At 44.6% G+C, this 501883-nt stretch overlaps 28 protein-coding genes and 2 long non-coding RNA genes across 105 annotated transcripts; 14 read left to right on the forward strand and 16 right to left on the reverse strand.

Moving 5' to 3' along the window:
• Nucleotides 1–45141: 45141 nt before the first annotated feature.
• Nucleotides 45142–52381, reverse strand: LOC107314312 (olfactory receptor 5AS1-like). The gene has a single exon (XM_085549857.1). The coding sequence runs from the start codon at nt 49842–49844 to the stop codon at nt 48897–48899; it is 948 nt and encodes a 315-aa protein (XP_085405983.1). The 5' UTR covers nt 49845–52381; the 3' UTR covers nt 45142–48896.
• Nucleotides 52382–52502: 121 nt separating this feature from the next.
• Nucleotides 52503–66051, reverse strand: LOC107314311 (SITS-binding protein-like). Of its 6 annotated transcripts, none has more exons than XM_085549855.1 (12): nt 65869–66039; nt 65567–65635; nt 63656–64171; nt 61920–62091; nt 61620–61815; nt 61305–61455; nt 60551–60745; nt 60083–60351; nt 58856–58992; nt 57165–57286; nt 56331–56510; nt 52503–53902 (listed from the first exon to the last, which is right to left on the reverse strand). In XM_085549855.1, the coding sequence occupies exons 1-12, from the start codon at nt 66010–66012 to the stop codon at nt 53729–53731; spliced, it is 2325 nt and encodes a 774-aa protein (XP_085405981.1). In that variant the 5' UTR covers nt 66013–66039; the 3' UTR covers nt 52503–53728. The 6 variants fall into 6 exon arrangements, 4 of the variants coding, with proteins under 4 accessions (XP_085405981.1, XP_085405982.1, XP_015718924.2 ...); XM_085549856.1 differs by having other exon boundaries at nt 65567–65756; nt 65869–65986; XM_015863438.3 differs by lacking the exons at nt 65567–65635; nt 65869–66039 and adding an exon at nt 64714–65546.
• Nucleotides 66052–69646: 3595 nt separating this feature from the next.
• On the reverse strand, nt 69647–75106 carry LOC107314270 (ras-related and estrogen-regulated growth inhibitor-like). The gene is made up of 4 exons (XM_015863348.2): nt 74942–75106; nt 71803–71859; nt 71519–71592; nt 69647–70985 (listed from the first exon to the last, which is right to left on the reverse strand). The coding sequence occupies exons 1-4, from the start codon at nt 75036–75038 to the stop codon at nt 70500–70502; spliced, it is 714 nt and encodes a 237-aa protein (XP_015718834.1). The 5' UTR covers nt 75039–75106; the 3' UTR covers nt 69647–70499.
• A 5977-nt stretch (nt 75107–81083) lies between these two features.
• On the reverse strand, nt 81084–94651 carry MRPL21 (mitochondrial ribosomal protein L21). Its single transcript, XM_015863349.2, has 7 exons — nt 94594–94651; nt 94162–94222; nt 90624–90709; nt 87508–87671; nt 85946–85998; nt 81529–81632; nt 81084–81226 (listed from the first exon to the last, which is right to left on the reverse strand). The coding sequence occupies exons 1-7, from the start codon at nt 94628–94630 to the stop codon at nt 81162–81164; spliced, it is 570 nt and encodes a 189-aa protein (XP_015718835.2). The 5' UTR covers nt 94631–94651; the 3' UTR covers nt 81084–81161.
• Nucleotides 94652–94669: 18 nt separating this feature from the next.
• IGHMBP2 (immunoglobulin mu DNA binding protein 2) lies at nt 94670–120588 on the forward strand. 5 transcript variants are annotated; one of them, XR_014946298.1, is made up of 16 exons: nt 94670–94752; nt 95149–95318; nt 97180–97372; nt 97742–97839; nt 102664–102827; nt 103229–103429; nt 105251–105398; nt 106735–106909; nt 112478–112660; nt 113133–113251; nt 114497–114591; nt 114856–114979; nt 115672–116493; nt 116825–117009; nt 117661–117935; nt 120452–120588. XR_014946298.1 is itself a non-coding variant. In XM_085548101.1 (16 exons), exons 4-16 carry the CDS (start codon nt 97296–97298, stop codon nt 117856–117858), a joined length of 2589 nt encoding a protein of 862 aa, XP_085404227.1. In that variant the 5' UTR covers nt 94670–94752; nt 95149–95318; nt 96655–96782; nt 97180–97295; the 3' UTR covers nt 117859–118123. The 5 variants fall into 5 exon arrangements, 4 of the variants coding, with proteins under 4 accessions (XP_085404227.1, XP_015718818.2, XP_085404228.1 ...); XM_085548101.1 differs by lacking the exon at nt 120452–120588 and adding an exon at nt 96655–96782 and having other exon boundaries at nt 117661–118123; XM_015863332.3 differs by lacking the exon at nt 120452–120588 and having other exon boundaries at nt 117661–118123.
• SYT12 (synaptotagmin 12) lies at nt 118720–124413 on the reverse strand. 6 transcript variants are annotated; one of them, XM_032445164.2, is made up of 10 exons: nt 124252–124410; nt 123991–124092; nt 123766–123869; nt 122848–122912; nt 122002–122195; nt 121460–121840; nt 120434–120649; nt 120210–120330; nt 119884–120017; nt 118720–119333 (listed from the first exon to the last, which is right to left on the reverse strand). In XM_032445164.2, the coding sequence occupies exons 4-10, from the start codon at nt 122882–122884 to the stop codon at nt 119160–119162; spliced, it is 1257 nt and encodes a 418-aa protein (XP_032301055.2). In that variant the 5' UTR covers nt 122885–122912; nt 123766–123869; nt 123991–124092; nt 124252–124410; the 3' UTR covers nt 118720–119159. The 6 variants fall into 6 exon arrangements, with proteins under 6 accessions (XP_032301055.2, XP_015718832.2, XP_085404240.1 ...); XM_015863346.3 differs by lacking the exon at nt 123766–123869 and having other exon boundaries at nt 124252–124400; XM_085548114.1 differs by having other exon boundaries at nt 123766–124092; nt 124252–124393.
• A 420-nt stretch (nt 124414–124833) lies between these two features.
• On the reverse strand, nt 124834–153307 carry PTDSS2 (phosphatidylserine synthase 2). Of its 3 annotated transcripts, none has more exons than XM_015863335.3 (12): nt 153091–153307; nt 149264–149365; nt 144988–145070; nt 140398–140465; nt 137899–138033; nt 136854–136904; nt 135984–136097; nt 134612–134730; nt 133798–133912; nt 132660–132805; nt 127883–128068; nt 124834–127256 (listed from the first exon to the last, which is right to left on the reverse strand). In XM_015863335.3, exons 1-12 carry the CDS (start codon nt 153270–153272, stop codon nt 127112–127114), a joined length of 1446 nt encoding a protein of 481 aa, XP_015718821.1. In that variant the 5' UTR covers nt 153273–153307; the 3' UTR covers nt 124834–127111. The 3 variants fall into 3 exon arrangements, with proteins under 3 accessions (XP_015718821.1, XP_015718822.1, XP_085404239.1); XM_015863336.3 differs by lacking the exon at nt 153091–153307 and adding an exon at nt 152696–152953; XM_085548113.1 differs by lacking the exons at nt 124834–127256; nt 127883–128068 and adding an exon at nt 131778–131908.
• A 2374-nt stretch (nt 153308–155681) lies between these two features.
• Nucleotides 155682–168204, forward strand: ANO9 (anoctamin 9). 3 transcript variants are annotated; one of them, XM_032445163.2, is made up of 24 exons: nt 155682–155816; nt 158963–159028; nt 159259–159375; nt 159487–159623; nt 159884–159933; nt 160471–160529; nt 160732–160814; nt 161799–161933; nt 162029–162125; nt 162316–162376; nt 162997–163079; nt 163192–163296; nt 163839–164003; nt 164091–164127; nt 164371–164482; nt 164737–164794; nt 164926–165023; nt 165221–165387; nt 165868–166020; nt 166325–166472; nt 166572–166691; nt 166845–166938; nt 167054–167166; nt 167610–168204. In XM_032445163.2, the coding sequence occupies exons 1-24, from the start codon at nt 155811–155813 to the stop codon at nt 167635–167637; spliced, it is 2292 nt and encodes a 763-aa protein (XP_032301054.1). In that variant the 5' UTR covers nt 155682–155810; the 3' UTR covers nt 167638–168204. The 3 variants fall into 3 exon arrangements, with proteins under 3 accessions (XP_032301054.1, XP_085404231.1, XP_085404232.1); XM_085548105.1 differs by having other exon boundaries at nt 163839–164127; XM_085548106.1 differs by lacking the exons at nt 166572–166691; nt 166845–166938; nt 167054–167166; nt 167610–168204 and having other exon boundaries at nt 163839–164127; nt 165221–165406; nt 166325–166459.
• Nucleotides 168205–169693: 1489 nt separating this feature from the next.
• SIGIRR (single Ig and TIR domain containing) lies at nt 169694–174335 on the forward strand. 9 transcript variants are annotated; one of them, XM_015863344.3, is made up of 11 exons: nt 169697–169770; nt 170005–170265; nt 171093–171223; nt 171764–171950; nt 172024–172154; nt 172333–172473; nt 172573–172716; nt 172837–172939; nt 173020–173170; nt 173466–173640; nt 173737–174335. In XM_015863344.3, exons 3-11 carry the CDS (start codon nt 171217–171219, stop codon nt 173937–173939), a joined length of 1242 nt encoding a protein of 413 aa, XP_015718830.2. In that variant the 5' UTR covers nt 169697–169770; nt 170005–170265; nt 171093–171216; the 3' UTR covers nt 173940–174335. The 9 variants fall into 9 exon arrangements, with proteins under 9 accessions (XP_085404247.1, XP_015718830.2, XP_085404244.1 ...); XM_085548118.1 differs by having other exon boundaries at nt 169699–169770; nt 173466–173646; XM_015863339.3 differs by having other exon boundaries at nt 169699–169770; nt 171110–171223; nt 173466–173646.
• Nucleotides 174336–174430: 95 nt separating this feature from the next.
• On the reverse strand, nt 174431–185136 carry PKP3 (plakophilin 3). Of its 2 annotated transcripts, none has more exons than XM_015863333.3 (14): nt 183530–185136; nt 181185–181377; nt 180382–180458; nt 179054–179775; nt 178572–178695; nt 178228–178432; nt 177811–177985; nt 177455–177572; nt 177004–177171; nt 176578–176763; nt 176250–176403; nt 175666–175858; nt 175380–175467; nt 174431–175138 (listed from the first exon to the last, which is right to left on the reverse strand). In XM_015863333.3, the coding sequence occupies exons 1-14, from the start codon at nt 183710–183712 to the stop codon at nt 175103–175105; spliced, it is 2622 nt and encodes an 873-aa protein (XP_015718819.1). In that variant the 5' UTR covers nt 183713–185136; the 3' UTR covers nt 174431–175102. The 2 variants fall into 2 exon arrangements, with proteins under 2 accessions (XP_015718819.1, XP_085404230.1); XM_085548104.1 differs by lacking the exon at nt 183530–185136 and adding an exon at nt 182289–182583.
• B4GALNT4 (beta-1,4-N-acetyl-galactosaminyltransferase 4) lies at nt 185077–199321 on the reverse strand. Of its 4 annotated transcripts, none has more exons than XM_015863350.3 (20): nt 198923–199321; nt 196400–196512; nt 195770–195871; nt 195366–195461; nt 195018–195108; nt 194581–194681; nt 194139–194206; nt 193774–193852; nt 192788–192854; nt 191143–191286; nt 190789–190898; nt 190459–190559; nt 190218–190294; nt 188699–189896; nt 187872–188179; nt 187363–187516; nt 186778–186850; nt 186535–186688; nt 186153–186279; nt 185077–186032 (listed from the first exon to the last, which is right to left on the reverse strand). In XM_015863350.3, the coding sequence occupies exons 1-20, from the start codon at nt 199071–199073 to the stop codon at nt 185918–185920; spliced, it is 3429 nt and encodes a 1142-aa protein (XP_015718836.2). In that variant the 5' UTR covers nt 199074–199321; the 3' UTR covers nt 185077–185917. The 4 variants fall into 4 exon arrangements, with proteins under 4 accessions (XP_015718836.2, XP_015718839.2, XP_085404226.1 ...); XM_015863353.3 differs by having other exon boundaries at nt 194581–194727; nt 198923–198972; XM_085548100.1 differs by lacking the exon at nt 198923–199321 and having other exon boundaries at nt 190789–191001.
• A 1497-nt stretch (nt 199322–200818) lies between these two features.
• Nucleotides 200819–202033, forward strand: LOC107314285 (dispanin subfamily A member 2b-like). Its single transcript, XM_015863375.3, has 2 exons — nt 200819–201079; nt 201585–202033. The coding sequence occupies exons 1-2, from the start codon at nt 200867–200869 to the stop codon at nt 201783–201785; spliced, it is 414 nt and encodes a 137-aa protein (XP_015718861.1). The 5' UTR covers nt 200819–200866; the 3' UTR covers nt 201786–202033.
• A 2016-nt stretch (nt 202034–204049) lies between these two features.
• LOC107314288 (dispanin subfamily A member 2b-like) lies at nt 204050–205632 on the forward strand. The gene is made up of 2 exons (XM_015863379.3): nt 204050–204285; nt 205312–205632. The coding sequence occupies exons 1-2, from the start codon at nt 204106–204108 to the stop codon at nt 205471–205473; spliced, it is 342 nt and encodes a 113-aa protein (XP_015718865.1). The 5' UTR covers nt 204050–204105; the 3' UTR covers nt 205474–205632.
• Nucleotides 205633–206166: 534 nt separating this feature from the next.
• Nucleotides 206167–207505, forward strand: LOC107314287 (interferon-induced transmembrane protein 5-like). Its single transcript, XM_015863378.2, has 2 exons — nt 206167–206373; nt 207121–207505. The coding sequence occupies exons 1-2, from the start codon at nt 206188–206190 to the stop codon at nt 207274–207276; spliced, it is 342 nt and encodes a 113-aa protein (XP_015718864.1). The 5' UTR covers nt 206167–206187; the 3' UTR covers nt 207277–207505.
• An 803-nt stretch (nt 207506–208308) lies between these two features.
• On the forward strand, nt 208309–209120 carry LOC107314286 (interferon-induced transmembrane protein 5-like). The gene is made up of 2 exons (XM_015863376.3): nt 208309–208534; nt 208714–209120. Exons 1-2 carry the CDS (start codon nt 208358–208360, stop codon nt 208930–208932), a joined length of 396 nt encoding a protein of 131 aa, XP_015718862.1. The 5' UTR covers nt 208309–208357; the 3' UTR covers nt 208933–209120.
• Nucleotides 209121–210153: 1033 nt separating this feature from the next.
• Nucleotides 210154–217241, reverse strand: PGGHG (protein-glucosylgalactosylhydroxylysine glucosidase). 5 transcript variants are annotated; one of them, XR_014946304.1, is made up of 13 exons: nt 216922–217224; nt 216470–216680; nt 215744–216179; nt 214928–215047; nt 214651–214782; nt 214466–214577; nt 214085–214157; nt 213508–213644; nt 212950–213086; nt 212595–212690; nt 212289–212386; nt 210617–210822; nt 210154–210448 (listed from the first exon to the last, which is right to left on the reverse strand). XR_014946304.1 is itself a non-coding variant. In XM_015863358.3 (13 exons), exons 1-13 carry the CDS (start codon nt 217175–217177, stop codon nt 210384–210386), a joined length of 2076 nt encoding a protein of 691 aa, XP_015718844.2. In that variant the 5' UTR covers nt 217178–217241; the 3' UTR covers nt 210154–210383. The 5 variants fall into 5 exon arrangements, 3 of the variants coding, with proteins under 3 accessions (XP_015718844.2, XP_085404235.1, XP_085404234.1); XR_014946303.1 differs by having other exon boundaries at nt 212779–213086; XM_015863358.3 differs by lacking the exon at nt 212950–213086 and adding an exon at nt 212779–212912 and having other exon boundaries at nt 216922–217241.
• Nucleotides 217242–218463: 1222 nt separating this feature from the next.
• On the forward strand, nt 218464–219520 carry LOC107314290 (uncharacterized). The gene is made up of 2 exons (XR_001555323.3): nt 218464–218588; nt 219356–219520. It is a non-coding gene; the product is annotated as an uncharacterized LOC107314290 (long non-coding RNA).
• Nucleotides 219521–220122: 602 nt separating this feature from the next.
• On the reverse strand, nt 220123–227055 carry PSMD13 (proteasome 26S subunit, non-ATPase 13). The gene is made up of 13 exons (XM_015863368.3): nt 226903–227055; nt 226538–226616; nt 226027–226061; nt 225893–225948; nt 225508–225551; nt 225172–225258; nt 224470–224641; nt 223873–223952; nt 223664–223789; nt 223031–223093; nt 222224–222304; nt 221386–221502; nt 220123–220940 (listed from the first exon to the last, which is right to left on the reverse strand). The coding sequence occupies exons 1-13, from the start codon at nt 226995–226997 to the stop codon at nt 220845–220847; spliced, it is 1131 nt and encodes a 376-aa protein (XP_015718854.1). The 5' UTR covers nt 226998–227055; the 3' UTR covers nt 220123–220844.
• SIRT3 (sirtuin 3) lies at nt 226996–231631 on the forward strand. 13 transcript variants are annotated; one of them, XR_014946305.1, is made up of 8 exons: nt 226996–227143; nt 227755–227830; nt 228573–228773; nt 228932–229164; nt 229317–229417; nt 229543–229806; nt 230081–230290; nt 230939–231631. XR_014946305.1 is itself a non-coding variant. In XM_032445165.2 (8 exons), exons 1-8 carry the CDS (start codon nt 226996–226998, stop codon nt 230957–230959), a joined length of 1152 nt encoding a protein of 383 aa, XP_032301056.2. In that variant the 3' UTR covers nt 230960–231631. The 13 variants fall into 13 exon arrangements, 9 of the variants coding, with proteins under 9 accessions (XP_032301056.2, XP_085404250.1, XP_085404254.1 ...); XR_014946307.1 differs by having other exon boundaries at nt 228576–228773; XM_032445165.2 differs by having other exon boundaries at nt 229543–229704.
• Nucleotides 231632–232280: 649 nt separating this feature from the next.
• RIC8A (RIC8 guanine nucleotide exchange factor A) lies at nt 232281–241737 on the reverse strand. 2 transcript variants are annotated; one of them, XM_015863364.3, is made up of 11 exons: nt 241636–241737; nt 241247–241429; nt 238983–239030; nt 237072–237686; nt 236412–236506; nt 235843–235993; nt 234999–235094; nt 234628–234772; nt 234340–234484; nt 233998–234117; nt 232281–233469 (listed from the first exon to the last, which is right to left on the reverse strand). In XM_015863364.3, exons 2-11 carry the CDS (start codon nt 241328–241330, stop codon nt 233349–233351), a joined length of 1620 nt encoding a protein of 539 aa, XP_015718850.2. In that variant the 5' UTR covers nt 241331–241429; nt 241636–241737; the 3' UTR covers nt 232281–233348. The 2 variants fall into 2 exon arrangements, with proteins under 2 accessions (XP_015718850.2, XP_015718852.2); XM_015863366.3 differs by having other exon boundaries at nt 241527–241737.
• Nucleotides 241738–241740: 3 nt separating this feature from the next.
• BET1L (Bet1 golgi vesicular membrane trafficking protein like) lies at nt 241741–243838 on the forward strand. Its single transcript, XM_015863380.3, has 4 exons — nt 241741–241789; nt 241931–242022; nt 242367–242423; nt 243125–243838. Exons 1-4 carry the CDS (start codon nt 241771–241773, stop codon nt 243290–243292), a joined length of 336 nt encoding a protein of 111 aa, XP_015718866.2. The 5' UTR covers nt 241741–241770; the 3' UTR covers nt 243293–243838.
• A 205-nt stretch (nt 243839–244043) lies between these two features.
• On the reverse strand, nt 244044–249564 carry VPS51 (VPS51 subunit of GARP complex). Its single transcript, XM_015863356.3, has 10 exons — nt 249332–249564; nt 248772–248901; nt 248534–248680; nt 248061–248283; nt 247079–247820; nt 246403–246621; nt 246077–246298; nt 245647–245768; nt 245088–245175; nt 244044–244728 (listed from the first exon to the last, which is right to left on the reverse strand). The coding sequence occupies exons 1-10, from the start codon at nt 249539–249541 to the stop codon at nt 244468–244470; spliced, it is 2364 nt and encodes a 787-aa protein (XP_015718842.2). The 5' UTR covers nt 249542–249564; the 3' UTR covers nt 244044–244467.
• Nucleotides 249565–249616: 52 nt separating this feature from the next.
• NADSYN1 (NAD synthetase 1) lies at nt 249617–257777 on the reverse strand. 5 transcript variants are annotated; one of them, XR_014946301.1, is made up of 22 exons: nt 257661–257777; nt 257521–257581; nt 257290–257406; nt 255877–255930; nt 255706–255795; nt 255474–255525; nt 255126–255214; nt 254694–254811; nt 254434–254565; nt 254190–254264; nt 253885–254009; nt 253660–253708; nt 253176–253278; nt 252833–252997; nt 252328–252463; nt 252038–252144; nt 251694–251825; nt 251353–251422; nt 250895–251023; nt 250635–250811; nt 249705–250064; nt 249617–249664 (listed from the first exon to the last, which is right to left on the reverse strand). XR_014946301.1 is itself a non-coding variant. In XM_015863357.3 (21 exons), the coding sequence occupies exons 1-21, from the start codon at nt 257743–257745 to the stop codon at nt 250011–250013; spliced, it is 2124 nt and encodes a 707-aa protein (XP_015718843.2). In that variant the 5' UTR covers nt 257746–257777; the 3' UTR covers nt 249617–250010. The 5 variants fall into 5 exon arrangements, 1 of the variants encoding a protein (XP_015718843.2); XR_014946299.1 differs by having other exon boundaries at nt 252829–252997; XM_015863357.3 differs by having other exon boundaries at nt 249617–250064; nt 252829–252997.
• Nucleotides 257778–257919: 142 nt separating this feature from the next.
• DHCR7 (7-dehydrocholesterol reductase) lies at nt 257920–262743 on the forward strand. Its single transcript, XM_015863367.3, has 8 exons — nt 257920–258041; nt 258216–258316; nt 258466–258688; nt 259053–259143; nt 259824–260037; nt 260453–260657; nt 261102–261233; nt 261478–262743. The coding sequence occupies exons 2-8, from the start codon at nt 258222–258224 to the stop codon at nt 261940–261942; spliced, it is 1425 nt and encodes a 474-aa protein (XP_015718853.2). The 5' UTR covers nt 257920–258041; nt 258216–258221; the 3' UTR covers nt 261943–262743.
• Nucleotides 262744–264174: 1431 nt separating this feature from the next.
• On the forward strand, nt 264175–272909 carry ZDHHC13 (zDHHC palmitoyltransferase 13). 5 transcript variants are annotated; one of them, XM_085548111.1, is made up of 18 exons: nt 264175–264226; nt 264502–264647; nt 264952–265074; nt 265309–265353; nt 265459–265536; nt 266181–266325; nt 266541–266605; nt 267057–267219; nt 267393–267518; nt 267835–267968; nt 268096–268196; nt 269091–269215; nt 269408–269470; nt 269842–269935; nt 270469–270552; nt 270974–271131; nt 271818–271915; nt 272627–272909. In XM_085548111.1, the coding sequence occupies exons 6-18, from the start codon at nt 266197–266199 to the stop codon at nt 272757–272759; spliced, it is 1473 nt and encodes a 490-aa protein (XP_085404237.1). In that variant the 5' UTR covers nt 264175–264226; nt 264502–264647; nt 264952–265074; nt 265309–265353; nt 265459–265536; nt 266181–266196; the 3' UTR covers nt 272760–272909. The 5 variants fall into 5 exon arrangements, with proteins under 5 accessions (XP_085404237.1, XP_085404238.1, XP_015718846.2 ...); XM_085548112.1 differs by having other exon boundaries at nt 264505–264647; XM_015863360.3 differs by lacking the exon at nt 265309–265353.
• Nucleotides 272910–272965: 56 nt separating this feature from the next.
• Nucleotides 272966–278839, forward strand: LOC146760613 (uncharacterized). Its single transcript, XR_014946309.1, has 3 exons — nt 272966–273068; nt 277132–277216; nt 278704–278839. It is a non-coding gene; the product is annotated as an uncharacterized LOC146760613 (long non-coding RNA).
• CSRP3 (cysteine and glycine rich protein 3) lies at nt 273495–278519 on the reverse strand. Its single transcript, XM_015863374.2, has 6 exons — nt 278473–278519; nt 276651–276782; nt 275238–275406; nt 274907–275042; nt 274196–274289; nt 273495–274063 (listed from the first exon to the last, which is right to left on the reverse strand). Exons 2-6 carry the CDS (start codon nt 276760–276762, stop codon nt 273984–273986), a joined length of 591 nt encoding a protein of 196 aa, XP_015718860.1. The 5' UTR covers nt 276763–276782; nt 278473–278519; the 3' UTR covers nt 273495–273983.
• A 226-nt stretch (nt 278840–279065) lies between the features above and the next one.
• Nucleotides 279066–286226, reverse strand: E2F8 (E2F transcription factor 8). 2 transcript variants are annotated; one of them, XM_015863355.3, is made up of 13 exons: nt 286100–286226; nt 285767–286015; nt 285331–285487; nt 284794–285099; nt 284481–284642; nt 283778–283915; nt 283218–283427; nt 282772–282856; nt 281992–282511; nt 281459–281671; nt 280665–280800; nt 280201–280520; nt 279066–279800 (listed from the first exon to the last, which is right to left on the reverse strand). In XM_015863355.3, the coding sequence occupies exons 1-13, from the start codon at nt 286115–286117 to the stop codon at nt 279627–279629; spliced, it is 2688 nt and encodes an 895-aa protein (XP_015718841.2). In that variant the 5' UTR covers nt 286118–286226; the 3' UTR covers nt 279066–279626. The 2 variants fall into 2 exon arrangements, with proteins under 2 accessions (XP_015718841.2, XP_015718840.2); XM_015863354.3 differs by having other exon boundaries at nt 282772–282859.
• A 914-nt stretch (nt 286227–287140) lies between these two features.
• NAV2 (neuron navigator 2) lies at nt 287141–468449 on the forward strand. 19 transcript variants are annotated; one of them, XM_085548132.1, is made up of 40 exons: nt 287152–287195; nt 287821–288423; nt 368779–368896; nt 374267–374319; nt 379577–379649; nt 382788–383058; nt 383789–383857; nt 386445–386602; nt 396985–398083; nt 399145–399257; nt 401418–401526; nt 402126–402515; nt 408886–409008; nt 428631–428769; nt 432608–432899; nt 433802–434504; nt 436424–436891; nt 437911–437976; nt 438994–439038; nt 440364–440524; nt 441299–441487; nt 443430–443482; nt 445108–445131; nt 445249–445323; nt 447762–447845; nt 448392–448503; nt 448714–448859; nt 451204–451376; nt 453167–453320; nt 453791–453950; nt 454676–454776; nt 455624–455719; nt 456144–456312; nt 457587–457822; nt 458914–459068; nt 459490–459561; nt 459953–460149; nt 460407–460525; nt 463848–464051; nt 464771–468449. In XM_085548132.1, the coding sequence occupies exons 2-40, from the start codon at nt 288349–288351 to the stop codon at nt 464894–464896; spliced, it is 7170 nt and encodes a 2389-aa protein (XP_085404258.1). In that variant the 5' UTR covers nt 287152–287195; nt 287821–288348; the 3' UTR covers nt 464897–468449. The 19 variants fall into 19 exon arrangements, with proteins under 19 accessions (XP_085404259.1, XP_085404258.1, XP_085404257.1 ...); XM_085548131.1 differs by having other exon boundaries at nt 287191–287281; XM_085548133.1 differs by lacking the exon at nt 383789–383857 and having other exon boundaries at nt 287141–287195.
• A 495-nt stretch (nt 468450–468944) lies between these two features.
• On the reverse strand, nt 468945–472600 carry DBX1 (developing brain homeobox 1). 2 transcript variants are annotated; one of them, XR_014946310.1, is made up of 5 exons: nt 472163–472600; nt 471870–471971; nt 470450–470652; nt 469411–470352; nt 468945–469300 (listed from the first exon to the last, which is right to left on the reverse strand). XR_014946310.1 is itself a non-coding variant. In XM_015863394.3 (4 exons), the coding sequence occupies exons 1-4, from the start codon at nt 472509–472511 to the stop codon at nt 469981–469983; spliced, it is 1026 nt and encodes a 341-aa protein (XP_015718880.1). In that variant the 5' UTR covers nt 472512–472600; the 3' UTR covers nt 468945–469980. The 2 variants fall into 2 exon arrangements, 1 of the variants encoding a protein (XP_015718880.1); XM_015863394.3 differs by having other exon boundaries at nt 468945–470352.
• Between the last annotated feature and the right edge of the window lie 29283 nt (nt 472601–501883).

The following is a 501883-nucleotide window of genomic DNA, read 5'->3' on the forward strand; positions in this document are numbered from 1 at the left end:
CTACTAACCACATTATCTTATAGTCTTAAAACAAAAGTGCACTTAAAGCATTTACTTGCCCAGTAGGAGGCAAAAATAACAACGGACTTACTGCTGCTCTTCCACTGAGAGCTCAGGCAGTAAGTCTTTCAGCCTTTCCTGCCTTGTGTTGTTGGTTGAACTCATGCAGCACTGCTGACAAATCAAAAAGGACAAAGTTTGAAATACTAGGAAAGAAGTGAGAAGCCCATAGATGTTCTTTTGGAGAAAGACTGTTCTGCTCATACAGAGGCACAAGAGAAGCAAGAGAGCAAACAATAGGTACCATAACAGGTGGCCCAGTATAACAGCACATATAGTCAGAATAATACAAGTATATAGTTGCAATCACAGAATAAAGGATAACCAGAGGGTATCTGAGACTCACCAGTGCTGAGGCTTTCAGTCAAGATGGACACTCACCAATGTTGAGGCTCACCACAAAAACTCCACACAAGAGCAGTCTCCAGAAAGAGATGCTACCTTAGTGGTGCTCAGCCCTTAAATGGGATCTAGGTGAGATGGAGTCAAGCTCATCTTTTGCCTCGGATGGTTAATCAGAGGTTCAGGCTGTGATCAATTTTCCCTTACAGAACAAAAGAAAAAAAAACAAAATACCTTAATTCATCCATTCTGCTAATAAGTAACCCACACAAGGCACATGCAGGAGGATCAGGGACTTGATCAGCACTTCAGTCCTGATGCTACAAAGTGCTTGGCACATAATTAATTTTAAACACATGAAGAGTTACATTAATCTGATCAAATCTATGGGAGTGAAATAAGCTAATGACATGCTTGCACTTGGCGTTTTATGCAGAGCTTAACTCTTTGCTGCTGTGGGATCAGCCTACCCATCCCTTTGCTTCTGCAGCATCAGCTGCTCTCCCTATAAGAAAATGGATGGAAAATTAATCAGGACCAAACAGTTCTACAGGACAAAGAGATTTGTTAGAACAAACCATTTTCAATATTTAGTTCTTGCAAAGCAAAGGATTTGGTGTAAACACAATTTTCTGTTGGAATAATTAGCAAAAATGCCTTTAAACTCTTCAGTGCCTGAGTTGAGCCAACCAAACTCAGATACATATTCACTGACAAAAAATGGAGTTGTGTTAATGTAATCAGATGTACTTGATTATAATAACTCAAATGAACGATGCCATTTTCTCTCACCTTTTTTATCCCTACCATGAACACAGTAATATCACCTTGAGGTGAAAAACCACCACTGCAGAGTTTCTGGAGCATGATTTCTTATCCAGCACTGCAACTGCTGCTGCAATAACTAAACCAGACAGAATCAATGCATTATAAGGTCGACTCTCAGTCCCATGACATTTTAAAAGTCAAGGCTAAGATCCACAAAAAGAATTTAAGGACCTTAAGTGAGACTTCAGTTGTATTCCCAAGGGTCAAAGCAAACCAGGTGATCTGATTTCTCTAAGTTAATGAAGCCAAAATAGCTCTTCAAAAGCACTTAGCACAAGGTGTTATTATAAATTCATTCTAAGTTTCTGAAGGATTTGCAGCATGAACAGTGTGAAACTGTGCCAACTCTGAGATCTTAGAAGCAGTCTTGCTTGAAAGAGGCACTTCTGGCCATACTCACATTGATGGAGGTATGATAATTGCAACATAGGCGCAAGCAGATATCCCATATACTACAGAAATATAGTAGGGATTTGAAAAATATAACCTTTCTTATTGACCTATACGTTGAAATTTTGAGTAATACCTCCAGAGTCCCACAGTTCATGATGCTGCACTTCATATTTTCTACTCACAATGACCACTTAGCGTCATCATCCTTTTATTCTCCCATTCTTTCCATGAGACAAATAACATGCTAAAGTAACAACAGAAATAGGGAGTTTACAACTTGGTGGCATTACATAGCAGAGAAATACTTTTTGTCCAGCCACACCTTATGAATTTCTTCCAAGAAATGATTTTCTTATGCTCCATTATCTCAAGCTGCTGGATTCTGATTTTGAGAAAGTACTGTGGTTTCCATAAGCAAGTGGTGATTATTACTAATAAAAATGCCTGTCACACAATCCAACTCTGACTGAGGTCTGATGATAGAAGCTCTGTTGATTCCTATAGGAATTATATTTCCATTATTCCATTAAGAACTAAAAAAAAAAAGAGACAGTACTATTTTTACCAAGAGTAAGTGACTTTTGAAATGGCAGAGGAAATTCAGGGGCCCAAATTACAGAGAAAATATTAAGTTCTATAAAATTTTCTGTCCATTTTGCTATTAAGTAAAGCATTAATTCCTCTGTCTACTTTGCACCATTTAAGTTAAACAAAATGAATGAATTCCAACCACAGAGAATCTCTGTGAGGACTCAGTCAAAAACTGGACTAATGCTTGTTCAATTATCTTTATCCCAAAAAGAGACAGAGGAGTATTTAGGTATTTAGTCTCTCTTTATTCAAATAAAAGGAGAGCCTACCGGAGACACTCCATCTCAGGTTGGATATTAGGAAACAATTACCTAAAATATTGATCAGGAGCTGGAACAGGCTGTCCAGGGAGGTGGTTGAGTCATTGTCCCTGGATGTGATTAATGGGGAGATACTGGTGGTAGGTGGACAGTTGGACTGGATGAACTTGGAGCTTCTGTAATCAGGATTGACTGTAATTAAAGACAACAAAGAACTAGCAGCCTTTGCCAAACTAAACACAGACACAAGCTCTTTCAAAAGCACTATTAACAATGGAAACAGAATCAGTGTCAGATCCACTTTGGTGTGTGAATTGGTTTTTTTCGATAATATATGAAGGAAAAAGATATCCCAGTTATTTAGACAGTAATTTTGAATAATTTCATTGTAGCTTTTACAATTAGGAGAGCAATATGAATTGCTGTTGCCTTCTCAGTATGAGAAGCCTCCATTACCTATAAATGTTGATTGGTAGACATGGGGGGGGGGGGGGAATGAGGGAGAAGAAAAGTTTTTTGTATATTTTCACTTGAAGTGTAATGAATAAATGTAGATTTGCCCCAGAGCATACATTTTCTCTGCAGGAGTTTAGGATTAGTCATGCAACAGAGAAGAAATTTGTTTGATGCTCTAAAGACTGTTGAGAGACAGACAGCTACACCAAGGATTAGTCTTGGTGCCACAGTACATTGTTCTGATGTCACCATCATTTTCTAAAACTGAAAATAAAGATTTATTGGTCTTGTCAACTTCAGCTTTTCTCATGATAGACAAGTGAAACCACACAGTGGGATTAGTGCCATTAGAAGTTGTTAGTAATGGAACAGATCAATTTTTGATTGACTGAAACACGTTATGGGTGAAAAACATGTAATTTTCTGGTGAACATTTGGGAAAGACACCCAAAGAGGACAGCAAGAGATATGATGAAAATATCAATTGTAAATAAGAACTAAACTAAAGAATCAAAGAACAGACACTAGCATTTTTGATTAATGATAATGTTAATAACTTTCAGTTTGGGATCAGCAGTTAAGAATGCCATGAGCTTCCTGTCTATGGCAAGTTAATGAGTTTTGCTTTTATAATCAGCAGCTTTCTCTACTGGTACAGCTGGTTAAAAATCAAAATCACTACATTAAGTACTGATGAATTATGATGAATTCCCAGAATTCAAAGCTATGCTACTGCTGTTTTTTCAGGATACCCTGAGTTACTGCTGTGGGCCTGTTTATCCTGTATCTTGCTACACGTTCTCCTGTTTCTAGGACTAAAAGCCATCCTGAGCTTAGGTTTTTACCCAAAAGAATTCACAACACAACCTTAAGCCATTATGTGCCTTACAGACCCGGTTAGACTTTTTGACTTCTCACCATCATTCCATCCACAGGAGAGTTTAAAGAGGAATATGGGGAAAACCCTCCAACGTGCCTGTTAACCATAAGAGTATAATGCACCAAGTTAGGCAGTGATCCCCTGGTGCAACCCACTCACCTCTTTCACACCACCACTTCATCTTCAGAGTTCACTTCTGAAGCACCTCTGTTTGTCCCCTTGAGGAAGAGACTCAAGTGCAAGATGTACAACAACCTCACTGATGCACACCAACTGCCAAAGCCTCTGATGCTCACAGTTTTCTACACAGTTTAGAGGACTTCAGTTGATTTTGAGTTATCAGCACCATTTCACTCTGGAAATCTCTTCCTATTGTGCTTTTCTATTTGCTAACATAGATGTGGCCTGAAAGGCCAATAGCATCCTATCAAATTCAAAGAAATTTTGTCTTAGTATTGAAATTTGATAGTATGTAGCATAAAGATAGCAGGAGTCTTGGCTTGATTTTAGGGTTAGGGAGATCAAGCTTTGAGTAATCATTCTGCATAGTGGTCATAAGTATTGTATTCAGGGTTAGTTACAAATAAACCTGAATAAGCAATGTGTTTAAAACACATGCCATTTTAGCTTAAATAAAAAAATGATGTGGAACCTGGAAACGATTAAATGTGATTTCTGTTGGGATAAATTTCTATCTTAAAAACTGAAGTCTTCCCAAGGCTATTGTACTCATTTAGCTCAGTATAATTCAATTTCATAGGCAAAAAATAAACATGAAAAGAGTTAATAAAAGCAAAGAAAAAAATAGGACTGTCATTCATTTGCACTTCCTTCTAGAATCACTGAACACAGTGATGGAAGATCAATAGGGGTGATTTCTAGAGATAATTTTATTTTTTTATAGACTTTTCCATAGCTACATTGGAAGGATGCCAGTTCAGTATTAATACTCTACATTTAAGTTAACACAATAAAAGCAAAAGTTAATTAGCATATAGAACCTGCCACTTTTCTGACCGTTGTCCAGGACTTAAATCAAAGATAATATTCACTGGCTACTGAATTTAAAGGCGTTTTCATTCGGATCTGAAATATGAACTTTGCACTAGAGGCACTTCATTCTTAAAGCTAGAAGCAACTTAAGTGCTGTACAGACAGATGACTTTGGTGATGAGAATTTCTGCCCAGCAAAACCAAAATTTACTGAACTTATTTCATTGAAAAATAGAGCTATTCAACTCCAGGGGTGTTATACAGGCTGTATAGTTGGAATAATACGAGTGTAAAGTTGTAATTACAGAATAAATAGCCAGAGGGTATCTAAGAAAAGACTCACCAGTGCTGAGACTTTCAGTTGAGACGGATGCTCAACAGTGCTGAGGCTCACCTCAAAAACTCCACACAGGAACAAGGTCCAGAAAGAAATGCTGCTCTAATGGTGGTCAGCCCTTAAATGGAATTTGTGAGAAGTAGAGTCAAGCTCCATCCCTTCTGGGAGAAAGCTGAATTACCTTCACCTGTGATTCTGCAGCTGACCTGTCTCTTGCCTCAGGTGGTTAATCAGAGGTTCAGGCTGTGATCAGCAGTCTCCCTTACACTGGCATAATATTCCTAAACATATTTTAAATCCAATGAATAAGTTGAAATTGCTTATACAACAGTGACATGCTTTTCTTTATATCATTACTTTTTGAAAAATAAAGTGTCAAATTATGTTATTTACCTTGTCCAGTTTTATTCTTTGTTCCAAGAAACATTTGACAGATGAATAAGATAATTGAAAATGCGGTCTAACAAATGAAAACTGGAGTGTTATGCCTTTCACTCAAAATGGAATAGCTTGTATATGGAAATACTATATAGTTAGGCTGGAGGCTGTGAACATCTACTTTATACATTTCAGGTATGCATATGAATGACATACAATTTAGATTTTAAATACCAGTCCAACTACAATAAATCAAAAAATCCTGATTAAAATTGGACAGATGGGGTAGAAGCTCTTAGTTTCTACCATTTAAGAACAGGCAATAAATAAATAAATAAATAAAAAAGTAACAGTATATTCCTTAAATGACTATGAGGTGTTACCCTTCAGCTGCTACTAGTTGAAATCCAGATGTGGTGGTGGTTGAATAGCTGTCCACTTGCACTATCTTTGTAATTCCTTTTTCAAGCAGAAACTTCTATTACTAGAGAAGAGTCTTCTACATTTCACTACAGTCAGTTTGTTTCACCTGAGGTAACACAAATGAAATGGCTTCCTCTATTAAAGAAAACCTTACTAATGTCCTATCCTAATTTTGAACGTATCACACTTTTTCCGTTATTTCTTCAAACATCTCCCAGGAATAAAATTAATTCACCTATTTCCTGGAACATATTAATTCTCACAGAAACATGAAACAGTATGCATCTCAGCATCAATAAAAGGAAAAGCTGCTTCTTGATACTTGTATATAATGACAGCATTCGTGTGAAAAGGAGGGAAAAGGGGGATGACCACTGCACCCTTTCTGCATTTGGCATGTTATGGTGGTAGTGAGCACACAACTAAAGCCTGCCAGGAGAGAGTGGGCAGATGAACTTCTGCAGTTCAAATAAGCTGTAGATGTGGCCAAAATGCAACATTCACTTATGATAAGTGAATTGACTGGGGAAAAAAAGAAATTAGATGACAACTCTTTGGCAATGGCATTTAGCTCTTTATGAGCTGCTAATACTTATTATCATGTAGCAAGCACTGCCATTACTGGCACATCTGCTCTGGTTAGGCAGCTAAGATTAAATGAATTCAGAAACAGGGATGCGTTTTCTTTCTTGATTGTTGCTTTCTTTTAATTTTAGTATCTAAATGCTGAATGATTATAACATACCGATGAGCCAGACTGTATTGCTACTACAGTCTATCTTATTTTTTAGAGAGATGGCAAATTTTCCACTTAAATTGGAATGTTTTTCAAGTGCCAACAACTACTAAAGAAGTTTTATCACAAAAGCCTGGAGTCAGTAACACTCTGAAGTAGAAATGAGATGTATGCATTGTGCTGCATTAAAAACTGCAGGAGTTGGAGACGTGGGGGGGTAAAAATTCAATGGGGTTACATTTGAATTCCTCTGTTTTGTATTGAGTTTGTTCCATCAATTATTAATTTCAGAGTGTTTCTTAGTAACTTAGATCTGTTGTCTGTGCATCTCTCAATGATAATTGAAAATCTTTTTCTTCCTTAAGCTGTATGAAAAATAATAGAAGGTTATGCATCACTCTATACAGTCTTCATGGGATTGTTTACTATCAGAAAGCAATTCAAATGAAAGTTTTAAAGAAACAACGCTCTCTTGCTTTCTAGTGCTTGATTCATAGAATCATGGAATATATAGAGTTGGAAAAGACCCTTAAAGGCCATCTGGGCCAACTCCCCTGCAGTGGACAGGGCCACCTACAGCTCCATCAGGGTGCTCAGAGCCTGACCCAACCCAACACTGAATGTCTCCAGGGATGAGGCACCCACAAGCTCTCTGGGCAACTTGTTAATGATGTTCAGAACTTAAACAAATCTAGACAATTACTCAATGTTTGTAACTATTTATAGTTAAGACTATAAGGATATAAAGATATGGAAAGACTAAAGAAAATAAAGATAGTATTTACAGCACACCTGTTAAAATGCTTTAATCAGAGTCAGATCATTGGCCAGGTATATCTTACATCAAGGATTCTGAGGTATGTCCATTTGCTACAACATTCTATTACTTAGGCCAAAGCAATAGGCTGCCTCCCACAAATATGACGAAGAACTGAGCAGTTCTCAGCACTGGAAAATCCTCCCACTGGTATAAGCTCTTTGCTAAGTCACATCATTTAGCACATGATTTATCTTCCTTCTGAAAATAGATGTATTTCTTGAAGTAAGTGCAAGTACAATTGCAGAGCTGCATATTTTTTTTTCCCCCATCATTCTCTAAATGATATGAATTTCTAAAAAGGTTTGTAATTTACACTGGAGTCCAGACTGGAAGCTGAAAGCATTTGCTAATCTGTGTGATTTCAGAGCCTTCAACTCTCCATAAAATCTAAGCCACACAGAGCACACAGAGCTGGACTGGTATATAAAGCATTATCATAGAGCCAATATAAAATATAACAGAAATAATGACCTTTTTATGTAAGGCAGAAAGATCTTGGTGTGGACATGGCTTACATCAACTGGAATAAAAAAGCCCCTCTGTCTCTGGCTAATCATTATCAAAGAATCCTGAGAGTTGGATTAGATAGGGTGGATCCATTTGTTTCCTTCTTTTTTCCTTCTAATTAATAGTTAATGATAATAATTACAGTAGCAAGAGTGCAAAAGGTTAGCAGTTTTTACCATGTCTCTCTCTCTGATAACTTTAAATAACCAGAAAATGTATTTATGTAGCAAAACTATACTCACCCTTTCTACCATCACCTTGAGCATCTCTTTGCAGCAGTTCTTCTCAGAGATATGGGAAGACTGGTCTGCAAGACAGTCTTTCTCACTTCCCCCATATTTCTCTATCATTGAATCTGAGTGAAGACTTCCATTCAACCTTTTCAGACCTCTGGAGTCATGATGGTTTCACTTGCTGGGTTCTTATCAATGAGTTCTCTTGACTATTTGCTGTGATTACTAATTTCTTGGGATTTTTAAGCCTTCTATGTCTATCTTCATAGCTGAGAGAGTTAAACCTGAACTGCCTCTTCATCATTCCAGTGAAATATGCAGTTTAAATAACATATATAAACCTTTCTAGTCCATGCAACTCCATCTCTATGCAGATGATCTTTATGAAAGGCACAGTTGGGAAATCAATGTTGTTCATCTGTCAAACAAAATGTAACTGTAATACATTTGTTGCTTCATTTTCACTTTGGCTGTTCTATGAACAGAATCTCCATAGGAAAAACAGTTCAGCTTACCGGAGTTCTTTTATATCTGAACAAGAAGAGGTGAAGTAAGAGTGTTATTTGGTCAACAACAGTTTTGATGGCATCATTTTAGTATAAGGACATCAAAAACCTATTAGCCCTTAATTCAGCCTACCTGCTCTATTATTTTATGTCACAATTTAATCAACGAATAAGAACATGCATAAAGAAAGCAGAAAATATAATGCAATAGATACTTATGTGAAATATTTCCAGCTGGTGAAGCCCTCTGGTCCTACAGCCACTGGGAAATTGATTAGTATGGCAGCAGAAAACCCTTCCCAGCCAACTCAGTATCAGACTAATATGACAAATAAGATAAATGCTAAAGTCCAGTGCAGATAAACCATTTGCATCACTGAGGAGAAATGGCTTGGATCTCACAAAAGGCAGACTGCATGCATGGAGAAATAAAAGTAATTGATAGGAAAAGCTGCACAGCAAAAGCTATACAGTTCTTCAGATCCTTATCTATTCTTATGGGGGAAGTGACCACACCAGTTTCTGAACCAAGCTTCCACTGATATGAATTTGAGTTAAATTCACTGAAGAAAAAAAATAGAAACAGATCTGCAGGGAAATTAAGAAGCTGTTTTACACATGATCTATTTTTATACCACCAGTTTAACATGATTAATTACTGCTCATGGAAGCAAGAATCTAAAAATGGAGATTGATTTTCTCCATGCACTACTCAATAGGTAGGAGCTCTTACAGAAGTACCCAGTCTCAAAGGTCCTGAAGTAAAGAGAAGAATTTGTAATGGCTCAAATAGCCCAGCATCTTCAGACTATTACTTAACATCTGTAACATACATTTGAGTGCATGTGTCCAAAATGATAGGGCTCCACTTGCTGTAGATTGAATAACGCTGTAACTCTGAAACAGTTTAATTCTTCCATGAGTTCTCAGGGCTTTTGCTATTGAATTTTTTGCAAACCTGTTCTCATTAGATAAGACTTCCTCCATTTCTTACGAGTGGAAAAGAAGTGGAAAATGCATGAAGTCACTTCTACGAGTTCAGATTTGTGAATTTGTAACTTTATATATAAATGAAGAATACATATATGTACATACAGAAAAACAAATAAGGCAAATGCAATTAAATCATCCCTTCTCTACCAGAATATTTGTCCTTTGACAAAATAGGAGGGTTTCTGAACTTTCTCTTTCTCAGGTCATTGCACTTGCACACAGCTGATGTCACTAAATAAGTGCCCACAGCTGGGAGTTCCCTCACATTTGGAAATGTCCGCTTCCAAAGGCAGTGCATATCAACAGATAACAAAACTGCTTGTAATTAATGGTCTGCCATTAATCATGCCAGCATCAAAACAGAAATGTGCAGCACCTCACAGGAGAGGAGTACTGCTACGTTATGAGCAGCCCATGCTGCACCAAGCTGCAGAATAGCATCACTGCTGCCTGCTGAGAACTGAGCCCTTGGCTAGGATGATGGTGGCTCAATTACTATTGCACATATAGCACTGAATTTCACATCATAATAAGTTGAAAGAATAATCCAGAATGTCAAGTGATATTAGCAGAAGCCATTAAAAACTTACTCATATCGAATTCTCACTGTTGTTTTTCCTTCCTCGATGTCTTGACAGCTTGTTCTATATTGTCTGAGAAAAAAGAAAGACTATGTGTGCAACATTTCATCCAGATGTCAGCCGCAATGGCAGTAGTGTTTTCAAACAACTTCAGCCTTGCTCTTGAGAACTCCCAGCTACCTTTCACATCAATATCTGGTAATCTACACAGCTGGCAGAGATGCGCTCCCAGTTTCACAGAGGTTTCTCAGGGAATCCTTCTTATTTTCACTGCATTGTGTTCAGGAGTGTGAGCGTGTCAACATCTCATTTCAAGTTCCATGAAGCTTCTTGAAAACTGCTTTTTTGTCAGAAGCCAAGTATTCTGAATTTAATAGCTCAGAGGAGAAAAGTCTGCCCCTTATTTATGTGCAGGGATTAATGTAGCTGGTGTGATTTATTAGAAGTACTGCTGATTATAATCATACCTGACTTGATTTATTGTTTCTCCCATGATGAGATTAACACGTGATGATGTAAGTGGAACCAGGTCCAATTTGACCTTTGTTCAAAGAGGTTCAGCTCCAATTCTGTGACATTTCGCTATTAAGAAAGGACTATAATTTTTAGTACCTCTGCAAACCCTACCAATATGAGCTACAGGACTTGTTCTTCTTTCAGTGAACATCACTCTAGTAGAAAATAAGTAACATGAAGATGGAAAATATCTTCATAGATACCTTCTGATGAAGATTTCTGTATGTTTTCTTAGGTCTTTGTCTCAGAGAACTCACTTGGTCTTTTCCTGTCTTATATCTATGGCTATTTTGGCATAGGTGACTGTAGAGGGAGTTACTGCTTACAACAACAACTTATGCTGTTTCCTAGACAGAATAAAAGCCACCGTTCTCATCCTTGGCACCTCTGCATGTGCTTCTTTATCTTCTAAGATATTCAGCTGTACAAATGGAAGTTTGTAAATTAGCGTTAGGCAAAGATAAGAGGTGTCTACACATAAGCACACAGATCAAAGGATGGCTATGCTCTGAGTGGCCGAAAGCAACATATCCAGCCAAATAAGAAACCAAACTTAAAACACACAAAAACTCACTCAGCATTTCTGATCAAAACTACTGAAAAATGACAAAACTGAGCACTTCCTTGTCAGCACTGATGGTAAAGCTATGTGAAAATCCGGTTTCAAAAATACCATAGGACTCCAGTACATTATTAGAGGTACAGGCTTTTCTTAAACAGTCTCCAGAGTCATACTAGAATCATTTGTTTTGAAGAATTCATAGCAAAGCTTCCCTGGAACTTGCTCTTATCTTTCTTTAAATAATATATAGACCTTCCCTTCAGGGAAACATCTTCATAGTTTTTCTACAATCAAATGATAAATACATATTAGATACAAATATAAATATTTCCTCCAATATTTTCTTTCATTTTCTCCATGCTTTAGTAAAACAAGAGGTTCTGCAATATTGAAGCCAGCTCTGATATCAGAGCAGAACAGGCCAGGACACAATAACCCAGATGATGCTTCAGACCTATATTTTTACATTCTAAGCTAGACAATAAAACTACCTTTTGGGGTTCTTCTTTCTCTCTGTTTAGTTTACAACATTTTTATGAGAAGCAGTTGGAATTTCAAGGTAACTTTACTCACAAAAGCAAGGTTAGCATAAGTTCTGACAGCCTGAGTGGGCACCATCTCTTCTTTACAGCAACATACAGTGACTTCCAAGGTTCAATTCCTCCTTCTACATCTCCGTATGACACAAATTGCTCCTCATCTGATTACTGAAGATTTTCCTTCAATTCTGGATTTGTTTTTAGTTCAGTCAAACACAGAACTGGTCCATTAGCGGAGCTTCCAGTAATTTGGTCTAGTAGCAAAAACATAAACAAGATAAGGAAGCTTTGAGGGGTGTGAGTGGGGAAAGATGACTAAGAGTTTTTTGGTGTCACTAACATGTATCAGTCAGACTTGTTGCCTTTTTCTTTTTTTACCCAGAAGTTCATAATACAACACATGAAAGATGTATTCTACAGGTCTAGAAATCACAGTCATTGTTTGCCACAGGGAAACTCCAGCTGGACACAGGGAAAGCATTTTCTGAACTAGGATAATTAAACAATGGGTCAGACTGCCCAGAGAGGCTGTGGATGCCCCATCCCTAAAGTATTCAAGGCCAGGTTGGATGGGGACCCGTGCAGCCTGGTCTGGTATTGGATATGGAGGTTGGCAGCCCTACCTGTGGAAGAGGGATTAGAGCCTGATGATCCTTGTGGTCCCTTCCAGCCCAGGCCATTCTATGATTCTATGAAACATCTCTAGAAAAGTTTTAAATTGAATCTCTCCACAAGATCAAAAGCATTAAACAAAAGTCTATAGAATAGTTCATGTTGGAAAAGACATTAAAGATCATCAAGTCCACGTACCTTTTTTATCTAAACATATGATGAAATGAACACAGATATATCACTTCCCTGTATACACTGTCAATCAGAACTTACTTTCTGAACCCTTCCCAACCGCCCAACACGGCCAACATTCTTGTTTCTTTCTCTTTTATAGGGGAGCATAAGACGACAAATCTTAAAATAATAAGGATGGCTTGAAGGGTTTTGAAAGCTTCAGTGGCAAACTGTTTGGATATATATATATTTTTTCATATGCCTACTTAATCATCATTACTTTGACACGTTTCAAGTAGTACAGAAAGCACAAGGCCAGGTTTGTCCCTTATGTAACATTCAAGACTTCACTAAAGGAATAAAAAGGTAGAAAGAGGTCACTTAAATTTTCAATGTAAGGGTTCACCTTGGCTATTAGGCTGATGGAAACAAACCTGTGACAAATCAATGACAGAAAAAGGATTTAAGAAAGAGGATTACTCTGTCAGCATTCTGCTGCATGTTTTAGGTACAGTTTTTAAATGAGGTTGAGGGAAGAGTTGCTGAACTGATAATATTCTGTTCGTTACTTCATGTGAAAGAAAAAAACTTTTTTTTTTTTGCCTAGAGATAATTACACTGATCAAAGGTTTATGCTAATGAACGTCTGCCAAAGTACTTCATTTTAATGGGAAGGAGAAGCACTATAGCACTGGAACAGCAATCTTTCAGAGCAAAGTCCTGAGTGGGCACCATCTCTTCTTTACAGCAACACACAGTGTCTTCCAAGGTTCAATTCCTCCTTCTCCCAGAAGCTACAAAGACCAGACCTCCTTCAGCAAAGTAACATTCCTGTTAGTTAAAAGTCTTTTTACAAAGCAGACAGTCACTTATAATAAATAGGAAGCCTTTCTTTGGCCCCAACTGGAAGTGGCAATTCTTAGAGCTTATCCATAGAAATGAATGGCACTGCAGAGACAGAGGCTTGGACCAAAAAGCATTGGACCACGTTTGCAAAATAGCTGAATCTTGTTCAGCTGATACCTAAGTCCAATTTCAATTGAGCATGAGCTGTTGAAGCTAGTGCTTTATTATCATAAAAACCCCAATTACTACATAGTGGAATTCAGTGTGATGCTATATAAGCCTTCAGAGTAAATATGCTTGTGCCCAGTCCTGCTTTATCTGTACAACTGTTATGATACATCTTATTAGGAGACTACATAGACTTTAAGAACAGGAAAGAATGACAGCCAGAAACGAACTAAATATACTATATTGCTGTACAATTCTAACAAGCAATTATAGCCAGTACTAAAGTAAGATTTATAATCTTTATTTATTATTTCACAGAAACACTTGACTACATGATTGCCTTGCCTAGCAATAGATAAAAAGAGATGGAAAAGTACCTGGTGATTTTCCTCTTTCTGATAAGAGATTCATCTGTTTTTATGGTCGCCTCCTTTTTCACAAGTGCTTTTCAGGCTATTTGGCACAATGCTGGAACCATCAAGTTGCAAAGATTATATCCTGGTTTTAAGTTCTGTGTGCTCTCAGGAATAATTTAAGGAGAAACTGTGTAGATAAGTTGGAAACACTGCAGGGAAGAAAATGAGGAAAAATGAGAAAATGGGTCAGCTTTTTGAGCTCAGAGCTGGGTGATCTCCATAATGGAACACGCATACTTATGGTGAGGTTTTAACAAATCTCAGGGTGATTTTCAGCAGACGAATAGCCAAAAGGAAAGAATTAGTTCAGAAAGCATTTTTCACCATTATTCTTTCTGTATTTCACGTCCTTAAATTCTAGCTTAAATAGAAGTTCATTCTGCTCCCCAAAAATCACATTTTAGCACAGGATAATTGACAAGTTTTCCTGTAGTATTCAAGAACTGATAATTTTTTTCCTCTTCTTTTTCTTTGAAACTCTGGTATCAGTGTACACTGAGTAAGGGAGAAATCCTGTTCACCTCATGAATGCAGTTTGCTCAATGATTCATCTGTCTGATGCCCAGCTCAGTGTTATAGTAAGATTGGATAACTAAAGCAGAAATGCTACGCAGCACTTGGATTGTAATTTATGCAAGATTAGTCTTCAGCAGAAAAGTTCATCACACATTCAACTCTAACTACAGATTTGAAATGACTGATTCAGTAAGTTCATGCAGAGCAAGTCTTCCTTCAGGCAGTTGTTACAAAGCATTAATGATCCAATGAATAGGCCATTGAAATCATGCGTGGTATTTTCACAGGCCATTTCTGTACACTTTGCAGGGTTCTATGGGTCTTGCATTATTGGAAACTGAATCCCACCTTTGGATGACTCCCATCTGAATTCTTAGTAATTCCGTTAGCTTTAAATAGCTATAGGACTGGCCTTATTATTCTCTATCACAAAACAATTTATCACTCAGAGTAACGGTACCTTATTTAGAGCAGAAAGCTCCATGCCATTTGCTACATTAAAAAGGCAAAAAGAAAAAGAACAAAAAGAACAACAAAAAAGATTGAATGGCCTTTTATGGCCTCACATAGCAGAAGGACCCAACAGTCCTTGCAACCAGGATGAATAGACCACGTAGGCCATAGGTATCCAACCTTTTGTCTTGTCTGGACTACACTGAGTGAAGAGGAATTGTGTTGGGATGCACGCAAAATATATAATAGTGTTGTAAGAGGGAAGAAACAAAACTTACGCAGTTGTATACGTTTCTATTAAAATGTCAAAAACAGAACAGCAAACCCATAAAGCTAATGGGATATTTGACCTTGCTTTTGTCAAAACTAATGCATTAATGTCTGGTTCAATGGAAATGGCTGCAATTCTTAGTGAGTTCTCAAGGTGTTCATCAGAGATTTCTGATAAAATATTCTTCCCGTGATTCACCCTTGAAAATGTTTGTTCACAAATGTACTGTGGAAAAATAAATAAATAAATAATCACTTCTGCATGATCTCTTCCCTGGAGTAATTATTAGCTACTATTTACAGTAACATCATATTTTAGTAATGTGCTGTAATACCAGTACTGCGTCCAGTGAGATATATCAATCAGTAAGTGAATACTTAAATCAGTTTAATAATGTTTCCTTAATGCTGCTTCTCCCTATCTCCATCCTCCCATCCCTGCATTCCATCATCATCATCTAAGTGCAGGCAGGAAAACAACAAAAAGACAGATAATTACTGAAGAAAACAAACTCTCTTAGGGAAGCAAATGTAATATAAGATCAGGATGACCCAACTAAGCTTAATTTACTTGAGCACCTATCCAGTTCTTGCATAAGGAGAGAAGTAAACTCCACTGTCTTGTACAAAGCTCAGCAGCCTGAACTCAACCCCCCATTGGTATCCCCCCGAGGGATAGAGAGATTCAAGTAATATTAAGCAATCCACCAAGATCCCTAATAGAAGAAAGAAAAAAAAAGAAAGACAGTTTCAGGTCAATAGCCTAACCTCAAAAGAAACACAGCAGTGTAGAAGAGAACATTAAAAAGGCAGTAGGAAAAATACAGTAATCATATGTTGTCACCACTCAGTGTAGAACACGGAACATTTAAGATGTTAGCAAACCAATCTGTCCAACATGCTGCTAGTATGGCAGGACATCGTGTTATCATTTTGCACTACTGAGAGAGTTTTTGTACAGACTGTGTGAAATAAAACCTTGGATTCTGCTGCTTGGCAGTGTGAAATGATTAAGGCATAAATGAATTAAGAAATAACAAATTAATTATTTATAAGACCGTAACACTCTTTATAATAAGTTCCCAACACACAAGGCTTATTCTGAACTGAATATTTGTGATATCTCTATTAGAAGATACAGACTTTTACAGACGTACATTAAAATAACCCAGAGGTTCCCTCTACACACCCAAGTTGCTGATATTTTCACTTCAATAAAGTAGAATTTCACCACTTTCCCTGCCATTTGGGACAAATTTTCGCTGCGTTTCTTTCACTTCTGTTTGCCAGCCACCAAACATACTTATTTCTCAGGAGACTGCTCCTCTTTTATTTATTCTAGAAGCTAAACTCCATTAAAATAATATAAAATCAATGGAGCTGAAGATTAAATGAAGGTTTGAGATAAAACCTTATGAAATTAAGTTGACCTTCTACTAAATCTTGCAATGCAAACACTGCATCCAAATTAAGGGCTTGTAGGAAATTCCAATGATTTGCAGCAGCCATATATTTTTATACAGCCAAAGCCTTTAAAAGGTTAGCTGCATCATGGAAAGTCTTTGGATTAGCAGCAATGCTGTGACATCATTATGTTTATAGAACTGCAAGCTAAGATGTGAAGCATTGACTATCTAGGTAAAAATAAATATCCTATCTCCTGCAGAATTACAGAGAGCATGATATTTTTTCATCTGCTTTCTAAAGATATTAGGGCTGAATCCTGCAACACTGATACAGCCCATGGTTGCAAAGTTACGTAAGTAATAGGAACTCTATTAGCATGTCAGTCTGAGCTGTAAGGCAAGCTTTAATTTGAATTTGCTGCTTTAGACTGCCTGTGTCTCACGAACAGTGAACAAAGGTTGTACTGATAAATAGATACTGGTAAATTAAAATGTGATTTGCCAACTCTCTTAACATGGTCTATTTAACTATAACAATAAAACACCTATTTAGAAAAAGGGTTTTTTTTTCTAATCATAAATGATCAGATAACCAGTCTGAAGCATTTTCCATTTGTTCTACTTGTCTCTTAGCTTCCAAAATACTTCCCTGTACATTTCACCTACCAGGCTAAATGAACAGATTACTTGACAAACATACACTCACCATTCAATCCCATAATCTACACACTAAACTAATCTTTTAAATTGTGTAGTAACTCATTCTTGTAGTAAAGATTTAAGGAGAGCGTCAGAAGGGATATTTTCATTCGTTCTCCTATCAGAAGATTAGGTGAGAAACAATTCAAAGAGAGCAATGTTTCCAGGTCTCAAAGATATTTAAGAAATAATATCTATTGAGCTAAACTATCCAGGGATGTCTAGAGATTGCTAAATCAGAAGCTCATAAACATCTTGGTGCTGAAAGATTTTTAAGTCAACTTCTTAGAGTCATAGAATGACCTGGGCTGAAAAAGGACCTTAAAGACCATCTAGTTTCAATGCCCCAACCATGGGCAGGGTTGCCAAACACCAGACCAGGCTGCCCAGAGCTACATCCAGCCTTGCCTTGAATGCCCTCAGGAATGAAGCATCCACAACTTCATGCGGCTACTTCTCATTAACCCTACAGCAGTTGGCTACCTATGTATCTCCAAGGATTGAAACTCAGATTTCTGACCGAGGTAAATCCATGCACAGGCACCTATTTGAAGGGTGAGCCCACTGATTTTTCATCTTTTGATGTATGACCTGCCAATATTTTTAAGGTTTGCCAAAATTTTCTGGGAATGGTTTCCTTGAAACCAGAACATTAACTAGGAAGCACTTTGGTTTTCTATCAGTCGTCTTCTGTCATGCATGGAGGGATTAAACATCATACCAATAGCCTGTTAAAATCATCAAGCAATGCCACATCTTGCTCTGAAATATGACATGCAAAGCATAACTCAGAGTCACTTGTTTTTAGCATGGTTTTTAGTCTAAAAGAAGTGGAAGATTTACACCACCAAGGAGATGCCAAGCCACCTGCATTCACTGACTCATCTTTATCTGACACAACCTTACTAAGGAGCCCGAGTTAATTTTCTTATTCAGCTTCTCTTCTAACAATAACAGATAGCGTGAATAGCTTCACAAGGGAACTTACTATTCAAACTGCCATCAAAAATGTAGTTATTAGCTCAGATATCAGGGGGATGTTCTTTACTATGAGAGTGGTGAGGTGTTGGAACAGCTGCCCAGAGAGGCTGTGGATGCCTTGTGCCTGGATTTGTTCAGGGCCAGGTTGGATGGGGCCTGGACAGTCTGGTATTAAATGTGGAGGTTGGTAGCCCTGCATGTGGCAGAAGGGTAGAGCATGACGATCCTTGGAATCCCTTCAACCAAAGCCATTCTATAGTTGTATGATAAGGGATTTAAGACTTCATATTTAATCATTCCTAAGCATGTAATGCAACTAGGCATTTTCCATGTTCATAATTCCTTTGTATACAGACTATATTTTTGCATCATTACTTCTGAAATAAAGGTGTGGCTATTTTTATTCCTGCTAATTAGCACAGTTCTTTGCTCTCACTCCCACAACAGCTATTCCATTTTAATTATTTAAACATAAAAGCTTTAAGCTTCAGAATTTAGGAATTCTCCAGTATATATATATATATATAAATAAAATATATATATTTGTACATATATATTGAGATAAAATATAATTTCAGATATTAACTTTTCATTTGCTGTGATTCATTGTATAATATTCACTTCAGACTCTCACTATTGAAGGAGAGCTTCATATAGTCTCAATGCTGGTATGCATTGCCCTCTTATGAGAGGTTACCTTTCTTTACTATCTAACTAAGGGATGTTGAATTTGATTGCTCCAGTTTTGCATTTATTTAATTTCTTTTTTTTACCCTGTGAAAATTTATTCATAGGCAGTTAGGAATTGAGGACACTGCAACCTGCTTTCAAATATTCCACAGAGCAACAAACAGCCAAATTAGTACAATGAATTATTCATTGCAGATTATTTTTTTCTCTAGAACACATTGCGTACCACATAATCGCCATTTCACTTTTTTCTCTTAATGTTGATTTGGAGGATGGATTTTATTTCTGTTTTCTATTCTCCCTCTTCTTTCTGCATTATGATGCTATTTCACTAAAATACCCTTTCACAACCAAATTCCAAATATTGTGGGTTGTTTTTTTTTGTGTGTGTGTGTGTGAAACATAATGCCACCTGCAGCCAATGGTTTGCCCCATCCCTGAAGGCATTCAAGGCCAGGCTGGATGTGGCTCAGGGCAGCCTGGTCTGGTTGTTGGTGATCCTGCACATAGCAGGGGGTTGAAATCAGATGAACATTTTGGTCCTTTTCAACCCAGGCCATTCTATGATTCTATGAAGTTACACCCCTTAGAGCTGCTACAGTTTCTCTATTCACATTTTTGTTCCCAGGTTTATCTATCCATTGTTGAGGAATTAGAAATTAAAGTTTCAGATAAAAAAAAAGGGGTGGGTGGAAATAGCAGGAAAACACAAGAGAAGTCCCAAATATCAGATTGTCCTCTAAAGGAAAAGACCATATCAACGCTTACACGTCCTAGTTGTCCAGATTTCATGTTTAATTTATTTGATGTTTTTTCCTAAAAAGACCTGCTGCTGTTTAAATAAAAGAAAAATGATTGCTTAGTGACTGGAACATTATGCTATACTATAAGCAGAAGCTGAATATACAGTGCAAGAATATATTCCTCAACACTGTGATTAACTGCAAAACCAGATTTACTACAGTTAGGTCCATTCCCTCCCTATTTGTTATACTAATGCTTAGATGAATTATGTCCCACTGATACAGAAGTATACAAAAAATTATTTGAATTCTAATTACTTCCCTGTTTTCTCCCACACGCACACTTAGTGATTTCATTTTATTTTAGTATAAGGTTCTACTCAAAAGGAGAAATAGTAATGCAAAGTCCTCCAACCTTACTGTGATAAATGGATCCTGCTCCCAGAAATGTTCTATTTCCCTTTCTTTGGGAGAATCAGAGTAACACTGGCTCATACTTATCACACTGTTTTCTTACAGTTCTAATTATCTAACCTGGAGAAGAAAATATATCACTCAAGTGACTAATCATAAGGAGATAATTATTAATAACCAGCACAATCCACAATGGGAAACTACAATATTCTTACACAGATTTTACCTTCATTGTGATCAGAATAGGCTAAAATGCATTAAAAAATTTACATAATACAAAGTATTTAAGGTCTCACAAGGAGGCAGGAAGGTGTCCCTTAAAATGATCATCTACTGAGTAGTGGTGTCTTACCCTATAAGCACTACCACTGGTTAATTATCTGTGGTTTTAGCATTCAAGTGTTGGAAATGACAACAGATTACCCACAATAGGGGTATTTTTTCTGGCCTCAGTTTTCCTGGCAATGTTGCTATATATCTCTGCACTGAGCTGGACACCATAGTTCATCTGAACGCATCCAGTTGCTGGATAATTTTCTGCAGTAAAGTATATAGAGAACCACTCTCATTCATCTTGTTTATCCCTCCAAACAAAGTCACTGGACGGCCTAACAACATAGAGCCACAATAGTTTCCAACCCTCATGGGAGAATAAAGCAATTTTTTCTTCTATTTTATGTTATAGCTCACTGTATGGTTTTATCTTTGTGAGAGTAACATTCATTCCACTGGAGTCTGCCTAGCAGTAAACAGCTCTGCATCTATCAGCTGCCTCAGCTTTACTCCAGCACTTAACCAATAACTGATGCATCAGTGCTTTTTATACTTAGGACAATATGCACCATTCCCTTCCAATTTAATAAGGGAATATGAACATCTATTCATTATATTCATTATGTTTACAGGTAAGTTTTAGTGTATTGCCCTATTAACAAATTTTCTTTCTTCTTTTATCTATCTGAGTTGTCAGTGACTCTGTCTGACCAGGCATCCAACAGGAAAAAGAGAAGGCATTTCTTTTTACTCACAGGAATATTTGAAGGGCAGGAGTTATAAGCATAGATCTTTAGTGCATCAAAAAGAGAATACACCACAACAAAAATCAGATAACAAAAGGTTTGATGTTGTCTCCTTTATAAGCAAACCGTATGTACCATCACATTAAACTTCTTTCAGTTCCACACTGCTTTTAACAGGAGAATTGGAAAATTTTTACCATTTTCAGCATCTAAGTATAATTTTAATGCATTTGCATATGCTATGCAGTGTTACTAGATTGGAGCCACTAAAAGAACACAATTCAAAGGGATTCTTCTCTTTCATAGAAAGAAAGAGTCACTCAGGTTGGAAAAGACCTTAAAGATCAAGTCCAACTGCAACCTAACCATCCTACTCCTAATTCTAACAAACCTCTGCCAAATTATGCCCCTGAGTACCACATCCAAATGGTTTTTAAACACATCCAGGGATGTTTCAGCTTCACCTTCCAAACTGGACGCTGAATGTGGGCAGGAACTTACAGCTATATGGACCCACTTTGTCCGAAACACAAATCAACCTGAACTCATGGGTTCTTCATAGCTTTGCTTTCCTAATTCAGTTGCCATTTATTAGTAACTCTTTCTCTAAAAAAAAAACCTCAAGCAGCAATTGCTTTATTACTTGGCAAAACATAGCAGAGAGCAGATGCATCCCATAACACATGATTTACAAAGCCAATTATATTTTGCTGAATAATAAAGTGATGAGGAGCCCGTGGTAGATACACCTGAAGAAATACCAGAAGAGCTTTCATTCATGGACTTCAGGCTGTAAATCCTAATTTAAATACACAGATCTTAAACAAAGAGATCCTAGACCCCTCAGAGAAGCAGCTGGGAATCAGAAATTCCACAGCACTCTTCTGCAAATGGATTCCATGCTTTCTTTCCCCCTTGCTCTGTAAAGGGCTTTTGGGCAAATCAGTTCAAGTCTACTCCATAGCCAGTAGTCTACCACACAGCTATTGTAGCATACTTGTCTCAGCTTTTGATTGACAGCAGCTTTAGATCCCTTCCCAACCAATCTGAGTCATTTTGCAGGCTTTCCTGACCTTCATTTAATTCCATGTAAATTTGACGCATCATTTACTCTACCTAAATTACAGGTATAACGATTATAATAAAAAGTTAATGTTTGTGATGTGATCTGAACTCCATAGCTGAATGGTTTCACACAGGAGAAAAACAGACATATCCAGAGCTTTATGAAAACAAGATACACTAACTCTCTTGTGCAGAGAGCATCATGTGGATATGGAAGGTGCTGAAGGAAAGGATGTATAGAGTTTTAACATGAGCTGGGATTTGTATGTATAGCTGGAAAGACTTGAGAGGCAGCAGAATCTCCAGAAATCTATCCACTGATTGTATAAAAGCAATAGAAATCCTTTTTACTGGCAAATCATTGCACTGCGATCCAGACCCAAGGGAACCCAGAGGAAGAATTAATAACCAAGAACATCCTCAGAGTACTTCCAGTAGATCCATCAGAGCTCCCTACCCAAGCTGTCTGATCTCAGGGCACAGAGGGCAGAAAAGGCTGTGGTTGCACAACAGCCTCTCTCCATAACAGCACTCCAAGGTTTCATGCTCAGCCAGCTATCTAAGCACTCCTCTGGCTCTCCCCATCTCTGTTATTCACAGCCATGCAGCAGATGGGCTGCACTGCAGAGAAACAGACAATTAATTCAGCTTTCTTGATGGAGCAGCACAAACCAAGTGCTCCTGACGGACCCAGCCTTTCCTCCAGGCTCCCAGTGCCAAGCAATCTGCAATTTCCACATAGATATAACAGGGCAGAAAGCAACGTAGGCTGCTCCCCACACCATGGGCAGTCTTTAGGGAGTACATGGCAGCTGAAATATTGTTTTAGCTCCCTGCTGAGTTCTCCTGAAGGAAATGACTTGGCACATCAACACACAGATCTCTAGCACAGAAGTCTGTGCCAGGTATTTCAACACACAAAGGAGACAACTCAGCATCTTGGACTGGTCTGTTCTTGTAATAAACAAAAGAAGTTCGAATCTGGGCTAATATGCTCGAGGTTTTGGTCTCATTTTTGTCACTGCTGTCCAATTACACTCAGCTCAAAAGTCTAAAGAAGAAAATATGGAAAACAAAGAATCTGTCCTCAAGATCTCTGGTCTCTTAATCCATCTTACACACTGTAAGCTCTCTTTTATTAGTGAATCAGTGAATACTTAAATATGAGAACACCTTCAAGCCTTGAGAAGACACTGAGGACTGTATAATAGAAGGCAGGGAAAGGGATGAAGGATTTCATGATGAACAGAGCTATCACAGTTCTCTTGATGGGAGAATGTTATAAAACCTTGAGTTTAGCATTAAAGACAATTGTTCTATTTGGCACAAAAAAGAACTTCAAAATATGAGCATGACATTAACCAATGGATGTGCAGTATGGTCTGACAGATTGAATAATGAGTGTATAATTAAGGGAAATTAGTTTATAACTTCCATTTGTGTTCCTGGACAAGAGACTCAGTACTGCAGTTTCCACGTGGAGAATGCATACGTGTCCATGCACAGTGTTAGCACAGTAGGCTATAGGTTTTCTATATCGTATGCAGTGGCTTTATAAATTATATCAGAGAACAAATAAGAACTGGTAACAATATTAAGTTAAAGGAGCACTTGAATTCCATAGGTGATATGGATGGGAGGAATGACATCATAAGAACCCGCAGCTCAACTGGCCATTTTGTTACTGCCATACTGTCTTCTCTAAATCAAGGGGAAAAATGGGGGGGTGGGGAATGAACTGATGCAAAACAAGAACAGCAGACACTGAAAGCAAAGGAAAAGGCATTTCTGACATCACTCATAAACCTTGATCTGAAACTTAAAATTCTGATCTAACCTAAATTTGCATTTCATTACCACACTGATTTTGTAAATAATTGATAAAATATACACGCTACACTGGAAAGATTAAAGCGATTATGAGAAAAATAATTATAATAAAAAGAGTGATTTCCCTGTGTATCAATCTATCCCAAACATTTATATTCAGGGAAGGAAACAATGAAACAGAAACGCTGCACAGGGAATAAGCACGCTTTCCTAATAAAGAAATTGTATTTTATTCCCAAGATAGCTGACTTTTCAGTCTACTTAATAAAGGGAAATCAAGCAAATGGCTTCAACTGTTAACGAGAGCTCCTGGGAAATTAAAAAATATAAGAGAATAATTCCCTTGTAGGAACAAAATAGAGAAGCTGTAATTATGGCTAAACAGTTGACAGGTCATAATGTAATGTTTTTGCAAAAGAAATTCTATCACTAAGATATCCCTTGGAGAATCACTCAGGACTACTTATCTCTGTTCATGTTTTGAATTCTACTTGAAATAGGTTACACTGAAGTAAGGCATCTTTCAGTGGTTACAATAAGAAACGATGCCTGTAGTGAATGAAGGTAATTGGAATTTGACTGGTTTAAGTATTTCTGCCTATAGTAAAGCTTGGTTTTGAGATTTCAGCTAATGCTGAGCTTTATCTTACTCCAAAAACATTATCAATGCAGGCAATCAAGAAGGAGAGAATATCAGGATCGGTTGTGTAGCTGAAAGCCAGTTCCTATGACATGAATGGAGTTTAAAACAAGAGCGTCCATTCCTATCACATCACTCTTGATCCCTTATTATATTTTTCTGGTAATTTTTTAAGTTGTTATTATTTATTAATCTGGACAACCAAATGTATGGTGAACGGGGGACTATGAAAGTAGACAGAAACTTCACCCATTCACTCTTCTTTTTCCTCCCCACCACTTGAAAGACATACAAACTAGCACAACATTCCAGAGATGCTTTATTTTACTTTCCATTAGTGATGTAAGTACTCAGGTGTCCCAAACAAAGTCCGAACACTTGGCAACTGAAACTCAGCATCTGTGTAAAGATTTCTGGTGTAATTTTTAATTGGGAAGGTATCTTTTCTTTACAACAAAATCCTTATTTATCCTCTAACTTCCTTTCTACAACCCTCCTGAAAGCAACATGATGAACATTAAGTTTGCAGTGAAAGGACGCTGCTCTCCACCATAACTAAATTATCCCCACTCTCTTTCAGAAACCTCTCCATCAGTATATATGTATATTCACACACATATAGAAACACCACAGAATGTCGTCTTAATTGTCTGTCCTTCCACACAACTCTTCAGTAAATTACCATTTCAGGGCATATTTTCCCCCTGAATTCCTTTTTTTCTTTCACCTTGATTGCTTCTCACAACTCTGCATTCAGCTGGCGCTGATGGGTTGGACTAGATGATCTTAGTGGTCTTTACCAATGTAAAGGACTCTATGATTCTGTATTGTCTGTCTGATAATGGCTGGGGCTTTCTTTGCTATAGGATACTCACAAGCCCTTTAGCTACATTACCTTTTCTCCTAATCATTCTTCCTGCACTCTTTCAACCTCCTACTGACTTGCGCAGCATCACACTGGGTCCTGGCCTTTCTCTTGCCAGTCATGTGGCCTGAAATTCAGCTTTCTGCTCTATTATATTCTGAAATTACTTGCTCCTCATCCTGATCAAGTATCTAATTAGATTAGTCACTCTTCCCATCTGTTCACCAACCGTTACTCTCAGATGTCATTTGTGTCACTCAGAATAACCAATCATGAACGACCACTTATTAAGCCTCCTTTATTTACTGTACAATGGAAACAGCTCTGATCCAGCTAGAAAATCACCAACAGTAATAAGCAAGCATTTCACCTGTCCTGTTTTCCACTTCTGCCTCAGTCCAAGAAAGTAAAAGCAATTTCCTGTCACTAATTGTCTTGCTGTAAGACATATCTTGCATGGAGTGAAAAAGGAAAGACAGGAGATTCAAACTCAAAATATAGTTTAGATGGACAGCAAAACTATAGAGACAAGTCTGCACTTAAGTCAACCTTAACACACTTTTTACATCAGAGGCTGAAGAACATTAGCACTGACCTGGACTAATATGCTTTTGATGGACTTATTTCCAGTCCTAAGCCTGAGTATCTACAGTAATCTGTTCTGATACAGCTACAATTTCAAATGAAAAAGTACACTAAAAACCAAAAGTTTTAATACTGATTTTCATTTGAGGTTATCTCCAAGAATTAAGTTGATTAAAATTCACTTTTCTTTCAAGGCAATTTAAAAACCGTTAATTCATTCTGCACAGGACAGAAAGAATATATATGTCTTGTGCCACATTGCTGGCTTAGGTTCAGATCAATCTTACAACTACAGCTACCTTGGGTAAATTTAGCATTAAGTTAATAGAATGATAGACTGTCAAAGCACAGCAGACCAGTACAAGTCCTACCTTTTCTTATGCATGGCTCAATGGATGAGTATGGGAACATTTTGAATATCTTCAAGCAACAGCTGTTATGTTACTGACACTGCTTTTAAATGCCTATGGCCTTAAGCTTCTGCTGCTATGAATGGTCACCATTACTTGCTATGGCTTCTTTCAGTGTTCTGGAACACAAGACCATTCATAATCCCTTCACCATTTCATCCTTTAGTGATGACTGCATGATCCAATAGAGTTGTCACAGCAGGGCATTAGGCATTTTGAAGTGTCCTAGAACCTGCTCTTTTCAGAGCATGTCCTCAAAGTTTCCCTTGAAACACATTTGTGATGTTGGTATCTTTGAATAAAAAAGGTATTTCTTATTCTTTGATAGTATATGTACTATGCCTGAAAAGCCTTTCAAGGCTAGTATTGTATGAGTACTGTATTTTATACTCAGCATAGACATACGGCACCTAGCCAACAGATGCATAGTTCCTTCCCAAAATACTTTCCTCTTTTACATTTTACATCAAAAGATTGCCTTTCGCACCTGGGATGCTAACTTTATCCAAGATAAAATACAGGAACATACCAGCATGAATTTAATGGGAAAACCTGCAGGTTTGCCTCCTGTTGTTCACAGAATCACTGTAAAGTCCCCAAAGAATTAAGAATAAGCCTACTTCTGTTCCAAATATAGCTGAGAAGAAATGTTCCTCTTCAGTCATTTTACACAGAATAATACTTGATAGACCCAAAGAAGTTATGATTTGGGGAGTAGCAATAGCATGCAATTTATTCTTCTTACCTGATCTGCTGCCTATGCCTGTGTTTCCCAAGCTGCTTCTATTTTAGCTCTATGTCTGCTCTGTCAGATCACTTACAAAGCAACCACAGACCTGCCAGCTATTCAGGAATTAAACCAGCAACCATTTCTGATCAAAAGGAAAAACACCATCTGGAAAGAAAGATATGGATTTCATTTTTTCTTTTATTTATTTCTTTTTTCCTTTTCTAATCACTGTCTTTACTACTACACTGCTACTTCCGTGCCTGGATTTATTTGGCTTCCACTTTCAGCAGAACTGGGTGCAATGGGAGCACACGGATCCTCTCAGACAATTAAGTGCAATACATTACTCATCATATGATATTTTTGCTTTTATAGATTTTCCCCTCATGTCAGTTTAGATGCATTTTACAAGGCATAATTCTAAAACAAACAACTCAGAATTTGCTTACGTATATATATATATATATATCTCCTTATATTTTGCTACCATCACTCTCAATTTTGCTAAGGCCTCTTCATGAACAGATGAGTTGACATATAAGTATTGTAAGTGGAAAGAAAGACTACTCTTGCTCATGCTTTGAAGACTTGGTAAGGAAGTCACATACCAGGGTGATAAGAATGGTTAGAGACAAACAGCTCAGTTTTACTCATGTTTTAGAGCTTTCATTTTACATCTGGAACTGGAAGTTCAAAGTAATGCAAATGTTGAATAGAATGATAAGGAAAATGCCCCTTGCCCAGCATTCCAGAAAAAGCCAAAATGACCAGACTGTGACTGACTGAATAAGTGATTTAGGGAAAAGAAAATGTATAACTATCTTAGCAGGAAAAAGCCATCTTTCTGACTGCATTCATTAGAACTCTTACTACTATATCCAAGTGAAATTAATATTAAACAATTATGTCCTCTCAGTTTCAACTTTCTTCATCTTTTATGTGTTTGAAAGCTAGTAGAGAAAAGTGGATGATTTCCTTGACCCAGCTGAAAAGGAGATCAACTGTTAACTGCATCTACAAAAAGTAGGGGGCATGAACTGATCTACCAAGGGTTCAGGAAACACAGGATACATACAAACTTCAATCATTTAATATTTACATAGTGGTAGCACCTAAGGGTTGGTGTTGGTACTAGGAAGCCATTTTCCTGGGTACTCATTTTTTCCACGTGGAAGTATGTACCTAATCTACCTCCCGTGCTACCTGATGTGATTTTAATTATCATAGAATATATTTCCCTAACGAACAAACTCCAACATATATTGCAATTAAATCATATTTACCGTTAATATATTGCTCTAAGACTTATCAATTAATCCAAGCAATGCAGAACATGATGACCATTGTAAAATAACCATGGATGCATTTTGTCTGAGAGTAGGAACTGCTTTACAAGCACTGATCTTAGAAATGTTGCACCACCTCCCCCAGGCAGCCTATTCCAGTGCATCACCACCCTTTCAGAGATGAAATTATTCCTAGTATCCAGCCTACTCCTTCCTAGGTGCAGCTTATCTTTTCTCATATCTAAGGCACCATCGAGCATCATTCCTAGATACCATTCCTGTTACATAATATGGCTGGCTATGAAGGAAGCAGGGATACTATTTCACAGTACCTCAATACAGCAACTCCAAACAGTCTAAAATAACATTTAGGACAATATTCTGTTACTCAGCTCACAAAAAATGACACCACAAATTGTATAGGAATGAGCATATAGTACTCGCAGAGAAAAATAATGCAGATCTGCTTGTGTTCTCAGTCTGCTTAATTTTCTCTTCTCTGTGTGGCTTCACTATGAGCAAACAAAACCCAAGTGTCATTAAATCCAGAAGAACTAAGTGATTTATATTTGCTTATCTATGCTTCAGACCGGACTCTAGAAGAAAAACATCGGTGTCTTTCTCATTTGATATTTGGTGGGCTTTTCTACGAAGGATTAATAAACTGATATAAGAAATGAATGTATTTAATGTTAGTGCATTTAACCATCTAAGACAGCAGGGTGGTGTTTATCCTGCTTAATGTGTTTCTATATCAGATGTCACTAATGTAATTCAGTGGTTTTAATTCTTTCCTTCTTAGAAGCTTTCATTCATAATAGGTTTTCTGGGTATTAATATGGTAAATTTAAGTTGTAGTAATTAAGGAAGTTTAATGTCCCATGAATTCCATTGCTGTTTGTAATAATGAAACTATTTTTTATTATCTATCTTTTCTGTGCAAATTAATACAAGAACAAAACCTGATCACGTCCAACAACTACTCAAAATCTTTTCCTCTGTGTAATTATTAGGGCACAAAATAGTGTGGGGAAAATATGTTAATCTACCTGTATTACATAGTAGGATGCTAATTCTCTGGCATTCAGAGGTTACGAATGGCTGTTAAAACCCCATTGCCATCTCTTGTTTGGAAGGTGTAAATAATGTGAGCAGCTTTCTAGAAGTGAAGGCATCAAAGAGCTGGAGAACCTACCAGTGGAGAATAGCACTCCAGTTCACATGTTAGACCCTTTGGGAAATAACCTGAGAATGTCAGATGTTTGCTGATATTGAGTATATATTGAAGGCAAATAGAAGATACAATATTTCACGCTGCAAGCAAAATGCAAAAGAGACTCATTTGCAACTGAATTGTGTCCTTGAGTTATTCCATCATGATTAAGAAAGAAAATACAGAATTTAACACAAAAAGCCACAACCATCTAAATCTTAAAAAAACATGAGAAAATTCTTTCTGCTGTTAATTTAAACTTCTACTGCAGTATAGAACTTAACTAAGCACTTAAGAGTTTAATATTGGAGCTGTGGATAATAAAGAAAACAGACTTAAATTTGCATGACCACAGAAACTCACAAAGGCATCCCATCATCCTCTTGTATGTCTGTATCTCTAGCAGATGTACAGCTAGCCCCCTTTTATGAAGCATCAGCCAGCAAAACAAGGTAACTCGGAATCACTGCCAATTTGCTAATTATCTTCACACATGAACAAATGTCACAGTTCCCATTTAAATAACAAGCTACTTATTCATCACAGCCCACACTCAAAGCACTTGCTCTCCTGTTTCATAAAACCACATAATGGAAAAAAACAGTTGATTTACCTAGGTTTCCTAAGTAAGTTTTTGGACCACATAGTAATTACACAGAAATTACAGACATCATGTAATATCCCTTCCTAAGTGAGAATGATTGCTAAGTTTGGTGATCACAGTGAAGAAAGCAGCAATTAATATTATGACTTTATGGAAACCTAAGGAATTCATCTCAAATGAGTCCAGCACAACAACATGTGTGCAAACCCAGAGAAAGATCAACAGAATTGCTATCAAAAGATGCAGTTTAGAGCTAATCTAGCCAACCACTTGGGCTAAAGTAAAACCTGGCCTCCACCACCTGCTCCCTGGTGTAGATTGGTCCTTCCAGCACAACTTTTGCAACAGATAATAGTTCTCACTCTATTACAATATGATCAGTTTTTGTACATTTCTGTAAGCAAGGTTGGGCAGATTCATTATGGGTATGACAGCCAGCTGGAAACCTGTTTTTCAGTCAGTGCCTACAGGACTCATTACCACATGCTGTGGAACTGTGGTGGACCTCAGGTACTTCGGCCATTTGACCAAATAATGTTGGAGGGCAACCTGAATTGCAGAGGGATTGTTTTCTGCTGCTTGCAAAGAAATTAGGTTCTGTTCAGTTTTGAGAGGCAGTCAGAACATAGTGGGAGGTAAGGAGTGAGGATAATTGGCTGAGGAAAGTAACTAACAGGGTGTAAGAAACATACATAATGTGGAGAACTACTGCACTAGAAATGAGAGGCCATAAGGGAAAGTGCCACCATAGGTCTATATACTCACCATGAGTATTGCCATAGCTGTGTTTTAGGCCACACTCAAGTGAATATATATTCAAGAAGATCACATAGATATCAGAAAGAGACTAAGTACACCATATTGCAAAAAATAATAATAAAATCGGAAGACACATGAGGCAGCCTTCAGGTACAGATATCCAAACACAGATAGAGCAAAAGCAATCAAAAAGAGAAAGAAAAACAAGTCTTAAGTTAGAAGATGCTTTTCAAGTAAGCATGGCAATAGCAAAGGAGAAAATTGAGTCAACAGCAATGAAAGAATGGCAATATTTAGCCTAGAAAAAGAAATGTTAAAGAACACATCACTATGAAATAGATGTTTTATTGTATTACTAAATTAAATTCCTTTTTCTCTGTCAGCTCCAGAAATCTAATTGAATCAAAAAGAAAACCAAAAACCACCTAAGGATAAATGCTATTTGCTTATTCAGCACATTTGTAGATTTTTCTAATTTAGTTGAATTTCTTTATTTCTGTCATTTGTTTGGAAGATCTCTCCTGGTTATCACAAGATTAAGATGACACGCCAAGGAAGAACTGCATTGCTATGACATTGCAATATGAACAGATGTGGTAAACTACCTGACAGATGCTACCCAATTACAAGCATGTTTTTATAAGTAGACCCTCAGCTCACATCCTTTTTGAAATATGAGAAACAATCCTTTGAAAAACAGTCAACTTCATAGGATGTGTTTGTGTGTGGTACAGAATAGATGTATTACAGAGGAAGTAACCGTATCAAGTTTGATTTATCAATGATGCTTCAAGTGATTTCCCAAATGGCACCGCTGTAGTATGTCTAAGAGTATTAGTAAATAGATAAGCAAGTCATTGCCCTTTGAATATGCTGAATATTAGCTGACATAGACAAGCAACAACACCCACTTCTTAAATTCTTGAGACAGACGGCATAAATTTCCATTTGGAACATCCTGTACGTCTCAATTACCTATAGAGGTATCCTAAATTAACAGGCACAGAATATTAACTAGCATAGGATACTTCTGCACAGCTAATATTGCCTCTGTCATCTCTACTTATGCGCCATGTTTTCATGACTAAGCTATGACGCTTCCTTACTTTTTAAGAGCATTGTCTTTGAAAGTAAGGCATCTCTTATTAATTGAAACATTTACATCCTAAGCCTTAATATTTCCATTTTGAGCAAGGAATTTACATGTTGCTATGTCCTTTATAAAAGTAGCTGGAATGTTGATCTTACAAAGTAAATGGAAAGCTATCATATTTTAAGGCTGATCTACATCCAGTACTAAATTAATCCTTCTGCATTCCAACATTTACACAGTAGCATGTTGATAATAATACATAGTAATACAGTATTCAAGGAAAATAAATAGCAAGTGAACCGTATGATATCCATGAGAAATGAACTGAGAAATGAACTCCTTCATCCTTGCATACAGATGGTGTTATACTTGTCCTATTTACCTTCCATCTTATCCTTCTCAGCTTTGTCATTAACTAATTAAAAAACAACAGTTATATATTACACATGCTGCTGAAGTGGATACATGTAGGCAAATACATGAAAATGTCCTACATACAATCACTACTTATTTAAGTTGGCTAGACATACACAATATTTTAAGTAATATAATAACCAATGGCAGCAACTGGTGGCATTTCTATTTTGTTAAACATACCAGATAGACACTGTGCGTGGCTGAATTCTCACTAGATATTCTTCAGCATCCTCACCCCTTTGCAGTTAATGGCAGAATTATAATCTTCAAACAATAAACACTGCAGACCAGAATCCAACTACAGCTGATGTTTTTAAGTCCTATTGAAGAATAAGCTTTAGCATGGACCCATTTTAATTTGAAACAGCCTCAGATAAATCATTGTGAACAGTGACATTCCTAATCACCATTGGATATAAATATATCTAGGGAGGAACAGAGAGCAGACAGCTTTGAAGAGGATGTGGAGCTGGACAACACATATATAAGGAACAGAGGATAAGTAGAAGACTGTATAAAAGCACAATCAGGAGGGCTAATGAATCTAGTAGCAGGTTAAAGGGATAGGAGAAAATGAAGATTGTAAGAGAGAAAATGTAGCATCTGCTTGAAAAAAAAAACAACTCAGAGAAGCTGAGCTACAGTTTAACAACATTATCAGCGCTTTACAAAAGATAAAACATATCAGTTATTACCAGATAAATAGACTTGGTTCTTCACTTGTTTTGTCCATCCTGAGTTTCCAAGCTTTGGCCTTACTGGCATTGTTAGCTTGGGTCACTATTGATTCAAGTTGCACATTAGGAACAAATTATACTCAGAAAGAGCAGTGAGGCACTGGCACAGGCTGCCCAGAGTGGCGATGGAGTCATTGCCCCCTGCATGTGTTCAGGAAAAGTAGAGATGTGGCATTGAGAGACACAGTCAGTGGGTACTTATCTTTTTCAGGAAGGGATTTCAGTAACCAGCCTGGCTGGAAAGACTAAAGCATACTTGTGTTGTTTTCACCTGTGTCTGATACCACAGTCTCTATTTGCATTTAACAGCAGCATGCTGTTGTAGATAACTCCGCTCCTGGTGCAGTGAGAAATTCTGCTGCATGAATAATCAGATCAGTCTGCAGCCATTGTCTTAATAGCCTACACTGCAATACTGTGCATATTGTTTGTAGCTGTTTATTGTGTCTAAAATAAGATCCTTTCAAATAGAGCAAACTATATTTGGCTTACCCAGAAACTTAAAGTTCCACTGGAATGATTCCTTTCCCTGAAATTTGTGTAGTATAACATGCAAATAAATACACCAAGCTTTTACTTACCACTTATTTTCTTAAGGAAAAAATTTTTCCCCCTTTTATTCCCCTATTCTTAGGAAAACTGAGTTCTTGTCAACAAGCAATTCAGTCATGATAATGCTGTTTTAAAAGCATTTGCTTTTCAAAAGATAATGCCATTTCAGAAGCCTTAAACATTCACAAGGAACATGATGCTGCTCCATCACGATGGGAAGGAACATGTTTAGAGCTGTAAAGATGGTTCACTGCATTTCTCTTTTCATTGTGCTTTGAAATTACCTGTTACAGAGATTACCACCTTATGAGAAATCAAGAGCACATACATTCATCATGCTTGGAGCTTGAAATCAAGATGGAATTAATGCTATATGACAAGAAAAGCAGCAAGCTGCTAGAATATAAAACTCCAATTTGGGCATTCATGTTTTTTTTCCCCATAGAAGAGCTAATTCTGTTCTTTTGATCCAAGGATCTCAAGCAGAACGTGAACATTTCATTATCTTTCATGTTACAATCAAATTCATCAGTACTGGAATATCTAGCATTGGCTACACGAAAAGTCAATAGAAAAACTGTTCTAGTTAAAGAAGAAGAAAGGGATTACAAGCAGTAAATTAGTCCTTACTGGCACAATAGTGAGTTGAGCGCCCAAGACCTGAATTCTCCTGCCACACAATACAAACTTGAGTTAGCACCAGTCTGCTTTAAGTGGCTTTACCCCATCTACCAAACAAGGGGATGTGGTGACTGTGCTGCCAATGACTTCCTTGAGCTCACCTGCTTTAGATATTTGACAGTAGATCAAAGAAAAGAATAGACATGCGAAACAAAAAGAATTAATCTCTTCCTCGTATAAAGAAATAACAAGTGACCTAGTGAATTTCTCAGGCTTCATTCTCTTCATTATTAATTCAAACACAAAGTGTCGACTTTCCCCGTTGCTTTCGTAATTCAAGTTGACCACTGTACTATGAATTCAGCCTCTGTAATAATGCATATTCTGCCCATATTAATAAGTTGAGTTATTGGGGGGGAAGATATTGTGGTTTTTTTAGTGGAACTACTCTTGTCTTTATTACTAAGGTCAGAAACTTTGCTGTACAGAACAATGTTTTGAGACATTTCTTTGTAGACAGATTCAGAACACTACAGGCTTATCACACAAAACAAAGCTCCCTCTTTTAACCAGGAGAAGCAGGTCTCCCTCATTCTTTTCTACGTGCTACATAAAGACTTAGCAGGAAAATAAGTAGTTACTAAAATTGCTCTATTATTGATGTCAGAATAATAATTTAGAGTCATTTACATAACTCATGTCACATGATTTTATTTGGTAAATTATGTGTCACTGAAATGCATAGCTCTGAAGCCACAGCTGCGAAGCCAGTTTGTTACGTCCATGAATCTCTGCTCCCCTGACACAGAGGATGCTGTTACTTTGCTCAAATTGCCTTTTAATTGGTGGTAATGTTCATGTATGCATAATGCTCAAATTTCAGCACACAAAAGGATATTATCACGTATTTGCCACCACTGGAGGCTTTCATTCAGGGTTGTGTAATATATCTATTCTTGTTTTCAGCTTCATAATATTTTAATAGGTGCCTATGCTGCGTTCTGACAACTCTGCTTCTGAAAGATGTGCAGACCCCAGACATGAGATGACAATTTGCTTGGCCATCTGGAACGTGGCTTAAGGCCTCAAGTCGTGCCAGGAGGGATTCAGGTTGGATATAAAGACATTTCTTCTCATAAAGAAGTGGTGAGGCACTGGCATAGGCTGCTCAGGAGTGTGGTGGAGTCACCAGGCCTACAGACATTCAAGAGGTGTGCAGATGTGCACCCCAACAAGACAGCTAAAGTAGTCTACCAGTAAGTAGTTTCCCAGACCACTACATATTACACTATTAATACATCCCAATATCACACATTTTTCTGTTCCTCTGTTTGCCTTTATTCTTCTTAATGAGATCTGCAGTCTATAGAACGTTTATTTGTCATCATAAGAAAGCATTTACTGAAATAAACATCAATTCCTGTGTCTCTGTACAGTTTGCCTGCAGAACAGAACTTGGGAACTTAATTTGCATTCGTCAAAAAGCAAATGCATATGATTATGTTTGGCTGTATTATGTTGCTAATCAGTGCATTGAAGGTGGCTACATGCATATTGTAATAAACTCCTATTCATTATGTACGCGCATAAACTGTATTAAGCCAATACATTGCCTAATTGTGTAGGCAGGAACTAATCTTCCCTGTTATTACACGTGTTGCAATGGTTCTCTATGACAGAAATAGCTGTTACTTTGAATCTTTCTGCAGCATGAGAAGTTAACAAAGAACTACATTCCCTTTAAAGACACCAATGCACTGGGATTAATTTTCTAAACTAATATTTTGCCTTTTATCAGAAAAACATTGTATTGACATTTAAATACATTATTCCATCTGCATATCAGAACGCTGCTCTAGTTATTAATTTTCTCTTACATCTGTCAAATCAGTACTCCTAGCAAATATCAATTCATTTCCAACAAAACACCAACTGCAGCAATTAGTGCCCAAAAGATAAGGATATTCTATTCCTCAGGAGAAGCTGAAGCATATTATGTTAATTTGTTTGTCTATCTCTACATTGGAACACTTGCCTTTAATTAAGTAGATAAGTTTTAATGAAATCTTCCTAAAATACAAAAGTTTGTGATTTAGTTTTCATAAGAACCAATGCTCAGTGTTATCTACTTCAAATGCTGCTGTAATTTTTCACTGTAGGTGACCATCACTATGTGATTTATTTTTTTTTTTACCTAAAACTTGCAAGGACTTCAATTGCTGTACAGAAAGGGAGACTAAGCTCCATATGTCAGCTATGTCTCAAGCCTAAGATAACAGACATACACAAACAGTGTGTTACCATTTGGAATTAGGTTGAATACAGCCCTCAGAAGCATCCATCAAGCCTTGGATTAGCACAATTGTCTAAAGCACATTCTGAGATCCTGGGTTTTCTGCTGTCTCCAGACAGACCTACAAACCATGTAAAGCACCTCAAGTGGAGATAATATCTTATCAAACTAATGATGTGGGAAAAGACCATTTCCCTGAAGGTGCCTGAGCAAAAAATACAGCTTTTTTGTGCTGTAGTATCAGGAGAAAACAAAGCTTCACCTTTGAGACAAACAGAAGCTTATATCTCTTGGCAGGTCTGATCACTTTGGAAGTGGAAAGCAGATAAAACAGCAGCAGTGCCTCAGAGATGCCAGTTCTTTCCCACACCTCATAAATAACACAGTGTATTACACAGTCTACAAGTGGCTCACCTTTTCAGGATGATTTTACAAACAGGATCGCTGTTAAATCTGTTTGGCATGTTGAACTGAACCTTTCAGGGCTGCCAGGTTCTTTCTGCCGTGCTAAATCCAGTGCTCATACACAGACTACCATAGAGATCTATGCTGACATTCTTAAACAGAAAGCCTGACCTTTTTTAACATTAGACTACAGAGCAAGAAAGTAATCACATGTGACATATGGACGTATAAAAAGAGAAACAACAGCCTGCCCAGAAAATCTCTGGATACCCTATTCTTGGAGGTGGCCAAAGACAGGTTGGATGGGATCTGGGGCAGCCTGATCTGGTGGGGGTCAACCCTACCCACAGCAGGGCATCAGAACTTGATGACTTTTAATATACCTTCCAACCACAACCATTCTATTAAACACCAAAGTCCTCTTCGAGTACTACAGCAATAGAAAAACTTAAATCCTTCACACTTACTCGGGTGTTCAGCTTTACTATTACAGTAGCTTATTCAAGTCAATAAAAATACTTTTATCTTATACCTGTACAATATGGCAGGCTTCATAAGCTCCCTAGGAAAAACTGAGAAAATTCTCAGAAACTTCAAATTTTATCTGCATCTTCAGAAATTGATGGAAACCAAAAGTAACTTATTTTGTCATTTGTTTGGAATTGTTTTGAAGTAAGGAAGAATAACAAGGATACAGAAAATGTTTTTCCCTATATATTTAATAGAAGGACTGAACTCACACTGTATGTTACCACATGAGTGCTATGAGCCTGCGTATAGTTGGAATAACACAAGTGTATAGTTATAATTACAGAGTAAATAGGTAGCCAGAGGGTATCTAAACAAAGACTCACCAGTGCTGAGGCTTTCAGTTGAGGTGGATTTTCATCAGTGCTGAGGCTTGCCACAAAAACTCCACGCAGGAGCAATCTCCAGAAATAAATGCTGTTTTAGTGGTGGTCAGCCCTTAAATGGGATCTAGGAGAGATGGAGTTGAGCTCCACCACTTCCAGGATCACAACTGAATTACCTTCACCTGTGCTCCCACAGCTGACTCGTCTCTTGCCTCAGATAGTTTAATCAGAGGATCAGGCTGTGGTCAGCAGTTTCCCTTACAGCCTGTATAATAATATAATAATATAATATATTCCTTTCTTGTTTTTTTTTTTAAATTATATTGGATCATTTTAGATTTGGTGATTCAAAGAGAGCTTAACCTTCAACTGTTAAGTTTCTTCCTTGTTCAGGCAGAAGCAAACTCGAGGCTAAATCCCAAAATTAGTTGCTCAGCTCACAAAGCATCATTTCCATAATGCTCAGCCACACTTTGAAATACTTTCTTGCCCCTGTGGCACGACAGGTCTGTATCTTAAACTACTTTATACTATACACTGTGCACATGCCTGAGCTAGAAAACAAAATTCTAAATACAAGACAAAAAGAATAGGTTTTTTTCCAACAAAAATGTTCCATCAGCCATTTCTGTGCTTACTCTCTCAATCTCTCTTCCAAACCACATAACAATGAGGTGCCCTGTGCAGACCAGAAGAGGCAAAGAGACCATCTGCTCTATTTCTGCTATTTTTCTAGCATTTGAGAAGCTTTAGGAAATTTTATTGCAAATGAGATAACTAAGGATTGCTTCTATTAGTGGGGAAGTGTCTGTGAATAAATGTTTCTATCAGGCCAAGGGGCAAAAGCCTTTTAGTGAAGCACAACGCAGTCATATAGGAGAAAAAAAACCGAGCAATACATTTTTAAACAGAAGTCAGTGAGGAATTTCTAAGCAGACAGAAAGTAATTATCCGATGGAGACATCTTTCCTAATACACAAGCTGAAGAAACATTTCCTCTCTGAGCAACCAGCCATCATGGAGCATAAACAGTATTTCACTCCTAAATAGTTCAAGGCACACCTTAAAGGAACTTCAGATTTCTTTTCCTCCTGTAGCTCTAGTAGAGACCACATCTGTTGACTGATACCGTAACAAAAATCACCTACAGCTAGTTTAAGTTCTCAAAATGGTATTTGTTTTTGTTTCTTTTCAGCCTGTGCTCTTATTTCCACTTCACAGGAAGTTCAGGGGAAGAAAAAGCTCAAAATACAATCACATACTTGCAGAGGAAATAACTTTGGAACAAGAGTGAGCAATTGCACAGTGACTATTTGCTATGAAATAATGCTCTGAGTCTTTAGGCTTAAAAATACAGTAACTTTCCCAAGAGCATTTCCTCCAGAACACACTCTAGCATTATTTTTAATAGATATCCACCTTGGAAAATATAATGTTTTCCAGTGGTTATGCCTATGTTTTTCTTATTCCAGCAAGGGATAGGTTAGAATTGTTTCCAGAGACTTAAGAAGACAGATATCTTCAGATGTATTATAAGCATCTAATATGAAGGTATTTGTTTTTTGTTAGTGTTTTATTACTGAACCCAAAAAGGAAAAGTTCACTGAAACATTCATTAATAGATAAAATGAAACAATTTTTAAAAGCAAAGTGTTACTCTCTGTATCAGTAGTAGAAAAGCCACCCATCCCAAACGTCAGTTCAAGAAGAACTGGAGCTGCCTGGCTCATAAACATAATCTTCTCAAGCCTGCTTCAACCTTGTCCAGCCCCCCTCTAGATCCACCAGTGCTGCCCATTTTGGCAGCTGCTTCAATTTTGTCTTAGCCAACCAGTTAAGAACTTGGAAGCCTTTCAGAAAGGAAGATACTTGGATCACACACCTGATGTACGCTACACATATTTCACAGTCAAACACTTCCAGCTTTCGAGACGCAGACACTTTCACAATAATAACACCTCAACAGATTAATTCATCAAAAGGTAATTATGTCTCAGGACAAAGAGCACTGCAATACAATTAATGTCCTATAAAATGCCACTTTAGATTGTTTTTTAGATTGTTGCTTTTTCTCTCCACTACTTTCAGGCACAGTGCTATTTCTCACCTTTAAATGTACTAATTACTTCCTGCTGTAATTACAGTATACTAGCTTAAAGGTTTTATCATTACTTCTGATGTATTAACATGCTGTTTTAAGAGCAATTCAGAGCCCACTTACTTCAAATCTCCGTCATAAATCAGGCCAAAGTTCCCACATTACTCCCATTTAACTTTCCTGTGTTCATAAACAGAGCACTTTTGCAGGCAAATGCAATGTTGATCTATGTTTCTCTTGCAGGTGGACTTAGATAGAGTCAATAGATTAGGATTATAACAGCTGTAGGAAATGCAGCTAAAGCAGCATGAGGTCATCTGTACATGTATCCTCAAGGGAAGCTCTCACTGCAGGGGTTTTTTCTGTGGATGAATGTATTTCACTTGTCTTGCTTTCCTCTTGCTGCCCTCCCATCTGTAAGCTCTTTATTTTTGGCTCTGCATGTGGCTCACTGATTTGTCTTTGAAAAAGTCAAGGAACCTTGGAGGGACGATGAGATCTAAGCAATCAGATGAGACAGGTCTAAAGAAATGGAATCCCTTCCCAGAGCTGATAAATGAGTTCAGCAGTCACTACATATATTAGAAGCCATATCTGGCCCAAGAAGTTCTTAGAGCTGAAAACAGATGGCTGCTGGAAGATGACACACTTCATCTGTGCTTTCTGTACTATTTGGGAATACCTCAGCCTTTGGGGTAAGAGTAGGCTCCTCCTCACAAAGAATTATGCCCAACTCTGCCCCATCTTTTCAGCCTTCCACACAGAACCATGCAAAAGCAACCCAACAATCCCATTAAAATGCAAGTGAACAGACACAATAAAACATTACAATGTACACCTTTCTATGTTCAAAGCCACTTATAACTATAAAACACTCCAGATATTTCAAGGCAGTAAGGAAATCGATATTAGGTTACAATGCTTACTGCTAATGACAGCTTACAAATTAACATGTTTATAGCACACTCTCAAAGTCTAACACCTTAAAAGAAATCACAAGAGAAGTCACCTCCAGCTTAGAAGAGGTTACTTTAAAAGAGGAATTAAAATAGCACTTAATTGACAATGTGAGTGAATAGTAAATACCATGAGATTTAACAGTGGTGTTATTGCTCCAATCCCTAGTGCCCAAAGCAATACTCCACGAGTCTGAAAATTCAAGTTCTCAACTGAAACTTTGAAAGCTTGAGTGGATTGTAAAGAACAATTGACAAAACACATCTTTAATTAGACAATGGCTTTATAAGCAATTTCCATAATGCAGAACTACCAGACATTATTGATAGTTATATCCTTAGAATGGAAAAATATAAAGCAAGAAATGGAATTGCCCGGTACCTTCTCATTCTTATCAGCCATTGCCCCATATATGTATACAAATATTTTTTATATCAGATGAGATACCTTAAAACCACAATAAGCTTTTATCCCACGACAATCAAAAAGCCTCTTTTTTATTTCTTCACTGGTTTATGCTTGTTTAGTAATATATCCACCCCATTTCTCACCCTTCTTGCTACGTAGTATATTTGAGTTGGTGCTAGCTTGAAAAATCCCATTCTGAAACAAAGCAAATAGAGCTTGGAATGGAAAACTATCTCTTCCAGCAAGATAAAGCATTATCTGCTCTGCCCAGCCCAGAGAAGACATTGCCTTCAAACCAAACAAGTGCAGTTCAGCAGCTGCACTATTAACTGACACTACTGTCATAATAATTATACAAATAGGTTCACAAAAGTTAGTAGATATGTTTTAATAGCCTCTGACAAATACTTCTCATGTATCTGACAGCAGCTACCAGAGGTGCCAGGAAATTGCCTTCACTATAAAGCGCTTTACTGAGACTCCCCATCTTTCTGGGCAGCCTATACCAATATCCCACCACTCTTTCTGAGAAGAAATTTCTCCCAGTATTCAACATCCCCTGGCACAACTTGAGGCCATCACATCTTAACCTATTCACAGTATCATTAAGATCTTGAATGGAGAGTCACAGCTGCTCTGAGCAGTCCTTGGCTTTATTTGGAGGACTTCTCTCCCTGTGAAACATCAAAATCTCATCTGCTGTCTGTCAGCACCCTGAAAGATGTGTACAGCATGAAATAGCTATAAAAGCCATTCAGTTGGTGGTTGTTGTTGTTTTAAATGAGGAGCAATGAAAATGCATGTGCTGACAAATAAAAATGTACATAAATATCACACAATTCAAAGCACAATCTTATGCCTATACAGCCTGGACAAGGACAGTGTGGAGCCAGAATCCCATTCCTCCCTCACTACAACTCCAAATCCTTTCTATGGGTTCCGAGGCTGTCAGAAGCAGAAAGAAGCAGTCCTCCCTTCCTGCAGAATATTTTACCTCCAACAACAATGATTACTGTCAAGGCATTCCATTTAAGTTAACAACAGCATTTCCTTTGTTGTTCAGTCCTTTCAGGCTTTTAGAGTACAAACAGCACAAAAAGCAGAGTAACATCTCAAAGATTTTTGCTTCCTAAACTTTCACCAAGCCTTCTTTCTGGTGCATGAGACATTCATTTTGCTATCCCAAACATTTTGCCAGTGAATACGTTACAGCCTAGCGTGCAAAGATATGCTTTTCAAGCCTTGTAGTTTAATGCACATCCTCATATTCATGATTTTAAATACATTAAAGAACAGTTAATAGGCTGCATATTTAGTGGAGGGTTGTTAGAGTTGGGTTAGTACAGTTAGGTTGCACTTGGACTTGATGATCTTTAAGGTCTTTTCCAACCTGAGTGATTCTATGATTCTATTGCAAAACTAGAAAAGTCACAGTGACCCATCAGAAAACATCACTTTGAGTTAAAAATTTTTTGTCAGGCAGTGGGAAATAAATCATAGCAACTTAAGATCCTGCAGCCTGAGGTTCAATTAAAACATCATAGAAGCAGGACCCTCACAGGTTGAAAACACACGTACAAAACCAGAAAATAATGAGAAAGTGTATGACTTAAGTTTTGGGTTCTTTTTGTTGTTTTGTAAGTGTTGTTTTTTGCTGATTTTAAGCCAGTCTTTTCATCCTGGAGAGAGCTGACCTAATGTATTTTTTCCTGCCTGTATTTTCTTGTGGCACAAAGTGAAGAACTGGAACAAACATGGCATAACAGTTTTATGTAAATGCCTTGTAGCTCTGCGTCTGAGGAAATGGCATTTTGCATCCTGCTTCGTTTAAGGAAAAAATAATTTGACATATGATATGGTCTTTTTTTCCCCCACTGTTCAGATTTCACTGTCTGAAAACTGATGGAGGTCTGAAAATGATGAGGAAAATAGAATTGATATATACCTGCATAAAATAAATAAAGTTAAAATCAGGCTCGGAAGGAAAATGCGTTTCTTTCAAATCAGCATCTTTAAGGATGCTGCCTTTGCAGCATCTGAATTAATACAGATTTAACTGATGGAGAAGGGGGAAGGTGTGTTTGCACAATGTGCCCAACATTCGGTTTAGGAAGATGGCACTGATGAAACGGTACGAGTTCTCTGCAGCACAGAAAGCTACATACAGGGCTTCTTGCATCTCAGGATTAACAAGACAAGTGAAGCTTTGTCAAGGAGTCAGAGACTTAAAGCAGCACACAGATGGGCAATTACCACTGCTCAGTCATGCCCCCATATCAATTTCCCTCCCTGATAATGGAAAGTATTTTGGTTTACTTGCATGTATCACTCCTCGGTCAGAGCCTTCCCACTGTCCATGTTTTTGCATTACCCTTAGTGTGGTTGTATTACCACTTCAAGGAGCACAACCAGCTCACAGGAATCTCAGCTGGTGGTGCTCAAGGATGGCACCATCTATAGTAGACTAAACTTCATGATAGCATAGAGAGAAAAGATGTATATGTATATATAGTCACAGTTGCTGAAGAGTTTTCTTCTAGCTTTGGAAATCCAAAATGACTCTTTCATAAGAACCTCCCTGGCAAATGTCATCCAGCTGCAATCCCCCTGCAGTAGGGCAGTTTCCAACATGGTTGAATCAGGTTACCTAGCACCCATCCAGCCTGCTCATCAGCTCCTCCAGGGATAGGATATCCACAGCTTCTCTGGGCAGTCTGTGGCAGCATCTCGCCAGTCTATGGTTATCATAACCCTATGTCATTCTCTCAAACATGTGATACGTGTGATAAATGCTTTCCTGGAAAACAAAAAGATTAAAAATCTTTAAAGAAGAAGCCGCTAGTTATGAAAGGTTGACTCCTTCCATTTTCACCTTGTAATGATCCTATCTCAAAATGTCCCACCTTTCATTTAAAACAGAAGGTGACTGCAGAGAAAACAGGTCAATCTGACAGCAGACTCCCCATTTTAAAAGAAAACTTAATATTTAAGTTAGATTATTATATGCAACTAAACTGATCCCACATCAATGCTATGATCCACGCAGGGGAACACGCAGCACAGTCGAATAGCTCTCAGCAGTGAACTATCAATTCTTCCTGCCTTTGATTCATCTGAATCTCGAGCGTTAGAATCATTCACCTAAAAATAAAAGATAGAGGTAATGATTTCTATATAATTCCATAACACACAAGAACCATTTCCCATATGCTTCTTGTAAGGTACATTTTTTGTTAGATTCCCCAAGCTATTAGGCAGATATGTTGGAAGAAGCAGTTCCACTGAAAACTTGGAAGGCACCAGGATCAATTTGCCTTTTTTCTGTTCAGCTATAATCGTCTGTTGCCAAAAAGGAACAAAATAGTATCACCTGGCAACAACAAAAGCACCAAAAAAGCCATGTGGAAGGGCCATTTTCATTACTATTTCATTGTCCGACTCCAATATTTATTTGTTGGGATACTTAGATGGAACTAAGCATTGGGTTTTAAAAAGCAAAGCAATTCTCTCTAGCACTCAGTTGCCATTTGGATACACTGGCTGTACAGTGGGGCCAACACATCTTCATGATCTGCAGCCATCACCAACATGGAGAATATGCAGACAGGAACACCCCACCCCTTCTACCTATGAAGACAAAAGGTGATGCTTATGATACTAATATACTTTGTCTTTAAACAAAGCTGTTATTTTTAACTCTAAAATGTTGTAAGTTTGGCAGATTAAATTTTTTTCCTGAGTCAGTAAACCAAATGGGAGAACATTATGGATACAAACCTTATTTGAATGAATTAATATCCATACATTTAAAGCTGTGAACAGGGTAAATAAATAGCAGAACATGAATATTGTTTTACCTTTACACTCAATCAGCAGAAATTTCACTGTTCTCAATCAGGAAAAAAACAAGCTTTGATGAAAATCAGTTTCCAAAGGTTGCTTTAATCAGTAAAGTGTATCTATTCTGTTTTAATTACAGAGCTTTTCTGATCCAGAATTAGTGTTTACTGTATAAATGGATTCCTTAACGCGTACATAAATCTTAAACAATGATCTCCATCCTGTGGAAAATGCTGACAAACTTTATGCTGTGTTTACTAATTTACTAACAAACACATAACAAAATCCAGCTTGAAATTGAATCTGTATAAGTAGAATAAAGCCAAGGTTAATTGGAAGAAGGTCCTTCACAGATTTATTCTTGAAATAGCCATTTTCTTTATGAATCCTATGGAAAGATGAAAATAACCATAATTCCCATAGAATAGGAAGGGAAGCCAGTCCCAGGTGAAGGCACTCAGTGAGCAGAGACAGGCCAGCTCTGATTCGGAACATTTGTCAGATCATTTGAAATCACATTGAAAATCCATGCATTACATTAATTCCTTTGTTTCTTTTGGTGAAGGCAAACATCCAAAAACACCAAACAAAACAGTTTAAGTCAATCAAAAGAAAACACGCTCTGAACAGGAGAATTCCTGTACTATTTAGATTTCTCAAAAGCCTGATTAAGAAGCATTAATATTATCTCTTGTCACTTCAAAGCATTTAAATCCTTTACTGCTTTCTTGGTTTCTAAATTACTTTAGTGTTTGGCAGGAGCAGGTTGCTCAGAGCTGGGAGCTGTGCTGTTGTCTCTAGCTTTGACTGTGTGTTTGCTGTGCAAGATGTGTTTGCTGAGCTTCTGCTGTTGCTTTTCTCGACTGTAGAATGGATATATTCATCTACAGCATTCTTGATTCTTCTTGATTTTCAGGGATAGCCCTGAGCAGGCAATTCTGCATCAACACTAATGAACTGGAAAATGCGGCAGTGATCATTTTAAATAGCTGCATTAGAGCACCGTGGGGGGCAGCTCAGAGGGAAAGAGAGGAAACTTGAACAACACTACTGGGCTGGCAGCTGTTTCTGTATGAATGAGACAGCTGCTGGCCCCAGGAAAGACGATGGTGCCTGGTGGGGAGAAGGAGAACTCTCTGGGATGGAAGCCTTGTCATTGTCCTCACCTGCAGAATGCATCCCAGGCCCTGCTGCTCACTAAGGAAGTTGCTCCTCTCTCCTGCCCATCAAGACCACCACTGGCTGCTGACATCTCTGGGATGAGGCTGATGTGTGCCAACGCTATGAGCCTGGCTGCCAACCCTTTCCTCTGTTCTCAATCACAAAAACTGTCTTTTTCCTTCTCTATTCAGACTGTTTCATGGCTTCTTTCGGTGATAAATTGAGTCCTTCCAGTCCCAGCTGGTAGAAGAAAATTGCCCCAAATGCTTCTTTTCCTTTGTGGTGTAAGGCTTGTTCCTGCCTCAGGGCTCTTCAATCACTGAAACTCTTACCATCAGTTTATCTTAGAGCAAAGACCAAGCACTTTCTTGCTGGGGAAAGTTTGTGATTACTTCTATTTTTTCCTCTCTGAACTTCTACCCAAGTAGATACTAAAGTTTTGTAACTATAATAGAGGATGCAACTTGATTATCTGCAGTCATATGGGATATTGAACAGAGGAAAGGCTGCTCTGAGTACTGGAAAATTCTCTTCACACTTTACAAAGGTTTCACAACTGCCTGCTCTGAACCAAAGTCTTACTGTAGAGAAACATATCAAGGCTACAATGACTTACAGCAATGTCTGCAGAGACTAGGAGTGCTTTTCCAGTAGTCAGCTTGGCACTGAGCTACAGGGCCTACAGTTCCCTTGTAGTATTAAATCTTTCTATGCTGCTGGTTCACAAATCAGAAGTTATTATGAAGTCATCACTATTCACAGTCATTTCTCTTTTTCTTGATGAAAGATTCAGAAAGTTCAATAGTGAATAAATATTATTAGTAGTAGAGGTATGATAAGTCACTAAACATTCTAAAGTTAATTTGCAATAACTGAGTGAGCAAACAAATTTACACATAATAGCAATAATATTCTTCCATTATCCAACATCTTTACTATCAGTTAATTTCTACCTTCGAAGATCAACACTGCCATTGATGTCACAGCTTAGGCCTCCTTAGACTCAACAGGCGCTCTTTTCCAGTCAAAGAGACATTCATGGGGAGACTAACCATGGGTAAAAACTAATTGCCATCCTGGAAGTGAACATCATCAGACTTTGTGTCACTTGGCCAGGATTCTTAAAGCCATTTCCTTTGCATATGTCCTATAACATATACACAAAATATTGGAGGTTTAGAAAATACCATATTTTTTGTGTTTTTTTTTTTAAATTCCATTTAATAGACTAAGCTTTTTCCAATTTATATAAATATATATACAAAATTTCCACAAATCTAACAGTACAATCCTTGCAATACCCATTCCTATGCAAAGCCATAATATCGGCCCACAGTATTGACACAAAACAGCAAATAATGTGTGAGGTCCTAAGTTTGGGAAATATGAGAAATTTTAGAGTCAATAGCACCACCTGCTGGAGTTAAAGAAGACAAAGGAGTTAGATCCTACTCACATTAACTTGTATCTGACTTACAGGAAGGTCACTGCCTCCTGTTATCTGCATTTACTGTGAAATTAAATACTCAGAATACGACATACCTCTTACCACATTGATAGAAATGCTCAAATTGCCCACGTCAGAACCATGCTATTATCCATGTAACAAGGAAGTGATTAGTTTAAGATGACTGCATAACAACTGTGTTACTCCACTACAGTATGCAGTTAAAGGTATTAAAGGTTAAAAGTTAAAGGTGTCCTCTTCAACAACATAAATATACAACACAGGCAGTACCACAGTATAGATAAGATAGGTCCAAGTCCCAGATCAGAAGTCAGCACATAGATCAGGGTTAGGATCAGGTCTACTTGCCAGACACATTCAGAAGGAAAAGACATGGCTAGAGTCAAGTGAGGAATTCAGCCCACAGGTTGAGATCTGGATCAAGGTGTTCTGTAGGCTAAGCAAAAACTAGGGCTCCTCTAACATAGATCAAAAGAAGAATAAATGCAACACCCCAGATTTGGGCTGAGAGAAAGCTCCTGGTCTTTTGAGTGTGGGGATGGGGATTTCAGGTGGGGCTGACAAGGGCAATTAAACACCACAGGTCTTATGATTATCATAAGGAACTTGTAATCAAAGATAGTAAAGAATCATAAGAAATGTAACTTAGATGCAGTTTTTCCTGCTAAGAAAACGACTGAGAAAACACTTTTCTCTCTAGTGTCCTTCTTAAGGCTTCCCTCACCTCCTTGTTCCTCAAGCTGTAGATCATGGGGTTCAGCAAGGGAAAGATCACTGTGTAAAACAAACCAATCAGTTTGTCTGTGTCCAACGAGTAGCTGGAGCCAAGACGCAAGTACATGAAGAAGAGAGAGCTATAGAAGAACCCAACAGCCATGAGGTGGGAGCCGCAGGTGGAGAAGGCCTTGTGTCTGCCCTCTGCTGCGTGGAGCCGAAGGATGGTGCCGAGGATGCAGGTGTAGGAGATGACGATGACCAGGAAAGAGCTGATTTGTATGAAGCCACACAAGGTGATAAGAAGCACCTCGTTGACCAAGGTGCTGGAGCAGGAGAGCTCCAGCAATGGGGGAATGTCGCAGAAGAAGTGGTTGATGGTGTTGGAGCCGCAGAATGACATGGTGAACGTAAAACATGTGTGCACCAGCGAGGTCAGGCCCCCGCTGAGATAAGCCCCAGCTACCATGGAGGCACAGGCTCGGCGTGACATGGCCACAGAGTAGAGAAAAGGCTGACAGATGGCCACATAGCGGTCATAGGCCATCACAGCCAAAAGGAAGCACTCAGCATCAACCAGGGCGGCAAAGAGGAACATTTGTGTTGCACAACCAAAGAAAGAAATGGTGGTGTGCTGAGCTACGAGATTCACCAGCAGCTTGGGAGCAACGGTGGAGGCATAGCTGAGGTCTAAGAAAGATAAATTGCTCAGGAAGTAGTACATGGGGGTGTGAAGGCAGGCATTGAGCCGCACGAGCACGATGATGCCAGTGTTGCCCCCCAGTGTGGTGATATAGATGAGCAAAAAGAGCCCAAATAAAGGAAACTTCACCTCCCGACGGTCGGTGAAACCCAGGAGAACAAACTCAGTCACTGCAGTGTGATTTTCGTCAGGCATTTCCAGCCTTCATCTTGGCCACCCAGCTCAGCACTGTCCAGCGTATCGGTTGCTCAAGAGACATAGTGGTAGCACAGTTATTTTATGCACAAAATCAAAAGGAGCAAGCAGTGACTTAGCACATAGCCAGACATAACAGTTGAGAAGGACATGGAGCAAGAATTACTGCACAACTGCTTCCATAGGAAGTTCTCTGTTCTAGAGAGGTTAGACTGAATGAAACTTATGTAAAAAGAGATTTTAAAACATTTGAAGCAACAAAAAGGTTTTACATGTTGCACAGCTAAGGGGAAACATCATTCCACGTAAAATAAGAGGCAGATACAAACCTGAGAGAAGCATGGGGGTCAGACATGGGGTTCTGTGTTGACATTCTATTGCAAGATGTTCGTCATCTTTTCCTTCCTTTTGAATAAATAATATGATGGGACGAGGCTCTTCTCTTGGTCAGGTCAATTTCTGAACTGAAAATAAACAAGGAAACTCTAGATTGAATATTTCCCACAGTGAAACTTTTTAGAACTAATGGCCACGTAATTGTTTTTCATTCAAGCTTATACAGTGAATCTAAACTCTGTCTTCATACGCGTGCCACAGAACACATTCTTCCAAATGCGTTTACCTTAAACTTCCAAAAGCAACTTCTACTCCTCTCAACATGGACCAAGTCCATGAAGAGATATATTTTCATTCATACTTCTACTTACATGATGAAAGGTGACCCTGGAGCTTTAAGTGGTCTGCCAAACTCAGACACTTTCAAGCTCTCGCTGACCTTACTACAGAGTTCCAGTAGAATCACTGTCACCAACAGGCAAAGCAAAATCTCAGCAGTTGCTTTGAAGGGGCTGCAGGTCTTGCCCAATTTAACCTTCACGCACAGAGGTGTGCATAAACACTAAAGGTAGTGGTTATTTCCCCAAGCAGGAATCTAAGTAGGCAGCATCCCTGCTCTTATCTCCATGAACAGGCTATAATCCTTTCAATGAACCAGGCAGCCTTCACCTGGATCAGTGAGAAGCTTTTATTTGCCATCCACAACAAGTCAAATCTCTTAAGACAGGTGAACTTCAAAAACAGGTGTTCTCATAGATACAGAAAACAAATCAGCTGCTAAATTACTTTCCTTCCCACCTCTCCCTTTCTCATCTTCCACCTGTTCCCCAACAGGCTGAAATCCAGCATGACTTACGTTGTTTTCTGCTGTCCTTCAGAGTTGGCATTTCACTTCGTGGAAAGGTCATCTACTCCTCCCTGTAAAATGCATTAAGCTTTAGCACTATAGGAACCTCAATGATATTAAGAACTGAAGCACTGCTGCAGTTAAATGCTGATATTTCATCTCTTGTCCCTGCTTGCAGCCACCCCACAGTCAGACCTACCTGGGAAGGGTGCAAGGACTGCCTTGCAGCCAGCTGGGCTTGTAGCTGAGGGAAGGTTTTATTGCAGCACTGATGTGACACCAGGGACATGGTCCCTGCTGCCTCTTCTGCTGGAATTCCTCATGGACAAAGGACAGCTGAGCTCTCTGCAGCTGCTGGAAATAGAGCTTCAAAGGGTAGGAGTTTAGTTTTAGAAGGAACTTTCATGGCCTTATCCTTTATGAGCTGCAGAGTATCCACGTTAAGGTTGCCCTCCATGAAGTTTTTGGTTGGAAAGGGGTTTGCCTTTTTAACAAATAAACAACCACCACTTACTACGCAACTGAAAACATCATCCATTCCCACAAATCACATAATGAACCCCATGGAAAACCCAAATCTAAGCCATTTGAGTCCTGCTTTGTAACAACCCAAAAATGAAGATGGAAGCGGGACTGCAAACCTTGATATGAAAAGACAAAAGCAGAACGTAACACATGAACATGGACTCATTTAGGAAAGAGCACGTGCATGTGAAAGATTGGGCCTTGCTGAAAAAAACTCAGCAAACTGAAGCAGGGTGGTTATTCACCATCTCAGAAGAGGAAGGCAGAGAGATCATCTGCAACAGAAGTGGGAGACTAGAAAGCTTTTAAGGAAGGAACCTTTTAATCTATGTGGAGATAGAAGAGCATCATGGCCAAAATATCTTCCTCCTTCTAAGAAACACTACCTGAACCACTCCTTACTGCCCTACCAATCTGGAAGGTTAAGAAATTCATCCCACATGCAATGTGTTGCATAGTAAAAAGAAGGAGTCTAGAGAGTTGAGCAAAATAAGATACTTAGAACTCATAAATAAGTACTAGAAGAGCTTAAACTAGAGGTCTTAACTTTCACTATGCTATAGTAGTTTGTTAAATTTGCAGGCATTCATAGGTACAAAGACCTAATTTCAGGAAATTTCTTAAGCATCCACTGAAATCCCCTCCAATTCAATAATCTCAAAGTCATACATTTACTTCTTTCATTCCCCCCCAAAATAACAGGCTTAATATAAAGAAGGGGAAAAAAAATAGATCTTAACCATTTTTGCCACCCACAGCAAATAAGTCAGCTTTCATTATTAATGTCCTGGAGTTTTTAGCAAGTGTCAACATTTGTGCCTCTTAACACACATAAAAAGAAGTAGACATGAAATAGAGAATGCGTCACCCAGGGCCTAGAGGTACCAAACCTAAGGTGGGCCAATACCTTAAGTCAAGGATACCTTAGTAAACACTCCATAAACATCACAGTGACTCCATATACAGTCTTTAATATCCAATTGCTCATAAGGTAGAAATACATTAGCAATATGATCTTAGCTGGCAATGATGTGACAGCACCCGTCGTAATGCAGCAGCATCACAGAGGAGAAAACCCAAATTATGCAAAGTTTTCTCTAGAAACAAGGCCTACCCTATAAACAGACAGAAACAAATTGGCTGCTGGAGGCTTTTTTACATCACATGGTATTGTGAAATTTCTTATACATGCATCATGCGTGAGCTTTTTATTTATTGCTATTATTTTAATCTTCAGCCAGTCACTTGGCCGGCATTCAAGTTAGTGACTATTTTAGAGGCCAAGAACAGCAAAAGCTATCAATTGAGTTTTCAGTCTGAGCTTGTGGAAGGTCTGGAGAAAGACGCCAGCACCGTTGGGATTTGCAATGGTTTAATCTGTGCAGAGAGACCTGTGCTCCACGTTTTGTATCCATCTGAAGCCAGCAGGATTTAGGGCTTTATCCTAAACAAGGATCCAGCTTGCTGGATTTTGTTTCAAACAAAGTGAGTAAATCAAAGCAGGGCCTTTAGTTTCCCCACAGAACGTGATCTATTTGTTAACATCAAGCCTCCAAAACCTTCTCCCTATCCGACAACGTGCTAATCTGTACCTTGAGATATTGCTGAAGAGCTAACATATAGTTATGAGCACTTCAGTGCTCATTCAAAATTCCTAACATCTACTTTGCCCATGAAGATCGCAGAATATCCTGAGTTGGAAGGGACCCATAAGGATCATTAAGTCCAACTCCTGGCTCCACACAGCTGCACCATCCACTGGTCAGGCTGGTCTCAATGGTTCCGACTGGCACCTCAAGAAATAATTGGGAAAAAGCATAAAATTCAACAAGTAGTGAAGAGTAGTGGCTCAGGCATGCTGGAGTTGGCCTTGTAGGTAATGCATGGGATGCTGAGTCCTGGATTCTTTATCCCAAGGTGAGCAGCCATCCTGTCCATCCACTTCAGGCTCTATTAGTGACACTACTTTGCTTGACCGAGTTGCTCTTCAAGAGAAACCCACTGAAATTCCCAAAGTTAACAATTGTCATCCAGGTCACTCACTCACCACCAAAAATTCTTTTGGAGGCCCATTTGCAACATCAGATGAGAGAAACAGGTAGCATTTAGCACGTGGTGTCCATGCACATCAATAGTATCTCTGAAGGAGATCAGCTGCTTCAGACTCAGTCTGAATTTAGGAGATCTTTACAAAAACTGGCACCTCTTCAAGGCTGACAGAGTAGTTCCTGATGACAGTGCCTCCATCAAACACACGAGCACTGTTGGTGTCCCGCCACCGACACCCTTCTCCAGGCAGGTAGATATCTCGCCACGTTTGCCCTTTTTCTGTTATTGGAGCCACCAGAACCTGCAGTGAAACAGGCAAAGAAAAAGTAATTCAGTACCTGCAGGGTCAGATGAGGCACTGCAGAGAAAATCAGCTGCTGTATCCACATATGCAAGCAGCAGAGGTCATTGATCCCATGGGTAAGGTTTACTAAACAGGAGTGGGAAGAGGTGATGTAATGTCCTGTATTTGATCAAGATGTGAGAGTCTGTCCAACTTGTACTTGGGAAGAAAAAAAACACCATCAGCAAGTCCTGTAGTCTTCATCCAATGCATATTTTGGAAGAAAAAGACTCCAGAATCCACCCAAGCCATATTTTAAAACACCTGAACTGAAATAAAAGCAGAAATCTGAAGTTTCCAGAAAACAAAGCTTTGGCCATGAGGTTGAGCAGGCCAGGATGGACGCAGGAAGACTCAGGCTTATTACTCAAAGCAGTTTTTGAGATTTTATAGAGCTGTGAGGCATTTGGTGGAACACAACATTTATGCCATGGAGGGAATTTCTGGCAAACTCTTTTCTCCCCTGACCTGGTGCCTGGGGGAGATCCAGTTGAAGATACTTGAGTATGAGCTAATCAAGAATCAAAGACAATATGACACCAAGCCAAGCAGAAACTTGGATTTTGATTAGAAAGAAACATTCTGTGGGAGCTTTAGTTCCAGGTTGCTCAGAATGTGGGATTCCAAAGCTCTCTTCTCTGGGAGAGTTAGTTTGGATCTAAAGCCTAGGAAGAGCATTGTTCAGTACATACAACATGATGGACTGTATCTCAAGGAACATGGAAAGGAAACCATGAAAAAGCAAACTCCAAGCCAATAAATGAAGAAAAAAGTAGCAAAAGGCAGAAATACTATATGAGATGCACTGATCAGTCAACTCAGTCTCTTGAAATCTTGGTCAGTCCCTTCACTAAATGTGGATGAACCTTGGGTATCAATGTCCTGGGATGACATTGTGGTGTTTGGCTCTCTTTGGGGAACACCTCTGAGGACCCTCTTGGCCTTTAAAGATGTAGTTGGCAGCACAATCCAGCCTCTTACAGCTTCTACTTTCACTCGGACAGTGCTGATGTAAAGCAATGCTGCACTTGATGGGTTTCCTAATTTTGTGGGAGGGTTTTTTCTGGTGTTGGTTTTTTGGTGTTTGGTTTTATTTTTTTATATTTTTATTTTTGGCTGAAATGCTTTTATGTTTCAACACTCTTTACTGGAAGCATTCAGTGGGTTGGAAGTGTGCTGCCAAGACATTCAGGTTACATGGGTCTGGAAGTAATCAATGTAAAAAACAGCCTAAAAAAAATAATAAATCAAATCTCAAACCAAGGTGATCCTCCCAGGCCAGAGTTACCCCCCAAAAAAAGTCTGGGTGACAGCTCAGGAGCAGGAAAACATCGGTGATGGTGCAAAACCATCTTTGGCTCTCCTTCCTGCCAGCTCGAGCCTCCTTTTGAAGCAAAATCAGGCCAGGTTTCACTGGCCTCATGTGGTGTTTTATCAGAAAGACTGATGGAACAAGCCTGATCTTTTACCGTATTTTGGGAGCTCTCAGCCAAGCCATAGTTTAGCAGATCCTGAGACAGAAAGATGCTTGTTGTTCTTTACTGGGAATCTCACCCTGCTAACACAGAGCACATTTCTGCCCTGGCCATTTCCACTGCATCAGGGATTCTTCCATTTGAGTGATCTGGGGAGAAGAACCTAAGTTTTTGCTTGCTTCCAGTTATAACCAATACCATCACCACTGCCTGAATATACACCTTGCAATACATCAGGACCAAAGAAATGTCTCTTCTCTCAAACAATGCCATTCCAACTCACAGCAGTGCAGAATAAAAGCTCTTTACAGAAAGGAGGGGATGAGGCACAGTTTTCTCTAATAAAGCATTTCAGAAGACTCCAGCTGCTTTTCCAAGATCCATTTTTGCTTTAAGGCAGCAAATCACATTAATTTGTGCCATCCGCATGCTAGATGAGGACTTATCAAGTTGTGGTTGAATGACAACGTCCACCTAACTCATGACGGCCTTATTAAAATCAATGGCTCTACTTACAGTGCTTGGGATAAATAATATTTACTACACTGGAGTAAAATAGATTTGAGTGTGTGAATCCCATAGGATTCCAATAAAGCTCCAGTAAATGGAATTAAAACCCTCAAAAGAATTGGGGAAAAGAAACAATGGTGACAATCAGGAGGTTCCTTCTGCCACGAATGGCTGAAAAATACCCTGATAATAAAAACAAAACAAAAAGTCCCATTGACTCTCCATTTTGAATACATTTCAAACCTGAAATAGCCAACGGGACTCCACCAACCTTTCAGTTTTGAGTACCCTCCATTTGAGCTCTGTATCTGAAGAGGGTGTGAAGGAGTGGCTGGACAACTGTAGGACACTCTGTATTTTCCCAAATTACCCTTTGGGGAAGTTGTCTCTACATTCCCTACCTCATCTCCAATGAGAAATTCGTCTTCAACGGTGAATGCGGTCGGGTCCGTGGGACTGAGCCACCACGCTGGGCGGAAGATTGGGTACCCTGAACTAAGCCATTCCTTGCTGTATTTTATGATGAGTGGCACCACAAAGTCCCTGTGCTTCTGTATGCATTGCCGGGTAAGATTCAGGACCTACACAGGAATGGGGGATAAAAGGAATACATGGTAAAAGGAATCCACAGCAAAGCAAGAGGAAAGAAAATAGATGTTTCCTTAGGGAGAGATCAATAAATTGCAACATGGCCATCACAATGGCTGCCAAATGGGTTTGAAGGAAGAGACCCCAAGGATCACCAGGCTCCAACCCCCTGCCACAGGCAGGGCTGCAGACCTCCAGATCTGGTACTGGACCAGGCTGCTCAGGGCCCCATCCAACCTGGTCTTGAACACCTCCAAATTTTGAAGGTGAATACGTGGGTTTACAATAGCATAGAAATCAACTAGTTGACAAATTAATACTCAAACAATTCCAGCAACAAAAATGAATGAGGAACAGGTATGACACCTGCAGGCATTGTGGATACCAACCATGTGGCTGCATATAGCCAAAGCTTGAAGTGGTGAAAATTCACAATAGTTATACAGAAGAAAAAGCCATGTTGATATCATGTAATGATTTGTTGCTGGGTTTTATGGGTATCATAATTAGTACAGTTAATTTTAGCACCCACTTTCCCCAACAGGGGCTAATCATGGCTTTTTTTTTTTTTTTTTAATGGCTTTTAGAGTGCATTTCTTCCTTAAGGAACAGATGTGCCCTCCTCTGTGGGACATTGGTGTACATACCCAGGAGTCACAGCAGAGCCAGGGTGGTGTGCCAAAGGCCATCACAGGGAGGAACGTCACAATCTGCAACCACCTCACATACAGCTCCTGGTCCCCTGGGGTGTCACCAGCCAAGCTGCCTCCTGCCAGGGACAAGGAGCTGAGCAGAGCTGCTTAGAGACATCTCATCCCAAAAAGGGTCAAAGCAACCTGCTCTTGATGCAAGCAGGATGCATAATCCCACTGCAAGAGTAGCTGAATCCCCACTTCTGGGTTTTCCTTGCTTGACCCCTCTTTGAATGTCCTAAAATGACTGAAGACGGATGTTTAATGGGACAGACACTGGGAATGAGGTCTAAGGAGATTATAGTTTCTAAGTCATTGTAGAACACTGTAAAAAGGAATATTTTTCTTTGCAGAAGGACCATAAACGATTTTCTTGCCAATTCGATGTGCTGCCACCTGATTTAGTATTCAAAGTGGCACAAATTTTCACCCAGATCCTGTGCTAGGATTAAATTATGATCACCAAAGAGTAGATGATGACAACACAACCCAGCAAAGGAAAATAGTCAGGTAGAACCTGATGGGATCACCAAAAGGAATGGGACATGTAAAGGGTAGACAGCAAGGAACTCCAAAACTTCATATACATATGCATAACTCCTATGCTTCATCAGAGCATAAGGAATAGTACATCAACAGCAAAGGGCAAGGCTGGAAAATAGCCAGCAGTCCTCAGAAAATAATGTTTTCCCCAGACTGGAAGGAAAAGATGTTGGTACCCCATGAAACAAGGCTGAAAGACATAATTTGTGCCATGATCATAGTGGAAAGTGGTGGAGGCACAGAGTATCTACTGGTTGATCAGAAACATGGTGGAAATAGATTCAAGTTCCTCCACAGAGCACCAGAGAGAGGTTTGGAAAGGACAGGAGGGCATCCGCAGGGACAGGGACCCCATCCATGCAGGGACAGAGTCCCTCACTTTCTCTCCCACTGACATTAGCCAGTGGATTTAGCATCAGTTCAGGATGCCACTAGCACACGTGATTGCCCAAGCCTTGTTTTCTAAGGAAAGCCAACAATAAATGGAAGCCAAATTGAAAATTGCTCAACACTGCCCCTTTTCCAGGGCTGTCTGCAGCTGTGCTGGCTCTGACCACCTTCAGCATGACCTCTGTGATGACTTCTGTGCTAGTGGTGAGGTCTAAACAATTAACATTCACCCTCAAGAAGAAGGGAGAAATGAACCACTTGGCCCCCATTAGATGATTATGTTTCAGTCTCTAATTATTTTTATTTAAAGATCTCATGCCATTGTGCTTCAGAGCAGAAATACAAACTTGGATCAGGACTGCTGGCACTTTATGAATAGCTGTTTCCCATCTGGGAGCTCAGGCAGGCTGTTTTCCAGCTGCTGGCTCCCTCTTTTGCTTTTGTCGGCTCAGTTTTAGCCCAAGCAATGCGCGCAATGAAGTATAGGACATCCCCTGAGAACTGGCTGCCTGTTAAGATTTACAATGTGGTATTGTGCCTTCAGCTCCTCATCTCATTCCCTAGTAACCTCCAATCCAACCAAAATGGGGTTCTGGGATCAAAGTGCTTGAAGCCACTCTATAGTCACTGAGCCCATGCTCCTCTCACATAGAATGCTGCAAAAATCCCTCAAGAAAATACTACAGCAAGCACGAAAGGGAAGAAGACATTACCTACTGTATCAGGGATGAAGAAATTGTAGCCCAAAAGGCTGTAGTGCAGCGTGGAGGGAATTAATCCCTTCAGTCCAGCGTAGCTCCAGTCTGAATGCAGCGGGCTCATCTGGACAAAGAATGGTAGGTGACTAGATCTGGGGGAAACAAGCACAAACACAATGTATTTAGAAGGATCTCTATTGAAACCCCACAGCTCTTGGCTGTCCTGGCAGTCACTATGGTCAAATGGGTTCCCCAGCCATTGAGGACCTTTGTGAAAGAGAAGCCAGTGCTCTTCAACTCATCTCCCACCTGCTGCACCTGCTGAATTCAGCCACTCTAGTTCTTCTTGATGGTGATGGGTAATGATCTTAGTGGCCTTTTCCAGCCTTAATGATTCTATGATTCTGGAATATCTCCCCAGATCTCCTGCTTAAAGTTTTCATCCTCCTGGCTCAACTCCATGAGAGTTGACACCCCACCTCACACTCATCCTCTTGGCACACCCTCATAGGAAAAGAGCCTCCAAAAATCATACCCAGAACACAGACAGGGGTGTCCCCTCAGCCCTGGTCCATGAGGTGCTCCAAATCCAAAAGCTGAACCCCACTGTGATGTGTCCTGCAGGGAGTATTTCTCCTCCTGGCTTGCATTCATGCTCATCTGTTTTGCATTAAGGGGCCATCATAATTGACAGTGGATTTGTCTGTCTGCCAGAGGGAGAAATTATTTTCCCCGTGTTATTATTATTACTATTATTTTCCAGTAACGCTTCTATGTGTGAGGCTTGCTTGGAGGGGAACACATCCCCAAACAGCCCAGTATAAAAGACAGAACACTGCCACTACATTTCTAGCAGCCAGAAAGGGTCAGGTCCAAGTCTTCATGACAAGACTTGGCACTAAAGACTCAGAGGTCATCTAACCAAAAAGGATTTAGCCCTGATTCTATCCCCTCTTGAAGGCTAAAAACACCCAACTATGGGCTATTCAGGTCAGATAAGTGCAGTCATTTGGCACCACAAACCTTTACTACTGCAGGGTTTTGCTCCCTCCTTAAATACCCATAGAGGCTACAGTGGATTTCTACTGCATCTGGCATTAATACAATTAAGAATCATTGCGTTGGTGCATTTTTATGCCCTAAAGTATTATTCCAAAATAACACTCAAAAAGTGATAGAAGAAGCAAAGAGATGGGAAAATCACCTTGATGCTTTCCCAAGCATCTTCTCATCACAACCCACCTGGCACCGACGCTGATGACAGTGGCATTCCCCAGTGTCACTAGTGCTGCTGCCAGCATCTCAGCATATTGGTCACCAGCCAGCTCAGCAGGAGGAGACATTGCTTGCTCCAGGAAGGCATTGCCCTCAGCACCCTCAAAGATCACGTACTTGGCACCCAACTTGTGCCTCAGGCCACGGGCATGGGACAAGTACCAGCTCAGTGCTGCCTCATTGGTGATGTTCAGGCGTGCACAAAGCTGTCCCTTCCATGTTGTCAGCAATGGGACCTGCAGCAAATGGTGAGAAATATCAGTCAGACCCTTAAAACATCACCAAAAAATGTGGGGTGCAAGGCTTGGAGAGGGGGTGACACCACTACTTGCATCGATGCAGTGCACAGAAGTGAAAAATTTCACCCTGCAAGGTTGAATAGCAAACTGGTGGGTCATTAAAAATAAGACAAGATAGAGGTGCTGGGTACCATACCGAGCAGCCCCCATAGCGGGGCTGCAGGCTCAGCCAGTAGCCGGTCTCACCATCCCTCAGCAAGTGCAGGAAGAGCGGGGCAGCAATGCTGATGTAGGGGGAAAGAGTGATGGAGAGCTGCAGTGGGAAGATCATTGCCGGGTCCCAGGCATGGGATGCACCATGCCTCTTCCTCCTCTCTGCAGGCACATGGTCCTGAAAGGAATTAAAAAGGAAAAGTTTGTTTTGTGGGAATGGCAAAGACATCGAGGTCAGCAGCACCATTTCTATGGGTAAAACCCCAAGCCAACCACAAGCCCATTGAACCACTGTGGTTAGAAGGGACCTTAAAGACCACTGTGCTCCAAACCCCGTTCCAAGAGGGCTAGACCTCATTAGCTTCTAGTGCACCCACCTTTTTGAGTCTGTACAGGCCCCTCTGGATGGTATCCCTTCCTTCTATTCTACTGAGCACACACCACTCAGGTTTGTGTCATCAGCAAACTTAATAAAGTTACACTCAACCCCACTGTCTATGTTGTTGATAAAGACATCCAAATGCAATGGTCCCAAGACAGACCATTAGGGTTCCCCTTGCGGATGACACTCATGACCATCCTCCATGGGGTAAAACCCCCAAACCAAGATTTCCATCACTAAGAAAGGATGCTCAATAAATCTCCCACTCAACCAAATGAATGCTTTTGCATTTCAGAGGGATTTCAAATTGCTCTGTGGGAATTCAAAGCACAGGGGCTGGCAGGATGGGATGTACCGTGGTGGCAAGTGTGGCTGTGCCATGCTCCCTCAGGGCCAGAACCCCCTCCTGCATGCGATGCCGCTTCAGTCTCTTGGCCAGCGACCTCAGACCCCGCTTAATTTTGGCAGCAGAACCATCTGGACCATCATACTGCCAGATAGGAGACCTGTGGGATGAAGAACACATGGGGTCTGCACCTTGGGCTAGCAAAGGGCACCGCAAGAGAGGCACATATAATTCAGTGGATGAGGAAAAATCAGCAAAATGGAGATTTGTGCTAATTTAGGCTTGGAAAGCAACCCAGTAACAGAGGCACAGGGAATGGCTTACCTCAGCAATGTTGTATCAGGCAGTGCTCGTGCTGGCCCTGCCAGCTGGGTGCCCACGTGCCGGTGTGCAGTCGTGATATCGGGGCTGAAGCAGAGGACATAGTGCAGGGGGCCTCCAGCTCCTCCCAGGCAGAAATGCCAATGGCTCTCCAGAGAGAGGACCAGGGGCACGTCAGGTGCCACTGTCACTGTTACTCCTTTGGGGTTAAAAGAGGGGGAAATAGTTCTCAGTTGAACTGGGATGGATGGAGAGATGCAGTGATTAAACCCATAGGAAATCAAATGGGGAAGCAGAAAATACCTGTTGACCCTAAGAAGTATCTCTCCAGCACAGGGCCATACCCAGTGGGGTTTTTGCTGAAATCTCCACTGACAAAGGGCTGCTCTGGGCTCTCAGCACTGTTGAAGGGCCAGTGTTGGGCACGGAGGCTTGCACCTCCATACCATGAGACATTGGCCATGGAGAAGCAATCCTGCAGCAGGAGAGAGACATGCCCGTGTCATGACCTCATCTTTTTCCAGGGAGAACAACTCCAAAGCTGTATACTTTGGGGTTTTACTCTCAATTACTTTTTGCTTTCTGTGTATGACCTGCTAGAAACTTTAAGATTTTCCCACTTAAGCACGCAAGAGTTGGGCTTTTATGAAGAAAAATTAAGGAAATTCTACACAATCACTCCTATAGGATGTGGATTCATTAAAGAGATCAAATGGAACGGGGAAGAAACTGCACCCAGTTTAAGTCCAGGCTTAAAGTTTTAGACCTTGAAGACCACAAACTCATTCATCTGACGAGGATTGCTGTCCATCTCCCCAACCCCCATTACATATCTGGATACATCTGGATTTGACACATATGGGCAGGGGAATGCAAACTCTAAGCAAAAACAATAGGTTTAGTTATTAAAATAAAACAGGAAGAGGAAGGAAGAAGAAGGAAGGGGAAGGGGAAGGGGAAGGGGAAGGGGAAGGGGAAGGGGAAGGGGAAGGGGAAGGGGAAGGGGAAGGGGAAGGGGAAGGGGAAGGGGAAGGGGAAGGGGAAGGGGAAGGGGAAGGGGAAGGGGAAGGGGAAGGGGAAGAGGAAGAGGAAGGAAGGAAGAAGAGTGCTGTTGCATGATTCCCAGTGCTTCGAAGCCTCTGAGAGTTTCCCTTCCCTGCCAAATAGAGGGATCAGCAGGACTTAGCCAAGCGCGTGACTTGGTGCGTGGAGATGGGCCTCCAGAACTCTGGGGGTTGTTGGGGTGGGTGAAGATGGTCCCCTTACATCCCATACAGCCCTGACACTGCCCAAAGCCTATTGCTGCTGCTGCGGGGGCAACACCAGGTTAAGCCTAACCAAGAGGTGAGGAGTGGAGATGTAAATTATTCAAGTGGAAACACTGGAGGCCCAGAATAGCTGCTTTGGGTGTCAGTTGAACCAGTTACACCATCTGGGGGGTGGGGAGAAAAAAAGTAAACTCACTCTTAACACTTAACTTTCCTACAGATGCTATTTTTAATTAAGGTTTTTGACATTAAAATTGATGGGGAAAAAAATAAATCTATTCTTGCTCATCCCCTTGAGCGCCCATAGATTAACATGAATTAACAAAGTGGTTGCTTTCAGATAATGCCATCCACTGGCATGAAACCACGCCAAGAGGCAATCAAGGGCTTTACAAAATAGAAATGCCCCATTGAGGGGCTAAATACCCCAAAGAAAATCCCAATACATTTTCATCCCAGCAGGAGTGTGGCTGTGCCTGGAATTGGCAGGGACCCTCCTGGGCTGTTCCTTGTTTCCTCCTCTGTGTGCTCCAATGATTATTTATCTGGTCTCCGTATAAACACAGCCTGTGGTTACTCATGAAGCACCAGAAGGAGGCAGCCCTGTGGGTATAGGGGGTGCACAGGGGCATCAAAAAGAGGATTTTCCACACCTACACCCTCCATGTCTACAAGATAGGGTACAGCCAGAGTGCAAAATGCAACATTTTGTCCCAAACCAGCTCATTTTGCCCCAAAGGAACTAGGTGAAAGAGGCGTGGAGCTCATTACCTTCATCGTAATATCGGGGCGCAGCGGCGTCCAGTGGACACTATAGCACTCAGTGCCAGGGGCCGGGGTGGGTTGGATCGAGATGCGGAGCTCAGCCTCCTCCTCCCACGTGTAGCAGAACTCCGTGCTGTCCTGCCAGCACCGATCCCGTGGCAGAGGCGGCTCTGAAGCCGGCACGCTACCCACTGTGATGGACACCAGCGGCCGCCCCATCGGCAGCGCCCGCAGGAGCAGGGCACCGCGGCGGCGATCCCACAGCATCCCGCTTGTCTGGCCTCGCAGCATCCATTCCTCCAGGGGCTGCTCCAAAGCCTGCCAGGAGATGATGCCGATGGTCATAGCGAAGAATACGGCCACGCCGAGGCAACCCAAGGCACCTTTCCAGGGCTCTGTCAGCTCTCTGATGCCAGAAGTCCAAGCAGCTTCGGGGATGCGGCCGGTGGGGCGAGCAATAGGCATGGCACGCTGCTGCGGGATGCTCTGAGACGCTCCTCTTTCCCCTCGTTCTCCCTTCCCCTGCAACAGCACAAGAAAGAATCCCACACACACACACACACACACAAACCTTGGATTGCTCTGAAAGAACTCGAGGAGTTAAAATTCCAAAGGGGGAAGGAAGGGCCCCTCGCAGCTTTTCTTATGGAAGGGCTGCAGATTGCAAAGAGGTGCTGAAAAATTCTAGCAGGGTGTTTGGAATAGTGGGGATGGGAAAGGTGACTCTGTAACTCGACACCAGCTTTCCATCCTCATTTCCCCTTGCTTGCAGAAGTACTTGGTGAAGGCACAGAGCAAAGTCTGGCTGTGTTAGCTGAGCCCTTGCATGATGAGGACGGGGCATCCCATGCTCAAAGTGGGCACAGGGACACGGGTGAAGACAACCTGTTTGGGTGACACCAACTTACTGCCTTTGTCTGCCTCTCTCCACCCGCTCTGCTGAATTTTGGGACCAATAACACAGATTTCACTGCCCCGCTGTTCCTGTTTAGGGATCACATGCCACTTCCCTTACATCCCTTTGTAACCCTCCCCCTCCAGAAAGGCACAGCTGCATCTCTTACCTAAAAGATGCTACAGCAGCACCCAGGCATAACCATCGCCGACCCAGCGCCTCACCCTGAAATTTGGCTGCTGTGACACAGGGCAGAGGCTCTTGATTCTCTTTCCCAAGGGTAACTGTTCCTCCCAACCCCGCAGCCACGTCAGAGACCTTTATAGACCCAGCAACTTGATCCAAGCAAAGCCAGTGCGTTATCTAAGCTGGGATGGCTCACTGCCTCCCTCCCCAGGCCCCCACAGGTTTCTTACATTAGCAACAGAGCTGAGGAATTTTCTGATTTCTTTTTTTTTTTTAAGCATTGACTTATATGGAAATAACCATAAGATTTTGTTTCTTTGGTGTATTTTAATCACGTTATTAAGGTGGCACTGGATGAACCCTCATTACCCATCTATGAATCTATAGTGGCGTTGCTAAGCCTCCCCATTCTGCTGATTCTATGATGATTTGGCTTTTATTATTATTTTGGGGGTTTCCCCTCCTGTTTCTCGTACTTTGGATATGCCCAAGTTGCAGAGGGCTACTTGCTCCCTAAAGCACTCATCCCATGCCTCATGCACTCATCCTAACCTTAACCCAGCCTATGGGCAAATGGGGATCACCTGGGGTTTACAAACAATATTGCCCAGCTGAAAATAAAGAAAGGAAGAAAGGAAGGAAGATTTTGAAGAGTTCCCCCATTATGCATAAAGCAAAAAGGTCAGATGTGGCACTGAGCAACACCGTTAGTGGGCATGATGGTGGTGGGTTAGTGGTTGGACTTAACGATCTTTCCCAATGTTAATGATTCTGTGAGTCTAAGAAATAACCCAACAACCCCAATGCCTTGACCTAAAGACAACAGCATTACTCACCCCAGGAAATTCTGCTCTTCTGGAGGTTCTCAAGATGGTCAAATCTTCGTGGAAATCCTTCGTTGTCACCTAGAAAGTGCTTGATGAGAAAGGGTCTGATCCACAACGAAGAGGAGGGTGGCAAAGTGATGGAGATGGATACCAAGGCACAGCTTTCCCAGCCAGAGCTCACTGAGATTACTGGGAGGAGCTGGAGAGAACCAGGAGGAAAAAAAAAAAAACACCAAAAAAATCCATCCAAGTTGTGGGCTGAAAGCTAGTTAAAATAAAGAGAAATGCCTAGAAAGAAATCAACAACCCACCATATAATTCAGCCCATAGGGTAGGGGCACGATGGTCCATAATGTCAGGAAAAGCAGCTGGTTTGTTGGCTGGGGGATGGGGGGGTGTCTGATGATATGTTTGGCAGCGAGATCAGCTTGGGGAAAAGCTCTCTCACATGGCATGTAGTTAAATCCCAGCAGCCACAGGACGGCAAAGGGCTCCAAGGGAGGATTAGAGGAATTGTGCACAAGCAGACCCAGGGGATGCTGCTAACACAGCGGTGGCAACACACAGCAGCTGCATCCCAGCACAATGCTGGTGCTTGAAGTTTATTTTTAAAAGCCTTTCTTAAAAAGCAGCTTTCCTTCCTCCCCACCCAGCCTAAACTTGGGAACCCACAACCCCAAGCAGTCTGCCCTCAGTTGGCTTGATCTAAACCCTCTCCCCCCTCTCCCATCAGTGTCCTTGGGGTAGAAGTGATGGTTTGGGGAAGTTTCCCCATCCATCCCAGGCTGTGGATGCCCCATCCCTGGCCATGCCCAAGGCCAGGTTGGATGGGATCATAGGCAGCATGATCTGGTGGGTGGCAACCAGCCCACAGCAGGAGGGGTGGCACTGGGTTGTCTTCAAGATCCCTTCCAATCTAAGCAATTCTATGATCCTATCCCAAACTTCACACTTCAGATCCCGCAGGCAGCTCAAAGTCTCAGCTCAATGTTTTCCTTTCTTAGCCCATCCCAAGCATTTCTCTTCCATTGCCAAGAAAAATCACTTATTCTTGACTGCTTCCATGGGGGGAAAAAAAAACATTTTGGGGTAATTCACCCGGTTTCTAGCCAGCCAGCCCACCATCCTGCATGGTTTAACACAGATCTGAAAAGGGGGGACTGGCAATGGGCTGAGCACATGAAGCCATGCCCTGATAATCCCATTTCTTCCCACCAAATCTGCAGATTTGAAGACACCAAAATGTTACAAAACCACCCATTTTCTCTTTTCCTTTGGGGATTTCCCATGGCTCTGGTTGACAGGGATTTGCAAACCCTTGGGGCATGAAGGGAACACAGCTCCCATGGCTGCTGATGCCCATAGATTACATACAGCTACAAAAACCCTATTGTTATGCTTCAGGCTGGAAAAACAAGAGAGCATGGGGAGCTGTGGGGCTCTGCCCACAGGGCCCAGGACCAGCCCTTAGCATCAATATTTTCTTACAGCCCCAAAGCACCAAGTGATGAGAGCCACAACTTCCCAGCAACACTCCCAGTCCACACTAGCAATGCTGGGCTATTCTTTTCATTGTTTTTCTTTGAATATATATAGAGAGAGGAGCTGGGGCTTGCCAAGAACAAAAGAAGGATAGGAGCAGCAGAGCATCTCCAGGACTTGGCTTCTCTCCCTTATGTTCACTAAGGCACCCTTTGCTTTTCTTCCACTTGCAGTTCCCAGACTTTCCTTGCAGTGACAGCAAAAGCCTTCATCTGCACTCAGCATCTCCATGCCTTACAGAGGGCGCAGCTGGAGAAAGTTAGCAGAGTTGACAAACAGTTTGAAGAGATCTAAGGAGTGAAGGAAACAGAGAGTGATATGGCTCATCTGGTGGCTGAAAACCCCAAACCTCAGCCCCACATTTTCCCCCTGGAGAGCAGTCCTGAGTTTCCCTCAGCTCCCCAGCAACACAGCAGCTATTTATAATGGCAATAAACCAAGCAGCAAGACCCACATGGAGGATGTGGGCATATAAATAGCAGCAGCATTTGGAAACAACTGCTCTGGACTATTGTCTCACTTTTATTTTTAATGTATTTATTTTAACCCCTTTGCATTTCTTTTTGCACTGGATAGAAACCATCCCTTTGTGGCACCACAGGAAAGAATGCAGCTTCTCCACCATGGGACCCCCTGTAGAAATCAGCTTTCTCATACCCATGTAAGCACAGCTTCATCTTTCTGATCACAGCTCCTCACACGAGGAGCTCAAGCAGAGCAGCAGGTACCGTAAGGTCTTGGGTTAGGGATGCAGAAACCCACCTCACTCAACCCAAGTGTAATGTTGGGTAATTAAGACATCCAAATGGTTGCATCTCCCATCAGGCTGGAAGGACTGACGGGCCCCAGGTGCAGCATAGCCCTCCAGACACCCACTTGTCCCAAGAAGGCTGACATTTTCCAGCAGAACAGGAAAGTATGGGAGCACTTGCCCAGAGCATTGACATAGGACAACCCAGCTCCATTCATCCCTGTTTTCCCCCTTGTGTTATTAAACAGCCCTAAAGTCTGCCATTAATGTGACTTGAAGCCTTCCTCCCTGAGCCTCCAAAGCCTGCAGAACATGCTCCAAGGAAAGCAGAGACCTTCCTCTCATTACCCAAGCTTCTGCAAAGGGATTTAGGATCTATAGGGCTGCCCTACTGAAACCTTCCCAAGGACATCTTCAACCATGGAAAGGACCACCCCGAGGGCCACCCTCCCAACACTGCACCCAAGAGGGTAAACTCCACCTCCCTCAAGGCTTCCAGCAATTAGCCCTAACAAGCTCTCCGAGTATAGTTGAATAAATGAGGTTTCTTGCTAATTATAGCAGTCTAAACAGTCTCCTGTCCTTCACAAGGGGGCTGACTTGAAACCAGTGAGCACATGAAGGCTTTGGCCAAACACTCTGCTTGGGATCCTGGTGACAAAGTGATGCGCTGGGGTCAGCTCAGGACAGTGATCCCTGCTGTGCCCCTCTCCCAGGGGAAGCACATACATTCCAGTTCCTGCTTTCCACAAGCTGTCACTCTCCTGTTCCTCATTTTGAGTAATTCATACTGAATAATGAGGACTTCTGCTGTGCCTGGCTTTGCGTGTTGGCACAGAGCAAGACTCAAGCATGTGCTCAGCATCCTGGTTGGGTCTGGGTGCAGACCCCATTGCATGGAGTCAATCCCAGTTCTTGCTTCCCCATAGTCAGCATTCCCCAAGGCTTTAAGCCCCAAATTTTGCTCTCAAAGTTGGTAGTTGCCTGGCCACAAACAGCTCCCAGAGGTGTTTCCCACTGTTGCTGCTTTGGAGATAATTCAGATGTTGAGAAGGAGCAATCCTAAACTGTTTTTGTTTCAGACCCTCTCATCTTCACCCCATGGGATGGATGTATGGCAGAAGCACGGAGGAAGGCAGGGCTGGGTTAAACCATAGATGAACCACCGCTCTTGGTTAGGCATCAGTAACCCCAGGAAGCATCTTTGGGGCTATAAGGGATCAAGGGGCATCCACGTGGGCAGGAAGGAGATGGAGAACAAGCTGTATCCTCAGGCTGTGTGTACAGTGACAGTAATGAAAAGATGGTAGTAAATACCCAAGAGGTTATTTACAGGAAAAACTCACCCATACGGAATCCTTTGGTCTGCTGGGAAACACTGAGGCACTCCCCACCAAGGAGCAACCTCCAAGAGAGGCTGCCTTAGTGGTGGTCAGCACCTAAATGAGGTCTAGAGGAGGTGGAGTCATCCACCCCTTCTGGGAGCACAGCTAAATTACTCTCACCTGTGCTCCCACAGCTGCCCCAACACTCACCTCAGCTGATTAATCAGAGGTTCAGGCTGTGATTACCAATTCCCCATACAATGTGCATCTCTGCCAGCTTCTTCCTTTTTGCACCATCACAGGGGGAGCACACACAAAGGGGTGGAAGCAACAGGAGACATCAAGCCCCAGTGTAAAGGTTTATTCCCCACCCATGCTCTCCCTAAAAGTGACATACCTGTTTTAGCATGGGACAACAATCTCTTCCTCACTCCCATGGGGACATCCAGGCAAGAGAGCATCACACACAGGCACTAGCTCAGCTTTTATTGGCACAGGGCACACGGTTGTTTCTCAGAAGACATACAAGTGGCATGTCACATGTCTTCCTAAAGAACTCACCTTGGGTGGCAAAGCAGAGCCAAGACACACACTGAGCTGAGCTCCAGGGCATGCGTCAGGAACTACACTCTCCCCGAGGATGGAGCAGTATGACCTTAGCCTAAGGCTGCAGGACACAGAAGTGATGCCATCCAATTTGCTTCCCCTTAAAGGCTAGCAGCCCCAGAGATGTCAAACAAGGGGCAGCCTCACCAAACAGCCCTTTACCCAGGCTTATATTTACGGTGATGTTACGGGAGAGAGAGTGCAAAGGAGCTTCAGATGTTAAAAAAAATGGCTTCTGAGAAAAGCAGACTTTTTATTCTTACTGTAAACAGATCTCTGCTTTAAAACATGCCCTTGCTGCCAGCCCAGGAGCATGAGAAGGGACAGGGACAGACCCAGTGAGCTCTCTGTGGGAAGCAGAAATCCCATGGGGAGTTGTGGGTGCTGGGTCTGATCCCCAGTGCAGCCCACTGGGACCCACAAGCATTGACACAACACATCTGAAGTCAATAGGAGCAACCTTTGTTGCTGACTTTAACAAGCAGGAGGAGGAGGAGGACGGGTGGGACAGAGGAAGAGCATCCTTCCTGCAGACCCAGAGCCTGTTTGTAGCAACCAAGCCTTCAGAGGCTTCTGAACACCAATGCAACACTTAACATTCCCCTCCTGCTCTACATGCTGCTCTTCAACCCCAAAAAAGCAGCTCCTCACTACATAACAGGTGCCTCAGCAGCAGGAGGACCCATCCCTCGGTCCTGTTCCTCTGTACCAGGGAAGCTCACTCGGGAATGTAGTCCCTAAAGGAGTTAAAGCTGAGACTCCGGCCTGCTGAGTTCAAGGTAGAGCTGGCTTGCATCTTGGGAATCTTCTCCATCACTTTCGACACAGTCCTCCTCTTGAAGGAGCCTGGGGAGAAATGCCCCTGTCTCATGAGCTCTTGGTAGAGGGTACTGAACACTGTCACGGTCTCCTCGTAGCTGTCCCGAGTGGAAATCTCATAGAAAGGAAGCTTCAAAGCTTTGGAGAGGTTTTCACCATCTTGAGTGGACACCATCCTGTCAAACTGCAAGTCCTTCTTGTTGGCCACGATGACCACAGGCGGCTGCTCGCTCCCACCGCTCCTCTTAGGGCTGGAATGGATGTGGTTGATGAGGAAACACAACCGCATCACCTCATCGAAGCTGCACCTGTCTGTCACCGAGTAGACCACCGCAAAGCCATCACCCCATTTGATCTTCTCCTCTATCTGCAGGGAGTCTTCCTCCTGGTGCGGCAGAGATGTTGCCGTTAGTATGAGAAGCTCCAACATCTAAATGCACACGCTGTAACCCACAAAACCTCTCACGGGGACCCATCATCATTATTCCTGAGGGTTTTTTGGCCTGGGCTCTCATTGACCTGTAAGCAAGTCCAGGAGAGGAGTCTGCTGGGCTGTGAAAAGTGATGGATGAAGAATGCAATAGAACCAGAGAGCCATAGAATCATAAATTCACCAAGGTTGGAAAAGATCTCCAAACTCATTCAGTCCAACCATCCACCTGCTATCAATTTTTCCCCATTAAACCACATCCCTTAGTACCACATCTAAATGTTTCTTGAACATCGTAGAACTGTAGGTACGGAAAGGCAGAGCTAGTGTAATTCTCTGGCAATCCAGTGGATTAAGTCTCCAAAACATTATTTTTTTTCTGAGATAAACAGCTCAACTGGTATTTCAGCCATAACAGATTAAAGCTAATGGAAGAGCAGGGATGGCCAAGTTCAATCATCCCAGACCAGCCAACTGTGTGAGCTTACCTGTCCTGCTGTATCCAGGATCTCAAAGTGCACCATCTCTCCGTCAATGACAGCCATGTGTCTGTAAATCATTTCTGGAGGAAGACCGACAGAGAAACACAGCAGTGAGAATTCCCATGATTGCTTTCTTTCTAGTGTGTGGCTAAACAAGCCTAGCTCCCTCAAGCTTTCATCATAAGAGCTGTTGGCTCTGACTGCTGCTGGTCTGCTTGAGGTGAAACAAGGGAATATGGTGAGTTTGGGAGTGGAGAAGCATTAGCAGCAAGGAAACGGACTTTGCTTACCTAGTGTTGGGTCATAGTCTCCAATGAACCTTCTGGTGATGAATCTGACAGTCAGTGCTGTCAAGAAAAAAAAAAAGGAAACAAAATAAAACAGCAATAAACTTAGTTATAATCATCGGAACAAAATATAGAGAAATATTGGTTGATGGAGGCAGGAGGGTTAGAGCAAAGACAGGTCCCTGTGGGAGGCAGAAGGTAATATTACAGCAGCCACAATGCAAACCCAGCCCTATGAAGATCAGGTTTTGGGAAGTGCCTTCCAGCACTGCATCAGCTGCCTTGGCAATGCTTCACATTCCAGTATTCCCCTGAATTAGTCTGATACCTAATTAACCCAAGCACTGGGAACATGGATTTTGCTCTTGCAATCACTCACATCAAGGACCAAAGCTCAATGGGATGCTATGGGTAGAAAGTAGGGTCTTACACAGCTCTGCACACCAAACACCTCCACCACCCCAAAGCCGCCTGCTTGTTCAGCTGTATAAATGCCTTTCATCTCAGTGAAACTCGGCAGAACAGGGATGGAAAGCAGTAACAGACCCCTGGGACTCTGCTAACTCAATCTCTCGCCTTGCCAGGAGCCTCTCTGCTGTCAGAAACGTCTCTTCAGAGCGTGTGGATGGGAAGTGAATCTTGCTTGGTGGCTGGGAACAGAGAGCAAGCCAGGCATCGTAAACCCATAACACCCAGCTCCTTGTACATGTAGTTCATGGTCAGGGTTGATAAATTGCTTTTTCTGGCCCTGAATCCTGCAGAGATTTATGCACGTGCTTAGTTTTATGGTGGGTGAACATGAACTCAACGCGTAGGCAAGCTGTAGGGCCAGGCTCTCCCTCTATATCACCTCTGCTGATGCTATGACTGCCTGGATGGGTCTCATGAATCTCAGTCCTGTTTGTTTAACCTGACCCAGGCACATCGCAGGGAGGAATAAAAGCCATTGGCAGCAAATGTGACAAAATTCACCCAAACTCCCAAGTCGGAGCATTGCGGGGCACAGCAAAGTGGGAGGGATGCATGGAGAAATCTTAAGCAAGGTCTTCCATACAGCAGCAGTGTGCTGCAGCAAAACAAGCCCTGCAGAGGCAGTGTGAGCAATTAAACCTCTCTTATCCAATTACCAGCTCTCCCTGCAAGACAGGGAGATGCGAAGCCCAAATTACACTTGAATGGCTGGCCAAGGTCTGCTGATGCTGGAGGGCTATCCAAAAACAGCATGGGCTCACCCTCACCCTTGTCACCTCTCCCCATCCAGGCAGCTTGGATGGGGCAGAGCTCAGACATGATCCATGTGTCCCCAGCTGCAGGTGGACAAAGCAAACCAGTCACCGTTGTCTTTTGCAGGCAGCATCTTTGAAAATACACTGTTGGTGTATTTACTGGTGTGGGCAGAGAAGCGGTTCGGAGGTTGAAGGAGCAGGGCTGATGTGAGTGACGCTTTAACACTTCAAGGAGGTTATGATGGTAATGATTATGGACAGGAGGGAGAGGTGGTGAGAGAGGCAATGGGAGCGGAAAGTGAAATCGGTGGAAAATGAGTGGGAACGGAGGGCAGGGAAAAGAAAAAGCCCCAGGAGAGACAGAACGAGGAGGCTGCATACGAGACATCAGCACAGCAGGTGGAGAAAACAGAGCAAGGACAGCAAAGGGAGAATGAAACACATCAACCCCAGAACATGGCATTAAACTCTCCTAAAGGAAAGACGTCAATGTGAAGCTTGCAGCAAGCAGAACTGACGTGCTCCGATACTCAGGTGACATTTGCTTTCCGAGGTGATAACCAAGGATCCCACAAGAGATGTGCAGCAGCATCTTTCAGGTGGGATCCAAACAGACAGGGAAAACTGGGGCACAGCAGTCCTGATTTCTAGGAAGCACCATGACATTATGTTCAGCAGCCACCCAGTGCTGGAGAGTGTGGTGTTGGACAGGCAGAGGAGCCAATTAAGTGAATTAAAAATTGGCTCGGGTGCAGGAGCTGCCTGTTAAGATGAAGGCAGCAAGGCACAAGCACATCCAAGCAGCCATATAAGGCATTATTTTTCCCCCCATCTTGAACATAAATGACCTCAGAGAGGGCTCTCTTTTGAGAACCCCGGTGCAGATAAGGTTAATTTGGACTCTATCAATGATTAAGGGGATGTTGTGATGCATGACCAAGCTGTGCTGCAGGTCACCTCCACAGCCCCGTGCAGCCATGTGCTGAGCATTTGTCCTGCTGCACAGCACACGAGCTTTACAGCATCAATCCATCTTCAGTTGGCACTCTGTAAGCAGAGCTCCCCTCTGAAGTTTACACTGGGATCAGCAGCAGAAGGCAGCAGGGCTGCACTTCCAGCCTCCCATGGCTGATTTATGCTGGTTTTAATCTTGGAGCTACCGATGGAGTTCAACCATAGACCTGTACTCAAACTCAGAGGGTTGGGACACAAGGATGGAAAGGCCTGAGCTGCTGCAACACGTTCCCATGAGGCCAGAACTTAAAGTTGCTCAAATCTGCTCTGGACAGCAGAGCATTGCTCCCAGTTGGGCTCATCCAGGTGAATGCAGCAGAGGTGGGAGAGAAAACGGTGCTTTTACTTCCCCACAGAGACCACCAGGCCTGGGGGACAGTCCTTCTTTATGCATTTCACCTCAATATTCCCTTTGATTTCTGGAGCTGCAAGTTCCTGATCTCTAAGCAAGATCTCGGCGTTACTCCCTTCAGGGCAAGAGGGGGGGAAATTGTGATGTGTTTTTTGATAACACGAAGGAAGCAAGAGGCCAGTTGGTTACTGTATATGGAAACGCAGCTCGGACAGCCCCGACAGCTGGCAGCAAGCCCGGTGGAGGTGCCACCGCCGCACAGTTATAGAGGTTGTGCCTTGGTAGAGTGGAAAACGTCACCCTGCCCCCAAGGACACGACAGCCCCAATGTCATCCCTAGAGCTGGTTGGGACGGCTGTGCTCCTGAGTGCTGCAAAGAGAACTGCCAGCCCTGGATGGGCGAAGGGCTGCCCCAAATCCTCGCAATGGGGGAGCGGTGGAGCAAAGCGCAGGGAGGAAGGAAAACCAAACCCACGCTGCACTGCTGGAAGAACTCACTCCCCATCCCGCCCCAGTCCTTCCAGGGGATCCATCCCTCCCCTGGTCCTACCTGTCTTGCCCACGGCGCCTTGCCCCAGCACGACGAGCCGCAGGGTTCGGGCCGGGCTCAGGCTGATGGAGCGCCGCAGGGGCCGCGGGAAGCTCATGCCGGGGCCGGGGCTCCGTGCCTCGGATCTCCGCGCTCCGTCCCTCGCAGTACCGCTCTCAGCAGCTCGGAGCTCCGAGCTCCGCCCCAGGGGCCGGGCAGGGCTGGGTGCGGGCGGGCTGGGGGATGCTCACCTCCACTTCCTCCTCCTCCTCTTCGCCCCCCACTTAACGATCAGCTCCCGTTTGCTGGGCTTGTAGGGAAGCAGGAGGGAAAAACCCCGCAGCATCTCGGCCACCTTCAGCAAACTCCAGGTCGCCGCTTGCAAGGGCGGCACAGATTGCAGCAACGCTAAAACTCCAGAACAGACACGAGAAAGGGTGCAGAGCAGTCAAACGTCCACCCTAAGGCTCCAGCCTCCCTTCCAAAGGCTTTCATCATCCCTCACGTGAGCCTTGCCTGATAAACTCCTCTGCAGTGGAACCCAGGTCACCTGCACTGCCTTACCCAGCACTCAAAGTAACCCAAAATTCGATGTTTACAGCCCATAATGAGTGGTGGAGCTAAACAGCTCTAGTGCATGCACAGAACTCAAGAGTTGTGTTCTGACCTTGAACACAGAGAAGGGTTTCCTACATCAGCCCATGCCCCTCCAGCACTACTCTGGAGCTCACATGAACCACATTTGCAGCTTGATTCCATCTGGAGCCCAGAAGACATCAGCAAGAGCTCCAAACCTCAGATTTCAGGACAAAAACCCAGCTGGAGAGGGGGGGTGTCATGTCATGAAGAAGTTTCCCTTGTGTCCCTCTCCTATTTTTAGTCCAGTTTCCTAAGGAAATGAGACGTCTGCAGTCAAATCCTGTCTTGCTTTGGCCCTGTTTATAGTACATTGCCTGATCTCAGCCAAAGCTGACAGTGTTTGTGCATCCTGGGTAAATTCAGTGTATGTTTTTCTGTGCATGCATCCCATGTGCACCCAGGAACCACCTCGCGCATAGCAGGTGCTTAGAACTCATCCCTGCTTCTAGCGGGAGACATCAGCTTATCCACTTCTTGCTGGGCTTAATCTGAGCTGTAGTGCTGCTATGTGTGATGTGAGCTGGGCCTCAGTCTTTGCTTCCCCAGCAAGAACTTACCTGCATCTGGGGATATTGGAAAGCCATGACAATACATGGGCCCATGTTTGCTGGAGACCTTTGAAATGGATCACAACAGGAACATAGCATTAACACTTGCAATCACTGAACCAAGCACCTGTGGCAGAGCCAGATGAAGGTATGTGGGGGTGGATATTGCTTTCTGCTGACATATTTGTGGCCAGGCTTCTCCATACTTGCAGGTTATTTATTTGTTTTTAAGATGCTGAGTTTGCAACTGGGAAAGAAGCCAGATTCACTCATGAAATCACGTCCCTGCAAAGCAAAATCCAGCACAAGCAAAATATTGTCCTAAAGCAGACATAGAATGAAATCACCTCATGCCCCATAGCACAGTCCAAATGAAATCCCTGCCTCATCATTGGCTATTTTGAGAAGAGGGGGAAAAAAAAGACTGAACTTTGCTGGCTTGGAAAGTAGCAGTGTGTTTGTTTTTGTTTAGGATGGGAAGATAAAAAGGGAGCCAGCCCCCTTTCTGCTGTGTGAAATGATTTCAAGGTATAGAAGACTAGAAGATCCATGCTGAAAGCAATGATGCTGACTTCAGAGCCAGCACCTTTCTATAACTAACAAAGTTGCTGTAAAGTTTCACTCCCAATAGTGGTTAGGTCATCTCCTAAGCACCCACCCAAAGGGCTCAATCCCCATGTCTCCAGCTCACATCTTACCTGTAATTGTCTCTCATTAATGACTGTACAAACATTACTCCCTCAGAGACAGCAAGAACTCAGCAAGCCTTGCTACTAGCATGCCTCCAGAGAGTTAACATTGCATGGAGCCACCAGGGAATGCTCTCCAAGAATAAAACAAAAGCAATGCTGTCAATAAACATATTTTTAGTTGCTAAAGCAAAGACAGCATGCAATTAAAAGTGCTTTCAGACTTCAGGGAGCTCTGAGCCTGCTCCTTTCTCAGCAGTGTTGCAAGCTCCTACTGGAATCGAAACCTGACTTTGCTTCAGCTGTGCAAACTTTGTATTACCAGTCAGGCAGAGACGCTGCAAAACAAGGACACGGATCCCAATTGCTTCTCCCACGTTCTATAAATAGGGAGAGAGGAAATAGATGAAAGGCACCTAGCCCCCCATGCTCGCTCACATCCAGGCTGATTTCTCCACAATGGCTTTGCATTGGCCTGGACCTGGTGGCGAAGCATCTCTTAATAGAAAGGGCTATTGCTTTGGTCACAAAAGAAGAAAGAAAACATCTAGAGCAAGAGAAATCAAACCAACACGGCTTCCCTGTGCTACATTCTGTCTGTTGCTGATTTCTAACCATTGAGGCGTACTGCGATGTGCAGCCAAAATGTGTCCGGATCATGCTAAGCAAATAAATCTGTCTGCACACGTAAGTTCAAAGATGCCTTTGCAAAGCAGACAGGAGAAGAAAAGAAGGAAAAAAACACCAACGGGGCATATTAACAGCATTTCCCTTCCACACTGAAGGCCTGAATGAGATACCCTAAGAACTTTTTAAGCTGCTTTGCCACTTGGTCAGGATGAATGCCTGCAGCCTTTGCAATGGTACAGGCTGCTGAATGTTAAGCAGGCCCATACTGTAACTAAGACATTAAGTCCCTTGGGTCCCAAAGACAGAGTTCAGGGCACTTCTGTTTCTCTGCAGAAGCTGCTGTCAGAAAGAAAGGCTGCTGCCGCTCCCCACGTCCATTGCACTTCATTATGCTACACACATAATGGATCCTCACAACAGGAAGGCTTCATGCTGCGAGGAACGTCTCTGCTGGTGGAGCTTATTTTAGAGCACGGAATGACTTGCCAAGGCATGGAAGAGGAACCCCATCACGTAGGTAATTGAAAGCTCATCCAGACGGAGCTCTGAGACATGCTGCAGAAAGCCATCCTGTAGGATGGCCAGCACGGGCTGTTTCCGCTTCAGTCCTAGTGAGAATCCAATTCTTCATAGAATCATAGAATTCTTTATGTTGGAAGGGACCCTTAAAGATCATCTAGTCCTGCTCCCCTGCAATGACCAGGGAATATGAGCTGCTGTGGCCATCACATCCCATTGGAGAGGAAGAAGAGCACCTGCCATTTAAATCATGGAAACCTTGTTCCAAAACTCTTGAAAGCATCCATCTGAAAGGAGAAAAAAAGAAAATGAAATAGAGTGCCACCGTCCACTGCTCTTAAAAGGGTGAGAGATGAGGCAAGGGCTGGGGCTGACATTCAGCCAGGCCATAGCTCATTGATCCTTGAGCACAAGTACATAGCACTCACTGCCCTGGCTCACGCTCAATTAGTGCTTGGCTAAACACTACTCCTAGCTCCTTTGAAAAGGTAACAAGGGAACAAGGGGTGCCCAGCAGGGGTTGTACATTTCAGCTGGGATCCAGTAACACCCAGACATTTAAACCCCAAAGAAAAGAGAACATGAGAGCAGCATGAGGCTGAAGCAGAACTGGCAGAGAAGCAATGGCACTGGTAAGAAAACAAGGCTTCCTTACAGTGGTAAAATGTCAGCGTTGCAAAGCCTGTTGTCCTTCTGCTGGGGTATGAAACGGAGTCCTGTTGGCATTCTTCGAAAGCACAAGAGGGAAAGCAGAACAGCCGGCAGCTTTGTGGCCAGTGGGCAGGGAGCAGGCGCTGGAATTCAGCTCTGACTCAGAGCAGGCAGATGCCCTCCGCACTCTGGGCAGTGAATTCTTATTTACACAAAGTCAAACAGCACCAAGGGGAGACTAAAGGAGGCGGGGGGGGGGCAAACTCAGCAGCTTTGCTTTAGAGAGGTTGGATGGCAGGAAGTTGGGTCTGGATCTCATCTAAGCCACGCAGATGCTTAATTGTTGGAGACTGGGCAAAGCAGCTCTCAAATTCCACCCTGATCTGATGTGCCGTCCAAAAAGATGTTTTGTCCTAGCAGATAAATTTCCACGATGAATCAGTGCTGCCTGTTTTGTTGAGGAATTCCTGCCCTTGCTCAAACTGTTACTGTGGCAAAGCACATGAAGAAGCAAAGAAGAATATCTCCTCAAGTGACCACCCGCAACACATGAAGTCATCAAGGAGAATTGCAGCTTCACTCCATAGAAGACCCACAGATTTCTGCTTTCATTTGGCACCTAAGGAGCTTTAACTTCTTTTCCCAAAGGTTTTTGTTTTGTTTTGTTTTTTGGAAGGGACACTGGATCCAAAACATTGGATTTTCCTTTTGAATAAACCCTCAGCTCTTTCCTTCCAGCCCTGTTTCTTAGCCCTGACACTCACAGACCTTAAGGAACACATGGGAATTGTGACGTTCCCAGTCAAATTGCTTTAGCTGGCAATGCTGCTTCCGCTGTGGGCCCTGAACAGCCTGTAACTGGAATGCAGCCCCTGCTTAGCCTGTGGTAGCACTCTCTTCATGCCAGCCCGCTGGCACCACATATTGCAATTAACTGCTACTGAGAGGATCTGTGGCCCCAGTGAGAAACTAAAGCTGCCTTTGGGAGAAGAGGAAGAGGTAGCAGTGCCAGGAGGAGACAGTTCTCAAAGGAGAGGTCACCCCCACTACTTCCATCTGCAAGAGCTTGGAAAGGAAGTTGCAAGATGAAATGATCAAGGCAGGTAACCATAGAATAGAATACTGTGAGTTGAAAGGAACACATAAGGAACATTGAGTCCAACTCCCAGCTCCGCATAGGACTGCCCAGAAATCAGACTGTATGACTGAGATGCTCATACTTATGTTCAACCAGCATTTCCTCCATGCAGAGCAGTGGGCAGCCTTAATTTGAGGAAGGAACCATAGCAAAGGCGCATAAGGACATACAGATGTGGTCCTTCTTCTTGACTCATTAGAAGCAAGGAATTCCCTACAGAAGTGGCAAGGTGAACAGAGCCCATTTGTTGAAAGTAGAAGCCCATTTCTCAAGGTAGCTGAAGGGAAACTGACAGCTACCCCAAGAGCCTACTGAAAGCTGCAGGAAGCCCTTCCTACTTGTCATCACTACCCAGAGACGCACGCAAACCTTTGCTGAATATGGTCTTGCACGTGCTGCTCAGCGATACTACTTGATTTGCAGACAAAGTGAATAAAGAAAAATACCAAGACCAGAGATAAAAACAAAACTGCTTATGGAATAGGTATGAAATCACTCCTAAGTTACTGGCATCTGTTATTTCAATGCTATGATACGCACACAATTTATTGCTATGCAACAGTTTGGTTCACCTTCAAGAGGATAATTTCCCAGCTGTATCTCCTGTTGTTAATGTAAAAATCCTTCGTAAACATCTTACCATGATCTGGGAGTAGATTTGGGATCCTGCAGTACCTTCTCCCCCTGTTTTGCTGTGTGTCACACAAAGCACCACAGGATATTCCCAGGAGCCACACAGTGCCAAGGTTATATTAACAGATCAACAAGAGCTTGGTAAGGAGAGGAGCAAACAAAAATAAACAGACAAATAGCACTTAACACTATTAAAAACATCTTGCCTATCTGCAATCCATGGAGAACTCTGAGTGTTTCCAGAAAAGAAACAAGGTCACTCAAACATGCAATCCTCTCTGCTAGCCTTAAGTGCACCCACAGTTCTAGGGTAGAGAAACTTGCAAGGACATGAGTAAGTAAGGCGAGTAGTGGGCTCTTTACATCAATCAATTGGACACTTAGGTCCAGCCCTCCTGCTCAGAACCTCATCTGAGGGACTGGGGAGTTGATGGGTCTCTTCTTCTCCAGCCAGTGAAATCCCAGTTATTTTTAATCAGATGAGACACAGATAAACAAAAGCTCTAAGAGAAGTGTGCAGCCAAAGGTAGACACAGTTGGCATGAAACAGCTTGTCAGCTAGCAACACAGCTGGGCTTGTTTAAGGCTCTGAATAAGTCAACACCATCAATGCTGAAATAACAGTTAACCAAAAAAATATTTCATTTTGCTTTTTAAAAAGAAATTACATATAGATTTCCACTTATATATTTCCACAATAGCAACAAGTCCAGAACTTCACAGTGCCGAGGCAGTTTTATTTCTGTAATTGCCTAAAGCAATAAGCCTAAGCCACGTGATATCCGATCAATCAATCATGACAAACAGGGGAAAATTTCTATGGTGTTTATCCGGAGGACGGTCTGTGGGTTCGTGATAACTGAAAAAGAATGAAAAGAGGGAAAAACAACAAGATCAGATAATAGCATACAAACCGCTGCATACCCATCAGAAGGCTGAGCTACATTAAGGCAAGCTAAGGCATGACAGTGTCTAGGAGGGGGATGTGCTGACAGATGCAGCCACGTTGCAGGACAGCTACATGGCATTGGTATTGCATGAGCAAGAGGTCTAGGCAGGGCTCCTTTAGGACTGTGTGTTCTGATACTTCTCCCTTCAGGCATATCCATATCCCAGCCACAGAACAGTAGGGAAATAAGCTTTGTGTTCCTTATATCTTACTTTTTTTCCTCTGATAATTGCGTTTTTTCCGGAAGCGCATGTTGATTTTTGGCCATGACACCGTCTTTTCAATCACAGTAGCCTCCACACGGACGAGATCTCTCCTTAAAAATACAGGAAGAAAAGTACCACTTGTTAATGATTTACCTGTAGGTGAATAGGTTCAGGGGGGAGAAGTGACACAAAGGTAACAGATCCTGCTATAAAAAGCCCAGATCTGCATGAACTACAAGGTTGCCAGGGAAGAAGAAAGGACATCTGTCAGTCAGTTGGCTTTGTGGTGGAAAACCAAAAGCCTCAAGGTGCTGTCTGTAGAGCAGACAAGTGAAGCGCTAGTCTGAAGGGCAGTACTTCTCTGCCATGTGAAGGATGAGATCAGAAACAGCCAAGGAAGGAGCAATAACAGAAGCCAGGAGGAGCCTGAAGGATTACAGTTCAGATAAATTCTCCTGCCATGTTCACACAAGATTTGCTTATGGTACAGATCAAACCTACCACAGTCCCTTCTCCTGTGCTCTGCTGGTCAACACAGAAGTCTTTCTTTCTTCTCTAAAGCGCCCCAGACAGCTGGAATAAAATCTTCTGACCTTTCTTATCTGAGTAAGTTCTGGCAGAAGCTTACCACAAAGAGATTTGGCTGCTGTTTCTAGTAGGAAGTGTAGCTAATCAGCTACAGGAGCAAGTCACTTCTCTCACATTGCAACCTTCTGTCCCTCCCACTATCCCCCTCGGTCTGTCCCACTTGCTTACCCCAAATTGGAAGAGAGGACACACACTCACTGAGGTATCGCAAACAGAGGAGTTCAGGTGGGGTAGTGACATCACTCAAAGCTTCCAATTGTTTCTAAATCTCACTTCTGCAAATGGAAGGAAGTTCTCAACGATTAAACATCCTCCTTCCCCATGGATAGAAATGAAGAACGCGGCCCATACTTCCTTCACATGTGACTAAAGCCACAAAGTAATCCATCCCCAAGCTAGAAAACAAGGTGATGCGAAGCATATGCTGGAGGGCCAGCTACCTGTCTGTTTACTGGCTCTTCTATGAGACGATAAGCACCTTCAGACAAGAGCTTTGGAAAGTGTACTTTTAATCAACAGCCACGATGGAGATGGAAGAGACACTCTTCCATGCAGCATCACTGCAGAGTACCATTAAAAACTGATTAGCACACTGACTTTGCTGCCAGAAGACATTTAAAGAGCATTTTCTTGACAAATGACTTCCCGCTTATAGGGGCAGAGGAGAGAAGCCCATCTAGCTAACTGCTCCAGCAAGGTCACTGAGAGGCCAAAGGCTCTGAGACGTTTAGCATCCATATTAACATTTACCCTCTGGGGTGTAATATCTATCAGTGATTGAATCCTTAAGCAAGGAGAGAAAGAGGAAAAATCTGCTACATCTACATTTACTGACTAGTCCGGAAGGAAAAAAAAAAAAGAGATAAAATAATCTAGATTTTAAAAGACCACTGGGTGACCCTGACATCCCAGCTAAAAGATGGTATCCAGATTCAGCCTGACAATAGGACTAACAACACTACCGAAATACACAGTAAGCACTGTGATGCTAGGAAAGAAACCAAAAAGCTCAACTGCACTCCAGGGGCTGGCTGTGTTTTGCCACTATAATTAGGGAGCTTTGCTTTCTGGGTCTAATTTCTGTCCACTGAAGGCAAAAGGAAATCTAAACTCCCACTGACTTCTCAGAGGCTTGGACAGTAAAGGCATGTCAGAAACTCACTAATGATCATCACACGGGGAAACTGGAAAGCAGCCAGGCCAGATAAAACAACTCAGCCACTGAAATCTCTATGCTGCTCTCAGAACAGGCATAGTTTGTAGCCAAGCCATCCCTGATACAGCACTCAGTGCCGGACCATATCCACTACCCTAAACATAGGTTAGCATTCAGCCAACAGGAAAAACACTGGCATATCTGTAAACAGTCATCACCCCCCTGCCCCCCATGCACCACTTAAAGATGTTGATAAGCTTTTAAGCAAACTAAGGGTGTTGTTGAGAAATAGGTGAGGTGCAAGTCAAAGCTCAAGGCCAGCAGGTCCCAGTGTGTCCTTGTCTCTGTTGGACAAACCACTAGGAGCTGGAAGGCTGAAGGAGGGCAGAAACCAACTTGCTGGTAAAGTGCATGTAAGCAAAAAATTTCTCAGCAAAATAGAGCCCAAAGAGAAAGAAATCTTTATTGAATGTCTTAGGTATGACTGGAATGCCCATAAAAATGAGAAGGGGGGGGAAGAGTCGCACATTTCCCAGAGTATGGGACAGCCAGGCCTGCTGCTCTCAGAAAGCAAAATGAAGCAAAGATGTAAAAGCACATCTTTTAATCAGATTTTAGCAGGAAGTAAGAAGAAATTAGGCTGAAACCTTGTGGATTTAAGCTGGATTGTAAGCTTTTGTCAGTGAGTAGTACAAGCAACCCAGGCAAGCTACAGCCCCAAAGGACCATAACTTCAGCCAATGAACTCTCTCTCCCTGCAGAGGTTAAGTGAACCCAGTCTGGCTGTCTAGGAGGAGCTTCAGGCAGTTCCTCATTGCTACTAAAGCCACTGCAAGAATAGTCAAGTGGCAGGAGAAAGACAGGGTTCATTTAAAGGGAAAAAACTCTCATCAGCTGTACTCTTTGTAGAGACAAACAGTTGTCTCAGGGGTATCGAATCATGAGATGAATGAAACCCACGCAAAGCTACGCTTGCTTCTAATCACAGATTTCAAGATGCACAATAATCTTTACATTATACAGCTAAACAAAGTGAAACTGCATACCACCTTTGTGTCCATTGAACTGCTAGCAAGTTACTTGAACACAAACAAAACCCAGAGTAGAAGCCAGCTCTGAGTTCCCAAAATAGCCACTGCCATGCAGATACGCTTTGATGCACTGTTGTTTTTTCTAAGGCTTTAGAGAAGTGTCATCTTGGGAGGTATCTGCTACAGCAAATTATAACATGACCATTTGCCCAAAACAGGACAAGTTCCTACCTATCTCCAAGTCTGAACAGGGAGTGCAGCTGTAATGAACTGTCTTACACAAACACTGGGGCAAGGATTCACTTATGTGTTTATTTTTAAAGCAACAGAAAAACAAAATTGCCTTTGTTTGCATCCAAGCTCTTATCTCCCCTCCAAAATGTTTGTGGTTTAGACACAACTGGGAACTATGAGAAAGAATTGAAGTCTGCACTGTCTGTGACGTGTGGAGTACGGAGACTCGATGATCCTTATGGGTCCCTTCCAACTTGGGAAATTCTATGGTTCTATTATTCAACTATCTGCAAACTTATGTTTCTAGTCCTGGTAATGGTATTTCCACTTTCTAAAGATCTTCAACAAATTTAATGATATCTGGCCATAATTCAAAGGCTCTTTACAGAAGCACTATAAAGGCTGTCAGCCCTCATAATCCTATCAAACACTAGAAACCCACGGCAGAAATCACATTATCAAGTGTGCAAACACATTATTTATAACTCTGGAATACAGACATCCTCCTGGTACTTTAGAAAGCATTCAGAAGCCAAACTGATCTGAAAATACTTGATGTTTCTAACCTGATCTGCAAGGCATCAAGACCTACAAGTTCCTTCTTATCTGGCTGTCCTCTGCCAAAGCTGCTGCAGTTCAAGCCAACAATTAAACATGCAGCTCAGACTGCAGCCAGACCACAGCCAGGGCTTCCAGATTCTGAAAGCACTTGCAAGCCACATTATTTTGATTTGCACTTTACCACTAGATCCTCTGGGGAAAGCTACATAGAGATGATGACTTTGCTTCCGGCCAATGCTAAGAGCTCAACCAGCAATACTGAGTCCACACACCACTTCCTTTTGGTAAAGGAAATGCTGACAAACCAGGTGTTCTGGCCACTTGCATAGCAATTCTGGCAGCTCTAAGACGGAGCTAATGCCATGACAGTTGGAGGCATGTAACTAGCAAGGGAAAACTTTGAACTCTTAATTTAAGATTAAGACCTGCTGGGTTAAATCATGGGTAAAAGGAAACAGGTTTAAAAGAAAAAAAAGAACACAAAGAAGCTCAAATTAAGGCACCAAGGGACAGGCGTGGATTTCTGGGTTATTTTAAGATGGCTATCACTGCAATTATGGTTAGGGAGTAAAGATGCTGAAGAGCAAGATTTACTGCTAGTTTGTGCAAGTCTTATACATGCAGAAAACAGAGCCAAGCCAAGAAAGGTTAATATCCTACAATGACCTTAAGAATGGGTACTGTGCTCTATCGTGGCCCTGTGGTAATAGTAGTTAAGAGCCAGCCAAAGCTGACAATTTTGTTTTATTACTGATTTTTTTCTCAGAAGCCATAGGGATGGGAAAAGAGATGGCAGTGACAAATTCAACTTTCTCTTCATGTTACAGGATAATACTTGAATGAGATCTCTTACCCCAGGAGCGGTCTTCCAATAAGTGTGAAATCATCAGCACCAACCAGCAAAACCTATGGAAAATAATCAGACATATCAGTGGTTCATAATGCCAGCAGAAATATAAGCAATATTTTCCAGATCCTGTAGCCACCATGAAGGAGCCAAACTGCTTAAAAACGGGCCTTTGCATGTTTCAAACCTGGCACTGTTACTAGAGTGGAGAATGGCAACTCACAGGCAAGAAATGGATTCATAAAACAGACAGACTTCCAGAAGTATCTTTCACACTGATCAGAACACACTGAACTTTCCTGTTCTGGCTCACTAACAGCTGTAAAAGATACAAAAAGCAATACAGGGAAGAAGAATACGCTTTTGCGTGGGTGCTGAATGAGTGGCAGCTCCTAAAATCATTGGGTTTTACAGCAATTGCAACATACGCTCTACAGAAACACTTTAATCATTGTCCTCCCTGAGCCCTCACGACGGACCAATAAAGAAATGAATAGCTGGGGTCAGTTCACCACCACGGAGAGAAACCCTTTCGTTTCAGGGCATTTCAATCACCCTCCCATCCAAGAAGCAGGAGAAATAACAGAGTTGTTCTCATGAAAAGAGAAAGCATTTCATACAGGTTGCCTCCTTCCATACTAACTGTATATCAGCAGTTTAAAAGCGACACAGAAATGGATGTTAGGTGTTCTACTTTTTCCTTTAACAAGATATTTTGCAGTCAAATTCCTACAGGAGTGGTGTTGGGTTATGGTGCTGGGTTACGGTGGTGCTGGGTTACGGTGGTGCTGGGTTCTGGTCGTTAGACAAACTCTTAACCCTCTCCATACTCACATTCTCTGTTCTCCTGTCTGTCTGCTCTATGCAAGTCTCCCTTCTCAAAAAGCTGCCTCTTAAGCAAAACTTTAGAGTAATTTGAGGACTATCAGAATTGCCCTTCTCTCTTTAACTGCTTGCTTGGCTCTAACAACTCAATATTAACCCAACTAAATCCTACTTCAGAGTCTTTCATTTAAAATTTTAATTAATGAGTCTCTACAAGTTCCTGCTAGTTAACTAAGACTTAAGGATAAATATGTTGAATTGCATCTTGGCAATTCTCCCCTACATCCAGCATCCCTCTCTCCACCCAGCATACTCAGCACGATAGGGATCTTGGAAAGCTCTGAGCAGTGACAGCTCCTCTGGGAGTACTGTCAGTGTTTTGGGTGTAGCAGTCTCAAGGTAAACACAGTCTTTGTTTCACTGTCGTCTCTAAAAACAACAACTGTATTTCTCATCTTTTGGATGAAGTCAGTACAACAGAAAGCTGTCTTCTAACAGAGTCTTGTTGCAACTCATTCCAACCATGTTCAAGAGAAATAACATTAATGTTATCATTAGCAGCACAGCTCAGATTGGAATAAAACTAATGCCCCCCCCCAAAAAAAGAAGGATGAAAATAAGAATGGGAGATTCAACAGGAGCTCTTCAAGACTTATGAACAACTGGTTATGAATTCTGCCTCAGGAAATGTTTGCAGCAGAAATAGCATGGGGATCACAGGCACTGTGGACAAGGTGTGTTACCTTTTCCATCCGGATTCGGTCTCCACATTCAGCTTGCAGCACGTTGTCCATCATAATTAAGTCTTCGCTGGTTATTTTGTACTGTTTGCTGGCAAAGTGGACCACAGCAAAGAGCCTCCCGTACTGCCCTGTTGCAATCATCTCATTCACCTTTTGCACCACTTCTGTTGGCAAAGAGCAGAGAAGAAATCAGAGCAGAAAACTCAACAAAGCGTGAAGAGCTGAGCAGAATTAACTCAGCCACACTGCTCCCCCACCTAAACTGTTACCCTATGGGAATCTTTAAGCAAGACTCAAGAGGATCAAGGGTGTAGATGTGTACTTAAGGACATGATTTAAGGGGTAATATTGGTGGTAGGTGGGCAGTTGGACTAGATGATCTTGAAGGTCTTTTCCAACCTTAATTTATGATAAGAGCAATGCTGTTTCCTACAGGGCACAAGTCACCCTTTCACAAATCCTTCTGGTTGCTGTAAAAACCTATGCACATTAAGCACGCAAGAAGACACCTACAAATACATTGTGCAGTTAATCCCAAGCAGTTGATTTCTCAGCCTCTTTCTCAGGCATCCTAAAACGCACTGTACTCAAATACAAAGCATTCCAGAAGAGAGTGATTGTCTACACATCTGGAATGGAGCTCTCCTCGATTTCCAAGTGATGCATGAAAGGGCCAGGACATTAAATACTTTGTAAAGCAACCAGGAACATCAAGAGGAGTTCTACAAAGTACACAGGAAGAAAGACAACAGTCTGCAAACAAAACCTGGCCTGAGAACCTGCAATGAAAGCTGGAGAGGTTTCCAAGAAAGCTCTTCCTATACGTGCATTCAACCAGAGCAAGGTGCCAGGAGCAGTACAGATTCCAGGGACATGTGCTCCTGCGCAGCACACACACATAACTCAGATTTCTCTAATCAACTTCCTGTGCAGTGAAGCCAAAGTTCAGTTTTACAAGAACATCAAAAGGCCCTTTTTAATGAGCGCTATTCCCCTGCCAAATAGCAGCTTTGCACCGTCTCAAGCTGTTCAGAAAAAGAGTAACTTTGCTATAACTGGAAAAACAGACTTTCTTCATTGTCCTCACAAGTGGCCCAATCATTTTTCTTATCTTGGAATGTAAACAAAGTATAATAACTGTTTGAGACAGACAAGAACTCACAACCAAACCAAGTCCAACCCTTACAGGAACACTCTGAAAGCGTCCAAGTTGCAAACCAACAAACTATTATAGGTAGAGGTTAGAAGAGAAAAGGTTTTACGAGACAGTAGTCTGTGCAGTTCTCACTAAAACTATGAGCTGTGCTTCTGTGCTGCTGGAATTGCCATCCCAAGAGAAAAGTCCTCTGCATACTCTTCATCTGATTGAGAGTGCTCCACTACCAAAAGCCCACAATGTATGATAGCTTTCTCTTTGTTACAAACCCCAATGCACAACGGGATACGACAATTTTCTTTCAGCTCTAAACTGCTATTGCAGTAGCACTGTGCTCAGCATCTCAAAACCAATGTTTCAAAACACTGACCTTGGTAGAAACAAACAAACATGGACTCTGAAATTATTGCTTGCTCTTCCAAACATCTCTGGATACTACCATCTGACTGTTAGGACAGCTTGAATCTCAGCATCATGTGGAATGATGGTTCCTAAAATATCTGTTTCCACAGACAGCAGGAGAATATCAAGCAGAATTCAAATGCTCTGGTTGCTGTTTGCTTTGGATAAGCACAGCCAGGAGACAGTGATGCGAGCTCATAAACAGTAGGAGGTTACAAGGCACGGAAATCACAACAACCCCAAGGACCCCATGTGAAGGAGTCAGAAGAACACGGGACCTTATTCACCCCAGGGCGTCAGCAAATCAAATGAAGCAGTTCATGGTTCACTACTGGGTCAAATCATGCTCTGGGACAGAACACTCATCTGTCACTTGAGCAATCCCAGATGTGCAGAGGAAATGAAAAGAGGGTTAAAAAAGGCAGTCAGAGAGGAGACCTGGAGGAAGCAGCTCTCTCCAAGGCAGACCACTCACACAGTTATTACCACATTTTTGTTACGCTATGGGAAACTATCTGCAAAAACACAGGCAAAGCTCCACTTCTCTCTTTCCACTGTTTTCTTGTGGATCTCCTCTCTCCTCTCCTTCACTTCTTGGTCCTCTCCAGACTACAGCCTTCAGAAATGTCCTTTCAGGTACCTTTCACTGATGTCCTAGAAGCTAATGCAACAAGACAGTCTGTTAACAAACACAAGAGCTCATTCATCGAATGAAGCAGATGACTGCAAACTGCTCAACACCACAGGACCTGTGAAAGAAATTCACCCACTATGGCTTGCTACTGTTCTGAGAAACATCTTGTATCTGTGTTGGCTTCTCTTCCACCATCTCTAGCAGGGCCTGGATGACAACAGACCCTTATGGACAAGATAAGGCTAGATACATATTGCCTTCTCTGTATTTCATTTCCACATCTCTACCAGCCAGGGGGAACCTGTGCCTTGTAGCTGTGTTGAACCGCAACCTGCACTTCATGTGCTGACTTGTGAGGCTGACTCCTGGCTGATCTGTGGGCTCCTTCCAAGAGGACTAGTGCCTGTGTTCAGTGATCCTGACTAGACACGGGGACAAGCATGCATTTTCTAACGCTGTGTTGCTACCCATCTGCTCACTGCCTTATGCCACATCTCTGTCATGTGACCACTACCCAACTGCTTATGCTGGCTCTAGCATTCTGTATTATCCACTAAGAAGTACCAGCCCTACGATGTGCCCACTCTCCAACTGCTTGTGCTGGCTTTAGCATTTTGCTTTATCCACTAAAAGAAAAAAGCTATTCCCTCTGGTTGAAAAGCCACACTTCACGCTTTAGGTAGCAACATATGCCATCATGTAAGAGTCCTTGGAGAGAGGTATGACCTGTCAGGCTGTCACAAACATAGGGACTTCATATAATCTACCCAAATCTCTAATACAAGCACCCAGAGCATGAGTCCAGTGACACTAAAAGGAAAGAATAAAAAGCCTGAATCACTGGAAACAATGATATAAACTCAATCAAGCCACCAATTACAACATTAGAGCATTAAGCTTCACTTGGAGATTTGACACCTTTACCTGCATGGTGCTTTGCTTCTTCCACTGGATCTGGCAATTTCACTTCAGGCCATGGGGGTGAAGTCAGAGACGTTTTAGCAACAACCCTGTGAATGATAAGGTTAATAATGAAGATCCACATGTAACAAACAGATCTCACCAAAAGATGCAAAAAACACAAATATTTGGCTTCATGTCTGAGCACACTCTGCCAAAGCTCTGCCAAACACAGTCACTGCTCCCAGGACTCAATGTCATTTAGGTCCTCCATCAACAATGGGATCAAGTACAACCTTAGCAAGTTTGTGGATGATGCTGAGCTGTGGAGTGCAGTCAGCACACCAGAGGGATGGGATGCCATTCAGAGAGACCTAGACAAGCTGAGCAGCAAGCTCAGGTGAACCTCATGAAGTTCAATAAAGCCAAGTACAAGGTCTGCACTTTGGTCAGTATCAATAGAAGCTGGAGGATGTAAGGATGTAGCACAGCCCTGCTGAAAAGAGCTTGAGGGTACTGGTGGATGGCAGCTGGACATGAGGCAGCGATGTGCCCTCAGCTCACAAAGCTAACTCTACCCTGGGCCACATCAAAAGAAGCATGGCCAGCAGGGCAAGTGAGGTGATTCTGCCCCTCTGCTCTGCAGTGGTGAGACCTCACTTGGAGTACTGCGTCCAGATGTGAAGTCCTCAGTGCAGGAGAGACATGGACTTGCTAGAACATGTAGAAGAGGATCACTAAAATGATGGAACACCTCCCCTGTGAGGACAGGTTGAAATAGCTGTTCAGCCTGGAGAAGGATCCAGGGAGACCTGAAAGCATCTTTTCAGTATCTAAAGGGGGGAGCTATAAGAAAGAAGGGGACAGACTCTTTAGCAGGGTCTTTTGTAACAGGACAAGTGGAAATGAATTCAAACTTTCATCTAGACTGGATGCAAGGAAGAAGGCTTTTTAACACTAAGGGTAATGAAACACTGGAACAAGTTGCCTAGAGTGGCGGTTGCCCTGTCATTGTAGACATGCAATGTCAGGATGGAGCTCTGAGGACCCTTATCTAGCTGTCTTGTGTCCCTGTTCATTGCAGGGGAGTTGGACCAGATGGCCTCTAATAGTCCCTTCCAACTTAAACAATTCTATGATCCAAGTTACCACCGCTACAGCTGAGAGGCTGAACACACAATGTTCCTCAGCCCACTTCAGTACCAGCACAAAGCCCTGCAATTATCCAGTAGTGGGGAGCAGCATCCAGGAGGCAGAAGCTTGCTTTTGACTGTGAGGAAGTGCTAAGGAGCATCCTTAAATCAGCCTCAAGCACTACATACGAATGACTAACACATCCTTTTATACCCTACTTATAACAATCTTCCCTGTGAAATAGTTTTGAGAGGGTCTTAAGACCACAGTTGGGCTCTTTACAGGAGAGTTATAAGGCTGCTCTTCCTTTGTCACTTCCAGCTGCAAAACCTGAATGTCAGTAATAACAGCTTCTCTCATCCGAGGTGCAATTCAGCATGTTACAATACAAGCATTCAGCCCAAGTGCTTGCTCTGTGTCATTATCAGGTCTGTCTACAACCTATACCATGCTGTGGAGGGACTAGGAGAGATCTCTTAGACCTACACCTGTCTTCATTCAAGTGACTCACAAAAAGGAGAAGCATGCACTATCTCGCATCCAGCCAGCCAAGCACAAGCATCATTCCTCAACTAAAAGGTGCCAATTAAATCCTTATTCATCTGGAACAGGTAGCTTTCACTGCTGTGATACAAAATTGCTTTAATAAACTGGGGGTTCAAACGTAAGTAGGCGATGGCATTGCCATAGAAGACCAAAAGCATCCAGGAGTATTTAACTACCAGCCAGAAACAGATTCTCATTACCTGTTACAGTGAAATCTCTCTGCTTTTCTCAGGAATATCATTGGGAGGGAAGCTCTGCCTGAAAACTGAACTGATTCTTTACTACCTCAAGCCTCGTACAATCCGTACTGCAGGTACCTACATGTGTATGCTGCTCTTATTGACAGTAGTGCAGACAGCATGAGATCATGAGAGCCCTGCTAAAAACATCAGAGCTGAACAACAATTAACTCTGCTCTAATATGCCACTGGGTGTTAATTCAAAAATGAAATGCTACATGCAGCTCACAGCATGAGTTTGAGCAGTAAAAATGCAAATAGCACTTGCTTGTAATTAGCTGTCTTTCAAGATTTCCTGGACAAGGAGCAGCGAGGAGAACCAGAGGCAACTGTTTACTGCTCTGCATTAGAGCCAGTTACAGAACACTATTGATTTGTTCCCAAAGAAACACTGGAGAGAGAAATGCCACTCTAACCAAGGACACCACTGCAGTGTTTTCATCACAACTGCAGTACACCCTCCAGGAGACAGGGAAAGAAGGCACAGGTCCCACAAGAGCTTTTAGAGATTATCCAGGGAGGTGCCAAATGCCTTCAGTCAGAGAAGGACACATGGCTGAAGGGCAGCAGATTACAGCAGCTAACAGTTCCCTAATAAGCAAAGATTTAGTAAAAGGGAGGTAGATTCACTCTGGATCTCAGCAAGATTATCAGAACAATACTGGTTTCTGAAGAGAGAGATTTTGCTCACTAAACACCATCTATAAAACAATGGAAAGGTCAGAATTCTCTGGGCATTTCCATAATTCAGGATGCACAAACTGCACAGAACATTCGGGAAAATAATGTTAGATGCTAGAGAAATAAGGCAACATTAACGCTGTGTTTGATTAGTTTACTCAGTATTGCCACAAAAGCCCCTTAAAGAGCTTATATTAATGGAAACTCATAGTAATTACTATCACCAAGGCTTTGTGGGCTTGTAGTAGGGTTTAACAACAACATGGTGTGCTGTGTTATGGAGGCTGAGATCCAAAATGTGTTCCCACACAGAGAAGAAACTACTCCTTGAATCCTTTATCAGCACAGAGGGAACAGGAATGAATCTTGCCATTGATGCTGCTATAGGACTTCCTTATCTCTGCAGTGTCCCCTTCTGGTTAAAGCAAGAAGCAGCACAGCCTGCAGCTCTACACAGGTATTACTGTACTAAATCTCAGCAGAGAAACCAAAATGAAGACATAAGCATTTCTAAAAGTGCTGAAGTTATCAAAGCCTGAAGTTTTTTGGATTGGTGTCCTCTAGCAACTGGCCTCTTAATTACATCTTATAAAAACTGCAGCTCAAAATCAGTATTTAATCAGAAAATAGAAAGTCCAGCCAGGAAATAAACCTCACCTATACCTAAAAAGACAAGCAACAGCTGAGAAGCTTCTCTGCTGTTTGCTATGGACTGAATCACACCGCAGCCCTTTAAGGAAGGTTTAATGATCTCTTTATTCAGTTTCACAAGTTAATGGAAGTGTCCTTCTAGCACAAAGTGGAGGCAGAGTGTCTAGAACTTCTTGAGAAGTAACAGACAGTGGGATACACTAAGTTTCTCTTCCAGAAAGAGGCTCCTGGCTCCATCTCCTCCCACACTCCCCCTGATACATCAGCATTTCAAGGGGTAAAAACGAAAGCAGAGGGTCAATTGACATTACCCTTCCTGTAGAGAGGTGCTCTGGGAGCTCTGGAACCGAACCACAGGTGAAAACAAGAAAGCTAAAAAGGAGAGAGGGAGAAAGCATTAAAACCAAGCAGCCACAGTTGGACTCTTAGTCACTGGGTATCACCACCATGACCACTAACCCCATCTCCATGGCTCTCCGGGCAATCAGTTCCAATACCTCACAACTCTCTCAGAGTATTTCTTTTTAATAATATCCAATCTGAAGCTCCTTTGGTGTAACTTAAGGCCACCCACTTCTCATCCTATTGCTGTTATATGGGAGATGAGTGTGACTCCTACCTCACCACAGTCTCCTGTCAGAGAGGAGTTGTAAAGAGGCATGAGGACTCCCCAGAGCCTCCATTTCTCCACAGGCAACAATCCCAGTTCCCTCAGCCATAAGACTTACTAAACCACCCCTCACCTGCCGCTCTCCGCCTGGCTGCTGCCAGCGCCGCCATGACAGCATCCCCCTTAGACCCGGAAGCGGAAATGCCCCCGGATCCAAGATGGCGGCGGAGGCGGCTGAGCGGCAGCTGGAGTTGCTAAGGGAGGAGCGAGAAGCTGAGATCGCAGAGAGAAGGTAGCGCTATGGCCCTATAGAAACCTTGGTTTAGGACTGAGACCCTATAGGAACCCTATAGCAACACTCCTGTGAGGCTTGCTGTCAGCTATGGGGCCATCTCTCCCCTATCCCAGTCACTCATGGGCTCTGCCATCACTTGGGTCCCCCCTTGGCCTCTATAGCCTGCACACATCTCTGTTCTCCTAGTTAAAACTTGGGATTGGAAACCTATAGAATCCAGTTACATCACTACAAAAAGATATGTACATCAACACTTCGTCAAGCTAGCAGCTCTTTTGCCATCATCCATCTTTTCCATCTCCTCCCTAGTTTGTCTTTATCTGTTTTATCTTCTGAAGCACTGGGTTTATTTCATTCTAGCAAATGGTTTTCGTGTCTGTTTGTGCTTTCCAGAGCATGGCAGGAAAGCGTCTCCCTAAAGGAACTGCAGCGCAGAGGCGTCTGCTTACTAAAACTTCAAGCTGCCAACCAAAGAACTGGCCTCTATGGGCGTCTGCTTGTGACATTTCAGCCTAGAAAACATGATTCAGATGCTGAGCTGCCTTATAACGGTTTTGGGCCTGGTAAGTGTTAGTCTCCCATCATTAAAGATTTCTTGTACAAACCACAGTGTTCATGCTTGGAGTAGATAAGGAGCTTACCAGAGCTTACCTTGCAGTTCATTTTCAGAATGGAAAACGGACTTTCCTTTTCCTTCCTGAGCTGCCAATTCCTTCCCTTCCCTGTGCTGTGATTTTTCACGAAGAAGAGGTAAATTAATACACCATGCGTATTAATACCTGGAATTCTATTGGAAATACAGACAGTAGAAAAACACAGGCTCACACATCAGCCATCGCTCTTTCTAATTATCCCTCATCCTCTGCCATCAATTCCTTGAAATTACAACCAGGAATGTCAGAGCTGAGTGGTTGCCAGTATCTGAGGTAGGTGAAGAGCCAGTCTGCCAGCTATAGCCAGCTGCTTACCCCCTGGATGAACTTGGGTTTGACTGTGAAGTAGCTCCAAGTAATAATGGAAATCACTTCTTTTTCTTGCAGAGATCCTTTTTCCTTAGGCAACAAGGGTATTGTCTTGCACTGTTCAAAGCTGGTCCACAAGAGAAAGGCAACACCAGATAGTTTGCTGGTTTCATTTAATAATTTACTTTCTTCTGTTTGCTAAATCAATTAGTTTTCTAAGCAGATCCATCATGGAGAATAGGTCTGTTTCTGATCTGTGGTACTGTTTCAAAGCACTTTGCCATTCAGTTTGTTGATGTGTTCTTTACCAGCCAAGTCTCCAAGCTGCTGACCTGTGAAATCAAAGGAACTCATTGCCAACTTGGGTCTCAGCACTATCCATCATTGCTTTTCACAGAGATATAACATAGTTGTAGGAGTAAATTATTCCTCAGAGACAAAACATTTTAATGCAACAGCTAATGAACATAATTAAGAACTTTCTTTAGTTTGCTAATGTGAAATCTAGTCCTCAATGAGCCTGAGACCCATCTAAATTGTCCACTAGTTAAACATCTGCTCAGAATCTCTATTTCACCACTGAACTGCATAATGTGACTGATCGTATCTCATATATATGCATGAAGAGCAGAATAGCTATTATAAGCCCTTAAGAATCTCTTTCTTTCTTGGTTTTACTGACTGGCATAAAACAGTCCACTGGGAGGCACATGTTGTCATGCAGCCTCATTGGCTATGACTGAAAGATAAAATAAATGTAAAATGTTTTGTCTGAGAGCTTCGAGAAGCCAGGCCCTCCAGGGTTTGTGTGAAAACATTACATTTCTGAGCAGCACAGTGGGGAGCACTGCTGGTCTCTGTCCTAAGCCGTTTGGTGTGTGAATGTCTGAAGGTAGCTGGTTGGTAACTGTTTTCTCATTGCTTCTTGCTCTGTCAGGAAAGAAAAGGATTTATCAGTGACATAGATGATGGGATTGAGTGCGTCCTCAGCAAGTTTGCTGATGACACCGAGCTGACTGGTGCAGTTTATACAGCAGAAGGAAGGGACCTTGATAAACTTGAAAGGTGGGCCCTTGTGAACCTAAAGAGGTTCAACAAAGTAAAGTGCAAGGTTTTACACTTGGATCATGGTAATCCAAGATATGTGTACAAACTGGGAGAAGAGTTCCTTGGGAGTAGCCCTGCTGAGAAGGATTTAGGGGTACTGGTTGATGGAAAAGCTTAACATGAGCCAGCAGTGTGTGCTTGCAGCCCAGAAAGCCAACTATATCCTGGGCTTCATTAAAAGAGGAATGACCAGCCTCATTTATGGGCTTCTCACCTGGGCAGGAAACATGAAGCTAGTCCTGTGGATGGTGCAGATGGGCCTGCTGTCTTCATAGGACTATGCTAGTCTCCTCAAGAGAGCTTCTTTTCAAAACATTTGCTGCACTTCATGCTCTCTTCTAACTTGTCTTTGCAGGTGACATCGTGGGCCTTTACGATTCAGCTGGCCAAGGTGATCTGCTCTCCACTGGCATCGTAACACGTGTCACCTCCAAAGCAGTGACCGTTGCCTTTGAGGAGTCTCGAGATGGCATGCTGAGCGTGGATCATGAGAGCTCGTACCGCCTGCTGAAGTTAACCAATGATATCACCTACAACAGGATAAAAAAGTAAGGGCTGTGGCGGGGCAGCTTACCTAAGGCCACTGCCCAGGAGCACAAAAGTGCCCAGTAGCACAAAAGCCCATTGAAAATTGCCAGGCTTATTTTGGAAAACCCTTCTGAGACTGATCTCAGCTCTTGGTTGAACTGATGCGCTTAAAAATTACAAAGTCCAACTGTATCAAACCAGAGCAACAACAGAAAGTATTGCAGGTACAGAGGGTGTGAGGAATCAGGGATGCAGCAGTTAGAAACAATCAGCCTGTTGTACTCACAAACTTCTGTCACCGTGAGGCATTGCTTTGGCCCCTGATGTGTGCAGGGAATCTCTTGAAGAAATCCACACAGTGCTTATAACCTGTATTTTTCCTTTGGCAGAGCTTTAAATGCACTAAAGCATTATCACGGTGGTCCAGCCTCTCATCTGATTGATGTCCTCTTCTTTTCTTTGGATCCAAGCCCATCCAGTGAAACAAGTAAGGATGTTTCTAGGACTTTCTAAAACCGGAGAGCTCTTTTAGAGATTTGTCAGTAAAAACAGATGTTATTACTCATAATGGTTTTAAGCAAACATCATAGGAACTTATTGTGGGGAAAGAGGTGGAATTCTTCAGTCTTTAGAGCAGTCAGTGAAGCCTGAAGTTGAATGCAAGTAATAAATAGCGTTGCAGCTGGCAACATTAAATACCTATTTCTCATTGTTAATCTGTCACTGGACATAATAAGCTGCTGCAAAGACCCTTCTCATCCCTGGAAGAGATATAGAATTACCCAGACTCTAGCTAGCTAGTGTTCACTTTCCTCAGAGAGTACCAAGTAAAGCTGAATTCTGGTATTAAAAAAAAAGCTGGATTTGTGGTGAGAGAATTTCTTTACACACATTCAAGAGTCTGAAATGCAATTTACTTTATGAAGCACTTCCTATTTGCTTCTTGCCCCAATCCCATCCATAAACTTCAGAGATCAGAAGCTGCCTGTGCTGCTTCTGTACTGAAAATCCAATATCTCAGCCTACATGGGAATTAAGTGACTGTAGAACTACTGCAATTTGAAACAGCATGGAAATGCTGGCATTTTTATTTTTACAGCCCCGTGATTATGTTCAGTCAAGCTGAAAATGCTCAGGCTGCTTTAGTTTCATTGTCAAATATTTAAAGCCAAGTTGTGAGGTTATATCAATGGCTGTCCAAAAAAATTGTGTAGGAGTAGAATCCCCTTTTACTCTGATCTTACTTGATTTGAGTTTTTAAAAGATGAAAGATGAAATTACACAGCTACACTTTCAGGGGAGCCATAGGGAAAGCAAAGCCTTTGATCAGCAGAATATGAGGGCTTTGTGACTGTTAATGAATATTGTCCCTTGACATAAGGGAAATATCACCAGGGCTGCAAACATCAGGGAAGGAAGGCAGAAGGTAAACGGAGTTGCCTTACAGGGTCAGGCAGACCTTCTATATGTAAGCTGGGCAGAGAGCTCAGGTCTCTCCTGAGGCACAGGGCTCACTGTTCTGAAGTGTATCATGAGTTATGTCATCCTTCACTGGTTTCCTTGCTGGCCAGAGCTGTGTTTGGTTTCCACCCGTCTGTACAGGCTGTTACAGTTTTCTCAGTTACCTTGATTACTGCATTTAGTTGTCCACAATATTACACCTTTGTCACCTACGTACTTCTGTTACCTTCAGGCTAGGTTTCTGATATGATACACCAGGGCTGAAGAATTAATGCTAATATGAGTCATACCTCCCTAGATCTGACACTGAGCTCAGTCCGAGTCAAACCTCTTAGCCTTTTAGCTACCCTGGGATGCTGGTGTACTCAGGTTTTTAACATTAAATAGAAGAATTAAATATTAACGAACCAACTTTCTTAGCAGCTTCTACTCTACCTTTTCCCTGTGGTGACAGAGCTGCTTCTGTAATGAAGAAAAGCACTGGATTGCTCAGATGTGCCAACTAAAGTGCAGAGATAAATTTTACATCTCCCCAGCACCAAGAATATGGATTTATAGAAACATTCAGCTGCATTAGGCAGGAGATGCAATATGAGAAGGCAGCATATCACCTGAGAAGAGCAAAATGCTCTGTCAGGGTAGAAAGGCCTTCCATTTACCTTTTCACTTTATAGCTCCTTTCTCACTAACATGAAGGATGTTATGCTAGCCATCAATTAAATAATAATAACTTCAAATAGATCCTGTAAGGTCCCTTCAGCTGTCATCCTCCACCAAGTTGAAGAGAAGGTCAGTCTGGCTGGATAAATTCTGTCTCTTATGCCTGTAAGGCAGCACATGTGGGTCCTAAGGTGTATGGAACACCTGGGGAAATAGATCTGTGTTTCTGCAAATAAGGAACATCCAAAGCGTGGATTCTTTGCAAAAGGCAGAGAAAAAGCAAGCACTGACATTTGTGTAGAAAAGGAGAAAGGCACAAGGGTAGAAAGTCAGACAGGCAGCCTTTGTGACTATTTTCTGTGACGAAGTGTAAACCAAATTACAAGGAAATTGAGAATTAAAAGGGTGGATGGAAAGCGTAAGCACTCAGCTCCATGCTCAGATAATTCATTCAAGAGTTTTCTCCCAGGGGCAAAATAAGCTCCAGCAAGTGATAGAGGGAGCAGCAGAATCTTAAATCTAACTTTTAAGTGAAAGAGAAGAAAATTAGAAGTCTAACTTTTAGAACAACTTCTAGCTGCTTCTTGGCTTTTTTTTTATGCTGCTGTGCATAATGAGTGGATCACAGCTGCCTGGCACATCATGGGAGAATGTGCTGCCAAATGCTGTGCCTGGAGGATCTATATTGGAGTCTGTGTCATCCCCAGGAGGGTGCCTAAATCCAGTCACTGACTGATTAGATGGACAAGGAGTCTGATAAAACCAATTGAAATGTGGTTTTAAAGTAGTTAGTGGCTACTGGCATCTGACCAGCGCATGATATTGGCTTACTAAAAGAACACCAGTATGCACAGTAGGGTAATAATGACAAAAACAAACTTAGTGCTCCCTTTTTGCCCCAGTTCCTGATGACTTCCACAGTTACTGCTGCAGTGCTAATTTGTATGTAGCTATTTCCTACAGGATCTGGAAAATCCTGCTAATTATTTGCTCTACTTGCTGACTTGTGCCCTTATATAACCAAATAAATAAGATCTGCAGTTAAGAGTGGGACACATCACAAAGTATTTCCAAACCTTACCTTGCTGCCTTCATGAAGTCCCAGGTAGGAGAGCAGGCTTTCCAGAGGGCAAACTCTGAACTGAGTAGGGTTTATACTCATCAAGCAAAATATAGGTGCATGTAAGAAATACTTTGCTTAGCTCTCCTCCATTTCAACCTGCACCCGTGGCTTAGAATCATTTAGGACTTTCGCACTCATAACCTGCAAGAAATCCTTCCCTTCTTACAGTTGCTGTCTGTTACCACATATGCATACATTGTTGTGAATGTAAAGAAAGATTTTGCTAGCCAGCAGAGGCCAGCGTTGCTCCACTTGGTGCAGGGCCAGCCAGCTCCCTCTGAGCATAAAGCTCCTACACCAAGTTCTGAATCAGGAACTGGATTACTTGAACCCCGTTGAGACCCACCCTTAGCAAGAATGCAGATTTCATTATCAGACTTCTTCCCCTTCAAAGACCATAGAGAGGAGATGGGCAGCCCTGGGCAGAGCAGGAAGCATCAATGTAGACTTGGTGCCACAGGGCTACAGCTGTTTTAATAGCTGTCTTTTGGGACTACCTGTGCAAACCTTAAATTGATTGCTTGTAAAGAAAATTCAAGCCAGCCTGCTGGAGTGGATTAGCTGTATTTCTTCAGAGGAGCTCGAAGCCCTGCTGATGGATGGAAGGGAGTTTAGAGGAGCTGCAGCATCCCATAAGAAGCTTTGCCACCCTCCTCCACAGCTTTGCAATGTGCCCAGCTCAGAAGAGAGGAACATTTCCCAGCCTGCCCTCTCAGCAGCTCCTAGCAGCGTGTGATTAAGAGGGAAGAGGATGTGCATGTGTGTGGAAAAGCCTCTTCCTTACCTCATTCTTTGAGCAAGGAAATATCAATGACTCCTACATTCCATCTATTCCTCACTGTGGGAAATGCCTTGTAGTTTTTAAGCTGTTCTTTTTTTCCTTGCCTCCTGGATGCATGCTGTTTTAGTCACTGGCAGGCTAACTCAAAAATAACACAAAGCAAGAAGCAGAAAACATAACTGTTATTTCCCCACCAGCATCCTTAGCATAGCTATGCTTGTTTAACCTGGACACCTCATTTGGATGTGCTGATTCAGTGGCAAAGGTTGTGTAGGAATTGCACGCACGTTAACATATCTAAAGCCAGGGGAAACTTTTAAGCCCTTAATGCAAAGGTAGAGATAAAGCAGATGATGCCCTGCAGGGAATGATGCAGAGATTTGTGTTATATAAGCTTTCATGGGAACATTATTTTCGGTAAACCTCAGTGTAATGAGTCATCATCTGTGCTGTAATTAACTTTCATAATGAACAAGCAGATTAGCAGCAGGATTAAGTCAGATGAGAATAAATAATGGATTTAAATTAGAGAAATCTTGGAGGTAAAAAGTGGCTCGTGAGAATTCTATCATTTGCAGTGAAACCAATTCTCTCGTAATGCAATCTGCATATTCATTTCCCTTTTTTCCCTTTCTAATCATGAAATCCAAACTAACTTAAGTAAGTTCTCAACATCTATGCTGCCTGCTTGTATCTATTTCCTGCCTTCCTTTTCTGTTACTATTAAACAACATAGTACAGCTGTGGGCTTTTGTTTGTTCCTGGATATTGTAGTTTGTTTCACTACTTTTTCGCTAACAACTTGTTGAGTTTATTAGCTGGAAAAGAAACAATTCATTTGCAAGATCAGCCACTTTCTTCCCTCTCTTCACTCAACACTCACTAAATATGCTGGCTCACCTTCAAAATATCCCCGCAGTACCCTCCCTACCCTAAAGGTTCTGTATTATGGCAAGAAAATGCCTCCTTAAACACTGCCAAAAGTTAGTCGAGACCAGCTGCATTCACAAGCAAATGCTTGCTCCTTTTGAAGCATCACCGAGCAGGAGAAACAGGGTGGGGAAGAAACTCATGCTGCATGGACAGCTTGTTCAAGAAGCAGAACAATCCTTACTCCTACTAGTCTGTGCTTTCCTGGAGGGTGGTATATAGTGTAGCTTGCTCCCTGGGAAAGTTATTATCAACATCTGGGCCAGCTACCATGAGTCTTCGGTTTGTATTCGTGGACTTGTGCTTCTCAGTAAGTTAGAACTGAGGTCCAAGTGAATCTCCTGCTGTCTCCCCAGAGCCTTTAAAGCTCTACAATGACTCGCTGGATGCATCACAGAGGGAGGCTGTCTCCTTCTCACTAGCACAAAAGGAGCTTGCCATCATCCATGGACCACCTGGCACAGGGAAGACCACAACAGTGGTAGAGATCATCTTGCAAGCTGTCCAGCAAGGCCAGAAAGTGAGTAATCAGCAGCAGGAATGCAGTGATAGCAACCGTTTTATTTTGCAAACTCATTGGGGTTCATGGAAGCTGGATCAGATCCACTAACAGCTGTGCTATTAACTATGCTACAGAGCCTGGCTGGGAAATTTTCCCTACCAACTGAAATGAGGTGCAAGTAGCAAACTTGAGCTTTCAAGCTTATAATTATAAGAGACCCTCCACTGCTGTTTCAAACCAAGATGAGAATTCAAGAATTGTCTTTGGTTGGCTGTGGAGACACCTGTGGTTTATTCCTACCTGCTGCGTGCTCTCTTCTCCTCTTCTTTGCTGAGTGCCTTCCTCTTGCTCAGGCATTGTTGCTCCAGGATTTCACTTGTGGCAGTAACAAGCACTTTGTTTTTTTCTCCCCCTCACAGGTCCTATGCTGTGCCCCTTCCAACGTTGCAGTGGATAACCTGGTGGAAAGGCTGGCTGGCTACAAAGCCCGTATCCTGAGGCTTGGGCACCCTGCTCGTCTACTGGAGCCCATCCAGCAGCATTCCTTGGATGCAGTCTTGGCCCGCAGTGACAGTGCCCAGATAGTGGCAGATGTCAGGAAGGACATCGACCAAGCTTTTGTATGTGTATAGTTGGGATAATACAAGTATAGTTGTAATTACAAAGTAATGGATAGCCAGAGGATATCTAAGAAGACTTACCAATGCTGAGGTCATCAGTCAAGATGGATGTTGACCACAAAAACACCACACAGGAGCAGCGTCCAGAAAGAGATGCTGCATTAGTGGTGGTCAGCCCTTAAATGGGATCTAGGAGAGCTGGAGCCAAGCTCCACTCCTTCCAGGAGCACAACTGAATTACCTTCACCTGTGCTCCCGCAGCTGAATAGTCACTTGCCTCAGATGGTTAATCACAGTTCAGGCTGTGATCAACAGTTTCCCTTACACTATGCGTCTCCACAAGACACCTCATGTGGGTAACCTGAATGCCATCTCTTTATTAAGAGTACCCAGTCTGTTAGCCAGGAAAGCTACTTTGTAAGTGAAGAGTCATCCTGCCACTTCTTGATTACCCTTAGAAGACAACTTGGCCTTGGAGAAAAGGTATTAAGGCACAAGCATGGACATTAGAATTAGGGAATGCTTCCAGTCTGAAGAACCATCTCACAGAGACGGTCTCTATTCTGGAGTGTGCTTGAGCCTCTGTGTTCACTGGCCAACAGCACTCGTCTTTTTCTGCTGTAGAGCCAGAAGAGGGCAAAGCTCCTCCTAGCAGAATTTCCTCATTGAAGTGGCAAAATCATAATCGTTACTGCTGCACCATGGGAAGATGCCGCAGTGCCCTGCTTTTCAGATGATCTGTCTGGAATTGTTCACACAATTCCCTTCACCAGAAGAGGAAGGAAAGCATCTGCATCATTAATTCACTTCCTGATGAGATATTTAGCTGTCCTGACACTCCCTCCCACTCTCAGCCACCTCAAGTAGAAAGTACTCTATAAAAATGCATCCTTAATTTCTTCTTTCTTAACCTCAATTTATTTTTTCAAAGCTTAATTTACAGGGTAGCTTTTCTATTTAGGATAATAAGCTTCGATGCTAGCTAGAATTTAACTGGTGGTAGCATTGTCCAAAAGCCATTTTTCAGATGCTTCCAATTTAGGCAAGGTGTTTTTTGTCCCCCAGAAAAAGGCCAGCCTAAATCAAGCCAAGTACACAAACCCTATAATTCAGCTATGGAAGCAAGGTCTGGCCTTAGATGCAGCTTTTAGACCAAATGGTGAAGGGTGGGGGCCCAGACAATACAGATTAAAGTCTTCTGGCACCTGTGGTGCCCTAACAAGGGGCAGGTGGGCTCAGTGAGCCAAGCATTGTCCTTGGGGTTGACTGGAAGTGCTGGATAGGGCTGGAATCAGCCAGATATTTGGATCTTAATGTCACCAGCCGGTTGCTGTTGTTAATTTTCTAACTAGATGTTTTTTTGCAGAACAAATGCAAAACTTGGCAGTACCGGCACCAGCAATTTTGCTCTCTAATCTTCCTGTGTTCCTATCAGAGAGGAAGCTGACGCTGATTTATTTTGTTCCTTCAGCTCAATGAGTGTCTGGATTGGCACCCACCCTCTTCTTTTGAGCCAAGCTAAGGGAAAAATGCTTGCATGATCTCTCCCCTGTAACTTCTGAACCTGTCCACCAGCTTGACTCCCCTTTATGTGTCAAGACCCTACAGATATTAAATACCTAGAAGCATAACCAAAGCAGGATGGCTGGGTAGACAAGAGACACAAAGAAAGGTCTTTCCTAGATGCTGTGATATGAGCTGAGCTATGTTAGGGACCAAAGAATCCATCCATATGGAAGATGGTTATAGGAACCATCAGGTTTCAAGACAGGGAGCTGAACATGTCCCTCTTTGTTTTATCTTGATGTTTTATTTTTACAGGCAAAATCCAAAAAGGCTCAAGACAAAGGGGAGCGGGGCCATTTTCTCAGCGAGATTAAGGCACTGAGAAAGGAGCTGAAGGAACGAGAAGAAACTGCCATGACTGTAGCCCTTACCCACGCCAGTGTAGTCCTTGCTACAAATACAGGTGCACAATCCTCTTTTTCTTTGCAATATTTTATCTCCCATTGCCAGGTCTCATGTAGACTATACAGTGCTGCATCCTGCCAGGAGGAAACCTTAGCTAGGAACCAGACTGGCCCATCTTTGTTAGTTCTGAGTTGGAGCTGAGCTTCCAGTGCATAAACAAGAGCTATTGGAAGTGTGTAGTCTGCTACTTATTTTGTAAGTCACAAGCTACTTGATTTCATAAGTCACAAGCTTTCCTGCTTGGATAATTTCCATGGCTGATTGAATATAACACATGTCTCCATAGCCTGATCTCAGCCTGTGTGTGTTTGGTTAGTTTTGTAAATCACCCAAGTAGAATAAAGCACATGGGATTGAGGGAACTATTCCAAGTATTGGTCAGGCAGCACATGTAGGCACAACTACAAACAGGCAAGTAATAAATACCCTTGCAATTGAAGGGAAATGTTAAGTGCTTAAATTTAACACATCCTGAAGTGCTGTACTGGATCAGATGTATAATACTCCAGAGCCCACTTTTCATTTCATTGATCAGATGTGCTTTTCTTCTGAGGCTTGCTAGCAAGTCTGGAGGTCTGTGTAATTCTGTTTCAACAAAAGGAGGTAGAAAAACAAAGGAGTTGGACTTCGTGTTTTCCTAAATAAATAAGTATTTGTCAGAAACCATCTAGTTGGATGGGAATTATTGATACACGCCACATTGCTCTGTTGCTAGGTTCAGCAGAGGGAGAATTTAATCATGGCAACACAGGACAGCAGCGACCTTTAGTTAATGGGAGTTCGATAAGCCCAGCTGCAGTGCTGGAGGGAAAGAAAACTGTCTGTGGAGCTGTATGCCACAATGGGACAGGCTTGCTTAGAGAAAACCTTTCTGGTTCTTTCTTCCACCTGCAGCGTGGCAAGAAAAGAAAAGTCAAGTTCAAACTGTGTGCCTCTTGTTACCACAGTGGACTCATATAGGCTGGAAATCATTTGTAAGGAAAGCAGTATCTCAGCTGACAAACTCTGGCATCTGAACTGACATAAAGCTGTAGAGGAGCAGGGTTTGCAGTGTCGAAGCAAAAGCATTCCTAATCAGGAATGTTTCACTTGTTTCATAGATGCTTGGAAGCTTTTGGCCCCAGATGTCAGGGCAAAAAAGGGCAAACGAACAATAGAATTATAGAATATCCCAAGTTGGAAGGGACTCATAAGGATCACCAACTCCTATTTGCAAAGAACAATTCTGACCTATACATGTAAATGTATATTTATTTGTCATGGACCACAGAGCTGAAATGTGTTGCTTGCTTACGTGTGCTTCTTTTAAGCTGTGCACTTTGTCCTTCAATTAGGTGCTTCTTCTGATGGCCCGCTGAAGCTGCTGCCTGAGAACTACTTTGATCTGGTGGTGATAGATGAGTGTGCCCAGGCCCTGGAAGCCAGCTGCTGGATACCTCTGCTGAAAGCTCCAAAGTGCATCTTGGCTGGGGACCACAAGCAGCTTCCCCCCACCATCATCAGCCACAAGTAAGGAGCGGTCTGCGGTCACAGGTTCACGCCTCAGGTTTCAAGACGTTTCATTAACATGATTATTTAGCCTTGTCCTCCATGGGCTGGGTTTAGTCACACGGCCAGGATTACATCAGAGCACTTTTACTGATAGCCACTGCTTAAAGTTTAATGCGCCTCCATCTGAGCAGGCTTTTTTATTGCATCAGGATGTGACAGTCATGTTTCCTGCTGCTGACCTACTCACATCATAGCAAAGCATGTGTAGTCATCATGGCTGTCTTCCTCTTGTGCTGATGGCTGCCTGCTGAGCAACTGCTGAAGGACTTGTAAGGGTTTTCAGTTTGCAGACAGAAGAGCAATCTGACAGCCTTCAGCCCTGCTCAGGGACTTCTGTGAGCTCCTTGCCCAGGAGGCTCTCATCCATTTAGGAGCAGACGCAGCCTGCCAAAGTCTGCACATCAGTTCCAATTTTGTAGGAATTAGCTTAGATAGGTTGCCTTGGTAGAGGTGCTGAAGCAAGCCCCAGAAACCAAAGGCAGCTTTGTACCAGTTCCAGGTGTTTATAGTGGGAATACTAGATCACAGTGACAGGGAGATGTCAGCCTTTGAAACTTTACCCATACCCATTTTGGATAGGTACTCTAAGCTGCATTGAGGGCATGATCTAGCAGCTAGATTCCCTGCCTGCTCCAAGATTGCTCTTCACCCACATTCCACATGTAATTAGGGCTTGTGTGTCCCCAGTGGAAAGGATCCTCTGCACAAAAAATGGGGCAGACAGAGAGTATGAGTGCGGTAAGTGCAGCAGGGCAGAAAGCTCAGGTAGAATGGCTTGGGTTGGAAGGGACCGTAAAGATCATCAGCTTCCAACCCCCCTGCCAGAGGCAAGGCTGCCAGTCACTGGATCAAGTACTAGATCAGATTGCTCCGGGCCCCATCCAACCTGGTCTTAAACACATCCAGGGATGGGGCATCCACAGCCTCACTGGACAGCCTGTGCTGCTTGCTGACTGCAAGCTGTGTGGTGGGAAATCAGGCTCGTGCTCATATTAATCCAAGTCTCCTCTTTCCTTTATTAAACTCTGCCTCTGTGGTTCTGCATTTGTTCATTTAACACATTAATGTGGGAGTTGGCCCACTGAGATGCTGCACCACATTATCACATCCACAGCTGTAATTAGAAAACTTTGTAATATGTCGTATAACATTAAGAACAATTAGTTTGTAGAGGAGAGCTGCGACTAGTGTAAATTGCCTGTGCTTTGAAGGGATGCTCCATATAGTGTTTGGGAGCTTTCCAGTAGTTTAAAATATCAGTGTACACATGTTTATCTTGGTCTGGAATGACTGAACTGGCATTGTGCACAAGCAGAGAAATAGGGCTGACTTGATAAACTTTCTCCTGCTTCCAGAAAATAATTAGCCAGATACATATCTATAACTTCCCTGGAGTTTTGAGCCAAGGAAATGAAACATGCGAGGGAGGCAGCAGCTCCCAGCAGGTACCTGAGAGATACTGCAAATAATCTCAAGGTGCTGCATCATTGTGGAGACAAGTTCTGATTCTTGCTATTGTCTGATGCATGAATGATTTCATTTTGCAGATGTTGGCAAGCGATAAGTACACTCACACTTAATAAGTGATAAGCAAATGCTGTCTAGGCTGGTGAACTACACAAAAATGCCTGTCTGGAACCCCTGCCCTTCTTGTATTGCTGCTCATTTGCTGTGAGTCTGTAGGCCATGTCTCTGTGCCTGGGTTTCCATCAGATCAGGGAGCTGGGTGGACTGAGGTGTTACTGACCTTAGGCTGAAAATAGGCAGTCAGAGGCTCTGTGGAGTCTAGAGCAAGTTTAGCTTCTGTACAACCAGACTTACCTACTTTAGGTTGGAGTCTGATTTAATTTGGAGTCAGATGCTCAGTCAACAAGAGCTCCTTAAATAACATGCCAGGTACTTTTTGGAGTAAGTTACTACATAAATTTGCCTTCTAGTCCTTGGAATTCGAGGACTTTGTTTCACTTTGGTTTTTTAAGTGATGCATTCACTTGTTAATATTTTGAACCCAGAGCTCTTGGCACTGCCAAGCTTTATTTGCAGGCTCAGAAGCTTGTAGTGGATGAAAGCACCAAACACGGTGGTCCCAAAGCAGGGACTAACTTTCCCAAGGCTGGCAGAGTAAGGGCTAAATGCTGTACAAACACCAGTCCTATTACTGTCGGTGAGTGGCTCCAACACTGAAGCTGATGTCAGTTTTGGCTGCTCTTTGAAATGAAGCAGATATTTCTTTTCAGATGAGCACAGAAAACATTGCACCACCTGCCAGCTGCTTTCTTCTGCCCTCTGTTGTGCTGGTTGTTGCCAGGAGCCTGTACTGGTGCTGCATCATGGAGCTGACAGCTAAGAGGTATTGTTTTGTAGGACCCATCTGCCACAGACCTCCTGGATCTTTTCCTCGTCTCTCCATCAATTTTGTGTTCATTTGACTTTACAGTTGGAAAGTTGCCTCTAGTTTGCATCATTAATTAAGATCACAGGTGATCTTAATGTTACCTGTTCTCTGTAGAACTGAGTGCTAAAAGCATTTGTTTTATCAGTCAAGATGCGTGCCACAGCCTTCCTCTTTCCAGCACAGTCCCCTCCACAACATAAATAGAGCAGACATAGAAGAGCATCGCTCTGTGCTTTCTCCAGCTGTGTTCCCTGCAGGCTGTGAGATACAGTGCAAAGGCAGCTCCGTTCTACCTTCATGTGTGGTACTGCCAGAGATTAATTAAGGAACGCAGTCACCTGCCAGCTCCCTCTTTGGTTAATGGAACAAGATAAGCTATTTCCAGGGATGATTCATCCCGAGGACTGAAATCCTGCCGCCTACCTTCCTCTTCTCCTCCATTGATGGCAGCAGATCTGAAGTGGGTGGGCTCCTATTTTCAGGGCCTCGATAAAAGGTCTAAAGTTAGCTGAGATGAATATGAGCTGACAGCAGGGACTGTCTGGTACTACAGCATGCAGAGTCAGTCCTGTGCAGATGGGAAGCCTCTGTTAAACAGAGATGCTTTGGTGCTTTACCAGTGCTATACTGCAAGCACAAGCAGACAGAGGCTGCCACACAGCTCTGGGAGCTGTGCCCTGTCTAAAGAAGCTACATTTTTGCTCTCTGCATTTCTCTATGTTGAGGCTTTGACTTATTTGTTCAGATATTTATCAGATCTGTTGCTCCCTGCTGGTTTCTTAGATAAGGTCTGCACAGCTTTACTTACTACTACTTTACCTCTGGGAAACATCTTAAGTCTGTACCAGGATAGGAGAGCTCAGGGCACAAAGAAGCCTTGAACTACATTGTTCCACTTGGCTACAGCTATCAGCATTAACACGTGGCAAGAGCTAGAGGAGGAAGCCTTACCTGTAAGGAGCAGTGGGCAGCAGCAGGGCCTCATCCTCCCTCATTGGGATCTGCTATCCACAAGAAGGTCCATTCAAGCAAAGTGCAGCCTTTTCCTGCATTAAGACAAGGCAAAACCAGGTTAACAGCAAATACTGGCCGCTGTGGTATCTCAAAAACAACTGGCACTCAAAACCTCTGTCCTGTATGTTGTTGTTGGCATGGGGATCAATCACTGTAGCAATTAATTGAGCTGTGAATAATAGGAAATGTTTTAACAGGTGAAATATTCGAGAGCAGATAATATCCTCATTATTAATTCAACGTATAACCTCACATAGATCCCTGTGGTGGAAACAGCACTGTTAGTGGATAGAAGGGCACTATTTCCAAGGCTTGCAGGGAGACTTGATGCCTCCCCTGTGCTTTATTGTCTGTCTCTAGCAGAAACACTTTATTTATTGTTAAAAAACATCAGATATTTCCTGCAGTTCTACTGAAAAGTCAGCTGTAGGCTTGCAAGTGAGCAAAGGAGTAAAGGCCAAAAGCAAAGGGAGGTTAACTTTGCTTGGGAAGGCTGCATCCCTCTGAGCCTTTGCCAGCAGTTTATTTTGCTGTCCTTTGTGTGTTGCTTCAGTTGCCTGATGTGACTTACACAGCTGGGGTCTGGCAGCAGTATTAAACACAGCCTGAGCACAGCAGGCAGAGCAGGAGCTGGGAATGGGGCTCATAGACAGCCCCAGCAAGGGATGAACCAAGTCATCATCAGGCCATAAACTAGAGACCAGACCCAGTATATACCCAGGAGACAGAACTAAAGATAGGACTGAAGTAACTTACAGGTTCCATCCAGCAGACAGAGACAAGATATAACTCAGGTAGAAAGCAAAGGGCTGAGCTTAAGTGGGCTCCTAGGCAGTGGTGGCTGGGGCAATTCAGACCTCGTGGTGCTTTCTTGGCCCAGTTAACCACATTGCTTACAGGTGGGCTCTATGTGTGATATGCTACCTCTATAAGTACAACCCAGGAGCACCACAGCTGTAAGGGCTTTGTGAATGAGCTCAGCAGGAGGTCATGGTCAGCAGCAGAACACTCAGCACAGCTGGATGCCTGTCCTGTACCAGAGTCACATCCTGTAATAACCTTACTGCACCCTGCCAGCCCTTCTCCTCGCTTCCGTGGCTCTGTTTGTTGTTCAGTGCTCATTACATTCAAACAGCCTTTGGAAAACAGCGCTGTCTCCAGAGTCCTGGATCACAGCTTCCAATCTGCTTTTTTTTGCTGCAGTTTAGCAAGGAGGAGAGCTAATGAGACCCGACTTTGCGGAAAGATCTCCCGTCAGTTTTTCTTTCTGCAGCTTTAATGAATTTGCAGTCCCTTGTTCTGTTTACCAAGTGACCTGCTGTTAAGAGGACAGGGCTGGGCAGCCCAACACACCGTGGTGCCGTGTATTAATGCTGTGCTTCCATACAGCAGTAATTGATGCATGCTGTGTCCCTTAGCCTCAATACAAGCACTTACTTCTCCCAAGCTGATCTCTACCATCACTTTGTCACCACGCTGCCTCTTCATTGTAGCAAGCAGAACCCCTTTGCCATGTTCTCTTTGCACACAACATGAGAAAACTCTCTGCTCAGAAATGCTCAAAATGCAACAATTCTTGTCCTCCTTCCTCAGACAATAATGCTGTGATGCTTCCAACAAACCCTTCCTGTATGTCAAACAGAAAGCAATTAGACTCCCGAAAGGCTTATTTCATTAGGAGCTGTATTAATTTGTGTCACAGATAGAAGCACAGGACCTCTGCCATAGGTGACAGGGTTGGCTTTCTTAATGGGCAATAAAGCAATAAGCTCTAAAGTGCATTAGTCTGGGGTGAGTAGCCAAGGATTAATGAGAACACTTGCACGTCAAGTGTCTCGATAAAACACCATCAGGATCTGACTGTGTTGACACCATATGTTTTAAGATGCTGCATTATGTGATTCTGATGCCATTCCCTGAGCCGCACAAGTACAGTGTTAGACTGAGGTGGTACCTGGAGCTCTGACAGCACTAACACCATTAGCATTGATCAGCCCCGCATTCAGTTCCGGCTGTCGTGACTGTAGCATGAAGATACATATTGATTCTATAGTCCAAAGAGGGTTAAATCCATGCAGACATCTTGGCTCCACTTCCAGCTTGTTCTTTCCACACAGAGCTGCTACCAAGGGCCTTTCACTCAGCTTGATGGAGCGTGTCATCAAGAGGTACGGGGAGAAGGTTGTGAAGATGCTGACAGTGCAGTACCGGATGCATGAAGCCATCATGCAATGGGCTTCCTCAGAGATGTACGACGGCCGGCTCAGTGCTCACCCATCAGTAGCCCAGCATCTGCTCAAGTAAGTGCCTTTCTCTTGTCTTTCTCTTGCTGGCCTCCATCTCCCCTCCTCTTCCCAGGCTGTGAATTCAGCAAGCAGCTTCCATGGGTATTTAAAAGAAAGAGGCTAATTAGTTTGGGGTTTATTGGAATACTGAAGCTTTAGATGTAGAAGGGATACGAAAACTCAATTCCTCTGTGGTTCCTTGTGCCACACTTTCTTCTCCTGCCCTACAGCACTGCTGTCAAATCTCTGCTAATACTCTTTTTCCCTCACTCTCAGCTGTGTAAAAATAGATATCAGCTACCACAGCTTCCTAGGTCTGCATATCTTTCCTCTTTGAGATCACTTAAGCAAATCACTGACACCCCCATGCCTTCCCCCTGCCTACAACAACTGGGCTGTGCAGCAGAGCTGATAAGAAAGACGTCCAATCACCTTTTGGCATAACTTCAGTGCTGTTAATATGGCCCTCTCCCAACATCTTTTACAGGGACCTGCCAGGCATCACCTGCACAGAAGAAACCACGATTCCCTTACTGCTCATAGACACTGCTGGCTGTGGCCTGTTCGAGCTGGAAGTGGAAGATGAACAGTCTAAGGGGAATCCAGGTACTAGCATTGGGAATATTTCATTGGCAGGAATTGACTGAAGTCCTCAGCCTCCCGAGGGCTTGGCCACTGCACTGCTGAGTCACTGTCCTGAGATGTTCCACCCAGGCTGGAGATGTGGCTCAGAACTGTCTCCCTTTCATAAAGTCCCACGTGGCTTTTCTCAATGAATCTTCTCAAGGCAACAAGCTCTGTGCTGTTTTACTGGCTTTAAAGAATAGGTTTCATTATGGAGATTTAGTGCAGAGTCACGCACCATAGCCATTCCAGTAAAGCAAAGGAACTTAATAGGAACATGAAGACACTGCCTCCTTTGTGTCCTTGCTTTTGCAGCAGAGGGAATGGATGTGATCTGCTCTTCAGGGCTGCTGCTCACACTCCTTTTAGCCTGGCTTGGTTGGCTTACAGAGGGCCTTTGCCAGGTTGTGTTGCACACGGGCTGTCCAAAATCTGATGCTTCACTTGACAATCCACATAACCCAACACAGTTATGACTTAGAAAGCCATCAGCAGAAAGGATCTCATTTTTCCACACCCTTCTGAGACAGAAAAAGGCTCTTGTCTCCAAACAGAAGTCTGAGATAAGTCAGGGATCCTGAGCAGGAGATAAATGCAAGTCTTCCAAAATGTGGGAGTTTGCCTTCTGGAGCAGCAGACTGCAGATTCTGGAAGGTGTTTTGCTGCAAAATAGATGGTATAGAGTCACTCCTGCAGATAAACATGTGGAATAGTTTGCATTCCTCTTTAGATTGGCCTTGTTCGATCTCCCTGAAGCAACCACCATCCTGAGCTGACAGCTCTGGAAGGAGCGTGAAGGTTTTTATATGACCACAGGGGTGTTGGAAATGCAGGGACTTAAAAGCTGGAGGCTTTTTCACTCACAGCATAGAGAGAGAAATGAGATTTGCAGTGAGGTCTAAAAAGTCTCACTTCAAAGGGAAAATAACCAATTCCCTGAGTTAGTGTTGATCTCTTGGATTATGGCAGAAGAAAGCCAAGGGTTGATCAGAGAGCTCTTAGGGAGCTAAGCTTAGATATAGGGAGCTGGTGACTTGGAAAGGCAAGAATCAAGGAGCAGGAATGCATAGCACATCACCATCTATCCAAGCTGGGACTTACCTGAGCCTTTCTTTGCTGTACAAGGGGGAGCAGACAGGTTTCTCCAGTCTATGGCACATCCAAGGTGCTGTTGTCATCAGCTTGAACATGCTTCTGCCTCACTGCCCCTTCTGCTTTGTGCCCTAGGAGAAGTGCAGCTGGCTGGTTTGCACATCCAGGCTTTGGTAGATGCTGGTGTGAAGGCGCAAGACATCGCTGTTGTTGCCCCCTACAACCTCCAGGTGAGATGGCATTCTCCTGGCACCTTCTCTCTTCCTTTATGCACATAAGAGTGGATTCAAACTATTTTTGCTTCCAGGAGCAATACCGAAGTACTCTCAGAGAGAGGAATGCAGAAGGCAGCAGAGACAAATGATATGATCAGTCATTATGGCCATCTCATCCTTTGGCCTTTGAGAGGATGGGGCTGTTCCAACACAATGCCATTTTAATGCTTTTCCCCTTTGCACTTCTCTCTCCAAGTGACCTCTCTCATGTCTTTTCAGGTGGACATGTTGAGGGAGCATCTTTGCCACAAGTACCCTGAGCTAGAGATTAAATCAGTTGATGGTTTCCAAGGCAGAGAGAAAGAGGCAGTGATCCTGTCATTTGTGAGATCCAACAGGAAAGGTGAGAACGTGCTGCTGGAGAAGGGGAAGAATGGGAATGGGGAAGGACTGGGTCACTCAATACATTAGAAGTTACTATGACTTTACAAGCTATGCACCAAAAGTGCTCCTTTTGGAGGCAAAATCTAGAGCAGAAAATTGAGTTCTTTGCTATCAGAGGCTGCAGTGAGAGTTAATAGGTGGAAAAAAGCTGCTGAAGGGTTTTTAGGCAGCAGCTCATGCAGAGGTCCCTTTTCAGATGCTCAACAAGACATCCCTGCACTGATGCTGCTGAGGATGAGACCACTATGTATGTGCCGGGAGTGCTGATGTCTGGAAGGAAAAAGGGGGAAAGGATGCACGGAAGGGGGAGGTGTTCTCTGCCTTGTTTAAAGAAAGCCTGGAGCAGGAAAAGAAGCACTGGGGGAAGGATGGAGGTGGGGTGCAGGGCTAAGAATAGCCCTGATGCACAGTGACTCACCTCGCCTCGCTGGTGGCTCAGTGGGAGCCCATGTCCTCAGCAATGACTCCGACCCTCTTCCCATGCACAAGCAGGCAGAGCTCGCTACCAGCAGTTGCACTGAGTCTTGATATTCAGTAGCTCTTGTGGCTCCAAGCTGCTCATAGTGAGAGCAGGAGCCAACCCTGTACCACACCAGCCCCAAGAAGACTCTCTGACCTCTTTTTGCTCACTCCCTCTTGGTTTTCCTGCAGGTGAGGTGGGTTTTCTCGCCGAGGACCGTCGGATCAATGTTGCTGTGACACGTGCCCGGCGCCACGTGGCCATCATCTGTGACAGCCGCACAGTGGGCAGCCAGGCCTTCCTTGGGAGGCTGCTGGAGCACTTCAGGCAGCACGGCCAGGTGCGCACAGCATTTGAGTACCTCGATGACCTCGTGCCTGAAAACTACTCCCACGGAGGGGAGCAGCAGCAGAGCACCAAGGCTCCTGCAGCACCCAGCACTAAACAGCAGCCAGCTCCAAGGAGGAAACCCAAAGCAGCAGCTAAAGCAGCTCCTCAAAAGCAAGAAGCACGTTGCTCCCCTAGCGCAAGTAGACCTGGGGGAGAGAGCCCAGGGACAAAAGGTGACACAAACAAGTTTAAAGCTGAGCTGGAAGCCTTCCTGCAGAGTGACAAGACACAGCTGGATTTCCCCTCATCTCTCAGTCCACACGACCGGATGCTGATTCACCACCTGGCCGAGGAGCACGGGCTGCAGCACATCAGCACGGGGGAGGGCAGAGACCGCTACATCAGCATTCGCAAGGAGCTTGGTCAGGCTGTGGTAGCCCCAGCCACAACCCCCAGTGAGCAGCAGCCTGCTCCTCAGACACAGGACTCTAGTGGGGAAGTTCCAGCCCCTACTGAACCTGAAGAAAGAAGTGAGGGCTCAGGGAAAGTGGACCTGAAAAGGCTGCACCTGGAGAGAGTGCAGAGGGAGAAGGCCAGGCAGGAGGAGATGGCAAAAAAAGCTCAGGAGTCCAGCGTTAGTACTCGGGGAAGCAGCAGGAAGAAAGACAAAAGTGAATGCAAAGGTAGGTACCTCAGTTCATAGGAGCAGGAGATTGACTGGAGGCTTTCAAATGTAGGGAGAGAACTAAGAGGTACCTTTCCCCTCCTAATGGTGGAGGTGGGGGTGAATCAGAGCTGAGAGTTACCTTGTCCAAGTTAGGCATGGTCCCTTCCTCTCCCCCAGCCACCTTCTAACAGAGGGACACCCTCAGCCTTTGAGCTGGAGTTCAGTGTTGCAATGAGTGCCATGAAGTCCTTATCACTGCACACACTGGCTCCAGGACTTGGCACTGCCTGGGCCTTGGGGTTATTTGGGTTTGTTAAACCTCTGCTTCTCTTCTGCTCTCAACCTAGGAAAAGCAGCAGCTAAAACCACAGCAGACGGTGCTTCGGAGGAAGATATAGACGCTCTGATTTCTGCTGCCATTAAAGCTGACAACACCTGCGGCTTCCCCCACTGCAAAGCCAGTGTCACAACCCTGGGCCAGATCTGCCCGCACTGCAACAGGCGATACTGCTTCAGCCATCACATCCCAGAGGTACAAACAGGGCCAGAAAGCTGCCCAGGGGCTGGTGAGGAACAGGATATACCCAGGTCTTAAGTGAAAGCTCCACAAGCAAGGTTTCCTTGCAGGGAGCTTAAAGCCAAACCATCGTTGTCAGATGGTTTTGTAAAGGTAGAAGGGGCTGGCAGACAAATGGGTTCAGTCTGCAGGGTCTTGGGGTAAGCCAGCCTTGGGCCTGAGCCCTGCAAGTCAGAGAGGACGTGGCTGAGAGGTGATGAGCTTCCATTAAGCCATGGCCTCCTGCTCCCACCATCCCTCATCCTGAGTCACCCAAGCAAAGCTCTTTGCCTCCCGGGGCTTAGCAACATTTAGTGAGCTGACCTATAAATCCGCAGCATAGATTTTCCCCTTGTCAAGTACTATCTGTTTCCATGGCAAAGAATAGTTGTATTTATGGTCATTCACAAGCTGGTTGGGGATATAGATTTATTCCCTGCAAAATCACCTCTCCCTGCTGAATTGTAATGAGGAATAATTGGAGGGATGCAACCCACATCAATGAGTTTTTGTTACTTTTCAAACCTCAGCCCTTTTCCTGCGTGGTTCATAGAATCATTAAGGTTGGAGAAGACCTCTAAGTTCCACCATCAACCCCTGCCACCTCTGTCCCCTCTCTCTCCCTAGGTTCACAGCTGCGGGGACAAGGCCAAGGCACACGCTCGGCAGTGGATCAGCAGGGAGGGGGTTCTGTACCCTGGGAGCGGCCCTAAGGATAAATCCCTGGACCCCACCAAGAGAGCCCATCTCCAGCGCCGCCTGGACAAGAAGCTCAGTGACCTGACAAACCAGCGCAAGAGCAAGAAGAAAGGCAAGGAGAAATGAAGGAGCTGATTTATTTCCTTCTGGGGACTTGGAAGTCAACGTAGGTTGGACTGCATGAAGCAATGATGCTGCTAAAGGTATAGGGAGGTAGAAAATCGGAGCTCTTGTTTTGGGTGGTAGCTGCTGAACAAATAGGCACTGGGGCCTCCCTAAACTTCGGATGGAGGAGAGCACTTTCATTTGTCCCCGTTATCCTTATTGACAAAAGGATGCACACAGAGAGGCTGCAGCATGCCAAGACATATTAAAACACTGAAAGCAATCAGTCAGCTGTCCCTGCAACGTTTCTCTCTACTACAACAAAAAGGTCAATGTCTGTGGGCAGTGAAAAGCCCTGGGTGCCCTTCTCCTTGCCACTGTGTTGCCAGTGCAGCACAACTTCACAACAGAACCTTCTCATCCCTCAGCAAACTGCACTAGCAATCCCAAGCAGAGGGATGGACAGATGCCCCCAAGGGCATCCCCTGCCCCACACATCCCTCCATCACCTGTCCATCTCAGGATAACAGAGGGGGAACTGAGTCCCCAGAGCAGCAAACCTTACCCAGAAGACCTCGTTTGGGCTGGTAGCCCACAAGCAGATGGCATCTAAAGGGCTTTGTCTCTTTGTTTCTCCTTTCCCCTTGAAGCTTAATAATACAGAATTTGGGGGTGTTTCTTATTTCCATAGAACAGCCCTGCTGCAAGGGAAGCCACAGGGTTAATTTAGCTGGGAAAAGGGGTTGGGGTGACCACGTGTAGTCTTTAGGGGATGATTCAGCCTGGACCTGGCCTCATACACATGAGATATGGGGACAGACACCCCTGGTGCAGAGCACCAAATGCCCTCCGCAACCCAACAGAAAGAAAGACCACATATGCTTGAGAGAAACTGCACCATGCCAGCACTTTTATCACCCCCCTCTCTGTTTTCCCCTCACATGCCCCAAAATCCTTCCAAAGAATCCCACGCCCCACCACCCCCCACCCCCAGACCCCCACACATTTGGGGTCACCGTTGGTTTTGGGGGCACAGCAGAGGGCATGCAGGATGCTGAGGAGCCTGGCTGGTGCCCAGGCAGCAGTTCAGGGAGGATTTATGCTGGTTTTAGTCCATCCTCAGCGGGTCCCCCAGCACATGCGGATGGGGAGAAACACGGATGGGATTTTTTCCATCCTCCTCTTCCTCCCAGTGGAGGATTCTGGTAGCAGGATGCTCTGGCCGCCTCTTCCTTTTCACCTCCAGACATGGCATTTGGCCACCATGGCCAGGGCAGAGCTGGTGTTGGGGCGCAGGGTCCCAGGTTGCTCCCACCAGCAGCCTAATTCCTCCGCAGCGGATGCCACATGGACACAGGCTTCCTCAGCGTGGCCAGCATCTGGTTCCAGTGTGTGATGCCCATGCCACTGGCTGCTGGGCCGATCAGGACGTGACCCACGTTGTCAGCACGGCCATCCTCACCACTCTCAGCCACTGTCACCCGCAGGGACAGGTCCTGCAGGGGTGCATGGAGTGATGGCTGTCAGCACTTACCCCCCCGTACCTCTGGCACATGTGTACCCCCTATACCACCCCATGCTTCCCACCCCAGTACATATGCTCCCCTACATACCCACCCAGCACATACATGTACCACTCCATCTTCTCCATGCAGTAGAAAACTATACATGCATATCCCCACACACAGCTATGCCCTTTATGTATGCATCCATCCTGTATTCATTCACCACCTTACCTCTCCCACATCCCCTAAACCCATATATGCAGCCACCTACACACTCAAGCACACCCCATACACATGCATCTCCCCCAGCAGCCATACCTAATATCCCAGTACTCACCCATCCTCCTGCATCATCCATACCCAAAAACCATACATGCACATCCCTACATGCAATGCCATACTCCATATGTGCCCATCTCCCATACCATCACATCCCACTGAGCCATATATGCACAACCACAGTTCCTATGACTCCCATTCCATCCCAGGAAGTCCTCACTAGTGCAGGGATTTGGGGTCCCCAAGGAATAACAGGACAGACCTGGAGCACAATAGCTGGCACCGAGAAGATCATGGCCTCATTGAATACAGGGTTGGTGTCATCCCTCTTCACTGCCGTCTTCTTCTTGCTGATCTTCCTCCCATCCTGCAGCAGGTAGACTTTGACAAAGGGATCTGCTCGGGGCCAAGGGGAGAGAACAACCCTGGTGTCAGCCACATTGGAAACCATCCCAATCCAAGGCATCCCAACCCAGTAGGGCTGCCCCTCAACTGGTTTTACTCCAACAAGAGAGCTCTGGGATGGAGCAGGACAAGCACCCATGTCCAACCCAGAGCTTTGGGGCTTTGAACTGGCCCCATACTCACCTGCAGTCCCTTTGCCATTGCTCCAGATGAGGTTTTTGGCTTTGACCACCACCACCGTCAGCCGCTCAGCTGTGGGCAGGTAGCTGAGGGAGAGCAGGATCTCCCCCACCGTATCAACTGTCTGCAAGACCACAGTGTGCCGAATGGGAGGAGAGTGTTCCTCCCAGGGAATGAGGTGAAATCTCTCCAAACCCCAAAGCAGGAGGAACGTCACCCCACCTCACCTTGTTCATGTCCTGCAGGTAGAGCCAAGCGTTGAAGGGACGCACAGTCAGATCCAGGTCAGAGAGTTTGAGCTCCGCTACACCGGTGCTGACGTTCCTCTCGTCCTCATCAATGCCAAAGACAGAGAAGCGTAGGCTGTCCTCCTCCAGAGCCGCAGGGTCCAGTGGGATGGAGAAACGCTCATCGAAGGCCACGGCGTAGGCACTGCGCTGGATCTGAGGGGGAGTGAGTTGGAGAGGGGCCACAAGCAACGCAATCCCTCCATATAACCATGGCAACACCCACTGGGACCTCAGCAATGAAATCCTTGGGGACAATCTCTGCCATCGTGGTCTCACCAACACCTGCAACCCCAAGAGCATTCAAGTACCTCTGGGGGAAGAGCAGATGGGCAGAAGATTTGCTTTATGGCACTGATGGCTCCCAGCCCACATAGTATTTCGGGGATATCTGGATGAATGCTACTATAGCTACTATTAAGGCAAACAAATAAAGAAGGTAACACGGAGCATAAAACAACAGCAACAACAACAAAAAAAAAAAAGACCACCTTCATAACTCAAGATTGCAAAAGATGGTAATTAGGGCTGGTGAATTATAACGATGCTAAATAATGAATATCTCTAGAACGTAAATACTCAGCCCGATCTTTGGATGTAAAAATGGTCTTTAAAAGGGTGCCAGGAGGATATTTCGGTGCCTTTTTGGGCACTTCCACCCCCATAGAAGTGGGTTGAATGGGTGGGATGAGGTTTTCTGCTCTTTTCAGGAACTGTTTGATGAAATGGAGCAGCAGGGACCCAAATGCTTTGCTTGGCAAAAAGTGGGTGGCAAAAGGAACCTGGGGGCTTCTGCTTTCCCAACGGCGTGTTAAATAACAGGATTTGCCCCCAAAGTGGCCATAGTTGCAGAAGGAGAGGAGAATACTGAGGTCATTTTTAGACACCCACCACATGCAGAGAGGGAAAGCAACCCAAAAGCAAAGATACAGGGTTTCTTTCTGCAAAGACCCCCAAGGGGCTCACCCGGGAGATGCCCACGATCTGCTCAGCTGGCAGCAGGCTGATGCGCATGAAGCAAGACTCGAAGCGAGCATCCTCCTTCTCCAGCAGATCCTTGCCCTGCAATAAGGTGACATGCAGGGCGGCCGCCTTCCCATCGTACTCCATGGACACCTCCACCTGCCCCACAGTGAAATCCTGCCCGAAGTTGTTCCCGATGGACGAGACGGAGTTGAGGGAGTCGGCTGAGACAGATTTCTTTAGGGGCCCGTAGGGGGCCAGCCCCAGGTCCCTGCTCATCAGCTCCAGGCTGCCCAGCTCATTGATGCTCTCGCAGGTGTCAGCGCCTCGCAGACTGGCTTTGCGGCTGGGCAATGGCTTCAAGCTGCACGCTGCTGCCCCACGCTGCCAGGAGGGAGAAGCAGGCAGTGAGTTCTGTCTCTCTGCATAGCACAGATCAACCCACAACCACCATGCCACATAAACCATTCCCCCATTGACAGCCCTACTTTTGCCCCATATCGCAAGAGGGACAGAATTGAGCCCACCTGCATCCTTCTCATCACCTTGTGCTTGATGTCTGAATAGGCCGTCCCGTACTTCTGCTCCAGGTAACGATAGTCATAGTTGGGGAATGGGGAAGGCGCGGGGTAGCTGCCAGAACGCCAGAGCTTCCACAGGTTGACAGCTGCAATGCCCAGCAGCGCCAGAGCTCCTGCAGCGTAGATGCCGATCTCCCAGCGAGGAGGGCTGGCGGTGGCTGCGGAGGGGTGGGGGAATAAAGGGACAGCATTAGATGTCCCAAGGAGGGGATCCAGGAGCTCATCCCGTGGGGTCAGCTAGGAATCGATCACTGCTGCCCCCGAATGGCGCTCAACAGCAAATTGCATTCCAATTGGTGCCATAGGGGAACCCTGACTGCTGCCTGGGATGCCCAAAAGAGCCACAAATAGGAAAAAGAGAGGGAAAATGCTTATGAAACGGGGCAGGGGGAAAGCCAGTGAGGTCCGATGGGATGATACGACAGAGAAAGCCCAGCTTGAGGCTGCAAAACAGGACGCAGCAGCCCCACGAGCAGCTGTTGCTGCATTGCAGCAGCCTCCATCACCCGAGTGATTAAAGCCACACGGATGGCTTCACGAGAAAGGAAAGGAGGAGGGGAGAAGAAATGAAATAAAAGAGGTTTGTGATCACAGAGCTGCTGGGGACTCCGCAGCGCTGCCTCCTGCGTCACGCCGTGGTGCTCCTGCCTTGGGGCCAGATGGAGCAGCAACCACAGCCTGGGGCTGGGTATTATTTGATATTGGAAAGTTTTGGGGTTTAAAGGCAGAAGTGATGTCAGGATGTTAAACTCTGTGCTCACGCACACACCCCCACGCAGCCCTCCCCAGGCTCACAGCTGCTGTACTCACCGCTCAGCCGGTATCTGCCCATGTGCTCGCTGTCCATGGCAGACCGTCCCCACTAGCAGGACAGCCTACAGTGCACAGAGAAAACCAAGCAGGAGAAAAGGACGAAGATGAACATATGGAACCTGCTCAGACTCCAGCACGGCCCCAAGGATTGGGCTGAGAACGGGCTCGGTTCATGTCATGTGTGGGCTGAGCCACCAGGTCCCATTGGGTGGGATTCCCTCATCAGCCCCTCCTGGGTATGGAAATGAAGGGGCAAGGAGAGCTCAAGAGGAGACGTTCAGCCTTTTGTGCTATCTCAGCACCTTATCAGGCTGCCAGCACCTCTGGGAGACATAGCGGATGTGGGATGGCATAGACCCCCTATAGAGGAAGCTGCAGTCCCCCAAAGTCATCAGCTGTGCCCCCAGGGGTGGGCTGAGCCCTCTCTTCCCCCTCATCCAGTACTGTATCCCCACACCCCATCCTCCATCCCTCCTGCCAGAGGAGGAAAGCCCCATCTCAGCCTCAGCACGTCAGGAGGAAAGTAGGATCAAGTTTGCCGCTGGGTTGGCTGGTTGGTAACAAAACTACAAGTAAAAAATCAATCCCGAACATAACGCCGGGCTTTGGGCTCCATCCCTCAGCCCCAAACTCCCGATGTTACTGCTGCAGAGCCCCCAGTTTACACCCCATGTAGATGTGGGGCTCTACAGGCAATACCCTTATGATATATCCTGCTATGGTTTCCCAGCCGTGGGGATGCTGAGGAGCTCGGGAAGGGAAACCGAAACCCAGCCCCAAAATCACAGCTGCGGGCAAACCCCGGCAGAGCGCATCCCCTGCGCGGGGGACACCACGGACACGACCTCCCAACCTCCCTTCCCCTTCATCTCTTCCTTTCTCTCCCATACCGCCATCCCGAGGACTGGGACTCACCGCTGTTTTGGGGAGAAAAAGCTCATTTTGCAGCCGAGCGAGTGATGGTGATGGCGGTCGGGGCAGCCGGAGCCAGAACTGCGGGCGGGGCGGCCCGGCTGCACCTGGGGGGGGGGGTTGGGCTGGGGGGGTTCGGCCCCGCCTGCCGCCCGCCCCCTGCAGCCCCCGGCCCCGCATCGGGTTGGGATCACCCCTTCAGCCCCGGGGTCCCGCATCCGCTCCCACCTCCAGCATCTTTCGGCTCTGTCCTCCCGCAGGGTGTTGTTCCCTCCGCCCGCTTCTCTTCTTTTTCAGGGGCTGCGGACTGAAATCGGGTCCTCCTCAGCGCTGCGTGAGAGAAACCACCTCCTTCCTCCTCCTCCTCCTCCTCCCTCCCATCGGCTCGTTTGGGGTGGGAAATAAAACCCCTTCATCCCAAAGCACCAAGCGGCGCTCACAGAGGTCTGTCCCCAAGAGCCCTCCCAGCAGCCCCTTGGGAACACTCACCATCTATCGCCCACCAGACAACGCCATCTCAGGATGTCCGAGTTCTTGAGTGCTGCATGAGTGGGAATGGAGCTTCACCTCGCAGCTTCCGTGTTCATCCAACCCAGACGCAGACCTTCCTCCTGCTATACAGAGCCCCACGGAGCGATGGCTTCCTCCCTTAGCTCTCAAAATAGCACCGGAGCATTAATTCTGGCTGCCTGGACCACCAGCACCCTCTGCTGGGGTCTCCTCCATCGCTGACCCCTAGAATGTTGTCTTCAACCCAGATCAGCCTGGCTGAGTTTTGGTCACCCCTTGATGGGATCTGAAGATGGATCTGGCTTCATGCAGACTGCATCCAGCTTCACAAATACATAGAGCGCCTGCAGCAGGAGCTAATGCCAAGAGCAGGTAGATGATACTCAGCGCTTCACAAGCAAAGACATCCCTATTGCTTCCTGAGGATCAAGGGTTTGTAACATCCATTTCACACCTTAAACCTTAAGGCACCAAAACCTTGGACAGACTCTGTACCAAAGAGAAACCAGACCAGACCTCAGTCCTTGTGAGGTGACAAGATAAAGCAGGAGCACGTGCCCGTTGTACCAAAACACACCAGCAAACATTGCTTTATTACAGTGGTTCAAGTTATCCAGACTAACCATAAAAGCTGATCAAACAGAAGGAGACAAACACAAAAGTCAGTGCTTTTATGTAATAAGTCAAAGCTCCAGAACTGTTATTGGGAACCAGGGATACTTCAGAGGTTGTTTCTCAAGTACCTCAGTGTGTCTTTGGCAGGGTGGAGGAGGAGGAGGAAGGTACAGTGACACATCCACCTCGATGTGCCTGTTACCACCCAACTCACATAACAGACTCAGATGATCATACTGCGAAGAGACAGAGGGGGGACCATAGTGTTAATCAACACGGAAGGGATGGAAACAGACTGACCTGAGCCTGGGACTACACAAGCACAACACACCGGTAGGAGCTACCAACCACTCAACAGTTCATAAGGATGGTGGAAAGCCAGAAATGAGAACAACTTGGACTGAAACGGTGTAACAAATAAATACTTGCATCAACTCAGCGCTGTCTGCCCATTTATACATTTGTCAGCACCTAGTTACAAGGCCATTTATTCTTCACTACCTCACAGCAGCAGAATACTATGATTTAAGAGCAGCCACTGAGTGACTACCCACAATGAACTGTACGTACTCAAGAACGAAGCTGGATGCTTCACTCTCACAATGGTCATCTGCCTGCTAAGCAACCGAGGCAGCCCCGAGGGCCCATCCAATCTCTGCTTCGTTTGTCGAGCTCTTCAGATGCAACCAAACCGTTCCATTCATTGAAGGCCGCCCTACTGCTAAGTGTCCTTCAGGGTCAGAAAATATTCAGGTCACTCCATAAACCTAAGAGAAATGCAGATTGATTTTGGTGGCTCTCCACGTGCAAGACCAAAAGGGATTGGAGATGTGGATGTTTATTATCCATCAGCATCTCAAGTCTCCTGCCACCTAGAATTTGAGGGGATATGCTTTTTAAAGCTACGCTGGTATTGTATCATTTTCTTCAGGATAAACGCTTTCGACAGCCAGATTAGATCACTGTACTTAAGGAGTTTCATCAGTGCCTTAGGGGCCAACGCAGAGGCTTAGAGCAAAATTGATGCTTAGTTGCAGCACTTACATTTTGGAATAATGACCCTGAAAAAAAAAAAAATGAAAAAAAAAAAACCCACAAATGAAGCCCAGGCTTCCAGTTTCTTTTCCTAGATGCTGAGTCACAAGCAAAAACGCTGTCTAGTTTGGCCTGCAGACCTCCACTGCTACGTGCTGCTTCCCTTTAGTTTGCTCCTTTGGCAGGGATGGCAGCGCAGTGTGTAGTGCAGAGAACGCCTTTTCCAGCTGGACTCAGGAGATTGCTCAGCCTGGAGTTACCATCGGAGGAATGGGGCAGCCCTGAAGGGTGGCAGAACAGGACGTGCTTTGTACAGGCAGACACCAAGACTGAAATCCTCTTGGCAAGCAAAAGTAAAAGAGCTGAGAATAAGGCAAATAACTTAAGACTGATGGAGTAACTCCCATTTTTTCTGTTAATAAGAAGATTTTACTCCATGAAGCAAATGAAAGGCAGGCTGACCTTTCTTATTCAAACTTCCCTTACCTTTAAGAGATGACCAGGATTAATTAAAAAAACCCAGAAAAGGCTAAGGAGAAGCCTTCTGTCTCCCTAGAGCTGTGATAAAACATAAAATTATTGTAAGCTATTCCAGGACATTGAAAGTCAGTTTAGAGAAAGGCAATAACCCCCACATTAGAGGTGCTGTAACAGTAGTGTACTGCATTACATTCTGTGCAAGTAACGCAACTTGTTCACAAGCTTCAGTTGATCTGTTTATCTCGCTGCAGTTCAGTTAATTGGTGGCTGAACACGTTATATAATCTGACTCCACACCTCCAGGCAGTTTCAGCGGAAGACACAAAATTCATTTCCTGTGCCATGCACTCCCAATACCCAGATGTCAAAATTGACATCCCACAGTTAACTGAAAATAGATGGGCCAGATTCCCTTTCACTTAAAAGCCCCTTGTCTCCAAACCTTGGAAGGCGTGCAATGCACTTGAACAAAGATCCCACCTTGTCGCAACGATGTCGGTTCTGACTTCCCTCTACACAGACTTTCTCTGACTCTGACTAGGTGTACACGACTAGAAAGGGTGTGCATGTCAAAGTGACATCTTCTCAAAACGATTTTCACACCTTGGAAAACTAACAGTGAAAATTACAAGTTAGGTAGGATATGGTTGAAACTGTCCACCAGGCCAGCTTGAGCACTACGAGTTCTTTATAGCCCTTTGACCATTGCTCAAAGTTTCCTTTCCCTTAGTTTGCTCCCATTCTGTTCATCCAGTATTGAAGAATGTCCGTCACCATTGCTCAAGCATTTGTCCTTTTCATACTTGTGCTCTTGCTTCTGTCGCCTTATCTCCTTATATCGCAACGTGATATCCCTAAAAAGAAAAACAGATGTGTATCAGTGATGTGAATAAGCAGTTTCAACATACAGTGATAACAGTGAGGTAACTCTGATTCAGATGCCAGTGCCCTTGGGATACATAAACCATCTGAGTATTTTGGCTGTACGTTTCTGAAGTTGCCAATGGCGTTGATTCACTTGAAATTACCATTTCTTGCAGCAGTTTGGCTATTTTCACTTCTTTCAGAGTCATATCAGCATGTTCAACTGTGCTGCTATTGCACGGGGCCTGCACCAGAGATCACCGTAATCATTTCAGCCTCGTGCTGCTGTTTTTGCTTTTGTTGGTTTTATCTGCACAGAACAGCACTGAAACCCAACACGCTTAAGTCAGCTCACTTGTTGCTCACACTAGAGCAGCTCAGACAATTGCAGTGCAGCCGACTGTCTTTGCAATGAAGCTGTAAAACATTTCAGACTCATCTAAATCGCAGCAACAAAAGAAAACAAAACGCTGATCTCAGTGGCTGCCCCCATTCAGCCAGGGCAGACAGATGCATATATATTCAACATCCAACACGCTGCTGAACAGATGCCCAGAGCATCTCCCCCCTGAAGACCCAGGCCAGACCTGCACACAGCACATCAAACACCTCTTACCGAATAAAAAAGCGCCAGGCTGTCCAGGTGAGCACGAGTATAATCCCTAAGATCCAGCACTGGGTAATGTAGAAAGGAAGGGACAGTGTAAGCGTATAAGGATCGTACTTCACAACAATCAGAAACTCCGTGGCAGTAATAGCAGCAACCAGCCATGCCTGCTGACCCAATTTCTTATGGAATTTCCTGTAACATAGGTAGATAAAACAAAACTGTTACTGTAAAAATAAGCATTTAGAGAAACATTCTTTCATAAGAAGACTGCTGGGGTAATCATTTCATTCAGCTCTGCACAATTCTGGAAGTCTGGTTTGGGTTACACATGCACATGTACATGACATTCACGTTAGTGTTAAGTTTCCTCTCAGAGGCTCTGAAAACACTTCAAAAGTTAAAACACGATGTGATAACAGAAACTACCCTTCCTTTCAGAGTTCAGTAAATCCAATTGTTCAGCCAGCTTGAGATCAACTGAGGTTTGGGGTAAAGTATGAAGTGGGAGCTCTACTCCTTGGTTACTTGTGTGAATACCAAGTCACATGGCAGTAAGTGCACTCAATCCCCAAATAAATGCATTCTAAAACCCACTCTGTTCCTATGCAGGTACTCAATGAGCTGTCACTAATGATCTCTGAGGGGATTTTAAAAGAAAAAACCACAATAACAACTAGGTAAGACACTAGAAGACAAAAGAAAGGTGTTCTAGGAGAACACAATCTTGGGACAAAAATGCGCTTCATATTTAATTCCCAGGGTCTGTTTTTAAATCAGCAGCAGACAAGCAAATCAGAAGCTGCACTGTTCTGTACTAGCCCAGTGAAGGATTCATCAATCAGTAGCACTAGAAATTAAACTGCGGCAGAATCAAGGCATCTACTCAGAGGTTGTGATGACAGAACAACAGATTGGAGATGCACTCACTGTCTTCCAGGTCTCCTAATCCTGCATGGGAAATACATACAAATGAAATAGCCATGGAATGCCTCTCAGGAAATCTCAGCACCCCTATAAGCAGTAGATTATTGGCAGAAATCTTGGTAAGCTGTTTTATCTAAGCCAGGTTTCTCCATTTATCAACCCTATGTCATTTCTAGACTTGACATTATTACAGCTTACTAACCCATCAGACCAGGTTATTTGTATACCAGGTATGGTCCTGTTTGGGCAGCACAAGACACCCTCAGTGCCTTGCAAAGAACTGAAATCCTACCCACTGTAGCACCACTGGTGCATGTGGATGTGCTGGAGAGACTGCTGTAGATGACTTCCCTTCCTATTAAACTTCTGGTTTTCCACCAGCCAGCTTCTGAATCTAGTCTGCAGAGGGGCCCCAGCCCTCTTACTTACCACAGTGTGCTCTGAAGATCTTTTTCCTACCAGGCCTTTTCTCTATTTTTTCTCAAGCTTAACAAGTTATTTCACTCCTACCACAGCACAAGATGCAGAGTTAAACACATCTAGAAGGACCTCAGCGTGAAGTGGCAGAATTACTTATGAAGGACAGAGGAGATGGGGAGCAAAGAAATACAACAAACCTTCACTGGGCTGGGGAGTGAGGAACGGGTACGTTCAGATGACCTCTGCAGTACTTTTAGGGCATTATAGAATAGGATATTCTACTCTGGCCTATGGCTGCTTATGTCTGGCTGAAAAAATAGAATAGGATATTCTACTCTGGCCTATGGCTGCTTATGTCTGGCTGAAAAAATAGAATAGGATATTCTACTCCGGCCTATGACTGCTTATGTCTGGCTGAAAAAACAACTTGCTGAATACGGCAGTGTTCACCGAGTCCTTTGAGCTGTATTTCCTTGACACCCTGTCACCTTCAGCTACTACACCACCAAACCAGCTCAGGTCAGAACAGGCACCCAGGCATCTCAAATAGTGCTGGGGCAGAGGGAGCTGAAACTGCATGTGTGCTCCCAGCTTCTCTTCCCTTCCTTCCCTCTGTGGCCAGCAGCTGCTTTGGGGAGAGCACTCTTCCTTTAGCAGGCATTTCCCTTTTGCTCAGCCATATCTGCTCCACCGAATCCCATTGGATTCTAAGTACCTGAGAAGGAATCTAAGCACGGAGAGCAAGCAGAGCATCCTTTTCCTCTTCTGTGATGCTTTCCTGAATCCAAAGGAGTCACAGCAAGTCAAGCACACAAAATAAACATTTTCTTTAACGTGAGGCCCAAGAGCCACATTTGAAACCAATGCATATGTTCAAACCATACAAAACTATACAAAACAAATACACTGGAAAAAAAATATATATAATACAGTAAACCAAATATAGTTTATCGTTGATGCAGATGGAATGAGTGCACTGCACTTGAAGCATCCTGTCTAAACCAAATTTGGTGAAGGGATTTCAGAAACTGCTCCAGGTGGATCATCCAGTATGAGATTAATTGGGTAGAAACAAGTTCTAACATGCAGACAGAGAAACAAAGGGCACATGTCTCACTGTGAAACCAAGCTGTTCAGATGACTGGGTCAGCTTTTTGCTTTGCTGATCTGCTTCCTTATTTGGCACCATTTTCTTTCACTAGCTTATGAGATCACGCTGACAGAAGAGCTGAAGGTAACCCCAACAAAAGAGCTGTGCAGACACTAAGGCTGCTGAGGAAGATTTGGTTTCCTGCCCTTCTACTCATGTAAGTTTTTTTTACAGAAAAGTCCATTTTTATTAGATGAATGAGTTTAAAATTCACGGCCTTAATGCAGATTCTCGGAAGAGACACAAAGACAAATCAGAAAGGCAGAGTGAGGTCAACTGCTACAGACCTTCCTACCCTGAGGAATTTCTGGCCAGGAACATTTCATGTGGTCAGTCCTCAAGAACTGAGGTGGCAGCATGTAAATTGGTACAGGTGCACAGTATAGGCTAAGAGTTAGAATACAGCCTCAAGAACTACTCTTATCATGGAGTATTCCCTTCTAGATATTATGTCACCATGCTCACCTCGATATTCTACAAGCTGACCTTGAACTGTCCACAGATACTAAGAATCCCAAATGAAAAAGACAGTCTTTTGTATTTGAACTTCACTACTTTCTAAACTAAATGTCACAGCATTAGCTGAAGAGACCTGATCGGTTTAATCTCAGACAATTCCATCAATAACAAACAAGGCAACATGCCACAATTCTGACAAGGAAGGTCTGTGGAATACTCCAACCTTCATCCAGAAAGATGTTGAGTGAGTTCCCAAAAGGAAAAGGTCAGGAACGTTTCTCATGTGCTGTTAGCTAGGAGCCTCCAGTACAGCCTGTTCCTCTCCAGCAGCTTCTCCCTACAACGCAACAGCAAGAATCCATCACAGAACTCCACCGAGTTCCTTGGCTCAGTTAAGCTGGTAAAATGGGAGTAAGATCATCACTGCTTAGGTGACATGAAACATACAAAGGAATCAAAGTCCAGTTGCAAAAATATTCACAGAGCAGGTATTAGGTAAGATCATACACTAAGTTGTGCCATGTTTCATGAACAGTCTGGTGAGGTCAGGTCTGTGGTGCATCAAGCAGAACCATGAACCTCAGAAGAGAGGAAGTTAGTCACCTAACCCATCAAGAGAAACAGAACACTGGTGGTGGCAGTGATGAAGACATGCACTTTAGGATGAGAGTCTCTGCTTGCTTGATGAATTTCTCCAGCTCATTGAGAGAATGGCAACAAACTGAATCAGCAACGAGGCATTGGTGACTGATGATTCTCCTATATTTCAGTGTCATGCCATGTGGTCGAATACAGGGCAAAAGAGTTGTTTTTTTCCAACCCAAACACAAGGACCAGAAGATGAGGGCGTGTTTCTAAGAAAAGGAGCTCACCAATGAGAGGCAGAGACTTCTTCTTACCTTTGAGATGGAGGCACGTCCCAAACCAGTAGGTCCGACACCAAAGGCAGGGGGGCAGCCTGCCACTGCTGAATGTCCCGAAATCCGCCTAAGCAATGTGAGTTGACCCTTCTTCCCAGTTCTAGGAGTCAAAGCCTTGCAATGGAAACTGATCTTCAGAGAATGTTGGAACCCTAAATTCTGAACACAGACACTTTTTGCGTTGGTCAGTGACAGATAATGAACACTTCTTGAATCCAGGTGTTGTCTTAGACTTAAGATATGGGCTCAGGCAACTTGTGACTACTAAAACTTAAAAGAAAATGTGATTTTGAGAACAAAGCATTCTCTGGTCTTATATGGTCTGCAGAAAAAAGCAGCAAGGACAAATACGATGTTTAAGAACAGTCTGAAAGTACATGCACTGTTGTGTATGGGTGCAGATTGCCCTCAATGCTCTTTGCTAAAAGGTCTGCTGGTCTGCAAGAGGGTGCCATGAAAGCTCCAGGGGACCAGGGACTAGCTGGAAGACAGCTCAAGAAAAGAAGCAACTCTAAGAAACAGATTCAGAGTTTAGGCCCTGTTGTCCTTAGAAGGCATTACTAAGGACTGTAGTTCCTGGCTATCAATCTGGAAATGGAGTGTCCTGCACCCGCAAGCCAGTGGCACTCCAGCTAATTTACACATCACTGTCTCAAAAGAGCAATAATTTATAAAAAGCAGATGTTAAAAACCGTGCACATGAAATGCCCTTAATAACAGCTCTTCTCTACCCAGACACAGCCGGAACTTTACCTCCAAACCAAAAGAAAACAAAGAAGATGCTGTGAAGTTAGATCGTTTTGTTCCCAACAAGCTGAGATGGATGCCAACAAGCTGGAGCAAACCAGTGCAAATTCAAAACAAAGCAAGTGAAGATTGACACGGCATATATACAAAAAGACTGGCTTACGGGTCATCCATGAAGTCGTAGATCTCCCTCATAGCCACACCTCCCACATTGACAAAAAAGACAAGCCGTAACAGGACCAAGTAGTGTTCTGGTGGCATCCAAAGGACAAACTTCAAGTAAAATGTGTTCAGCTCTGCCAATAAAAACTGAGAGAAAATACATTTTAATTACATTCAGAAGACTTCACTGAACAAAGCCTGGAACCTCCCTCTATCCCTGCCTCACTCCTCCCCAGCTATTTCACTGACTCCACAATATCCTACTTGGTATCACTGAGCCCACAGTTATCAGCTGCAACAGTGATCAAGAACAGTTGTTGTTTTGTTGTGGTTTTGTTTTTTGAATGTGTAGGAAGAGGTAATAAAACATATGCACTTGCACACGGCAGAGGATGCAACAGAAACCCTGCCAAGCACTGCCTCTAGTTTTGAACAAGTTTATCAGGAGTTTGAAGTACCTCCAAAACTACTCACAACAAAACCTAGAAGCAGAAACTTGTCCTTTCACTATCATTCAAAATCTGACTGAGGGAACAAAACAAAAAAAATCAAACCAAGAAGTGTATGCAAAGCATCCTAGGTGGTGCTTCTGTATGTTTGCTTCGCATTCTTAAACATAGTTATGGAAACATTGCTGCCAAAGCCAGCTTTGGAGCACTGGTTACATATCAATAGCAAAACATTCTTAAGTGAGCTGCTCTGATTATGTGATTAAGTGGGCAAGTAGATAATGGTTTCCCACTTCAAAAGGAATGATAATAAAAGGCATTAAGTGTTGCTATTAAGAAGCATATGCAAACCTTAACGAGGAACCTCAATGGACAGGCTCTCAAATAAGCCACCACCAGAATTCATATTCCATGCGTTTCAAGATGATCAAGTAGATCAAACTGGTCAAGCTGGATATCATTAGCACTATCATCTATTACATGTTCAGTAAAGCAAAAAAGATTACAATAACAGTATTATCTGTTATCAGTCTTTTTTTTTCAGACTGATATTTTATACAAAGTAAAAATCTCAACTAAAGAAACACCACCATGCCAGAGCATCAGCCTAAGTTACCCTATGTAGTTGCTCAATGATTACAAAGTATTAAATCAGATGACAGAGAAGACAAGACTGAGAAGTTTCCTTACTACAAAGATAATGCCACAAACTGCTAGCCATCTCCGTAAGCTGGATGCTGGCTTCCACTCAAATTTGACCCAGCTATAGGGGGTGAACTGGAAGACAATCCTCTTCATTTTACCTCTGAAAGAAAGACAGAACACAAGGTTAGAATTTTAAGAAACGGCAGATAAGAGACATCTACCAACATTGCCATTTCTGACACTGATTGACATAGGCAAAACATCTCATTTTACCACATAAAAATACTGCTTTAATGAGGTTATTTTGAGTTAGCTTTCTTTCCAAGAAAAGCCTGGTTTGTACAATCATTTTGTATTTTAATATACCACATCCACTGTATTAAGCAGTTCCTCTATTCTGCTTTGCTGAGTAAGAACATGCTATGGACAAAGATAACTCACCACTGGCAGAAAAAAACACACATAATTATTAGTTTAAGTGGTCCAATTAGTATGAAGTTATGATTACTGGGAATGCATTATTTGCATGAGGACCAAATAGATCCTTGCTGTAAATATAAGAGCCTGATCCTGATTTGGTTTCTTGCCCCTTCAGTTACAATTTCATTTTAAAATCTTATTCCCACAAGATGTCCTCATTCCTGCATATCAGGCAATGCTCATGACAAACACGTTTATTTTTAATCATATAATTTGCAAGCTAAATAACATTATCATTCCCAAACCTCCACGCTGTATCAAGTTATTAGATTCTCTAATTCACTTTAGCAGAACGTCCTATTCATAATCAAAGTCTTCACACAGTGCTCCAGACTTTGCACACTGCTACTGCTTGCAGTTGCTTTCTACGCCAACCTACTTGTATGTAGGAATGTTCCAAAGTCCTTGCCATTTGTATGTTTTCAAAGAAAGCCAAGAAAGGGTCTTCATCCCACAGTAAATTCCTAATCCATTACATAAGATCACATCCATTATCCACTGAAAGGAGAAAAAAAAAAAAGGTGATGCAGTTTTCCTTCTGATACAGAATAGACTTATTCCTACTCACTATCAGCTCACCTCCACTTTGTTAAGTAATAACTTTTCAAACACACCGAAAAGCATCTCAAAACGCCTCTAGTATATTCCTTAAGCTTTAGGCTGTCTCCTAAAGAAGGGACTTATCTCTAGGCTTGGGCTGTGAAATGAAATAAGTCATGCTATGCCTTTCTGCCTAAGGTTAATTCTGGAGATGGAGCTCCTGAGCTGATTAATAAAAAGAAAAGTAAAGAAAAGAAAATCGTCTGCCCTCTTTATTTGAAGAGAAGCACAGCATTACCTTCCTCAGAAGGTTTTGAAGGCAAACTATCTTCTGCTTGGAGTACTTATTCAGTATGTGTTTACTTTCATAAATGCTATGAAGAAGCAAATCATTGCAAGCTTCAGAAAGAAATGCATAAGTTTAAGAACTCGAGTTGCGTGCCCTGAATGCAGAGAATTTTGATTGCTTTTGTAACCAATTTACATTTCACATGAGCCTCCAAAAGAAAAAATGAAGGGGAAAAAAGAAAACACCAAAAAACTATGTCACTTTAAGCAACAGAGCTTGTTCCTTCCACAGGGAATCAAGATCACTGTAGTCCCTGTAGCTTCAAAAAGTACACACAAGCAGTGTTTTATGACACACACCACTCTGGACTCTGAAGTACAAAGACCACGCAGCTTTCCAGGAAGGTCAAACCTTTGTGTTTCCAAACAGCTTTTCTTACACACCGAACAAAGACTTGTAAACACTGTAATTTACTGCTTAGAGAAAACAGTAAGGATAGGTTTAGAGAGAAGGAAGAGCTGGATATAAACTGTACAGAGCCTGTTTTCTTAACAGACAAGAAAAATAATTATCTGAAACTATGAACACCAAGCTATACCTTTCCCTTAATTTCCAACATGATGGTTTGTACCATCATCATCATCTATTTGAAAATGTTTGTCTTAGATTCTCCAGCTGATATGGAACGAAGCAAAACATATTAAACCACACAATGTTACCATTGTATGGAAAAGTCTGAAATCTTGCAAAATTACATGTTCAAATGGAGAACAGTCAAAGCTCCTGAGCTGCAGTATTTATACAAATGCTTTTGGTCATGAATATAATATAATTTAGTTTTCACCACTTCCTGCCCCCTCCCTTTTAAATATATACCTCGATTTAGGAAAAAAAAAAAAGTCATGATTTATGTAGTACATACATGATCCCACCAACATTCACTGAAGTTTGGAAGCTGGTGTTCCAGACTGTACTCCAGAAACTCAAACATTACACTGATGATCATACACATCCACCAGTCCCGAATCATCAGGGTCTATAAAAGGGAGACAAATCATTCAAAGATCCACAATAGTTGTACAACATATTGAAAGCAATTACAATAACGAATTTTTCCACACTGGACAGAGCAGTACCACAACACCAGTTACACTAACATCCTTTAGAAAGCAAAAACTCCATACAGTATAGAGACACCGCTTAGATTTACAGCTTTGCCCAAAGGTATGGCCAAATTATCTTATTTCCAAACTCATCATCTAAGGAATACAAGAATTAATTCTAAATATGTGTTGTTTGTTTGTTTGTTTTTTTTATATTTAAGCTTCTAATGTAACTCTGAGACAAAGATCCGAGTTTCTCAGAATTTACAGTTCTGTATATTAAACAAGAGTAAGTCACAGACACACTGACATTCTTTCCACATCTAGCACTAAACTTTTGGTTATGGAGGAAAAAAAACACATACAGAGCAACACATCTGCACTTCTCAAGAGGACAAACGAAACAAAGGTCATTCAAGGATTTATCTTGCTACAGAAGTAAAGGATTTGATGTCTATTGATCCCACCTCAAAACGAGTTACCATGAAGGAAGGAGCTTGTCAATGTAACATTAGTTTGGAAACAAATAAGATGATCTAAGAGTCTTTCATGTCTTACAAACACTTAGTCTAGTTCACAGATGACTGTCTAATACAATTATCATGAAGACAAGCATCACTAGAAGAGAAGCATCCAAGCTTTAAAAGATGAGGACTGTAAGAGTAATGTAATAGAAAACTCATTCTTACCTTCAGGTACCAGCCAAAAAAGTGAGCAGGAACAAATCCATCCAGTTTGTCCTAAAACAAACAAGAGTGAAGATCACTTAGCAGTACAATTACCTGTTACTGAAGCTTACTTTTTTTCCCAGGAAGAAAAAAAGAAAAAGGCAGCAATAAACCTTGGCTGTTCCACATAAATGCATTTTATGAGTTTCCTTATTCTTAAGTACAGTGAGCACATAAGTTATCTTTAAAGCAAAGTCAGGAAGCTTAAAGGGCAGTAACTGAAATTAAGACTACCTTCTTGGTACAAAATGCCACATTCCTTGCCCTCCAAGGAGAAGGAAGAAGGTGTTCAAATCAGGTACAATAAAGTGTGAACATACATTTCTTCACCATACTCTCATCTTGTACACAGGAGAGCATAAAGTCTTACCAGTTGCCCATGGAATTTTGTGGGTGGGACAAGTGCCTCTCCTCCATCCAAAGCTGGTGCAACACTGGAAGAGGATAACTACTACTCTCAGTTATTGCCCTTCCCGATGCACTGAAGACTTGCATGGCAGACCCAAAGGATTTAGTAGTGCTCATTGCTAACAACCACTAACAGTCTCGTGCAGTCATGGAGTTGAGAGTCATCACAATTTCCTTGCCCTTGAATTGATAGTCTTCGGGTTGCCAGCAAAAAAACATTAACCTCCTGTCAGCTTGTGGTATTCAGGAAAGTACAACTCATGGGCTGCTTGTGCCTAAAGGAAGAAGGCAATTCCCTATGCACAAAATTAAATCCAGCCTTGTAGTGTCAAGGTGTTTCCATCAATAAGCTGAGAAATAAGGATTGTTAAAGTTTACCCCTTCCTCAGGCAATGTAATTAGGATACAAAGAGACATCTCCACCTGTTTGCCAGGAAAGGCCAAGAAGGAATAAAAGAAGTTAGTCAGTCATGACCTGCTTTCTGATTCAGTGCTCAGAAAGACTCAATGACTTTCAAGCATTCAATTAAGCAGCTTTTTTCTCAAAAAAAAATAGAAAAAGCTCAGACTTGCTAGCAAATACCTAGTTGTTTCTTACCCAGATATTGTGAAATGGATCACTTTCGTTGCCAGGATCATAAATAAGGCAGTTGCCACCATAGTCTCTTTCTGGCAAAGGAACACCTAAATGTGGATCAATGTACTTCATGAACTGTCTGCCATCTTGTACGGTCTGCAAAAGGAGCACAAAACCCAGGTTTCATTCTTAGTACACACTGATGGATGGAAGAATACAATTTATAACAGTCTATCTTCAAATGGGCATTTTGTTAAACAGTCCTTAAAGTGACCTCAAGCATCACACAGTACATACGTCTAAGTTTTCAACCTTCCAATGCCAAATACCATAGACAAAAGAATGAACATTTTCAAAAGATGAAAGACCTGAATTATTTAAATCCATTTTCCATGCTACTCCTTTATGCCTTCTCACTTCCAGAAGCTTAGTGCTTGAACTGACACACAAATGGCTGCCACCTTCTGCATCTGTGACATTTTGGTTCCATAGAATGAGAAAGATCCAGCAGCATGCAGCCTTAACAAAACACATCACGTGCAAACACCAGCAGATTGAGCACACAGACTACATGCACTGTGAGCAAGATTTGTCTCGCATCTGTGCTCAGCTCACTTCAGCTACAGTAAGTTCAGAACAGCACTGCATTATGTGGCTAAAAAAAGAACCATTACGGCCTGTTGAATAAGCACATTTCTAATAACGTCTCAATTGAAGCACAGGTAATAAACTTAAAACAAACAGCAAGGGGAAAAAAAATACCCAAATATTAGTTATAGAAGGTGACCAAGATTTCAGCTCATTTACTGGTCACTCATATACATTTGCTGAAAAAGCATTTCCCAATGAAACCAAGCTCTATTGTGATCAGTGTTTTACAGCTGAAGCAATGCAACATCAGTGACAGGAAGGGATTAGTTAGCAGTCATGAAAAGAACAATGCCAAAATTACTCATAAGAAATAACAAAGTTCTAGAATAAAACTACTATGGTCAGATTAACTACAAGACAAGTTACAACTATGAGTGAGCTTATGTTTACTTTCAGAGACTCTTAGTCACTTACAGACTCAGCATAATTTTAACCTTATTTAAACCTGTGCAAAGTAACTAACTATTTTCAGTGAGGAACTACACAACAGCTAGTGAGTGGCCTTAACAACTAAATGGCTGGCAATACAACATACCACCAGGAGAAAAGCAAAGCAATTCTAGGCTTCTCTATGAGAATTCAAAACTACAACAGTACTAGCAAATAAAAATGCAATATATTCTTTGGTCTGGCTGCAGCTAGCCATGAGTATCGTTCACAGACATGCCTGGAGAAAAAAAGAGGGTGTCATGAAACAGGATGAATATAAGTATAAAGTGGAACTGACTGAATATTCCTCAGCTGTGAGGAATGACAACAAAAAAGGCAAGACAGACCTGTTCATGCCTGTGAAAGGGTCAGAACTCCACTCCCTCCAAGCAGGACAGGCAGCCTGAAAGAAACCCTAATGAGACATTAGGGTCCTGTGCAAGGGTTTATGCTGAACCCCCAAGTTATGTTGAGGGGACAGAAAAAACATCTTGTTCTTTACTGAATGACTGCAGATACTTTCCAGCTGACCATTGAAACAATAAGCCAGGCAAAGAAAAAAGAGAAGTTATTTACCCTTAAGAGAACTTGGCACTGACTACTGGGAAGTCTCCAGGAAAGGTCAAGAAGAACAAGAAATGCTGGAGCCAAAGGAGATCTTTGATTAGCTGGAAAGGGTTTGATCAGCATTAAAAACGTGCTTGTAAAGGAAATGTCCTGCTCCAACAGGAAGAAAGTCTACACGGATCCTGACACTTCTCATTTCTAGTCCTGTCTCTTCAGTCTCATTTGGTTCCTAGAGGTAATACATTTTTCAATTTTACTTTTCAAGGTTCCTCAACTATTCACCTAAAATGATAATTTGAATGCTACCTGATGAGTCTGTAATGGTACTTACATCACCCTTTTAAACTGCAGAGTACCAAACACAACTAGGACATCAGTGAGAAGGTACAATTTGAACCAGAACCACTGGGGACTCTCCTACCTACCTCCAAAAAGGAGCCCAAGTCAGACAGAACAGAATATTTAACTCTCTCTGTTAAATATCTCTACATTTGCTTTTGGTTTCAAGTCATGCTGTTGCCTGAGGAGATGACTGCAATAACTGTTTTGCATAGATGAGGAGAGGATGAGTATCCTTTAAAATTCAGAGCTCTTCCCTGGCATTATCATTCATGTAAAACTGCTTCACTGTGGTGTCTAACCTGGGCTGAGGTTAACTGGAAGTTAGGACAGACAATAGGATAATTAATTTTGGTAATACTATAAGTTTTTCTCAATCCTGAGGTCTCATTAAGTAAAACAATGATTTCATGTCATAAAAAAAATGAAGAGCAGCATCTCCTGCAGAAGGTGAGAATCCTACAAAAATTAGCACAAAGGATTTCATACCCATGTTGGAGGTCTAGTTAATAAACATCAGCTTACAATACTTACCTGGAAGAGTATGAAGATGAGGAAGAGCTCATACACAACGCTGACACACAGCCAAAACCTCCAGTAAGCTGCAGAAACAGGCAAACAGAACGTTAGCAGAGGCTTCAAACAGCAGTCAATTACACATCTACTGTAACAACTAAACATTTCAAGAAGAGATGCTCTCATCAAGAAACTATAAAACACGGTATAGACAGTTTTGTCAACTTCCACCTATGTGGTGCTAAACAGAAAAGAACTAAGACCAGCAGGAGTGACCTCTGCTTTTCTTTTGGTAAGTGCATCTTCTTCCCTGAAGATAAGGCTCCTTTCTTTGAGGGGCAAGAAGCATTATAAAAATACCAAAGATATTTTCACATTTACTATGAATTCTATTCAAAAAATAGAATGAAGGTTTCTCAGGCGCTAGATGCAAGACTTACGAGATCATCTGGCAGTTTCATAATAAGAAACATCAGGCAAAAATCAGCTGTTCCAGAACCCACAATCACTTCTCACCCTCTTGCAACGTGTTATTTCAGACTGAAGCAACACCTGAATCTAAGCAGTATCTTCAGCTCTATCGCTATCAGATCAGTTCTTTGGTGAGACTCGGTCCTCTGGCAATGGGCTCTCAGACTGTTTAGGACAAGAGTTTTGTGGTGCATAGGTTGCATTCATGCCTATAATTCCTCCTATTCCACCAAGAGACTGGTTTGTCCTCCACTTCATACAGTCACATTTCTCAGCTCCTCTAAGAAAGGAAGCAGGTTAACACAGAGCCAGTGTGCACGCAGACAGAGCTCTTCAGCATTTTCTCCAAATCACATCCAAAAAACAAAGTAATTGATCAAAATTCATCTAATTCCAAGTGGTTATCTAAATCTCAGGGTAACAGCATGTACTAATCACTCTGGAATTACTTTAATAGACTTTCCTTCAGGTGTTTCCTGTTTACACTTATAAAACAGAGCTCTCCTTCCATGGCAACATCTAGGTGATGGTTAGACTTGGGCAGGTGCAAAGAAGAACCAAGACTCGAGCAGCAAAAAACTTGAAGAAATCCACATTTTTTAAAAGAAGACTCTTATCAAACATTTTCCACCCCCTCTCATAATGAACTGCCTGCATACCTTGAAGAGTAAGCACTGTGTTCAAGCCAGAAGAAAGAATCAACCTTTCATTTCCACTTCTCCAACTAGAACTATTTTCTTTATATATACAATACCTCCAGACTGGCCACCCTATTTTTTCCTATCCAAAGCCTTTTAAGACAGACTTTACACTACTCACAGACAGAAAAGTGACAGGCTAGTTCTGAAACAGTTGTATATGAAGTTCAGATGAAAGAAAAACTAAGGTCTGTAACTGAACTTTTCCTATGTACCTAAAGTTATGGCAACAAATGACCTGCAGCTGCTGAATACACTCAGCAGCATTTACTAAAGCAAAATGCTTAATAAAAAATTAAAATCCAGTTGCAATTTAGTGTGCTTTCTCCCCAGCAGACGTAAGTACCCAAGAGGTTTTGAAGACTACTTTATATCCATACAACAAAAACAAGATGTTTTCAAAGCAGTACAAACACTGTGTTCTCTCTCTCTTCCTGGACCAACCTCAACTTTAGCTATAAGGTTATTTTTGGCCTACCCTTATTATTTGTTCTCCTTAAATGCACTTGTCACTGTGAAGCTCCTGCAAATCAAGGCTATCGGCCTGATTACACAGGCCTCAACTAATCATTTACATGCCTGAGAGCTCAGTGATTACTATACTCAAACACTACTAACACTTCTTGTCCTGGGGAGGACTTGGGAACACAAGATGAACATCAGGCTGCCTGGCTGAGTGCAAAACCAGCCATTTACCCCTATGATACAGGTTTACATTTGACCTATGCAACCTGAAAGGCTAATGATTAAAAAATATATATAAATTCTAAGGTATTTTGCTTAAGCAGGGCATTTACAGCCATTTAGGGGGTGGAAACACTTTGTAAGTGCTAATCAGAAGCTGCACAGGACATGAGCAGGGAGAATTGTCTGTTCTAAGAAGCCACATGAGCCTGGTCCAGCCACATGCTTGCTCAAATTACTTCGTACCAGTTTTTCCATAGCAAGCTCAGGTTCAGAAGCATGACCCGTGACCTAAGAGCGGCAGTGGGATAAGGAGGAGGTGAGAGAACTGAGAGTGCAGCAGGTGGAACGCGAGCCTTCAGAGCAGTCTCAGCTCAGCCTATGCAGTATTTCATTCCTAAATGCAATGCCTCAAAACATTAACTGGCTCTGTTACGATAGAAAAATGAGTTAGAAGCTCAGCTTGTCCAGCTTCCAATACACGGAATAATTTATTTCATCTAGTCATTGAAAAAGTAGTCAGTATCAAGAAAATCTTTTATTTGCATACCAATGACCTATTAATTTTTTGCTTTATAACCCATCTTTGGATTATAGAGTTTGATTCCGCAAGTCAGCACGAAGCACATGACACTCTCCAAACTTAGGTGTTCACCCATCAACATATGGATCCACAGGCAGAGTTTAAGATCTGTCCCCTGTGATATATTTTTCCCTGGGGAAAAGAGCATATTCATCTTTTGCTAGATGGCTTCAATGCTGTTTATATCTTGCTGAGTGTGCTAGAGAGGCTATGCTCTGCGAAACAAATGGAGGTTTTGAAGCTAATAATTTACAAAAGGAAAATGGAATAAAAAGCAGAAAAGCCACATTATGAAAAGAAATTAGTCTTCCCTAAGTAACCACATCCATTTCTGTGCATGACACTACATTTCTGAATTACATTAAGACAACTGGTATGGGTCCATATGGCAAATTATTAGCTAGAGAAAATCAGGATCAGTAGAAAAAAGGCAAAGCAAAATGAGCAAGTGGCTAAAACTGAAATAGCCAATAATAGTGAAAAGAAAGGGGGGGGGGGGAAGCCAGTCTACAAGGATAACACTTAAACAGTGGCTAAGATCAGTTTCCTTAATGACCTGAGTAGAAAGAAGATTAACAACACTAAGTACATAAACAGCAGCAGCAGGGAAGGCAGTGACAGCAAGGAGAAAATCAGATGACCTCAAAGGAGATGACCTCAAAGGACTGCAGTAAAAGAAGAGCTCAGAACACAATCTCACATCGAGGAACCAGTAAGTTTTCATGTATGTTTGCTTATCAGTCAGAGAAATGGAAGGATGTGGTGTTATCTGCCAGACACTGAGCTGCTGTTGTAATACAACCACAATGAAAGCACAAGTAATATGAAAACTGCTATAAATGCATTACCAGAGAGATACTGGGAAGCATTAAAATTGCCAAGAAAAACATTAAGTAATATCATACTAGTAGTATCATACACAGGTCTGGATAGCCACCTTCAAAGAAGAAAACTCAAAACACACACACAGAAGACTACTAGATTTTATGGGGTAAACCAGCTTATGCTGAGGGGGAGACTGAAGGCAAGACCCGCTTGCTTTAGCAACATCAGTGGTGAGATGGGATGAAATGGGCATATATAAATGAAGTGGATAAACACCAAGAAAAGCTATTTAAATTGAAAAGCAAACACAGGCACAAAACCCAAACCAAAGTATAAAATACCTCTGAGCTAATCATAAACAGGTACAGACATACCGAGTAACAGGCCTCCAAAATCACCTGAAATAACCTAGCTACCATGAAACCGAGCTAATACCCAGCTACAAGAGTTCATGTAACAGATCCAGTGTTGTTGTATGTGACTGTAGTGACCTGACTGTGACCCAAATGCTTCCTTGTGTCCTATAAATGGAAGCTGCGCAGAGCTGCCAGTTCCTTTGAGATGAGATCTTTCTTTAGGAACAGCACCGTGAAGCTAAGGTCAGAGACTTGAGTGCCCCATGGGTACTTCCCAAGACATCCTCTATAGCTCTAGGTAACTAGATAGTTGATACCACGTCCCAGGGGGCTGCAACAATCTTCATGCCCTCTACTGCATGCAAGGCTGCTGTTCACATTTGAAAAGGCACCCTGGTGTCATACTGTGACCATGGAAGCATCTGCTATCCTGGTGAAAAGCTGTAGTCTCCCCAAAATGCCCTTCAGAAGACCCTCCCATTTAACCACCTAGAAAAAGGGTCAATCAATAAAAAAAGCCAACATGAATAAACTCATAACATAAAGCTATGAAATACATGAATGAATTTGATTCTGCTGAAAGACAAAGAGCATCAGTTGAGTCTCTCAACTCTTTCTCCATTATTCAAAACATCTGAAAAATAGGCAAAAATCAAAGATGTCAAAATATTTCCATCCTCCACCTGATGCAGCACTATACGAAAGAGTCTTTCTGTTAAGGTTTCAAACATTTCAGGACTTATAGCCTTACTAGAAAACTTCCAAACTACAATTATTACTGTAGATAGTCAACCTAGTACCTAAAGAATCATGCTGCTTGGAATACAACCTCAGCATTGTAGGAGGCTGGGTGGAAGCTGGGAAGCTACATGACAACTGTGTGGTGTTACTATATAATTTAAATTATGACTTACCTCCTCCACATGGAACACAATATTTACACTCAGCAGAACGTAACAAATACCTGAGTAATTTAAGTGGCTTAAATTACCTGGATGAGGTCTTGAAAATGGTCCATCTTTAGCCTGCGTAACTCCAAAACACAGGAAAACCAAAATACTGGCAACAATACCTCTGCAAGTAAAAAAATCAAACTGTTTATATTGCAGCATCTTACTAAGAGAGATGTAAATCATGTTCTTTGATGTCAAACCAGCTGGTCTTTGTTTCCTAACTAATACACATGTCAGTCATAAACTGAAGGAAGGATCCTACTTAAAGTAGCCCTATGGCTCCAAGAAGAGATCCTTACTTGATTAAGCAAATGCAAACAATGATGTCCAAATACACAGAATCACAGACATACACATTTGGAGTGGACCCCTGGGTATCATCAAGTACAAATCCTGGCTCCACACAGGGTTGACATTTGGGAATGCTCCTATGTCTGAGAGCTCCAACACCTGCGGCCCTGACCATTGGGAAGCCTGTTCAGGGTCCACCCAACCACTCTCTGGTGAAGAACCTTCTCCTTCCACCACTCCTAATGGATGAAATGGTAATTACACGGTTCCAAAATGGGTTTTTTCCCATATTACCTAAGTGTGGTCAGAAAAAAAAAAAAAAAAAATAGTAATTGAGAAATATCTCAGTGCATTGCAGGATAAGAGTAAGCCATGTTTGCAGTTAATGGTGCAACTCCATGCATGAGCAAGAGAAAATACCTATTGTTATTCACTGACAAAATCTGTTATATATCAAAAGCAATCATAGACTGTTCATGCTTTAAACAATTCAAGAACTCCTTTCAAAACAGAAGACAATCATTTACAAAACCTGCTTTGTATCACCTGCCTCTGAGTATAAAAAGGCTGTATTTTCTGAAAATAGAAATGGCTTTTACTTAACAGATGCAACTCTGTTACTTCGCTTGCCCTATGAGACTGGGAAACACAAAAGAATTAGCTACTGAATTAAACAGAAAAGAGAGAGTTTCATTGTGCTTTTCCAAGACAAACCAGCCAAAAAAAATCTTTCCAGCTGTTCTCAAATAACAAGGATAGTCTGCATTTTGAGTCACTACTCTGTATTTGGAAATAACAGGACTACAAATTTACACGTACCCTTAAGAGATTGCATTTTGTATCACAAACCCTAACCCTATCACAAAACAATACACGTCGCTTTGCTCGCTACTAAGCTCAGTCATGAACCAAAATGTCCAAGATCAGCATTTTACGTTCTTGTGAGACAGTTTCTTCCCCAAAGCTAGAGTTGTCCTGTACATAAAGCACCAGGAGAACTCACAGCTCTGTTCCTTCTCTAAAACCCACCTTCAGGCAAACAGTGCTGAAATCAACTGCCATTTCATACACATATACATCTATCTATATATGTATCTATCTACATTCTTTTTTAAACTTCAAAATCTGGAAGAAAATGACAGATCTGTGTAATAACCATGTCAGCTCTGCTCTCTTTCCTCCTCCAGTGACTAAATTTCTTACCTTCATATCAACATACTGCCTCCCTAGGAAGCTTCAAAGCATAAGCAGCAGTTTGGCCAGCTGCTCAGCATAGTTTGATTTAAGAACTTCTCTAGGATTTGAGAGGAATACAGGGTTTACAGGTAGCCTGGAGGGACACAGCTTATATATTTCTTCCAGCAGCAGATCAGGAAGGCACTAAATAGTAGCACCAACAAAAATAATTTTAGCACTTCACCAAGAAAAAGGGAGAATACGGCAACAGTTTCGTTAGTACAGACAGGGTATTGTTTCTGCTATTTTAAAAGAGTTGATTCAGAGACATAAGACAATCAAGCCTTTCTTAGGAGGATCTGTGTACCACCCTTTGTTCTAGGTTTTGAACCAGACAGCTCCCGCTCCCTGCCCTCTCCTTGGCTGTACTTACATGAGCAAAACTGGTACAAAGTGCTATCAAGAGCTGAAGAACTGGCAGGACAGCGGGTAGAGACCCAGCCTCTTTGTTACCTTGTTTTCTTTGTAGGTGTTCAGCAACAGGAACTGAATATCATCAACTTAAAAACATGCATACACCCAGATTTATTCATGTGGCTGAAAACAGATCAGCTATTGCCAAAAGTAACTATATATATTTAACTATATATTAACTATATAACTATATATATATAACTATCTATATAACAGACAATCTCATCCTATGCATCACACGTTCATATCAATATCTCTATGTGTGAACTCGGGTTAGGTTCACATGTAAACACTTCTACACGCCTTATCTCACAAAACATAAAAATTTCTTCCTTTAATTGTCCTACTACACTGCAGGAAGGAAAATGGGGCTCAAAATGTCCACGTATAAACAGATGCAAGTATGAATCTCAGCTACAGATACCACACCCTCCTATTTCATAGGCTCATGTTGTACGGTGTATTTTGCGCACCATTTTTCTTGGTGACTCACTGCAAGAATCCAGACGCTCATCCTGCCCTCAACTGCTTCTGTAAGAGACCAGATGAAGAACTTTTGTATGAGAGAAGATGGGAGCCTTGCTTGACTTCACTTCACTCAGAGCAGGAAATACAGTCAGGAGACAGTATTGCAATTTGCTTATTTTGCTTCAATTTAGTGTTTTGCTCTAAGCCTCAGATCGCCAGCAGTCTGACATCTCTCAGCAAGGGCTTAAAAACAAAGAAGATTTAAGTGTCTGCAAGCACGTACTTAGACTTTGCACCTAAGGACCAAAACACTGCTCCACTGTCATTGTGCAGTAGTTGGAAATAAAAAAGCATGACAGCTAGGAGACACTGCTCGCTGGTAATAAGATCACTGCTGTTCATTAAGTAAGCAAGAGTTGCCATGGGATATTTGCAAAGTGACAGCTCCACACAGGTCAACAATTTAGATCAAAAACATGTAACAGCTCTAAATAAAGACTGAAAAAGTTCTCATGATCAGATCAAGTATTTTAAGTTATGAAGGCCAAAAAAATATATCTGTGAGAACAGAGGATACAGTCACGCTTATGCATATTGTGACCACCTCGCTCCTGCTCTTTGTTCAAATATGCCACATAAAATTGGTCAGGAACAACAAAATACAAGAGAGCAGCAAGCACACAGCTGCTAAAGAACGCACACAGCCTTTTTCCCCTTGGCTGGAATATGTGTTGAGATGGAATCTTTCGTGTTTAGTCGTGATAAACTTGGCAAAGCATTTGCCTCAAAGGCCTCAGAAAAGAAATCACTGAGACCAGAAAGGAGTTCACAGAAAATTAACACAATACGACACTTCCTTCCTTCTTGTAAATCAGGTCCAAGGCAGCACACGTAAAGCTTTGGAAAGGACAAAGGACTCATGTTAATTCTGTACTGAATTTTAGCTTTGACTAAAGCTAACCACCATCTCAGAATTCAGCACGTAGCTTAGAATGACTGCAACAGCATAAAGGTGAAGCCTGAATGGAAGCTGAAGCATCCCTCAAAAATAATAAAACAACACTCTGAAGATCTAATATAATCTACAGATGTTGATTTTCAAGTATTTTTACAGCTAGATATAGCAGGCAGTATTCTACAAGCAGAGATGTAGAAGTGATCAAAGAACATTCACTACTTATCACTTAATGCGATGCTATTAAACTGAATTTAACAACTCTAAATATTATTCCCTGCAACGAACTTGCAGATAACAACTTTGATTTCATGAAAAGAAAGGTTATCTGGTGATTAATCTTCTTTGGTCTTGTTTTTATTAAAGCAGCTCTAATCCTAATAATAAGATATTCCACTGAGTCACCTTCTAGCTGTTTTATTCCATAACATGTCATCACTTCTCTTTCAGCTTTTCCACTTCCTTATGTTGAATTGCCATTCCAGAGAACGTCCCGCCTCTACTTGTTCCCTAAATCCAGGCATTGTTGTAACTGAGAATACACTTGCTCACACGAAAGCCTTGCAGAAATGTTCCCAGCTCCAGCCAGGCCACTGAGTTCCAACTTGTTCCATCTCACCCCCACACATAAAATTACCAATGCTCAGCTCAGCACACCAGTGAGTGTGAATAGCACTGACTACATCTATTGTGTAACCAATAGCAAAACAACCACAGCTATCATAGGAAATACCCTAATTCTTACACCTCCCTGACAATGAATACAATATCCTGAGTTACTACAGAGAATGGGGGAAAAAAAAGTAGAGTTTGGGATTCGAGGCATACAAACAAGTTAATAAAGATCATTTGAGGTAGCTTATCCAGGAGATGCAAATATGTAAGGCAACTTGCTCACAGAGACCCTCTGCTAACAGACATCATACAGAAATACTTGCTCAAATACTTACCTCTTTGTATTGTAGGCTGTATCTTGAGGTGTTTCTTCAAGTAAGGTTACGTATCCCAGCGCACAGGTGAGGATGAACAGAACTGTCAGGGTATGAGCTCTCCTAAAATTTAGGAAGAGAGAAAACAGATTATAGTATTCTACCAAAGCAGAAAAGGTCAAGCTGCCACCTTTGAGTGAACCTCAAGTAAGGCTCATATACCAACAGCATTCAATATTGCTCAAGGAGTGCATATACTGCCCGGTGCTACGTTTCCTTTCAGTATTATAATGAACTAGCATTACGTTTCCATTTTACATCAAAAAACCCCACAAAGTTAAACATGTATCTAAGTTGTGCAGTACATGATAAACTGGAGATCACCGTGGATTTCTAAGGATTCTACTAGCTTACCTTTAAACATCCATCACAGTGACCTAGATAAAACTGCTTTGAAAGTTAAAGCAAGCATTATTTTAACTGCACGTTGAAGTTCATTCTAATCCAAAACACAGCCACTTCTCACAGCATCCTTTTAATCCCACTGGAAAACACATGCAATACCTCATAAGCAGATGAAATCCTCTTCTGTCAATGCTAAAAAGGCATTCAGTATTTAACACTCTTTCCTTGCCATCTAAAGGACACAAACCAGCTCCGGAAAGGAAGGGGAAGGATGGAGGAGTATTTTCAGAAGTAGCAGGGACACAACGTGTCAAAATAAATCCACAGAGGTGTCACGGCAGCAGGATTCCTGCACAACAGATGCATCTTCCTTGCGAGTTGCCTTGCAGGATGCCAAATAACAGGTGATTCAGGCATCACATACTTAACGTCCATTTACCAGTCATGTGACTCTTCTCCTATTTTGTAACCTCCCCGTGTTTAAAAACCAAGTGCAGCCTTCTCAAAGGCAACGGTGCAGAACGGGTTTGGGGAGGAGAAATTGTAGAAATCCATTATTGGCACATCTCAAGTTAGAGCCACATCCAGCTTGGCCTTGAATGCCTCCATGGATGGAGCATCCACAGCCTCCTTGGGCAACCTGTTCCAGTGCATCACCATCCTCAGAGTAAAAAACTTCCTCGTAATATCCAACCTAAACCTCTCCGTCTCGGTTTAAAGCCATTCCCCCTTGTCCTATCGCTATCCACCCTCACAAACAGGAGTACTCGTAAAGAAATTGCATAAAGGGGGTTAAGCCTTCACTCATAATACTTCACTCATAATACTTCAAGAGGAAGACAAGACAGCTAAGGACATCCAGAGCAAGCAAGTATTACAGGAATTATGCAGAAAGGCTTATGTTCTCCTAGCTAGCCTAGAGACTTTGCAGAAGGAAAGAGCTAAGCTAAGCAGGCTGCATCTTCCTTTTCACGTTATACAAGAGTTTGGGCAATATATAAGCAGCAAATAGTGCATACAACATTCAGTTCTAGGAGACTTCATGTCAAAAATATCAGAAGACCCAGATTGAAAGGATCACGACGACATCTTGACCTCAAAATTGGCTGAAGTGAATGGGACCGCACCCTGAGAACCCATTTCTTTGCATTAAAGCTCGTTAGTCATAAATGATGCAATAATTGCTTTAAAAACAATAACAATCATTGACAACAACATACCAAGGATCATGTCCTAATCCTTCTGTCATCTCTGTGTTGAAAGAGAATTCCAAAGAGCCTGTATGGTTGGCCTCAAGTGCAAGGGGTGACATTAAGGGCTATCACTAGGAATGAATGGCAGTGAAAACAATCCCCATCTCAGCCTACCAAAAACTTTCTCTACAAACAAATCTTCTTTATGGTTTCCTTTTTTCTTAACTCCGCGTAATGGTAAAGTCCTAGAAGTGGTTTTGAATGAGGAATCAGTGTCAGAGTCCTCTACCCAATGTGCAATAACTCAACACGCACTCTAAGAAGAATGCTTATAAAAGGGAATGGGAGGAAGGTGCCCTTGTGCCAGATGAAACTGCACGAGAGCAGTTCGTGGGGCTGATGACCTGCTCTGTAAACTGCTGTAGGATTCAAGTCATATGACAGCTTTGATGAGGCAGAGTTCAGACCACAGCACTGAAGCAGCTCTCGGGATCCAGCCTCTACCACCCCACAAGATCTCTGCAGGAAGGTTTTCCTTCTGCATATTGCAGAACTATGCAATGCTTTTCCTTTCCAAAGGCTAATGCCATTCTAGAAACACCTGCCTTCCGCTGTAAGAGGAGTTAATGCAGCCAGCAGACTAACATGACCTGGTCAGATTGCACAACAACCTCCTGGATGTTCCACCAACCAGGCACTGCCAGAGCAATCCTAAATATTAGAGGAAAAAAAGGCTGAGCTGCACACCAATATCCTCATGCAAAACTGTTTAAACAGTACAATCCAACTCGGTAAATTCTGAGTAGGCAGTGAATGAGAAAAGCAGCTCAGCAAATACATCAGTTCACTTTTTTAACAGATAAGAGCTATGCCTGAGTAATAGTTTGTTTTGAATACCAGTGCTGTATTACCAGAAGTGGTTGGTATGCACATAAATCCTCCCTTGCACAGAAGCATCCATGTGCCTGCCAGCCACCAGGAAAAGACTTCATATTCTCTGCAGAATGAAATGAAAACTACCCAAAGCAGAGGAATCTACAGGCTTCATTTTCCTTAGCTACAATTTCAATGCTTTTTATGTCGAGAAGGAATGTTAGGAGGACGTTACACCAAGATCTAGACAAATCCCAAATCAAGAAGCATCCAAAACCTACCCAAGATCTATAAGTCTGAACTCCATACTTCTACCTCCTTTCACTGGCTGCTATTAGTGGGGGAGGAAGTTTTCTTCTTCGAGAAATGCTGCTGCGTTGTAATTCCAATTACAAGCAGATTCCCACCTTGTAATTAAACTACAGTGCTTTCTAGTTTTATCAAGCCCAAATAAGAAGGCATCATCATACAGCACCTAATTTGTATTGCAAGGGTTTAAAAGATCAGGCAGCTAAAACCCAGCACCTTTCCAACAGTGGGCTGCATTTGCAGCAGTAAAGTTACCCTTTGCAAGTCGAACGACCTCTACAAGCACTTACAATCCTTAATGTCAGCACATGCAACAAACACTACTGGGCAATAAAGCACTTGAGAATCTGGAAGTTAAAGAACCGTTCTATAACACACTTATGTGTTTGCTTTTACTGCCCTCCTGGAAGGAAGCAGCAAAGGGGAGGCTTTAAAGAAGGGTGGCACATTTGTGCTTCCAAAGGCATAGTTCACCCTTAGAAATAAGCTGTAGTGACAGCACTTTAGGTTGCCAACCCTGCACGAGTGGCAAAGGTGCCAAGAGGAAAGGTGCAAGAAAGGGAGGTTATGTGACCCAGACAGCTTGCATTCAAACAGATGCTGCTTGTAAGGCATCAATAGACACCTCACAAGAACTACAGGAAAAAAGAGAGTAAGAAAGCATTGGTTTTACCCATTTTCCATTTATAAGAAGGCACCACTCGGTCATCCGCTACATGAGGCCCAGGAAGGCTGAGACCTTGGGAGTACAACAGTCGCTCCAATCACTTCTTAAGGACCTCAGTGTGTCCTCGTAGCTTGTGCTGGCAGCAATACGTGGCTCAGCACCCACAGATTGGCAGGGCCAGAGCCAAGCGTCCTCATCCCGCTGCCCATCAGTGTCAAGCAGGCGGAGCGCACGGCCCCCAGCTCGCGTTGCAAGCAAAGGGGCTTCGCTGCCAGCTCACCTTACAGATTATAGGGAACAACGGGGATGGAAAGGACCGAGATGAAGGAGGAGGAGGGAGGCAGCCAGGCGGGGTGAGGGTCTGAGGGCCATGTAGGGTGCATTCGGCCATGGGCACTCACCAGAAGAACGTGTTGGTGCCGTCATCGTACACCTCAGACTCAGTGCTGCGGCGGAGGGCGAGAGCGGGGCCGTCCTTCTCGTGGCCGGGCGGAGGAGAGCCGCCGTTGGGCTGCTGGTGCTGCTCCTCCAGGGCGGCTTTACCCAGCGGCCCGGCGGGGGCCCGGCGCTCCGCTCGCCTCATGGCGGCCGCCCAACAGCCCCGCGCCCGCCGAGCACAGCGGTGGGCGAGGCGGCCCAAGGCGAGGATGGCACTGCGCAGGCGCGGAGGGAGCCCCGGGGAAGGCGGGAAGGGAGGGCGGGCGTCTGGTGTTGCCGGGGTGACCGCGCCGCCGTGAGGAGGAGGAGCGGGCGCTGTGGGAAGGAAATGATTAAAGTTTAAAGGAGATCACTTGGAGGACTTAAATAGCAACCATGGCCGGCAGGATGCGCTGCAGAGCCGTCACACAAGCAGCTATTTAAACACCATTTAACCTGAGGGAGGGTGGCTGCCTATGAAGGCCGCACGATGGCAGCAGCTGGTCAGGCACAAACAGGGCCGCAAAAGTTTGTAATTGAAGGTTGTGGGCTGTGGTATGAAGCTGAACAACCAGCTACCACCTCTGATGTACGGGCATAGCTGTGTAGGGTGAAGAATGGCCGCTTCCCATCAGTGGCACTGAGGAGCTTCAGGGAAACACGGTTTACTGGTAAACCCCAAAAACCCCCCAAAAATCCCCCCAGATCCACAACACCTCTTGTTTTAAGCAGGTCATCGTGAACCAAGAGGTTGAAGAGACTGTTGCTGGAAGCAGCTGTTGCCTGTGTCCCTATCTGCAGTGCAAAGTCCTCCCACTCCTATTTGGCAGAGCTGCAGGAGAGCAAAACAGATGTGCAGGTAGAGACACATGTCCCACCTACACCTAACCCCGTTTCCTTTCTACCCAGCAGTTCTCAAGTTGCAAAGGTCTTTGATATCCTGTCGGGAGATGTGGAAAGCGCAATCAATCCTATCTGACAAGAGTTTACTCTCTCCTCGTGTAAACACACACGTGTTCTCCCACACCCGTGGAGAGCAGCTGGTGATTGAGGTGCTTTGCCCCTCCTGGCCAGCCCTATGGATCACTTCTAGGAGGGTAAAGGTCTGCCCGCTCCTTCCCTCGCTTTGCCCTTGGTTTTAAACATGCTAGAAGTGCAGAAAGTGGATCTTTTCAAAAAGATAATAATTGGAGGTCTGATTCATAGTGTGTTTAAGGCGCTTGGCAAAGCTACACAGCAACATTGCCGGGGGAAAGCAATGCCTGCTGCATTCCCTAACAGCCTAACAGAATGCACCAGATCCCCCCCAGGACTCATTTTATTTAAGAGCTACCCACATTGATGCATCCAGAGAGCAGAGGAAAACCCCCAGCTCTTAGCCCAGAAACTAAACAACAACTAAACAGATATAGGGAGAGCTATCAGACAAGGCTTATACATAACCTTTTGTCTGGCCCTTTTTGTAAGAAGAGAGTTAAAGCTGCTCCATGCCTGAGGTCTGGATGAAATGAGCCTTTGTGATCATAGAAAAGCAGCTCTCAGTTATTTGGTTATAATTTCCAGTGAGCATCTCAATATAAATGCGATCAGGAAAGCAGAGGCTCAAGCACTCATGCTGATGTTAATCCCATCTAATAGAAGTGATGTTAAGGAGCAGGGAGACAGGAGTCCTACGTGGCTAGGGGAACATTCAGGGCACACTTAGATGCTCCCCTCCTCATCCATGGGGGAGGGAATACTTGTCCTTAAGGGCTGTAAAATACTTAGAGAAGTTCCTGTAGCCTTTAGCACGTGATCTTAATGCCTTCACACAACAGTGCTATTACATATGGAAGAAAGAAGCACCAGCTCCCAGTGAGATGCAACAAAAAAAAGATGTATTGGCTCTTCCAGGAAGCCAATTTTTCCCTGTGCTTTCTGAAGACCAGATAGGGAAATGGAAGTGGAGAAGAGCACAGTGTGTCACCAGCCAGAGTAGGGAGGAAGAAGGCTGTATTCAAGTGGAGAAACCACAGCGGAGATGCTTCTTGCTTACCTGAAAACTAGTGCTTTGCCTCTTTTCCCTGCTAGGCTGCTCAAAAGCTCCTCCCTGACTCTTCTCAAAGCTGGTGCTGCTCTCACCCCATCTGTCCCATGGACCTCAAGGTTCAACTCCAAGAATGAAGAAGATAATTTTAGGTTTAGTGTCCCCCCCCCCCAACCTTTTGTAAGAAATAGTGTAATGCTTTTTAGAACTTGTGCTGATCCTTCCCTCCTCCTTTCAGCCCCATTTGGGAGCATTCACAGGACACAGCAAGAGGCTTGGGCAGAGGATGAGGATGGCACAGAGGATGAGGATGGAGTGGTCTCATTGTTTTCCCTTTGTTGGCAAGAGGAGCTGCGAAGGCAGACACCACAGGACTCCCTGCCTACACTGCTGGGCGGTACTGGGCTTGCCACTCCTTTGAGCAAGGGTGAAGGGCAACTTCCTCGCCTCCTCCTCCTCGCTATCTGCCCATTGCTAGGCAGAGGCAGCTCCCTCCCAGGGCAGGAGGGAGGCCCACACGGAAGTCAAAGGCAACGCTCCATTCACATGCAACCTCAGGCAGAGTAACAACACTGCAACGAAACCCTGAAACTTTGGGAGCCTCTCAGCTTGTCCTCAGCCTGTCAGACAGATCAGAGAAAAAAGGAGAGCAGAGGAAGAGAAAGATTCCAATTCACAATGCAGGTAGGAAACAAAAAATGGCCAGCAGTTGCCAACAGCTTATTTTTCAGCACCTTGGAGCCACCTGTATCTTGGAAATTTGGCGCAACTTAAGCTCTGAGCTCTACCACTCAAATGCTTTCAGCCCTACGGTGCTCAAAACGTACCACATAGCTTCAGTTTCTCTTTCCAGCAAATGCTTTCATTCTCACCATGAAGGTGTGATGGGGAAAGCAGTGCATCATGCTTGGTCTGCAGTATTCCATAGCACCTGCAGCACGAGGCAGAGCTGAGCAGCCAGCTCCCCAAAGGCACGGTGGGTTCAGGGCAGTGGGGCTTTGCATGTTTGTGCCACAGTTCAGAGCTATCAGTGGGCAGATCAAAGAGGGGTGGTTGGTTTTGTTTCAAGAAAACTTTCATGGAATTACAGAATCATAGAATGGCTTGAGTTGGAAGGGACATCAAAGATCATCTCGTTCCAATTCCCCTTCTCCTTTAACCTGAAAGCAAAGGCACAGTTTCTGTTATTCAGAAAGCCAGGCAAACTCTATGACTGGGACAGCTAGTAACAGCACAGGTATGCTATCTGTTCAATTAAAGACTGTCAAATTTCTTAGGAAAATATGAGGCAAGGTAGAAGCGCTCTAGGGCAAGGGAGGAGGGCACAGGAAGCACTGGTAAGAACCATCCCCAAGATAAGCTATCAGTTTGGTCATTGCCATGTGTGTGATAGGAACCACGCAACCTCTCGCCTATCTATGGTGGGGAAGGAAAACAGGGGTGCTGGATCCCATTCAGATCCTTTGCTTCAGTCACTGGCACTGTGACCACACTCCCAACTGAAGGGTACCCCTAAAGGATCGAGCAAAGTTCTTGCACAGAGCATAAGGATACAAAGGGACAAGGACCCACTGATATAGCAAGAGAGAAACTTTGAGCACACAAACCCTCCTTGATATTAAAGCACCATTCATTGTGCAGGTTGCTTCTCGAGCAGTTTGGCACAGTACACCTCCAACCCTGCTCCAAACACTGGGCAAGAAAAAGGCTAAATGGGCAACATCCTCTTTGATAGTAAGGATTAGAGTCCATGGTTTATACAACCACTTTAGAGCCTTGACTGCACATGGGGCTGCCTTGTGCTGCCAGAGCAAAGCAGCCATCATCAGGTAGTGTTACCAGTCCCTTGGGTAAAAAAAAAAAGCCAACATAGGTGTGAGAGTCCCAGCGGTCCCAATTACCTGCCTTCTACAGCTGCCCCTTCACACAAGCCCCATCTATCTCATACAAGGGCTGGGCTCCTGCAGAGTAGGTGCATGCAGTAGCAGAGGCAGAATCTGGCAGCATCAGGTCCAAGAGACCAGCCTCATTACAGCATTAGAGCTGATAGAGAAAGGATGCTGCAGTGAAGCTTTGTAGGTCCAGTGCTGAGAACAGGCAGAACAGATGTGGGTGTTAGCACCAGGGGAACAGCCATATAGAGGTGTATCCAGGAGCACCGTTAAACCAGCCAGAAAAGGGTTTCCACCACCACATTGTAGAGATCAGTGGTGAAGTTGAAAGGCTGGCAGATGCTACATACAGTCTGCGCAGAATGACACTGAGAATCATTAAGGTAGGAAAAATCCTCTAGGATCATGAAGTCAAACTGTCAAACCAGCCAGGCAGGGACAAGACAAGGCAAGCTACAGAGAGATGCTGCCAGGCTACATCTGTGCCAGCAACAGAGCAGCAGCAGCTGGGGCAGAGCCTTTTGGGACTCTTGTGCACAAAGAGGCCTCTGTGACAAGGACGGGAAAAGCTGCTGTGCTATGTGGAATGATCTTAAGTTATGCCAGGGGAGGTTCAGATTGAATATTAAGAACAATTTCTACTCAGAGAGAGGAGTAATGCATTGGCACAGGCTGCCCAGGGAGATGGTAGAATCACCATCCGCAGAGGTGTTCAAGAAACATGGAGATGTAGTACTTAGGGACACGGTATGGGTGGGCCAGCAGTTGGACTCAGTAATTTCAGAGGCCTTTTCCAACTATAAAGATTCTGTGATTTTACAATTCTATGATCCAGGTGCTTACCCAGCGGGGAAGACTGACCTGTGTCCAAACCCATTTCTCCCACTCAAAAGCATGCTTGTCTTCTCAAATCTTGCTTTGTCTCAGTCTCCCCACTGCTTTTCTGCTTTGAGTGAAGACAAGGCCCCAGCTCCATGCAAGAAAGGATTTCACAGGGTATTTCAGCCCTTTCCTCATCCCAGTCTCACCTGCTCCCATGGCCTCATTCCTCAGTGAAAGCTTGAGATCCAGGCTTTACAGGACTTGGTTGCACCACCACCTCTCCACTCCTGAGATTACAGCTGGATGAACTTGTCTGTCTGGCCACTGTTATTACAGTCACAAAGCCTTTGGTGGCAATGCTGGCTGATGATATCCCCATCTCCTGGCAGCTCCTTCTGCAACACCATGCCTCTGGGAACAGCAGAATAACTGTTTGTGGGGCCCGCAGTGTGAGTCACACCAAAGAACTGCAAAACAATTAAAAAAAAATCAGAGCAGATCTTTGTTAAGCTCATTGCACTCACTGAGATATGAAGCCCAGCACGCTTTTGCCAACCCACTGAAGACTGCTAGGATTAACCTCCTGTTGCCGAAGCAGCAACTGTGGCTGTAGGAGCAGGGTGAGATCACATCAGGGAAGCCAAGAAGAGAGGATAGGGACAAAGTGGTTTCAAAGTTGATGTGCTCCAGTTTCGGGCACCCACCACCAGGACCAGGCCACCCAAGTGTACTCCTACAGCATCTCTCTATAGAGGAGCACCCTGGGCTGGAAAATCATCCTTGGCAGAGAGCAACTACTTCCACAGCAACACCCTCAGAACAGCAACACTTGGGTGCATAATTAGGCTGGAAGTGTATGGGGAAAGGTTTCTGACATGCCTGCTCTTACTCTCCTCCCCTGGCATCCACTTGTGGCACCTGGGAAAGGAAAACTGGCCAGGAAGACCTTGATCTTGGGTTATAGTGCAATTTTACTTACACGGGCTCTGTCTCTTTTGATGTACTGCAAGTATCACAATATAAATCAGATATTCATAGAGAGAAGTTTGCTCTGTTTCCTGGTATGGAATCTCCCAAGGAGCTCACTGAACTCTTTGCTGCTTTTCTCTTCCACAGGAGGAAATTCTGTTGACTCCCTGGAGAAGTTTTCCTTTCGAAGACTCAGACCCATTTGCCCTCATGGTAAGCTTTGCTCTGGCTGTACCCAGAGGGAGTTCAGAGCTCAAAAATGTGGAATTTTTTTGAGGGGGAGCTGTTAGGGCAGCAGCTGCTTCAGTTTCCCCATCCTCACCTTCACTCTCAGTCCCCAGAACCCCTCTACACAGGCATGATGAAGGTTCAAACCTTTGAGAGCTAAGAGAGAGCTCTCTGCTTGTCAACACCATTAATTCCCTGGTATTCTCCATGGGCAGGATGAAGAGAAGTGGGATTTTGTCCTTGTGAGTGACATCCATCAAACAGGCAGTGAGAAAGAGATCAAGAGGAAGAAGTTCCTGGATGAGCTGAGCAAGAAGGGGTTCATCATCAAGGTAAGAGGCAGCAGTCACTTGGTAACCTAGGATCATAGACTAGTTTGGGCTGCTGAGAGAACTCTTTCTCTGACCACATTGTTCTACTAGCCTTTCTTTTCTAACCACTAGAAAATTGAGGACAGGAAGCTATTTTATGGTGTCCGTGCCCCAAAACACTTCTTCCGGAAATACCAGTGGCTCTTGAGGAACCCTGACAGCAGGCTGCAAGATCTCAATGCCCAGCGGGACATACCAGTGACCACCAGGTGGGTGCTGAGCTGGGCTACTGGCTTCTAGACCTCGCAGTCCCTTACCTCCACACCAGTACCCATTTTCTGTCTCAGTTCACAATTGTGCCAGGGTTTTCCTTCTCCGCAGAAAACCACCTTCCACTATTGGTGCAAGGCGGCCAGCTCCCCATTTCTTCCCCACTTCCTTCTCTGGATTTTGGTGCCCAGCTCTCCAGGGCTACAACATTAGGTTGTATCCGCAGAGCTGCTTCTAACCCCAGTTTCTCCTTGTTCAGGATACGGATCGTGAACTTCATCTTGCATAACACAGTGACACCCGACCTTGGTAAGGGAGTGGGGCCAGCAGGCCTAAACATCCATCCCCTTTATCTCCAAGGCGATGTGCAGTCTGTACTGGTAGCATAGCTCCTGCCCTGTGTTAGGCATCCCACCCCTGAAAAGAGGAGAGAGCCAGGATGCAGCTCTGGAAGGTGAATTTTGCTTCTCCGTCCCCAAGGCTGGGAAATTTGGACTGCAGGAACCAGCAGCCCTCTCACCAAGCCCAGTGCCATTCTTCTGTGTCTCCAAAAATGCTTGTCCTTCTCCAGCACTCTGAGATGAGCAGGGGATGTAGAAAGGGTGCTGGTTCTCCTGCTGTCTCTAGGGACCTGCCTACCTGGCTCACTCAACCCCAGTGCAGCCTGCAGCAGCCTGGCTGAGCAGCACGACAGGGATTACTGCTGATCCCTTCTGAGTAGCTCAGTCTCTCCCAGGCATTTCTTTCTGCCTCCCCAAAAAGCTTCGGGGTGATTTTGCCCGTCAGAAAGCATGCGAGAGAGAAATTCTTTGTCTTACTAATCTTTCCCGTTCCACCTGCTACCAGAGAAGCTGCGTGACCTGATGAAGAAGAATGTCTTTGAGGCAGCATTTCCACTGCATGAGGTGAGGCCAAGCACATGGGTGCCTGGGAGGAAAAGCCATGAGAAGCAGAGGAGCCAGACGAAGTGGGAGAGAGCTCAGGGTGAATGGGGCTGTATCAAAATGTACCCGGATGAAGGGCTCCTAATGGCAGTTTGGCAGCAGGGCTGGGTGTTAAGGCTGCCCTAATATTCCTGTGTGTCTTAGTGACTTCTCTTTTCTCCAGAAAGAAGAGGTAAGGGAATTCCTGAAGGAGAAATGGGCCCGCTGGAGAGATATATTTTGCCAGCAGCCAATTGAGAAGATCAGGTAACAGGCAGAAGAGTCACAGCAGATTCATCTAGCCAAGAGACCCCACCTGAAACCCTTCACACATTCCTGTGTTGTGATTTTCTTTATAGTTTTTAATTTTCAATCATTAGTTTGTACCTCACCCTTTTCACATGTATTGGGCCTCTTCTGCAGCTTGCAAAGTTCTTAGCCTAAAGGGTATCCCATGGCACCACACTCCATCTGCTAATCTTGCAGAAACAACCCCCGCATTTGCACGGTTTTTAATTAGCCTCTTTCATTTCCAACCACCAGCTCCCACATTCAAAAGGAAGGCTAGATGAGAACAGCGCACCAGTGAACACGTTCAGCCTGAGGCTGAGTTTGGGACATTAAAGGCAACAAGGGGCCTATATAAGCACATTAACACACAGGGAAGAGCACATCTCTTTTAAAGAGGGAGAAAAACTAACTCTCCATGGCCAGGAGAAGAAAGGCAGAAATAATATGCTGCTTTAAGAGCTTTTCAGTGAGCTCTTCCAGGGAGATAAAATGCTGAGATGCATTTTCTACTGTTAAATGTTTCTTACAGTTGAAAAGTCCAGCAGGAGCAGCAGGGAGCTTTGATGCCTCCACAGAACACCTTTCTAAGGTCGACATGACCTGTTGCTGTCTCAAAAAGATTAAGGGGCTGAGTAAAAATTGTTTTCTTACATAGGCTGGGGAGCACAGCAGCACTTCTGACTGCAGGTAGGATGTTAATTCCTTGGAATATAGAAGGGGCATCAGGTCCATCACTGTCATTTCTTACCCATGTATCCAACCCTTACCCACACTGAACTGAAATAATGCTGTCATAAGAATGAAATGAAAGTGTTGAAGGGAAATAGACTGCCTCTTGAAGTTCAATAATTTGGACTGCCTCTTGTGATCCCAATGCAACCCCCAGACATGCAGATAGAACTGCTGGTATCTCTTTTGGGGGTGAAAGATCCCCAAAGTAAGTCTCACCTTTTCTTCCAGATGCTATTTTGGTGAGAAGGTGGCCCTCTACTTTGCCTGGCTCGGCTGGTACACCTACTTGCTGGGATTTGCTGCAGCAGTTGGACTGGTGGTCTTTGTGGCTGGGATTACTGTTTTCAATTCCAGCCAGGTGAGGTAAGGAAGTGGAGAAAGCCAAATGCACACCCCATTCATGAGCCTTTGCTCTGCATGCTACTTGCTGTTGCTTCCCTCCACCCCTTTCACTCTAGCAAGGAGATCTGTGAAGCCAATGACACCATCATGTGCCCACTCTGTGACCAGAAGTGCCCATTCTGGCTGCTCTCTGACACCTGCACGTATGCCAGGGTAGGTATCCCCCTTCCCAAGACAGGCTCAAGATAAAGGATGGAGAAACACTCCCAGCTCGTGCTGTTCCCACACCACTGGAAAGAAAAGCCACCCCTGCACGTTGGCTACAACATGCTGAAGACCTCCACCACAAGAAGATGACTAAATGCCTGCTGACCCCATCACATTCTTCCCTGATCTTCTCCAGGTCACTCACATGATTGACAACGAGGGAACAGTTGTGTTTGCCATGTTCATGGCAATCTGGGGTAGGTGTCAGTATCTCAGTGCCAAGTACACAGAGCCTGCCATTATGGTTTATGGGAAGAGCAGCTGGAAGGAAATGGGACCAACATAGCTTTGGTTCATCATTCAGGGACTTTTTAGTCCTTAGCTCCTTTACTTTCAGGGACAGCAGCTCCCCCTGCAGACAACACAAGGGATAAAAATTACCCCAGCAATTTTCTTCTGCTTTTGAAACACTCCTTGCTTGAGAGCTTTCATCCTTCACCCACTACAACCTTCTCCAGAGCACCCAACAGCCAATCCTGAGCTGGATGTCGCATCAACAAGGTCTCAGATCTGAGCCTGAGCCAGCTGCAGACATAAACTTGCCTATCACTATGGGTTGATACACACAGGAAGAAGCTTAGGAAGGCCAATCCAGATTAAAAGAAGAGCTGACTGCAAATGGATTTGCACAGGTGTAGCCATGCTGGGGTGCAGGTGCATTCTGGTTGCAGAGACACAGAGGTGGCTGCTTGTCTTTCATGGGCAAAGTGCAGGCTGATTTGCCATTCAGTTAGAAGGTTACATGACAGTCCAGCCTGCTCTAAGGAATGGAGGGATGAATTCTAATAATCTAGAGCTATCTCCTTTCCTTCTGCAGCCACTGTGTTCCTGGAGTTATGGAAGAGGCAGAGAGCCCAAGTGGTCACCAACTGGGAGCTGTACGGATGGGATGAGGATGAGGTAAGAATGTCCTCAATCAGGACTTATCATACTGTTGGACATTCAGCCCCATCCTGTGGCTCTGATCATTCCACACTACCATTTAGAGAGAGACTTTTCTATTCTTCTTCAGGAGGAGCTGGCTATGGAGCTGATCAACAATTTGCAGCATGAACCTCGGCGGTATCGGCACTCTTACTTTCGCAGCACCATTGTGCTCCTCTTGGTTCTGCTCATGGTAGGTGCCAGGAAGAACTTAGGGTAGGAAGAGGCAAACCCTTGTGTACAGTAATAATAACATAAAGATGGTAGTAAATATCCAAAAAGTTATTTACAGGAAAAACTTACCAGTATGGAAGCCTTCAGTCTGCTGGGAAACACTGAGACACCCTCCACCAAGGAGCAATCTCCAAGAGATGCTGCCTTAGTGGTGGTCAGCCCTTAAATGAGGTCTATAGGAGGTGGATTCAAGTAAATCACTCTCACCTGTGCTCCCAGAGCTGACCCAACACTCTCCTCAGCTGATTAATCAGAGGTTCAGGCTGTGATTACCAATTTCCCATACACATTGACATTGTCCTTTCTCCTTAGGGGATAACAAGTAGAGGTAAAAATGTCTGCATTATGAACATCTAATCCATCACTGAAAAGCACTGGCTTGCACCTGAGGCCACATCCAGATGAGCTCTGGTGAAGAGAGCCAGTTTCTGAAGCACTCATTCAGGATGGAGCACGTCCTCCCCTCCTTGCTTCTCACCTCTCCACTGCCCTCCTCCACAGATTGTTGTACTGATTGGCATCGCCCATGCACTTGTCATTTATCGGGTGGTCGCCACGGCTCTCTTCACCCAGAGTGACTCCGAGTTCTTCCGTGAGCAGGCTAACTTGGTGGCAGTGATGACAGGAGCTGTGCTGCACTACATTACCATTGTCATCATGACCAAGGTGGAGACTGCAGCACGGGGTGGGCAGTGGGTTTTGTCCTTTTCCATCATCAATTTCCCCTTCTTGTTTTACACCTCTCTCCTGCAGATCAACAGGCGTGTGGCCCTCTTTCTCTGTGATCTGGGTAAGGGAAACTGGGGGTTGCCCCCACTTAGACCCCACAGCACCAAGCTGCCCGGTGGTACCTCCACCAAAGAAAAGGACTGTAGGGCAGTTCCCCCTTTGTCCTCAAATGCAGCCAGTCTTGTGGCTTCTTTCCTTCCTCCACAACCACAAAGCATCTACCAGGCAGTTCTTGCCATGTGATCCATGGGGAGTGGGATAAGGTTCCATCTCTGTGTGATCAACACCCTGCTCCTGTCTCCAGAGAAACCACGGACCTTCTCCCAGCGCGAGAACAACTTTACCATAAAGATCTTCATCTTCCAGTTTTTGACGAACTTTTCTTCGCTCATCTACATTGCTTTCTTTCTGGGGAGGTGAGTGGTGATAGGGGTCCAAGGAGACCCCAGTCCATCTACTTTTCTCCCCAGAGCATCTGGCAGATGGGGAGTAAGCCATCTGGAACCTCAGCAGGGCCATGGTTTTTCTCCAAGGACATGGTGGATGGGAGAAGCCCTTTGTCTAGGCTAATACCTAGAGGATGGTGTCCTCCATCCTACAGCTGGTTGTTCATCCAGAGAGGAGTCACAGGTAAGGCTCAACAGATATCTCTTCTTGCTTCCCTACTCAGGATCAATGGCCACCCAGGAAACTATGTGCGCATTGCTGGCAAGTGGAGGCTGGAGGAGGTGAGAGACAAAATCCTCTGTCTCCATACCATAACCCCTACCTTGCTTTTCCCCATTGCCCAGCAAGGCACAACCAAATCCCAGCTTGTCCAGACAGCCCCTCAGAACCATCTCTTCTCATCCCTTTGCAGTGCCACCCCAGCGGCTGCATCACCGACCTCTTCATCCAGATGGCCATCATCATGATGCTCAAGCAAACCATCAGCAATGTGGTGGAGTACCTTGTCCCGTAAGCCTTCTTCTAGCCTTTGGAGTGCTTGCCGGTGTTCTTGACTATGCAGGACAGCTTCCCAGTTCTTACTGAGAGTAACCCTGGCCTTCAGGCCAATATTGCCTCCCTTTCCCCATCTCAGGTCTCCAGGGCTGCTCCTGCCATCCCTGCCATCCTCTGCAGGCAGCAGTACAAATTTCTCCCTCCCATTGCAGCTGGCTAGCCCACAAAATACGCAAGAGGCAGAAGCGTCCCAAGAAGAAACACCTGGTGTTGGGGGAGGAGGAGGAGGTTGAGGACCCCTGCAAAAAGCAGTGGCTCAGCAACTATCAACTCAACGAAGTCAACATCTTCAGCTTGTTTGATGAATTCTTGGAGATGGGTACGTACGGGAGGAGAGGGTGAGCAAGGCAGGATGCTGTGTGCAGTGCCGTGTGTCCTCCTTGAGTGGGGAGAGCACAATGCAAGGGAGAGTGCTGAGACTCAGCTCCATGCCCAGCCCCACTAAGGAGATGATTCCTGAAGCAAGAGAGAGCCCTTGTTGTCTTTGGTACCTTGCCTGGGACCTTCCTCTCTCCTCTGAAGAGTGTCAAGGAGCTGGCTGTAACCCCAGGGTGTTCCCTCTGCTTGGCTAGCTCAACCACTATGCCCCGAAGATCCCACTCTCTGGTAGCCCTTGGGAGAGGTGTGTGTCTCCTATGGGGGTATGAGGTTCCCAAGACAGGTTTATCTCCCCTTTCAATCCTGAAAATTCCCTCTGACACAAGCCACAAAACAGGACAAACCCAGACAGCAGAGCCCCTGGGAGGTGTCCCCTCCATGGTGGCTCCACACCAGCACCCAGCATCTTTCCCCTCCACAGTGATCCAGTACAGCTTCACCACCATTTTTGTTGCTGCCTTTCCCCTGGCCCCATTGCTGGCATTCTTCAACAACCTCTTCGAGATCCGCCTGGATGCCATCAAGATGATGCGGCTGCGCCGGCGCATGGTGCCCAGGAAGGCCAATGACATTGGTGAGATGGAGCCCATGAGAACTGCTGCTTGTACAAATGGTGCTGTGTGATCACAGGGATGTTAAGTCCCTTCCAATCTGAAGGGGTCTTGAACATCTCTTTGCTGGGATGCATGCTTGACTGTGGAGATAGCAAAGCACTTGGAGAGCTGTGGACTGGGGAAGGAGAAGCAATTTCAGACTTTTCAGACAACTTCAGAGCTCTCCTTCCTTGATCCAGTCTTCTGTCTGTGCCACCCTGTTCCTGAACTGGGGCTGCATTTGTATCCTTTGATATGCATCACCAACCTTCTCCTCTCCTGCAGGAATTTGGCTGCAGGTCCTGGAAGCCATCGGCATCCTGGCTGTCATCGGGAATGGATTGGTGATTGCCATCACATCAGACTTCATTCCTGTGCAGGTCTACAAGTACACATACAGCCCCTGCATGAAAGAAAACAACACTGCTATTGAGTGAGTGTGGCTGTTCTGACCCTGCATGCTCCCTCAGCATGACCACAAAGCAGGAGCTTCACCTCAACACTGGGCTGATGTGCTCTTTTCCCCCTGCAGCTGCTCGACTGGCTACATCAACCACAGCCTCTCTGTCTTTCATATCAAGCACTTTGAGCCAGACACAAATCTGGCCACAGAGATCTTAGATTTGGTCAAGAATGGGACGACAGCATGCAGGTAACAGCAATCTGTGCTTGGTAGCATCCCTGTCAGCCCCTCACCATGGCATCCTACCCTGTGTGTAAAGGCACCAGAGCTCTTCTCAGACCCTGGTGGAGGGAATAATACCTGTCAAGGAGAGGGGCTGGCACTGAGAGGGCTCTGCTGCAGGTACCGGGATTACAGGAATGATGAAGACTACAGCTACACTGTCCAGTTCTGGCATGTCTTTGCAGCTCGGCTTGCCTTCCTCATCCTATTTGAGGTGAGTGTCAGGGCAGTTGGCCAGGGAGGAGGCTGAGGCCAATGGGATGATGTTGGTATGTTAAGTGGCCCTGGGAACTCCCCACTGCCATGGTGACTCCATCTGTATCCTGCAGCATGTGGCTCTGTGCGTCAAACTGATTGCAGCCTGGTATGTCCCTGATGTGCCTCTGTCAGTTAAGAATCATCTTCTGCATGAAAAGCACAACAACCTTCGGAAAGAACTGAGGTGGGTAATGCTCCAGGAGGTGCTCAGGGTTACTATGCAGGACTGAGTGTAGGATTAGTTCACACCAGAACCCCACATTAGGGCCAATACCCACCACCACCTCAGGTGGTGATAGAGGCACACTGGGCTCTGAGCAGATCCTCCATCTCCCTTTGGGATGTAGCTTCTACCTCAGTTTTGAGTCCAGCCACTGCTACCTGGGGCTTGTAGCACTACATGTTCATTTTAAGATGGGCTGCATTACATGTGGATGAGGGCCCACCTCCCTCCAGGCCTGTAGCATCACTAACCAGCCCAGGTGCCTGGCTTTTAGGTGTCTCAAGGCCAATGAATTATAATTGGCAAAAGGTCCTATTCCCACTCTGAATAATGTTCCCACACCCCTATTTCTTCCCAATTCAAACAGTCCAAACCCTTATGCCCGCTTTTTTTTTCTCCCCCAGCATGATGGAGTACTCCACTGAGGTGTAGCCTCCTCTAATGGAAGAAAGTGAAACATGGACCTGAGCCCCTCTCCTCAGCCTGCCAGCACAGCCAGAGAAACAATCACCTGCTCTGGCTGTCACCAAGCATGGACTTGAATTGGGGAGCGATGAGCTTCACAGGAGCAGGATGCTTATGTCTGGTCCAGCCAAAAAGAGGAAGAAAGTGGCAGCAGAGATGGGAACAGTGTCTTCCCAGCACACTCAGCAGCTGGGGAAGGGCTTTGGCAGAATGGAGCCAGGCTCCCCCACAGTCCTCAGCTCCATGCGGAGAGCTCAGCATGTTTGGCAGCATCCAGCCGTCACTGGGTGATCATGACACTGGACTGCAGGAGGTGATCTGGCTCCCATGTCAGTCATTGCCTTCAGGTGCCATGTGGCATCACAGGAAAAAGTGGCTACCTCATTCCAGGTTCCCTCTCCAACTCTTCCTTGCACTTTGCCCCCTTCTTCCTCTGCTTTGAGTTTTGCACAGGGCCCTGCCATGCCCCTGCATCCGCTTTAACTCAACTACAAGAAAAAATGGCCAATAAACACAGTGACTGTACAGACTCGAGCAGACAGACCCTCATGTCACTGCAGCTCAGTTTCCAGCTCTGTTACAGTCCTTGTAAACCCTGGGGCAAATCCATCAGAGTTTCAAAGCTGACCTAAGAGCCTTTATGAGAACTAAATCCTTTAACCAGTTCTGAAGTTTAACCTCAAGCTCCATCCTTTCATCCCCTCCTCTGTCAAACAGCCACAGGTGGCCACTTGTATTGCATTGCGGGGATACACTGAATAGAATGTGAGAGCTAAGCAGGCACCACTGTGCAAGTGTGTGAGCAGAGACACAGCCACAATACAAAGTCGGAATGATGCAGACAAGCAGCACAGCTTAGGATCAACTACTTCATTAGGGCTGATCCCTCATGTTCTGTAATTAAAAGTCAGGTTCACCTGAGCTCCTGCTGCGTAAAGAGCGATATTCCTGTACAGAAATGTACAGGGTGATGCTTCTTCCTATAATAAAACCTGCTCTTAGCACTGCACGTCACAAGAGGCCACACTGCTTGTGGCTCGCTTCAAGTCCCACACCTGCAGAGTCTTCGCCCCCGATTGCACAGCAAAAAGCCACCACCTGCTGTGGAAAAGGAGCAGAGTGACAGTGATTAAGCATCTGTTCCTAGGAGGCACCTCACCCTGTATTGATGGTCTCCTTTCTGACACTTGGAAATGAACCTGGTTTCACTGATAGCCTTGGAACGCAGCCACCTGGCAGCTCTGAGTAGCTCAAACTTAATTAGCTTCAAGCTGTTAAATGCATCAAGAACCAGCTATTAGCGAGCTCATGTCGATGCAGCCATTTCCACCCTCCTACCCAAGCAGTGCGTGCTCTCACCTCAGCAGCAGGATGCAGGACAGGGTCTCAGGCTCCAGCATAGCACAAAGTGACAGCTTCAGATCAAGAGGATTTTGATGGGGGCTCTGAATGCAAAGCCAGCTCCTTAAGGTCCCACTGCAGACAGGACAAGCAGCAGACAGCAGGTGACACTCTGGGGGTGATGTGCCTCTGAGCTCAAGCCCAGGACTGTAGAGAAAGGCATCAAAATCAGAAAGGATGAAAATCCCACTCCCAGAGCACCAAAGCATAAAGCAGGGAAGCAGAATGAGCTGTACAAGCCCTCTGGCTTGTTTTGTCCTTTACCACTGTGACCAAGATCACCTCCACTCCTCGCTTTTCACCCGCCCACAGGAATAGCTCTAATGAACAAGGAAGGCTAAGTCAGCCCCCAGCTCCCTGCCCTTGCCATTTGTTCCGTGCAATCCTTTATCATCCCACAAAGCCAACTGGTTTACACTGGGGTTTGCAGTCCGTACATTGAAGTGAGTGCAGTAGTGTGGATAAAGGAGGTAAACGGTTTAGAGAGCACAACTAATAGGAAGGATTGTCCACTAAGGGCGTTGCAGTGGCCCTAAAGGGGTGGGAGGGCACAATGCTGAGCCCTGCAGTCCTGATGCCGGGTTAATCTTTAACTCATCGTCAATGGGAATTTGCTTTCAACAGCCCTCTGATGGAATGCAGATAGAAGGAGCTGCGCTGGGGGCAGAGCACTGAATGACCTTTGAACGGAATAAATAGGTATGGTTTAAAGGAAAACAACAGCAAAGGTTCATAGAAAAAGAAACAGCGGGTGCAGGTTTTGTCTCACCCCAATGTCTCTTCCAGCTACAAGGAGCTGTGCATGCAGCTCCCTGAGGCTGGCAGGTTGCTTGGCTTGCCTTCTCTCTCCATTTTGCTCCTTTCTCTTTGTACCCTCCCATAAAGCTGAAGTTATTTAGGTGTGTTGTGGTTTTTTTTCTCTCTCTCCCACAGGTTCAGGTGGAGGTGGAGCATTGGGAGGGAAAGAAGGATGGCCAACCCCTCCTGCAGGCCTGGCACCCAGCGATTGGGGAACCCAATGAAGGGCAGGGACTGAAGAAGGGGAGGTGAGGAGGAGGAGGAGGAGGGAAGAAGAACTTAAAGGGAAAAAAAAAAAGCACACAGAAAAACCCAATGAAAGCACTTGTGGGGCAGCCAGCTCAGGTGGCACAGGGGGAAGACGGCTGGCAGGAGGTCTGGAGGGATCTCGTGCAGGTAAACACAGCTCTCCGTTGCTTCCCACTCTGTGTTGAGGTGTCTGGGGTGGGGTCAGTAGGGTCTTACTCTCTCCCCACAAGCCCACAAGCTCAGTTGCTTGGTCTCCATCTCTGCTGCGTCCTCCCTGCCTGCCTTGCTTTCCCCATGGCTTTCCTCCAGGGGGATACCCCTGTTTTTGCCCAGAGATGGGGCTGCTGTGCCAAAGGGAGGTGAGGTACCTCCATCCCCTGTTGCAGATCTACCCCTTCCCCACAACACGGGCACAGTGTTGGGGGAAAATCAGGAGGTCATCATTTCCAAACCCGTTTGCAATCTGGAGTGAAGAAGCTTTGGGACAAAGAGGCAGCCAGGGTAGATTTTATCCCTCCTGGCCCCAGCTGGATGTGTTTACAGTAGTGCTGCCTTGCATAAACACCAGTATGGTGATATCCTTGTTATTCCCAGCAGGCACAATACCCGCACTGGGGGCTCTGCGGATGTTCAGAGACTGAAGAGCCCAACCCCATAGCCAGGCTCTTCTTCACCTTTTGTTCCTAGTGTGATGTATTGGCAAGGTGTGGGCTATCTTCCCTGCTGCCTCTCTTTCCAAAGAGGCAATGCCATCCAGGGATGGTCCCTTGGCACAGCTACAGGGCAGCACTGTGCCTCCTAATGCAACCTGTGGTTTAATTAACAATTTCAACAGGCCCATTGGGCTGGGAGCAGTGCCACAGCTAAGCCACGCAGCACAAAGGAAGGTCTGCTTTAGGACTGCGGCTCCCAGGATGACCAGGGGGCTGTGGTTGCACCTTGGCCTCGCAGCAACACCCTAAACCAGATTCCAGTTTCTCCTCTGTCTCAGCCCCACTCCAACCCGTGGCAGCAAAAGGTGGACTTTGTCCTCACAGAAAACAGGACACCAGGTCCTTCCTTCCACAACGCTGGTAGCTGAATGCCTCTGACCACACCATGGCAGGTAGGTTATCAATGCTTCAAGTGCTTTCAGACAGAAAGGGCCCCTCAAGTCTCAAGCACGGTGCAGGTCCCACTTGCTGCTATGGAGTGATTCCCAGCCCCCAAAACCAGCCCAGCCTGCTGCAGAGCATTGCTCCCTACCAGACCCTGGCAGCAGAGCTTGTTCTTCTGGGGAAGCCAGGATAGCAGCAGGGCTGTCATGCCTCAGGTTAAAATAGCAGGTGATGCAGTGGCACAGACTGCCCAGGGAGGCGGTGGGGTCACTGTCTCTGGAGGTGTTTGAGAACCATGATATGCCACTGGAGGTCATGGTTTAGTGGGGATGGTGGGGTTGGGCAGGAAGAGCTCAATGATCTTATCAGTCTTTTCCAGCCCTAATGATTCTGTGGTTCTAATTAGGGACAGGGTTTAATGACTGTGGTGGGGGTGGGCTGATGATCTTAAGAGACCTTTTCCAACCTTAATGATTGAATCAGTTCTATGATTCCCCCTTGCCAGAATCTGGACCCCTGAGGGTTTCCCTTTCCCCCTGTACCTCCAGGTTTTTGCAGTGTTCCTCCTGAAATCATTGCCCCAGCTGCAAATGAGACACTGGAGCTGGCCCTGGGAAGCCAGGTTGTGCTGAACTGCACCATGCGCTGGGCAGTCGGTGAGCACTGTGAGCCCGACCCCATCTGGACCAAGGATGGGCAGTTGCTGGGAAGTGAGAGCAGACAAGACAGCACATGGTAAGGAGCCTGCCCTAAAATTCGTCCGTCTGGCTTTCTGGGTTGCCCAACCCACCCTCCTTCTCTCCCCTAGGCTTGGTCAGAATGCATCAGAGCACCTTCTTGCCACCGTCCTGCAGGTCAACCTCACACAGGATGCTGATTTTGGAGTGTTTGCCTGCTGGATCAGCAACGCCACAGCCACCTTCACCCTGCGGAGAGGGGGTAGGAATGGACTGGGAGTCAGCCCTGGGAAACACAAGGAGGGTTCTGGCATGGGGGTGGCAGCGGTGGCCCCATAGGTGTCACGAAGCGGGTGTAAGAGGAATGGCTGCACACTGGGCTGTGAAACACAGAAAGCTGGGACTGGGGATACCAGCCATGCTCTTCATTACCTTTGCAGATGTTGCAGGGCATGTGAATGCAGTGCTGGCTGCCCTGTTGGTCTTGGCCCTCCTGGTGCTGCTGGCTGGGCTCTATATCAGATGCCGTCTGAGCGTGCTCCTCTGGTACAGGAACCACTACGGCGAGCTGGAGATGAATGGTGAGAAGGGAGCAAAGGAGAGCCTCAGGGTGAGCTACCTCTGGGCCTGGGCAGGCTCCTCTCTGGCACTAACCTCCCCTTTTCCCCCCAACCACACAGATGGGAAGCTGTATGATGCTTATGTGTCCCATGCCGCCTCACCCGATGACAGAAAGTTTGTCCACTTCATTGTCAAGCCACAGCTGGAGAACCGCTATGGCTACAAGCTCTACCTGGATGAGCAGAACATCCTGCCTAATGCTGGTAGGCACCATCCTTATAGCACTGGGCAGAGGGACGGTGCTATCACCTGCACCTCAAATCCCAAAGAGGGGAGAGGATGCACTGAGTAAGGGGCTAAGATGCTTTCTCTCCCTGACACAGAGCCATCAGCAGACCTCATCATGAATGTGAGCAGGTGCCGGCGTCTCATTGTGGTCCTCTCTGTAGCATACCTGGAGCAGGACTGGTGCAACAGCAGCTTTAGGTATATGAACCCACTCCTGCCTGCCTCTAGGACAGAGGGTCTGGCAGCTCCTCACCTCCTGCCCCACGCCTGTCTCACAGGGAAGGGCTCTGGAGGCTGCTGGAGCTTTCCAAGAAACCCATTTTCATCGTCTTTGAGAGCCAGTACCGGGAGATCTCACACCCTGCCATCAACCTGCTGAAGCATCACAGGAGTGCTGTCACCTTGCTGATTTGGCGAGCAGGATCTATGGTAAGACCCTGGTGCTCTATTTCATATCAGTCTCCAGATCTGCACACTCACATCCCAAATGTGCACAGGAAGGAACCTGTCCCCTGGCCAGGGAAACCAGGGCAGCACAGCTCACACTGTAAGGCCAGTCTGGGAGCTGCAGCTCTCCAGCAGGTCAGGCTGGTTTCTCCGTCACTGTGTGGGCATGCTGCCATGGTAGAGCACAGCCTTCACCTTGGCTGAGCTCCCAGCTGCAAGGCCTGTCCAGGGCTGTTCTGCAGCCCAGTGCAGCTCATCTCCCTCTCACCCAATGCAGACCCCATCGTCAGACTTCTGGAAGGAGCTGTGCCTGGCCCTGCCACGCAAGGTGGCTTTCCGGGGGACTATGGGGGACCCACAGACCCAGCTCCAAGAGGACAAGGACCCCATGCTCATCCTGCACAGCAGCTACTTGGACAGCCGGGGAGACCCCCACCCAGATGGAGACCTGGGTACAGGTCCTTGTCACACACCTCCACTCCTGGTTTGGGTGCGAAGGTTGGGCTGACCCCTCCTCCAACACTTGACCCCCTCTCTGCTCCTTCCAGGCCTCCGTGGATATGCTTTCAGAAGTCCCCTTCCTCCCCGCATCAGTGGTCCTGGGGGGCCCACAGCTTTGGCTGCTGGCACACTGGAGGACACACAGCTGAAGGACAACCACAGATCTGAGATTGATGTCTCCGACCTGGGCTCACGTAACTATGGTGCCCGCACAGACTTCTACTGCCTGGTGACAGAGGATGACATCTGAACACAGCCACAGCCAAGCTGCTGAACTTCAGCATCCTCACTGTGGGATTGCATAGACGCTGGTCATGGTTCCAGGATCCCAGGCACAGTGAAGAAATGAAGCTGGAAGGAGAGGAGCTGGCTCCTAGTAACATGCTCCATGGTGGAAAGCCATCACGGGGGAACACTCCTGTTCACAGTACCTGGGCACCCTTGAGTGGTAGGTCCTCCTCCCTCACCCTGGGCAGAAGGGACATTTTTCCTGCCTGATGGACAAGCGTTGGGATTGGTGATGCCCTTGGAGAAGCAGCACGCACCTACATCCCTTTGCACCTCCTTCCCCTACCCTAGTTGCTTGAGGCAGCAGTCACCCTCTCCCCCGCAGAAACCCTGGTGGCAATAAAATGCTGCTGTTCCAGTGGGTCTCGTCCATCTGCAGGGACACGGGTGACACTCGTGGATTCCACAGTGAGTGGTGAGGCAGTGTCCAGAGGTGCTGGCCAAGCACAATGATATTATTCAAGGTATTTATTTAGGAGATACACAGTGCACAGCCTCTACACAGAGAGCTGGTGGGACAAATGCACTGCCCCATCCCCAGCGGGTCCCAACACATCACACTGAGTATGGGGGAGGTCCCTCGTGTCCACTGCTCACTCACCCCACCCCCCACTCCCCTCCAGCCCCCCTATCTGCTGACTTCCTAGCCCCTGTTGTACCTACTCTACCCCATTTCCCAGATGGGGCACACCCAAGCGCAGGGTCTCCCTCCCCAGTCCCAAACCCCACTGACAGACCCCAAGCGACCCACAGCCTCCCACACACCCCAGCCCTCCTCCTCTGCTGGGTGAGCTTTGAACCTGTGCTGGCCCCACCTGCAGCGGGCACCGAGGGCATCTCCCCACCCTGCGGGGAGACGCCACCCAGCAAACACAAGCCAGCCAGCCCTGCCTGGATCTTGCTTATACAGCACCAGCCTGAACAGCCCTGGGTCCTGGGGACATTTTCAGGCCCTGCATCCCAAACCCAGAGATGGGGCGCCCAGCAGCAGTGGTAGGTGCAAGGGACAAGAAGAGCAGTGGGGACTATGCTACAGAGCAGCTTCTTTGGGGTCACAGGAGGCAGCAAGGCACGTCCCAGAGGGGAGGCTGAAGGCTGTGCAGTCCCTTCTCCCTGGGGCTGTTCTTACAGGCTGAGGAAGTCCTCCTTCCGGTACCCCTTCTGCAAGAAAACAGGCCACTTATCACCCACTGTTTGGGGGACACATGGGTGTTCCCATCCCTGGGAACCATAAGGATGATGCTCTGGGGACATTTCCACCTCTACATGAGGTAAAGGTGTGGAGTCAGGGCAAGTCATACGCCTGCAAGCACTTGGGTGGAGTATATTTCCAGGCTGAAGCCCCCAGCCATGACTCCCTTGGGCTTTTCCACAGGCTCCCACCCCAGAGGGAGGTACTTACCACCTTGAAGTCCCGGTGGAGCTTGGTGTATTGCCACATGTTGCCCAGGAGGCTGGCTGCTGCCCGGGAGGACTTCTCATTGTCTGAGCTGGAGCAGGGAAAGAAAATACAGTCATGTTTTGGGTCTCACAGGGCATGGGATGGTACCTCACCAGCCCAAGGATACCACCCCATAAAGTCTGAGGGCTGATAGCAAAGTGCTTCTAATAGGAGTGGTGAGAAGAGATGGCCGCAGTGATGGACAACACCATGGTTGGGATGGAAAAATAGACAAGCGGGTTCCCACCTGTCCCTCCTCTTCTTGACATAGAAAAGCTTCCTGAGGCCATCAAAGTAGACGATGTCACGAGCAGCCATGGGGCTCTCCACCACCAGGTTGTTGAGCACAGCAATGATGTTCACAATAACATCAGCAGGCGGTGCCTTGTCCCCGACGCTCCCTGGCAGCTTCTCAATCAAGTGGCTGACCACCTTGGTGGCTGGAGGGCAAAGGCAACATATCAGGTCTAGTGGCCAACCTCAGAGGATGCATGGTGACCTAAGGAGGAGCCATGCAGCCAAGGACCCATGAGGCAGCACCAGGGGGTGCTTCAAGCTCTATGCTGAGACTCTGTGGCACTTGGGAGAGGAGCTGGGGCAATAGATGCATAGCCAAGGAAGGTAAATGGGACTGGAGGCAGAGCAGAGCATGCCAAGGATGTTTGATCACTGGAGACAGACAGGGCACCACACACGCATGCATTTAGCTGTGAACATGGACACAGGAAGGTGCTGGAGGTATATGCAAAGGCCAAACAAAGGGTCAAAAGGATGGAAAGCATCCAGTGGGCTCCTCTGTGCCACCCCAGCCCTGCCCTTCCCAGCACTCACACATCTCGTCCTTGTTGCGTGCGTGGCGGGACAGGTTGCGGATGAGCCCTGTCAGGGAGCGCAGCTGGTGGTGGTCAGCGGTGCGGACGCGGTCCAGCACAGGGTTCAGGATGCGTTCCTGCTCCAAAGCCAGCCGGCTCAGCACGCCTGCCCACTGCAGAGGCAAAAAACACACAGTAGAGGCACCCACCAGATTTGCTTCATGTTTCCTCCTCCTCTTGCTCAGAGTGGCAAGGAGCGTGATGGCCACATTCCTCCACCCAGATAGGGCTGTGACCAGCAGCGACAGCCAAGCAAAATGGGACAAGCCCCCCTCCTGCATCCTCACCCTGCGGTCCCCAGCCGTAATGTTCTGCAGGGCTCCTGAGGCCGCCTCGGTGGTGTGTTTGTTGAGCTCGCAGCGCTGCAGCAGCCGGTTGTAGATACCTACAATCTGTGGGTTCCAGAGCCACTCCATACCCTTGGGGTCCTTGGACACCTCCGTGAAAGTGACGATGTCTGCATTCAGATAGTGCTGTGGGGACAAGGGGAGCAGCGTTAGGCCCAGAGAGAACAATCCCATTGCTACATGCAAGTAGCACCTGATTCATCCTCTGAGTTCACCCATGCGTCCCACCCAGCAGCCAGGGCTGGTGTCCACCTCCACCCACAATCACGTTTCACCAGTCGCTTTCCCATGCTTCTACATCCCATGTGATGCAGCTGTCACAGCACAAAAATGCCACTGTCCCACCCACCCCCCAAACCTGCTGACCTCTCGAGCCTTCTTGCTCTGGGGGCTGAAGCAGCCCACCAGCTCCCCTGTCATGGTTCCACCGTTGTTCCTGCGGTGGCCCTCCAGGCGCTGGAGGGAGGAGGGGGGCATTTCATCGTAGAGACGGTAGGAGAGGTTGCGCAGGACACAGACAGCGTTCTCCACGCTCTGGGGAAAGAAATGGGACATAAAGGGTGGAATCAGTCCTGGTGAGCTGGCACAGCCTCCAGGGCCCAGTCCTATGGAGTTCCATTTGGGCTCCACATTCAGAGCCACATCCGCAGCACCACCACTGACAGTACCCCACTATGCCCTGTAAGCTTGGACAGATCCAGCTTCTTTTTCCCCGCTTTGTGAAGGATGTCTGGTAATCCCAGGGGACATAAGTAACACCCCATCTGAGGGCACTAAAGCCCCAAGCCCTCTGAGCAGAGCAAATCTCGAGGCTCACCTTGTCTTCTGACTTCCCAACTTCTAGAGAGCTGTTCACATAGTGGATCATGGCGTCCACCAGCCCATGGCACTCACGCATCTTCTGCCGTGTCTGCTGGCTTGCAGAGCTCAGATTTCTGCATGGGGAAAAAGGGTCCATCACAGTGAGAAGTGGCACTACAGCCACTCCATCCTTGTGCCCCACTACAGCAGTGAGGTCAACTAATGCTTGTCCCGTGGTGTTGACAACACTTTGCCTTGATGCACAAGCATTGCAAGGAATGGGGACCTCAAAAACAAGCTCTCTAGATTGGCAGTGCAGGTGGTGCTTTCTCCCATCTAAACTTTTATCCACAGTAGGACTGAGGTGCGTACCTGAGGAAGCCCGTGGAGTTGTAGAAGATCTCTGCCTCGGAGGGGTTCTGCTGGATGACACCAGAGCCACCCAGGCCAGAGAGGGGGACCAGGACCAGGTCTGTGAGCTGTTCCAGTGTGTCTCGAGCCAAGCGATCCTTCAGGTTGTCACTAGAGGAAAGATTCCATAGGATCCCTGCATGGAAAAAAAGGGATCCTCAGTCCTGGGGACAGATAGAGAGCACGTCCATCCTGGCCCACCTCCCACTGGCCACTCACAGCCATGAGGCAACTCATGGTTGGGGACACCACCCAGGTGTGTGCTGACAACACAGAGCTGTCCTCACACAGTATCACCCTGGCCTTACTCACAGGCCAGGGGAACCAGATGCCACCTCATTAGGAGGACCCCAGTCCAGCCCTGTGACCATCTCTGACCTGTGACATTCTTGCGCAGCTCATCATCGGGCTCCCGCAGTGTCCTCATGAGCTCATAGATGCCGTTCTCCTCCACCAGAGCCAGCTTGTTCTCAGCATTGTCGTAGATGAGGTTGCGCATGGCACCTGTTGCATGGCGCTGCACCTCCTGGTTGGGGCTGTTAAAGAGCTTCACCAGCTTGGGCATGGCCTGGAGGCTGCGAGCCTACAATGGGAAACAGGTTGGATGGAGAGGCCAAGCCAGCTTCACATGGGATCTGAGGCTCCCTCCATTTCCTTCATCCTCCCAGGTGTGCCCCACCATATCAGAGGGGCTCAGGAGACCCTTCACCTCTGGTGCCTACCTGCTTCTTGGCATTACTGTCACTGTAGCACTTGTGCTGGAGGTAGGCAGCACCCAGGACTTGTAGGTTGGGGTCACTGGCTATCAGGTATTTCACCGCTGAGGGCAGGTCAATGTCATCAAACCTGGAAGCCACATGAAAGGAAAGACACCCCCAAAGGTCTTCCATCTCTGCTCCCCACCACAACCCACGTTTCAAAAGAGACATGCCAACCCATCTCCCTCCTCATCACACTCCTCCTGGCTTAGCAGGCACCTTCCCACCTCTACATCTCAGGATGGTTTTACATTAGGACCTAAAAGCATATGCAGGACACACTTAAAGATGAACTCACACCACACTCCATGACGGTGAGGCCAAATTATGCCAACCACCTCACTTCTCCTCCTCCTTCCCTTGCAGACAAGCAACAACCAGGGAGTTTAATCCTAAACCAGCCGAGTGACTCATGAGAACAAGGGACAGGGATGGTTGGCACTCACCCTCCTGACTGCTGTGTGAGCAGCGTGCTGTGCCCGTTGTAAATATCCATGGCGCGCTGGTCCTGGAGGTGGTGGCTGGACTCAGCCAGGCTGCGCACAGAGGGTGCACGGGAGCTGTGCTCCACCATGCCCATGTAGGAACTCCCAACAGGCGCCTGCGAGGACGGCTGGATGCTGCCAAAGGAGCTGGTGCTGAGCCGTGAGCGGTTGTTGCTCTGGAAGCGCTGGAGCGTGCGCATGGCTGGTGCCCGAATGGTGCGGCTCTGGGGCACCTCTCCGCCATCCAACCAGTCGGAGCCCTTTGCATTGGAACCAGTGCTCATCCGCCTCTCAAAGGTGTACGAGCGGCTGAAGCCACCATTGCCTTGGTTTTTATAGAGGGACTGGTGCCCCATGGGGTCCAGCTGCTCTGAGATGATACTGTAGCGGTCATCCGCAGCACTGGGAGGCAGTGGCCCATCAGCCAGTCGCAGGGAGCGCAGAGACAGCGTGTCAAAGCTCTGACGGGCCCGGTAGTTGCGCTCATGGAAGGAGTTGGGCCGTGGGGAGGTGTTGGCAGCCTGTGACATGGCATAGCCCACGCCGTAGCTCCGGCCCTTTGGCATGACCCCGTTGCTGACAGTTGCCATCCTCTTGTTTGGCGTGAGGTCCACAGCCGACCGCGATGACCAGCTGCTGCCCTTGAGTGTGCCAAAGTCTTTTTTGGCCATGGGTTGGTACAGCTAGGGGGGAAGCATGGGGTTAAGGGAGGGTGAACACAGACATTCCTTCATCCTCACCACAGGAAAAGGAAAGGACAGAGCCAAAACCATCCCAACTCCCCCATAAGACTTGCACTCCAGACCCCCTCACCAGATTCATTATCCTTCTCTGACATGCTCCAGGGCCTCTATGTGTTTCTCATAGTAAGGGACCAAACAACCAACACAATACTCATGGTGTAACCTCACCAGAACTGAGTACAAGGGGACAGTCACCTCCTGCTCCTGCTGGCTGTGCTACTGCTGATACAAACTATTGGCCCTCTTGCCTACCTGGGCACAATGCTGGTTCACGTTCAGTCACTGTCAACTAAATCCCAGATGCTTTTCTCCCACGCAGCATTCCACTGCCCCAAGCCTGTAGCACTGCCGGGGGTTGTTGTGCAGGTTGAAGTGCAGAACACAACACTTGGTCTTGTTGAACTTCCACCCATTGATCCAGCCTTTCCAGATCCATCTATAGGGCCTTTCTACCTTCACATAGGTCAACACTAAGCTGTCTATCAACACTAGGCTGTCTAAGCCATCCCCAGCTAGCACAGAGATGTGTGCTTGGTTCAGACATACCGAGCTTTTGGAGTCCAAGCCATTGGTCTGGGAGCGGGAGCTAAAGGAGGAGCGCACGGTCGTGCCATATGGACCACCTGCAGGATGGAGATGGGAGATAACACACTGGTCTGTGCAAGCTGGGATAAACACTGGGATAAACCCTGCTGCCCTCAGGGGGGTGGATAGGGGGCTGAGAGCCAGAGGATTGAAGATGTGCCTTCCTTCCAGCCATGGGGTATAGGAAGGGGCTGCAGAGGAGGCAGCACAGCTTCCACAGCTTCTCCACCTTTCAAGGATGCCCTAATGGTGAGAGCAGTAATTGCTACCTTGGTGGGGGCTCAACACAGCTCCCTTTGACCTCACTCAGCTGGGATAGGGGCTCAGGGGGCCAGCCATGCTCTGCTGCAAGGCTTACTTGTGTCCTAGCCCCACTGGGTTACTGCCATCTGGATGCCACCACAGCAGGGACAGCTAAAGGTTGGGGACATCCACATTGGGGTGCATGGTGCCGGGGGGGCTCTCTCGTCATTAGGGCGCAGCTAGAGGCGCAATGGGGCGAATGAACAGGGCGGAGGCCGTGAGCTCAGATGTTAAATGGAGGCACTTGGAGAACAGCCAGCAAGGCGAGACAGCGCCGAGAGCCCAGGGAAGGAGCCAACGAGAGCGGCCCAAAGTGGGGCATGGGGTCCCAGTACCCTCATGGGGTAAAGTGAGGCTTGGGGACAAGCAGCCCAGGCTGGAGCAAGCGTAGGAAGCCCCCATTTGGATCAAAGGAAGACGGGAACCCCCCACCCGCAGAGAGCCGCCCCGCCATCTCCCACCTCTGCTATCCATGGGGTCAAGCGTGGCGGTGTCGGGGTGCGAGGCGGCCGTCTGTCCCCGCAGCATCATGCGGATCCGGACCTGCTCCTGGACGCGAGCATTGCGCAGCCGCTGGGCCTCAGCTGCTTCTCGGCCGCGAATGTCCAGCTGGCGATCTGAAGGCAAAGCCAGTGAGCAAACACCGGCTTCAGGCTGCAGGGCCGACAGCAAGAAGGCATTAGTCTCCTGCATGACGGCGGAGGGGCTGAGCAGAGCACGGCCGCCCTATGCAGGTGTGTGTGTGTATGTGTGCGTGTGCGCGGCGGCGGAGCCTTCCCTGTGCTGTAGGGAGGCACCCGGCCCGCCCCGCCGCCGCCACGCCTCAGTGCCGCGCACACCTGAGCAGACATGGAGGCAACGCAGGCCCCTCTCAAGACCAAAGGAGCTCTATGGGGTGCCCACAGACACAGTGATGGGAGCTGGATACACTGTTGGGGCTGGATCCCCCACAGACCCCAAAAGATCCAAGGATACAAAAGCCCCAGGCCTCCGTGTGGCCTCCGAGTTGACCTCTGGACCACCGCGTGGCCTCTCCTGACAGCCTGCCCGAGGCTTAACCTGCACATCAACACCCGAAACACTCTGCAGCCTCCATTTGACCCCCGCCCTCCACACGGACCCCTAGTGAGCAACAGGCACCAACAACCTCCCCCAGACTCCCACGTGGCTTCACCTGCATCTCTAGACCCCCCTTGGAAAGCCCCACATCCCCCCATTTATCACCCAGGCTCACTGCCCATTGACCCCTAGAGCCCTTAGACCTCCAAGAGGCCCCCAGCCAACACCAGGCAGTCTCCCTGATAAAGTCCTACGCCACGTCCTACAAGAGCCCACCACCACTGTTAGGGTGCGATGGCTGGGCCCTCCCTGCTTTGCTTTCCAAATCAGTTGGGATTTGCCAAAGAAACAACAATAATACGTTTATTATATTAAAAAGTCAAAGCATGGGGCAGCTGAGTGCTGCTGGCTCTGAGCAAAGAGGCAATGAATGCAGCGTGACTCAGTGGCTGCTTCATGCAGGTACTAATTAGGCTCGCCCCACCCGCCCAGCCATCCCAACCAACCTGAGCTTGTAGGGCACGCCTGCTCCCAGGATCCCCAGTGGCTTTGTTCCACTGTTTTCCCCCTGCCTGGATTCTTGGAGGGAGCCATGCACTCCTGACACAAGTTGTGTACGTTCTCAGCCTTAGGGCTGGGGAGGGGGAAATGGGAATGTTAGCTCCCATGGCGGCTTTGGCACCACCTGGCAGAAGCGTTTTGGGGTTTGGCAGCTAATGATCTGGCTCAGGCTTGCAACACCGGGCGCTGACAGCTCAGGATGGCTTTTGTCCTTTGGTGGAGGGGGGAAAGAGCAGTGAGGAATGTGCCGCTGTCAGCAGGAGCTCGATGCGGGACAGCAGAGTGTTCCAAGGACGGGGATCTGTTCCCTGCAGTGGTAAAGGCCCCCGATCTTGGTGGCCAACCCTATTGTGCCTGGGGACCTATGACCCCCCCCAGACCCTCCCTGTCTCTCTCTGGAAGGCTTTATAGGGTTGGGGGTATGGGTCAACAGTCAATCCTTTTTGGGGTCTACAGCCTTAAGGGGACCATTCCCAGCTCCGTGCCACCCACACTTGGCAGTGCTCAGCAGGGCACTCCCAGCCTGCATGAATCATATTCTCCCCCCCCCCCCTTCGAAGCAGGAGGTTCACTCCCCATGCATGTTGCTGCTTGCTTATGGCTGCATGCCAGGCTCCGAGGGGTGGGGGGATACCCCCAGGTACATCCCTACATCCCCAAAGCAGGGAGCAGGGGCTCTACAGCCTTGTAAAAAGGCTTTGGATTGGATGCTTAAAAAATAATAATAATAATAATCAAGTACAGCAATTTGCTACAAGACCCCCATTTGGAGCACAACTGAGATGTGACCACACGCAGTGATGCAGAGATGAATAAACTCAGCATAGACACACCATGAATTGTGCCCTAAGGGCAATCCCCCCCTCTATGGGGTGACCAGCACAATACACAAATGCCTGTTGTCCCCAAAGCCCCACTGTGTGCCTCGTCCCAGACAGCAGGTCCTGTGGCCACCGATGCCACCAGCAACAGGGAGCAGCCAACAGCACACATGCCCAGACTGTCCCTTTCACAGCAGGGAAACTGAGGCACGAGGACACTGGGGAGAGGTCAACAACGCTGCTTGGCCAGAGCTGCCCAGGAGCGCTCAGCTGATGGATGACTCCATCAGTTTCCCAATAGCATCCACGTCCCCTGGCATGATGTCAACCCGCGCTGGGGACAGCCACGCTCGCAAGACACTTACCTTGTTGGGTGGCCCCACATTGCTGGTGCCCTGCAGCATCCTCTCGCTGGGTGCACCCCTGGGTGCTGTCGGGGAGCCCCGGCGTGGGGTCGGCGATGCCGTCTGTGCGGTGGTGGGCGTGGGGTTGTGGCAGGGCCCGCCCCAGGAGCTTACCCAACCAGTCCCTTCACCGTTGTTTTGCATGTGTGCTCCAAACCCACTTGCCTCTCAGTCAAGTTTGAGCTTTCGGGGCTTTGCGGTGGGGTTTTGGCTCGTGGTGGCTCTGCACGATGCCGGACTGACCCACCTCCTGGATCTGCTGCCAATGGAGGTCCCACCTTCGCAATGCTCTGGAAAGCACCTTTGGTCCCCCACTTCCATGGCCTTTGGCCAAAGCATCCATTCCAACACATTCCATTGAATGCCCTGGCCTGGCATGGGGAACCCAACAAGGAGGGCTCCAAAAGGAAAAGAGGGAGTGGAGGCAGAAGTGGGGAGGACAGCCTATGGGGCAGGGGGGGTTCCCCCTCACCCTGGAGGCTCCCAAGGAGCATGTCTGCATGTGTGGGATTGAGCAGAATCCCTTTGAAGCCCAGATAAGCTGAGAGGGAGCATTCCAAACAAGCCAAACCAGTTCCAGGGCCATCACACCGAATGGCACCACAGCCAGCACTGGCCGATCCCCTTTGCCCACCGCCATTCCTCTGCTCAGCCCTATAGGGACATGCTAAGCCACCTGCTTGGGGCTGGGGTTCAACTCTGTCCCCCCCCACCCTATGAGACCCAACAAGCCCCAGCGTGACATTCCCTCCGGGGCAGGGCGAGCTGCTCAGCAAATGCCTCTCCCTATTGCTCCTTGAAAAAGTAGAGACCTCCAACTCTGGAGAGGCTCTATGTCATAGAAAATTAGCAATCATTAAGGCTGGAAAAGACCTCTAATGATCATCCAGTCCAACCATCAACCCATCACCACCACGCCAGCCCAATGCTAAGCATCCCTTGGTGCTGATGGTTCCATTGGGAGCTCCAAAGCAGCTCAGCCCCTTCCGATGGCTTAAAAAGTTGTGCCTAAGGAGAAGCGGCTTTGGGGATCATGCCATCCACCCTGCCCAGCACTTCTCCACCCCCAGGCCACCTCCTGGCATAGCGGGCAAAGCCCTTGCCCACAACAAAGTGCTTAAAGAAAGCTCAGAAATACAGGGAGCTGGGAGAGAAGTAAATGAGTGACACCAGGGGGGAGAAAAATCCCACTGCAGAGACTGACCCCATAGGCAAACTTGGAGGGGGGACACCTCCTGGGATGCTCTCAGGGATGGCAGTGCCCAGTGCTGCCAGACCACGGGGTGGTTTCAGCCCATGCTCCTGCAATGGGGCGAGACCCAGGTGTGGGGCGGAGGCTCCCCAAGTTCCCTGCAAGCCCAAGCGTGCATCGGGGCATCAAAGGTACATAGCTGGTTGCCTCCTCCTCCTGTTCCCTGCACGCTGCCAGCCCTCCTGGGTGCTGCACAGCAGGCGGATCAGCCTGGGACTGCAGCCACAAGGCAGAGGGTGACACTGCAGGAAGAAAATCCCAGCCAAGACATTGATTTTAATTTTTAAGAATTAAAAAAAAAAAAAACAAAAAAAAACAAAAAAAAACCAAAAAAAAACCAAAACAACAGAACAACAGCAATTAAAAGAACAAAAAGAAAACAGACAACTTCCTGAAAACAGCTTCCTACCTCATAATTTCACAGAAATTAGCTTGGAAACATCATTTGCTCGCCCCACTCCTGTACCTGCTTTGGGCTCTGCCCTTTCCCCCCCTCTCCCCCCCACTCCCACCAACCCACCCTGCTGATGGGGGCCAGGAAGGGGCTCTGCCCCTTGCCCACTTCAGCCAGAGCAGCCAGGGCAGAGCTTTCTCCCCTCCAAGGTGACCACCTGGCTCTGGGGATGCCACAGAGGGTACAGGCAGCCCTGAGGGGAACCCCCACCACCCCAAGGGTATCTGTTCCAGCAGCCCCCCCCACAAAGGCTCTGCCCTCCAGCACTGGGCACCGTGCAGGGGACACTGAGCTAGTGCTGGCTGCGAGTTCAGGTGCCACTTTACTCCCTCCAGCATCACCAGCATGACATAGCCCCCAGCCTCAAGGCTTTGCTCTCCCAACAGCAGGACGCCCACTGCCTGGCACTATCGAGTTAATAAATTCATTGCTGACTAAGAAATTAGACCCTTAAGAAAAAATCCACCATCCCACTTTCGCCCCACCCTCCCTCCCCAATTCCACCCCAAAGTAATCATGGTTCATTTGGAGACCCTGGCAGCAACGGTGCCCTCTGTGCTGGCACTGATGGCCACCAGCAAGAGTTGGGGACAGGAGGACACCAGCAGTGGCCAACCTCTGGCTGTGGTCTGGGCTCAGGGTGTTAGTCCTTGGGTGATTTCTTGCTGTGAGCATTCCACATGCCACGCTTGGAGTGGTAATAGTGGTAAAAGTTCCTGAGACGCAAGCGCTCCACCTCCAGCCCGCTCTGAAGGACCCTGCAGCCAGACAGATGGATAGCTGCTGAGGGAAACAAGGGGATGGACACAGCCAAAGCCCTGTATGGCTGGGAGCATGGGGATCCCCATCACACAGGTGGGGGGGTACAGGAGCCTCACCTGTCCAGGAGCTCCCAGTCCTCCCCACCCCAGCGGTCCCTGAACTCCTCTGTGTTCATCCCTCCAACGCGGTCAAAGTCTGACTTGTAGATGCCGAAGAGACCAAAGCCATTCACCTCCCAGTAACCTGGAGAGAGGAGCAATGAGTTCCCCATCCCACCAAACCATTGCCCTTGGTGCACCCAGGAAGCCACATCCACGCTCACAACTCAATCGCTCCCCCAGTCCTCCCTTCCTACCACAGCTCTGTCCCCACAATTACCACTTCCTACTGGGGTCCAAAGGGTAACACTCCAAGTTCTGGAGAACTCTTGGGCTCTAATCTCACCTCACCAAAGCAGAACAAACCCACCCAAATGGCACAAGGAAGGGGACTGCTCACCGTTGGGCTCCCGTGGGGAGCTGCCACAGCTCAGCCTCATGACAATAGGTGCGTATGCCAGCTTCCCTTCCACACAGTGCTTCCGGATGCTGTCCAGGATGTTGGGGGGGAAATGGATGTGCAGGTCACACAGGAACACGATGCTGTGCCCATCCTGAGGGTGGGAACAGACACAAGTGGGAGACTCGCAGCCAAGCCACGCTAGGATCTATAGAAACCCCAAGGGGAGCAGGGTGTCCTCACCTCAACCATGTCCACACCAGCCTGCAGCCCTGCTGAGCGCTCAAAGTTCCCTGTGCGCCGTAGGTACTGATAGCTGAGGGGAGAGAGCAGGGCAGTTAGCTTTGGTGATGAGAAGAAACCTCCCCAAGGGGACAAACGCTATTTAACACCTTTTGTTGGTGACACAGACAGCAAGATTGAGGGCACTTCCAGCAAGCCTGTGGATAACACCAAGCCATGCGGGGATAGACATGCAGGAGGGAAGGAATGGCATCCAGAGGGACCTCAACAGGCCTGCAGAGATGGGCCTGTGTGAACCTCATGAAGTTCAACAAGGCCAAGTGCAAGATAAGTTCAAGGCCAGGTTGGATGGGGCTTTGGACAACCTGGTCTAGTAGAAAATATCCCAGCCCACAGCATGGAGTTGAACTAGGTGGGCTGTAAGGCCCCACCAAACCCAAATCATCCTATGACTGTGAAAAAAGGGGCCACCTCAAGCCAACAGTTGTGACAGCACCACCAGGATGGCCTGTCTATTTATGAGACCACCATCACAGGACCACGGTGGGATGTGGAGAGGATGTGGGGGTCCTTGGGATAAGTTACCGAGGCAGCCGGGAATCCTGCAGGGCTTTCTCGACGTCCATGTCATCGCTGTCAAAGTCCACCAGGATAACGTTGAAGTTGGCATCCTTGGTTACGTCATACAGGCCAACCATGTCTGAGATGAACTGCTGGACCCAGCGCGCTTGGTTCTTCACTGCCGGGCACAGCCACAAACATCCCTCAGACCACAGGATCCACACACTAGAGATCCCCCAAACACCCCCAAACCAGCAGCCTGTTAAATTACACCACATAACCTCAACGTTGCTATGGATCTGGCCTCCTGAGAGCCCTGATAGCACTTGCCTTAGGAAAGGCACTTGGCAGTACCATAGCCATGGGCAGTCCCTCAATCCCAATGCCTGAGACAGACTGGGCTTCAAGTCATGGCCCATGCCCTCCTGCCTGCCTGCAGCCCCTTGGACCTGCCAAGAGGACACAAAATCCCACCAGAGAACACTGTGGGTGGCAAGAGACACTACAGAGAGATGTGTCCTGCTGTCACCTACCGGGTACCACAAAGTGCACCATGATGTCCTGCTTCCAGCTCAGTTGCAGCGGCCGGCACAGAATGGGCTTCCCATAGAGCATGCTCCAGGTGCTTGGCTGGGCATCGGTGGCCCCCAGGGCTGGTCCCTCAGGGTTGGCTTCAGCACTGTTGTCCTGCTTGCCTTGGTGCAAGAGGACATAGACATACTCAGAGAGCCGCACCGTCCGCTGGCCCCGCTCTGCCAACTCCAGCTCCAGCAGGTAACGGTTGCCCCGGGCCGTGTCACGGCGCTTCTCCACATTGATGATCCTCAGGAGGGTGTAGATGCTGTGGGGGAAGGAGAAACAGGTGAAACAGCCCAAATATGGACATTGGCCTCCATGCCATTCTGTATCTTCATCAATGATCTGAACAATGGGATCGAAAGCACCCTCAGATTCAACGTCTGAGCATGGTGGCAAGGTGGACACTGCATGAAGTTTAACAAGTGCCTACTCCTTCACCTGGAAAGGTATAATCAAAGTGCTCAGCACAGGCTGGAGAGGGTCCAAGGGATGGCCACAAAAATGGCCAAAGGGCTCAAGATTCTGTCCTATGAGGAAAGTCTGAAGGAGTTGAGTTTTTCCCCCACACAGGAGAAGAAAAGGCTCAGGAGGGGCTCATCACTGTATTCCAGCTCTTAAAGGGCAGCTAGAAAGAGGACAGAGGTTGGGCCTGATGATCTTTGGAGGTCCCTTCCAACATGGGCCGCTCTACAACTCTAACCGAGCCCACCTGGTCCCAAAAAGCCAAGTGGGGCCAGGGCACATCCCCCCACATCCCACCTACACCCTGTTGCCTCCCTACCCCCCATTCTTCTCGTTGAGTTTCTCCATGTATTGGGCCACCACATCGACCACCTCGCTCTCGCTCAGCTGCAGGTTGCCCGAGACGTTGCAGCGCAGGTCATTCCAGTCAGAGCGCAGGAGCTCAAAGTCCACCGAGCTGACACTGAACGTCCTCTGCCAGTTGATGGAGTCCTCCAACCAGCTCTGTGGCAGCTCCCCTGTCTCATAGCTGTAGTCTGACACCTCCTCTTCCTCCTGGTCCTTTCCCTCCTGCTGGGATGCTGTTATTTCTGATGTCTTCAGAAAGGATGTCACCCGTGTCCCCTGCGAGCGAGTCACCTCAGAGGAGTTGTAATCAGTGGTGACCACCATCCTACCCGGGGCAGCGGTCACATCCTCGGGGGTCTCCTTGCTGAAGATCCCTTCAGCCCCCAGTTCTTCCCGCTTGCTCACCGGCTGCCACCTCCTGTCACCCACCCGCCTGGTCTTCCTCCTGGCTGTGTCTCTCTCTTTGGACATATTACTCAAGAGCCAAGGGGTCCGGTGGCCAGGGGCAGTTCGGAGCTTGCTGGAGGTGATGGGATGCTTCTGAGGGGTTCTGGAGCGAAGGTGCATTTTCTTCAGAAGCTTTGGGTAAAGGAAGATGCTGGGGAAGGCGGGCTCCTGGGCTGGGGCTTTGCGTTTGCCTGGCTGCAGCCTGGTCACATACACCTTCTCCTGGGCTTTCTGAGTCTTTTTGTCCTCCTTGGATACTACGGACTTGCTGGGATCTGGTGTTTTGGCTTTGCCACCAAAGATGGGAACAGGGAGGTGAGACTGGAGGCTGAGGGCCCCAGTACGCTTGGAGGACACCAGCAGCCCCAGCTCATCCTCCTCACTGGGCTCCTGGGGTAACCATCGGAGCATTCTCCCACGGACTCTCTCCTGCACAGGTTCTGTATTCCCATTGCCATGGGGACCCACAGGAGTGGCTGTAGGGCTGGGAGTGGCAGGGGGTATGCTCCACCTTCCCGTGCCCACCTCATCCCGTGCCTGACTCTGCTTGCGGTGGAAACTGTAGTAATCCAAGTAATCCCCATAATTTCTGGTGACTGGCAGAATCTCTTTCCTTTGGGCTTCAGGTGCTAGCTCGAGGTTCTTCCTGGCTTTGGGAGGTGGGTCTGTGGCCTCAGGGCTGTCCACAGTATCCTCATCCTCCTCATCATCTTCGAGGAAATCTAGGGAACAAAGACAGAAATAAGTTTCTCGAGGGTCCCTGCTGTTCTGTTAAGGGGATCAACATGAAAACTGTCCCTGGGTGAGGAAGGCTGAGAGCTGGCAGGCTCTGAGTGATGCTCAGCAGGGATGGGGGCTAAAGACTCCAGTAATTAAGCCCCCCAAACCTTGGCTAATTAACCCCTCTAAGCACATCACTGGAGACACACTGATGCATTCCACCTCCCATCAACTGGACTGGCAGGTTGGGATGCCAGGTCCTCAGCCCTGTGCCAAGTCACTGAAAGATGCTTGAGAGCTGCCAGTGGGCAGGCATGACTCACTGTCTGGGTTGAGGAAGAGAAATGCTCGCTGACGTGGGTCCTCCTCATCCATCTTCATGTACTTATAAAAACCGAACCTGTGAGACAGAGATGAAAGATGAGGTCCCAGAGATAAAAGAGGGGTGTCCTCAGGTGCTACGTCTCCCCTTTTCTTGAACAAATCCCCAAGAGATTGGCAGGAGCCAGCCTGGAGGTGGCCCTTTGCTACAGACAGGGCTTGGGGATGCACACCAACACTTACTTCTCCAAGTAGAACGGGGACTCTCTGTAGAAGCACTTGTTCTCTGTCTCCATGTGAGTGAGGCGCGTGAAGTCATTGGGGTACACAAACGAGAGGTAGACCTGGGGAGCCAAGCACTCCAACATCACCAGTGCACACAGCTGGCTTAATCCCAGCACCCCAAACACACCACACAGTGCTCATCCCAAACCCATTTAGGTCAAGAAGAAAGGCTCAGCTTGGCCCTCTCCTGGATTTTAATCAGGTTGAAACATCACAGGCAAACCAAGACCCACCAAGACCAACAGTTTCAGCAAGTTCCCCTCCCAGGCATCACAAAGAGACACTTACAAATTGCAGGCCCTGGTAGCGGGCGATGGGGAAGTCCTTCACCACGTAGGTGGGGCTGTAGGCACAGGGCACCAGCACATTCTCCACGCGGGACGGCTCTATCGCGGGGGCTGAGGAGAGGCAGGTGTAGCTCAGCCCAACCTGTGCCCATCCCACGTTACAGTTTGTAGCCCAAACCATCCCAAATTGCCCCCAGAAGAGATGTCCTTCACCCTAGAGATGGGTAGAAGGTAGGGAGGATGATCTGGGTACATGGAACATCCAGGTCCTGCCTTCTTCATTGAATCACAGAGTGGTTTGGGTTGGAAGGGTCCAAAGAAAGTCACAGAGCAGCAGAAAGACTCAGCCACTTACTGAGGAAGAAGGTATCCCTGGGGTCAGACTTGAGCATGTCAGCCCCATGCTCATCCCACTGTGCCTCCCAGAGGTAGCTCCCACTGTGGCTGGCCAGAGACTGCGGGATGTGCTCCACGTGGTTCATCTTCAAGGATGATTCATCTGAGGGAAGAGAGGATAGTGACTGAACCCCCCAGTACACCACAGGACTCATCCTCTGCATGAGAGGAGCCCTGGCCCCAGAAGGCTGTCAGGAAGGCTCCTGGTTGAACCCCACCACTCAGTATCCTACACCCCCTGACTCAGCAGGGATACCCACCCAGGACACAAGGGATGCACCCCCACAAAAGAAGGCATGTGCACAAACACATGATCAGTGACCCCAGATTGTGTCCCCCATCGGGAACAGCACATCCCATAGGTCCCCAGTTCCTGGGAGGGCAAACCCAGCCCCTCCAGCCCACCTGCAGGCTTGCAGACCCTGTGACTAATGAGATGAATGATTACTGCAATCAACTAATGACACACAGAACAAGGGTACAAGGTGAACTCAGCCAGGATCCCCAGCTCTGATTACAGCATTGCTCGCTACAAACACAAGAGGTGGAAACACTTGGAGGCTTGGGCTCCCAGGGACACAGGGATTAAGCCTTGTATTAAGCTTTCCCCTTCATGCCTCAGGTAAATACAACACGAGCTTGGCTTCTGCCCTTCTCCTGTTTAAGGATTTGGGTGACACATTGTCCTTGGCTATTCACCAGCCCCCCAGAGTGCCACTAAGTGAGGTCACCATGCCCTGGTCACCTTGGTCCCAGGTAGGGTTGCCTGTTCCCAGTATTCAAAGCCACTGCAGGGAAGCAGGCAGACCCCAAATGCAGCACCCAAAACGCCTCTTTGTGCAATAGGGACATGCTGGAGATGTGGGACACATCACATTGCATCCTCATGCAGCCAAATAAGGAAAATGCTGGGGCAAGGGAAGGGGCAGAGCTTTGAGCCCTGGGGATGGGCACTCAAAAGTGGTTTGGCTTCGCACCCTGGGAAATGCTGCTGGGCTCCAAGGGAGCTGGGAAGAGAGAGAACATCATTGCTGATGGATAGCAGCTGGGGGGAAATTTATCTGCACCTCATTCATCTCCTGCCCCCCCCCACCCCTCTTCTCCCCATTGATCCCTGCATGTTGCTTCAGTGGCGACTTCCAGGGCGTGTTTGATGACCAGTCCTCATGCACACTGAGCGCCAGGGTAGGGCCCATCCATCATGTTCTTTCTTGCTGCCAGACCGGGGAAGGGGCAGGAAGCAGAAGATCTATAGGTTTAATTAAATCTCATGCCATCTATTCCCACCTCCGAGACAGCTCCTCATAACTCAAGGCCAAGGAGCTGAGCTGCTTGCCAAAGGAGCCAAGCCTTGTTAGCAAGGAGGAGGCTGGAGAGCAGCAGCCATAGGAGCTGCATTTCCATGGCACACCACTTCTACATCCCATGTCTGCGAGGGCCACAGCATCACCCCTACCTGCTGCAGCCTCATTCCTCCTATCCAGCAGAAGCCCTGGTGGGTTCGGACCCATCTTCCCTTGCATCTGGTTTCAACCAACATTTTGAGCCCAGGTGAGTGCAGCATGGTGGTTTTGCTGGCTGCTAGCACCTGGGATGGTCCTTACCTGTGTACAGAGATATGTAGGAGGAGTCAATCACCTCAAACTTCAAGCTAGGGAGGAAAACTCGCCACTAGGAAAGAAGGAGATGGAGGATCAGTGGGAGGATGGGTCCTTCTCCATGCTCAGCTCCCAGGAACCATCCTCAACCCCACCAGCCCAGCAACCCCCTGCAGATCCCTGCTGCTGCTTTTAGACCAGCCTCAGCTGATTTGGGTTACATTAACAAGCAAATATGCACTGACTTCAGAGGGTCTTCACAGCTGCCTGCACTGATTTGACTGCCATTTAGAAACATGCCCTGAATGGATGAGAGCCTTTGTACAGACAAGCCCTTACATACCTCAAAGGAGGGATGCATTAGGGTCCTTTGTTGTCTCTCTACAAGCACCTGAGAGGTTTCCCTCCCTCCAGCAAGAAAACATTTCCCCCTCCCTGTTTGTTTTTCATATCAGAAATGCAGATCTTATCGGTACTGCATGCACGCAGACAGAGCAATCCAGAGCACTGGGAGAGGAGAAACAGCCAGGAAGGGGAGCTGTCAGCCTCTGAGATGCTTTGCTGGCACAAGTCTGACACTTGTGATTAATGAGTGGTTCGGGAAAAGGAAACCTTTGCAAAAGAGTCAACATCTTCTCTTCCCTCCCCCCCCAAAAAATAAAAGCCTGAGCTCCTGAGAACAGCAGGGCTGTGCAGCCAGGTGGGCAAGTTCAGATTTGAAATTGCTGATATCTCTAAAGAAAGGGTGGAGAAATAAAAAGGGGGACCTAAGGCAGTAGGATGGGCTGACATCTCTACAGAGCAGCAGTCAGTGTCCTGGATGGTACCTGTCTGTCCTCATCTTATCCACAGTCTGGGCTGCTCCTCCTCTGTCAGCCCAATTCTCTTTGAACATGGCAAGGGGGAAGAAAAAGAGAGAGAGGATGGGACTGGCCATGGGGAGCTGCTGATCAGAAACAAGCCTGAGAGCAGCACAGGGGACATTCACTCACGCCAACTTCCACATGGTCCGAGCCTCGGTCATCTTGCTTGTGGAGCAGCTCGAAGTAATAGCGTCTAGATGACATAAGGCTGCACAAGAGGGGGAGAGGCTGGTTAGGAAACATTGCTGCTACTGCAATGGGGTGGACCCTCAGTATCAGGGGGGTTATCTCTGGAAACCATCTCTGTCCTGCTCATGTGTGGCTAAAACTTCTTGGGGTAAGGTGAAAAGCAGGGAGAGAGGGATATATGCAACTAGTTCTACTGTTTTAATAGAAGAAAAAGAACAGGAAACCTTATCCCTAACTCATGTTGTCTAACACCTTTAAGGTGTGGGCTAGTGTTGGGTGCTGGTCAGGATCAGTGTGGAGCTTACCGTAGAGGCTTAGAAACCTGCGAGCTGAATTTGGTGAACTCCCCTGGAGCCGTCCACTCGGTACCCAGCTGAGGAGAGGAAAAATGAACATCTAAGAGCTGCCAGCTAAGCAGGCACAAGCCCAAACCCTGCCACGCAGACAGACAGAAGCTCTCCTCTGCCTCCATTGGGCACCGTGCCACGCTTCAGAAAGGCTCATCAGGCAGAACTCTGTCCTGGGGCTCCAACCCAGCATCCCCTTGTCCCCCACCCCCTTCTGCTGGCACTCTTGGCACAGGAGCTTGTCACCAGACATGAGCAGCAAGATTCCAAACACAGAAGTGTGAATCAAGACCATAGGTTTCCCAGTTCCCCAGGAAAATCCAACAGCATATATTACACCTCCCACTCTGGGACAGGAGCTTTCCCAGTACAGGGAAGTCTGGAGGGTGAATGTACATACCTTGCCCACAAAGGCAGCCAGCCGTGAGTTGGATGGGCTCTCATCAGAACTGAGCCAGAACTCCGAATTGTCATCTGATGCCACGGAAAACTGGAAGTCTCCTGAGGACAGCAGAGGAGAGGTATACAGCAGTGCTGGTGGCCTGGGCTGGGTGGATGAAGGTGACAGTGTTTCCTTGGGGCATGAGGAAATGGAGGGATGGATGGACAGAAGTAACATGGTGCCACGGACCCCATGTTGTGCTCTGTCCTGGATAGGATGAGCGCTTCAGCTTCACTCAAAGCCATGGAAGAGGATCTCTACTCCAGAGAAACCCTCCTGCCTGGGAGCCAAGGACTCTCTAATACCCCTTCTGACATCAGATGGCCCAAGAAGGAGAAGTGTGCAGCTTCCCCACACCACTGCAAGGGGAGAAGAGGCTTAAGATCCCCACTCACCATCCTTGAAAGGGTGGATGTAGCCAAAAATCCTTAGCCCGTAGTTCTTCCACTTGGGTGACACTGCCAGCTTCTTCACTGTGGTGCGGGTCTGGGAATGCAAAAGTACAAACAGTTCACATCTAGTGCCAACATTATCTACGCCTCATCCTCCTGGGGCTCTGTACACCAAAAACCAGAGGGGTCACAGAGGTCCCATCGCCACTCAGATCTCTCAATTTCTGCCCTGGAGCCTGTCTGGCTCTTATGGCAATCACCTGCCCCAAAGGGAACCCAAAAGCCTGCACGCCAGAGGGAGAGATGAGCAGGCCCTCCCTCCAACCCACCACCATCATGTCTGGGACTCACGTGTGGAAAGAGTGGAAAATGGAGATTCTTCCTCAGATGCCTCACGGCTCCTCCACACCAGTCTTCAAAAACATGCAGGTTTGCTTTCCCCTTGTACTGCAGAGCGAGGAGAAGGGAGAGACGTGAGGGTCACCTCCCAAGGACAGCATTAGAGCTAACCCTATGCTCACAACACCAAAACCCAGTGGATAGTCTTCCTCCTGCTGCTGCGAGGGCACCCTTTGGGTTCCCAAGCAGGCTCACACAAGGACTGTTTCCCTTCTGGATACAACAGCAAAAGCCTAGCTCCACCAACACCCATCCCATTGGAACCAGGTGAAAGAGACTGCATGATTCTACCCTGCCCTTCAAAACCATGGTCATAGACATGCTTCCCTCCCACCATCACCCCCCTGCCCATGTACCTTCTCATCCCAGGGTAGAGCCTGGCTGGTCAGGTTAAGTTTGGGGTGCCTGGTGGCTCGTGAGCCTCTGGAAAACCGTCCATCCAAATCCTGTCCATCATTCTGTGCCAGGGAAGCAGGAGATGGGAGGTGAGAGGTGCCAGCACACTGCTCAGATGTGCTTGTATGACACTTCCTTATGCCTAAATACCTCATTTGAGATGCCATGCGTTTCCAAACCAAGGGGAAAGCTTTCAAGGCTGAACGCCTCGAGTGGCACCTCACTATAGAAGAATGTTGGCAAGGCACCCCAGAGAGCTTCAAAACATTCCAGCTCAACTCGTTTCCCATCCTCTGCCGAAAGCACTCCTGCTCCATAACAGCACACTTTGCTGCTCATCCTAAATGCTGGTCCGGCAGGCTACAGGAAAGGGGCTATTTTGGGCTGTGTTTCCAAAAGAGCAGGAGCTTGGGCGATAATGCCATCTGTACTGTGCCTCCGGGCAAAGGCAGCAGGGTGCCTCCCTGCTTTCCCTCTTCCTTTAAAGGGGATTAGATTAATCCGATCACTCGTGTCTCGTAATTTAGAGGGATTAGGGGAGCAGTCACCTGCCCCCAGCTTGCTGAAGAGAGAGTTGGGCTCATTCCTACCTGCTCCTCCTCGTGGCTCTCGCTGGAGTCCTCAGCCTTCCTCTGCCGTGCTGCTGCCTGGGCCACTACCAGCCGCCTGCCAGGGTCCGTCACCTCCCCCAGCCGCTCTCCATCTGCAATGCAAACACAGGGACCTGCTGAGTGAGACCACGGCTACCTTCCTCCAGCCTCATCACCAGATGCTCCCAGGCCTTTCCTAAGGCTGCAGAAGAGATGGACACGGTGAGTCCTGGCCATGATTCCCTTCATTACATTCGTACTAAGCAGCGTTGGGCTCCCATGGACAACAGGAACAGCAAGGCAGCGGTCAACAAGACTCTTCCGTGTTCTCCATCATCTCACTTGATGGCTCTGGGGAGCTCCTGCCTGCCCCAGGACAGGGCTGGGGAGCCCCCAGACCCAGCAGCCTCCTGATCTACATGCACTGATGCTATTAGCATTCTAGCGGCCTCGCAGCCCACATCTCCTTGGAGATGGCAGCACAAATCCCATCCTCAGCGCGGCTGCAGCGCGGGAACAGGAAATTAAGCTCTAAAGCCCCCTTATTCTGCTCTCAGCCATTATTCAGCCCTGGCAGCCCAACCTTTCTGCTGCCAGCTCCCTGTCTCCCTCCCATGTCTTCAGATAGATCCACATCGTTCTTCCCACAGCCCTGTCTCAGCCTCGATGGGGATGGGGAGCATCACAGGGAAGAGTGGGACTGGATCCAGCTTGAAAGGGAGAAAGGGAGGGAAAGGCCAATATTTCTACCAGCAAGTTGGGAACGAACCCTCTTCATCTCACCCTCCAGCCCCAGAGCCCTCTCCCTCCTCCCCAAGCCCCATCACTTTCCAAAGCCAGGGCCATTGGAATCGCAGCCCAGCAGCAGGGACAAAAGGCTCGATGGAGTGGTATTGTTCGGCTCCTGGCCCTGCAGCAGCAGAGGCAGCAGCAAGAATAAAAGGCTCCTGCCTGCAAGATGCTGGCCGGGGAGGAGCATCCTCCCTTCTCTCCCTACCCCAAAGGGTGCCAAACATCTGGGTGCTGCCAGAAATGCAGCCCAGCAACAAATACCTGAGCACCCCAACCAGGTGGGTGTCGGGGCAAATGATATGGAGTTCACATTCAAGCCCCTGAAATCTTGTGCTGGAAACAGAATGCATTTCCTAAATGCCTACAGGGTGCCAGGGTTGGTTCCCCAGGCTTGGTTGCTTTGATCCTTTCCTTCACTTTTAATCTAAATTTGGCATCCAATCCAGCAGAACCTCCCTTAAGGAGGTGACAGGGGACCTGTGCATCCCCCCCTCAAGCCTCCCTTCATGTCGCAGCCATCGGTCAGCAGCCAGCTCCCATCAATCTCCTTGCCCAGCCCAAATCCCTTCGGTCCTGCCATTGCCAAGGCAACAGGCGCTTAGAAAGGGACAGCTGAGCTCCTGGCCACGGTGTTTTTGATGGCACACGAGGAGGATCAAGTGCCACCGTGCAGCTGGGGACACAATAGCTTCCTTTGGGGACAAGCCCAGGGGTGAGCATCACCCATTATGTCTCAGGATGCAGAGGAGATGCTGAAATCACTGGAGATATAAACACGAGCTCTCAGCCCCTCCAGACACACAGTGGGGGAAGCAAAGGGATAAATGCAGTGTAACACGTTCACTCAGTTATTCAGCCCTGCAGCCGTTCCAGCCCCATGTTTCCCATCTCCATGCCACTTTGTTCCCCAGCCCCAAAGCCCTGAGACAGCCCTGGCTGCCCAAGGACAGGGCTCGCTTGTCTGCCTGCCTCCTCCTCCCCTCCCAGCAGCTCTTGGCAGAGTGGGAGTGCTCACAAAGAGCCAATTCAGGGCAGCAATGAGGAGGACGAGGTCTCTCTCAGAGAGAGATGGAAGGGGAAACCAAGCAGCCCACGGATGGCACCACTGCTCTTCTGCATGGGCCACCAAAACTTCTTAAAGGGCTCTTGTCTATAATCTTCTCTCCTATCTGCACCTCTAAAGAAAGAAATAAAGGCACGGTTTCCAGCTGGGAGAACACTGTAATGGCCTCATTATTTCAGATGAGGAAACCTGTGTGTTAAATTAGGCAGAGAAAGGTAATTATCTACTTGTAGAAGACAAGGGGGAGCATTTTAGCAGGGACAGAACAGCAGCTTCCCATCCCAGCTGCTGACCACAGTCCCCATGTGAGCAGCATCCACAGGGCCACCATAGGGACACCACAGAGACACATATACCCCAGACAACCCCCAAGCACACACCCTACAGCCTGGCTTCCTGCCTGAAACTCACACCCAGTGCTTTCCAGAGGCTGAAAACACATCAGCTCGGTGCTGCTCTATTTAACAAGCAATTAACCTTTCCCAGCATCTTCTGCTGGCTGACGCAAGGCAGGCAGCATCCTCCATAGCAGGACAAGGGGTCTTGGACACACTTTGGGTTCCCTTGCAGACAGCCCCCATGGAGAGAACCCAAGGTGGGGGATAACCCGGGGGATGGGGGAAATGGGGTGGGATATGGGGGGGGGCATGGGATGGGGGGGTTGTTACCTCTGCCGTAGGTGAAGGGCAGGCGGAGGGCGCGGCCCTGTCGCACCAGGCTGATGTGCAGGTAAGTGAACCACGCGGCCGAGGTGAGCAGCGCCAACAGCAGCAGCAGCTTCAGCTGCTTGCGGATCTTCTTCACCGGGAGCCGCGGCATCACAGCCCCCCCACCCGCCGTCCCCGCGGCCCGCCGCCGGCCTAGCCGCCCATTAGGCCCCCCTCCCCCGGCCGCCCACCGCTACGGGCCGGCAGCGGGGGGGGCGGCGGCGGCAGCTCAGTGCTGCCCGGTGCATCGCCGCCGCCCCGGAGCGCCGGCAGCGGACACGGCCGGGACCAGAATGAATGGAGCCGTGGGAGCCGAGGGAGGGGGCGCGGCGCCGCCCGGGCAGAGCGACGTGGGAGGCGACCAATCGCCGCACGCCGGGATGGAGTCTCGGCCAATAGGAGGGATGAGAAGGCGGGGCTAGAGGGGGCGACGCGCGTCGCCACGCCAACGGGTCGGGCCATGGGGGCGGCGGGGGGAGCGGGTCGGATCCGGGTCCGCAGCGTGGGGAGCTGGGGGTGTAATAGGGGAGAAAGGGACGGGGGTGTCCGCGTCCCGTGGGGCGGGTGGGGCAGCCGTGCGAGCACCGGCTGTGTCACCACATCGCCCCCCAGCGGGGGCTTGGTACGGCCCTGCGTGCCGACGGGATGCGGGGCCCGAATGGGGGGCGGCCGCGGTGCGAGATGGGACCCGTTCCGTGCCCCTCTACGTCCCCTTTCCATCCCATCTCCATTCCCTTCCCAGCACCATCCCACCTCTATCCCCATCCCCATTTCCGTCCCTGTCACATCCACATGCCAACCCATCTCCATACTTAACCCCCCCACACCCCATCTCATCTCCAACCCAACCTCCATCCCATTCCCACCCCCATCCCATCCCATCTCCATCCCACAGCTCACCGCACCGCTGCTGCCCGAGTAGAATCGTTCCCCCCCCCTCCCCAACCCCCCCTCGCTGCAGTGCGGAGCTGGAAATGAAAGCAGGGGTTAGAATTCAGCGATGAATTACAAAGAGACTATACCTACAGCTGGGGAAACTAGAGGGCACCCGTGCGCCAAGGCTGAGCATCCTCGCAGGCGAGTGCAGGAGGTTAATTGGCTCGTAATTAGGTGTAATTTAGATAAGCGGCTGCAGTGTCCGACTGGACATTAAGGGAGCGTCACTCTACGGCCACCCCACGGCATCTCCCCAGAGCTGGATGTGGGGTTGAGCTTTGGTTTCCAGCGCCCTTAGGGACAGCATGAGGAACGTGGGGGGGAGGGGGGAGGGTAGGTACCACGAGGTAGGGCTGTGATGTGGGGTTTCTCCATCAAGCACCTACAGGTTACTCTAGGGGTTGGGTCCCATTGCCACCCGGTGGGGACATGATGTAGGGTTAGCATTGAGCCCGACCTCAAGGCTCCCAGTATGATGGAGTCACAAGGACACAACGTAGAGTTTCTCCACCAAGCAGGGATGGGAGCCTCATTGCCACTTGATGGAGACTCAGTTTAGGATTTCTCCATGGGGTCAAGCTCAGGGATGGGAGTCCCAGTGCCCTGCAATAGGGATGTGATACAGGGTTTCTCCACCAAACAGTCAGGCTCACCGCTTGCCACGGGTGCCCCAATGCCACACGGTGGGGACACGACTCAGCCTTTACCTCGGCGACCTCCCGACCTCACCGCTTCCCCACCAGCCCCATCATTCCACAGCCCGACCCGTGGAGGCCGAGCAGGGGGGGGCACCCTCGGGGCCAGCGTCCGGCGTTCACAGGGGGCGGGCGGCCCTTTTTTCCCTCCCCCTCTCCCAGCCCTCCCCATCACCGGGCTGCGAGGAAACGAAACTAACTTCCTTCGTTCTCCCCTCCCAGCGCCGCCCCCGAGCTTCATAGCCCCCAAGCCTCATAGACCCCGAGCCCTGGGATGGAGCGGGTCCGCAATCCAGGTCCTGCGCTTCCACCGTACGAACCCCTGATGGACGGGCTGGACGTAGAGGGAAAGACCCGCAGCACGGTGGTGACGATGGAGACCCCCGTGGTGCCTCCTCCCCGAGACCACCTGGCCTGGTCGCTGTGCACCACGCTGTACGCCAACGTCTGCTGCCTCGGCTTCCTGGCGCTCGTCTTCTCCGTGAAGGTTGGGGAATGGGAAAGAGGGAAGGGGAAAGGGGAAAGGGAAAAGGGAAGTGATGGTATCAGGGGTGGAGTGGGAGGGGGGCAGCTGCGGAGGACCCCGTGGGGCTCACGTTACTCCCCGACCCCAAATAGAATCGTGGAGCTCCAAAAGTCCCAGCCCTGGGTGCCCCGTGGACCCCACAGAGACCCAGGGACCCTTAGAACAGCCCCGTGGAGCCCTCAAAACCTCCAGTCTTAGGGGAGACCCCACAGAATCCTATGGATCTCCAAAAGCCCCAGCTCTGAGGTGCCCTATGATCTCCACTGAGCCCTTGGCCCTGGTCAGACTCATAGCCCTCCCAGGAAACCCCTAATGCGGGGTTCTAGCATGGAACCCACAGCTCCACCACAGGCCATACAGAGCCCTAACCCTCCACCCATAGGCCATACAGAGCCCTAACCAGGTTGCCCCATGCCAGGTAACCTCTCTTACCCAACCCCACTGACTTTTCCATTCATCTCCCCAGTCCAGGGATCGCAAAGTGCTGGGTGACTACAGCGGGGCGCTCAGCTACGGCTCCACTGCCAAGTACCTGAACATCACGGCCCATCTGATCAACATCTTCCTTATCATTCTTGTCATCGCCCTGGTTGCCAGCGGCACCATCGTGCTGGCCAACATCTTCAACCACCAGCAGCAACACCCTGATTTCATTGGACCCGTTTAACCCTGTTCCATGGGCAGAGCTTTGCTTGGGGCCATGCTTTCCTTGCTTCTTCCAATCCCCTCTGCAGTCACCATGTGGAAAAGCACCTTGAGACACCCCTTGCAGCCTGCAAATACTGGCTGTAGTGCAGACATTGCAGCTTGCCACCTCACTCTGCCTTTTTGTTATTGCTTCAAGTGCCTGTAAAAGCCCTAAGGGAAGCACCTGGTGTGTTAACAAACACAATAAAGGTGTCTTTCAGTTTTGTCTCACGGCTCTTCTTTATTTAGAGGATGGGGGTGGGAGCAGGGGAGTCTCCATAGTGATGCTATTGAACAATTGCCCCCTCTGGAGCATAATGGGGGTTATAGAATGATTAAGGTTGGAAACAGAACTCAAAGATCATCTTGTTCAACCGTCAACCCATCACCACCGTGCTCACTAACGGTGTCCCTGAGCTCTGAGATGCATCAGGATCCATATGGGTGGTACTATGTGTGAGTGGGCTTCATTTGAAGATGAGGAAACTGTGGGTGGGGTGGCCCCAAACACACGGCGCTGTGCTTCCCTGAAATGCTCTGATGGGAAAGTGAGATGATGATGCCTCTTCCCTCCTCTTTGGAGCTTTTCAGTGTCACAACACCATCCCAGCTTCAGGGCAAGGCAGAAATCACGCCTATGGCTCCAGCCATGTCCAAAATGACCCGGGAAAGGCCCCAAACACCCCACCAATAACCCTGAACAGAGCTGACCTGGCTCTGGTTCAGCAATGTGCTTGGCCTGGCTTCCTGCTCCCCAGCTCTGTGAGGGTTAGGGCCCCACAGGGCTGGATGAAGAAAGCCTTTCTCTTTATTTCCCCCTTGAAGAACAATGACTCCTGCCAAGAAGCTGCACTCATGGAGCAGGACGTCAGAAAGCCTTCCTGCAAAAACACAACAGCCATTTGTTGCAGGATCCCTGGCAACCTCAGCCGGGTGAATCATCAATTCCTACCCTTCTTCCCGTAAAAGCAAACAGATATGTGCTGGATCATGTCCTCCCCCTCTCACTCCATCCCCACTGACCTCATCTGGCTGAGACCCACACACACACAAAATCAGGGGTGTTTTTATGCACCTCCCCTTTGCTCATCCCATGGGAGCACATCCCCAGCCCCAATGAGCCCCAATAAGGACTTTGCATGTCTGGATGCTTCCCAGGACCAGGCATTATCAGGCAGATAGAGGCTCTGGGGGATGATGCAGGGGCAGGGCAAGGGGTGCTCCCAGGATAAGGACAGACTGTTCCTCCTCCTCCTGCAGCAATTGCTCCAGGCTGCTGGCAGGTGCCCAATGAGCCTTGAACTCCCTGCTCCGCCAGCAGGGAGCAAGCAGTGGGTTGGGTTCCCTGCATAACCCACCCCCAAAAGACCTGACCCCAAAAGCAGACCCCAAACCCTGACCTCGTTTTGCAAGCGCTTTCCCCTCCTTGCTACCCCTGCATCTTCCTTTTTCACCCCCCCAACCCTGTGCTGCTCAGCTCCTTATTCCTGCCCACACCCCCAGGGCTGGTGGGGACCGCTGGACTTTGTCTCCCCGATGAGTTCCCATCCTATCATTTGTTCAGGTGCATAAACAAATAGAGGAAAATGTATGGAGGAGTGGTGATGCCAGCAGGATGTTCGCTCCAAGCTCATTAAGATAAGACAGCAATTAACCCCACACACAGCAAGAAGGGCACCCGTGGATTCTTGGTGGGCACAGCTGTGGGTCAGTGCTGGAGTTTGAGCACAAAGCCAGTCCTTGAACACCCTCCTCCATTTGCACCCTTTCCCCTCTGTTCCAGCCTCTCCACTTAATTACCACCGTGACCTAATGAGCCCCATTAACTTGACAGAATGCCAGGAAAAGAGCTGATAGCTTTAGTACAAGCAGAGCACATGGGGCTGCACACAGGTGGTCCTTACAGCAGGGGGCTGATGCCCCAGGCATGAACCTTTGTCTGAGTGGGCCTCAAGACCCAAACTACATCTGCCATCATCCTCAATGCCCCCCCCCCCCCCCCAGGGGCCAAGCACACCCCACATCCCCCCCCCCCCGCCCCCTAAACACCTGCCCCAAGGGACTTTGTCCTGCACCAACGTGCCATACTTTACACTGCAGCTCTCAGATCACCATGCCCATGCTGGCACTGTGGGCATGAGGCAGTTCCCAACATCCCTAGAGGAAGCTTGTCTCTGGTAGGATGAGAACTGCCCACACCCTGGGGCCGGGCAGGGTGTCCCCACCCCAGCAAACCCTTCTGCTCACCTATAATAGGTGAGGCTGTAAGGGCACAGGTATTACAGCTGCCCTCCAGCACCATGCAGACCTACCCGCAGCACACCAGCATTGACATGCCTCCCTATGGGCAGAATGTTATCACCACCGTTCCCGTCTCGCCGCAGCCGCCCCCCAAGGATTTTATACTCTGGTCCCTCTTCAACTTTGTGCTGTGCAACGCCTTCTGCCTCGGCTTCTGTGCTCTCTCATACTCCATCAAGGTAAGGAAAAACTCAACCCAGCACTGCCCTGCTTATCTTTGAGCTCTGCCATCCATGTTGTGGCTCCCAAATCCCATCCCCTTTTGTTGCCTTCCTGTGACCCACCTTCCCCAATCCTATCACATTCCATATTTCCTTGTCCCATCCCATATTGCCCCAGATCCCTGTTTTATGTCGTGTCTCCCCTTCCCTCATCTATTCCCAGTCCTATCTGTCATATCCCACATCTCCTCATTCCTTCCCATTGTGCCCCACTTTCCCCCATCCCTTTTAATCCTTTCTGTTCTATCTCACCTTCCCCCATCTTAGTCCCATCCTATCTCATCCCATAGTATCCCACCTTTCCCCCATCCCTTCTCAATCCCATCCCATCTTCTCTCATCCTGTCAATGTTGTCCCATACCTCGTTGCTATCTCCCTTCCTCCGGCCACATCCATCCCTACCACTGTGCTCTATATCTAAACTTCCCTGACACCCACCTTTGGAGGACTATCCACCATCTTTGGGTGCTTTGCCATCTCCAAGAGCCACAGAAGAGGGTCTCCCAGTAGGCACAATAGTTTTGACTCCTCTAAATAATCCTTAAGTGAGCCCCAAACCCGCGGGCACCCTCGATGAAGCAGCAAATCCAGCTCCTGATCCTTTCTGCCCCCCCTGCTCCCAGTAAGGAGCAGCTGCTTCCCAAGTACTTTCCCTTTATTACCCTTTAAAGCTAAACACCCTTAACAATCACTCTGGGAGGAAAGGTCAATAGCTGCTAGAGCCCCAAGAAGTGCCATGCAGGCATGTTAGGATCACAGCTCTCCACCTCCAATAGGAGGAACGGGCAGCACAAGGCTGACCCTAATGACCTTTAGTAAGCCATTAAGAAATTGCTGTTCTGCTTCTGTGAGCTGTGTTTCCCACCAGGGTGGGCTTCCTGAGGGTCTGACACACTATGACTAACAGAGAGGGCGGTTGGGTGATAAGATGGATGGAGCCTTTGGTGTTTGGGGTTTCACCACCTCCCTTCTCCCCCTTTGCAGTCCAGGGATAGGATAATTGCCAAGGACTTTATGGGTGCCAGCAGCTACGGGAGTACAGCCAGGATCCTTAACATCGTCGCGCTCTGTGTGGGACTTGTCGTGACCATCATCTCCATCGTCCTGGTGTTTCTCTACCTTCCACTCTACTTGGTGCAGCCCTGATCTGGTCTGATGAAGAGGAGAAGCGCTGTGGTCCCACTCTCCCCCTCCCATCTATCCCTGATTCCATCAGTGCACTGGTACCACCCCTGCTGAGGTGACTCTTCTTGGGATGAGCCCTTGGGGTGAACTAAAGACAAATAAAGCTTCTTCCTTGTTCTATTTCTGTCTGGAAATGTTGTGGTTTCAGGGCTCAGGGTGTCGGGGCTGCCCCATAGCTGGAACAAGGTGCTTGGGCAGGAAGTGCCGTGTCTGTGCTGTTCAGTAATTCCCACTCCTGGGACTCCTAGAGGTGCTCAAAGCCACCAAACTTAGACTCGTTTCTGCATCATCCCTTGCAGATGGCCGCAGCGGGGATGAGGAGCCCCATGCTCTCTACAATAGTGAACTGTAGGGTTCCACTCTTACTTTCCTTTCTTGCTTCCCAGCTTTGGCACTTAATTTAGTTTCTCGGAAACCGCTTTGCCTTTTTTCCTTTCCCCGCCCCGTTTTGCTCCCTGGCCCTAAGCAGAACTCTAAGGTCTCCCTGCGCCCACGCGGTCAGTGCCCCCATAGCCCGGGGGCTGAGAGGAGGGGGACGAGGCTCCGAGCCCAGGGGGGGCCGGCCGTTCCGCCTGAGCTCTGGGATCCCGGGGGCCGGCTCAGGGGCGGTGCGGGACTGAGTTTCATTTCTCGCGGAGCTCCCACCTCCCTCCCATCTCCGCTCCGCTCCCGGCCATGAAGCCGCAACAGACGGAGGTGAGCATCCCGCTGCACCCACCCGGACGGGGACCGCCCCTCGCCAGCGTCCCCGACGAGCAGCCCCGCGACTTCGTCCTCTGGTCCCTCTTCAATGTCCTGGCAGGCTTCGCTCTCACCTACCTCGGCTGCATTTGCTTCCCCTCGCTCATCTTCTCCATCAAGGTGAGATCCCTCTGTCCCCTGACCCGATGCCTCCTTGCCAGCTCATCCTGGATTCCCTCGACTCGGGGTCCCCCGAGCTGATCTCCCCCTAACCCAGACCCTCCGCTCCAATTTGATGCCCTCTGATTTGGTGGCACCCCACTATTCCTCCATCCAACCCAACTCTCTTATTTGGGGCTTTCTAACCCAGGACTACCCCCCAATCCACAATGTTCCCCAATGCATCCCAACAGAACGTGATTCCCAGTTTCGGTGCTGCCCAATTTGACCCCATCTAACTTAACTTGGGTCCCTCAACCCATAACCCACTAAATCTATAATGCCTCCTTACCTATCTGAACTCACCACGATCCTCCAACCCCAAGAACCCCAAACCAGTGCTGCCCAACCTGACCCCCCCCAACCCACGATCCACCAAATCCACAATGCTCCCACCCCATCTCAGCATAGCACTATCCTCTGACACCAAGCATTAGATTAATGCTGCCCTAACTGAACACCCCAACCCCTATCCCACCTGATTCACAGTATTTATATACCCCTCTGAGCCTTCCAACCCAAAAACATCGGACTGTTTGTGGGCAAGTGGGCATCTTCAACCCCTGCTCCCCATAGGATCCCAGCAAAGCAGCCACGATGTCCCCACTCCACCTAACAGCCCCACAAAGCCAAGCTGGGCCCCTCACTTTCCTTCCCCCCATCCTGAAGTTGGGTCTTCCCCACTCAATCCTCGTTTGTCCCCCTTAGGCTCGTGACTGCAAAGTGCTGGGGGACATGGAAGGAGCCCGGCGATATGGAACCCGGGCCAAGGTGCTGAACATCATCTTCTCTGTGCTGATAGCCATCGGTGTGTTGTCCACCATCGCCATTGCCATCGTGCTCATCACCATGAACACCAGATAGATATAGAACTTCTACCACCATCCATCCCGCTGTCCTGTGCTGTGCTCACCCCCATAACCCCTTACCAAAAGCGCATCCCAAGGAAGTTCTGCTTTGGGGAAGGAATGCAAAGCCCTGTCCCCTTGCTGCACGTGACATGGGTTCTGCTCCTGGGCCATGATGGTGTTTAACCAAGCTACAATGTATGCGTGAATTGCCACTGTCACAAATAAAGCCTCCTGCTCACCAAGCCCTGCTCTTGTTGCATGATTCACAGCATGGATGGAGGAGAGTGACCCAGAGCACCTTCATGGCATCCTCCTCCACCCCCACTGCCTTGCCAGGCATTTCCAGCACAAGTCCTATTTTGTCCTAAAGATTCCAGCACAGCAGAAGGAGGAAACAGCAAATCTCCATGCTTTTCTGGCCATAAACACCCCCATCTTCCTGCAAAGCCCCCATTTCCTTCCAGGGAAGTGTAAAGGGCTTTACTAGAAGCAGCTCTTTGGCATTTTAGCATTAAATTCCCATTTATTCCATTCTTTTGAGACTGGGAGAATAAGAAATGTGGAGCTTTTCCTAGCACTTGGCTTCATTACTGCAGGCAGTGCAGCAACAGCGATCTCACCTTATTGCTCTGTGTAGCACATGATGACATAAACACATCCTCAATGACAGCAAGTTTTGCACAGGGGAAGCTCCAGCCAAGTACAATGCTTTGTTCCCACTTCTAGGTGAGGGATTTCCCAGCCAACATGACCTGAAGGGTTTGGTGGAGGCACTGCTGCCATGAACTGCTTTGTGTCACATCCTTAGGAGTGATGGCCACTCGGTCCCCACTCTGTCCCACAGCAGGGCTGGAGCCACCCATGCCCCAGCACAGAAGGAAGGCAGGCTCCCAAAACCAACTTTGTTTCTCCTAGCTTCCAGCCAAGCATTTCTGATAACCACAGTTTGGCAAGGGCTGTAATTTCTCTGGTTTATATATAGAGGAGTTGAGGCTGGGCTGGAGACAAGGACGATATAAAAGGGTCTGCTCAGCCCCACTCCTACAGCCAGGCTGGTGGAGCCGGAGAGCTGCGGGGTGCCCCTCTCTGTGGCCATGGACACATCCTACCCACGGGAGGACTATCTGCCCATGACATCCCACAAGCGGGTCTCATCTCCCACCACCGTCACCTCTGCACCACTCCGTGACCACCTCATCTGGTCCATCTTCAACACCATCTACATGAACTTCTGCTGCCTTGGTTTCGTGGCTCTCGCCTTCTCTGTCAAGGTAAGACACGGCTGGGCCCCGAGCGGGGGAGTTCAGGGTTATAGAAGCATTAAGGTTAGGAAAAACCCCTATGATACCCAAATCCAACCCCAACCCACAGGACAGGCTGGAGGAAACTGGGAGGATGCATAAGGGTGCCCATGGGGAACCACCGCTGCTCCCAATCTCAACTCTTGCAGGCACGGGACCGGAAGGTTGCAGGGGATGTGGAAGCCGCTAAGAACTTCAGCTCCAAAGCCCGCTGCTACAATGCACTGGCCACAGCTGGCAGTGTGCTGCTGCCAATCCTGCTCGTTGCTCTGGTGGTCACCGGTGTCCTCCACCTCTCCAAGCTCGCCCAGGACTCCGTGGGCTTCTTCAGCTCCCAGTTTGGTGCCAGCGATGATGAGGACAAGTGAGCAGCGGGCAAAAGGGTGGCAAAAGCTCCTTTGCAGCCCTGCAGGTCCAGCCCTGCTGTGCCCAGCCCTGTGGCTCTTGGGGCAGCAATGTTATTTGCTGTGGTTATTTGGTGGTGGTGTATTGTTTTTTTAAACCTCTTCCTTGGTGCTTTATATTTAAGTCATTAAATCGTTTCACCCATCTCAAATCCACTGTGTGTGTGTGTGTGTGTGTGTGTGTGTGTGAACTGTGCTAACATGTGATATAACCCTTAAAATCACAAAACTATTAAAGTCGGTAAGACCAGCAAGATCATCTATTATAACCAAATGTGTTCTGTACACTTGGAGTGTCCCGGGTCACAACTAAGAGCCTTAATCCACATTGCTTTAGGGTGTGCCAGCCTGAAACAATAGGGAGGGGAGAAACTTCTTGGCTCAGGAAGGCGACAATTGGGCCAAGCAGACCTCACCCAGGTGGAGCTGAGACCCACCAACTCATTGCAGCACAGCACAAGCCCCCATTATGTCCCTGGGCAAGGACAGAGGGGATCTGCCTGTGGTGACTGTGAGCCGGGAGCGATGCTGCATCCCGCAGTACATCACACTTAACTCCAGATGAAACTTCCCCATAGCTCACAAAAAGTCAGAAAATATCCTCATCTTTCAGGCACGGCCTCAGCTTGGATCTCCCCAGTGCTTTGCAGTACTGCTCTAATGGCAAAAGCAGCCATCCACATGGAATGGATGCCATAGGGGACCACAAGCAGCGCTTTATCTCCCACTCCCCCCATGAGCAGCCCATAGGACACTTATCACAGGGCAAGGGGACAGAGGAGAGCGTTCGTCCCACCCCACAGCCACTGATGAGGGTCTGATGAAGAGCCAGCTCTAATTACAAGGCAGAGGACCAGCCATGTCGCCTCCCCTAAGCGATCCCACATGCTGAGCAGCCACAGGGCTTTTTATAAACTCCTGGAATTGGCTTAGAGAGCAGAGCAGGGAGCACCCTTCCTTCCCCTTGCTTGAAGCAATGTGTGCGGCTGGGGAATGCAGCCCTGAACCCACAGGGCCAGAATAACACCCAACTTCAGCCTTGCTGTTGTCCACACTGCCTCCAAAGCCCTATAAAACCTGAGAGCAGGAGGAGTGGAGCAGGGTATCCAGGGCTGAACGCAGCTCTTTGCATCTGGAGGCTGCTGTAGAAATTGAGATCTTTCAAGAATAAACAAACGGAGGATGTTTAGGAAACATGTCTACATTAATCCTTTTCAGGCACTTGGCTTTGTTTGTGCTCCTCCCACTTCCCAGTGCTGCAAGTTCTGCAGCAGAAGCAATGCTCACAGTCACAATTAACAGAGCAGATAATTCCCTCAGCAGCTTCAGCATCTCATATCCATTAAGGGGATGGTGCAGGATGTCCACTCATCAGTACAGGTGAGTTTGATGCCCATCATGCAAACCCTTGAGGTTCAAAGTCCTTCAGTGGGTGCCCTCTGGATGCATCCAGCTGCTGTGGGGAAGGAGATGCTCTGCCCTGGAACCAAAACAACACATGTGAGACACAGGAATGGCTTCTCTTTGTATTAACTTAGTTTTTAGCAAACATGCCCAAGCAAAGACTTCCTAAATAGCTGCAAAGCAGGAAGTGCTGTTTGATAACCTCAAGGTCAGTGCATAGAGTTAACCCTGGTAGAGGTCGCACCTTCATGAAGAGGAAAGCGCCGCCCAGACTCCTCCAGCACCACCTCCAAGGCAGGGTGAAGGGGACACTTAGTCACTCCAATCCTCATCTCCTCCTTGGTAATACTGAACTTCAGCTTGCTGCCCAAGTAGGAGACACCAGTGACTTCCAGCTTCCTGACATCACTGGGAAATGCAGGGTCAAAGTGGAGGCTGGTCTTTGTGATCCTGGAAAGACAGGGTAAGTCAGCTCTGCTTGCTAACAGCTTAATGGAGTAAGCACACCCTGAAGTATTCCAGGGCCCTTTCCCATCACCCCTAGGCAGAAAAAGTCCTAGGTGTATCCTAAAGACATCCAGGCAAATCCCAAACACACCTTTACTCATCACAGAACCATAGAATGGTGGGGTTGGAAGGGTTAAAGATCAAAGAAACATGGAGTGGTTGGGTTGGAAGGGACCTTAAAGATCATAGAACCATGGAATGGTTGGGTTAGAAGGGACCTTAAAAATCATAGAACCATGGAATGGTTGGGTTAGAAGGGACCCTAAAGGTTATAGAACCATGGAATGGCTGGGTTGGAAGGGCCCTCTAGTTCCAACCCCCCTGCTGCTGGCAGGATTGCCATTGATTAAATGTGGCACAAGATCAGGGTGCCCGAGGCCACAGCGATGAGGTGTTCACATCTTCAAGCATCTGTTAAAAGGCTACTCGGGTTGTCACTCCCCAGCCCAGTGCCCAAAGGTGTTTCTGTTCCTCAATTTAGAGTCTTGAGGTTGGATTTAAAACAACACAAAACCACACACACACAAAATCAATCATGTTTTTTTTTTACCTTCTGGTGATGCCTCAGCAGCAGCTCTGCTGGCAGAGTGTCAGGAATGCCCTGCTCTGGGATGGGGAGGGGAAGGAGTGCAGGAACAAGCAGTGGGCGGCAGAGCTGGCTGCAATCACCACTGAAATGCAGCCGTACAAAGAGCAAGTGTGGGCTCTGGTCCATGTACTAACACTGAGCAAAAGAACACCCAAATAGCTAAGGAAAGCAGCACAGTGTTTGCAGCTGGGGGGTTTGGGATGCACGCTCGGCTTCAGCAAGACCCAACCAAACCAAGAACAAGCAAAGCAGCAAAGCTAACAGCAAACATCTGCTCTCAGCTACGTGATGGTTGGGCTGAAGAGCTTTAAGTAGCAAAGAGGAATCCTTTCTCCCAGTCCCTGCCCCATGGGCTGTGCACAGGGATGCACACAGCTCCTTCTAAAGACAGGGAGCTGTGCTTAAGCTGAGATTGAGGCTTTCAGCTAGTGGCACAGCATAAAAACACATCGTTAGGGCGAGGAGGCTTTGCTGGCAACCAGAAGGCTCTTCAGTCTGACCCATCCTCAATTAAACTCTAAGAATACCCTCCAGCGGCTACAGCTTCAGGGCTGAAACCACCCAGCTGCTCCAGAGCTGAGGCACAGGCCTGAAATTATCTGAGCTTCCTGCTCACACAGCTCCTGGGGCTCAGCAGGACATTTTCCCTCTTGTACAGATCTTATTTTTGGCCTTTTTGGCATGAGAACAGCAAATAATCTTCCCTGGTTTCCCGCTGCTTCAGCAGCATCACAAATTGTCCCCTCGGGGACATTCATAAGTGCTGGGTGTCACCATGAAAAAGGAACACCTGTGGCCAACCCCAGTACACGGGTCTCACCTGAACCCTGTGTAACCAAAGAGGATAACCTGCAAGAATCCACCCATCCCTGTCAAGAAGTTCACGGCTCCTGACCCATCCGAGTTCTCCACCCAGATCTGTTCCAGGGAGAAGAGGAAACAAAAAGACAGATGTCAGCAGTTGTGCTTTTTGAAAGCATCCAGAGAGGAGATGCAGTGAGCAACCACCTAACACAGTACAATATCCCAATAACCAAGGGGCCACAAGTGCTCTCAGTGAGACAGGGCCTGCTGGGGAGCAGACAAGACAGAACCAAGAGGCACTGGCCATAGGGAAGCAACAGACCTTGAAGGGCTCGGTGATGTTGTTGAAACACTTGTTCAGTTGGCCCTGTGCTCTCTCCATCTCCTTCAGCTCCAGCCAGCCCACTGCAAACATGCTCTGCAGGAGGGAGCAGAGTGGGTTCAGTGCCTACTGATATCAAATGGCTCAGATAGAAAGGACCACGTTGTGGGTGAGTTCCCCCTACCCAAGTCATGGCTGGCCCACTCAGCTCGGTGACCGGCTCATACATCATCAGGTCATTCCTTCGCACTTCAGGGTGCATCGGGTGCATCAGAGGGAAGCCCAGCAAGACAACGTCAGCTTGTTTCACAGGCTCACCTGGGAGAAGGGATCGAAACTCATCCACACCACATACCTGCTATAGATAATTAACTCATACAGGGAACGGATCTGACACAGAATCGTAAACTGAGGCCAATAAAGTCTAGTCCACAGTGGGAAAGTGGTGAAATTTCCTTCTGAAGAGCAGGAGGACAGCTCAGCACTGCCATTCTAAAGGCAAATGACAGAGAAAAGGGGCAATAAGATGGGTGTGCTCTTCCTCTTGTATCAGACTTCGAGTAAAGAGTGGTTACAGAACGTTCAACAATCAGCACTTGACCTTGGAAAGATAAACTTCACTGTCAGCAATGGGTTCGTAGCCACCATGTCTGCAGCCCAGCATCTCAGTCTCTCAGTGCCTCTTCCTATCCTCTTTGTACCCCAAATTCTCAATTAGACGAGTCTTACATTGAGAAAGGATCTACCCAAAGGCAGAAAATAACACTCTGCAAATCAGGTTCTCTGTACTGGCAATACAAATGCTGCTCTGAGAGAGCCAATGCTTGAGGGTTTTGTTTCAGCCCTTTGTTCCTCTCTTCCAGGCTTAAAAAGAAAGAAGCAGACTTCTGAGCTGCTCAGTCCCTCTGCTCACCTGGGCTGTAACCATCATACTCAGGGTGATATTTCCGCTCTGCATCAAAGGGCACTTTGAGTTTCTTTGCACATTCCACCCACTCCTCTGGCACAGGGATCAAGAAGTCCCGAGCAATGCTGGCTGCAAAATTCAAGCTGAAAAGAAGTGAGGAACAGTGCTTCATGTCACAGCTGGGTGGCTGGGACCCCTTGGATAGAGAGAGAAAGAAGAAGGGAAGATAAGTTTGAACATTGCAAAGAGGAAGATTCCTAGAAAGAACATGAGATCAGAGTCTAATGACTTTCATTGCTGGGACTTGGACTTTTCAAATGACTAATTATTTAGACACGCCACACGCTGCAGGGAGATAAGCGCTGCTGAGAAGGGGAGTTCCTCTCTGTCTAACGTAGACACCTGAGGCATCAGATACGTCAGCATGGGAACACCTACTTCTTTTTGCTGATGCAGAGGAAGACAAAGGAAACCAGCTTGGACAGAGGTACGGAGAGAGAAGGAAGGTGCTTGATATCTCCTCCTCCTGCTAGGCAGATGAGAAGCGAGATGGGCCTGAGCCTCAATAAAGCACACACATTACCTCCGCTGTGCCACGGCATTGGTGTAAGCAGAGTTATCAACCTGGTGGTGATACTCATCTGGAGGCATGACACCTGGAGGAGGGGAAGAGGAAGGGGACACTTCACTCTGCAGCACACCCAAGGTGTGTCTCAGGGAAGTGGCACGAGAACAGGAACACCCCCATTGTATTGATGCCTGCCCATGTTGACTCGTGTGGTGGGAATAGTGTTGGTATTATTGATACATGAGGTCTGACTCAGATCCTGAGAAAGGGCAGACCATTAGGCAGCAAATACCTCATCCTGAGGGCATCTCCCTCACTTCAGGAAGTGCAACTTTTAAGTCAATAACTGTGTGCCTTTCCTTAGCTCCAAGCTCAGGTCCTTCCATTCAGAAGTACCTCGGATGTGGTAACATTGCTCCACCTCGCTCCACACCATCCTGCTGCACCAGTACTGAGCCACGGCTCTCACCAGCTCCCAGCCTCCATCCATCCTGAACAGCTTCTGGTCCTGGAAGGAGACAAAGGCAGGGAGCAGAAGGGAGATTCAACTGGGTCTAAACTGTGACAGACACTCTCTCTACCTGCGTGGTATAATAATACTGCTCAAAGGCCATCAGAACATCCCCAGTGATGTGAATCTCTTGGGCTCCATAAATCTCCTCAGGACAGACCTCCCGGCCGGTAGCTGCGCTCTCCCATGGGAACTTGGCACCCTGTTGGGAGAAGACATCCACGGAATAACTGAGTATGTCTTGAAACAATCATCCTAGTCTACAACCTGCAGGCAAAACCCAGCTCACAACCCCTGGCTCAAGGAAAGCCTGGCTATCCCATTCAGCCCCATATTTCCATCCCTACCTTGTAGCCTTGCTCCTGCGCATTGAGTAGAGCTCCTTCCAACGTGCCAATCCGGTACTCCAAGATGGCTCGGGCAGCTTTGGGGTAAAACAGCAGGATGTTTGGGAACATCCAGGTGTCCTGGAAACATGCAGGCAAAGCAAAGTGGTAAGATGGGTTGGTAGATTAGCCAAATGATCAAGCCCACCCCCAGTGCTGAATGCTATGACCACGACTGCGCCACTACTTAAAGATGCTGTCAGATGGGTTTAATGCATTAGGCATTGGCTGAAGGATCTGATGGTTCAAAAATCACACCTTGCCAGGAAGAAAGCCAACAAGGCCCACAGGACTGTAAAGTCTTTCCCTATTGAAAGGCCAGACTAGGTAGGAGTCTCAACACCATCCAGCTGTCCTTCCTGCTCACATCACATATGACATATTCAGCTGCAGAACTGTGTGTACTCATTTGGTGTGTCTGCAATGAGAGCAAACCCAAACCTCTTGCTGGGGAAAAGCCACCCAGACCAACTTGTTTATTGAGTACACACCAAACTTAACCTGAAAAGCAGAGCATTCCCATAGCAGAACAAGTCTTTCTGCTCTTGCAGCAGTTCAGGCACAGCAGGGCTCGGTGCTGCCACCAGGAGGAGGTGGGAGGGTGTCGATTCATTTAAAGAAGCTAAAGCTTGGTGATCTTGCTGTAAACTAGTTGCTAAAGATCCCTTTGCATTGCCATCTCTTGTGTGAGCAACCCAATCTGTGCTTCAGATTTTAGGTCCACAAAGGGATCAGGGTTTCAGCCCCCAGGCAAACACCAGCATTGCCTCGACCCACCTGATCCCAGAAGACATGTCCCCAGTAGTCCTCTCCCTGTGTGCCATTGGACAAACCACCAGGGCTGATGCCGTGGAAGCGGAATCCCGACGTATCTTGGGGTGGGATGGCACTCAGCAGGTAATAGAGACACCCATAGACAGCCTGTCTTAAAGGCAATGGACCTTCCAGGTCCACACAGCATCCTCTCCACAGAGCAGCCCAGGCATGGGTATGGGAGGAATGCAGGGAGCCAGCAGCCACATGTGCCAGCCCTTCAGTGTAGCTCCTCTTGGCCTCCTCCTCGCTCTCAGCCACAGCAGTCAGGAACTCCCAGCATTGCTCCTGCTCCTCCTCATGCAAGGTGACAGCTTGAGGCACAGGAGTCCACAGCATGTGCACGGTGGGCTGGGGTCCCCCCTCCACCTCAGGAACCAGTGTTTGCCCATAGATGTAGCTGCAGGAGATGGCAAGAAATGGGGGAGAGCAAAGCAGATGGTACCATGCGCACAGGATGGTTAGAGTAGAAGTGACTTCAAAGCCCCCACAGTCCCAAACCTGCTATGAGCTGGGTGCCCCCCACCAGCTCAGGCTGCCCAGGGCCCCATTCAGCCTGACTCTTACCATTTCAGTCTAGTTCTAACTGTATATATCCAATCTGTCTTCCATCTGAGAGCAAAGCAGCATGCTATAGCCTAGGAAGGACTTGCTCAGAGCTAAGCTCTTGTGCCCACAGCCCACACTCACTGTGCTCCATGGAAGTCTGGTCCTTGCTGCAGGTCCAAGTCCTGGCTCTTTGGCACAAAAGGAGCGTGGAGCTGCACAGTGATGGGCTGGCTGGTGCCAGCTGATCGTCGGATGGTGATGCTGAAGGCCATCAGGTGGACGAGGGAATGGTGAGCATAGATCTGGTGCGTGGCTGTGTAACTGGGTGACTGAAGCTTATGGCTGAAGGTTCCTGTAAGTGCAGCAAGAGCCTTCTTAACTATTGGGCCCTGATGTTCTGCCTTAGCCTCCCATTTCCACCAGTTGCTATTGGCAATGGAACTGCCTTTCCCAGGTTTGGATCCAAATATAAGTCTTGACTGGGCAATACTGTTAGCACCCTTAATCTGACAGCAGTGCTGTATCAGTTTCTAGCTCTGTTAGAAAGATGTCACGTAGTTCACCTAACATAATGCTCATACATTGCCCTTTACCTGTCCGTGTGTTCAAGGTGAAGGTCTCAACAGGCATATCCCCACCATCAGGCACTATCATCCTCACGTGGAGCGGGCTGGGGATGTCAGCACGGTGTGTATCCCCTGCCGCCCCATTGTACACCCCATTGACATGGAGGATGTCACGGTACACACGTGTGCCCAGGTAAGCATTGGTCACTGTAGCAAGGAGCCGTGGGTCTGAGGGCAAACAAGTGGAGGTGAACACAGCAGGGTCCTCCTTGCTATCAGCCATCTCCAGCCTTGCCTTGCGTTCCAGGTGAAAGCCGCTGCAGTGGGGCCCTGTGCAGGGGAACAGCGGAAGTTGTTCAGCACAGAGAAGGAAGGAAATTACTTTTTTTTTTTAATATAATCCTCCCCTTCCTTACTGGTTAAACCAAACAAACTTGGTCCTGGAAGTCGGGTGTTTGCTTAGAGGAGCTGTGCTCAGCACCGGGCTGTGAGCTGAGCGAGGAGGAACCGAAAGAGATAAGTGGTTAGGCACAAAGCTATCCAGGAAATGCTGCTATCGTTGTGCTCCTGGCAGAGAGCCTCGGCGTTACACACCCTGAGGGATCATCTATGTCAGCAATCAATGACGAGAACCACACTTTGTCTCTGACTGCACTGTGACCCCCCCGCCCCTCCATCAAACAAGGGGATGGAGAGCACAGCCCATGTGGCACACACAGGGACAAACAAACCTCATGGAGCAGAAAGATCTAAGGTCGGTTCCTCATGGATGAAGGGAGATGCAGTGAGCACAGCAGTCAGACGCTGGACCTCTCCTTAGCAACCCCCTGCCTCTGGGCTGCTGCTCCAAGAGGATGATCAATCCTGTGCCAATGGAGTCAATACTGCACAGCTGTTCTAAGGGCTGCAAATCCACTGAAAGCCAATACCTGCCTCAAAGCTGCCATTGGTGTTCGGGAAGCAAACCCTTGGTGCAGCTCCTGACCCCAACCCCATCTGCACCACAGTGTTTTGGGACTTGTGAAGAGGATCACAGAGAACAAAGCAGCACTCCCAGCTCTGTGACTGCTGGCAGCCCTTCTATGGAGCTGTTTATAAGGAGAGAACAAAGCCAAGTTATTCAGCAAAGCAGGGACATGTTAAAGGGGAAAGGACATGACATTTCCCTCTGCACACCATGGGGACAAGAACCAGGCTGGAGCCTTCCAAACCCTTCTGCTACAGGGTCAGGGCAGGCAGAAAAGCTTCAGCTGGCGGCTTTGATGGTACAGAAGTGGCAGGACTGACAATACCACATTGTGGCTTAGCAGGTATGGAAGTGATGGTTAAAGAAACCCACCCTCCAAAATAGGTTTGTTCTCCATCCAGAGACCTCTCTGTGCTGCCCTATTTCTTCCCCCTGGAGGTGGAGGAAAGAGGAAAAAGCATTCCAGGGAAAGGATGAAAACAGAGCCCTTTAGGAGAGCCCTGACATTTATAGGCTGCTGCAGCTCTCAGGAGAGCCCTGGGCCCCATGCCCAGGGGTGACAGCAACAGGGCACGCAGCTGCAGCCCAGGAAGAAGGCACTCAGTGCGTCAGCAACATGCAGGGCTTCCAGAGGAGCTCCCGGCTGCTGGCTGCACTGCTAAGGGCACAGAGAGTCCCCCGGGCTGGGGTCACCTCCAAACCACCTGAGCACCCCGTTTCTCCTGCTGTAAGTAGCTGGTGGGGGACAACAAGGGGATGGGGGGAGAGGGAGGGAGCTGGGGTCACGGGTCAGCATTTCTCTTGGGAATATAAAGCAAGGTTTGAGTGTTTGGGGGGAGGTAGGAAGGAACTTTCAGAGTCACAGCCAAAGCGGATCCTCCTATTGAGCAGCCTGAAAGAAGGTGGCAGAGGTCCCCTACCAGTATAGGGCAATCCCATGCCATTATCCCCCACCCCACCAATTCCAGGGGGCACTCACTCCCACAGCAACTGTCCTCAAGGGCTTGGGACCCCTTGAGTTTACCCCATTTGCACTCCCAAGGTCTGCCACCCTCAGGAGAGAGAGCAGCTCCCCAAGCCTGGTCTCTTCTTTTAGGTGTATAAGAAACAAAAGGGACAGTACAAGGGGGTAAGCGCTACCCTGGTGTGCCAGGAATGGTAGAGGCCGCTCTTCCCTTCTCAAAGTCATCTGAAAGTCAGGCGCAGCTGCTTCAGCAACGCTGTGAGCTCAGGCCTGGGTCCCACTGACTGACAGCCACCAGTCGCTCCGATTCCCCAGCCAATGTATGACTGAGGAAGACAGAGCAATAGGAATCTACTCAGAGAGCAGCCAGCATGAGCTGCTGCTGGGGGGAGCTGCAGGGCTTACCCAAACTTCATCCTACATCCCAAAGGGGCATTCAGCTGAGCCCAGAAAGAGCAAGAAACACAACAGGTTGCATTAGACCCCACATATACAGTCTCTTCACTAATTCTTCCCTTTCCTGCTGGCAGGAACAAGCCATCGCAATGACTGTGATGTTCACATGCCTACTGGGACCTGCAGCCTGGGTCCTGGCCCACGTGGAGCACTACAAGAGCAGAGCAGACTGAGAGCAGAACTGATAGCACAGATCTTCACCCTCTGAGCACGTTCATTAAACTCATGTTGGTGTGCAACATCTGGCTCTGCTGGTTTTTCTTGGACCACGTGCTCCGTCGCAGGAGAATGAGCTTGTTCTCTTTGTCTGGTGCCACGCAATCTGACAGCTGAGCTAATGAAGGCAGAGCAAAATGTAACAGCCAATGGACCGGGGAAGGAAAGAGCAGGCGTTCAGAACTGAGTCACTCCGAAACAAGAGGAAATTCAGAACAAAAGCAATCAGAGGGAGAAGGGTGGGGTGCAACCAGATATAGGATTCAACTCTTTAGGTTTTGCTGTTGGTTTTTCCCCGAGAGCTTAATTCTTCCTTGTCCAAGATATCTTAAAGTACCTGCACAGCAGTGCAGCATCAGCCACGTTCTGATACTTCCTTGGGAAAAGGCATCACACAGCTTCCCAGATAGAAAAAAACTTGGAAATAAAGAACATACATACTCAGGTTCTACATAGGAAGTGAATTAGATGCTTACCCGGCTGGTGAGTGGCACAATAATTCAATCTGTGCTGCTCTGGGTAAAAGGCTGCGCTGTTGTTTGGGGTATTTTAACTATAAAACTCTAAAGGAAACATGTTTTTAAGCAAAGCAGGGGCCCAACTGCAAAAGAAGGCACTAGAGAACTACAGAAAAGGGAAGGCAGAGAAGTTTATTCCAGCAATACTGCTGCAATTCACTTTAGCACAAAGTGTTCGTAAAAGACAACCACCCCCAGAAGTATATAAAACCAAATCCACTGAATGGTAATCCTGGAAAAAACCCTTTGATGGAGTAAACACTCCCTCTACTGCAAATGAAGAGGAGGGACTGTGGAGAAAGAGGGCAGTAGAAATGATTTCGGTAAAGCTGCCTTCAGGCTGCTGCAGGGCAGGGAGGGAGAGGGTACCAGGGAAGGTCATGCCCTCCTAAGGCCAACACCACTAAGTAATACCACATTACTCAGGCACCTCTCTAGCACATTTTATAGAGGAGCTTCTGCTACCCCCTTAGCAGGCAAATAGCCTCCGCTCCTGTAACATGCAACAAGTATCACATCCTCCCACGGTTCTGTGACAGCAGGACAGATAAATCAGCCACCACGGAGCCTCTGACCTCTTTGTTCAAGAGCAGGATGGGAGCTCCCATGGCCAGTGCCACTAATGTTAGCGCATAGGGAAATCTTGACTCCAAGCACCAAAGGGTTACACAGCAAAAGGCCACTTACTCGTCCGAACACGCGTCGTAAAGCTGTTCTCCCCTCTGCCCACCCACCCCCCTTCAATATAATTCAGTACAGAGTCAGTGGTCTGAGTGCTGCTAGCATCAGTAGCAGTAGAAATTCCTCTCCCAGGATAGTGCAAGGTCCTCTATGTGAGGATGTCATGGGCTTGGTGCTCCACCAACATCTCCATGCTTCTCACATCTGTGCACCAGAACTCCAGGCGATCTTTCATCCCTTTGATCTGCAAGACAAACCCGCAGTCACTTGACTGTTCCCATCACAACAAACCCATACAGAGCAAAATGCTTGAGATCTCCAGCTTTCAGAGCATTGGTTATGAAGGTGAACTTGAGAAACTCAGCCTATCTCCTAATGGCTTAGTGGGAGCTAGTAGTAATAGGTAAACGGTTGGACTGGATGATCTTTTAGGTCTTTGCCAACCTTGGTGATTCTATGATTCTAACAGATTTATAAGCAATTACTGCAAAACAGATAGAGATGCATCATATGCTCAAGGAAAGAGCTAAAGGCAATGTAAACAGTGAAGGAAAAGCTGATATACTTCTGGGTTCCCTGCATGCTTTCGAGAAGCAATAAAGATCAATTCTCAGTGACCTTTAGCAGTTCTTCAGCTTCCATGTCAACTAAGGCACAAGACTGCCACAGTCATTCCAGCTGGTCGTTACCTGTTGTAAATCCAACACACGTGGCTGCACCCATGTCATGTGCACCCTCTTATCCACCTCATCAATACTGCCCTTTACCAAGCCTACTGACAGAGCCTTCATCACCAGCAGTTCCACCTTAAAAGAAAAAGAAGAGAGAAAATAGAAAATAAATGAAGAAAACAAGGGATCAACCCATTTCCCCAGAGACCTTTAAATGAATCCAGGCTGTGAATGTTCTGTCTTCTTAAAGCAAAAAAATTAAAGGTCAAGTCCTGCAGCATCTACTCATCCTCCTTTAAATAATTCACACGGTGGGTGAGGAGCTGCATCGTGCTTTTAGCAAGATATTCAACAAGAACTTTATACCACATACTTGCTGAACGAGCTGGTTACAGGAAACAGAGAGACCACAGGATGAGAGTTTTAGCAGGTTCTTCATGCAAGTTCAAAGGTGTGATTAATGTCTCAGAGTTGAGCAGGCAGCTGATTATAAGCAGAGTTCCCTGTGAGCTGACGCTGAGTCCAATACTAATTAATACTCTTTAACACTAGCAAGGCTGTAAATTAGCTGATGACTCCTAAGCGGTAGGAGAGGTAGAGATTCTGGAATAAAAGCCACCACGAAGACAGGTCCCTATAGATCATACTACACAGATCTTAGCTTAGTGACAACAAGCGTGAAAGTCCTGCACCTGAGCCACCAAAACGAGGAGGCAGAGAACCTGACATATGGAAGAAGCTGGGATTTTTGTTCAGCCTAGGTGGAAGAAGGCCTGGGGAAACCTCATCATAGCCTGTCAACATTTAAAAGGCAGCAATGGAGAACCTGGAGGTGCTAATTTCATGCTGAACTCACCTCGTTGACGGTGACTTTGGCACTCTTAGCAATCTCCTCAAAAGTGAGCTGTCTGTGATTGGCCGGGCGGGTGAAAGTCATCTGAGTTCAAGAAAAGAAAACAAAAAATAAGGCCCCAAAATTTGTGTTTTGGCTTTTTTCCTCCCCTCTGCAGCACACACAGCTTTTCATTGCACTGCCCTGCTGAGACCTCAACCTGCAGCACCAACTCTTTTCTCATATTTAATCAAAATATTTCAAAGAAAAATCTATTTCTGCCAGCAGAAAGGAAGAACATTCCTCACTTCTCCACAAACATCACTGCTCCGAGCAGATTTCCCCACCAATCTCCAAACAAAGCAGGTCAGTCTGTGCTCAACCCCTGATACAAGACAATGTCTATGGGTGGTAAAAGCAGTTCCCAGTAGAACACTAGAAGTGGAAAACACACGTGTGCATAAATATACAAACACATTACGGTTTAGATAACGCAACTCTGAAACAGATCCACAGCCATGGAGATTTACACATAAGCACTATTTGTTAACAACATAACCAAAGTCTTAAAGTGACAGAGAAAAACACTTTGAATCCTTGAAACCACAAACAAATAGCAGCACAAGGCTTTCCCCCAGCAATATTTGCTTCTTGGCACCACCTAGAGGTTAAACTTGCTGTCAACCAGAGTTTCTTTCTCCAAGTGAATGAATCTGCTCAGCAGAGAATGCAGCACTTGACTCTGATGCTAACCCCATCAAAAAGCAGTCATAGCAGCACCCTTCCATTTCCCACAGTTCCCATATGACAGCTCTCAGCTCAGCAGCTCACCTCCATAAGACATAACAGTTGAATCTTCTGCAGCAGAAGTGCTTCGTTTGCAGCCAGATCTGGCTGTGAGAGGGTAAAACACAACAAGTCCATTATTACTTATTATTCCCTGCTGGGGGAGCATGCTATACACAGTAGTAAGTCACACAGAGGCCCACTGGTAGTGCCTCATAAATCCCCTTGTATGAGAGTTAGGCCATTACAGGTCACCCGCCGCTTGGCAATGATTCCAAAAAGCATGTCCTGAGAACTGCAGTTAAACACAGCACCCCACAAGGTAGGCAACCTCCTAATAAAAGCCACAGCCTTGCATAAGCAGACCAGTCAATCTGCAAACTGCTGTCATGTCCATAATACTACAGATGTCAGGTGTCTGCAAGCACTCGGGAGAGAACAAAGAAGCAAAGAGGCAGATGCTGTCAAAGCACACCCTCACCATGATCACAACTAATAAAGATGCTTTAACTTTGCAGTCCCTATATTCTACAACAAAACCAACCAAGGTGAAAGGAATGTTACAATTCTGTAATTAAAATTATACCCAAAATTGTCAGGAAGTCTTAAAGATCACTGGATCTCCTAGATGGCCTCTGTAAATACTAAGCCTAGGCCTTAAGCAATGTATCAACTCACCTGCTGACCCCATGCTGACTTCAAAGCCTGAAACGTCTCTACATTACCACTGTTGAAGGCATAAAGAGTATCAATCAGCCACTGCCGATCAGTGCTTCTCAGGGACTCCAGAACAGGGTGCATGAGCTATAGGACATATGCAAAACATTGTTAAAAGGATAATACCAACTCCTTGTACTCAACAGCTGAAAGAAAGTAGCACCCCTTACCAGCTCTCCAAAGTTATAAACACCTTCTCCTAAGAGCCCTGCCAGCCCCAGGGTAAAAGCTCTCTCCTGCTGCTCTGATACTGTGGAAAGAGAAAAAACATACAAACAACACCAAAATGTCAATTAACATCTGCATGGAGCAGCAGTCTAAGTCCCACTAGCCAGCCTCTCCCTCACTTAGTTCTCTGCCTGTGTTTGATTATCCACAGCCCCTCTCCTTATCTTTTCCCATGCCTGAAATTCAGAAACCTGCAACAAGCAAGAAAAGGAAAAGAAAGGAAAAGCAACAAGAAAAGGAAAAGAAAACAGAGAGGCTGGTTTTTGAACCTATGTTGAAGATTTCAGGAACTAGAGCAAACTATCCCTCTTGGTAGTAGCACTATCCCCTGCTTCCATCACCTCAATGCATTTAGGAGCAGAATCCTACTCATTCTTCATGTGTTTCCTAACTCCTCCTCCCTGCCCTCTTTCTGTTGAGGTCCTATGCCAACAACAGACTCAAAACAAAGCTGAGAAAACCAGTGCATTTATTTAGAGTGAAGTGATAAAACAGAAAAGAAAGTTGAGACTCTCTTTGCTGTGCAAAGGAAGAGTTACCTGGCAGATCTTTAACATCAATGCATCCCAGAAACCTCAGAGCATCCTTATAGTACGAGGCGTGGTTCCCAATCGTCTGGTAGTACTTGCTGGAGAGATCATAGAAGCGACTATGAACCGAAGTCACCCCAGGGAGATTGTTCAGCATCTCCTCAACCTCCTCAATGGTCTCCTAGAAGAGTGGAAAACTTATCTGTTACAGAAAGGTACACTTCATATACACCCACCCCCTACCCTTCTAGTTTACCATTAAGGATTATCATATCTATTCCACAAGCAACATCCATTCAGTAGTAAGAGCAGGCGAGACCACAGCCAAAGCCACTACCACAGTATTAAAGTAATGGCATCCTTCCTCTACAAGATTAAGTTAGAAAGAAACCACCCCAAGCTCCAGCTATATATACTTACTATATACTTAATACCAAGATGCTTCAAAATGTTTGAACTTGCAAAAGGCTCAAGCTGAACTGCATGGAAAACCCTAAACTTTAGAAGATGGTTCTCAGAACCTTCCTGAAACACACTACATCTACATTTTTATGGCCTACAAGACAAAGTAGAACTGTAGGTCTACCTGGAAGTCCTAGGAGCTTTGTATCTATGATCAGCTCATTCACAACTGAAGCACAGATACAGGCGCACCCACTACTGAACTGCATCACAGAGCTCCAAACTGTCCAACTCCAGTTACCACCTCACCTTTGTCACCTGCAGGTCTCCAATGTTCAGCTTCAGTGCCCCAATGGCTGTTTTACACAGAATGACAGCTTCATCACTGCTTTTTACCTGTAGTTACAGAAACCCAGACTTGAGTGTTTCCAATTCCAGTCAGTCAGGCTCTAGAAACCTAAACCCAGTTATACTTCATTTGTTAATAAGTTGCAACAATAAAACACAGGTGTTCACTCTAAGGAGTAGGTATTCTCCACCATGGGTCTCAATATATAGACATGCACAAAACAGCTGAAAAGATGCCTGAAATTCACATTACCACTCATGTAGGTGAACAGCTAGGAAGGGTGATCTCAAAAATACCTTTTCTCGAGTCTTTTCCAGAAACGTAAGGGCCACAGTGGGATCTGCAACATAGAAAAAGACCTCAGCAATTCCATTCAGTTAACCTAGGAGTAAATCCTTTACCTGAATTCAAGAACTTTCTCCTATAGCTTACTGTCCAAATTTCTAAAGGTGCTACTACCTGTAGGACAGGCTTTCTGCTCATTAGCTGATTTCTCATTTGAGCAACGGTACTGCTGCTCATACACAGCACTAATTACTCAAACACTTAGCATTGGTACTTTCCTTCTTTCATACACAAGCAAGACAATAGCTCAGCATTGAAGACTTAGCTGTTACTACTACCTAGTTTCACGGGCATCACTCCTTAAAGACAGTGTAAGCAAAGGGTAAGGTCACTTACCTGTCATCTGCCTGACTACATGAAGAATGATCTCTACCAGGGACAGGGGATTCACCCTAGAACGAAGAACTTGCTGTCAGAGCGGTACTTGTCAGCAATAGGTTATCTACAAACTTCCAGGCAAATAAACTCACCTGTGTTCAAACTCGCTGATGAAGTTCTCATAAAGCTGTGGGTACAGAGATATCAACAGTTAGGGAAAACAGATGTTTTGTTTGATTCACAAACCTTATGAGCTAATAGATACTGAAACACAATGCCTCTCTGCAGCCCTGCCCAGTGTTTGCTTTCCATTAGCAATGTACAAATAGCATAGGCCTGAACTCAAGACATTCTCCAACTCCCTCACACACATCCCACAACTAAAAACTAGTGGCTCTTCATTAGGGAAGCCCTTACCTCAGGGGATACTGAGCTTTAAAACAGACACAAAGGGAAAGTGGGGAATGAAGGAGGATATGGTAAGCCCCTATCTTCCTGAAGACCTTGACAGAGCATATATGAACTACCATCTCTGCTTTGTAACTATATATACTGCATTCAGCCCATCCTGTATTTCCAACAATAAGCCATCTTGTTACAAAAGGGAAAGAAAAAACACACTACACCTCCCGTCTGTTGCTCAGAGACGGCAGAGCACCTCACCTTGATGAGTCCATCTCCTTGTGCAAAGCACGGGTCCTGCACAAAGTCCAACACTTGCAGTGTCAGCTGGTGCCAGAGCCTTCAAAACACAGAACCACAGGACTATGAAGATTAGAACAGACACCTGAGGTCAGGTCCAGCTCCAACCCACCCTCATCACTCCCAATGGCCACATCCCATCCCCACGTTTCTCCAACACCCCCATGTGCAGTGACTGCAGCACCTCCTCATGCGGCGCACACATTCACCTCCATTCTTCCTTTACCACAGCGCAGGCCGAGCCCCCCTCTCTCCACACAGCCCCAGTCCCTCCTGCAGCCCATCACCCCGGGTTGGACCCCGACGTAGCCCCCCCCATGTCTCACTTCTTATTGTAGAGCTCCTCCAGGCGGTGCCACACCGCGGCCTGTCCCGGCCCCGCGCTCTGGCTCTGCTGCAGGAAGCCCGGCACGTCCTTCATGGCGGCGGCGACCGCAGCAGGCAGCAACGCCGAGCACCGGGCCGCCCCCGCCGGATATGCACACTCACTTCCGGCGTGCCGCGGGGTACGATGGGTACCGGAAGGCCTAGCGTTGCCCGGCCCCTCCCCCCCACACACTCCCCCTCGTAATTATGGCAACGGGGCCTTGGGGCGGGGGGATCGGTGCTGTGCGGCGGGTGGTGGCGGGTGAGGGGCTGAGGGGGGGCAGTGCGCCTTGATGGGGGGAGTGGGCCATGATGGGCCTTGATGGGTGCTGGAGGAAGCCTGAGGGGAAGGAACGGGGCCTGAGGGGATGGAACGAGGCCTGAGGGGATGGAACGGGGCCTGAGGGGAAGGAACGAGGCCTGAGGGGAAGGAACGAGGCCTGAGGAGAAGGAACGAGGCCTGAGGGAAAGGAACGGGGCCTGAGGGGATGGAACGGGGCCTGAGGAGAAGGAACGAGGCCTGAGGAGAAGGAACGGGCCTGAGGGGATGGAACGAGGCCTGAAGGGATGGAACGAGGCCTGAAGGGAAGGAACGAGGCCTGAAGGGAAGGAACGAGGCCTGAGGAGAAGGAACGGGGCCTGAAGGGAAGGAACGAGGCCTGAGGGGATGGAACGAGGCCTGAGGGTATGGGGAGGAACGGGGGTAAGGAAGCAGGCCCCAGGGGGAGCCTGAGGTAGGGAAGTAGACCCTTAGAGGAAGCTGAGGGGAGAACAGATCCCTCGCTGTTTGCTGACTCTGTGTTTTCTTGCAGCATGGAGGAGCCTGTGGGAGCGTGGTGGCCTGGCTCAGTTCTACCCTCAGTGCAGGACTGGCTGTGGGCTATGCAGGTAGGGCTGGATGGTTTCATGCAGAGCTGGTGTGGAGAGCAGCACCTCTAATGTCTGAACTCCTGTGTGTCTTTGAGCCTGAGCTGGGAGCTGAGAAAGAAAGGACAGAGAAATGTTAATGTTTGCCAGCTTGTGAAATGAGCTCTGTGGGAATCTGACCTGGCACAGCCCAAACCACGTCCTTGTGGTACCAGTGTCAGCCACGCTGAGCACGTTAGGACACAGTAATTGCTGTTTGCAGATTGCCAGGATCCAGCAGCTCTTGGCTCTTCACATTCTCACGCCTTCCCTGGACTGCTTTCAATATCCTGCTGCTGCAAGCACTCATTGTCTGGGGAGAAAGCGTTCCTTGGGATGATAATGGGTGTTCTCAGCCCCATCTGTATGCACTGCTGACCTGCAGTTCCTTTGCTTTCCAGCTGCACACAGAGCTCTCCCAAGGCAGAGTCCCTGGGGTGAGATAGAGAACTGGTGAAATGTCTGTCCTAATCCAAGCAGTGCTGCTCCAGAGTGACCACAGCACCCTGTTAGAAGTTTCCTGAGACCCAGGGCGTAGACAGGGCATTTCCCTTTCTTATAGGGAAATTTGGTGTGTCTTAACATTGATTTGGTATTATTAAGATCTAAAATCAGTTCAGTGTTCTGGAGTAGACTTAATGCTTGAGCTTTCTTCTAGTTGAGCTTTCTCTCAGCTGAAGTCTCTTTCCCCACACAACCAACTGTGCTTTCCCTCTGTTCTAAGCAGGGTACAAGGGACCAAGCCCTTCTCTCTGTCTGCTGCCACCAGTGCTGTTCTAGGACTGGGCAGCTGGGGAGGTGACAGTGGGAAGCAGAAGCTCACCCTGCAGGATGTGGCGGAGCTCATTCAGAAGAAAGAGTGTCGTCGAGTAGTGGTGATGGCTGGTGCTGGGATTAGCACCCCCAGCGGCATCCCAGACTTCAGGTACTGCCTTCATTGTTTTATTTATCTTTGCTTAGTTTTGGGACTATCAGGTTCTTCAGCCTAAGCCAAGAACATGGCTTTCTGTTCTTTTGTGTCCTGGCTTGGTAGGTCGCTTTCCCCCTGCGTTCTGACTGCCCACCTTCCTTTTCTCTCTGCAGGTCCCCGGGGAGCGGCCTCTATAGTAACCTTGAGCAGTACAACATCCCTTATCCCGAAGCCATCTTTGAATTGGCCTATTTCTTCATCAACCCCAAGCCATTTTTCACTTTGGCCAAGGAGCTCTACCCTGGCAATTATAGACCCAACTACGCCCACTATTTCCTGAGACTCTTGCATGACAAAGGGCTCCTTCTACGTCTCTATACTCAGAATATTGATGGGCTGGAGCGAGGTGAGTTTTCTCCAGCTCTCAGCAGTATGATACCAGAAAAAGATGAGAATGAGAAGCAGAACAGGAGGACTGGGAATATGCCTGTTGACGATGGAGTTTCTGGTTCAGTCGCCTCATGCTGAGCTGATCCTCTCCCACCTGCTGTGTTCCAGTTGCTGGGATCCCTCCTGATAGACTGGTGGAAGCCCACGGCACCTTTGCTACTGCCACGTGCACAGTCTGTCGGAGGAAGTTCCCAGGAGAGGACTTCAGGGTGAGTGAGTGCAGCTGGACATTGACATGAAGTGATGTTACTGTGAGGGTCCAACATGGTTGTGACCTTGTTTGTGTATATATGTGCTGCCCCATATCAACTGGCATTGGGTGCTTTTACTTCAGGGGGACGTTATGGCAGACAAGGTCCCTCACTGCCGTGTCTGCACTGGAATTGTCAAGCCTGACATTGTGTTCTTTGGCGAGGAGCTTCCGCAGCGCTTCTTCCTGCACTTGACAGACTTCCCCATGGCAGACCTGCTCTTTGTCATCGGAACGTCCCTGGAGGTCTGGGACTAGGGGGATGTCCCTGTTCACAAGGAGAAAAGGGCCTGAGGGGCTCTGGAGGAGAGAGAGGGGTTACGGAAGGCAAGAAACTGGGTTATCAAGGTAAAATTGGAGGCGGCAGGAAATAGGGTGTATGCACACAGAGGCTGCATGAAAACTTTGTGTGCTCCTGGTGAAGGTGGTGCAGCAACCTGAGCAAAACATCCATGACCAGTTCAAAGCTGGGGTAGCTTAGCCTAGCCCATGGTGGGAGAACTTGTTAAGCACGAACCCAGCAGTTTGGAGTCCCTGAAGTTTAGCACACAATGAATTAATTGATCCCTGCAGTGAGGTGACCACCTTTCTCTCTCTGCTTCACTGGGTTGCCTTCCTTTAGGTGGAGCCCTTTGCCAGCCTGGCAGGAGCTGTTCGCAACTCTGTTCCCCGGGTCCTCATCAACCGAGATCTTGTAGGACCATTTGCCTGGCAGCAGCGCTACAATGACATAGCCCAGCTGGGGGATGTGGTCACTGGGGTTGAGAAGCTGGTAGAACTGCTGGACTGGAACAAAGAGATGCAAACACTAATTCAGAAAGAAAAAGAAAAGGTGGGAAGGAGCTCAGTGCCCCATCTCCCTCTCTTGGCCTCCATTCCTGGTGCTTGAGTTATATTGGGAGGGGGATGCGGGTGCTGGCTGGGATTGGAGTCTTGCACCACAGGCATTGCCATGCTCACTGTCAGCATTCAGATAAAGGAACCAGGGAAAAGTGCAGGAGGGTTATAAAAGCAAACAGCAGTGGTATTTCACAGTGAGGGCAGGCACAGTGCCACAGAGCAGACTGTTGTATTGCTAAATGGGGGCAGAAGGGGAGGACAGAGCTGCTGGCCTCAGAGGAAACAGGAAAAACATGGAAAATGCTGAGCTTAGGGTTGAGTATGGGTGCCTTAAGGCTTCGTCAAGCAGTGACATTCCTGATTACTCCAGTGCTTCCTGTGGCTTTCAGTTGCTTATTTATTTATTCCCAAATGAAACAACACACAGGTATAGATTGAAGGGCAGTAGCCTAGAGCTGGAGTCACAGACCAAAAAGAAAGGAGTCATCTTAATCCAGTCCAATCGTGTAAGGCAGTGGAAGTGGAAGCATGAAAAACCCTCCTTGCTGTGGGATTTTGGTGCTAGCAGCACCACTGACTGAGCTGGTAGGGGGTGGGAGGTTTGAAACACCCAAGCAAACACTGTTTTCTTTATTTTTAGCTGGATGCAAAAGACAAATAGGACAGCTGGCTCCCTGCTGCTGGAAAGGAATGTTCACCCTGAAGAAGAGATGCTGCCATGCCCAGCAAGAGCAGAGGAAGAGACAGTGGCGGGGAGCTATGGAAGAGTCCATCCAGCTCTGCAGCAGCACATCTACACAGGACTAGAACTTGGGGAGAAAGAGAATGCGCACAGCTCAACCCAACCAGCTGAAGCAATGAAGAAGCAGTGAGACCCCATCACCCAGGAAGGAAGGGAAGCCCAAAGGAGCACAGCCCCACTGCCAAGGTGCATTTTCCACACTTAGCAAAGGCTTTTCTACCTGAGACTTCAGAACAGTTGCTGTAGCCACCCACTGAAGGTCGTTCCTCCTCACTTTATCTCATTTCAGCACCCAGCAGACTTTTGCATGGCTCTGGCTTTGTCAAAGCACCATTTGACAATGTCCAGCCATGGTTTTCAGCAGCATGTCAGATGAGATGTGCACAGCTCCTCCACACATCCATCTTCCTTAATCATGAACTGCCAGCTGCTGCAGACTGGTAACATTGAATCTTTGGATGAAACCTGATCAGGAGATGATTGCTGTGAATGTGCCTGGTCTGTTCTTGTTCAGAAAGGCCAGCTCAACTGCTGGAAGTTTCCAGTGTGGGGGTGATTATTGATAATAAAGGGTTGTAATTATTTTCCTGATGCCAGCAGAGAGTTTTTTCTGTAAGTTTTACACAGTCTCTTGTGTGTGTGGGGCAGTATGTTCTCAAATTGTCTTACAATGCTGGACACTTCTGAACCTCACTGCTCTACAAAGCAGCTTCCAAGTCAAAGCTGCAGCCCCCAAAAGCTGCCTTACGACTGTCGATATGAGTGTTCAGACCTAGTGCACAGCTGTTGTACATCCAACTGCACTGAGGACACTACTGAAGTCTGGCACAGCTACAGGAACAGAGTCTTCTATGCTTGGTGTCCTGGCAGCTTCCTAGAAGAAAGGTTTAAACAAAGAGGCTCGTTTATCCAGAAGCACAATTCGAATACATCTGTGCGATCCTCACAGCCAGGATGCATCTGAACGTGCAGCATCATGGGAAGCAGAGGGGCTGCTGCAGAATTTTAATCACTTCTGCTAAAAATACCATCATCGCTGATGACTGCAGTTACAAAGTGTGCCTTCAGCTTCCCAAAGAGGCAGCCTAACCTCACCCCACCTGGCAGGACCAACTGCAAACTTCTGATACAACCTCACAGCCCCAGGTAACCATGACACCAGGGCAAATTAGATGGGGATCACCTCCTTCGACCTGCTGGCCACGCTCTTTTGAATGCACCCCAGAACGCCATGCAGCCATTTGTCAGAAGGTTTTCTTTATTCTAGCATCACATTTGCATTCCTATTTGTGCTAGTTACATTTTGGAACAACCTAGAGACAAACTAGAAGATTTTCTTTTAAATATTTTCTTTAAAAAGGAAAGAAAAGAATACATAAAAGAAACGTAAGCCGTAGCAGAGGACTAATAGCAGCCCCTGTGCACAAACAGCAGCAAGTCTGTGGGAAAGCTGAGGCAGGTGAGGAGGCCAGCACAACAGACCCTATTTCAGCCTTTCAGTCAGGAAGTGTAAGATGGGGAAAGGTAAGAACACCACTAATTAACCACTGTGGTAACAGGGAGGGGCTGCACAGTGCCACAGACAGAATATCAGAGCATTTCTGGCAATCAGCACAAGTTCCTTTCCTGCAGACAGTGGAAGTGTCTCACAAATCCCCCCTCCTGCCTGCCCCACAGCACACACACCGTGCTCCATTCAGCACTCGTGCATCCACACAACCCTGTTTGCACAGACGTCATAACACTCACTACCATACACAGCACATCCACACCTACTGCTCATGACAAGGGTGCACTTCAGGCACCCCACAGGCTGCACTCCCTGCAACCCCCACTCCTGCCTACAGCCCCACCTGCATTCAGCTCCCCTGTGCAGGGCTGACCATGCATGGGGACACACACTGACACGCAGCCACACAAATATCAGCACGATGGTCTGACAGAAAGATCCTCCTGACCCCTTTCCCCCCCACACACACACACCAAATATCACATATTTAAAATATAAAAACAACAAAAAAAATCCTACTGAAAAGTCCTGGAAGCAATTGGGAGTGTGATATTCTCAAAGCTGCCAATGGAAGAGACCAAGTAGAGCCAGGCCACGATGACCTTCCAGAAGGAGAGGTGGTTACAGAGCTGAGGAGGAGGCTGGAGGTTCTTCGTTGTGAAGTGTTAGGGGCCCAGGCTGGATTCAGATCCCATGGGGAGAGTCCCGGTCTGGTACTAGCCTCCAGGTGCAGCACCAGTTCTGGAGAAGAGCGGATGGAGGCTGCCCAGCTGTCTGAGGCTGGGGCAAGAGGTGAGATCAGTCCAGCCCCAGGTCCGAGTCAGATGAGGATCTCTCATCAGCCATATCACGGATTGCATTCTCCATAGGGGCCAGGTTGCCACTCGGCGTGATGCCCATGGGTTGGATGACTTGCTCTCTGCAACCGGGGAGGAAAAGGGAGAAGGTAACAAACTTGCAGCAAGAACTATAGGAAACTAGCATGAAGCAGCCCAGAGCAATCCCTCAAGCCAGCACCAAAAGCAAAACTCCCATGTAAGAGATGGGGACAGTGAGGCAACAGCTGGAAACACAACCCACAGGTGTTTCAGGGTAACTGAGAACTGCAATAGTCTCTGTGTTTAGGGTCCCATTCTGCAGTGGTTCCAGAAGAAAACAGACATCAACATCCATTCCTGCCCTTTAACATGCAATGTAAACTCATGCATCAAGTGCACTGCTCCCTTCCCTCTTGCCCTTCAGGAGGGCAGTAACAACATTTAGCAGATCCTGGGCTCCTCTCTGTGGCACCTATTAACGATTTAACAGGATCCACCTTAAGCAAACTTGGAAATACATCTCCAGGTATCTCCCCCAGCCTCTCGTGACCCTTCAGATTACAGAGGCCAGCGATAAATGTAAGTCACACAGATGCTAATACAGGCATGAACACACAATTTTCTCATACCTGGACAACTTGTCAAACATATTGACTAACTTCATGGCTTCGTATTCCTTCTGCTCTTCAGTCATCCCTTCCATGGGGTTGGGAAGTTTCTCCTCAACACGTCCCGTCACAGGATTAATGCTACAAGGACAGTGAGACCAGGGAGAAGGAGGGAAGCAAAGAGGTAAGAGCTCAGCCAAAGAGGCATTTCACCTGAGAAGATGGTGAAACAACATCAAGGGCAAAACTTCAGGAATGATGAAGAAAGACAAGGGAGGTGGTGGGAATAGATAGGGAAAAAAGACACAGAGCTGGAGCAGGAAGGAAGGAGGGATGCTAATAGAGAGGAAGCAGAGTTCTTACTTGGGCTTTGCCTCTTTGTACTCCTCTGTATCTGTGTCCTCATCTTCTGAGTACTCTCCCTCCTCCCGGCCACCAGCCATGAGACCTCGTGCTGCCAGGAGCCCAGCTGCATTCCCATAGCCTGTGTACTTCACAAACCTCGACACTGATGGGAGAGAGAGACGGACCTCATGTGGGTCCTCCTGCTGTGTGAGCCAACAGCGAGATCAGCTGAAGGCCATGGAGAAGAAGTCCCTGATGTCTGCTAAGGGTCACCCATCCCACGCTACAGGACTCCCTGCGACTCACCGCTCTCCTTGCAGAGCACAAAAAGGAATTCAGCTGCACAGTGCTTCACGTCAGTGTCAATGTGGGTCATCAAACGCACCAGCTTGTTGCGCAGTGAGTTCCCCACCTCTGGCCGATTCTTCACATCCCGCAGTGGAGGCAGCACCTACAAGGCAACAGCAAGGAGCAATCAGTGGAGCTGGAACAGCAACCACAGGGTATGCAGGGAAAGAAGTGCGTGCATTATACAACTATGGGCTACAATCTCACATATGTTTGAATCTAAGAGAGAGAGGAGGTCTCCTTAGAGAATGGCAATATTCAGGTAGCTTGCTATTCTCCTCTCTCCTCAGAGCACCACCACTTGACTTTCAGCTGAACCCATGATGTACCTTCGCCTTCAGGAACTTCCTTGTCTGGCGATGGACTCTGGCACTCTCGGTCAGCAGGTTCAGCACAGGGGTCAGACTCTCCTTCAGCTTATGTCCCTGCAGAAGCATTCACAAGATGAGCAATGTATCAGCTACACCGAGCTCAACTTCCCTGGCTCATGGTGGAGATCATCAGTGCTGAACCACAGGGAAACAGAGGGGCACTCAGACGTAACAACAGCTTCTGCTACAGGAAATTCAGTGCTTCATCACTCCTCAAACAGCAAGGCTTTCTGTGTCCCTCTCTTTAGCATTTTTACTCACACAGAACATCTAGAGCGGAGAAGTGCAGCAGTCAAATTTGGAGACCCTCTGGAATAACTCCAGAGGATGAAAATGGCCACTAGCTTAACAACAGTGCAAAATCAGGCTGCCAAAAGCAATGGAACAGAGGAGGACAAGCGCTTAGGAGGAGGAAAGAAAGATGAATGGTCTTGACAAATAACATTATGACTGCCAGTCTTCTGACAGCAGGCTGTGGGGACAGCATCATAACAAGCCACCAGTCAAGAGATTTGGCTGTATCAAACCAATTCAGCTGCCCAACAAATCATAGTTGACTTGAGTGAAACAGAGCACCTGTATTTGAATCACACAGCTAACCATCTGCTGCCTCTGTCAGTCTCACTACCTGCCAAAGCAACAGTGCCACAGCAACCCTCCCAGTTCACAAATGTTCTAGTCCAACCAACTAGAACTGCCACTTCTATACTGAATTCAGGCTGAATGCAAGCTTCCTTGTGCCCTGCAGTGAGCTTGTGTAAACCAGCAGTGAAAAGCTCTGTACAGCAGCCTCTCAGCTTACCCTGTCAAGGCGCCATTCTAAGAAATCCAACAGGATATTAACTGCATCCATGTTGACACCCATGTACTCAAGTGATCCCGGACGGACTTTTGGAGTCAGGAGAACATCCAGACATTTCAGAGGCAGGTTGCCCAAAAGATTAACTGTGTGGCTTAAGAAAGAACAGAGGTGAATACATAGTCAAGGATCTTTGTTCACAGAAATTCATCAACTATACAGGAATCAAGGTTCATTATTAGCTTCCAGGAGCAAGAGGACTCTGAAAACAGACCCAAATTCTCTTTGGGTTGGATCCCAAGCTACCTATACCACTAGAATTAAATAAGTGCAACTGCTTTCCTCCCCCCTCCTCCCATAGTTGAACAACTTGCTGGAAGTTCAAAAATTCTTCAGTGACAACAGAAAAACGATGGACCTTGACACAGAGGCCAAGTAGGACCAAGTAGGTCTCTAGAGTCTCCTGCTGCATCACTCATTCATACTCTGATGGCTGTTGTCAGGCAGGGCCAGTGTTGGGGAGACCTCAAGGCTGTGTCCAGTGAAGGCCATTATGTAGTTATCTAACAGACCTGTGGAACTCCTCCGTCCGGTCCTCTCCGTCAGCACAGATCATGAGGCAGTGGCGCAGGAGGGCACCCAAGTGCCGGTACAAAGCAGCATCTTCCTGGTTCCAAAATAGAAAATGAAAACCTTGATCAGAAAAGGGTCTCCACAAACCAAAGCCTGTTGTCTCTACAACCCACAGCCCCATCCCTCCCCTCCAACAACTTGCTCACTGACAGCAGGGTGTACAAGTGCAACTATCCTCCAGATTCTCCATCTGCTGCCAGATATCTTCCCCATTGCCCTATAACACCAAGTCAATGGCTGGAAGGGGCCCAGGAGTGGGCCCAGGGATAAAGTAGACGTGATATCAGACCTCCTTCTGACTTTGTCCAGAGGTGAAAGGCAGCAGGACACACACAAGTGAGTTATGTGTACATGGGGGGGTTCTGCTTTCCCACTTGCACAAGTCAATATCATTAAGAAGGAAAAATGCCCAACTTACAGGTCTTAATGCTGTAAAGTCTTAATGCATCAGAGGCAGTGCCCTGCAGAACAAGGTCCACACACACAAGTCTCTTGATACCCTTACATGCAAGCAGAGGCTGCAAGGGGGCTAGTATCTAACATAACATAAGAAGAGTAGACAAGCAAATGTAGTGTGGTGCAACACTCGAGGAGCTTACCTCATCCACCTCCCTCTTGCTGGAATCAAAAGTAATATTGAAGAGCACTTTCAGGATCTCCATGGCTCGCTCTGTCTCTTGCCGAGGCAAAGGTGGAAGCAATCCTTCCTCAGTGGCAACCTCATAGGGGTCCATCCACTTGACACCAAGAGTCAGCTCCAGGGTGTCTGTCATCAGGCTGATGCCCCGGAGCTCCTGGGCTAACTGCTGCCGGATATCCACTCTCAGTGCTGTCAGCAGGAAGAGAAGACGCAGGTCAAAGAACTTGACTTCATGAGGAAGGCTCCTCTCGTTGTAGAGTTTGATGCGCTTTGTCAGGCCCACAGCCAGCCGGGCTTCAGCTGTCAGCTCCTGTGCTCTCGGACTGCTGAAGACAATGTTGCAGAGGCATTTGAGGGATTCCAGGATGACCTCCAAGTCCGGGACCTCTCGGATGAGCTCCTCTGAGTAATCAATGCCAGCATGCCTGGATAGGGTCTTCAGCCCTTCCTCGGTGCTGAAAGGCTCAAGGCAGTATTTGTCCCGTGACAGGATGCGGATGCTTTCCAAGCACGTGACCTGGCAGGATGGCTGGAGCTCTCTCTCCAGAAACTTGATCAGCAACTGGGCCATTTTCTGCGTGGTTAGAAACAAAGAATGCCACACATGCTGACACTTCACAGTGCAGCCCCAACGCAAGGTAGCATGCTGTAACACCTAGGAGCATCACCTAGATACAAAGCATCATCTAGATACAGGCCTTCTAACAGCTCTGATCCAGGCAGCTCTCAAAGCATTTGCTTCTGGCACCTGATGCTGACCCAAGTCAAGCAAGGACAAACAGCAAGAGACAAAGAATGACTGGGGAGTGCTGTCAGAATTAAGTGAAGAATAGGAACAGGCAGCTGCTGCTGAGTGAGTGAACTACTGCTTATTTTAGCTTCACCCATGGTTAGGATGGTTTTGGCTAATATGGATTACCTGACAGCTGCAATAAGCTAAGAGAGCAGTGCAAAAAAGTCCCTTATATCTTCACTGAGGAGCAGCACTCAGTTCAACAGCAGTGGTTTAGCCTCACCCAGAGCATTAAGACTAGAGAAGCATCTGCTTTGGGTGCTCCAAACAGGCTGCTGAGGCTGACACCAGAGAACTGCTGTGGGAGGGGAAAAAGAACTTAATGGGTTCAAAATTGTGTGTGATGTGGTAAGAAAGGAGGGGAAAAGACCTCAGAAGATTCAAATAAAAAGGACCTCCCTTAAATTTCAGTGCTGTCTGGAGACCTACTACCCCTTCATAGGTACAGACTGACAGCTCCAGTAACACTGATTTACCACAGCTGAAGATATAACCCTTGTGGATAACAATAACATACATGATAGCAAACATGGAAAAGTACAAGAGCGAAAGGTAAAGCCTCACACAACCCAGTGCAGCTAGGTTGTAACTACACATAGCAACACGTCACTCCACCATTAATCCCCTGCTTCCACACACGACCCACCACAAAACTGGTCCAGACGGAGAATAACAGATAGAAGAAAAATGTTTTTCTTAAAGCAGATCCCACCAAGCATATCCGCAGTGCAGCCTGCCCTGGCACAAGAGAAATGCCACGAGTGGAAATGGACAGGGGTATTTCTTTCCACTGAGTGCCAGATTATTCCAGCTTAAAGGGTTTGTTAATAGACAGCTTTGGTCAAATCCTGCAGCTCGCTCACAGCAGAAGCACTTACCCGCATGCTGCTGTGATCTTTGCTTAGCAGACTGCACCATTTACACACACACACACAGGATCATGCTTCTCATGCATGCTGCTGAAGCCATATGCATCACCAAACCCAAAGGGATTGCTAATGTTGGAAGAATACTGATTTTTATCCCCAGCCACCATCTACAGGACAACAAGAACAAGAAGCCAAAGAGCACGCCTACCTTCCTCTCCTCCCGTTCCTCATCATCAAAGGTAAAGCATTGAGATTTCTGTAGAGCAGAAAAGAAAGTATGAGTTTAAAAATCCACAAATCTGCCTTTCCCAAACAGGGAATAAGCTTGGAAAGCAACTCTGAAAAGCACTCTATAAAGACAAGTAAGCCTTCTCAAGAAGTCTTTACCAGCACAGGGAATCAAAGAGGCAAAGAGTGTTAAAAAGCCTATGAATACTGCACACCTCTTTAACAAACAGCATAGGTAGGAGCCAGACACAAGGACAGTTTTTCCTGTTGCTGAGAGCTTTGCTTCATTATTGTCTTCTCTGTTCAACACTGTTTGTATCCAGCAACTCCAGCTACATTTTAACAAGCAGGGAACGAACCTCATTTGAAAAGCCCAGATACAGCCCATGCTGCCAAGTCAGAATTGTTTTCCTTCTCTTTCACGCCTGAAAAACATTCGATGAACACCCCATACTCTCTTCTGCTGGCTCAATGGTGGACACCACATGTCACAGGCCAAAGCTGTGCCCATCTGATGGACCAGCTTGATTTTATATACTGCAGCTGTAAGGTGGGTATTCAATACATTCCAAATATCCCATAACTCATAGTATGGTTTGGGCTTTAATGGACCTTAAAGATCATCTGAATTCCAACCCCTTGCCATGGGTATGAACACCACAAGCTCAGGTTGCCCAAAACCCCATTCAGCCTGGCCTGGTATCCACAGCTTCCCTGGGTAAACTTGATTATGTTTAATGACTCTACCAAGCTATGTGTACGCTCTTCTCCCCTTGTTATTGTTTCTTTTCCTGCCTAATAGAAAGCATCACTTCCTTGCTACTTGCAAACAAATCCTTATGTTCTTCCTACCGCATCCTGAAGGACTGTTATTCAGCTCACGTTCTTCACACACAGCCAATTAAAACAGGTAAACGCACCACTCTATGCAGAACGGAGCTTTCCCTTGCATCTGTGAACCTTCTCATGTCAGTCAGAATATTAGTCAGACTGACCTCATGCACAAAGGCATTTCCAGAGCTTCTTTGCAGGCTCCTGTAATCTCATTCACAAATATTTCCATAACACACCTGTGGGTTTGGCTTTAGCTGTATTCTATTCCCGGCAACCAGGAACTGACTGCATATTTAATAGTGAATTAAATATATATATATATATATACCTAGAGAAGAATATAACAGCACCTGCTTTTGTAGTAAAAAAAACTATGCAAAGAAGTCGGTTGGCTTATCATCAGTTTAATCTCTTCAGCTCATTTCTCCCAGACAAGCTAGCAAAATGACTGACATCCTCACAAGTTTCCTATGCTCTACACGCTGACAAAGAAACCAGCTGGAGGAATTCAAAGCATTGGATTTAGTGCCTCAACACGGTTGCACAACAAATGCCATTTACTATCCTAATTTCTCCAGCACACCAGCTGCTGCCAGCAACGCTAATCCTGCAGACCAACCTTTTAAAAGGGACCTGCTGTTTCAAAACCGACTGCTGGAAACAGTTAGTGCAGGAAGGGAAGTGCACATGCTTGTAAGATAAGCACAGGTTTTCCCCACCAGCTTCCCTCCTACTTCAGAATGGTGCAGAATGAGTCACAGATCTGCAGGGCCAGCCCTAGCCTGGTGGAAACCCTCTGAAGGAAATTTCCCTAGCAGACAGTTTCAAAAGGGAACTACCCCTGCAGATGATCTAAGGTTAGAGTCACTCGCACTTCAGCTTCCTGACCCAGTCTTTTTCATGTTCTACACTCATTATTTCATGTGCCAGCTTTCAGATCAGGCACCCTAATCCAATCCCAGCATCCATTCACACCAACTCCTAATTGTCTTTTGCTTACAAATCACAACAATCCTACCTGCAGCTCCTCCCTAGGTGTGAGTTTTATTACCTCCAAACCTTGCCTAGCATCAAGGCTCCTCCTACTCCTCATGCCCATGATTATTCCCCTACTGGGTTTAACTTGCGATCTGGATAATAAAGAAAATCCTTCCCATGTACTTTTCTTCCAGCATAAACAAGATAAAGGGAGGCTTCTTAGCTGCTTCCTAGTAAAGCATCATTAAGAAGCAGCTTGCAAGTAACAAAACAAAGCAGTCTATGCCATCTCCAGGGCAATAATGCAGAGACAGATGCTCAGAGGAGATGGGATAGCTGGGCAGCACTGTGATCCCATAACACGGCCCAACCTGCTTCCAGGCTTGCTGACAGCAGCAGGTGACATCAGGCTGAGGTGTGATGCTCACTCACCTCCTGGTTGTAGATCTGAAGCACCTTGAGGACCGCGTCTTGCTCCCCGCTTTCCACCGTGGCCACTACGGTCCTGAGCTCCATGATACCAACAGCTCAGCTACAGCAGGATGGGAAGCAGAGAGGAAAGGCTTCCAGAGCTCCTGGATAACAGCGGTGCAAAGGGACCTCGATCCTTGAGAACTGAGAGGGAGTGAGAAAGGGGGTGGAGAAAAAGAAACAAAAATCAAGCGAGCCGGCTCACTGCTGCGTCCATAAAGCAGATGGGTGAACCACGTACAGCCTCTCTGCCCCTCTAATCCTCTTCTTTCCTCTTTGCTTTCCGACGTTTAATGCATGCCCTCCCAGCACAGCGCTGGGACACCCCCCCCTCCCCACCCGAGGATTACCGCAGCAGATCACGGTGCTTCCCGTAATAGCTCCGCGCTCCTCACTACCCAACAGGGAAGGCGAAGGCCCAGCGGCCATTTTACAGAGGCGGAGCTCCTCCTGCCGGGCGGAGCCGCCTTTCGCCGTGTGCCGCCATGGCGGACTGGGGGCGAGGTGAGGGGGAAGGAATGAGGGGCGCGCTGAGGGGCTGCTAAAGGGGGCGCCCCGCCGCCATCTTGGGACACCCCGCCGCCATCTTGGGAATGTGCCATGCTCCCCAGTCGGGATGATGAGACGCGTTTCTTTTCTCCTCAGGACAGAATGCGGTTGCTATGGAGGATATGCTGGACGTGGAGAACAAGCGCATGACAGACAACCTGGCCAGCAAAGTCAACAGGCTGAAGTCGGTGAGTTGCTGGCGCTGCTATGGACGCTTGCAGGGTCTCAGGGACAACGCAGCTGTGTGGGCTTCCTTAGTGCTGTGGGCTTACGATGGCTGACGTGTAGCAGTAGGAGGCAGTGCTGGTCCGTCAGCTGTTGTCATATGTCCAACATAGGGAAGTTTCTGCCAGCTTTCCCAGATTATTTCCACAGCAAAAGGATTCCCACAACCCCAAACTGCAGTGAGTGAGAGGCCTTGTTTTGTGGCTGTGCTTAACAAACCTCCACCACATCCTCTAGTGTGGGCCTAGATGCGTTCCAGGTTGTCTTGGTGTTCATTAACGTCAATTTCCTCTCTTATGCTGTGTAGCTGGCTCTGGATATTGATAAAGATGCTGATGAACAGAACCGTTACCTGGATAGCATGGTAAGGAACCAAAAAAAAAAAGGGTAAAAAGCATGAATTTCAATGTTGGGACCAGTTTGGTCAAAGGTAGGAGCTTGGAAGCTTAATAGCTTGGAAGCTTAATAGCAGTGTATGGCCTTGGAGTATCTGAACTGGATATTTGTTCAACCTAGAAATCAAAAGAGTGGAGAGTTGGAATGAGAGATGTAAAGACAAGAGATCTTAAAGGAGAAGCCCCGAATCAGCACGCAATTGTGCTTCTATTAGAGAAGATTTAGGGATATTTCAGGAGAAACGTGAGCAAAAAGTGGGAGGTAGTTTATGAGAAAGGAAAACAGACGTGGAGTCGAAATGATAATGAATTGCTTTAAGACTTGTTTGCTGCCACCTGGTGGTGTTACAAGTGTATGCTGCCCCATGCTGAAAGAAAAAAAAGAGAACTAATGGAAAGAAACTGCGTGGTTTTGGTGCTTTTTAGCCTGCCCTGGCAGGCATTAACGGTGCTAGCTTTATGTAGAGATACTTGGTATGCAGTATTTACCTGTGCCTTTGCCACGAGCACAGGCAGGGAAGTTCCTCGTGAGAGAGACACGATAGGTACAGAGACACAGGCAGTTACAGTGCAGCTGCTGCAGTTGTTCTTTAAGCAGGAAGCTGGACCCTCCACATGGGCTGCCTCTCCAGTTTGAAATGCTGCTTTTTGCACTTTGTTTCTCCTCTAGGATTCGGATTTTCTGAGTGCTACTGGGCTGCTGACCGGCAGCATGAAGCGATTCAGCACCATGACACGCTCTGGGAGGGAGAACCGCAAGTTACTCTGCTTTGTTTCTGTAGGACTGGTTGTTGTTTTCTTCATCCTCTACTATCTTGTGTCCAAAGCTGGGACTTGATCTTGGTTCTTGCGTAGTTTTACTGAACTAAATCAATGTGATTGACAGACTTGTTCAGCGCCTTTCTAGATCTGCCCTGCTTTGGGATCCTTGGGACTTCCCAACAGACATTCCAGATAACTTTTAACCAGTGTTTTGTCACCATTCTGGCTGGTCTTGGAGGTAAAATGAGTATTTCACTGACAGCACATCCACCAGGCTGCTCTGGATGACACATCCCACCGCACATATAGACCCTGCAGCACCCAGACCTGGAAGAGCTCAGTCAGCCCCTGGGTGATGCCACTGTTGTTCAGCTCCTGCAGCATCACATCTGTCACCTTTCCTTGGCAGCTGCCTGCCCTGCAAAGACCATTCTAACTGGATTTCCACATATCACCTGATTTTGATGTTCATGCCTATATCTCTCGTCTCATTATCCATGTCTTGCAGCCAGTTCTTAAGGGATACTTTTGTCTTACCTCCATTACTAATACCTGGCATATCTGACAAATCCAGATGGTTATCAATACAGGTTTAATAAATCAGAGGTTTGGAAGCTGCAAAGTTTAGGCTGTAATGATTTATAAACTTTGGAATGATCAATGTGTGACTTAATTCAGCATGACCCCAATAAACCTGTGCCTGGGCTGGGTATGCCCTCATCCCCCTACTACCTAGCAGGAACTCAGGTGTTCAAGTGCTCCTCTGCACCCAACCCATAGGGCCCCATACATTCCCACCCCCAGGCATTCAAACACAGGGTCAAGGCTTAACTTGCATGCATTTAATTTATTGTCCTCAACTGTGACACATGGGCTGCGTGCAGCATGTCCCTAGTGCAGGGGGATGTCACCAAGGGAATGGAATGATGTGACACGTCATGGGGGCTGCAGGGACAACATGGGATTGGCATCGATCACTGGGGTGGGGAGAGACTGTGGGGTATAATTGGGGCTGGGAGGGGAACACAGGGTGACCTTACAAGGTGCAGTATGTCTGTACATGTGTGGGAACACATGGGATGCCCCTAAATACACAAGGTAAAAGCCTGTCTTTGTGGCAGGATCCAAGACATTCCACTCCCATTGATACCCCCAGCTCTGCTGTGCCCCATGGTCACATAGATGACTCCTGTGCCCCCTCACCTGTGCATCAACTCATGTCCCCAGGTGTTTCCTGGGTGCCCTCAGGTCCTACCCACGCTCACAGATGAGCTCGACAACGCTGTGCTCCATAGGGACAGGGTCGAGGCAGCGGTGGGCAGCACTGGCAGCCACCTCATCCAGCAGCCCCTGCACCACACGCTCATCAGCAGCGAAGCGCCACAGGTAGAGCTGTAGGTAATGGCTGTCCACCTGCACCTGCTGCAGTCCAAAGCGCCCCAGTGTCCGCAGCCGCACGCACTCCAGTAGTGTCTTCAGGCTGATCTTGATGATCCCTGTCAGCACTGACACCTGGGAAGTGGGGACAAGTGGCATAAGGGGATGCCCAATGCAGGGAGGCCTTATGCCACAGCTACGTGGGGAGGGGAAGAATTAAGAGACAACCCTCACCCTGGTCCTTGGACCCCAGCAATGCCCTGAGGTCAGGGATGCCCTCAGTTGGGCTGTTGGGAGTAGGCCTCCCTCATCCTGGTCCACATCCCAGGGACCTCCCTCAATCCAAGACAATGCTTGTCCTGGGCTGGGGAACCCCAGAACTTTAGACATGGGGACACCAGGGGCATGTGACAGGTAGACAAACAGATTTGGGACCTCTGGGATGTGGGGACATGGGATTCCCTCAGGGATACTGGCAGGTTCCCATGCCTCACCTTGTTGAACTCAACAGGGCTGAAGATGTCAATGCGTTCGGAGAAGAGCTTCTGGATGTTGCTGAGCAGGTGTGTGTCCATGGGGGCACTGAGGATGGTGACAACAGCATGATCAGGGAGGCAGAGACAGGCAGAGGGCAAAGGAAATATGTTGTGAAGATCAGGGAATGCAGGGATTGTCAGGGAACAAGGGAAGGAGACAGAGAACACAAAGATTGTCAGGGGATACCAAGACATGGAGCACATGGGAGTCACCAGATGATACCAGGATTGCTTGGGGATATGGGAATAGAGGGGAAAATGGAAACAGCTAGAGAAGATGGGAATAAACAAGGAATACTTGAACTGTTTGGGGATGCCAAAGGAGGTGGACAGAGATCAAGAGAGTTTGGGATGTGAAGATGATCATAGAGACATGGGGACAACAGGGGAAAGTCAAAATATTTGGAGATACCAAGACAGTTGGGAAGGCATAGGGATGCTCATGGACATGAGGACAAAGGGGTGACCAGGGGTAACTGGGGAGTGACCAAGAGGTGGCCTGTGGCACAGGGCTGACCTGGGAGTGTAGCTGGGGGCATAGCGCCCTGGTGCCCGTGAGCTGCTGTACACAGAGAAGGCACGTCGGCTCGAGTCGCTGCTCTGTGCCCGCCGCACTCCCTCCTCAAAGAGCTGCCCCACCTGCAGCATCACATCAGTGTCAGCATCTTCCAAATCCACCCAAAGTATCCAACCAGGATCCCTCAAAACCCTCTGAAACCCTCCTAGTCCCTCTGGGATCCTTCCAAACCCCTCCGGGATCCCCTTAAAACCATTAAGGATCTTAATGAGACTGCGGGGTTGCTCTCTAGACCTTTCAGGGATGTCAGCCTCTCCCCATCAGAGATCCTCTGGAACTCAAAAACCCTCCCAGGAACATGTGGGACATTCAGGGGACACCAGATTCAAGAACACCAAAGGACTCCCCAAGGACTCAGTGTCACCCTAACCTGGACGTCGATGGCAGTGATGTCCTCAACCACACGCTTCATGACAGCACGGACATTGCGAGGCTCGACGGTGCCCAACCAGTCCCGTGTCTCCACGCTCTTCCGCAGCATCTGTGCCACAGCAGCACCCTGAACCTGCACATAGTGGTCGAGCAGCCGCTGTGCTGCTCCCCGTGCCTCAGCACACAGCGCTGGCCCTGGAGTCACCGCTGGTCCTGTGTCCTGGAGGTACAAAAGATGCTCTCCAGGCCATGTTGTCACAGCTGGGAAGAATCAGGGTCCCCTCTTAGCCATTCTGAGGCCAACAGGGCAGCTGGGGGGCTTACCTCAGGAGGGAACTGCTCATCAGTAAGGGTGAGGATGTAGCTGATGGTGGTGGCTTCATAGTCAAGGCAGAGACGAGCAAGGAGCAGCAGCAGTGCTGGGGGTGCTGCAGGGGCACCTCGTTCAGCTGGGCTGTCAGCAAAGCCCCGAGCAGTACGGCAGAGCCAGCGCACAAAGGCCACCACCAGTCCTTCACGTACAGCCTCAACACAGAACTCCCCCTGTGAGCAAAAATGGGAGAGTTACACCCCAAAATACCACACCCACACTCCAAAAAGGTGTCGCTGCACCATTAAAAGCTTCATCTGCACCTCACAGAACTGACTCTGGGCACTGATGTCACTCTCATGTCACCATACAGACATGACTGTTACCAAAACCGAAGGGTTTTGCCTCAAAAATACCACTCAGGGACCATCAAAAAGCTCCCCTGCATCCCCAGAAATGCCCTTGAAGTTCAATGTCTCCTCCATAGACCCTAACATCCCCTCACACACTTCCCCACTGTCCCCCCTCAGCGTGAGCTTTGCAACCCCAAATCCATGCTGTGCAAGCTCCAGTCTGCTCCAGTGACCTTTAAAGAGCTCAATGAAGTCAAATCTGCCCTCTCCAACGCACAACCTGCCCCATGCAATCCCCAAACCACCCCAGTGACTCTCTCGCTGCCTCCAAGCTCACCTTGAAGTAAGGCAGGCTGGCAAAGGCAACATCCCTGGCAGTGAAGAGCTGCACATAGGCCAGGACAGCCTTGAGCTGACCGAGAATGGAGGAGGAGAGCGTGGCCAAGAGGTCAGGCAGTCCAGGGCCATCCTTGCCAGGAGGTCGGGGTGCAGCCAGAGCCTGGCGCACATCACCCAGGCACCCCAGAAAGAAGGTCTGCAGTGCCCGCAGGTAGCGGGCCACCCGTTCACGTGCTGCTCGGGCCACCAGTGCGGCACCTGCTTCAGCCCCAGCTGCGGGCAGCAGCTCAAGGAGAGCACGGAGGCGACGATGGAAACGGTCAAGCGCCCGCACCAACAGTGAGGTGTCACCCAGACCCCGCTCCAGGGCCAGGCGCCGCTCCAGCAGCTCAAAGTAGCGAGTGGTGAGGGTGGAGGCAAAGGCCTCTAAGCGGCCATCCCCGGCCCCAGGGCGCCCCTCAAAGAGGCTGCGGTACGAGGCCGCAAGGAGGCACAGGTTGCTCACAAAGGCTGAGCTGCCACGGTCAACAAAGTCGAGGATGTCAGAGGCGGGAGGTGGCGTGGAAGCAGTACCAGAAGGGTCAGATGGCGGCAGCTCGGCCTCCAGTGCAGCCAGCTCGGCCTCAAGGCGGGCTCCAGCCTGGCTCAGGAACTCCTCACATAGCTCCTCGGGTGGTTCTTCCAGCTGCAGCAGCATCTCCACACACTCGGTGAGTTCCTTTGGGTCCAAGGTGTCTTCCCTGGAGAGAGGGAAGGGATGATGGGGTGAGTTGGGAGTGGTAAGAGGTTCCAGGGTTAATAGTGGCACAGCAAAAAAGAAGGAAAAGCAATCGAGGTCCATCAGTCGACCTCAGAGTCCATGACAATTACTGAATAACAGTCATCAGTAGGTTCCAGAGTGAACACATTGAAAAAGAAACAAAACCAACACCCACACCATTTCCTGGAGCTGCTGTCAGTCAGCTCCATAGCAAACACACCTGAGGCGTGCACGGAGGCGCTGGGCCAGCTCAGCCATGATGGAGTGGCTCTCATCCTCAATGGCCCGGAAGGAGGGCAGGTGGCGATAGTGGCGCAGCACAGCACGAGCTCGGGCGTAGCAGTGCAGGGCCCGTGCAGGATCAGCTCCTGGTGCTGCCCATCGCCGCAGCCGCCCTGGCACCTCCACGAGGGATTGCAGCTTCCGCAGCAGCGCCTGCACCCCTGGGGGTGGTATCAGGAGCACAGTTAGAGTTAATTGACAGTGTGGGATCAGGAACCTCATCTGCCCTTCTGGGACTCCCCTATCCTTCAGATCTGCCCCTCAGTACCCAACACCCTCCCCCCTAAACCACCTGCCTAATAACCCCACATCTACCCTTACTGCATCCCTAATTCCTAGATCTTCCCCACCTTCCCGATCTACCCCTCCACACCCCAGGTCTGCCCTCTTGTGGTCTCTCTCTCCCCGTACCAGCCAGCTGAGCACCGCGGCGATGCCGGTCCTGCAGCGCAGCACTGACACGGGCACTGGAGGCACTGATTGCTGCCATGTTGGAGGCCAAATCATCCATCTCTGCCTCCATGCGCCTGAAGTCAACCTTCATCTTACGGATAGTGTCTGGAGAGAAGAAACAAGATACATATCTCCTACTGCTGGGAGCTCTCTGGTCCTCAAGATGGCCTGTGTTTGGTCCCTACCAGGTACTCACCTGTGGCAGAAATGAACTTGTTGTAGTTCTCATAGAGCAGCGTTTGCATGTCACTGTCCAGAGCGCGGATCTCCCTCCCCAGCGTGGCTTCACGGGACAACAGCTCCCCCAGGCGACACTCACTGCGCACCTGAAGAACAGCAATAGTGCTACAACCTTCCCCTGGCCTTCATACACCCTGTTGGCCCACCCAGCACCTCCAACAGCCTGGAATCCTCAGTCCCCACATCCAACCCCCTACATGTGCTTATGGGATTATCAAGTGCTCCTTCCCACCTCTACTCACCCCATAGTGCCACCCAGCTGTTCCTATATAGTACTAAGCACTACCTGGGGAACTCATCCCAATGGCATTTGGGAATGCTCTCCCAACAGAAGCTCAGGTGCAAAGGTTTCCATAGGCAACATCATAGGGTCCATCTGAGACCATAATGGGGCCCTGGACACTGAACTAACACCCCAGGAATGCCTATGGGGTCCATACCAGGCATCCATAAGGAAACCTAATGTAATGATTGAGGGGGGGGGTCCACCAAGGGGAGCGGGTCGTTAAATGTTACCTTGGTGAGGAAAACTTCCGGGTCGAAGTGAGGCCCGTTGATATCAGCAGGGTCCGGGGCTGCCTCCGCCGCTTCGGCCACAGACGGCCCATAATACCGCTGGAGCGGGCCGTGGGGCCGCCGCCATCCGCTCCCGCTCCCTGTTGCGTTGACAGACTCGGAGCTGCCCCCAGCCTCGCTCCCCGTCCCCGCCGCCTCCACCTCCGCCATGACGCCCACACTTCCCGCCCCCCGACGTCACTTCCGGCGAGAGGCGCTCGTCACCACAGCGACCATTCGAAAGCATTTTTAAGGACGATCAGTTTATTCAATTGAATATTACTCAAAAATAGCCTACAAATAACACGAACCAATCAGTGTATAAAATAATAGCCTACAAACAACACGAACCAATCAGTGTGTGCGTGTCTGCACCTTCACAAGGCCCCTCTGCTTTTATGTGTGATGAAAATCCTTCATTTATGATGCTTTAGCTACACTGGGTCTAAGTGTATTGGGATCCAAACCAGAGGCAAGTCCAAGAGGAGTAAAGAAGCTTTAAATACCATTCACAGTTACCATTTGGGTCATTGGGTCATCTCTCCTTATCATCTATCATGGTACACTCCAGTTTTGAACACTGTTTGGACAGATTAATTACCAGTATTATTAATTACCGGTATTGAACAAAGAAAGCAAATCAGTCTGTATCTTCAGAGACAGATATTCCTTCTTTTCTTTCTAGACGGGACACCTGCAAGATCAAAGCAAACAGGCAGCAAACATGCAGGTTATCCATCATAAACATCACTTCAAGTTTCTGCTGCCCAAACAACAGATTATTCCCCAAGCTTGACTCGTAATTTTCAGCAACTAATTGCAATGGCTAATACTCTTACATACAAAAATGCTACTACATACAAAACTGAGTTAAAGGCTAACAATATTGTAGATCATTACAAGATCTTAATCATGTTTCCTGTAAGCATTAAATTGCATTTTGGTCCAGATCCTATAAAAATATTTTACATAACTCTCTTGATCTTTGGTGAAGAAGAGTTCAAAACTGTGAGGAAAATATGCAGACCTACAAAACAAAAATGCTACACATGGTAGATTTTAGGTTTTGGGGTGAGGAAACACTATTACAGCGGGCTTTGCATTTCACAGACATGTTGATTGGCATTTTATTGTATGTATAAATGTGTTCTTCTTAAAAGCAGCTGAAGTGCAAAAGCCACTAAAAAGGGAGTTTCACAGGAACTGAGCTTACCCCATTGAGAGAGCATTAAATACAAACATCGAAGAAGCAGAAGACGTTTACCTGGTTATCTATGCACCTAAATTGCCAGGACCAGGTGGTGTTATAAAGGAAAGGCCTCAGGTCAAACCGGTTGTCATCTGGGCTGTAGTTTTCAGCATGGTAGGAAGGAGTGAGGGTGGTCATTTTATGCCTGTTCTGTGAATATGTCCTGAAGAAATGCTTAACCTTCGATGCCACCTGGTGTAAAAGAATAAAGCTTTCAGTCAGCCAAACTTACTTAAAATTCACTATTTTTTTATTCACTATTATTTTTTTTATACCTCTCTTGGAGTACAAGTTTCCTTCCACAAATTAATCAGCTTAAGGAACATACTGTATGGTCCAGCCTTTGCAATCTTCCTTAATTTACCATAGATTGAGAGCTCTGCATATGTCATCCCCATATCCGCCTGAAATCACACACAAAGTCAGGGAAAAAAGACATTGGAATCTCTGAAATATGAGATTTCAGAACCTTAAAGGAATATATTTGATTTGGCTAGTTAAAGCATGTCATTCCAGAGAACAGTTTGTTCCTTTTCCCTTCTGGGAGCTCACATGTAGTAGATGTCAGTGCCTTCCTAATGAAGAACATCCTATTATCTTCCTAATGGCTTTGAGACATTTATTACACACTCAGCGATAAGCACAGATACATATAAAAGCAAACAGCAATTGGACAAAAAAACAAGCGTGGGGATGAAGCTTACCAGAGCATTTCTAAGTCTCTGCCTATTACCTCATCAGTTTGAGATGCTTGTCCATCTACCAGGGGCTCTAACTCTGCAGTAGGTGGAGCTGCCACAATACTGTAAGAGAAGGAAGAAGAAAAAAATCTATCCAGAAGAACGTAAGTTCTTGCATGCAGTCACTCCTAAGGCTGCTGGCATTTGCAGCCTTCAGCCATTTAAGATTGGTCTTGTGTACACAATCACTTGAAAAAACAAATGGATGAGCAGAAGACTTAACAGCATTTGCAAGTGTTACTGCGACTCATCTAGTAGAAAAGAAACACAGACAAATCCACAAAACACACAACGTGCAAATACAGCCACCAAACATCACTGCTTCACCGCTTACCTTTTGAGGGCTGAGAGCTGGAAGTTCTCAATGCAATACTGTATGAAGCTCTTCAAATCAGTCTTACTGATTCCACCAATGGGATTGATATCAGCGCTCGAACAATCATACTTGGTCAAGTAACCTCGAAGACTGAGCAAAAGTTTTACAAAACAATGATGTAACACCTTAAGCTTCTGAAAAAATACATCATTTTGCCACTATACTGGTAATAGTTAACCAATTTCACTGCTATCAGTAACTTTAAAAACACAACTCTTCTGTACGTACTCTTCTGGAATTTGGTGGCATTCAAGAACTGCACTGATTTGTTCCCTAGTTTTATATCTTTAGCTTTTACTAACCTTTCATCCACATTGGCTGATCCTAGCACCAGAAGCCCCCCTGGCATCCCACGAGTCCAAAGTGTCAGCTGAGCAAACAGGTAGGCAAGGACCATTCTTACTCTAGCCTACAAACATCAAAACAAAACTTAATATTTAAAAGCAATATATATTCCTGGTCATATGCAATTAGCACCACAATGAGTTTAGGTCTTCACAGTAATTCACAGGTAGGGCCCCAGCACTACTGCTACCATTTAGAATGTCATAGAAAGGGTGTCACCTGATTTAGCCGCCTACATGAAACACACCTGCACATTCTGCAGTGCCAGATTTTCTCTGCTGCTCCCTCCATAGACAGCAAAGCAGGGAGTTCGACCCGTCACAATGCTGAAAATCCCCACAATAGCCTTCACAGCTGCATCTATGTTCAGGTTGATGTGATAACTGAGAAGAGTTCAAGCAGAAATGACTCAGCTGGTGAGGCCTGACTACATAGAAAGCATTAAAGTCAAATAAGAAAACATCAAATGATGTTTTTTAAGGCTGCTTCCAACTCAGATCTGGTAGGAAAAGTCTTAGGAAAAGCCACTATATTCCTGAGTCTGTTTCCAGTTTTCTTTTATCAAATGCTCCCACCATGCCTCACATTCACGCACTTAAATAACATCTGAAACGCTCACGTTTAACACACATACACATTGCTCTCCTTTTTCCTATTTTAGGTTTTCAAAGTTTTATATGCACGTTGTTGGGGTTGTTTGTTTTTTCTTGCCAGAACATGAGTTTTCCTATCAGTTCTCAATCTCTACCTGCCTATTTGCTCAGCCAGAAGTTTAGCCCTGTTGCAAGTGTCCTGGGAGGAGTTCTCGCTGGCCATATAGCAAGTAGTAAAGACACGCTTGCAAAACTCTCGTGGATCCTCAGGGATGTAGGTCTCATCATGCACAATCCTGCGTGCATCAGCCAGCACTTCTGCATCTGAAGGCAAAACAATAAAGCAGTAGTAGATATTGCGCTCTTGATCTCATGATAAACCAGAAACCCAAAACTACATCAGCCAACAGAAACTGGTCTCAGTTTCACAACCAGTTCTAAACTAACTTGTTAATGGCTGACATTAACAGACATCATTAGCAAGAAACGCGTATCTACTTACTTCCATTCTCGACTGCCAAGCAAACCTGGTGGCACATAGAGTACACTATGCAAGCTGTAGCAGAGCTGTCAATTCCACCACTAAGAGGCAGAAGAAACCCTGCCTTGAAAACAAAGTGAGAAAGAAGTTCCAAAAAGTGAAGTTAGAAAAACGTGCGTTTCACCTCAGAAACACATTCTGGTAAATGAATTAAACATGAATCACACATGAACAAATCCCCTTCCTTATTTAAGTTTGACTATTGCTTTCAAAGAAAGCATGACTCCTAAGGAAGAGGTCTGAAAAGCATACTCTCCCCCTAACTATCAGTAAGCTCTGGCTTTGCACCTTAGACTAACAGCATCACCCTGCATCAGCACATAATAACTTTGCATCTTAGACTAACAGTGTCACCCTGCATTAGCAGCAGCACAGGATAGTAACCTGTATTGCCTGTATACCACAGAAGAAGGTGTTTGTAGTAAGAACAAAAAGCAGTTTTTACCTGCTTGCTGCGCCTTAAATAGTCCCAGAGCCAACACGCAGGACCGAGGCTGAAATCACAGAATACACTTGTTTCATGAAGGTTATCAGATGAGACCTGAGCAAATCAACTTTCAGTTCTTCCAATGAGATACTTTCTTAAATATAAATAGAGGTATTGTGTTCATCTCCATTAGCTTTAAATAGTTATAAAATTGTTTTCAAGCAACAGATTCAATGTACTTACCAGATCTCCTCCCCAGGACTGTGATGCCTCCACTGGATTGGCACAGAGATGGGTACAGCAAGATCATCAGAACACGACAGAGCAAAGTTCACTTTTATCCTGGGAAAGGGATTCACTTTACTTGCCTACACAACAGTACAGAAGAGTTGAAAAGACAAATTTTTATGTAACATATGCCTATAAAACTGTAGATATATAAAATGTTGGGGGGGGGGGGGGGGGGGAAGGAAATCATGCAAATTTTTTTTGCAGTAGCTATTCAAACTTGGTAGAGTTTAAGAACAATGTCTGTAAAGAACCCTTACTGCCAAGTTCCGAGATGAAATCTCTGCTCTGTAGCTTCGAACATCTTCCAAGTCCAGTGTGGCAACCAGCACCTCCTGAAACGTTGGGGAAGGAAAATGCATGTGACTTTTTCCAATGCTGCCCTTTACAACTCATCTCTGACTCAGATCACTATCAGTATCACTAGATATTGTGTAACGTCTTGAGCATAAACCCTGCTACCTTCAGCTGTGACTTCAGTTACTTATAGGCTGAATGGATTACCACATCGTCGAGTGAAAATTGAGATCCTTGTGCAATTGTCTCTCCATTCATAGAAATCATGGCACAGCCATCGTAATACAGACGATCGCCATCACAGCCTTTCTGGTTAGACAAGATATATATTCCACCATTCTGGGAAGAAAAACAAGTAGACAAAGAATTTTTCAGCATATAGTGACTATAGTACCTGATAATGTTAAAAGACTAAATGTTTTTTCTCTGCTATAGCCACCAAGCTCATGGGAGAAGAGATTGTGTACCTTTGCTGTGGCAGAATTTACCAGATCCACGCGGGTATGAGCTTTCCGCAGCACATGGTGACTGCCTGAAGAGTTAGTGAAAATCTCCACACCATCGAGTCCCATTTCAATATGAGGGCTGGCAAAATAAAAGGCAGGAAAAAATTCAGCTGGCAATCACTCTACACTGTAGGTACCATTTAAAACCATTAACAAATACATGCATCCTTTCCCTCCTCCCCACCCCCGACTCCTCTATCTGACCTTTCTTAATGCAATTTAATTATTGGGAAGATCTTTAAATTGTAGCCTAAGTAATGCAAGAGCCTAAGCTCTAACTTGACAACTGCAACATAGCTCTATTTGTCTATGGAAACGATGAGACCTACTACTACTCTCTTTCTGGCAGATCCAAGGTATGTTTCAATTTACTTTCTATTTCTTCTCCTTTACCTGTTTGGTGCCCAGAGCTCTTCACATATTTCTGTCCCTAGGCAGGTATCTTCAGTTGCCAGCACTGCATCCCCAAAAGGAACAGTGTCCTAAGGGAAAAAAAAAAACCAAGAACATCCTCAGCTCCATGGTTTAATCAGAGGTTCAGGCTGTGATTAATAGTTTCCCATACACTTCTAAATACTAACAAAAGCGAAATTAAATTAGCCTGACAACTATCAGTGAAACCACTGAATTTGTGACAACTGACATAAGGATTTAGTGTTCTACCACCTCATGTCACAAATGCTCTGAAATCAGAGCACTGAATCATAAAGTTAAAAAGAAAAGAACCCATTAAAAACTTACCTGTCCTGTCACTTCCTGAATTATCCTTGGTAGAAGATACTCCTCTACATGCCTGAGGTTTATAAACAACGAACACATGGTTATATAAATCATAAGGGTGAATAAAGAATAATTATTAACTAAACCCAATGCAGCTGTACTGATACACTGCAATAGAGATTTCATTCCTTCTGCTGCAGACACAGATGAAAAGCTGTGCTTTTTAAACACAATTTAACAGTAGCCAGCCTACCTTGCTTTGTTCCATGGGGTAAACCATCGAAGCTCTCTATAGTTCCCTGCATTTGCCAATGACATTTTCGGTCTAATTAAAAGAATTTTCCTTGAAACAAAAAATAAAGCAGAAAGGGGAATTAAGACCTGATGTGCTTTGTGCTGCAAAAGAACATAAAGAACCGCTTACTTATTTAGAAAGATCACTCGGCAATTGTAGCGAACGTTTCTGTGCATAACGGGCCTGCAAAAGTAAGGAGAGAAATTACCAAAGGATAAACTCATTAGATTAAATGTTCAAAAAAATACAAGAACAACAAAGAACTTCACTACAGAATCTATTGCACTACACAACGACTGTTAAAACTGCTACATTAGATCAATAGAAGGAATTAAATATAACAATGTATTAAGTTTTAACTTCTACTGTTTGCAAGTCTTATTTGCTGGCCCTTTTTTTCAGTCACAGATACACCCCATGGCTACCAGATTGCTGGTACACCTGAGAAACACAGCCCACAGCCATGCTATTGGCTGGCCTAGCTTAACCATGCTTGACTCCCTCCAGTACTACTAGACTACTTCAAAGCGAGAAAAAGGTATCCTAATATGTTTATTTACAATGATACCAACACCCTGTGCTCAGCATTGGTGAGGCCTCACCTTGAGTACTGTGCTCAGTTTTGGGCACCTCAGTACAGAAGGGAACTTAAGGTGCTGGAGCAGGTCTAAAGAAGGGCAACAAGGTTGGGGAAGGGCTTGGAGAATCTGCCCTATAGGGAGCAACTGAAGGAACTGGGGCTGTTTAATCTGGGGTAGAGGAGGCCGAGGGGAGACCTGATTGCTCTCTTCTAATCTGAAAGGTGACTGCAGTGAGAGCAGACATAGTCTCTTTGGTGACAGGACAAGGGAAAATAGCCTCAAGTTACACCAGAGGAAGTTTAGGTGGAATATCAGGACAATCTTCTTTATGAAAAGGGTTGTTAAGCGCTGGAATAGGCTCCCTATGGAGGTGGGTGAGTCACCAACCCCAGATGTGTTTAGAAAACATTAGGATGTGGTGCTCAGGGACATCATTTAGCAGAGGACTGTTAAGAGTTAGGGCAGTCTACAGTTGGAATAAAGCAAAAACAGTTATGTATAGGTAGAATAAAACAAGAATAGCTGTAAATAGACAGCCAGAGAATATCTACAGGAAAAACTCAGTAACTCTGAGGCCTTCAGTCAAGATGTTAAATACTGAAACTCGCCACCAGAACTCCACAAAGAAACAAACTCCAGATAGAGATGCTGCCTTAGTGGCGGTCAGCCCTTAAATGGGATCTAGGAGAGGTGGAATCAAGCTCCATCCCTTCCAGGAGCACAACTGAATTCCCTTCACCTGTGCTCCCACAGCTGACCTGACACTTGCCTCAATGGTTAATCAGAGGTTCAGGCTGTGATCAGCAGTTCCCCACACAGTCAGCGTGGTTAAGTTGCAGTTAGATTTGATGATCTTTCAAGGTGTTTTCTAACCAGAGCCCTGACGATCCAGAAGCACCTGCTTATGCTCTCAGAGGGCTCAGCCTTCCATCATAGCTACAGCTGGGCACTGAACACTTACATTCCCACGTCACAGATCATATCCTGAGCAACTGGAGACTTCAAAAGCTTTGCCAGCACTTGAAATGAGTGCAGGAGCGTGTCGGACTCATAGTAGTGATCTGCACAGCCATAACCACTGCGTGGGCAGGGGAAAAAAGACAAGATTTAGGCTGTATTAGCACTGTGATCATGGGATGAAAAGCTCCCAGTGCATATAACTGATTGCAGACAGCAATGCAAGGGCCCTTACCATATCTCGAGCTCAGGGCCGAGCCTGTACCTGGCTCCTTTACTCTTAGCGATGCTAATACCTGCAAAACAATTAGTTTAAGCAGGAAGGAGAACACATGGCTCCGACCCACTCGGACCCGCCGCCTCCACCCCGCTCACTCCGCAGGATCCTCTCGGCGTTGCCCTCGAAATCTAAAGCCCATTGATTGAGGGCACAGGCGGCCACGGTCACAGCCCGACCCATCGCGGCCCCGCAATCACAAACCGGAGCAGGCCGAGCTTCCGGGGCAACCGGCACTATTACACTACCGGGGAGGGCAGCGGAACAGCCCGCCCCTAAAGCCGCCCCTAAAGCCGCCCCACCGCCTCCGCCCATGGGTTGAGGGCGCTCCGCCAATCAGGCACCGCGGGGTGGGACGGGTGATGCGCGGAGTTGGCTGTGGGGTTTCTGTGCCGGTAGCGCGGGGGGCGGATGGATAATCGATATATGAACTGAAATCAGTGGGTCGGCACACAGCATTGAGAGCCGGGTAGCATAAGGTGAGTGTTAGAGCCAGGCCAAGGTGTAAAGATTTAGGGAAGATGCTTTTATTCTCGTCTTTGTTTCCAAGCTCCTTGTATTGAGGGCTGTATAGGAGTTTTAAGCAAGCTGTGCAGCTAAAAGATCCATTGAAGAACCAGCTGGAATAACACCAAATGTTTTCTTTCACACAGAACACCATGGCGGCCCATCGGGAGAAAAAACACGAAGAAAGAAATCACAAAAGCACCCGGAATGGTGCTCAGGTTCCTCAGGCACAATGGGGGAGAGCTTGGTGAGAGAAACTCAATCAGCATTGTATTTCATGTTGGTTCTTTCTTTTATAGGTGTCACGTTGCTTTTGAGCTTTATGCTGTTAGAAAGAAATGGCTGTGGTGCTAATGATGCAGCTGGAAACAGCCATGGTTCTGTTCTTGGTTACAGGGAGGTGGACTGGTTTTCCTTGGCGAGCATTCTTTTTCTACTTGCATTTGCACCTCTGATTGTGTATTACTTCATCATGTCCTGCCACCAGTATCAGTGCTCTCTGACTGACCCACTCATCAGCTTGCTCATGGGGAATAAGCATCTGTCTGACATCTGGAGCAATACCCCTTCGCTGACCTACACGGCTGTTGGTATCTATGGTGCTTGGATTGCTTTCCAGGTGTGTTGCTGAGTTATGAGTAAGTGTATCAAACTAGTTGTGGAAGGAATGCAATTTTCTATAGGCAGACTGTAAAAGAGTACTTAGTTATAACAGGTTAAATTAGAGGATGGGGACCCAAATCTAGTTGCAGCAGTCCTCCTTCCCCACCAAATAAGGGCTATAGTCATATATGAAGTGCATCTTTACAGTTGTTTAGTAGGTGGGACATGTTTATAGTGTAAAAACACAATAGCTCATCTTACAATATATGTTGATTGAGTAGTCGAAACTGCAGAGCATTATCTTCTGTTATGTGTATGAAGCAGCATCTGTGGTTTTTATCCTGTCCCTTTTGAACTGTTCATGTGTCTGTCACTTCTAGGTGATTTTATATGTGTTTGTTCCTGACTTCTGCCACAAGTTTATTCCTGGCTATGTAGGAGGTGTACAAGAAGGTGCTGTCACTCCTGCTGGTAAGCTTTGCCTTGGAATATTCTGCAACCTACTCATATTCTTTTTGAATGATAGCCATTCTGTACTTCATCTTTAATAGTCTCTTTGTATCTGGAAGAGGCTTGTAAATGTTTTCACTTTCCATATGTTTATAGTAATCCGACAAATCATTCATCTTTTAGAGTAACTTGTAGAATTTCTATCTCTTAATGCTAGTAAAACTATTGGTTGTGCAATTAGGTGATTCATGTCTAAAGAAAGCTCAGCAAGCAGCATAACAGCAGTGGAAAAATGCAGGTTGTAAGCAGTAAAATTACAGACCAACAGCAGGCTATTGCTAGTATCTGACAATGCAGTCACACCCATTTTAGCCAAGGTAACTTGCAAAATCTGAGCAAAATGTGTGATGTGAGCAAAGGGTGATGTGAAACCTTAGTAAATTTCACGTGAGGTTGCAAATCCACCATTTTGTGAAGAGAGTGAAGAAAAAGCTTAGCCTAAGAGGTTATAGCAGAGTATAATGAGACTCAGAAAAGCACTGCAAGGTTGGGAAGTTGATGTTCAGGGCAGGTAAGGAGAGTTGGCTCTTCTACAAGCACTGGGATGTTGAGCTTCTGGGTACTGTATGAATGTCCATGCTAATAACTGTACTAATGAACTATCAGCTCTACTGATTTGTTTTTTCTTCTTCACATTTTAGGTGTTGTAAATAAGTATGAAATCAATGGTCTCCAGGCTTGGATCATTACCCATGTACTTTGGTTTGCAAATGCCTATTATTTCCACTTCTTCTCACCTACCATCATTTTTGACAATTGGATTCCTCTGCTGTGGTGTGCCAATATCCTGGGATATGTGGTTTCCACATTTGCGATGATTAAAGGCTACTTTTTCCCTACTAATGCCAAAGATTGGTACGTGTTTTCCAATGATATGAGAGTACTAGGAAATCAGACATGTGGCTGGGCCATTGTAGAGCTGCGATTCCTTACATGCAGCATGAAACACAGAGGATGGTGCACGTCAAGTAGTTGTTGCAGCCTCAGTGTCATGAATATATGTCTTGCATGTGCCTAACAAGTAAGGTTATTGTTGGAGTGCTGAAAAGTGATAACAAGTTTAAACTGGGATGCCCATGAATCTAAAATTGACCTTTTACTAATGAAATGCTTTGGCTGGATCTATTTGAGTGATCTCATACAACATGACATGGTTTTAGGCTTTCTATCCCTGTTACACCTTGGGAAATAATTTACTATGTATAATTGGAATACTAAGCACTTGTATATATTATAACTACATAAATTTCTAATCTTTTGTATTTTCTAGCAAATTCACAGGCAACTTCTTTTACGACTACATGATGGGGATTGAATTTAACCCGCGAATAGGAAAATGGTTTGATTTCAAGCTGTTCTTCAATGGACGCCCTGGTATCGTAGCCTGGACCCTGATTAACCTTTCTTATGCTGCTAAACAGCAGGAGCTGTATGGTCACGTAACCAACTCAATGATCCTTGTCAATGTCCTTCAGGTAAACTGGGAGGAGGAGAATAAGATATCAATTTGAAAATAAACTACTATTAAAGTAGGAAAAATTCCTGCACTGAATTTGAACCTACACTGTTCTTCCTGGCCTGACCAATACCATGCAGTGATGATGTGCTGGGCCTTGCTTCTTTGCACATCTTTATTCAGAAAGCTAATGGGAATAATCCAGTGTATCTGTTAGTACAGGGAGAATAGCAATGTTACTTATTTTGATTAATGCTGCTTTGCTTGCTTGTTGTTTTTTTAGCTCTATAAATGTAGCGTAGTTCTTCCTGTATATGCTATGTTCCTCTTGGTACCCTATCGTTGAGGTGTTAAAAACAGGTTTGTTTTGAGACAAGACAGTACAGAAAGATCAGGTTGATACTGTTAAACAGGATGTCAGGTGACAGCGTTACATTATTAATGTACAGTCATTCTTTTTCAGGGTATTTATGTTCTGGACTTTTTCTGGAATGAAGCCTGGTATTTGAAAACCATTGATATCTGCCACGATCATTTTGGATGGTACTTGGGCTGGGGAGACTGCGTTTGGTTGCCTTACCTCTACACTCTGCAGGTAAAGATAGGGGACAACTGGCGTTTGGGATAAAAGAAAAGCAGCTTTCCAGAAACATTCTCTCTAGCAGATGGCTGTTTGTTATTTAACTTCCTTACAGCTTCCATGTTATTACTGATAGGATGAATTTTCATGCTTATTCTAATGCTCTTATTCTGGGCTGTTGTGGGTCAAAGAATTTGTCTGGCACTGCAGGTGTGATTTTTTAAAGTAAACCACTGAATGTCTCTGTTCTGCCTCACAGGGTTTATATTTGGTTTACCACCCTGTTGAGCTCTCCACAGCTAATGCCATCGCGATCTTGGTGCTGGGCTTGGTTGGCTATTACATCTTCAGAATGACGAACCACCAGAAAGATCTCTTCCGCCGTACCAATGGCAACTGCAAGATATGGGGGAAGAAGCCCGACTACATTGAGTGCTCTTACATGTCTGCGGATGGGACCAAGTACTACAGCAAGCTGCTGACCTCGGGGTTCTGGGGGTGGGCACGCCATTTTAACTACACTGGAGATCTGATGGGCTCCTTGGCCTATTGTCTGACCTGTGGGTTTGAACACATCTTGCCTTACTTCTACATTATTTATATGACTATTCTGCTAACTCACCGTTGCATTAGGGATGAACACCGTTGTTACAGCAAATATGGGAAGGATTGGAAACGTTACACTGCTGCAGTACCCTACCGGCTCATACCAGGGCTGTTCTAAGGCTGACACAGAATCTGAGGGAAATAAACTTTCTTTTAAGTGAAAAGAGCTTATTCGCACAGTTAAACTAACAGAAATATGTTGGAAATTACACAGCTCCCTGGGGAACAAAAGGCGCCTGAAAAACTATCCTTAATGGAATGTGCTTCTAATAAGCAGGTAGACTGTTTAAAGTAAATGAAACAAGGAACGGAATTGACCTTTTTAATAGACATCTCCATAAAGATCTGTTTTACCAGGAGCTCTTCTTTCCTCTCTCTGAACTACCTTGGAATTGAAGAACAGTTGCATGCTTTTAGACACCTGAAATCTCTCCAGTGCTGGGAGGAGGCCTCACTCTTCACAACAGCCGAGTACTTGAAGCCAGTAACCAGTGAATTAGAGTAGGAGGAAAACAATGTTGTGATTGCTTCAGGAAAGGAACATTGTGGTTGTTAGTGACAGTCATAACCTATGTTGGGTAATGATCTGAAGGAGGCTTTCGTTTTGCTTTTGAAGAGGTTAACCTAGGAAATATCTAAACTAGTGTTTCAGGAGTTGGGTGTAATCTAACTTGAGTTCTTTATGCAGGCTTGTATAAGATGGGATGGCTCAATAATTCCATTAGCACTGGAGATATGTGGTCCGTGATCAAGTGGTTTTTATTGTGATACTGAAACCAGACTTGCTTTTTGAAGCTACTGAGTATAGGCTGATTTCTTACTGTGGATAAAAAACTTTGTTCACTGTCATTTTTATCTAAAGTAACATTTGATGTTTGTAATGGTTTGAGAAATAAAACCTTAGTTTGACGACAAAAAATATAATATACAGCTGATTTTCCTTTCAGCTCTTTTTCTTGTTAATAGTTATCCTTCAAGGTTACAGGATTCTAAAGGAGCTCCTCGAAGAGCAAATTGAAGCATGCAGAAAGGAAGCAGAGGAAGGGGGAGATAGAGTGTGGGACTCAAGGGCTGGTGGAGCCCATTGCTTGCTGGCACCTCACTGCTAAGGTTGATTTAGATTTCTCAGCCTGCTTGAGACCACATACTTAGATCCTTTTCTCGAGTAGCCTTGGAAATTGTACTGACAGCTGTTTGTACAAAAGCTCTTTAAATATTGCCAGAAAATCTGAGCTCTAAATTACCATAGCCTTGCACAGCATGACATGTTCCTGTCTTTTCACTGATAAATCCTGGATGACTGATGGAAGAAACTGCCCAGTTAAGGCCAGTAATAACGTCAGCATTTAAAAAATAAAACTGGGGAATTTACTTGGAATTTACTTTTTACCCTAAAAATTTAATTGGGGAATTACCTGATGCAGAATTAACTGCAGCTGTTGAGAACTTTACCCTGCAGATAACCTCGCTGCTGCAAGTGAGGATTCTTCAATGGGAAATTGTGAAGCTTGTGGCAGGGAGCAATTAGTTGTGAGGTGTTTGTCAAGGTGCCATTGCTGGGTTAAATTCTCATCCTGGTTGATGTGAGCATGACAGATCCTGGCTCTTCAGGCTTTCCTCCTTTCCATACAGAGCTTCATTTCTGTCTGCGTGACACATAGACTGCATCAGAGTGAACTGTGTGTGTATGGGGATCATGCTAAGGCTTATATTTCTTATGAATAAATGAATTTGGGGGAAGCATTACCAAAAACTATCCGTTCTGTAAGCTTCCTGTTAACGTGGCATGTCAGCAGTGCTCTAAGCCACCTGAAACCGATGTCAGCCTTTAAAACTGAGTCATTTAAAAGACAATTGAATGCAGATAGAGTCATATACGTGCTACATCTTGTATGGGCATATTTGGATCTTTTGCCTTCAGAATGCCAATATGTGTTCGGCCCTGAAGGATTTTTGAGTGCATTAGGTTAACTTTGGCTCTGATATTTCGTATTTATTAATACTGTGCTATAACTCCGGATAATTATTTGGAGCAGTAAAGAAGTTCAAAGCGTGGTGGTTTAATACATTTACTTTGGACTATTTCAGGGAGAAAAATACCAAAAGCCATTGAGCAGGGTGCAGCAGGCTGAGGGGGAATCACTACCTTCCAGCAGATAGCCGCTATTGACTGTAAGTAGCCCATCTGTAGGTGGCCAGCGGGAGGGCTTCCCATGTTTAACAACCTGTATTGCTGTAAGGTGGCACTGCTGGGGTCTGATCTCTACCTTTCAGCATAAGGAAGGCTTCATCAGCCGCACTTTGCCGGTTGTCTCCCTAACTCCTGGCCCCGCCCCGCGTGCCGGTAACCAGGAAGCAGGAAGCAGCGGCGCTGGGCTGGCGGCATGGCCGGGGGCGGCCCGGTAGTGAGGGGCTCAGGGTGGGCTCTATGGGCCGGATAGCAGCCGTAGGGGCGGTGAGAGCCGGGGGGAGGGTGGCTGGTGCCGCCGGGGGGTCTTCCCGAAGTATGGGCTCACTCGGGGTTGGTGAGGACGTGAGATCCCCAGCCCACCCCTACAGTGTTAGGTGACCCTCAGTGCCACATCTCTATGTGTGTATGGCGAGAATGGTGCCTTGCAAAGAGAGAAGTATCACCGTACTTCATCCAGTGTTTGATGATGGACCTTTTGTTAACCAGCAGTGTAAAAAGCATTGCCATGGGCCTCACCGACCTCATGTGCACGGCTGCCATAGCGTCTGCAGAGAGAAAGATGTGCCAGTGCTGCCAGGACTGCACCCAGATGCTGAAGACCCCAGCACGTGTGATATTGTGAAGGCTACGCAGTAAGTGTGTGCTTTATGTGGGCAAAGTTCTAACATAAGTGTTTCGTTTTCCATTCTGGGTGTTGAAAAACGTTAGGGCTCTCGAAGTGTATTATTTTAAGCATTTTTGTCATAAGCAATAATGTTTCAACCAAGTCTGTTCTGTATCGAGGCTCAGACCAACTCCTTTTTGCAAGGCTTTCATTGAATTTGAGGTGGAACTCTTGAGCAAGGCTTACAGAGATGAAATCTTTCATGTGTGGTGCAGTTTGAATGGGAAGATATTGAAGAGTTAAGTCAGTTTGGTTTTTTTTCCTTGTTTAAGGTATGGAATGGTGGAGCGGTGCAAAGAGCTGGTGGAAGCAGGATACGATGTTCGACAACCAGACAAAGAGAATGTGACTCTTCTTCACTGGGCAGCAATAAACAACAGACAGGATCTGGTGAAGTAAGCTCTGTAGTCCACGTGAAAGTGCCTTGAGCATTCTGTTGCTCTTGATTGTGAGTGCTTCAAGCCAGTGTGTGTGTGCTGTCAATGATGTGTAGTTACTACGCTTCCTTTCTGCACTAAATTAGGTTCTAAGTGAAGTCATTAGGATTTCCTGGATTTGTTTTGTTTGATAGAGATTGAAGTTGACTTTTAAGGGGCTACTTACTGTTTTTACTTGTTTTCTCAAAGCAGCATCCTTTTCTACAGAAGTATTGTCATCTATTTGCTTTTCTAGAGGTAACTTATTTATTACAAGCTACTTGGTATTACCCTTATGTTATCATTGGTATTTTTGTATTTTATTATGTGTTATTCTAATCTTGTTCTGTTGCTATTATGCAGATACTATATCTCCAAAGGTGCAGTGGTGGATCAGCTAGGTGGAGACTTGAATTCAACTCCCCTTCACTGGGCCATTAGGTATGACTGTGGTGATGTTAAATTGATATGTGTTTCCTTTGCTAAATTACACAGAACTTGATAGCATATCCATAATTATACTGGGATCTGTTCTCTGACTCTCAACAGCTTTTCAGGCCACCAGGTTGTGTTATACGTGTGTCTGTACTTCAGGCAGGCGAGCATTTTGAACTTGTCCTAGAGCTGTGCTAGTCAGAATTGTCCTCTTAGGTCCTAAGAGCATGGCCAGCAGGTTGAGGGAGGTGATCCTGCCCCTCTACTCTGCCCTGGTAAGGGCTCATCTGGAGTCCTGTGTCCAGTTCTGGGCTCCCCAGTGTGAAAAGACAGGGATCTCTTGGAAAGAGTCCGGTGGAGGGCCACTAAGATGGTGAAGGGCCTGGAGCATCTCCCCTGTGAAGAAAGGCTGAGTGAACTGGGTCTGTTTAGCCTTGAGAATAGACTGAGAGGGGACCTGATCCGGGTCTATAAATATCTGAGGTGGGGGAGGCAAAGTGCCGAGGCCAGACTCTTTACAGCAGTGTGTGGAGACAGGACAAGGAAATAGACAGAAAATGGAGCATAGGAAGTTCTGCATGAATGAAGGTGACACTTTCATTAAGATTTCAAGCTTTTTGTTATTGCTGTAGTTTTATATATCATTACAGACAAGGACACCTACCCATGGTCATCTTGTTGTTGAAGTGTGGAGCAGATCCCAGTCTTATTGATGGGGAAGGATTCAGCAGCATTCATTTGGCAGTGCTGTTTCAACACGTGCCCATTGTAGCTTACCTCATATCGAAGGGCCAGGTATGTTGCTGATATCCCAAGTGTTATTTTCTGCTTACAAGTAGCTGGTTGTACTCTGAAAATACCTTGTGGACTTAGAATTTTATCTCCTAAAGTACATGCATGTGTTTAGTATTTCCCTGTGCTATATGTGCTATGTTTATGTACTGATATATGATCTTTTTTTTGTAATAAACCACTTTACTTATCCCTTCTTATTTTTTTCTTATCCCTAGAACGTAGACACAGCAGACTTCAATGGATTTACGCCATTAATGTTATCAGCACAAAGAGTGATGGGGTAAGTGGGGAATAACTATAAAAGAATCTGTTGTCCACTCATTCCTGGGTGCAGTGCTGCATCTTTTCTTCTATGAACTTATTAGAGTGACAGGTTTTTCTCTTCTAGTTGTTGTAAAATACTACACATCCAAGATGCTGGAAATGAAGGAGCTAACTTGGCATAGTAAAGAAAGACCCACCCCCCAAAAGGGATGTCTTAAAGTAGTTTAGTTTTGCAGCTGGACCAGGTGGATGCATCATTGTGCTTTCCTTGAAATGAAGGTGAAACAAAGGATGAGTTCTGTTTTCTAAACTTGGGTCTGTTGCTGATTAGCTTGTTGAGAGATTAAACAGTTATATTTGCTGTTACATTACATCAGATGTTAGCAGTGTTTTCTGTTAATAAGGTGTACAAAAGTTTCCTCTCTAGTGTAGCTTATGTTCTGCTTATTAACTCTGTTTTCATTTAGACCAGAACCCACAAGGTTTCTGCTAAAGTTTAACCCCTCCCTCAATGCTGTCGACAACATTGAGAGGAACACTGCGCTGCACTGGGCAATAACGTCAGGAAATGTTAGTGCAGTGGAGCTGCTGCTAGAAGCTGGTGCTAACATGGACATAAAAAATGCCAAGGTATAGTTTCTTTCCTTATTTGTGTTTCTTTCATCTTTGTGGTGTTAAGAAGCCAGTAAGTTCTGGAAGAAGCCAGTAAGTTCTTGTTTTAAACTCATTTCATTTCTTGTTGCTGTTACAAAGGATGACATTCATGTGTTAAGCGTATGACCACATAAACTTTGTTGTTAAAGGGAGAGACAGCGCTTGACCTAGCAATTCAAACTCAGAATCGCTTCATGGTTTATATGCTAGTGGAGGAAGAAAGAATCCGAAGCAGAAGAAATAACAGGTTACTGAGAATAATGGAGAAATACGAGGTAATATCACTAATGGAAGGAAAGCTTCAGCATTCTGTGTTCAGAATAAAATGTAACTTAACTCCATACTGACAACAGGATCTTCTCAGGCTTCCAAAACCAGGCACTCAAAAATGAAACTGTTTAGAAGCACCTTCCTGTTCTTTGGGTGTGCTTTCTCCCCCTCTTCCCACTGTTGTTTCCCTCTCTCCTTATCCCCAGTTATGAGATGTTTGCTACCTTTGCTACCTATCTTGAGTCTCTCAGCATTCATTATTATGTGATGTGAATGTTATTGAAATAAATCCTGCTTGACTATTTTGTTGTCTTTTAACAGCTATTCCTGCTGCTGGCATCTTGCTTGACTTTGATGTGGGCCATAGGATACGTAATGAGCTTAAATTCTGAGTCTTGGCTTCTGAAAGGATGTCTGCTTTTCTTTCTGCTGGTTGGGATGGCTCTGTTCGTGAGGTTTGTAGATTTCTCCCTTTCTATGTGTTTATTGTTAATAGATGCAATATGAAGTTTTAAGTCTGTACTTTGTGATGATCGATTTGGGATGAAAGAAAAACGCTCTTTTATTTTCACCTTCTTTCAGGCATTTTGTGGGATTCAAGAATCTGAGGTATCTTCCCACAGCACTGATGCTGAGTTCCATCTTTTGGATGTCCATGACGTGGTTTTTCTGGTTCATGCCTGATATCCTTTATACTGGAGGAATGCAGTGACTACAATGTTCCCTGTTTGGGATCATCCAGTGATGTATTTTGGTATTAAAGCTGAATAACACATGCATCACACAGTGCCGTTTTAAAAGCATCTCTTATGTATAAATAACAATGATTCAGCAGTTGGTGGCATTTATGCTTCTGCTTTAAAAACAAGTAAATAACAACATCAGGCAAACAAATCTATTTAAATCCCATGGAAGCAGATCTTCCATTCTCCAGTCTGCCCTGGAATCTGCGTGTTCAGAGGTCAGTACATAGTACATTCAGTTCTGCCTTTCTTTGAATAGGCCTTTGAACTGATGAGTGCACCTATTTAATTGTCTACTCTCACTTTTCAGAGCCTTCTTACACAGAAGGCATCTATTTATTGATTAAGCTTTGTGAGAGGGAAGGCCATTAGGGAGGAACTTACAATGTAAATAATTTAGTACTAAACCAGCTATAATATATTGCTACTCCATTTTAATTCATTTTTAATTACTTCATCCTTCATGTAGGTTTTTTTTGGTACTGTTTCCAATTAAGACCTTAATGGAATTATCATGATTAATTTTGATGAACTGATCACATATATTCCTATGAGAGATACACGTGTGTGCATGTTGCAATGAAAATCCTGTCATTAACTGTTGCTCTGTGAAGTTCTAAGGTTTTCTTGGTGTCATCTAAATTAAAAGAAGGCAGGAATTCTAACTGTAAGGTTTTAAGGTAGATGTTCTGCACAGCAGTATTGCTAAGGGTTGTGGCTTAGTGAGGTGACTTTCTGCTCTTACTATCAAACACCTGGTCTGAAATGCCACATTGATTTGGCAAACAGTGGTAGTAAGTGGTGAGAGAATATATTCCTTAATGTAAATGTTACATGTAACCAATACCATTTTTGAGATCCCTGTCATGTTCAGCATTGTGGGTCTGCTTTATTTTTTCTACAAAACCTGGAGGACTGATCCTGGATATATCAAGTCTTCAGAAAAAGACAAAAAGGAGGTAAGCTGTGACATATGCTGCACCATGGCTGCGCTTCTGATCGATTCATTTTTCACCAAATGTATCTTTGTTAAACTTGAAAACAGTGAAAGATATAAGTGCTTAATGTCTGCAAATGGCCTCACATACAGATCTTGGTAGGTGGCCATAAAATGTGATCCAAATGCACACAGAAACTGTTTTATCTTTCAGAACATCGTAGCTCTTGCAGAAGCAGGGTGCTTGGACTTCAGAACGTTCTGCACGTCCTGTCTTGTAAGTAAAGCTTTGATATTTCTTTCCTGTTTTTATTTTTCCCTCAATAGTAGTTCAGTGCAATGACTGTTTTTCTCCTCCTTGTCATGTGAGTGCTATGTAGGATGATGGAGGTAAGTTGGAAAGGTACATACACTGCTTGTTCTATGTTAGGCTTCATTTTCTTACTTATGGTGATGAAGAACCTTTAGATCATTGGGTTGCATTCTTAATTTAAAATCTATTTTCTGTAAAATCTAGAAAATTCTTATGTGTTCTATGTTTGAGGCCCACTATATAGTAATAGTTATAATATATAGTAGTGCCCATCAGCTTTGATCAAAGCAGATGCTTTTGCTCTGACTATATTCCTTTCCTTTCTTCTCACACAGGTAAGGAAGCCTTTGAGATCTGTGCATTGCCTTCTTTGTGATTTGTGTGTAGCCAGATACGATCAGCATTCTCTGTGGATTGCACAGTGCATAGGTAAGAGTGTTTGCTTTATCGAATTAGAAAACTCCATGCCTTAAAAGATGCTGCAGAAATAACGTTTGTCTACTTAAAGAGCAAATCTGGTGCAAGAACACACTGGAGAGACTAAAGGGGTTACTGAGAGTTGCCAGAAAGAGTTGTATCTGATATAAATCTATTTTCTTAAGGACTAGCAATTTTAAGAGGCATCAAGGTGAAGCAATTTAAATTGAATAGTATAGATTTTTCAGTTGTATAAGACAGCTGTGCAGAGCTGTGTTAGCATAATGAGTCCTCATCCAGCTAACAGCTGATGTGCTCTAAAATAGAGAATAATGCTGGATGACTTTATCAGGACTAATTCTGTTATATAAACTGAAATGGCTTACAGGAGAAAGTTGGGAGAGATCAGCCTTGTCAGACTCTCTTGAGGACAGCAGAGATGATAGTAGAAAATGCTTTACATTCTTCTTTTTCCTGTGAGGTGAAGGAGAGATACTGCAAAATCCTTTATGTCATTGTTGTTTTTTTCCTTGCCTCAAATATAGGTGTTGGAAACCACCATTACTACCTACTGTTCCTGTCTTTCTTAACTGTGACCAGTGTCTGGCTGCTTTATCAGACTGTTCTGTGTATGTATCAGTGAACTGATTTTAATTTAGCTGTCAGGGACCTGTCTATAGTTCTTATTCCTAGTGAGCATAGTATCTCAATCTAATTCCATCCCCATTGCAGGAGCTGGAACTGAGTGATCTTTAAGGTCACTTCCAGCCTAAGTCATTCTGTGGTTCTGTATTGTAGAAAGGAGTCAGTGTTCAATTTAGAGTAAAATGAACCAGTTGTTTGAATGTTCCTTCTGTGGGTGATGTATACATAAAGTAAAGAGTATGCAATGAGAGCAGCAAGCAGTTACGCATCCATGGGAGTGTTTTTAAGTGGGAAGCGGTATTTCTTGAGCACGCTGATATATAGTATTCTGCACAAATATTCTTTGCTTAGTACATGAATGGTCTGTGTTTAAAAACATAATGAAATGATTGTCAATCTTGTCAGATTGGTCACAACACTGTGAAACAAGTTACCATGCAGATGGAGCATGGACGTACTTGGTGCAGATAACTTCTTGCTCTCCTTGGGTGTCCTACGTCTTTGTCCTAGCCTGCTTCCATGCTGTATGGGCCTTATTGTGGCTAACTATTCAGCTTTACCAGGTATTATTTTGCTTCAGTTCATATTCCTCTCATAATGAATTACCACATGAACACATTTCACTAAGTGATTTGTTGCCATAAATGCATTGCACCTGATTTCCTATCCTGATCTTTAGAGATAAGTGAGGTGTTATAAGGGAAAAAGATTGTTTTCTATTGCACTGGTCCCTCTGTTATTACACCTCTTGTATCACCTTCCAATTGTGTTGATCTTTTTGACTGTGAAACATATTTAACTAACAAAGCTGTTGTTACTGCCCCAGAGTGGCATGCAAACTTAATAGTGCAGTTAATTCCAAGTTGAAAATATCATGGCAGAGCTCAGCAGTATGTTATTCTATTGCCACGATGAAATCATGACCTGAATTTCATCCCAATAAGGAAGGGCTGTTAAATTTCTTTCAGTTTGTTGCTCTCCAAGAGGGTGTTGGCTGTGCAAATGAGATTAAGAGCTTTCTGAACCATCTAAGAAACAGCTTTTTAATGTGGCATAAGATTCTTGTTCAGCCTAAGTGAATTTTAAGGACTTAAAAGTTGATCTTAAATGTGGCAGGAGTTACTTAGTGGTTAGATATGGCCAACTTCTTCCCAGTCCCTCCCCTTTAACAGTTATCTTTTGGTATTGCCAGCATTGAAATCTGTGATGTTCATGTTTCAGCCCTTACTTGTGTTTTTCTTTCTCTAAGATTGCATTCTTGGGACTGACTTCGCATGAGAGAATGAACCTTCTGATGGACAGCAAATCTTCTAAGCATCCTGTTTCACTCAGGAGAAATCCATACAAGTAAGTGCTGTTGTAGAGTATGGTGTTTTAACTGTATAATGTCCCTTCAGCACTGGCCTGTTTCACTGTTGTATGAATGCAAAACTGGGGCAGTCTATGGGCATGCTGGTCGTGTCTGTTCTGAGTTATGCTAAGAGGAAGAGCTGGACCTCATTTCCCTTGCAGAGAACTTCCTTGACACTACAGAATAAATTGTCATCCTGAGAGCTACTTTGGTTCTTTCTATATGGCTGTATCAGCACCAGAGTCAGTCTATTGCTCCAATTAGTGGGAAAGACTTGGGAAATAGAGAGAACAATGTCCTGGAGTATATTCATCATCCTCTGTGTCTGTTCCTTAGATCCAGAGAGAGAACTTCATTATGAACCAGCCCTTTCTGAGTTATTTTAGCTCCGTGAAGAAATGACTACTGAAGTTCCCCTATTATACTTAAAAATCCTTATTCCCTTGTGTGCCAGCAGATGAATTCTTACTTAGTATTAATTTCAAATGTTTGAGTTGAACTTAATCTGATATCCCTCTAAAATATAACACTGGTTAAAGAGTGTCAGCAAAGGAATGATGCTGAATAGAACATTCTTGTGTTTCTTCTATTAGAGCTGTCTTTGCTGACAGTTTTATACCTTAAGTACTGCTTCCTAGGGAACACATTTTTAATGCCTGCAGTTATCTTTTGTTAGGTTTATTAATGAATATTTGTCTCATTTTCAGTCTTGGATGCTTCCAGAATCTTGCAGACTTCTTTCAGTGCAGATGTTTTGGTATGGTCAAACCCAATGGAGTCGACTGGACCAAGCAATACAACGTTAATGTGATAAAGAAGATGAACATTCATTCTGTATGAATTCTTACTTGATTCCTAAAGCTGCTGAGCTGAGAGTTGAATAAAACTGGATGTTTTGTTAATTTTTATATTCTTCCAAAAACTGCTTGTTTCTATTTTTTTATTGTTCTAAATAATAAACTTCAGTTTAATTAAATTCAGTATAAAAAATTGGCCTGTAACTGGTTATCTTACATTGTGAACAGAGTCTATTAACGCTGTATTTGGGGGTCTTATGTGTGATGAAACAGAGTTTTTATGCTTCTAGAAATATTTTACAGATTGAAACAGATTCATGAGAGATACGACCAGGAGTGTATTTAAGAACAGGTAAGCACAAAGCCTAGCTTGTTTGCCTTAAGTTCAGCTCGTGTGTATGCCCTGTTAGGTTATGAAAATTGATAAGGAGATGATAGAAAGCATTAGCATGTATGAAAAAGGCAACTATTCTCACCTGCATACATAGATCTACAACAGCTAACAGTCATGCTCACAAGATGCTACAGCATCATTCCAGTGTGGCAGGCTGAGCAGTGTGTTGGAAGTCAAAGTACTTCATAATAAAAACTATCAGAAGCAGATTGAATTCAGGAAATCAAAGTAAAATGCTGTCTAGAACTAACAATGTAGATGGAAGCAGTGTAATGAGACAAAATTCTTGCAGTCAAGGAATGGGAGATGAAATTTCCTCCTTGAAATGCAGTAGTCTGTGGCACCGTGGGATGTAAAACACAAGCAAATGGAAGTAAACAGAAATGTGAAGCAATAGGAGCACTTTATTGTAGCTTGAAAATGTACAATAACAAAACTTAAACTCTATATTCTAAGAAGACTTGCTTTATCTTCAGAAGGATCTCCCTTTTAGAGAGGGAATTTCAAATACTTCTAAACTGTGTCAAAGTGAATAATATCTACTCTGCCTTAGAAATAACGTTGAAGTCTTCAAAACACTATGAGGAAACTGGCCTAGATCAAAAGACTCTGACCCTTGTGATTCATAGGGTATCTCTGTCCGAATGGGACAGTATGGTGACTCTTTAAAGTCTGAACTGTGGTAAATACTAGTATAAGAACCTGACTTGATCACTGTACCTTTTTTAAGCTGTTCTAAGAGTTGTCCTGCAAGATGGAAAGTATCTCACGAACGCCCTATGTTACAAGCTGTAGGTGATGGCTTTTGTTTTACTTGACAACTATTATCTGCTGACATCAGCAGCAGATTGACTCTGTTGCATCCGCTTCTTTTCACTCGCATTCTTTCTTTTCCACTTGAGTGAGGCCACCAAAACCAATTCCTTTGGGGCCAAAGTTCTTTGCGTAGCAAACTGCAAAAGAAAGGAAAAGGTAAAGAGTATTGTGAATGCTTCCCTAAGTGGCTTTTGTGATTTGTTGTTATCGAGCAATGCAGCAAGGCAAATCACAACGGCAATATTAGGTCTAAAAGGAATAATTCTTACCTTTACAGTAGAGCTCTCCATCTTTGTCTGTAACGTTTGTAGATTCCAAACTCTTTCCACAGATAGCACAGCGGAAGCATGTTTTGTGCCAAGGCTGAGGGGATGAAGGTGGTTTGTTATATTACAGAAGATGCAGAGCTAGTGGATGCAAGGAACAGCTGTTGCTTCTTGTTGTGCGGTGAGGTTAATTTTGTCTTCCTGGGCTTACAAGTTCAGTACTTTTAGATTAGTTTTAGGATCTTATTTAATGATCCTCTTGTTGTTGGAACTCTGGTAAAAAGCAGAGAGCTGTAGATAACGCTCTCCTTGGCCACATCATGATGTGATAATGAGTAAGAGCTTCTAGAGCAGAGGGCCAGCATATCACAGTGCTGTTTTTTCTGGTCATAGGATCTCTTTAATATATCTGCATTTGCCACTACAAATCAATGTTTAGATTATAACTGTCCCAAGAGATGTTATAGCAGGATGACAGCAGGAGCCACAAAGGAAGGGTTGACCCTCAGACCTTAAGATGCAAAATGTTGTAGGCTTATGGAAAAGCATAGCTTCAATGTGACTTGAAATCTGACAGTCAGTACATTGGATGTTTTGCTTATTCAACCTTATGTTTTCTTCATCAACCAGGCAAAATCTTCAAGGGTTATTAGTTATAGGTAATCAGTGTAGGGGGAAAAGGGTTTGTTTGTATTTTTAGTAACCTTTACTTACTTTTCCTCCTCCCATTATCTTCTCTGCAGCGTACACTGATTTGCCACAGCGGGGACATTTATCCACATCAACCACCTTCTTGGCAAACTTGGAAGGGTTAGTTGGTGTAGAAGGGCGAGCAGGCTTTGGTGATCCCCTAAAACACAAGTTTGCTGTGTTAGGGTTGGAAAAGACTGCTAAGATCAACAAGTCCAGCATGGAAAAGACACTGTTACAGAGTCAGGAAATCATTGTGATTGGAAAATACCTCTGGTACAGGGTACCTGAAACAGCCCTGAGTGACAGGTAGCACCAGGCAGACACATGGTGCTGCCATTAGGGTTGGACTCACTGTTGCAGGTTCAGGCCCAGATGGTCCCCAGTGTCAGTGCTGAGACATCCAGCCCCTTGTCCAAATCCAACTCCTTTGGGCCCGTATTTCCTCCCGTAGCAAGTCTTACAGTAGATTTCAGATTCATGAGCTGCCACTGTGGTGCTGTCCAGAGCCTTCCTGCAAGCCACTGCCAGAAGGAAGAGAGGCATAAAGGGTAAATATCAGTAGACCTGGGGACAGAATGTGCCGTGACAGTGGCACACAGTAGAGTGCAAGTTGTACCCTCTATGTCACTGCTTTAAATCTAGACTCTGGTTGAATGGACCTGAAGTCTCTGAGTGCGAGCAGCTGCTTGTCTTGGTAGGCATGTGTCCCTTATCTGAGAGGCATGGATGGCACGTGGAGCCAAGAGCCATTGCTAAGGCCACTCTTATGTCTGCTGAGTCTCATCAGATGGGTATGGAAGGCAGGTTGATCTCTTAAGTTCTCTGCTGTGCTTCGCAGATCTGAAACCTGATCTGCCTTCAATGAGTGGATTCTGTTACCAGGCAAGTGAGTCTCCTTGCTGCTTACGCCTGGAAACTGAGACAATAATGAATGGGGAGAAAGCAATAGTGATGCTGTGTGTGTTTGGTGTCTGCATACACTGGGAGCTGGGAGTGTGGCAGCCCCCACCCCATCAAGAGAGATGCTCTTTAATTACAGAAGGCCCTCATTTGATTCCTTTTAAACATACAAACTGTGGTCTCTTCAGCTTTGAGATGGTCATTATGTTTGCTGTGGGAGTTAGAGGATGCTGGAAACTTGAGCAGTAAAGTGTTTCTATTTCTGTCATTGTAGGGACAGAGTATCAATTCACTGCAACAGATGGAGCAAAAGCCCTTCAAGTGCTATTGTTGAGATAGCTTTGGGATCTGCCACCTGCTAGCACATAGCTGGCACTGGGGGCTTTCAGGTTGATGGCATGAGGTCCCTGTTATATGTCCATCATGGCTGTGCTGTAAGTAACCTGACAGGGAAACTAGGTAGGCAAACTGTATGGGGACTAAGGTTGGAGGAATATAATCCCATCATTGATTCACTGCAAAGCCCGTGAACGTGGTATGTGATGCTGAAGGATCCAGTACAAAGCTGCTGATCAGTGTTTGCGAATCAAGGGGAAAGCAAAGCCAATTCACATACCTGGTACTTACCAGCCAGGCTTTGTTGCATCCTTTACTTTTTGACCTTAGACTTCTGCAGGGGATATATTTCTACCATCCTCTATGTTGCTTAAGACCTACCCTAAACGTCCCATGAGCAAACAGGTTGAGTTAGGCCAACCGTGAGCATCTTCATTGTGTTTCTCCTTGGATGCAAGGCAATGCAAAAGGAAGCACTGCAGGCTGTAATGGAAATAGCTGAATTACGTGGTTTTAAACTTGCACTTACTGCAGAGGAAGCAGGTCTTGTGGAAACTCCTTCCATTGCACTGGATTTCCTCAGCGTGGTACACTGTCTTTTCGCAGGCACCGCATTTGGCCCCACCTCCCCAGTTTGGCATCTTCCTATGTGAAGGGTAACCTAGAGAATCAGACTTGATGAGTAAATCCAATAGAAAAAGGTGGTACTTAACTTTATTTCCTTTCAGCTGCTATTGCCAGGTAGCCCCTAGGGAGGATCTGCTTCCTTAGCAATGGCAGTTTTCTCTGTCAGTGTGACATCCCACCATCCGGTTAATATCTGAACCAGTTCCACTGTGAAGCTGCACAGATACAGTGTGCTTACTGAGGATGCTGTCATGGAACCACGTTGGTCACTGAGCTTCGTGACTGCTGTTATAAAGTAGTGACCCCTTCCTAAGGGGCTTTTATTTGTCCACTGTTAGAAATCTAAAAGTCTGATGGTGAGAGTGTTGTGTTTCCTATTCCAGTGCCTATGGAAGTGACTTGCCCAAGGTCGTGTGAGGGAGCAGCATGAGAGCCAGCAGCTGAGCTCGGGTCACTGGACTGTGCTGGGTAAGTGCCCTGATATTGTGCTATCACGCAGCTGGAGCAGCCACAATCTGCGCTTTGCTCTTCTGGTTTGAGTCATTGTTTCTGGAAGGTCTGTGCCGTCATCTTGTCATCTGCACGTCCCGTTATCAGGATGTTGGAGCTCCTGGCTCAGGCCGCCTCTGTCCTTCTTGGAAAACCAGTCACTTTCTTATTATAGGTCTTTCAAAGTCCTGTTTGGATTTGATTAAACCCACCATGGGGTGTTCTGAACTAAGGGAAGGACTTTGAACTCTGGCTCAAGCCTGAGAATTTTCTTTAGTTTCCATATAAAAGAGTGGGGTTTGACACAGCAGCAATGTAACATAGAAGCTACTGAAAGCAGCTTCAGTTTTACCCTGCCATTAAGCTGTTTCAGACTCTATCAGTCAGTTCCCTCGCTGCTCTGACAGCTGTGAAGCGCTAATGATGCGCGGGAGAGAAAAATCCAGCTTGCCTTGAGCTGTGCTTATCTGCAGTGGCAGAAATGCGATGGAGCTGTATGGAAGGAATGGGTTATGCATTTGTTTCCTTCTTCCTCAGGAATGCTGTGGAATAACACCATTGAAGCCTTTCTCCCATTTCTGATAGGGAGCCTTGTGCTGTTACAGGCTGTGGTTTATAGACCTCTTAGAGGAACCAGGGCTCTTGAGCTAATTATGGTAACATGACTGGGTGTGCAGGCACATTTTCCATGCTGCTTTGGCATCACCTGATGGGGAGCCATACAAGAAAGAAGTCACAGTAAAACCCTTCCATGGGGGTCCTGGGATGTGCCCTGTAGTCCTGCTTTAGTCATAGAGTGAGATGTCCTGCATCAGTTATAAGTATAAAGATAAGAATTGCTTCTGTAATAGACAGCAGTGATGCCAAATGAAACAGCTGCTGGCACGTCTAAAACCCAGAATGTGCTGATGTTGGAACTAAGTATTTAGTTATGACTTAACAAATAGCAACAAACCGACCTAAAACCCACCCCTTTCCTCCCAGCATCATTTGATTCTTTTGGAAACCAAGTCCTGCAGCACAAAGGAGCTGTTCCTTTGTTCAGACCTAATGCTGTGCTATCAGCTTTGCCTCTTCTTCCACCACATCCTTCTCTCTGTGTTCCTGCACTGAGTCTAAGCCATCACAGCTGAGCTCAGGCACAGTATTTTGCACACGTTCGTGCTATTTCTATTGGGGAAAAAGACCCAAACCCTTCTATCAAATGCCAGCAGAACCCCACGTGCTGTACTTACGGTGTGGCTCGGTGTTTCTCCCTCTTCTCTTAAGCCTCAAAGGATTTGAGCTGGAGGGGTTCCTGTGCTCTTTAAAGGCAGGGGCTGCCGCTGCTGGCCCTATAGGCAGGGAGGGGAGGGGAAAGAGGAGAGAGCTTTGGGGATCAGAGCAATGCCATTGCTATCACCAAGCTGAAAATAGCTGCTGACAAAAGCCTGGCATTTTGTTCCCTTGTGTCCACTTGTGAGTAGGTGGACAACAATGCGGCCCCTCAGATGACACCTACGGCGCATTCCTGAGCGCAGCCTAATGGATCAGAAATAAAGATGAAAGCTCGATGGATCGGCGCTTGGATGTGGAACGTAAGGAGCCTGAAATGAGGGTTTAGTCATAGTCATGTTGCCAAAGATAATTTACCAAAACAGTGATAAATGTGTGTATATATATATGTGTATATGCAGGACTCCCTCCTGCTGGATACTGCCCTATGTGACAGTGAGTATCCCTCATTCAGAAAGCCAGATCAAGTTCTTTACGCCCCTTGCTGATTAAACACCATTTTCCCCTTCTATAGAATCCTTGACCAAAAAACCACCATTCAGCGTACGACGTATTACAGCAACACCAGTCATTTAATTCCATTCAACAAAAAAAAAAGTCAAAATGAGTTGGATGCAATTTTTTTGTCTGAACAAATTATTTTTACAACGCAGTATAAATAATTCTTAACTTATATAAAAACTTAATTTTTTTTGTTAAAGATTTTTTTTTTTCAAAGCTAAACTTATAAAAGAGGAGCAGCTGAACACAGGAGCACAAGAAATCCTAACTACGGCCTTTAAGGGAAGCATTCAATATGTACAGGCTCACAGTACTTTCTCTGTGCAAAACATGCACTGATTGATAGACGGTACCTTTCTGTACAGACACTTTCAGTTTACTTTGCATAGCAGAAGAGCAACGCAGAATGAGATACAAAACTCAGTTGCTTTAGATAAGCCTCGTGTAAAAACACTTAGCCTGAACTTCCATAGTAAAGCCAGTTTGAATTCTACAGCGTTCAGGCTATTCCTGTATCATTGTCTTGCCAATCACATCCAAAACACATCCCATGTGCATTGTGCTATATCAGTAATTACACTGCTAACACAGCCGGCGATCTGATGCCCAAAGATCAGTTTTCTGGCACTTCAAGTTTTCGTTGAGCAATGTGTGAGGTTCCTTGAGAGGTTGTGTCGGTACCACCTGAGGTTGCAGACAGTGACGGGGTTGTGTTTGGTCCTCCTGGTGTGCGGAAGAAGTTTTCTGTCACTGGCTGAGGCTCCGGGGCTTCCTTTGGCACAGGGGGCTAAAAGAAAAGGGAGAGATCAGTGTCAGTCCATTCTAGTTGTAGGTATGTGCAGAATGTTAGCAAACACATTTCTTCCTATCTATCAGCTCTGTGGAGAAGAGCATCCTCCTTTTCCTTGCTATACATCTATATACCCATATATATATATGTTAATAAACTGATTTGTTTTATCTCCTTCTTTCACTTCCAACTGTAGGCAATTCAGCACTACACAAACAGCTGACAGAAGGCAACAAGCAGTTTATGAGCATGTGTCATTTCTTATCCAACGTCCTCTCCAAGGCTCCTCACACCTCGTCATCCTTCAGTTCCTCCAGCTGGCTCCACTTTCTCAGCAAGTAAGATATTATTTCTCACTCAACCTATGGTTTAGCCATTGCAATACGTTGCTTCTTACCTTTTCCTCTTGTAAGGTCGCGTTTTCTGAGCTACTACGATTAGTGCTTTCTGGTTTTGATAGGATTGGGATGTGCTGAAGAACGGGGTTTGCAGGTACTTGCACACCAGCAGGCATCACTCCTATGTGCTGCAGTGTAAAGTTCAGAAGTGAAGAACTTGGGTTTGGGACTGAACTGTTATTGCTAGAATTGAGGTGGGAGTTGTTCAGTACAGGTGCAGCAGCTATAGAAGCTGGTGACAGCATGATGTTCAAGGATGTTATATGAAAAGCCGGAACGTTAACTGCTTTCAGTTCAGATGCTATCATTGGAATGACACCTGAAACAGAAAAAAACAAGCATTGGAAGGATTAAAAATTGAAAGTAGAGTCCTTGCATTGTGATTTCACAGCTCTGGTAGGATGACTTTGGCTTACAATCCTTCAAACCAGGCATCTGTGTGTATATATCCCTTGGTACTCACCTGCAGTGGGTGAGCTCTGGGTAGTGGTGTGCTGCACAGAACATATCCCAGCTTTCTCTCTATTAGAAAGAGCTGCCTTGTTGCTATGGTGAGTGCACTGAGTTAGAGGGATAAGGTACCCAGATGGAAAAAAGGTCTGAAAAAGACAATACACATTTACATCAAAGGTGCATGAAAAAAATAAGCTTTTCTTCAAAATCACACTCCCCTTGCCACTCTCTTATCCTATATCCCTCATAATCCCCAAGGCTTGGGATAGTCCATGCCTATACTGGCTCCCATCTGAAACTGGACTCAGTTTGACTCATAGCTGTGCTCTAAAAGTCCTCATCCACACAAGTCATTCAGCTGCATTCTCAGATACCCTTATGTGGATTTCTTTATTTTCTTTTAAGAAGAATGGGGAGTTCTACTGCATTGCTGGTGGACATCAAAGCATTGTGAACTAAATATTTATAAAAAACAGTCTAGGACAGTATGAGATCTCAGTATCGCTTCCATCTACTTAGTTATCTTCATCCTCTTCAATACCTTTATTGATGACCTGGATGAGGGCATCGAGTGCACCCTCACTAAGTTTTCAGATAACACCAAACTGGCTGGGAGTGTGGATCTGCCTGGGGGTAGCGAGGCCCTACAGAGTCTTTTTTTTCTAAAGCATTCTGCATAGTAATGCAACTAAAGGCAAATCTATATATGTGTAGTGATTCCAGTTCCGTTTCCTTTGCAGATTGTTCCACGTGGTCTTTTCCCAGCTAACAGCAAGAACTGCTGTGCTGTGTGGCAAAGCTCACCTCATGAGCAGGAATGGCAAATGCTACAGGTAGGTCCTGTTTAGCTTTGGCTCTGTCCTCATCTTCTGGAGCACATTCTCTTTTGTATTGCTCAGAACAACTTTCCACGCTTTGATCTTCAGATCTGCTCTGTTTCTCTTCCTGGAAGTTGTCCATTTCGTGGTTGGTTTGTGAGCCGATGGAAGGTGGTCTTTCGTGTTTATTGAGTTCTCCCTTTAAAAGAAAACAGGCACTGTAAGAGGCACGGCTATCACAGTACATCTGTAATTAAGAAGGTCACATGTTTTATGAATCAGAAAAGCAGAGTTTCTCCTGATTTCATGGCAGTTTTGACAAGCACAATTTGAAGCAGCCTAATAATTTACAGACATGGAAGCATCCGGCAACTGAGGAGTGGAAAATTATCCAGACCCCGTTTCTTCATGTGCATCAAGTGTATCTGAACCTCCTATTCTCTTTGTGTATCATGTTAACTCCACATCATATTGACACCACCACTAGGTTATAAACCAGACAGACAGAAATTGACTTACCACAGCAGTTTCAAGGCTTTCCTCATCACTTCTACACTTTTTAATCAAGTTATTCTCTTGTAGTGCTTGAGATCTCTTAAGGCACCTCTTTGATGAAGACTCAGGCTCTATAACTGGTCTTTCTTCAGCTGCCGTGGCCTTTCCTGCATCAGCTGCGGCTGTGCAATTGTCCCCTTCCTTGGCGGTCATTTCACTTAATGCTTTTGGATGAATACTTTTAATTCCTGTCACATTAGCACACGGTAGAGGCTGCAACATGAAGCTTGGGCTGTACGCTGTCACAGCGTGGGCTTGAGAAGGATGCACATATACTGCATAGGAGGCACCAGAATGAGGCTGAGGTAGGATCACTGGTGATGCTGAGCGGTGGCTCGGAGGCAGGGCACCCAATGGCTGAGTGAGAAGCAATTTTGGAGGGGGTGCAGCAGTGTGAGTGTTGGCCTTGGGAGCTGCCTCAGGCCAGGGCAGACTGTGCTCCAAAGCAGATCCTAACACGTTATTTTTCATGTCTTTTGGTCTCCTTAAAACAAGAAAAAAGTCAAAACGCATAGTTTAGTGTTTTCATGCAGAAATGTCCTGTGTAATTATTTTTTACCTTACAAAGTCAGTGTGAATTTGTATGTCTTGATGAACCGAACAGAAAACTCCAAGTGAAACCATAGCCAGGAGCAACAGAGGTTACAGGTTTTTGCAGATCACTGCCCAACTCAAATTAAGCATAGATTGAACTTAACAGTCAGTGACAAAAAGCTTCCAAACACGACACTTGCGCAAACTTACTTTGGTGGTTCTTCCAGCTGATATTGAGGAACTGCTGTGAGCTGAGACACTTTACTTGTATAAGCTGATACATTTTCATCTGTACCTGCTTCAAGGGAGAAAACAAAACCAACAGAACTGATAACGTATCCTAATGTTTAAGTGTAATTCTATCTTGAGTCTGCATTATTTCTACTTTGTTTCTGCTAATTGCAGAGCTTATTCTCGGAACACGTGTTACATTTGTTCCCGCTATCAGTCTCATAAAGCTTCAAGATTTACAGACAACATACACTTCATTTCCCCCCATCTTGTTTGTTTCTGACTTGTTCAAACAACAGGTGTTTTAACTTATTCACTCATCCACATCTTCGATCAGAAGGCAAGTCTGTATATTTAGTACAAGACTCCACATTCAAGTGAAAAACATGACTAGAAAGAGATAGACAAAGTTTTCAGCTACGTACTTGGGCTTATTTTAACTGGGCTGGTTGGAGCAGATTGGATCTTCCTTCTGTCACTTTCTATGCTTTTAACTAACTTGATTAGGGAGGGATGCCGAGTGAAGTTTTGCTTTATTCTTGAGGGAAAAAGGTTTTTTGAGCATTGCTCCTTGGAACTGGTGGGTTCTGATATCTGTGAGATGCAGGGTGCGGATGTTGTTTCAAGCCTTGTATCTAAAAAGAAGAACAAATAGAAGAGTTTGTATAGTGTATATATATATATTCAAATGTAACATTAAATATATTCAGTCATTAAAAGCAATTATTTGAGTGTGAATTATAACTATTGAAGTATCAGGCACTGGCAAAAATGGAAATGCAAGTCTCAGCATAAGAACATAAACTATGAGGCTCCTATGAGCTGCTCCAGGAAACATTGTGCTGTTCAGAACCAAGGGCAACAACGTGAACATCAAGGACTTTCTGCTTCTTTTACTCAGTATTTCAGTTAACAGCTTTCTAGGAGAGGAAAGGAAGAAATCAGAATCATCAGCACAGCAAAAGAAAAAGACACATATATGTACCCTGGGTGTTTGGTGGGACTTCGGGTCCTGTCCATTTAAATGCTGGTTTTCTGCCTCTCTCCTCTGTGACGTGAACTTTCTTGATAAGCTCGAGGCTGCTGAGAACATTTGCTATATCATAAAGTCTCCTGATTTTAGCTGAAATAGACACAAAGCAGAGCAGTTTTTAATAACAAGTCACTAACATTCTCACCTATTAGAATACATCAGCCTAGACCTCGAAGTACCTTTATGTTTGAATGGAGGGGAAGAGGAGGAAACGTGCAGGGAACCGAAAGAAGGGTCAAATAATGAAGAGACAATCAGCAGTTACAGCATTGTGAGGAAGTGAAACCCATGTTTAAGCTATCAGCAGCACTTTGACAGTATTTGGTTAGGCTTCCATCGAGTAAGTTGTGTGACCTGAACACTTATTTGCATGGGGCATCTTTGCTGAAATGATGCTGAAATGTGTGACAAGTTGCTTGGGAAATCACTACCAATAAGCAGCTCCTACTTCACACTGAAAAGACTTTCCAGACTTACATGGCATGTACGATGCACAGGTGGGTCCCTGTAAGAACTATGCAAGGTTTTGGAGGTTCAAATACCTTTATGACAGCATTTTACACTGAATGATCTTGAGCTGGATTTGCTCATTTAACTTACCCTTGATTTCAGAAAACGAACAAGCAGCAGACAGGAATAGCAGCCTTTTACTTACTTTTAAACTTGCTTTTATCCAAGTCCTCTAACTGATCTTCTCCAATCAAGATTTTAGCAGCGACTTCAAGGCTGACTATTTGAGGGGTTGATACAAGAAACAGCATCACAAATTTCTGACTCATCACTCGTAGAGACTTGTCTTTCCTGCTGTTAACAGAGGCTGCAGAAGACAAGAAAAAAGGATTAAAGCATTAAGTGACATGCCAGCTACAAACATTGTTATAACGCTGTAGAAATTTGTCAGCAGCATCTAAGCAACAAATATGTGTTTTATGATCATGTTACTCTTGGCACTACAGATATAACCTCACCAGCACGGAATTCGATTCCTGGGAGCTCCACAAAGCACATTTCTGAATGCTCATTGGAGATGAAAGATCTTGCCACCTCTTCATTATTCCTGCCATCCAAACCAAACTCCTGCTCGTACTCCCTCTTCTTGATCATCTGAATCTGCTGTGTGTATTTGTTCTCCTCTCCAACTTTCTTCAAGGTCTGCAGGGTTTTGGCAAGGTTGTGCCTGCCGTGCCAGATGTACCTGTTCTTGGCAAGGCGGCTCACCATGTGGAGGCTCTCGAGCACATTCACAATGTCATAGATACGTCGACGTTCAACATCTGAAGAGACAAAGTGCAAAGATTAACATGGCATCTCAGTCCCCTAAAATACTACTGTCGTTTACCTGAAGTAGAGTTTGCATAGAAAAATAGATCAGTTTGCTATGCTTCCCCCTCTTAATACACTTGTTATGCATTGTCTAACAGGATGTTAGCAGTACTGTGCAATAGGAGGGCGATTCATAGCCTTGTGCATGCGAGGACACGCAATAGGAATATACACCAACTTACTGAGCTCCTCAGCTACTTCATCGAGGCAAATGTAGTTGTTCTCCACAGCGCTGGGGTAATCGGGATACCGGGCCAGGAACTTATGGCACAGCAAACCCAGGCTCTTCTCTTTGCGACTGGGTTGGGATCGTTCATACTCATCTCCTGATGAGTGCTCCTGTGCAGGACAAGATGAGGACGTGAGGAGCTTTTAATGACGGGTACGTCAATCCAAATAGGCTCAAGACACGTTCCCTGCCGGCACAAAGTCCAGCGTTCAACTCTGGCCCTCGGAAATAGAACTGTAAGGACTGAGGGGCATATCAGCAGATCACCCAGTGCAGCCAGCTGGTACAGCAGGCCTATGGAACGAGATGTTTTACATCTGGAAAGCACTATAAGGAGGGTAAAGCCGACCAGCAAAGGGGCCCAACAAGCAAAGTGCGGGATGCGGTACCTGGCAGCATCGCGTTCCCTGCAGCTCCCGGCTCCGCTCGCGGCTGCGGATCTCGGGGCTGGCGGCGCTGATCAGCACCTTCAGGTTGGCGGTGGGCGTCCATGGCTCAGCGGGAAGGGCCCCCCCGGGTTTGGGGGGCGTGGCGAGCGGCTGACAGCCGGGCTGCAGCTCGGACAGGACGCGCTGCGAACCGCCCGCCTGCTTCAACGGAGTCCGCAGCGTCCCGCGGGGAGCCTGGGGATGGTTCTCCTGCGGAGAGAAGGGACACGGGAGCAGCGGGTCGGGCCGGGCGGTACCGGAGAGCTGCAGGGGGGGGGGGTCCATCGGCGGTACCTTCTCTCCGGCGCCCATCTCCGCCCCGCCGGGCTCAGGAGGAGCCGCCGCCGCCGCTCGGCATCGCCGGGCCCTGCGAGACACGGCGGGACCCGCAACCCGCCCCGCCGCCAGCCGGCCCGCGCCCGCCACCCAACGGCCCGGCCCCGCCCCGACGGAGGGCGGAGCGCTGCCGGGATCCGGTTCAAACATTTGGCGGCCGCCGCGCTCCGTGCACTACGGACACACACACACATATATATATATATACACACACATACAGACACACGCACGGCGCGGCCCCGCTCCACACACGGCGCCGCTCGATCCCGCCGCCGGTTTGAACCGAGAGCGCGGAGCCGCCGGCGGTAGAGCGGGGAACAGGCCCGGCCAATCGGCTCGCGGCAGCGGGGCGCGCTCAGCCAATCGGCGCGGAGCTGGCTTGGCGGGCTGAGGGCGCGGGATGAGGAGCGCGGGGAGGGAGCGCGGCCCAACGGCTGCGGAACGGGACGGGATGGGGTGAACAACGGGGATGAATGGGGTGAACAACGGGAATGGGATGGACAACGGGGATGAATGGGGTGAACAACGGGGATGGGACGGACATCATGGAATGGGATGGACCTGGGGGCTGAGATGGACCTCAGGAATAAGATGTACCTCAGGAATGACATGTACCTCAGGGCTGAGATGAACCTCAAGGCTGAGATGTACCTTAGGAATGAGATGAACCTCAGGGCTGAGCTGTACCTCAGGGTGCGGGGTCAGGGCTTATGTGTTGTGAAGTGCCACGAGGTGATAAGCAGAAATGTGTCATTTAATAACTGCTGTCCTTGTGAATAACGATGTCTTCAATAGCAGAGACGTGGCTCACAAAGCACACAGCCGTATGACGTTGAGCAGGGTGCTGTACTCCGCTCTGGGTCCCTATGCGCTGACAGCCCCGTTTCGCTGCAGTTCCCGCACTGACCACAAGGTGGCGCTGTAACGCGGCCTCCCCGGCAGCTCACCGCCTTGAGCCCCCGCCCGCCATTGGTCCTCCGGGCATCACGTGGCCGGCGGAGGGGAGGAGCCGAGGCTCGGGGGAGGCGGGAGGCGGTTGTCCCGGTAACAGAGAGTGAGTAGCGGCAGCGCCGAGCGGAGCCGGGCGGCCTCGCCCTGCCCTGCGCTGCTCGGGGCGCGGCACCGCCCGGCCGGGGCCAGGTACCGGGATAGGGGGGTAAAGGTGTCCGGGGGGGGGGGACGGGAACCCGCCGTTACTGGGTGCCCGCCGGTAACGCAACTCGTGTTTGATGGGGGGGGTGGTGGCTGTGTGAGCCCTATAGCTGGATATGACGGGTATCGGCCCTGCCTTGGGCTGCGGGGTGTTGCTCTCCCTGCTCCCAGGTGCTTTAAGGTGGCTGAGCTGGGAACCTGTGGCTCCAGGTGTTGTGTTTCCTTATGGGCTCATTGGCAGCACCTGCTCCTCCACGTGTCCCATCATGGACCCACAATTGGCCGCAGTGCTCTATCCAACCTGTGTGACCCCGTGGGGTGATGCACTGTCTGTCTCTCTCAGCTGTCTTTGTACATGAAGCCCCAAAAGCAAAGTAAGGCATTAAAAAGCCCCTGGAGAGGTTTGGGTGCAGTGTAACGTATTGCTAAATACATAGTTACTGTAGCAGTTCTAAGCGCTGGTGGTGGGCAATGAAATCAGTAACTATGTGTTCTTTCAATGCTTGTTTTTTCCTCGTCTCTTGTAGGTGTTTGTTTGAATACATTGAAGATGATGATGACAAACGTGCCCGGATGATTTTATATAATTAACACCTGCTCGATGTGCAAAAGGCGATTATTGCTGTGAAGTGTTTACATTGATTTATGGGAGGAAGGCGGCCTGAGAGAGGGATGCTGATAATATCAACCCAGTGGATTAAATGCACATTTACACCTTTATTGACGTATAAATTATCTGTGCCAGGAATGGACCCAAACGGCTGCTGATGGAGCAATAATGTGGCACCAAGCACTGGCTTTGGATTCAGCTCTGTAAGGCACAGCAATGGGATTCTGAGCTCAAGAAGGGAACAGAGGCTTATGGACTGGCTGCCTGTTATATTATATTATAATGAGCAGTGATGGCAAGTGAGAACTTGGAAGGATGAGGAGGAGATGTGAAGGAGTTCTCTTGCTATTTCTTTTTTAAATGACTTTGAGGTTTTTGTTGCTGTTCGTGCTATGGATTTTTAGAGAGAGCTGAGAGAGGCCGGAGGAGTGTTTGTAGCTGGGAAATGGAACCGGGCTCCGAATCCAGCCAGCATCAGAAGAGAAAGCCGGTGACACATGGACTGGAAGATCAAAAAAGGGTAAGTCACAAATGGTGGAAGGTTTCTGCTTAAATGACATGCATGAGGAACGAGCAGCAAAAGAGCTTGTGACTCTTCTGTCTGTTACAATTGCTGCTAACTATGCTCAGCTGCCTGCAGGTCTGTTTTCCTTGTTATATATTTACACCAGATAGTTGGCTTCATTGTAAGGAGTGCTGTAGTGTGAGTGAAGTGGGTGAGACATCCCCAGGACGCTGGGTAGTTGTTGGTGGAGAGGCTTCTAATGAAATGAGGTCTAGTGACTTCTGCTAAGTCTGGTTGGATCATTGATTTGTTGTTGCTTTCACTCTTATTGATATTACTAGAGAGGTTAAAAAACTGCTTCCTTGGGATCTGGCCTGTAACATCACTGAGAATGTGTCAGTGTCCTGATTGTCCTGATGATAATGTTATCGTTTATTTATCATATAGTTTCCAGACATGATTCTGACTTAAAGCAATGCAAAATACACGGTGGAACGTCAGTAATGTCAGCTGACAGATCCTATTTTGCATTGAGGAAGCCTTGTGTGTCAAGGTGTTATTGTGTTGTTTAATAATAATTGATTGCCTGTGTGTATGCAGCTGACCTCAATGAAGTTGCCATCTTGGCTTGCAAACAGCTGAGACTTCAAACTTGTTTTCTTGGCATGAATGAAGCAAATAATTACACTTGAAATGCTTGTGCTGTACATATAAATTGTGCTGTTGTCCCTGAGTGTTTGTTGATTGAAATACACAGAACCCAGTCCCTCCTATTTGGCCTTGTGTGAAGAAGAGCTTCCTTTTTTTGCATAGACGTGTGTGATTTGTGTTGCATTTGAAATAAGCTGGAAGCAGATGTGACCAGCAGCCCTTTGAGATGCTGCCCAGTGTCGGTGAGGGGAGACGTGTGTCACAACTTCAAGTCTGCTGCAGAATGAAAGTGGCTTTTCTGTTGCTCCATTAGAAATCAAAAGAGCCTGAAAAACTCTCCGATATGGGATAAAATGCAGCTGTTCCTTAGATTTAAGGAGCACAACCAATGTGAAGCTTGAAGTATATTTCTGTTGTACCGAGCACAACCTATTAAGTGATAAGCTGACAAGGACAGGGAAGTGTTTTGGGGCCAAAGTAAATCAATAAGAGCTGAAATAAAATCCTTCCATTGATTTCAGTTCTGAAAGCTGCAACTGTTGAGGCTTTTTTTTTGGGGGGGGGGTTGTTTTATATTTATTTTCCCCCTCTTTAAATATACAACTGTGTACTGTGTGCAGTGGGAAAAGCATTAGGGACCTGAGACACCAAAGTACACAATGATTGTCCGGATGCATCAAGATTAATACGCAATCACGTCTGCCTCTCCTGGCTGATAGGGATAGGAGCCCACATCTCCCATCTGCTCCTGGCTCTGGGTATTTGGTGCACATGTAGTGTTGGGCCTCTGTAAGTATAATATAACCCCAAGTGAGGCTCGGTGGCAGCTGGGATAACATCAATTGGTCATGCTTTGCTGCCATTCATTTTAACTTGAACTCCAGCCGTCATGGAGATTATTAAATTTATAATGATATATGTAAGATCCATTTTAATGACTCTTCTTGCTTGGGTGAGCTCTCTCTCTCTCACTTCTGTTTGCAAAACAAGTCTTAATGGAGTATTACATTTCATTTCCTATTGGATTTTCCAGGGAGATGTTACTCGGGAAAGCTTAGACTTGTGTTTACTGGGGAAAATAGTTTGGGAATGAAACACTGATAAAGCTTGGCCATGACTGTGGGGCTGAGTATAAACTGTGATGTTGTTAAGCTTAATGTTCTTTGATTTCTGATTGGAAAAAGCATGTGTGAGATCCAGGATCATTAGAGTTAATCACCAGCAGGCACTTCTGCTATTGAAAAATAAGACTTGTTCTGGAAGGAAATGAGACCAGGCTCATTTTAAAATCAGACAAACACTTTCTTTTATGGCAGTGTATTTAATGGGTATTAAGTCAAGCTTCTTATTTTTGAAGTGCCAAGAAATCTGTGTGTTTCTATCCCAGCCAAGGATGGATCTGGTGTGTCTAAGTGAAATAACAGGGAGCTGGGTTGGCATTTGTGGTATAGAAATGAAGCACTGAATTTTGCTTTATCTTCTTATTAAGCACACTGCTAGATATCTACATTATATTCTACTGATTAGAGCAAGGTAACGTGTGGTATCTGTGTTTATTGCCTAGTGGTGTGAGGCTTTGCTGTCTGTGCTTTGTCTGATCTCGGAGGACTGGAAGTTGTGCTGTTGGATGCTGCTGGGATCAGGAGAAGCAGGTTCTTTGTGCTTTCTATGCTGGCTTCAAAAGGGCTCTAATGTGAATGTTCAGGGTATTGTGTTGTCTAGCAGCACAACTTTTCTGGCTCTGGTAGGAATTACAAGGCTACATTCCATTCAACATGTAATAAAGCAGTGCAGAACTTTCCCCAAGTCTTCATTACTGTACATGGGGGAGCTGATACGAGGCTTTTGATGGTCTGTTGATTTTTGCCTCTGTTTTTTTGTATGGAAGCATGTAAATCCTATATCTAACCTGTCATACAGCTGCTTACGCATGGCTCCAAAACCAGATGGAGTATGTCTGGATTGACCTTATGAGGGAGTTGTGCTGGGTTGTTGTTATTATGTTTCTTTTCACTTGTTTCCTTCCAGTTATGACTGAAGGAGTCCGTCCCAACGTATTCTGGTTGATGGTAATTGTGTGATATCACACAATTGGGTTGAAAGTCCTGATTCCTGAGTCCTTCTACATGTGAATAGTCCAATAGGAATCACCAAGTAACGAGCTGGATGTGTTTGTCCATTGCACAAAGCAGGCGCCAGTCATTGCGTGTTATTTAAAAGGTACAAGTAGGTAAAACCTTTAGAGGTTGTTTTTAATTAAAGTATTCTTATAAAGCAGGCATGACTTTCAGATAACACACACCAGATCTCATTAGTGCGTGAGTTCCCGCACCATCCTTTAGCAATATGTTCATTATTATGCAAATGGATACCCCCTGGCCTTGAAGTAATTGTAAGGAATAAAATCTGGGCCACAATATTCTTCAAACCCTAAATAGCCAGGAACCTTGTATTGGGCAGCCAGATATTGCTTGTTGTGATGTCTGTGCCTGGAAGCGAGGTTGATATCCCTGAGGTCTGCTATCTATTTTGATGTTCCTGCCGAAGGAAGCGGTAAGAAAGGCAAAGGGAGAGGAAAGAAGGGGGAAGAAGCGCAGAGGAAATAATCTCTGCCATAAAAGTGGCTTATTTACTAATTTAATGCCTTATTGCAGGGCTGAGCTTACCTCAGGGGCCTTGCAGAAGGGGAGAGGCATTAGAGAGACAGACATGTATTCATCAGCATTTATTTCCATGCACCACGTGTCGGGGCTTTCTCTTTACTTGCCTGTTTCTCTGCTGTGTCTAGTTGGACAGCTGTGTTGTAAGGTCACCTACATTTGTATAAACTCAACTCTTAAATATATAAGAAAAAGCAGTAGTGGCAACGTGGAGTAGCAGTAAAGCTATTGCATTGGGAGCCTGAGTTTGATGGGGAGATGCTCCTGGGACATTCCTACAGCAATAAAAGTTGATGGGAGAATGGGTTTTATTCTCTCCTTAACATCAAACTCACTCATCTGTTAGAAAGGAGCAAAGCGACTTGCACGTGAGCCCGTCCTTGCAGCGTTAGGCAAAAATAGCGTGGTACTGAAGACTGTGATTCCTCTTCGTGCTAACTGGATGTGATGCGTGGATGTCTCTTGGGGCTATCACACGTTGATGGTAATAAATATGTACTCAGGCTTGTGTAACTATTCTTTTTTTTCAGCATTGTGCACTTAAAAAGATGTACTCGAGGGAGCTGAGGAGCTGGGGAATAGCTTCCAAGAGTGGATAATAGAATAAGTTGAGATGTCAGTACAGAAGAGGTGAGCTTGTGATGGAGAAACCTCTTCAATAGGTGGCAAGCTAGAAACCTGCGTGCTTCAAGCACTTAGCTTGCACCGTGTTTGTTTATCTTCTGAAGTCTTTCAGTTCTTCATCGTGATGACAGCAGCGACTATCAGATCTTCAGGAACTTGGAGGATTTTGAATAAACAATGTGCATCTGATAGGAGCACTCAATAAATGTAACGAGGCAGATGGAATTGCCTGTGTTTCTTGGGTTTCAGCTCAAACATCCCTTGTTGCCTTCATTGATGACTCCGTATTATGTCAAAGTAATTAATTTTTCAATATCTCAGGCTTACTGCTGTGATATTCCCCATTTGTGAGCTCTCCTTTGGCGCAGCAGGAATGAGAGTCTTACAGACCAGAGCACAGAACTGCAAGACTTTGGGTAAGGAAAACTGGATCCCAGTTAAACTCAATGGGAGACTGGCAGGAACTGGGCTTCTGTTCCATTGGCCCACAGCATAAAAGACTAGACAGTGGGAGTTTGGTTTCTGAAAGGGCTGTGATCAGCCAGAGAGCTGAAGTCTTGATCAAAATCAGTATAAAATAGTAGAATGAGTGGAAGTGGCATCAGTTATCTGATAGTTGCGTGAAACTGTGCTTTAATGTTATTCAGGCTGAGAGCTTATGTGCCATTCAATGCAGCACATCTTCGCCCAGCACCAGGAGGGATCTTTCTTGCAATCGTGTTTAATTATGGATGGGTTTGGGTACCTACTCCTCTCTGTTGCTGTGAAACTCACGTTAATTCTGTGTGCTGTCTTAGTGCTGGGAAGCTGTTGTTGCCATGACCCAGGTGCTTGACTCCTGCAGTTTCTGGTTTCTGTGATTATAATCTTTTTCTCTTGGAATTTGCCTTTCAAACCCGCATGGTTTCACTGAATGTGCTGACTTGGGGAGCTGAGGCTCAGCAGTACGAGTAGCTTGTCTTTAAACTCCTTTCCCTTTAAGCTCCTCTCCTTGACTGAATAAAAGGAAGATAAGTTATACTACTTATGTGTTAGGACTGGAACAAAACCTTCATAAATATTTATCAGGTGGGAAAATAAATACGTGGATGCGTCTCTTTAAAGTCGAATCATAAACAAAATAATCAGCTGGCAGAGGATGAAAGTTGGGTACAGGGGACGTTTTTCACCTCGTGTAGATTTGGAGTGTGGTGCAGCATGTTGAGATACTGAGCTGGATGGAAGCGTGCAAATACGTGGATTCTGTAGATAGATTATTTCTTCTGCCTTACCGTAATGAATCTTGGTTGTGTCTGTGCAGTAAGAGCTGGTGAATACAATGTGCAGAGTGACTACTTTATAATCATGGCTTTGGTCCTACGTGTATTGAACCTCTTTGAGAAGGTGCACCTACAAACCAATTAAACGTGCTGGTTAATTTCTCTTACTTGGTGTTTTTCAAGTAAGCTTCTAATTTATTTCATTATTTCAGATGGACAGGGCAACACTGTAAAGTTTTTATGCATCCTTCTATGAGCTACAATAGCAACTAAGCTTGCAGCTGTCATAGTAAACCTTTTCAGTAAGTGCACTTGTAATGTTCAAAGCAGGGAGAATTTAGTTTTCTCTTTTGGTTGGGAACATGGTTTAAGTTGGAGGGTTAAAGCCATCAGAATGGTTAAACAAGGGCAAGATTATTAATCCAGAATGGTTTTTATGTCATTGTAGTTGACTTAGAATCATACTAAGGTTGGAAAAGATCTACAAGATCATCCAGTTTAGCTGCCCATCACCAACAGTCCTCTCTAAACCGTGTCCCTCCACACAGCATCTAAATGTTCTTTGCCTTCAGGGACGTCTGTCATCACATTTATTCCTCAATGAATAAAACGCGGGCTCTGATTTAGGATATTTTGGTGGCATTTAAATAACGAGAACGGTCTGCTTTGACTTCTATTTAGTGACTGTCTGAAGTCTTTTCTGCAGATAGTGTCAGAGGGAAAATAAAACGACTGTGTTTAATAGCCTGGTTTTATCCATACTGCTTAGAGGAAGATTGTCTGTGTTCTTCAGCAAACAAATCAAAATCACACTGTAGACTCCAGGATCTTAACTGCTGTGGGTCATGTAACTGTGAGCTCACTACAGCTACAAACCCTATTGAATTCAAGGCTTTCACCAGGCAGACCTCAAGCACATGACACCCTGCCTTGTTGAACTCTGGAAGCCGACAACTGTTCATAACTATTGGCAATAACTTAATATCCATGTGTTTGTTTTGGTTTATTTCTTTCTTGGCTACCTTCCCAGATTCCATAATGATGAGCAGTCATCTTTGCAACCTTTCTCACTGTTGGCTGTGATTATCGATGTGCTGTGCGTGCTTTCATTGCATCAAAGACCAATTTTTTTGTTATTAGGATGAGAATATCTAATTAGGGAGCTAATGCAATTCGTTTCACACGCTGTAATTTAGGTATTGCTTTTGGGGAGGTGTAATGAATGCTAGTGTGCTGTAGGATCTTATAACGCTGTGGGAGCAGAGTATGAAGTCATTAATGTCTGCTGTGTGTATAAATTGTCTTCTAAACTTCTTTTGCTTCCTGGATTCCTTGGGATTTTTAGTGTTGTGACATTTGCACTGGTTATTAATGCAGAACCTGTAGTTCCACGGGTTAGATAATATCTGTGTACATATTAATTTCTATTCACGTGGCCAACGCCTGACACGTTTAATGGCTATTCTCTCTGGTTTGTGTCACGGTGACTTCATTAACCACGTTGAATTATGCTGTAAATGTTTGCAGGGCCTGTTGCTTTTAGTGCTCCGTGGGGAATTTGCATTGCAATTGATAGGGATCTGAGTACAGTATCATCTGCTATTTCAGGCCGGTTTCTGTGGTAGGGGGGGGAGATGTGTGTGTATGTCCTATAGTAACTGCTAATGTACTGCTGGGGCAATCAGAGGGACGGTTACTTTGGGGATGTACTGGTTATAGGTGGGAGGAAAATGAATTTTCTCATTTTAGATCTTGCATGAAGGGCTTTATAGTCATAGAATCATAGCATCACCAAGGTTGGTAAAGACCTAAAAGATCATCCAGTCCAACCATTCACCTATTACCAATAGCTCCCACTAAACCATGTCCCTCAGATGCTCCTTGTTCCTTCTGGACTTGTACTTAAAGTCTCCTTGCAACTCTATACCCAGCGTAAGATCCTGATCCGCTCTTCTTGTCCTTCGCAGATTAGTAGCTTGGACTGAAATATTCACGCTGAGTTGCTTTTCTATTTGTGAAGGAATTGCTGATTTGTGATATTGATTCCAATAATTTGAAAGTAATAGGAATATATTTGGCTTCTCAGTGCGTTCTTGAGGTTGGTTGTGCTGCTAGTGGAAGATGAGAGTGGCTGCTTGCCAGTCTGGCCCTTTGGGGTCACTGTACAATATGTACATAGTTGTTATGGCACAATGTGAGGGAATCCCTTCTAGTGCAGTGAGCTGGGCTGAAATACATTCTGGTGTGGGTATAATGACAGCACAGGAGCTGGAGAAGAATAAGTCTTATTATGGAGGGTTTTTGACTTGCTTAACCTGTACGGTTGGGTTGGTAGCTGAAATACCTGTCTTAGCCCAGAACAACCTGTATGACTTGTCCTTGAATATGCACCTTAAAATGTAGACCAAAAAAACCACAAGACTTTTACTGAGTGCAGGCTTTGATCATGCACTGTCGTGGTGTTCCCCACCAGATGCCTATGGCTGTGCTTTGCTGCTTTAACACGCGGTCCTCACTCCTCTGTTGTTGAGTGATAAGGTCTGGAATTGCCAGAAGGCCAGATAACGTGGCCACAATTGTACATCATTAGCAGATAGCCACAAAAAGTAGTTGCTGGGCTGTGTGTTGGGCTGCTTGGGGCAGAAGTCGGGTGTTTTGAGTGGAAGCAGAGCAGTGTGGTAAGTGCAATTACCTTAAGATGTGGCTGGCAGTGAAACTGTGCACTGAAACGCATCTATTTCTGTGTGTATTGATGGGAATATGCATGATTCATGAGGATGGGCCAGGGGAAAGAATTAAACAGGAAAGTAGAAAATGAAAGGGAGATGTTTATAGTATGCTGAACGTGTGTATATACACATGTACTTCCAAACTGTGCAATTGCTATGTATAAAACACCCTAGTCTTTCATAAATATTTGTGTGCTTAAGCCTATCATTTTGGTTTCAAGGATGTAATCTACCATAATGGATATGTTTTTAGACCTTGGCAGGCCTTGCCAAATGATTACTTTGACCAGCTGTTCTCACTACTGAAGGAGCTTTACATTTAATAAGTAAATAAGAATCACAGCCTGTTTCCTCGCTTGAGTGTAGCTGGAAGACTTGGGCAGTTGTTGTGTAATTAGCTGCCCACTCATTTTAGAGGTTAGAGTTGCAGTGAAAACAATGCATTTGTTATGAGTTTGTACTTTTAAGTATTAGCCCCAGCTGTGTTAGCGTTCATTGAGAACACGATGAGCATCATTGGAAATGGAGGGTTAGCGCTGCTTTCTAAGCTTCAGATGAAGCTCTGTTGTGTTCTCAGTGACCAAGAACAAACCCAAGGTTGAAAAGGTTAAAACAAGTTTTATTGCAGCAGTCATCGATGTATAATCACACTGTGAAGCTTGTTGATACGAGGACTCAAAGATCAAATGCATGAATTCAAGACACCTTTGCAGCTGCTCTGAAACTCTGTCATTGCAGTTGCTCCGACTCTGAGCTGAAACGATTATTTCTTCTCATAGGAGTTAAAGGAGCTTTGCTAGTGGGGAAAAAAAAAACCTTGTGCAAAGCAACATAATTGGTTTGGCAGCCTGGGATCTGTTATTTAGCAAGCCTTCCCAGTAATGCTTTATCTACAGGATGGATCCCGGATGAGAAATGAATAATCCTTTGTGTAAACACAAACAGATACTCTGTTATCACTGAGTGCAGCTATTCTCATTTAGCGAGTTGCATCTGAAATCCAGAATGGAAGATGAAAGCAGCAGATAAAGCTGAGCGTTAGCAGCAGCTTAGGACTGAAAACCTGAACAGTAGTCAAGGAAGGGCTGTAAATAATAAGGCTATAAAGAGCTAAAGATTAAGGTAAAAAGAAAGTAGAAACAAGGGACCTGGTACCAATATCAGAAACATACGGTGCCTAAGTCAGGGCAGAAGAAAAGGGAAGAGTATTTTGGATGTAACTCCTAGCAGCTCTTGTTTATGGAATAGCTGTGTCAAAAATGCAAACTTGCTTATCAGTAATGATAATTGCTAAAAATTGCTTGTTCTCAAAATAACTCGGCTTGAAATCTATTGGCAAACATCTCCAGCTATTTAAGATCAAAATAGCGTTTAATGGGTTGAAGTAATCGATAGTCCCAAAGACTTCTGAAGATCTTAGCCCATAAAATATTCATAGTTTATGTTTGTCTTTTAAGGATCTGCTCGGATTGTTAACACATTGCAAAGTGCTAAGTTTGCAAAGTGCTTCTATTAAACGATGTTAAGATGCTTACAACAAGTACAGCATGTTTGTTTTGCGTATCGATGTAAATAAATGCTATTTCCATTCTCTTGAAGTATGCAGTTACTTCGAAGCTCAATATAGAGCGTGATTTGCTGACAGACTCATTTACTGAAGGATGATGCATCTATTTGAGTCTTTACATTTGCAGCCACATTATTTCTTACCTAAAATTTGTTTAGGCACATGCCTTTGGGTGTCTGGTTGAGGTGCATTAGAGGGACAATGGCTTTAATCTCGATGCCTGTGTGAATACCTAGTGTGAAAGTGTTCAGAGATTCATTATGTGCCTATGAAAACATAATAGATGTATGGGGTTAGTACAGAAGAATGGGCAAGAATTAACTACAGCAAGGAGCCTTTTACAGTGTGATTGTGGACTTGTTGTTTGAAAAGGCAGAGCCATAAAGGTGAGGAATAGGGGAAACAGAGCTTGACCTTGTCATGGGATGTGCTTGAGTCTTGGCTGGGTTGCCTTGCACACTATGCTCTTGAATCAATGAACACAGAGGCTTCAAAGGGACCTTTCAACACCCCATGCTCAGTAAATGGGGCTGGCTGCACCTTGCTCAAGTCTTCATTGTCTGCTGGAGACAGAACATGTAAGGGTGTTTTTCTTCTTTATTTTCTACACGCATAAACATTCAAGGGGAAATTGCTATTGATTGAGAGAGCGAGATCTTCCTATCTGGTCAGCTTTCTGCATTACTTTAACAGCTATTTTAGTCATCCAGGCAGTTCTGGTTTAATAGCTTCCCACTCTTCATCCTCTGTGCAGTAAATGAAAGCGATTATGATATTTTTGGTTCATTGGCACTTAAGTGCTTTCAAGGTGGAACTGATGGCTCGGGAGAATGAAATAAATACGCAGCTCTGGATGGACATGGAGTGTTGTGAAACCTTTGCTTGGAGCACGTGTGATATGGAAATGCTGTTACCTCTTCCGCTGCAGAAATCCTGGTGTCTCTTGGAAGGGTCTGTGCTAAAGGCTTATGTTCAATGTCTGTCTAAATATTTAATGTTTAATCTTGGTGGTTTAGCTGGATAACTGCACATACTCAAATTTGTCTTCATTCTGTGTTTTTAACCACCTAAGCATTTCATGATAGTGCTGTGTTTTTCACTTAGATTGCTTTTCTTCCTGCATTTTCTGATGCAGACACATAGGCAGTTGCTTGAGTCTCTGCTCTGCTGTCAAATCCTTCTGCCGGCCTGTCTGGCTGATGAGAATTTACATCAGGCTCCTTCGGTGTTTGTAAATAGCCTTGATGTAAGTCACGTCACAGGGAAAAATAACAAAAAAAAGATACTGTATAGAGTGCGTCCCTACATCAGTGTAATATAGACAAATAGCTCTTGTGAATAGAATTCCAACTGAACATCCCCCTGGAAAGAGGGCTGTTAAATTAAAATGCTGTTTAAAAGGGAATAGCGCATTAGCACAATGGAAAACAAGGCTAATAGTGGGGAGTGCAGTGTAAGCAATAAGGTTCTGATTTGGTTCCGTCCCTACCTGTGTGTTTGAATTGTATTCAGAACTTCACTTTTACCTCATGTGAACTTGATGTCAAGATAAATAACACCACGTCTTTGTAAATGTCAGAAGTCAGTTTGACCATAAAGGTTAATCTGAAGAACTGTTACAGCGCAAAGAGGGGAGGAGTAGCAGCATCTACACAAAGCAATGGTAAAACGGCACAGTCCTTCATTCTGCTACTTCATTCTTTTATTTCTTTTATTACCTTCAGCTGGGAGTTTCTTTCCTTACCACCTGGATGATGTTTGGCTTTGTCATCTTCCTCCCTCAACTAGGTGTACTCGAGGCTTTAGAATAAATAGCATATAGAGCTTTCCATCTGATGGCCAATAGGAAATACAGCATCTCAGCTGGATGTGAATCCTTCAGCAAATACCAATTTGAGGCACTCCAGGAATCTTTTGGTATCGTGCCGGTTCAAAACATTTTTACCTAATCTGCCTTAAAAGGAGCAGTTTCTTAACATAATGATTTATTTCTAAAAGGAAATCTAGGTAGAAACACTTGTGCAGGGACTCCTTGCTGTCTTTTGAGTCTGCTATTGATTTCTTTATCAACAAAATGCATCCAGCACATCTTGTCTTTGCTTCTGTGTCAGTCCCAGCCTGAAGCTCCATGAGGTTACATCTGTGACAGCCAGGTGCTTGGAGAGGAAAAGGCAATGGTTGCATATGTAACAGTGTGCCATTCTTTAGCTGTAAACTCACAGCTGGGGGAAAAGGCCCTATGCAGTAAGCTGTGAAAAGGTGCCAGCAGGACCCAAGTTGCCAGCAGCAAGCTCTGACTGCTTTCACCAATGGAAATCAGGTTTGAGAATCCAGGTCTGCTTTGTTGGTCTGAAGCATCCCAAAGGCTTTAATTGTCAAAAATAAGAGTGGGTGGTGGAGCTGACAATCGAATCACAGGGGTTAGAAGGGACCTCCAACGACCATCGAGTCCAACCCCCCTGCCAAAGCAGGTTCCCTACACCAGGTCGTACAGCTTGGCATCCAGGTAGGTCTTTTTGGCCATGGGGGCACACTGCTGGCTCATGGCCACCAGGACACCCAGGTCCCTCTCTGCAGAGCTCCTTTCCAGCAGCTCATCCCCCAGCCTGTACTGGTAGATGCATTTATTCCTCCCAGCGCGTCCTCCACTGAGGCTGTGGGGTTGGCTGGTGTTCCTTAGCCTAAGCTGCCTTATCAGCTTCCTTAGGGAGCAGTCTCATGCTGTGTCTTGCTGTGACATATATCCTTTCTAGAAGCCAGTCCAGCTCTCCCAAACCAATGCAGCGGTTTTCATTTCACTATCACTACCATGAGGGCAGACTGGAATGTAGATGAAATAAAATGTGTTGAACATACCGGTTGTGCTGCAGCTTAAGCTTCATTCCATCACTTCTGCCTTTTCCTCCTTTGTTTACTTGAACTTTTCTCCTTCAGATTTCCCATACATAAAGATGAGTCAATGATAAAAAGCCCTGAGGTTTGTGAAATCACTTTTTCCAGATTCAAGATTTTGGAGCTTTTGGGGCAAATATGCTTTTCCTCCAGTTGGATAGTTAGTATGAGAACCCCTTCCATACCTTTCCTTTGTTGTGATTTAACAGATTTGGGAGTTTTGAATTGGATTTTAAGAGAAAAATCAAATCCTGCATTGAATAAAACCATCAGCTTTGGGGAGAAATTGTGTGTGCTAAATGCCACGGAGCTCATTGTCACGTGAATGCAATATTGGTGTAAATGAACGCTATCTCAGTGTTAAATCAAACCTTTCTTTTTGGCCTGTTTATGCTTTTTTATGCCAGCAAAATTCCTGCCTGAGCCAGAGCCACCGCTGGATGACAGAGCAGAGGCTGAGAGGATGCAGGCAGCTGACATAACTTATGCCAATCGAGGTTCCCAGGGGATAAATGCTCAGCTGGTGTGAATTACCACAGCTTCGTTAGAGCAGTGAGTGCTGTCAGGCTATCTCCAGCTGACGGTCCAGCACAGTGCTTGTGTGCATGGAGAGTGTGTTCAGTGTGGTGCCTTCAGGCTCCTCTGGCCTCTACAGCCCCAAAAGGGGCATCATGAGGGCTTGAGTTGCATGGCATAAGGCAGAGCAGTGAGATGCTGCATTGCCTCTTCTGCAAGTTCACACACGTGCCCTGTGCACGGTGTTCTGTTCTGCTCAAGGAGGAGAGGGCTGAGATCTAATCCAGCTGGAGCTTCAACACCTGCATGAAGCATCCCCCCATGGATGTCAGGCTGTGGGCTCGCACACAGAACTTTGCCATTTCTCCTGGGAGCAAAGGGAGCCGCAGAGGCACAGCGTGCTGCGCTGTGATAGCGTAATGCTCTTATGGAGCTATTTGTATCGCAAGCTGCTTTCGCAGGCTAATTATATGTGCAGAATTTGCAGATTTTTGCCTCATTCAGCTTTTAATTAACTCAGCGTAATAAGCTGTAAGCACATTAATATCAACAAAATACTCGGTATTGTATCAGTTAATATTCAGACGATAAAGCCCAAAGTATTGTTTTCACACAAAGGCGGATCAGGCTGTAAATCATGGGAATCTCTTTGGAACACGCGTTTGGAATAATCCTGCCTTTTCAACCGCAGATCTCAAATAATAAGCGTGTAACCCAAGGTCGTTGTGTGAAGGTTTTTAATATTGCATGCGTATTTTGAAGTTTATATTTTTAAAAATTGATAGATGAATTTGCATTCCCGAGCTTGGACAGATGGTGTGATCTGTAACAAAATACTCTGCAGAATACTAAAGAGGATCGTTTCGGCACCTATCTCTTGTAAGCCCGTCGCATCCAAAGAGCGAGGGGGAGCTTTGAAGATGGAGAACACTCAGACAGACCTTCCAAAGGCTGCAGTGCTGCCTGAGCATCCACAGGCACCGGGCAGCTGGGAGAGCTGGCTGCAGAATGGCTCCCGGAGGAGGAGGTGGGTCCTGGTTGGAGGATTTCAGAAGGTTCTTTGCAGAGGACAATTATTTTCTAGTAATTGAGACTTATTTTAGTGATAGTACCACTGGAATTCTACTAAAGAGCACATCTGCGGTCGCAAATTAGAGGGAAAGAAAAGCGGTTTCAGGTGCTGCCAATTGAGCAAAGCTGCAGTGTGTTCTGAAAGTCAAGCTGTGTTTTCTCATTTTTGCACATCATAACCAGTAATAAAAGTCTTTGGGGCTAAATTAGGTTCCCTGTTTCACTTCTGAAACCTCAATTGCTTCGCCATTGTCAGCAGCAGCACTGGTGCAAAGCAACCTCCAGACAATGGGAATTCAGCAAAGGTTAGTACAGAGATAACTACAGAATGGCTTGGAGATGTCCCAGCTGGTGCAGCAGCATTCTGTAGGAGCCATTTTACTCCCTAAATGTAATATATGCCTCCCAGTGTATTGCTAGCAGTGAAGAAAAGAGCTTTAACATCCCGAGGTGTTGTCTTGAAGAAGTGGATGCTTACTTTTAAGGTATGAAACAGCTGTGGAGAAGTGTGTGCTCACCCACATGCATATTCTTGCATTGGTGGTTTTCTTGCTTTTCTTTCCCAAGGAGCAGAAGGTCAGTGAACCCAGATATGTGTTGTGCTGTTACAGAAGCACTGGGGGCCTCTTCTGTTGTACAACTACATGATCATTAGTGGGGTTCTTGATCCAGTCCTGTAGCTACCAACACTGGGATTTCTCAGCATTAGGTTGAAGTCAGAAATGTTTTACTTCTTCTGGGACTTCAGTGCCCAGAGCTCAAAGCAGAAAGTACAACTAGCCCTAAAACTGCTTTAGAAACATGGTGTCATCTCAAATGAAAGGAGAGAAATGGGCATCAGTCCCGTTCTTTAAACTAGGTTGTTGCACCAGGCTTTTGGACTGTATAGTTCATTAATCCTTTGCTCAATGAATCCATTGATTAATCCTTTCATTGCTAAGTTCAGTTTAGCTGCTGAAGCCATAACAATGTTTATGTGAAATAAAGATATCTGTGTTTTTTCTTTTGCACCTGTTGTTTTCGGTTGATGGAAGAAAAGGGAGAGCCCCATCTGTCTAAGAGCACTTGCTCAGCAGTATAGATGTACTCAGGGGGTCTGGCTCCCCGCCTGGCTCCTGCTGCTCCTCCTCTTCCTAATGTCCAACCTGAATCTCCCCTGGCACAAACTGAGGCCATACCCTACTTCCATATTGCCATATCTGTGGAGCAGTATGTTGCTTATCACGTTTATTGCCAAAAGAGATGATGTGTTTTTCTCTGCTGCTTGTACCTGTGCGATGCTGATACAGTCTGTCTTCGGGCTTTGACACAGTTCTGGCTCATGATGTAAAACAGCATATTGAATATTGCTTTCTGCTTGGTAGTGGCAATCTGATACGCATTTGGTGGTAGAATTCCAGATTAACATATTGAACAGGGTTTAATTTGAAAGCCCATTTAGGTCATCTGTTATCTGCTGCTGACACTCGCATCAATGTTTTGTTTGGTCCTAAACTCATAGTCTTCTCTCCTGAAGGGAAAGAGGCAGTTCTCCTAAAGAACACAGGTGAAAACATGGAACTCCCACCCAAGTAAATGAAGATTAATTATGCTGTCCCACTATGGTTGGGAAACAAGAATGCTGTATGTATGGCCTGAGAAGCGAGGGATGCTCAGTGCCCTGGAAAGCACGCCAGGGTCAAAAATCAATGTTAACAAATTGCTAATTGATTTAATACATCTACCAGTCGGACAAATCGGGATCTTTAACTTGTAATTAGTGACCTTTATCTGGAGGAAAACATTTAAAAGAAAAGCAAAGATTTTTGTGGCTGCCAGATGGAAGCTGTGCTTTTCCATTTCTATATGGTAAGCAGAACTCACTTCTGTATCACTGAATAAGGGCAGAAAACACAGTTGTGCCATGATGCCTTCAAAGGAGCTGGGATACGTGCAGGACTTAAGTAATCACTGTGTTTTCTGCGAAATAAATGGTGAGAAAGAAGAGATGCCCACTGCCATATAAAAAATACCAAGGTCAGAAGTGAGAGCTGAATTAGGCAAGAGCAGTTATTTCAGATTGATTCAGGTTACTAAATAATACAGGAAATAAACACCAACCAAAATGAGATATACCTACAGCAACACCCTTAGGGTGATTTACCAGCCCTTGGGGGCTGCTGGCAGCCTCCCTTGGAAAGAGCAGGCGGTACTATGTACAGGTGCATCATGGAGAGAGCCCTTGGCAGCCACCCCCAGCTCCAGGTGTCTTCTTGGTGTTCAGAGAAAGGCAATCACAGTAAGTGCTGTATCTGTTCCTTGTAAATATTGTCATCAGTCTGGAGGTAGCCCTGCAGGTTCCTTGAGTGTTAACCACAGTACTTCTGTTCCTTGAAGAGATCTGAAGGATGCCTGAAACCCACTCTTTGAAGCTTGCAGGAAAAAAAACGAAGCATGATTTGAATCACTTGAACTCACTGTAATTCACTCTAAAGGTGTTTTTGCTCTGACTGCATCAATACCTTGCGTGTGTTTAATCCCAAGGCTGTTCTGGTGTTAGTGTTCCATGAGTGCTGAGCAAACCTTTCGGGCTCTTGGAGTCTGTGGAATGCAACCCCAGGGTTGTCAAAAGAGAGGTAAGGAATACATCCCATCATTGGGTGCCATGTTCTGGGTCCAGTCTCTTGATTTTCATGTCATTGGTGGTTATGGGGTTACTTCCGTGGCTTAATGTAACCTATGAGAAAACAAAACACCCCCTTTGCTCCTTTACCTGCGATGTGATTTTACTCTCTTGCTCCTGGCAGGGTAGATTCTTGTTTTTCATCTAAATCTGTCTTGCAAAACATGATGGTTGGGTAAGACACAATTTTGCTTTAATTATGATTAAATTACTTTATGAATTAACCAGAGGATCTCATGAGACTGGAATCTTTTGACGCAGGAGAAAATTGCCTTTCTTTAACAAGCTGCTTCAAGCATGCAAGGTAATATTAGCATTTTTCAGTTATAGCTCCAGGGGATTAAATAATAAGGGGAAGCATTGTACCTACAATTATATGGTGTGCATGTGCGTGTAATAGTCTTAAAACCCAGCAGACACTGTAGAAATCAGTTGAACTACTGAACCCGTGACGTTTTGCAGTGCAGGTGCGAGGAGAGATTTTTCTTTGCAAAATTGCTTCTCAAGATGCATTTTTTTAAGCAAACCTGATGCAAGGAGGTGTATTGCACCATAAAGCTTCTTGTTAAGGAAGTGATGGTGCATGGTATCCACACATGTTATAGCATACCCAAGTATTTGTAATAATAATAATAATAATAATAATAATAATAAGTAACTGGTTTAGTTTTTAATAAAACAGGGACAGCTTTCTCCTTAGCTGAATGCTACATGATGGCAGGTTATTGAAGAGTGGGCATTTGCATCTTCCCTACTGGAAGCTAAGAAATAAAGATGAAATGTGCTGCACATTAGCTCTCCGAATATGAAATAGAAGATAATTTTCCTATTGGCAGTAACGCATTAGCTGGCAATAGCTGTAAATACTCTTATTCAGAGTTCACTGAACTCTATTGGTTTTAGCTTGGCTCAAAGGGGATAAATCACTTGTGCAGCAATTAATTTTGCATCCATGAAGCATAGAGGCAGGCTGCAAAGCGGGGTGTGTAGCCACACATTGCTAGGGTGTGCTAGGAGCCTATTTATTCACTCTGAACTTGATGAAACTTATAACTTGCAACATGGGGCCTGGTGCTGTGGAAGCAATGTCCTTTGTTTGGGTCCAAATGGGAACTCCTCATGCCTAATGTTTCGTGTATTTCCTTTTTTGACTTCCTCCAGACCTTCCAACAAACCACAACTTGCATTTTCCAATTAATTACGATCATTGCCAAGTAGTGATTCACGCAATATTTTCCTTGTGCCTAAAGCAGCTCTTTCCTCTTCAGGTTAATCATCTAATTAGATTAATTATGCTGATTAGACACCATCCCTGACTCCTGTAACTCATTACTTCCATCGTAGCTGTCTGGGAGGGGATGTGATTATACCTTCTCCATGCTCATGCAGAAGCAACTCTGGTGCTGCAGCATCCTCCTTGCAAACCAAGCAGGACGGTGTTCTGTATGGATGGCCTTGTATCCCATCTTGCTGCTCTCTTTTTAAACATTTGGAGCAATGGAGTCCTAATAAGAGCTACCTTGAACTAGTGAAGTTTTGAGTGTTGGTCCTAATTATTCACAGTAAGACGTGTGCCAGATTTCTCTTGGTGAATGTGCCAGACACGCACAGACTGTTGCTATTTGCACACAGGATAGCATGGCAGGCCGGCAGGCTGTGCGCTGGGTGATGGCTTGCCCACAGGGGTTGCCATTCCCTTTGTTCCCATGGCTGGGAAGCGAGTTAACCCACCTGGAGTTGGGGTGATGAAGTAGGCAGCAGCCTCTCACCTGGTGGGAGGAGAAATAGAATGTGCACACTGAGGGGGTAGCAGGAAGGAAGGGTTTGTTTCTTCCGTCGGTATCAGCATTGTTTTTACATCTCGTGCTTTCTTGTTATTCAGGATCACAAAGCAGAGGAGCAGCAGAAAGCGTCCATCTGGCTGCGGCCCAAAGGCTGGTGTCCAAAGATTGGCATCCTCGCTTGGCAGCGCACAGCACAGGAGCATGTTGCTGCCAAGAGAGCAGCAGTGCATGGCTGGCAAAAGCAGATTTGTTATGAGGGGGGGGGCAGCTCCCAAGTTTGTAGCAGTGGTGTCACCGGGAAGGGGGGGCATCAGTATCTGTGGCTGCCATATGCTGTCATTCAGCTGCAAGGGGAAGGAACCTAGGAAAGGCTTTATTTACAAGGACAATTTATGTTCAGCAGATAAGCTGAGTTTCCTATGGTGGTGTTGACGTGGCTGAGTGTTAAGAGCGTGGTGTTGAAGTTTCAGAAGGATTTATATTCAGGTGTTAAGTTGGAAAGCATCACATCAAATGGAGTCTCATTCCAGCTCTTGCTGTTTCACTCCATGCTACAGAGTGTTACTACATGTGGTTTTTGTTTTGGTCTGGTTTAGATTAGGTTCCAGCACTGTGTTAATCACCTTCTGCTTACTGAGTTCAGTGTGTGTGGGGGTCTGTGTGAATAGTTCATCCAGATCACTCCCTCTTGTCCTTCACCAAATTACCTTCAAACAGCAATAGCTGCAAAACTGGGTGACACGTGCTGGTGTGGGAGGGCTCAGAGTTTTGCAAGCTGTCACTGCTACAAGAGCTATCACCAAATCAGGGCTTGTATCATATGATGCAAAGCAGTAGAACTACACACTGATCTAAGTTCTAAGTCTGTTGTTTGACGTTTGGATGCGGTCCTTGCTTTTAAGCCACTTGATCAGAAAAACTGGCTTGGTAGATTAATTCTGTTACGGAATTAAGGAATAAAACAAGTGCTAAGAAGCTGATCATTGTGTTACTTATAATAGCTAATAAGTATAATTTGTGAGCTGCTAACAGTCTGTGTTTCAGATGGGATCTGTGGTGGTTTTGTCTACTGACTGTGAGTGAAATACAGTCCGTTCTTGGAGACTTAGGAATTTTGTCCTATAAATTATTCATCTCACATTATTCATCTGGCTTCAGTGAACAAAAAAGTCATCCTGGTACCTAATTCCTTTGTTCAAACTGATTTACTCCTCACCGTGTTTTAATGAGATAAGAAATGCTTTTTATTTGCATATTTCATGTTTCTTGCTAAAGACGTGTGGATATTTAGCTGAGATGCTGCTGGACATGAGACTGTTTAATGATGTAATGACAGCGGTGCCCAAGCAAGAGGAGGAAGCATTTCTTAGTGCTATAACAAATTGTTTTCAACTATAGGTTGAGACAATTCATCTATTAAAAGTAGTTGTGATCATGAAGTTATGGTGTTCAGTGTTTACCATCACGTCCAGCTAAATGGGAAGGGAGGCAGAGATACTGTGCTGGCTATTTCCTTGGGCTGCTACTTCTAATGGATGTGGACTTGACATTATTTTCTTCAACAGCAAAGTATGTTTCCATTTGTGTAAGACAACGGCATCTATGTGGCTAAGTTGTCTCTGAGTCCTAAGTGGAAGAGGAATAATAATCACAATAATACAGAAGTGTCTGTTTTAATCAATATCTTCAGACATTATGGGAATTGAATCCCACCTTGCTGCTAATATATTAGGTATATTCTGCTTTATCTCCTCTCGCAGAATTGATTTGCCACTGTTCAGTTCACTTGGCTCTTGTCATGCAAATTGTGCCATTTCTCCCCCATTGACTGCACAAACTGGGATTAGATTTGAAAATCAAGTCCCACTGACCAGCTGCCGTGTATTTTTCATTTGATTTCTCCATCCTTCACTTCCCAGTCCTGCTGTTCCCACCTCGGTGGCTGGTTACACGCTGATAATGCCCTCCCTGGGGAGGAGGCTGGGAGTGGCTGCAGCTGGGTTTGGGGATGCTGCATTGGGCCTGATGCTCACTTTGTGCTGCTTGGGTTTGCTTGCTTGCTTTAGACAGTCCCTGCACGATCCTATGGACCCCTGGGCCAAAGTACAGGTTGCTCTTAGCCCATATTTCACTGGGGTTGAGAGGGTGTTGGATACAGTAGAACAGGCAGAGCTGGGTGGAGATAGGGCTGAAGATTCTGCAACGAGCTCTCTCTCTTCCTTACATGATCTGGTTTATCAAATAGATTAGGTGTAAATTGAGACAGGGAGAGCTGAATGTAAAATAGGGCTAGGACAGTGTCCTCACATATAAGCCTTGTTATATCCCTATGGGAGGAGGCTGGTTAGGTTCCTTTGCTCACATCCATGTTACTGGGCACACTGTGACAGTAAAAATGTTAGAAATACTCCTTTTTTTTCCCCCCTTTTTTCTTCTGTTTTTCTTTATTAATTGCAGGCACGTGAGGAGCTGTGCACGCTGGGCTCAGATTCCTTGTTTTTCCTAAAATAAATGCAAACACGGCGGTGTGTCTAGAATTAAATACACTTATGTCATCCAGAATTTGCTATGCAAAGGATGAGTTGATTGTAGCTAATCATAGCTGATGTGCTTTGATTGACAGGGCACAGATGGGTTGATTGTAGCTATTCATAACGGCTTGTAATGTTACTGTTGGTTAACTCAGTAGGTGTATAATAAGTCTGTTATTCACTTAAGTGGATACACAGCCGAATCAATCACTTATTTCAACCTACCGTGTTGCCTGACAGTGCATCCAGTAAGAACTGCTTGAGGAGTCGGGCTCCAGAGCGGCAGCAGGATGGAGGTTTAAGTAGCTCACAGCCGGCGTGTTTGGAAGCAGAGATTTGGCAGCAGCCCTTCCTTGGAGAGTTGTGCAGGCCAAATGGTTAGTGTAATGGATACCGAGGTGTTAGCAATTTCACTCATGGGGATGGATGTTAAGAGGAACTCAACGCTTGACACTCAACTTTTCATTCTTTTGGGCTCTCGATGTTTCCCCTTAATTCCTGCCTGTCTGTCAGCCTGAAAGCTTCTTTCTGTTATCGCGGTCCCAAATTGAGCAAGGCTGCTTTTTACTTAGCCTCTGTTTCTAGGTAAAATAACTCGTAACCTCAAAGTAGGAACTCAAAGTTCCAGTATTCATCACCCCTCAGAGGTCTTCCTCCACCCTCCCTTTCCAGCCATGCTGTTGTAGGTATTACCAATAACATTCACTTGTTAGGAGAGACAGAGAAGCCTATTAGTCAACGAATTTTCACAGCTGGGAAGCAAACAGAGGTAGGAAGTGGATCGAATAGAAGAAGCAGTAGAAGTTCTCTTTCAGCATCTATTGTGCTTTGATTTTTGCCTGGCTTTATTAGGGAGGTGCAATAATTCATGGCTTTTCTTCTTCTGAGGGAAAGCTGGGCTGCGTTCTATGCTAACACGATGCAAATGTCCTTTTCTTTCTTTCTTCAGGCTGAGAAAAGCGAGGGGGTTGGTAACACAGGGCGTTCAACAAGGACCGCAAATCCTATCTGCACACAATGATAAAACACATCCCTAAAAATGTAAATGAGCCCTCTCCGGCTCTAAGCTAATTTTCATGTGTATAGTGGAAACAAAAAAGCATAATAAGGAAAGATGTAGCTGTTTAACAAGATTATCTTTAAAAAGTGACACAGATATATGCTGGCTCATGGCCAGGCCCTGCTGAAAAGTCTGCCTTACAAAGCACATGGAGGCTTTTCAGAGCTGCGCCCTGTGCAAAGACAAAGAGTTTAATTCTGTTTTGTAATTCCCTGATAAACTGTGCGGGGTGATGTAACCACCCTGTTCTTCACATGCCTCCAGGGGCCATTTGGCTGCCAGAGTAGGAGCTCAAAGAGGTGTTACTGGCTCAGGACTTCTGCTTAGTCTTATTAACAGGAGCTATGATTGACTGCTCTTTTCTTGGCCAACGATTGCTCTTCAGTTGCCATGAGTGAAACAACCAGCATGTCTTCGCCAAGGGAAGGTCGTGCCTGACCAGTCTGGTGGTCCTCTGTGATGGAACAGGAGCATCAGTGGATAAAGGGAAGGCAGCTGGTGTCGTCTACATGGACATGTGCAAGGCTTTTGACATGGTCCTCCACTACATCATTATCTTTAAATTGGAGACATATGGCTTTGAAGGTTGGACTGCTTGGTACGTAAAGAACTGGTTGGAAGGTCACAGGTTGTTCTTGATGGTTCTGTGTGCAAGCAGAGGCCTGTCACAAGTGGTGTTTCCCAGGTGTCTGTCTTGGGACCAGTACCCTGCAGCCTGGCCTAGTACCAGGTCTGGAGTTTGGTGGCCTTGCCTGTGGAAAGGGGGTTGGGATGTGATGATCCTTGAGGTCTCTTCCAACCTAAGCCATTCTGTGGTTATATGCAGTACTGCAGGTATGTCAGATTACACTGAAGAGGGAATTAAAACAGAACTCTCAGTTCACTGAATTCTTTTACATCTGTATTTTGACTTGAGCATTCTTATATTTCTTACCTGTAGTAATGTATGTAGTTAACGCATATACAAAACATTATAACAAGAGATGCTAAATGTTTCAGATCCTGCGCTGCATGTAAATTCTATCTCTTTATAGCAGCCATGATATCTGCCTTGCAAAATAGACCCTGCCCTATTCTAATCACTTCTGTAGGCAATGAATTCATGACTCAGTGTTGCAATAAAAAGAAAAAGCTATTGGTGTGCATTTAGGAAGTGTAACTCTTGTAGCATTTGCTGGGCTCTGCTTATAGATTTGCTTAAAAATAGAAAAAAATGAATGTAATGGAACCATTTTGAAAGGCCCATAAATAATGAGCCGAGGACCAAAAGCTTGAAACATATCTAAGGTTACGTTAATTATGATTAATTACTTTGAGAGGTTTGTTAGAAGCCTTTTAGCAACTGCAAGCCGTAATTATCGCCCATCAGTGGAGACTACAAACAGAGCATCTCATTGTGCTTATCCTTGCAGCTTCAGTTGTGAGGCAGGACTGAGCCAAAGGATATCAAAACCCTGACCCTGTGACTGTGGATATTTTGATGGTCAAGAAGGAATAATCAGGTTTCCTGATTCCTCTTTGGATCTTGGTTACTGACACTGTGCTCTGTCAGCTTGGGCATTTAAGTCCATTTCTGCGGTGATTTCTCTTTCCTTAGCCATGCTTTTCTGCTGCTAACCAAGGGCAGGGCACTATGGTTGGTTATAAGGAAGAAAAAGGGTTTGGAGTATTTGAATAGCACCAGCAGTCTGCATGGATCAAGTGCAAGAGGTGTGGGTTTCTTTTTCCCTTTCACACCAATATTGTTTAATCTTCACTAGAGAGTTGTTCTCATTTAGCTGCATTGATTCTTTTAAACCAATTGAGTTAAACTGGAGCAAAATTGTTTATTGCTATGTTTTCTATTGCCTTTATGCCGCTTTATATTACTGAAGGAATAAAAAGAAGTCTTATGGAAGCCGAAAGGAAGGGAGATTAGATTGCATGGAAGTAATTTACTTTGGTGCAGGAATTGCATAGTGTAAAAACGCTCAGTTGCAGCTGTTTTCACAGGCAGCCAAAACCACCTACAGCATGTACAATTGGGCTAATGTGCAGCAGCTGCCTGCGAGTAGCTGTCCTGTGATCTGTAGGTGGCTGCTTTAGAAGGAGGCATTTTATGCTCTGTTGCAATTCAACTGGATTGAGCAATTTCAGCTGCTTGCTTGGTGTTCTGCTTGCTCCGGCATCAAGGCTCTGTGCCTAATGGGCAGAACTAAATGACAGCATAAAAGATCAAGTCACACCTTTATTCCAGCATCCAGAATCAGTTACTGTAAATACAAGGCAGTTGCCTTTACTGAGGAAGGGTAATTAATTCAGACTTGAAGGGGGGAAAAAAAAGCCTTTTTTATTAAAATCGGGTGTTTTTTTTTAACTTTTAACTAATGACTGATTAGGCATTTTGGGACTGGATGTGTACAGAATCTTCTCTAAGACGGAATAAATGGTTTACAAAAGCTGAATACCAATGAACAGCCTTTGATTTGAGAGCTAAATGGTTCCTCAGTGCCAAAGGGATTTGTATGTATATATATGTGTATATATATAAAGGAAGGAAATGAAGGGCAGTATACAGTAGTGCAAAACACCACCAAGAGATGATGAAGATCTGCAGAGCTCCTGAGATGCACGGAATGACCGGTCTCACTAATTGTCTGAGATCTAATGAAGTACAGGGCTTCCTCCAGCAATTGGCATTGGATGCATTGCGGAATCAATGCGGATGTTCAGTGCTGTGTGGTTTATTGCAAGGGATATAAACTAAGCATGATGAAAGTTCCTCTAGGAGCCCCGCAGTTCTAATGGTTTCACTGCTGTGCATAATTTCTTGACGTTAACATTCACTAATGTATGTTTTTTCATAGATATTTGTGACGAGAGGTTTGCATCAATCATTATCTGTAACTATCTGGAAGTAATATGCTCAGTAAACCCTGCATTGTAAATGCTGGGAGGGTTGATAATGCTTTACTGATTTAAATTTATTAAATTCTATTGCCAGAGGAGGAAGGGATTTCATTCTTCCTAGCATCTGACTTCAGTAAATGGGTAATTGTGTATGGAGCTGAGCGCTCCATCCTTTGCCCAGGGACTACCTTGAATTTTCACACGTTTTAAAGGGACCTCGCAGCACATAAGAGACTGAGACTGTTTCAGAATGTTAGAAATACATCAAACAGAGATGGTTACTGATTTTCCCAGACCTAATGGGATGGTTTTTAACAGTAACTTGGCCTCTTCTGCATCAATCTCCACCTGAAGGTTCTGTCATATGGTTTGGAGTCTCATTGCTTGACCACAAATAACAAGAGATCATTGTCACATGCCATACCCAGTGCATCTCAGTGCTCACCCAGTGAAGCCCTATTGCAGCCCAGCCACTGTCAGGCTGCTCCCACCAGGTGCAAAGCTGTGCTGTGTTATTGTGCTCATCTCTGTAGAGGGAGAATGCAAAGGGCTGAGAATTAGCACAGTGATTAAATAAGAACATCCCTTCTTAGCGTGTCACACTGTGCAGGCAGCAAACAGAGCCCCATTTTTTTTAATTTTTTTTATTTTTTTTTTTTAATATAATAGTATAAAATGTCCACAGGAACATTCATGTTTCTATGGTTACAGGACCGTGTCTTCTTGAGGACTGCAAGGCTGATGATAAATGACTCTGGTGTGCCTGCGCTACACCTGAAATACCACATGGGAAGGCAGCTGCCTCTCTGTGCTGAGGATATCCCTGCTGTCTTGTGCCAGGAGCACACTTAAAGCTCCTTGCTGTCCTCCTGGGCTGTGTTCATGTAGGAGCTTTCTGGCTGTTAAGCTTCCCATTAATAGAGTCTTTTGGTCAATAATGTTCGCTACTTGGGTATATTATTTTTCCACTTGGCTCGATATAAGAGGATTACTGTTGGGCCATCTACATCCCATAAGGTAGAACCATATCCTCTTGTGCCCAAACAGAGCAGGGAAAGAAATGGCGTATGGAAAGAAACCTGGCTACAGATCTCTGGGTTCAGGTGAGTATTATCAGTGTACTACACCAATAACCCACCTGAATTTTACATACAGATAAAATGGATGTTCGAAACAAACCCACATTACTGTATGAATTATGCCACAAATCTAATTTCCTTAGGAATAGCTGGATAAACTTGGTGCTTCTTATTACCTGGTGTAATATTGAAGTCATGACACAGTTGCCCTTTCTAATGCGGTTATGCTCATTGAAGAGTAATTCAGTGCAAAGCTGGGTCAAGGGTAGGAATTAAAATTCTTCTGGCAATGGAAAGTCTCTCTGCTCCTTTCCCTGAATGAAATATTACAGGGTTACGGTGCTGACACAACGAGCTGACATGATGCTGCTGAGGTTGATTGGATTATAAAGGGATTAAGTAGTAATGGGATTGGAAGATGCTTCTTGAATGAAAAGACAGCTGTAGAGGATTTTGAAAGGAAGGTTTATGGGGTTGAGTCAGTTCAGCCTTGTAGTCGTAGCCTTGTGTTTAATCAGCCGGCAGCGTGGAGGCTGGGCACTGTCCAGAGGAAGCTCCTCCAGCATGAAAGGTGGAACACAGGCAGAACCAGGACCTGATCCCTTAACTCAGTGTTCTGTGTTGGCTTTAATAGAAGCATCCTTATGTGAACTCTATTTATTGTACTGAAAGCTTAGTAGATAGCAGGGCAGCACGAATGTCCTCTTCAAGGAGGTGCACATGTGATCATGAAGGAGCCTGTCACTGTCAGTGTTCTTCTGGCAACCAACGATGCAAGTTTCAATTATTCGAGTCGTTTATTGCCTTCAACTAGAATCATAGCTTGAAATCATGCGCAGTTTTGTCACTGCAGATGAGATGTCTGCGTGCAAGGCACTTGCAAGTGGTGTGTAATCAGGGTTTGAGAGCAGAGGGGGCTGAAATCCCTGTGCTCTGAGCTATGGCTGCGTCTCAGACAGAACCTCCCACGTGCTGTGTGAGTGGTTTTTGGCTTTGACGTGGTGACATTTTGAAACACAGCAGCACGCTGACCGATTCTGTTAGTCATTTCTCACTGATGTGTCCTTATGTTACAGATGGAAAGGTTCGTGTTACGTGGCTTACAATTACCTGCCTGTGGAAGAAGAGGCACCTATACCTGACCACCATGTGCTTTGTGTTTGGTTTGTGAATCCCTAAAAAATAATGATGTGCAGCAACTGGATCTTTAAGAATTGAATCTTAGAGAATCTTTGCATGGAAAAGGAATGGGAAACTGTTGGCCACCTTTGTGATGAATTGGTTCATGTAACCTTTAGGCCAGACAGCTTGCAAGTCTGATGAGCCTGAATTATGCAGAAGGCAGTGAAGATGAGATAGATAAGGAGCAATGTCTTTGCTCGGTTAGCTAGAGGAGCATAACACAGGTGCATCATTTTGCTATCCAGTGCCTTGGGCCGTGGCACAGCGAGGTGCTGGGTGCTCCCCCACCATCCCAGGAAACACAAGTACAGACCAACATCTGTATTGCATGCTCTGTTCTGTAAGAGATTTGAAACTGCAGGCTGCCAAGTGTCAGTGATTTTGGGGAGGGGAAAATGAAAAGCACATCAGCTGTGGGTGTAGCTAACAATATGTCTGATACTGCCTTATATCCTTCCGCAAAGAGATCCGTTGCTTTCAGGCAATTACCGGTTCCTCTCTCAGATAAGATATAGGTTTATTGAGTTTCCCACTGTGCAATTACAGCTCAGAAGAACATGGTTATGTGTGTGTGTGCAGCTGGGCGATGGAGCTTGTTGCAGGGAGAAGCAGCAGAGAGGTGCTGCAGCATGGCAGGGGTTGCTGGTCATCTGCATGGACAGGGAAGAACTGGGATCGATTCTATGTTTCAGCCATCCCACTTCATGCACAACCTTGAGGCATGTGCAGCTGCTGACTATGGAAGAAATGAAGATCCTCCATTAGATTAAAACAATCTTTTTTACAGATTGTGTTTTTGCCCATCAGAATAAATGTTAATTGTATAAAGCGCCGGCGCTTGAGAAAGCACAGGGCTCAGATTTCAGCAGTGCTGGATCAAAAGCTGCTGCTTATGGCATTTGCGAGAGATTATGGAATGGCAGGGACTCGAAATGGGGCTCATTCATATGCAGACACTGTGCTGCCAGGATTAGCATTCCTTCCTCAGCACTTCGGCTGCACCAGCGTGTCCTGGTGGTGCTGCTTATAGAAGGTAAGGACAATTCTTCTAAAGGACAGAAGGTTGTGAAAGGCGAGTGCTGATACATCCATCCATCCCCAGCTGTGCCACCATCCCCAGTCATGTGCACCACAGCATCGGTGCAAGAGAAAAGCACGTGCTGCTCTAGTTAAGTCCACTGGGATATTGGTGCCTGTGAAAACGAGTGTGCTGTGCTGCCTTAAAGTAACTTCGCAAGGCAGAACTTCCTGACATGGACATGACACGTGTCATCGTTTTCGCGGCTGCAGACAGTGACTGGGTACAGTATTGCCCATCTCAGCCTTCTCTTCATATTTGGAAGGGTGCCTTGATATCCATTATCTGTGAATTTTGTGCTGTCAGGAGAGCTGGGAGCAAAGAAGCTGCACGGTCATTGTCTCTCATTGTCCCCCCCAGCCCAATTAATCTGGTCAGCAGTAAGATCATCTGAAACCTGGTGTAATTCCATCCAGCCTTCATGCTATTTAACCAGCAATCAGTCAGTGTATCTCCTTGTTAGCGACCGTGCTGGCCCTGCTGCAGGAACAGCTGTTGTGTGCCATAACCCTGAAGGCTCCCCATCGTCTTTCTGTAAATACGAATTGAAGGAAGAGTTTTAAAAGCAGTAAATACTGCTCCTGTTTCCACTCAGCTGGGGGTGTTCAAAAGATTTTACGTATATCCTTTGTAAACAGCGCAATGTTTGCAGCCTGGCAGACTATCCTGTGCCACTTTGAGAAGCATTATCAGCTCTGTAAATGGCAGCTTTCCCAGCACGTGCCACGGTGGTGAGCCCCCTCTTCCATCAGAATACCCTGAAATGAGAGGAAGCTCCCAGATGCTCGTCTCTGTTGCCGCACACTTGTGCCAAGTCTGACCGCTGAGCCAAGTGGCTCTATAAAATACTAGTGCAAGCCTTAGTGTCTAATGGAAGCAATAGAATCATTAAGGTTGGAAAGAACTTCTCGGGTCGCCAAGTCCAACTCCAGCCCACTCCCTGCCATGGAGTATCATTGTGCTCTGTTAAAAAGGGCAGAAGTAAAGCATGGAATTGAGCCTTGGTTCAGGATCAAGCTGCCTTGGCTGCTGTGTGCCCTCAAGCCCCCTCCAGGGCTGGTAGGCTGTGCTGAACGTTGGCAGTGCTGAGGGTGGCTATCGGATCGTTGGTATTTGTCTGTATGTTCCTAATTATATGGATAATCATTTGAATGTTGCTTAAACTTTTACGTTGGGAATTTGGCTGTTAGGAGGCCTGTTTTATAATGACTTTATTTGCATTCCCTCTATGCCTTAATAAACCACAGTTGAGTGGTTTCAGCTGACTGCTTTGATCACGGTGTCTGGTGGTTCACAAACAGTTCCATTCCCCGTTGACATTTAAAATGCAGCATTGTGGCAGTGTGAACAAATGCACGTTCCTGCAGTTTGAGGAATTAGCATCTCTGCTTATTGGAAAATAATAACCAACGACTGTCTCCTGTTCATATGTGGGTGTTCATTAAGGGAGGTCGTGAGTTCAGGGATCCCCTGTGGCATGACCGCATAGAGGAACACTGGCGGTGGGTATCAGTGCTTCGTGGCATCTGTTACCATTGATTTTTTTCCTCTTTGATTGACTTGTTTGTAGACTCCAGGAAAGAGGGAGGGAGCAGCCATTTCAATAGTTTGCTTCTGGGAAGCTGCACTTTATGGAACAGTTTTCTAAGGAGGGGAAAAAGAGAACTCTAAATAACAAATAAACCGAATTGCTGGGGATCAGAGCTCTTAGGAAACGCTGATCACTGCTGGGTGGCTTGAAATATGTCTGGGCTGCTAGGGTAGGTCTGGATATGAGCCCTCTTATGCTGGTTCTACCTTCCTTTCCTAAAGCCATGCCATTGTGTTCCCTGCCCATATCTTTAACTTGTGAATCCACATCAGCCACCATGACTGTAACTGGAAGGGCAGGAGGGCACGTGGGCAATGAGATGGAAGGGATGAGATGGAGGATGCACACCTGGCACACATCTGTATGCAAACTGATAGTACTGCTGGTGCTGTATCAAATCAGTGAATGGCACATTCAGTGTGAGGAGAAAGCTTTACAACATCTGGACCCTGAGCTGGAAGAGCAGAGATATTGCTGCCTTGTTTTAATCTTGTGGCCTCATTGCTGCATATGTTTGAATGGCTTTGAGCGGCTTCATATGTTAATGCTAAAATGAGCAATGAAACAGCATGAACAACTTAAATTTAAATCACTTAAATGATTAATGTTTAATTTGTTCTTGCAATTAGCTCATTCCCAGCGGCAGTGGCAATGGTTCCAAGACTTGTTTGTATCGCTGAACTGTGTTTGCTGCCATAAAGTGCAATGAATGCTGTTGTGTTGTTGAGTGAAGATGATCAGCTTGATTCTGCCTATGGAGAAAGGCTGGTCTTGTTACAGTACTGTGTTGTAGATGGGAGCTGGCTTGCAGGTAACTTGGTAGGGATTTGCATGATCTGTTATGCACACACGTTATGTGCTTACTCACAGATTTGCAAGCACTTTGAGCAGCCAAAGATCATCTGTTCTCGTGCAGGAAGAGGATGGCAGGTTCATGGTAGCAATTGGAGGGACTTAAAATGCAGGTCATGGCAGAAGAAAAGATGCATCTGTGAGTTGTGGTGCCCGTGGGAGCCATTTTCTTCAGCGTGTCATTTTATTTTCTAATAATTGGATGCTCTCATTGATTTGTGCTGTGTGCCACCTGGTATCTTACTTAAGCACCATGTTTACTGTCTCAGACCACACAGCCTTGCTCATTTGGAAGTTGGTGTCTTTGCCTATGTGAGAAAGCAGTGCGCAAGGAAAATGCCCATGCAGCTCAGGGCTCTCAAAAGAAAACCCGCAGCCATTCTACATGTGCTACGGCTAAATGAAAAAGTTAATATTAAAAAGGAATTCAGCTGTGAAATGAACTCCAGCCATGAGCTAAGCCATTTTTTCCCTGCTTTAAGACCAGGCTGCAGCAACCACCTCTTTTCTCTTTGCGCTGTAAATCCTTGTTTATGGCTTTAAAAGATGGAGGCAGAAGGAGATGACCCAAGCTCACACACTGTTGTTTTCCCCTCTTGCAGTAATTTCAGGAAATATAAACAAATTAAAAGGTAAAAAACAGAAATGTACTTGTTTTACAGGTATTCTGTTTCAATGTATGTGTCGCCTGGCTGGCTTTGTCACATCTAACACCAGTGCTTTCTCGTGCTGTGCTAAAGGAGACCAAGTGTAGGTGCATCACTGCCTTGTTGCACTGCTGAGCTGGGCACAGCACTTACCTGGTGTGGGGCTCCTTCCCTGCCGCCTCTCAAGGTCACTTGCATTCATTTGGCCTTAATGGGCTTTGCAAACCAATGCAATCAATATGAGCTCACTTGCTTATCTACTGCCAAGGAGTTCCCTGTACAGTTTCCATTCAATGTTACCTTTCCTGAGCCAGTTTAATGCAGAAACAACGCATCTTATTGGGGGGGGGGGGAAATAGATGAGGCAGTTTTCTGCCTTTTATTTACCACGCTGACAGTGTGCATCTGGTACCCTTACCCAGGAAGAACAAACACAGGCAGTTGATGCTGCCAGACTGAAGTATATTGGCAGCGTTCATTGTTCAAGTTACCTGGCAACTGCTGTAGGCAGACTTAATTAAAAGTGCCGTGCATCTCTTTAAAAATACATTAATGATCTCAAACAGCCAACTCTGAGATGGTTCTCTTGGCCTAGGAGAGAGCTGACTGAGAACCTCCCAGAGCATTGCAGCAGGGTACTGACAGTAGGTTCCTGCAGGCTTTCTCTGTGGTCCCTGATCATAACAGCCCAGCTCTGGTTAGCAGAGCAGGTCTAGCGGCATCAGCACATCGTGCTCTGTAGCACTCCTTATAATTAAAAGCGAAGCATTTGCAGTGCCTGTAGTTGTAGGCACAGCCAAAGTGTCGTGTTCTCCCTCCTGTGGTCCGCCAGCTCTGGCACTTTATAAGAACCTCTCAGCCAACCTAATTAAATGATCAAGGCTGCTGCTTCCCTCTCGGTGGCTTGTAGCGTGGTGCATTTCTTCTCCTCCTTTTCTGCACTGTTTCCCACTATTTACCAAAGCAGTAAAAGCAGTATTTGTGACCAATTAGAGAGCGCTAACTAATCGTATGACAGACTTAATGTCAAAATAACAACACAAAGCGACCCACTCTTGGAAAATCCTTCAGACTCAAAGCACTGAGACATTCAAAGTGGGGAGTCACATTGCAGCAGTTTACCTTGAAAAGCACGTGCTGTTCATTTTATTACCCTGCATGTCTCTTCCAGGGCTGCCCTCCCCACCTGTAGTACCTGTAGTTGAATCATTTCATCTGTTCCTAACTCCGTGTGCTTTCTACACACCAGATCTGCTCTTGGTGCCGCCACGACAGCCATTTCTTTGTCTGCAGAAGGGACTCCTCTCTTGCAGCCGATCAATTATTGATGTTGTTGCTGCAGGGCAGTGCCAGGAGATGGCAGCCGGGAAGTTTGGGGTGGCAGGAGCTGCACTGAGCGACCTGCAGCTGCCTTGGCTGATTTGCTGCCTGAGGGCAGGACAAAAGGGTGCTTTGTAGCGGGCCCCCAAAGCAAGCAAGCTCCTGCTTATGAATTGCATGGAAAAGCAGTGGGGAAACTGGCTTCGTGTTTTATTTTAGCATAGCAGCTTCAATGCCATGCAGTGCTAATGTATTTTATTGACATATAACAACCTCTGTGATTCCTGGGTGATTATGAGGTAATACAGAGTCAGGTCTATTTCCACCCACCCCAAAGTGACAAATACAACCCTTGGCATAATCCTCAGCTTGCTTATTTGCCATAAAGCCCTTGAGAAATCTCCGGAGCACACGAGACGCAGCTGCAACCAACAACTACATTTCTTTTTTCTTTCCTAACAGAAAGGATGACAGTGCTTGCTGAATTATTTAACGCTATAGGGACCTTATATATTTATATACTGGTAAGTTGATAAGATCTGACGCGTCTGAGGGTTTCTTTCTTTAGTCTGAAAGCATGTGGTAGTTTATCATGTACCAGGGACAGTCATACACAGGAGGAGGGGGCTTTTTCCCCCCTAGGCCCAGCCTGTGGTAGCACTGCGGGTACCAGCAGATACTTGGCCACTGTCTTGTTAAAAGGAGTCTATTTCTCTTTGGAATTTGCATAGAAATGCTTGTTTATGGTTGTCTACAAAGCTTTTTGTCAGCACGAATGTGAGATGATTGGATTTGGAATTACAGAAGGAATGACAACTTGAGGGGAGTGTAACTGCATCCACAGCTATTGCTTGGTTTTACTCATGCTGGAATGGTCAGAGAGGAGCAGTTTGTTCTGGAAATGGATGGGAGTGTGGCTGCAGGTGGATATTGAGCTGTAAAAGCGAGTTTAACGTGTTAGATGGTTCCAAATCCACCATGTGGGCTCGTTTGGAGAAGGATTGGGAAGGCACAAAGCGCCCTCTGCTGGAGCAAGGAGAAACCCGTACAGCAAGATGTGGGAATCTTGGTAGTGGTTCTTAACGAGACTAGTAATAGCTGTATAGGTGATTGCCTGTGCCTAACGAAGTGATGCTAATGATGCAGGTCATTGGTGCGGCAGCCAAGCAGCCCACAGCATGATGAAAACGAGCAGTTTGGAATCAGTGCTAAGGGCTTGTGTGTTTTATTTTACTTAACAAAGAGAGTCAGCCAGCTGGAATGTTTTCCCTCTGAAAACATACAAACGAATGCAACCAATTAACCATTTCACAGCAAGAGCAATAAAACGAGAGGTACCTCTTCCTTTGCATTTCTCATGTAGTGGTGCTGTCATTGTCAGTTTTCAACCCAAATGCCTGGAAAAGGGCAATCCAGAGCAGGCCTCCTGTGAATGCCCCGCTGACAGATGCTGTTGTCACCCAGCTGGATTCGTAATACAGATTTTATGGCAGTACAGGTCTTGGAGCAATTCAGATGTCGTGCCATTAAAGGTAAGGGCTGCATGTAATCTGGGATATCTGCTAAATCCTCTTTATAAACCCGCTTTCTCTTCCTAAAGTTGGCTTATAGGGATAGAGTGATGTACACTGTGGGTCTTAGGCACCGTTTTCTGTGTGCCTTCTTTCTAGCAAGTGAACGCATGATATATATATGATGCTATAGGCACCAATACCTCCCTATGGAGGTATGCAGTAGTAGCTGCCTATTGCTGCAGGGTACCCAGTGCCGAGTGCTGACAACAGGGGGCAGAGTAGGTTTATGTTTTAAGGGATGAAAAATCACTCTAAGAGAGGAGTCCGTGGCTTTATTGCGTAGTTCCGAAGGTTCTTCTTATTGAAAGAGACGACAGCAAGTACTTCTCTGTTTAAACGTGCTGTGCAGAGCTCGCAGAGAGCTCAGCATTTCACAAGCCCTGCTGCTCTTTTAGATCCCCTCTTATAAAGCAGATAAGGCAGTTAATCTATAAGTTTGTATTTATTTAGATTGATTCAGAATCTTTTTTATTAACTGTTTATTTAATTTTAGCCACCCAATATGGCTCTGGCAAGCTCTCAGCATACTTCTGGCTGAAGACTGTCTAAAGAGACTTTTGGCAGGGTCCTAGGTCTGGGATTTGCACGCTTTTTCCATCCTAACAAGCATGCTTGAGGCGCCTAACCATACTTAGCAAATAAAGAAGGAACAAACTTTGCTTAACCATGAAAGGAGTAGGAAGGGGATCTGTCGCTTCCATTATTACCTCTGCACGCCTCGCTCTAATTTTGACTTTGATGCTGAAGAAACGGCAACCTGATTCCTATTGCACTTAAAGGCACCTTAACCACCTTTAATTACTGCTTTGTTTCTTTGAAAGAAGTAAAGCAGCTTTTAAGATATAGTTGTATCTGACCAGGTAACACGTTGCTTCTGGAAGAGTCTGGAATCCGACTTAATGTTTTATTTTTAATGTATATATAAATGTTGGCACTGAGCATAAATGTTTTCTACTGGGCATTCAGTGTTCCTGATCTGAGTTTCTTGTTAATGTGTTGAACCACCACCTATGGGAAATGCCTGCAGCTCCCACCAGAGCCATGAGGAAGAGGCTGCACCTGTAAGAGCTGAGCTTAAGCTTGAGTTTTCTTAGGGCTGGCCGTGGATTTCCCCAGACACGTGATGTTCAGGTGGAACACAGACTGCTTTGTTTGTAGCTGACCCCAGTGGAATGAATGGTGGCATTGCTAAGCCGGCGGTGATGGGTAACCTTCATGTGGAATAAGATGCTGGAGACTCCGTATATGTTCTTTATATGGAAATGTTTATACAGTATAAACTTCTGCTTAGTAAAGCAACTCTTTTTCATCTGGACAGTCTCTGCGTACAATGCATCATGCCAGACAATAGATGAAGTGTTTTAATGGTGGTAAGCAGTGTGCGTCTGTATGTATATACATGTAAAAATATATACATATGTCTATCTATATACACACACACGTGGAACGTCCTTTGGTTCCCTGCCTTTTAAGGGGCGATTCTATCTCAGGGCTGCCTACCACCAGTAGGATGTTTAGCTCCTGCACTTCAACAACCCCGGGAGCTCTGTTTTTGAAGTGGGAGGAAGACAAATCGCTTGCACGTTATGAAGGGATTGACCTGTTCCTTAGAAGCTGTGATAAAGACCCACAGCTTTTGCTAAGTGTTGCAAAGCACGTGTGGGAAATCACTTGGAAACTGCCATAGCGTGCATAGCAGCTGCTTCAAACACCACAACAGACAATGAGATCCTATAGATGGTGTTTCAAATGGCTGCAAGTAAAATTGCAATAATCTCCGTCTTTTGTTCCTACAGATGTGATAATAAAGTCTACCCCAACTCTGTTGGCTGTGCAGCACTCGTAGGGACGAAAGGAAGGCTGAGGGAGCCCTGCAGAACGTGCTGCCGGCAATATTTATAACTGTGATGTAAATAATTTAGTCTAGATGATATTCGAACGCTTCCCTCTCAGCTGACAGTAAGATGGAGTATTGAATGGCTGCTTGTCTCACAGTTCTCCTTCAGGTAGCACTCCGATATTAATTCTATCCAATAGCTCCTTTCTGATCTTGCATTGCTTTATCGCTGTGCTTAGTGATGCTTTATAAAGTCAAAATAAGTCTGGCTTAAAGTTCTCTACTGTAGGTGTAAATAGTTGGAGTTGCTCCTGCGGAGCCATAGCCACCAACTTCTATCCTTGGTACTATGCATTCCACTCCATCTGTTTTTAATTCAAAAGCATAAAATAACCCATAAAATGGGTTTTATGGAGTGCTCCCACTCCACGGATGTGCTGCCTTCATGCTGGCCTCAGTGCTCATGATGCTACATTTGCTCATCATACCTGACCTTGCACGTTCTGTCTTTTTAACAGCTTCATTTCCTTTCTTTCCAACGTATCTCCCAATGAAATGCTTTCCATCATTTCGGGCTAATTTTAGCCCCTTATCGTAGTTATTTCCTTGGGTAAATAGTTTCCTGAGCATGCTATGGAGGGCAGAGGCAGGGCAGCAGCCATCCAAACCCAACCAGCCCCGCCTCAGCTGGGTGGTGCTCTGGAAAGCCATTTGTGGATGGAAAAAGTATTTCAGGAGGAGCAAATATTGCCTGTTTGTATAACTGCCATTGGCTGTTTGCTTTTTGCTGTTGGTTTGTTTGGTTGGGTGGGAACAAGAAATGGACACCGTGCTCAGTAGAAGTATGGGAGCTGCATGGGGGATTGCAGCAGGCAGGAGTGGAGCTGTGAATATGACAGCAGTTAATTTGATGGTTGTATTTGAAGGTCACTTGAAGCAATTTGGCTGTAGGTGGAGTTACTATTGGTAGAGCTGGAAATCAGATCTCCGTTATCTATTAGCTTCAATGAACATCTGAATGAACATCAACCAAAGCATGGTTGAGTTTGCCCTGTGGAGAGAGATCCTCCTGCTCAGTGATGAAAGCTGATTATTTCCATGTTTAAACTGGTTGGTTTTTTACTATCTTAATTTTAGCTTAATGTCAGTTGCGTAAATGTTATGCTTTTATCCTGCCTACGGGGCTGGGGTGGTGTTACTTTAGTTCTTCTCTTTTCAGAGTGCAGTGGCATCTTCTAGCACAGCACAAAGGGCTCCAATTCCTTCCTTCCCCTCTGCTTATGCCTCTGAATAATGCCAAGCACCTACTATGAAAAATTAAGGCTTAAATCTCACCTTCCTATTTGATCACAATATTTTCTTGTCAGTTTTGTGCATTATCACATTTCTAATGATAGGTTTCACGCACTAATTTTGTCTTTTATTCTACTAGATATAATAGCATGTACTATCTGGCTTGACTTAATGAGGTGTTGCTAATTATTTGTGAATAGCTGTTAGTGGAGCTGTTGAGGTATTGCTCGTTCACTTACTGGTGTTTGGTGTGGGTTTGTTTGTTTTCAGTATTTGCTGATTTTTGGTGTTTTGTTTTCAGTAGATGAAATGTGTGAATGCAGTAGAAATACAAGCCATGCCATTATCCTTACATGTTTTTGATGGCAGCATGATTATGGCTTTCAAGGATTATTACTTGTAAAATGTTGTTGCTCTTACTAATCAGTCTCAGAACCTGTCAGGACAAAGCAAAGCCAGAATGATCTTGATTTGCTCCAGCGTGGGCAACTCCACACAATGCATTGTATTTGTTTTCCTAACAGGCCCCAGTGGGGCACCCTGCTTCAAAACCACAGGCAAAAGGTCAGCTGTAGTATCATCATTATATTTAGATAAATCTTTGTGTTTGCACTTTATCACAGGTGTTTCCTATCCCTCTTGTGTTGTTAAATCTGTTTGCAGTAGCATTTTTTGGAAAGTGTTTTCAAGCCACAAAGGCTCACACCTGATCAGTTTTTTAAAGCACCTTATTTAGGTGCTTTAAGTCATAAAATATGTGTATTTATGTGAGTCTGATTGCTCCTGCTAAACCCTTGTCTAACATAAACGAGTTTAGATTTCAAAACACCTAGAAAATCCTCATCCTTTTTGGCATGCGACTCAAGAGCTGAACACACCCAACTGGGTCAGAAAGTGAAGGTTCACCACCAAAGTGGTTGGAAGCAAATAGAATGGGACCTGTCAGGTACTACTTGACATTTCTTTTAACCATGTGAGTCCATGGTTCGGTCTAAGTGTGTGCTGCAGGGAGATGACGGGCACTTCAGAGCAGAGAATGGAGAGAAAAGCTCTCGGTCTTCCTACTCTATTGACTCCCCAATGTCTGGTAGGAAGCCATCAGACAGAAGAAGTCACCAGTGCCTTTGCCCAGAGACAAACAGCCGTGTTGTGCATAATGCACTGCTGCCAGCAGGGCGGGTGGAAGAGGAGCTGCCTTGGCCTGGTGTAGGAGCCAGAGATTGCAACATGCTGGAGGTTTGTGCAAGGCTTCAGCCCAAAGAACAGCTTGGGATGAGGCCAGCGCAGGCTTTGAACTGAGGTGTGGCTGTGCAGTCCAAAACCATCGCTGCCTCATTTTTCATTTCCTAGATTTGCCTGTGAAAAACATGTTTTTCAATGTATGCCATTTAGTACATTGAATTTACCGCTAGGGATGCTTACACTGTAAGCTTTCCTTCTGTAAACGGAGCATATTAACAAATGGGGGCAATTTTTGCTTCTTATTACTATAGAAAATAATATCAGATAATAGACAAGTGACTGCCTGTATCTGACGTGGTATAATGGCTCAGTAACACCAGAAAGAGCTGGATGCTTCCATTAACATCTAGTTGTACTCTTGACTGTTTTCATCCTAAAATCAGTGCTGTGGTTATTAAGCCAGTGTATATCACCATCCATGGATTTTTTGGCACTGTTTATTCACCAGCAAATTGTGGTCTTTTTGGGTCATGCTAAGCCGAGACGTCATCTGAATGTTAGGTTCTCTTCTATACAGGAAACACTTGTGCGTTGTTTCTCTTGTATAGTTTTTATCATGAGGCTCCTTGAATTATGCATGAATGACATAAGCAGAAATCTCAAACATGACAAATATCCATTAAGGACCATAAGAAAACCTTGTGTCGTCTTAAATAGCGAGCTCTTGTGTGGAGGAAAAAGTCACTGACTGAGGTTAAGGATGACAGTATTGCCACTTAGATTTTAACCGCGTTCACAAAAGAATTCCTGTTGGTTTCTTGTTAGTTCATGGCTGGTGACAGATGCTGGTATGTGGTGCTGATGGCAGCACATGAAATGTTTCACTAGGGAGGTTCTTAACTTGGTAGAAAAGGAAGCATATAAAGGATGTGTTATGTTTAGGAAACAAATGAAGTGGGAGTATCTTATTGAGCCTCAAAACCTCATTTGTCCTGTGAGCCTTTTCCAATAAGCTTCGTAGAGTCATGGGATGGCTTGAGTTGGAAGGGACCTTATGGTCCAGCCCTGTGCTATGGAGGCTCAACTTAAACTGTGTTGGTTCAAGAGAAAGGCCATGGGCTCTGATATATTTTGGCTGTGGCAATGATTCCCTATGGGATATGGCAGCACATGAAGGCATAAAACAGCTTTTCCAAGCTTCCAGGTAGGGTGAGGGGTTGAGAAACAAGCAGCTCTTTTTTTCCTGTCTTCTTTCTTTGTCTTATTTCAAATCTATTTTCCACATGTTTCAAATCTATTTTACACATTTAAGCATAAAGAAAAATATGCATTAAGAGTGTTTAGCTATAATTAACAACAAGCATCGTGAGTCATTCATTGTTTGCAAAGGCACTGGAAGATTTATTAATGTCACGTTTTACTAATGATTAAAGAAAGGATAAGTTAATATCTCCAAATTATGATCCCTACATACTGTTGGCTCGTTCAGTGTTGATGAATATTGACTTGCATGTAGTTAGGCTGTGTCAAGAGCTCTGGCTTGAATCTCATACAATACTTGCACACGTGCTTAATTTTACAATGGGAAGTTATGGAGGGGTTGGCTTAATCCTATCCACTCCTTTGTGATTGCTGTGTTGGTATGGGACATCATGCAGTCCTAATTGAAAGGATGTTCATTAGGCATATTTTACTAATATATAACAAATACCGTAAATACAGTGACCTTTGAGATAATTGTCATTTGTATTATTTTTACCTTTTTACTTTAAGCATCCATGAACCCAAAGCAGGGAAATACCTGAATTATAAGGCTGAGACGCCTTTTGATTTCCAATCTCCTAATGATGTGCATCATTTCCAAACTAGCAATTGATCGTAGATCTCATTTGATTAAATCACTGTGTTGCCTTTCCTAAAGGAGAAATTACTGTACTGACTGAGTCAGCAGACACATTTCTTTGGCTGTGATTTCTGTGAAATGAAAGGGCAGCTCTGCTGGTTGGGGTTTTGTCTCCTACTGTGGTCTTGTACTGATGAGCAATTAAGAGCATCTTTAGCTCACGGAGTCCTTTGAAATAACCCAGGGAAGCTGTACTTTGCTATTTGTGAGAAGGGGTTTAGTGAGCTGCGGAGAAAAATGGTTTCCAAATCTTATTTTTAACTATGTTTGTGCCTGAAGTAGGTTTTTACTTATTGACTATATGACTATATTAGTTCCTATATTAGTGACTTGCATTGCAAGAGCTGAGATTCTGACACTTGTGACCAAACCCTGATGGATCTATGGGCTCGGGGTGGCTTCCTGCTCCCCATTCTATCTCTGCTGACTAAGGCAGCGATTACGCTTTTTTAGTGGGAATAACAAGGTTTTCTCAAAAGCAATGACTTCGGAGCTATTCCAAGAATAGGGATTATTTATTTCTTTGTTTCTGCATGTCATTGTATCGACGAGAAGATGCACCAAATGATCGTTAAAATAAGGTACATGTGACTGCTTCTGTGCCTTCATCAAAATGATGATTCATACGCCGGCTTAATGAGGCTGGGTACAGTAAACAGACAGAAGAGTGCTCGAAGCTGTGAGTGCATGCAGTGGACTTGCCTAGCCTGGAGCTTACTGCAGGAAGAAGAGCATTTTCCATCTGAACAAAGGAGGGAGAGGAATACAAGTAAGATGATATACGTTGTGTTCCTTATAGAGGAAGTAATTTCCAACCATTAACAAATTCATTTTGCTGCATCGTGCCTTCTTTAGGTCTTTGCAACTCGTGGAGGTGAATGCTGGCTTTGTTTTGTTTGTTTATCCCTGCATATGGGCTCCTGAAAAACTTTATCGTGTTCTTACATGATAACAGGCTTTAATATCTTAGAATATCTTGTCATCGGGGATTGTATTTATCAGATGAAAGCAAAGTCTAAAGCAGATACAATATTGTTCTGAATTTGAGCCTCTCTTCCTCAGAAACTCGTATCTCTCAAACCTATTCCCATTCTAATGCATCATCTATCTTTGCACAAATAATAGGATATTTCTTTTCACAGTCAATATGTAATTTTCTGTCAGCATTTTATGGCTGTGAAGCTGGCAGGGCTGGATCTGGCAGAGCTGAACCAGTTAATAAAGATTATCAGTTTGCATGTTCAGCATTCTTGGCCTGGTGAGTGTTGTACTTGACACTTAGTGCTTTGAGATTAGCATGATAGATGAGCATACTTAGTAAAATGTTTTTACAATTTATGCTCTTATTAACTGTTGTGTTGAACTTGGGAAAAATGCCCTTTTCCTTGATGGATGTCATGATGCAGTAGTATGTCAGCTTGTGAATGGGGCTTGGCTTTATGATGTGACCATGCTGTGCTAGAATCAATTCCAAAGGGAAAAGATTGGTGTACAGGCATCAGGAGGGGCCACAGCTCAGAAAGCTAAAGGCTATGCTATAACCTAGTCCTTTAATACAGTCCTTTAATACAGTCCCTACAGTTTCCATTTTCTTGCAGCGAAAAATGTTATCAAATCTGTCCTGCCCACCATTTACATAATCGAGCCTGTGGCAAGATCTGTTTCATGATTTTCTGCTGATGACCTCTGCCTTGTTTTGTGCTTGCTACGAGCTGGCAGAGCACAAGGCAGCTCCAGCCCAAAGCGTGTGTAGCTGCACCAGCTGTGTGTGAAATGCAAACACTGATAGCATAAATCTTACCCTCCAGGGCCCCTCCTTGTTCTGTACTGGCTAAAGTGCCAAACACATACAGCTTTTATGCCTTTCAAAAGAAGTTTTTTTGGACCAGGCCTGATTCAAATACCTTCATTTCAAAAAGAATATTGCTAAATCCAAATTCAATAGCGGTTCCAAGTGTGGAATAGCATAGAAAATGTTGCATGCTGTGGAAGTCCTTTGAAACAGAGTTGTTACTGGATTAATAATACCTTTAATGAAAGACAACTCTGTATATACAGACCAACATCTTCATGTCTTATGTGGAGGGAACACTGGGACTGTGAGCATCACTTCTGTGCCTGAGAACATCATGAAGCAGATCCTCCTGAGAGCCGCCATGTTAAGGTACATGTGAGATGAGGTGATTTGAGATGGCCAGTGTGGCTTCATGACAAGGGCAGATTGTGCCTGACTAGTCTGGTGGCCTTCTGTGATGGAGTGGTGGCATCAATGGACAAAGGGAAGGCAACTGATGCCATCTATCTGGATACATGCAAGACCTTTGACGTTATCCCACACCACATCGTTATCTCTAAATTGGAGATATATGGATTTGAAGGCTGGACTGTTTGGTGGATAAAGAATAGGTTGGAAGGCCACAGCCAGATGGTTGTTGTCAATGGCCATCGAGGTCCAGGTCAGGGCTGGTTATGAGTTCCCCTAGGAGTCTAACTTGTTGGAGCAGGTCCAGAGGAGGCCATGAGGATCCTCACAGTGATGGGGCACCTCTCCTATGTAGAAAGGCTGAAGGAGCTGGGCTTGTGCAGTCTGGAGAAGAGAAGGATTCTCATTGTAGCCTTCCAGTATTTAAAGGGAGCTTAAAAACAGGAGAATGAATGACTTCTTAAAGGTTTGGTTCTTTAGAGGAGCAGATGAGCCCTCATGGTGTAGGTAGGTATTTCCAAGCTGCTTTTCAGATATCACAGCGAGGGTTTTGTAGAGATACATCCTGTTGTTCTCTTTGCTCTTTGCATCCTGCTTGCCCTCATTCTCTCAATTTGCCTTAACAGTAATTAGTGCCTACGATCAGGCTGGTTGCTGCTGTAGTGAGAGTGTACTGCAGGAGGAACAAAGGAATGACGCACACCTTGAAAGGAAGCCAGATAGTGAAAAATGGTTACAGGCTACTTAATTACAGGCTTTTCAGAGCAGCAGGTTTAGTTTTGCATCACTTCAACAACTAATCGTTTCAGGGCTTCTTTTAAAAACAAGATAGTGGGGGGGAAAAAAGGCTGATAGGCATTTCAAAAACAGGGATTTTTGTACTTGTTTATTTTTCATTGCAATATCTGGAAAAGTTGAGGCTGGAGAGCGGCTCGAAATAAATCATTTTATAAAAAGAAACAAAATATCATGTAAAAACACAGAAAATGTGATTCACCGTTTCCACTCAGCTCTCTGTGTCACCGCTGCTGCTCCTGAGTCCTTCTCTTGGGTTTCAGGGGATCAAACACCTTCACCCATGGCACAGCTTCCACTGAGGCACTTTCACACCAGTTCTAAAGTTGATTTTCCTATTTGTTTTTGTAGCATGGAGAGGAAAAAGTAGTTAAATGCCACTGTTTTGTATGCAAGAAGAGAATAAGTCTTAACACTTCTGTCACATGAAAGTCTCTAAATTGCTTTTGGCAAGTAGATAATATAGGAAGAAATTGCTGTAGCGACAGAAGTGTTTTGAAAATAAACCCTGAATGAGAATACGAGACCTGTAATTATCTAATGGAAGATTGAAGGGTTTTGAGAAGCAGAACAAATGGTGAAGCAGTGGCGTGCTGTGGTTTATCTGACCTTGCCACCTGCTGCCGTATTGGCGTGTTGTGCATAGGGTAGGACTTTGCTGATGTCACTGATGTTGCTCTCAATTGTGGCTTCACCTCCCTGTTACTGACATCTAAAACAGTCTATGTCAATCCAAAAAGCAAAATACAGGTTTGTGCTGTTGCAGTACAGAGTTTACCTTTGTTGCTGTGGTAGTTGAGCAAATGGGGCTTATTCTACAGGCAAGTTGAGGTCACCATGTCTGCATTGAATGGGACAGAAAGATGGGAAGGGGCTGTTGATGTCCCTTTTCTGGCCCTTTTTTCCCCCCTTGCTTGAGAACAAAACAAAGTGAGTCATACGTGAGTGGGTGCGAAGAAGCCAAGGAAGGATTTCTGATAGGCCTCTGTGTGTGCTGGATGATGTTTGCCTTCTTGTGCAACTGCAGTGTTTTGAAATGAGCTTGTGCAGGCACATCTTTGTGTATCATAAACAACACAGAAGCTGAACAAAATCCCTCTTCTGTCTGTCACCCGTGTGAATTAAGTATCCTTTTCATAAATGGCCCTCAGTGTGCCGTGTCACAGTTTGCTTACATAGCTGAACGGAGGGCAAAAACATACGGTAATGCATTTGTGGCTAATGGAAAATGCTTCTTTACTGTCCTTAGGAACCCACCCTCTGCTTTTTCTCAGCGGAGCATTGAAAAACAACAGCCACGCAGCCAGTAACATATTGCATTGCAGAGATGCTCCTCCTTCACTTACCGCTGTTGATGGTCACAGGGGATTCTGCTTTGTTGCTGGATGTCCCCAGTGTGCAGAATGGTGCCCGTCCTCCAAGCCAGGCATTCAGCACCTATCTATCTATCTATCTGTCTGTCTATCTATCTATCTGTATGTATGTATAGTTGTGTGGCCTTTGCCTCAAAGCTGTCATCAGCTGGAACATGCTCTTTGGTGAGCCACCCAAATTCCTTCTGCCTCCTCATCCCCAGCACATCCTTCTGGGGCCGTGATGCATGAACCTGGCCTTCTCTCACCCTCTTCCTCTCACACTGTGTTCCCCCACTAATGCTTGTTTTATTAGCCCCGTCTTACTCTGGCAGCAAACGCAATGACGTGGCATTCGGGGCACTTTTCCAAACACTGGGATTTTACAAGGAGTACACAGTGGAAACATTTACAGATCTGTTCCAACATCCATATATGCTATATGTATATATCCAAATGTAAATATTCAGATCTATTTGTTAAGTTTGCAATTTGCTAACTTGGTAAAGGTTTCTTCTTTGAGCATCCATAGAGAAACTTCTGCTTTTTGTGGTCGGAATGGCAGCAGGTTTCCTGGGGAAGGAACAGCCCCTTTCTTACCATCATGTTCCCCGTGGCTTGGCACAGAACTGCAGGTGTTGGAAGGGACTTCAAGGGGTCATTGAGTCCAACCCTCTGCTAAAACAGGTGCCCTACAGCAGGTGGCACAGATAGGCATCCCAATGGGACTTGAGTATCTCCATAGAAGGAGAGTCCACAACCTCTCTGAGCAGCCTGTTCCAGTGCTCCACAAGGGAAACGTGATACTGTTTGTCTTTTTATGAGCTTAGAGAAATGGTAACAGTTTAGAATTTAGCTTTTATTGCCCGCAGTAATTCAACGATATATTTTTGCTAAGTTGTGAGCGAGGTGTTGACCTGTAGGCAGAATCCACTTCAGACGGTTAATAGGTGGTCAGATTGTTTTGGAAAATGTCACATCCCAGCATGTGATTTTCCTTACTAACCCAGATTCCATTGAATAACAGCAAAGGTAGAAGGACAATCTTTGAGGCAGACATCTTGGTTTAATGATTTCTTTTTGCTTTCGATTACCCATCGCTTGATTTGAATCCATCAGTGGTGAGGACATAAATCTTACAGCACCCAAATCAATGTTGCTCATCAGAAACCACTGACCTATGTAGATTTGTATTTTCTGCTTAAGGTTTTAGCAATTCCAAGCCAGCAAGCCTGTTGGTTTGGAGTTTTTTTGGTTAACATTACAGCCAATTCAAAGTATTTATTAAAATAATAAAAATTATACAGAGATCACTTGGGGTCAGGCTGTCACAACAAACAGCAGAGCACAGTGTCACCCAGTGACAGATAACAGCGGATACATCTACTGGAAATGCTAACATAAATAATGCCTGATAACATCAATCCAGAAACCACAATCCCTTCTGATAATCCATGTTATCCTATTTAGGATCATAGGATATCCTGCGATCCTACAGCTTTTCTATTCAAAAGAAAAACACATTCCCACTCATAAACAGTGCAGATTGCTTCTACACTTGTGTTTCCTCCAGCCAAGGACCCGTGGTGATGCTGCTGCTGCTCATGTGAAGTCCAGGAGGTGAGAATGGACTGCTGGCCTGCCTTGATGCCATGAGGGGTTGTATGGTATGTTTGATTGTTCCCCAAGAAATACAAGCTGTTGGGTGGCAAGAGCGTAATTCCAAAGGGTGGCTGGTAAGGTTGAAATGCTAAAAGGCTGAAGGAAGTAAAAGGTAATGTCACCCTGGTAACCAAACTCTATACTTAGATATAAGTGAGTCAGTATGAAAATGCCTCTATCAGACATTCACTAATAAGTAGCTTCTAAATATAGCGTCAGATCAAATACTTGAACCAAACTCTTGTATCTTCACAGCAGTGCTGAAAGCATCCATGTACTGTGCATTTATACAAGTCGGCTCTTTTGTCTGCACAAAATGTGTTAACATCTATGATTTTCTCTTACCGAATGCTCCTCTGGCAGGTCATTTGTTCAGGTGCCATCAAATTGTGATAGCTGCCTTGCAGGTGCCGCAGGCAGAGGTGTGGGCTGTGCTCTACTGTAGGCTTTGAGGTACGTCTGGATCACTGGCAAAGAGCACCAGAGCTCTTTGTAAGAGCGTAGGAGAGATACACCACCCCTCTGATCATCTTCCTGACCCTCCTCTGGACCTACTCCAATAGCTCCACATCTCCCTTGTGCTGACAGGATAGAGACTGCTTTCATCAGGTCACTGATATCCCTAGAAACTACCATTCTTCATTGGAAGCCACGAGATAAAGGCACTTCTTGGCTTTGTGTTGTCATTCCCAGCACTTCCCATTGACAAAGTGGAAAAGATGGGCTTTATCCCTGTATCTGCACTTTGTAGCACGGAGCGGGCTGCGCTGCTTGGGGTTGCTCAGAGATGCTTTTGTTCACTTGAAGGACTTCCAGCATATGAATATTCATTTCTACGACAAATTACAAGTTCCTCGGGAAGGATGAGAACTGAGGCTTTTCAGTGTGGTAGAATGAGATGCGAAACATTGAATTGCAAATCACTCCCATTCCGTCTTTAAATTCCACCACTGCAATTGCTATAAGAACGTGTATTGAAATGGTTTTGTAATGTAGGCAGTGAAACCACAGCCACCTGTGCGGGGGAGATGAACAAGTGTTCCTGCTGCACATTCGCAGTGGGATTATAAGGAGTGAGGAGCCCTCATTTTATGTGTTTGTTAGAAGCTGCAATGTGGGCATTGCCTTGTGATGGCACCTACTGGGCCTGTTGCTGTTTACTCAAATAGCTGGTAAGAAAGGGGCTGAATATCTTCATTCTGCTTTTGTGTGCTGCCTCCAAGGAAGCTCATTGGGGTGACCTCCATGATGCAGAGCCGGTGGTTTTGGGGAGGTCAGCGGCGCTCAGGCAAGAAAACTGCTGTGGGAACTCCAGAAGGAAGGGATTAATCTTTTGCCTTTTATTAGGAGTCAGCAGCGAAGCCATGGAGAGACCACAGGGCTGTCAAATCCTCGTCTCCCACAGCTGCATAGGACAGCTTTGTACAGCTCAAAGCTCAGAGAGTAATATGCGATATGCTGCTTTGTTGGAGGAGGGCCCTGCTCCAAAAAGCACTAGTTCAGCTGGTGAATATGGAGAGAGAGACGTTTTGTTGGCCTGTTAATAATTGTCAGTTAGAAAGCAGTTTTTGGCTAGTTATGAATGGCACTCATCAGTTGCACGCCTCTTTTGAGCCTCCTTCAGCTTTCCCCACTGTGTCCTTTTTTTCCCCTGCAGAAGCCATGCGTTTTGATCTGGGAAAGTGGGACTTAGGCTCTTGACTTCCCTCTGCCTCGTGGTCTCCTGCTATGCTTGCCCACCTTTTCCAGCCCTGTTGTCCCGCTCCTTCTCACAGCCTTCCAGTCTCCTGACCTGTTTGGAGCTTTGGTGAATGGTGCCACCCGGGTGGAACTGAGAAATCGGATTAGCTCTTCACTGAGGGGAAAAAAGAAGTTGGAGCAGGAGCAAGGAAACTGCAGAGGGAGAAATGCTGTCAATGCATCCACTGCGCTAATGATGGTAAAACAAAAGTCAAAGGAAGTTTGTGTTGCGCTAAACTCCAGCAGTTCCAACTGCGAGACAAAAAGCCATAGGAAACCAGGCTTCATTAGGGCTTCATTAGCTTTACTGAGGCTGAAAGGAAAATGAGTGCTATACACAAGAGCTGAATGCTGTTCCAAATGCTTGGTGCTTTCCTCTGGCTTGTATTTCTCATGAGCTGTTTGAATTGGCTGACATCTGCGAAGATATGAAGAACGTTCCTGCTCCTGGAAAATTAGAATGTTCCCCTTCTGCAACCTGCTTCATTGCTTCTCCTCTACTCTGAGCTGCTGAGTCTGCTTCCATCTGCTTTTAACCCACACTCCATCTCTGGAGCTTCTGAGCTGTGTTATACGTGGTAATTTGTACAAGCAAGACATTCTTTCTCATCTCCAATGTTTTATATCTATATTTATGTATTTATGTTTATATATACATGTTTCTTATACCAGAACTGTTGGGCAGATGTAATGACATGCCATTTTTTTTTTTCCTACCGAGACCCTTGCATATTTATGGTTGTTCTTAGCTATATTTAGTTTGTATCAAGTTCTTTTCGATTTAAACAAGAAGTGTTTAGAAAGAAAATGTTCCAAAGTGGGCCACATGCTCCCTCTTGTTTTCAGGGCTTTCAGTTTCAATACTGGCAAGATCTGAATTGTTTCCTAAGGTGTGACGGGGTGTGAGATGGGCACAGTCTGCTGTCTCAGAGCAGGCACACGTGGGAGTAGAACGATCTGGAAGAAAACAGAAAGCACAATAAAAATTTCTAATTAAGTTAGCAAAAGCTTGACTTAGCCATTGCAATTCTGATGCTGTTGGGAGGTTTGCAGAATGGGAGGTGTTACACAGTTTGCAGCTCTTGTGCCGTTTTGCGACCTCTTTACAGCTTTCCTGGGTGAACACAGCTTGATCCAGAGTCCATTAACGTTGCTCCAAGCATCAATTAGCAGTGAAGGGGGATTGTGCAGTCGCAGGAAGATCACGCTACTTGGCCATACGGATCATTTTCATCCACCCTCGAGGTCGTGGTGAGTTAACGCCCAAATGCTTCCACTATAAGATCAGGAGGTGAGAGCACAGATCAGCACCATATGGGCATGCTCTGCAGTAAGGAGATGGGCCTGCTCGCTGCACCAGGGGTGCTCTGCAAAATCAAAGGACAAAAACCTACCCTGAAAAAGCAGAAGTTGGATACGGAGCTACAGCTTTATTTTCCACACGACAGTGAAGAGCCCTGTAGTTAAATCTCTGCATTTGGAGGCGTATTGAATCTGAAAGCTTGTGCACTTGAGTACAGGAGGAGTCTGACTGACTGTCAGCTTTCGTTCATCACTCAAAGGATGTTTCTGCCTCCATCCAGCCTTGGTCAGAGAGCACAGAACCCAGGAAGACCTGGAAGCCAGCCAGGATGTCTGACACTCTTTTGTGGCAGATGAAGTCTCATAGGAGGGAGCAGAAGAACAGCCTGGATCTCTGGGTTTGACTGGGGCTTAGAGATGCCGCTGAATGTTGCCAGAAGGGCTCAGCAAAGCTCTTTCTCTATTTGCAGTTTAATGGCAGAAATCTTTTGAGTGTCCTTTGGGTTCAGTAAAAAGAAGTAAGCAACCCCCTCCAAAAGATATTGGCCCAAAAGATGGATGTTGCCATTTGTCAAGTCTAATTTCTTTTCAGCAGACATCGTAGGTTTAGGGGATTGGGAGGGTTATGTTCCTTAGCTCATTATTTGTTCAGTCTAACACCTTCAGGGACAGTATTTCAGTCAAAAACCGTATCTCTGAACTGATACAGCCCTTTGTTTCTTGGCAAGAAGGAAGAATTAGATGTGGATGTACTTAAATTAAAAGTCCATCAATTAATCAGAAGGGCTAAAATATTTAACAAGCACGCTGTAGAGCTCAGGCTGCAGCTTTCAGCTCCTGTTATGCACAGGAGCCATCGAGGTGCCCTGCCCACCATGCTCCCTGTGCCCAGGGCATCTCCCTGCTACAGGGCTGTAATGCTCTTTCCCTGGCTGGGCAGAGAAAGCCGCTCAGCGTATCACCCTGAGCCCCTGCTGACCTGGCTGTGCTGCGAAGCACCCTGCTAGCAAAGAGATGCCTGATTATCAATTGCAGGAAGGTTATGAACAGGTCACATTCAAAGAAATAGCCCTGTGTGCATTGCCAGTCGTGGGGCAGGTGGGCTTTTTAGTCCCATCGGCATGTAGGTCCTGATGGGTTCCCTGGAAAACATCAGCCTTTCTGTAAGACTGAGCTTTGTTTCCTAAGCTCTCTGCGAGTTGTAATGCGGGCTGTTGGGATAGCTGTCAGGGTGTCCCAGTTTGCCTGCGTGTCAATTGGCTCTATCCAAGCACCATCTGCTTGCAGCCTTCTGCCACAAGTGCAGGTTCACACTCATGGCAGCAACAGATCAATGCATTGCTGTGCACCTCTAGTGAAGCCGTTTTAGTTCTTTGTTATTCTTTTAGTTGCAGATTTGCAGGTAGATGGCTACTAGGCATTAAGAAATCCACTTTGTGTACATAAGTTAACATTCACTATCTCTTTTCCTCAGCAGATGCTTTTTGAGCTGAAGAAAACGTGACATTTTCAATAGGATATTTTAGGGTGTGCTACGCATTAGCAAAAACCAATGAGATTAATTATGCAGGGGAAAAAGAAGGCAACTAACACCTTTTGCTTCAGTGTTTTAGGCTGGGTAATAGACATAAAAAACAGCCCAGCAAGCTCTGCCGTGATCCTTAAGAAAAACACTCCCACATCGTGGATATCAGAAGCGAAACTCTTATTGTGAGCTCCCAGCAGGGGATGAGCTCCCAGCAAGACAGGAGGATAATACTGTGGGCAAATTGAGCAAATGTCCTTGCCTCTCCAATCAGCCAGTATTTGAAGGGTATTATCCTTGCTAAACTTGTCATCCACTTTAAATGGAAGTTGGACTGAAAATGTGTATACTCTACTTAGCATGACTTTTGGAGAGATGCTTCTGCAGTTCAGGGATTGGCTTTAATTCCTGGAGATGTAACTCTGCTGCAGCTTTATTTAACCTCTGTTTATTTGCTTTTTATGTATATATATAAAACAATGTGTGGGTAGGCAGAGTGTATGGATTGTGTCCATGCAAGAGAGTGCTTGAATAAGCTGATGCTTTGGAACAGTTGCTCTGTTAGACCAGAAGATTATGGTCTACTGTGGGAATACTGCGCAGTGCAAGGGACTGAGACGTGGCTGTGGTTCCTCATGGCTTATTTTTCGTCTCTAGGGTGTCAGCTCTACTTCCTTCTAGCAAAACAGCTTATGTAGGTATCAGTGCGTGTTGTGGCATTTTGCATTCTTACAGCATCGCTTTTGACCAGGTATGAGGATCTGGTTGGAGCTGCATTATTAGGCATGATACCTTTAATGAAGGCTTTTGCCCATTAGTTTAATCTGCTTGAAAAGGAAGGTAATGGAAACAGAAAATACTGACAATATCATTAATACTATGTTCTTCTTGGCTAAGAAAGATGGTTCTTAGGGTAGTTGTAGCTTCAATCCAAGGCAGTTCTGGAGAGCTCATTCTGCACTAGCACTTCCTCAGTGTCAAGCAGATGTAGTAGCATGGGGCCACTAATTTCTCAGTTTCTCACTGCCAGAGGAAGGCAGATGTCATTCAGATGATGAACCCTCACTTACAGATCCGTTTAGAATGTACAAGTCCATGTAAGGTTTCCTTTTCAAAGCGAGTCTGTCAGTATCGCTTAATAGATGTAGGCATATGTCTCTCTAAAGCAACAGACAATAGGAGGGATTTACTGTGGGGATGTCTGACACGCTAACTTTATTGAGTCTAGTGAAAGCATGCCCACAGGGCCGCACCGGAGACCTACTGACCTAGAAATTGTAGTGGCCATCCTCTGACAAAGTCAGAAAGTACAGTGTGGTACAGCAAAGGGCTTTGGGGTTTTAAATCAAGAAGTAATTGGAACAGACTTGCCCTGGGATGACCCAGCTCGCCGTGTGTTTGTGTCCCCATTGCTCCATGAGGAAACGCTTCCAGTTCCTCATGCAGTGGCTGGAAGGAGATGGGATTGTTAGGATTCATAAATACTGGGTTGTAGGATCCTAGAATGGTTTGGATATGAAGGGACCTCAAAGATGGTGTAGTTCCACGTGGTTACAGCCAGGAGGTGATACGGGAAGGCTATCATCAGTGCTATTGCAAAACCACCAGCCCTCAGTGCCCTTCTGCCCCACGCCGGGCTGTGAGACATGCCCCCAGCTATAGGAGTGCTGGCTGCAGCCCAGGCATCGCCTCGTCTCAGGCTCTGGAGACCAGCGAGTGGTCCCTGGCCCTGTTTTATTTAGCTGTAGCCATAGAGACTGGGAAGGCTGGCCCTTGATTCATGAGTGGAGATAAAGCTGGCACGGTCTGTTTTCTCCTGGTCCCCAGGGAAACGGCAGGCAGCTTTCAGTGAATGGGCAAGGCCTGCCATGTGGGGAACATGGAGCATCCCGCTCCTTTATGGACCAGCTTGGCCTGCCATGGCTGACTGTATTCTTCAAGTTCCCTCAGAACACTGGAATTGTAGCGTGGGGTTGCCTTGGAAATGGCAAGCAGGGAACAGCTTGTAGAAATTACAGCAAAAAACCTAAGAGAAAATGTCACACTTGGCTGCAGGAAGTGCTCCTATCAATCAAGAACATTGGGAGAAATTAAGTTTCTATAGAGCTTTCTTATTTTTAGCATCAGCTTTGCTTAGTAACAGCTGATGATAGGTGAGATAAATCCACGTGTGTGCCAGGGATGTTGCAGTTTGTGTCTGGAGTAACCTGTTACTTAGATTGTATTGTAAAGCTTAGACTGTATATGCTTAAAACCCGTGTCTGATGTGGCTCTCCATGTGTTGCTTTGTAGAAGGAAAGAGCAGTACAGCTAGAAATGCCGTGCTGATGGGCGTCCAGCTGTGCCCAGCAAAGAGGATGCGTGGTCTGAGAATAACTGGAGTGTTTGGCTTGGCTTTAATAGCCTGCAAATCTTTCCATATCTAAATGGAAAGAATGATGATAAGAAAATGTCTTCTGTGCATGAATGCACCAGGGAAAAAAAAGTTGTTTGCTTTTGATCTGTTGTTTGCCAAGCTAGACTGACAGCTGGCTGGTTTAGTGGATGTGCTCTATTGCCATCCTTCATGTCCTTCATCAGGAACATGCAGGTTTGCTCATGCAGGATTGTATGTTTCCTTCAGAAACAGCGGGCATCGGTGTTTCTCCTCCACAGAAGGGATAGCTGATATAAGCTAAAAGCTATAACTGTGCTACAGTCCCACAATATATTGGTTTAAGCCTTGATTTAGTTGCTGATAATCGAATGAGACATGGGTAGTATTTATGTAGAACATTGCCAACAAGAGCAAGTCTCTGGCCCTTATTATGTCCTTATTCCATCCTTACCTTTTAGCCCAGTGTCTTCTATGGGGATAAAGGTCCATTAGCCCATAATCCAAGCTGGACTCTCGTGCTGCATTAGAAGCCATCTCCAAGGAAGTGAAAAGCAGGGCAGAGTCGTGTCTGACAGACAGGGTTTAGAAAGTCTGAGTGATGCTGTTTTTCCTAGAGGCAATGTACTCCGCATGACTCCATGTATTACTTTGCATGTCATTATCGTTGCAGATTTCAGTGCTAGTGTTGTTCTCCAATCAGCGCTTTAACATTCCCACTGAACACATCAAATACAGAGCACAGCCTTCAGCTCTTGTTGGTGTTACAGAGCAGGTAACTCATTTCTGAAGAACTTCTCCGCTCTTTGAAACAAGGTTTGTTTTCAGATTGCCATGAAATATCCTGGATGGTTTTACCTTAGGGGATGAGCTGTTGAAATTTATATGGGTTTTTATACAACAGAAGAACAACAGCTCTATTATGAATATAAGTTCCATTCCAATGTGCTGAAGAACTTCTTTATGGTAAGGGTGATGTAGCATTGAAGCAGGTTGCCCAGAGAGGTTGTGGAGTCTCCTTCTGTGGAGAAATTCAAGATCCATCTGAATACCTACCACTGTAGGGTACGTGCTAGAGCAGGGGGGTTGGACTTGATGGTATCTTGAGGTCCCTTCCAACCCCAGTGGATTGTGTTTGTCTCTTCCACCTTTATGCTAAATGTTCCCTGTATTTGGAGTGTGATTTTTCAAGGTAGGATTGTAACATAAGCTTTCTGTAACTTGCAGGGAGGAGGAAATATATTCCTTACTGATTCTAAATGTAAACTCGGCACATAAGCAAAACCATCATATTCAAGCATCTAATCCCATACGTATCCACGGGTATGACTGGTATCCAGGCAATCTGATTTTGTTTTCTTGGCTCTTGTATTATTTATATGCTGCAGAGTCTTCTGGACCAAAATAAATGAAGAAATAAATAAATAAAAATCCACGGCTAGATAGCGGCTCACTTGGGATAAATCCACCCTAGTTTTCTTCGCTATAAATTACTTCTATTTTAAAGCCTAGGATGATTGTCCACATGTTTTTCTGCTGCTGCTTAGAACAAATTTATCCATCCCTCAGATCCTTGTGATCCCCCTTAAGGTACTTACGCAGTGCAAGAAGATCCCCCCTGTAGCCTTCTCATCTTCAGATACATACGCTTAAGCGCCTCATCCTGTCATCTTTTGGCCAGACCTGTATCTCAGGGATTTTCTCTAGAACATGTATGTTGCTATGAAGATAAGATACACCAAGCTCAAGCTTATGCCCCAAAATGGATATTTATGATGGCAGAGCAGCTTATTTTTAACATATATTTAGAAATCATCCTTGACAAATGCACGGGAGCTACTCCATTGGAAGAATGGTGCTCCTCTTGCACCATGCTGATTATGGCAGTCAGCTCTTCCTCTGTAGAACATACCAGCCAGGCTGTACTGCACATTTTTTGTCCTTTAATTCATGATCCCTGTTTTTTTCCTTTGAGGGAAGGAGTTGGTACTCCACAGCATCGCGTCTCGTTTGTTACCTTACATGTTGATCTTGCACTTACCTGATGTTATAGCTAGATGTCAGTCTCAGATGTGAATCACAGGCTCGTCATTCAGAATCAGTTTGGTTTTCAGTCCACAGTGCCAGAACTGTGAGATGACTGAGATGGGATGGAGTGCATGGAGCATTGGGAGGATCAGACCTGCTGCCAGAGGACAGCTGTTCAGATGGGAACAGGGGCTGGGAGGATGCTTTCTGTCCCTATGAATGCCATTCGTGGTGAACAGCAGCATTCCCAGCTCTCAAAATCGGCCTCCAGGAATCTACCACTAGGTGAGAATCACAATTAACAGTTTACATAAAGCATTGTTGTGGGTTTTAGAGGCAGGGCTTGAATCACAACTCTTACACTTCATTCCCTTTGGTAGCTAGGCTCTGCTGCCTTCCCAAGAGCCTGGATGAGTGGTTTAATGATTGCATTTAACAGAGCTACTGGTCAGCACTGCCTTGGGGCTCTGAGAGGTAGCCAGCTCAGTGCAGGCTTGAAAAGGTGACACACTGAGGGAAGGACAGTTTCAGATCTGGGACAGTGAGAGCAGTGTGTTCTGGAAAACCAGTGATTCAGCTATTCCAGTAACTTGTCACAGTGACCTGTCAGCCTCATAAAGCTGCGGATCTGGAGATGGACTGATGGGTTGTGACTCATGAGCTGACTTATGCTGCAGGCAGCAGAGGGTTGTGGCTGCAGGGATGGCTCACGCAGCCTGCACAGGCAGCAGGAGGGGAGGCAGCTGCCATGTACTGCAGCTATGCCATATACTGCAGCTATGCCATATCTGCTGTGCCATACACCAGGGGCTGGTTCTGAGCAGTGCCAGTATGGCTTGCATGGTAGGGGCTTGCTGTTGGCTGTGACGGCTCAGGGCCTGCTTTGTGGGCACTGCAAAACATGTGCATCTGATGGTCCCAGAGCCTCGGTCAGTCTTTCCAGTCTGTCAGCCCTGCTGTGAGTCAGCATCATGAGGTGGGACAGATGTGCAGATTGTTCTTAACATTTTCTTGTTAATAACCTGGATATGAGAATGATAAATTGAAGGCTTAGAATGATTATAGATTGATTATTAAAGGGAAGCAGGTAGGTAAAAAAGCCCTAATCGTTCCCAGATCCACGTTAGGATTCAGAAATGACTGTGTAATGTCCACATTGCTGAGAATTTACTGATGTGAGGGGTTACCTGAGGGCTTGCAGGGCCCTGGGCCCTGTCTGTGGCACGTCAGCTTGTCTGATTTGAGCTGGAGATGTTAGCTCCTAGTCTGCCCACCACACTGCCTCTGCCTTTCACTGTGCTGTCGCTTCCCTCGTTCCTGTTAACTTCAGCTGCTCGTCTGGTCACAGATGATTTCCATTTCTGTTCTCGTTGCCTGCCAAACTCAGGCTGAGGAAAAGCAGCAGGTGTAATCTCAGAGCTGTCAGCAGAACAAACTCATGGGCGGCAGTTTGAATGGCATAGGTGACTTCTGTAGGAACAGGAATATTTTGTTATAATTATTTCGAGGGGTGATTGCTTTTTTTTCCCCCCTTGTCTCATACTAGAAGACGGGGGGTTACATTCCTCTCTAGGAAACAAAGAGTGGGGTGCTGTGGTGTTCTTAATAAAACTCTAAAGTAATTTGTGTTGGAAGAGACCTTTGGAGGCCATCTGACAGTGGGAGTGTATTGCGGGGTGTCAGGAACATGCCCAGGAATGATACAGACTTCCAGTCCCCTCTCAACAGGTGTCTGTGACACAGAACTGCAGTCTAACCATGGCCGTGATGCCTCTTTCTTTCCCTTTCACCATGACCTTGGGCTGCTCAACTGTGGCAGCAGCTGCACCTCTATCCATCCCCCCAGCATAGCAGTATCAGCAGAGGACATTGCTTTCACTGTGGGCACAAAGGCTTTGAATAAGCTACTCTGTCCTGCATCAGTTCATGAATACCAGACAGATGCTTGATTCTAACAGCAGAAGTGAGGTCAGGTGAGGATGAGGGCAGCACTTGAACACCAGAAGCACAAAGGAAATGCATAGAAGTAGGAGGTCTGGCAGTGTCATTCTTGCTTCTGAGTCACTAGTGAGCTAAAAATCTAGGCACGGTGTGTGGGGGTGTATTGATAGTCTAAGCTAATTGCTGTCACAACAGTTGCCTCTAATCTTATTTCCATGTATTTATAGTGTGTAAGATAACATTTCCCCTCAAGTGAGCCCTCTTGCAGGCCCCTTGGCACAAAGGAACCATTTCATATCGGCATCTTATAGAGCAATATTCAGCTCCAAAAGGATTGTTACTGCTGCCTCGCCAGGTTTTGCTGGGTACATATGCAAGTTAAATTCAAGAGCACTAATGATCTCGATTACATCTAGGTTTGGTGCCATGCTCAAACCCTGAGTGGGAGGAATGGCAAGCAGGGACCTTGGTGGCAGTTTCCAGCTTTGACTTGTAATCTCTCTTTGTGCTCCCAGGCTTTAGCCTGCCCATGACTCAATTATTTATGCAAGTATGAAAAATTGTCCTAACGCAGCCGGCTCTTTGTTTCTGAGGGCTGTTTTCAGCCAGCGTCCTTAAGCGATTGAATTTGCTTCCACGTTGTTGTATTCTGAGATGCCTTTCATTTGCCATAATTATCTGCTTCTAGCACAGCTCCGCCATGCAGAAAGATTTTTATGTGTGTAGCTGCTGCCCTTTGTGTTCTCATTCTAGGGGCAAAGTGTAAGATGGAAAAGAGGGTAAATGTCGTATGTTTGGGGATCAGGGGAGCAGAACTAAGTTTTCAGAGTTTCTGTATGGTTTATGAGGCTGGGAATGGAAATACTGAGAGTAAAAGCAGGGATAAAATAGCACCTTCCTTTATTTTCTCCTTTCCTCAACGGCATTATCTCCATAACTCTCTCTGCTTTGGTTTGTGTGGGCCTTAGTAGTGCTGTAAGCATGGAATCAAAGCAGTTAATCACATCAGAAGAGAAAACCTTAATTTTCTATTGCTTCACATATATGTATGCCATTTAATTATTGTATGTTCTTTGCTTATTTCTGCTCTTCATCATCTCGTATGAACATCACAGCACTTTTTTTTTCCCTAACACTTTGCTTTTCTATTTGTGAAACATTGGCTCCCCGCCCCCACTGCAGCCTGCTCTCCTGATTGTGATTTATAGAGCTCTGGAAATAATCCTGACCATTCTGTTTCACTCCATATAGGTCCCTAGATATGTCAGAGAACCCAGGGATGATGTTAGGTGTACCCTTCCTGTTGTGCTCTGCAGGTTGTTTCTTAATTCAAAGTGAGACTGGTAAAGGATGCCCGATGGAATAGCCTCCGTTCTCTATCAGAATAGCCTAGAGGAGCCTGCCTTCAGGTATGTGTTACACCAGTGCAGACCAACTTTAAGCTGCTTCCACTGCTCAGTGGCAGTGAATTCCATGTTTAGCTGAATCCTTTTGTAACATCTTTGTACCCAGGGGCCTCTTGTGCAGATAGCCATTGTGTTTCCGTGGGCAGTGTGAAGATATTATTATCTGGCTTTGCAATTCATAAAATGAAGAGCTGTGTTTCCAAAGCAGCAACTAATTGTGTTGTTTCTATTTTGGGAAGCCCGATCCAAGGCGTTTGCCAAGCTGTCAGCCAGCTTTGCCTGTGCTCGCAGGGGAGCTCTGCATAGAGCTGGGAGCTGATCCCGTGCTTTTGACTTGCAGCATCTCAGTTCTCCTCCAACACGGTCTGCTTTTCTCTTCTCAGGGCTGTCTAGGCCCACCTAGGCCCACCATTCTGTGCCCTGTTCTAACTGCAGAGTGCATGTGGATGAGCACTGGGGAGCTTGCATCCTCCCTGCCCTTGTAACCTTGGCAAAGAGCATCTTGCTCACCTGGCGAGGTGCTGCAGTGCATCCCTGTCACCAAGAGCTCTGCGATTAAATTGTTGTGGAGATACAGAGAGCCACGTGCTCTTTGTCCCCCTGCCTGTTTGCTGTGTCCCTTGGTGAGGTTTGGTGCTTTGGGTGGGCGCAGTGCTGCCTCCTGGAACACCCAACGCATCATGCCTACAGCGCTGAGTCCTCATTGATCTCTGTTAATGCAAGGTTAAGGCTGTGGTATTTGCTAGTTGTCTCATTTTTATACAGTATGCTAATTACTCTTTTGAATTGGAATTGCCTGTTCAGCGCACTGTAAGAGGAATCGGGATTGACTCTGTGATGCTGTGTTGCAAATAGGGTTGAGCCTTCTCCTGTGATGGTTTTCCTAGGCCAAATTAGACATCACCACATCTTTATGCAGCTCACAGTACACACATTCATATGCATACACAGTCATAATCTTATTGTTGTGCTAGCAGTGATACTGTCACACTGTCCAGAAGAGGTTTTTTTCGCTAGCAGCACAGAGTTGCTGGTGGTTTTGGAAGTGGATGCAGCTGATGGAAAATGAAAAGACTAAATAGAAGCATAGTTAATTTGCATCTGTGAGGAAGGGGAAAAGAGATATTAGCCAAGGATAAGGATAAGTAGATTTATGCTGAAAGCCCCAGAATGTTTGGGAAGGTTTTCAGTATGATGACAGATACACGTGCAAGGTTTCGGCCCAGGAATCCTCTAAAGAACCAGAGAATTTCTGTCAAAGCACTGGGAAAGTCAGTGGTTAAGACAGGAAATCATCTCGCTTCTAGAAGGGAGCATTGCTATTTTGGTTCTTAATTCTGATCATTAGCAGTAGCAACGTGTGCTTAAATTGCTCCTCTAATATTAGGCGGTCCAGAATTGCACGAGGTGATTTCATATGCCATTTTATCCCGAGCCTGTAACTGGAAAAAGACAGGAATAAGCAGGCTAACTGCTATTAATTGTGCTCTGCTGCTTTCTTGCCAGCCTTTCTAGTGGCCATTGGTCACGAAGACCAATGAAGGTTGGAAAAGACCTCTAGGATCCCCAAGTCCGAGCGCAGCTCACCGTGCCATGCCCAGGGCTGCGTGTGCTCCCGGTGCGGGGCCGGATTACTCAGAGCCTGTTCCTGTTGACCCGGTCGGAGGGAGTTTTGCCGATCAGGACCGACCCATGAGTCACCATCAGGTGTTTTTGTTTGAAAGCGCTTCGCTTTTTTTAATTCTTTTTTGAATCAAAACCGCCGGCAGCGGCCGCCTGTGGGCCGGGCCCGTGATGCAGAAGCTCCTCCCTCGCTCCGGCCGCAGGGCTGGAGCCAATGGGGCGGCCCGGCCCGGCTCGGTTCGGCTGCCCGTGGGTTGGGCGCGGCGTACGGCGGGTCCGCGCCTCTCGGGGCGGGCGCTGCGATGGGGAGGCGGCCGCGCTCCCTCCCCGCTCTGTGACAGCTGGGTTTTCTTGTGCTTAGGGATCCGGTGTGAGGTTTGGGGGTGGTGGGGGGGATGGTTGCGTTTTGATCTCGGTCGCCAGCTCCGGCATCGCCGTCCTGCCCGCGGCATTAGGACTTAAGGAGCTTGATTCTCCGAGGGCTACATCTGCTTCTTGGCTAAGGCTGAAGAAAGACGTCTTAAGCTGGCAATCCCGTGCGGGCGGCAGCAGGTCCCCCGAGCGGCTCGGGTTGGGCGGTGCGTGAGGATGATGGAGTGAAAGTCCCCGCTTTGCAGGAGAGGATTCCGCGGAGGAAAGGAGCCAGCTGACACAGAGAGGAGCAGCAGGTGGAAGGAAGGCTGGCGCAGAGCCGGCGGGTCCCGCAGGCTGACCGCTTCCTTCGGCCGTCCCCGCAATAGCGTGTCCTTCCCTCCCTCCCCTCTCGCTCGCCTGCCGTGCTGCCGCTGACGGAAAGGCGCCAGGGAAGCAGGAGGAGAAGATGCCAGCCATCCTGGTGGCCTCCAAGATGAAATCGGGACTGCCCAAACCCGTGCACAGCGCCGCACCCATCCTGCACGTCCCGGCGGCCAGGGCCATCCCGCAGCCCTGCTACCTGAAGTTCGGCAGCAGGGTGGAGGTGACCAAGCCTTCCTACTCCAGCCAGATCCCTCTCAAGTCCCCCAGCGGGCAGGAGAGCGCCGGGGATGGACTGCCGAGGAAGGGCAGCTCGGTGGAAAGCGCGTTTGACACTCAGGTAAGAAATGATGCTGGGGAGGTGTAAGCAAAGCGTTTGTTCCTATGGGGGATGTTGTGCGTTTCCCATCGCTGCACCTTTGGATGGCTCTGGGGCTGTGTTACTGCAGCAGGGTGGTGCTGGGCTGTGCCCAGCCTGCGGGACTGGGGGCAGGTAGAGGTGTTCCCGGCAGGGTATCTTCTTTGTGTGCCTTTGGTGGTGCCTGCTGGGTGCTGTGAGTGCTCAGCATGGAAAGGAGGCAGCGCTGCGTGCAAGGTGCCGTTCGCAGTGCGGCTGGGTGAGACGGCTTGCAGAGGAAGGGCTGTGCAAGCGGGATTGCCTGCTTTACCGCTATATGTGCATGACATCATGGATGCAGCGCATTACCAACATTCAGTTTGCACTAAACCTGTGCACATGGCAGTGCAACCTATTGTGTCTTTAGAAACATGGTGCTTTCTGCGCAGGGAGAGAAGCAAATGCTCCTCAGCCTGTTCTGTTATCAGCACAGCAATGCTTCCAGCACGTCTCAGGCTGCCCGGCTGCAGAGTGTGAGCTGTCTCTGCAGCAGGCAGGATCGATCGATGCTGTGCAGATTGCTGTGCAGCAGTGCGATGGATTTGGGAACCAGCCATGTACATGACAAGCTTCCCTGCAGGCATCTCAGCCCGGGAGGAGGTGGTACCGTTAGAAAGCAACGGGGAAATGATGGTGGATCACAAGAATAGCGTGAGTCATCCCTGCCATCTGCATTGTGAAGTCTGTGGCCCGGTAACCCCGTTCTCTTAAGGGAAGCGTGACCGATGGGGCGTGTTTGGCCTGCTGCCCTGGATTTTAGCATGTGCTGCACTTTCTCTGCTGGCAGCCAGGGTGAGCAGAGCCTGCAGCAGCTCCTCGGGGACCGGGAGCACAAAAGCAGGCAGACAAGTGCTGGTGTCAGGGTGGTGGCAGCAGGCACTGACCTGGGCATCACATCGTGCTCAACAGAGAGAAGCAAATGGTGTTTTTTAACCTTGTGTTTGTGTCTGTCCTTGCGATGCTGAACCATCAGCAAAATCTCATTATGTGCTGCGCTCTCTCTGACACACCTTGGTTGCTGCATAGGAATTTACATTCTGCAGAAGTTCTCGTTTATCTAAAGTGCTTTTGACCCAATAACATTGTAATTGGGGAGCTCCTGTTGGACTGGGAGCCATCCACAGCAGAAAGGAGAACAGCATGGTGGTTTTAACTCTTGCTGTGCAGATGTAGCACAGAACACATCTTGTGTATCCTGGCAATGAAAGGCTCTTGGTGCTCATTTGTTACATTTGCACACAAAGAAACATCAGATGATTTTGAGCTTTGAATTATTTAGCAGAAAAAGAAATCCAAGGCTTTGTGGTGTTCAGTTAAGCTGGTAGAAGTCCTAGCAGATGACCAGCACCTTTTAAGGTGTGCACGAGTGAGATTTGCTTTACTACCTGTGATCTTGGATCAATGCAGCCCTCTTACATTGTTCCTTATGACTCAGCTTTGATTCCATACCCGCATGGCATGCAGGTTTTTGCCATCTAGTAATCTGGATCTAAATGAACGGGAGACTTTTCCAGATCGGTTGCACCAAGGACAGTGCTCTTCTCTTTTCCTCCCTTCCCCCATGAAGGAGTGGGAGGAGGCACAGAATGGATGAACAGCCACCGCCATATGGTTTATTGGTAGCAGAAGCATTTATATCCTAGGAAATTTTCAGCTGCGTTCAGGTGTAGAGGTGATTTCTGGTGGCAAGTCTGCTGAGGTCGCCATCTCAGATGCTTGTGCCTTATCGTTTGATTCTCTGGTTCCTTCAAGCAAAAATATGACCCTTGCCATTTCACTGTGAGGTGCCTGACATCCTCAGTGCCACTGTTGGGGTGGGAAGTGAGATTCTTCCTGTGGCATTCAGCATGTAGGTCTGCAGAACGGAATGGAACCTGTCGTGTGATTTGGGTCCCTGTGTGTGGATTGCAGCCCACAAAGAATGATAACGTGGTCCTGTGTGGGTATTGCTTTGGTACAGCTGCTGAGTGGTTGGAGAACCCAATATGAGAGCTCTCAGACTCACATCCACTGGCCATTCTGTGTATTTTAGGGGGTTGCTCTTAATCCTGTTGAAGTCTCTTTGCACTGCAGAATTAAAACTTCAGTTGCACGCACAGAGTAAGAACAGATGGCAACTAATCTCATGTGTAGGACACCTGCTTACAGGTGCCAAGAGGAATGCAACAGTCATATCTTGAACTGTGTGCATGTATGAATGTTGCTCTCCCATCACAGTGAGTGCACACTGTGTTGGCCTTACCCCTACACTCTGTCCTAGAGAAGAGACCATGTCTGCTGCACAGGGTAGAAGTCACAATGTGAAGATACCAGGTCCTGTTCTAATATTATTATTGTGTGTTCCAAACCACTTGCTTCAAGTCCATTGTAAATGCTAGACTGAAACCTCAGGTCAGTGAGTCATCATTGCTCATGTTTTGATGTTACTGCTATACACACTCCATTCATTTTTCCATCTTAAACTCCCCGTGTTGTGAACAACAGTGTCCTCTGTTGTATTGGTGTTTTGTTGAAAGCACTGCCAGTAGGTTAGACCCATGTTCAGAGGGCACTGTTTTGGAAATATTTAACTTTGTTACCAGAGAGACTCCTGTCAAATAGATGGTAAGATAGTGATCACTCATATACAAAACGGTATTTATTAGTTATCCTCCTTTCTAAGCTGAGTACCTCTACTGTGGACTTCCCCGAGGTGGGATTTCCAAAGCTATTTACTGTTGACCTAATGCTGCTGTTGCATTCAGCCAAGTTTTTATGGTCTGTGGAGGGTGTTTCAGAAACTCTCATTTAATACGACCTTTTTTCTCCGCTTTTGATTTCCTTTTTAATGCTGTTTCTCTGATCTCTGCTAATAGGTAGCATCTGAGGGTCTTGCCATCTTCAGTGTACTTATCATATGAGCTTTCCCTAGAGGTAGGGGTGTGCTTCTTATTGTGTAAATGAATGGCGAAGGCACAGAGACACATATCCAAGGTCATGAATCTGTCGTGCTCTAGAAAATTACCAGCTCGTCCCCTGACTATTAGATTATCTTTCTCCTTCACTGCCATTTGTTATTCAATTCAAAACACTTATGCATATGGCATCCTTAAAACCTCGTTCCCTAAGTTATATTTCTCTGGTGAACATCTCACTTAGTACCTGTTTTATCACGTGTTGCTCTGATGCTTTATGTATGGCCATAGCCATGTTGGATGGTCTGGGGTTAGAGTCTAGATCAGATCTAGGTCAGATCTAACTGCAGATTGTCAATCAGATTCACAGTCATTCCCCTGGGAAGTTTACCTGGCTAAAAATACAGCAATAGAGTATTATTTTAAGGAACATTTGTTTACGCAGCTTATAAATGGTCAGATTTAGTGTGTATTATTAGCTCGCTGGTACATCTTGTAACAGGAAGCTACTGGTTTTCCATTCACCAAGAGCTGGAATTCAATCGAGTGCTGCTTGGCGTTTATGTGCCTCTAATTTGATCTGGAAATTGTTCTTTCTCAAATAGGTTGTGGAAACATTCTCATTTTGCTTTGGTTTCGTGAATCGTGGCTGTGGAAATAATGGCTGAAACTTATAATAAACAAGGTATTTATTAAAGCGAATAACTGAGAAAACGGTCACTTGTTATTTTAAACCAGGCTGAGATCCTGTGTTTTGCTGTGATTTTTACCCCCTTGAAAAAGTATTTTTAGGTGTGTTATCCTTGGATTATTTTACTTTCGAGTTATTTTAGAATTGGAAGCAATGTGTGGGAAAACAATAAACGAGAAGAAATCTAACCTCTGGACATCAAAATATGCATTTACTAGGAGTTCTGCCCCTATGCTTGCTCAGTTTGGGACTGTAATTGCATCGTGTCTTCATCTGCTGAGTGGTCCCAGGATGGATCAGAGTCTTCTTGGAGAGCCCTAGAGATGGTTCCTGTGATGGAGAGCACGTTAACATCTTCAGATATTGGTTCACAACTTCGATTCCCACTGGTGGAGGCAGTAATTAATGGGTTGGTCTATTAAGACAAAATTGATTCGGTTACAAAGTAGAAGACGTTTAAGTCTTCAAAACTCATTAAAAAGTAACATCACATTACGAGATCAAACGTGCGTTGGCCATGTGAAGCAATAGCTTAGAAGCTCTTTTTGCTCAATGACCACGGGTCAGTCTGCTTTTCAGAATGGGCACACGCCTTCCAGACTTGTCTGCAGATTTATTGGGATGGAGTATTTTTGGAAAGAGTATTTACAGCATTGCTGTATCTTACTCCTCCGAGACGCTCTTGGAGCAAGGATCTGGTCACCCAGGGACACCAGTAAGAGGAGCAGTGCCAGGGTCTGTGTATTGCTAAGCCTGGGGCTTCTGGTGAATTTGCTTGAATTTACAAAGCAAAACCACTTGCTGCTTTTCAAGAGGGAAGAAGTGCTGTTGCCTAGGATCCCGTTTCTAAGCAGTGGGAGACAAACTGACTCTGCAGCAGTGAAAGGTTTGCTTTTGGGTAACCTTGAAGAGGAAGCCCTTGGGGCTCGCTTTGTAGATTTGGGACCATGTGGGATATTTCTTTTGGTTATGATTAAATGCCCACAGCAGACGGGAGCCCCTGGGGGACACAGACCTTTATCAGCACCTAGACCTTAGAGGGCCCCTCACGTGAAACTTCACCTCTTGGCCCCAGCTGGATGGGCAAGGTGAGATGCAGTCTTCTTCATTGAGCCTTGGGATTCAGCTGAGACAGGGCCAGCATCTGGCTTTTATCCCTGTGCTACCTGCACTGTGACAAGCAGGCACAAGGGACTGCACTGCACCTGCAGGCTGCTGTGTAGCATATCAGGCCCACTCCGTGTTTGTTAGGCAGCATGCAGCACAGATCTGGCAAGTGATTTAAGTGTAAGTATTTTTGCAGTGATTTTTAGCAGCTTGTACGGATGCATTTTTCAACAAATGGAAGCTGTGGGCAAGGATTGTTGTGCACATTTCTGTCTCATAACGGTGCCTGTGGCAAGAGTCTCCTTCAAAGCAGCAGCTGATGAATAGCTGCAGATTCACCAAGTGCCATTCACCTCCCTCCTTTTCCTTCTGCTAGCAGCTGAAATGGCAGGGCTTGGTTTGGCCAGTCCTTCGCATCATTTGTAGCAGTGCTGTTAAATGCTGGACTGAAATGGATGGTAGCTAAGCTAATTTGCATGATTTAAAATGCCAGCTCGGTTTAATGTAGAGCAGCTGGTATATGCTTAACTCCTTCAGGAGAAAACTTAATACCCGCAGATCGCATTAACCAGGGCTACACTGCATTTATTTATTTATTTGGCTGTCTCTTTCTCCTTTGTTTGCTAGGACATTTGTAGGGATCCCTGCATTGCTGGGGGAGGGCTTTGCTCTTTATTGATACGTCTGCATCTCACCTTGCCCACAAAGGAAGGGGCTGGTCCTGCCGTGCAATGAGCACTTGTTGCAGCTTCTGAGCATCCACTTCCACTGACCTTAACAGATAGGACTCTGAGATGTGACATGATGAGGGATGGTAAGATTAGCTGGGAGAGGGACAGGTGTAGAGGCCTGGATTACGTGGATTACCGCATACTCAATTTGTTAGGGTTAAATTTCAAGGTTGAAAATGGTTAATTCCTCAATTATGGAATTAGGACATGCCGTAGCTCTAGGGTTGAGCAGGCAGCCAGAGTCATCTTGTGACGGAATGAAGAGTTGGAGAATCAAAGAATTCCTCCGCTGCCCTGAAATAATTAGTGCTGCCACACTGAGGAAAGGAGGGGGGGAAGGAGTGTAATCTTTTAATACCAACCCTCCTCAAAATTGACCTTGTCACAAGCAAATAGTCTTGCAGGCAGCAGGTGTACGATTGTGCCATTCTGACAGTGCCAGGAAGGCCAGCACAGTGCTTTGTCGTCAGCTAAATCCTCTCACCTCTGCAACAGCAATGGGCCTTCGTGTGCTGAAGGGCCCCGGGTGCGTATATGAGTGAAATGTGAGGCACTGAGCAGCGCAGATGGGCCTTACAAAGACAAAGCTCCTTCCTTAAAGAGGTTACAATACAACTTTCTCTTCCTCCAGAAGGTTTTGATTGCCTCGAGCTGTGAATTCAGCTGAGGTTTCTCATGGAAGCACCACAAAGGCTGCATCCTTAGTGGAAGCTGTTTGTTGGTTGGGAAAGTGACCCCTAGGAAGATAACTTCCTGTAATGTCCTTCTGTGGATGTAGAGAAGGTGGATTGCTTCTTGTGAGGAAATTATTTCATCTCAGGCTGTCTGTGTGTAAGGTCATTAGTGTGCCTGCATGTTGTAGACTATTGGCCTCTTCTGTAGTCATCTTGTGGTGTGTTTACAGACTACATGTACATCTTAACCAAGAGATGTATCTGTTCTGCTCTGTTGATCATATGTCCAATAAGCAAATCAGTTTAGACATCTGAGAAAAGGTCTGTCAGTAATTACTCTTAAAGGCACAAACTTACTTAATCAAAGATTATCAGTTCTTTAAATAGATTAGAGCCATTTTGTGAGGTGGTCTACAAGGCACTGTTATTTGCATATATCAAGTCCAAATGTAGGCTTAAGGAATGGAAGAAATTAGCTGATGAGGGAGTAAATCCTTACCAACTATGCCATTTCAATGATCTTGTGTTGCTTGATTTGCCTTTGTAACTGAGGGAGAATGCAAAACTCAACCCAGTACCATCCCTGTGGCTACAGACAGGTCACCAGCTGCCACTGCTGGCCTTTGTCACTGGCAGCTTCCTTATCTTGCAGGTGTTCTGTGGTGATAAGTCCGTTCTAATTTCAAGCAGCTCAGGTAAAGTGATACCTGGAGCCATGGAATTACCTTTAATCGCTGTGTGATTCTTAAGCCTTCGAGCTTCAGTGTGATCTACTTTTTCCTTATCGTTGATGTTTTTCTTTTTCCTTGAGTCGAAGCCAGAGATGGCTGATTTGAAATCCTTTAACCAGCAATTTGTGGGTTTTAATGAAAATTGTCAAGGTTCAAGACACATCATTGCCACTCTGTTAAGAAAAGGTTCTCAGCTATTGAGAGGTGTCTTCTGTAAACAGCAAAACAGCTTTAAACACTGAAAATACTTGAAAGAGAAGAGCTGAAGACCTGCACGTGGCGTTTCAAATCATCACGAGGAGGTTGTGGGCTGTGGGTTACCATCTGCACACCATGTCGATGCCATCTGCCCACAAGCAGAAGAGAAAATACGAGGATATCCTGCCACAAAACCACTAGTTATGTGTGAAGACCCGGTGAGATGTGCAGTGGAATCCAAGCCTTAGTAGTCTGATAGAGGCTGACAGGGCAGCGTGAAAAAGACAGGCCGATGGCATTTGGGGGCACTGAACAAGAAGCATCTCCGCATGAGCTGCATCATTAGTATTAGTGGAAGCAAGGGATCTGCAGAGTGTTAATTCGTAGCATGTAACGCTGTAAACTGAGAACTATCTGTGAAGGCTGAAATTATGCTAATTTATGCAGTTCACATTGCTACCGCAGGTTATAAATAGCTCTGTTTCTAGAGAGCCAGTGCTGCTGTATTGCTGCGCGTGGCAGGTTGACTTTGTGTTTAGCTTTGCAGATTTTAGCAGCTTTAACACAGAGTGAAACCCGGCTTCTCTGGTCTTTTATGTGAAGGTCCAGCCAGTTGGATTGCGCTGCATTCAAGAGGCTGAAAGGAAAACAGCCCAATGGCTTAGAAATGGCACGGAGGTATTAGTGGGTGAAAAGCCTGCGCCTGAAGGATGGATGGAAGTCACAAAACTGCTTTTCTTCCACCACCTTCTCTTGTCTTCAGTCACGCTGCTTTTCCCATTCTCAGGATATGACTTTTGATAACGTGTTAATGCTCCCTTTAGTGAACATGTTTTCACACTTGGCAGCTGGTTCCTTCCCTTTCCCTCCCAGTCAGCTCGCTCAGCTTTTCATGACTAAGCTGTGTTTGCCTCACGGCTGTTTCTAATCAACTTCAGAAGCCACGCGTGTGAACTGTGCCTGCCTGCCTTTCCCCAATGCAACCCAGCAGCAGGGAAAGTCAGTCAGGAGAATGGATTCATGCTGAAAGAACGGAGAGGTTTGAGGTAGGTGGCCTGGAAGGAGACCAAGGTCTTATTTTTCCTCTAGACTGTTTCACTGCATGGAGCTGGTAGGTTATTATTATTTATAGCGTACATCTAAACTGGTTAATCCATTGCAGGTGCAACAACACACACAGGGGAGGAGCGTGTACTCCAGATACTTGGTTTAAAACGATCAGTTCTTTGTGGTTTCTCAAAGCCCTGTCACCAATTCAGGTGAGAAATGATCACCAGCTCCTAGCAGACATCACTGTCCTGTGCAATCTCTCCAGTAGCTGCTGCAGTGATGTGGGCAGCTTTGCTGAGCTGCTGTTGCCACCTGGTGGTGGCGAGCAAAACAGTGCGAAACACGGTCAGTTTAGGTGCTCTCCCATCGGCTGAGTGGTATCACGTAGTGGTATTGCTTCTGAACAGCCCAGCTGCTGGATTACCAGGGCAAATTTGATTTCTGTAAGTCATTAGCGTCTTACTGTAGTGAAATTAGAAGATGGTTATCAAATGATGACGTTCTGTAGTTAATGTAAGTGACTTAATTGTGCTTTCATTGCATAGAGTTTTATTGCCATCCCTTTACAGGGGGGATGCAGATAAACTGTATTGACAAAGGAAGAAGAGCTCCCTGCTCTTGCCTGTGGCAAAGCCACGCTCTGTATCTGCAGATTTGGTGTCTCTACAAAACACGGGCATCTGCTGGAGCATTGCAGAGCTTCCCAATGTTTTTCAGCTAATTGCTGCCGTGGGTTATTTGCTATGAATCTTTCAGGCAGCACTTAAGAGCTAAGGTCGTTTTGGTGCATGGAAATTGGGTCTGACATACACGAGGGGTCTGACGTAAATGGTTCTTTTGCTGTGTTTTAACAGCCTTGTGCTATGCTGCAGAACCTGTATTTCAGGGAAAAACATTAATCCTCTGAAGCTCCAGGCATTTCCTTGGCATTTTGGCCAGGGAATTGGAAGCCTCATTGGATCGTTTGGAATGAAAGAGAATCACTGCAAAGCAAATGTACTTTGGGCAGCTGTGCTGTCACTGTATCACCTTTGAGTTCCCAAAGAAGCATCCCAGGATCAGTGCAAATGTAACACCCGTGAGGTCTCTCTGCACCCAGCAGAACGTGCTCCAACCCACCAGCAGGGCAGCATCTTCCTGTTAGATGCTCTGCTGCAGGAGGCCATTCTGCCTACAAAGCATCATTATTCTGTTAACTTGCCATCCTGTATTGTTACGGAGGCTCATTTGATTTCTAGGCTGATTAGCAGTAATCACAGTTATGCCTAGAAGCAGTTAAACCAGCAGGAAGCAGAACAGTCTTTTTGTCCCCATCAGTTTTTAACAGTTTCATTTATTAGTATTTCATGAAATGGAATCCAAATGTCACGTGTAATTGCTTTCTTATTCTTCTTCCCACTTTGTACATGCTTGATCCCTTCAGTGCCTGCAGGATGAGCTGTTTAATGGCAGTATGAGGCACATGGGAAAGCATAACGCATTTCCAAACCATGAGAGTAGAAGATATATTTTGGAGGGCATCCTAAAGCCAGTGATGGCATTGTTATCCCAGCTCTGTTCCCTCCCCCTTTCCCGTCAGGTCCTGGACTTCTAGGAATCAAAACGTGAGGTGCTCAAAACCTCCTTAGTGTTCTGATAGTGCTTTGGATCTCAGAGCACAGGGAAGTGAAAAGCTGCTTCTTTGGGTTTAAGCACTTGGAGATTAAACCAAGGAACATTAATAATATTTATCTTCAGAGGAAAATGAATGATGGCTCGCTCTCAGGTTGGTTTATTTTCACTAGTCACTTCAGAGAAGTGCTCTGATAACTCCAGTGCTGTGCCTTCCTGCCTCTCTTTAGGCTGGAATCTGTACAAGAAGTGTAGCAGAGAAGAGGAATGTGTCCGAGCACTCGATGGAGGTAAATCCTAACAGCAACACTGAGTAAATGAAGAATGGCATCACTAAAATCAGCTCGCACCCACTGTCTTAACAGTATCGTATTCAGGCTCCTCACATTAGTGGGAATGTTCACGTTGGGCGGACAGATTTAATCCATTATTTTCATTTAGATAGTTTTGTTGAGAGCCCTGAAAGCGTAAAGGAACCAGAATCACACCCAATGTATTTTAATTGGAGTTTTCTTTTAAGATGATCATTGTAACGTGCATTCTGCATAGACCCGTAACAGTTTTAGTATTGAGACATATAATTAGACACACAAGTAATGAGAAATAGTGCAATTAGGACGAAAAAAATTTCCTTGTGCTCTTGAGTTATTTTATAGTTAGAAACCTATTAACTTTTTATTAGGTGAACCCTACACAAAACGCTGATGTTATATTTATGAAGAGGCATCTTAAATTAGTATTTATAAGTAAGTTATCCTAGAAGATGCTAATTAGTTATTCAAATCAGACTAGGCTGCAAGTCACAGTCCGGGTGCAGTCAATGAGGGGAGTGGATTAAAGTAATTAGTTCGCTCTTTGTTTCCTGCTGTCATGTAAATACACATAAACTTCTTTTTAGGGTGATGGCTTGAAAACAGCCATGAAAGTCCTTTTGACATTCATGGGCTCAGGATGTGCTCTGTTCCGTGGGGCAACATTGAGCTCAGCTGGTTGCTTGTGATGGGGTGGTGCTGTAGGTTCTTTATTTGTTCTCTTTATTTTACTTTCAGATTCAGAAGGTTAATAGTGACAGTAATCCACAGGAGTATTCGTAGTGATGATAGTATATGGGAAAATACGATTACATTACTGACCCTGGGGGTGTTCAAGGAATGACTGGATGTTGTGTTGAGGGCCATGGTTTAGTGGGAGCTATTGGTAATAGGTGAACAGTTGGCCTGGATGAAAGCCACGCATTCAACTATGATAGAGAAGGCAGAGGGAGAATAACTAATTCCTACTGTGTGTGAGCTTACCAACCATTTCAGTTTTCAACAGTGATCTTCCCTTTATTTCCTTTTTGGTCGGGCTACTGAATGAAGTATAAATGTATTGAGGAGAGATGAGGGCCGTAGGGTCCTTGTTGACAGTTGAAGCATCCTTTGACAGGGTTTCTATTGTGTTTCCATGTAACCATGTAAGCTTTTGCTTAAACACTTTTTTATGCTGTTTAGCATCAGTTTAAGAAGCATAACTTGGTTAATTTCAAATTACTGTCAGCGTTAAGAGTACTTGGCAAAACCTCAGCTGAAGCACAATAAATTACCTTGTTCTGCCTCGAATCTTTTTATTATTGAATCAAGAATTGCTCTCAAATACAGTAAATCAGCCTAATTCTGTTTGATGTCATTGTTAACATTCTTCTCCAGAAACATTAAGCAATTCTAACCAGCGCTTTTAGACTTTTAAAGTGTGTGCTGTGATTCAAAGCTCATTGAGTTACATCTCATGGAAAAAAAGCTGGGTTTGAGAAAGTTTGAGCTTATTAGGTGACTTTCTGTGCATCCTAGCATGGCATGGATAGATTTGATACCATTTGAAACCATATTTCTGACCTCTGAAGATGGCCGTGGAGTTTCCAAAGGAAAAGAAGAGCGTACTGGCCTCTGGACTCTTGGCCATCAGAATAAGGTTGTGTGGATGGAGGTTTGTTGTGTTTGACTCATGGAGTGGCATAGAAATGAGGTGATTTATGTGTCTTCTGTACATGATATCACCTCTAGAACAATAATGCTTTTTGGAGTAACTGGATGTCAGTGCCATTCTTCAGAATCTTGTTTCATTACTTGGTTAAACTTCATCAGATCTCCAGGACTTGGTCCTTCCTCTGAGCTTGGGGAACAGTGCAAGGCATAGCAGGGTCATGCAGATTGATAGCGGTGGAGCTGGGTGCATGAGTTGGGATTACATTTAGAAAGTCATCATCCAAAGAGAACTACTGGAGTAGAATCCCAAGAGGGCTTTCTTGGCAAAGTTGCCCTTATGTTGCCATGTCCAGTTGGAAGGATCTTGTTTTTCAGTTGCTATGGCTCTCTAGTCATGATGTGTTAGGGCAGAAGCTAGGAAGGAAGCGCCTGGCAGGACTCTGCCTTGTGCTTAAAAAGCAAAAGTAACAGTAAGTACAAGTGTGACTTCGTTTGATGGCTGTGGAGCAAGCTGTTAGCACCCCTATTTTTCATAGACAAACAATGGCTTATTAGTTAGCGGATTTCCCTAAGTGTTCCTTATAGTAAAGTGTTTCACAAACAATGACTGTATGAACTGAATTCATTCATCATGTCTCCAACACCTGTTTCCTCCTGTTAGCAGCACTATTTGCAAAGCACCAGGAGCCAGAACTGGGTCTCGTTAGTGCTGGGTATGCTGCACACCCACGTGTTCCTCTGTCACTGAGGGCTCACAGTGAATAACAGCACGTTAACAGGGATATTTGGATGCCAGTTTGAGCTCTAAGCCGTGTCCTTTCATGAAGGGCTAACTTAGATCTAGGTTAACTAATATTTTCTCTATTTCTTCTATTCTGCTGAGGGAGGTGGAGGAAAGGCAGCTCCATTCTTACTTTCTAATAGATGAAATACATTCCAGTTACACCTGGTAATGCTATGGGGATGCTGCAGATCTTCACCCCAAACCGTGAGCTCTGCTGAGGCGTTCTGATAGAATTCTTTCACAAATCCTCTGGGCTTCACATCCATTCATTCAATCTCATTCATGGCTTTGTCAGCAGATCATTGTGTGAGCCCAGGGCCCTCCTGGTGACCATACCCCAATGACCTTTCAGCGGGGTGCCTGCTCATGTGGGGGCTGACTGGGAAGGGGTTGCTGTGCTTTGGGCTGTGTTGGCGTGAAGGGAAATAACGAGAGTTCTTTATTCTCAGGAAGGGATTTGAGCTTTGCTCCTGTAGTTCGAATGTAACTCGTCGGTGTGAAGCGTTAAACTCTTTCAACGTGTAACTCTTTCTCCTTGCGCTCCAGCATCCCCAAAGCTGTAACACGCTTAGCAGAGCGGCCGCCCACTGGGTGAACGCATCGGCTTTCAGCTCCCTCCCGCACCGACTTTCCCAGCGCCCCGTCCCCGCGGAGCCCCTTCCCCATCGAGGAGGGGCTGCGTCCTCCCATAGTGATCTCAGGGCTGGGCTGACCCCGCTCCATGGCCGGCCCCCACCTGCGTGCAGCAGCCGGACCGGGGCTCGTAGCGGGTTCCGCGCTGCCGCAGGTGCTGAGCGGCGGACAATGAGCGCGATGCTGTGGCGTTGGGAGCACAACAACAGCACCATGAAGCTGGTAAGGATTTCCAAACAAAGCCTTTCGCTGCTGGATGGTGAAATTCCGGTTTCTATGGAGACCGCAGGCATTTGGACGGCACTTTTTTTCCCCCGCGGTTAGAAGCAGGAGCTTTGTCCAGCCCTCCTGGAAGTAAGGAAACAACTGCGCTGGGGCTGCTTGGTGGGAGCGCTCAGCTGGGGCTGCTGCTCCGCAGTTGGTCCTTCAGGCTGCTTTAGGTTCTTCTGCATGTCTGATCTCTGTCGTTACGCTCATTTGTAAGCCAGATCCGAACCCCAGGTATCGTGGATCGCTCTCTCCTCTCCTCCTGTTGTCTGTCTCTTCTGCACTTTCTTCCTGTAAAGTTCCCCCTGTCTTTCGGTTGTTACAGCTCTGATCTGAAATGCACGTGGGAGACAGGGCTGCCCGGTACCTCTTGGTATCAGCCTATTGCGATCGTTACAACGTGCAATTGTTTAACAACCTGTTCTGTTCATAGCACAGCGTTGCTTTACTCCTCCTCCAGTATATACTCCTCCATGACTCATTCAGAGGAGTGACAGCCAACTATCACACAGCTGCCATCCTCCCATACACCAAAGTCCTTTCCTTCAGGGCTCTGTTCCATCCTTATGCCCCCCAGCTTGTACTGACAGCAAGGGTTGCCATGGCCCAGTTGCAAGACAGAGCTATCTCTTCCTTTTTGTAGAAGAGAGGGATAGATGCAGATGGTGAGAGCTTGATGGGATGTGACATGGAGGGGTTTTCTTTTAGAAACCCATGTCATACCTTATGGTTGCAACCTACTGATTAATGTAATGTTGTCATTGTGTTCATAGACCCGGGCTGAGAAGGGTGGTGGGCATAGTGATATAATTCTCAAGCCATTTTTGTTTTGTTTTCTAAATAATAAAGACCCTTTAATGTCACATTGAAGGTAGAGCGATTGGAGGATTGGCTTAACAATAATGTGAATGGGGCCATGTGTTGGGTTCAATGTGGTGTCAGCTGTTCATTGCTGATCTTTGACTGGTTAATTTAATGTTCTCTGACATTTGCTCACTGTTGTGGGTTGGTTTTTTTTTTTTGCTGACAAGTGATTGCTGATGAATTGACTGATTAGAGAATAAGGGACACTCAAGATAGCACAAAGCTGTGCACAACACATTTAGGGGCCCACGGGTCATTTGCTAAATAATGGAAAGGAGAGGGTTGTTTTTAAACCTGTGTTAAGATTACAGGTTTATTACGTTGTTAGACATCTGCTTTAATGGTTAGACACAACTGATGCTAATGGTGTTTAATGTTGTGGTGGGGGTGGGTGCTGGTGCCAGTGATAGTATAAGCTTGGCTTTGCTAGCATTGAATTGATAGGCTCTGGATCAGGCTGAATCAACATTATCCTGATCAGATTCTTTTTGTGGCTGAGGTTGCTTCAGGGTGACCTCATGACTGGAAGTTTGAAAGTGCAAGATTGATGGCAATGTAATGTTAGGTGTAAATTGAGTAAGTACACACACACAGGCTATAGATGGGACTGTGAAAAACCTGTTCTAGAGGGTGGTGTCCTTGCCTATAGCAGAGCATTGGAACTAGATGATCTTAAAGGATCGTTACAATAGATCCTTATATCGAGAACGCTCCAAGCCCTTTAAATGGAAGCAGGAGGAACTAAGCTGAAAGCAGAGTCATCGCTGACAATTAAATTGAGGAGGTTAGCAGCCAGTAGAAGACTCGGTTAGATTTCTATCAGTGAAACAGATGCCCAACTGCAAGACGATTACATTAGGTTTATTATATTTGTGGAAATTAATTCAGCACTTTATTTTTTGTTGGTGGTGGTGGGGGAAAAAAGAACTCATAAGATTTGGTAGCCTCTCAGCAGGAGCAATTTATGCAGAGCATCATATTCTTCGGTGTAAAATACAGTGAAGCCCTTGGGACTGCGGAGTGGGCTGAGGGCTTTTTGCTGTCTCCAAATGAGCTGGTAGGCAAAGCAATGTAGTAAATGGCAGAAGGAAACAGAAATGCTGCCACCTATGGGTAACCGGTTGGTAGTATTTTCATATATAAGGGTGTTATCTGCAGGGTTGGCAGAAAGATTTGGGGCCACATGTCTGCCTGTCTACACAAGTATATACGTATATATTCCTTCTGGCTTATGGGAAGCAGGGCTGGGGGCAAGGAGCTGCAGTGGGACGTAGCTGAGATAGAAATCTGACTACATGCCTGCGTGACCTGGGCTAAAATTAACCCCAGCAGCCTCTCATGCCTCCCCGTGCCTCATCGTTTGGCTGCAGACCATATGAGTAGGAAGCCTGAGCTGGGCTCCAGCAGCATGCTTTATGTTCATGATGCCAGTAAGCAGTATGAACTTGCAGGTCCCTGCTCGTGGGAGAAGTAAATTTTCCTGTGACCATTACAAAACAGTAAGCAGATCCTGGCTCCTTAACCACAGCAGCCTCTCAGCAGCGCTTCGGCTTCAGCCTCAGATGTGATTTTTCCTTTTCTTCCTCAGCTTCTTAGGACTTGCAGTTGTTTTTCTTCGGAGCACAAATCTGTCACCTCTTCAGATAAGCCCTTTTCTGTTGCTATTTGTGTGTGGCAGTAGGTGTAGCCAGGGTGATTTCATGTATGAGAGCTGTGACAGGGGGGAATAGCTTGGTGTGCGCCTTAGGTGACATCATAGCAAAACAATATGTGGCTAAAAAATCAGGGCTTTGGTTTCTCTTGTTCTCTGAGGTCAATTGCTTTCCCTTTGCCTGAGTGGGTTTTCCCATTGGAGCCAAGCAGGACTTGGGTTGAGCGATCAGCTCCATCGCCAACCTGCTTCACCTTTGAATGTGCCCTTCTGGACTCACTTTGGGAGTTCTCAAAGATGTGAATGCAATCCAGTTTTGTGGATTCATGATTTAAAGCGTGGTGCAAGGTGGGGAAGGAGCGCTTGGGGTGGGGATGCAGCTTGCAAGGGCTATGAATGGGGTGGTTTGTGGGCAATAGGAGTATTGAGAGCAGATTTCCCCCTTATTTTTAATTCTAGACAGCAGTCATCTGTGTGAGTATAGCTCTGCCCAGCTGGGAATGGGGCTTTAAAGAGAAGGAAAGCAGTTCTGGGGGTGTTTGCTTAAATACCCATTTCTCTATTTAACTTCATGGGCTAGTTAATGTGTATAAGTGTCCCGTAAAGCATAATAGGCAGTGGAATACCTCCCGCAGGCTGGCTAATAATTCAAAGCTGTTCCAACAAACATTTAGTTCCACTTGAAAAAGTACAAGCTGCCCCCGTGTCCCCAGTAAGGAGCTGAGGTCTGCATTTGTCGCAGCTTTGTTCCCAGTAGCTGATGGTAACTGGAAAGCTGCAGCACTTTCATTAAGCATTGGTATTTTAATGGCATCGTGTCAGATAGTAATTACTGGCTAATATAGTGTTGGAGCACAGCAAAGAGTGGCGTGAGGCTGCAAGTCCTGTTAGGAGCCCAAAGCTGGGATTCTGCAGGTTGATTTGTTCTATAGTTTTTACTGCTTTTTTTCCATGTACAGCATTGCCATTAGGATCATCTTGGTATGCTGTGCCTATTTATAGGGCGTTTTCACCCTGTGAACTTCAGTTTGCAACAGCGGAGGCACTGTCCTGTTGGATGTCATTGCAGTCTGTGTCTGTTTAGTTAGGAGCTGCCATGGTGTGTTGAATGACGCTGCCCAGCACCTGGGTGCAATGGGTGTTGGGCCCCCATCACTGGGACAGGTGGCTGCAGGAGGGATCTCTGTCATTTGAGGTCCCAGCATTACCTATAAGGCTCTACATTCAAACCTCATGAATAATAATAATAATAATAATAACATTTGGTTTAAATTTGTTGCCAGATAATTGGATTTCTAAGATTACAAAGTGCCAAGGAAAAATGATCTGTTTGCAGGAAATACCGGGGAGCACTGAAAATCCATGCATGGAGATAGGAGTAGATGAATGGAAAGTTTCTCAGCAGTGTTTTCCCACTTGTTATTATTGCTTTCCCAATTATTTGCCTGGTTTTGAACACTAAAAAACACGATGTCCTTTGAAGCCTGTTTCGCGTGTCTAGAAATAGCAGCCATTGTATGTTTATTATTTTTCACTCTGTATGGAAGAGGACAAAGAAACACGAGGAATCACATTTATGTAGTGCATTACAAAGCCTGAACAACAAACAGGTTTTGAAAACATCCTGGGAAGTTTCCATCGTTAACTTAATATCTGCTGTATAAATGAGCATGGAAATGGAAAGCTGCTGCAGTAGGCATTGGTAGCATTGCATCCACGTGGGTGCTTTAGCACTTAGAAAGAGGCAGCCCGGGGAGCTGAGGGAAAAGTGCCTGTTTTGTTTGTCTCAATCTTTTTCCTGTTATAGAAAATGTTTTCTTGCAGAAGGAGGTAGGGAACACAATGGCTGGGTTGTGTGCAGGGCTTGTTTCCTTGTGCTTCTTGCTGGAGAAGTCCCTCAGGTGCACTCAGCTTGGATTTCATTCACATGGTTCCAATGAGGCATCCCAGTAAGGTTTGCTTTTCAGATCCGTGCACTGATGGATGCCCCACTGACCTGAAGGTGGGACTAGGGAATAAACAGTGGAAAATATCATCATAAAGGTTGGGAAAGACCTCTAAGACCCCCAGGTCCAACCCCAACCCACCCTGTCATGCCCACTGAGCACATCCCTCAGTGCCACATCTCAGCCCTGGAACTGTAATGTCTTTGTATTTAAAGGTACAATCCTGCTGTGTAGTGAGTTTCTTTAGTTCTTTATAATATAGATTGTATTAAGAAGTCTTCAATTGCATCCTACGCTTAGCAACAGGACTTAGTTCTTAAGCGGAATTCCTGCTTGAGTGTTTTTCCTCCTCCTTTTAGATAACCTACCCTGGAAAGGTTTTATGAGCTTCCTGGTGACCTTGGCCAGGCTGTGCCAGTGTGTAGCGAGCAGCTCTTAATGAGAATTAAAGAGGTTTTGACTTGACTGCTTTGTTTGCATAGTTTTCAGATAATACCTTTTAAAATAAAGCCCAGCAGCTAGAAGTTTGCACGAGAGATTGCAATCAATCCAGCAGGCCTGTTTCACCTGCGAGATGGAGCTTACTGAAACTGATAGCTTTTAAGGCTTGTTGGCTAACACAGCAGCAGAGTTACCTTACAATGGAAATGCTTTGTGCCTGGTGTGTACCAGCAGTGGCTCCTGGAGGAGGATCTTGAAAACTTCTCTATAACAGGTACAAAGAAGGAGCGATAAAGCTGTTGTTTCAGCTTAACCTTACAGTGTGGAACACAGTGTGATGGTCCACACAGGCTGTGACAGGTTTAGAAGTTTACTGTAGCCTTATGTGAGCTTTGATGTCAGAGTGCTGAATAGGAAAAGCCTCACTATAGTAAGCTGAATACTTGATTTGCACAATGTCTTGAATTTTAATGGCGTTGACTTGTTTCAAACGGCCAAAAAGCAGCTCTTTCAGATCAGCCTCTCAGACTGGGAGGGACACAAAGAACTCGTTTTTTTTTTTAAGGTTGATTTTATGACCAACAAATTCTTTTGTTTGCTTGTTTCCCTCCTAATAGATTTACACGGATTGGGCTAATCACTATCTGGCAAAATCCGGCCACAAGAGATTGATAAAGGATCTGCAGCAAGATGTGACTGATGGAGTCTTACTAGCCGAAATCATCCAGGTTGTAGGTGAGTGATTTTCTCTCTTTGTGCCAGCTCTCTTTTTGTACCAGCTAACATAGAAATACTCTGCCTTATCTTCTATGTAAACACAGCCTGGGGCTGGGGGGAGGATCCATTGAACTGCCTGGAATTATGCGGATAATTTGTCTTCAGAGACGTTGCTAATTAATTTGATACAGCCTTGTCCTGAAGGATAGCAGAGAAATCTTTGACATTGCTGATAAAATCTTCTGACACAGCAATATCAATACGTGCAGCTAAAAAGAAGCTGATGAGGTTTGGTTTTTTTCTGCCAGGATGATGTTAGACTTCACTACACCTATTTCTGACACTTCTTTGTTGTTAGTTGTAATACAGCACGAGGTTCACGCTGGGATCCTTCCACCTAATCGTGCACCCCAACAGAGCAAAGACGCATCCCTTACAGACATTTGGGTACACTATGTCTGGGTGCTTGGAGAGAGGGCTGCAGTGGTCATGAGATCTCTGCCCCATCTCTCCCATTCTCATGTTCAGTTAGTTAACCATGGGGCTAATCTGCCTTGTAACAGGCTGGCTAGATACAATTTTCAGGATGCCACTAAAATACAAAATTAGCCGTGCTGACATCAATAGTTGCCTGCTGTGTTGAACCTTCTGCTTCCAGCTGAGTTCAGATCATCCATATATACAGCTAGGAAATGGGAAGGAGTACCATGTTTATGTGGAAGAAGAACAAAATATAATGGTTTTTCTAATGAGGAAGGTCATTTATCAATAGGACGTATCTCAGATAGGAGCTCAGTTCTGCAAAGCCTTTACTTCGCTTGGTTTGCACTAATATTAGTAGATAATGAAGGTCTGAAACAATTTTCTACACGGGCCCCATGTAAAGCTTCATATTCTTCTTCCCTTGGGCCCGCATCGTTCATTAGTTCCTTCAGAGAGTCATCCATCTGGTATTTGGGATGCCACAAAACACATGCATGGGCCAATGGAGATTGACAGAATTAGAAAGCCTGCTAATGGGAATTAGGACGACCATTGTTAGAAGCAAACTGACAGATTTGAGATGCAAATGAAGAAGACAGCAGTGAAGTAACAAGACATCAGCGCATGCATATTTATGTGTATTTGAGGAGCTGTAAACGAGCTAGTTCCCTGATTTAAGGTACAAATCTGTAAACACTGTTCGGTGATGAAATCGTGAGGCATCCCTCCAATTACTCCAATAGAGCTATACTGGAATACAACAACGAAAAGGTTTCATTTCTATATGATATGGAGCAGCAGTAACTCTGTGTAGCATTCTCCAGACCTGTCAGGCGTCTGCAGATGTACCAAACCAGGCCAACCATTGACTGTGTGTTGAAAGGCATTCACTCAGAACAATGCTGCTCTCTGTATCTATTTCCTTATGTCTGCTTAACAGGGAAAATAGTTGGGAACTCAGCTGCAGTTTAGGTGTTCATTCCCTTCATCCATACCTCGCCATGCTGTGCTAACACTGATAAAGAGTCTGTTTGCCTGAGATGTGTAGGAATGCCACCATCAAAACGGCTGTGCCAAGTATTGAGGAATAGAACTGTTTTGTTTGTGAAAAGAAACATGCAGATTACAACCTCTAAAATTATCGGTAAATTTGATTCACCTTTACATGTTTAAACCATTCAGAGCTCTGCCTTGTGGCTCATGTTTGGGATTAAACACGACACTGTAACAGGTGAAGGTTTTCATGTTTGGAGGATGCTTTGCATGTGAAGGAAAGTTCACATTTAAAGGAACTCAGCTGAATCCTTCAAGTGAAGAAAAAGTCGTTTGTATCTGATGTGTCTGGCCATAGACACCGCATCTTATTGTCACAGATGGTGACAGCTTTCACACATGGAAGCAGTTTCAACTGTAACTTGCAAAATGCAGTGTTTTTTCTAACAAACAAGACTATGTAGTAGGAAAGCATCCATGTAGGAGATCGCTTTTACTGTTGTGCTCTGCCCTTTTCTGTGTAAAACCATCCATGAAGATGCTCACTCCTTTTTGCCATCTGAGTGTGCAGAGGTTACCCAAAGTCATCAGGATTGATTTGAGTTCAGATATTAAAGAGGCTTTTTCTTATGCTCTCATCTGAGATTTACGCTGCAGGTGTTGAACCTTGAAGTGTCAGTTCCAAAACTGATAGTGAGGATGTGCTAAAACTAATCCAGACTGGTAGGATTTTTCCTGCTGATGCATATGAAACATCATGGGATATTTAAACTGATTAGACGTGATCCAAGTCAGATCGGATAGAAAAGCTGCGCCTTTATAAAGAGGAACGCAGGCGTGGAGTTACTGTTAAATACTAACTCAGCTAACTAAAAGTAGTCACAGTTAGAAATGAAATGTGTACCAGCAATGCATCTCATCATAAATGGGAGCCTGGCAGCTGACTGGCCGATGAATTTAAACAATTCTTTGCTATGTTTAATGGCACAGATTCCTTTTCGCTTCATTTTCATAGGCTGCTGGCTTGTAGTTTCATAATGTGCCTATTGTAAAAAATGCATAAAACCAATTATTTTCCATGCTTTGATTCAGACCCTGTTAGTGAAAGCCCAGTGTCACTCATTACTCTGTTTATTATAGACTACAGCTGGTTTCTTCTGGCTTAACACAACCCTCAATCTGTGTATAAATTGGAAAAGTCTGAAAATGCTTAAAAGCAGCTGAACCCATTTCACTGTATTGATATAATTGGATTGCTCTGGTTTTGTGCAAGCTGTGTGCCAAGGAAGAGGTGGGGAATATTGCGAAGCCCCCAGTCTGGTACTGGGAACAAGGCGTACTCCTTGTGTTCTGGTAGCACATGTTTTCACAGTCATGGTGTAAACGGCCTGGTGGTCCTGACAGCCATTTTGTATGGCTCTCAGTCACGTTAAACCTTGCCAAAGCAATGCCCATACAGAGTGTTGTTGAGGATGAACAGCTTTTGGTTATTGGGGCAAACCTGGGGCTCGTTGTAGGCCCAGAGGAGGGATCAGGAGGGAAAGAAAAAGAGGCATTGGTGGTGTTCCACAGGCTTGCATTCAGTTTGGCGCAAATCCTCCAACATTTTACCTGCCTGTGATTATGAATTTACATCTTGCTGAAGGCTGAGATGCAGTTTCAGGCCTTTGTGATCGCCTGTGACTTCCATCTGATACGAGCTGATACGCTATTTGTGCATGGCACTGAGCAACAGGAGCTGTGTGAGCTGCCCATCGATCTCAGCCAGCAAGCTGTGCTTTTGCAGCTGTGAAGTTTGATGCTCTTCCAAGATCCCCCGGTGCTCGGTGACTTAGGCTGCGAACTGCCCACGAGCACACCACGCTGTGCTATTTAGGGAGCCTCATTCACTGCTATCTCTCCGACCTTCTCTGCAAGAAAGGCAAATAACCTCCTACTCGCTGCCAGCAGTGTTCCTTGGAGCTACGTGGGAGGCTCGGAGATGGACTGCAGCTTCCTGCCAAGGAATGGAAGCATCAAAGTGGTTTCCTGATGAATTAGACAGATTCCTGCAAAATGCCAAATATGCCCACGAGCCGCTTTGATGCCTCGTATGAATCCAGCCTTGTATGAATCTCTGACTTTTTGCCCTGCTTTGTATAAACAAAGAGGTTGGAGTCAGAGTTCAGGCCAGCTGCCAGCTTACCCCACTGCCAGCCTTGCTGGTTGCTGTATTACATTGCTTTTCATAGCACTTGCACCTGTGGGGAAGAAGCAGTAATTGCTTTAATCTAGTGAAGGGACAAACCAAGGTGAAGTGGGAGTGGAGAAGGAGAAAAGGTTGTAGATAAACCTGCTGGGAAGATGATTTCCTGCAGGGGAGGCAGACATAGCACCTGGTGGAGCAGGTTGATTGGGGCAGGAATTTCAGTTCTGGTCCCTACAATCTGACACAAAACGTTTACACCTTCGTTTGCCAGTAATGCTCCTGTGCTGCTCAGCAGTGTGTTTGCTTATAGGTGGGGTTGACCTTTGGTTCAGCTCTAGAACCAAGCACGTACTCGTAGCCTGTGATTGTGTAGCAATACCTACAAAGTGTTGAGCAAGTATTTGTTTAAAGAAAAAGGGGAAATTCAAATGCTGTCTTGTGGCAGAATCTTGGAAAGAAGACTCACATAGATGAGTCTGCATATTTTGCATACAGAAGGTTCAAAGGAGTCAGATAATAAGCTTTGTGATTTACTAGCATTGGTTTTAAGTCCATCATATGGAAGTTATAGAGAAACTGGAGAGAAGCTGCTATTCATTGAGAAAGATGAGACTGACCGGTATTATCAGGGATGTATCTCTAACCAAAGAGGAGAAAAAACTCATGTAAACCTTCATTATTCTGAAGTAATAATTATGAACAGTGCAAATTCATATGAATATGATCTTGTCATACTTACCTATTTTCTTTTTTCATAATAATTACAACTGCAGTTGATAAAGATCATGTATGGCACCAAACCAAGAGGCAGTACATGTTAGAAATGGAGGCATGGGGTTTGTAAATGGGATCCAAAGTGAAATGCTTCTGTTCCCATATGGCCGAATCTGAGATCTCAGTTCTAGAAACAAGCACATCCTCATTACATGTGGTGGCTGACAGCCCACTTTGGGGATCAGCACTATGGGCATATCTGCAATTTGTTCAGATTAGCATCAATTCTTAACATATGACTATAAGAGTAAAGTCGTTTTGTTAGTTCTTTGTTCCATGTGTTTTTTAATGACTGCTTTTGGAATACTGTGCCAACATCGATATCTGTAGCTGAAGGATGATGTGAATGGAGTTCTGTTGGATGTCCTGAGAGTGTGTTAGGTAGACAATGTGTATAGTAAACAAAATGATGGGAGGCAGCTCTGTTCAATCCATCAGATGTGACAGGAAAGCCAACGTTTGTGATCAGGCTAGAGGAAATGGCCTAAAGTTGTGCCAGGGGAGGCTCAGGTTGGGTATTAGGAAGCATTTCTCCTCCGAAACAAGGAGATTCTGGGAGTCAGCATCCCTGGAGGTGTTAAGAAATGTTTAGGTGCACTAAGGGATGTGGTTTAGTGGCGGTTCAGTTGGCACCTAAAGGGAAAGTACACACTTTTCCACCCAGCAGTGATTCAGTTTCTGAGATTAAGCCTTTCTATAGTTGAAAGGAGCTGCTCGGAGCACAGGAGGTTGCCAGACCAGTTGTTTTCTGGCTCCAGCTGTCTCTGGAGGCATGACCCACAAGAAAACTTCAGCTGCTTTCCTGATAGTCTCAGTGTTCACACGTTCACTTTGATTGGACAACGGCAACCTGAAGGCCCTTTATTTAGCTAAGCAGCACATGCTCTGTAAACAATTGGTATCATGTCCTTGGTAGAGTTTTTGCCTTATTCTTCCTTTCTGCTTTTCAGCAAATGAAAAGATTGAAGACATCAATGGCTGCCCAAAGAACAGATCTCAGATGGTAAGTGTAATGTGGCGTGTTGTTGGCATAGATGTGGCTGTGTATCGCGTGTTTTTGCATGACTCGAGTATCTCAGGTTTTACTGCCCGTGTTAGCAGGTTTTTCACAGTACCGAGAGCTCAGGTACTTACAGACAGAACTTTGGTGATAAAGTAATCAGTAAGAAACTGACCTTTAAAATGTGTCTTAGGAGAGGAGGGCTTAAAATTTGACCTTTTAAAGAGGGTTATTTTCTTCTATATCTCAACCAAAAAGCTCATTTTACAATTCATATCCTAAAATCCCCCTTTTGTTTTGTAATTCTCATTTCGGGCTTCTTCGGTCTTATTTTTGCACGTGAAGCTGTTTTTTATGGCCCCTTTCCCAACTGTCCCCACCTCTCAGCCCATAAGCTCAGCAAAATACATTAAAGATTTGGTGGGAGTTTGTCATCTGAAGACAGGAACAACACCGAGTTCTGCTGTTTTTCTTTGGGCTTTGTTTTTTTTTCCTTGTAAGTTATCAGTCTCACTCAAATCCACATAGCAGGCTCTCTAAGTCATCTGAAAGATCTATCGCTGCTGCTTTTACTGCTTTGAAGAGATCATTTGCTATTCTTGCTGTAGCCACAGTAGCTGTCTACGGTACAAATAATGGAGGAGATTTTCACAATTACTATCATTTAATGCTCCACAAATGTATCATAAGAACTGAATTTCATCAAGGTCTGCAGTGAAGATACATCTGCCTGGAGAGCTGAAGTGATTCTGTGTCTTCCATCATGTGGATTTGCCCATGCTGAATACTAGATACAGCTTGGACCTGTCAAGCTCAAAGTCAGTGCTACTAAGCCTCATCAAATCAAATTTGGTCAGGGTTTTGTTTTGTTTTGTTTTTTAATATATAACCTCTGACAGGAAATTTTACGTATTTCCTCTACATAAGAACTGTCTTTTTTTCTTCCAAACCTCCATATTTTTTGTACCGTAGATGCTTTTCTAAACAAAAGCTTGTAATTGTGATGATTGGTTCCATCTGGCATGTGGAAACATTGTGGTTAGTAGAGGATGTAGTAGTACAGAGCAGAGGTTCTCAGGCCAAGAAATATTGGAGATTATCAGCACAATTGTATTCTGGTTTTTGGAATGAGGTATAAGAAAACATGGCGTGGCTCTTGAAAAGTGGGTGAAGGAGAATAAAACAGAGCTGGTTTCATCTCCTACCGTCCTCTGATAAAAGGCTGAGATGGATAAGCACAAGCAAGGCTTTCTGTTGATATTGTGTGGCTACAGAAGAACAGAGACGGTTATTCTTTATAACAATTTCTTTGCCTCTCATCTTGGAATGGTATTTGAGTGCAGCATTTGACATCCTGCAGAATTTTTGGGCAGTACACGAGGTTCTGCTTTTTAATGCATCCTTTTTGTATAGCACTCAAATAAAAGAGGGGGAGAGAGAGGGGTAGTTGTGTTATGTGGTATATACAGTCAATAAGTCATAACGTATAGAGTAAGAGTGAAGGTGAGATGATATCAGAAGAAAGCAAAGGAGAAGATGCTTTGAAAGAAGATCTGGGGTGAGCAAGGTGAAGGAAAAAAGATTCGCATCAGCTTCAACAGAAGTGACTGGGGAGGGAACTGAGTAAAGAAAGTTAACTATTAAAACATGGACGTGGAGATAAAGCAGAGAGGAGATGCTTGGAAGTGAAGCGTCGTGTTGGCAGGCACAAGCGACAGCTGATGCTTAGCCAAGGATGGGGCTGGAAGGAGAGATAAAGCAAGTAGCAGCAATTTGTCATATAGGAGAGGTGGAGCAGAGTGTTTTCCATCTTGCATGTAAAACTAAGACACAGTGACTGTGGCAGTAGAAAGAGATGTATAGCAGTGTGTGTTTAAGAAAAAGCAGTTGAGAAAAGACTGATGAGAGGGGAAAAAAAAAGTTGATTTTCCAAGGATGGGTGTCATTTTGTTAAAGATTTTTTCCTTGCTCTAGATAAAATGTTAAGTGTGAAAGTTGGTGAAGTGATATTATGTTACCCTTGATGCTGAAGGAGTGGAGCAGTAGCAAAGCTGTCAGTGCTGGAGGGAGAAGAGTGGGGGGATCTGGAGGTGGGGGAAGGAGACCCTCATCTGTTGGTGCCAAGCCTGGGGAAGTTGTGGGACACCCCAGGCAAGAGTCTGAAGAAAAAGAGGTATGGATATAGGCTAAAGCAACCCCACACTTCCCCTTCATAAGCAGGGGAGGAAGTAACTGTGGTTTCCACGTTGGTTTGTGGTTGGGTTTCATTATTTTTAGGAGTGATCACTTTGTGTTTATACAAGTATCTACATTATCAAGTAACAAAGAGGAAGGGTTTCTATTGATGTGTGTGTCTTGACCAGAGGTTTATTTCAGGAACCATTCATTTCTGATGCAGGCATTAAGCTGTACTAATAAAACAACACAGCTCCATTTTTCTACTTGCAAACATGAAGTCATGTACTGCAAGGACAGAGACTTTGTGGAAGTCAAGATGAAAGCCCTTGTTTTCAGTTTGTTCGCTTTGTGAGGGAGCTGCTATTGTAGCATTTGACTGATTACTTATATGCTGAAAATGAGCTGTTCTGGTTACCAATTCATTTGCTAAAACTAATGTGTTCACATCCCTCCTCAGCCTGCCCCCAGTCTGGGCTGAGGATCTGTGGGAAGGATCAGAAGCATCACAAGCATTTTTTCCCCTCTGCAAATTCCTGCTGTGAGATTTTTGGACAGGCATCGCAGTGGTTAAATATAGATGGATATTTTCAAGTCAGATTTGTCCAGCGTTGACCTGAGAAATGCAATACGGGGAATTTTGGTGCCTGCTGTTCGGTCTTCCCCAGCTTTAATCAGCGAGCTTTGCCTTATGGTCAGCACATGTTTATAAGCTGCATGTTGCTGTAGTGACAAATGGGTATCTGACCCTCACGTTGGTTGGAAGGGTTGGGGTCAGCTGGAGCAGATACCAGCCTCACTCCGTGGGCTGCTGGAGGAGATATGTGGCCAAGAGTGCCAGGAATGTTTGCCCCTTCGAGCATTTGCTCTCACCTTCCTGGGTTTCTTCTAATTGTGTGTGGGCAGCCTGTCCCAATTAGGATGAGCTGGAGGGTTTCTCTAGGAGATACAGTCCCAGGTCTTAGTGCAAGGCAGGAGGGAGCACAAGCGTCACTGGATCATAAAATGGCCTGGGTTGAAAAGGACCACCGTGCTATGTGCAGGGCTGCCAACCACCAGAATGAGGGTGTTTGTTTGTTTGTTTGTTTCTGGTGTGCTCTGTTTTGTTTATACAGGCCAGGGCACGTTTCCTGGCTCCCTCTCTTTCTAGCACTGACAAGAATAGAAGTAGAAAATGGTATTATATTACAGGCACAAAGATGTCTGTGGGTGTTGTGGCCAGCATTGCCAGAAGTACACAATTACTGTAAGGTACATTTGAAAACAGAGGGAAAACTGAGTCATATGGCCAGGAAAGTAATAGCACGCTGAGAATTAAATGAATGAAGTTGTTCAATTTGTGCATACTGAAGTGTCGTATGTGTAGAAGCAAGGAGTGAATGGGGATGCTAAATCTTAATCATTTCAGCTATAGACCTGAGTTAATGGAATCATCGCTGTGTCTTTATCTTTCAGTTCTATGTTTCTTTGCTGTGAATTCGCTATAGATGCAATGCTGCACGTCTATACAAGTTCTTATCTCCACAGTTTATTTTCTTATAAAGGTTTTGCTTATTATTACTTACTTACCTGAGTAAATCTCTGTACTAGAAGAGTAGAAATCTACCCAGAGTTGTGGAAGACTAGAAGTGCTCTTGGAGCAAGGAAGGCCGAAGTTTCGTTAAATACAGGATGTGGAAATGGGTGGGAATATGGATGTTTTTGTGTGGCGTTTACTTTTGAAATGAAGTGGACTTTGGCTTTCCAGTCCCAAGTCACCTCAATAAAAGAGCTGCCTTGAAAACCTGAAAGGGTGGTTGAGCATGGAAGAAGGAAACTAAAGCAGTTGGACTGCTGGCTCATGCCAAACTGTGGATAAATGAACCTTTGGACCTACACCCTGCTATAAACTTTCAGATCTCAATATTACAAGCAATCTCTTGCCTGATATATGTCTGGTTTTAGAAGCCAATTTCCAAAGTATATTCCAGACTTGTACCAGCTTTGTTACATCACCGTTGGTAGAACTGTTGAAATCCCAGTTATGTAGTACCAGTAACAACTTCTTGCACTGATATAAGAGTGTTTTTATTGTTATAAGCAATAAGTGAAACAGCTTCTCTTGTATTTTTGCTCATTTATTCTATTAATACTTAGAGAAGGACCGAAAGTACGGATCTGAAATACTACCAGCCTCGTTTTTGACTTCTTTTATTTGAAGTGCAGGCAAGAGCTGATCCAGAAACAAGGGTTTTCCCATCCCTTTATATGTCTCAGGGCAAAAGGATTACAAAAATTACATATTGGTGGGTAATTGGTTATGAAGGTAAAGCTTGATCTCTGTGTCGATACTGAGTCATAGGGGAAAAACACCCAACTCTTCCAACCTTCCTGGTATTCACTTTGTCAGTTAGATAGGATATAATCCGGTCAGTGTGTAGCAATAGCAGTCACTAAAGTGCGGAACCACTGTGCAGATACTGTCTGATGAAAATCCATTTTATCCCATGCAATTCAGCGCCATGAGCTGTACCATCTCTCTGGAGGGCAGGACATACCCCACATTGAGAGACCAGGGTTGCCTGTCATTTCTGACCTGTGGAGAATGCAGTGGATAAATATCTTTTGGATTCCACTTGGGGTTTTCAGTTACAACTTTTATATTTGACTGCTTTTGTGGCTGGAAGCTTTTGCCAGCTGTCAACTTAAGAGCAAGTGGCAATCTGCCTTCTCAAGCAAATGTGGCTTCCAGGTTTATTTTCAGTTTCACATTCATTACACTTATTGTAGGTTAAAAATCTTGGCATAAGATCCTTTGCCCCTTTAATGAGACATACAGTGATCATCTTTTGTGGTCAGAGCATTCAATGATGTGCTTCAATCACGTGCAAACAGTCCAGAGCTAAGTAATGCTACATAAATGTAGGACCTTAGTAACTTAGAAGACATCGTACTATTAGGTTTCCACAACGTGAGCAAAGGGACTTTTTGTGTGACACGAAGACTGAGTGCAATACAGGGTGGCGGGAAATTAACATAAACAATTATTACAGTGCATATTCTTTTGTGTCTCCTTTTTTTTGTTGTTGTTGTTGCTTGTGAATAGATTGAAAACATAGATGCGTGCCTGAGTTTCCTGGCTGCTAAGGGGATTAACATACAGGGGCTGTCAGCAGAAGGTGAGTCCATCCCTGCTTTAAAACTTCATTATAAATGACGAACTGAAATTGCTGCTTGTGATTGTAGTCCACAATGCTGTGGAATGGAGGATGAAATATGGTTAATATGGTTAATTTCATGATGATTAATATGGTTAATTTCAAGTTTTTACTCCTTTTTATTCCCCCCCCCCTCATCTCAGTATGAAAGGTAAGCAAAATGCACATCTCATCTCCACGCACATGTAAAAGCAATTATTCTAATGCAGTAACATCTTTGTCTATGTATGTCTATGAAAAAGCAGACGGCTTCTCATCTAACTTCTATTGCTGGTGCGCTGATTAAAGCATAGATTTGATGTGTATTTAAAACCTGGGGACTGTTTGTCTGTTGAGAGAGAAGTTATTTAATCATTCTTCAACTATTTAATTACCTTTGATTGAGATGTTTAGAAGTTTGCTTCCAAACCAACAGCAACAAAAAAACAACCCACAACAAATGTTTTTTAACCCAAAGAAAAAGGTATTAACTTGAGTTAAATCGCTTAAGCAGGTGGGTTTGGTAGTTCAACCAGCTTTCCGTGTATGTATGATACCTGGGTGCATCTCCAACACCCCTCCGTCCTGTGTTTTGTTGCTGAGATTCTACTGGCCACTTGAACGCATGTATTTTAAACATCGTTTTGCAAAGTTCCTGATGGTTTTATAAGTGTGGAAGGCAAAGGAGCAGCTGTTTGGTACACGTTACTCTAACCTGTTGTCATCACAGCCAGTAGAAGAGCTGTCTGATTAGAACACCCACAACAAATCTATTCCTCCCAAGAGAAGCTGTGGCATGGTCAGCCCAATTACTGCCTGTGTTCTGTGCTGAGATAGTTCTGTTCCGGCATGAATTCTCAAGTCAAGAAAAGAGATAAGAGCTAAAACTTCTCAGGAAATGATTAGACAAAACGCAGCTTTGAGTCCATAGTAAAAGGCAGTTTTAATCTCCATGTGGTAAGTAGGGTAAAAACGTTACGTATTTCATATTTTCTAGAAGATGAGTTGATGAGAAAACTGTCAGTGTGCTAAGCTGGTAGCGCAGCGTTCACACTGGGGAGCAGACAACGTGTTTAATGTTCATTGCTGTCCTGCCAAATCACAAGTCAGGCTCAGCAGGATGTCGGTTATCCCATGGCTTCTGCTGATTTTCTGTCTTCCTTTTACGCTCTCACATTTTCCTTTTCCTAGGAATTAACATATTAAATGGTACTGGAGCTGGGAAGAGACCAGTGATGTTTGCTGCCAATATAAGAATGAGAACATTCACTGGCTCTACCGCTAACATTGAAGGAAAAGAATGATGTCTGAAGAGAGGAGAGAGAAGGATCACTTGTAATGAAATGATGTTGAAAGACTGGAATTTAGCCAGAAAATTTGAAGAGCCCATTCTCAGCTGTGCTGAGAAAGAAGTGGGAAACAAAACTAGGGAACACAGGATCACTTAACATTAAGTGTGCTGTAACCATGCGAGATAGTGTTTCTGCACAAGTTGTCAAGACCTGCTAGGTCAACTCTAAGTGCTTGTGCTTACCCTACCAGCATATCCTCATCCAGAAGGGAGTAAAAGGTTCCAGTTGGCTTCCAAATGTAAATAAACATCAACACTTCTCTTAAGTTGCTTAAGAATATGCATTAAGTGCAGTGTTAGTATGGAGGGAAGTTGATTCCTAAGTGTTGAAACACTCTATGTGTGTAATACCCATAATTTGAAGATTATGAAGTACGTAAACGTGCAGTAGAAACTCCAATTGAATTCCCATCTAGAGGCTGAACCTCCTCTGGGTAACAGATTAGCTGGATAACCACCAGCTGAGCAGATCATGAAACCATAAAGCAATGAAAGAAAACAGCATGCTGGACTTTGAAACTACCTCTGCTGAACTTAGGTTTTTGCCTTTGAAATTAAATTCATGTTTCTGTAGGTAAATAGATTTCAGTGTATGCACTCAGCAGTGCTGCAGTAAATCCATTTTAGTTCCTTTCTGGACTCATAGACTCACTAAAGTTGGAAAAGTCCTCCAAGAGCATCTAGTCTGACCATCTGTGAATGAAGGCAGGTTGGTGGGGATGGCATGCAGAGTTCCTCAGTGGGCAGCCATCAGTGGCTTGTGCAAAGTGCTCACGTTCACTGTCTCTAGGCATGAAAAACATATACATGAGACAGCATGGACATTTCCAAAGGGTAGATTTGTATGGATTCTCTTCAAAGTAGGAGGCAGGAAGCAGATCTGGACAGCAGGGCACAGTGGGGCTGAAGTTTTCCTTTAGTGCAAAGGGCAGGGGCAAGCTGCCAGGTGAATTCCCTCAGTCAGACATTGCGATAAGAGAGATGCCTTTAAAAGTCTGGTTTGAAATACCAGGGAGAGAGGCTGCAGTTAAACTTCCCGGTGCTGCCAGGTCTATTTAGTTGTGCTCCGGCCCCATGATTAAGTGATACCTTCCTGACAGTTCCATCAGTAAACTGAGTTCTTTACTGAAGATAAGATCCTTTTCACTGTGCTTTGTAGGGAATGGCTCCTCACAGCCCCTGGGACTGATATGTGAACAAGAGAACGCTGTAGTGGTGGCAGAGCACTGGTGGAGGTATGGGGTTGTGGGGAGGAGAAATCAAGTCAGAGATGAGGAAGGGAAATACTCTGGGTCTGGGTAATGGCCAGGACCACATGGAAAAGGGTGAAGAGTGACCAGGGAGATTCTAGTGTTTTCTAACATGTAAGTTGCATCAGACCTTTATGGAAGCAATTATCCTGGTATTCCAGAATTGATACAGTGCAGCATGGTATATTGATTGGTTTCACCTCCTTGTGCAAATGTAAGACTATTGAAATCATTTATGGTGCAATGTTAATACGTTTGTTGTGGTGTTTTTTGGTTGGTTGGTTATTTTGTTTTCAGTTGGTTAAAAGGAACTATTTAAAGGGATTAACTTCTTAAGCACGATTCTGGTAGCATGCAAAAAGCAGCAGACACGACCAGCATCCATTGCCGTCACTGCAGGGGAAAAATCAGTTATTGATGTGAAGATTTGGCATTATAAAGGGCACAGTGGCCAACCCGCTGCTTTGTCAGAAACAACCTCTGGTGGCTGATGAGTGACTTTTGTATATTGCCTTACAGAGATCCGAAATGGGAATCTAAAGGCCATCTTGGGCCTGTTCTTCAGTTTGTCTCGATACAAGCAACAGCAGCAGCAGCCACAGAAACAGCCAGCACAGCACCATCTGTCCCAGCCAGCACCTTCCGTGTCCCAGCACTCAGGGCCTCCATCTCAGGGCCAGGCTGGGCTGCAGCAGCAGCAACAAGTGCCAGCTTCGCTCCAAACTCAGTGCCAACAGCCCCAGCAAGCTGCACAGCATCCGTTTAAAGCACAACCAGAAATGCAGTCAAGGTGGGTGGATTTCCTTTCAAGTTGGTCTTTTCATTGTTTTCTCTTTTTTTCTTCTTAAAGGTCTTCAAAAGCCAAAGAAACTGCTGTCACTGAGATGTCACTGTTGGTGTTTGCTGGCTCTCTTAGAATAGAGGGAGTCTTTGTGCTTTAAATGCTTTCAGTCCTAACAGAGCTCTTTGCAGGTTAAAATAAAAGCCACTTACGAAGGCAGTAGCACTGTGATTACAATTGCAGCCCTCAGCTTATCTGACTCCTATTAACAGAATGAGCGTTTTAGTGGGATTTAGGGGCAGGATGAAAGGCTGAAGTCATGTTTACACAGTTACTGGTGAAGGCTTATTTGTTTCAGACCATCACAAATTAAGTTAAGGCTGATTTGTGGTAAAACAACTCACCAAGATGAACACAAGCTTATGTGCTGCTTTGTGAGGGACATTTAACGTGAAGGTGTGAAATATCATTATATTATAGTATTATCATTATGTACATAGTATATTATGAACTGGAAATGCTCAGATTCAGAAGAAAATAGTATATAATAAAAAACTGAGAAGCTCTATATTCTATAAAAATCAATTGATTTCACATTGTAAACAGTTTTGACCTGACATTATACTTAGGTAAGGAGCATAAACTCCCTCCTCCCTGAAACTGGTAACAAATTCAGTGGCTTTAAAGAGAAACTTGTTGCTCAAATGATATCTTCCACTTTTTCTTTCCTGTCGTACAGTGCATCTCCCAGGGACTCATCTCAAAGCAAAATCATCCGATTCACTCTTGGTCAGAAAAAGTCTTCTAGGTTAGCATTGCTTCATCTTCTGCAGAGCATGAATGGTCCTTTTGCAGTATTCCTATATGCATGCTTAGGGATCATGCTGAAAATGTCTGCCTCCTTGCTTGTAACTTGACATTTTACCAGCAGCTGAAACATGGAAGCGTTGGGCCAGTTTTAACTTCTTTCTGTTTTTCAAAGCGTGGAATGCATTTAGGCCTGCAAGGAAATGATTTGTGTTTTCTTACCCTTACAAGCTTTTGTTTCTGAGAACAAAACATGGTTCTGGGAGTTCTCTCCCTCCTGCACCCATCTATATGAGCTGCATGTAGCTCTGCGTTACAGAACTAGCTAGTGACAGGCTAGTGCTGCCCTGGCACATCAGTAGAGTGTCCCTGGCTATAGCAATGGGGTTATAACCAGATGATCTCTAAGGTCGTTTCCCACCCAAGCCATTCTATCATTCTGTGCTTCTTTCTGGGTTGCAGTTATGGCCTGGGCTCAGTCCCTTTCTCTAGTAGCAAGAAGCTGGAAACATCACCCTGCACCTCGATTTTGCTTTAGATTTCACAGATGTTGCTGTGAAATGTCTTGGCCAAACAGCAAAAATATGTGCTAAAAGCAGTCAGTTTCTACGTGAGAAAAATGTGAGAGAAACAATACTTTCCCCAAGAGTTGTTAGCTGTCATGTTTTTCGTTCTCCATGTGTTTTTAATGGCAGTGACGCCACTGTCTGATTAACTTGCCACTTGTTGAGTGCTTACAAATTTCAGTAGTTCCTTTAGAATATGACAGGTTTGCTAAACCTGTGTGGGTGCCTGGCACAGGCCCTGCCAGCCTGCAGGCCTTGCTGCCCCACTTGTCCCCACCTGTAGCATTTAGTCCTTCTGAAAAGCTAAAGCTGAGATATCTCATGTGTTCGTAGCTCATTTCCACTCAGCAAAACAAACTCTTAACAAACTGCCTTCCAGGCAATCAGGAAGAGCCTGACAGCCATGATGAGGCTGCTCTGTCCCTTCCCCACTGCTTCTCCTTCAGTGTGGTCTGTGTGCGGAATGGAGCATCCCTAGGGTGTTTTCCTTGGCACCACGCTGCACCTTGTACAGCTGAGTACAACTAACTTCCTAGCACCCCCCAGTGTTGGAAGAGGATGCTTTTCTGACTTAAATGGAGGGTTTGTCCTAAAGGCTTCAGCCAAATAAACCTCAGAACCATGATGCGCTGTGCCAAGTCTGTGGTGCTTTGAGCTTGTAAATGATATTTTTTGCTTTTTATTTGAATTACACCCTTATGTTTTACCCCATTTTGAGCTTTGAAAGCATGTGCATGCAGCTGCTGACGTTTCTGTTCTTTTTCCTTCATGTTTCCTTTCCTGTTTCCTATTTCTTCACTGGACTCTGAGAAACCAGTTAGTTTTGGAAGCTCTGCCAGTCTTCTTCCTGGCTTCTTTCCTCCCACCCCCCAATAGACACAGCAGGGATTTGGTCTGCTGCATCTCCTCCCTCTGACAACTGGGACTTCTTCATTGCCTCCTATCAGCACACGTTGTTTAAGTGAAATTGACTTTTGTATTTCATACAGAATGGTTTTAGGGAGATTCTACCTTACAGAAAATACAAAGAGAGCACAAAGAGAACCCTCTGAGTGCTTCTTTATATGCCATGAGCTGTTCCTATCTGTTAGTCTATAATGTGATGGTGTTGCTTTTCAAAACAAGTTGTTCTCCTAACTCTCTTAAGAATGGATATCGAGAAACCAGCGAGCCTTTCAGTTTTCCATCTACTTGGAACATAGAAGTATGTTCTTGTGAGCCCATAAAATGCTGTGCAGACCCACAAGCTGTGTACATTAACACTCACTTTGAAGAACTCAAGCACACAGGTTGTTTGGGGATGCAATGCCTGTGGCTTTCCCAATTGTCAGACTTACAGAAAATTGTATCCTTTCCCTTTTTGCTTGAAAAATGTAAAACAAATATCCTTTTCTGTCTACTATTTCCAGAATCCCAACAACCTTTTTATCTAGGTAAACATCTAAATCTCATTGATACGGTCTACAACCTGGTTTAAGAGCAGTAGTATCTCATTTAGTGTTAACTTTACACTCGCACTGCGCTGAATGTTGTGCAATTATTTTTGATTCACAAGATTTATGGCAAGTGACCATTAGTGGAACAAGAAAAAGATATATAGAGAGGGTCTGATTATATCACCTTACTGAGAGGAGGCAGCTTAGCGTATTCTCTGTTGAGTCCATTAGAAACAGCTCTACTGTTTGCCAAATCTTCTATTAGTCAGCTTAGACTGGAATTTCAAACTGCATCCTGAAGTTTTTCTGAGCTGAAAGCTCACATGGAAAGCTGTTCAAGTATCTGATGAACCATCTTGTTTCTTTCTTTTTTATCCTTTTTTTTTTTTTTTAATGTAAAGCAATTCAGACTGTAGCTTGTTTGTGATTTATTTTTCATCTCAGATGATTTTTCCATTTGTTCTCCCATAAGGACAAAGACCTTAAAAGTGTGTGTTTGTGATATTGATCCCTTTCATCTTACGCTATAGCTTCTTTCTCAGAGTGCTTTTTCATATATCTAATCTTACTGTAATTCTTTTGTCAGGCTCCCAGGCCCAACCACAAGGGTGTCCACTGCAGGCAGTGAGACAAAAACTCGTGGTTCTATCAGTACCAACAATCGCCGCAGCCAGAGCTTTAACAACTATGACAAGTCCAAGCCTGGAGTTCTTCTTCCAGCACCCACATGTTGCAATGAAAAAGGTAAGTGCTTGAAGATTTTGCATCCTTATTTTTTTTCTGGATGGTGTTTTTATTCAGGGGAAGTTGAATGTTCTATGAGAAATGTGAGGTTATCTCACAGTGTAAAGTGGCTCTTTGCAAATACAGCTCCTTGCAGAGCACTTCCAGGGCATTAACCAATAATGGGCTAATGAAATGGCAACGCTCTACTTGGTAAATCCATAGTTACTATTTTGGAAGGCACTCATTACCTTCCTTACCTGTAAACTGTAATGATTTAACTGTGACTTAAGCATTTAATATTCATCTCCGTAACCGAATTACATTTGGCATTCAGTTAAAAGTGCAAGCTGGCAAGTTACAGCTGCGCTTAAGAGAGAACTTGAACTCTCTTGACTTTCTCTCAGTTTGCTAAGATTACTAAATAAGGGAAGCCAAGTACTGGGTTCAGTCTTGACTTCCTTCAGTTTCAGAGGAAAATCATCATAGTAGTGTTCTGCATTGTTCACCTCTCTCTCACATGCAGAGAAATAACAATAATTTGTCAGCTTGACTGTCAACTGCTTTTAGGCAGACACTCATTCCTCACTGTGATCCATCTCTTCAGAAAGATAAAATTGTTACTGAAGAAGCATGCAAGATAATCTGCTTCCTATGAGTGTTGCAAATGCCTGAAAGAAAAAGAAGTGTGGCCTTTTTTTAGGGGTGAGGAGGGGAGAAGTGAGCATGTATTTGATTTTTTCCAAGGTTGATGGCCTGTGTATGTTGCATTAAATACTCAGAGCTTTGGTTCTGAGTCATAAATCCATAAAGCCAGTAATAAATTACGGTCTCGGGGAGAAGGGAGAAAAAGAAAAATAAGAAAGAGGGCTTATGTAAGTTGAACTTGACTTAAAAATATAACGGTGACACAAAGTTGGTTTGCGTCCATGAGAAACAAAACCAGTTGGCCTGACAAATGTTTGGCTTATTTTACATTAATTGTAACGTTGCCAGACAAGTTTATTGTCAAACTGCTGAGACAATTCAAGCTTTCTGACCCATATCCTGCATTTCGCCTAAGGAAATAAGACTCACATCACCATGTTGTGTGTCAGTCAGCTCCCTTCTGGTAATTCTGATCCTTTTACACAGTAGTAGCTCTGTGTTTTTGGAGGAGGAAATAGGAGGAAAAGAAATTTGCCTGGTTTGGCAGGCTGCTTTGGCACGAGCCATCACTTCCTGATAGAAGGTTGCCTTTGGTGTATTACATTTGAACCGGTTCTTACTGATTACTGTAGGATGTAATTTGCAGCTTTCATTCATCTGTGGCCTTTCCTTCCAAATGTGAACTGTCTAATTAGTCAGTCTTCTGTGTCTTGTGGCAATAAAAGTGCATTAATTGGAACAGAATACAGCAGAAATGAAAAGGACAGTAAATGGAGCATGGAGGAATAGCTCGCTACCATGGGCCTGCCCCTCATCCAGGATTGCTCAGGCCGGTGCTTTCACTTCTTTCTTCTCAGAAGAGAGCAGCAGCCATAGGACATGCTGTATGTAACAGACTTTCTGGGATATTGCAGTTCAGCCATACCTTTATTGAGGGTTATCTCTACAAACCCAGCTGAGCTTTGTCTCACAAGCAACAATAGATTAATTCAGATGAGAAGTCTGTGACATGACTAGATTTCAGTGTCTGTATCATCATAAAATGGTGACATGCTATGGTAAATGTTTTACTTTTCAGTGATTAGCCGCTTATAATTACAGTAGTCTTCTCAGCAGAGTGCTTTAATGTGTGTAATCACTGCTACAGGCTTTTATTCTTACAAAAAGAGAAATGCCATTAGATTCTAATTGCATTTCTAGATCACGGGGAAGTAATGAGCCATACGGGCTTGTGGTTTTAGATGTCATCTTAATCCCTTCATATAATTGGGGCCTCTTAATTCACATCTGAGTAGTCTGAAGTTATTTAGTCTGTGCATGTGTATTTCATAGGATTGCTTTTATTCTTTACTGTCCTTTAACATCACAAACATCCTACACCATGACAAACATCAGCCACCGGCCAAGGCCAACATTGAACTCATGTTGCAGTAGTCACACACAGCCACGGTCTCTGTTGACCTCCAGGCACTCCATCAGCATTTTGCAGTCTCAAGAGTGTGGTGACATTGTATGGAAATATTCTGTTTAATGCTCTCTGGTTTGCAGCCACGGTCTGTAAAGTCCCAAATTTATGAAGCAATCAGCAATGTGATAATTGATATGTTATTCTGGTGTGTTTATGGCGTGATGCAGCAGTGTGTTTGCTAGGCTTACATGCTTTCTTTTGGGTTGATTCTTTTTCTACTTTATTCCTAATAGTTGATTTAAAATAATCCTACAGAGGGCAGTAGAAGGCTGAGGGAAAAATGACATCTTGCATTGGATTAAATCATGGGTAAAATATCAGTAGGAAAAAACACCACCAAACCTTGACCATTTCTACATGAGATCAGAGGAAATGTTCATTTTTCATGTGTGTGAAGTAGTTGGGTTTCAGGCAGTAATAGGAAAGAAAGAATATATGCATACAGATTGGTGCACTGATTTAGGTCAATGTGTGTTTTAATAGCAGTGTTCTTGCAGACTTACTCTATGTGAGCCTTATTAGAGAGTTCTGAATTCATAGCTCACTGACTCTGCTATAATCTACATGTCTCTTTCCAGGTATGGATACGGTGTATTTGGAGGGGAGTAAGAGAAGTGTGTGGTTGATGATACATTCCTTTTCTTATCTTTTGTGGCCCCTTTTAACTTGGAATGCAGCACGTGTGTAATCACAGTCTCTTACTGTGTAAAGGCTGGTTGCTGTATTCACAAGCATGATCTTTGCTGATACTCAGCTCTGGTCTGTTGATGTGCATATTCCTTACTATAAGGAAGGTAAGGAGTTTCTTTCCCATACCTTTTACACTTGTTGCAAACAAAATAGGGCTGACAACCAAGTTAGTAAAATGCTGGCAATTAACAAAAGAAGATAATAAAAAACAATAGCTTTTCATGTCAACATCATTGTGAAACACTTGTTTGTTTATTTATGTAAATGTCTTGTTTTATGAACAGAGTAGAAAATTCTAAATCTGTAAATAAACCACTTGAAATGTCTCCAGCTAATTACATGCTGCACGTTAAATCCTGCAGTGAAAGCACCTGGGAATACACTTTTGGCTTGCTTCTGTGTGATACGGAGCTTATGTTGAGCTCAGTATCACTTGCAGTCATTTAAAAGCAGCAGATCTGGATAATGCCAACTACCTAGATTCAATTTAAAAATGCTGGATTAGAAACAGAAAGCAAGATTCTCATTGTCCTGGAGCTGCCTGAGATGTGCAAACTGACAGCAAAACTCACCTTTCCTGTCAGGGGTCGTATCTTGAAGATTGAAGTTTACAGCAGCCATCAAATTAGCTTCAATAAAGGAAACACAGAGAACAGTGTGAAGAAGAGCACTGAATACATAGTTAAAGGTCTGGAAAACTGCCTTTGTAGCTATGTATTCTAAAGATTAATTTGTGTTCTTTGCCTAAAAGAGAAGTTATTTCCTTGTTACTTACAAGATACCTGTAGGCAGTGAGATCTGTATTAATAAGAATCCTTTATGACTTCAGTAGGCTGCATGTGAGTATCTGCTTGGATGGAATTTGAAACTAGTCCATTTCAGGCAGCACTCTAGATGCGAATCTTAAGAACAAAGATGATTACCCATCGAAAGGGTTTAATTAGGTAGAATAAGTCAGAATTTAATAGCTATCCAGGGGTGATATACAGGCAGAGGTAATAGGTTTGGCTCAAATTACTTTGACTTGTTATGTTCAGTGTTAACTCTGACAATCTTAGGAGTATATTTGAATTGAAAACATTTCATTTGAAAGCAAAAGTGAAGGACAAACCCTCTTCTGTAGTTGCACATGAATCCAGATTGACTATTGGATGTTCCAAATGACTGGGCTTGGCTCCTGCACTGAGAACAGGATGGACAGTCAGTTTGTATTGTGATATTGCATGTCTTCCTCACTGAAACAAGGTCTTGGTCTTTCCAGTCTTGGTAAATTAGCAGTACTTGTGCCAAGTAATAGTAGAAGAGTGGAAAAAAATGTGGTGAAAAAAGAATTCTGACACTTGTAAGGCACAATAGGGTCATCTTATTCCATGGGTCAGCAACACCTCTTCTTCCCTTCCTAGCTCCATGGAGAAAGAAAAAAACCTGTTCCTTTTGGTATGTAATGGTTGCGATGATCACACAACTTGGATGACCATGAGAATCTTGTTGACTTTGTCATGGCATAACAAGTGATTGGTTTAAAGCAAACAAAACCTCTTGCTGTTCCTGTTCTGTGATGGTCACATTGTTTGCTGCGGCAGAAACATTTCATTGCCAGTGTGTTAATGACCAGCCTAGTCTGATGGGAACTAACTTAGTTTTGAAGGAGTCACGGAGGTGGTTGAGTCACTGACTCAAGAAAAGTGTTCAAGGAATGTCTAGGTGTGGTACTAAAGGACGTGGTTTAGTGGGGAAATACTGGTGACATGTGGACAGTTGGACTTGAAAGATCTTGGAGGTCTTTTCCAACCTTGGTGGCTCCATGTTTAAATGACAGGATAGAAAACTTGGTGTTTTCTGTCTTGGCTGCATACACTACCAAAAAGCAGAGGCTTGAATTACTCAAGCAAGTTTCCTAAGTATAAACTTTGAGTGGAGATACTTATCACACATCCAGTGTGATTTATTTACCTTCAGATGTAGTATAGCGATAGTGAATTTGATGTACCTTAACAGAAAATATGAAAACAGAAAAAGGAAGAAAAGATATGTGGTATAATATGAAAGACAACTAACCTCTTCCAGTGTCCATTTAATCTTATAAGTAGCTTTAAAAATGAACCCCAAAAGTCAAGATTTTGTGTGGCTAAAAGTGAATGTTGTTTGCGTTCGGGCATTTAATCTCAAATCACAGAACATTTCATTCAGCTTTGATGAATGTGAACTTATTGATTCAGACTATTTTGTCGAGTTGCAAATTACTCTAAACATAAGGTTATATAATGGGGTGGCTGCCATGAGAGCCTCCGTGTAAAACAGATTGCTCATCTGTGTATCTCAGTGTATTGCTTGCATCCTTCCACTTCTCCAAATGCATTTTGAAGAGGTTGGCTCATCTTAGTGAATCTTCTGCAATGTGCTTATATTGGGTGTGTGCCCACAAGGCAGCTTTTAAAGGATTTTGGTGCATAACAAGTAGTTTGGCACATTCATAGAACAGGACATAAGTATGCAGCAAATCATGTTCTCGCTCAGTTCTACAACTGTTTAACTGGCTGAAATTGGCATTTGAAAACATGTTCTCTTTTACCTAAGCATAGTTTTTAGTTGCGACTGAGGTGGAGCTTTGCAAATCCACAGAGCTTTGCTGTAGTAGGTATAAGCCGTAGCAATACTTAGGCCAAAAAAAATTGTATTTAAGTGAAGTTTTTTGGAGAAAAAAGAATAAGAAAAATAGACAGTGACATGTTCTTAACTGTACAGTTCATTAGCATAAAAGAACCCTTGAGCTTTGAAGTCAAATGTAACCCTTGAGAATGAGCCCGGTGCACATCTGTGTAGTAGCACTGGAGACAGTGGAACCACACTAATTCATACCAGCTGAAGAGCTGGCCCAGGATTTCATGGCCTTTATAGTTCTTAGATGTTTCCTTTTAAAATAAATATTTACAATTTCCTGTAAATTTATTGCTGGGTGAATTGTGCCAGAGGAACAACCGTGGAAACTGAAGTTCACTATTAAATCATAGGAAAGAAAACAGGAGTATTGCAATGTCCCGGACTTCTGTAAGTGCCAATGTGTTTTTACCACACCTGTAGAAACCTCTCCCTGCGTAGAAGTGTATTTCAGCCTCTCTGGCCCCTTCCACTTGTGGCTTCTCTCTGCTGAGCCTTTTGACTGGTCCTTGTCCATAGCCAATTATACCTGCAGGGCCATGATTGGTGCCAAAGAGCCACCGCAGCCTCTTCAGCAATTGGTGAGCATCAAGCCTTGCTCAACCCTTCATGACCATAGTAAATAGTAAGTCAGTCATTACTTGCATGTTGTCCTGGCCTTTGAGGTCAGCTGCCCAGTTCTCAGACCAGCAATGCGTATATGGCATCTTTCATATCTACCTATGTGTAAGACAGAGGTTTCAGATCAAGGCTATGATATATCCGTAATGTCCATGACACCTACGTATAAAGCCCAGTGAAAGAATCCTCAGGAACTCCTTGGCTGGAATTCATTAATGAACTGAATAGCCTTATTGAGAAATGCTGGGTTTGATTGCAGAAATAATGAGGAGAAAAATTGAGAGTGATTAACAAGAATGATATTTGTCTAGGATTCAGTAGAGAGCGTGACTTGTTTTGAATGGCACTGTAAAGCTGGTTTCATTATTTAATGGTCATATAACCAGTATGTGGTTGATAAAGGTCCATCTGACCTCTTTTCTTGGGCAGTCATGGGGACTATTTGGGATGCTACGGTAACTAAACAAAAACAAGTGATTCAAGTGTCTCTGTCAGTTAGGTCAAGACAATGAGATGAGGATTGCTTGTGCTCCAGACTTACTTCCCTTCACCTCAGCACTAAGTCCCAAGTCTTGGTGATACCAACCAGTAAACAACAGCATCATTGTTCTGTGTGCTGAAGCTCTGCATGAACAAGGGGAACTTTCATTTGGTGGCTTCTTTTAAGATCGTGTTCTGGCTTTTTATCACTGTGGCCAGAGTAGAAGCCACAATGGGCAGCTTTAATTCTATGGGGTCAGCGGCATTACAACAGAAACAGATACTGCTGTGGATCGGAGGGGTTTAGCTTGTTTTGTAGAAGGGCTTTGTGCCAGGGAATTCTTGTTAGGAACGTTCTGCTTTACCTGCTCTTCTTTTGGGCTATGGAAAGATTCTGATTTTTATAGTAGGCTCCTGGCAGAAACGTAGACATTTCCATACATTAGGGGTCTGCTAAGCATAATAAATCACCACTGAAGAAGAGGACAACTCAGCTAAAAAGCTTTCCTCGGTAAGATTCTTAATTGTGGTGCTTTAAGAAGAGCCTTCTGGTGGGTGGATGAGAAGGTCAGCGTTTGCCATTTATTCCTCTCTGTGATGGGAAAATGATGGAGGTGCCACAACGCTTTGGGCTGTTACTAGAGGGTGTTTCTCTTCATGAGAACTACTTATTTTTCCCATAGCTGTGAAGTAAAAAATGGCAGCTTATTTGTTCTAAAAGGAATAAAAATAGTGTGAAGACATAACTATGAGAACATCCTTTGTCTTCATGCTGCTTTTCTTGCTTATAATGAAAGTGTTTCTTAAAGTTTTCACTTACAGCAAATGGAGGCACACTTGCTTAGACTGTACAAGACAAATGATGGGAAATGGCATATGTTTTCTCCTGACCTTATTATAGTGTAAGCTCTCAAAGACTTCGGTGGGAGATTTAAATCATAAGCTTTTGACTTCTTTTTCTCATTATAAATGGATATGTTTGCAGTTAAGACTTTACAGGAGCAGCTGAAATCAGATTTACCCATGCTACAGCGTGTATTGGCGTTGGAACTAGACCACCAACATCTTTTTAAGTGGAACACTAGGAACAAAATAGATTTCAAGCCAAGATTTGACTCTGAAAAGGGGAAAGAGATCATTATTTATTGTAGGCTGTAGTTTGGTTTTGAAAACATTTATAGCTAATGCAGGTTGCTGAAGAAAGAAAATATCTCCCTCACAAAGGAACACATAGGAAATAAGAAGCTTATTAATAGAATGCATGAAACCTACTCTCCTTTTCATGAAAGAAGGGCCTGTGCTACGCTGAATAAAAGGTTCCCCTCTGCATGCTGATGTATTATCCACATATTGGTGTTACTGCTTCATTAGGAAACCTAGCATTTGAAGCTACATTCTGGCAGTAGAATCCCTTTCGTTTACCAAGATTGGTCTTAGGAGTAACAGAGCCAGCAGACTTGTTTGTGAGAAGGAAACAGAATCTGAAAAAGACCAAAGCTTTCTTAAGCTGAAGCCATTTTGGATGGCTGTGTTTTACAGTGAACCTTTTATTTCTTATGCTAACTTTCTCTGGTAGAATGCAGCAAAAGCCTGAGGACTTTGAATGTCCATTTTCACTGTGTTTGATCTGAATATAAATCAAAACCCACAAAACACGTGTAAGAAAATATCTCCTTTCCTTTCCCAAAGTGTAACAGCTGAGCATATGTATTTAGAAGTTTCTAAATATTTTGTCTTGGTATCAGATGTGTTGAATTCAGCACTCACAGAATTTCCTTCCTGGAAAAAATGTTAGGTAGAGACTCTAAAAATTACATTAACGTCCCCATCTATTCATGTTTTTTAATGTATTACAGTCAGAACGTTGTTGGCACACCTCTGATTTCTCTGACATGGCTGTAGATGAGGAGCAGCTCTCTAAGTGTAAGCAGTTTTATTTGACCCAGTGAGACCTGTTTCCTAAAAGTCCAAGGACTGGAGCCCTCACTGGGGCTGTTGGGATCAAACTCACTTCCCAAATGCCCCACCATTTCCCACTCCCTTCCAGGCAACCACTGTGCTGCTCTGAGGAGGGCAGTGCTGGTGTGAGTTTCCCTTCCCAACATCTTCTGTTAGGTTTATTGCTGCCTGATGGCACAAGCCACTTCCACTACTCCATACTTATTAGAAGGAAGCATCACTGCTTTGTAGATGACTCCTATCAACACATTGCCATGCATCACCCTTATATTGCCCAGTTAGTTTGCCCATTGCTCCTCACAGCTTGGCTTTCCTGAAGGGAAAATTCCCTGCCCATGTTAATGCGGCACATGGAGAGCTGGGTTGCACTGCTGTTTGGGGGACATGGGGTGGCTTGGTTTTCCTTCTGTACTGGAGTGAGACAGGGGTAAAGCCCCCAAAGTCAGCAGACCAATAGTAATGTAAAAGCAGTGTGTCTGTCAAGTGACAGTTGCTTCCTTCCATCTTCACTGTGGATTCTCTGCTGTAGGAGGACCAGCTGATATAATAGTGATCGGTTAATAACAGGCACTGGTAATGTGCCAACTTCAGGAGTATTTTTTACAGTGCCATTAATTCCTGGAATCCTACTATATCCATATAATATCCATATCCATATAATATCTATATCCAAATGACTGAGTTTATTACGAAGGAATCTCTCAGACCAATTCTACGTTAAGACAGGAAGATGCGTGTGCTTTAAACTGCTTGGTAGATCTGGTTTGGATCACAGGGAGGGAGGTTAACAGCCGTATCTTCAGCGTGCAGCTGAAAGTGAAGCAAAACAGTCCCCGTGTGGTTGCGGCGGTTCATGATTTACAGGGCTGGATTCACTGGGCTGCCCCTGCTGCCGAAAACGCACACACTCAACCGCTGTTGATTTTTGAATTAAAAAAATGCAGCTCCGAAACAGAGTTTACTTTAGTGCTGGAGGGCAGAGAAATATAGGTAAGAGCCGTTAATCCCCAGCAGGCTGCTGGGCAGGCGAACAAACACAGATGACAAAAGTTAATTGGAAACATGAGCAGCATAACAGAAAACATATTTGTGATAATTGAGAGAGTAACGTCTCCAGAAAGGAAACTCTGCAGAGAGAAGCTACAGAGCAGAAGTGGCTGCTAGTAGGTGAGTGGGGTTTTTCAGGCTTTCTCTAGGCTCTATGCTGATTTCTTGCAAAGAATGCATAATGCTTGGGGTAACTAAGCAAATAGGATTTGCTCTCTGTGAGGGGGACAGCTGTGCAATTAATGTCCCCAGTTTCTCTCACAGCTTCATTAAGAAGCGTGGTAAGGTATAAATTAGGTTCATTGGTTTTATATATGGAGGGTTTTTTTTCTGCCTTTATGTAGATGAAGATCTCTCCCTCAGAACTGAAAGAGCTTCGGATTTATTTCTTTTTCCTTACTGCTGCATTTTTTGTGTGTGTGCTTGAGGTTTTTCTAAGAATTGAACTCGGACAGCAAAAATTTTGCCAAAAGCTGAGAGAACCCTTAGTTAGAAAACAGCACGTTGTTTTTGCTAATGACAAAATATTATGAATCTAATAAAGAAGAACACATTGCAAAGCACATCTTGGTTTGAGCTGGTTGTTTTTTTCCTTTCAGAAGGAACTGAATGTATAAATTACATAGCGGGAGCTTGTTGCTGTGCTGCCGGATAGGAAAACTGGCTTTTGTTTTCATTGAATGATAGCGATGCTTAAAGCAGTGATGTGTGTCTGCCTTTTCAGTGTTACTACTGTAAAGCTCCTTAGAAAAAGGTTCTCAAACCAGCGATAATACCAGATATTACTGTGTTTTGTATCTCTTTGTTAAAATTGTATTTCTTTTCTTTCCAGAGCCTGCAGACAGTACAGCCTTCCAGCCCACAGGAATGAATGAAAATGTATCATCCTCAGTTCAAAGCTGTAGCGGTACTACAAGTTGCAATAACTCCTCGGCCATCCCTCAGCCCAGCTCTGCTATTAAGCCTTGGCGCAGCAAGTCCCTCAGCGCTAAGCACACAGCGACGTCTTCCATGCTGTCCATAAAACAGCCCGTACCAGAGCCTCCAAAACCACCCTCAGAAGTCGTCAAAGCAACTCCCAATGGCCAAAAATCCATGCTGGAAAAGTTGAAACTCTTCAATAGCAAAGGAGGCTCCAAAGCAGGAGGGACGATGCTCGAGTGTTCAGCATCTCGTGACAGCAGTTGTGAAAAACTTGAGGCACTTCCCAGCTTCGAGGAGAGCGAAGAAATCGATGCCACGAATCAGAATGTGAGCAATCCGGGATCCATGTCCAGTAGCCCTAAAATTGCACTCAAGGGAATCGCACAAAGGACTTTTAGCCGGGCACTGACTAATAAGAAAAATTCTCCCAAGGGTAATGAGAAGGAGAAAGAGAAACAGAAGGAGAAAGAAAAGGATAAAAGTAAAGACACGGGAAAACGAACATCTATCACCGAAAAGCTGGATGTGAAAGAGGAACCAAAAGAAGAACAGACAGTGCTAGCAACAACAGAGATGCCAAAAAAGTCCTCAAAGATTGCAAGCTTTATTCCAAAAGGAGGAAAGCTGAACAGTGCCAAGAAGGAGGCCTCGGCCCCTTTGCACAGTGGAATACCAAAACCAGGAATGAAAAACACCGCAGGGAAATCCTCAAGTGCCCCAGTTTCTACAAAAGAGAGTGAGAGGAGCCGCAGTGGGAAACCTGGCTCGGGACTCTCGCATCAGAAGTCTCAGCTAGACAGCAGGAATTCCAGTTCCTCTTCAAGCTTAACTTCTTCTGAAGGAAAAGGCATCGGAGGCCTCAACAGCAGCAACAGCAGCCAGTCTGTAAGCAGCGGGCCGGCCACCACACACAGCACGGGCAGCAACACCGTCAGTGTTCAGCTACCTCAGCCCCAGCAGCAATACAGCCACCCAAACACGGCCACAGTAGCTCCGTTCATGTACAGGTATGGCTAACTGCTGGGATCGTCCCTTTGGAACGCGGCCTCTGCGTAGGAGGATTCATTGGAGATGCTTTTTTGGGGTTGTGAGGAGGCAATATGGATGTTGTGTAGAATAATACATTTATATATTTGCCCAGAAACTGCTGTGAAAGGCAATGAGACCAAAGTTGGAAGTGGATTCAGTGATCTTTATGAGTACCTTCCAACTTGGGATATCCTATGGTTATCAAGCATATAAGGAATTCTGATAGATGGGAGCTCTGGTAATCGTACCTAACACTTGTGATAGTTAATATCAGAATGCTAATGCCTTGTCCAACTGCTGCCCTGAGACCATGTGGATTATGTTTATTTTACACATCCATAGCTCGTAAGTGTGGCTAATGGTGATGACAAATTAAATTAAAAAAATAAAAGTCCCTTAGTATAGGCAAAGGAGAACATTACAGTAGTAATTGCTTGCTATGCTTTTGGTCTTGTACAGCACTTCTTTTGACAAGACAACTTCCAGCTGCTTGTTGATATGGATTTTATAACAAAACAGCACAAGGAGTAAAATGAAATAACCCATATACTACTTGCATCTGACTGTACATTCTCACTGCATCCCTTTTACATGGCAGCCATGATCTCGGATAGCAAATTGGTGTTATCCAGTCATTCATTTTAAAAGAAATTGAGCATCATTTCTGGTTACTGATGAGAAACCAACAGGAGTGTAAGATGCCATCATGCACTACCTGCTTTATATGTATGTTAAAGATCACACGAATAACAACAATTGATGGCGCCGATAATTGAAATCAACTGCAAATCCAAGTTTCTTAGGACCCTGTTTGAAGAGCTAAGAAGCCTATGTTTGACCATGAATTTTTTATTTTATACAGCTGAGTGCTCGCTTCCATTTCTAGGACATAGTTCAAAATGGGACTAATGAATTATGTAAAATCAGTCTGCTGGTCTGTTCTGGAGGGGCTGATGGCAGGTGCAATTGTCTAGTTGTTCTACTTGAGCTAATTTTGATGGAGGCTGTCTGCACATCTCTATTTGGCTTTGTCTTATAGATCACAGACAGAGAATGAAGGAAATGTAACAGCTGAGGCCAGCACGGGAGGGGTCAACATGGATTCTACTCTCTATGTCAAAACTGGACAGCCTGGTCTCGAAGATCTCTCAGGTATGTCTTGCAGGATGACTTACCGTGTTGCTATTAAGTGAGAATGGACTAAAGCAAATTTGAAGTCAGGAGCTCTGCTGTAGGGAGAATTTAATCTGCTTTAATTTCTAATGTCTTATTAGAAGAGAAGTGGTTTTTCCACCAAGAAGAGACCAATATCCAGCTTCAGCTTACTGGGTCTAGCATGCACAAACTGAAGCTGATGATGTGAAACTGATGAGAATGCTAGCAAGTGAAGTTAGAAAGTCATTTGTACTTATTTCCTGAATTCTTGCTACTGGAGGGACTATTTGATCATTAGCAATCATTTTTTAGCTTTCCCATGGTAACAAAGCAGTTTCTAACAATCATATTCTATTAAGGGTCTGAAATGTATATTTAAGTCCTTGTCAAGCCTCCTCCTTCCATTCCGATTTTAGCAATGCCCATGATTTTCTTCATTGGACACTATTACAGCTTATCTCATTAATCATAGAACATCCTTGTTTTTTGTTTTTTTTTACTGAGTTACATTTGGAGTCCTCCACATTAATGTGAGTTTTGAGAATGATTATCCTGCTCAGAAAGTCCCACAGCTAGAAGTTTCACACCTGGATTGATTTCGTATTGCATTATATTTTCTGTCAGTGCCAGGTTTGTGTATACATATGCTGTTGGCAAAGCCAAGACACAGCACCATTGGTAGGGAAAAGGGCTGCAGGAGTGCATAAATGGATGTTTATAAATGTGTATAAATTGTGTAAAAATCTGTTTTATATATAGGATGGTCATAAAATAAGAAGTCAAATGGCACAAGAAATACCATTCCTGATAACATTTTTGGGTTCATACTTAAATAAGTGAGTCTGTTCAAAGTATGGATCGCAGGATGTCTGGCTTCATAGTCTTATTCAGTATTACCTTGTTGTGTAGCCTAGCCCGGATAGATGGCACCCTGTAAGCTGGGAAGTGTTTAATGGCAGAGGTTATATAAACACAAACTACTATTCAAGTAGAATACTTAAGTTGGGATCCAAGAATGCGGGATGACACATGTCTGCATTTTAAGTAACTGAACATGAATTAAATTTCAATAGAGTTGTATCAATTTAGATAAGTGACAGCAATAGAAATTAACTTATATGCAGTAAATCTCATGTGTGTTCAGTTACGAAGTTACTTACTATTTGCCTTCATATCTCTGAGAGAAATGATCTGTAAGAGAGCGCTCTGACCTTTGTTAGGCTGAAGGCCTATAAATATTTTATGTTCTTTACTGCAATAATTTGTTTTCTGTCCCAGGGACCCAGTGGCTAAAGGAATCACTCATGTTAGATGGCTATTTCCAGTTCAGCCTGATCATAATTATTTGATCTTGGGCCTAAGTGAAATTTATTGTTAGGTTATTTCCTAGGGACTAGAGACCTATAAAACGTTGCTAACATGGACACTAACTGAGTCATCACTGTTTGTTTCAGAAGCGATAATGATGATATAAGCATAAAAATCTATATTCCCCTCCCTAGATAATTCCTTATAGTCAGGGCTCTGGCTCTTTCGTTAAGTGCTTTGTGCTGCTGCTGCTTTGCAAGTAAGAGATGCTTGGTCTGACTGTGCCACCAATCTGGCATCCTTCAGAAACAAGCCCATTTAAGCAAGGATAACTCCGGCAATGTGGATAAGCAAAACCTTTGTCTATTTTACCTAACACATAACTCAGCCATGGAGCACCCAGTCAGCAGCGTTTAGGATGCTGGAGAGCTGTTGCTGTAGAACAAGATCTGTTTGAGAAGGGAAAGAGAAGAAGAAAATGCAGAACTGTGAGAATTGGCTTGATGTTAATTGTGTCAGTATATGGGATGGAAATGATGGTATTGATGGAATACGTCTTCCAATGAAGTTGAAAGTTAAATGGGGTTTAAATTGGGTCATGTGGGGAAATGACAGTGCAGAACCTTGTGGTACAAAGGAAGCCTATGCAGTAAAGTTAACCATACAGAGTTGATTCTGTCTGTCTGTCAGTGGTGGGCACCTGCTGTGGGTGAATGGAATCTGCACTGTAATCAGCTTAGAGTATTAAATATTAGAGAAACATCTTTGAGACAGATTCATGCAAAGGTAACAGCTGAATTCTGTGCTGTTTCCTGCCTCGTCCTTTCCAATGGCTTGTTTTTCCTCTAGGAGAGGATCCAGAAACCCGGCGACTACGAACTGTGAAAAATATTGCTGATCTTCGACAGAACTTGGAGGAAACGATGTCCAGTTTGAGGGGAACCCAGGTCACTCACAGGTAATGGCACAGCTTTATCTATCAGATGTAAGTCACTGCGGTCTTACTTTGCATCTCTTAGATGTAGCTGAGTCGCGTTTTTGGGAAGTGATTAACACTGACAGGTGAAGGTACCGTTCTTTTATTTGATCTGTGGGTAAGGGAAGTTGCAGCTATGGATCTAGAATAAGACATGCAGACCATAAAGTCGTTCCTTATTTGTTGTTCCTTTCCTTTGCTTAATATTGTACTGCATTGCCTGGAGTGGCAAAATGTGGCATAATAGAGTTATATGTGATTGAAGGTGGAAAAAATTACACTTGGATACTGTGGATAATCCATTAAAAGTTGCTGTTAAGTCTTCAACCATCTATTTCGAACAGTAGGTGGCCTGAGTGTAAAACTATCAGTGTTTAAGAGTGGCACTGAAGGGATGGGCCTGACTCTCACAGCATTCTAGCAAGTGAATTCTGTTAATGCTTTACTTATCTGTGACGTGGTAAATGTTCTGAGCATGGATCTTGCAATATGTACATAACATCACCTGAAGTCTCGTGATCTACAGAGCAGTCCATATTCAATCCAATGCTTTTTTGCCATTTTTGTTCTTCTTTTTAAAGCACTTTGGAAACAACGTTTGACACCAACGTGACCACAGAGATAAGCGGTCGCAGCATTCTCAGCTTGACCGGACGACCAACCCCTTTGTCATGGAGACTGGGGCAGTCCAGCCCCCGCCTGCAGGCAGGTGATGCTCCATCCATGGGAAACGGGTATCCTCCCAGAGGGAACGCCAGCCGCTTCATCAACACAGAATCAGGCCGTTACATGTATTCAGCACCTCTAAGGAGACAGCTAGCATCCCGTGGTAGCAGCATCTGCCACGTGGACATCTCAGACAAGGGAAGTGATGAAATAGACCTGGAAGGCATCACCATGGATGCCACCGGCTACATGAGTGATGGAGATGTGCTGGGCAAGAATATCAGGACCGACGATATCACCAGTGGGTAAGTGCCTTTTCTTTTGCTGTTAAATTCCTGATCTTTGGGTTGTGCATTTTTGCATTGTGATAAATAAGGCTGTGTGCCCTGTGACTATTTGGAAAATGAATAAACAGAACCACGGTGATAGTCTTGGTGAGTATTTGGAGGGACAGGTCACTATGGCAGTTAATTTATTCAATGGGATTTAAGTTTATGTGTGTGTTAAAAAGAATTTTTCCTATAGATGATCATGGGAACCTGTGATTGAACATTTTGCTGAATCAGGGTCGTAGTGGCAAGCCAAACACATGCTGCAAATCTCATTTATGCCCACAAGATGGGGATAGTGAGACATTTTCTGTACTCTAACTGAACTCTTTGCTGCCTGAACATAAGGAGAAAGTTCATGGGAAGTAAATGAATTTACACCTCGTTGTGTATTGCAAACTAGTTGTACACGTAAATAAAATCTCAAGAAGAGGTTTGTGTACAGAAGCATGAACTGACAGAAAACTAATCTAGATTTTACATCAACATTTTACCTTTGCTGTGACTGGTTAAAAGTATTGGAGGTCAGACTGGATGATCTCCAGAGGTCTTTTCCAGCCTCTCTGACTGTGATTCAGTGCTCCAAGGTTGGTATTTAGTTAACTGTAGGAAAGTTAGCTGTTATTCCATTTCAGGTAAAACTCCACTAGCTGTTACTACTTTAATCATGCACTGTAGCACTAAATGGCTTGTTTTTATCAAATGAAGCGGGCTATACCTACATTCTGCAGTGTTCATGGTAGTAATGGTTATTGCATTTCCTCTGGACAGTGACTTTTACTCAAACTTATGTCATTGATTTTTTGTCTTAGAATAAGGAATGTAAGTTCCAAGTAGCACCACAGCTTCTGTAAAACACCAAGGATGAATTGAGAAGTGTCCCGGGCAGAACTGTAATCTCACACATTTGCTTTTCATATCTTAGAAGAGCCTATTAAAGATTCAGTGTCGGTCAATGGACAAGGTTTAGATTCCAGGTTGAAGGAAAGGGAATAATAAGAAAGCAGTTCAGTTTATGAATGTTGTTTCCAGAGAAATCTGTGTCTTTGCTCATCTCTGTATATCATTTCCTTTTTTATGACTACCTGGTCATCCTGTAGAGTATAAAGGGGAAGTCTCCATTGTCTGAAAATACAAGACTGGCATTTTAGGTTTGACGGACTCATAATAACATGTTTCTGTTGGTGGTACCTCTGTCACTGAAGTAGTATTTCAGAGCAGTGAGTTAAATTCCAGGCTGGCAAATATGAGTGACTTCACAGCAGCTCATCCCTCACCTTAAATGTTAGAGTGTCTTTAACTGAGAGAAAAATGATAAGAATAGAGTACTTGACACTTATTTCTCTCTAGATTTTGAAGGTGGCAATAATTTTCCAGCTTTTAATTCTATAACCATCCAGAAATTGATCAAATAGATCTCAATTTAGGACCAAAATAGTTGTGTATAAATACACTTCTCTTCCCCACACCTGTTGCCTTTAGCTACAAAAGCCTATGTTGCTAAATAATACGAGTTTATAGACTGTTATTGTAACTGCCAACTAAGTTCCAAATGACCATCTGCAGTATAAGCAGATGTTTTGGTCGTTTCATGAGTTATCTTCATTTTATTCCCACTAATTAAATATAGTGTTGCACTGTGTCTCCATGAGACAGGAATAATAGGCTGCTTAGAAATCAGAAGAGTTGCTTGTAAAGAAAGCATCATTGCGACCTGCTGTGGAATGAGTCTCCGAGATCAATATTAGGGTGAACGTGTCCAATATGTTCAGAAGCTGAGTTACATTATGCAGAAAACAGCACAAGAGGGCATTTATATCATGAATAGCTCTTTATTAGCTGATGTATGTTTCACTTTGTCATTTTCAGAACTGCTCCAGTGCTGCAGTCTGAAAACCTTGGATCTGTGTTTTCATTGGCAAACTGATAGGGAGGGAAGCCAAAATATTTGTTACAGCCAAAATAAATTCAATAGCCAAGATAAACTATTTGAGCCCTATGATCCCGATGCTTTCTCTGAAACACACTGGGTCATGGGAAGTTTCATTTGGCCTATTTCAATAAATCTGCTCAGGCAGAGCTCTGGCATACATTATTAGTATTGATTTCATAGGTTAGTAAGAGTACCTTTTCCAAACAGGCAGAAAATACCTGTTAAAACTAAGGTGGTCTTTCCCGATGGTGGATCAAAGGTAAGAAGCAATCTTCTTTTGGAAGCTAATACATCAACAGAGCAGCAAAACACCCAGCCTGGGATTGATGCATAGTGGTGTTCCTGGCATCTGGTCCTGCTGGTCTGGGTTTGCAGCCTGTTCAGAAGGGGACACTAGGGGGCACAGAGCTGCTGCCCCTACACACCTCAGAGTTACACACTCCTTCCAGGGGAGGAGACCTCTTACATTTTGCTCCTCTCGACATTGCAGAACAGCAGCCCAACTAATGAGGACCTCATTTCCAGAGTAGTTCCGGTGTCAGTCAGGGTAAAACTGTCAACAAAACAGCATTTAATCCTTTATCCTATAAAAAATATCTCAGATAATGTGGTCTCATAGCACTTCTCTTGCTTTTTCGGGTTTGTCATAGGTAGGTATCATCCATTGTAGGCCCGTAATTCACAACCTGAGAGATCGTCTGGAATGGAGCATGTTATCCAGCACATCATTAAAAAGCCATCAGCAAGCCTCGGACAATTTAGTAGCACAGTTGGGAAGCAAAAGGCAATAATGTTTATAGTAGCAGGAGTGAGAATAACCAGCAGTAGTCACATAGTCTCTTTTCTTTTCCCTCCTCGCTGCTGTGCAGTAGCTGTACAATGCATGGGACACACTGAGCCATAAATAATATTTGTCTGTAGGACCGACCCACTATTTGTGGTGTATGGTGTTGGCTGTTTCCTCTTGTACACTGTCCAGCCAGAGCTCATGGGGTGTTTGGACAGCACTCTTGGGCTCAGGGTTTGGGTTTTTGGGAGGTCCCAGACAGGGCCAGGAATTGGATGCGATAGTCCTTGTGGTCCCTTCCAGCTCGGGACATTCTGTGACTAAATCCAGTCCAGCTGTGGGTCTAACCAGCAGAGGGAGATGTGCTCATGGGGCTGGGATGGAGCAGAAAGCACTGGGAGGCCCTGGGGAGCCCTCTCTGCATCCCCCAGCATTCTGGGCATGGCAAGCAGCAGCACATTTTCCTTTGGCCACAAGTAGTTCCTTTCCCTAACAGAATTAAAGAGAGTGGTGGGGAATGGATCACTTATTCTGTCACTCATTTCTATGGCTTTCATTTAAGTAGATCCCGAGAAGGATTTAAGCTTTTAAATCAAATCTGTCATATGCAAAACCTCATTCAGCTGCCGCCAGATTCTGGTGTAACTTCAGTGTGCTCCATGCTGACATCTGTCCTAATGTCTTCCCATGAATTTTCTCAGTTCTTGCTATCTTCTTAAAGATATTTTAATCACCTGGATGCCTTGAAAGTCTGCTTTGGAGACTGTTAATAATTAATAATGGCATTAGAAGTTCCTCATGGCCATAACAAGAGTTTTCCTTCAAGATGCAGTGTCCCATTCATTTCTGAAGGGCCATTCAACTCCAGGTTAGAGGAGGAACAAATAAAGCTTCACCTTGTGCTTTGTTCTCACGCAGTGCCCATATAGAAGGGGGAGAAACGGAGACAACAAAGAGGAGCATAAAATACAGTAAATAGAATGTTTATGTTATACTTAATGCAATGTAAAATACTTGTATGAATATAATCTTAGTCTGCAAATTCAGATCATGGTGGGCATTTAGTGGTGAGTGACCAGTAAAGAACAATGAATTGAAGGGCCTGAGGGAGGGGAGAAATGACTTAAGTATTGATTCTTTAAGGAAAGAATGCCTGTCCCATGGCAATCTATTTGCAGAATTGGAAAGTTCATATTCATATGTTAAAGAGTGAAATGAATATATATGAAGTGGTACAAGTTGTCAGACCATGGAAGTGAGTGTGCTGTGGGCCATCTATATATACCTGGGCAAGCATAGAGTGTGGGCAGAAAACAGCTGACTAAGACTGCTAGATTGTACTGATCCCTTGTGTAATATGTTCTTGTTCCCTGTAAGTACCTTTCAGGAGAGGCAAATAAATCACTTTGGCATTGGAAATAACCTAACAGTATTGCTCTTGGAAGGACTTAGAACAGCGTTCACGATTTCAGAGGCACAGAAAGGATGTATTTGGCTAAAGCAAAGTGAAGTTTAAAGGTCCAGATTGTCCAGGGGACTCCAAAGCAAATTATTTTATACTTGTAATAGAGGGCAGGAAGCCATTTTCTTGAAGAAAAAAGTGTCACCTAGAAAGTGTGATGTAAGCTCCATTTGTGCTTGAAGCGCATAATACTGCTCTTGTTTAACCTGAGTCTTTTCTTCGTGAAAGAAAGAGGTACGGTTACATTTATTTCCTTGCAGATGAGGAGTAAAACTATGGAGATGAGTAGTATTTATTTCTGAAAGACTAGAAAGTCCTTGTAGCCAGTGCCATTGCTGTCTCATTCACTGTTCAATCATGGAATTTGAGTATATTCTACTCTAGAAATGACAGTCGATGTATTTCATAGATGTGAATGTATTCACTCTAGAAATGACAGTCAATGTAGTCAATGTACCGCCCTGTGTTCTTTGACCTCTGTGTTTCATTCAGTACTTCAAGCGTTATTCCTTCTGAAATCTTATTGAAATGAAGCATTCCCGGGTGGAGAACATTGCGTGGTAATAAAAATAAGATATAAAGCTTTCAATCCGTGATTACACAAACCTGTTTCAAAACACAGAAATGTGTACATCTTATATTGTCCTGACGTGTAAGAAACTCGTTGGTACAGAAGGTAAACAGCATTGCCTGTCTGTGCTCTTTTAAGGCGCCTTAGTTTGTGAAACCTCGTGATCTAAATGGCAAAGTTGTTGAATATTTCTGTTATTTTCCAGTTTGATGCCACTAGTTATTCTCAGCTGAGCTTCGCAGGGTGGGAAATCTGTTGATATTAGTGGTTTTCTATTGATTTCAGCATGGCTAACTCCTAAGAGCAACGTGTTTCATTGAACTGATTCTGGGTAATAACCACGGACAACGATCCATTGCAGTCTTTTATCAAAGGGCTGGTCATGTCAGGGGAAGGTGAAGCCTGACAATAAAGCTGAGAGCTGCTCTTTGCACTGTGTGTGCAGTGGGTGCTCATGCAGGAGCAGGTTTCATGTGCAGGCAAGTATCTGCAATAAACCAATTAACATGTGTACATTGGCTGGTTTTGCAAAACTCTGTTTATGTCTTTGTATAACAACGTGGTCTTAAGCTCCGCTTTTCTTTCCCATTTATTTTAGTAGGTCAAGGGGAAAAAAAAGAAAACAAAACAGTTTTTCCACGATAAAATATTTATCAACTATGTCGAACAAATGTTAGAATGCAAAGACCTGAGGCAAATTCCGCACCCGCTGCAGCGGAGCTGCTCCCCTCTCTTTTTACAGTCGTTGTTTGTGAGCTCAGAGAACCTTGTCCTGGCAGATTTGCTGAATGGAGAATAGTCTGGGGTCTGGCTTTACCAGCTTAGCAACCTCTTTGTTAAACTCCCCAGAGGGATTCCTACCTTGTTCCAAGGGCAGGCCCCATAGAGATTTATAAATCTAACTCAAATGCTAAACAGCAGACTGTGTCAGCTTTGTCGACTTGTTACCGTCCCAGTTTTCTGAATACAGTAATTGAATCTGACTTTGGTAAACTGCATCTGTTGCAACAACATCTGTGAGGAAAGGAGTGGGAAAAAATGCAGAAGCACAACTTGTGCAAACTGCTTTTCCACTCTCCCCCTCCCCAGCAGAGGTTACTGAAGTTAGCAGTGTATTTCCTTTCTTGCTGTGAATGAAGCCGTCTTGCTGTAGAGAAAAGGGTTATGTTCCCATTTAAGAAAGAGGAAGATGTCCTGCGTATCAGAATATCATTTTGTGAGCTGCTCTTTTCACTCCCAAGAAAGTAAGAAATGTGTCATCTTAACAATTGGTGAAGTATCATATCCATACACTCCATAATACCTATAATAATAATAAGAATGGCACTTTTAAAAGGCAAATATCTCTAAGTCATAATTACAGACAGAAAACAATGCAGTCTGCAAGATGGAGTAGAGAAGGATGAGAGAGGAGCAAAAGGTTTCCAGTCCCATCAAGAATAAACTTCTCCTTGCTTTGTGTTTTGAGAAGTATTCTCAATTCAGGAGGATGGAAAACGCATTCTGCATTTAAAAACACATTGAAGGTTAACAGAGTGCATTAATCTAAATATTTGATGGGTTTACTACAAGTGATGTTTTGTTGTTTCATAGGTATATGACTGATGGTGGCTTGGGACTCTACACTCGAAGGCTGAACCGGCTGCCTGATGGCATGGCTGCAGTGCGGGAGACGATGCAGCGCAACACGTCCCTGGGACTGGGAGATGCTGACAGGTAAGTTCTGAACCAGTGAAGGCTGGGATGTAATTGTGTGTTTAGTTCAAGCTGTATCTACTGCCTACCCAAACTTAAAATAGCTTTGGGAATTCATGTATTCAGTGAATACATGGCTATGGCTTTTGCAGAGTATGTTAGGTTATGCGTTCATGGAAGGCTCAGGATGAATTACCAACTTTGTCTTCTCATTTTTTTGCTTGAATTCTCATCTGTGTTTCTGTATGCGTGATGTAACACAAGAAAATGTGACAATTTTAATAGCTTTTGAAAGAAAAAAGGCCTAATTCTGTTTATATTTCTAATGATTCTTTTAAGTCCAGTGACTCGGTGTGAAAGGTCAAGGCCAAAGATCAAGAGTTAGGATGGAGGTTAAAAATCCATAATTAATGGTACTGTGATCCATAAAGAAAGCAGGTAGATGGACAGTAATGAGTCCTGTATTCTGTTAGAGTTGAGATAAATGGGTTAACTGCCTCTGTTTTTGATGTATGCAGTAAGCCATAATACCAGGGACACATGATGACGGGGAAGCTTGCCTTGCTTTCAAGGAAAGCCACACTGTTTCTGTTATGGCTTTCAATAAAAGAACAAAAACTCAGAGAATCTCAGCTCAGTTTCGATTATGAAGTCAACATGCGCTTGTCAGTTGCAAAGTGTGCATAAATTTCTCAGAAGCTTGTATCTGTTTCTGAAATTTACAATCTAAAACCCATATTCAGCCAAGAGCGCTGAATGCTAAAATACCTGCAGGTGAAGGCATTGCCACTTAGTGCTGTAACTGAAGACAAAATACCATCCTTTGCTGCTGTGGTTTTGCCACATTAACCGAAGCTGTGTGTTTATAATACAGGATTAGTGTAATGTAAACTGTATTATTGTTTAAGTAATAGTGATCCTTCTGAAGAGGCAGTCATTCCTACCCTGCACTTGCAGCACTTTTTCTTGGTATATAAACTGTTCTCACGTTTTATTTAATCATCTCCTTTCCTGATGCCACCACACAAGGACCAATTACATACGTTCTACAAGAGGTGTTATTTGTGTTTAAACATCTTCCACTTAAATGGGATTGTGATACTCTGAAACACAATCTCTAGTTAATGTCAGCTATCTCCGCATTGAGAATAATTCATTCCATTCTTACAGTGGATGGGGGTTTACACGCAGTGAGGGCTGTGTATGATGGGCAGGTTAGCTGCAATAGGAGATCACAGAGGAATTACCCTTGTGCAAGATTTGGTGATGTTCGTATGTGTTGCTTTGACTTAGTCTTTCCATTTTGGAACATAGGCTTATTATCTAACGTAGAAGATCAGCATTTCCTGACAGTAGGCTCAGTAAGTTTAAAAATAGCTCCCTTTTGGTTGCTGGGTGATTGTAATGTACAATTAAACAACAGAAAAAGAATATCTTGGTTTCATCTGCAGTTTTACAGGGTGAAAACTAGCCTAAGGAAAAGGGATTTAATCAAACCGGCATGGTAGTGAATTGCTTTCTTGATTGTGTGAAGAGGGAAGCAGGAGTTTGGAATGGCTTTACCGGTGCCCCTAAGAAACATGAAGATAAAATGGAGCTTGTTCAAAGCAGTTGTTGATTGACTGCATGGGAGAATGGGTGTGAAAGCCTACGAACCTTTAAGGTTAATCATTAAAAAGTTATCAGAGGAATTTTTGCAGGTTGCCTGTTTGTTTAGTTTCTTATGTTATTAATTGTAGAAGTCTAGTGGTGAAGCTCTTGCTAGTTGGCTCTGGTAATGTAAAGCACAGAACTTAGAAGGTATATTTTCCCCCGAAGCAGGGAAATCTAAATGAGGCAATTTAATTTAACGCTTGATTGCAAGGTTAATGGAATCATTGCACAACACAGCTGAGCTTATTTATTCACTTTGAGACAATTTGTGTTTGCGTGGAACAAAGGCTTTTTTAATGAAAAAAGACATTAAGGATGCCTTTTTATTTAGCTTGTGATTTTTTTTTTGAGGCTGTAAGGTTATCCACCTATGGTTTTGTCTCATATGTCTATGGATGTGGTGTGTGCCATCTGGCAGCTGGAGTTTGCTTCGTGTTGCCAGGCACGATCCGAGATTTAATTCTGTCTTGAAGTTCATATATGCAACTTGCATTTATGAATGCACACAGATAAGAGGGAAGAAATTGGACACTTAGTCTTGAGTAAATCTTTTTATAATTACTTACTTAAATAACTTCTTAATTAGATAAGGTAATTGAGACCTGTGCTGACTTATCACCTTTTGGTTCATAGGTCAGGAGGCTCTATTAATGGATTTGAGCTTGTCAAGAGTAACTTCAGTGCTGTAATTAAGGAAAAATCAGTATATTTTTTTAAAGTTTCAGTGATGGAGTCTAAATAACAACTTCCAAGTGTGATTTGCATGGATTGTTTCACTTCTGCAGCTTAATTTGAGGCTCTGTGAATTTGAACCTTTGCATAGGAGGATAAGGGGGACAAAAAGGTCTTCCCAGCTTGTCCTTTTGAAAGCCCCTTCTCATTGTAAGGAGATATCACATTACATAGTCTTTGTACTTTGAACAGCTCCAGCATGTGTGCACTGTAGGTAAAACACAGGTCAGCTGTTGCACGTGGTTGGGATTGAACTGCTCTTCAAGAGTTTTTTTATCCCATGATGAGAATAATACAGCGTTTTCACACTGAAGGTTCTGCAGTTCAAACGAGACCAAAATCAGTTTAAGTGCCAGCTGAACTTGTAGCTCCTGGTGCTCAGCAGCATTTCCTGTTTACGGCAAGATTCTTGGATAATCCAGGTGAGAATCGAGAAGGTGAATGGGAAGGAAAAACTGAAAGCGAAACAGTAACAGAGCAGATAGCCAGAGGGCATCCCAGGCAGTGCACAGATACTCCCTTCACGCCGTGAATAGAAATGTTACTGAATGCAGCATTTTTCACATGTTATCATTTATAGCAGTTTCTACAAAAGGTAAGACCTGTGGCTTTCCTAATACCTAACGAATAATACTTTGTAGTGATTTTATTTGTCTAAAAACAGGTTATGGATATTTATGTGTCTCTTGACTCAGGAAATAGCCATTGCTTTACGTTTGCATGGAGTAAAAATTCTAGACCTCAGTATGTTTAAATTCACTGTTAGTTAATACTTGGAATCCTATTAAAATTATACTGTTGTTTAAAAGAGGGGGTTAGTGCTCAGAGCAGGAAGGAGGTAGCTGGACTACCTTGGCAGCTGGGATTGCACTTCAGAAGGGTTGAAAAACAAGCTTAGTCTACGATTCCTGGCTTTGCAGAAGAGGGCTTAAGTCCTCTGTTCAGTGAATATAAGTTAGCAGTATTAGCCCTTCACTGCCCATCTCACCTTTTGTTTAGCTTTGCTGCTGCATGATGTATAAGAGGAAAAACAGAATGTGTGTCTGGAGCTACTCAGACTGGAAAGCCTTTGTCCTAGAATGTTAAAACACGAGTGGGTTATATTTTAAACTTCAGACAAACATAATTCTGGTAAAAATATGTAGAAAAATGTATTCTTGCACTGTAATGGCAGTGGAATTCCCATCATCTTCCCCCACAGCGTCTCCTGATCCTACAATCCTCCCTTAGGATTGTTGACATAAGTGTTTGTGGAGCTCCACAGGAAATAGCCTTTACAGGGAGCTTCATCTGATGGTTCATATGAAGAGATTCGTGGAGGGGGAATCTCCTTTCTGTCAATAGAGAGGGTTTTTGTATCCCCTCTACAGAGAGGCCAGGAGATCTCAGCCAGCAAATATGCTGCCCAGCCATTACTACTGCACCAGGAAGATTTTACAGTTCCTTCACCTCAAGAAAGCCCTGATAACTGTATTTGCATACAGTTTGTATGACATATAGGATTTATAAACTCTGCTTTTCCCATTTTTTCTTGGTAGGACAGCAGAATCCCCTAATTTGAAGATCTTATATACTAAATCAGCATAGTTTTCAGGAAAACAATTTTAAAAATCTGCAACCTTTTTCTTTGTTTGTTTTTACATTAAAAGAGATCAAAAAATAAGTGCCCAACAACTCATTATTCATTGCTTACCGTATTTGTGCTGTGAGACACTGCAGTTTGTGAATACATGTCCCAGGTTTAGTTGCTTAATAGCAAAGTCAGTGGTGAGATACATAGATAACAGATCTTCTCTGCATGACCACCTGTTTAGATTTTAACTGTAAGTTAGGAAAACTAGCACTGCTTCTAAACATTCAAGCTATACCTTGGGACCTATATATACCTATCTCTCTGTCTTGGTAAAGTCTCACGTTTATCTTGAGAACGACCCAAAGAAACAGGGATATTCACATTGCAAAGATTCTTTGAAGTTTATGGCTATGGGACCTACAGACTAGGATAGCAATCTATTAGGTGCATAAACATTTCTTGTGGTTTAAAATGGAAGCAGGAAGGATCATTGCTAAGTACAGGTTTGAGGACAGTTGCTCTAAGTTTACCCAAATTTATAAGTAGTTCAGAGTAAGTTGTAGAGGCAAATACCTGTGAAGCAGAGGACAGTTTATCAAGGAAAGGCATGATACAAGGTTTACACGATGTACAGTAGAGATATACGGATGATTTATAACTTGTGTAACATGGAGGGGTTGGCTGGGGAGAGAGAGCAAACTATAACTGACTGTAAAGTCTGTTTCATTATTGAATCTCTGGTTTTTAATATCCACTAGAGTCATTATTTGGATACTCTGGTTAATTCTTTGAAGATAGTTTGTGGAACTCCCTTGAAGATGAAAAGGAGGAGGGCAGAGATGGAGTGGCTTTGTGAGAATTGCCCTCCCTTGGGCAATGAGGTTCTTTTCAGCTTTGTGGCTTGCATGTGAATGCACTCAGTGGGCAAAGTAATACTTTTAGAAATCACCCACAGACTTTGTGGAGTACATCTGGTTGGATGAAGTATATTGCTGTATGGGAAGGACAAATTCAGGATGGTCTGATTTTTCTTGTTAAATGATGATCTGCAGTGAGCCAGTTTTCTACTATGAGTTGAGGCTGCCGAAGTGTTTTGAGTGAGGAGGGGGTGAGTGATGTATTATTGATATATATTATGCATGTATGGGATATATATCAATATACGATATAAACTGGGGGTGGGATGGGATTGGTTGACTATTTAACTGATTTATAAAAGTTTTTTTGCTTATACATAAATGCTAAATGCATGTAGGTAAAATCTTTTGATGTTGCATTTCTTCTTCTAATTTCTTTTCCTCATGTCATGCCCCCTGCTTTAGTTACTGTGATTCTGATTCCTCATTCCTTTAGGAGGTATTTCCTTCTCTGCTCTGGCAGCTAATTAAAATGCTTATGTCAGAAACTGAAGTTCACTGCAAAGCTAATGGAGAGATGCAGGTACATCAAGGTGGAAGCGCAAAGGAAACTACACCACTGAAATTAGATTTCTTCCTATGGTGACTTTTCCTTCCATCCGCACCCACTCTTAAGTGTATAACTACCAAGTTGATTTAAGCGCTGATTTAGAGCCTCTACTGAACCCCTCGGTATTGCTGTTTCCACTGTGGGAGATTAACGCTGTCTTTCTGTTGTATAAAGTGGCTTTTAAAACACTTCAGGCATGTGGGAAATTAAGCTTGTATTCCAAGGGTAAACAAGATTGTAGATACAAAGACTGTTTTGAACTGTATCAGGGTCTTTGTGCTTTGCATGACAAACCAAAGAATGTGAAATGCTTGCTGACATAGCACAGACTTTGTTATTTGGTTTTCCATGTCGAATGGCAAGAGTGTCAACACAGTATCACAACTGACCTACACCAGTAATCTCTGAGTTTGGGATTTGGAGATTGAATAGATAAAAACTAGTAGCAGACAGCTGTCAGACTCTGAAAGAGGAATCCCAAGTATTAGACTGGTGTGGAAACACATTAAGACCTCTGGAATCATCCTCTGGAACAAGAGTGAGAAGCTTGCAATAAATTCCTTCCCAGGAAGCCCTCTCCATTTCCAGGTGTCCTGAAGGATCATTGCTTATACAGGGAAATAAGGCATCCAGTTTGACTAGCTAGCTAAAACGTAAAGTCGAATGTATATCCCATGCATATTCATATCTGCAGCATAGCAGGAATAGCTGTAAAGTATCCATAGCTTTGAGATCAAAATGCTGCATATTTCATAAGTGGGTATCTCCTTCAGCTGGCCTGTATGGCAGGTGAAGGAATGTGGGGATACCTTTAGGGTTACTGATGTCTCAGTAAGTTCCTTGGTGGCTGGCAAACCGTTCTGTATTGCAGGACAGTACCCTTCTTATCTTTGAGTCCTACTCTGCTCTTCTCCATTCATCAGCTTCCTCATGCTTTAGGGATCGTCCAGGAGTAAGATAAGGTGACTTTCTGACCTTTTTACGACAGCTAATAGGATTCACAGTGAAGCTGAGGATCTACAGAACAAGTAATCACTTTGCTCCTGCTTCCTCTGAGCTGAGACCTGACATCCTGAGGCTAAGGCAGCACAATGTTAATGCAGCTACATGAGGTTTAAAGGCTCCGTGTTATTCTATAAACAGGCATTAAGTCTTTCATGTGACTGTCCCGTGTTGCTTAGGTATATACAGTTAAATATAGATTTGGCCAGCATAAATAAAGGCACGCTCTATTCTAGAAACACTTTGAGCTACATTGCACGGTATTATAAGAATGTATGTCATCAGTTATTATTATTATTATTGTTATTGCTATTATCACTAAAAATAAAACATATAAGTTTATCAGCACCAGTTGCTGCAATTTGACACTAATTAATCAGATGCAAGTGCCACTGGAACAAAGCAGAGTTAGCACGTGGAGCCTCAATCTGTACGACATTGCTAGAGGCTGTGTTTATGTATGTCCAGATATATTTGGTCAATAAGTAGCCAGAGGATCAGCGCTAAACATGAGGAGCCTGATTACTGCCAGAGCAAAGTCCAAGGGCTGAGCTCAGCTCTTCTTAACTACATCTGTACTTTTTGGTTACCTAACTGACAAAGGCTCAGCTCAGCAGCTGTACTGCAGAGTTGCCGTGTGCTGCCATCAGCCCCAAGTAACGTTTTTATCTTTCTAATCTAATTTTAGCTTTTAATCTTCTCTGATTATGTTGTTAGCTGAAGTTCATTTTCATATATATCAACTAATTCATTCGTTTTGGTTTGGGGGAAGCGAGCGAACCACCTTGAGTGTTCAAAAAGGTTTTATTCCCACTTTCATGTTCACTGTCGAGATTGATTTATTCCTGTTATGAAAGTTGCAGCTAGGAATATTCTTCATAACGTGACTTAATGCCTCAAACATCTCTTTGAGACTACTGATGTAATTTGATGCTATCTCATACATAGTTTTGTTTCGTTAGCATTTTAATGCGACGGTTTCATTTTTATTTTCACAGATGACTGTAGGAAAATGAGAGGCTGATTTAAAAGTATTGTTTGCTTTAAAAATTTCAGGTAAAACTGAAAATGAGGAGTTTTTTTTATTATTATTATTTTTCCCCCTAGTAAATTGCAGAGGGAGTTGTTACAGAGTAGTTGTGCGCTGGTAGAGGTTCTAAAGCAAAAAGTCACAGTGGGGTTTTGCTGTGTCTGACTTTAGCGAGAGTCTCAGTTTCGGTCTCTTATATTTGAGTCATTTCTCCAACAGTATTTAATTATCTCTGTCTCTACTGCCAAATTATTTCCTGGAAATGAAATCGTTTCCGCACAAGATACTGAAAGGTGTTAATTGGACTCTTGGCTATTGCAGAGCTATCAGATCACAGAGGTGGGATGGAAAGAATTAAGGTTGAAGTCCTTGAACTCCCGCTTCCCCCCTGGATGATTTAACTACAAAAATTAGCAGAGGCTCCAAGGGAATCACCTCACTTTTTTTTTTATAAACCAGTGGAATATTTGATGATATTTCATCAAAAAGACCCAGTCTTTAAAACAATGATGCAGTTCAGCTGCTGAGTTAAAGAAAGCAAAATGCTACTCAGAAGCGGACTGAGACCAGAGTCCATCCTCAGGTTGGCATGGAGCTTGGAAAGCTTCAGGCCAAGCATCTCATTTTTGGCAAACAGATACAAAATTGAAATCATCCCCCACCCCAATAATTATTTCATCACTGTAACACAGCCATCTCTGAAGCAGAGGGTGTAGCTTCAGAGAGAACAAACACGCTGCACAAAGCCCAGGAGGGCTGGGGCTCGTGAAACAATTCCTGAGCAAGGAATGGTTTTGCAATTTTTGCTCTTGCAGAAATGCAATGAAAGGTTATACAGCCTTGCACAGATCCTGAAGCCTCAGGACTTTTGCAGGCCAGGGAGCTGAGCGAGGAAACAGCATCAGTGATGATGGTGGGGGGGATACAGCACGGTAAGAGAGGCGCCACTGAGCTTTGAACTCAATCAGATGCTTGAGGGCAATTAAACACACAAGATTTCCTGCTTTAAACAAAGACGCAGAAGGGAGTCTCCCTGTTTTCTGTGCTGTTAATCATCAAGGGGAGAGAAAAATGAGTGAAGGAAGGAAAAAAGAGAGATGGTGCTGCTTAAAGGAAAGATGTTAGACCCCAGCAGGATGCCTGCTTGAGTTGCATCTCAAGAAATAATAAGCACTTGTTATGCTAATAGTCACTATTTGCAATAACATGATTTGCATACAGATTATATGCATGTTAATTATGTTGTGCGCATGGCCAGTAATGTATGTGTTGGGTTTTTTTCCTTTGCATTTTCATTTGCAAAATGAGGCATCACTTTAATGAATATTGCAAGATTATAGAATGCTAGTAGATAATGCAGTAAATAACGGCATACTGAGCTGGATGCCCATAGAAGATAACCACACATCAGAAACATGTGTTGGAGGAGCCCAGGATCAGTGTCACCTCTGGCACTGACATCTGTCGTGGCACCTGATTATAATGAAAACAAATGAAACAGAAGAGTGTGTGCATGTCTGATAATGCAGTGTTGCATGATGGCAATTAACCTAGTGTTGGATAATTACTCGGTGCATACTTGTGTGCAACCCATGCTGATTTACACAGGTCTGAATCAGGAACATCACTGTGCCTGTGGTTGGTGGCTTTATGCTGCTTTTGTGCCAGCTGTGGGAGGGCAGGTGACACCTGGTGCTGTGAAGAGGCAGAGGAACATGGGCAGACAGTACCCACATGGATGCAAAGTTTTCCAGACCAAACTTAGCATTTACAAAAGGTTTGAACACATTGGAATCACAGCCATAGCATTTCTGACTCATTAGGAGGCTGGACATCAGTGAACTTTATTTGAGGTATGGCTCCAGATATGCTTTCTTTTCTTCCCCCAAGATCATCCAACCCAACCGCCCACCTACTACCATGCTTCATAATACAGTGTAGCTATGCCTTCTGTACCTGTAGTTAAACTGCTGTTCCTGGTGGTACATTGACAGCACAGAGCCATGTGTTCAACTTATTGCTTACAAAGAAGTAAAGAAACCAACACACAGTATCATGGGAAAATAGAAGAGTGGACATCTGACATTCCAGACTAAATATTTAACGTATTTCATAAGGCATCTAGTAGAAATATTTACCTGTTAAGAAATGGTAAGAATATAATTTACAAGTTCTTATCAGATTAATTTTTCGGGTATCAGATAGCAGTATTGGGTATCAGATAATCTCTTCCCTATAAAGCACAGATGTTTGGAATTAGTAGCTCAGTTTCAAAAGAAAATAGCTGTTAAGTGCAATAGCTCACCACATCAATATTCGGTTGTTATTGCCATTGGTGTTCTCACATCCCATGGCAGCTCATTCTGCATGCCTTATAGTTATCATAGTATCTATTGCAGTGAAAAAGATTTGCTCATCGGGAGAGAAACTAAATGATTTTAATCATTTTGTGGACACGCCGCTTGCTTAAGTTCACTCAGTGTAGCCAGCACGTACTGGGAATGAGGGTTACTTTGAGGCTTATGTTGGTTGCAAGGAGAAGGGAGCTTTCTGTATAAGTGAAAGGTTTTGAACAAGGTTTCATGCTCCCAGCATTACTCCAAACACATTGTCCTTCTGTTCAGAGCAGCCCTGTGGGCTGAGATTTCCTTCAGTCACGCTCCCCAAACACGGACGTGCTGACTACCTGAACCACACAGCAGTACTCTAATCTGTAGGACCATTAGTATCCTCCAGTAAAAGCTATTGGTTTATCAGCGCTTAAGAAAGGTCAGAAGTTCGTGTGAGCAAGTCCTGACTGCAGCATGCTTATGAGACAGCAAAGGACAGGTTTTCATGCTGCTTATTAAGAATTTCTTTGTCTGAATGAGCAAAAATATGGAATCTTGAGGAGCTGTCTGCGTTATTCATAGAATGCTTAGCTAGGAAGGTCTTTCAGTTACAAGTATGCACCACTTAGGGATGCTGTCTTTGGGTCACTGGTTTCAGTTACCTTTTGTTTTATAAAGATGGTTGGAAGACCAACTCAATGGTTTTCTTGACTGTAAGACTCAATGGTCTTCAAGACCATAAGAAAACAATGGCAGGGATGAGGAATATCTGCAGATCAATATTACATTGGCAGCCTCTTGTGAGTTTGGAAATGGCAAGTTAGTCTATTTGACAGGCAGCAGCAGTATTAAGAACAAGACAAAAGCAATTCACCTGGAAAACAGTGTTTAAGACAGAGATTTTAAAAGATAATCTGAGCAAAAGGCAAGTCTTCTGGCTCACCTGTGGTCTTTGAAACATCTTCATGTTGTGTGGGTAAAGCAGGTCCCTTTGTTTTATTAGCAAAATGCAGATGGACTAGCAAAGCAAAGTTAATTCTTGTTGAAGCTGCGAGTTTGCATCTTTGTTCTTTGCCTATTACTCTGTTGAAGTGTTTATGTGGATCCAGTGCTTATACACTCAGTAATACAGAGGACTAGCAAACACTAAAAATCAAGCTGTAATGATACCAGCTTGATGTAATAGTTCTACTTTAATTAAGATAAATGACTTACTTTCCTAGTGGGATATATTAGCCCTTTAACAGCCACAGCAGCAATAAACAACTGTAAATACTGAAATATATCTAATTGGGAGACCAAAGCAATTAGGCTGGACCAACTGTGTTGATCGTAACTTAGTTGGATTTGACTAAGATGCAGGTGGCTGACAGCAGTGCTATTACAGTGGATGCCCTCAGATGGGTAATGTTTGCTGCTGATTAATGTTTTAGTATTTTTTAATCTTAAGTCATTAATGCTATTCCAAATTTGGCTGTTCTGTCTGTGAAATCTTTTCGAGGCTTAAATCCCTGTTCTTATGGTCTTTTTTTGCATGGACTTGACTTCACATTCAACTGGGACTTTAAAAATGTCATTTCCTATACACTGAACGTGTATGTATTTGACTTTCTTCTGCACAGTACTACCAATGGAAGGACTCTCCCCATGGGAGAATGTGAAGATGGGTATTTCATAGCATGCATCCTACATTGGGCTGCAGATGTTATGCCTCTTTCATTCAGCAGAATGAAAGGAATTGAGAAATTGACGTTTTATAAGCTTCAAACTTATATACATATATGTATGTATTTATATATTTCAGCTGATGAAAATAAAAGCATAAAGGAAGTTAAGATATTGCAGGAAAACCTGATTTTCAGACATTTTAGTGTTCTCTTAGGGAGAGCTGGAAATGAAACAAGGTTCATGTTGCTTTAGCCTAGAACACAAACCTGTAATCATGGTTTTGGGGCCTTTTAAAATAAAAATAAAATCACAGATTTCTTTGATAGGTTTTTTTTTGTTGCTATTTTTTTTTCCTCTTCTCTGCATACAGTTTTAGCTCTGTTGAAGCTACACAAGTGGTTCTTCCTCATGTTAGTGGGAATAGTATGCAAGGGGAGAAAAGGGACAGGCAATTGGGGGTGCAATGATTTTATTACAATGAGTATTAGGACACTTTGCAGTCTTTTCTAAGCAGCTGTTCTTTAGATAAATTAATACCTGGGGTCTCTTTACTTCTCTCGAACTTTAACTACCATAAAAGAAGTTAATGTAAAGCTGTTCACAGCTTATCTCACCCAATTGCTATGCAGAAGTTCTAACACAAATGCTTTTATAAACTGCAGCCGTAATGCACTAATCTTCTGAACTTCCTGACCCATAAAATGATGATTATTACACTACATGTAAAATTCATCTGTAAATATTCCTCTGTATTTAGTGTTATAGGTATTACGTTGCAAAATCCCTCCTCCTTTGCAATGGAAAGGCTGCCAGGGAAAGGCAGACAATGGGGCTGTAGGTTAATGTAAAGAGAGCAACACTGTACCTTAATCTTGTGATTTAGTTTTTATTTGTAGCTGTTGATTTAAAAGATAGGATGTTCTGATTCAAAAGATGGGATGTTCTGATTCTTTTTTTTGCTCTAGCTGCTGTTTCAGATTTCATCATATTTAGGGTTAGAACATTTCTTGCTGCCTTTACCCACTAGTGCTAATTTTCTATACAACTCTGTAAGCAGATAATGAAGAAACACCATGTTTGGGGGAGATTTTAGGTGAAGACAGGAGGGATGTTGAAGGTTAGAAGAAAGCCTTTCTATTCCAGCTGTGACTCTTTTAAGCACCTGTGATATCTAAGAGTTATTTCTAGTAACTGCCCCGTGATTATAGTAATGAATGAGGAGCAGTTCATGGTATTTGTTAGAAAGGATACGTTGAGTGCAGTTAAACTCAGCAGAGGTGAGTCTGAGTAACTTTACCCTCTCTTTTATTGTGGATAATAAATACTTTTGTTTTAAAAAAGCTATGAGGCTCTTGTCTGATATTCTACAAAGCTGTTGACATCATTGGCTTTGCATGTAGGCACGTAGGCACTGTGTAGGGGCTGGGATGACTGCACTGCAAGATACAGATACCAAAAAGCAGAAGGGTCATGTTTCTATCTTTCATTCACCACTATACTAACTTAATATAGATAGTAGTCCAGCTGCAAAAAGATACTAAATGAACGGCCTTTTTCATTTTAAAACACAAACATTTGTGTTAAACGATGCTCTTCTGAAGCCACTTTTATTGTTAGTATTGTTCCAAATTGCAAGTTGTCACATCCACCAGCCTCCAAATTACCAGTTGTCTTTGTTGCTATAGTAACATCATGGCCACTAAAATATAGACTCCGGAATAGAAAAACAAGCTCAGACTGCAACACGCTTATTTAAAGGTTTTGGCAGAAGAATTTCTGCGCAAAGTCATTATTTTATAAACTTTGAATACTTACATTTTAACTCTTTAAACCAGAAGTACAGCATTAAGCTATAACATGTCTATATCTAAGATAAAAACGTATATCTAAGATTAAAATGTCTATATCTATGATAAAACATGCCTCATATCTAAGATAAGATGCCCAGGCTGGACCCAGTTAATAAGTATATTGGTGCAGTTGAGTTCTGCTCATTCTTTCCCTCCCTTCTCCTTGGCTTCCAGCTGAATGTTTGATGGTTTTCTTGAGGTGAGTCTAGGATTGCAGCCTCGTTTTCTCTTCTTTGCCCATCCCCTTTTCATGGCACACTTGTTCATCGTGGCCTGGACAGTGGCAGCCTATCCTGGCTGGATTAGTAATGTAGCTTCTTGCTTACTGAACCAGTCCTTCCATAACAGTGGGGATGGACTTGCATTTTCCCTTATGGCTGGATGTTAGTGCATTAGTCAATTTTTATAACTGTGTAGACCAGCAAGAGTCAAGAATACTGTCAGGGAGCATTTTTCTTGGGCTAAAATAAGAGTTCTGAGTACTTGTTACAGTTTAAACGAAAATCTACCTGGGTCTGTGACGGGGGGGCCGTGGGCTCCACAGGGCCGCTAGGCCAAAAGGAAAAGTTAATTAGGAAAAGAAAACAGCGGCAACGATCTAAGGAGGCACACTTATTTACTAAATACTACATCGAAATACAGGATAACACAATATAATATAATTGAAATTAAGCTAACGAATCAAGCAAAATAGGAGAGAGAATGAGTCCCAAAACCGAGAGGCCTACTGTAAACTGTAGGTGAAACGGCAAAGGCTCCCACACGCTCACTGATAGCAAAATTACAAAATTATTAAACCATGACAGTACTCAAAATGCTAAATTTCTGTTAACCAAATATGTAAAAATGCCTATCTTTATTCCACTTGAATTAAAAGAAAGTGGCAAGTCCCTTGTTTTACACCTGTGAATAAGGATTAATGTATCTAATCCCTAAACAGAGAAATCTTACACATCTTTTCCCAGTTTCTTTATTAAGAAATAAAGATATCAAGGTCTGTAGCAGCAGATCTGTACTGAAAACGAGCTGTTTTTTTTTAACGTGTGTATATGTGCAACATTCATATTTTACCAGTATTCCAAATATTTGATGTTAAAACATTTGAAGTATGTCATCTGGTTTTATGCTGCTGCGTTCTCATAAAGCAAACTATAGTTATTTTAGCAGTCACATAGTTGACTGGGTCTGCGAGACTATAAAAACAGACTAGGAAATACACTTTAACAGACTGTGGGCTTTGAGCTGAGATCAAATACTGTCATTTAGTACCTTCAAGTACAGGATTGCTGACATGGGCTTTTACTTCATACGTTACGGTATGTGATCTGGAGGCACCCAGTCTGCCTGTTTTACTGCCATCAGGTTACAGCTTTTCACAGATGACCTAGTACCAGTAGAAAGCCTTGACCTCTCACTTCTCCAGCACTTCAGAGGTTAATTTTGTTGAGGGATCAGATTTCTTTCTAGGGGAAGTTTCTGATGATCACCTTCTAGCTGGGCTTTACTTGCCAGTGTCTTTCAGATCTGCTGGATGCTGAGTGCTGTTGAAAAACAGCCTTCCTCCTACTTTATAGTTTGTGCCTAGGTAGTCAGGTTGCAAGCTGCTTCATTCCGTGGGGTGTTAATGGTAGCCTAATGAAGGTATCAACCTGTAAAGTAAACCTAAGCCCTTTTCCTGGGATTCTTCTTGGGCAGCAAGGTGGAGAAGCGCTTTGGCCGAGGAATATTGCAAGGTAAGGCAGTTTCTGCACTTTGAAAGCGTTGTGTGTGTTGTGTTGCACCTCTGTGCAAGTAGGACTAGCGTTTGAATTCTGGCAGCAATAGAAACGTGTTAAGGGATGCAGTAAATGTGGCAAGTTTTCTCCCTGCATTCTGTATTTCATCAGGCTCGATGAATACACAAAGTCAGTCTATTTTATTATGTTACAAAGATTTAGATGAATTAATCAGAAAGCCCCTATGTGAGAACTGACAGCTACCGCCGCGTTTGTTTTTTCTGGCTTTACTCGGGATTCTGTGAGTTTTATTGCCTGTTTAATAGGTTGCAGTCTGACTGGTTGTCTCTCCGTGTCGCAGGGTTTTAGTGGCTTTGTTATATTTTAACTCTCCTTTGCTCTCTGAGCAAAAGAAGGATCTCTCTATGAGAATGAGCTCACTTCTCACTGAAACAAAGGCTCGAGTCAGGCTGTTCCTGGCCATTATCACAGCACGGGCTGCACTTGCATTTCAGGACAGACTGTGCAGCTCTCATTCCTGTGCAAATTTGAGTTGGTTTGTGATGTGTTGTGAGCAACAAAAAGCTTCAGCAGTGACTGCAGATTGTTCTCAAGTCTTCAGCTGATGGTTTTGTGCCATGTGCTCCTAGAATTACCACGTGCTGTCCTTACAGGAGATGGCATTTGTGTTACAGCTGGAGCACAGGCAGGAGAATTACGTGCAGGCTGGGGAGCATAGCAGCCCGTGCTGTGTGTGCCAGGGCTGCAGGCAGGTAGCCTGGCCCAAGGTGTGCAACTGCAGGGCTTAGGGCAGGCCAGGCTGCTCTGTGGGTTGCTTGCTGCAAGGAACTGACATGCCTGCTGCATGTTTTTGTTTCCATACTATGCTTCGTTCCTTTCCTTCCCCTGTTTAGTTACGTCAGTGCTCTAAGAATTCAGCTAATCTCTTCTTTTCCCTCGTTGTGTTCCAGCCCGTTTTTATTTTGTGTCGGAGCTATGAATCTTTTCTTTGTTTCCCAAAGTAGGCTGCCAGGTAACAGGAGCTGCTCTGTGACCTGCTCAGCTCTCACACACCGCATTCAGTTCTGGAGGAGCATTCAGATGACAGAGCTGTGTCAGAAAGCGCGTTGCTGTTTTCAGTCAGTGCCACCCCTTCTTGGGGCTGCGACTGTAAATAGTGCCTTTGTGCTGGGAGGGGATGGATCCCCCAGGTATCAGCTCTGGGTGCTGGGCCTCATCCCTGCGGTCCCAGGGAGCTTTGGCTGGGGCCAAAGGGAGAGAAGAGCACGCTGCAGCTGTGAGCTGCATTTGCTGGTGCTTGGCTGTGGACTCCTGGCTCTGCTGCTGGAGTGCAGGGAGCTGAGCCGAGTGCTCAGCTGAATCATAGGGTCATCATGGGTTGGAACAGACCGCTAAGGTCATTTCAGACAGCCATCAACCCAGCAGCTTTGACTTGACCACTGGGGAGCCACCGGCTCAGTGCTGGGCTGTATGCTTTTTGTTGGGACTAGTCGTGCCTCTCAGCACAGGAAGGTTTTGGATGGGGGGCCAGCAGCAGTCCAAGAGGAAAGTCGTTGCAAAAAAACAGTTTCGAGCCCATGAAACAGAGGTCAGTAGCTGCTTACAGTGTTATGAGCTGGATTCTTCAGAGCTAGCTGTGCTGTATTGTTCACCCAGCATTTGGGTCAAAGGCTCTGATTTATCACCTCACCCCCAGGCTGCGTAGTGCCATAGGAACAATTGTTTTGAACAATGGCCTGAAAACAAGTTCCACCAGCCAAGCATTTTGCAACTTAATGCAGTCCTGGGACTGCTCTGTTTAGTGGCTGTAGATAGCGAGTGACTGAAATGTCTTGGAGCAAAAGAGATGGTCATTGGAATTTCTGCTTTATGCTAAGAGACTGGTAGTTTCAGCTGAAAGTCACATCATTTCCTAAAACTTGTCAAGTTTTAAGGGCAAAATGAAATCTAGTGTTGTTTTTTAACGGCTTATTAGCACTGATATAAAAAATTAAGCAAAAAGAGCACGCAGGTTTCTAGTTTCTACTACCCTTTTCTTCCCTAATTTTGTGGACCCAAATGGATACTTTTCTTCTGATAATTATTCTCTTTTACAAAGAGGTCTTTTAAATGTAAATCCTGAAATGTTATCTTAGATGAGTGCTAAGCACAGCTTGACAGCAACACTGCTTCAGCTTGGCGGTGGTGTAAACCAAATGGCCACTGAACAGCTCCCAGTTACACCTCCAGGTTAACTGGGTGCCAGGAATGTTGTATAGGGATTGGATTCTGCTCCAGAATGGACAGGCGGAATTGATCTGTATTTGTTTTCCCCTTCCCCTCTTTCAGTCATTTTACGCCTTGATTTATTCTTTTTTTGTTCTCCTATCAACTAATAAATAGTTAAATTTTTAGGTAGGAGAGGATAATTACCATGTTTCCAGTTGAAATATTGTAGAGCCCCAAGGCCCTGTCTTTGACAAATGTATTTTTCAGCAGCTCATTGTAATTTTGGTTTTGAGTGAAGAACCAGCAATGTTAGAATCCACACCCATCCACAGCTAAGGGTGGATTTCAGCCTTCAAACAATAGCTTTACTGAGTCGTATTTTAATGACGTTTTTCTTTGGACTTGCAAACTGCAAATGTTTCTGCTGTCAAGGACTGTGGGGTGGTTTAGGACAGTTTCATGTGCCCTCCAAGCTGACAAAAGAAGACCCAATTCTGTGGATGATGATTATGCAAGATGGGAAAGTGCTGATAGACTGTAGAAAAATACAAGTCTGAGCTTAACCGCATTGAAAACCTGTTTGAAAAAGCAGCTTGGAGTAGTTGACCTAGTGCTTTACGTGGGCGATCCGTAGAAGTTAGTCACATTAGGGTGAGCAGCCAAGGGAAGGGAAGGGAAGGGAAGGGAAGGGAAGGGAAGGGAAGGGAAGGGAAGGGAAGGGAAGGGAAGGGAAGGGAAGGGAAGGGAAGGGAAGGGAAGGGAAGGGAAGGGAAGGGAAGGGAAGGGAAGGGAAGGGAAGGGAAGGGAAGGGAAGGGAAGGGAAGGGAAGGGAAGGGACCATGGGTACTGCTGGACTTGTAAGGAGCAGGAGAGAGCTTGCTGTGCTTTGGGTAACTAACTGATAACGTGAAAGCCCACTTCCACTGCAAAAAAGGAAGAGGCTCTACCTTCCATAGCAAGGCAGAATTGCTAGCATTGGGCTGTGATGGTTATCTTCCCTACCCAGCATTGGTTAAAGCTTTGCTGCGCCCTTACCTTCATCTCGTCTATAACAATATGTCTTTAGTGGCTGTTTGATCTCGTTTACTTGAGCTATTTTCAGTAATGGGAATGGTTTTTAAGAGAGCGGTTGAATGATTGCCCTGTAAAATTCACTTAAAGATTTTACGTAGTTTTCGATAATCGAAGTAAAGTTTCAGGTAACTGATCAAATAGAGAAAGGAAAGCCCAAACATTCCAGCTTCAGGTCGCAGCTGAGTAGACTTCTGCTGACATCAGCCATTATTAATTGCACCAGCTAAATTACAAAGATGTTATCGGGGCTCTGGGAGCCAAGCGTACTGTAATTACAAGGGCTGCTGGGTTCCCCATTATGCATCCTTTCTTTTGGCTTTAACCATCAAGGCTCCAACTCAGGAGTGAATGAATTTATGCAGAGCCCTTGGGGTTGTTGTGAGAGCACTGTGCAAATGGAGATGCATCCACCTGGTGACAGATGCAGTGTCCTGCACGGCTGTGCATTGTACCAAATACAGTGGGGCACTTAGTGGGGTGAAGAGCTTGTAATGTAATAGCATCTTGCCTATGGCTGGTGGAAGCTTGGCTTGTCGGAATAGTCATGGGCATTAGTATTGTGTAGCCTCCATCAGCACATGAAAGGTGTAAAGCCCGAGATGTATTTAAGGGGAAGCCACAGCAATCAGTGCATTCAGATGCGTGCTTCCACCTTTGTCATTCAGCACATGTCCCAGTTCAGAAGGGCACTTACATATTTCTCTAATGCCTGAGATAGCCCAACTGAAGTCGATGGGACTGGCTGATAGCAGTAAAACTGCTTGTAATTGAGATGAGATGCATTTTTTCCAATGGTAAATGTATTCTTTCAAACTTTGAACTGTCTTATTTTCTAAACATCTCTCATAACTGATGCTATGAGCTGTAGATTTAGGTTGCATGCGTAGCAACCAAGTACAAAAGACTGCCCCTGAGATCCTTGTGTTTGCATTCCATCTCTGCATCATGGCTGTGCACGTGAGCACTATATCATCCCACACATACCTTGCTGCCAACACCCTCCCCTGTGCGGGACTTTGGGCATCGTTCCGAGGGTCACTTCAAGGTTTGTTTGCTCAAACTTTCAATGAGAAGAATGACATCATTGGTGCTGCCAACTTTCCAATGACATAGAGTAGGCTGTGTGGCAACAGCACAGTCAATGAGCAGTATGAACTTAGACTTGTTCTGTAATGAAGATAAGTTATGAAAATGAGCAGGCTGTTTACATCTGGCAACCAGCAGTATGATAAGGCTTGGAGAAAGAAAAATTTTCTTTTGAATTATGTTTTGTCTTTTTTTACCCATATTTTCTTGGTGTGGTGTTGTTTTTTTCTCCAGCTGGGATGACAGCAGCTCTGTCAGCAGTGGGATCAGTGACACCATAGATAATCTCAGCACTGATGACATTAACACCAGCTCCTCTATCAGCTCTTATGCCAACACACCTGCCTCCTCCCGTAAAAACTTAGATGCACAGGTAAGGTAAAAGAGTAACGCTGATGTTTATTGCGTTATCCACACAGTCGATATTATTGTCTTAAGTTGGATGAACTGTTTATTCATGCCTTCACAGATAGAATTTCTTGACAGAATAATGGTTAAATGCATAAGTTTCTGTTATACAGTAACCTTGCTCTAATTTGCAGCTGCTTTTACAGCCTTTCAGCAGTGAAGGCTGAAAAACTGGGAAGCTGATTGAGGAAAAACAGTAAGAATGCAAAGAATTATTGTTGTTTTGACCATGCTAAGTACCGTACTGCATCAGAACTGAGCTCCAGGTTCCTTAATCAGTCCACACTCATGTTTTTGATGTGCCTTTACCACCTTCCCCTTTCTTATGTACTTGACCAACTGAACCCATGCTCAACCCTCAGTGCAGTTGGTGTTGCTGAGAAGGAAGTGTCAAGCAGCAGTAACCACCATATCGTATGTGGTATTTATGAATGTTTCCTGTGTTTCTGTAACTGTGGAATCTCTGCTGTGGCGTTATAGCAACAAGTGATTTTTTTCCTTCATACCAGGACTGCTGTACAGAGAACATGCCACGGTAGATGGGAATTTTCCTTCTAGCTCTAGAAAAGGATGTGATGTTTTTTTTTTTCCACATAATAGAATTTAATTAAGTCAGCGTGAAGGTTGAAGATCATTTCCACTCCCATCAGAAATGCACATGTACTAGGCAAATGAAATAGATTATTTCCAGCTTCCGGGGCTGCACGTTACTTCAGGCTTTTTATTTCTGGCAGCATTTCATAGGAAGATAAATTTTATATCCATCAGCAACCTACATGTATATATGTCAAAGCTGCCGCCCTGCAGTGACTTAGCACTGCAGCAGATAGAGGAGAAGGAAAGAGATGACTTTCTTTTCAGTTTCTTTCTTATATTATTGTTCTTCCTTTTCATAACTGGACCCTACATTTGCTTTTAATACCTGTTCTAATGTAGAAGCGTGGTTGCTGTGAAGTCTTAACTCTGCCTGCAGGACTGTGGTACGAGCATATATTACTCTTTGTTCCCTTGCCACAGTGCATACTTGAGCCTACATTAAAGATTCCCAGTAAGCATCTGGTTGTGTATCGGTGATTTCATGTGTGCTCAAAGCTGCTAATGCAAGTCCTGTACAAGTTGAGAGGAGTTAAGATATATCAAGCATGTTTTTCAGTATGTTAATAGGGAAAATAACATAGGCAACTCAGGTGTTTTTTTGACAGTTGTTAATATCTCAGCATTGTAATACTGTTGGGAAGGAAAAAAAAGGAAGAAAAAGGAGACGTGACTAAATATTAAACAGAGAAAAAAAAATAGAAACTCATTTGACTTATATCTTCTGATGGATCAGATTCTTGGAAACACCTCTAAGAGATCAACATCTGTGTTGTTGAGCTTCTCTTCCTCCTCCACAACTATCACAGCATTCAAAAGAATGCAGACCTATAGCAGAAGATGAGCTGAAGCTTGTAAAGAACATAGCCATTAAAAGAGGGAACTGGGAGCCAAGATGCATGGGTTTGTTTACAGTTCTTTGATTTGTGTCTGTGACCTGCTTCTCTCCTCAGTTTCCATGACTGAAATTCTTTATTCTAGGTACTGTCAACTGCAAATTATTATCCATAAAATATTTTGTTTTCAACAACAACAACAAAATCCTATTCTTGTCAGTCAGACAGCAGAGAGCAATGGAACTACGTACATCCTGCAGGGTTGTTTTTTTGTTGCCCAGAGTAGTCCTCACTGCTCATGACAATAGTGAGTGCTGCATATATGCTTTTTCTGCCTTATCTCGAGTATGGTGGCCTGTGCCAGGGTTTGGGTTCCCCTTCTAAGCCACAAAGGACTGGTACACATCTGCACAGGGATGAGGACTTTTCTTCTCAGGCGATCCTCTGCTTTGGTTCTTGTAAATAGCAGGTGCTTAACTTTTAAGCTACCGCATCTATTTGAGGTGGTGCAGAAGTTGGATTTCAGGTAATTAAAGAGGGAGCTGGAAGCTCACACATGTGCAGCTGGGAGTTCAGACAAATAAGACAGCTCATCAAAGGGAGAGCTCTAACATGTCAGTGTCTACTGATAAAATCAGTTAGTTACTCTGCAATGAACAGGACGTGCTCACAGTGGAAAAGAAAGTTTCTGAATACTTCCATCTCCAGAAGAAGACTTATTTTGTTCATCTCTGAGAACCAGGCCCTAAATACAGCCATGATTTAATCTTTATTGATTATCGTAGTCCCCTTTGGTAGCAGTGATGTGAAGATGTTCTCAGGTTGATTCTGAGCAAGCCAGGGAAGGGAACTAGAATTTACCTTACCATGTCACTGTGTCTTGCTCTGATTATCATAGAATCATAGAATGGTTTGAGTTGGAAGGGACCTTAGATATCATCCAATTCCAACCACCTGCTATGGGCAGGGACATGTCCCTCTAGACCAGGTTGCTCATTGCCCTGTCCAGCCTGGCCGTGATGCTTCCACAGGGGGGGACATCCACAAGCTCGCTGGTCGATTTGATCTGTTTGCAGCTTAGTGAATAGGTTTATCGTGCTACATGTCTTGCTGTGTCCCGCTGCAGAGTTTTCCACTTTCACCTAATCCAGGCCTTTCAGGTGGGTGGAGTTTCTGCTGAAACTGGAAGCCAGGTTTCGCCATGTTTTGCTTTTGATTCCTTAGTCATGTTTCTGTGCTGTTCTTGTTGTTTACCATTAAGCAAACATCTCTGGCCAAGGAGCTTAGAGGGTAAATGTGCAGCATTTCAAAGGCTGGGGAAAAGAGCTTGGAGAAAAAACCTACGTGTGGGAGATGAAGTAGAACTGAAGGGAGCAGAGGCAGAGGGCTTGCTGTAGTGCAGTTTATTGTGTTGAGATTGTACTGCTCTTACAGATGTGAAGCGGGGAAAAGGAAAGCACAAGAGCATGTCATAGCCAACCAAAGCTAGAATAAAGTAGGTGTATTTCCTGCTCTCAAATCTGTACAGTGTAAATATGCAATTCCAGACAAGGTATTTGAAGTGAGGTACTAATGACAACGTGTGATTGACAGTGTTAGGATAGTTCTGTTGGCTGATTGTTGTTCCTTGCCCCTGTGCTCTCTTCCAAGATGTGTGAGTGTAGGAGATGTTTTCATGAAATGGTGATTTTAGAGAAACTCGAGACACAGAAATGATTACATTGAGAACATGTTACAAACATAGGGAAAAACAGTTTGTGAGAGCTGAGAATGGTTGATGAACTGATGTAGTTTGTGTATTTAAGACAGAGTTGAGTGTTGCTAGAAAGTTAGGAGGGATTCATTCTTCTTCAGTTCTTGGGTGTCTTTCTAGCATATCAGAATTAACAGCATTCCACAGCTTCAGATCTGTTCATAAAGCTGCCTCATCATGCTCTGGAGATCAGATTGCCAGACAAGAGATAGGAAAGCAGCAGGAACAAAGGAGAGTTAGCTGCAATGGTTCAAAATGATTTGTTGGCACTGTGCTATAAAGGGTTCCTTAGAAATTTGAGAGGGGGATTATAAATGGCATAGGGCTGAATGTGTCCTTTATAAACCAAATTCTTTTTCTTTCTTTTTTATCTGTTTGTTTGTTCTAAAGGGATCAATTCGTATGTTTTTTTATATTTTTGCCTACCTCATTAGAAGAGATATAACGTTGTTGGGCTCTTTTCTTACTGTGACTTTTCCTATTCAATGGCATGTTGTGTTTACTGGTACTTAGAGATGAGTGCTGACTTTATTAATCAGTTTAATGATTCTCTTCTGTGAAGCTGCTCAAAAGGAAGATGTGCTTATGAAGGTTCTATTGTAATTCATTATCTGTCCTAGACTGATGCAGAAAAGCATTCCCAGGTCGAGCGGAATTCCTTATGGTCCAGCGATGAAGTCAAGAAATCAGACGGAGGATCTGACAGTGGCATAAAAATGGAGCCAGGGTCTAAATGGAGGCGGAATCCCTCTGATGTGTCTGATGAATCTGATAAAAGCACTTCTGGTAGGAAGAATGCTGTTATTTCGCAGACGGGTTCCTGGCGACGGGGCATGTCGGCTCAGGTTGGCATTACCACACCAAGGACTAAACCTTCAACCACCTCGGGCGCATTAAAGACACCTGGAACAGGTGAGAAAAGGTGTAAGATACAAACAAAAAGGGCACTCAGTGGGGAAACAGTCTGAATACTTTACAGAGGTAGAACCTGAACTTCAGGTAATCTTGTCTTTTTATTTTTAGGTATTTTTTTAAACCTGTACGGCAACTCGTACGTCCACATTTCTGTTTCTCTTCATTTTAAAATGAGTATTTTGTAGTTGTACACCATGAAAGTTGTTTTTTAGACAACCCTGGTCTTAAGCCAAGCTATTTTTTGGGCATAGTGTTAACATATGAGGCTTGAATAATATAATTTTAGCTTTTGAAGTCACGATTAACTTTAAGAATATACAGTGAATGTGGTTGAGGAGAGGGGTTTTTTTAGCCAGTACTAAACCAGCATGCTAATTTATAATAAAACACCTTTTAGTTCTGGGCTTTCTCATAAATTTAGAGTTGATTTTAGCACTTGCAGATGTGTGAATGAAAAGTGATTGAATTTACATAAGCAAGTAATGTAAGTTTAATACCTCTTATTTGATTGTGTGAACAACTGTAACACAAAGAAAGTTGAAGTCACTACTTATTTTCTTGAAAAATACATTATAGGAAAATAACTCTACCTAACACAGCTTCTTTCTGCTGATAAAAAGGGATCAATCTGTAGTAGCTACAGAGCGCTGCTAATCTGTCACTATTACATAAGTTTGTTCTGTTTTTCGTGCTATGAAGGGCAAACATGCTACTTTCTCTGACAAGTCTGCATGTATAACTCATTAGAGTGGCCTTTAAGTTCAGTGCAGACTAGATCATAGTTTTTAACCACACTCTTGTGGCTAGCACGCTTTTGCTTTTCATGCTGCTTTGAGTTTCATCATTTGCTTGCTGTTTTCAAGTCATTAAATATTAGAATTCTTTTTCTATTTTTGTAGGGAAAACTGATGACGCCAAGGTATCAGAAAAGGGTAGACTATCTCCTAAGGCTGGACATGTTAAACGTTCCCCATCAGATGCAGGACGCAGCAGTGGTGATGAATCCAAAAAGCTTCCCACAAGTAACTCTAGAACAACTGCTGCTAATGCTAATGCATTCGGATTTAAGAAACAGAGCGGGTCAGCCGTAGGCATGACTATCATTACGGCCAGTGGGGCAACTATCACCAGTAGATCAGCTACTCTGGGAAAAATCCCAAAGTCATCTGGACTCATGGGTAGGACCGCTGGTCGGAAGACTAGTGTTGATGGCTCACAGAACCAGGATGATGGCTACTTAGCGCTTAGTGCCCGAACTAACCTTCAGTATCGTAGCTTACCCCGGCCCAGTAAATCAAGTAGCAGAAGTGGAGCTGGGAATAGATCAAGCACTAGTAGCATAGACTCCAACATAAGCAGCAAATCAGCTGGGTTGCCTGTCCCTAAAATGAGAGAGCCGGCCAAGGTAATTCTTGGAAGCTCTCTGCCAGGATTAGTCAATCAGACTGATAAAGAGAAAGGGATTTCGTCTGACAACGAAAGCGTGGCCTCATGTAATTCTGTTAAAGTGAACCCTGCATCACAGACTGCTTCTAGTGGAGCTCAAAGTACTCACCAGCAAGGAGCCAAGTACCCTGATGTGGCCTCTCCCACTTTGCGCAGGTAGGCAATAAATTCATTGATTGTGAAATGATGTTAGTTAGAGCTGAATGGTCCAGGACTCTTTGAGCCAGGTCTGGCTGTATTTTGAGGAGCGCTTAGTGTCCTACATGAAGGTCTTTGTATTTAATTTCACATAAACAGTTGGGCTAGTGTTGTAAATACACAGAGCACACTGAGACAAGAGCAAGAGTTTAACATATGGAAAAGAAAAGCAATCTGTCTGGTAGAAGTACGGGCAGTTGTGATACGAGTCTCTGTCATAAGAACTGTTGATTGGACAGGCTGAATAGGTGCATATGGTGTTCATATGACCTGGGCGTACTCAAGAACAGAGGAAGTTCTGCTCAGGGCATACACAGCCATATATCTTCAGGAGCTCTTGGCTAGAAATGCTATAGTCCTCTGCTCTGAGGACAGTCCAGTAGACACCTGCTTTGTAAGATTTCATCCCCAGTATGGCACACCTACTTTGAATAATTTCATCCCCAGTACGATGCGCTGTTGATATGGAAATAGCAAGTCCGTATAGATATGGGTGAGCAGGGTTGATGTTGCGAAAGTATTATTCAGTGATTCAATGAAGAAACACCAAGGATGGATTTGGAACCACAGTAATAGTCTCTGGACTTGAGAATAGGGAGTGAACACAAAGAGATTCAGAAATTTTGCAGTTCTGTATGTCTGATCTATGATCGTTTATTCAACATTGATTTTCTGAACCTAAGATACAGAGTTTAGATATAAAATAGCTTTTGTAACACTCATAATAGCGGGTTATTCAAATACAAAGAAGCCTAAAAGAAATTCCTGTCTAAGCTGGGTTGAAATCTCTTATCTCAGTGGTATTTTTGAACAGGTGTCTTACTTGCCTTCTATTTCTCCATCGTTGCCCCACACGTTACTTTAACATGAAAGCTGAGTTGGGCAGGCATTAATTTCTTGACATCAAAGTCTGATATTAGTGAAAGGTTTCATTAATATAATTTTTCAGTTTAATTTGACATCGAGTAGCTTGTCTGTTTCAAGTTGCAGTGTTTTGCATTTCATTTTGTCTTGACACCATGATACCCATACAGTTACGCTACATCATCCTGCTTGCAGTGATGTGATAAAGCTGCATTCCATCTGAAGCACCAGTGCAAGCATAATGGCTGTGATGGCAGCTTAGGCTAAAGCTTCATAGAGTTGTAAGCTGTTTCTTTTTAGATGAGTGGTTTTCTTTGAAGAGCATTTGGCGAGGGTAATTCCAGATACTTCATTTGTTTTATTCCTAGTTATCTTTAGATTAGCCATGTCTTGTAGGATGTTTAATCTTCATCAGTGACTCCTTTAAAATGAAAAACACAGATAGACCTTTCAATTCTAAGGCATGCTGCATGGCAAATGCAGATTTTCAGTGTTGTATACCTCGGCACATAAATCTGGAAATTCAATTGATTTTTTGATTGCAGATTGATTTATTTTTTGATGAATAGAAAGCCACGTTGCTAGCCATAATTGAAATACTGCATTAGAAACACATTCAACCTCAAAGAGAAGATGCTGATGCTGAATTTCACTGCTCCGTTATTTGATCTCAGATTTCATTCTTGAGTTTTTACCAGGCTGTCTAAATAGAGACGTATTCATCAGAGTTGAATTCGACCTCTTCCACTTGTTACTGATTTCTAGAATGGCGACTGAGAAGACTCTGAGCTTTATTCTCACATTCAGTTGAGATGGGTTGCATGAAGTTTTGCCTGTGTCTTTTCTCAGCCTTGAAATGTAGACATGGGGTCTAGATAGGCCAAGTTTGCCAAATCTCTGCAGGTTTGTGAATGCCTGCATTCTCTTAGTCAAATGCTGAGATAAAAGATAATATACCTTTGCGTTTAATATTCCATGTTATGTATTTTTCATACTGTCTTTTTTTTTTACAGACTTTTTGGTGGAAAGCCTAGTAAGCAAGTTCCCATCACAACAGCAGAAAATATGAAAAATTCAGTAGTCATCTCCAATCCTCATGCTACTATGAACCAGCAGGGTAATCTTGATTCACCATCTGGCAGTGGTATACTAAGCAGCGGGGGCAGCAGTCCTCTCTATAGTAAGAACACAGATTTGAACCAGTCTCCACTAGCTTCTAGTCCCAGTTCTGCACATTCAGCTCCTTCCAACAGTTTAACGTGGGGCACCAACGCAAGTAGCTCTTCAGCTGTTAGCAAGGATGGCATTGGTTATCAGTCCGTCAGCAGTCTTCATACCAGCTGTGAATCCATTGATATCTCTCTGAGCAGTGGAGGTGGGCTGAGCCATAACTCCTCCGGTAGCTTGATTCCAGCCTCTAAAGATGATTCTCTGACTCCTTTTGTCCGAACCAACAGCGTTAAGACCACACTGTCTGAAAGGTTAGTAGTTATTTTCTCTCATCTCCATATACTCATATGTATTTCCAGAGTGAGTGAGGTTCTCTCAGCAGTAGGCAAGAGCGTAGTTGCAGTTCAAGTTGTGCTTCTTGTGAGATGGTATTGAATGAGATTACTAGAACAAACTAAGTAACCATTCTAGGAAAGGAACCCAGTTCAGAGCAAGCGGATATGTTCAGGTGAGATTTTTCATCTGCTGTGGTAATCAATATGACAGCTTTTCCTGTTTACTGTATTATACTTAATATATGAATGTTGCATCACATATCTTTCCTGAGTTACTTGATCTGTTCGTTATGACAGTTTTAATTTGAGAAGCTTCTTGTTGAACTTCACGTTCATAACATTCAATTAAGGTAGAATCTGGGCTTCCAGTGCTTGCGTGTTGTGATGATGACAACAGTTTATGAAAAGAAGATGTGATTTGACAAGCTTTTAGATTCGAGCTCATGCTGAAAAGTCCCTGTCTCCCTGTACGGCTTTGATCCCTTCTCTGCCTCTCCCTCCTGCCCTCTATCCCATCTCCAGCTGCCCTCTGCATTCTTCTGGTGGAGGTGTTCGTGTGAATGCATTGCACAGACCAGCTGGGATTTGGATCCAATTGGAAAATGGTCACTTGAATTGTATTTCAGGCTGATTGGTTTCCCAGCTGTCATCAGTAGCTGGTAGGAGTGGGGAGCAGGCTGATTAGGGAGGAGGGAACAGGACTGCTTTTCCAGCATGTTCAGCTGGTATCTGGATAAAACAGACAGAGACCCGCAGGGCATGCTCTGTTCTAGAAGGTGGTACCCCGCAAGTGTTGGAAATAAGCTGTATCCTGATGTCTAATTACATAGTCAAGCGACCCAATTTTTGCATCAGCATCTTAATGCCAGAAGTTATTGCTGAATGAAATGTTCTGATGGTTTGGGTTTCTGTTTGTGTTTTTATTGTAATTCCTTTCTGTTCTCTCCTCTTGACATTTTAATGTTTTTTCTGTCTTACTGGACTGGTTCTTCTAGCCCTCTTTCTTCCCCTGCCGCTAGTCCCAAATTCTGCAGAAATACTTTGCCCAGGAGACAGGACAGGTAATGCTGTCTCAGGACAGTAGAATGCACAAGGCTGTAGGTTTTGTTGCCCATCGTGGTGACACGAATTGTGAAAGATGTGCTCAGTCGAGTCCCCTGCTGTGTTCATTGTTCAGCTGTGAACTGATACAAAGACATGCCAGTGAGAGTGCACTCAAACACCCCGTTTATCTACCTAAATCTGGATTACAGCATATGGCAGAGTTGGCATGTTCTTCTCGTTGCTCTTGATACTGGGAACATCTTTTGATTTGGGATGGTTGGTTGGCTTTTTTTTTTTTCTTTCTGAACATTTGCTCATTTCTTTGCCAATTTTTGTTCTGTCATTTGAAACTCTCACTAGCATTTCAGCATCCTTCTGGCATGCTGCTTTTCTCACTGCGTTTCAGGCTTGTCACTTATGTCGTGAAGTCCCAGTGTCATTCAGTGTTGTCAGTCCCTTATTGCAGTTTGGTACGTGAGTGTTTTGTGGGGGGGCTTGGGCTCAACCAACCTTCTAAAAATGAATGTAAAAGCTGAGAAAAGATGACCTGAATTGAAACGTTTCAGTTTGCTGACAAAATTTAAGCTGAGATTAGTACATTTAAACAGCTCGATCCTGTTAGTCCCCATAGCACGCAGCTGCAATGTAATATCGGGCTGCATTCCCTATGTTTAGTGCTGAGCAGGCAGGAAGGTGGTTCTGACAAGCAGATTCTCATCAGTTTTCAGCAATATCCTGCCAAAATGGGGATTTTTAAGCTTATGCTTCACACACAGTATTTTTACGTTCATTGTGGACGGGAGAAATGGCAGAATCAGTTTGTGAGCAGATGAGCTTCATTAGCATGGTGTCAGCTGCATGCCTGTGAAAAACCACACCTGGGGAAGGAGGTTTTTGCATGTTCCTGTAGAAAGGCCCCAGCACTTTTTGCCTCTGAAGAGGTGATGCAGATGTTTGCACTCCCTTCTTCACTCTGATCTTAACCCTTCCCTGTTGTCCTTCTCTGAAGTTCTTCTCTTTTAACTTTTCTGCAGCGACCCACATCTTGATAGGAACACTTTGCCTAAGAAGGGACTCAGGTATTGGTGTTTCTGTGCAGTTTAACACAGCTTTTGTGGTGGCTTTGGAGTTTGCCTTGTGTTTCTGTTTCTGTTGTGGCTGGTGGTGATGGTCGCAGTGTTTGCAAGAGGTGGCAACAATCTTACTTATTTCTTTCTTCCTTCCTTTCTTTCCTTCTCTCTTTCTTTTTTCTTTACTTCTTAAAGGAGGTCATTATCTACTGTGCTTTTTCTTTCTATTCATCCAGTGGCTTGTCTGCTTAAACAAGAGTTGTGGCTTTTGCTGGAAAGCACCTCATCAACCATCACTAGGCTCGCTTTGGAAGCAATAATTTTGTGCTTTTGTGGCTCTTACATGCAGTGACATGAGATTATGTTCACCCCAGGGTCCTTGGTGTTCATACAAAAGCAGAAGATACGTTCAGTATCATCCTAAACCTTTCAGAATGGATATGGACATATTCACTTTGGAAAATATATCAAACAGTTTAGAACTCCAGAACTGCTTAATGCAGCTTGCAGGAACTCTTAAGTTGATGCCTTGAAATGGCAGCTGCAATTTGTTCTGTGCTCTATGCATCATTCTTCATAGCAGCTTTATCCCCTGAGGCTGAGTGCTAAAAGCCTTTCTTAAACTGGAATTTTGTTTAAAATGTTTGTGTGGTAGTTGAGTGTGTCTCTAATATATAAAGACTCTCTCTTAAGAATGAAACGTTTGAGTGCTGAAGAGGTAGGTATCAATCGTGCAGAAACCCCCCATTCTTAATTAACTGATACATGTCTCAAGTTTGCCTTCAAAAAAGGCTCAGTGTAGTCTCCGTGTTGATTATTTAATTGTTTAAATGATTTAATTTCATTTTGAGATGAGATGCACCTCCCTTTAATGTCTGTGTAGTGTAAATTATTAGGTTCCCAACTTGTTTTAAAATCTGATAATGGCTTTCTTGACTAGAATTTGATATGTCGTATGACATAAATCCAGCTAATCTTAGCACCAGAATATTACTATAAGGATACGTTTGGGCATATCCTAAGGAAAGGGAGGCTTTTCCAAGCTATGTCTTTGTTTTTCAGTCATACCTATGTAACACACACTGCACTTGATTCTGCAATACTGCACTACACAATTCCTATCATTAGCTTTTTGCTAACTGTTTGTTGGTTGTTGCTGAAGCTGTAGGAAAGGAGAAGTCTTTAAATTTTATACGAAAGCTTTTCCTCCTTTTGTTTCCTCTCCCCCTCCTCGAGCTTTGTGACATTCCATGGTTTGTTTGTTCGTTTGTTCATCTTTCTTTATTCAGTAGTTGCCAGAGTTCATTTTGAAAGAGCCTGTTTGCTTTGTGCAGGTACACTCCTTCCTCCCAACTTCGTAGCCAGGAAGATGCAAAAGAATGGCTACGGTCGCATTCAGCAGGAGGGCTCCAGGACACTGCTGGCAATTCTCCATTTTCATCGGGATCCAGCATAACGTCACCTTCTGGAACTAGATTTAACTTCTCCCAGCTTGGTGAATAACTCTGTGTTTTGAGAATCATGGAAATAGTTTGTGTGCTTTGAAAATAGCACGTGACGTAACGTAATGCTCTCACAGCAGCTCCAAGTACCATTTTGAACCTTCAGGAAGCACTTGGGTTGAAATTAGTGTGACTAATCAGCATTGGTGTCTTGTGTGCCCAAAGGTGGCATAGTTACAGTCACGTCTGAAAGTATTTCCCTTGGAGTCATCAGATGCCTTAATCTAAATCGTGAGCTATTAAGCAGAGCCATTCGTTAATATCTCAGCTTGCTGTGTTTGATAGAATGAAAACTGAGAATGTGAAAACAGGAATGGAAGTTTTATACTCTAAGCACTGGCTGGGAGATCAATGGCTCTTGAGGCAGAATTGAGGTTTCTGTGCTATCTTTTCATCTGAAAATTCTGCAAGAATACCATTTTCTGGGAACCTGAAGGCTTCTAAGGAGATGAGGCCTGTTCTGTGTTAGCAAAATATTAAATTAAATGAGAATTAATTCATGCCTATGAGGTATTACTGAGTTTGCCTATAGAAGCATGGACTTATCATGCAATGTTTAGAATGACCTTATTTACTGGAGTTTTCTTATTTATTAGTTCGATTTGCATGCATCTTATTTGAATCCATTGAAATTAGAAACATAATGAAGTCTCAAGTGGATGACATGAAAAATTTATGTCTTAAATGTTTTCTGATAGCTGCACCAGCATGGAGCGTGAACATTTTTGACCATGCAAATAAATTGCCATTTATTCTGTGCTTCACAGCAAGCCCAACCACTGCAGCCCAGATGAGCCTGTCAAATCCAACTATGCTGCGGACCCACAGCCTTTCCAATGCAGATGGTCCCTATGACCCCTATAGTGACATACGCTTCAGGAACAGCTCCATGTCCTTGGATGAGAAGAGCAGGACAATGAGCAGATCTGGCTCGTTCCGTGATGGCTTTGAAGAAGGTCAGTACAGTGTGTGGTGCTGGAAATGAGCAGAAGATGACATTCTCTCCTAAACCAAATGTAAATTTAGTGCTTCATTTCAGCACATGGGTCATTTCAGAGCAGTTTTCTGTGTGTTACCTTAATCTTGTGACCTTATAAGCCACGTCCCTCGGTAAGGTGCTTTGACGGCCACAACCAAATTACATGCTTTTCATTACACCAATGTGGTGAGCAGTAAAATGGCATTTATTTGACTGTAAAAGTCCCTTATATATGTTTTCCACTTCATCTACACCCCTTCTACATATGTATAACCAAGCAAGGGAGGGCCTATCGCGTTACATCCCGAGTGTTTGTGCACGCCTATTACTGTAACACCAATATGTGCAATTGTATTTTAGAGGTCCATGGCTGAGGATCTTCATTAGGGGTTGAAAATGAGAAGAATAACCCCTGTAGGGTTCAAATAACAGTTCCAAAACAATCTGAGTTTGTAGTCTGCACGCAGATGCATGTTAACTGCAGCGAACAGGAATCACATGAAGAGCATAGCTGCCTTCAGGCTCCTAATTAAATAGTCTTAAAGTAGCCATTGCACAAAAGCATTAATTCCTTGGTTGCTCTTGACACAGACATCTCGGATGATTTACACTTAATGATGTATTATAGTGACCATGAAAAATAATGGTGTGAATGCAGCTTCCATCTCAGGAATTACCGTCTCTGCTGGTTCCCAGAAGATAGAAAGGTCTACCTGGTGAAAAATCAGCAAGAATCTGCCTTGTCACATTTCTTTCCCTAAGCATTTGCTGTCGTTGCAGCCAGACATGGAACATGTGATTAGACAGACCTTGGGCTTGACTCCTGCTGGTTATTCTTATGGTCTTACTGCAGTGCAGTCCTTAACATCGCACTATAAAGATCATTTTAATTGAGAACATTATTAAGAAACAGCAAATGGGTGTGAGGGTTTTTTTTTGCTTTATTGTGGGTTTTTTTCCTTTTCATTGTCTTAAATTCTTCCAGAAGCCAACTTAAATGTTGTTTACTTCTCTTTCCAGCCTCGCCTTAGGATATAAAGTCAATGTGAAAACTAAACCCATTTATTTTGAGTGTAGGAGAATTTCAGTAGCTAATTAGAGCCCAACTTTTCTCAGCTTTTTTTTTAATTTTTCTTCTTTTTATTTGCTGGAGTATTTAGATGAGAGGAAAAGATTTCATCTGATTGGTGTGAAGTTATCTGAAGTTTGAATGAAGGCTTCAGTATTTTGTTTCTAAAAATAAGGCAAGGAAAAGTAATCATGCATGTTTCGGTAGCTCAGATTGTAGCTTCAGGTAGTTGTTCTGAACAGTGTGCTTAGAAAGGAGTGTTCAGATCATGACCACCCATGAGACAGCTCCATTGTAGCTAGTGAAGGAAGAGAGAGATGTTTCAGAAGACAGTGCTGAGCCTCCACTGTAGTGATTTCTGATGGAGGTGCTCTAGATCTTCTTGTTCCTCTCAGGTCATCTCCATCCTGGTCTGTGTTTGGACTGCTTAAACAAAACAGCCTCCCTCTCGTCTCATGTAATGCCAAAGGTGAAGCAGTTAGGCTTACTTCTGTTATTTGTCCTGCTTTATACTTTTCTCTTTCTCCTGAGTCTTAAGATGAGGCTGCTGAAATACTTCATTCTAAATAAATCTTCATTGAAACATTCCTTTTTAATCTTGGCAGTGGCACCTCTCCCCCTCAGAAAACTTGTAGTATTCAGTTGTTGAAACAGCTTTACCAAGTTGGAGTTTATGGATTATGCTTTCTGGCCGTCTCTTCTTCCAGCTGAACGTTGTGCAATGATGTAATTAAGTTTATGATGGGTGATGATGGAAGTATTTCCTCAGTAGGCAAATAGCTGGTAAAAGAGATCTGTGGTGTCCAATGTGTGGTCACTTTATACAGTTTGTTTATTTTCTTTCCTCCAGTGCATGGTTCTTCTCTCTCTTTGGTGTCCAGTACGTCATCTATTTATTCAACAGTGAGTATAATGGAATGATTGTTTCGCTTTGTTAATCAGAGTTGGTGAATAACTAGTCTTTTTGTACATGTTACTTCTGCCATTCAAGGAGGAGGAATGCTGGCTATGAAAGAAATGTTGGTCTTCATAAAGATGCATGTAGATATTTAGCAGCATCCTTATTAAACAGAGTTGATAATGGTGTAAAAGCAGCAGTTTGTTGTTTGAGTCAGTGCTTTAACAACTCTGCTGAATAGATGTTGCTGCTAGAGACCTCAGCAGAATTGAGGATCTTTGAACTTAATTATTTCATACAACAAATTTGGATGCTTCAAGTCATTCTAACCTTGTGTTTTACTACTGATGAAGCTTGAATAAGTTGTTCAGTGCCCTCGGTATCCAAGCTAGACAGATTAAAACTGGATCGTGCATTCCTGGCATGCTGTGATCACAATTTAGGAGATTCCTATAAACTGGTCTTTTTAGAAGAAATGAATGATAGATAATTACTTGCGAAATGCATGTGAATTGAACGGAATCTTTCAGTTCAAATCATGATGCAAGAATGATGCAGCTCCACAGTTAGCACATATTCACAGCTGAAACAAGACAAAGTGACACCTGGTGAGAACATGGAAGGACTTGCTCTTGGAAGACCACGCATAACTGTTTATGAAGTCAGCCAGCCAGCATAGTGTTATTTCTTGTATTTGTTTCACTGATAAGCAAAGAACATGTGTAACATGGCCTTAAGGCGTTGATAATCATTTGAAAATATTGCTTTCCATTACGAACCTTGCCTCAAGCAAGGTCTGTGTGCAGCCAAAACAGATAACAGAGTGGAAGGATGGAAAACAGACCTTTCCTTGTAGCCACAAGAGCCACAAGGAGAGTAGTCAGAAGCTACTGCTTACGTTTCTGGTTCATGTGCTTTCTGTCCAAGCCCAAGTGGTTCTTAATAGTGTGGTTTGACAAACATAATTTTCACAGTGGCTGGTACTGGACATGTTTACGTAAGAGTAGTGGGATGTGTGACTTTTTACTCTGTCCTTCTCCTTGCTGATAGCTTTGGTTAGAAACAAGCCACAGTAGCCAAAATTTTGTCCTCCTGACCGCAGTGGATGGTCAATGCATCCACTTTACATACTCAGATAACTAGTTGTGTGACCTCAATTTTTCATCATCACGGTGCCTAGACAGCACCAAGTGGTAGTAATTTTCTTCAGATTGCTGTTGAATGCAAAAGCATGACCGCCATCCCATGGAGGGCTGAGCATGCGAGGTAGCGAATTGCCAAGGATCTCCCATGGTCTTTGTCAGTCCTGTCTCTTCTGAGCCTCATGAAATTCCTTTTGCACTAACCAGGACTTCAGCCTTTCACAGCTCAGACTCAGTGGTGCGCTGGCTGACAAATTGGGAAGTGGAGACAGATTCCTTCACGTAGGAGGAGGTGCTGTACAAGCAGCCTGCTTTCTTTATCTCAAGCAAATAATCTAAGATGGAGTATAGACATGAAAATCCTAAATAAGAAATTATTACTCGAGTTCTTGAAAATCATATTAATGATAATGATAATAGTAGTTAAGGTTGTTGTACTGGTTCTGTTGTAATGTCCTCATATATTTTCCTCTGGTTTTATTTTATAGCCTGAAGAGAAATGCCAATCAGAGGTAAGAGCGGTTTGTGTTTGACAAGCATAAATATACTGTCAAGACAACGCCTTTTTTGTCTTACTGTTCTACTGCTTCATATCATGGTACAGTAAAGAGATCTCTTAAAATACACAGATTCGCAAGCTACGAAGAGAGTTGGATGCGTCCCAAGAGAAAGTATCAGCGCTGACAACTCAGCTAACTGCAAATGTGAGTACAACTCAAAGAATTAACTCTGAGCAGGGAATGCATGTAATGCATTAATTACTACTGCAGATTTTGTTAGTAAAAAAAAACAAAAAACCTGAACAGCAACACAAATGTGTGTAATATTTATTTTCTATTACCTGTGTATTTTAAAAGAATAACTGCATTCATATGTGGGACCTTAGGAAAGCTAACATGCTCAGTCCTACAGAGTTACCTTATGCCTTCCCTTATATACTGAATTAGAATGTTTGCTTTGCTTTAGAAGTCTGATAAAAACAGCATCCTCAGATAATGAGAAAGTCGTTGAAGGCTGACTCTTGTTTGTTACTTTCTAAGTAGTGTCTTGTTTCGATATTTAAGTGTGGTGAGCTACAAACAATGGCTGAAACTGGTAGGAATAAGAAACGGTAGAAACCTGCATTGCAAAACATTATGTTTTCCTATTCCATAAAGAAGTGGGCTGATGGAATCATGGTAACAATGGCATAAGGGGCTGTGAGAATTAATTTGCAATGGCCTTAAGAATGAATGTACCTCATTTTTGCCAGTGTAGGCAGTGCCTCTGGAATTTGGTGTTTACACTTGGAGAAAAAAACAGTTGAAGCCAGGAAGTGTTGAGGCAATGCTATGCATGACCCAGAGCAAGTTTATTTGTGTGTTCTATTCTGGAGTCACAGATCGAAGTAATCTGAAAAACAGAAGCTTACTGCAAAAATAAGCAGGTCTAGAGTAAACAAGCAGCAGATGAACAGTCATCAGCTTGGGTCATACTGACATCCTCGGTTGTGGGAATAGATAAATGTCAGAGCACATGCTACTGAGGAGGACATTGGTGTCCATCAGCTCTTTGAATAGGTGGAATACTAAACTTGGCAAGATCCCCTTACATGTGCTGTTTGTTAATCCATGTAATCACCTTTCTCTCTTTTTAAATGTTTGCTGTGTTTTGATGAGTATTACAGAACACTGTTTCACCCCCACACCCCACTCTTCCCTCCCAATAGAAACTTTGCAGTCTGCTTCTTAAATAAATGTTTACGTTTTCAAACACGTGTAGTAATGGTTTAGCTTACTTGTTATTTTCTCACAGCCTCAGCTCTGCTTATTTTCATAGGGGCTGGTGGGAATGAGAGGTGCACATCTCTGTGTTATTGTACTGTTCGTGTTCGTTTGCAGTGTGAATGTGAGAGCTATTATTTAGGGTAAGTCAGCTGTGTGCTGATGATGACCAAGTCTGGAATGACTCTGTGAAAGGCTGTGCCATATGGATATATTTAGTTGAGATGATGTCTGTTTCTGCTTGGAAAGATTTGACACAGTTTTGTTGTTTCAAGTAGATTTTAAGTTGAAAAATGATGGAGTTGTGATAATTGTAGAACATAAAGATCATTGAGCTCCAACCCTGCTGTCATGGGAACCATCCAAGCACCAGGAGGTTCTGGATAGTATTCAGCAGGTTGGACCTTTATAGCAAGTCAGGTGCCCCCAGGTACTCAGAGACCACGGAGTTAGTTGCAGAGCATCAGCTGATGGAGCAGCTTGCAGACTAGCCACAGGACCTCAATAGTGTTGTCTGTGTATTTCACCTCTGTAACATGGTTTTAGTTCTAACATCAGTGTCAATGCTTCGCTGCTTCAGAAAAGTTAAACAAATGTCCCTGGCCACTGGAACTTTTTACAGCATCTTCCTACAGGTTTTTGGAGTTCTTATAATTGTTGTAGTACAGATGATACAGATCTTCACTTTTTAATTAAAGATTAGAAGCATTCAAGGGAATCCTGAAAATTCTCTGAATCAAACCTATCCTCTAACCTTTAATTTTCTGTTTCAAACTCCAGTTCTGGTTTTCTGTTGTGCAAATTCTGAATGCATGGGGGAAATATTGATACAAAAGGTTTAGCCTGAGTTGAAAAATGAACAGCAAGAGATGTTTAGAGCCATGGGTTGTTTTGTATCATTTCTATTCCCTGCATTTTGTGGTAGGGGGTCCTTCATGTCATTGCTTGCAGTAGCTTTGAGACATAGCTCAGTAACCAAGGAGGGCCTTCCATGCCTGTTTGTTATCACTTAATCTGTGAGTTTCAATAAAAGGAATCAGTTGTGTGTCATTCTGTTTTGACAGAGTGGCAATGTGTGTTTTCACTTGATCACAGAATGTAAACAGATTTAAACAACCCAGAAGAGTGCATGAACTTGAATAGCTTGAGATGGGGCTCCATAAAGGACCTTATCTCCCAGGGGCCAGAAAGGTTTTGTTGATATCAGCCATACCCTGGTAAACATTTTCACAATACATGCTCAAGCCCTTTGACTCACTGCTATTTTCTCTGTATCATTGATGTGATGAACAATGAAATGCAGTAGGTGATGTGTTCAGATACGTGCACAAATATGGTTTGGGAGAGAACCAAGCACTTCTGTGTCATTTAATTTTCAGGCCCACCTTGTGGCAGCATTTGAGCAGAGTCTGGGAAACATGACGATCAGACTGCAGAGCCTCACTATGACAGCTGAACAAAAGGCAAGTGTACAAGTAGAGTCACAGAGTCACCAAGGTTGGAAAGGAACTCCAAGGTCATCCAGTCCAACTGTCCACCTACCACCAGTATTTCCCACGAAACCAATGCCCTCTGTACAACATCTAAACTCTGTTCACTCCACTCTCTGGGCCTGGCCCTCCAGCCAGTCCTTTACCCAGCAAAGAGTGTACCTGTCCAAGCTCCAGGCGAAAACAATGGGAGATAATGTCAAAGGCTTAAATAAATTTCTTCCCAGTGCATTCACACTTGAGTCTAAAAGAAGTGCAGAATGTTTTCTAGGACAGTGTACGTGTATATACATTATTCCTCTATTACAGAGCATGTGTATCTTTTGTCTTAAAATAACAAAGCTATTTTGCATCCTTTTGAGGATCTTGCTTCCACAAGTGTATACCAAACTTCATTTTCCTTTCCTTGGACATAAATACTTCAGAAATTCTGTCAAATCCCAGTGCTTGGACTGAAAGGTGGTGCAGCCAGGTACCAGCTGCATTTTCTGACATATTACCACTGTTTCCTTTTCTAAGGACTCAGAACTGAATGAGCTAAGGAAGACTATTGAACTACTGAAGAAGCAAAATGCTGCTGCCCAGGCTGCCATTAATGGTGTCATCAACACACCTGAGCTCAACTGCAAAGGTGAGAAGTAATATATTTGAGTGGTTTAGGTCTGAGGTTTTAATCTCTTCATGAGAAATAAGCATTAGGAGCACTGCGTTGAAATAAACAGAACCTCAGCTGGGGTTAGTGATTGCTTAAGTGCTTTTTTTTTCCCTTTCAAACTCTTCATTTGAGATTAAATGATTAATACAGGATATCATATTGAACACCACCTCTGTCGATGTGCAGGAACTGGAGCTGCTCAACCCGCAGACTTGCGGATCCGAAGGCAGCACTCTTCGGATAGCGTCTCCAGCATTAACAGTGCTACCAGCCACTCCAGCGTGGGAAGCAACATAGAGAGTGATTCAAAGAAAAAGAAGAGGAAGAACTGGGTGAGTGTATGTTAATGGATTGTGTGTGGTTTACATAGAGCTGTCGGAACATGCATGGTGAAATGTAGCTGCTCAACTCCTCCCTCCCCACATGCAGCAGGTCAGCACAAGAACTAGGTGCTGTTTAAATCCTGCGTAAATACCCTTTGGAAGACTTAATTGAGTTGTAAGTGATGTATATGCTTGTGTTGACGCTGTGTAGGATTGAATTTTATGTTAACAGCCAAAAGGCCGGTCCTAAAGTAGAAAGAGCTGTCAAAAATCAGTCTGGCTAAAAGTAGTATGGTGTCCAACCCCTCAGGGAAAGCTCTATGTTTGCCATTAAAATAGAACAAGTCCACAATGAGAGACTGTTTCTATGTTTTCTTTTCTTTTTGCATTATAGGACTTTCTTCTTTTAAGTAAACGTGTTAGACACTTTAAGAGCTTTATCTGGAATGTCACTGTGAAATTCTACACGAAAAAAATACCAAATTTGAAGAAATTACTGTGATAAACATACCTTATTCAGGATTTTGCAATACTTACCTTTCATTTCCCATTTTTCCTTCTTTGCTCATCTTGTACTGTGTACAAGGTACCATGTACTGGAGGAAAGGTACAATGTATTAAGCTCCATTTTGAATTAGACCGTAACTGCCTTAGTGACCTAGTCTGAATGTAGTTTGGACTAAAGTCCCTAGATCCCATACTGTAGCCAGTGAATCATTCCACCCCTTCCCTCCCACTGAATTTAGATCTCCCTGGTTCTTTAGGGATCTTTTCTTTAGAGCTACAAAATGCGGCTTGAGCTGGGAAAGTCTGATATGTATTTGTACAGTATCCCCTTGGAAATGTTTATGAAACCTCTTGTACTTAAAGTACTTCTTGAGCAGGCTTTTGTTTTTTTCTCTTTTATCACACTTGTTTCATTTGAATATCTTGTTAGCTCTTCCGTAACTGCAGTATTGCTGCCCTCCTCATAACAGCACTGGTTAAACTGAAGCAATGTCATTTCCTTGTGCAGGGTTATGCATTCATTATAGAAAGGGTAAATTGCTGCATCTTCAAATTGTTGGCAGCACTTTTAGTTATTGTGACAAACCTTCATTAACCACTAAGCTTTAGATAAGGTAAAAACTTGTGATATTTCTACATTAGTTTCTCACTGTCATGTAGTAGGTCTCTACGTTGGCCTACACTTCTCATTTAACACACAACTCTTTAAAGAAGTTGAAGGAAACACAATGAAGAAGACGGAACAGTGTTTTGATTGTGTTAAATATGAATGCATTGGTATAAAATGAAGACTGGAAATTAAACCAGAACATAGCAGTATCACTCGCACTTAGTTAATTTCACAAACATTGCTGTTGTTCTCTACTAAGAACCTTTTGTTATGTATAGAAGCAACATGGCTGTTTTCTCAGAGCTGAGACAAGAGATGTTCAGCATTTCTCATTAGACTTCGTCTCATGTAAAAATAGCTTTCATCTAATATTTAGCAGCACTGTTTACAACATGTAATTTTGAGATAGCTTTAGATGGATTGCTTAAGCTGTTTGGTAAATGGTAGGCACACTCAAAAGAAAATGAGTTGCAGGTGTGTAGAGAAAACTCAGTGTTTTCAATATTTTCACTTGGTGGAATACCTGTTCCTGAAAGGAAAAGCAGGATATGAAAGTGATTGTTAGCTAGAACGTTCCATCTGAGCCAAGGGGAAAATATAGCTGTAGTAGTTAAAGAGACCTGGGTCTGATATCTTCTCCAAGTAATGCAAAAAATGGTTGTATATTGTTTGAAGAAGCTGTTTTTAGAAAATACAGGGTTCCAGTTTTAAAGTAACTCTCGTACTTTATTGATTGTTGGTCATGTTTGTCTTAGAAATCCAAAGCTTTCCTTATTACGGGCTTTATCTGTTAAAACTTGTCTTTTTTCCTTCCCCCCACTTCCTCTTGCTTGTGCTTCTTCTGGCAGGTCAATGAGGTAAGGAAGACCTACTTTAAACTATGAGATACGAAGCTAACCCATGCATTTACATGACTAACCATTTCAGCATCATTAACCTCGTCTGAGCCACATTATATCATAGCTGCAAGTTGTTACACCGTTGCTCATTTCACTGAACATAATTTGCTGTAAAAAATTAAAAATAGGAAGTACTGATGTCCAGTCCTATTGACCTTATTAATCTCACAAAGTAGTTAAGGAAATAAAAGCTTTTTTATTCTCTTTTAGCTCTGTTAATAACTTGTGAGTATGGCTTTATTGTTTGGAATATTTGCATGTTGGAGTTCTGCTCTGTGGCTTTTCGTATTGGATGCATTCTTCATGATGTGCCTACTGCTGTGGTCTTGTTTTTCAGTTACGCAGCTCCTTCAAGCAAGCTTTTGGTAAAAAGAAGTCTCCCAAGTCAGCATCTTCTCATTCAGATATTGAGGAGATGACAGATTCTTCATTACCTTCATCACCAAAGCTACCGCACCATAACTCTACTGTTTCGACACCGCTGCTGAGAGCTTCTCATTCCAATTCTCTGTAAGTTATTTTTGTTTCTATTTTTTAAATGGAAAAATGGCTGGAAAGCATCTTAGTACACTGTTAGAGAAAAGAAAAATGCTTTGCTTGAGCATTTTATGTGCTAGTTTTATGGGACATCTCTAGGCTGCTTTCTAGAAACAGATGATGGCAAAGTGTATCTTACAACATCCCGTCCTGTTTGGCTCCTCTGAACAAGAATCTGCAAATCTGTAAAAGGACTGCAAGAGTTTGACAGCTGTTGAGTTATTGCACTGCTAAAACCAGACCACAGCAGAAGACATAGTGGGCCAAGCAGGGTAGTCTTGTACATCTGTGCTGGTCTGCTGCTACTGGTTGGTCCTGTTCTTGAGCAGTACTTGCTTTATCTCCCAGAGAGGGGCTGTGTTTGGGTAAGCAGATTTGATAAAGTCCTTAACCCCCTCATAATGGCAAAACAATGAGCAAAGAGCAAACATTTCAGCTGGGATTTATTTTGAATGTTCTGTACCATAAGGAGAAGCCAGGGAAAGATAAAAGAGTTTAATTTATGTATTCGGGGAATTAAAGGCATGTAAGCTGACTTTCAAGCTCATACCTTTGCATTAGCATCCGGGAAGCTAAAAATCATTGCATCTTTACTGTAGGATAGCTTAATTTTTCATTGGGGAGCTTCCTCTGCAAAACATGCTGAGTATGAATAGTGTTTACAGCAAGGAATGACCTTGGAGTGCAGAACTAATTGGATCTCTGGCTGCTAATGATACGACAAAGCCATGTCTGGTGTTTTGTTTTCTCTCTGGGCTAAAGACAATATATTTTATAATAATCTGCAGTAATGGAGTCCCCAGTTAAATTGACAAATTCAGATAAAGGTAAGAATTTACTGAAGATCAAATGGCGTGGTTTAGTGATATGCCTGAATTTTTTAAAGCTTCTCCATTCTGTTGAATGGAACTCATTGAGTTTTTGGTGACTGCAGCAAATTGGGTTTTAGAACTCTGAGGCCAGAAAATTGTTCAAGATGATCCCTCCTCAGTGAAAATGCAGAATACATACTTCTCATCTTGGAAAGAAAGCAAAAAGCCTAAACACAAGAAAAAGAGTAAACACATGAACTGAGGGAAGTATAGAGCAAAAGTAAAGCATGTATTTTGGCATACCAGCTTTTGGTGGAGAAAACTTCTCTCATTAACCTGATTTAAAGAGACACATTGTAGGCGAAACATCCCTCAGAGCATGCAGCTGTGTAGTTCATCTTTGTATACATTCACTTATGAATGTGCTGAAACGTTACTCATCTAGATTATTTTGCGGTGGTTTTTTTTTTTTTTGTGGGAGAAGGGAATTAAAATGCCACCAAAAATGTTTTGAGCATGAGTGCTTTAAAGCAGATGGGAATTTATCATGCTTGAATAGGTGTATAGAGTTCCAGAGCCCTCCAGAATCTTTCAGGGAACATTTAAAGCTCACACCTGGTGGGCTTTAAATCTTTCTGTAAAATCATCAATCTTCAGCCAACTGCTGCTACTACTTGCGCCTGCACCTCCTTCTTTACTTAGATTTTGCTTTTCAAGTAGTTAGTTTATGACAACTACCACAAATGAGATTTTTTTTGGTCTCCTTTGTTTCCATGGCTTATTTTTCTTCTGGTTTATAGTATCGCTAATGAGATAAGCCTGAACTGTTATCTACTCCCTGTAGAGTAAAAAGTGGTACTTCTTTCCTCTTGTATTACTAATTGCTGGTGAAGCACCACCTAAGAAGTAACATGTGTTATAGTTCAGTGTCTCCTTTTCACTCTTTCCCAGCATTTCTGAATGCACAGACAGTGAAGCAGAAACAGTCATGCAGTTACGCAATGAACTAAGAGACAAGGAGATGAAGTTGACTGACATTCGTCTAGAAGCCCTCAGCTCTGCTCATCAGCTTGACCAGCTTCGGGAAGCAATGAACAGAATGCAGGTAGGAAACAACCACCTTACATATCAAAGTGTATGTCGATGTTGTGCCATTCCACCACACAATAAACATCTGAAGGGAGGTGAATGTGAAGTTCTCAAATGCTTATTAAAAAAGCTTGAGCTCATGATTTCTCCCTCCCTCAATACTGCAGCACTTATATGTTCCAACCTGAGAAGGCAATGGGGAAACCATTCTATTGGACTCTTTAAAAATTCCCAAGCCATCTGCCTTGAAGTAGCTGCTCTTCAGTGCTTAGTGAATTCCCACATACTTAAGTTTTCTAAAACACTTTGAAAAGTTTTATGGAAGGGGTGTTATACTAATTAAAATTATTAACGTGTTACGGTAAATTAAAATAATGTGACTATGACATTCCTACTAAACTACTGTATCTTCTGAAGTTGCTTATCCAGCTCTCTTTTTAAGAGTGTTTTTGCCATGCCTTCTAACTACTGATTTGTCTTTTCAAGAGTGAAATTGAGAAGTTAAAAGCAGAAAATGACCGACTGAAATCTGAAAACCATGGCAGCTGTAGCAGGGCTCAGTCTCAGGCTTCCATTTCATCCTCTCCGAGACATTCGGTGGGCCTCTCTCAACACAGTTTGAACCTCACGGAGTCAACTAGTCTCGGTGAGTTTAATGAGAAAGATGGTGGGCAGGTTTTATCCTGCTCTGGGAAGGTTGGGTTTGGTTAGCCATGGAAAAATGAAAGCATGAAAATTATTAGCAGCTAAAGTGTGGAAATATGTCAGGAGCTGGCATTAAGCCTTCTTTTAAAATGTCATCATAGCTTCGCTACACCCTAGACTGGAGTTGTCCAAATATGACCTCAGCTGCTGAGCGTTGCGTTCAGAAACTTTGAATGGGGAATATTTTGTAGGAAGGAAAATGCAAAGTAACTGACTAATAATTTCTGATGACCATTGTTACCTTAATCTGGTAACTTCATAAGTCACGTCCCTCAGTAAGGTGCTTTGACGGCCACAACCAAACTACACGCTGTTCATTACAGCAATGTGGTGAGCAATAAAATGGCGTTTATTTGACTCTGTAAGTCCCTTACATATGTTTTCCACTTCATCTACACCCCTTCTACATATGCATAACCAAGCAGGGGAGGGCCTATCGCATTACATCCCGAGTGTTCGTGCACGCCTAATACAACAGACTATCTCTTTTAAGAGTGACCTTGGTATTTTGGAAGGAAGTCAGTGAACCTGGTTCTTATGCTTTACCTCCAGGCATGAGAAGCTGAGATGTGTTGTGTTTGACTCCAGTAGAAATGTTAGCATATAGCAGAATAGCTTCCATTGTTAAGATATAGCTCTGAAGCTTTTCATGTTTTCTCTTCACAGACATGCTGTTAGATGACACTGGTGATGGCTCTGCCCGCAAGGAAGGAGGCAGACATGTCAAAATAGTTGTCAGCTTTCAGGATGAAATGAAATGGAAGGAGGTAAGTTGCATTTTGTCCCGAGTTTTGACATATGAGTGACTTTGCCTTTGAATTCTCTGCTGTGTTCTTACCCGGTTTGGAGGCTTCTGTTGAAAAGTACTTCTAAATTGTTTAAAATTTATATATATATATATATATATATATATATTTAGCAAAATAGTTTACCGGAGTGTTAGTAGTGATAGACAAAACACTTGAATTCTCACTTCTGTAGAAATGCTGAAAGCCAACAATACCAGTTCAGGTTGTCTCATGGGACTCATCTGCAATGGTTTTCTACTTTACAGTTTCTTAATGGTGCCATCAGCACTGGCCGTGAACCTATGTCAGTAATGAAGGACTGCTAGGCCATGTGTCGGTGATGGAGCTGATAATGTTACAAGTTAAGCTTTTCAGAATCTCTGAAAACCAGGTCAATTTTTCAGCTTCAGGGAGTTAATCTGCACATTGGGAGGGTGTATATTTAAAACTCATATGTTAAAAGCTGCACAAAGCTCTTAGGCTTTTGTGTTACTTAGGGTTAAATAAAACATGAGCTAATAATGGAGATGATCTAGTGGAAGTTACAGTGAAATGCTAGAAGCAACGATAGGCCACAAAGACAAATACTTGTTAGATCCAACCTTGATTGTGGATTTATTAATAAATGCCTTTAGCTTATCACTGGGTACCACTGACATATTCCCTATGTTTGAGTCTCCCAACACTGTAAAATCTTACAGGGGAATACGGATTTTGCTGTAAGTTAAAGAAGTAACAACCACACCAAGATTTTAAACTTAAGCAGACTTGACTGACACCATTAGGATTTATTTACTAAGTTGAATACATGTTTGTTTGCATTTAGGATTCAAGGCCTCGTACCTTCCTCATAGGCTGCATTGGAGTGAGTGGGAAGACCAAATGGGATGTTCTGGATGGTGTTGTTAGACGGTTGTTTAAGGTCAGTAAGTAACATCTGCTCTCTGCTTTGATTGTTATTAGTATTCACGCAGTATTTCACAACAGGATATCTATACAGAGGCTCAGATGTATGTTCTGGTGTGTGTTTCAGCATATGTCCAAGCAGTGCTGAGTTGTACAATGATATATAACTTGAGACAAGTCTGCTAACTTTATTTTCCATGGTTTCCTCACATATATATATATATATATATATATATATATATATATATATATATATATATATGCACATATATATACATATAGCAGTTACTTGCTGATTCACTATGCTTTATGTTTGAGGGTTAGTGTGTTATTTTGAACAGGCTTTGTACAGCATTGAGCAGTAGTTAACTCAGTGTGATTACCTACAGGCACAGCGATTTCAATGCCTCGTAAATTTTCCCCTTCTTTCTTCACCATAGGAGTACATCATTCACGTGGATCCAGTGAGTCAGCTGGGGCTGAATTCAGACAGTGTTCTGGGATACAGCATTGGAGAGATCAAACGCACAAATAGTGCCGAGACACCTGAGCTGTTGCCCTGTGGCTACCTGGTGGGAGAAAACAATACTATTTCGGTTACCATCAAAGGTAATGCCATTAGATCAGTGGGTAATTACACTTTTATCAAAGCATACCATGTCAAAAAATTCAGAGTAGAAAAGTTTTTATTGTCTTTATTTTTCCTGTTCTTTTAATTACTCATCGTTCTGTTTTCATTTGATGAAGGCAGCACTTGGAGTCTATGATTTTAGTAGATCTTCAGTCTGTAATAATAGGAATAATTCTAGTCTTAGCAGCTTTCTCTAGACCCCTTAAATTGGTGTCTGAAGTTGTACTGCAGAGCACATCACACCACAGGCAACACAGCAGAATTGTTTCAGCAGCAAAGTACGTTTGGAAATGACTAAAGCATACATGATAACATTTTTCAATCAGATATGAATGTATTTAATCAATTTATGGGAAAACAGTTACTCACATGCACCTTTGAGGTATAAAGCTGCCTATATAAATATTTAATATTCCAGGTAACCATCGAGGTGCAAACATTTCTCTGTCTGATCTGCCAGCTTCCCTTTCTTCTGTTTATTTTGAAGCACCGTGTGTTTTGTCTGAGCCAATTCTGTGGCTCAGTGATTGCTGACATAGCATAAATGCTTATCAGTAGGAGTTTTATGTTAGAAGAGATAGCTATCAGCAGACAGAGAAGGATTTTAATTAGAAGTGTTTGGGAAATCAGGGGGAGTTGATGATAGCTGTTTTTTTTTGTTTTTTTTTTTTGTCTAGTGATTCAAAAGTAAACAGGTAAATTCTGGATGAATGTGTGCTGCATGTGACAAAATACTGTAAAACAGATGGCTTATGGGTGAAAGGTGTAGCCTGAAATAGAATCATAGAATGGATTGGGTTGGAAGGGACTCCAAGGGATCACCTCCCACCACAGGTGGGGCCACCACCCTCCACATTTAATACCAGTTCAGTCTGCCCAGGGCCCCATCCAACCTGACCTTGAACACCTCCAGGGATGGATGGGGCATCCACAGCCACACTGGGCAGCTGTTCCAGCACCTCACCACTCTCCTGGTAAAGAACTTTCCCCTGATATCCAACCTAAATCTTCACTCCAAGTACACAGTGAGACGCTGGGACAGCTGAAGGAAAATCCAGGTGGAAGCCCACAGCTCACTTCTGTATGTCTTTATATGTGTTGTTCCCTGTTGTGAGAGATAGCAAGGAGGAGAAGGGATTTCCCTGTGAAGTAATAAACTGCTTGGTCAGGTTGGATCGAAACAACAACAAAAAGCAGGTAATTGGATACAAAATAGAAACTCCTACAAATATTACATCTCTTACTGTTGCAGGTATCTGTGAAAACAGCTTGGACTGCCTGGTGTTTGAGTCACTGATCCCAAAGCCCATACTGCAGCGCTATGTCTCTCTCCTGATGGAACACCGGCGAATTATCTTGTCTGGCCCCAGTGGCACTGGTAAAACATACCTAGCAAACCGGCTGTCTGAATATATGGTCCTGCGGGAGGGCAGGGAGCTGGCTGACGGAATTATTGCAACCTTCAACGTGGACCATAAGTCCAGTAAGGTGAGGACACAGAAATCACTGCTCGTGCGGTACCATAATCCCCAAAGGAGCAATATTTAAGGTTTTAAGGTTTGAACTGTGGGTTCACCCGGTGATGGGTGTGAAATAGCAGGCTTCCAGGTGTGTATTTGAACACTGAAAGGTGTTGGGTTTTCAGGTGGCCTGAGGGTTGCTGTGGAAGTTAAATGCCTGCATAAAGTTCTTATTAACTTAAGAAATCCCTGTTGCAAGTGAATGTTTTTCCCAAAAAACGTGGAATGCATCTGCAGGCTGTCAGAATTCCTGCAGCTGCAGGTATCAGCAGTGGTGATCTGCATATGTTGTCTCTGTGGTTACTGTTGTCCAGACACATTCCTGAGCTCATAAGGCATGTCTCTGTTTTTATGCGCTTTTGCTTTTGCCAAATATACCTTCAGTGAATGTCCAGGTTAAAAAATAATAGTAATAAAAAAGCAGCATGTTTGATGGCCTTAGGCAAATCTTGCTCGGGGAAAAGGGATGGTTGAGAGATGCACTGTGTAGTTTCTGCTTTAAAGATGGTGAGAGCATTTCGGCTACACCCAGTCACTCTGCAGTAGCACTCAGCTCATCATTCTTACTGAAGGCATCTACATTTGGCCTCTACTGGGGAGTACTTTATACCAGATCGATTTGGTCTGGTTGGTTTTGATATATAAGCACAGTTGCAAGACCAGAGAACAAGCTTAGCTGGAATGAATGTGCCTGTCTTGTTTGGTGTATAGGGATTTCAGTATGTTCCCGAAGAAGAAAAATGCATTTTGGTCTTCTAAATGTCATATTAGGACAGCACAAATGAGGGGGAAAAGAGAAGAAAAAGTAAATGAAAAGACAGAATCTTAACCCCTCTAGGTCCTTATCTCATACATTTCTCTGGATGTTCAGTATAACCTAAGAAAGGGAAGGAAACCCAGATTTTTCTGCTTCCTTGTGGAAAGTGTGCAAGAGACAACAGTCTCTTGCTTTAGCTGTCTCAGCAACATCACTAGCTAATTGATCTTAACTGTTTTATCAAGACATCTGGTGAAGGCTCTGTTAATGTTTGGATTTTGTTTTCATTGTGTGCTTTGCAGGAACTCCGTCAATACCTGTCCAACCTGGCAGATCAATGTAATAGTGAAAATAATGCTGTAGATATGCCTCTTGTTATTATTCTGGACAACTTGCATCATGTTAGCTCCCTAGGAGAAATCTTCAATGGACTTCTAAATTGCAAGTACCACAAATGGTAAGGAGAGCTTAGAACTCATTCCACATCCCAATAATGCAGTCCAAGAATGACATTTCCAAAGTATGACCTGAAAAAGGAAGTCTAGATTGATCTAGATTGATCTATAATCAGTTCCATAATCGGTAATTAAAACATAATAGAGGATTTGGGTAATTTGCATTCATTTAGTGCAGTAGATCTTTAGTACCAAGAGCCATTTTTAGTGGAAGATGCTGCTCCAAAACTTCCATTTTGCTGTCAGAATTTGATGTTCTCATAAGCTTTTGAGAATCTGGTTGTAAGTACGAAGCCTTTTTTGACTTGCACACACACAAAAAAGTTTGAATAACCCTTTTAATGTTAAGATCTCACTACTTGGTTACTTACTTTGTTTACAGGTTTGATTTACTTCTGTTTTTTTGTTTGTTTTTATTAACAGTCCGTATATTATTGGCACAATGAACCAAGCCACCTCGTCAACACCGAATCTTCAACTTCACCATAATTTCAGGTACTGTTTATTCATGTTTCTCATTTCTGTCTGCAGGCTCACAGAAGAGTAATGGCTGCTGGGTCACCTGAAGTTGTTCTTCTCATCTGAAATAGGAGAGAAATACCATTTCCCTAGTAGCTGCTGCCCTAACCTTGTAGCTTTATGTTATCACAGGTTGGAAAAGACGTCCATCCAATCCAACCATCTGTCTACCACCAATATTTCCCACTAGACCATGTCCCCTAGCACAACACCTTCTATTATTTTAATAACTGCAGTTAATAAAACCTTGACTTCTCAAAGGATTTTTAGATATTTGATTCTCTTAACAAGGTTGAAATATGACGATAATGATTTTGTTCTCCAGCATTAAAGAATAATGATGAGCATTTTTCCTCTTCTGCCACAGATGGGTGCTATGTGCTAACCACACCGAGCCAGTCAAGGGCTTTCTTGGCCGTTTCCTGAGGAGAAAACTGATTGAAACAGAGATCAGCGGCAGGATGAGAAATGCAGAGCTGGTTAAAATTATTGATTGGATTCCAAAGGTCTGGCAACATCTGAACAAGTTCTTGGAGGCTCACAGCTCCTCTGATGTTACTATCGGTAAGTGTTCTGCCCAGTCTGCCAAGAGTTGCATTTCCAGACATGCATCAATGTGTATGTTTTATTTCCTCGTACATTAGGTATAATGTACCTCGTGTATTTCTTTGTACCTCTGAAGGGAGAACACTTCACCAGATTGCTACTCTTGTTCTCCAATCCTTGCCTTCTTTCTCTAAAGAACTGGAAATTGTCATTTGATCCTATTTTGTTTCATGTCACAGTGATTTGAGTATAATATCTGAATTTCCCTTTCCCAGGTCCACGGCTCTTCCTCTCTTGTCCAATAGATGTGGATGGTTCAAGAGTTTGGTTTACTGACTTATGGAACTACTCCATCATCCCATATCTCCTGGAGGCAGTTAGAGAAGGGCTGCAGGTAAGCCAACAGAAATCAAAGCTCATTAGTCTTGAGTAACAGAGGGCAACACAGCATCAGATGAAGCTGAATAGCAACAAAGGTTTATGTGGATATAACTTTGTGGACATGACTTTGCACACAAAATACCAGCACATCGGTCAGAACATAGTCCAAGTTGTCGTTAACTTCAGGGAGAACAATCAAATAGTGATTATTTCTCAATCTACTGGATGAATTTTCAAGTAGAGCTCTTCATAGTTCTTTCAGAGCCTGTAGTGAATTCATCACTTGATTGTCTGTTCTTTGTGTATCATTCATACACTCTAGCAGCTTGGATAGTTTGGGGCACTGCCATACGATTCTTAGCATCTCTGTGACTATGAAGCATGTTGGAATCAGGAGGAAGGCTTAAAAGGGAGGTTTACTTGCCAAGCAACTATGGAAAGAATGACCTTCTTGCTTCTTCAGTTCTCAGAATAAAAATAGCAGCACGTAATTTAAAAGGTTGTTGTGGCGACAGCAAAACCAAATACCAGTAAATTTTGGGTATTGCATACATAAAAGTCATTATTTTTAATCAAGCTTTTTTTTTTTTTTTTTTTTCTGTGAGAAAATTGCCTGTATTTTTGTAACATGAAGACCCAGGACAAATGGAACCTGAAGCTTTGCCCTGGCAGCATCTGTTAGTGGACAGGCTCATTTTAAAACCACTTGTTTTGCAGTGAAGCAGAACGCAAGATTGCACATGCAGAAATAGAAAGCTGGGTCACAACGTGAGCGTGGAAGGTTAACAAAGGGTTGAAGGTAGATGGGAAGTGTAAAGTGTGCTTGTGTTTTGATGCCATTGTAGGGGCATCACCATTGGGATTGTGACAGGGCCTGGAGACCTCATCACTTTGGTGTAAGGAACATAATCAGTGTTTGGAATGCACACAGGGGTGTGACACAAAGTATTTACCACAAAATTTCCTATAACAGAGTCCCTGTAAAGGAGAGTAATAGGAGCCAGTGATATTTTAGACCTAAAATATGTGAAAAGGGCAAATGTAATGATTTTGTTTCCTCTTGAAATGGAACAAAACAAACAAACAAACATATCTACAATGATGCTTGGGCTTGTCATAGTGTTCTGAAGCTCTCAGTAGGCTGATCAGTAGGTATGGAAAATGATGATGAGATTAACCACAGTTATAAAACTCTCTTTGCCCTGCCTTGTTTTGCCTGCTATCTTCATCTTCCTTTAGGTGTTCTGAATGGCTTGCATTCTAAGTGCAGTGAGGATTTCGGTTTCTCCCTTTTTGCTTTGGATTCTTTATCTGCTTCAATCCAGTTTCCCCAAACTCATGTCTTTAAAATTATTTCTTCAATTACCCTGAAATTCCTCTTTTGTCTGTGGGTAAGAATAGAACTCACATAGTCAAAAGAGCAGCCAGGGCCCTACTAATTAACAAGCTAATGCTAGAAATGTGTGTTCCATTTTGGGCTATTTTCTGTCCCCCACACCCACAAAAGCTCCTTTAAGAACACATCCTCTCATATGAAATCGCCTGCCAAAAAGGAAGGGTGGACTGCTGATTTCACTCTGATCTCTCTGGACCTAAACCGAGCTATTTGTATGTTTCTGTTTCTCATTTAGAGAACTATTTTGGGTCAAAAACAAGCGAGCCAAAGGGATCCTTTCAATAATTGCTCCCATTGGAGCTGCTGAGGTTTTGGTTCCTCAAAACAGTGATGTGAAAATTACAGGGTTATTGAAAACAAAAACAAAACACCTCAGCCTTGTTCTTCCTGCTCAATGTATTGATATGGAATGCAGCACCAAGGAAAAGGGCCCAAAGATTCTGTGGCTTCTTGCCATGATTGCTCATACTCCAGTGATTTCCCTCTGGCGCTTTATGAACCAACCTGTTAAGATTTCCACTTCTTAATGGCACCTTCTCTCTCTGGGAGGCACTAATGCGATGAAAGGGGTAGAACTGGGTGCTGTGGAAGGGAATAGTGAGCTGGTATCTCATTCGATCTGTGATGATTTCATGTACTGCAAAGGAAATTCCACTTACCATCTCATTCTCAGAAGTAAGCTAGGAACTACGTGCACCTTCTGGGCTGTAAGGATGTGACAAATACAAAACTCTCTGCACATACCAACAATGTTGTCTTCCTGTAAATTCAAGAACAAGATAAAGTAAGAGATCTGGTTAATGACAGCTTGAAGACATAATGCTGGGAAAACAACACAGTGCAAGGATTAAACACGTTTTGTTTGTAAGATTGCCTAGCACCATCTGCTGGGCTCTCCCTGCCGCTGTGCTGCTGCAGAGTGTACTTTGCCACTTATGGCCATGTGAGGAACAGCCCTAGAAAGCTCCAAAGTTTGCCCTAACTATTCCTGTTTGGCAGGAGAGAGGATAATAAAACCTGGAGGGTGGGAAAAGGAGATAGTTCTATATCCATCAAAGAGCTGGTAAATTCCTGTCCAACACTGATGCTTTTTTCCCCCTGTGCATTTTATAAGGAAAATGAGAGGTCTCCAAATTCAAGTGACAAAATGCCAGTAATGGACTCCAGTTGTGGAAAGGTGGTTGGGCCAGAAATGCATAAAGCAGAAGTTTAAAAGTTGAAAGTCACTTCGAGTTGTACTTAAAGTAATATGACATCCAAAGGAATTTATTATCTATTTAAGGCAAACAGTGTAGCAAGAAGGATGTGTAGGGATTCAGTAACAGTCTGTTGGAAAGAGAAAAAGGTTTTGAGACAGCACACTTACTTGAAATGTGAACACACAGCCAAATTCTTCTGGCACATTTTCTTGGTTGAGTACAGAGAAATTCCCTTGGCTTGAAAACCTTGCTTTGACATCCATCCATCACTACTGCTCGATAACAGGTATCGCGTTTCCTCCTTCACATTCTTGTAGCTGTGGTTTCACAGCAACGGTGGACAGATAAGCCAGCTGTTGTTGTGAACTGAACGTCAACATGAACAGTCTGTCCTCTGTATTTACTTCGAGTTTGGGGTGGCGGGGGGGGGAGAAAAAAAGACCCACCTTTCTGCATAGAGGTTATTTGTATATCTCCCTTTCTTCAAATGGCACCCACAGCATGGTGCTGCAGTCTGAAAGGAGGTGGCTGGCCTCCTCAAAACCACTTGCCACTTAAAACTAATAGATTCTGCTTTTGGATGGCAATCTAATTGGTTCTGCTCAACCCTGCTTGCAAGTTTCTTCTGCAGTGGAAGCATCATAGCATGTTTGTTGTGGCTAGGTAAGCAGCAAATAAAATGGTAGGCAAATGGGAATGTTTCAGGGGATGTTTTAAAAGAAACTTTTTCCCTTTTCCAGCTGTATGGGAGGAGAGCTCCTTGGGAGGATCCTGCCAAATGGGTAATGGATACGTACCCGTGGGCAGCCACCCCACAGCACCACGAGTGGCCTCCTCTGCTACAGCTGCGGCCTGAGGACGTGGGGTTTGATGGCTACTCCTTATCACGGGAAGGCTCAACCAGCAAGCAAGTTCCAGTGAGTGACGCTGAAGGAGATCCACTGGTAAGCTTCTCCTTTCTGAGACAGTGAAGCTGCCTTGTTTCCCTTTTAAAGGGACTAAAAGCAGGAATGAAAAGGTAACAGACAGCAGAAAAGGTTTTAATTTTCACTAGCTCACATATACAGGTACAGACATCGTTTCCAACTTCAGTGATTCTATGAGTGTAAACATCAAGCTAGAGTACCTTCAGATTAGCCTGTTTCAGCAGCTCTGTGTGCATTTCCATGTGTCACAGCAAGAGAGAGGAAGGATGTTTGCAGAATCCTCTGGACTAATCATGGAATCATAGAATGGCCTGGGTTAAAAAGGACCACAATGATCATCCAGTTCCAACCCCCTGCTGTGTACAGGGTCACCAACCAGCAGCCCAGGCTGCCCAGAACCACATCCAGCCTGGCCTTGAATGCCTGCAGGGATGGGGCATCCACAGCCTCCTGGGGCAACCTGTTCCAGAGCATCACCACCCTCTGAATGAATCAATTCAGTCTCTTCGTTTTTACCCTCTCTGGAAAAGCACACAATTCATGACTAATTTGCATGTTGCCATGGCATGTTTTAAATGTAATTTCTCTTTTCAGATACACAGGAATAATTACTCCAGTTGTCTGTTCCTTACCTTTGTTACATGCTGGCAAAGTGAATGCAGATGTGGTTATCATATGGAGCTGGTACCGTTTCTACCCTCAGAAAACAATAATTGTGTACTTTTTTGCCCATGTAGATGAACATGCTAATGAGACTGCAGGAAGCCGCCAACTACTCAAGTCCCCAGAGTTACGACAGTGACTCCAACAGCAACAGCCATCACGATGACATCCTCGATTCATCTCTGGAGTCAACGTTGTGATCTTCAGCGGATAGAAATAGGTCATTTCCATGATTGCTCTCCCACTCGACAAGAATCCCAATCACAGACTCATGAAAGGAACGTGTTCCTGGGCTGGGCTGGTATCTCAGTATTAGAGCTGCAAGAACAAGAAGACACTTAGAGTCAGTCTTGAACCTGGGTGCAGGCAACCCAAGCAACCTTTGTATTGTTTTTCTTCTTACAATGATAAGAACTGCACTATTCCTTTGTTTTCTTCTGTTTAGTTGCTGTAAGCTCTCATGCCTAAGATACTGAAGATGTTAAAAATACTCATCATTACTAAAAGAAAAAATAGTTAAAGGGAGGGGAGGGGGGAAGATCTCACAGCTATAAAGTGAACAGATTTGTGCCATGTCCCGTGAGAGGGGAGAGGAAATTTTTGCCTATGCTGCTTTTGACCAAACACATATAGGTGAGGGCTGGACTTTTACCAATCAGCTTTTCAGATTAAACTCAGCTTTGTATAGTTTTGGTGCTATAACAATATTGCTTGCCTTGGTATAATACTCCGTGAAGGCAAAGCTGCTAAACAGGGAAGTCTGAATAAATATAATACAAGGGAGGTGGGGGGGTGGAAAAAAGAATGATAAGACAAAACACTGCTCTCCTTGCCAGTCTGAAACCTTGGCTTTCTTTCATTATGTGCTTGTAAAGATAGACATATATATAAATAGGAATATATAAAAGTATATATTCAGTCTGAAAAAATCAGGTTTTTTCCAGCACTGTGTAACCATCAATCCTACTACTGGTTAACTATCAGGTGGCTCTCTGCTACGCAGGGCCCAATTCTCCTCCCACATCCTTCCATGATGCTCAGTTGACTTCAGTGGGAGGGAGTTTTCCTCCTCTGCAGAAGTCCTACAGCTCTAGGGGACCTCAGGGAGCCCATGGGCATCCCGTGAGCCCTGTGTACAGAGGGTGGGTAGTTACACCCTGAAGGGTTGGGTCAGACTTTTGGTTCTTAATTCTTGCCATGAAACGTTACAGCAGTTTTCTATAAACGTTGGGTTTTGTTCCAGTCAGCACAACCACAAATGGGTTAGTTACAACTCAGCTCTGTGACAGTTCCAAGTGCTACTCTGATGACCATGTTTCCTCCCATGGTTTTTCTTTTTAACTGCAAATATATATATGTATAGTATTCTAGCAGGCAGGAAGGTACTGCGTCTTTTGAGTTTACCCAGGCCATGCTTTTGAGTTTTGGCAGAGCTGTGAACCTGGTTTTATTTCTCCTCCTCTCCGAACGCACACACCTACGCTCTCAGTGTTAAGGCTTTGTACTTCTGTTGGGGAACAGGAGCACCTCACCGAGAATTGCACTTTCCTCTCCATGGAAACAAATGCTCACACCAGCGGCCCCACCAAGCCAGCTGCCCTGGGCTGTACCTCAACACAACCACCACTCCTCACTGTTGACCTGTACGAGCCTTTCCAGCTATCTTTTGGTGCTGAATTTTAAAGCGATGCCTTATTTTGTACTAATTGTGTTGATGAAATTAGTGCTGTATATTCTGGGATTTTATTTAAATAAAACAGGGCTAAGTCATCTCTTGGAATATCGTACGTTGCTGTGAATACGGTTTGTACGAGACATTAGGATTCGTCGCAATGTGACGAAACAAAATAGATAAAAAGGAGGGCGATGAGAACTTTTCAGGTTCATATCAATCTGCAGCTATAAATCCCTGAAGAGCTCTTTTATCCGTGCAGGAAAAGATTTTCAACTAGAATAAATGCTGTCATTAAATTACAGAAACGAGCTGGGGTTTGTCAGCGTACAGAAAGAAAACTCACGAGGAACACTTCCTTAAGAGCCTGTTAATCCTTGTGGGTTTAGAGTGATGGAAGAGACGAGTTCTTGCTCCTGGGACTCAGTTGGAGAGGATAGTTTGATGATACCTCATGACTTCCTGTAACGTACCTGTGCTTACATTGTCTTACTGAGCTGGTCTTGAATCTGCTCCTGTTACAACTTCTAAGTGCTGATGACTTTTTTTTTTTTAATTATTATTATTTTAAAGAAAAATGTTGTAAAAGAAAAATTTAAATATTTTAATGATGGGGGGGGGGGGAGAGAAGCTTGCTGTTGTTGCCGTTTTTAACTCTCTTGAACTCTTCGTTATGTCACTGAATGAAATACCAAGGGTTTACTCAGCTGATGTTCCTGATGTGGTCTTGGTATCGTCCAGATGAGGTGACTGTATGGAATTAAATGCATGGCATGCTGGCAATGACTGACAGAGAGGTTAATTTTTCCAGTAGTCCTGACAGTTCTGCCTCCCAGCACTGAGTTTACCTGTTACTACTGTGAATCTTGATGCCTAATCCTCCAACTCAATCCATGCAGACACAGCATGTGCCTGTTGCAGGGCTAGGGCTTTCAATGGACTTAATATCCTAGAAAACATCTCAGTTAATCTTTAACTGAGTGCTATAAGACATGTTTATAACGGTGTTTTTATTTGCGGGGAATGGGGTATTTTTTTTTTTCTCATGCTTAATCCTGTGCTCAGGCCCAGGAAGGAATTTCTGTTGTCTATCATTTTGTATTGATTACAGTAAAGGGCAATTTGGATGCTCATCCTGAGCGTCACAGGATTCAATGTCTTTGTGAAACATGGGGAGGCAGGGTTACCTGCGGTGTGCACTTAGTTTTTATCAAGACTTCAGTCTTTCTCTAAGTGACTTTCTTCTCATTTAAGGCTTTTTCAGTAACACTTCCTTTCCTTTTACCTTTTTTTTTTTCTCTTTTTTTTTTTCCTACAAAGTTGGCTTGTTTTAAAGGAGAACAAGAAAGGAAAAAGTAAAAGAAAATGAAGTTTCTATGCAACATTCACGTTGTGTTCTAAACTGCAAATATAAACCATTCTCTTCAAAACTGCCAAGAGTGATACAGGCCATAAATGAGACGTGGTTTATTTGGGGAAGGGGAGGGAGGGGAGGGTTCATCTTTTTGTACATTTTGGAAGAAGCAAACTGGTATTTCATTGTTGATGCTTAACTTGGATATTCTGTGTATGAAACCTTGTCTAAATGTGGCAATTTTCTTTCAAGAAAAAGGAAAAATAATACAAAAACTAAGCAAAAAAAAAATAATAATAATACTAATCTTTCTTTGTGGATATTAAATGGAAGGTTGCTGTTTGAATCTAGTTGTTTCCAGTGGAGCAGTTTATGAAATATGTTCTATAAGATGTACATTTTTTCATTGTAACATAGAAATGTAAATATTTGATTAAAAGTGCTGCATTTTGATGAATTTTTTCTAGCCATTTTTAAAGAGAAAAAACTAGGAATCGAGTATTTTGTGTACGTTTATGATGTTTTCCATTCGCTCCTCTCCCTATTTAATTTTCAGTTCTCATTTAGGATTGGAATTTGTGAATGGTCTGTTTGAGATCATGCTCCCCTTCTCACCCTCCCCACTTCTCCCCCTTCCCCCTCCCCTGTGTCATGGAGAATAAAGCTGATGATTGTACCAGTCTTAAATTATTCATGATTCAATAAAATTGATGCTTATTTATTCAGATTTGTGGTTTCCCTCAACTTTTTTTGTCCCTTCTTTATTGACATTTTCCATTTGAAGATGGTTTTAGTTCTTTATTGTGAAGATACCAGGAGCCCTGAGACATTATACCAGTGAGATCCTGTAAGGGAAACTGTTGGTCACAGCCTGAACCTCTGATTAACCATCTGAGGCAAGAGGCGAGTCAGCTGTGGGAGCACAGGTGAAGGCAACTCAGCTGTGCTCCTAGAAGGGGTGGAGCTTGACTCCACCTCTCCTAGAGCCCATTGAAGGGCTGACCGCCACTAAGGCAGCATCTGGAGGCTGCTCCTGCATGGATCAGTCTGCAGACTGCAGTGTGCGCTTACAACCCTTAGCCACCTCCCCATCAGAGGGAGCCTTACCTGATCAAATGACTGCAGCCTTGACAAAAAGTGGTTTTATTTTGTATCCGTTTAGTCCCAGACTCAACCTACACCAACCTGCAAACAGGAAGCATGTGTTGCTGAATGGCCAAGCTTGGAAATCTACATTCTTTTATTTGGTAGTCATTCATTTTATTATATATACACATATTTAAAGTCTGTACATGTTAAAAAATACAAAATAAAAGCGCTTCTTTATAAATTACACATTTAAACAGCTACATTTCTTCATCGTTCAGCCAACATTCGATTAAAAAAGAAACCTTATTCAGCCATTGTTACTCACAATAACCTTGGTATAAAACATCCATACAGAGTAAGTGTACAAAATAGCGTACAGTTCATATAAGCTGTACAAAGACAGCAAAGTTCAGTCAAAACCAAAGAGGTACATCCCCTTTCCTCTGTCCACAGCACATAGCAGAAGCCAAGCGGAAAGCAAGCACAGGCCTGTGGGCAGAAAAGTGAGTTAGACAGTGCTGCATCTAAAGAAAGGATGTGTAAATTAAACCAACATTGACAGAGAAGGTCCCCGCTACACAAGGCACACTGTGTTATACCTGAAGGCGATTGTGGTGGTTCCCCATGGGCGTGTGGCACGGTGAGGGTGAGGAGGGGGCAGTGGTTTATCTGCACATCTCATGGACGTCCTTTGGGATGAGGCCGTCACCAGATCAGAGCAATCCTCAGGTTCTGAGCTCTTGGTAGTAGCTGGGAATTCATTTGGAAGGTGGGAAAATGGCTACAGCACCTGTATTATGTTGATATTGGTGGTGTTTTGTCTGGAAAAAATATTTCCCTGCTATAAAGGAAGGAACTTTTTCTGTTCCTTCCCTTTGCTTTCTGCCCCTTTGCTTTCAGGCTGATGCAGCTGATTGAGCACGTACTGGTTGTTAAGCAGAGAGGAATGGTTTTGAAGAGGTCAACAGACACTATGGGTGTGAAAACCTTCTCGTGGGACAGAAAAATCAGGAATACCTGGAGCAGGAAGACATGTGGCCATGTGATAGGGAACCTGCCCTAGAGAAGCAAGCGGACATGCAGGTGGAACATCACCTCTTCAATTTATAGCCCTCTGTTATGTACACCTTTACAATGTCCCCATGCGATGGTATGAGCAGGAGGGCAACCTAAGAGACTGTTATCTCTTCTTCTTCTTCCTCCCCTTCCTCATCCTCTTCCTCTGAGTCCGAGCAGTCTGAGGGTTTGCTGGGGCTGCTGGAGTGTGATGGGGAGGGAGGTGTCTGGGGGCCCAGCCTGTCCCGCAGGTGCTGTGGGGCTGGGTGGTAGGGCAGCGGGTGCAGGGGGCTGGGGGGACATGCCATGGGGCCTTCCTCCTCTTCCTCCTCCTCCCCTGAGCACTTCTTGCCAACGTCGCTGAGATCTGGGTGGGGGTTGAACTTGGTGGGTAGGGTTTGCTCTCGGCAACCACCAGAGGAGAGGAGCTCTCTTTCTTTGGAGTTCCTCCACTTCATTCTCCTGTTCTGGAACCAGATCTTCACCTGAGGGTGGAGGGAGAAACTCAGAAACAACTCAACTCAGTCGCATGGGGAGCAGGGAAGGCCTTTGGTCACACCTCAAGGGGGAAGGAGGGCTCACCTGTGAGTCCTTGAGGCCCAGCTTGGCCGCCAGCTTCTTCCTGTCGGGTTTGCTGATGTACTTTTGCTTCTGGAACATCTTCTCCAATGCTTTGCGCTGCACATCAGAGAAGACGGCACGGCGCAACATGCCACGGCGCGGCTTACCACGGGCAGCCAGCGGCCACGAGAAGGTGCCAGGGATGGGCACGACAGCAGAGGCAGCTGCAGGACAGAAGAGCAGGGTGAGTGTGGACCATGGCCATCACCCCAGTGCCCACAGATCTGGGGACTGAAGGGATCTTCATGCTCAAATGGCCATTGCCTTTCATTGGGGCCGTAACCGGGATTAGGGCCATCAGCTCAAACGTGGGAAATGGCTCGATGGTGGCCTGTTTTGTTGGGGGATTCAAAGGGCTCCGGCCTCAAAAGGAGAGGCTCAGCGCACCGGCTGGGGTGGAGGTGTGGGAGAAAAGCTTTCCCTCCTACTTGTGGGTTGGTTTTTTTTTCAGAAGCTTTTATCATTTCAGGCACTTTCTTAATGCTTGAGATGAAAACGAGGACTTTTCTGGTCAGAACAAAACCGGCCCCTTTGGACTCAGTTTTGATCAATCAGTATTCATCTTTTTTCTATATTAATCTCTCTCCCTCCCCCCCCCCAAGTTGGAGAATTCAATCCGAAGACATGAAAAGTAACAGCTAATTAGCACACTGCCAGGCTCCCCGTGGCATTTGTATGATAAAAAGGGCAGAGTTTCGCCTTAAAAAAAAACCCACAAGTGTGGTGTGGGGGGGGGAGAACCTCCCCAAGAGAGACAGAGATGCTAATGAAGCGTGAATGGTAATTGTGTAGTAATGAACTAACAGAAAAAGACTGAGGACAAGCAGCTAACGCCATATATTATTGGAACAAAAGAGATTTACACTTTCAAACTAAACACAACAGCATGCCGGGCTCCTCGGGAGAATACTGATGGCACAATCGTCTCTTTCCCCAAATCATTTTCATTAAATGGACATGAAAAGCTATTTATAAAGCTCAAGTTGTTTTTGTTAGGCTATTCACACGCTGGAGAAAGGGAGCAAATTCCATTATCCGGAGGATGAATGGAAGAGCTGGGGTTATTTTTTCCTCTCTCTCTTTCCCCGTTTTTCTTTTAAACTAATAGCTTGTGTAATTAGATTTAAAGGAAGAAGAAGAGGAGGAAGAAGGGAAAGTTCTCCGCAGCTCCTCCAGCCCCAGGAACGCGCAGCGGGTGCGCGCGGCCCCGCGGGGACGCGCAAATTTGCGCGGGCGCGGCGGGCGCTGTCCGCTCCGCCCGTGGTGCTGAAGGAGACGGCGGGGCGGGAGGAAACGGGAGCGGAGCAACGGGATGGTGGGCAGAGAAACGTCATTTGTGGGCAGAGAGAGCGGAATCTGGGAGGAACTATTCTATACCTACCTGGGAAATAGGAAGATCTGATGAAAGGCTGGAAGGATCCTTCAAAGTACGGAAAGGAGAAAGTCTTTGGAGGGACGCTTTGAAGCAAGGCTGGAGAGGACTCTAAGTGAAGAAATACAACGGAATTAAGAAGGCTGGCAGCGAATCGATCCGGGATTGCTCGGCGGGGCTCGGCTCGCTCTGCAGCCGCGTTCCCTCCCCGGCAGAAACCCCGGCCCCTTAAGTAGGGGAAGGCGAGACGGTCCGCCCTACACCCTCCCTCTCCCTTCTCTTCCCCCGGCGAGGCCGCTTACCGGTGCGGGGGGCGGAGGACAGGATGGCGTTGACCCCGAACTTGAGGAAAGTGGAGTCGCTGCCGGAGCTTTGGGGCGAGCAGATCCTCCTGGCCGCGGTGCAGCCGGGCAGCTCCGGCGTCCCCGAGTCCGTCCTGGGTGCTGAGGCCGGGGGGGACATGCTGCTGGGCGGGGGAGCGCTGCGGGGCGGGTAGGAGCCGGGCCGGCTGATGCGGATCAGGTCCTCCACCAGGAAGCTGGAGTGGCTGGAGAAGGCGGATTGAAGCGACTGCGGCAAGGTGAGGGTGGGAGTGGGCCGCAGCAGGCTCGGGTAGACGGCCGGCGGGGCGATGAGGCTGGGGAACATCATCGCAGGGGCCGTCCGTCCGTCCGTCCCCTCCGCCCGTCTGTCTGTCCGTGAATAAAGATCCCACTAGCGAGCCGGGCAGGGTTCTCTGTGCCCTTCCTCCTGGATGAGGGGTTTTATAGTGGTCAGTCCCGCTAGGGCTCTTTCAGCGGTGACAGCCCCAACAATGGGGTTCAACAAAGTTCTCCACTCCGGCTTCATTCAGCGGCCGCTCCGGGGCTGCCCATTGGTTCGGGGCTGCAATTTATGATTGGATTAGGCTTCATAAGCACCCCGCGCACAATGGCCGCTCCACAAAGAAAGTGTAGTCATCAATTTTGCATATTGACCGCCTCTTTGGAATACGTCGCTCCAAAGGCTCCCAGCAGGGTTTTGTTCCGAGGCAACACACACGGGCTAATTAAATGCCTATTTAAAAGTTTCCAATGACATCTTGCCTCATAGAAAGGGAATTATTTAAAGAAAGCACTAAATTTATTTGCCTCTCCCCCGCTGAGGTTAGGAAATAAATCAATAAATATTCATCTAAACCGTCAGAAAAGTGCCGGTTTTTTTGTTTCTTTTCTTTCTTTTAGTCGCAGTAAACGCAAATGGGAAAACACGGCATTAAACTATGGAGGAAGGGAATGTTCTGAGCGCGGTTCGGCTGCGTTCTGCCCTGTTATCGCAGCGCTCCGGGCGTGATGTTGGCGTGGTGGTGTTGGTGTGGTGGTGTTGGCTATTTTTGCCAGTCCCCACGTTTGAAGTCGGCTACAAAGTGGATCTACAGCTTCCACTTCTACTTCCAGCGCTCTGACACTGGTGAGGATCCCGTGCGGGGGCTCGTGCTCTGAACCAGAACTCGCCCCTAGAAAATGGGAGCGCTGAGAATAGCAAAGATGCAACGAGCTCTGGAGGAGCAGAGCAGCCACCGCAGGTTCTCAGTCTATCGGTCCTCTTAATCTCACGCAATCTCACTAAAAAGAGTGGTAAGAGCTCTCCCCCCACCGTGAAAACGAAGGGAACGCTGCGTTGTTTAGGAAGTAAATCGGCCCGAGTTGGGCCGGCTCTGAGCTGCGTTTCTCCGATGTGTGCGGGACCCGCGGGGCATCGGCAGCGGAAAAACACGAAATCGCGTATTTTCAAGCGGATTGGGTTCGTTTGTAGCTGCAGGGATGGAAATGGGAGCGAGGGCACTTAGTTCCCTTTGGAGCCGGGGGATGAAAGCGAGTATTGAGAGCGCTTTTACCTGATTTCTGTGTTAAAGAATATAACAGATGTGTTAAATGTCCTATGTTTTAAAAGCGCCCCATTCAGCCCTTTGGTGGGGCTGAACCTTAGCGAGCAGAAGTGTGCAGCTCAGCCATGCAGCCTTGATCCTATTAACCATGAACTAACTGTCACCTTCAGCTGTTTTCCCTTTTTACTTTTTAACACAAAGCTTTCTCAAAAATCTTATTAACCAGCTTTATTTCTCCCGATGCTTTTTGTCCGCCCGTTTTGTGCCGGTGATCTCCATGTCGATGCTTTAACCATTCAAGAAAAGTGCATCTGCGATTTATATCACATTAAGGAAGAAAGAAAGTCTGTTAAACCTCTCCCTCGATTCAAATCAAAAAGTTATTTACCAGAGGATGGAATCGGCCCCCGAGCTCGGGCGATGCTGACACGTCTCCGGGCATCTGCGGAAGGAGGGAGGGAGGCGGGGGGGCTGCCGGCCCCCCTGGTAATGAAACCTCCCCGGGTTTGTTAATCTCGGCTCTAAGCAGGTAAAGGGAGAGGGCAGCGCGGCGGGACCCCAGCACCTGCCCGGCTAATAGCTGGGGATGGGGGGGAAGCAAGGGCTGCCCCGTCTCTCCCTCCTTCAGCCTCTCTCTTGCCCCCTCCCGGGTTATTTGAACTCTATGCAGCCCGTTCTAGGTGTGAAACGAGAGTCAATGGAAAAAAGAGTGAGCGGAGCTTTCCCCATACAAGTAACGCGCTGTCCCCGCTCTTCTTTCGCCCTCCCACCCCCCCGATCCTTTCTTTCCCCTCTTTGCCCTTCCCAGCCGGGCGGGGTCGGCCCCGCTCCGTGCTTTACAGTCGGTATAGGGCCCTCTGAGATGCTTTTCTCCTTATATATATATATATTTATATATATTTGCCGATACATCGTGGCCCTTTCGCCTAGGTCTAATTTCGCCTGCCTCAAGAAGGGGCTCTGACACGTTGGGTTGGGCTGGGTCAGGCGCATGCTGGGGCACACGTGGACCCGGTTCCTCGCGATGCGTCTGAGCACACTCAAAGAATTCCTTAAGCACCACGGCAAAAGGGACGAGGCGTCTATTGAAAGGGACGAGAGGCCGCGAGGAACCAAGAAATCAGACGAAAGGATCTCATTTTCAGCGATCTCCTTTGGAAGTTTCTTTTCAAAGGCGGTGATCACTTAAGAGAAGGGAATTCTAATGTCCCGGGATAAAACCTGTGACTAATGCCGTTTGACCTATGCTCACGAGGTTTTGTGCTTCCTGCCATTCATTTTAATGTCGTTATCTTCAAATTTATTTCTTAAAAGTCACTCGCTTTCTTAGGCGAGAAAAGAGAGGGGGGGGGGGGGGGAAAGAAGGAGGGGGGGGGGGGAACTAACTCCGGCGGTGGGGCCGAGGGGCGGCGGCAGCCTGCGTGTGTCCCGGGCCGGGGTTGGTAATCCGCATGAAATTGGGAGAGCCGCCACTTCCAGCGAGGACACGGAACGCCGGGCCCGGCTCCCGGAGCGCTGGAGGCAGAGCGGGGCCGCCCCGGGACGGACGGGATGAAGCGAAGCAGCCCCGTGTTGCCTGAGCTCCCCCCGGGGACGGACGGAGCGGAGCCGGACGCCTTGAGCCCCAATGGAGCTGCGCTGCGATACCTAAGGCTGCACCTTTAGAATTCGGCACAAGGAACAGTAACTGTTGGTTGGCTCAAAGCTTTTTTAGATCCGACACCCCCTCCCTCCCCCCCAGCCTTTATTTTATTTCTTCTTCTTCTTCTTTTTTTTTTTTTTTTTCTTGAAAATCCTTCTATTGTGCCAATCAAGCAGATGGTTTGCAGGAAATATAGCTTGGCCCCAGTGACCGAAACTAATTTTAACTAGCTTTCCAAGCCTGGCACGTTTGTTTTGCTCTTACAAAATAGCTAAAAAAACAGCTGGCAAGGGTGAATTAAACCCATTAAAGACACATTTATAAGAAATTATATTCACATAGGTTGCTCGAACCCCCCTAAGAGGGGAGAGATGAGAGTATTGAAATGAAAATGTCCCCGAACACACTACCCTCCTTAACATCGCCTGAGAGTCTCAAAACATTTTACTAAATAGATTAACTTGACTATTGTTTCGCATCACATTTATCAGCTTCATTAAGTGAATAGCTGAACAAATATATTACGCATGCATGAAAAGCTCTTTTGGGGGCTGCCTTATTGTGTCCTCAGCCCTGACAGGTGGTTAACTGTGTTTCTCTCTCCTCTCCCCCTCTCTCTCTCTGAGCAAAGAAAGAGGGATCTTGGACGGAGCGCATGGCCCAGACTTGGCAGAGGGACCTGGAGGGGAGAGTTACTTTCTTCTCCCTCGCCATTCATCCTGGCCAGCCCAGAGAGAGCACGGCCTGAAATGCAACCAGATGATCCTGTCTTGTCAGAAGTAATTAACTTTAGTTTAGTCCCTGTGTCTTGCTTATGCTTTGCTAACTCCTCCCTAAGCCTGTTTACTTGGCACCCTTTCTTGCAGATGTGATAGTTTTTGCCCACCTCGTCCTTTTATCTGTTCCCCAACCTCCACTCTCCTTTTAAAATAGTAATATTCTGGGGTTGAACAATCTTCCTTTTTTCTTCCCCACTGATCTGGCTAATAAACAAACAGTCAAACACACAACCTTCCTAGAGCCAGCTTCGTTCACAGTCTGGGTTGTGTGCCACTCGGTGAGCTGGGGTTTGCAGAGTGCAACACAGTCCTTTATTCCTTGCCCTCATTTCCTCGAGGATAAGGGAAAGCAATTCCTTCCTCCTTACTTTCTCCAACATGTATTTCTCTGGTTCCACGAAACTCAGTGCAGAGAATAAAAGGATTCCACCCTCACCCCAAGTCAGGTTTCAACTCTGTTCCTACTAATTGACTTCAACACAAAGTTGTGATCCTTTGCCAATGGCAATGGCAAATCTCTCCAGAACCAGACATAATTGTTCCATAACCAGCCCTACCCACTGCTGTACTTATCCATAAGTCTTTGGTAAATTGCAGTGCATCCATAGAGGAGGAGATTATATGTGCTGGACTTTTTGGAAAAGCAGCATACGATATATTTGATTTCCAGAGCGTTGACTGAAGAAGAGAGATGAGAAACTTTGTCCTGTGACCAGCTGGAGTCCATGGAGCTCCTCCTGGAGATGGATGAGCAGTTTCCAGAGCACTTATGCATCAGGGTTGAAGGGAAGGCAGGGGAAGGAGACATCATAGTGGGGATCTTCCTCTTCCAGGTGGTACAGGAACCCACGGTGTAGTGGGACTGTTAAGTCACAGCTTGAACTGGTGATTAAGCACCTGGTAAAGGGCTGTGGCTGGCACAGGGAGAACAGGCAGATGGTTTGCACCCTTGATGAGAGGGTGTGGACCTCAGGTGGTACACTCCTGGGCTCATATTAGGGCCAGCCATGGAAAGAAGAGCTTCTCTTCAGCTTAGACTGTGCTTTGTGATGTTGTGTTGCTTGGCTGGGCATTTCCTTCACTAGTGGGCTGAGATCAACTCTTTCTTTTGCATATGACTAGTTGCTTACCTGAGACCAATGACCTCATATTGCCAAGAGTCTTTCAGAACAATATTTCACTTCTTCATGAGCAGAACAAATATTATTAAAACCAAAGGTAAGATGAAATCAGAATCTGTTTAATCACAGGGTTTATTTATAACCTGTATTTTCAACTAATGCCTTGTCTAGGTAAGGCAGCAAAGTGATCACTTATGGCTTTTTGTTTCGTTTTCCTCTTCATTTAAATTCCAGAGTGTGCAGCATTCCCATTTTTAAGTAGATTTTAACCATGACTAGAGAAGCTTAGTTATCATCTATGTGCTGTAAACAATATGGTGAGGGGAGATGTTTTTATCAGAGCCATTCAGCTCTTGTTTGCTAATCTAATTACAAAGCATAGGTTTCCCAACACAGAGCTGCTCGCATAGAAAGGGCTTTTCTCACACCTGGTGGCTTGTTTAGCCAAGCTTTTAAAATGCTTATAGTTTTAAAGGGAAAAGAAAAAAAACCCTTTTTAAAGAACAAGTTCCTGTGTCATGCAATGGAAAGAATGTAGTGGTTGTCAACATGAGTTTAGTATAAGGATGCCGCATAAAATGTGGGTTCACTTTACATTGACCTTTGGACGTAATAGCCCCAAACATTGATTTATGTGAGGGCTAAGGAGAAAGATAACAGATATCAGCAATTCTATTGAACTAAATGTGTGCAAGGATGGTGCTGGTATATGTTGTGGGTGTTTATTCTTAATAGTTGAGTGCAGAGCAGCTCTGAAAGAGCAACTTTGAATTGCAGCCCCAGCCCAACAGCCATTTCTGCACCGTTTGGCCCGGTTCTTACAAACAAAATAAAGTACCTTGTCGAATAAGGGCCATTGAGGAGGGATGATGGGTTAAGAGTGGGGGTCCGAGGTGGTGGCGTGGGTGCTTGTTTATTGGGGAGGAGTTGTCAGTTGTTGGCTGTGCCTCTGAAAGGAGGGACGCGAGGGGTTGATGGCTGGGGTAGCATTGATGGGAGGTAACGGGGTAATCGGATTGAAAGTGAGCCGTGGTATTTGTGTCAGTTCACATTTCGTCAAATGAATAATATGAAGTTGCTACCTAGCCCAGGCCTTGGCCTGAGGGTTCGGCTATAAAGACTCCAGGCCTCATTTGATTCAAATATAAATTAATTCTCACTGGAGCGTTGGCTGATTAATCTATTTGCATAATAGTAGAAAAAAACTGCAGCATGGTTCCTTTTGCGGGGATTTGGGCAAGAAAAGCCTTAAATTCATTGGAAAGAATAGTGTGTGAGAAGTCAGGGAAGCAAAAGCACCTCTATAGGGCTCCAGAAGCTGCTCTTTCCAGACCCTGACGCTGGGGTTGTTCACACGGAGGTCTGACACTGTCCCAAAGAAAGTCGTGTTCTGAGGCATGTTTGCATGTTTATTCTTGTGCTGGATGTAAACGGTGTTGCTGTTGCTTTCACTGTTTAGGAGAATAGCATATGTGAACTTGTTTGGGTGTTTTTCTGTTCTGTAAACGTGAAGCCAAAAGGAAAAGATACAGTGTGTTCATGGTGTAAATATGGAACTGCTGGGAAGCAATGGGGTGGGATGAGGAACTGAGAAAACCCAGTGCACTTGGCTTGTATGTGTAATTGGAGTGTAAATATAGGGGGAATGAGGGCCAGACTGTGGTGACTGCATGCAACTCAACAGCAGCAGAGAAGACATCACTGTGATGTTGGTGCATGGCGTGAGTGCCTGGTGCTTGATGAACCAACTCAGGCCCCACAATGAATACGTGCAGGCTGTGAGTTGTTGTGCTCTGGTTGGTTGATTCTCCTCATACCTAACGAAGAAATAACACCTGAGAGAACAAAAATAAGACCTTTTGGACTAGCATAGCAAGCTGTGTTGGCTGTTTTCAATCATGTTTCACCTTTTTGCCCTAAGTGTAGCTCACCAACAGCATACTTCAAGTGTAATTACGACTTTCACTTGCCTTCTGTGCCCTTGGTTATGTTTCATTCCTATGATGCCTTCAGCCTTTTTAGAACGATCTGGGAAGGATGCACTGCTCCTTGGTTGAAAGCTGTCTCTTTCCAAGCTGGGAGTTAGGCAAAAGATCCTGATAAACTGCTGCTGAAGAAGGAAATATGGTGATCAGAACACCTTATTTATGTAAACAAAACAGAATCAACCTGCTACAGTGTCTGTGAGTTCACTGCTGTAGGATCAGTGTCTGAAATCACAAAATGAATTGATCTAAGCCACGGTCATAAAGCAGCAACGCTGCTGTATCTTTGTGGTTAACTCTTGTCCCGCTGTACTCTTACATTTCACGTTGTTTGTTGATTGGGGTGGACAAACCTGTGTTTAACGTTTCTAGTACAGTTCACTACTGGTAAAAAGGAAGTGAGCAGCTTTTTGTTTGCTATCAGATATATGCCATAGAGAGGAAGTGATCTTCTGCACAGAGCTGTGGAAAGCTGAACGGCACAAATAAAGAAGCAACAATGGGATATGCTCAACAATATTTATGTGAGCTTTGTCTTCTCAGATACACTTGGATGGCAGTGAATTGTCAGTTCCTATATCAATCTGCCAACGATGAATAGCTCTCAATGAGCTTGAACGTTCTCAGGTTAAAACATCTGTAAAGCTGGTGGAGATTATGCACAATATTGATATGACCTCAATCTGAGGGCATATAAATTAAGCCATTCCTAAGCACAGACATGGGCTTGCTCAGCAATGTTCACAGGGAGACGTGAAGTACTTTGCAAAGCGGCAGATAACCCACCAGATCAGCAGGCTCACTCTTTGTTTTCATCTCTCATTTCTGAACTGCCAACACAGCCAGCATTTAAGTGTTGCCTAAATTGTTGGTATTTGACAGACCACCTGTGGATAATTTACCCAGAATCACCAAGGACGTGGCAAATGCAATTTTGCTTCTTTGTGAGCAGGGCAAATATTATTCAAACCAAAGGAAAGATGAAATACTCTGCTAGCACACTGAACGTAAGAACAATGACTGTGATTTGACAGTGTAATGTAATGATTTGACAGTGACTATGTACAAAGCTGAATGGGGAACTGCTGATCACAGTCTGAACCTCTGATTAACCATCTGAAGCAGGTGATGAGTCAGCTGTGGGAGCACAGATGAAGGTAATTCAGTTGTGTGCTCCCATAAGTGGTGGAGCTTGACTCCACCTCTCCTAGATCCCATTTAAGGACTGACCACTGCTAAGGTAGCATCTCTTTCTAGATATTGCTTCTGTGTGGAGTCTTTGTGGTGTGCCTCAACATTGATGAACATCCACCTTGACTGAAGACCTCAGCACTGGTGAGTCGAGTCTTTTCCTAGATGCTCTTTGGATATCTGTTTATTCTGTAATTACAACTATACACTTGTATTATTCCAGCTATACACAAGCATATAGTCTTACCCACCCCAGTGGAATGGAAATATGGTGTGATAGATACTTGCCTTAAATTTTCCTGTTGCATTGTAGCTCTGTGGTAGGAGGAAATATCTGATGTACACATAATATATATTAATGTGACAATGATGAAACAACTGAAAACTGTGGAAACACAAAGATAGGTGAAGCTGTGAGGGGGTGGTGTTTCCTTTTTTTCCCCTGTTTTTCTTATATATATATGTATACATATATATTTAGTTCTCCATATTGTTTAAGGCAAAGCAGGCCCTACTGCTGCTTTTGAATTTGATTCTGGCCAGTGTAGCACAAATCTTCAGGTTGAAGGGTCATTAAGGCTCCACTAGAGCATTCTGAACTTTGTCTGCTCGGTGAAAACATCTCTGGGACAGATGTAAGCTGCTGGTCAATCAGCAGTGGGGTGATCCCCAAACTGCAGACCTCTCTGACTACTCACCCCCTGTTTGCAGTAGTTCCTGGGCAGGTGGTGACCAGAAGGTGCTGTTTTCAAGCACTGGGTTGCCCTCTTGTATCAGTGAAAAAGCACAAGTGTCTTAATTAAGTATGACTTTCTTTTTCCTTCCTAAGGTAGGTGGTTTTTCTACTCTGATAGGGAGTTTCCTTACATTGAAGGGGAGTCTCAGGGAAACACTGAGTCATAAATCCCTGTTGCCTTCGTTTAGGTGAGAAGGGCTGGGCTTGAGTGTGCCGTGGGGTTGTACTAGTGGAGATTTGAGGCACTTGGAAGTTTTGTTCCAGGCAAGAGGTGTGTAAGGGAAACTATTGAGCACAGCCTGAACCTCTGATTAACCATCTGAGGCAAGTGATGAGTCAGCTGTGGGAGCACAGGTGAAGGTAATTCAGTTGTGCTCCTGGAAGGGATGGAGCTTGGCTCCAGCTCTCCTAGATCCCATTTAAGGGCTGACCACCATTAAGGCAGCATCTCTTTCTGGAGGCTGCTCCTGTGTGGAGTTTTTGTGGTGAGCTTCAACATTGGTGAGCATCCATCTTGACTGAAGGCCTCAGCACTGGTGAGTCTTCTCTTAGATAACCTCTGGCTATTTACTCTGTAATTACAACTATACACTTGTTTTATTCCAACTGTACAAGGTGGTAAAAGCTGTGTTTGCTAGTGAGAGAGCCAGGAAAGAAAGCAACTGAAACAAAAAAGCAGGGATGTGAAATGTATATTTTTATGTGCTCAGTTTCTCTGGCCTTTCTGTACTTATCTGCAGTGTTATGTCAGCACATTACTGATTACAATTACTTAAATAGCAAAGGCTGTGCTTGCATTACCTCAGTCATAAAGCTGACTGTGGAATTCAATTGCTAGCAATGTTTGAGTGGACAACTTTTGCTTGGATAGAGGGGGAACAGGCAGTGATAACCAGAATAGCAATGCTCCAGTGGTTCCCAATCACACTTGTGTGTGAGCACCTGTATGCATGAAAGGTTTCTTATTTCTTTCTCTCTGCAGAGGATGCATGCAGTGGGTTTTTCTGGCTTCGGCTTCCAGCATTGTTGCATCTGGTCCTTTTTGGGTGTTTGTTTTGCATCGCTCATCTTAGTGTTGCTTGCACACCTTTGGGAAGGGGAGTAGGGAGCTGGGATCAGATATCTGCATTTTAACTCTGATCTTGTTCAGTTTGTATTTAGACCTTCCGAAGCCCTTTTGCATTAGTTACTTCTGGTCTGAGTGGACCTTTACTCTTGTATCAGCACAAAGGGTTGAGGTGCAGAGCTTTCTATGGCAAAAAGCCCTTGCTGGGTCTGAGCAAAATCTCAGCTTTTCCAGGAGCATAGCAACACAAAAGATTTAAGGGGGGAAATTGTTAAAAGGGAAGCCCTTTTCTCTTTGGCTTGAATGCAGTGGGGAGATTAAAACTTTCATTTGAGATTTTGCTGTATTCATAGTAGGGAGGCCATGAATAGGTCTAAGTCAGAGCCCACAGTGGTTGTGGTGTGCCCTTTTATTCTCTGGCACATCTTCAGACACAGGTTGTTTTGCACTTGAAAGAGGTGAAAGAGGGGAATGTGGGGTTTTGACAGCTGATATTGGCCTCTGAGCTCTTGATGGGGATTTTCTAATTAACCCCAAGGGCCCATCAGGTGGTCAAAATGGAGTGATTTCTATCAGAAAGGGCAAGAAGTTGGGACTTTTAATTTTTTTGAGTTAAAGACACAGAGGATAGTTTCTAATGTCATATATATGATGAAACCAATTATACCTCAAAACCAATTACATCTCTGAGGAGGAATGTTGGGAAGCTTAGAGCCTGAGTACACCTAAAGCTCAAAGTCAGTTTCCTGGCTTTAAAAATCTTTTGGGCTTTGACTAATTGTAGTAACTAATAATTAAAGCAAATGGTCTTTAATTCTGACATCCTTCCTCCAGATCAGGGATAATCTGGGCAGCCCGCTGCTGCTCTGTCCTCTGATACTTACAGGGAAGAGTTACTGCATGAATGCAGCTGGCAAAGCTCACCAGGCAAGCGGGAACACACAAAGATTGTGCACAAACCTTGTTTAAGTTACCTCTCACGTTTAAGAAGGTGGGGAGTGAGCAGATCTGCATCTGTGTGCTGTCACTGCAAGTCATACAATGTTATCTGGTTTCCTGTATGTGACATGCATGGTGAGATTTGAGGAGCTAGAATAAATCAGTAGCGCCTATGTTTTGGGGGGAACTAATATTAGTTTTGAAACACACTAGTGCTGGGAGGAGAAAATGGGATTCAAGCTTTGTAATACAGGATTTGGAGTAGATAAACGGGGCAGGTAGGTTGATTAGGCTTAGGATTCTGCATAGAACATGAGCAACAAGACTGCATTAATTTACTTTTTTCTTTTATTTTCCTATTTGGAGCACTGGAGATTTTAAAAAGGAAAAAGGGGTCAGTGAAGGAGAGGATAAGACTACATGAGTTATGTGACAGAGGATGAGAAAGGTTAATTGAACACTACTAACAAATGTAGCCAGAGCAGGCAGTGTTCCTTCGGCTGCCTCAAGCAAACTACAGCTCTGTCCTGCACTGCAAAGCCAAGGTTGGTGATGATAAAGCAGGGAACGTGTCCCTGCTCCTCATGGTGGATCATATGGGATCTTGATCATATCAAACTTGATCGATTTGTATATCCTAATGATTAAAGCAGGTAATAAACTGCAAGAAAATAAACATGGTACTGCAAAACATATTCGTTGTGAGCCCTTTGAAGAGTCCAGATCATCTTCAAGTTTTTAATGGAGGTTTTTGTTTGGACAACGTCTGCCTAAATGTTACTTAATGTTCTTGAATACCAATAGACTTGTTTGGTGTCAGGTGTTTTAGTTGGGGCTTGTTCTATAGAACCTGATGAGTTACAGACATGTATCCATCCCTTGTGAAGTTGAGTTGCATGTATTACTTCTTGCCTAACACATGCTGGAAGCAGACTGATCTTCTTCCCCGCAGCTCTGGTCAGCATTGCAGTATGGGTGAACAAGACATTCATCTTGCTGACACATCTTGTTTCAGCTGTTGCTGTGACAAATTGTTTTTGCTGTAGCTAAGCTGAAGTGTTGTGGAGTTGCTGGGAGCGAATGCTGTGTTCTGGGGGTGGTTCATGTAGCTTTTTAAATTGGTTTTGTTTGTTTTTTCTTGTGGACAACTTTAAATGAAACTTAAAGCAAGTGTTACAGGGCCCTGTGGGCTACAGAGGGCCTTACTTAGAAAGAGCAACATCTAGAGGGCCAAAAAGGTGCAAGGTGGATCTTGAGGCTTGGGAATATCCAAAACCTGCCAAGTTTTGCAGCAGCTTTAAGCATGAGGACTTGTGCCAGACTGTGTAAGAAAGGAATGCTTCCTCTCGTGGGGAGGATTTGGCTCCTGGAATGAAACCCTGTCAATAATATGCATTGTTTAGCAACTGGCCCCTGTTTTTTTATGGACTCTCCTGGGATCTTCTACCAGTGACTGCTTCAGATTATTATATCAAATTTCATACATTTTGACAGGGGTGGAGAAAATAATTCTACTGTGATGATGCTGATGCTATGTAATATTAAGGACATCCACATGCTCGCACTTCTCACACTTAAGAACAGAATATCATACATCTACTATGCACAACTTATTGTGGGAGGGTGGTCATCTTGAACCCACAAGAGCTCAACCAAGTACTCTGCACCAAGGTTCATGTTTGCTTTCTTGCTGCTGGTTCTATAACTTGGTCCTCTGCCAACCAAGTTACCTTGTCATTTGTGGTGGTCTTAATTCAGTTCTTGAGTCACCTACAAGGAGAAACATCCACTGGCTTTAAGAATAACAGCACAGAATGAAAAAGGAAAGCTTGTCTTCCAGGGAACAGTTATGACAAGTTCTCTTTGATCTCCCAGTGAATTTGGATGAAGCCACACACTTGTGTTCTTGAACACTTGATTATGTTGTGGCTAATTGGCAGCAATTAGTGTGATTCATTTCCTGCACAGGAATTTGTACACTGCTGTTGAATCAAACCTGGGAGGACACTTCCTATCTCTAATTCCTCTTCCTTCCTAACAGAGACCTGCCTCATCCAGATTTGTCTCTAGGTGCCTGCTGTGCATCTTCCTGTGCATTTTGCAGGATGCAAAATGCTGAGAAATGAGGAGTTTTACAGAGAAATGCCAAAAGGGGATTTAGAAATGGAAAACCTTCCAGTAAGGTTCCCGTACTGCTTAAGTTTTTAAGTTGGGGTGGAATCAGAATCTAAAGTATGTCTGCCTAAAGGTTTAATGAGTAGAAGTTATGACGATGCTTCAGCAGCTACATGAAGGTTGACCTTGTCATGCACTAGCTTTGCATGGGGATAAATTAATACAGCTGCATACCTGATATCTGTGTCACATGGAGCAGAGACTTAGTGCATGATTCTGAACAGTGTGAGTACAGTGAGAAATGTAATCAGGAGTATAAATGCATGCGTGTTGTGCTCTATATGCAGGTATGACAGCACTGCATGTGCGCTTATGGGCATGTAACAAATCAGTCTTTAGGATTAAACTCTGGTCTGAAACTTGGAAAAGTAATTCTCATTGCAAACTCCTGCTTTTTCAGTCAAGCAGCCGCCAGAGGGCAACATGCTCTCGAGCACACTGTGAGAGCAATGGTAAGCGGGAGTTAGGGCTGGGAAAATAGAACTAGTGATTCCTGCAGTGTTTTTGCACATCGGTTTGTGTCTGGTTCGTATGATGGGGCATCAGAAGAGGGCTTCTTTCTAGCTGATGTTTGCTTGGCATTCTGTGGGGTTACCTGAAGGCAGGTGCTCCTTCCTGCATTACATGACAATGTCTTGCTTTTACTTTTTGCAAAGATAAATATGTTTTTGAATATAATTATTTGCAATATCATCTTATGTAGGTTATATGAGGCATTGGGTCCTGGAGTGGTGTTGCTCTTCATGACCTTATGATAGGTCTTGGGAGATAGTGTATGTCTGCTTCTGTAGCCATCTAATGTGTGTGATTTTCAGCTTTTTCTAAACAGTCCTTGTCCTCAGTCCTGTAGAGAAGAGCATTAGGAAGTGATCTTTACCTCATAGTGACTAAAATGTGAGCAAGGACTCTTAGAGTTTTAGGAAGAGCAGCATGGTGATGGCTGCTGGAGCCCTCTGTGCATCTTTGCCTGGCTAAGGAAGTTGAGGAATCTATCAGGAAAACCTCTGGGTGCACCTGAGTTGGGTGGCTGATCCCCAGAGAGGAGACAAATGAGTGGGGAGCTTCTGTCTGGGCCCTGTGCCTACAGGCTGAACAAGAAGCATGCTTGCAACAAAAGAAGGGCTGCACTGAAACGAAGCTGAGCTCTGGGTTTGTGTCAGCCACCAGGAGCTAAACCCATAGGAAAGCCTGTAAATGTGCGTTTACTTTCACATCGGTGAATATGGTCTTCAGCTCTGGTGACAGGAAGCCTTGCTTTCAAGTCCCCCAGACAAGCCAAGCAGTGGCAGGTTTGCATCTGTGTTTTCATCACCTCTCTAGGGTCTGGGAGAGATCTCCCTTACTGTGCTTCTCCATCCCGAACTAAGGCATGGGTGGAATGCATAGAAGGTAGCAGTATATCGAGTGCTTGGAAAAAAGAGAGACATCTACAAGACATGGAAGCTTAAAATACACATAAGTGAAAAATTAGGTGTAAGCAACTATAATTTATTATTGAGTTTTCAAAGCAATGGCTAGAAGCATTTCTGGTCATAAATCTGTTTTAGAACACAGATTGGAAACTTAGTATCTGATTGCTTTTGTATTTCCATCAGTGTTCAGGTTCTTCAGATAACAGCTGGGACCTTTCAGGAGTGATTGGGCTTTGGGGATCTTGGGTTGAGCCACCCAGGAGGCCCCTGAGAGGCCCTGGGGATCTCTAAAAGGGAGAGACCCTGAAATGCAGTGCGACTCCCTTGAGTACAGCCCCTGTTTGAGTGTTTATTTATTGATGCTATGGATATAGTTTTTGTCAGTACTGAGCTGTGCATGGTATGGGTTCTATAAGAACCTTCAATGCAGCTTTCATAGAATCGTAGAATAGATGATTGCTTTGAATAGGGCCAGCTCTTCCTCAAATGCTTACAACTCCAAGACTCACCTATAAACTGTGTATGCATGTCTGGGGCATTACCACTGGATTTAGAAAGGAAGGAAGAGACAGCTTGTCTTCCATATTTGTAGCGCTAAGCATAGGCTGACTTGTGTCAACCTTTAAAGGTGAATCTCAACCAAACAAGAAGTGGAAAGCGTTAATAAACATAATACGGGGTCTCTTCATATCTTAATTATTTGTGCGCCTGTTTCCCTTTGACCTTTCTCCATAGGCGTCTGTTTGATGTATTCATGCAAAGATGTTTTGCACAGAGGGAGGAAAAATTGTTCACCTGTTCAAAAAGCTGCCACCAGGACGCAGATACAAGCAAAGATTCTTTCTCTCATCGCCGTATTATTTTCCTGAACACACTGTAATTTCATCAATTTTCCATGCTTATGGTCATGAATGCTTGACATTACCATGTCTTTGCGTTAACAAAAAAGAAATTTCATGGCTTAAGTTTTCACTGGGAGAACAGGGAAAGCGTGAAAAGCCAGCCAAATTACAGACCACTGCACTACCCTTTGTTCAACAGCAAGATTTTCTTGCATTGTTTGTTTATTAGTTGAAGGTTTACAAGAAACCAGAAATCATAAATGTTTCTTCTGTTTGAACTGTATCCCACTCTGCATCTGAAGGGCAGTTTTATTAGGTTTCAGGGAATTAATGGAATGATATATATTTAATATAATGCTTTGTTTATTTGAGAAAGTAGGTAAATATTTTCAGGGCTCATCTACCATTTTGAATGAACACAGTACTAGGTAGAGGTATGACTTAAAATGTTTCTAGGTTAGTAGTTGTTTTTTTTCTTTCCCAGTACTTTACTTTTGCTATCTGTTCAGTTAATGCTAACGAGCAAGCTGGGAGGTTTGGATGAATAGGCTGCCCTTAACTTGGGAATGCTGACTAGGCAGATGTGGCCATGACCTGAAACAAGAATAAGGAGCAGGGTGTTTCTGAGCAGAAGACTTGTGACTTGCTGTAACCAGAAGCTTGAACTACCTTTTTCATGCCTGATACCTATTTCAGCTATGAGAAACAACAGTTAATGTAATATGAAAAGGCTTAGGCTGGGGAATCCATGGATGCAGTCGTTGTTTTCAGCTTCCAATTGATGCTGTAGCTTCTACACTGCAGTTCCCATTTGTGCTATCCCATCAACCCAACAGGCCAAGCAACAAATACATGACAACATTAAGCATTGTGATCTGGAGTTTTATTTTCTGTGTGCAAGGTTAACTATGAAATTCTTGTAGCTATTTGTTAAAAGGATACAATTCTCTGAGCAGGGGAGGAAGAAATGGCATCTGGCTGTGTTTTTATTGGCCCAGTAAGTACAAGAGATAGGCTGCTGCTTTATTTGCTGGTGGGCAGATGCGTATTTCTTCCCATGGATCACCTTCAGTCGAGACTGGAACAAAAGGAGCTGGCAGAGTCCAACTCTGCTAGTGTACACCATCAAGTAACTTCACCCAAGTCAACAGTTCCTAAAGCATGGAGCTGGAATCAGCAGAAGCATCACAGGAGCTAACAGATGTGTCCTAAGGGAGAACTTGAGCTACCAAATTACATAGTAGTTTCACTCCCCATGAAAATAAAATTATATCAGGGTCCCATATTCATTTCTATAGTCTGACAGCCAGGCCTTGATTCATATGCTGTTTCCTCTCTGTCAGTATTATTTCAGCACACTGCGAGAATGTTAATGGAAAACATAAGCTGCCTAGACAAGACAGCTACTCTTGTGCTTTACTAATAGTAATGTCACCAAATAACATCAGGCATGCTAGGAAGAGTAAACTCTGACAGATGGCTGTACCTGCATCAGTAGCTCTTTCTATATTTTGCTTTCCAAGGCTTATTATTTCTTAAAACCTGACCATTTCCATTTAGTGTATTGTAGCCAGTTTTACATTTGTCCTGTGCTTTTTCTTATATTACCGTTTTCCATAGGACCTAATGGGTGAAAAGGAAGATGTTTAAGATCAACAAGTGGGAACACTGTAAATGCTTTGTAAATGTTTCCTGTATAGCCAGATAAACATTATGCTTTTGTTATCTACTAGATTAATGTACATGTGAATTATTCTCAGTGCTTGTTTAAGTAGTGCTGGTGGCCCTTGAGAATGGATTGTGTTGTTGTACAACGGGGCAGAGGTGTTGGCACTGAGTGCTGTGGGTAACACGTGCCCACTGGCGTTGTTAGCAAGCTATAGAAACTAAATAACATGAAACTAGGTTATGATCATAAAACAATAGATTGGCTTGGGTTAGAATGGACCTTAAAGCCCTCCCAACCACTGCCATGGGCTGTGTGCACCCCACAAGACCAAACTGCTCTTGTGTGCTCTTATTTTATGTGAATTGATTTTTGCAACTTCCATGAAGACGGTGGTTCACATACTGCTGAATTTCCACCCTGGTTATAACTGTTCCTGACTTATTTACCACAACTTGAAATAAGAAATGGATTTAGAATGCAATTTCCATGTTGACAATTCCATGTTCTGTTGCATAAATTAGAGACACTTGCTGGTTATCAGTTTCCTCTTTGTTGCCTTTGTTTCCTTCTCCTTTCATTTTGTGTATTATCCTTGTACTTCATGAAAGTCCAGCACATCAAAGCTGCAGTGAAGATGGCTTATTGCTACAAAGTGGCTTGGGCAGCCCTTTCTCTCCCTATGGCAGAATTGCCTCGGCCCTTTTTGGGAAGCATGAATGAATTTTTGTTTATGAAAAGTACCTCTGTGGTAATTCAGCCTTCAAACACTGAGCCACCTTATGGCTGGCTCCAATACAGCAATGGCTGAGTGTGGTGTTTGCTATGGAAGACTGTCCCTTTGCTTTCCAGTACTGAGTGTGCTGTGCTCTGGCTGAAGCTGTCCTTGACATAAATGAACTCTAACTTTCCAGAACCAATTTTCTAATCAACAACTATATGAAGTCTCTCAGACTCTATAATTTTAGAAGCAGGTTCCCATCACAGCAGTAACTTCTGCAGCAAGCTCATCTGAGTAAGAGTTTTTAAGCATATTTATTTGTGAAGGCTGTAGTACATTCTTGTTGCTATAATAATATATTTGTTCTCTCACTGATGACTGTAAAGTATCTCTGCTGCACTCTTAAGTAGTATCTCAGTATTCCACCTATCCTGAGATGTACACTGCACTCGCCACCAAGGCAACTGGGTTAGCCTCTGAGATACTGAAATGATGTGAAGTTCTCTATATTTCACTATAGCAGAATCTATGTGTGCTAACAAGTGTAGCCAGCATGAATGGCAATGAGTTATGCTGCCAGCTTTGGGGGGGAAAAACAAAACATATTTTTACTCATCTGCTTGTGCTTCCTAACAGTTCATTAGCAACTGACAATTATAGCAGCCCGATGTGCTTGTTGTACCAGCAGAAATCAAGTCAACCTGACTGAGCCATCTGTAACCATAGCTGTAAGGCTGAGGCATTTGATTGCGTATGTTGGCATGAAATTAGCTCAGCCTGTGGCTAGAAAGTGACAGGATGGGGGTTTACTGTGTAATTAGTTAAACAATATTTCATCTGTGGGTCTTATCAAGCTCTAAGACGGGCATATCTGTTGTAATTATATTTTACATCAGTAATGTGGCCCGTTAATGAAATGTGTCACTGCGCTAGTGTTAGGATACATTTCATTAATGCAAAACACTTTTGTTGTATGCTTTACATTTGGAAACAGATTTAAGTATTAAGTGGCTAAAGGCTGCAGCCAGGGAATCCTTTCCGAATTTGTAACACTGACCAGAACAGACCGCATTACACTCTCCAAATGGTGCATTTTTGCATTTGAATGTCTGAATTATCCTGGTTTCTTAGAGACGACCACAACACCAACATCTTAAATCCTCAAAATATTGTCCGCTTCATTGAATGCTCGTGATCTAAGCATATGTGTAATTATTCTGTAATTCTCCCCAAAATGTGATTCCTTGGAAATGCATACTAGATTTCCCCTATTGTAGCTGCAATGACTATTTCTTTGTGCCCGCTTCTTTAAATACGGTCACAAGGAAGTCTGTGTGCCTTGGTGCACCGCATGTGTAATGATGAGGTTTTTTTTCCACCCACTTCTACTACGCCCATCAGGAGGGGGGGGAAAAAAACAAAAACCTTCTTCACTTGTTTCAGGGTATACAGACCAAGGTCACGGAAAGACCATTTAAAATAGTATACATACAACAGTAATCTTTCTGAGAAGAAATGGGCCTAATGCCACCTACAATGGACTTGCAGCTAAGCAGGGATATAAAATCAGAATTTGCAATAGCTACAGAACCTGGCTGTGATAATGTATGCACATGCATGCTTTGAAAGAGAGCAAAGTGGAATCCTGTGTATGTTGAGTAGATATGGCGCACGTTATGCACAAGAGGAGATATTTTCTTTCAAAAATGGCATAATACATAGGCTCCTTGGAGGAAAAAACACAGCCATTTGTTTGTTGGAATTAATCAGTTTTCTTCATGTTGTTAAAATACAGTTTAATGGAGACAAAACATATATGCCTTTTTACTGTACCTGCACATTCTTTTCATTCAGGAGGAAAGTTCTTTTGCAGCACAAGTGCTAAGGGTGCAGAGGCTGAGATCTTATTAATCCTTCTAGTCTGTGGATGTCTTTATCGGGATGGTTATATGATGGTTGTACAGAAGATCTATCTCCTAAGACTTATGTATTATTTTCTCTTCATGTCTTCCATTTTAAAAAAAAGCAATGATCATATCTTTAGAAAACCTGATAATTAATTTGTTAATTCAAACCAATATTGGAGAAAAACCAAAGGTTGAGGAGAAGGAAATGCTTTGCTAAATTAAATTGCAGTTCTGAAAATGGCTGTTTTGAGCTTTGTTTCTAGATTGACATTTGTTGTTAAATACTTCTCTCCCATGAAACAGATTCAAGATCTTTCATGAGAACTGCCTGTTCTCTTTTTTACTCCTGCAAGAGGGAAACGTAATGGATGTCATTTTCTGAACTGAAACTATTTAAAACTATGCGACTGGAGCTATGCATTAGGAGTGAATGATTTAGTACTGCTCTGGTTCTTATTCTTCAATTAAAAACCAATACTTATTGCTTAGCCCTGTTTGTACAGAACCTGGGCAAGTCATGCAGTTACAGCTTAGGAATTGCTGAAGATGCCAAAATAGGCTCTGGACATGGAGAGCTGTGTTCTGTGTCTGCAGCCCCAAGGCTCCAGGTGTGATTGGGTTCCCATTCCTTGGCTAGATTTGTAAAGCACAAGTGTGTAGGCTGCATGTGTGAGCCATGGTGGGACCCTATGGGGCTGGCTGCTTGTGCTAGGTGTGCTCCAGTCTCCCTCCAGTCTGCAGGGCTGGAAGGCAGAGACACTCTTCTCCTGTCCTCAAAACCCTTCAGGGTTTTCTGTGACCATTGGGGTGTTCACAGAAGTCAGCCAAGAAATGGTGGCTGAGCCAGTTGGCCTCAATCCTGCCCCCATCGGGGCACTGATGACAATGTGCATCTGACTCTTTCAGAGACATAAACACTCTAAATACACATCTGAAATGTCACAGTATATCTTTTTTTTTTGAGGTCTAGATCAGCTTTTTATTATTAAATGTCTTTGCTGAGAGGTGGCATTCGCATTGGGAGCACACTTCTCACTCACCGCAGCACTGTTTCTTGTCTTGTTTCGAGTCTTCTTGCACTTGCACCCTTTATTTGCAGTATTCATTACTCACAGTTTTTCTTCTCTTTCTCTAAGACTCTGAAATATTCTCTGAATGAAAATGAACTGGGCAGCTGAGGACAGCGTCTATAAATATTTGGCAGAGAATCTTTGATACTGTGTGAATGCTGATTGCAGTCATACTAATGATGCCAGCTTTATTTTTTTTTTTAAAGGGGAAAAAAAAAGTTGATTGTAAGTCAGCAAAATGTGCTGGGCTTTCTAAGCTCTGAGTTGGCAACAGCTTGTTGAGAGTAAATCCTCTCATGGAAGGTTTTGCTAATCTGAATAAATTCAATTTCAAAATCCTTCCTTGATCTAAGCTTGCTTAAGCTCTCACCGAGGTCTAAGGACCCTGAGGGTCAACTCCAATAACAAAAGATAAGAAAAATCTGCCCTTTCTCATATCTCCTTGCGATACACTATAAGCTATTACCTCACTGCAAAAGATCTTTAGGTCTCACGAAGTTGCCTTTTGAATGAAGTTCAATATTTCCCACCCTAGCACATGTCTGCTCTGCATGCCACACAGAACTTATGTCTGCCTGGAAAAGGAGTCCTTGACATTACTGTGTTGAGCTGCACAACCCTATGAAAATAGGAGAAATTGAGCTTTAAAAGTTAGATTCTTGGGTTGCTATTTGTTTGTTTGAGTAGGTGCTGTAACTGATACCCAGTTAGACAGCCAGTGTTATTTTAGGTAGGCTTTATGGATTCTTTTTGCGACTTATAAGTGATGAAGATTAGATCAGAACCACTGAGCAAATTCCAGAGCTGTGTGACTTGTTCCTGCTGTCACTATAAAGGCACATGTCAGTATAGTAACATGTTACTTCTGAGTGTGCACATATGATCTGAAAATTAAAGCTATAAACAACATTTGTTATTTTTCTTCTGAATGGTTTGATTTCCCTTTTACTTAAAGGCTTTTGCACTGGGCAGTAGTTTATGCAAAGGCTGTAATGCCTCATCCTGTTCTGCTAAGGGGGAAAATAAAGCAGAAATAGCTAAAACTGACTTTTGCACATCAGGTACTCAGCAGATGTAAACTACATGTGACTTGGTTATGCTACTTGCACCTGCTTCTGTTCCTGGGCAAGCATGTTTCCCAAAGCAGTTTTGTAGTGCTAATTAAGTTTCTATAAAGGAAGTGTCTTGCTCATCTAAGAGATATTCCGTTGCAAACTGTGATTTTTGGATAGTGGGCCATGTAATGAGTGGAGTATAAGGTAATGAATGGAGGCAGTGACTAACAAAATGGAGTTCTATGGTCATAGGAAAGAGCCTTCAGGTGACTGTGACCTGCTTGTGGGGCAGAAGCACTTCACACAAATTAAGAATCTGCTCTGTCTCTGACTGGAGCTGTTGGAAATCTGAGATACGTGTGATAATGGCAGAGGATAAGTAGGAAAATGAATTATTCATTCTGCATGAAAGAACAGAGTCTGCAGGGGAAGCCCTGGAAAGCAGGGGTCTGGCAAGAGAAGAGAAATGGAAAGGTACAGGGCCACTTAATACCTGCAGGGACCTCTGGTGAGGAGCTATTTAAACACTCTTATACTGGAATTTGGGTTTTCTACCTATCTTGCTATCTAGCTATGAACTCCAGATCAATTTAAGAACCTAAGATCTGCTACTCTAGCAGTTCTGCCCTTCACCTATTTGAACTCCTCAGTGAACTGTGTTTTCCATACCTAGAGGTGAACAAGTGCTATTTGGCTTAAAGTGGTACTCTCAGGAGGGAGGGAAACTTCTACTGAATTCTTGTGTGTGTATCTGCTGTTATTGCTCCTTCCAGAAGGGTGAGAATCCATGGGAGTAAAGTAGCATGACAAATGGTCTTATCAATTATTACACAGTGTAATCAACTCTTCACTTTGGGTGAGTCATTTTAAGTAATGTGTTTTGTCAAAGCCACAGTTGCTGGAGTCACATCATTACATAAGAATATCAGGAATATTAGATTTCATTTAAAAAAAGAAAGTCTTCCTGGAAGCCAAGAGAAAAATGTGAAAACAGTGAATGTACTAAAAATACTGAATTTTGAAATTAAAATAAATAAAAATTGTAAGTTTAAAATGTATGGGAAACTATTAATCTCAGTCTGAACCTCTGATTAACCACCTGAGGCAAGTGATAGGTCGGCTGTGGAAACACAGGTGAATGTAATTCACCTGGAGCTTGACTCCACTTCTCCCAGATCCCATTTAAGGGCTGACCACCACTGAGGCAGCATCTCTTTCTGGAGATTGCTCCCGTGTGGAGTTTTTGCAGCAAGCATCAACATTGGTGAGCATCCATCTTGACTGTGAAGTTCAGCATTGGTGAGTCTTTTCTTGGCCAATTTTGTTTCTTCTTTTACTAAATTTTACTTAATTTTTTCAGACTAAACTTCTGTTGATATAATATAAACTATAATATAAACTATTATATATATATATATATATACTTCTGGAGTATATCTGCCCAGCTTATTAATTACTTGAGTTCTCAGGAGATGATCGCAGACAGCCTGAGGACAACACCCTCCCTCAGAGATCTCTGCCAAAGCACTGTCAGAGGTCTAGCTGTAGGTGGAAAATGTTTTGTTGCCTGTATTGCCTGCCTACAGCAGTGCTGCTGTTCTCCTTAGACCATGATATGCTCTCCCTTGCACATTAAGAGGGTATCTAACTATAATGGACTCCCTGGTGGGCGCTGCTGTAGCAATATAACATACAGATATAGGCCAGATTTATTGTCAGCTTGAATCTTTGTGCTTTTTTTTTTTTTTCTGATTCTTGCCCTTTAGGACTTCTTCCCCTGCTCTCAAAATCCATCAGTTTTTCCTTCTCACCCAAAGCACCTGCGCTTTCCTTGCGTATTCCCACAGAGTTGCTCGCTGGAAAAAGAGCATCTGGTGTTAATACTGGAAAGAGTCAAACATGAGATTGGCTGTAGAAGCCAGATGCTCTTTGCAGCCTTTTTGGAGTTAAAATATTCCTTTTACTCTGACTTCCTTCTCTCTGACCTTTAGTTGTTGTGGATTTCCTACGGTTCTTCTGAGATTTTGGGAAGTCAGACAAAGGGCCTTATCCTCCCAAGGGGTCTTTTAATTATGCATAGCTACCTTATTCCTGAAAATCCACCTTCTCTTCCATCTCTAATGAAACTTAATTCCTTCTCTGTGGCAACATCTCTCTGTGGAAATTCATGTCCTGTTTCTACATTATGGCAAATTAATTTTGCTTTTTTTTCCCCATATCCCTTTAAATGGGAGCAACAGTGTTTCCCAGCTGATGAGTTAAAAGCCTGAAAGTGTCATCAGAGCTCAAAACCCAGCTTAATTAGTGCTGACAGACCCGTGCCTGTGGCTTTTCCCAATTAGCACCACGCTTACTGACCTGATGGTGAGGAGTCAGGGACACTGCTTGAAGAAAGAGAGAGCAGTGCTGAAGGTCATCCCGTTGCCTTTACCAGTTTACTGCTGTTCAGGCTCTGGAAATCTCACATGACAAGCAGAGTGGGCAAGATGTGAATAGCAAGAAAGTCTGTTTTCCATATTTCTCTATGCCTGAGCTGAATGGTAGGGAGATCTGGGGCTTTTTTGCATCTTTTTTCCTGGTTCTGTTCTTCTGTATAACTTCTGTCTGAGAAATCACCCATGAGAACAAAGATTTGCTCCAAGTATCATTCATTTTGTGCTAAAAAGTCAGGATTCTATCCAATTCTATCCAATGTGTACATCCTCTATAATAAATATCTGAGTAACAGCAAGGGCATATACAGCATTTAACTGAGGTCTCTTTTAGGCACACAAGAAATCTGGCATTATAAGTAGCCCGCCTTTCTTTCCCTGTAGTCAATATTTTGGTTTTATTCTATGAAGCATTTTTAGGCACGCTCTGTCATCATATAGAATAGATGCCATTTTGCATTCCTTATTTTTATTTCTAACATGATTCTGTTCTGCGCAGTGATTTTGGTACATGTGAGTGTATCAGAAATGGATAATGAATTACGACATTCATATTGATGTTATTTGTTTATTGCATCACCACAATATTTTTTGGGGGTAGAAAACTTCTTATTTCCTCAGATGTGCCTTGTTTGGGTTTTGCAGGATGTACTGTCTAGTTCTGCAGTAGCATTTGAGCAGCGATATAATGAACATTTATTCACCTGAGCTGAATGTTAATTAAATTGTCAGCGTTAACTTTGTGCATGCAGAACAGCTTCTTTACTTGTTGTTACAGAGATAAATGCTTACAGTGCTGATGTTGTTAGTGGAATAGTTTCTTATCTATGCAAGATGAATTTTAAAGGGTAAATTCATTAAGAGTATCAAACTGTTCAGAGCTTCAGAGATTTCCATAACATCTTATGATTGCTTTTTTGGTTGCATATTGGAAGGAGTATGATAATCCTAGATGTTGGAAGTTGATTCCGAATCTTCCATAGCCAGTTATGAGTAATAGCCTTTTAAAATCCTAAAAGCACTTTTTAGTGAAGATCTTAAGTCTTTTTTTCTAGTCTTTAAAATACAGAGGTTTGAACATGGACATTGGAATACTGAAGTCAGCCACTTGATGACCTCCTCTTAAAGAATCTTTCTGTATCTTTTCAGAAGTGCTGTGATGAAACCTACTGGCACACTCATAAAAGCTAATTAGCGCCATTTGAAGTAATTTCTGAGTATTATTTTTACTTTAGTTGTTATAGGAGAATGTTTACGTGGATGTTGGGAGAGTTTCAAATCCAGAAGGGGAAAAAAAAAAGGAGAAAAGAAGCCCTTACGTAGCTGACAGCCCGACAACTTTGCATATGTGTGTTAACAGGAGAATGTGCTGTGTTTAGGATGAATGGAGAAGTGGGCCTAAATGACTTTCAGATTAGCTGGAACAGATGGAAGGGTCACAGTTGAACAACTTTACACAGGAACATAAAGGCAATGTTCAAGTGGAGTTCATTGCCTCTGACAGATACTGTCAATCAAACCAGGGACTCTCAGTTAACCAGCAGCCTGTCCTTTTAAAGATTAAATTTAAAAAAAAAAAAAGAGGAAAAAAACAAGTATTGTGAGGCAATGACTGGAGTTTATCTGGTCTGTGTCAGCCATAAACTCCACCCTGAGTGACTTGCGTTTTCAAATAAGGCACAATAGCTTGCAGATAGTTTGAACCCAAGCGAGTTCCAGGCTGGGTTGAGAAGCAGGGCTATGGTCATGCTTCCCAAAGGAAGGCACCTCTTGCTGTTATCCTGTGTGCCAAACATGAAAGCATCCCAGGCAACGGGAAGCAGAACAGTGCAGAGAGGTGTGCGGCTCAGTGAGGAGGATGGAGTGGGTGTGAGCATGAGGAATGAACAGCAGCTGATTTCCTTGGTTGGAAAACGGGCACTTGAAAATGCTTTCTGTGTCAAGTTACTGTCTCAGATGCTAACGCACACATTCCTTCCCTGTCAAATAACCAAGATAAATGCAGCAGTGAAGATCTCCTAAGTATCTGTGAGGACGGATTCAGAAATGTGACCTATTACTACATCTCCCTGCAGCTTGATGGGAAGGAGAGGTTAAGAAAAGCAATAGCAGATGGAGTGCAGCAGGAATAATTCCTAGTAGGTGAAGATGAAAGTTGTGCATCTTTCTCTCCAAAGGCCCTTCCTGACATAGACTTTCTCTAGCATCCTCTTGGTATTTTGCTCATTCAGATTATAGACTCATGTCAGGAAACCATGTGTTGGTGAATTTAGATGTATTATTTGTGTAATCTCTTGACTGTAGCTCTAAGTGTGTGTGAGTTCAGCTCTGGGAGACACTGGTCTTAGCTTTATCCTTGGCAGCTGGCTCACTCACAAAAATGAGACTGAAACAAAGATGTGGACCTTCTAATGAACCATGATCAAAATATACGTAGCTTGTTTATCTACCTAAAACAAGCAGTGCAGCAGAAAATTCCTGGTGTTTTACTTGAGAATTAGGCCTAAATAAAAACTCTTATTATCCCTAAGTACTCCTATTTGGTTCGGAATAGCATGCAGAATCAAGGACAGAAATGTATGTGGTTTCCTCTGCAGGATCATTGTTAAGATGACAGATTTGGTATGCAAGTCTGAAATTTCAGTGTGTTCTTTATGTATGTATGTATCTCAAAAGCTAATAGCTTTACGGTGTTAAATTACTAGCTAGTAGCTTGTGCCAACAACCACTGCAGCTATTGCTGTTTCTTGGCTATTTCTTTTGAATTATCTTGTCTCTAGCAGATGGTGGTGTATCTGTGGACTGCATTGTTTCATGCTGATGGCAGTGCCAGTGCTTTCAATCCCTGTTTTGAAGGAACCATGTCATCTGCTCCCCAACAGTGTGATTGTTAAAGAAATGCATTTGTTTGGAGATTTTTCAGGAGTTAAAACAGGAGAGAGGTGATGCTGGGGCTCTTGTGTTCTCATTGTGTTCTTACCTGCTCTTTGCTACTGTTGTAGACCATCTAGACAGGGATAATCCAGCCTGTAACAAGGCAGAAGGCTGAGACCTAAAAGTGTCCGAATTCTTCTATTTGCCACCACAGCAATATTGATACAGAGTCTTATTTTCTTTAGGCCTAAAAAAATGTGAACGTCACAATTTAGGCAAGTATTGAGACTGGGCAATTAGTTTCTTCACTACTAGATACAAACAGTGCTGCCATTGATTTTTGATGTCTTCCTGTCAGTGATAGCTGTTGTTTCTTGTAGTTTGAGGTTGTTCCTGTAATTTAGGGCCCATGCATTTTATTAGTGAAGGTTTTCAGTGATGTTGATGAAGTTGTGATTAAGCCCAAGGGGTATGATAATCTAGAAGAAATTCAAGCATTGGAGGTACCCTACAGACGTGACTGTCCCACTGTTTTATTTTGGTGTAGTCACATTGACTTGAATTATTCCTGCTTTGTATGCTTATGTCGAGCAAAGGGTGGCTTTGGAGCTTGTTCAAATGAGATCTATTGACCCTATGGAAATAACAAGAATTCAAAAAATGCTAAAAAAAAAATAATGCTAAAATATAGAACTAGACCAGGAAGATGTTTAACTGTGAGGAAACCTAATGGGGCACATCCCTCTTTTATTCTGCATGACGCTGGCCTTATTAATCAGACAAGCAAGCTTTGAAAACAAACAAACATCTAAACAAAGAGTTGCAGAGATAAAGCAAAACACCCATTTTCTTTGTAGATTCCTTGACACAGCATGAAAACAAACTGGGCAAGGATTAATAAATGATCCCTAGATGCGTCATTTAAGAGCCTTGTCTTGACTACAAATAAAGGGATGCATGACATGGCTGCTTTTATATATTTGTTAATGGATCACAGTTCTGCTTTTTGATGTAATCGTGACAAGTGGGTGAGATGCTTAACAAATCAGCTTCTGTTTGGTCAATGTTATAATCTTCTCTATGGCTGCCTGTTTAGTAGGGTTTTTGTTGTGGTTGTTGATGCTTGATTTTGTTATTATTATTATTATACACTAATATTGGCTTGAACTGGAGGAAAAGAATTAACAGATAAACTACGGTAGCTGAAGACTTATATCCAATCTTGCTTTATGGCTGATGTTTTCTGTGCTTTTCCATGTTTGTTTGTATTTTTTTCCCTCCCCCCTCTTTGCTTTGGGTTAGTGCCTGTCACAACACCAGTTCTGCAGTGTTAATGCAAGTTGCCTTGCATAATGGTGACCATTGTCTAGCAAGTTACCACACCAACTCAGCAGATCAAGGAGACATGCAAATGGGTCAGGAACACACACAAAGATTTTCTCCTCACCTAAGAGGATAAGAACTGTGGAGAACTAATGCAGTGTGTTCATCCTTACTGGACTCTGGAAAAGTTGTTTCCACTTAATCTTTGTCACTGCAGTAGAGGGCCATTAGTTGAACACCATAACTTAATAGCTCTCTGGTGCTTCAGAGAAACTGTATGTCCTTGAAGCTAAAGGTGTGGGGGAAATCTTAGAGCAGCAGGCAAAACTATTTTTGTTGTATGTCGTGAACTTTGTGTCACTACTACCCCAAATATGGAACAAAGAATATCTCAGCCCTTGCCATAAGAGTTACTGCAAGTATTAGTTGACCAGCTCAACATACCAGTAAGTTCTCTTACCAAGGGGACTTAACCTGTTTATGTGCTGCCTACCTTTGGGGCTGGAAATGTGCGTGTTGGACTTCAGCTCTGCCACAGGCTATTGTATGGTTGGATATTAAGATATGGTATGGTAGGAGGTAACAGTCTTAGGCTGTGGCATAAAGGTTCAGGTTGACTATGAGGAACAATTTCTTCTCAGAAGGAGTGGTCAGGTGCTGACATAGGCTGCTCAGGGCAGTGGTGGAGTCACTAACCCTAAAGGTGTTGTGGAGCTGTGATACTGAGGGACATGGTTAATGGGCAAGGTTGGGGTGGGTTGGAGTTTGACTTGAGGGATTTTGGAAGTCTTTTCCAGCCTTCCAGACTCTATGATTAATGATTCTGTGCTGTGGGATCATCAAATGGCTTGGGTTGGAAGGGACCCCAAGGATCATCAAGTCCCAGCCCCCTGCCACAGGCAGGGCCACCAACCTCAATATCTGGTGCTAGACCAGCTTGCCCAAAGCCCCATCCAAACTAGTCTTGAAAACCTTCAGGGATGGAGCATCCACAGCATCTCTGGGCAGCCTGTTCCAGCACCATCACTACTCTACCTGTAAAGAACTGCACAGGGAAAGTTAATTTTCCTCTGTGCTTTTTGCTTCCTCTCCCATTCATATAGGTGATTCCTAAGCTGTTGGAAGAGCAGGCTGGGGAGTACCTAGGACTGATATTGTCTGCTTCCAAGTGCTGCAGGCAGTACTGAGGTTTGAACCCATGCTTGCAATTGAAAAAGTAA

Source organism: Coturnix japonica, chromosome 5 (genome assembly GCF_054131305.1).
Source record: "Coturnix japonica strain WE chromosome 5, WE-NBRP24, whole genome shotgun sequence".
NCBI classification, from domain to species: domain Eukaryota; kingdom Metazoa; phylum Chordata; class Aves; order Galliformes; family Phasianidae; genus Coturnix; species Coturnix japonica.

Coding starts and splice junctions, on each gene's coding strand:
- LOC107314312 (XM_085549857.1), bottom strand. CDS start 49,844: ATGCCTGACGAAAATCACACTGCAGTGACTGAGTTTGTTCTCCTGGGT.
- LOC107314311 (XM_085549855.1), bottom strand. CDS start 66,012: ATGCCATGTGAGAGAGCTTTTCCCCAAGCTGATCTCGCTGCCAAACAT. Junction 64,172..65,566: donor GAAGAGCAGAATTTCCTGGG/GTGAGTAATGCT, acceptor GTGCTGTTGCAG/GGGAAGGGAGAACGAGGGGA. Junction 62,092..63,655: donor GCCCCGATATTACGATGAAG/GTAATGAGCTCC, acceptor CTCCTGCTGCAG/GATTGCTTCTCCATGGCCAA.
- LOC107314270 (XM_015863348.2), bottom strand. CDS start 75,038: ATGAGCTTCCCGCGGCCCCTGCGGCGCTCCATCAGCCTGAGCCCGGCC. Junction 71,593..71,802: donor AGACTATGACCCAACACTAG/GTAAGCAAAGTC, acceptor GTCTTCCTCCAG/AAATGATTTACAGACACATG. Junction 70,986..71,518: donor TCCTGGATACAGCAGGACAG/GTAAGCTCACAC, acceptor CTGCCGCACCAG/GAGGAAGACTCCCTGCAGAT.
- MRPL21 (XM_015863349.2), bottom strand. CDS start 94,630: ATGGCGGCGCTGGCAGCAGCCAGGCGGAGAGCGGCAG. Junction 94,223..94,593: donor AGCCAGGCGGAGAGCGGCAG/GTGAGGGGTGGT, acceptor TCTCCTTTTTAG/CTTTCTTGTTTTCACCTGTG. Junction 90,710..94,161: donor AGCACCTCTCTACAGGAAGG/GTAATGTCAATT, acceptor TATCATTCACAG/GGTTGTTGCTAAAACGTCTC.
- IGHMBP2 (XM_015863332.3), top strand. CDS start 94,679: ATGGCGGCGGAGGCGGCTGAGCGGCAGCTGGAGTTGCTAAGGGAGGAG. Junction 97,373..97,741: donor ACCTACAACAGGATAAAAAA/GTAAGGGCTGTG, acceptor TTCCTTTGGCAG/AGCTTTAAATGCACTAAAGC. Junction 113,252..114,496: donor ACAGTCTAAGGGGAATCCAG/GTACTAGCATTG, acceptor TTTGTGCCCTAG/GAGAAGTGCAGCTGGCTGGT.
- SYT12 (XM_015863347.3), bottom strand. CDS start 122,884: ATGGACAGCGAGCACATGGGCAGATACCGGCTGAGCG. Junction 120,650..121,459: donor AGATCGTGGGCATCTCCCGG/GTGAGCCCCTTG, acceptor ACTCCCCCTCAG/ATCCAGCGCAGTGCCTACGC. Junction 120,018..120,209: donor CAATGGCAAAGGGACTGCAG/GTGAGTATGGGG, acceptor GGCCCCGAGCAG/ATCCCTTTGTCAAAGTCTAC.
- PTDSS2 (XM_015863335.3), bottom strand. CDS start 153,272: ATGAGGCGAGCGGAGCGCCGGGCCCCCGCCGGGCCGCTGGGTAAAGCC. Junction 138,034..140,397: donor TCATCTTCATACTCTTCCAG/GTAAGTATTGTA, acceptor CTCCTTTTGCAG/ACCGTACAAGATGGCAGACA. Junction 132,806..133,797: donor TTTGTGGCATTATCTTTGTA/GTAAGGAAACTT, acceptor ATTTTCTCTCAG/TTTTTATTGGCAGAGCTGAA.
- ANO9 (XM_085548105.1), top strand. Junction 166,021..166,324: donor CAGGAAGGCCAATGACATTG/GTGAGATGGAGC, acceptor CCTCTCCTGCAG/GAATTTGGCTGCAGGTCCTG. Junction 167,167..167,609: donor AACCTTCGGAAAGAACTGAG/GTGGGTAATGCT, acceptor TTTCTCCCCCAG/CATGATGGAGTACTCCACTG.
- SIGIRR (XM_085548118.1), top strand. Junction 172,474..172,572: donor CGGCGAGCTGGAGATGAATG/GTGAGAAGGGAG, acceptor CCAACCACACAG/ATGGGAAGCTGTATGATGCT. Junction 172,940..173,019: donor TGGTGCAACAGCAGCTTTAG/GTATATGAACCC, acceptor CCTGTCTCACAG/GGAAGGGCTCTGGAGGCTGC.
- PKP3 (XM_015863333.3), bottom strand. CDS start 183,712: ATGCAAAACAACGGTGAAGGGACTGGTTGGGTAAGCTCCTGGGGCGGG. Junction 180,459..181,184: donor TGACCCCATGGATAGCAGAG/GTGGGAGATGGC, acceptor TCCATCCTGCAG/GTGGTCCATATGGCACGACC. Junction 179,776..180,381: donor GCTTGGACTCCAAAAGCTCG/GTATGTCTGAAC, acceptor CTTCCCCCCTAG/CTGTACCAACCCATGGCCAA.
- B4GALNT4 (XM_015863350.3), bottom strand. CDS start 199,073: ATGCCGCGGCTCCCGGTGAAGAAGATCCGCAAGCAGCTGAAGCTGCTG. Junction 193,853..194,138: donor CAGGTTTCTAAGCCTCTACG/GTAAGCTCCACA, acceptor CCTCTTGTGCAG/CCTTATGTCATCTAGACGCT. Junction 192,855..193,773: donor CGGACCATGTGGAAGTTGGC/GTGAGTGAATGT, acceptor CTTCTTTCCTAG/TGGCGAGTTTTCCTCCCTAG.
- LOC107314285 (XM_015863375.3), top strand. CDS start 200,867: ATGGAGCGGGTCCGCAATCCAGGTCCTGCGCTTCCACCGTACGAACCC. Junction 201,080..201,584: donor CGCTCGTCTTCTCCGTGAAG/GTTGGGGAATGG, acceptor TCATCTCCCCAG/TCCAGGGATCGCAAAGTGCT.
- LOC107314288 (XM_015863379.3), top strand. CDS start 204,106: ATGCAGACCTACCCGCAGCACACCAGCATTGACATGCCTCCCTATGGG. Junction 204,286..205,311: donor CTCTCTCATACTCCATCAAG/GTAAGGAAAAAC, acceptor CCCCCTTTGCAG/TCCAGGGATAGGATAATTGC.
- LOC107314287 (XM_015863378.2), top strand. CDS start 206,188: ATGAAGCCGCAACAGACGGAGGTGAGCATCCCGCTGCACCCACCCGGA. Junction 206,374..207,120: donor CGCTCATCTTCTCCATCAAG/GTGAGATCCCTC, acceptor TGTCCCCCTTAG/GCTCGTGACTGCAAAGTGCT.
- LOC107314286 (XM_015863376.3), top strand. CDS start 208,358: ATGGACACATCCTACCCACGGGAGGACTATCTGCCCATGACATCCCAC. Junction 208,535..208,713: donor CTCTCGCCTTCTCTGTCAAG/GTAAGACACGGC, acceptor CAACTCTTGCAG/GCACGGGACCGGAAGGTTGC.
- PGGHG (XM_015863358.3), bottom strand. CDS start 217,177: ATGGCTGATAGCAAGGAGGACCCTGCTGTGTTCACCTCCACTTGTTTG. Junction 216,180..216,469: donor CCAGACTTCCATGGAGCACA/GTGAGTGTGGGC, acceptor CATCTCCTGCAG/CTACATCTATGGGCAAACAC. Junction 214,158..214,465: donor GCAATGTTACCACATCCGAG/GTACTTCTGAAT, acceptor CCCCTCCTCCAG/GTGTCATGCCTCCAGATGAG.
- SIRT3 (XM_032445165.2), top strand. CDS start 226,996: ATGGCGGCGGCGACCGCAGCAGGCAGCAACGCCGAGCACCGGGCCGCC. Junction 227,831..228,572: donor ACTGGCTGTGGGCTATGCAG/GTAGGGCTGGAT, acceptor CTCTGTTCTAAG/CAGGGTACAAGGGACCAAGC. Junction 229,165..229,316: donor TATTGATGGGCTGGAGCGAG/GTGAGTTTTCTC, acceptor GCTGTGTTCCAG/TTGCTGGGATCCCTCCTGAT.
- PSMD13 (XM_015863368.3), bottom strand. CDS start 226,997: ATGAAGGACGTGCCGGGCTTCCTGCAGCAGAGCCAGAGCGCGGGGCCG. Junction 222,305..223,030: donor AACTGTTATGTCTTATGGAG/GTGAGCTGCTGA, acceptor TCTTGAACTCAG/ATGACTTTCACCCGCCCGGC. Junction 221,503..222,223: donor CCAAAGTCACCGTCAACGAG/GTGAGTTCAGCA, acceptor TTTTCTTTTAAG/GTGGAACTGCTGGTGATGAA.
- RIC8A (XM_015863364.3), bottom strand. CDS start 241,330: ATGGAGCTCAGGACCGTAGTGGCCACGGTGGAAAGCGGGGAGCAAGAC. Junction 236,507..237,071: donor GCAAGAGGGAGGTGGATGAG/GTAAGCTCCTCG, acceptor TTTTGGAACCAG/GAAGATGCTGCTTTGTACCG. Junction 234,118..234,339: donor TACAAAGAGGCAAAGCCCAA/GTAAGAACTCTG, acceptor CTGTCCTTGTAG/CATTAATCCTGTGACGGGAC.
- BET1L (XM_015863380.3), top strand. Junction 242,023..242,366: donor AAGTCAACAGGCTGAAGTCG/GTGAGTTGCTGG, acceptor TATGCTGTGTAG/CTGGCTCTGGATATTGATAA. Junction 242,424..243,124: donor ACCGTTACCTGGATAGCATG/GTAAGGAACCAA, acceptor TTTCTCCTCTAG/GATTCGGATTTTCTGAGTGC.
- VPS51 (XM_015863356.3), bottom strand. CDS start 249,541: ATGGCGGAGGTGGAGGCGGCGGGGACGGGGAGCGAGGCTGGGGGCAGC. Junction 248,284..248,533: donor CCGCGGTGCTCAGCTGGCTG/GTACGGGGAGAG, acceptor TACCACCCCCAG/GGGTGCAGGCGCTGCTGCGG. Junction 247,821..248,060: donor CGCCTCCGTGCACGCCTCAG/GTGTGTTTGCTA, acceptor CCCTCTCTCCAG/GGAAGACACCTTGGACCCAA.
- NADSYN1 (XM_015863357.3), bottom strand. CDS start 257,745: ATGGGTCGGGCTGTGACCGTGGCCGCCTGTGCCCTCAATCAATGGGCT. Junction 254,812..255,125: donor GAGCTCTGGGCACCAAACAG/GTAAAGGAGAAG, acceptor TTATTTTGCCAG/CCCTCATATTGAAATGGGAC. Junction 251,423..251,693: donor CAGCTCTCAGCCCTCAAAAG/GTAAGCGGTGAA, acceptor CTTCTCTTACAG/TATTGTGGCAGCTCCACCTA.
- DHCR7 (XM_015863367.3), top strand. CDS start 258,222: ATGGCGGCCCATCGGGAGAAAAAACACGAAGAAAGAAATCACAAAAGC. Junction 258,689..259,052: donor GTGCTTGGATTGCTTTCCAG/GTGTGTTGCTGA, acceptor TGTCACTTCTAG/GTGATTTTATATGTGTTTGT. Junction 261,234..261,477: donor CTTACCTCTACACTCTGCAG/GTAAAGATAGGG, acceptor TCTGCCTCACAG/GGTTTATATTTGGTTTACCA.
- ZDHHC13 (XM_085548110.1), top strand. CDS start 264,421: ATGGCGAGAATGGTGCCTTGCAAAGAGAGAAGTATCACCGTACTTCAT. Junction 267,519..267,834: donor GAATAATGGAGAAATACGAG/GTAATATCACTA, acceptor GTCTTTTAACAG/CTATTCCTGCTGCTGGCATC. Junction 269,216..269,407: donor CAGAAAAAGACAAAAAGGAG/GTAAGCTGTGAC, acceptor TTTATCTTTCAG/AACATCGTAGCTCTTGCAGA.
- CSRP3 (XM_015863374.2), bottom strand. CDS start 276,762: ATGCCAAACTGGGGAGGTGGGGCCAAATGCGGTGCCTGCGAAAAGACA. Junction 275,407..276,650: donor CAAGACCTGCTTCCTCTGCA/GTAAGTGCAAGT, acceptor TCCTTCTGGCAG/TGGCTTGCAGGAAGGCTCTG. Junction 274,064..274,195: donor TGGAGAGCTCTACTGTAAAG/GTAAGAATTATT, acceptor TTTCTTTTGCAG/TTTGCTACGCAAAGAACTTT.
- E2F8 (XM_015863354.3), bottom strand. Junction 284,643..284,793: donor AGGAATCGAATTCCGTGCTG/GTGAGGTTATAT, acceptor TGTCTTCTGCAG/CCTCTGTTAACAGCAGGAAA. Junction 283,916..284,480: donor GGATAAAAGCAAGTTTAAAA/GTAAGTAAAAGG, acceptor TGTCTATTTCAG/CTAAAATCAGGAGACTTTAT.
- NAV2 (XM_032445166.2), top strand. CDS start 349,613: ATGCCAGCCATCCTGGTGGCCTCCAAGATGAAATCGGGACTGCCCAAA. Junction 399,258..401,417: donor TGGTCTCGAAGATCTCTCAG/GTATGTCTTGCA, acceptor TTTTTCCTCTAG/GAGAGGATCCAGAAACCCGG. Junction 434,505..436,423: donor GCCTCTCCCACTTTGCGCAG/GTAGGCAATAAA, acceptor TTTTTTTTACAG/ACTTTTTGGTGGAAAGCCTA.
- DBX1 (XM_015863394.3), bottom strand. CDS start 472,511: ATGATGTTCCCCAGCCTCATCGCCCCGCCGGCCGTCTACCCGAGCCTG. Junction 470,653..471,869: donor CAGATCTTCCTATTTCCCAG/GTAGGTATAGAA, acceptor TCTGTCCTGCAG/CTGCCTCTGCTGTCGTGCCC. Junction 470,353..470,449: donor TGGGCCTCAAGGACTCACAG/GTGAGCCCTCCT, acceptor CTCCACCCTCAG/GTGAAGATCTGGTTCCAGAA.